Below are 565,126 nucleotides of genomic sequence, written 5' to 3'. Positions count from 1 at the left end.
CCCTCAGACTGCTAAGCTCTCCACAGCCCAGCCAGACACACATGTCCATGTTCTCAGTAGTTGCTGTGGGTCAGCAGAGTGCTATTCAGCCTGCAGCATGCAGCTAGTTCTCTCCCTAGTAGGGCCCTTCCATTCAACACCAGCTCTGCCCCAGCCAGAGGAACAGAGAGAGAAGCCAAACCTGAAGCTTGGGTTGTGGCAGTTGGGGCAATGGGGTGAGACTTAGGGAACCTCCAGTACTAACTAACGTCCTGGAAAACAAACCTCAAAGACCTTCCTCCAAAGTTTTTCCCTGCCAAGAAGCACAGACTTCCCAGACCACTACGGTAGGATACATGCCACTACTCAGTGCATCTGTCCAGTTTTGTGCAGAGGAGAAGAGGGGGGCACACAGGGGATCAACAGCTTGCTGATACAGAAGATCGTGGTGGAGTTGCCTATTTGGATTCAGATCTGTATACAAGTCCCTCCTCACGCAGTGTTCCTCACCCATAAGTTCCAGCACAATGAGACACTCACTGGTGGTACTCGAGGCCATGACCCTTGGGCTTCTGCAATGAGCCAAGGAGGGACTCATCCAGAAAGGCAGAACTGAGCAAGAAAGGCATCCCAGCACTGACACTGGCCAGTTTCAGACAGAGAAGGGTATTCACAGAGTGTGCTGGAGAGCAGTGGTGAGATCTGTAGGCTGTTCTCCTCAGCTTGAGTTTGAAGTTGAATGGCTCAGAACTGACAGAAATCCTGGAAACAGGCATCACAGGAAGTAAACACTGCCAGATCACAGTGCCTAGCCCCAGGAGAGCTGTGCTGAGGGGAAATTAAGTTCTTGATGCCTGGTGGCAGTATAAAATATCCAACAGATTATACAGAGGAATAAGGAGTTGCCAGACCCTTAACCAAGTCCAGGAATTATTCAAAAGCATTTAGTGCTTCATTTTACAAGAAAAGGTTTGGCAGATGCCAATGGACAGCTGTCCTCGTAAGGGATGTACGGCATATAAGTTAGCATCCCAGAGGTGTTCCAACAGAACAGCTGTAGCTCCTGATGCTATGCAGAGTTCCAGGAGCTCCTCATCTACACAACCACAGGAGGCTTTCCTGAAGGGTATCAGCTAGAGCTACGTGGGCCTGGTGTCATAAAAGACTGAGCCACAGCTGGATGTTGCTCCAACTCAGCAAGCCAAGACAAAGGACGCACCACCTGGTTGATAACCACATTGTCCATGCTGCACAGAGAGACACAGTAAAGACATACTCACTTGGTACAGCCAGAAGTGACAACTGTGGCCAGGAGGAACAAGATGACAGTTGATGTGGGTTTGTCCTGAAACAGGAGGCCCAAGCCATCACTTTCTTTTCAATGAGACAGGGAAAGTGAACTCTTAAAGGAGCAAGTGCAGTTTCCTGTGCTCTCTTTGCTTAGATGTTACACGAGACAGAAGCGGAAGCAGACTGAATCCATTTAGAATTGACCAAGTCTGGTAGGGACAAAGACAGGACACCCACAAACATCCTGCGCTATGTAAAGAGGAAAATCAAAGCTGCGACCTCTTCTAGGGCCTTCAGGTGAGCAAGACTGAAACACTGGAACTGGTTGCCTACAGAGGTTGTGAGATGTCCATCCTTGGAGATATTCAAAAGCTGTGTGGACATGGTCCTGGGCAACCAGCTCTAGGTGACCCTGCTTGAGCAGGGGGGGTTGGACCAGCTGACCTCCAGAGGTCCCTTCCAGTCTCAACCATTCTGTAACACTCAGCAGGGACTGGACACACTGATAACTGGGTACTTACAAGAGCTGGCGTTTCTGAGCTTGTTTCATCAGACAGAAGTCTGCTGGCTCTGCCTTTGCTTTTACATGGCTGGGGAAGAGAAGAAACAAAAGAAGTGAGAGAGTGTTATAGAGGAGCGGTAATTTAGCAATTGCTGTGGAGATGGAAAGAGTCCAGGGATTCTGCATCTGCCTTCCCAGAAAGTATGGGTAGTTGTCCTGTATGGAAATTGTCCTGAAAGGCAATTATTTCCATAGCCAGACAGTAATGGAGATGCAAACTCCTTCTGCCACACACTGACAACAGCTCAGGAGTCAGGATTAAATGGGCAGGAGGTAAACGCACTAAAGAAAAGTCAGATCACTTAATTCTAGAACTGGTCATGAGCTGTCCATGCCCAGATCACTTTCTGCTTATTGCTAACCTCCAGGTCAAACCGATACTGTTGCTTAGAGAAAAGATCTCATCGAACTTCCCCTCACCACCAGGTACACATCACCTCTGCACATCTCATGTTCCTTGCTAATGCTGCCGAGCTCCAGCATCGGCAGACATCAGTTATAGACAGTGCCACAGTTACTCAGCAAGAAGAGGGAAGTGCCAGCCCTGCTTCAAGTCCTGTGGTGGGACCACTGGGGTGTAAGGTGTCATTTATATTTTAAGATAAAGAATGGCAATACTCCTTTCTCCCTGTGAACACATCCTCGTCAAAGGCTTGCCAGTTTAAGTCAGCTGCAAACAGATTAGCTAAAGAGAAAGCACAACAACAGAGCTTCAGCTTTTGCCACCAAACATAGGTTTTGAGAACCCATGAAGTTGCAAGAAGATGGACCCATGGGAATGCAGGATGGTGCACTATGTGCAGCTGAGGCACAGCAGCAAGCACAGATCTGCACTCTTTGCACCCATTTCTTATTCCTGGGCAAAGTCCAAGGAGACCAGAGGTGTAATACCATCCTGCACAGGATGCTGGAAGCACATGGTACCCGATGCCAAGCAGCGGCAGAGATTTACCACAAAGCCAAGCACTGAGCCCAAGCAAGGGAACACGCAGGAAGGGCAGCAACTGCTTTTGGGACTTGAAGTGCACAAGGGGAGTTGCTGGTAGAACTGGACATTAAGGAAAGGAGAAGAAAATTCCATTCTTCAGGGTTACACAGATACAGAGGTAAACAGGAGAAGCAAGCGGGGAAGAGAGTCTGCCTCCACAGAGCAGCTCCCCTCCGATTCACCCTGGAGCTGAGCCCCAGCACACAGCCCAAGGCGGGAAGAGGGTCTGCCTCCCACCCCTCTGTTGGGGCAGGGCTCAAGGAGGAATCTCACCTTACTGGTGGGTGCTGGGGGCCAGGACCTCCCCCACCTGATCTGCCCCAGAGCCCTTCAGCTTTCTCAAGGTTAGGAAACATGACAGTCCCTCATTTTCTCTTCAAGATAGCAGGATCTGGTCTCTTGTTGGCAGTGTTACAGTGACCTCCTCTTCCTATTTCCCTCTCTGACCCACTACCCTCCATCCTTTTATTCTGCATTTTTTTCCTCGTTCTTCCTTTCCTCCTCCTCCCTTGCCCCATATTCCTTCACCCCACTCACTTTCATCATCCCTCTCTACTCGATCACCTCTTGCTCCTTTTCCTCATCTCTCCTTCTCTCCATCCTGGCCCATTTTATTTTTCCTCAAGGGGGATCCTGGTGGACCCAAGCTGCTGAGGGCTGCTCTCACCACTGCCCCAATCACATTTGATTTACCCTCAGCCCAGCACAGTGTGCCCCAGCATCAAAGCTCCCTGCCAACCCAGACAAACCCAAACAGTGTGGATGTATATCAGCCAGCCTTTGCAGCACAGAGCCTGTGCAGGAAAGAGTAGCCAGGCAGATCAATGCCTGCGCACTGCTCCTGTACCCTTCAGTCCCTCTCGAGGTCACCCCAGCACTGCTGGTGTTACAAAACAGGCCTGAGAGCTCACGAGGAACGGCGATCAGCAAGAGCAGACAAACAGCTACAGGGGTTCGAGCAGCTCCTGTCACACTGCTGTGTCCACTGGTACTGCGAGACACAGAAAGAGCAGGAAGCATCTCTGCTCTCTTCATGTCCGTTAACTGCTCAGCACAGGAACAATTTCTTGTCCCAGTTTGCCTGGATTGCTCACAGAAGCACAGAGAAATCCCTTCTCAAGTTGGATGGCAACCCAGGTCACCAGAGCAGGGGCTTGACAAGTGTGCCACCAAGTCGCCATGGCAGTCCCTTCAAAGATGAGTAGCTCTGCAGAGGGTTACAATGCTTAAAGGAAAGCCTTTCTAGAGTGCATCCCGGGCCATACAAGACCACGTGCCCCAGAGTCTGTGCCTGGTGGGACAGCTTCCTCTGCAGCACGCCACAAGGGTGCGGGTCTGCTTCAGGCTGTGCAAGCCCACTTTTCCTTTCAGCCACCCCACTATTTTAAAGGGCTCGATGCTTCTGAAGGCTTTTCAGTTCCACTCAACAGCTCTGCCCCACTGGTTTGGCAGGTTTGAAGGGCTGCTGCCCGAATTTCCCCCACCAAACCACCAGCACACTGCCTGCTCACTTGGACCGTATTAGTAACCCTGTTTCATTACACTTCATTGCCTTCATTCATTATAAAACAGAAAAACCTCACTGTAATGCTCTCTTACCCAGCAGGAGATCAAATTCCTGGAGAATCTAATCTTTTATTAATAATGCTGACAAATCACCAGAGTATTACCCTTCATTTATGTAATGATTCAAATCCTACAAAAGCTGCCTCTGATATTTCAAACACTTATGCACACACATCCTCATGCAGTCCAGGAAGCCACAAGCCAGCAAGGGGAAGAAGAGCACTGTAGCTCCTCCATGCCAGTACCAAGGGGGACTGCTTTTTGGTTGGCATGTCACAGGCAATCTGGGTGACATCAGTCAATGCCAAGCTCCCACCTCCGCTGTGCCGACTGCAGATGGTGCTGGCCAATCCCGAAATTCTCAGCCAGGGCTGGGCTTCTCTACCCTGCTGTGCCGCAGGTCCACTGGGCTTTCTAGACACCAGAGCCTTGCAGCCAAAGTGAAAACAGAGCCAGAGTATGAGCACAGGCTTCCAAAAGGAGAGAAGGGCTGCCACACTCCCACAGCAGGTCTGGGTTTGGAGAGAGAAGGAGCTGACGGCACTTCTCTGAGGATGTCAGACTGGAGATTCATGCAAGACCACCGAATGCTTCCACATGTGTCACACATCCTCTGCCATGAAGCATACTACAGAAGAGAAGAGCGATTGCAGTAGCTGGAAGGACCATTTTGGCCAGTGTTTTGCCTTGAAGCTGCCTGCAGCAGATGGCCAGAGAGGGATAAGACCAAGGCAAGCATATAGCCACATCCTCTCCAGTATTTGCAGCTCAGAGACCTTGTGCCAGCTGCAGTTTATATACATGCAGTAACCCTCCATGGAGCTCTCCTCATTGGATTTGTCAGGTCTCACCTGAACCCACAGGCTTCCCTCAGCCACAACATCCTGCAGCAAGGAGCTGTGCAGAGCAGTGAGCCTCCTGCTTGCACTGAACTGGCTACTCGCTAGCTATGTTTGATGTCCTTTACTTCTCATACTGGAAAAGAAGATGAACTACTTCCTAACCACATCACACTTGATTTTATAGACTATTACATTCCCAAGCCTCTTCGCCTCCATCTGCGGTCCAGGCTGAGGACTCCCTGGCTCACTTAGTCACCCCTTGCGCAGAAGCTGTGCCAGATCCTCCACCGTCATCCTTGTCAGCTGTCCCTGAGCCTTTTCCAGTTCTACTCTATCTTTTGAGCTGGTCCAGAATTGCAGGCTGCAGCAACACTGTGTATTGGTACTAGATTATGCAGCACCTGGGAAAGCAATCCCCAAAGTCCTCCCTCCCCTATACGTACTTCCTGCAAGCCACTCTCCTGGATAACATGGGCTCAGTCACCAAGGGGGCTGGGGAAAAATGATGAGGGGGAATGACCCCTGAACAGAACCTGGAGTCAGATGCCACATGTGGTTGTGGCACATCATCAGAGAAAGAGGGCAAAGCCACCTATTCAGGCTAAGCCCTGGCCCAGAACTCCATCCAATCAACCCTCAGTGCTCTGCAAGACTCGAAACTCTGCATGTTCTTTTGCTGTTCATTCCCATTGAAAGAATGAACTGCCCAGGCTGACTGAATGGCTGCATAAAGAATAAAAAAAAAAAAAGAAAAAAAATGCTATTCAAAGAATTAGAAGCCAAGTTAAGGAAGAAAATATTTTCCCGTGCTTAGATGCAAGGTTCATAGCTGCTGTTTGTCTGAGGAGTGGCTTTCCAGAAGCACAGGGAACTGCCAACTCAGCCAAGCTCTGTAGATGCGTGTCCCACCTGGGTCAGAGTTTATTTCTGGGGCATCCAGCAAGTCACAAGAGGGTTCATGGTATCTCCAGCCTTGATCTGCAACCAACGAAGAGGGTGCTTTGCCAGACAGCCGCCTTCTTGGCTGTTCTCTAATCCAAATGCTTTCTTATTATGGTCAAAACAAGTTTCTAGTTCCAACCCCTACCGAGCAACTGGAGAGGAGGGACAAGCGTTTGTGCAGCACGCAGAGCACTTTTATTCTGCACTGGGGGATGCGAAAGCAGCTGCAACACTGACCGGATGGTCAGGCAGAGCACTGCATTAAAAAGGAGAAAACGTAAGGGCAACCAGAACCCACCCTATGGCTGGCTGGGACGGCTGACATGTGGGTGTCAGAGGATCAGAAATAGCCCTTCTCTTTCAGTACAATAAAGGGAATGGAAACACCATCTTTCTGTTCTTGTCCAAAGTCACATTGCAAGCCAACGGGGTGAACAAAGAGTCTGGCCAGAGTGTAAAGCTCTGCTCAAAGGGCTTGAACTGCCTCAGGAGAAAGCCTGGAGGTCTGGAAGGACAGAATGGCAGGACGCAACACCTCAAGTCGATTCTCAGGTGAGCTCAGCAGCATTACACTCTAGAGACTTGTGTGTCACTCCTGCAACTCCCAGGGCATGTGGTTGCTCCCAGCTTGTCTCATGCCAAGCCTCATCTGAGCAGTACAGTTCCCCTCTTAGCTGTGGATTCAGAAGACACATTTAAGCTTTTTTCTTGCAGCGAGTGAAGCATGGAAAGGCGTGAAATGGAGTTGAGAATGAGGCCCTGTTCTGCTGACTATTGGCACTGAGCTTGCATTGTCTGTAACTACAAGCTGAGCTGAAGGGCACTCCATCCTGCAGGAAGAAGGGAAATACACAGCCCACCCCTAAATGGCACATACCTCTTGGATGGCTTCCTGCCCCTGCCACCTGTGGTCAGGTCGGGGAGCTCAGGTAGGGCTTCCATCAACAGCTGCATGTCTCCCACCACAGGTGTTGCTTTCCGCTTTGCTTCAGCTTTTTGCTTCTGCGTGGCTAGCTTCACACTTTCTATTTCTAAATCAGAAACAGGACATTACTGGCGGAAGAGGAAGCGTTTGCAAGAGAACCCTTGAGCTAAGAAATTCATAGGCTGCTTCACCATCTACAGGAACAACAGGCCAGAAGTGATTTAAACCAGGGAAAGACTGAAAATAGTGCAGCTGGGTAGTTCCCTCCCTTGCTGTGTTTGCTTATAACTATATACATCTCTACTGACATTTGCAATGGGAAGTGAAATCCCCAGACTGATTTTGTCTAAACTGTTTCCATCCCTTGCACTGTTCATTGCTCACAGCAACACGGCACAGGAGTGCTGGGGTGGAAAAAACCATGCTGATGTTGCATGTAGTTAGGAGAGAGAAACAAGAGAGGAAGGGACAAACCAAATACAGTCAGCTCCACATGTGGCATCAAACAGTCACAGCCCCATCTCTGCTTTTCTGTTGGGACAGAACAATGGTCTCCTAGCACAGGCAGAAAAGATGGACTTAATTTCAGTTGTTTACTTAGTTTGGAGCAAGTCAAGGTCTCACCTTCATGACTCATGGTAGAGCTCAAGCAGTCAGATGCTGGATAAACTGTGCCCTTAGAAAAGCACTGCACCAAGTGGCAGACACAGAGGCAGCTGGCTTTTCCTTGAGACCATGTTTACCAGTCTCCCTGCAGCAGCTCTGAGCAAGGCTGTGGGCACATAAGGCTCTACAAATGTTACAGCAGTCTCCCTTCTCAGCCATGGGAGGTGGGCATTGAAAGCCACAGGCTTCTGCCTCAATCCTCGAGGCTCCCTGGTGTAGAAATAGGTCCTGCAGCTGCCAAAGCCTTACAGAGCCAGCAGCCTCCAGGGTGAGCCCCAGCAGAACATGTTCTCCTCCAGGACAGCCCACAAAAGCCCAGCACTGCTACAAGCCTCCAGTTGAGCTCCAAGATGCCCCAACCTGTCCCAGAAGTCCCTTGAAGATGCCACCAGAAACAGCTAGAGCTCAGTGGGATCCAGGAGCTCCTTTTCCTTCTGTCAGGTGATCACCAGGCCTGGAAACCCGCTGCATTGTCTTGACACCCGCGAGGGGTACCAGTGCTGCGCGGTACATGATGGTGGACTCCACCTCCTCCATATGCACCCAGCAGAGGCCACAGCGGAAGAGCAGGCTTCTGCTTATTGCCTTGGATGATAAGTGTATTGCAAGGACAAGCCTCAGCGCTGAGTTAGAAACTCCTTGTCTGGACATGACGGAGCACAGTGCCAGCAGCCATGGGGCCAAGCTGGCGACACAGGGAGGCCAACAGCTTCCAACGGCAGCATGGCCACAGAAGCAGGACGAATCAGCACAAGTATTTTTGGTGGGAACACGAAAGCAGCAAGCCATTCTACAGACCGCAGGCAGGATGCCACCTGCAATTCTGGGTCTAATCCTGCCACCCACATTCAAGAAAGCAGAACTCAAATTCACTGGCTAGCTGCTGGCTCCTTTAATATCTTTGTCTTGTCTGCTCCCCAACTCAGCTGAGTTGAAGAGCAACAGTTTTTCATGAACTGCAATTTTGCTGTACATGGAAGTTTGTGACAAATCTGGATCGTAAACGCTTCTCCTCACAGCAATCTCTGCCAGCTTTCTGTTCTGCATCACTTCTTTTTTTGGTCTGGCTTTATGAAGCTGACTACTTCAGTGCTTTCATAAACAGTATGTGCTCAAAATTTTCAGACACCTGATTCTGCACAAACATCCCAAATTCTTTTCCTATGAAGTCTCATTCGTCTGAGGAGCCATGCGATATATGTATTTTTAAATGTGCATACTTCTAATGACTGAAGCATTACATATTTTTTTTCCCTCTCTAGTCTCTCCTGAGATGATTTATTGGAATGGAAGAAATCTCAAAGTTTTGCGTTTGCACTACTGGGCTGAACTTTAGTTCCCAGGGTCTTGGCATCCAGTGTCACAAAAGCAGCCCTGGGACAAGAAGAAACAACAAACTCTTGGGAAGATTTAGGAAAACAGGATGTAATGATAACAACTTCAGCAGTCCAAGTTGGGTTCTTTTTTGGGGGGCAAAGACTGCAAAACCCACAAAGAATTGGCAGTTATCTGCATCAGATAAAAATCAATGTGTTTCAGTTGACTGCAGCTCTTTAAGGTCACAATGTTAGAATGCCAAGTTTCATTTAAAAATCTCCATCTCTGGAAATACCAGTTCATTTTGCTCCATCAGCTAATAATAATAATATAATTTCTTTTATTGATGTTTATCCAGGCTCTTTCCAGCTATTCCATTTTTCTCAGTAACAAGCTGCACACCTGGTACTAACACTTGCTGACTTTTCTTACAGAAATCCCCGGGTACTTGCTACCCTTAGCAAAGCATTTGCTAGGGAACGCTGGTATTTGCCAACTGGCCACAAGTTTAGTGGAAGAGTCAAGAGAGCCAGCAATTTAGGTACTTCTGTATCTGTAAAGCACTTCTAATACCTAGTATCTTCTAAGACAGATAATTTGTCCTGAAGTTTTCTATCTTGGTGTTCTCCTTCAAGCAAAGCCTCTGCATTTCATTTGTATTCCCTCAGCTTAGTAATTTCAGAGCCAAGAGAGGAGGAAAGAGGCCACTCCAGGAGGAGCAGGGCCAAAATAACATACGTGATCTTGAGAAAGACTGATGCTACAAAGGCATATATGCAGGAGGGCAGGATTAAGAGAGTGTAGGGATCCTGCTCCTGGGCTTTTCCAAAGTGGCTGACCTTGACTATGGGAGCAGTGCTGTCACCTCACTGCAGGAGTGTGCCCTCTGTTTCCTGCAGAAGACAAGAGTCCCATGTACCCCTTTTACTGTGGATTCTGTCATAAAATGCTGCTGAGGACATGCCTTCCTCCACAGCACCTGGTACCAGTCCAGGTATCAGGGGAGGGAAAGCTCAGCTGTGCTCCAGCAGTCCCCTCCTCTGTTCCCATAAGAGTATCAGACAAGGAGAGACCTTTAGGAGCACTAAAAGTGCAGCCAGCAGGCCAGATGTTAGGACTAGCACAGCCGTCTATGCTTTGTGCCCAACAGGGACACCGATGGTTGCAGATGTCAAAGGCACTTGGAAGTTTTGGTTGGTGATAGGGAGGACGTTTCCTTCACACTCACGGTGTTAAATTATTAGCTCTTTATGTAAGAGGAGCCAGAGACACCTTCACTGCGACTGGTTAAATCACAGGTTGATGGACTTGAGCTCAGAGCTCAGGAGCTGAGAGCATATGGTGCGGCAGAAAGCCACATCCCTCAGCCCCAAACACAGTCTGTCAGCAACTCTGTTGGGCAGGAGGGAGTTAAGGGAAATGCCTGTCCCAAGAACAGCTCCAGGTGGCAAGAGAAATCCCTCTGCTACACTGGGTAGCACAGCACCTCTTACTGTGCTGAGATAGTCGAAGCAAAAATACAGACACTTCCCACAGGAAACAGAAGCATTTCTGCCATGGGCTGGTTTTGTTTAGCTCGTATTTCACAGCCTCAAGAAAGGCCAGACTGTCTGGTAAGTGGGTTCACTGACCTGTGGCACATGGGAAAGAGCAGTAACACAACCAGCAGCATCCAGAGACCTCCCTTACTGAAGGGCAGGAGGGCCCACTGCAGGCTTTCACCACAGATCCTTGGGATTAGCTGGTGGGCGCGTGGGGCTCAGCTCCAAGCTGTCCTACCGTCCCCACAGCTCCTCAGGGAGCTCCACTATACAGCTAGTCATATCTGTACCAGAGCTTTAAAAGATGATAGAGAAACATGCTACACCTCATGGGAACAGTGTCCTATCTGGACAAATAAAGGTTTTACGTAGTCACTTCTATTACACGTGGAGGAAGATCAAAAGTAGGTTTGGGGCAATGACTCAGTCTCAGTTCTAAACACTGAGACACAATACCTGGCACTTTTATCCCACGTGCTGGTGAGCAGATGTGAAGGTTTCTGAGAAGCATTCAGCCTCCCCCCAGCACTGCCCAGCACTGCCACCCACACCCCAGGTACAAAGAGTTCTAACAGAGCCACGCTCTGTGATGCCCACGGTACCGCCGTGTTTCAGAGGAGTACTTACTCTGTAGCCATCTTTCTTTCCTCAGCTTCATTTTTTCTTTTTTGGAAAGAACCATTTTTTCTTCTAGACCTAGAGGAAAAGAGAGACATTGAGATGGAACCTGGCTCCTGCACACAGAGTCAGTGCTGGACACCTCCCAAAGACAGCAGAGTCCATAATATTTTGTTCAACCCTTGGTGATTTTGAACTTGCTGGCAGGTCAGGCAGGCTGCAAGCAGACTGGGGGCTACAGCACACCTCAACCTTTAGCCGAACAAATCAAACCCAGGTCGCTGTTGGTTAAGAAATGAGAAATGGGCAAGTAGATCAGATCATCAGCACCATAGGCCCTGTTTTCTCAGACCAGGCAGCTCTTTGAGAAAAGCGTTTTGAGAGACCCTTGCCCCGTGTCCTGCACTCCTGCATGAATCTGGCCTGCGAGCTGGCATTTTCTTCTGAAGACTACCCACAAGAGATGGGAGGACCTACAGGTTCCAGAACTGGGAGCAAAAAGCAAGTTTTAATCTGAAAATATGCAGGCTGATAAAGCTAAGAAGAAGGAAAACACAGGCTGCAGACATGTGCGAGGGTAGGAGGGGGAATGGCAACCTGACATGGCTATCGGCATCCGCCTGCCCAAGCAACGGCCTAAATGCCTGCCCAGACAGCCTTCCCAGACAGCATGTGGCAGGCAGGGGAAGGACTGAAAAGGGTCTGAAATACCCAGATGCGTGGCAGCCCTAAGGAGCAGCCGATTACTAACAGCTTGTAAAAAAGACTAGTACCTACTATATACCAAATTCAGTATTTGGAAAACAGCTGTTGATCACTGATATCTAATACCAAGTAAAATAACATCACAAATATTTCTACTGGAGATCCGTTGCAGATGCTATAAAATTTTATCTTATCTCCGGTGTTTAAAACAAAATTGACTTTAGTCAACTTTTCTGCTGAAATGTGCTGGGAATTGTGCTACAGGAATGCTGATGGAGGAGCAAGCTCCCCAAAGACCACTCCTCTCACCTTAGGTTATTCTTAAGCCTGGAAAAGAAAAAATACCCTTTTTCTCCCCAAAAGAAACAGGAGAAAGGAATTCAGTGCAACTCTGAAAACAACTCACTGTGGACAACTTCTCTGAAGCTGCAAATCTTTCAGGATGATTTAAACAAAAGCAGGATCATAATTTAGTAATTTCAATGTCTTAAGATCAGAACAAGCCTGCTGGGGCTGGGGGAACTTTTCCATAAAGCCAACAACCACCACCACATTTTGAGTTTCTAGAGGACACGGAGAATGAAGCTGTAGCTTTCACTGCCTCGTGTCCCAGAAAAATATGTTACTGCAGTCAATGCACCCAAGAAGCAAGAAATAAAACCACACCTAGAAGCTATCACTTATTTACAAAGCTCAGGGATGTCTTGAAGGGTTTGCACGTGACTGGTGCTGCTATCCATTTTTCTGTCTCCTGCATAAAGCACCAATGCACGGGCACCCTGCTAGGCCCAGGCCAGCAGGACAGCCGCTGGGACGCAGGGCCAGGCAATAACAGAGACAAACATCTAATCATGTTAAGGGCAAATTTCCTCAATCCATTCACTGTGGTATCAAAGCAGATGCTAAAACAACTAATTGCATGTTCCAATAACCAACTCCCAGTTACCCCCACCCCCGATCACCCCATGTTCCTGCGGTTTCAGGGAAAAAAAGGATGAATCATGAGAGGCCGAAACGCAAATCACGCCCTGATGATCTCTGAAGGGCTGCCTGCACGAGGCACCTCTGCCCTGCCTTTCTGGCTGCCTGAGCCTGTCCAGATTTCAGCGGCGGCGGTGCCGGGGAGATTTGCCCCCTTATCTGAAAACACGCTCATTACTTCATTGGGAAAACAGCGCCTGGCAGGATTTGTAATGAAAATAAAAAAAAAAAATTCAGCCAGCTGGCCAATTCTAGTAATAACATCAATTCAGATTTTTTTTTTCCCCAAACAGCAGCGGAATATTTAAGGAAACACAAAAGCTGTTTTCTTGGCAGAAGCCCAACCTCACTGCAGGCCGGGGGCGGCGGTCAGCACCCGCCAGCTGCAGATCGCCAGAGGGGTGCGGGGAGGGGAGCTGGACCCCTCCTCTGCCCACCGTGAGCAGCTAGTGAAGTGGACAGTTTCTGCCCTTTTTCACCACCTGCTCCCTGGACACCTCCATTTTATGTACCCCTCCCCGCCCCTCAGGAGGTTGTTTTGCTGCTGGAAGGTGCCAAGTTGTGTTTGGCAACTTCCCGTCGTGATGCTGAGTGCCAAAGCCGTTGGAAACCCACTGGTGAACAGTGGAGGCAGAATTTAGCTAGTTAATTAACAGCACAGACTGTCCCCAAGGTAGTCTTTTATTTTTATTTAGCTTGCAAGCACCTCTGAGATCAAAGCCAGACCGCAGTTCCAGTTTAATTATTTTTCTGTGAAATCAGAAGGGTTTTGGTCCCCCCTCCAGCCCATTCCACATGTAATTTAACAACACTTGCCTTTGAAACCTTGTGCACGGAAGAAAGGTGAGGAAAACCCACTTACGTTAGCTGAGGGTAATTTACATACTGTAAACTTGACAATTATTCCTTTTAGCGAGGATGTGTTTTTTCTTCCCTCTGATCTGCACAATACAAAACATCTCAAATATAAACAGATTAAAAAAAAAAACCACAATAGCTTTTTGCCTCCTACATCAAGTGTTTGATACTACTCCTGGCAATCCTCAGGATCCTGCTTTCACGGCAGATAAGCAGATTTTTTTCAGTACGGCTTCCTTCAATTCAGAAGGGTTGAGTTTTTTTGGTAAAGGACTCCTAAGACTAAAAAAAAAAATATATATATATGACTGCTTTTCATAAAGGACTCCTTAGACTAAAGAAAAATATATATCCTACCTTAAAAGTCCCCATTTTATCCTTTCTAGGCATTCAGAAAGAAGCTGGACTAGGTTAAAGCCATAACACTGTGGGCTTCCCTGAGCCCCAAGATCCCACTATTTAAGTTTGACTCCACAACCAAGAGGGTGAAAACGCAGGCTTCACAGTTCCAGGAAACCACATTACTTCGAGGACTTGGCCATGAGCAGAAATATCAAATATGAGCAGAAATATCAAATAAACTGTGCCTGTGCAATGCTACACGAACAGAGGAGGGTCCTTCATGACCAGGCATCTGTTCCCCCCCCCATGCAAAGCTGCAGTGGAGTACTAAGTCCCCCCCTTTGGTACGAGCTATTAAGAAATAGCACAGAGTATTAAATATTATTCCCATAACTCCAATGATACATAACAGTAAAGCTGTTGCTGCTCAAAACATAATATTTTGTCAAAACAGGGTACAGTATAAATTGAAGTTAAACAGCAACAGATGTGTTAATTTTAGCCTCAGTTGTGTAACAGCAGCAAAAATGAGCATATGCCTACAGCTGTGGGTGAGTTCACTAAAGAAATTCAAAGAGTACATCCAAAAGCAGAAGATTGGGTGTGGTTTTTTTATTGTTTTTTAAATTACATAGTGTCACTTGTAAATTGTCTGATACCCTTTTACACTGAAAGGGCCTGGGAAATGTTAAACCACAGTCTCCTGGGGCAAACACAACAGTGGTGTGACCTGACAAGATGCCAGTGCAGAACTACTGAAGGTATTCTTTTTCTTCTAGGAAGAAAGTTGAGGGACAACACAGGCCAGGCAGAAAGTCAGCCAAGATATCCTCCAGCAGAGACGGTGCTCCACGGGAGCCAGCCCGGCAGCTCGCTGCCCTCACCCCACCCAACAGTTCAGCTCCCAACCAGGTGACCTCCAGCTCCACTTCCCCTCCAGAAAGCACTGACACAGAAGTGTCCGGGGAGCCTGGGTCACTAGCGGGACCGAGGCTTGGAGGTGGCAAGGACAGAAGCAGGGGGTTGATATCCAGGCTCTTTGCCCCCTTGCTCTTAGAGGAGCCCCCAGAGACAGCTTGGTAGCCTGTACGTGGTGCACAGACACCATGGTGGCGGAGTGTTTGGGTTTTACCCAGTCCAAGCCCTGCCACCCTGAGCAGGCTCAGGAACCAGTGTTGGAAGAGAAGATGAAAGCCGCTGCTGGGACAGGGCAGGCTTCACCATGGATACAGCATTTGCTTTTTATGTTCCAAAACAAGCTACATTATTTTTGTTCACACTTAATTATTATACCAGCACGCAGGCTTTTGCCCCCGATGAGGAAGGCATTCTATTTAAAGTGGAATCTGCATTCTCAACCCTTCCAGATCTCCTGGTTATTTAAAGAGGAGCCTACTTCCAAGCCCAGCTTCCAATCCGAGACCCGGAGGAGCTGTCCGACTTGTGTCCTCGTGCCAAGGTCATGCCTCCATCAGGCCTAGTAAACATCCCCAGGCTCTGACCAGCTACAGCAAGGGCAAGAAACCTCGCTCTGCAGAAGAGCCAAGACTCATCTCTAGTTAGCCGCATAAGCGCACAAGTGACGTGCCATCTGAAGTGGTAGCAGTTCCCCTCAGGAGGTGACCAAGAAGTCACAATATGCACAGTAGTCGGTGAAAGGCAACTCCAGAGACAACGTCTGTCCTCCCAAGCGATGTCTTAAGCGCTGCAGGCATGCTCAGTCCCTGCCACAAGGTAAAAGTACCTCCCCTCCTGAGGAGTGAAAAAGGCCTCAGGCAGAGGAGAAGTCCTCTGTCTTCTCACCTGCACCCTTTCAGCAGCCCTCCCCAGCACAGAGGTTGACATTTCAAAGGTCAGTCTCAGATAGGCACACAGAGGATGCTCAAGGTGGCCCAGTGTGTCACTGTCCTTAAAGCCACTTTTGCAGCTGGAAGGTTATTTTCATAACCAAGGCAGAAAGAGGTAACATGTCTCGGGGAACCTAGACTTCTAAACCAAGCGTGCCATGAGGACTGCAAAATGCCTTGTCTGAGCCAGGTGCTTGGCATTGCCAGTTCATGGCACAGAGAGATCCCAGAAACCACTGTAAGCCTCCTGATAGAGAAGCTATGGCTGCCACAAGGGGCTCATCTGATCTGCCAGGTTGCAGGTTCCTCCCTGGGAAAAGTTATCTTTTGCTCTTGGAAAAAAGTCAGCTTATTTCAGGAGTTATCCTCCCCGTAAAACACGTACAGGGTACAAACATGGTGGGGTCAGAGGCAGAAATACTCCACCACAATTTCTGTAGCATGCAGCCTTCTTAGGGGAGAAACATCCACAGAAGTAGCACTGGGAGACAGCAGGACAACCATGTGGCCTCTGCTTTATTTTGTTCGTGAATTTCCATTAGTGCCTTTCCTGTATTACCTCCACCCTGCTCCAAACAACCTGGAGGGCAGCAAATTAGGTCAGATCCATCACTAGTCCAGGGCACTGAAATGCTTTTTTTCACATACATTTTGCTGGTTTTGGAAAGTTTCTCATAAAAAATTGAAAGAAACTGTGTATTTACTATCAGCATGTCCTGCTGAGTCACTGGGTAGGCGGTGAGACTGAAGAGGGAGAATGAAACACAGGATACCAGACAGACAGTGCTACTGTCTGATATCAGACAGGCCATGCTGCTTCTCCCCTTCTTGACCAGAAAAACATTATGAGATGCAGCCAGGACCCACGGGAAACAAAGCAGCTGTAGAAGTGTTCACTGGCACCTACAGGAAGAGGCAGACTTGCCTACAGCAGGCAAAGTGAACCAAGTATTGAACTCATCTTTCAGAAAGCCTGGCTTTAAGCAAACCCAAGGGGATGAACGGTGACCACCTGACATCTACTAGAGCTCTTGAAACTTTGCATGCAGGAAGTACCCTTTTTTTAATAGTTTTTTCTTTAAACTAATTTGTCCTTATTTCATTTCAGATGCACAGTTTTGCCTGAATAATGTAGGTGCTATCACTCACCATCCTTTTTTCCTGCTGCTTGCACATTTGGCTGTCCTTTCTCTGGGGGTCTTGGATGACTACAGTGAGCAACAGCCAAACCAACCTCTGTACTCAGCAGACTTAGAGGTACCCTCTTGCTGTTCTTCCACAGAGCATGGAAGCAGTGAATGAGACAGCTCCTCACCTCTTTCTCAAATGCTTCCCTGGTCAGAGAAAAACACCGTTTGGCAAAAGGTGCAACTGCTGAGGATGTTATTGCACCAGTGCAGGAGCTCCACATCATTTGCTAGAAAAAGCATCCCCAGTTGTGTATCCTCACCAACCAGACAGGACAGCTTGCTGCCTGGATTCAACACATCCTTGTGAGAAAAGATGCTGGATTACTTTTTACTTATTTCCCTTCATGTCTCTTCTGCACCCAGAAAAAAAAACAGTTCTCAGTACTCCCCGAGCTGTAATACTTCAAAAACCACAAAACCAACGCAGAAAGGCTCACCCACAGACAGGTACCCTGCGAAACACATGCCATGTTAGGGACTTTGTGAGACCAGGTATGATTTTGTTCAAGAAACAGGGTTTTCCAGCTTTGGGAGAATGAGTTTGCTTTCAGGAAAAGACATTTCAATCCCCCCCATCCCTTTTCATGTCCACAGAAAAAAAAAAAAAGGGTGATGTACATTCAACAAGTGTGTGTACATTTCTTCCAACAAAAAAGCAAGAAGTCCTCCAAAAGTATCCTGAAGTTCCACAGTGCAAATAAGATACTCTTATTTGTCAAGGAATGGCACATCCAAAAAAGTTGACTTTTTCTTTGCTGCTTCTGGCACGTATTTGCTTTCTGTGCAGCCCCATAAACAGTTTAAATACCTGTGATCACAGTGAATTTTATGCCCAGCAGCAGTCAGCAAGTGCTGCTGCAGCTTCTAGCCTTAGAAAAGGTCACCCAGTCCAAAGAGAAGCAAGGGGCTAGGGCATCAGTGCACGTTTGAGACACTCCAAACAGCTCAGTTCATGAGATTTCTTTCAGGTTTCATGACAAGCCATCTTGTCCTTCTTGCACACCCTTCTCTGATGACAGCAAATTACATAGGGAACAGCCATGGAAGATAGAACTTGCAGTGTCTGCATGTGAGGCAGAATGCATGGCAAAGGCTTCTTGCAGTCAAGCTGATCCAAGGAGTTGTAAGTCTGCAGCAGAGCCTTGGTTTTTCCACACTCAGCCAAGAAACCTGACCATCTCCAACCTCCTGCCTTACTACTGCTAGCAGAGAAACACCACCAGCCAGCTTCTGAGGGGAACTTCATGGCCCCAGTCACCTCAGAGGGGAGAACCAGCCAGGCTTTCTTTGCTTTCATCATCCACGTAGAAGCCTAAGAGTCAAGTCTCCAAGAAGCTGGTGGAGCTGAGGCCAAATGCTGCTTCAGGCAGTGCCAGGGGAGCCTGGACCCGCAGTGCCACTATGCGTTTCCCTCCCTCACCTAAGGAAAACAAGTCTGATCTGCTCAAGATATTCCTTAAGAAATACGAACAAGCGCATCTCTGCCAGCTCTCAGGTTAGAAAGCTAGTGAGCTTATATACTGGCATTAAGCATTACTGTACAGGTAAAGCAGCTTCCTCTGTTGTAATTCAGACATAGGGGACAACAGTGCTATGCGAAGCCCTCAAGAGAGGGCTGCCCCTGGGAGCACAGGCAGCTCTCGCTACCCAAAGGCGTCAGCCTTCCCAAAGTTGCAGCACCCACCCCTAGCAAAAGTTTTGCAAATAAGCAGCACGTAACCCCCTTGGGAGTACACCCACTATATCTGCTTCCCTGCTCCTGCTGGGAACGAGACCTGATCCAACAGGATTTGCAGTGTCTCTGTTCAACTGCCAATCCCTTCCCTTGTCTGTGGAAACCTAGCAAGCTGCTATTCCTCCCCTTCCTTTCATCCAGCACTCACGCTATTTCTGGGAAGTAGCACGTAAGCTTGGGGTATGAAGCACTCCGCAGTAGCCCATGCACTCACAGCCCAGGTCAGCCGTGGTGTAAGCTAGGACTGAAAGCAGCCTCATTACTATCCTCTTCTCATCTCTGCCACAGACACTTCTGACCTATTTCTTTCTCAAGTTTTGAACAATTTGACATTTCTTCCAATGTAACAGAAAAATAAAATCCTGCTCCCTTCAGCAAGAAGGCTGGCACTTGGTCTCTGCAGAGATGGTTTCCAAAAAAAATCCCTAGAGATCTGAGAGTTCAGGCCCTCAGCTCTCACTAGCATGCAGTCTCAAATGCCATGCTTAAAGTCAAACAAATCCAAAATTAAATAGCCACATCACTTTCCAGATTGTGTGTTGGGGGCACTTTCTTTGTGCAAGCATGACTGACACATGTAGTGTCATACCTTTGACATGAAAAGACTACAGAGACAAGGAGGTCAGCCACAGGAAGAAGTAGTAAAGAACGCCCTGAGCATTATATCACATGTAAAAAGGCTACAGAAAAGATAAGAGAGGCTGTGTTCCCTTTTTTAAGCACTAACTTTTGGGAAAGGCTTACAGCAAGGGCAGACCACACACTGCTACAAGGTACTTGGAATCTCTCCATTGAGCTGGATGTGGAATCATAATGCTGTTAGTTACAAGATTCCTGTGCAATTAGTGAGAAAGGTCAAAATCAAACCAAGTGGGTTAGCGCTGACCACCCCCTGAACGGCTGTGAAGGGTGTGCACACCCACAGACGCTGTCACAGCCTTCCACCAATGAAGCTTTCCACCGGCTCAGCGCTGCAGCTCCCCTCCATCACTGTCTTCCTCTTCTTCATCTGCCTCCTCTCCTCCATGTCATGTGCTTCCAGATAAGCAACAAAGAGAAGTTGACCAGCTGGAGAGCATCTTTGCGGAAAAGGCCCTGGGGGTCCTTGTGGCCACCAAGTTCAACATGAGCCAGAAATGTGCCTTTGCAGCAAAGGCAGCCAACGGTGTCCTGGGATGCTTTAGGAGGAGTGTTGCCAGCAGGTCAAGGGAGGTGATCCTTCCCCTCTGCTCAGCACTGGGGAGGCCACACCTGGAGTGATGAGTCCAATTCTGGGCTCCCCAGTAGAAGAAAGATACGGACTTACTGGAGTGAATACAGCTAAGGGCCACTAAGATGATTAAGGGACTGGAGCATCTTTCACTTGAGGAGAGGCTGAGAGATCTGGAAAAGAGGTGGCTCAGGGGAAATCTTATCAATGTGCATAAATACCTGATGGGAAGGAAGGAGAAGAGGGAGCCAGACTATTCCCAGTGGTGCCCAGTGACAGGACAAGAGGCAATGGGCACGCATTGAAACACTTGGGTTTGGGATAATTTTTTTGTTTTTTTAACTGTGAGGGTAGTCAAACACTGGAACAGGTTGCCCAAAGACGTTATGGAGTCTCCAGGTCTCCATCCATGGAGATATTCAAAACCTGACTAGACACAGTCCTGGACAACCTGCCATATCTGCAGCTTGAGCAGAGGCTGAACTAGATCATCTTGAGCAGTTCCTTGCAACCTTAAAGTGCACCTACTTTCAACGCCCCTATAGGAGGGCTATCCTTTGGGAAAGATACTTGCTGTAAAAACAAAACACTTGCCTGGCATGGCATGGGAAAGCACCATGGAAGATTTTTCATCCCTACCCTTGCCTGCTGCTGATTTCAAAAAAGATCAGTGCCACCAGCAGAGCACACAAGCTTAGCGCAGATCAGCCCTTGACTCCAGCCTCAACACACTGGAGTGTGTTGATCACGCTGATCACCTGCTGATCACGCAGGGTAGCAGGGTTTTGCTTTCCAGTTTGTCTTCCATAAGGCAAGAGCACTGGAAGTACAGACAGCTGGGGCTTCCCAGCTGCCCCAACAGGACACGACCCACCTTCCTGGCTGGCCAGCATGATGTGGACAGATCCATTCCCTTTTGAGCCCATGCTCAGTTTACATGCAGTGAGGAAAGCACACAGATCTGTGGCTCCCTTCTCAGAAAAGACCTGCCCTTGCAAAAACAGTATTTGAAAAGTCACCTTGGCAACAGAGTTCCTTCGAGCAGGCATCTGTAAGGCAATGACTCATTGGTTTGCCATCGCAACCTGAAAACAAGGTACCGGGGGCATGCGGAGGTGTAGTTCTGAGCTGTCTTTACCTCCTGCAGCAAATATTTTTAAGGTTCGTACAAAACCATGGACACCACTAAGGTGCACCACTGAAGTAAACTCCAGGGAGTCCACAGCCCAGCACAACCTGGACAGTTGGCAAGTCCCATTCCACAGAGGATAAAAATTTATATTTTAACAACAAAGAAAGATATATGCACAAGAGGTATTTGTGTGGATATTGCAGTTTCGATAGGGAGCAGTGGGAAGAATAGAATACAATTTCTATAAAAGCTTAAACAGCAACAAATATCTGGAATGAGATTTATTCTGAGACCAAAAGTAATTCATGTTTACCAATGAGTAAATTCTCTCCTTAGGGCTTACTAAGGGAGACAGAATACTGAAACATCCCTATGCTTTTTGACAATGCCTTGCAGGCTTGTATTTTAAAGAGATTTTCCCCAAAATACCCTTTCCATTCCTGCTAATGAGATTACCTTTGACTACATTGTCCTTTGAAAAGTTTGATAAATCAGTAGTTCAATACCTTCTGCAGTATTACATATTGAAAGATCTAGATCTGAAAGTGTTACACTATTTGATTTTACCTGGTGTTTGTAATTTATGCAAAATGCAGCAAAACATTAATTTAGCATAATTTCCTTGTCTTTTAAGTGTATATTAGCTAGTAGACAATTAAGTGGGCATTCTCTGGGAAAGTTTTTCATTTCCAGCCACTGCTTCCTCTTGCATTTGTTTTGGTACCTGGCATTTCTTTTACAAGTGTATTCTTACCTATCACTTCATAAAGCTGCTCTTTCAGCTCCTTAGAGGAGCCAGCTCTGCTCAGTTCTACTTGTTCCTACATTCTCAATGCATGGATTTAGTGGTGACCATGCAAACCAGTTTTCATTCTCCTTCCCTAGATTTGACAACAGGCAGATTTCTTCCCACCTGAATTTCTCCACTTCAGTCCTTAGTTTCTGAAGAACTCCTTTAATGGGACTGCAAACAAAAGACTTCTGTTTTATCCAAAGTACTGATTTTTACTGTTTAACAGTTTTATATAGTTGAAGCCATCCTATACCTCAGACAATTTTGTAGCTCCTGCAAGTCGTGCACAAGAGAGATTTAGACATAACCGGTTTATTCATATTTATGAACACACTCGTATGTTTACCATAGCTGTGTTTTAACCACAGGTATTTTTCCTCAAAATACGCAGCAGAGAACTTCATTTTATGCTGCATTTCCCTCAATGCCAAAGCAGTGGCCTGATGGGGAAAGGAGAGAGGGCAGACAACAGTAGGGAAGAGGGAGAAAAAAAAAGTATTTAAAGATGCTCAGAGGAACAACTTCCAAGGCAGACAGGCAAATATGTCACTGTCAGGTGCCACTGCAGCACTGGCAGCAAACCAGCCATGCGTGGAAGGATGTGCGAGACGATACCTAGAACAAGTTGTGGAGTTGTTTCCTGTCCGTCAGGGATTACAGCAGACACTACAATGTGTTACGGGCAGAGTGCCACCTTCCCCGCCACTTCTCCAGATAATACATTTCATGGATTCATTGGTTTGTTTAGGAGCACTGAGTTTTCCTCATTCCCTTGAATCCAGGTTTAGCATCTAAAGCCATTTTCCTGCACTGGGTTTAAAACAGGACACGGGGGAGATGTAGACAGTATCATCTGAAATTATTTCTTTCAACTGAAATGGGGAAGGACGGGCAACCGGACCACATTCACCGTGCAACTCAGTGAAACAAGCACTTGCAGGAACCTCTGCCTTAACCAACTGACAAGGCAGGGATGCAGCCAGCAGGAAGAGCTGCAGCTGGACCTTTCCTCGGATGGAGATGGAGGAAAAAAGGCAGGAGGAATCCCAGGGTCAGTCCTTCTGGTACTGCTGAGTGAAGGCAGCATACGCTTTACCTGACAGTAAGAGTTGGGGAAGGAAGAGACACTAAGAAAACAGTCACACAGCTAAATATTATCTAAAACTCAAGACAAGGCTGCACCTTCAACCCTCCCTTTGCATCTACTTCAATGCAAATACACATGAAGGTACAGAAAGAGATGTTGTTTCTCCAGTAACATGCAGCTTAAGATCCTTGCGCAGGCCAAAAGCGCAGCTCTGTCCCTTCTCCACTGTCCCTTCTCCTTCCTGGAGAAGTGCACAGTAAACCCAGGCTGTCAGAACAAGCTTTGCATGGAAACACGGCACAAAGTAACAGCAACAGCGCTAGCATCCCTGGGCCGTTTCAGTTTGCCTGAAAATGTTTTCAGTCTCTAGAGTTTTCCGTAAAGCAGACTGCCCTTTGGATGGTCTCCAAGTGCCGTCCTCTCGCTGTGCAGAAGCACACCACACCTCGCTGTGATTTTTGCTAAAACACTAACAATTGGTGGCAAATGCTTCTTCTGTCCTGGGAAAGCCTGCAGATTCCAAATTCAAACTACTTCAGAATTTAAGGATAGGTTAACAGAGATTACAAAACTATCTCCATCAAAATCCTTTTGTTTTAATGCTTTCCACTTTGTTGCAAAATGAAATTATTTCAAAGTTTTTTCCCAATTTTCTTTGGCTCTTCCTCACAAACAATTCAGGGATACAAATGGATTTTTAGGCAGTTTTTCATTAGAAAATGCAAATTAGGAACGACTCTATAAAGAAAAAACAGCCCTAAGACTGTCCCACAGTAACCAGACATCCTGCAGGACCACTCCATGAGATGCCTTAAAACATGGAGAGAAGTTGTTATATCTACACTACTAGGGTAAAAAAATTTTTACAAAGTTGTGTGCTTACAAGGAGTGCAGGATGTAACTGGAAAACATACAAAAACAGAGGCAGCATTATGCAGGCAAACCTCACTCTGATATCACCTGAGTCAGCAACAGCATTTGTCCAAAGGGGAAAATGACACAGCAAACCATTTTTTAAATGATATTTCTAATAACAGTCCCCCTCACCCTTCTCCAAGCAGCATACAAGCTTGGTTTTCATTTATGGCTATTTCCAAGCTTTGAATCTAATTGCCCTCCCTACATTCATGTCCCACAAGTCAAGTCACAGCTCCAGCCACTCCATACAGAGCAGGATGTACCACAAGTACCATGGTCTTCAACTCTACAGTCCATCCACTCTATTTTAGGACAATTTGACTTGAGTATTTGAAAATACTTCTTGCAGGTTTGTTCAGACTCTCTAGTTTGGCTGAGACTGGGTATTCAATGTCCAAATCGAGATCAGTAACAAGTGGCATGCCTCAGGGGTCCCTACTGGGACCGGTACTGTTCAATACCTTTATTAATGACATAGACAGTGGGATTGAGTGCACCCTCCGCAAGTTTGTGGATGACATCAAGCTGAGTGGTGCAGTTGATTCACTTGAGGGAAGGGATGCCACCCAGAGGGACATGGACAGGCTGGAGGAGTGGGCCCATGTGAACCTCATGAAGTTCAACAAGGCCAAGTGCAAGGTCCTGCTACACTGCAACTATGCTAATTTGAACTGCCACGTAACTGGCTAGCCCAGTATTTAAATCCCCAAACATCTTAAAACTTTCATAATAAAACCAAGTTTAGCTCATCACAGACACTGCAGTAACTAAGCAGGACGGACACAAAGGAGAAAACTCTCTATCTCCCACCCCATTCATTCAGGTCAGTCTACCTGATATTTTTATGCTAGTTGTAGCACTGGGGAAACCAGCAGAGACACAGTTTCAAGTTAAGCACACAGCTCATATTAAAGACCGCCTCTGACCAGAAGTTTTCAAAGATTTTTGATGGACAGAATCCAATGTGAACTGGTAGCAAGATTTCACAGCAGAGAAACATTTTTTTCCCATCTGTGCTTCTTAAGCCATGTATCCACAATGGCTCTCTGTAGGCTCTCTGCAGGTCTAAGGGAGGTGCGAGCATCGGAGCAATGGAGACCAGCAGAGAGCAAAGAGGACAAGTTGCATTTATTTGCACCCTCTTTGATGTGGAGACCTGGCAGAGGAAGGCATCTTCCAGCAAGCACCTATTCAGGTCCTGAATCAGGTCAACCACTGACAGATATGCCGTCTGAGTAAGAGAGAAGCACTTTCCAGGAAGCCCCCAGAAGGCGGGATGTTAACTGGAAGTACTCCAGCCTGGCTTCCAACAGATGAGAGGATTTAGCAGTAACCACTGAGGTAGTGTAGGGCTTCTCCTGGAAATTTATGACCAGCAGAGAATAATGAGCAGGAACAGGCAAGAAACAACAGTACCAGCAAAATAGCAATGCCCAGACCACCACTGGCCAAGGGATTTGCAACTATTAAAAGGCAAAAATGAAAGCAAACACAGCACGCCACTCCAAGGTCTCTACGCCTTTCCTCTCAACACACACACACAACGCTACTTAAGCTGGTAGGTAACAAACATTACTGGAATGACATACTGTTACACATAATTAATATATTAACTAATTTGACTGCTGAGTGCACTGTGATCAATACTTAATTATATTTCCAGGCAATACAACAATGTCAGCCAGAAATTGAATTGAGTAGACAATGCAGATACATAACTTCAGGGTAAAAACAAAACCACCCCAAGAACAGCAATAAGTGGGACTTGCACAGGAATTTCAGCAGCGCGCACAGAGTAGAGAACAGATCACATCATAGATGTCTTCACAGTGAAGGAGGAAGAACTGAGCCATGAAGGTCAAGAGAAGAATGTCAAAACTGGCTGAAATGATAGGTTCAAATGACAGGAAGATAAGGATGAAGCTCTTGCACAGAGAGAATGGAGGGAGGGAAAGCAGGAACAGCTAGGGAAGGGGCAGAAACATGGGCATTAAAGAAAGCTGGACATCCACAAGACACCATTAAGTGTACAGTGAGGCTTGTCTTCCAACATACAGGTGCAGGGCTGCCAGGCAATTGATGCCATGGCGAAACCGAAGCACACAGAAAGCCCACCTGGGCAGATGGGGAGAAGAGATGCTTTCAGGAAGGCAGGAGGACCATTTCTGTTCCCAGCCTGGTGACCTGCAGAGGCTACCCACTCAGCCTTCTCTTCTCTACAGGGCACCTGAGGCACAGAACAGGCAAGTTTTATCCTCTCCTTTCATCAGTGGAGAAGGAATAAGCATTCAGAGGCACAGCAAAAGGCAGAGAAAAGCTGGGAGAGGAGAGGTTTTCCCCCTCCATTACTTTCTCAGTCTCTAGTTTGCTAGAGGGGCATCAAGTACTTCACCCCAGCACCTTCCCTTTCAGAAATAACCGTGCTCATGCCAATCAGTTCTTTGCAGAAAAATCTGAACCTATTACTTTTTAAACAGGACAGCTGGCCCAAAAGTAATGTCCAAGCCTGATCTCTGCATCCCACCATTCCCCGTGGCAGCCCCTATTCCAAAGGTAACAAGGACTTGAACTTGCCCAAACTAGGAGAAGACTGCCTAAAATTTAGTCCTGAAGCTCTCCCTGCTTCACAAGTGTCCAGAAATACAAGGACACAAAGGAAGCACATGTGTGAAACTGGGAGAAATTCGACAAAAACTCTTGAAGATCCACATAAGTATTCTTCCCAGCTAACAGTCTGCCTGCCTCTCCTTGGGAGATTTTCTAAATTAGCATCTGAAGTGTGCATTGTCTTCCAGTTGTGCAGAACCCTGAGCCCATGAGTCAATTTAGCCCTGAGGAAAAGGATTTGCCAGGTGTCCCTGGCTGAATCCATTCCTTTAATGCTGTCCATAGCAAGTAGCTAGCTCGGGATGCCTTTTTAGCAAGAGAGCATGCTCAGAAAGCAGAGGGGATGCTCGATCAGTAGGAAGGACTATCATGCCACCATGGTCCAGGGAGCTGTATGGCCTCAGGCTCAGTCTGCCTTTAAGTTCAGAGGGAGCAACTTCAGCAACAGAGGTGTGACAAGGAAGCTGAAATGTCCCTCCTCTGCTTTCCCACCCCAAAAGACGTTCCATTAAGCAAAAATAGTGCTTCAGCTTCTATAATCAAGCTGGGATTCCACCAAAATACATATTCCAGAAAAACGTGTCAGGCAACAGACAAAAAGCCTGAAGTGTAGCCAGCCACACCTAAGGTACGCAGGCCTCAGCCTCTGCTAGACTATGCATCAGAGAAGGAGCCTTGACTTAATTTAGTAAACTCTCTATTCAGTAAATCTGCCTTCTTGGCACACTAGCAGCCTTCTCCACTACATGCCTGTACAGGCAATGTTTCCAGCACGCCACTCCAAGGTCTCTATATGCCAACACCCCACCTACTGTTAAAGGGATTGCTCCCATCAATCAGCAAATATCCATCAGCACAGCGAGAGCAGTCGTTTCTGCACAAGAGCCTCGCATTCATGTTAAAAATCAGAATAACTTCCTTCTAATACAAATGGAAGAGAGCTAATTTAAGTCTCCAGCGTGGCTTTCCGCCCATGTCCCAGTCTATGAAGAAGAGGGGACTGCCTGTGCAGACGCACTCCTCATACTCTGCTGTGATGCTGGCAGGATGCTCGGGGGTGCTTTGGGGAGCAGGGAAGAGGTCTGGAAGGTGCTGACCTGCTCCAGGGAATACTGAATGCAATATTGGATTGCTCGTCTCTAATGGAACTAGAGAAAAAAAAAAACAATTGTAATCAACTTCTCTGTTAATGACACAGAGACAGGGCTGTTTCCTCTGGAAAGATCGACATGCAATGTGCAGCAGTATCAATACCAGCAGCATTATCAACACATGACATTTGGAAACTTGGCACAGAAACAACAGCAGGCAGACTCCAGCAAAGAGTAGCTCAGGGTGCAGGCAAACAAGAGCTTAGCTACAACAGCAGCAGCCTTCTACCATGCCTCCCACACACCCTCCTACCCCAGCTCTGGTGTGCATCTCCAATAGAAAAACCTAACTTGCTTCCACCAGGTTAGTTTTCTGCTAGTTTAGAGAGCTGAACCAAATCAAGTCAGCATCAGGCCAGGAAGACACATAGTCAAGAGAAGGGGGAGGAGGAAGCAGGCCTCCTCATCTTCAGCAGCGACAAGTTGTTTGAGACAGCTGGACTGATCTTTCAGACTTCAGCCTCGAGGTCTAAAGTGCCCATAATCTATTTTAGACAGAAGTTAAAATTTATCAGTAGCAACATAACTCTAGGCCAACTGTTATCTTTATTCCAGCCTGACATGAATAAGCACATGAGCGCTCCAATTCCCCCGGACAGGCCCACAAGCAAGGGCAGAGGTAATATCTGCAGAACCTCTCGGGACTGGAAGAACAGTGGGGCTCAGGGGGTTTGGCACTAGCGGTATCTACAGCCTTCTACTTCTTCAGCTCACCAGTTTGTTTTTCATAATAGTTATTAGGCACTGGAAGTTTAAGTGCCCAGCTAAGCATTTTGAGGAAAGTACTGCTATACTCCTCAGCTTTTCCCTGCTGGTTGCTGTCAAAAGATTGGGATTGCCCAACTTGGCTACCCTTTTGTTCTACCCCGGTACACCAACTCATATGCCAAACTACGTGGGAAGGTGGGGAAGATCTTGTCATAGTAAGAAGTTCAGCAGCGACAGCACTGACCAAGCCCTGAGAAACAAGAGAAACCTGAAAATCATTGCTTCATGCCTCTGGCCTAAAGATCTAACTTGGTAATTCCAGCAGTGGGCAGGACACTGGAAATTAAGTACAATTTCAGAGTTTGATTAGTGGAGATTTTTTTGTTTAAAAGTTTCCTTCACCAAGCCCAGACCAGAAAACCCTCAATGATCTACTAAACTCACGCAAAAAAAATAATAAAGGGATGAAGGACTGCAATCTGGGAATACTACTGCCTGGTGCCTAAATTACTCTAAGTAGATTAGCTGAACTGCTGTGGCACGAGATAAATCTGTTCTAAGGCAGAGTGCAGTCCTCTCCTCTGCTCTCTGCATGCTGCCAGGAGCCCAGGTGTTAAAGTCCTGTTGATAGTTTGGAACAGAATAAGCAGCAAGGCCGAGCTGGATCCTGAAATACATCCTGATTTCAAGCATCTTCTAGATTTGTTCAAACCAAGCAATAAAAATGCATAATGGTGTGCTTCAAAGGGCCGAGAGCCCTGTGTCTAGCCTCCGCAACACTGAGGGCAGGTGACCCAGTTCACTGTCCAGAGGCTGGGCTGACCCATCACATCCCTCACCTTGCAGGCACAGCTCCCCCACCCACAGGAACCACAGAAATGCAGACTTCTCACGATCAGTCAAGGAGGGGAAGAAACAAACCTCCTAATCAAACATCCCAGCATTGATTCCTACCCTGATAGCAGCCTGGAAGTACAAAACAGAACTGGCTTCAGAAACAGCTCAGGGGTCAACATCAAACCAGCAGGTTTTGACCTGCTTTAACACCAGCTCATCAACAACCTGAAAAATCTTCCTTCCTCCCCAATTTCACCTTCTCCTTTAATGTTTCCAGCTACAGATTTCTCAGCTGGGTTCTGCCTCTTCCCGAGGACCTAATTAGAAGAACAAACAGCCAAAAGGCAGCCGCCACAGCTCCACCGGGAAATAAGGCAACATGTGGTATGGGAGAAGGAAGCGACCAGAGGCAGAACCTGGCATGACACCACGGCTTCATTTCCCAGCCAGACTCAGACACTACCTCAGGTTTGACTCCAGAAGAACCATGTTGTTAGACAGGAGGAGGTAAGGGAGGGGGAGCAGCTGGCAGAGGACTCCTAACAGGGAAACCTGAATGCATGCTCTGAATAAAGAGCTTTTGGGGTGAATCCTGACCACATCTCCCACATCTGTCTGTTGAACAGTTATGATGAACACTGCTACAGGATCTCCTCCCTCTCTTCTTCCCCACAGATTACTTGAGTAACAGCTGAATAGTTTAGTCTCCCACGGCACAAGTGCCTCTCCTCCTACAGTCCCGTAACTGTCCCATGAATGAGCTTTCCAGCATCTCCACAGTACTCTCTTGCTTTCCTACTCACTCTCTAGGGGTACTGGGATGTCAACACCTCCGTCTCAATACCCAGAAGGGAGATCTTGGTAAGAGATCAGGCCACCAAGACCACAAAACACGACAAAACTATCACCTGAAGGCTATGCCAGGAAGCTGGCGCTAAAAGGCTGTGCAAGCATACCAAGGATGCAGTAGCTTTCAGATACAGATGACAAGGAAGAACGTGCCCACACTGGCTCTTGGAGAGCACCTGATGTGAAGAAAGCAGGCAGCCAGAGAGATGCCCTCCTGCGCAAGCCAAGGCGTGCTCAATGCAGTGCTACTGCACACTAGCTGAGCATCTTGCATGCAAAGGTTTCAAAGTTACATGGGATCCCAGCACCAGCTGCTATAGCAACAGGCTTCTTCCTTCTGGCATGTCAATACCTCGGCACTCTAACAGGAGGTCCAACCTCCTCGTCTCTTGCTGACCTTCTCTGGACTCTAAACTTTCCCCCACAAGGACCTCAGGAAAGAGAAAAGCGGGAAATAAAATGTCGATGATTCTGCCCCTCTACTCCACTCTGGTGAGACCCCACCTGGAGTACTGTGTCCAGCTCTGGAGTCCTCAGGACAGGAAAGACACGGACCTGTTGGAGCAGGTCCAGAGGACGGCCACAAAAATGATCAGAGGGATGGAACACCTCTCCTATGAGGAAAGGTTGTGACAGAGTTGGGGTTGTTCAGTCTGGAGAAGAGAAGGCTCTGGGGAGATCTTATTGCAGCCTATCAGTACTTAAAGGGAGCTTATAAGAAAGATGGGGACAGACTTTTTAGCAGGGCCTGTTGCGATAGGACAAGGGGTAATAGTTTTAAACTAAAAGAGGGTAGATTCAGACTAGATATAAGGAAGAATTTTTTTATGATGAGGATGGTGAAACACTGGAACAGGTTGTCCAGAGAGGCAGTAGATGCCCCATCCCTGGAAACATTCAAGTCAGGTTGGACGGGGCTCTGAGCAACCTGATCTAGTTGAAGATGTCCCTGCCCACGGCAGGGGGGTTGGATGAGAAGACCTTTAAAGGTCCCTTCTGACACAAACTATTCTATGATTCTAAGAAGGAAAATACAGCGGATATGCATAACATTTGGTGACACACACAGGCCTACCTCTGCGGCCTGACTGACATGGTCTTACAGGTTATATGTAGTGTGTTTGCAAATAGCAAATTCATAACTGGTCCCAGACACATACAGAGTATAGGATACACATAAAATCAGTGGTACTGCATCAGCCACCCCAGTGCCCAGTTTGGCCCAAAGTGGAGAGGGAGGAGTATGTGGCTACTAAATTAAAGATGCAAGCATGACAGAAACTTCCCTTCGGATGTGCATGTGGGAATTTTGCAAGGAATAAACAGACACAGCTTGAATTTTGGAATAAGCCAGTGAACAGAAGAAAACAGAATGGGAAGAGAGACACAGGAGAGGACTAAAAGCTCTAGTCTGCTTTAGGAATGGGTGTCAGGTGAGAAGGAGGGTTTGGGCAGAAGACCACACGATCCAAGACTTTGCAGCATGCAGAGACCGAGCATCAGAGGTACATTTAACAGATTCACCACGGGGACTGCTGCTCTGTTAGTTAGCTTGGGCAGCCTCCTACTCCTTCCAATCCTCTGTGGGATGGGCTGAAATCCAGTCCTACGTAACCCCACGTAACACTGGGAGTTTGCGATTAATTAAGCTAGCTGAGAGCAGGAGCACAGACACAGTGAAACTGAAGGGCGTTCCCTGTCTCCAGCTTGATGGTGGAGAGACTGGGCAAAATGATACGTTACACACCGTCACCCCGACAAACCAGCCATAGAGTTTAACCAGACATGAACTGCTGCAAAAATCCTGCCATACGCTGTAGGGTGGAAATCTATCATCACAGCAGCTCTCATGACTGGTATGGCACATGATGGCAGGGCAGGGGAAGAAGGGGGGCCACGGCAGGAGGCTTCTCTTCCCTAGGTCAAGGCTTGCTATGGGACAACTCGCCTCTCTAAGCTCGTCTCTCTCTGAAGTGCTGAACAAGCTGCTCTGGCTTCCCATGATCACATGCCCAAGCCCAGGAGAGCAAAGCTCCAGGCTGCAGAAAGGACCACGCTGGGACGTTAACCAGACGCATCCTTTGCTGGGACAAAGGGGCAGGAAGAAGGTTCAAGCCTCTAAGGAACCCCCGGTGCCTGATCCTGGGCGAGACTAAACAACAAAGAGGAAGAAAAAAAGGCTTGCCCCACCTTATTTTCTTTCAGGTAGTGCATGAATAACTGGTGATGAGTTTTGCCTTTCAGTGCTGCACTAGTTAATCCAGTCCCTGCCCTTTACAACTGATCGCTGCTTTCCACCAAGCCCCCAAACAGTTGCTTCCCAGCCACTTGGGCTCAGGTTACCCTTTTTCCAGGCCAGCAGAGTCAGCATTTCTATTGTCGACTATATTCTTGCCCTGTTTGCTTGTTTAACAGTAATCCCTCCTCCCTAGTGCTACAGTAGCCGGACATTTCCCGTCTTGGTCGTAGCCCTTATTTTCCAGACAAAACCTGTACACCCTAACACGGAGCAGATGCCTTGTATCTTACAGAAAGGCTATGTGTTACACTTCTGTACTTTACCTGAGATAGCACTGCCAGCAAACTCCTGCCACATGCAGTGGACAAATTTCTTCCCCTCTTCTTTTTTCCTCACCAATTAATTCCATGACAGATCTGAAGGCCAGTGGGAAGCACAGGAGAGAAGAAAGTAAGTACAGACTAATGACTGCAAAACAGACTGGCAAGATTTAGCAATTTTCAGCCGATTACAAGAATGCTACAGAGAGAAGGGAAGAAAAAGCCCAAAGCCTAACTTGAACCCCTGAAAATACTTTTAAATCAGATCCTCTCGATTCCAGCAGGTCTGCCATAGAATTGTATTAAAGGCAACGGTGCAAGGTCAGATTCTTAACATTTTCATTTCAGTTTTTAAATTGCACTAGAAATACAGTGACAACTTTATGCTAATACAGTCAAACGGCAGAATTATTGCATGAATGTATTTCGGACTAGGATCAGGACAGAAACAAGAAAATTCCACTTTGGCACGGCTTAGCTGTGCCCCTGGCATCCCCTTGGTCCCATCCCCAGCTGTAGGTGTCTGTAGCTTTGGGAGACAAAGAAGAGTCACTGGAACTGTGGTTTGGAGGGAACATCCAGCGTCCTCGCAGGCTCTTCACAGCACACAGAGGGTGACAAAAGCATCACTGCTGTGAAGCGCATGGCTACATATCTCTTACTGCTGCAAGGACAGACGTTACTGGCATGTACAAAGCCTAACTAGCAGAACAGATGAATACAGGAGAAGTCTCCAACATCCCTCCTGCACATTTCCAGGAAGCCTGCTGCCTCTATCCTTTTGCTGGTTTTCATTTGAATACCTCTTCTTTGCAAGGCTCCCCAGAGATTGACGTACCACAGGCACTACTGATTGGCATTCGAATAATTCAAGATTAGCAGCCCATGTGTTTCAGTAAAAAAAGTCCCCTCCATAGCATTACAAATCCAGCTGCCCAGTTATGCAGTAGACATGATTAAAGCATCTGCACAAATTAGGAGATATGACATCACCTGCAATTGCAAGCCAGGGTTGCAAACACAATGGAAACCCCAAAACATGACATGCATGAGAGATGCAGCCAGCCTAACATAATGCACACTGGGAACAGCCATGGCCAGCCCACCCTTGCCTTTCACTCTGTCCAGTGAGCAAGCGCTGCTCCTGCCAACCATCAGCAGAAGCTACACACAAAAACCTCACAGAGCTTTAACAGAAGACACTTTGAGGACTTGAGTTTGAGCCTTGGTGTCCAGCTTTACCACTAGTAAATAGTACCATTGGGCTAAGAACATACCAGGCCTGACCAAAGCCTCATGCAAGCCAATACCACATGTCCAACTGGGCCAGCGATGAATGCCCAAGTATAGAGTGGGTGCATTTAGTACCCCCCAATGTATTTTTATTTTGGGAGATCTGACCAGTTGCTTTAAAGCTCATGTAGGTACCAGAAATTCAGAACACCTGTGTGCAAGGAGCCCTACAACTTAACTGCCCTTTTCCTGAAGGATCTTTGCCCATCCTGAACACAGCATCTTCTAGTTTTTTATTTCTTCCATTTATCTCACTGGAAGAGACTGGGAACAAGTCTAATCTCTCTTCACCTCTGTGGCAATCGTATTTTACTAAACTTCATCAGCTCCTCTTTTCTCAGACAGTCATCTTTTCCAGGCAAAAGAGCTCTGATCCATTTAATCATTGCTCATATTCCACGCCTTTAGCATCAATGCTGAAAAACTGACCTACAGATAAACACAAATGCTCTGAAAGGACTGCATTTGACTGCAGACACTGTTACAAGCTCTTATATCCAGGTTGGCTAATGGCTTTTTCCTTTATGGTGAGGCATGTGTGCTTTTTCTGCCCCTGTGCTAAAGCTCAGTGAACCCTGGCATCACCTTCTACACATTCACAGCCATGAGTACTCAGGCAATGCCTACACACCACTGTAAAGAAAAGCAGGAGGAGAGTTTCTAGAGAAGCTTCCTTACTGCTCCGATCAGAGTTTTCATGCAGTAATTACTCTGAACCTTACTCAGAGCTCATTAGGACCACAGCAAAATTTCCACTAGGTTATTTTAACCATTGATTAATTTTCCTTTCCTGGCGGACTTCCTTGGATTCTTTAATATGTCTGGTCTCAGGCTCCCCGTGGCGTGGGTTCATTTCCCCACTCCCAACACTCCATGCATTGACAGGGAAATGAAAAAAGTAATCACATGTCAGAGCTTGCCCTTGATTTTTAAGTCTTTGTGGTAGATTAGTGTAGCGTGCTCCCCCTCCCCATGCTGTCCTGTCTATTGCACAGCCGTACGTCAAGGAGTTAATCCCGCCATCTGCAGCTGTCAGAGCTCCTACACACCAGGAAACCCAAACACCTAACAGTTTGGGAGTACCAAGGGAACAGAAAGTCCAACCGTATCTTCTACCGCTGAACAGCCATATATTGAATGTAATCATATTAATTTCTTTTACCCGATAGCCTGCTCAGTCAACATATACAAGATAATTTTAGATTTAGACACGGAAAACAGCTCAACAATTCAGCCTGTATAATGCCAGCAGACTTTCATTATTTACACAATCTAAGAATTATTAGCTCGATCCCGGTCACATTTTGATCAGTCAGTTCCAACACCACTTGCGTTGTAAGTGGTGTTATAACCTGCTGCACACACAGAGGACTGCCACACTAACATAAATACAAAGTAGGAAGGAGGATGAGAATACCCAGGAAAGCTTCCCAAATTGTTTGCGACAGGCATGTATTTGACCTCCAGCCCCCAATTCACCGTTCAGCTTTGCCTACATACAGTTGGGCAACAACCAACGCACAGGATCAGCAATGTGTAACATTGCTGAAACCTCATTGCCCATTCTTCCCCCCTCTTTTTTTTGGAGCACGTATAGCAGATTTCAAAACTGGAAAGCATTTGAAGAATGGAGCTAGACAAATAGTTGCCTGGAGAAGTACGAGGCATGAAATCCATGCTACTCTGGTCTGCGATGGGGTAGAGAGATAACTCAATTCCCAATCTCAAGCACATATTGCAGGTTAGCACCTGCTGCACCCAGGTACCCACTCCTGCCTGACATAAGCACACAGCCCTCCCAGCTCAAAGGGCTGGCAAGTTATGTCCGGACCAGAAACAAGCTGACTTTTTTCTTCAGAGCACTATAAAACTGACTACAATTGATAAGTAAACGCTTCACCACAAGATCAAGACTGAAGATGCCAAGCAGAAGCCCCTAAAGCACAAACAGAGGTGATCCAGTGTCTGCATGAAGACTGTATGATCACAATGGCCCTGTAACCTTGAAAAGGTCTTACTAATTCTAGCATTCAAACGTGACACAATGAACTATCTTTTTTTTTTTGTGGTGGTGTTGATTACACAGTCCAATGAGCCTAACCCATGAAAACACTCACTCCAGGAGGTGCCCAAGCACCACAAGTCTCCTTCACTCCTCATGGGTGCACAGACTGCCCCATAAGTGGAGCTGGTCCAAACACTGCTTCATCGCCTCTTCCAGCCTCCGATGTTTCTGGTGGCTGCCGCTTTTGTGCTGTCTCAACTTTCTTCTGCTTCAGCGAACAATTTAGAGCTCCCAAAAGCCCTGAGGCACTAATACGATCACTAGCTCTGCCATCTTATGCAACACATGACATTCCCACAGCATCTTCCCCCTGAACAGCCCTACATTCTCCTCCCTGCTCCTCTTCTGCCTGGCTCCAGGGGACACACGGGCACTGTCCCGCAGCTTTACCAAGCCCCTCGACAGACCACCGTGATCATTACTTCACTACAGACCTCCTATGGCATTCTTCATCTCCTGCCAAAGCTGGGCTTGACCACTCTGCCGGGGACCCTTTGTCTTTCCTGCAATGATTCTCACACAAGACGATTTCCTTTTTTCAAACAAGTCTTAAAATTAGAGTAAGCCACTCTACTCCAATATGCCCATTTGGCTGACTTAAACAAAGACAAAATCTTTAAAAAAGGAAAATCAAGATCTGGGCCCCTCTAGGAGAGGCAGAAGTTATTTTTTTTCCTCCATCCCATCACCTCTTCCCCTTTTCTTTATTTGAAACTTGCAGGACAGGATCAGTCACCCATCCTGGAATGACGTTCTCCTGGTAGAATCTATTTTAAAGCAAGCAAAATTTAAAAAAAATGACAGGGCTCCGCCACTTCGTACTTCACGCTCTCTATACCCCTGCCAGCAGCACATGCAGACAATAACAAGCCCCAGCAAATGGCATGCACTGCTGCACAGCATTTATACTGCGCCAGCATTAGCACAAATGGGTGCTCTCACCACAGCCCCATCTTCCCTGTGCAGCGATGAGATCAGCAGCTGCCAGAAGAGAGCTGTTGCAAGAACATCCATGTCATTAAAAGAAGTAACAGGGGGTGGGGAAGGACCAAACCATAATAGGTGCTTCTCTGACACTCCCTACTGTCAGTTTTCAGAGCAGCCAGACATTTGGCATTGCCTTGATCTTCTCAGGTCTGCGACTAGAGCATCAAATCAGAGAGTCCTGAGAACTAGCTGTCCCCTCACCTCTCTGCGCTTCAGTATCCCCATGCTCACAGGGGAACGTGGTCTGGAGTCATTCCTGTAAAGAAAGTGTTCCTTGAACAAAAAAACTACACACCCCTTTCCAAGCAGTAGTCTTGCAATACTTAGGCTCACCATGCCCAAAATACACCTACTGAGAACACCCACATCCCCAACAAAATATCGTATTAGTTCTCAGAAGAGAGAAACTTTCATTGTAAAAGAAGGGCCAGCAGAAGATCTTTCCATATTGCACGGAAGATGCTGGCAGGAAGAGTATTTCTCTGCAGTGAGGAGTGCTGCTGGCATGAGCACTGTGCCTGCTAATTTCCTAATATGGACCAAACAGTTAAATGGGTTTAGATGCACACGTTGTGTGCCTACAGACTCATCCCTGGTGTTTCACTTGGTGTAAGACTGAGCTTAATCTTTTTACCCTATTGACAGGATATTAATTTTTACCTAATGGACCAAGAGCTGCCAAGTGGTATGAGACATTTTTCACATTTTTCTGGCTTTGTTCAGCTTTCCTTTCCTGATGAGGACCTTCCCATTAGTCCTGCCTTTGCTGAGGCGTCGCAACGAAGACATGAAGAAATGCCAGCTTCCCAGTTGATCCCAAACCGAGAGTGCAAAGCACAATCTGGACTTCTCCAGGAGGTAGGACTTATCCAAGCTGCCGTGCCAGGAAAAACGTTTGCCAGTATCAATAAGGCTGTTCCACTTCAGAGGTTTGCGGGCTTGGATATTGCCACCCTAAAAAATAATGTAGGACAGAAAGCTGCAGCCAAGTACACCCTACTGTGCTAAAGCCCCCACCTATGTGAGGAACACATAGCAGCTACCAAGTCCTGAGAAACCTGCAGCTATGTGCCCCTTCGGGTGGACACATGCCCCTTTGGGTAGGGGAGAGGGAGATATGGAAATCTGCAGGATATAATGTGAAAACACCCAACACATTCTGGGAAAGAGAGAAAGGTGTCATGTCTCCCCCCACCAATCCTCACACATGCTCCACCACCCTAGGCCAAGGAGCTTCAGGAAGAGGAAGATTCAGCAAAGGTTCTCAAGACACAAAACCTATTTGCACATCTCTTGAAATATTCATTTTCTTCTACTTAATGAAGTTTTGCTTCCACTGAGGATCTTGCAAAATTAGAGCCATCTGTTGGAAACTAATGGCTAATGCTGCTAAAACTGAAAAATCCATTTTTCCTGCTATTCCAGCTGCCTTGAACCAGCTCACATCCCCCAGAGAGGTCAACAGTGTACAAAATATTGCTAATAAGATGTGCACTGGAGACATTCACTCCTAGCCAGGATTTCTACACAGATCTTTCTGAAGCCAGAAATACACTAGCTGCAAAGTCAAACAAAGCTACAGCCTTCTTCTGTGAATGTTACATAATAAATAATGCATTTAAGTATTGTGATGTTGGGCTCCAAATCCCAGCCTCACTTAGCCTTTAAAGACTGTGCCATAATTATTTATAGTATTTATATTATAGAGGATGGGGGGGCGTACTATCAGACCTCATTTAAAGATTACTTTCAGATGAAGCAAGTCTGGTTCTGTAACATTTTCTTCAAGCAGAAAAAGGTGGCGGCAGCAGCACCTGGGGTTCAGCAAACAAATCAATAGATGCATATGGACATATAGGTCAAATAAGAATTAGGCAGAGCAAAAAACAAGTTAGCTGTGAAACATTCCTTTGGCTGCTTTTCGACATACAATGCTAGCCATTTGTGGTTTAATCTTAGAGGAGTTCCATCTCATTTGAGCCTGCAACACTTACAAGCTTCCAAGCAGCAAGTTTTTACTATAATTGCTCTATGTTTCTTTATACTGGGTGACATTTTCATACGAGCATTGCTGTTTTATATACTTATTGCACTAAGAAAAACTGAAGGAGGAACTGGAAAATTTTGTTCTGTGTCCTGTGGAGCAGAAAAGTATCGTTCAAAAACATAGAACTGACCTAGAAAAAGGAAGAGTTATTCTGCTGCCCTCTAATGAGCACATCTAAGATCTGAAAAAGAGCACTCTCAAAGAGAGATGTTCTGTTTGGCCACAGGCACGTCCTCTCCTGCTAGAGAGCTGCCAGCAATGCAGTCACAGCTGGAGCAAGGCAGCACCTCCTACACAGCGAAGACATGTAGAAGCACCATCCGGATGGACCCGAGACCTATTCTGTAGTTTCCTGAGCTTAGACTAACGTATATGGCTGTGTCTTGTTCTGTTCCTGTTCCCTCCCCAAATAGAGGGAGGAGGGGAGAGGTACCTAATTCTGACCTTCAGGACACGAGCAAGTACAACTATCAGTTCACCTCTCCAGCTTCCACGAGGATGATTCTCCCTCTAAAGTTATCTCCAAAGTACATTTGCTGCATTCACCTTCTGTGTCCCTTCCTTGGGTCCATCTGGATGCTATTCATACGTTAGATCCCTTCCTTCAACCTAGCAAATAAAATACTGTAACCTCATGATATGGAGTTAGACCATATGCTTCACTGCCACAGAGGGCCACGATGTTGTTACAGGTATACAGGTACAACAGAAACATGGAGGAATGACTTGCTTAAACATCTGTGAGTGTTAATGAAAAGCAAAAGAATTCAGTTCTCATGCAAGTGTGTCTCTGGATCTGCACAATGCTCAGAAGACATTCAGTTGAAAAAGGCAGTAAGGAAGGCAGAGGAACAGCCACGGAGCAACAGTTCTACCTGGTACTGAATTTAATCTCAACTTTTACCAAGCTACGGTAATGTGGTGGGTTGACCTTGGCCAGCTGCCAGACGCCCACTCAGCCGCTCCCTCACTCCCCCTCCTCAACAGGACAGGGGGAAAAAATAAGATGGAAAGTTCGTGGGCTGATGTAAACAACAGGGAGATCACTCCCAGCTACCATCACGGGCAAAACAGATTCGACCTGGGGAAAATTAATGTAATGTATTGCCAATTAAAATAGAATCGGGTGGTGAGAAGCAAAGACACTAAAACACCTTCCCCCCCACACTGCCCTTCTCCCCAGGCTCAGCTTCACTCTCATTCCCGACTCCTCTACCTCCCCTGAGCAGCGCAGGAAGATGGGGAATGGGGTTACAGTCAGTCCATCACAGCTCCTGCCTGCCACTCCTTCCTCCTCACACTTATCCACTGTGGTCCTCTCCATGCACTGCTCTGGTGACTGGAGTATCTCCTCTCCTCCTTCTCTGACCCTACTGTTCACAGGGCTGTTTCTCACTTTTTTTTTTCCTACTCCTCTGCCTGCCCAGCATTTTTACCTGTTCTTAATCATATGTTTTCCCAGAGGCACCACCATCATGGTCAATGGGCTCAGCTGTGGCTGCAGTGGGTGCATTGGAGCTGTCTGGACCCATCTGCGTCCGGCACAGGGCAGCCCTGGCCTCTCCCCCTGCTACCAAAACCTTGCCACCTACACCCAGTACAGGTAAACAGGCCAACATCCTCTGTTTTGGAGGAAGAAAAGTCATGAAGAAGTTATAATACTCCCATATAAACAGTATCTACACATTTGTACGCTATTTCCATAAATAAAAACTGCTCAGGCACAGGCACTAAAGCAGTAAGTGCGCCTGCAGCTGCAGAGGAGTACATATAAGCCCAGCCCTGGGGTCACAAATTGCTGGCATGAATCAAAAGCAATAGCCAGAAGCTTCACTGAGAAAAAGATGAAAGTGCCACTGAAGGAAGCAATTTAAACGCAAAATCGTGATTTCTGTCAGCAGAATTCCTGCAGTCTGAAACAGCCTTCCCCTACCTCCCTGTCAACAGGCACACCAGGTTATTTCAACTCAAAGCGCATTGCAAAATAACTAGTGGCTGTAGAGACACAGCCTGTACCCGTCATAGCTGGGAATGTCCTACCCGTGCTAAAGCAGCCCATTCCCAGTTACATAAGAACACTCAGTGACCTGAATTTACAAATAATCTTTATTTTGAAAGGAAGGAGAGGAAAACAGACATAAGTAAAAACAAATTTAAAAAGCCATGTAGCCAGGAAATGCAACAGAAGCAAATCAGCCCAGAGCGTGCACATGCACAGCCACATTAGGCATGAACATCCATGATATTCATAGAAACCAAAATTCTTTAAGCAGATCTATTGATTTTCTGCGTGTCCTCCATGCAGTCAAGCAAACAGCACCAGTGGGCCAGGAAGCAAGTTTGTGTCCCCCATTTTCCCCCAGATATCCTGCCAGGGACCCTCTGAAACATCATGTTTCATTGCAGTTCATTAACAATATCACTAAATGCAATGCTTCCAAGATTACCTTCCAGCTGACAGCCACTCCTTGCTTGAACATCTGCTTGATAGCCTATTCTTCTGCAGAATCCACTTTCTGTGATTAGCTTCATTGCATATTTGTAACACTGCTAGTTCAATCTAAACCTGTCCAAATTACCATTTCAAACAACCCAGAATATTTCAGTACCCACTGCATTTAATCCTTCCATAGTCTTGTTTCCTGCATTTAGCTTAGACAATGTTCATTGAGATTTACAGTGTTAAAAACTTCATTAAAAAAAACAAAACTGCCCCAAAAAACTTACTTCCTTTCTATAAGCCATTTGACTAAAAAGCTAAACCCAAATTATGTGTTGTTACCAGTTATGCCACATATGAGCATCAATAATGCCACTTTTGAAGCACTGAAGTGGGCAAACAGACCTTCAGCTGGTGCACACATTTTTACCCAAGCGTAAAGAAAACCTTTGTCCATAAACTGCTCACAAAGACTCTTTGAATACCTCCGTATCCCAAGGATCCCCTGAGCAGAATGGCTCTCAGCACAGAAGCCAGCACTATATACTATTTCTTAAGTGTGCATTGTAATGAGTGGTGGCCTGAGAGAAGGAGACAGCTCCAGGAGAGTATCACGTTTTCCCATAATTATAACCTATGGGCCATTAGTACTGTAACTGAAGGATTACAGATTATCTGGGAGTGAGTGCCCCTATTAACAGACTGTGTAATTTAAAAAACAAAAACAAAAAACAAAACCTCAGGCAAGCTAGACCTGTTACTATTCCAATAAAGGATAACTTACATAGAATAATACTATAGATCCCACTTAGTCTGAATTATAGACATCAACCCTTGAGAGATCTACCATTAAATACACAGCCTGTAATAAGACCCATATTAGCAGGGCAGAGATTTATCTCTCAGTAAATCAGAAATCTGATTTAGGTAGATCACAATCCTAGTGTAGAAGCCCTTGGAAAGAATACCCAAGCAAAATAACCTTCCTCACATGGGCATTTCCCAGGGGTATTAGTAGAGGAAAGAGGAGGCTGACTTATTCCTGCACCCCAAAACCATGTCAAGGCAAGTCAAAAGGGGCAACCCAGAAGGAGACCTCCCATCTCATCCACCCTTTACCAGCCTCTACCAATTTTCTAAATGGAGTGTCTATTAAATATTAAACTCCCAGGACGCATATTTCAGAAATACGTTTGACAGCTTGACACAACTCTGTACCAATGCTGGTGACAAGGGAAGGGCTCTGACTTCCAGAGCTGTCAATCTGCCCTCTCCACAAGCGCTTCTTCATCCCTCTTGGGATTCAGTTTCTCAATTCACACAGTGTTAAACTGTTCCTCTCATGCCCCATGAAAGGGTTTCATTACCGGGCCTTGTGCTGGCTGGTATCTTTGCCACTGGTGCAGAGCTATGCCTCCTCTCTCTTTGCAGCATTTATAATTTCATAACTTGATTACACCAAAGCTGTAACATTAGAACAGCAAAGGCATGGATTTCGGTTCATAACCCTCTTCTGTAACACTGCAGCTTCAGCACTCTTCTAAGCAGGGCTGATCTAGTTTTGTGTAAGTAAGGATGTCTGACCATTTTAAACTGATTTAGCAGCAGAATACCGGGCTAGATTAGTATCTTTTTAAAGCTTTGGGAATCATTATCACACGGAGCAAGACACGGCATGACGTGCAAGCTGCCATGCCTCATCACGCCAGACCAGGAAGGCAAGGAGGTACACTGGCCCCAAATTCAGCGAGCCCTTCAGTGGCACAAGGGACTGACACATTTGACCTAAAAAGCACATGCTTGAGCTTTTACAAAGGCCAGAGGAAAGCTTCGCAAAAGCACAGAGCAGCACCCCAGAAGCCTCACCAAATGAGTCCCCAGTCCCTCACTGAGCCCCACCCTCCTATTCAGCCACCCAGCTTCAACGCAGCCTACAAAGCAGCACATAAAGGCTGCTCCAGGGCAGGCACGCACCTTCCACCATCGCTAGTGGTGAAGGTTACGCAGCAGGCACAGCCACGGGAACCAACCATAATAAGAAATTACAGGAATCTGACACATCGTTCAAACTCCTAAGACTCATTTCTGGCTCTTCCCACTACCGACAGCCTCCTCTCCCTGGAGCAGACTGCAAACATCTTGGCAGCTTCAGGCACTCTGGAAAATGTTACTGTGTTTGTGTAGTGCTCAGTATCCATGACCACTAGTTAATCGGAGGATTTTTTTTTTTTAAATGTTAATTTTAAGAACAAGGACTTAGCCACAGTTAGAGGGAGGGGAAGAAAAAAAAAGTTAATTACTGCCATAAATATTAGCACCACTGATTCCCATGATCTGGCAGAAGGCACTAACAACATGGAAATGGTCTGTCTCCAGAAGGGAAGTCAAAGCACTTGAAGCAGTGCAAGTTTTAGACACTCATTTAGCTCTTTTCATTTAATTGCACTGACTCTAATTAAAGTGGAGTTTCATACAGCTATTCTCACAGCCGGCACCACACTGTACAGACAATAAATTGTTAAACTAATTTTAAGCAGTGTGGATTTTTTACTTTTTTAAAATTATTATTATTTTTATTTAAGGCATCGGTGTCTTTAGCTTTCAGTAGGATTCCCACTCCAAATTCTCCCAGAAGATACCCATAGCAGGTCACTGTCCTCCATTTCAAGCTGTCCCCACAGCTCTTCACCTCTGCTGGAGAACTTGGTCAACTTGACTCTTGAAGCAAGGTCCCACTGATTTTCATCCTTTGGACCAAAACAACCAAAGAGCCCTCTGGCTTTGAGGTGAGTCGTTGCAACCTACAATCTTCTGTTTGAGGCATCATGTAGACTGAGGTCATCTGACCTCAATGGAGAGGCTTCCCATACCACAACCCACTATCGGAGCTCCTCTCAAACACCATGCAGATTTATAACAGCCTGTTATAAAACAGTCAGACACCAAAACTGCCCTTACAAGGTGATCTGGCATTGTCAAGGTAAGAGCAGCTCCTAATGATACAGTCAAAAACCCAAATAAATTTCAGCCAAAAAGCAAGGAAGAAGGAATGTATGGTAAGTTGCTGCCTAGAGCAATTTACCCAGGTATGGTAAATTGCTACCTGTCACCTTATCAAACTACCAGGGTGGCTATCCTGGATGCGGCCCCATTCTGCCAATCAGGCCAGCATGTACCCTTCTGAGCTCTTTACCTGCTCTCTCCTTTCTACTTCAAGTCAAGGCACAGTCTCTTTACAGGAACTCCTGTCCACAGTCAAAAGCAGCCTGCCAGTAGCCCTAAGCCTGAAATAAACGTATTTTCAGCTACCACCAAGCCTGTAAACCTGTAAGTAAGTGGTATACAGGGTTATCAAAAGTTAACAGCATTCCTCCTCCAGGAGATTCAAGTTTTCTGCTTGCTGCTATGCAAGAAAGGAACTGGGCTCCCTCCTGCCCCATGCCAGTCAGTGCTCAGCTGGGACCAAGGGCCTCCTGGCAGGGTCAGAGTCTCCTCCTGCTCAGTGGCACTAGTTCAGGCTCTCACTGCGGTGCATCACACCAGTCAGGGTGCAGTGACGGACAGGGTTAGTTACAGCTCAGCTCAAGGCATGGAGGTGAGTGATGCTTTTTGGACTGCATTTCTGCAAACAGGCAGAGGAACCATTCCCCAAGTCAATGTAATAAAGACACATACAGTGTCCTTCACAGACATTTCTGGATGCCAAGTCATTAACCTTGGGGCTTGGGGGAGAGGTAAAGAGTATCACTTTGCCTGTTTAATCCCTGCACAGCATTTCCCCTTTCCTGGGAATTTTTCCCTTCTTGCACATTCTTTTATTGGAGTTTTCAAGCACTTTCACACACAATGTCAGAGAAAACACCAGCTTATGGAAGGAAGTTCGCAGTTTGACCTGAGACCTGCACATTCCAGTCCTGGGACACACCCTTGACCTGTGCAGGTTACATGAAGGACAACAGACACCTTGCAGAAGGTACGTGGGTAAGGAGGAGAGAGGCACGCAAAGGATAGGTGTGCAGCCCACGCCTGGCCTGGGAGAGAGTGCTCAGGGGCTGAAGGTGGCTGCACTTTGACTATTCATGTCTGCTGGGTGGCTGAAGATACAGTAGAGATAAGAATATGAAAGAGAAACGAGGAGCTGCCAAAATGGTTGCTGGCTTTCCTGAGCCCTGCTCCCCACGTCCCTCAAGCCTGCGCAGGGAAGGGAAGCTGGTCTCTACCCAAGGCTGGATGCCCGCTGGCATGTGTCATTCTCAGTCTGTTGGGGCAAGAGGCAAGGGATACTGCAGAGCTACTCTCTCTGCCCCGAGACCACAAAAAACAGCTGCCGCCGCCACCCGCATCAGGGGCAGCAGATGAGTGGGACAGGCTGGGAGCACAACTTCAAGTGATCAAGGCTGAGCTCTATCCAAGCTGCAATAGCTGAAGGCTCCTTTAATGGAGCTTGGGTGCCCCATTTTAAAGCCGTGTTGATATCCAGTCCCCACCCATGAAGGTGAGAAATCCCAGCTCAAATTCCACTCGAATAGCCGCTCCTCCTAGGGCAGCATCCACATGCCAAGTAGAGATTTTCAAAAATGTTAAAATCATTTCAGTGCAACACCACCAAGGGCATCGTCAATAGGCTACCTCTGACACCAGCTTAAGGAAGAGCATTTCAATGCTCCCAAAATTCACACAGACCAAAGCCTGGGCAGCTAATAACAAAGACAGATGGAGCAGGAACATCTTGTCATTTTGGACTAGCACAGCACGTCACATTTTACACACACATTGGAGATGCTTACAGCCGCTCCTCACAGGCCGCTCACTGTCATCCTCAGTTTGCAGAGCAAACCGTTTTCACCCCTTTCCATCTGAAGAGTGTTACGGTGGGGAACAGCTTGAGAAAGGCGCTCTGCACAAAAAAAACACAAGATGGGCGTGACAGCTGCCAGCATAGAATTAAATGCTGAAGAAAAGTGACAGCAGCAGAATTGTGAAGATCCAGCAGCTTTCTACATCAGGGACATGGCGAATGACCAACACAAGCAGAAGATTTAAAAATACCCCAAACTCGCATTAAGAAAAAGCAGCAAAGGCTTAAAACTGATATTCAGAAAGGATGCGTTCATTAAAACAAGCAGGATTAATTTTTTTTTTAATCCTTCAATTGCTAAACACTCCAACATGCCAGAAAAGAGAAAAAAAAAAACCAACCAAAACCAAAACAAACAGGAAACCTCACGAGGCCAGGCACTGCACAATACCCAGGAAGGCACAGCCGAAGGGGACTACACAACGTGGCAGGCAGCACGTTATACAGGAGGTGAAGGCCCAAAATGTACGCAGTGGGAAGGCTGCCAACGTCTCCAGCCTGTTCTTACCGATTCACATCACCAAAAATCTGCCTAAAGAAGGTGCACAGTGCTAGGATTAGACACAACAGGAGGGCAGACTCACACCATGCTCTGTAGAGTAACACAGCAAACATCTTCCCAGCAGAAGCAACCTGCTCCTACCAACAGCACAACTCTAGGATTTGCACAGAAGCATTTCATGGAGAAACATGATCAGAGGTGAGGACAGAAGAGGAAGAACCATAATATTTAAAGGCCACAAACAAGCACAAATCCAACGAACTGATAGGAATAAATTATGGGACACAAAGATTTGCATCCTGTCAGAACTCCTGAAGAGTAACTGGGGACAGGCCATGGCTGCAATTCTGTAAGCAACACAACAGTGGATCCACTGCAGTGGTAACCCTGAGTCCAGACACTGCTGGAACAGCGATGCTGGAAGAGGAGAGGTCTTACATGGATTCTGGCACATCACCCATTAAAAAAAAAAACAGGAAAGCAAATCATGTCACATGAAGTTAGTGCATGGTGGCAGGACCACGATGCCAACCAACCACAGCTTTTCTTCTTCTCATTTGAGGCTACAAAAGAACAGGATTGGACAAGCGGCTGCAGAGCCCAAGGAGAAGGAAACAGATATGCAACAGACACAGCAAATCTGGAACACCAGTGCAGAAGCTGAGGTGCAAACCAGAAGGGCATAGTCAGTGACTCTGCAGAGGGAGGCTTGGTAACAAAAGGAACTCACAGAGTATCTAAGAAAGGGGAAAAGCAAGGCTGTACACAGCCTGCAGACTCCAGCAATTCCAAGCCATCAGGTTCCTGCTTGGCCTGATTTTATTCTGTCTCCAGAATGTCTCCACATTTCTTCAGGAGGAAAAGGGACTTCCTTCTTTGTCAGGTGCTCAGTAACTTCACTCCTCTGCTCCCCTCTGTGCCACTGACAGAGGGCACATGCTGCAAGACAGTCCTGGTCATCAGAGGATGAAAGCTCTCAAGATACAAAGGGAAAGTCAGAGGTATTACAGCATGCATGTCTGAAACTCCCCTATACTTTTGCATCATGTTGTGCAGATCCAGGCTTCAGCAACAGCAAGGCCCAGCACAACCTCTGTTCAAGCTGATGCCCTACATCACTCTGTGCCCCCCATCTCGGTATAGAATCATAGACTCACAGAGTGGTCTGGGTTGGAAGTGACCTTCAGAGACCATCTAGTCCAACCCCCCTTTCATCTTTCACTAGATCAGGTTGCTTAAAGCCCTGTCCAACCTGACCTTGAACACTTGAAATGATGGGGCATCCACAGCTTCTCTGGGCAACCTGTTCCAGTGTCTCACCACCCTCATCGTAAAAAACCGTCTTCTTTATGTCCAATCTAAACCTACCCTCTGGTAGACCTTACGGTCTCTTTAAGGACTCTTAAGTGGTCCAGGACCAGAAGCAGCAAATGGTTTTAATCCATGTTTCACATTTTCTTGGCTCACCAGTGGCACAGGAGGAGCTAGAGCAATCTGCAGGAAAAGCTACTCTTGCCACAACCTCAGAAATCAAGGTGACAAGCTAAGGTTTTGCAAGCAATTCTGAAGTGGTAGCACTTGCTGCCGTTGCACTTTTGCTTTCTCAACAACACATCTTGTCATAGTTCCCTTCTGGAGAAGCTGAAAATAAAGCAGGAAGCTGCCAGTCCAGTTGTTCATATCATTCCACAACTGGTTCATCATCCACTCCAAAAAAAGAGACATTCTCAGGCAACTGGTTTGCCAGAGCCATGCTTGACAGGCCCTTGCTTCAAGGAGCAAACACTGAGGAAGGAAAGTTAAAGCAATTAAAAAAAAAAAAAAGCAACCCCCCCATATGACAGGCCATTATTTCTGACTTAGTTGGAAACGTTTAATTCCCACGCTACAGAGGCTCACCCAGATGAGATTTATTCACTCACACTAGTAACAGAGGTCCTTGCATGAATTAGATTATGGCAAAGCATTTGATTTACATTACATCAGTGGCTAAGTAAACTATACTGATAGGAAGCAGTCATTCAGCAAGCAAGCAACTCATGGACTTAACTCCAGTGTTCACAGTGATGTTGCTGGCTTTTGTTACCTACGAGCATGTGGAAATCATCTGGAATCTGGTGTTAAGATGAGCTAATGATTAAAGACAAGAAGCAGAGCAGAAGAAAGTAGTTGCAGCAGGTCTGCTTCACAGTACGACATGGCTCAGAGCTCCCCGTATTAAAATACTTTCCATTTTAGACCACTGGCTTTCTACCATCACACATGCAAGACTCACCTATAATGAATTCCATTTTGGTGACATTTTTTATTACAGTTCCACCCTTTCCTTCTCATGCCACAAGAATTACTGGTGCCAGAACAGCCTAAGCTGATACCTCGCACCGATCACAAGCAGCTCGCTGAATCAGCCTTGTATCTAAGGGAAGCAACGAGACCATTACCATGAGAGTAGCAGATACTTCGACAGGGCACCCTGCCTCCACCAGATGCACCAGGAATCCTCAGAAATCCTCAGAAAAATGGGGCCTTCAGTTGGCAAGAACCAACACCACCAGTTTATCCTCCCAAAACAAGGGGCCTCTTTCCATCTCCTTTCAGTCCCAGCACACACCTGTGCAAGCACACACAATCACTCGTGTTAACCAAGATGCTAACCCTGCTATAGATGCTGAACTTTCCAACTTACGTATCGTGCTCCTCCCTGTTCCCTCAGAATAACCACAGCCAAAAAAGCAGCAAAAGCTGATCACTTAACAAATTGAGGAAAACTAAGGGGGAAAAAAGTAGAGAGAGAGGCCTCCTCTCTCATTGGTGGCTACAGACAATAGTCCCCGATCCCCAGCAGAACGATGCCTTGGTTTCCTACAGGATTGCATCCCTCCGGCTCCAGCGCATCAAAGCAGGTCTTCCAGATGAAGCTTTTCATCATGTGGAAGTAACCATGCTCTGCTGTTGTTTAGTTAGCCCCTAGCACATCACACAGTCCCATGGCCGCAGTCCGGGCCCTCCTCTTGCCCCAGCTGACCCACACTGCCCTGGTGGCAGCCTGTGTCCCCTCCCTGCACATCCTGGTGGCCTGAGCCACCGCACAGCCCCCCAGCTGCCTCTCTGCGCTGCATGCAGGGACCTTGTTGGATTTAGGACAACCACCCAGGGATGGGAGAAGCCCGTCTCCACTCCTTTTGCAACACTACAAGCCATTTCCAGGCCTCGATATCCCTCCCTTTTCCATCTAAGACCCAGCAGGAGCAGAACCACCACACTCTACCTGTGCATCCCAAACCAGATGAGTCCTTGCATTAAGAAACTCTGATGGCCCCCTCCATCAATCTGTGCAGCCCCTTTCTGAACTCACAGAAGCGTCCAGCACTCACATCACGCACAGACATGGAGCCCAGAGCTGAATTCGCCATGTGAGACACAAAATGTCTTGTTCAAGTGTGTGTCTAGCATTTGCTATTGCCGTTGCTTCTTCCAGGTTTGTAGTGGAAGAGACAGCAGACAGCTGCACCCACCCTCCCTCACCATGCAGCTTCCAGGCTTCCATCACACCCTGCCTCACTGCCTTTCCCCTGCTGAAGAGCCCAGGGCTTTTGCTTTAGGAACAACTAAATGGGCATCCCAGGCCTCTGAACAGCCTTGCTGCCTTTCTCTGAACCTTTGCTGGTCTTTTCTGAGACAAGAGGACCAGGGCCACACAGAGCATCAAATAGCTGCATGTACTATGGATTTATTTATGGAACATAACAACGCTTTCCAGGTCATTCTCTTTTCCTCCTACTTCCTAACAGCCAATTTGCTTTTTTGACTACTGTTGAGCTCCAGGCCGGCATCTTCTAAAATCTAACCCAATTCCAAGCTCTTCCTCAGACTAGATTTTAATTGGAAGAAACCAGACCTGTAGAATGAAGCACAGTGTAAAAATTCAGTACACAAGGGATATTTTTCATTTGCCACTATCAGCTGGTTCTACAGGTACTCCAAACAATTAAGTGAATTCAAAATGTCACCTCTCTGCCTCCTGTCCAAGCTTCCCTGTCTTTGTTAGAGCCCCACAGTTCAGGCAGCCTTTCCCCCCACCGCACCCAAGGCCCACACTTACACATCTCCCCACACCCCCATCCTTCTGCAGGCTGCTTTGAATGAAGACAAGGCAACTTGAAACCTGCTGTAGGAACATGAGGAGAAGGCAGTCATCCTCTTTGACAACAAAACTGAACACAAACCCTGAGAAAAAAGTCTGTCCAGGCCAGGCTGGGAGAGATGATCCTTACTACAGATGTCAGCCCCAACCACTAACAGCATCTGAGGCTTTCAAAGAAGCATTTGCCTTTCTCTGCAGCTTGTTTCTTCAGCTCTCCATCACCTCCCAAATCTAAGGCATTCAGAAGAATTGCGATATGGCAGGGCACAGTCAGCTCATGGCAGACACAGCAACGTAACAGTGGAGTGAAACACATCTCCTGCAGCTGCTGGACTAACAGTCCTCATTTACCTCTAAACTCCTGGTGCTAGAATAAAAAGATGACAGAAACCAAGAGTCACCTCATCTTCTCCAGAGAAAATGAAGCAGAAAATTTTGTCATGAGCACAGACACCTTCACAGCTGGACAAAAGGCAAAGAACTTCTGCAAAAGCTGCTCTGAGTGCCCAGGCCACATGGGAGAGAGGAAGGAACCACACAAGCATGTCAAATAGGCAGAGGATGGACAGAGGGAAAGTGGGGAGCCAGAAAGTACATCCTAGGCATAGAAGGCAGAGAAGGAGGCCAAGGAACCCGAGAGAATCAGCCAGCTAAAGATGCACCGTCATAGTCACCTACTCATCCCAGTTAGAGAAGGACAAAGAGACAAGACTGAGAGGAAAGGGAGCTCCACAACCCTCCAAGTCTTCCAGGCAGCCCCACAGGAGCAGGCCCGGCTGGCTCTTCCCCCTACACCACCACCTCAAACTGGTCCAGGAGCAACTGCTGTTCCTGCACCATGCTCAGAGGAGACCAGGCTTTCCAGGTCTCTTCTGCTGATTTAGCCAGCCACTATCCTCTCTTAAACAGTGAGGGGGTGTGCTGACAGATGGAGCCGCAAGCCAACATCACCACCTCTTCTTCCTTACTTTTCCAGCAACAAGCTATCTCTCAACCCTGCATATCCTTCCGGGCCAGCTCCACATCTGACAGCTTCAGAATTAGCAGAGAGCACTCCAGCTGACATAGTTTTGGTGCTCGGGCTCTGTAAAGACAGAAGTTGGGTCCCCCAGTTCAGGCACAAAGCCAAAATGTGAAAGCCCAAGTGGAGAAAGGAACAGAGGCAGAATAGTAGTAGGAAGGTCAAATGTTTTACCTGGAAACATCTTATGCAGAGACCTTTGACCAAGCTGCAATGCCATGGAAGCACAGCCATGGAGTGAGATGCTGGCTTTCTGGGAACTATACCTCCAAAAGCAGAGGGATGCAGGATCTAAAGAAGAGAGATAACAGAGCCAAAACCCGTAGCTGCCAGCTGGGCTTGGTAACCCAGCAGAGGGTTTCCTGCCAGGTCCAAGCCCTGTAACCACTCCCTTGTTTCACTCATGCCCTGCAGGCCTCTTTAAGCCCACACTGAAGTCTTCCTGGCTGTCCCTAAAGTGTCACAGCACAAAGCCAGATGGTAACACAAAATACAGAGATACCAGCAATCTTAGATAATGTGAAGCAATCTTAGGTAACGTTAGGCACGCGTGCATGCGCACACACAGGGAGGTCAAATATACCAGCTTTCTCAACTGCCACATAGCAACCTTGACAGAAAAAAATCTTCTTCAGCTGTGAGAAGCACGGGAGATAGAGAGTAAGCCTACCTACAGTCTGCCAACTTGACCTTCTCAGAGCTTGAAAAGTAAGTGGGAGAGAAACACTTTTTTGTCTTGCTATTAAATCTTAAAATAACAATGTGTAGGAGAATCCTACCCTACTGCCCCATGCACTGAGCTAAGGGAGAATGGGAGGAAGAGGGGGGGGAGGGTTGGAGTCAAGTTGAATTTCCTGCTGAACAGGCTTTCAGCTGACCAGAGATACCAGGAGACAAAGCACGTCTGCCTAGAATCTCTTTTCTAACTCCAGGGTGTCTGCCACTGTATGCACAGCCTCGTTACAGTTCACTGAATTAACACAAAAAAATGAATTGGTTTCCATAATGAAAAAGCCTCCATATGGTTCCAGAGTGATACAAGAAGAAAGGGCACAGCAGCTTGGGAAGATTTAAAAAAAAAAAAAAAAAATCACTTTTTGCCTCGTTGAGTTGCAGTTTTGAGCCCCCAAATGAAGAGCTATTTTTAGCTGATCATCTGGAAAGTGCAAGGGAGCACAAAGCATTGGGGTCAGCATCGCTGTCTGCAGGAAGCCAGCACGCAGCCTCAAGAGAGGGTTAAACATAGTCAGGCATCGCACATCTGCATCATCAGCACTGCACAGGGACCAGCAGCACAGGTCTATTTATAAACCAGACATGTACAGCTGTAGCCTGCAATGAAAGACTAGGATTGCAGGCTGTCAGCCTTCAACAACATGCTGTCTAATTTAATTAAAGAGATGGCTATGTTCACATGCACACACATAAGCACACATGTTCTTTTCCCAGGAGAGTTACGAACAATGAGCTCAGTGTTTTGAAAACAATACATTTCACAAAGATTTCTGTGCAGAGGGCAAGCACCTCCAGCAAATGTGTCCTCACACAACCTTCCCATTCCCTCACTCTGTGACCAAATGTGACCGATGGGCTATGGCTGCTACAGCTCACCACTGCTCGGGTAACCACTAGCCCTTGGGTGGTTACTGGGTTTGTTTGTAGCCCTAAACATGAAGACAAAGTCACTGTAGCCATATTAATCTGCACGAAGAGAAGAAATTAGTTTAGTTTGCAAACAATGTATTTGGGAGTCACACGCATCTTCTGCACCAGGACAGACTGCTGTGCCATCAGTTTCCATTTAGAGAGGTGAAACCCGGTTTCAGATACCAAGCTCTGTCTGCCACTAAGCAGCTAGAGGGAGCATTTCTTTGTTGTGGGACTAGAAAACAAAAGCCTCTATCATCCCATCCCTGTTTCCACTCTCACTCCCAACACTCCCTGGTGAGCTGGACTCTCCTGCCCAGGAGTCCTTGAGTCAGGGACCTAGCAACAGCAAGGAACAGGAGGAGAGAACTGGCTACAATCAGGCTGCCGTGGGTAAAGCACTGCTGATGCACAACAAGCAACTTGCTGACAAAATATTGGGGTATGAATATGGCAGCTGCTGGTAAGGCAAAAGCAGCCGCAGAGGAAGCCCAGAGATCAGGTCACAGCCTAGGCTCTGCTGTCCCCTCAGCCTCTGGGAGCCAGGAGCCTTTGGCTGCATGAGGACATCCCACAGGCATGAGGACATCCTGCAGGTGGGGGCTCCAGCTGCACCGCACAGCCCAGCAGTGTCAGGTAGCCTGAAGCTACTTCCCTACCTAGGGAGCACTAAGTACATACATGCCTTTCTGCCTCCTCCAACCCCAAACAGAAACCACTTTTAAAAGCCCCTGCGGGAACACGGGAAGCTGTGTTTGGGTTCGATTCTCCTGGGCTTGTTCTGACAGCCACTGCAAATACAGTCCCCCGTGTCTTTGCTCACAACCTAATGTGGCACTCATTCAAAATACAACAGACCTGTTCTGGAGGAAATGATGCTTCTGGAGTCCAAGTCAAGCTTCTTTACTAGAGTATCAGGGTCAATCTTCAGCCCGGAAAAGATACCAGAAGATGAGAAGTCCCAGTCCTTATCCAAAAGAAACATTAAGCAGAAGTCAGTACAAACACCACCAGGCAACATTCATTAAAAAAAAAAATCAAACCCAGCACCATCCAGACGGGAGCAGGGTGCACACTCCAGCGGTAGTGTGCAGGTGCCTCTCCTGAGCAGGCAGGGAGAGGTAAGTCATGTCACTGGCCTGGCGCCCCCAGGCTCTTCCACCCAGAAGGAAATCTCACAAAGTCACGTTTTGGACTGTTCTATTTCTAACAGATTTCCACCTGAACTCAACCTCACCTCACTCAAGTGAATTCAGGTATTATTCCTAGAAGAACTGTGAACAGCATCCTTAGGAAAAGCCAGGTTTATTACAGGTACGTAAGCACGTAACAATACAGATAAGCAACAAATGAGCAGATTAGGGGCCTAAATCCTAAATTGATGGACATTAAGCAGATTCAGTGACTACCAGCAACTTATCACATCTTCAGCATCTAGTTCCTTTAAGCATGCAATACCTCCCTAAGTCCTAAGCTTTGCAGTAGCTTCTCTGGTTGGCTTAGAAGAATTTATTATTTTAGCCAGCAGTGTCTCCCAGCACCAACACATAACTTTATAGTGGTATAAAACCAGCTGCATATGGCACAGCCCATTCCTCCCTCCTCACAAGGAAAGCTGTAGGTGCATAAAACCCATTTACTGCTGTTCTGTGTCCTTACTGCGAGGGGGCTGGGGAAGGCACCCAGCTTTAACCTGAACTGTGTATTAATAACACAGCTGGTGAAACCAGACATGGTCTAAATCTAAATGATTGTGTGTAAACTGTCAGCTCATCTCCACCTGCCCTAACCTGAAATCAAAGAGAACCACTGCAAAACGAGCCAGGCAGCCTCTTACCCCTCTGCTCCCATCACTTGCTGGTAATGATCCCCACTACTGCAGCTACCCCACTGAGACGCAGCACAGGCACCCCTTCCCCCAGCAACAGGAGCAGTGCTGCCACGTGTCTGTCACCACCACCTCCCTAAGCAGGCTCTCCTCCCTGCATGCTAAAGACCTGGGGATACTATGGTGGCTGCCATAGCGTAGCTGCCATAGCTATGGTGGCTGCCATATGGTGGCTGCCATAGCTGCCACTACGTGGCAGTTCCATCATCGTGGCTGATGGTGTGGAGCAGCAATAGCTGCCACCGGAGCAGCATGCTGGGACTCCCACGGTGCACAGGCAGGACCTTGCACTGGAGTCCTGAAGCTCTAGGCTCCCTTGTTTCGCGTCCCTGCCTGCTCTGACGAGCCGTGCCCTTGTCGGCACACTCCCACTGGTGATAAGCGGTGTGACAGACAAGCAGCTGCCCAGCAAGGAGTGCCACAGCAGCCTCAAGGCCGCAAGAACAGCATCAAGGGCATAACATGACTTTTCTAAGCAGAAAAAGGAGACCGGCCTTCAGGAGACAATTTCACTCGATCTTCTGCCCCTCTGAGATCCTGCCAGCTACCACCAGCGCTTCACCATGTCCAGGACCAAGGGGCGTCCTTAGACACCCTGCAGAGTCACACCTGGCGGTGCGGTGACACCCCGCGAGGGTCCTGCGCCCCTGACGGCCACCGCGTGGGACTCCACGGGGTCCCAAGAGCTCAAGACACCGAGCAGGGCTGGGATCGCGCAGGGATCGAGTGCCGACCCTCTCCCCTGGCGGCGCAGCCGGGGGATTACCGCCTCAGCCACCACCGAGCCGCCGCCACCGGCCGCGGCCGGGCCGGCCCCTCGCAAGCCGCTCCCCCCACTCCCCGCCCCGTGACCGCCACCGCCCGCGCGCGGGAGGCGGAGCCCCGCCCCACGTGACGCCGCGCCGCACGTGCCCCCTCCGCTCCGCTCCCCGCCCCGCCCGCCCCCGATACCTTGCCGGCCGCCGCGCTCCAGCCGACCGCACTGGGGCCCAGACCGGGGCCGGGGCCGGGGCCGGGGCCGGGCTCGGGGAGCGGCGGCGGATCCCGGGCGGGCCAGGGCCGGGGGGCGGCGCGGTGGAGCCGCTGACGCTTGGCCTTCCCCACCATGGCGGGCGGCGCGACGGAGCGGGGCGGAAGGAGGCGGTCCGGCCTGCGCCGCGCCTCTCCCGCCCCGGGGCCGCCCCCTCCCGGGCGGGCCCTGGTGGTTGGCGGCGCCGGCTCCTGGGGCGGCTGCGGCAGCGGAGGGCACCGGCCCCAGCGGGGTTGGGGCCCCCGGGGAGCCCCCCCAGCCATGGGCAGAGCCCAGGAAGCGCCTTCGAGGCAGTTCCAGCCAACTTGCTCCGCGGCTGTTAACTCTGACGCGTAATGGTGGCATAATGGGCAGCCGGGGGGTTAATCACCTTCAGGCTGGCAGTAGGGCAGGCAGCCTGCCGAAGGTGGCCCCTGGAGACAGCTGGAGGGTGTTCGTTCAGTGTGCTTAGGTTAAACCCAGAGATCCTGCAACACAGTTAAAGTCTGGTGTAAGCCCCTGGAAGAGCTGAGGCCTCTCGGTAGCGCTAGCCAGGGACCAGGATGCCACGGTAGGACAGAAAACTGGACTCTCAAACTCCCTGCCAGAAATTATTTCCATGGTTGCAACAGCAGAAAATACCTGATGAGCCTCAGTGGAGCCCGAGCATGTGTTTGTGCAGTCATGGACCCAAGCGGAGACCCCCAACAAAACAGCCTCAGCCCTAGCTGCACCTTTCCATGCATGCAAGGGGGTAAAATGCAAAGCTGCTTCTCCCCCCCAGGTAAATAAAAAGCTCCAGCCTTGGAAACCACAGTGGGTTTGCTCTTAAAAAGACCCAATGGGTGCTCCATGGTTAATGTGTCTTCATTTTCCAGCTGGCCTTTCTCTGCCCTCCCCATCCCCCTCTGAGCTGTGTTTCCCAGGGCCTGACACTGGGGAGCAGCCCCAGGGACCTGCATCCCCACCCTTGCTTCGGGGCTACCCTGGGTAGCATTTTTCCACTGCTTTTTTGAAACCTCAAAAAATAAAAACCCCAAAAATACAATGACAAATGTGTTCACCAGTAACTGGTTTCTTAAAGCAAAGCAAACTTCTTGCTGCATACTTCTCTATGCTGACTGAAGTTTTTTTTTCCTTTTCCTCAGGTCCCTTGTTCAGCCCTGGCTTGCAGACGGATGAGCAAGGACGTGCCAGAGGATGGGAAGAGCGAAGCTGGGCGAAGCCAAGCTACTCCCAGCGGGAAGGCCAGCATCGATGACTCCATCTCCAGGGTGGCAGACGCTCCCACCCAGCTGAGGAGTTGATGAGTGTGGATCAGCATGGGCAGTGCAGGAGTGCAAGGCAAGCCGTGCAAGGCAAGTGCACAGCTGGTGACCTTCCTTGTGGGTACCAAGGACATGGGGAAATGCGGAGAGAGGTCCCTAGGAAGGTGATGCTGCTTGGAAAGAGGCCACGTCCAGCTTAGGCACCTGCTCACAACCAAGCATACCCCTATACAAATAGTAGAAGGTTGAAAATAAAAAATATCTCTGAGGATGGAGATCCCACAGCCTTCCCGAATCCCTGCTCCCTGCCGCTCGTTCAGCCAGAGTATGGCAGTGGCTGGGATACAGGGAAGATTTAATGTTCGTCAGGGATAGAAAATAACACCGGGAAAACTTCCATTACCCTGTTCTAGGCTGGGTGAGTATCATTTAGGAGCAAAGCACCAAAATGACATCTCTGATGACCAAAATCAATGACTCTGGGGAGCAACCGCTATGAGAGTGCCCAGCTGGATGCACAGCTGGATAACCTGCCCCTGACCCCAGCTGCTCAAGAGCATCCTGCAAAAACCACAACAGTCCCACAGTTGGTGGCAGGGTGAAACAGTCCACTCTAGTAAAAAAAAAAATTAAAAAGGGGAACTAATAAAAATAAAGATGGTTAAAAGAAAATAGAAAAAGGCATGTTTAACAGCTTAAAATGCTTACAGTTGGGTTGGGGAGCATAAGCGCTACGACTAAGCATGTACATGTCTCCAAAGGATGCCCACCCCCTTCACCTGCAGCAGGCTTAAACAGCAGCAAGGAGAAATAAAATGTAGAAACAAAAAGACATCCTCTAAAAAATGGAAGTTGTACCCAAACTGGGAAGTATCAAAGGTTAAAACCTCAAGCAGGTGAAACCCATGCAGAAGGATCACGGGCTTTGCCGGCTGCAGGGGTTAGCGAGCAGGAGAGGTTGGACACCAGCATCCTAATGCTGCCTGCTCCAGCCCTGGCTTGCTTCTTCTTGGACATCTTGTCCCATGTGCAGTTGTGAAAGCATGGACACAGCGTAAGAGTAACTACTCATTGTCTAATACATGTAGTAAATAGCCAGGACTAACGAGCTACCAGGCTAAGCACTGATATGCTGGAGGCAGCAGGGGGAACAAGTGTTAAGGGTCCCCTGGGAATTGTTAGGGACAATGCTTTGCTGTGGATGTCCACTCAAGGCCAAAGCTGCAAGAGAACATGACGAACAGCTCAGGAGGAACTGGGAGCACGCCAGCGAGCTTCAGCTTTGGACTACAAGGACCCACAGTATACCTGTTCTGCTCCTGCTGCTCCAGCTCAGGAGGCTCCCAGCTCTGCCACCCCCTTCCTTCAACTTTTTGTCAGTGGGAGCAGAGCAGTTTGACAAACCCAATGAAATAATCGAAGAGGAAAGAGCAGCCCGATAAGGGCCTCATGCAATACAAAAGGAAGAATTACAGCAGCTCATCTCACTCGAGCACACTTCCTTCCCCCAAATTTGCAACCAGCAATGCTGGCAGGAAGCCCCACCAGCTTTCCCAGCTTCATCTGCCCTAGCCCACCTGCTCCGGGGCTGGGGGCTGCTCTGCAGCATCCAGCTGCAGCCACCTGGCCTTTCCGAGCAAGCTGGGGTGGGCACTCCAGCTCCCAGCAGGCTCAGTCTTGGGCTCCATCCCTACCGTATCCTGCACCAGCCAGGTGAGAGCTGCTCCAACACTCCCATCCCGCTGCAAGCATTGCTATGATGCTCTCTAGCTACATCCAGCGCCTGGCTGTGGTGAAACCAGCCCAGATCTCTGTTGTCTTCTTTAATAAAAACATTAACCCATGGAGCATTCATCAGGGCTCAGAAATTTGCTGCTAGCGCTGCGATTCTCTTTGCTTGCTGCAAAAATAAACCCAGCTCCATAACTGTAAGACAGCAGCAGGTGAACTGCATTGGTGTCTTACAATGCATCACGGTCACTCAACATTAGCTTGCTGGAAGAGGAACCTACAAAGCAATTAACAAAAGCTTCACATTAATTATCTTTATAAAAAATCTACGATCCTGTACATTTTCTAAATGACTTTTTTTTTTACTTTAGTGCCCTAAAGAGGTTAAGAGATAGTTGCCAGGAGCCGGTTCCTCTCTGCTCAGGGAAATACTGTTACGGGTGCATTGGGAGGAGTTATTGCAGCCTGCAAAACAAATTTGAAGCCTGCTTAAAAAAACCCACACAGCCCTGAGCTGTGCCACAGTGAAAACAGTGCTAGCATCCTCTGCCAAGTGAGGCGGCCTCGCTACACCAGCAGCGAGCCCCAACGCAAAAATTTCAGAACCCAACCCAGAGTCTGAGGGGAGCCAGCTCCCCATCTTCTCCACACCTAGGGGCTACCGATAGCTCCCAGAGGAACCAGTTTCCCTCACTACCAGCTTTATTTGCCCACCAGGGGAATGGGCTAGCCCCCGGTGGTGCTGTGAAAGGTTAAAAGTGGGGCAAAAAGGGCACGTTTTGGGTACGGTCCCTTTCCCGGGTGCAGTGGGAGGGCTGCAGACCCCACGGTGTAGCCCAGGGAGGAGATCAGCCCCAGCCCCGCAGGGCAGGATGATTTGGCAGGGCTTTGGCCAGCGCGAGTGGGGCTGGTTGGGTTTTGGGGGGGAACACGCCCTCCCACAGCCACCGCTCTGACTTCCTCCTTTCTGCCCCAGCCGACTGTAAGACAGAAATAGGAAGGAAGGATTGGGGTGCGTCACAAAGCTCCCGATGTGCAGCTGCTTTTCCCAGCCAAGCTTGAGAAGTTGAGACCATCCTCATCCCAGGCCAAGCACGGGACAGAGGAGAGGGCTTGATGCGAGGTGAGTACAGCATCTCCATTTTCTTAGCTTTTGTTCTTCCTTTCTTGGAGGGTAGGCAGCCGGGTGACAAGGCAGTTTCATAGGTCTGATGTTTCCAGTGAATTTGCTTTATAATTCCTGATCTAACCTCCCGCCACTTGAGTCCTTAGCCGGGCTTCAGGGAGCTCGGCGCAGTGTCCCTCCCGCATGCGGCATGGCACAGCAGTCACTCTACACAGCCTTTGCAAAGGCAGCTTGCCTGGTCTGTAATGTTTTTGCTTTTGGAGGTAGGATTAAGCCTGCAACTGCAGGTGGTCACTGGGGGGAGGGTGTCAGACCCCACACAACCCCTTCCTTGCTGCCCCACGGGCCTGGAAAGCAGAGCAGAGAGGGTGCAGCATGCTCCCCCTGCACCCTAACACATGGCGCTGGGGAGAGCGGCACTGGCTGCGTGCCCGGCTGGCAGCACCAGGCAAGCGCCAGGGCTGGAGACTGTGCCGGCTCCCCTTCTGGGACCCCCCTCTTCCTCATGGGATCCCGTACAAGCACCCACCACCAGCTGCAGGATGTGACAGCTCAGAGGGGAAGTGGGAACCAGAGGGGCAGCATGGCGTGAGGGCAGCGGGGATGGCTGCTGGGTAGGGCTCGGCGCAGTGCCACTGCCGGCATGCTGGCACAGGGACCTTCCTGGAGGTCCCTGCGCTTCTGTGGGCCTGGGAGAAGAGATGGGAGAGGAGTGAGACCCTCGCTCTTCTCCTCCATCTCTCTGTGTGCTGTACATATCGAATACTCTGCTGACGACCATTGAAAACGCCTGGTGGCGGCAGGGAAGGCAGCAAGACGCTGCGGGTAAGCTAACCCTGGGGAGAGCAGGTCCTTCCCAAAATCTCCATGGCTGTCAGATGCAGACAAGATGCAGGGCACAGCCCAGGTGTCAGGGAAAGCAGCCTGGCATCTGTTTTCAATGCTTTTTCCAACACCACAGTCCCAGCTCCCAGCCTCCCAGGCAGGTGAAAAGTGAACACTTGCAGAGGTGTCGCGCCCTGCAGCGGCACAGACACCAGTACGTGGCTTCTACAAGGCGTGGGAAGGCTTTAAATGGTGCGTTTTGCTGTCATGGCTGTCACATCCTGCTTCACACGGTGGTTTTGCACTTCTGTCCTCATCCCAATGCTGTTTCAGTCACAAGCGATCTCAGCGTGCTGGAGAGCGTGGTGCAGGGTGATTTATTTTCTCAGAGAAAGATATACTCGAGTCACCACAGGGCTGGTGGTGATAGGGGATCCCTCCTTTGCTCCCACAAAACATGAGGTCTGCCAGCTCCAGGGGATGGGCTGTGCCCTTGTGCAGGTCCCCAGATACTTGCTCAGCCCGAGGACTCTGTCCTGCGTCTCTGCAAACCCACCAGCCATCACAGCGTCCCTGCTGTGATCGGACAAGGGGTGATGCCCACTGGACATCAGACACAAGAGATGGCTTCTTTGCCCTTAAAAATCCCAGACTACCCAGGGCACAACAGCTGTTGGGGTAGCCCCTTCTCACCCAAGCAGAGCTCTGACCCACGGAGACCCAACAGCACAAACCCCCAGCCTCCCAGGGCAGGGCAAGGGTCCCATGGGCACCCAAGGACCTTGGCACTCAGAGCCAAGGGACAGCATGGGCCAGGTGCTTGGTGCACATGGCAGAGTGGTCATCCCACACACCCGTCCCCTGCAGGCACTGGAGGCTGCTGGAAGGAAATATATATAAAATGTATACATATTTCCTATAATAGGACACAGAAATAGATATATATTCTTTTTTTAATATATGTATAAAATACTTTTATATATTTTTATTTATATATATTTTATTTTTTCTATAATTTTTATATCTATAAAAATATATATATGTATAAAAATACGTATACACACACATTGAGTGTGATACTCTGCACAGAGGGGGTCTTAGCCAGTGGGCAGCCCTGCGTATGGCCATCTGCCTTCATGGGAACTATCCGCATCACACAACCAAGTTATGGAAGAAATGGCCACAAGCCAAGTGACATCCGCTCTCCTGTCCTTGCTGTACTCTGCTCTGCTTGTTTACCACCTGTGTATGGGGTCTGGGGCCACCCAGAGTCAGGGGGGAAAGGAGCAGTGCTGCTTACTGCTATACCCGTTGTCTGTCAACAGCATGATGGTGACGTGGCACCAGGGATGCTTGGGAGCATGGAGGAAGCACCCAGGGGCACCAAGGCACAAGCACTGACACTAGTGGCACCTCACCGTTGCAGGCGGATGGTGCCAACGGTCCAGGAGTCCTCCCAGGATACTGGGCATGAGAGCACGTCCTCCCATTTTGCAAGAAAACAGATATTTAGCAAAGCACTGAAGGGGACTTGTATCTAACAGACCACAAGACCCGTCTCTGCTGTTGACCACTCGTCTTATTTATAGCGACGAGATCACCGCTAGTATCAACACTTCCCCTTCAGCCCTATTTATAAATCCCAACTTGCTCCTCCATGCTGCACAGCAGCTTGCTCCATCCCACCAACACCCCCCAGCATGCCCAGCACCCTGAGAGGCTGGCATGCCCCAGCTCTGCTCCCTGCCCACACACAGGACAGCACCCAGCCCTTTCCTCATGCACCTTCCCCAAGGCCACCTTCACATTTTCTGGCTTGCAGACCCTTCAGGAGCATCTTGCCCTGCCTGAGCCATGCCAGGTATATAACATACAGCAAGCGAGAGATGCTCCATAGATGGAATACCCTGGTGGCTTCTGCAAAGGGCCTGGTGAAGCAGAGCCCTGGTCCCGAGCTGTCCGAGGCATGTGGCGAGAAGATCAGAGCTCAGGGCCAAGGAAGACCCTGGTCCTGGGGTGCAGCCTTCTCCCCCTGATGCCACCATGCAGCACTGGCCAGGGAGCAGAGCCTGGTGGCAACGTGCCCCGCCCCTAGCCAGGGCGCTCAGTCTTGGCACCCCACTCCCCACCCTGGGATGAAGGTGGTTGCAAAGCTCTGCAGTTCTGCTCCTGCACACCAGGGCACGAGGATGGACTGTGTGCATCCCTCTGCTTGCCTTAATTTATGAAAAAGAGGAAAAAACAACCAACATCCTAGGCAGAGCACACCCAGAAGAAGAGCACCTAGGGCTGGCGGTGGCAGTGCAAGTCCGGGACTGAGCCAAAGGGATCACTAAGGAGTTTGGAGAAAATGCTGTTGAGGCCCATGTCTGGGCCCTACTAATGCAGAGTCAGACCGAAAACCTGCTTTCCCCTCCCTTGAACACTGTAAGGAGGCAGACAAAAGCAGAAGCCCCATTTGTTCTCTTTGAAAGTCACGCTACGTCACATATACACTCATCCACCCACATACCAGTGAATAATTTCCCTCCACAGCAGAAGAAAAGAAGTGGTGAGCTTTCTTCTGCTGCTCTCCCCTAGTATCAGGGTGTGCTTTACATTCTTGTGAAAGAAACGACTTCGGGGGTTAGAAAGGCATCCAAATCCAGCCCACAAAATGAACCCTATGTTACAAAGCTCAATAGCAGCCAGAGCTGGGCATGTGTTGAGGTTCCCACTTTATTTCTGGGGATTGGGAGCTTTTTTTAATCCAGTTTTAATTGGAAACTTGCTCTATTTTATGAGATGAGCCTGTAAGCAGGAACCTCTAACCTCCAGCAAGGTTGAGGAGCTCGCAGAGCCTCGGTCCACCCCATCACTGCCCCACGCCTTGGCCTGGCAGCAGGAATTAAACACTTGGAAACATTGGGCAGGTGGGATGGCAGGAGCTCATAGAGCTGGTGGGTTTGGTCCTTACAGCCTGTGTGGGAAGTTCTAGCTTGTAGAAGAGCTGGAGCCTAATTAGGGACATTTGGGGTGTCGATCAGCTGAGTGCTACAGGAAACAAGGGCGGGAGCGGCTCTTCCCTCCTGCCAGCAGCAGCAGCTCTTGCTGGGCAAGAGCCTGTTTCCCTGGCCCTGTTTTTCTGGGGGGTTGCAGAAATATGAGCTCACACTGTTTTCAGCATCCCCAGGGTCTAATTAACTAGATTAACTAGACATGTGCGGCAAAGCAGACACAAGCAGCGATCAATAACAAATGAAGAGTGTGAATACAACTAAGAGTACAGCAAATGTGGTCATGAAGGAGCTAGCTGTGCCTCGGAGTGTGATGTTGCTCTTGGAGGACCTCTCAGGTCGGGCTCGCACAGGTCCGGGGCACAGGGTGCCACAGCCCAAATGAGTGATCAAAGTCATTTCCCAGCAAGGTGCACCCAGGAGGGTCCAAGAGGGGATCTGGTGTCCACCCCGCCTTGTCAAGAGCTTTTACAGTTAAGACCTTTTTCTTTATTTATACTTTAAGAGTTTTTACCTGTTGTCTGCAAGCTTAAACAGTGCTGGCAGAATCTGAGGTGACAAAAATGTGTTTGGCCAGCTAAGGATGGCAAGTGTGGATCATGCAGGCTGGGACGTTGCAGCTGTGATGATCAACGATGCCCTTAAGTTGGACTGTGGTGGTGGAGAAGGACTTGCGGAGGACATCTTTGTGAAGAAGGACTCTGTTCACCCACCACAGGATGGTCTTGGGCCAGACACAGCAAGAGTGAGCTCCTGGGCCATGTCACTGTGGGGGTTTGACTGGATGACCACAGAGGCGCCTCTTGTTGCCTGTGCAGCCGTGCAGTATAATGGCTGCTGGAGCTGTGCCAGGGAGCCTGGCTCCAGGGCAGGGTGGGGTTCCCAAGGCTGCAAACGTTCACATCCAGATGACCCCTGCCATAAGCAATGGTGGCAACCAGGCTTAGCAGTCCTGCCGCATCTCCAAGTCCATACTACAGCTGGGCACCAAACCTCACTGTGCAAATGTCACTGAAATGAGACCCATTGACCTACCTAGACCTTCTTTCTGCCCTCAGGAGGAGACCAGACCTTCTTTCAAGGCTGGCCGGTGTCATCCCTTGCTTGTCTGGTATCTTACAGAGGCTGACAAGCTAAGAAAGGATGTCCTGACATCTCAGAAGGGGATCTGAGCAGCCTTACATACTAACCTGGCCTCAGTGCCTTTTGAAGGTTTCCCTTGTTTTCTCGTTTCCATTTGACTCTGAGCTGTTAATTCAGCAGGTTCACAGGAGGGGGTGATGGCACTTTGTGCCAAGTTGCAGGAGCCAGGGAGTGGTTGTTTTCTTGCTCGGGGCAGCGTCAGAGCTATTTCAAAACCAATGACCTGTTTTTTGGATGCTGTGTCTACTATTGCTAAAAAGGGCAATGTTTGTTGTTCCTTCATGCTTTCTTATTCCTTTTTCCTCTTTTAACAAATTCCTCTTTTCTCACTTCCCCATGTGCGTCCATGTTGCAAGGCCGTGACTCTGTTGGGTTTTGCTCCGGGGCCATGCTGGGGGGGAAGGTGTTAAGAGAAATGACGGTGTTAATGAACATGATCTCATTGACACCACAGGAAGAACACGAAAAAATCACTCCCTGAGAGCGGTTTAGCCAACTTTATGGATGGCATAAATTTCTGGGATCAGGAGATGTGCTTTGAGGCAAGAAGTGAGTAATGTGAGCAGCTAGAACAAGCACTGTGAGAACGTGCTTGTGAAGAACAGGGTTTCTATCATGCTCTGAAACACTGGTGTAACTGAGGATAGCAAGTGCTTGTGGGGTTTGGGCGATATGCTGGGAGTCCTTCCCTGCACGCCGGTAAGAAATGTGCAGCCACCTCCCCAGCCCCAGGGTCAGAGCCTCCACCCACGGCATCACATCCTGGACTCCCTCCCCATGCAGGTCTGACTCCAACACCCCGTCCTTCTTTCTCACCCTGCACATTGTACAAGAGCCAGCCTGATGGTTGCCACACTGGCAGGCTGGACCTCACCGTACAGTGCGAGCCAGCCTCTCCGCTTCCCTCGGAGACTGGACTGCGGCTCTCCTAGGATGTCGGTCACCCATGCCGTGATGTTGGAAACCCTCAGCAGGAAAACTTACATTAATTCACTAAATGAAATACTTCATTTCCTTGATGAATCAGTTAAATGTAAAGCAAGTAGTAATAGACTTTTTTTCCCATGTATCTAGCATGCCTTGCTAATTAATTAACAGAAATGGTCCTTTTGTTAATTTTGATTCCAATTTCCATACAAATATAGCTCGACACAGAAGCTGAAAAAACTCACACCTAGTAAAAACTAAATGCAGTGCTTGAGATTTTCCAATGTTACAGAGATATAATCATATAGGTCAAAGAGTCTGGATAAACACTACACCAAGCTTTGCAGCAGTTCAGCTGAATACATAGCGATATAGTGCAAGTTCCCGCTCTGCTGACTTCCATATTTAGTCCAAAAGCTATGTTTATTGGAAACCAGCTTATTTTTGTAAGAGCATGCCAGCATCTGTCCTGAGTCAGCCCACACACCCAGGGTGGCTGCCCTGGCCCCAGCTGCCCCACTCCTGGGGCTGCAGCAGGGTCCCGCTCTCAGGCTCTGCCCACGGTGGGATGGCTGCAGGAAGGGTACATCCCCCTGGGGCCACCATCCTCTGCAGCCACTTTCTGTAGGGTTCAAGAGCTACCTTCCCTGTGGCTGCCATGCACCAGGCAGTCACAGGGATGGTTTTTGTCTTGCAGAAAATGTCGCGTGACTGCCACCTCCAGCTGCCAGCGGTGACCTGGGTGCTGCTGCTGGTGATGACAGGTGAGCTGGACCTGCCTTTCCTCACTGCCTTCCCCCCGGCATCTTACCTGGGCAGTGAAATAGCAGGGGGACCCAAATGCTGCCCAACAGTGGTGGGAACATGGCATTGAGAGGCGTGCAAGGGCCAGATCCTGCATTTCCCGGGATCTGGAGTTAACTTGAGCCAGCCCAGATGAGGGACAGTGAGGCAGGTGAGGACCCTGCCAGGGCCCCCAGCGTGGGTTTTATAGGCGGGATGGACTCAGGACAGCATGGGTGCATGGTGCTGCGTGTCAAAGCACCCCATGGCTGCTGCAGCTGCAGACTGGCCTCCCCTGAGTCCCCCCCCATGCCAATTCTGTCTTCTCTCCATTTCAGCTTTTGCCATGGAGTGCCCCAAGATCAAGGTGGGGACATGCAAGGACTGCATCCAGTCCGGTCCCGGCTGCGCCTGGTGCAAGAAACCGGTAGGTCCACATAGCCTCTCACGCTGTCAGCCCCCAGCAGTTAGCTAACAGGCAGCTGGATGGTCACCCTGCCCACCCAGCTCTGCCTGCGGTGGAGGGGGGAGACTGTGTTGTGGAGTGTTTCATGTCCTACATGGTGGATGGGACCAGGAGGGATCTGACAGACAGGACCCTTCAACTTTCCTTTCTCCATCAATACCCTGGAGACCTGGTTTGGGAGCTGGGTCATCTTGTAATGGGCCCATTTACCTCCTGCTCCTCTGATTTTTTCCTGCTGATGTTGCAACACACAGAGTTTCACCAAAGCCGGCGAGCCAGACTCGATCCGCTGTGACACCATCGAGCAGCTGCAGCAGAGGGGATGCCCACACAATGAGATTGAGTTTCCAGGCAATGATATTACAAGGACACAGAACAGACCCTTAAGCAATGACACACAGCTGACTCCCCAGGAGGTGCACCTGAAACTGAGGATAGGTACGGTCTGCCTGACTTCCCAACACCCTTCTGTTTGCCCCCAGGCTCAGCTGAGGTGCGGCGGCAAGTTGCAGCCCATATTTCTTCCCCTTTTCTTCTGAAAGAGAGGAGGATCCCAGCGGGGGGTGGGTGATGGGGCAAGATATGAGCCACAGCATGGCAGCTGATCCCAGCATCCCTGTCCCACAGGCCAGCCCGCTGTATTTGAGGTGAAGTTTCGCCGGGCCATGGGATACCCCATAGATCTCTACTACCTCATGGACCTCTCCTACTCCATGCTGGATGACCTGGAGAAGGTGAAGAAGCTGGGAGGGGAGCTGCTCAGGGCACTGGAGAGCACCACCCCTTCTCGCCGCATAGGTGAGCCTATCTCTGGCACGGGACCCTGGCACAGCTGTTTGCTGCCGGGAAGAGCTGCGGAGCTGGAGCGGGATGCAGGCAGCAGGCAGCGTGACCCGTCCTCTGCCAGGCTGGAGAGTGTGCCGGGGCAAGGGATGTGGACATGTACATGGGGGCCAGCAGATTGTCCATGCCCTGTGCTGCAGGGACTCCTGCTGGTCCCTGTCTGCCCCTGCCCCTGACGCTGCGGTCCTGGATGCCCTAGGGTTTGGCTCCTTTGTGGACAAGACAGTGCTGCCCTTCGTGAACACACACCCCGAGAAGCTGCAGAACCCCTGCCCCAACAAGGACAAGCAATGCCAACCTCCCTTCGCCTTCAAGCACATCCTCTCACTGACCGACAACGCCAAGAAGTTCGAGAGTGAAGTGGGGAAGCAGTTTATCTCGGGGAACCTGGATGCCCCAGAGGGGGGGCTGGATGCCATGATGCAGGCAGCGGTGTGCGGCGTGAGTCCCTGCATTCGCCCCACTGCCGGCAGCTGTGGGCAGTCGTGAGGGCTGCAACCTGCTCTCATGCACTGCCTCACCTCCCTCAGGAGGTGGCTCTGCCCCTCTCCGTGTGGGCTCTGGAAGCCCATCGTATATAAGTCCTGATTCGGCAGCAGGGCAGGTTACTCTGGGGGGGTACAAGAGAGCATCTTACCCCAGCCTCCTGACCCTGATCTCCTGTAACCCTCCTCCTCCGTGTCCCCTGCCCCACATCAGGGCCGACACAAGACTTGCCGTGCTTTGGCAAGGGCCATACCATGTCCACTGGCACCGTCCTCCTACCCCTGCTCAGGGACAGGTCTCTGTGCCACCTGCAGGACTTGATCGGCTGGCGCAATGTGACCCGCTTGCTGGTGTATGCTACCGATGACGGCTTCCACTTCGCTGGTGACGGCAAGCTCGGGGCCATCCTGACCCCCAATGATGGCCAGTGCCACTTGGAGGACAACATGTACAAAAAGAGCAATGAGTTTGTAAGTACCCAGGGGCTGCTCGGCAGCTCTGCACCCTCAGCCTTGCTCCCCCAGGCAGAAAAAAAAAGTCACATAAAAAGCCTGTTGCTGAGACCACAAGGTCACCATAATCACCATAATTTGGGCCACGAAACCCAAACTGTCCACCCTTCTGTTCATGGGGGAGATTACACTGAGCACGGCGTCCCTCTCCCCACCTAGGACTACCCGTCTGTTGGCCAGCTGGTCCAGAAACTTGCTGAAAACAACATTCAGCCCATTTTTGCTGTCACCAGTAAGATGGTGGATGTTTACAAGGTAAGGAGACTTCAGATGGTCCAAGTGCCTCTCATCCCTCCCCGGGAGGACAGAAACACCTGTGCGTGTCCTCCTGCTGCTGCCCACTGCTCCGCGGTCACACAGGGGGGACCGCTTACCTCTTTGCTCTCCATTGGCAGAAACTCAGTGAGATGATCCCAAAATCAGCAGTGGGAGAGCTGAACGAGGACTCCAGCAACATCATTGAACTCATCCAGGTGGCCTACAATGTAAGTGCTGGAGGAGGCTGTGTTTCACTTATCTCGCAGGGCTCGGAGCATGGAAAGGTTCCCATCATGTGTCCTCACCGTCAGAGAGCAGTTGGGACCAGGGCTTTGAGGACAGGACATGCTGAGTCCCTCTGCCCACAACAAGCAAGAGGTTCCTGCCTCTCCAATGCTATCACCTGCCTTTCCAGAACCACCCCAGGCAGTTGAGACCCCAGCCTGGGGTGCTCCCTGCCCCTATCCCCTGGGCTGGGGGGAAGCCCTGACCTGCAACCCCACACTCCCTTGCTTTGGTCTCCTCTTGGATTGATGGCACTTTCTCCACTGTTTCCCCACAGAACCTCTCCTCGCGGATCATCCTGGACCACTCCACCCTGCCAGATGTCCTGGATGTCAAATATGACTCCATATGCAGTAAGGACAAGGTCATCTTGGATGAAGCAAGAGGGCAGTGCGACAATGTCAAGATCAATGATGAGGTATGTTCCCCCGTACTGGGAATGCCCTGCAGCTCGCAAGGTTCCTGATGCCCACCCTGTTTAACGGCAGGAACCCAGCCTGTTGTTCCAGGCTTTCTGTTTACATGAATTTAATGCCAAGAGTGTCCAAAATGCTGTGTGATGGGGGAATCCTCTGTTGCGCCGGATGTGCGTGTGCTCAGCCTGGGGCCGATACCACCTTCCAACTGCTGAAGTTACCTGACGGCCTCTGGCCCTTCCCTTTCTCACTCTGCACTTTCTAGGTCATCTTCAAAGTGAAGGTCACAGCCAAGGAGTGCATCAAAAGCCAGTCCTTCACCATCCGGCCGCTGGGCTTCACAGACACTCTCACCGTCCACCTGGACAGCAACTGCAACTGCAACTGCAACGAGCAGCTCGACCCAACCACCTGCAGTGGGAAAGGCAGCATCATCTGTGGGATCTGCAGGTACATGTTGTCCCCCCAAAACACTATTTCAAATACTGCCAGAGCTGGGGAGCTGCTGGGAGAGGGCCAAGCCAAGGGCAGCTGCGTGGTGCACTTGTTTCCTCCAAGCACCTCTGTGCCTGGAGAACATGGGACCAGGTGAGGGCTCAGCAGAGGGGTGTACAGCAGAGGGGTGGCGATCAGTCATGGCCTGGCTCTGCAGCTTTGCACCAATTTTCTTATTCAGAGAGGCGGTTTACGTTCATGGAGACAGCTCGCTCTTCTGTTGGTGGAGTCTCTGCTGCTTTCCTAAGGGCATCCACCCATTCACCCGTCCATCCAACTATCCAACCATCCATCCAGCTATCCAACCATCCACCAACCCACCCATCGAGCAGACACAGATTTCTGTAGAAATCTCTCAAAATCCCACTTCAGGGTTGTAGTTCACGCAGGTCTTTAAGTGCAATTATTGCTTCATGGCCCCTCAGTGACAGGGAGAGGAAGTCTGGGTTTCCTCAGGAAACACTCAGATCTCCTTGGCAAGGGTTTGGAAATTATAAATATAACAATAATTTCTGGGCAACCATTTTGTATTGTAAATATGACCAGCGGGGAGAGCAGTGTTTCTGAGGTTTCCTCCGGATCAGCTGCCCTGCTCCAGCATGGAGTTAGCACCAACATGCCATGGTTGGGTTTTGGCAAGGCTGTCCCAGATTTGCTCTGCTTTGGCTGAGGTCTGGGCCCCACACGCGCCCCACAGCATTTCTTGTGGCCACTGACCCAGGCTCACTCCTCTCCTTTGATGGCAGCTGCAATTCAGGCTACACGGGGAAGAACTGTGAGTGCGAAACCAAAGGCAAGACTAGCAAGGAGCTGGAGGGCAGCTGCCGGAAGGACAACAGCTCCGTCATCTGCTCAGGGCTGGGGGACTGTGTGTGCGGGCAGTGCATCTGCCACACCAGTGACGTGCCCGACAAGCAGATCTATGGCACCTTCTGTGAGTGCGACAACATGAACTGCGAGTTTCACAACGGCTCCCTCTGCGGCGGCAAAGGTAGATGCACCTGCGTGATGTGTTCTCCACCAGGGCACTGTTTAGAAAGATCAAATCCCCAGGGAGATGCTGCCTTTCCCTGCCAAAACCCAAGTGGGTGGATTTGGGGGTCCTGGGTCCCACCACACCAGCCTGCAGGACCTCCTCGACCATCCCATGGAAGGTGGCATGGAGAGCGCAGGGTGGGTGATGCTCTCCAAGCACGGGCAGAGGGAGGGCAACCTGGCTCTCTATAGATCCTGGTCTGAAAGGTCTTCCTCTGCAGACCGCGGGAGATGTGACTGTGGGGAGTGCAAGTGCTTGCCCGAGTACCAGGGCAGCGCCTGCCAGTGCAAGAAGTCGACGGACGGCTGCTTGAACATCCGTGGCAACGAGTGCAGCCACCGCGGGACCTGCCACTGCAACCGCTGCCAGTGCCGGGGGGGATACCAGCCCCCCTTCTGCCAGGAGTGCCCCGGCTGCCCCTCACCCTGCGGCAGATATGTGTGAGTGACACGCGTTGAGACGGCACGGGGGGCGGCGGGGATCTCCCCCACCTCCCAGGCAGGTGCAAGGCAAGCCCTGCCTGTGCTTGGGCAGAGCCCAGCTGCAGCCAAAGCGAGGTGAGAGGGCCTCTGCCCCTGCAGAGGTGAGCTGTGGCTGCCTGTTTTGCAGCTCCTGTGTGGAGTGCAAGGCTTTCCTGAGCGGCCCCTTTGAGAAGAACTGCTCCCAGGCCTGCCCCAACATCCAGGTGGCTGAGCAGTTGACAGGGGTGAGCAGGCAGTGCAGGGAGAAGGACTCCCACAACTGCTGGATGTCCTTCCGCATGGTTCAGGAAGACGGCGAGGAGATGTACACTGTCATCGTCGATAGAAAAAAAGGTACCCCAGCCCTGCTCCTCCTGCCCCTCTGCATGCAGGCTGCTGGCTCTGCCGTGGTGGCCTCTCCGCCTCGCCGGGGGCTGCAGCCGGACGCCATCTGTCTGCCCCACAGAGTGCCCGGAGCCTCCCAACATCGCGCTGATCGTGGGAGGCACCATTGCCGGCGTGGCCCTCATCGGCCTGGTGCTCCTGCTGATCTGGCGGCTCTTGACGGAGCTGTTTGACCGCCGGGAATACCGCCGGTTCGAGAAGGAGAAGTCCAAGGCCAAGTGGAACGATGTAAGAGAGCCCATCCGTGGCAGTGGGGTATGCTGGGATGCTCACGTACATGTGGTGGGGACACCTGGAGGGGACATCCTCTCCAGAGGCAGCCATGGCAGACCTGAGCCCTCCCCACCGGCTGGTTCCGCAGCCTGGCTGGATTTTGCAGGGGGCTAAAGCAACCTGTGGGCTCTTCTGCCAATGCTATCTGCACCATTGACACTGGGAGGGGTGGACTGGGTAATGCTCCGCTGAAAATCCAATACAGCACAACAACACGGGCCTCTCACCTCTCTCCCTCCAGGCTGATAACCCCCTCTTCAAGAGTGCTACCACCACGGTCGTGAATCCCAGGTTCAATGGGCAATGAAGTGGAGCAACGCCTGGCAGTGCTAGGACCCACCATTAAATAAGGAAATGCCAAGCTAAGGAAACCTCAAACTAAGGCTCCCACCTCCTCTTCTTTTTCCTGTTGGTTTGTTCCCTTCTTCCAAGAGGCCACCAGCATGTCAGGCACTGGCTGAGGGGGCTGCATCATGCCTGTCTCCTGGTGCAGCGCTCGATGGTTGCGTTAGTGGAGCTGGGAGAAGGGAAGAGACACAGCTTTGCCATGGATGTGACTGCAGAGCAGGTCTCACCAGTGGGCACACACAACGGCTCCCATACCAGTTACCAGCTGTCTCAGCTCTTGATGCTAGCTTTGCCTTCTGGCAGGAGCTTCATACACCAAGCCCCAAAATCAGCTGAGTGCACAGAGTGCTTCCAGCTTTGATTTGGAGATGGGATTTCAAAACTGCCATTTCCCTTCTGCTCTAGCAGGATCTGCTCCCAGGCTGCTCCATGCCTTCCCCTGCTGCACTGGTCTCCACCATTATGTTTGCACTAGTTTCAAAAGCGCTCACTGTTGAGTTGGATGTGGAGGGTCCTCCAGGCTGGTGGTCTGCTCTGGAGGTTGCAGTGAGGTGATGGGCCCTAAGGGCTAGTGAGCACCTGTACCTGGAGATGAAGAGCAGCTGGGGAACATACACTGAATGTTTTTTCCAAATCATCGGGGGCTCCCCGGTGTTGCTCCCCTCTCAGACCTACCTCGGGCATGGTTCTACTTGGACTCCTGCAAGCTTGGCTTACCTCCGCCAGGCCTTGAGCCCTCTGCATGACAAGGAAGCAAAGGAGCAACTGTTTGAACTATGAAACATTGGCACTGAGGATGTGAAACATTGCCTGCAGCTCAGAGCTCAGCCACAGCTTCTTCCACCACCCCCAGGGCTCTTTTCCCAGCTCTGCGAGCGCATCAGACATGCTGAGGGCCAGGCAGCATCTCCAGCTCAGCACTTTTCCAAACCATGCACAGCAGCTAATTGCTCTTACGTTGTGGGGTCATTCCTGTGAAATAGCGGTACAATTCCATATTTGCTTTAAGTTTGGGAATAATTTGCATATAGCTGTATTATATCACATCTTCATTTGCTCTCTGAAGAGGTTTAACATTAATAAAAATTAATATATAAAGTAAATACATCTGTCCTGCTAAGAATCAGGTGCAAGGGCAGCAGCTGAAGTGTTCATCAGTGAAATTACAGCAAAATACTGTCATGTTGCCAGCATCTCCCATAGATACAGTTCCTGGGAAAGATGCTGGCCAGAGAAACAGTCTTCTACACTAATTTGCCATCTACGTCCTGAAAGGTGCTCTCCTGCAAGCCAAAAACGACTCACTAAATGATGCAAACCAATTCTTGTCCCTGCCCATCTGCTGGCAGCTCTATGAAAACCACCTTAAACAAGAGTGGCTGTACCACTTCAGATCAGGGGTTAATTTGGGCCATCTTGCTGTTCTTCAACAGGGACTGTGAGGGTCTAGGGTGAGGTAAGAAGAAGGAAAGTGTATCTGATACTCCCCCCAGGACTATTCCAGCCTGCAGCTATTTTTGGCTCAAGGACCCCCAACTTAGTGTAGGTCCCTGTCATGGTTTAACCTCAGTCGGCAACTGAGTACCACACAGCCGCTTGCTCACTCCCCCCTCGATGGGATGGGGGAGAGAATCGGAAGGGTAAAAGTGAGAAAACTCGTCGGTTGAGATAAAGACAGTTTAATAGGTAAAGCAAAAGCCGCGCATGCAAGCAAAGCAAAACAAGGAATTCATTCCCTACTTCCCATCGTCAGGCAGGTGTTCAGCCATCTCCAGGAAAGCAGGGCTCCATCACGCGTAACGGTTACTTGGGAAGACAAACACTCCAAACGTCCCCCCCTTCCTTCTTCTTCCCCCAGCTTTATATACTGAGCATGATGTCACATGGTATGGAATATCCCTTTGGCCAGTTGGGGTCAGCTGTCCTGGCTGTGCCCCCTCCCAGCTTCTTGTGCACCTCCAGCCTTCTCAGTCGGTAGAGCATGGGAAGCTGAAAAGTCCTTGACTAGTGTAAACACTACCTAGCAACAACTAAAACATCGGTGTGTTATCAACATTGTTCTCACCCTAAATCCAAAACACAGCACTGTACCAGCTACTAGGAAGGAAATTAACTCTATCCCTGCCGAAACCAGGACAGTCCCGTGCACCCTGCACCTGGCTGCACAAAGACACCAGAGGCACCCGTTAGGGCTCTGAGTCTTGGATGCAATGCCCGTTGCCAGGGTCCCAGGCAGAGGCTGTTGTTACTTGAACATGAAGAGACTATCTGTCATCTCCCCCGTCAGCAGCTGCAGGTCTTACTGCTGATATAGTGTGTGCAGTACAAGTACAACCACATACATGCTTCAGAGGACAATTAGAGAAAATCGATGAGGGATCCAGACTTTTTCAAAAAGAAATATGATCAGTAATTGCATTAGACAGAAGTATATGCTAGGGCACATGCAAAAGCGCAGAGGGAAAACAGTGAGCTAGGAGGGTCCTTCAGGCCCCTGGTCTTGCTTTAGCCCAAAGGCCTGGTGGTTCCTTTGTGGAGACCTGCTTGCAAAAGTCAGAAGTATTTCTCAGCCAGGTATGGAACAGCCCATTCTCCAAGCTTCAAGCACTGCCCCAGGACATCCTTTCTTAAAGTTGTTTCATTTCCACCAAGAATAACTGAACCGTATTTTCTTTGACTTGGCATGGGGAGGAAGCCAGCTGATTTTCAAGTCAAGATGTTGACTTGATTTTGGTAAGAGCAGAAGTCAGCAGTATGTGCTGGGACACCCCAACCAGTTCAAATGGCTGTCCTGCTGGCTGGGAGGGTGCATGCTGCCCCCATTACTGCACACAAAACCCGCACCCGGCCCATGACACACTGCATCACTTGAGACAAGGATGCTGAGGTGAGGCAGAGATACACCTGAGCCCCTGCAGAGGCTGTCTGTGTACTCTGTGCCCTGATGGGCTCCTCTCACCCAGAGAGAGGGAGAGGAACCACCACCGCTCCTGAGGGGGCAGGAGGCAGAGGGGCTGCAGGAGCTGCCAGGCCACATCCCAAGAGAAACAACATCATCCAGCTGAGCCAACAGCCTGTGCCTTCACTTTTATTACAACCAGGAGTTCTCCTTACATTTAAGCCACTTGTATGCCAAAGGGAAAATTTCCAATATTCTTCAGATAATGGGACCAGCCCCACAAGTTTTCCATGCAGAAGTTCAAGTCCCGTGCCAGCCGCTTTATGAGCAGGTAGGTGCCACCCAGTCCTGCTGCCCCCATGACAAAGAGCCCTCGATTAATTATCTGCAAGTGCAAAGAGAAACCCCGGCATCATCAGAGGTTTGCCCCTACCCAGCGGCACCAAGCGAAGTCTTCATACCTGCACCCACCTGGCAATAACCCACCACCAAAGCTCCCCCCCCTGCAGCCGAGCAGTGCTAGTGTGCAGGATGCTCGAGGCTCATGGCATGGGGAGGACAGACACCACACTGACCAACCTTTTTCTGCCATTTCCAGCGCTGAAGTGCCTCATGGTAGCGAATTCTAGTGAAGGTCACCTGGAAGGGTTGCAAGAGCACGTCACCACCTCAAAGCCAGCCAGGAGGAGCTCGCAGTGGCTCAGGCAGTGAGGATTGAGGTGCTGGCCTTACCATGGTGTACAGTGGGACAATGGTGGAAGGCATGAGGGTGTGGAGGAAGTTGTCTACGTGCTTCCGGAAAATGAACCATGTTGAATTCACGTGCTCGCGCATCTGCGACAGAGCAACCATCACCCCTTTGCAGGGCGTCTTGGCAGAGCTCCCCTGCATTTTGCTAGCTCTCCTGCTGCCTGTCCTGGGTGTCACCGCAGGGAGCAGAGCCTCCCCAGCCCCAGTGGCATTCCCAAGGAGCTCTTAGGCTAAAGTCTGCCGGGGTGAGAGCCCAACCAGAGTCTTGCCAGAGGCCCTGCCCACTGTGTGCATCCTAACAAAGTGCCACTGTGTGCATGGCCCATGGGACCACAAGTCTGTGTGTGGCTCGCCTACCTCTATGTAGTTGTACATGGCTAAATCCGAGATTGCGTGGTCATCTGGCACCCTTAGCCTGGAGAACTCAGGGAGGCAGGCACCTGGGAGAAGAAAGCGGTGGCTCATGGACAGCTCCCCAGCAGGGTATCCAGCTGCCTTCAGCTGCGGAGGGATCCTCCTCTGCTCTCGCTCCTCCCCGGCCACCTCACTCACCAAGGTCATTGTGCAACTGGTCCATTAATTCATCAAAGACCAGACAATCCTCAAAGCCCTGGGAGGAGAATTAGAGGGTAAATAGGCAGAAGGAACCACACGTTCACAAGAAGTGCTCTCACAGATGCTTAGCTAGTGTGGCTGTTCGCACGTGCAGAGTCCCACTAACCACAGCTTCAGAGCAGGAGTCTTACTCCAGGCCACTCTGCCAGGCGTCTTGCAGAGAAATCCAGGGGGTTGCCTTTCCCGGCCTGGGGCTGTCCTGCTGGACCCCGCCTCCCACGCAGTCCTCTGCCCCATGGGAAGGTGGCACCACCGCCCCATCCCCTCTCCTCCCCAGAGGACAGCTGGGTCCTAGTGAGCAGCCAGGTGCCTGAGGGGAGTTCAACATCTGCCAATGCAGAGGACATCAGACTGTGAGACAGGCCAGCCCGTGAACTCCATGGAGCTACACTCTACAACCAGGCATTTCTGGGTGAGAAGAGTGGGGACACAACTGACACGGCCCAGGGCCAGCCATGAACTTACTGCATTCATGCCCTGTCCATAGAAGGGCACAACGGCATGCGCGGCATCTCCCATCAGCACGCACCGGGAAGCAAGGTGATACGAAGAACACTTCACAGATATCATGGCCTGGGCTGGCAGCAAAAAGTAATCGTGCTTCAGCTCTCGCCTTCAGGCAAAACAACAGATATTTCACTTGTGGGACCACAAGAGACAAGAAGAGCAAGTCATGCCACGTCCAAGCTCAGGAAGCCAGGGCCACGGGCACTGTCAGCGTTAGGATGCAAAAACCAAGCCTATTCACTAGGCTATTTGTGCTGGGAAAAATGCGGAAGCCAGAAAACCTATTTCATTAACTTCCCCCTATGGACCAAATATTTTGTCTGCAGGTTTTAAGCCCTGCACACAACTTGACCATGAGAAAGAATGGCATCGACATCTCAGTCCTCTTACCGGGAGCAGTGGTGGGTGTCAGTCACTGTAGGAAGGATATACCAGAGGATATCTGAGTTTTTAAGTTTACATGAAGTCCTGTGATACAGTCTCCTTAAGAGGAAAGGAAACTGCCTATCACAGCTGAGACTCTTCTATCAGCCAAAAAAAGCCCATAATAGATAACTATGTTGCAAAGCAGAAGCATTAATAGCGTGGGCTGGAGCTCCCACTGGCTGGGGAGGCTTCCCTCTTTGCAGGAAAATGAGGACACACTAAACAGAGCCACGGCCATCAGGATGTGTGCTGGAAAGGCTGGTCCCAGTCCTCACTGCCACCAGGGCCCCCAGGAGGAGCGGGATGCTCCGGCTCCATGCTGTTGCCCTTGTGCCACTTGCCCAGCAGCAAGAGGGTCCCCCCTGCCCGGGGAGCAGCATGCCACTGGGAACTGCCTGCTCTTGTGTCCCAAAGCCCTGATATTTATTTTAGCCATACAGTCAATAAGTGCCAGACTTTATTTAGTCAGCACAGTGGTGTGTTGGGTTTTTTTGCCAAGCCCAGCTTTTTTCAGTCTGTTAGCTAAAATCTCAACATTTGCGCAACTCAGCTATCTGAACAGCAGGACTACCTTTGCGCTGCTGGTTTCGGTGTGCAACCCTTACCTTTGCTCTAGTGGAGTCACTTTGCTCACCCACCTCTAATGTCAAAAACTCACGGCTTATGAACAGCTAATCCATCCCTTGAGTTCAAACCCTTTAACAGCAATACGAAAGCAGCGGGAGGTGATCTGCTCTTTGCTCCCGCAGTGGCAGGGCCTGAGCTGTGCCTCCAAGGGACAGAGCAGTGCTTCAGTGTGACTCCATCAGAAACTGCTGCAGGATGGGGCTGCGTCCTGTTGCTGAGATTGCTATTCTAGTGCAGACGCAATGCGGACCTTGGTCTGTTCGCTCCCTCTCCTTCAGATCTACAGCCCATGGGGATCCACCCCAACAGCGTTTGCAACCCCTTGGCCCACCAGCTTCAGTGGAGTCTCTGTCACCAGGACCCCAAGGCTGGGTGGGGATGCATCCCCTGCCTTTGCAGCCCTGCATTGATGAGCAAGAAGGGGAGATGGGAACACTTACTCTCCAATAAGGGGAATGGCATCTGGGAAGTGGATCTGGAAAAAACCCAGCACTTGCTTGCCCGTTGTGAGCTTCTCAAATTCCTCAAAGGGCATGAAGAGCGTGCAGGTGAAGGACTTGTCCTGCCAGCCGGGAAGGAAGGTCAGAAAGAAACCCAGAGGCCATAGAGAGCACCTGGCACCTGGAGCAGCAGCTCAGTGCCCAGCCTGTCACCTGGCAATCGCAGTGATCTGCTAGCACAGCGGGGACAAGCGCCCGGCCACCCTGTTTCCCATGGTGGGCTTGCACACACTGGAGGCAGGCGGGGGGAGGCAGAAACAGGCAGTGTGTGATCTGCCAGCACACTGCCTGGCATGCTGCCTTGGTACTCCCGTATCTGGTTTATAACATCCAGCTGCAGAGAGCTGGTTTTCGGGGGGCTCAGGTGGGCTTGCATGCGTGGACAGAGAGGTGGCACAGGTACCTGCTCAGTGCTGTGAGGCAGAGTCGGCTCTGGGGGTCCTGTCCTGCACCCCCCCCCAGGCTGTGGGATGTCTGACACAGGCTGGGGGTCCCTCCTGGCAACTTGTTGGCCCTCCCAGCCCCTGCCACATGCCTGCCACCACAGCCAGTTCATTCCCACAAGCTCCATCCCGTGCCCCAAGGAAGTGTGGCCGTGGGTTATCACCATGTTGGGCAGTGCAATCATCATGAAGGTGTTCCTCGGCCAGATATGGAGGTAATTTGGTTCCATGGCAAACTGAAAGAGAAGGAGAATCACCTTGTGTCCCTGACCTGCCCTGCTCAGCTTTCCCAGCCTAGCCTCTGGTTCCCCTCCACACCAGCACAGCAGTTCCCATCCTTTGTACCATGAGAAGACACAATGACCACAGGGCCCCTTTCTGGTACCTGGTGCCTCTGGGAGACACAGAGCAAGGGCGAGAGAAAAGGCTAGGAAAGATGGGCAAAAATATGCTGGTTTGCAATCGCTGATGTCCTCACAGACACATTCCCATATCCCCAGAACCTCTCAGAGCTAGAATTAACCCCACCAGTCCGGGACAGGCTCTCCAGGATTTTTGCAGCCAGGTACCAAGACATTGGCCCCACCACTCGAAGAGAAAGAGATGTCTGCCTTCTCCTAGGGAAGTTTTAATCCCATGGCTGAGCCCCAGGTGAGAAATTAATTTCTCTAGAGCTGAGTAGAGCATGGTAGCAGAGCCACCATGAAAGGGGAGCAGAGTCTCCCACCTGCAAAGGTGGTAGCACCACACTTACGGGGGTAGCAGCCCCCACACTTACATCTCCATCCTTGGGAGGGATGGTCAGCTCCATATAGCCATGAGGAATGTACTCATGACTGTAGTTAAAACGCATTTGCCTCATGAACTGCTTTCTGACTGTTGAGAAGGCTCCATCACATCCCACGATGAGATCGTAGGTAACTTCCAAGGGCTGCTGGTCAGATCTGAAAGCAAGAGAGTCCCTTGGATCAATCCTGCCGTAACTCCAGGCCAGCTCAGCACCACTGGGCACAGCAGATCTGCCTTTTGCAAAATGCCAGGGTCACCTCCAGCGTTATTAATCTTCTAGGGTGAGGGAAGATTGGCTTTCACTGACTGGGAAGCTCAACGTTAGCATAAATAATTATCCTGTAGGTTATCAAAAGCATAACTCTGCCAGATCTACCCAAGAATGCAGCAGGCACTGTTGGGATAATGCTGCTATTTCATAGAGCCTGCATTCCCAGGTGGATGGGGGGCACGACCAGAACTTAACACAACTATGAAACAAGGTCGTTAGCTGCCCTCCCTGATGAGCAATCTGTCCCTGAAAACCAGCGCTATGGAGACTGGCACGTTTATTCCCTGCACAGGTCTGCAAGCCTGTGCCTAGCCTACTGCCAGGCTGCTGGAGGGTTAGCGAGTTGCTTAAATTTTTTTCAGCCTCCCCATGAACCCTGTTTTGATGTCTCTCCTTTCCAAAGCTGACACTGAGTTTTGCCCGCTCAGTAATAACATGCTAGTTTCAAACTGAGATTGCTCAATTGTTTGAGGTTTTATGAATGATTAAGCAGAAACTAACTGAACACAGCACTTGATCTCAGGGTTGCGCAGGGATTACCTTTTTATGGTTAACTTCCCCAACTCTGCGTTGCACCCCAGGAGCTTGTGTCCAAAGTACAGTTTAGTGTTGGAGTACTTCTCAGCAGCTATGAAAAGACAACTAAATGTAGAGGCTTGTACTGTGACCCCAAAAATATTTCCAAGGGATCCCTAAATTATAGGGACTTTTGCCATTACAGCAAATAAGATTGCTGTGTTGAGTGATGGCCGGCAGGCAGGACACACTAAGACTGCATTTGGTCAACTCTGGTGAAAACTATTTAAAAAGTGCAAGGTATCCTGCAAGGATTTCTTTTTTCCCTACAATGACATGAGTCATTGACCTGTTTCTACCACCACTACATTATATTTCAGGATGGGATACGGTGCCTGTAATCAATGGGAAATTTTGGGAAATTTGGCCTGGCCTGATTACGCACTTTGCCACAGTGCTCCAATTTCTATTTGTCTCTGTACAATCAGGGGTTGCGGAAAATGCCACAAACTGTGGCAAGGCTGAGGAGGTATTTCCTGCTTTGGCTGATGAAGTTCTGGGAGCAGACTCCGGTGCCAGGAGCCAGGGAGCTGAGGCAGTTCCCATTTGAGGGCGAAGGAGGGAGAGCTGCTCCTCCGGGATTTCTGCACATGCAGAAAGGCCTCGGGGGGACTTGTCTGAATATCCTTTTGTGTCAGACAAGCAGCAAGGAAACAGCATAGATTTTCTTCTTGAAAACACAGCTAGTTCACGTTTGCACTTTCTGAGAGCCAGGTTATGCAGAACTCACAGGCAAAGAGAGCCTGGGGCCCAAAGTCTACTGTTCATGGGGCAAACCCTAAATCCTCGGTGAACAGGGTGTAAAAGTGTTTGCAAACAGACTTGGCAACCTACCTGTTAGCAGCTCTCTGTTTAAGTTTGCTCTGTCCACAGAGAGAATGTACTGCAAGGCAAACAAACATGGGGTTCAGGAGGCATTGCTGAAGGATGCTCTGCATGGCCAGATGAGAAATGTCACCCTCTCCAAACAGCCCCGCCGAACCTGGGGGGTCACGCAATCCCCTTCCCACTCACAGCATCCTTTCTAAGAGCATGAGCCCCAGGCTGTGCATCACACGGAGCTACAAACGCCATCAAAGACCCTTTGTGCTCTGTGAAGCATCTCCAAGTGGCAGCATGAGACCAGTACCTGGTTCTTCTTCCCGTAGGGGATAGAGTACTTCTTCCCTGAAGGTGTATGTATCCTCCTTGCCCGCATGGGAATGCCTTTGGACACAATCTGAAATGGAAGGGAACACAACCCAGCCTTCTGGCCAAAACTGAGTTGCCAAGGGGCAGGGCACAAGCTACCAAGTGCCATCCCCCCCATGCACTGCACTCCAGGGAGAATGGGATGCTCTCTGTTCATACATTTTCATGTGGCTATCCAAGTTACTGGGGAAAATTTTACAGGGCTGTCAACGCCAAGTCACTACATTTTACTGAGATTACTTACAAGTTCATTCTCATAAAAATCAGCAGAAAATTATTTTTGGATAAAAGGGACATGAAAAGCCCCAGGGTTCTGGACAGGGCAGGGGATGACAGCCAAATTACATCGTGGTGCTGGGATATGAGCTGTCGAAGCCTGGGCTCCTTCTCTGCAGGGAGCCAGGGGCCAAGAGATCTGCCACTGCCAGCAGCTGGATGTTAAATGGTAGCAAGCACCCTGCAGAGGAGTGCTGGGCTCTGAGCCAACCATGCTGTACTGAAGTCAGTGTGCACAGATTTCAGGGGTCAGCCCAAAGCTCAAGGTTTTGTGGGAAAATACAAATCAGGGCATGGCAGTGGAGAAACCAGCCCCCTTTATCACATCCTGCTGATACTCCAGTTCTTTTGGGAGTCGACCTACTCCTGCCCCATTTGCCCTCACTCTCCAGGAGTGAGGAGAGCACAGGAGAGAGGTAAACACTGGAAGGTGTTGTCTGAGTGTTGGTCTGCCGGGGAAACACCCTCTGCCACTAGCAGAGACCAGCTGCCCAGGCTTGGGTGCTGCCCCCAGGCTGGGAGAGATCCCCGTTGGCAGCTGTGGAGAGCCAGGCTGTGGGCATGCAGTGGGAGAGGTCTACCTCCACCCTCATGAAAGCAGAGCTACCGCTGTGGTGGCCCCTGTGTGCTTAGGGAGCAGAAGAGAGCCCGTCCATCACCAGCTGTAGTCAACAGCATTTTAACCACAGAGACCCCACCACTGACAGAAGCTGCCAGGGTACCTGCTCTTCCATCCCCACGGCTCGGAGGGCTTGGCGTCCTCTGTGGGACAGGGCCAAGTTAATGCTTCTGCCACGGGCAAAGCTGGCCACCCGGATATCTGCGTGGAAAGAGCAGTTGGTTATTGAGACACCAATAACACAGCCTGGTGCAGGTGGCATCTCCCGAAATCCTTGCAACAACAGCAGGTGGGGCAGTGGGGAGTCCCCGTCCCCCCGCTCTGCATGCAGAGAGGGCAGGTATCAGAGGGCATGTTCAGCTGTAGGGAAGGCAGCTGAGCAGCTTCGAGGGCCGCTTCCTCTGTGCCTCCTCTAGTCTGGAAGAAGCAGCTGCAGCCAAGTGCTGCAAAAGGAACACCTGATCCTGACAGCTCCCCACAGTGCTGGAGGGCATGTTATCACTAAGAGCTGCTTCCCCTCTAAGTGGAGAGAGCCAAGCGATGAATGCCTGGCAGCTTCTGCTAAGACACACAGACTGACACTTTTTGGGACACTGGCAGGTCGCCTTCTCCATCACTGTTCAGATGGAAATGTCTCAGTGCTGGCCTGTTCCTCCTCCGAATGGCCTCACTCAGTCTTCCTGGGTTGTCCGTCCAGTGCGTGTGGCAGAGCCTTATCCCAAGGGCTTTCAGGGTTGCATCTCAGCACAAGAAATGGGCCAAAAACTGGAGCAAAGTGATAAAATTCATCCGACTCAGAAGGCAGGTAAAAGCAACCAGAGGCTTTTTGAACCTGTGAAACTTCTAGCATATACAACATCCAGCAAAGAGTTTAACAGTGAAAAGCCATTTGTTCTTGCTCTGAGCCTGCAGCCTGCTGGCATCACTTGGAGCTGGCTGCTGTGTCCCCCCATTTCTGTGGTGGGGACCCAGTGCTGTGCATAGGACTCGGGATGGGTGTAGCTGGGAGCTGTGCAGCAGAACCGCCCGTCCTGACCTCTGCCTGAGCAGGAAGAGTTATCACAGAGACCACATGTCACACGGGGCTTCTCCTTCCCTTCGCTGCATGTCCGAGTCGAGTTTCACCTTCCATGGTGTCATTCTCATCTGCTGCTTGGCTTGCCATCTCTGCCCAGGTTTTATTTGTCTGTCAGCTGATAGACACTGAAGGCAAACGATTTCTTTCCCTTTCAGCCAGCACCTGGGCTCCGAATCATTATTTCTCTGTTGCAGTGCCCTGCAGAGCTGGAGGCTTCCTGAAAGCACTCCATCTCTCCTGCCCCTCTCACCACCAGCCCTCTTCACTATCAATGGCAGTGGTTACCAGTCAAGTGATGCTTTTAACCCTAACAGAGATGCTGCAGCATTAACAACAGCCGTTGCTTCCAAACTTGTGACCCAGCTTGGTTCAACAGCACTGTGCTATAATTCTTCATGCAGAGACCAGTTTTCAAAGGTGAGGATTTGAATCAATATTTAAGCCAAGAACATAAAAAAGGGCATTGTTTTAGTAGCTGAAGGGTGGGTTCCCTCCACACAAGACAACATATTTCAAATAAATGTTCCCCCCCAACACAGGAGCTAAAGGGAAGAATGAAAAGAATATCCCCAATGTGCCACACTTTCAGATTTCATTTTCTTTCTGCAGTTTCAGTGAGCTCACACAGTTCCTCTTTTCCTTCTTCAAGAACTGTTGTCAGTAAAGGGACAGAAACATTAATAAAGCAGTAATGATCAGGCTGAACTTACCTTCTCTGGCTTCATAAACATCAACATGGAAACCACGTCTAGCAAAGAAACAGGCATTTAATGCACCCACCTACAAGAGAAGGATGAGGAATGGTGGATGAAGTGTTTAGTAGCTATATCACAGATCACTACTGAGATGCATCAAGGGAAAGCAGCGGTCAGGAGATGCAGCTCAGCATATACAGGAAGGCCCTTTGATCAAGAACCTTAGAGGACTTCTTCCTGGAGATAAGTCCTCTGGCACCCCTGATGTGCCTGCAGAACTTCCAAGACAAAAGTCACCTGTCAAAACTCATCGTATAAAGCCATACCAAGTTCAGGGCTTGTTTACACACGGTGATTAATTGCAGCAGGGCTAACCCCTTCAGCCAGAGACAGCAGGAGCTGGTACAGGCTGCTCCTCTCTGAACTATATTTATCTTTCTTGACAGAATTCAGGGTACTGCAGCATTCCCTTGGGAACACATGGGGGGAAGCTAGACCTGTGCAAAAGCAAGATGTTGCCTTAAAAAGGACAGCGCACATATGTCCTGCTTGTTATTATTGGCTGTTTTTATTGCTTAATTTCCATCATTAATCACTGTCAGAACTATAGACTCTTATATCATCACTCTTTTCCAGCAGCACAGGGACCAAGAAGCTAATGGCCAAAAAGTCAAAAGAGAGATTTAGGTGCTGCAATGCTCCATGCTGTCCTTTAGAGTCAAACACATTATGCCTCTGGGATATCTCAGCAGCAAAGCTTTCCCTCGAGGGAAAGAGCCATTCTCCTCCTACAAAGTCCTAGCTGCTCAAATGAGCCTCGCTGCCTCCTGCAGTGGGAACTCAACCAACTCCTCCATAACACCCCATCATCTGAAGGAGGAATGATTTTAAGAAAAACATTCACCCCACATCCAAGCAATGCTTTTACAACTCCGGCTCCCTGGCAAACGCAATCACACAGCAGCTAAATTGCATATCCTACCAGACCACCGCCGACAACGGCAACTCTTTTCCCCCGTGGGTCACCGGGCTCCATCGCTGGGATAGCCCCTGGGTCATGGGCTCTTAATGCTGCGTCCCCGCTCCTTGTCCTGCTGCGCTGTCCTCACCAGTGGGGAGGAGAAGGGGAAGGACGTGGGCGGCTGAGTCACACCTGGGTTCTTCTCCCCTGGTTCATATTAAAGTTTAACTCCCAGCCCAGAGACTGTCAGTGAATCAGCCTGGCCATGTGGCCAGCCACACTGAGCCTTAGGTGAAGAGATGTGAATGTGGCATTACTCAGTCAGGCCTTATAAAAGGCCTCTTTTGAAAATTGTAAAGCAATTCTGCAGCCTTCAAGGACCTCCTAATGAAACGTGCACAGAGCAGAAGGACAACTTGCACCTGCTGGGGTTTTGCTGGTGCTTCACTGGGCTGCAACTGCAGAGGCACCAGTGGGATAATGCAGAGTAACTCCTGGAGCATGCTCCTGAGGGTGGGATGTGAACCACACTGCTTGCCTAGGGGCCTGATCCCATCTGCAAGGACATCTTTCGTCCAAGGAAGCTGTGTGTGCCTCAAGTGTTTTGGGGTGTGATGCTGAGCAGAGTGTCCATGCCTAATCTGCAGAAGGTTTCCAGGACTTGGATGAGGCTGTGAGGAGACATCTCTGCATGCACCATTTCACATACCCATCCTTGGGAGGAAGTGCTCTGCTGAGCCAACGCTGCACACAGTAAGCTTTTAAAAGGAGCCAATTACAGCCTACACACAATAATTAAACAGCAGACAGTGAAAACACATACATAAACATACACTAACTACCATTTATTGCTCAACCTGCAATGAACAGCCCAAAACAGCAGATTTGTCTCAAAGGAGCAAGACCAAATTCCTGCACAAGCACAGGGCTGTTCTCCCTTGCACGTACTGATTCCCCGTGCAGCAAGGGCCAGCTGCTCCCGAGGGGACAGGGAGCAAGCACCACACCACGCCACGGTCCCAACCTGCAGTACCATGCAAGGAGAGGACATGCAAGATAGGGTCAACAGGACCCACAAGCAGCCCCAGGCCCAAGCTTAAATGGGACTGCTGGCCTTGGGGAGGGCAGGGGTCCCAGGTGGGGCTGGTTGGGCTTGTTAAAGGCTATTAATGTCCATGGGCCCTGGCACTGAATCCGAACGTGTTGCCACTGAAGACCCTCCATTGGGTTTCTCTGATCTATGCAGCAGTGAATTGATCCACGCTATCTGATTGACTCACACACACCCAGCAAAGAAAACAGAAAAGACAGGGCAGAGCAAGGTAAGTTTTACATAATAAATAAATTATTCATTAATTATTTTCAGAGCACAGACAGCACACCATTAGCTTCCAGCAGTGACAGTTATTATTTGGAAATATCACTCACAGCACCCTTTGCGTACTTGTCCGGTAGGCTTTACAGATTACTCCACCACCCTGGCTTACCAATTTGATAGCAACACTTTAAGGTACGCCAATTAATTCACAGACTCCTGTGGATAACACAGCATACAATCATGTAACTAAAGCTGGTCTCGTAATACTGCTTTCTGCACAAGCAGCCTCGGCCACGGTCCGTGTACCTGCTCCAGAGGCAGAAGGCACAGACACGCGGGGAAGCAACCGACCCTTTGGTGAGCAGCACTATGTGGTGTGGTAAATGGGCCACAGTTTGAAAGTTTTTTCTTCCAAGATGGTACACATCCGCTGCTCGCTGCCAAACCTATATCTCCTTAGCTACTGACAATAGCTCTTGGCAAACCAGGCTAAGCTTTACCTATCAGGGACTATCTATGCCCAGTGCAATATCTTTTCTTCCGGGTAACCATTCCAAACAAAATTTAGGTCCCTGGGTTATCTTAGAATCATCATAGAATCATAGAATCATTGAGGTTGGAAAAGACCTCTAAGATCATCGAGTCCAACCGTTGACCCAACACCACCATGCCCACTAAACCATGTCCCTAAGTGCCTCATCTACTCGTCTTTTAAATACCTCCAGGGATGGGGACTCAACCACTTCCCTGGGCAGCCTGTTCCAATGTTTAACCACTCTTTCAGTAAAGAAATTTTTCCTTACATCCAATCTAAACCTCCCCTGGCGCAACTTGAGGCCATTTCCTCTTGTCCTATCGCTTGTTACTTGGGAAAAGAGACCGACACCCACCTCGCTACAACCTCCTTTCAGGTAGTTGTAGAGAGCCATGAGGTCTCCCCTCAGCCTCCTTTTCTCCAGGCTAAACAACCCCAGTTCCCTCAGCCGCTCCTCATAAGACTTGTTCTCCAGACCCCTCACCAGCCTCGTTGCCCTTCTCTGGACACGCTCCAGCACCTCAACGTCCTTCTTGTAGTGAGGGGCCCAAAACTGAACACAGTATTCGAGGTGCGGCCTCACCAGGGCCGAGTACAGGGGCACGATCACTTCCCTAGTCCTGCTGGCCACACTATTTCTGATACAGGCCAGGATGCCATTGGCCTTCTTGGCCACCTGGGCACACTGCCGGCTCATGTTCAGCTGGCTGTCAACCAACACCCCCAGGTCCTTCTCTGCTGGGCAGCTTTCCAGCCACTCTTCCCCAAGCCTGTAGCGCTGCATGGGGTTGTTGTGGCCGAAGTGCAGGACCCGGCACTTGGCCTTGTTGAACCTCATACAGTTGGCCTCGGCCCATCGATCCAGCCAGTCCAGGTCCCTCTGCAGAGCCTTCCTACCCTCGAGCAGATCAACACTCCCGCCCAACTTGGTGTCATCTGCAAACTTACTGAGGATGCACTCAATCCCCTCATCCAGATCATTGATAAAGATATTAAACAAGACCGGCCCCAGTACTGAGCCCTGGGGAACACCGCTCGTGACCAGCCGCCAACTGGATTTGACTCCATTCACCACAACTCTCTGGGCCTGGCCGTCCAGCCAGTTTTTGACCCAGCGCAGAGTACACCTGTCTAAGCCGTGAGCCGCCAGCTTCTCTAGGAGAATGCTGTGGGAGACGGTGTCAAAGGCCTTACTGAAGTCCAGGTAGACCACATCCACAGCCTTTCCCTCATCCACTAGGCGGGTCACCTGGTCATAGAAGGAGATTAGGTTGGTCAAGCAGGACTTGCCTTTCATGAATCCGTGCTGGCTAGGCCGGATCCCCTGGTTGTCCCGCTCATGCCTTGTGAGCGCCCTCAAGATGAACCACTCCATAATCTTCCCCGGCACCAAGGTCAGGCTGACAGGCCTGTAGTTCCCCGGATCCTCCTTCCAGCCCTTCTTGTGGATGGGCGTCACATTGGCAAGCCTCCAGTCATCCGGGACCTCCCCTGTTAACCACGACCGCTGATAAATGATGGAAAGCGGCTTGGCGAGCACCTCCGCCAGCTCCCTCAGCACTCTCGGGTGGATCCCATCCGGCCCCATAGACTTGTGAGCATCCAGGTGGCGTAGCAGGTCATTGACTGCTTCCTCTTGGATTACGGGGGGTTCATCCTGCTCGCCGTCCCCGTCTTCCAGCTCGGGGGGCCGAGTACCCTGAGGATAACTGGTCTGACAATTAAAGACTGAGGCAAAGAAGGCATTAAGTACCTCAGCCTTTTCCTCATCCTCGGTGACAATGTTCCCCCCTGCATCCAATAAAGGATGGAGATTTTCCTTGGCTCTCTTCTTGTCATTAATATATTTGTAAAAACTGTTTTTGTTGTCTTTAACGACAGCGGCCAGATTGCGTTCTAGCTGGGCTTTTGCCTTTCTCATTTCTTCTCTGCACGACCTAACGAGATCCCTGTACTCTTCTTGAGTCACCTGCCCCTTCTTCCACAAGCGGTAAACTCTCCTCTTTTTTCCTGAGTCCCAGCAAGAGCTCCCCGTTCAGCCAGGCCGGTCGTCTTCCCCGCCCGTTCTTCTTACGGCGTACAGGGACAGCCTGCTCCTGCGCCTTTAAGACTTCCTTCTTGAAGATCGTCCAGCCTTCCTAGACCCCTTTGCCCTTCAGGACTGTCTCCCAAGGGACTCTCTCAACCAACATCCTGAACATGCCAAAGTCCGCCCTCCAGAAGTCCATGGTTGCGGTTTTGCTGCCCCACCTCCTTACTTCACCAAGAAGCGAGAATTCTATCATTTCATGGTCGCTAAGCCCAAGACGGCCTCCGACCACCACATCTCCCACCAGTCCTTCTCTGTTAGTAAACAGCAGGTCGAGTGAGGCACCTCCCCTGGTAGGCTCACTTACCAGCTGTGTCAGGAAGTTGTCTTCCACACACTCCAGGAACCTCCTAGACTGCTTCCTCTCTGCTGTGTTGTATTTCCAGCAGACATCCGGGAAGTTGAAGTCCCCCACGAGAACAAGGGCTAGCGATTGAGAGACTTCTGCCAGCCGCTTATAGAACGCTTCATCCGCCCCTTCATCCTGGTTGGGTGGTCTATAACAGACTCCCAGCAGGATATCTGCCTCATTGGCCTTCCCCCTCATCCTTACCCATAAACACTTGACCGTACCATCATCACAATCGTTGAGCTCTAGACAATCAAAACACTCCCTAACATACAGGGCCACCCCACCGCCTCTCCTTCCTCTCCTGTCCCTTCTGAAGAGTCTATAGCCATCCATTGCAGCACTCCAGTCATGAGAGTCCCCCCACCATGTTTCTGTGATGGCGACTAAAATCTTCATCAGATTCACTCACAAACTGCACGAGGCAAAAACAACATAAATATGTTCTCCACTTTAAAAACAGGAGAAGGTGGGAAGACATTGAGAAAGTGCTACTAATTCATTCTTTATCTTTCTGTATTAAACACAACCAGGCTGCTGAAAGCATGAAAAAGTATTGCTTGATTAAAACGCTGAGCGAGCCTTCCGAGGAGTCCTAAATGAAAACAAAAGAACAGGATAACATGGGCTCGGATTAAAGCCTGCCCTCTGAAAATTAGTGGGAAAAGTAAAGAAAGAGTGGAAAAGTGTTTGATTTATGTTGCTGAAGAAAAAGACATGCCAATATCCAAGGAAGAACCTCAGGATTTTATTTTTATTTTTTTTTTAAATCAAGTCTAAACCCTGATTATATGAGGGAGAGGCTGAGAAATCATGAAATAAATAAACACAATTCCAGGCTGCTTAAATCACCTTCCAATAGCTCTTTGAGAAGAAAATTGTGGGTAGCTTTGTAAATGTGAGTTTTGGGAGAGACTGAGAGTCAGAGCCCTCCTGGGGCAGAAAACATGGGCTGTGGTTAGCTGGGGGTAGGCATTGCACTTCAACGTTCAAACCCGATGACTGCAGGAGCAGATTTCTTTCTGTTCTTCTCCACTGAGAATTATTTATCCAAATAGTGCGCCAACTCACACAGGTAGAGCAGAGTGCTGGTCTTCAGGAAAATCTAATGCCAGGATTTTGCTCTGCTATGCAGGTAACTTGCATTTGGATTGTTCCTGCTCATCTTTAGTTCCCCGAATAGGTAATTACTGTAGGACAAGTATATCTGTGAGGGAGTAAAATCAAAAACACTGAGGGAGGAACACTTCAGGCTGATGAGGTTTGGCGACTAACCCTCATTCAGGCATCCTGGGTTAGTTTGCATTATCCTCCCCAGGAAGGCAGCAGCCCCCTTTGCAAGGGGCATTTCCTCAAGTTGCACATGAAGGGGACTCTCAGCCCTGGAGCTGGGTCATACTCATTTGCAAGGGCTCAGGTAACACTGGTGTTAAGATTATTTCATGCCCAGGGGCTGCTGTGGGCTGCCAAGCCTGCAAGACACTTTGGGATGGGTTTTCTTGATTCTGTGAAGAGACAGCAAAAAAAGTGGTGATTGCTTGTGGCTGGTCTGGGCTTGGAAGATGAGAGGAAACAACTGAATCAGCAGAAACAGGTGAGCAGACCACAGGTGCATGGTACGTTTCTTCTGAACATCTGAAGTCTTTCTCCCACTCACTTCTTGTACCAACAATGTGCAGTCATACAGACATTAGGCTGTCAATCAGACAGATTCTTTAGGAACTGTTCAAATACAGGCTGACCTCAGCAATGCTATGGTCCACTTGCAGAGGATCACGTACTGTCAATATGTGGGCCACCTGCAATAAGAAATACAGCTTTATTGTGTTTGGTAATAGCCAACAGTGCATGCTTGCTGCAGCTGCGAAAGGACAGTGTAGATGTGTCGGATCTCATAACTCATGGTGGAAGGTAGCTGAAGAAGAAGATGATGACAACTTAAAAGCCATGACAAGATGTTCCTTTGCTAATTTCTGCAAAAAGCTAACTGCACCAATTCTGGAAGAAGCCAAGAGATCTTTACCAGTACAGATTACAAACCCATGTAAAAGTGAAAGGGGTAGAAATGTTTATCCCTTATAATCCCATTAGGTAAATAATCTGTTCAGGAATTCAAATCCCATGCTAAAGAGGGCAATACAGATACCCCTGCCAGCAGGTTGCCCGTGCCTGAGGATGCAGCTGCCTCCATCCTGTCCCTCTGTTCCCTAAGGGTTTGCAAGAGCTATAGCACAGATATAAAAGCTGTCTTCTGACTGACGCAGCAGTGAGCCCCCACGCAAAAGCCACCCCACCACACTCTTAACAATGTGCATGCTGCTTCTATGCCTGCTTTCTTGCTCTCCCCTCCTGATGTACTTGGCAAGACCACTGCTCTCTCTTGGCTCAGATCCTTGCCCAAGGCCGCTCCTGCCACTGGCATTCGCATGAGCAGACTAGTTCGAACACTAGTCCCAGGTGTGATCTGCTCACACCTAGAAAGCCAACCAGGAGAAGCTCAGAGATAGCAAGGAAGACACAGGCAAGTGAGCCCCTGGAGGAGCCGGCTGCTGACCTCTGCTAAGGGCTTGAGGGCTCTACAGACCTGGGGGCAGCCTGGGGAGAAGTCCATCCATTTCTGCACTTGAAAAAACATCCCAGCTGCAAGCACAGGCTTATCACAAAGGCTCGGCTTTATTTCTGAGCACTCCCCTCCCTTTGTACCATCTTCTTTAGTGAGTGGTGGTGGGGTTTTTTTCCAGGAATGTCTGATTAGCAAATGTCTCAGCAGTGTTTTAAGAATATAAATCCTACTGGGAACCTTAGCCTGAATGTAAAATACATGCAGTCCTTATTTAGCAGGTGTCTGCTGGGTTCACAGGGAGACCCAAAACCCAGCGTAACAACCACTGCAGAGCGGAACCATGCAGCATTGCTGGGTGGTGGCTCTGTACGGCAGGGACACAGCTTGGTATCATCTGCAGACCTTGTCTAGTCCTCATGTTTATTCCACAGTAAGCAAGGGTTAATTACCCAAGTTATAAGATTGAGCGTATCAAATAATCACTTAACGCGCCTCAATCCCGTTGTTGTGTTAAAGACAATATTCAGGACTGGCCTCAGTGAAGAACCACAAAGGCATGGGGTTGTCTGGTCTACCTTGCTACCCAACCTGTGCAGGAAGGAAGGGCTAAAGTTTACATTGTGGCTGCCTGTTTACTTACGTAGGCAGGGCAGGGAGCGTGCTGCCGGACCAGTGATGTGCCATGGATGTAGACGGCAAGCCCCCATGGGGCACTGGGAGCACCCCTGTAGGAGGGTAGTGGTGGTGGTGGTGCACTGCAGATGGCCTGGGCCTGTCTGCTTTCACAGCCAGGGGAGCAGCAAACTGCAGGTCCTTGTTGGAGAGAGACAAAGGGCAATTTGTGAAATCTGTGCCCCCATGGGAAGGGTCACTGGCTGAGGGGCTGGGTTCCCAGTCGGCCACCCCTTGGTAAAGGAAGTCCTTCAGCATGTGTCTGGAGATGGGTTTTGCAGGCTCCAACATAGAAGGTCCAGCAAACACTTGGTGATTTCAGATTTCACCTGATATTCAGAGGCACTCAGACCCCACTCTCCCCAATTTATCCCACCAGTCTACGTTAGGGAAACACACGGTGACAGGATGGCCTGGGGAGGAAGGTGGGGACCAGGGGGACGCACACTTTTCCTCTACCATCTTCCCTTAGACGCGGGGTCCTCCACAGAAAGCTGCAGATGAGTCTGCTGGCTCTCCCAGCGCCACCGACTGCCCCAGACATCTCCCTCACGGCAAGGGGGAAAGAGTATTCAAAACCAGAAACCACAAGGTTTAAGGAAAATAGAAAAGGACTTCCACCCGAGGCAATGCTCGGTGCAGCTCTGACATGAGGAAGAGCCGGCACTGCCTACCATTTCCACAGCAAGTCCACCCCAAGACCATGGCTGATGAAACTAGCAGGCCCCTCTGTGCCACAGGTGGCCTCCTGGGACGTCAGTGCCACGAAATGTGAGAGCTAGCAGCTGCTGTCGGAGGCTTTCTGTCCGGGGCAGATGTTTGGTCCCAACAGGTGCAAAAACCCGTCAGCTCCTTCCAGGCCATGGGATGGGGTATGGAGGAGGATTGCATTTCCTACCCCTCCATTAAACCCAGGGCTCGGGGGCTTTTAAGCCGCTTGTTGCTTTTGCAAATAGCATGTAGGAAAGGTGCGAGTGAGCTGGGCAAGGACTGCAGAAGTGTGGGAATCACATTCTCAGCACACGACAACCTTAACATCCGAGAAAAAGAAAACAAATCTTTTTACAGCACAGGGAAAGACATAGTTAGCCTGAAAATGGAGGGGTAGAAAAAGTACAGGGGAAGTTTTTGCAACATTGGGACATCCGCTCCTCCCCAAAGATCAATTGTCCTTGCTTCTTAGGTAATAAATGCTACAGTGTAGAGACTAGAAATACATTTTTCCAAAGCACTTAAGGACACTAAGGAGCTATATCACCATGTTAAAAATAGCTTAGGAATTGGGCATTTAAGGATATGTTCAAAATTACCTACCTCTTATCAGGCACTGGACACATTTTGGAAAAATTCCTATAAGGATCTACACACCAAAATATCTTTAAGATCTGTCCTTTCAGAGCTCAGTAGCCATTGACTTTCAGTGAGACAGGAACTAGAGCAGTGGGGCTCCAAGTACAATCACAAAATCTGTGCTTCAGCTCTAGCCCATTTCAAACTGCCAGGTCAAATTTTACCAATTACAGGATTTGCAACACAAATATCGTACTGCTGTTTGCAGCAAATGGACCTCCAGCAGCAGATACCCAATGTAGATGTCTTCCATGCATAGCCTGTTAGTGGTTCAACTGTACAGGCCAAACAGATAATTTTCAGAGCTGGACTGAATCCAGTTTGCACATGTGGAGGAGACATTCTTCCACTGTGTCCTGTCACAGTGCTCATCATGGTAAAGAGGCAGGCTGTGCTCTGCTCAGTAACAGTCTCCTGGTGCAGTGGATTTGAAGATGCGCACAGCTGTTAAATGTCCCAGACTTTCTGCATGTTTTGTCCAGGCCCTGCACCCTCCCAAGGAAATCAACCATTGCCACGTATGAGCAAGGATGCCCTTCAGACTCCAGTGTCGTTACCTGCTGTGCATGCTGAAGCAGGGGAGAGCTGGCTCCAGCAGACTGTGTGAACGCCATCGGTGGCAGAGACTTCAGCATCATGTTCTGCATGATGATCTGGTGCATCTGAGCGTTCTGCATCAGCATCATCTCTACCATATCTGGGAAAAGGTCACCCCAAGGAAGAAAGTAAGAGCTTTATCAGCAACTGACAAGCAGCAGAGGCATCTCGGTAAGAAGTGCCCTCCAGCATACAGACTGGTCACTGCAACCCAGACAAAGCAGCTGAAAGGGACACATGAAGAATATCAGCATTATTTGGCCAAGCAGTGCAAAATTAATGCCTATGAATAAAACTGTTCAGAGCTCTCCTGTGTCTCCTCCCTTCTACAAGAAAGCTGCCTTTGAGCATCTTCTGTTTGTTAGTTTTCCTACAAGCCCACCCCTCTGGCTATGCTGACTGGCAGGCTGGAGAAGGGCTGAGCACTAGAGCTCTCTCGCTTACTCCAGCATGGACCGACTCCTTACAGCGCTCTTCATTGCTTCAGCTCAAGATCATTGCTTTCCACGTGAGACGTTTCCTCAACTTTACGTGATATTGCAGTGCCACCTTGAGAGTCCACTGCATGCACATCAGATCTACTTACCATGATCTCTGGGTCCTAATCACAAAGGACCTGTGCAGTGGAACTAATTTGCTTGGGGGCGAGGGGGGAAGGAGAGGCGGGGAAGAAATCAAGGCAACTCAATTTTTTTTTAACTGGTCATACCAAAAGTAGTTTACATGTAATCAGCTTCAAAAAAGTCATGTATGAATTGGGACTATTTTATTTATGAAAATAAACTCTGATTCAAAAATCCAGACTCTTAGATGAAGAAAAAGCTGAGAAATACTGCAATTTCATGACTGAGGATTTCTCTGTGAGATGAAGAAACCTTTGGCTGAAGGTTGAGCCAGGGAAGTCTTCCCAGGTTTTTGCTCATGTATTATATCACAGTAGCTTCCACCTATGTTTAGAAACAAACTCTTTTTATTGGCATTGCACTATATTTGGAACAGCACTTTCAGCTGTTCTGTCTTGTTTCCAGACATGGGGCATAATAAAAGCCTGTATTGTTCTGAGGAGATTGAACAGCAGGTTAAGAGGGAACAAAAGAATAAAAACAGATTTTAGAAGCCTGTTTGTTAATTTTGGAATCATCTGTGCACATGAGTTTGACCTTGTTAATACTACTCAGTGCCTTGGGCTGAGCCTTTTTGCTTTCCCAAGCTTCCCCAGCAGCTTAACCTGGCTTTGCTGAGTTTGTAGTCACTTTTTCTTTAGTTTTAGCAATAAGAGTTTGTCTGAAAGCCTCTCAGAAATGGTATCTAGTCCATTTATGGAGTGCAATTCCCAGAGTTCCAGCAGCAGCCCAGTCATGAAACAACATGTCACTAACTAGCTTGGACGCCGTCCTGTGCCCCCTTCCACTTGCTGTGGCACCTCACCTGCTCTCTCCGAGCTGGCTGCTAGATGGAGGGTACATTACCTTCTTTAATGTTTCCAGAGCGGGGGGCTGCAAACGGCTGGGCAGGGGGGATCTGTGTGATCAGGGCGGGCGGCTGAGGTAACTGCTGGATGATGGTGGCAGGCTGAGGTGGCATCTGAAAAAGAAAGGAAAATGGAGAAGTCTGGTTGGTTTTGGCCAGCTCCATCATCTTTGGGAGGGGAGAGCAGTGGGTATCGTCTGCCTGGACTTCAGTAAGGCTTTGGACATTGTGTCCCACGAGATCCTTGTGGAGAAGCTGTTGAGGTTGTGGGGTGTATGAGCAGTGATGTGCATTGGAAACTGGCTGAATGGCCGGGCCAGAGCATGGGCAATCCTTCCACTTCTCTTGCTACCTTGTTCCTATGGTAAACCATTCACACTGTTAATGTTGTGCCTTATTTGTAAGATGATTTCCCTTAGATTTTGCCTAGGGCAGTAAAGGTCCCATACAATAGCAAAAGGCATATCTTCCCTTTCAGTGGAATGAGCATTTCCATACAGCCCCCAAGTCCCTCCAACTGTGGTTGTTGTCTCAGACCGGCACAGCGCTAGCGGTGTTTCCTAGGAGAGAGGATCCTTACTGTCTGCTGGATAATCCTTGGTGGCTCTGCTTGGGGAGCTGGAAAAGGTATCTGGTAGACATGGGGGGGGGCAGCTCTGTGGTTATGACAGTGTCCTCCAGCTGGTGCTGGTCGTGAAAGCTCTTCCAGAAGGTGCTGCTCCTGCAAAATCAAGTATCTTCTTAAAGAAAACCTGGTCACAGAAAGGCAGACAGTATTGTTACAGTCTCTGGTCTAAATGGGATTAGCCCTTGGGAGCCCACAGCAGGGTGCAGCCTTGCTCACCAAAACCCTGCTGCAGAAACTTCCAGCACTGCTGCATCTGACAGGCAGATCACAAGTGACTGCTGCATGAAGGGAAGCACTCAACCAGTGCCCGCGCAAGTATAAAGAAAGTTTTTCTTCCCACGTATCTCTAAGCCATACAGTTTTCAGCACAAGCAGAAAGGAATGGAGAAAAAGTGAAGAACAAACTGCCAAAAGTCTGGGAAAACATTTTGTTAATGGTTGCTACCTTCCATAAACTAGGAATAAGTAACAGTTACTATTGTCCCTATTTTGGCGGCATTAAAAATCCCCTATTTGCATTTTGGCACTACCCCAGAGAGCTTATGATACAGCAGTTCAAGACAAACAGAATCAACCCACCAACTAACTGAAGTGGGTGCAAGCTTCATTAGCTGTAGCGTGGGAAGACATACTGCTCTCTGGCCCCTCTCCCTGATTAGCTGCTCCAGCCTCTATACTCTGAACCAGCAGAGGACTGAATACTGCCCAGCAGAAGAACTAAAGGACGGGAAAGAACTGAATCCACATCGACAGTGGATGTGCAGATAACCTGGCTCTTTCAGTTGTTTCTGCCCACAGAGAGGGCTCTTACCCTAAGCTCCTGCAGGAGATCTTTCCTTCGCCTTAGGGCACTTTGGAGCATATCCTCACGCCTGTTCCCTGAAGGAGCAAAAGTCCATTATCTTCTCAAAGGATCACAAAGACAGAGCTATTATAGCACCTACATTATAAGATTAATTCTGGAAAACATGTTGTAATATAGCTTGACCTCTTCAACAAAAGGCTTTAGGCTACTTTTCTTGTCAAATCCATGAACAGATAATGACTTTATGCCACACGCAGACACAACTGTTCAGCAGCTCTATAAAGGCAATGCACCTTCTCTGAAAATAAACTTTTAAGATTGTTCTTTAAAGCCCCCTTTTAGCCTCCTGGCTTAGAAACTCTTTTCAGCCTGAAATTTTCTAGATATACTCTGTACATGCAGAGGAAGATTGTGCAAAGTGTAAAAAAAAGTCATTGTGTCATATAAAAACAAACTCAGTTTTGAATGTCAAGTTTTCTGTTTCCTTTTTGTTCTGAATCAACTTCCTTTTCAGTTCTTCCCACATACAGCTGATTTTGAACTCGCTTGAAATAAAAATAAGGAAGAACGTTTTCAGATACATTGGAGGCATGCCTGGCATCTGCTCTGAAAAGCATCACCTCATATTTTGAAACTGTAAGTTGTTAAAAGGATTTTTAATTTTTGGCCACAGCATTGAAAGTTTCTAACTCTTTCTGCATCAGCTCAATGAATACGAGCCCAGAGTACGATCTAGAAATATTACTGATCTGCCGGTGGCCTTTAATCCATAGATAATATAAACACTGGATGTGCCATGCAAAGAAATGAATGCACTGCCCATATTATGCGTGTATGGGAGTATTATTGAAGGGAACACACTACTTGTATGTGAAACGTCATAGCAGTCTTTGAAATGGTTTGATAAAGATACAAGTTATTTTAAACTTATTTATAAATAAACTTATTTATCAACTTTTAGCTGGTTTGCTAGCTTTTAGAGAGAATTGTCTAAACTTTGGAAGTTGCATAAGCATGCTGGGATTCCTGACCTCTCTGCCCAAACCAAAGTCAGAATGTAATTGCACATGCATGGTTTCCTGGTAAAATGGTTTCCCAGCTCTTACCAACGCAGTCCTCAAGACCAACTCTTTCAGTATAATGAGTTGTTTCATAAGCTGAGTCACACTTTTTTTACACTGGAAACCATGTTATGGTCTGCACAAGGCTGCATTTGTCAGCTTCAAAGGTGCAAAGCAGTATTAGTAGTGGAGTGTTCCTCCTGCCTGGATCCCTCAGAGACACACAGCCATCCTAATGACTCCTTTTCAGGGTCACCAAAGCCAAACATACAGCTGGACTGCAACAGGGGCTCGCTCCTAGGCTGGGACAAATAGGATCACCAGTAGTTTGCTCCAGCTGAACCAGCATCTGCAACTGAGAGGCTGCAGAAGACACCTGGGCAGAAGGTCATTCTTATGTCAGTGCTCAGCTGGTTGGCCATTTCTCTTTGTCAAAAAAAAAAAAAAAAGTTGAAGGAATTCAAAAGATAAAATGTAGACAGCTGCACAGTATAGCAAGCCCATTCTCCTTGCATCAAGGCTGCTAAGATTCACCAGCTTGGTTAGGACTGAGACTAGTATACAGACTGACATTACTGCACAAGCTTACAGGAACTTGCATTTTTGCTACTTCCAATCCCCAGGGCTGCATACAGATTTAGATAAGCAGGCTGAGCTGGGGCAGCACTGACTCAAGTTCAGAGTCTCCCTCCTGCCCTCCAGACAATGTCCCGGTCACAGAAGCCAAGACAGAGCAAGTTCTGACTACTCAGATGCCCGACCACTAGCACGCAGCTTTTAGGGAGGAGATGTGATCATCTGGTGTGACCTACTGAGGAACTCATGCCTGAGAACATCACTAAGCCCTTTCCATGTTATGTCCATAATTAGAACAAATGCTTCTCGTTTACTTGCAGCTGGGAGAGGTGACTCCATCTTCTCTAGGTTCTCCTGTTCATTTTCTAGTCTCTGTTGATAGAACCACAACAAGAACTGTTATGAGTCAGGCAACAAAGCTCACAATTTCCAACCCTACCTTACAGGCTGTCCTGGTTTCGGCAGGGATAGAGTTAATTTCCTTCCTAGTAGCTGGTACAGTGCTGTGTTTCGGATTTAGGATGAGAACAAAGTTGATAACGCACCGATGTTTTAGTTGTTGCTAGGTAATGCTTACACTAGCCAAGGACTTTTTAGTTTTCCATGCTCTACTGACTGAGAAGGCTGGAGGTGCACAAGAAGCTGGGAGGGGGCACAGCCAGGACAGCTGACCCAAACTGGCCAAAGGGACATTCTATACCATGTGACGTCATGCTCAGTACATAAACCGGGGAAAGCTGGCCGGGGGGGCCGCTGCTCGGGGACTGGCTGGGCATCGGTCGGCGGGTGGTGAGCAATTGTACTGTGCATCACTTGCTTTGTGTATTATTATTATTATCATATTATTATTATTATAATTTTATTTCAATTATTAATCTGTTTTTATCTCAACCCACGATTTTTTCTCACTTGTGCTCTTCCAATTCTCTCCCCCATCCCACCGGGTGGGGGGAGTGAGCGAGCGGCTGTGTGGTGCTTAGTTGCCAACTGAGGTTAAACCACGATGCAGGCATAGGTTTGGGATGAAGGAAATAAAGCAGAAGTGGAGACAAGTGGTGCTTCTTAACTGCTAAATCATAGCTAGTGAGGGCTACAAGAAGTATTCATAGAAGTATGAAATGTCTCACTACAGATCTAGTTATGGTAAAAGAATAGTCATGCTTCCAACTGGCCAGGCTATCCCAGACCTGGAAATTGATAGCATGGTGAATCAGGAGGCTTACACATCATTTATTTGTAGGGCAGAGAGCTGGATCATATGAAGAACTTGCTACCGGACAGTTTTGGGTATTCAGTGCACTAATAGGCCTAAATGGCCCTGACCAGTCTCACCTGGGGCTTCCATCCAGACCTGCTATTCATGTGCCCAGGAGCCCCTTTAATCTCAGCTCTAGGTCTTCAGTTCCTACCTGAGCTATACTAGATGAGTATTGGTCTGCAGTTCAACAACAGCCATGCCTGTGATTAGCCATTGATCCTATTAACCCTGATCCCAATCTGCAGACACTTCCCAGGTTGGCCTTGGACCTGCCTCATCACCATGAGCTTGCCTGATAGATCTGGACTTCTGATTGAACCTGGCCACCACCTCTGGCTCTGCCCTGCTTGCCTCACTTGGGGGCTGGCCAGCTAGGCCCCTGCTCTGCTGTCTGTGTTATTGTGCTCAAGTCCTTGCTCCTTAGGGAGCAGCTGGCCCTTGCTGCTCACTGATGCTAAGAAATTAGAGACCTTTTGCTCATGCACAGGCTCTTTTCTTGGTTCTGCATGGCTCCACACTTGTGAAAGCTTTGCCCTCAAATGGCTGCTGCATCTAAGACAAAAGACTCCACCATGGAGACAGGTTAGATGCCACTTCCAGCATTCACGCCTCCAGGCAAATTGTTTTTCCTTCCAGACAGCTCTTCAAGTGTCTTCTGGAGGACACTGAAGCAGAAGATCCACACTAGTGGATGTCAGATGTGCTGAGGGTGGAGGAACAGGACTGAGTGGAGAACCCTGGATGCATTAGAGTGTGGACTCACAACAAAGAGCTACTGGGGTTCTGTGCAGTACTTCATGTGCTTCCAGTGAAGGCCTGCCCATGTTTCACCAGGCATCATATCTTATGTGACTGTAGACAAAAAAGAAGGTATGAAATTGCCTTAAAACAATACGAGATCTTCTTTACCCCAAATTTACTCCTAAACTTTGCCTGTCACAACTCACTGGTTTTGAGCTAACTGGTGACATCTCCCATAAGATCAAAGTCACTTTAACTCTATTTTTAATTTACTGTAGGTCCATGTAAACTTGTACAATGTTATTTTAGAAAGTGACAGTGACTGTAGCACCACTGCACATTGGTCTGCCTCTGCTTGCACAAAGAAAGACATTCTCAATTTGCTGCAGATCCTCTTCGTATCTCAGTAGAAATATAATTATTTAAAATACAATGTTAATGCTTAAACATGCAAGAGCAAAAAGCAGAGCAAAGGTGACCACTGCAGAATTATTCCCTTACCTTTTCTAGGAGTTTGAGTTTCAGTCGTGTCAGGTGATCCACCACTGAAGGATCTGTCATCCTAGTAGTCTCCTGGAAAAGCAGGCAGGCAAAAAGAGGTTAAAAAGCTAAGCAAAGGCAGATAGGTTTTCAGTGGTCATTTTTTCCCCTCCACGATCTTCATAGAAGAATAATTCCATTAGAAGAAAAAAATAGAAGATTGTGAACAATTGAGGGAAGAAGATGAAAACTTCAGTTTCACTCCCAGATAAAAATTAGTACAGATGTTCACTACAATGTCATAGACAGCTTTTTCTGCCATTTCTCTCAATGCATTTTCATGCTGCAGGTTGCCATGGTCACAGAAGGGTAACTCAGGGTGAATATTTGTCTGTTCTGACAAATGGTTGCTAGCCTTTCCCCGGCAGTGGCACTAAGCCTGGCCCTCTGTTGTTAGTGTCTTCTAAGTAGCTCAGAGTTTTGTGCGTGTAACCTGGTTGCTAAGTTTGTAGTGTATAAACAATTTAATCTCCAGGTGTAGAAGCTTATGTACCTTTTGTAAAGCAAATGCCCAGCACATCAGTGGACAAGAAAAAAAAGATATAAAAGCCAATGGTTCTTTAACACAAGCTCAGTGCTAGGGGTCAAATTATGATCTTGCTGATTGATACCGGATAGCAATGTTTATCCCACTGTAAGGGGCCTGTACACTTTTGACGTAGCTCTTCATATGAGTCTTCATCACCAGATAGTAACTAAAAACTCAAAAAATTAAGGAGCATAGCTGGAACTCATCCCTGGATGAGTAAAAGAGTAAAGAGGCTATGGTATAACATCCTTTTGCTTACCATCTCCCAGGCAACCTGTAGGGTGTCTCTCTCTCCCAGCAAAGCCCTACCAGCATAAAAAACAGGGCAATATTTATCAGTGACATCCATAAAATCAACACCAAGGCATGAGAAAGAAGCCAGGTAGTAGATACTCATTCTCAGTATCATATTTTAAGCCCGGTTCTGCTCCTAGGAGAGCAAAGCTACAACCCCTTCCTTACTTGAAGGCTATAGCAAGGCACAACTGAGCCATTGCTGGCAGCTGGAGCAGCTGATAGATGCTTGTAGGGAGCTGAGTGGGAGCAGCAGGGATCACCTCCTCCAGCTGTGACCCACACAGCAAGTGTGTCCAATCTGTCCTTAAAAATACACAGGCTGGTAGCCACTGGAGAGGTTATAGAAACTGAGACATGGGGATCCCAAAAATAGCTGTGGCCTGTCAGAGCTGGGGCTCAGCTTTCTTTGGCAGGGCTCATTTGTGAATGCTATGAGTAACACGGCAGAACAGAAAACCCTCTCACCTGCCAGTAGTTTTCCTGAGAAACATTTTTGTGTATGTTTTTGTACTTTAAAACCCCAATAGTTTTTTTTTCTCCCATTATCTCTAACATCTTTAATCCCTTCATCTTTTGGGCAGCTGCAACAACGTTTGACAAGGAGCTTCCTAGTTATCTTAAACTTAAGCATAAGCCTAGTTATGCAAGTAAACTGCATAAGTATAGTTTACTTAAGTGTCAGGCAAAAAAAGGATTACATTTAGACTGTTTTAAATCTAGATTCCTGAAAAGTTTATTGGAAATCTTCTCATTTGTGATGTGAAATATATACAACTCTTCTCCATGCATTTTTTCCATACCATTTGCAACTTACATTCCTATATCATATTCCCATTCAGGTGTCTCTTTTCTAAGCAAGACAATCTATTTAATTCGTCCTCAAACAGCAGATTTTCCTTACTCATTGATCTCATAACTCAGCTGGGGAGGTATAATGCAAGAGCCCACATGGACTGCTCTCATCCCCACCTCTTGGCCCCCACTATCAGCCACTCTCAGAAGGTGCTGCATCACCTGCACCTTTGATCACACCGTGGCTGTATGTCTGTTTGTACAGTCTCATGTTTATCCTAGTTGCTTCTCTCTCTACCTTTCTAATTCATACACCCTTTTGTGATGGGGTGACCAGGGCTGTGGCCAGCATTCAGGCAGTGACGTAGCAAAGCAAGCTGTGTTGGTGTCTCCAGACAACACAACAGCAACAAGCCTGCTACTAGTCATTGCTGATGCTGTAGTAGCCTTTTTGACTACTGATGAATATTAATCTGATGTTTTACCATCAACTGGTTTAATAAAGTGTTCCCTAGAAGTTAAATTTCTAGAGCCTTCGTTGCGATATGAATAGAGGGTTACAAGAAAGGCTGACAAAAAGAACCAAGTGTAAGTATTCCATTAAAAATACAGTACCAGCGTTAAACAACTGAGTTGACTACAGAGGAAAGGGAGAGAAACTTCTGCTTGATGTGACAGGTATCCCAGAGAAAATCCAATACTAGGTAAAAAATGCTTTCCAGCAAATCTGCTAAGGGATCTTTCTTTTCCCATACTTATGGATGCCCTAGTCACAGTGGGATCCGTACTCTAGGGACGTCTTACAACCTGCTAATTAATGACTTGCCAGAAATCTGCCAGCCAGACACAAGAGGATCTTGCCAAAAGGGATCTATGGTTACACTGAATCACAAACTAGGGATCACACATGAACATGGTGATGCAAAAGAGCAAAACCAGACAAATTTAACTCTGCAAAGGATTAACAGAAGTGTTATGTGCACCTCACAGGAGATAATTATTCTGCTCTATTTAGCAGCGCTGAAGTCAGAGTTTGAACACTGTGCCTAATTTTAGACGTGGTGGTTTAAGAGGGAAAGAAAGTCCAGAAAAAAAATAATAAAAATGGTACATTTGCAAAATGTAAGTTCTGAGGAAGACTTGGAAGAACTGTCTTTCTTTAGTTAGTAAGTAGATGGTGAGGATAGGACAGGCTAGCAATCTTTAAAGAAATGAAAGGATACAGTCAAGAACAGGGTGGGGGGTTTCTGTCTGAAAAGACTGGGCAAGAAGCATTTAACTTAATGAGGGAGAGGAAAACCTGATAAAAACAAGAAAAAATTCTTAATTATACAGTAAGATAAATGATGGAGCACCTATCTAAGAAAAAACTTTCATAGAAGTTGTTTAAAAACAATATAGAAAAACAACTGTGATGAACATTGTAGGACTGTTAGACCCCCCCCTCAGATATAAGAATGGATTAGGTAACCTGGTGAGGTCCATACCAGTACTATATTTCTACAATGTCTTTTATTGATTTTGATTATTTTATGCCCTTAATTTTAATTACTATGATTTCTAAAACACAATTTAAAAAGACCCAAACAAACTGACACACCTGGAAGTGTCTGGAGATGATAAGCTTTCATGCTCTGGTTCCACAGGAAGGAGTCTTTATTATTTCAGTCTTAGAAGAGTGTTTTAATTTATTAAAAGAGACTTAAAAGAATAAAAAAAGAAACACACACACAAATCACCAATGGAGAAGTACATATAATTTCCTTCCAACCAACTGTCTGCTTCTGCCAATTGTAATGTTGCAAATTAACAGTTAAGAGCTCTTGTTAGGCTACTTGGTAGTTACAAGTATTGTAAAAATGTCCTATCTGCATTTGAAGCTAAACATATGAATAAAACATATTCTATAATTGGAGTTATTTCATGCCACTGTCATATAACAATGTGCAGTGTTGGTTTTTACTGTTATTTCTGAAAACAATGATCCTAATTTGAACTAAATTATACTTATGATTAAGTCTTCTTTCTTATGATTAAGTACACTATACTAATCATATACTATACTTATTAAGTACACTATACTAATCATATACTATACTTATGATTATTGTCTTCTTATACGACAATGGCAAACCACTAGTCTCTGCAAACGCTGCTCATTTATTTGCAGACACATTGTAGCAGCACCCAGGAAAGCCAACGCATACTGTCCCCCAGCAACCTCTACAGTAGTTTAAAACTTAAGCTCTAGCCAGCTCTGGACACAGAGCTTTCTGATGTGTAGAGAAAGCCTTGCCAACCCTGCCTTGCTCCTAGCATCCTCAGCTTTCTCTTTGGAGCATTGAGCATGCACTGCTCCAGTCTTTTTGTTGTCTATGACAAAGTATTTACATAGAGATGTGGGAGACCAGGAGGTGATTGGTACAAAACGGTTTATTCTGTGAATGCGAACTTGGATGGTGGTTGATGTAGCATGGGAAACCCAGACAGCAGATGCAGTCCACGGGAGCAGCTAGCTCCAGCTCACAATCTGGATGATGCAATGTCCAAATCTGGGGCAAAAGCCCATATAGAGAAGAGCCAAACTGAAGGACCAAATGCATGGAAATGTCCAGGGATAGAAAAGAGGTTGTTAGATCATGAAAACGCTTGCATTTCCATGTTTCTTAGAAAGAAAAAGCCAGTGTGTTGCAAGACGCTACCTGTGAACCGAGTCGAGTAGCAAATTTGATTAAAGCATGTGTTTTCCAGTATGATTTAGTGACTTCAAGAGACAAAGAAGTTACCAGTAGATGACCGTAAGGTTAATTATTCTCAATATTGAGAGGAGAACACCTTATTTCTCCCTTGTTATCCATTATTTCCAGACATTAGCTCTCGCTATGCCTGTACTTCCTGGATGAAGGGATTCTGCAGGTGAACTCCTCACAGCTCACTTGCTGCAATGGAAACAAAGCAGTGAGACGCTGTAAAACCGAGATGCAAAATACACACAAAAGGCGGACTAGGCGTGCTGTAAAGGGTAATATTTCTATACATAAGTTTATAATCAAGCTGGATGGTCAACCCCCCTGCGACAACACCTCCCTCCGTCTACAACGGGGCTAGGGACCAGGCCGCCCGCGCCAGGACCGGTCACAGAGGGTCAGAGACAGCAGATGGAAGGGCACAGCTCCCACAAGCAGCCCCTCTTCGCGGAGGGCCGGCCTCGACCCGAGGCACCAGAGGCGGCTCCAGGGCGGGCAGCGGTTGCCGGGGAGCCGCGGCCCCGCACCGGAGCCCACCTAGGCCGCTGCCTCACCACTACTCGGCAACGGCTTCCCGCGGCAGCCGTCCCCCCCCCTCCCATTGGCTATCTCCCGTCCCTGGGCGGGGCTGTGGCTGGCAGCCCGTTTGAAACTGGCCATCCAGCGCAGCCCGGGCAGCGGGCTTCTTCCATTGGTGGCTGCTGAGGAGAGGCGGGCACTGGCGGCAGCGGGAACGGAGGCAGAGGGCGCGCTCCAGCTTGCGCTGTCTATCCCAGGAGTCAGTTAGCGAGAGTGGGCGGGGCTAGGCTAACGGCTGCTCTCGACATTGGCTGGCGAGCCTCCCCAGTGCGGTGATTCTCGCCAATTCCCGAAGAGCTTCCTCTCTTCCCCGGGAGGGTGGGCCAGCCCCTGCTCTCTTATTGGCCAGCGCTGGCTACTGCCGCCTCGCGGTTGGCGGTGGAGCCGAGGCGGGCGGGGAGAAGGCGCTGGGGCGGCCATGACTGAAACTTCTGTACCTCCTCCGGTGTGATAGTTGGACCAGCGCGGGGCGCGCCCGGCTGCTGCCTCCGGGCCCCCGGTTTGCCCACCGCATGGATGCGGAGGAGGAGGCGCGGAGGCGGAAACTGGAGGCCGGCAGGGCCAAGGTGAGGGGAGGGGGTCCCGGCTTGGGGGGGGGGGGCCGCGCCCGCCCCAGCCTCGGCCCCGACGCCCTGCGGTGCCCCCGGCCGGGTACCGAGCTGGGGGGCCTGGCGGGGAGCTGGCTCCCGGAGCTGCCCGCGGCATCGCCTCTGCCCGCCCCGGGTTTCTCCGCCGCGGCGGGGGGCCGGCGGGTTTTCCCTCGTTGCGTGGCGGGCTTGGTGCCGCACTCGAAGCGGCACTCGGGTCCGGGTGGCGGCAGTGCTGAAGTGTTGCTGCCAGTTCGGGCCTGTGTCAGGAGATGAGAGGTGTTTACCTAAGCAACGTGGCTCCGCCAGAAATAAATCTGCCTAGCGGTACTCCCTGAATGCAGGTTGCCTGGAAGGTTTCCTGAATTACTGCAGAGGTGTATAAACGTTATCTTCAGTGAGCAAGGAGCCACTTAAAGTAGCGCATATATCTTCCCCCAGGTTCTGTTTTTGTTTTGGTTTTTGTTTGTTTGTTTTTCCCCAATTCTCCCATATTTACCTAGGTTTCCGCTCAGTTGCTTGTGGAAATACCATATTTCCAGGTGAAACTCCCCAAGAATAGGTGTTGCATGTTTTACTACTTCAATGACTAGTCCACTTGCCCTTGCATCTGCAGTTGGGTTACTGGAGAACTGGGTTGATTTGGTTTGTTTCCAGTCATGATGTTAGCGAACACTTTACATGCTTTGAGCAGTTGCGTGCCTTCAGTTAGGTGTAGTTTGGTGGGACTGTGTAGAGAGTTCATATCACGCGACTGATAAGGTAACATTCTCTTAGTAATTATTGTCTGCAACTATGTGATTTGCACTTGATACGTATTCACCCTCTTAGATAAAAACTTCTGCTTTGTTTTGGTAATGATGTTCAAGAAGCTGGTTAGAAATGCCTGATTACTTTTCCTTCAATTTAGCATTTCTGCTGATTTTTGAGCTGTTTTCGTTATATTTCCCTTCTGGGAATCTATTGCTTGCCAGTCTGCAGCTACAGCTTTTCCCTGTTCTCACCATCCCAGTAGGACTGGAATGGGGGACTGTAGCTACAAGAGGATAGCTGAGAATGCACAGGGTGTCAGGAGGTTTGGACAGATCAGATATTTCCATGATGTGCTACAGCCTCTTCACCCCTGATATCACTCCTAGTGATTCTCCCACAGGCATAGGGGCATGGCCCTTTCTGCAGGGGACCTGTCCAGAAATCTAGCTAGTGGGGTCAGAGATGGCTTGGAGCTGTGCTGTCTGCCTCAGATCTTTTCAGCAGTCTTCTGTGTTTCTGTTTCAGCTCCCTCCTTCCAGTGCTGTGCAGAAGGCAATTAAAGAGGGCATTACTGGGAGGGGAGCGGGGTTGTGGCTGGAGCTGCACTGAAGCAGCTTGATGGTGGGCAGTACAGCTCCTCCATCCCTGGCCTGTCCCACCCGGATGCTGTCATGGTTGCCCACACTCCCTGCTCCTGCTCAGCAGCTCCTTATCCGCTTGCCCTCGCAGCCTCGATATATGCTATGTGGACACAGTCCCCTGTTGGAGAACAATTGCGTGATTGGTTTTTGGATCAAGATTGAGAGAGGGAACTTTGAGAACAGGAGTTCTTCAGGTTGAAAAGTTACATTAGCTGTGGCAAGACTTATGTTAATGTTTCTCTTGTAACTCTTCTCTAAGTGCGGTATCTGTTTATAGTCAGAAAAATGACATAGACTTGCCTTGAATAAGTTATTAGTTCCCACCTGTTGTACAGCTGTTGTTTGCCATTGAAAAAAAAAAAGTAGGGACTTGCATTACATTTCAAGTTGTGTGTGCAGAGCCAATGTTGCACTTTTTTTTTTTTAAAGTATGTGCTAAATATCTCTCATCTTACCATTTTAAAAAAATTGTTAGCAGCCCATCAATGTTGCTATTGCATGTTATCATATAGCTGGTATACTGAGAGAAAAGGAAAGGGTTTAGAACGGCAGAGATGGATGTAGTGCTTCCTCTGCTTATTAAAGTGTCAGAGATCCATTACTTACCTAGCAGATTGTGGGCACCAGACAATTTTCAAAAAACACCCGGACAAATGAATGGAAGCAATATCCATTGAGGCTTATTAAACACAAAGATAGTATGTTTGGCTTTGGAAGGCAAACAGGCGAGCTGCAGATTCCTTAGTATGCTCACACCCAATTTCTAGTGCATATGGCTGTATGCTTGCCCTGTCTTTGTATCTTTACTTACATACCTGCAGTTGTACAGCTAACTTATGGAACAGATGCATATTGGGCTAATTACTGGAATAAATGCACCTTTGGTCTTACTGAGTGTAGTCCTTTGCGTGTTCTTAAGCCCATAGTAGGATATGGTCATGCTGCTGAGTAGGTGGGCTGCAGAACTGTAACTTGCTTATGAAACTTTCTCTGGATACTTTGTGTTTTTGAAGGCTCTTATATGATAGAGCAGTAGGGAAATGTGCCTCCTTTTTGTTCTTTTCATTTTCTTTTTTCTTGTTTTCTTTGAGCTGCCCTCCTCATGAAAACAAATGCAATTTTGAAAGGGAGAAATAACTGAGCAGGTACGGTATTTCCTTCCTGTGGTGCAGGCCTACAGCAGCTTAAGGTGATCCCATCTCTGGACCAATACAGAAGTGTTCAGTGGTCATCCAGATCAGCTTCCTGAATCTTCCCACAACATCACTGTGAGGGTGCTCACGACGGCAGGGAACTGGCCTCTGTTGTAGCAACCTGACTTGTAGCAACCCATGCAGTCATGCTAACTGCAGTCTGATACTGCTTGAAACTGGAGGTGTGAACTGCTGTGGGTTTTTTGCCTTCCCTCTGCGCCCCCCCCCCCCAAAGAAAAATTCTTTGGCATTCCTTAAATTTTAGTTTCCTAAATAATGACTTGGCAAAGGAATATAATGTGAATGTTTTCCACTTTAAACCAGTACCTGCATTATTCTTTTTCATATAGGAATAAAAACTCCATTATTGAAATGCATTTAAGTTATCACCTAATAATAATTCCAACTGTTATATTAATTGGAAATTGTCATGATTTGGCAGCTAAGTACTGACTGTATCAGGTACTTCAGATTTCCATTTTTAATAAATGCAATACTGATAGCCAAGGTAGTAATTGAGAAACAGAACAAAACCCAAGTATTAAGTGCTGCTTTTTTCTCCTTTTTTTTTTTTCACCTCAAGTTAGCTAGTATGCATGTTGGCCATCTGTGCCTCTAGTTAGACTTGTACGTGCCATACCTCGTGTTAGAAGTTTTTGCTGTTCCTGCATTTTACATGGTAGGAGCTCAAAAAGGAGTGTGTGGTTTCCAGGAAGTTTTCCCGCTTCATCAGTTTGAGGAAGCTCTAAAAAATGTTTCTGGGTTTTGTCTAAGAGCGCTTGTGGTTATGTTTACCATATCTAGGAGGTGGACTAAGGTTTATTTGAACAACCTGTTTCTATGTGGTTCTGATTTGGTTTTCTGCTCTGTTCCATTTTTTTATGGGTATTCTTTTGGTACTAATTTCTGAAGCATGTAGAACAGTAAGTCAAGGAGTAAATTATGTGAGAGGTAGGCTGGGGAGTGCTGAACACTGCTGCATGTGCTGTAGTTTTCCTGTCTGCTGACCAATGCCGCTGGTGCCAGTCAGCTTGCAATAATGTGGTGGAAGGATGTCAGTGTAGCAGTTAATCGGGGACGGGGATGACACGGGGATCATGTAATACAAAACCTGGCAGGCTTGTTCTTCCAGTTCTGGGAAGTTCGTGTGGTGCTGGCAGTACCAATTTGGAGGTGCCTTGCGGTTGCCACTTTTAACTGACTGATCCTGGTGAAATGAAGTTGCAGTATATTGGTACCGGCAGAAAGGCCGGGCGTTCTTCTGTACGGAGAGCTGCTTTGGATGCTATGGTGGACAGTGCTGTTGGTGTTCCTGTGGCATGCTACATCTTGGCTAAAAGTGAAGCTTTCTCCTTTGCACATGCTGCTAGAAAGCAAACTGAGAATTGGGCCCTTCAAAAGGGGCATGATGGGATCTCACTGGGATGGGGGAGAATCAGTGTTGTATGCTTTCTTCATATTCACACATGCTACTTCATGTTGGATGACTGTATGTGTATCTGATGATACTCTTGTAATGCCACTTAAATTCATGTAGCTGATTAAAGGCTTTGGAAACCTGTTACTGCCCTAACTAGCACTTTTCCCCATCCAGTGATTCCATGAATCTGGAGCGTGTTTAACTCCAGACACTTTCATGGACCGACAAGTCCAGTAGTTCTGTAAGATTTTGGAGTAGTTGGATGTTTTTGCATGATACGTATTGTGATTTCATATATTTAATACATATGAGTGGGACAAAATAAGTTTTGTTTTCTTTCAGCTGTGCATTTAAAACTTCATACTCATTTAGATGTTCAGTCATGGCAAGTCTTGGTATTGTAATGTCAAATACTTGAAATGTCATGAAATCATTAACTGCTCTCTATGATAGCCACTCTCTCCGCCTTTCCTTTCTCATCTTTTCTGATTGTTTTACTCCTATTTTCCCTTTTTTCCTGCTTCAGCTTCCTCTACTTTCCATTTTTCTGCAGGTTTCCTCCTCTTCCTTTTCCCTGTGTTATCATGTTAGTTAGTGCAATAGCTATTTTTGACATATATTGCCATCAGTAAGTGCTAGAGTTAACACCTGATTTCAGAGAATAGTATTTGTGTCTCACTACAGCTTTATTTACTGGTCTGTTCATTTTGCTTATTTTGAAAGGCAACATGGCACCTAGCAATTTTTGTTTCATCTGCATTCAGTATTAATAACTATGGAAACTACAGAACTTAATCTTAAAAATAAGCTATTTGTACATAAACATCTTAAGTGCTGGTAAGGAACTGATGTCTTTCTGCAAATACACCTTTTAAACAGGCTGCTCAGGGTAGCAGGTGTGTAACCATGTATCTGTTGAGTAGCTAAGCTGTCAGGTAGAAGTTGCTATAATGGCATGGGTGTAAGGAGAAAGGACTGAACTAAATCCATTTCACAAGTTGAATGAAAAGAAATGGACAAGATATTTCTGCAAGGTGGCTGTTTTACAGGAAAACCAAGCTGTCAGGCAGTGGTTTTTCGTGTATATTGCAGGTAGAACTTGGCAATTATTTTTTATATTCCGTCATCATTTGACTATGTATTTTATCTCATCACAAGGATATAATGACAGTGAACTTGATAACCTGTGGTTGTAACCTTGGAGAAGGCTTTTTGGTTCTGAGAAGGATGTCTGGATTTATGCTGAGGGAGGTGTTACTTGGAAATGCTGCCTAAACACAATACTAGAGTTGAAAATACAATAATCCTTTTTAAGCTGTTTAAGGTGCTAAGGAAACTTGGGTAATAAATTCTGTCAGTGACATTCTTTACAAGTCCCTGGTGCTTCATAGAGCTGTGATAGTCTGATAAAGTAGAGCATCTGATTCTTCAACAGAAGAAATTAAAATGACCTGGCTTAATTGATTTTCTATTTATGTACTGTAGGCTGCTTTCTGGCTAGGAAGTTTTGCTGTATTCTTTTAAGGGGGTGGCAGGGAAGGAGCATGAGGATTCACTTCTGTTAATTTTAATCTTAAAGCTTATGCTGGCAAAGATCTGTTTAGATACATTTCTAGGGGGTTATTGTTTTTGCTGGTCTTGCAGAAAGACTGCTCCATTATTATTTTTTCCTAATGATTCTAGTATATTAACAACTCGTTCCTTTACCAATCTGTCTTGCTGTAATTCTGGATTGTCATTGACACACAAAGTTTCACTGAGTAAAATTTGATTCTTGTATTGAAATGAGTCTTTAGTACTGGTGTGAGATTTCTTGCTTAATTGCAGTTATCCACTATGTTCTGACTGTGTAGAAAGTAGGAAGATAAAGCAGTTTTTCTGCAGATGTATATATTTTATCAAGATAGGATCTTCATCACCCATGAGTGTGTTAATCTTGTGGTCCTGCTACCTTTTTCTCACTTACCTCTCCCTCTACCTCTTCCAATCTTTTCTGCACAGTTTGCTTACTTCAGACAACGAAAAACAAAAAGCGACATCACGCAGTCGCAGAAAAAGACGGCGAAGAGGAAGGGCTCGTCTGTCCACACGCATGACGTTCCAAAGGAAGAGTACGCACTAGTGGCCCAAGATGTTGGAAAGGGTATAGAGATTAAGGCTGAAGACACCAACCTACTGGAGACTAAGGCTGAAGACACCAACCTACTAGAAACAACAACAGAGACAGAGGTAAATCTTAGTATTTCTTGTGTTTTGCTTCACTCTGTCTGCAGGTAACAAGTATTCCAGGTGATTGTTTTACTTCATTGTGTATTAGCTCTCTAGCACTGTCAACTAGTTGCCACTGAGAAGTAAGTAAAGTGATATATTTTCACTTGTAATAATTGACTCTCTTACAAAGTGATGTAAATAACTGAAAAAACCCTTCTCCATTATATGGACTGGACAGCTGGTATTGTCAAAGAGCTGTCTGCTTTAGTCTGCTAAATTCAGGTCTTTCACTGCCATGAACTTCTCTTTGAGCAGACTTCTGGTTATGTGGCTGTGACTCCATGAAATGGCAAATCCAGACTGAGAGGTGTAGGTAGATGAGCAAAACTGTCAGGACCTTATAATGCACATCATTAGTTTGGTTTTGTTATCGCTTTGCTGGCTCAAATGTGCTTAATGTTTTCTGAAAAAATATACTTTGTTCCAGCATGCTCTTAGTAGCCATTGTAAAGCCAGCATAGATGTTACATTCTCTGACAAATGTGTTTAAAATGTGACTCTGCTTGTGCCTGATGTATTTCAGTGTGTTTGTACCGATGACCCTCTAGAGGTAGCCCTGTAGTTACGTCAATAAACATCGAAACATAGCTTGTGATATAGCTTGAGATTACCAGACATCTGTGAATAGATGTGCTGGTCTGCCTGAATTAAGCAGTTTCTTTCTTGCTTCAGCTCACAAGCAAGATTTTTATTTTTATATCAGCTGTGGATCAGACAGTCATGTGACGCTTTCTCTTTCTGTCTTGTAACAAAAAGAAGCAAAATGTAGTTTTGAACAATTTTTTTTTTTTTAATAGGAATCCAGCTTGCTTCAGAAGTGGTTGGCTAATGCTTTCACAAGCCTCAGAAGTTACGAGGCAACTCTCTGGCTACAACAAACTGTATCTATCTTGGTCTGGGAGTTTGTTTAGAAAGTAGTTTCTCAGTGCATTTCAGCATGTTGTCTATGCAAAGATTTGTGAGTTTTGGGGAGGCGGTGCCTTCTGCATAAAAAGCATCTCTCCAGCAGTTGGTGTGTTTTCACAATATAAAACAATAGCAACAAACTAGTGTATTTGCAAACCTGCAATAACGAAGGATACCATTTGCATGTGTTATCCTGCTTTCCGTTGTGAGGGTATCCCTAGTGCTTTCAGGATATCCTGAACGTAATGTTAGCATTGCAAAGGCTTTTATGAAGCTACATGCCAAGCTGTCTGCAACTAAGAGAAAAGCATACAGTATTTTGTCACTCAGCCGTAGCATTGTCAGCAGCATCCTTACTACATTCATGTGAACTTAAATTAAAAAACAAACAAAAATCACTTACTGCTTCTAAACAGCTTCTGTCAAAATAGCTGGTTTGTAAAGCAAATGGAATTGCTTTCTAGGTTACGTGGAGAGGGCACCAGTAGTCATTGGAAACTACTTCGTGCAGATTCAAAATACAGGGAAGGTTATGGGCTGCCTTTTCTAAATAGTGCTACAGTCATCTTTGTCTTGTTGTTAATTTAGTGACAGGTAAATATCTTTCAAGATACCAAGCTACATTAAGTATATGTGTCAGAAAATAGTACTGCTTTCGTAATTGTGTGATTGATTTTAGCATGTTTGTTAAGTAATCTGTCGGTTAGTTACTAATATTTAGTAGTGGATTAAAGAGTGCTCAACTGTACTTGCAAGCCACAAAAGCAGAAGATAAAACATTGAATCTCAATGGTGAGACTTAGCCCTAAATTTTTGAGTAGACATTCATAATAATTTTAATTTTTTTTGCATTTATTTCATTCATTTGACCATGGATGACCAGCTGAGTTTAGCATTAAAGTCAGTCTCTCTCACTGGTATGTTGTCTCACAACATGGACATTTCTGGCTCATGTGCTTAAGGCATTTCCAAAATAATTCAGCTTTTCCTTATGTATCTTTAAAATGGCCATGATTTAGTGTTTGTTTTATTTGTTTACTTACCAGAGGAGTGCTGACTTGTCCAACTGGGATGTACTGAATGATCATGCAGCTGAAGTAAGTGTGAAAGAATGTATCTTTAGTAAAAGATGCTGATATGTATGTGAAAGAAGAGTGTGACAATTGGTACTAAAATGATTAGTTATTGAGCATTGTTATCAGATGTGATAAAAATGATGCAATTTCACTATTTTACACTCTAAACCAGGTACTTATCTGTAGATACATGTACTGGCTGTGAAATTGGTTGCTAAGAGAATTGGTTTTAGTGAAATCATGGACCTTTTCAAGCGAAATTTGAATGATGTTTTTAATTGAAAAGTAGGTTCATTCTTTAATTGTTTCATACGTTAAAAACAAAAAGTATTTAAAATAAATTACAAGATACTGTCTCCTCTGTGAGAAATGTAACAATATTGCTCCTAAGAAACCACAGGATTGGTTGGAGCAGCTTCTCCCTTTGTACTTGTTTTTTTTGTTTTGCTGTTAAAGGCCATAGGAACTCAGAGTATGTTGCATATTTATTTGCAATAGCTGCTTACACTTGAGTTTAATGTTAAGTCAAGAACTTTACATTATTATTTTTCCTATGGATGGACTGTTCTACGGTCAGCACAGATGTATGTAAAAACTTTGTTTAATTTTGGTAGTATTCCCCCCCCCCGCCCACTTGTAAGTTGGAATGTATTTTAAATCCCAACATGTGTCAAAATGGCACTTTGCCACAATTTGGTGCTATAGAATCACAAGGCTCTTCTCCCTAATTTACTTTTGAGCTTTAAAGTATTATGAAAATACATTATCTGCGACAATTTTTAATTTGAATTTTTTAAGAATTAAGGACTTCATATATAATGTTTCTATTAAATACAAAGTCCCAATGTTGAATTACTTTTAGACTAGAATTTGCCCAGAATTTAAGCTTGAATTTATATTTAGAGTAATCACAAAACAGAAATGGTATATTGTTTTGGTGAATAAATATGTTTTTGTTTCTTTTATGAAGCAAGTTACGATAAATTCTGCTGCAGAATACAGTGAGCTTGATGCTAAGATGTGTCAGGTGAGAATAGCTGAGTTAGAGAACAGACTTCTGGAGAAACAGGAAGCAGTTGAAAGACTCACTACACAGATGGACGAGCTACAGGAACAACTTACCCAGCACAGTGACTCTATGCAACTTCAGGTATGTTTCATAGAATCTGGTAACGGGGATAATACTACTTCATTTTAATCCTAAAAATATTTAGGAGGCAAAACTCAAGAAAAGTATGATTTTTATTGAAAAGTACTTCACCTTGCTAACGTGCTGCGAAAAGCAGTACTGAAGTTTTCCATTCACCAGTGTCCAGAACTTCATATTGCTTGAATCAAGTGAGAGTAAAATTAAATTTGAAATGCTGCTTCTATTTTTAGTGTTTCTTGTGAAATGCATAGTTAAATTCTTCTGCTGAGAAATGGTTGGACACTTGCTACTAGTTTTTATTGACAAATTTTCTTACTATATTGAGGAGTGGGCCTTTATAGAGAGAACTGCAAGAAACACTAAGGTAAGTATAATTAATCATACACTGAGGTAGGGGCTCAATGTAAAAACATGGGATTTATATTTTTATAAATACTGATTTTAAAAATATATATATATTATATATCAAGGTCATGCTGAAAAATGGTGCACCCACCCCTCCCGAAGTATTGTTCAAACTATTGAAAAGGAAGTATTTATTGAAATGTCAATGTTTCTGTGGATATGCCTGAAAACCACATCATCGATGCAGCTAGGCTCCTTTTCAAATGTTCACATGGGATGGCAGACACCACTACTACCACCCCTGATGACTTTCCCCCAGAGATCATTCACGCTTTTTGAATATTTGTAAATACTTGTGGCTTTTTGGTTTTGGTGTGGGTTTTTTTGTATGGGCAAATGATTAAGTAGGATAAGTTAAACTTTATTAAACTGACATGTACCTTCCCCTCTCCCAAAATATTAAAAAAAGATACTTTGAATTCCCTTTCTCTAGTATTTCTGTGTAAAGGTAAATTATCAGGTGCTTCTGAAGAATAGTTACTTCCCCCTTTACATGTTGTTTTTCTCCTTTTAGGACTGGGAAACAAAGTCATTTCCTGTTGGTGAGAAATAAATTGAAAAGGTTAATGTGATTAACATGAACTAGGATTAATGTATCCCATCTCATTAGCTTTCTCTTACATGGCTGAAAAGAAGAGCTGACAGATAGGAAACAATTTAGGGGGTACTAAATATTCATTACATCCCATAGAAAAATTGATTTCTTTTACATCAGTAAGAGCTACAAAATTTTTAAGTAAAAATATTTAGTTCATTACTGGTATCCTATCATTTGTTTAAAAAGTCACTGTTGATTAGGTTTGTCATCTCTTTGAGATCAGTGTAAGATTCCTCTTTCATCATGCCTGCCGTCATGTTTGAACACAAATATTTCTGGTCCTTTGGTGCAAGTTTGTTAAAACTTAAGTGTAACTATAGACTCTAACAGCTTTGCTTTAAGAAAACTTACTGGGTTCCTAATATGTTAAGAATATTTTAATTTTAAAAGTGCACTTCTTGTGATCCATGTAGGAAACTACTGTTCAAGAGCAGAATGAAGTCATCAGGAAACTAACAAGCTGCCTTCAACAGGCAAAGAAGGATCGGGATGACCTACAGGAAGAGGCTTTGTGTGTAGCTGGTCAGATCCATGATTTACAACTTCAGTTACATCAGGTGTGCCTCTCCTCCAATTTTTGTTTCCTTACAAAGAGAATAAGAACAGGTTTGGAATAGGAACGTAAAAACATATTGAGCTTATCACATAGGTCTTCGTAGTTCAGTTTGCAATGCAGCACTGAAAATGATTTCAGGGTGAGGCAGAGTTTTCTCTGGTTGCTAGGGAGAAGTCCCAGAGACATCCTTATATTTTCCGCTTACTTGCTTGTGTAATGTTTGGGAGGTCATTACGCTTCTTTGTCCATCAGTTTAGCCCTCGTTAGCGAATTTTACCCAATATTGTTAGTGGTTTGGGATCTATACACAACAATCACTGTAATTGTGATATGGGCTTACATGTGATTAGTTTTCCTTGCCTTTGCCGAAGAAAGCTCTGAGTATATGCATGGGCAACTGTGACAGCTCAGCTGTTATACAGAAACTTGCTATGTTGAGGTAATGTGACTTGACTCAAAGAAGGAGATTTAAAATAACCTGAAGACAGTTGATGCAGCCCCTATGACACATAGGAACCTGCTTCAGTGCAACAAGTTGATCATGGATCTAATCCCTGGATAATAAGATATACTGCAGCCTTTCATCTACTTTAAAAAAAAAAAAATTAAAGACTCTATTCTTCTTTGGTGATGCTTAGTGTTCTAGTAGCTATTCTCTCTGAACACCTGTATATTTGTTGTCTCAGGAGCCTTGTAGTATATGCCAAAGAATAATATTTATGTTTACTTACCACTTCAGGTTTACAAGATAAGAATTGTGCTAGGAGGATTACATGTCTTAAATGTCTGGATAGGAAGGGGGTTTAAAAAAAAATAAAAATAAAAACTGAGACTTACTGAAGTCCAGGGATTATCTTGAAGGAGTTGCTCATGCCCTGGAAAATAAATCCTCTGCTAAATGAAATTCTAACTTTGGAAAAGAACAAAAAATACTGCTTTCTATGTACAATTCTGACTGCTATAGACAAACTATGGGGTAATAGTGAAAATTACTCTACAGATGATTGTTGGGATTTGCTCCATAAGCCATTGAAAGACAACGATAAAGACTCTAAATAGCACTTCAGGTATATTCTACACAAGGCTAGTAATATGATGCCAGTTGTTTGTGGAAGCATGTCAACTTTGATAACAGATGAAAGTACCTCTTGGTTTTAGCAGTATTAGATAATATTTAAGACAAAGTCTTTAGAAAAAGGTTTTAAAAATGAATAAAACTCACTTTATTTTATCCCCATAGGGGTAAATGTTTTATTTTCATTTGGAGGGAGGTGGAGAGAAAAAAAAAATTTAGTATTGAGCTGTAAATCCTCTGCAGAGAAGACTGGTTTTGTTCATTGTCCTCTTGCCTGCATGTCCAGGCCATTGGAAGTCCTGCTTTGTTTTAGAGGCTTCATAGAGATGAATTATCTAACATTTATATCTTTACAGTAAGTAATAGAATCTAAAAACATGACAAGTGTTGTCTGACTTAGGGAGATTCTTATTCACTGAGAACGAAAGATGTAGGGTAAATCTGTAGTAAATTAATACAGTATACTTTATGCATACAGTGAGACTTGTGTCTGAGTTATTCTGATATAAACTTTCTTCTGACTGTGAGTATCTTTACGTGTTCAGGTTAATGAGATGCTGAGGAGTAAAAGCTCTGGGAAAAATGAAATATTAGAAGCCCAGCAGCAGATGTCTTTGTTTCAGAAACGTCTCAAAGAGCAAAATGCACATTTGGAGATGCTGCGTCAGAAAGCACATGACCTGGAAGTACAGCTTGAGTCCTCTCAAAAGGTAAAAACTGTTTAAAATGCATTTATAATTATGAGTTCTAGGTAGTTAGGGGGTTTTTTGCGATTGTGCAAGCCAAGGTGGTACTTTCTAGAGGAATAACCTGGAATGAACATTTAATTTGTGCATGAGGTAACATTGATGCTTCAGGACTGAAACTAGTATGGAATTAAAAATCTGTTCTTCTGAAGGTAATGATATTCAGCTAAGGCAAAATAGCTGTTCACAATTTAAGATTTTTTTTTTTTTTTTTTGGTATGAAATAAGGGTTCAGTTCTGGCTCTTTAAAATTTGCTTATTTATTGAAATTACTCCATTGGTTTCTCTTGCAGAAGGGTTGGTCTTTAACTCTGTTACTAAACTGTTTTATAACATTAAGAAGTTTCCATCAGAAGCAGGTCCATCTGGTGTTTGTTGAACTGAGGCATATGAGAACGTAACTGACAGAGGCTTGCAGTGGGGTGAAGGTTGCTGGATATGTTGTGTAAGCATATAACAATACAGTTGTGTGTGAACTTGAAACACCTAGATGACAGTAAAAGTTAACTGTATCTGTAATCATGTTAGTTTCAGATACAAAACAAAGTGAAAAGCTTGTGTGGGAATATTTTGATGTAATCCTTTCAGAAACAAGCACTATGAATAAAGAAACACAGTTAAAGTTAAAAATATGTAACATACTTTATTTCTTTATAATATGTATTTCAAATTTGGTGATAACTCTGATCTACTGTAGTGGCATGGTCATGAAAAAAGTCTTTTTCTTTAGAAACAAATTTATAGGGTTTTTGATTACTAACTTACATTAAAGGAACAGCTTAAAAGGTCTGATTTCCTTTAAGCACGTAACGAGTAATGCCATAGGTAGAAACCTTAAACTTTTAAGTAAGTCAGATGAGTTAAAATTTGACACGGCTGTTCTGTTGGCCTAATTCTGTCTGTGGGAGGTGTTTTCTCTGTGCAAATGGATGTGAGATGGAGAGGTGTCTGTAGCTCTGATATTATTTTTTTTTTAATTATTTTTATTAAAATACCCAAAGTTTGAAACAGCCACTATTTTCTTTCTCTCTGGAGTCAGTGGCATACCATTTGTTATTGCTTGGACTATTTGATATTTGTTACCACATTTGAAGAGTCTTTCAGTAGTACTTTCCACTCTCAAGGATGTGCTTAAAAATCCTGTTGCCTAGGCCAATGACATACCCTGCACTTAACGGTAAATATTATTTGTGAAGATACATTAAAAACATGAGGCTTAAGGAAATTAAAACATGTCATATTTCAATGGCATATTTCATATGTAATATTTTATTTTTAAGAATACCAAAGATAAAGAAAATCTGCTTTCCCAAGTGGAAGAGGATATGAAAGATACAATGCAACAGCTGTACAAAATCATAGGCGAAAAAGAAGAACATATTAAAAGTCTTCAGGATCTACTGACATCAGAAAGATTTAGCTTGTCTATACTACAACATACACTTTCTCTCCGGGACTCAGAAATAACAGAATTAAAAAATGAAATAGCTTTATCCAAAATGAAAGAACAGCAACATATTGAAGAAATGAAAATCAGTCATGAAAAGGATATTTGCAGACAGTTGGAGAACTTGAGGGCTGAGCTGGAGAAGTGTTACAGAAGAGAGATTGCAGAAGCCAAGCAGGTATATGAAGAAGAAATTATTTTAAAATATAAGAATGAACTTGAACAGTTAAAAAAAGAACTCTCTGCTCTGAGTTCTTCAGAACATGTTCAGAATTTGAATGGCATTATAATTGACTTAAATAATAGTCTTCGTGAGTCTGAAGTTAATAAAGGAATTTTGAGAAGGAAACTTGAAAACCAACAGGAAGACTTCCAGAGAGAAAAATCTGAAATTGAGACTAAATACAAGGATTTAATTGATGGCCTTAAGTCTCAACTTTCTGATGCAGAAGAGCAGGTCAAGGAAGCCCAGCGATATAAACAAGAAAAACAGTCCTTGAATGAAGAGATTCAGAAACTGAATTCTTTCATCCGGGAATTAAATGGAAAGCGACTTTATGAGGCTGAAAAAAGTATAGATGTAAGGCAAAAGCATGAAGAGACTTTATCCAACAAAAAGCTAATGAAATTGAGGGAAAAACAGATTTTACGAGAGGTGTCACAGTTGCAGAGAACAGAGCTTGAGGAGATGTGGAATAAACTGCACCAGCTGAAAGGTGACGATGAGCTAGTTCAGGAAGAACTAGAGTTCCAGCATGACTTGGGAGTAGACTCCTCAAGGGATCAATTAGAAGAAATTAAGAATTCAAAGATCACAGAGAATAATGAAAGTACTGAAGGAGATAACCTGTCTGAAGAACACTTGTCAGAACTAGGGCTTTTCAGCGGTGATGAAGGTATATTGGCTAAATATCTCATCTCCACGGAGAGACCAGAAGAGTCATATGCGTCCAGCACTTCTGAAGGTTATGCCATTGAAGAAGGTAGATGCAGTAGGTATGGGTTAGACAGTAGTGTGCTTCTAGAACCCAGCAGAGATTTTATACCTCCTCCATTAAACTTTGGCCTTGATGAGGAAACATGTCCTAGCAGTTTGGCTCAAGAGACTTTTGAACAGACTGAGGTGGGAGCAGAGGCCTTTGTTTCATTTTTGTCAGATAGCTCCCTGCAGCAAAACAAAATAAGTGACCACGATGACGTAAAGGATGATGAGACAACTTGTTTAGTAGAGAGATGTGTGAAGCTAACTGAGCAGCTCCATGAGAAGGAGTCAGCCTTGAAGAAATCTTATCAGGAGACCCAAGAAGCTGTTGGAAAATGGGAAAAAGTAATGGCTGAGGTCTCTCATACGCGTGTGGAACTGGATGAGGAACGTGAAGCACGGATCCGTTGTGAAAAAGAACTTCTTCAAAAAACAGAGAAGGAGAAAGAACTTGAAAACAAAATAATGTTTCTAATAAAGCAGCAGGATGAGGATGGAGGCCAACCTTACTGTGCCTTAGAGCCTTTAACACAAGTGTCAAAATCCTCTACCTGGCAAGAAATGGTAAAAGACCTCCAGGAGGAAAGAGAAATGTTGATGGTGCAGCTGCGAACTCAGGAGCAATTAGTGAAAGACGTTCAAGAGCAGAAAACAGCTTCTGATTCTGTAACAAGTGAAGTACAGTCTCTTTTTGGACGTCAATTAGCTGCTTTGCAAAGTCAAAGGGATCAAATGCAAAGCCAGCTTGATGCTCAGAAGGCTAAAATCCAGATGATAGCAGAGCTGCTTGGTCAGAAAACCATATCTGAAGAGACATTGCTAAAAGAACAGGAGTTGCTCAAAGCTGAAATCAATAATAAAGAACAAAATTTAGCACTCTTATTGAAGGAAAAAACAGCCTTAGGAGAAAGATTATGTGACATGGAGGAGGATCTAATAAAAGCAGAAAAAGCACTAGCAGAGAATGCTAGCATCATTGAGGATCTTGAGAAAAACATACATGAACTTAATGCTGAAGTGAAAAACCTCAAAGAAATACAGGACTGTGAAAGACTGGGATATGAGGACAGATTAAACTTCAGCAACCTAGAAATTAAAAAACTTAATGCTGAAATAAAGGCAAAAAGTACTGAATACAGTGAGAAAAAAAGCCGGTTGACCGAAGAAATCACCCATTTGAAGAAGGTTTGTTTGGAGCTTGAGACTCACTTGCAGGAGTCCTTTCAGTCTGCACAAGCTGCACGGGAGGCACAATCTGAGATGGTGAAACATTACAAAGAGGAAATTGATAAAATGGAGACTCAACGCCTTGCCGAATTAACTAAAGTGAGTTTGATACACAAGAAAGAGGTAGGAAACCCTGATAATGGCAGGAGTCTTGGGATTTCAGAATGCTTAAGGTAGTAATTGCAAATGTTTGTGTATGCCTGTTTTCAGATAGAAGAATTAAATGCTGAAATAAAAGATAAAGTGGAAAACCAGCAGAAGTTGGAAGAAGAAAGGAGGGAACAGATTGTCTTAATAAAAAAGGTAAATGCTGTAAATGGGTTTATTTCAGAAAAAACCCCCTCATTTTGTGGTGTTTGTCATTTAAGCAGTATAAATGTTTTAGAGATGCAAAAATCTATTAATTGTTTTTTCCACGGTGTCTTTGATTTGGGGTCAGGAGGAGGGGAGAATTCTGCCCCAATAATTTATTGGGGGCTAACTAACCATATGTTGAAGAAAGCTCGTTTCTCTGCAGGTACATGAACGAGAGCATGATCGTGAAATCTCTGAACTGATTACTAAACATGAAGAGGAAATGGAGAAGCTCTGTGCTGAACTAAATAAAGAACAGCAGCACCTGTTGGATGAACTTCGACAGCAAATGGCAGCCACACACAAAGCAGAGATTGAGCAAGCTCAGCTCCAATCACAGGTAAAATAAAGAAACACAGTAATTACTGTAGTGGTTACCTGGCTGTTGCAAAGAGAAGGGTCCTTGATTTTTGTGTATACTCTGTGTGCTCTTTTATGTAGTGCTGCAATTGAAGAATTAGGGGTGTTCCCTTGGTGGGTGGTGGTAGATATTTTCTACAAGAGCTCTCCAGGATCCTCACTGCAATTATATGTTAACATTAATTCTGAAGAAAACTGGGTGCTTAAATTGATGGGTTTGAAAAAAAAAAACCAAAAACAAACCCCACAACAAAAAACCCCAAACAACCTAAAAAAACTTTGTCATTTTTCATGTCTTGATACGTTTAACAAAAATTAATAAAATTAATTAAAAATTAATTTAAAAAATTATAAAATATACTGAACCCCTCTCACTTTTTAATTTTCCTACTAATGTAATTAGAAATGCTTTTGTGCTAAACTTAAGTATGTAAACCTGACTTTTTCCTTTAAATATTTACTGGGTTTTTGAACACTTCCACTAAATGCAAAGTAGAAATGGAAAGAATACACCTAGTGTTAGGTCTAATTACAAGGTGTTGGTGTACTGCTTAGTTTCTTCAAGAATTGAAAAGTTTGGTTGTCTATTTTAGCTGTCATTTCTAACTGTTGGATATTCCTCACTTTTTTAATGAGTCATGGTGAATTTTTTATTTCCATTTTCCCAATACCACTTCAGAGTTTTGCTTTTTAACAAATTATAACCAATAGAAAATATAAGGAATCTTTTTAATAGACAGTGAAAGGTTGGGGTGAGCTTGTGTTCTGTTCTGATGATGTTGTGAGGAAGTGGACAGATGCCATGTATTTGGTAGGAGATGAACTTGAGACAGGTAAGGAAAGCCTTTTACTTCGCACTGAAAATGTTATGCAAATCTCATTGTAACACAAGTCAGCTTATTTTCAGGGTTCTGTCCCTGCCATGAAGAAACACTCTCCAAGTACAGAAAGGCAAAACTTAGATGTGTTTAACAGTTGAAAGCAATTGAATCTGAAACTGGTCATGAAAAAAGTGAACACATTTCATTAGAGGGGAGGGAAAAACCCTTTTTCTTCTCCATTACAGACACTGCACAGCCTTGAATTGGAAGCTTTACGCCTAAGCTTAAATAATATGCACACCTCCCAGCTTGAGCTTACGCAGTCTAACTTGAGAAAAGAAAAGGAAACTGCCCTTGTGGAACTACGGGAGATGCTCAATGATAAGCGTGCTCAAGAGGTAGCAATTCTGCAAAGCCGCCATCAGCTGGAGTGGGAGAAGATTAAAGAACAGTGTCTGAAGGAAAAAGATGACCTTAAGTCAAAGTATCAGCAAGAACTAGGTATTAAAATTTGGGAATAATGGACCAGAAATTGAAACCCCATCAGTATTTTTCTTCCTCCACAGGTTCCTGTCTTGGTGTAGAGCTGGCCTTTTGAGTGACAGCTGGTGTTGCCTTGAATAGGGACAGCAGCTAGACTGGCATGTGCAAGAGTGCATGTTGTCGTGGTTTATATCTTGCATATATAATATATATGCAAAAATGAAGTTTTCCAGACCTAAGTTTAATTTTTCTTCAACTATATGGGTGTTCGGCATATTTTGGGTATCCTTTGGGATGTGTTTGATATAAGATTGTATTCTGACATCAATAAGCAGAAAGCTGCGCTTGATAGTTCTGAAGGCCTGCTGATGGTGCTCTTGGCATAGTTTGGGACGCTTGCCTCTTCCCAGATCAGGAGACCATTTCTGACCTGTATGGCAGAGCTTGAGAAATTTCTAGAGAAAGGTGAGGCCTGCAGCAATTCACTGAAGAAGTTTAGGAACCATTCCTTTAGTTGTCCTTCCCTGAGAGGAAGAGAATGTTTTAGGGCTGTGTCTTTTTGACCTGAGAGTAGGAAACCATTTGTTACCACCAGTAATATAGTGAACTGATGGTATGGTGGGATTTGGGAGCAGGAGGAGGTCTGGATGCAGTTCTTAACGCATGTAGACAGCATTGATCTTTTGGCAATATAACTTAATATGAACGTAAGCACTTACGACTGCTTGAATGTAGGGGCTGAGAAGGAGAATCTGGAATCAGGTGATGCAGGAGACCTGGTGGGGAGTTCTGGATACTGTTACCTGAGGGGCTAGAGGAAAGACATTTCTCTTCAGGGTGGTGATGATTGGGCAAGACCCAAGCCACTTGAGTGCTGGGACACTGTCTTGTAACTTAGATGATATTTCTTCCTCTACTGGACCATTAGCTGGGTAGCTGGCACCATCTTAGTCTCTGACTTCTCATTTCCCACTGAAAGACTTGAAATAAAGTTGTAAGCTAAGGCTACAGTACTTTGAAGCTGTGAGAAGGGGACTGATAGGCCTTTACAGAGTTCTGGCAGATCAAGAAAGGTGCTGAACAAGGAGTTGGAATGAATCTGGGGAGGAGCTGGTAGGAAGAAGCCGTTGGTGTCAGTGGTAATTGAGCAGATAATAGCATCTGTCTTGCAGCCTGTTTCCTAGGCATTTTTAGAAGAAATTTGAAAAGAGTTTCCTCCTTGCTGCTGCTGCCTGCTACTCTTTTGCTGTGTCTCTGGAGATAGAGATGATTCAAACACTTAAGTGATATGCAGTGAAATGCTAGCATCTAAAATGACATTGATAGGCATTTGAATTTATATCTTTAGGAATAAAGGTGTGGGGTGGTTTTTTGGTTTTGAGGTGTGGGGTTTTTTTTTTTTTAGTGTCATGCTCTCTGTAGATTTAAGCAGACTTTCCTTTGCTAATTAAGCTGAACTTAACCTTCAGGGTTGTCTTTGCAGTTGTAACTGCTAGATGCTTATTTTCTAAAATGAACGTGAATTACCAGGATAATAGCATAGCAGCAGATTTGGATAGAACCCAGTACCTTACACTGCTGCATGCCTACCTATTTAAGCCCTGAGTTTGATGCTGAAAATGGTAATCTCATCCATATTTCTACTTGTTATTTAATCATAACATTTTATGTAAATTTATTAATAAGTAGTATTTTATTTCACAGTTGATCAGAGGAAGAAAATAGAATTGGAAATGGAAGAGAAACGTATCCAGGCACTAGAGGTACAAATTCTGTTCTTCATACAAGAAAAAGTAAAACTCCTGTCAGTAAACTAGGACTGGTAGAAGTCCCATGTCTACTACACACTTATTGTAGAGGACAAATAAATGGAGGAGAAAAAAAAAGTACTAATTTACTAAATGTGTTTGCTTTAATAATGCATGTCTTGCTCTCTTAGATTCTCAAACGAGACTGGCAGTTGGAGTCTGAGATGCATTTAAAAAGCACGTGTGAAGAGCTGTCTGAAAAACACCAGACTGAAATGGTGGAACTGCAGAAAACTCTGGAAATGGAATTAGAAAAAGTCAAAGCAGAGCTGGGGCTTCTTTCTCTTGAGAACGAACAGTCTAAAAGTAAGTGCCATGGTCTGGGAAGCAGTTGTCTTTATTGAACGATGGAAAAGCTAACTAAGGGTTTTTAGAACCTGTATAAAAAGCAAATACAAGATACATCCATGTGCTCTTACTTAAAAACTGGGTAGATGGCATGAGACTGTCTAGAAAACAGGACATAAATGAAAAATTGTTTAAAGCCTAGTTAGTTGTGATGTGTTTTGACTACCACAAAATGAGATAGACTGTGTTTTCCTTCAGGCGTATTAAAGGGAGGTGCTGTTTTGCTTCCAGATGAAAACCGGCTTTTCGTCTGATTAATATCAATAGAAGCTTCTCCTAATAAAAAAATCAGGTTTGGACTATGAATAGTTAAAGCTTAATGGAACAGTTGCTTTTTTTAAATACTGTTCTGGAAGTGACGTTTTTGAGACTACTGTAATTGGAGTTTTCATTAACTTGAAAAATGAAATCTGGATGAGTACCTAGCCAGGTACATCTATTTATGTCTTTTGCTGAGGTGCAGATAGGACTATGAAAAGTTCGTGTAGGTCTCAAATCTGACACATTTGTCAGTGGTTGACTGGTACAATAGCGTCAGATTTGCTGTCAGTGATGGCATGAAAAAGGAGCCATGAGATGTGGTGTGCCATGAAAGTGAAGAGATAGCTAGTTGGGTTGCCTAGCCTCTGAGGCACTATGCAGGTGAGAGACATGGGAAATAATACTCTCTTCAAAAAAAATGGAAGTGCAGCATTAAGGGTACTGGATGATGCTGGCTGGCAGGCAGCAAGACCAGGTTTGAGAATTCAAGAGTAACCTTTTTGACCTGCCAAGGGTCAGATGCTTTCACAGTGTTTGGCTCGCCTTTGGCTGCTGCGAGGATGTGTTTGTAGCAATGGCTTATTCTTCCCAGCCTGCACTGGCTTTGCTAGATTTCCCTGAACCTGTATCTTTAAAGTCTGTTCTGTGAGGATAAAGTGCATCTCTTGCAGCTCACTGTGGCTGAAATGCGGTCACTTGATCGGAGATTCTTTCTGGGCAGGTCAAGATTTGTTGACCAAACGAGGTAGTAGCAAGTCTACAGGGTTCAGAGTGCTCAGTGCCGAGGCAGAGCGTACTTGGCATGAGCTTTCCTAGTCCTTCCTGTTCATCTCCTCTACTGTGTACTGCTAAGTGTGGTCGTAGGAGAAATTCTGTGTTTGTAGGCCATGAAGAAATACTTGATTCCCTGTCCAAGTATGTGTGCTTCTAGTTCAGGATGCTTGTTCATGTATGCAGAGAGCAGGTTACCTCTTGGCTAACAGTGTGGGATGCAGAGAACTAGGAAGCACTGTGTGGAAATGTTTGACTTTCAAATACTTTACTATTCAAGTATTTTTGTGATTCCCTGTAAGCTAGCATTCTAGTCTAGAGGCATGCATTTCTACTTCAGTTGCACGAAAGTTGTACAGGTTGTTCAGTAACCAGAATGGTGGTATAACAGAACTCATTTTTAATTTTAGTAAAATGTATAGAATTGGAGAAGCAAAACCAGTTAGCCATTACAAAATTACAAGAACAGCTGCAGACTGAACATAACCAACTCCTAGAAGATATGAAGATGAAAAGCCAAGAAAAAGAACAGAATCTTCAGAAGGAGGTGAATAAGACTTCTTTACTCGTTTCAAGTGGTTGATTACTCTCTATAACAAAAACTAGACCATAGATGTATCATTTGGGTGATTTGTTTGTATTTAGGGATTTTACTGAAAAACTAAAATGCCTCTCATGAAGTAGGTAAATACTCTGGGATTTTCTATAGTGGTTCAAAATCTTTTGAATGCAATTGCCTTTGTGCTACTTGGTGCTGTTTCTGTCTCTGTATTCATATGCTTAATTTTCTGGTTCTTGTGTCTCGTTTTTATCTAGCTAATACTTTATTTTTGCCAGTGATGATAAATAAGGCATCATGAACAAATTCCTCTCTCTTAGAGGAGTGGGTCTAATAGTTAAGTGCTACTCAGTATCTCCGATAGCCTGGGTCAGGAACAGAGAGTCTGGTTGTCACTAAGTGTTTCCACCTATTTCTGACAGAACTGTCTGTTGCATATAAAATAAGCAATTAGGACAAAATTGTTTTAAAAAGTTGGGGTTTTTTGTTTTTTAACATGTCTTCCATAGCTGGAGAAACTTCAGGTCATGCATGAAGAACTCAAGACTCGGTCACAAGAAGAAATCAGGCAGCTTTGGTCTCAGCTCGACAGTACCCGAGCAAATCGGCAAGAGCTAAGTGGTATGTTCAAAACTGATGCGTTTCATTTTTTGCCTCTTCTTCATATAGAAGTATGCATTATTGACACAAAATACTTTTAATTGTGTACCAGAAAAACACAGGTAGGTCACAGAAGTGTCAGTGGGTTGTACCCTAGTGACTTGGGTGCATGATATGTTTCTGAAGTGAGAGGTGAGTCAGTGTCAGATGACTAGTTGGTTCTGCAGTGTTAAAAACCATGGTATGGCTGTGGAGAAAAGCTCACTCCTGTTGCTTTCCTTTCCCTTCCCACTCTGTTCCTGCACTGTATAAAAATCTTTAGTGGAAAACAAACATTTTTCATTGCAATGTCAAATTAAGTATAATGTAGTTAAAAAATGGAGAAAATGCTGGTCAATACAGTAACATGCTCCTATTTGTATTCAGTATGGAAGCGGGTATGAATTCACCTGAGAAAACTGTTAATTGTAGGTAGAAAGTAAAGCTCACTGCTTTGTTTATGACTTAGAGTGTTTTATTGTGGCTATTTTCTTTGATTTGGAGATAATTAAGAGATCAGTCTGCTTTAAAAAAAAAAGGCAGAAATATTTTAAAACTGTGTGATTAGGTTATATCTTGAAGTAGAAATGGCTTTTTTTTTTCCACTTTCAGTTTTGAGGTGAGTTAAAATGCTTTTTTATTGACACTCAAAATGGAGATTCACCATCTTCTGAAAGACTTTTAATTCTTAAATATAGAAAAGCCCCAGGATAAAGATATCTCTAGTTTAAAAATAAAATAAAAACATTCAGGTGATACTTCTGAAATCAGAATGAATGATAATGTTGTTTTTCTGTAAGGCTAAAAATAACCTCCTTTTTACATAATAAAAGGAAAATGTGCACAGCAATTAAATGTGAACAGTTTTGGGTTTTTTGTTGGTTTTTTTTTTTATTGGTCTTACATGTATCTGCATTAAACTTATGAAAAAGTTTTAAAGCTTGAGAGAAAATAATGACTGGATGAAATCTGACATCATATGCTTATATATCTTAAGATATCTGACTCAAGATTTAGGTATATTAAACAAAACAGTCAACTTTACAGTATAGTGATCGGAGATGACACACAGTTTTGGTTGAAATGAAGTAGAACATGTCTCAGATGTGTGTGCGCAAACAGATGTAAAATACATGAAAGAAGAAATTTTGGAAAAATAAAAAAGCTAGAGACCATGATGTTAACTTTGACTATGTGTGTGTTCACCTTCTATCGAGACTGTAACACTAGGTGGCGTTCTTTAATTCTGCTGGAGTAGTTGAAGCATACTACACTTGCCTTTTGTTTTAAATGCAGTTTCAGATTTTCTAAATAATATAACTGTAAATAGCTTTTGAAGTATAATAGAGTTTTGTGAGGATGGTTTTTTGTTGGTTTTTTTGGTCATAAATTGAATAAATACTTTTTCTATCTAGTCAGACTATACCTTGACTTTTTCAGATCTCTCTTTTTATTATACAGAATTATAACAGATAGCACTTTATAGTCTTTGCTGGAATTCTTATATTTCCTCTCTGTAGCCCTAATCTTTATTAACCTTTCAAATGTCTTTCCATGTTTCTAATCACTCACAATCCCATTCTTTGGACCCTTTCTGTTTCTTCTTCATCTTGCTTGAGACGGTGAGACTAGAATGCAAGCCCATGGTCCAGGTGAGGATATCTCTTTTAGTGTGTGAGATCTTAAAGGTGTTTTGCTTTATTCTGCTTTTCGTCACTTGAGTGATCATTTGACAATGCATTTGGATTGGTTTGAGGACTCGGGGTGATGGATTCAAAACATAGCAGCTGGATGATGGGATTGCTGCTCTGATGTAAGAGTGACATGCCAGTTCAAAACTGTTAAACACCCTTCTGTGTTTATTTTGTGCCGGCAGACTTTGCTGGTTAGGGAAAACCTACCCATGCCAGACTGGACTTCCCTTGCCTATCCCATTGGTGGTGTTACTAGTCCCTGCTTGTCACTTGATTCCTCTGGTCCCCGTGCTTGGCAACCACTCCCTTTGGAAGCAGGCTTGAGCCATGTACTTACTTCCCTTATTCTTTGTGTTTGCATGTTCATTGTGAGAATTTTTCATGCCAAGTGTGCATTTTCTGGTTTGCTACACAAAAAGACACCATGACAATCAGCTGTGTTACTTCCTGGGTGGCATCCTCTGTTTCCATAAACGTTTCTGAAGTTTTCCTTCTTGCATAACGTAAGCAGATGCTTTTCTCCAAGTTCGTTCTTCTTGAAATGCAGTTCCATCTTCAGTTGATTCTGTGGGGATTCAGCTAATTTAAGTCATCTGAGAAGTTGAGCCATCTGGGAAACTTTTTTAATTCCCTCTCATGATTTTTGTTCTTTTCTCCTACCTTTTCACTTCCTGATATATTACTGCTTCTTTAATACAGAACGCGGGGAAGAAAGCTCTCAAAGAGTTCATGAATACCCATCAATGCTGGCCGTTGCTCTCACTGCCTGAAAGGAGGGTAGCTTGCTGAACCAGCCTTGATCGCTGTTTTCTACTGCATTCTATTTTTTTTGTTGTTGTTGTTGGGTGGTTCTTTTTAATTCAATGAATTTAGCCTCTGCTTGAGCTAATGATGGATAGCCAAACCATCACTGAAAGAATCCAGAATTGATTTTATTTTTGCTTTCTCGTGATATTGTTTTTCTGCATAGTTTGTGCTAAAGTTGTTTTTGTTTGTTGGGTAGTCTTCCCTGGAGCAAATTAAATGTTCTTGACTAAATTATTGCTTCTGGTTGCTACAACAAGCAGGTGTGAAGATTAAGCAGTATTGCAGGACTCTGCATATCACTAGCCCAGACCTGAAGCACAAGGAAACGAGGAGGGTTAACAGTCTGTTGGTAGTTTTGATTCTTGTCATGAGGACGGTTTCTCTGAATGCAGGGTAAATGGAGAACATGGTTTTACTGTCTTCTAAGGAAGGAATGTTCCGTCTTTCAGAAGTTCATTTTCTTATATAGCTTGTGGGATAACATTTTACTGCTATCTCAACAACTAAAATATGGCTGATCTTCACAGAATGACTTAGCCTAAAGATATATACTTCTGAGTACCTGTGTTGGTTTTGCCTCCATTCCAGAGCTAAAAGAGCAGCTCCTGGCTCGTGCATCACGGGTGGAAGAAATAGAGCGTTTAAAACAAGAATTTGAACAGCAGCGTCAGCAAAGAAAAAGTGAGCATGAAACTGAATTGGAACAGCTGAGACTTTATTTTGAAAAGAAGTTAAAAGGTGCGGAAGAAAACTACAGAGAAGAATTGACTTTGCTGCATCAGAGACTGCAAGAACTGAAGGAATATTCACTGTCAGAGTTAGAAGTGAGTCAAGATCAAGAAGGGGACATCAGGTGATCTGTTCTTTTCCTTTCATCTCATGTTATGACAGCATGCTTCCATTTCTTTTTTTTTTTTTAATATACAAGATGATGTTAGCATCTAAGTATATTGGGTTTGGGCATTAGGTGGTCTGCAGTTAGAAAGACAGCGATGGAAGTTATGAGTGCGCAGTCCTGAGCAGTTGTTATAGTTGCTCTGTGCCTACTTTCAGTACCGCATCATAAGTCAGCAAGTTTATTTAACTTATGATTGTAATATGTGTCACAAATTAAACTTTAAAGCCCTCTTCTCAGTTCTTCTGTTGCAGTTTTTGAAGAGACTGTTGAGAAAGAGAGAAGGGATACGCTTGGTCAGCTAAATCAACAGCTGGAACAACATCAGGTAGTATTTTTGATATATTAAAGTTCTACTGTTCTTTACATGACCTGTATGAAAATTGATGTCTGATTCCTAGCTCTTAGCAAAGAGTTAATTTGAGACATTTATTAAGGCTTAATTGTTTTTGACAAGTATATTGTAAATTACCAACTTTAAATAGTTCTCAGACTAGCAGAACAGATGAAACATGGTGTTCTGTAATTTTGTGTCCTCTGTTTGAATTATCCTGTGCCTAGTAAGGAGCTTATCAAAGCTTTTCCACACAAGTGCAGAATTCATGGTGTTTCTCTTCTCTATAGCTTCTGTAGTAATTGTGCCTTTTATGGCTGGCTGTTCTTTTCAAGTGGAGATGCAAGTTTGGTCCTTCTATTTATGCACTTATTTTCATGTACCTTGTTGTAATTTAAGATCTTGACTACTTTACTCAACTTATTTGAAGTTGACTGAGTTTCAAAAAGGAATTTCCTTTTTTGCTTTAGATTTTTATTTTTTAAAATCAATTATAAAATAATTTTTTTTTAGTGAGGGAATGACAAGCAGACAAGACATACACAAGACAGCATGAGCTCAATTTCATTAGTAAATCACACAAAAAACATATGAGTTATAAATGAGAAATGTATACATAATGCCTTTTTTTCTTGCTGCTATTTATTACCTATCTGAGTATAAAACTGCATTCATAGAACATTACTTCTAAGTTCTGTGGTGCGTAGAGGGGGGGTCTCCTCAGTGTTGAGAGTCGATAGTTTCTCCACTCAGATGTGTATGGGACTTCCCCCTCTATTATACTTTCAAACAGCTCCTGAAACTCAGATCTGCCTTGACATGTTTCCAGAGTATATCTACTTTTTTTACTCAAAAGATTCTAATATACAGATTTTTTTGAGTCTATTTTGTTCTTACTCACCCTGTTTCCCTATTCAAAGTACACTAAGACAGCACTTAGGGACATGGTTTAGTGGTGGATTTGGCAGTGTTAGGTTTACAGTTGGACTTGATGATCTTAAAGGTTTTTTCCAACCTAAATGATTCTATGATTCTACTTTGAGGGGCTCTGCTGCTCTAGTAGCAGATGGAGTGGCAGGAACAGAGGAAAACCAGCACGGTTTTTGGAAACCAGATATATATGTGTCAAGCACGTGCATTATAGTGCAATTCATGTAGTGCTCTCATTGAAAGATTCTCAGCATGGTTTCTTCAAAACCGAAGATGTCTTTCTAACCCATTTCTTATGTAGGAAAAACTTGCCTGTTTGCAGGTACAACTTAAAGAACAACACAGGCATGAATTAAATTCCTTAAGGTCTTCCCTTGCACTTCAATATAAGGAGGACCTAACGAAAATGAAGATGGATCTGTCAGACAAATATATAACAGAAATTGAGGAAATGAAAAGAAAGCATTGTTTAGAATTGGAGCAGCTCCGTGCCCGACTTTCAGAAGAACATATTAAAGGTAAGATGAGCTGACAGACTGGGAAGTAAAATGGTAAGCTGCTTGTGTGGCTTATATTTTTCTTCAAATATTTAAAGGCTTATCTGAAGAAGTCTTCAGTTTGCTATTAGTTTACTCCAAACTATAGGGAACACTTAACACGTGTTAATCCCTGTCATCAAGCACTTTGCTTTTTGACTTTTATGGGCATGTTGAGTTGCACTTCCAAAGATGTGGTGACCTGAAGTTGATTATTCTGTAGTAAAACCTACTACAACTGTGGAGCAGTTGCTAAAAGGAGTTGATCAGATTTCCATTCTTGATGCCTAGAAGGGCACTGTCAATTCCTGAATTAATATTTATTTTAAAATTTCTTAGTGTTGTCTGTCAACTATGTTAAACGTCTCTTGTATTTGCATGAAATAGGTCAGTTCTCACTCTGTTCCATAGAGTAGACCCACTTCTGTTCTGTGTTTTTACCTGTGTTCCTTTTGTGGGTTTGATAGTGCGCTGCTCATTTAAGGTTAATATTTCTTTTTCCCGCTGTGTTTGCCAGCTGGTTGGCATACATATTGGGATGAATTTTTTGAACAAAGAGGAAAGTATTTATGGGAGCAGAATTTGTAATAGGTATCCTTTGCTGTAGGGTTCAGGTTAAAGTTCCTCTTACGGCTAAATTTAATGCGATTTCCTGTGTGATCATGGCTTTACGTAATTTCTTAACAGTTGCTGCTTTTCTTGGAATTGTAACTTATAGAAATATACTGCCTTGTACTAGTTCAATATGAAATGCATATATTGTTGAGGTGCAGGTAAGGGATCATGGCAGTTCTTGTATCTGCAGCCTCTTTCTGGGAGCACAGTATGATACACAAACATTTGAACTCATCATTCATAACTTAGTTAGCTGTATAACACACATGGCTATAACTATATTCCACTGTATGTTGGTTAAAAGGATCAGTACAACTTTTTTTCATTTGCAGTTATATTTCTTACCTTCATTTATTTATTTTTAATACTAGACAGTATATCAAAACTGCTTAAATTAGAATGTTTAGAGCTTTGTCCTATCTGCTGTTTGGGGAAATGCCTTATGTAAATAGTATGGGTGAAAGAGGAGATAAAACTTGCCTAAATCTGCCATTACATTGTCCAAAAAGAAAGTCAGCTCCTATGGCTGTTGCTGATAGGAGGGAGGTCCTGCCACAGGTTTCATGATCCTTCCCCATTATTCTGTGTGTGTTGATACTGATAAATTGCAAAGATGGTGATAAAGCAGAACAGAGTACAAAATAATCCTGATAGGGATTCTTGTTGGTCTGTAATTAGTATGGCTACTGATAAACTGCACAGCTGACAATGTTCAGTTTTATTTCTGTGCATTAATAGGACTTGTTAAAAGAAAATAAATTCCAGAATGTCTTTTTTTTTGTTTGTTTTGTTTTTTCTTTTCAGAAATCAGCAAACTGCGTCTACAGAGTGCTCAAGATGCAGCACGTCAAGTTGAAATGGAGGTGGCTGGGCGAGTGTCTGCACTGGAGGAAGAGCACAAAGCTAAACTCTCTCTCCTCTACTCTGAGAAACAGCGTATTGCAGAGCTTTCAGATGAAATAAAGCATTTAAAGGAAGAGATTACTAAACAAAAAGATTTTTCTGTGCAGAATGAAAAGCATCTGAGAGAGGAAATGGAAAAGGTAATTCGTATTACAGTACTGTTTTGTATAGAGTTGGGCAAGCTCAGATCTGTTGGGAAGGCCAAGGGAGATAGAAGCAGCACTTACCTTTAAATGTGCCTAGTTTACTGATAGTAGCTTCAGCTTTAAATGGACTTGCATGGATACACACAAATACTGGAATACGAGTCTGAAGTTCAGAGCACTTTAGTGTTAAACGCTTAGTTTCTCTGCTTTAAGATGAACTCTTCTATAAGAGCAAAGATAGTGTGGGAAGGCAGGTGCTTCAAGGGTTCATCCAGTCCACCTTCTATATTGACGTGGGTTAAGCATATGTATACCACTCCAATACAGGTCCTCATCCTCAACATCTCCCTGCAGCACATCGTAGTGTCCCGGTGCAAAAGTAACATGGTGCGCTTCCATCCTGTCATGTGGTAATGGAAAATTCAGCAGAAAGCACTGTGGCAGATGGAAAAAGCCCCTCTGCTGAATGACTCCCCTCTAAGAAATTGCTGGTTTTGATAGGACTGTCTTTTGAAGCAAATAACCAGGAATAATTTTTCAGACCACTTTGAGGGAAGAAGAAACAATTGGACAACAGATTTCTGCTTTTGCTTTGCTTTGTAGCTCTTATACCTTCACTGTCAAAGTCTTAGAGTTGAAAGAATCATGTCTGGCACCTTCCCTCTTACCTGTTAAATCAGCTGTCCCATCTGAGGATAAACTTAGATTGGATGTTAATTCATTGTTTAGTTTGTTCCAATATTTGAATGCTAATGAGAATTAGATGGATGAAGCTCTCATTTCTCAAGTCCTCCTTTCCTCCCTTTTTAAAGAGAGAGAGGTATGTATATCCTTTTCCAGACTTAAAAACTGGTGGAGAAGGCCAGAGAAAACAGTTGCAGACTGTTTGTAGGTAACGTGGAGAACTGAGAAAAGGGTTTTAAAGTTTAAGATTGTAACGTGTCACAAATTAAGTTAAATGAACTTGCTGACTTATGATGTAGTACTGAAACTAACATTTCAGTACTGCTAGTTTACTCCTACTACCTGCAGTATCTTTTTTTGTGGCACTGCTGGCTGGGTAGAAGATAAGTATATACAGAATGCAGTATTTGAAATAAGCCTGTACTGCATGCTGATCCACTGTCTGGAAACACATTTTGTTTGCCTTCTGGTCTCTTGCTCTCAGAAACAGAGTGAACCAATTTCCTCAATTACCTCTATATTTCCAGTGCCCCGCCCCCCCAAGTTTTCATGGATTGTGCGTTAATCAAAATCTGGGCTTTTTGCGTTTCTTTTCTGCCTCTTCATTTAGGTTGTAGCATAAATGAATGTTTAAATATTTGTTCAAAACAAACCTTCCAAGTGAAAACTGAGTATACTTCATACTGATGTTCGTATGTGATCTCTTATTAGCTTTTAATTTTCTTTTAAGAGATGACCCTGTTGTTTCCTTAGTTTACTATTTTTTTGTTTACCTGTTTACCTTTAGTGTATTTTTAGAGTCTTTTTTTTTTCCCTCTTGTCATTGAGCAATCATTTGGTGCTTTGGCCTCTGTTTTTATGCTACATGCTTTTTATGTTGCTTTTATGCTATGTACGAGATTGTGATCTTGGACACTGCATGTGAAATATCACTGGAACATATAAGGAGAGAAGAGGTTTAAGAGATTTTTAATCATGCCCAATATAAATACCTAAGGTGCCCATAGCTTTATAAGTTGAACTCCTGAAATGAAGAAAAGTGGCCCCAAGAGAAAACAACATAGAGTACCATGTTAATTCTAGAATTTTCCCTTGATTTTTTTTTTCTTATCTTCCTTACCCCAATTAATTCTTAATAGTGTGTTGCATTCAAGTACCTATAAATTGGCATTTCAGCCTTACTTTTATTTGGAAGGGTGACTTCACTGCAAGAATTGAATCTCTCCAAGACCTTAAATGCCTGGGAACATTCACTTCACACACTTCAGTTTGGTTTTGGTATTTTATGCATTTTTTAATAACTGTCTTCACAGGTAAAATATAAAATTGCTGAGGATCACAAGAATAAATTAAGGGAAGCCAAAGAAGAAGTCCAGAAAATAGAGACTATGTACAAAGAAGAAGAGAAGAAATGGAAATGTGAAAGCGAGGACCAGAGAATCCAAGCAGAAGAGAAGTTATCGTTGTTGCGTATAGAACTGCAAAATAGAGCGGAATATGAGAAGCAGAATTTACAAAAGGAATTTGAACTTCGTGAAGCTGAAATGAATCGACGTCAAGATCACCAAGCTGCCAAAATTCTAGAATTGGAGAAGTTGGTAAAAGAGCAGCAAAACAACTTGCAGCAACTAGAGGACAGCCTTGCAAGTGCACAGGCTATGCAGAAATCTCAGGAGCAATATGACCGTGACCTGCAGGCAGCCAAAGTGCTCATGGCAAAAGAAATGGAAAAGGCCACACTTTGTCTGCAGGAAGAATGTGCACTGAAACTTATGGAAGCACAAAACAAGTAAGTCCTGAGTATTTGAGGACTTTCACTTATCAGTTCAGTCATTGTTTCTTTTTCTTATTTTAAACTTAATGAGTCATAGTGATGTAGGTTTGTCACTTGATGGCACCAACTAACTTATATATGTAAAGCTTACTCTCCCAAGGAACAGTAATGCTGTCCATTACGGTTTACTATAGAATTTTTCTTCATGTAAATGCATTTAATCTAGTCTAGCAAATCAAATGAAGCGTAGTCAAGTTCTACCTCTTACAGTTAAGAATACAACACGTAGCTGAAAATTGTATAATAGCCTTGGAGGAGGGGAAGTGTTACAGGACATGTAAGTAGAAAAATTCTCTAAATCTCTTCAAGTGTTTTCAAACAATTCAAATGAATTTGAGCAAGCTTTTCCAGGCGAATGAAGCTTGTGTTATCCACTGAATGCTGAGGTTGATGGGCTGCATATGGTATTCTTCAGTTCTGGTTAGACATGAAGGTTGTAACTGTTCAGGTTTTCCTCCCCTTCCTACCTCCATTGTTTTTAGTGTATTAAAGGAAATATTCGAACAACTACGTATTTGTATTTCATGCATTGCTTCAGATTTATCCCTTCTTTCCTCCCCAAACATACGCTCATAGAACAAGATTGGGGAAATAATTACAGTAAGAAAATTCTGAAAGCAAGAACTTAGCTTTTAAATAACCAATCAGTTTTTAATTATTGATGTCTGTATTCAAAAATACTATAGTTAATGATTACAGTATATTGCAGCATTTCAGATACTAAATCTTCTGCATCAAGCTTTAAGCAGACCTCAGCAAGCCGAGGTGGGTTTGGAGGAGTCCCCAAGTATCCTACATAAACTTCCACAGTGGTTTTGTCTTGGTCTTAACCAGATGCTTTTAGAGATGTTTCTTATGACAGTTCGTTTACTTGCAGACAACACATTTGAGACGTAGACAATGTATATACTATGTCCTAGATACACTCATATGGCAGTGTTTTCTCAAACAGAGAACAATGTTTGTACGTTGCTCTGTATTAGTGAGTAATTTAATAGTGGTTCCAGTCTACCTATTAATAACCAGATACTACCAAGTGACATTGCATAAACCTTCATTATGTGACTATGAAATCATCTTCGTGGCTTTCTTTGAATTAGTTCTGTATTTGAAACATAAAGTAAAATTTGTACGGCCTACTTATTTTTCTTTAGTTTTTATTTATTATTTCAATTATTATTTTTTAAAAAAAGTCTTTTTGACAATATTCTCAACTTTCTTGGAAATAATACAGGTTTATAGAGGAACACAAAGCTATGACTCAGAAATTCACAACTGAGCAAGAGATTCTTCTCCAAGAGCTGAAAAAGAAACATGTTGATGAGCTGGAACTCCAAAGTCAGCAGTTACAGGAGAAGCATAAGCAGCAAATTTTGTCTCTTACAGCTGAGTTTCAGACAAAGCACCAAGCTGAAATTGAGACACTTAAATCTACACTAGAAAGTAAACAGCAGATTCAGCTTGAAGCTTGTGTTGCTGAACTACAGACAAAGCATCAGGCACAAATTGATGAGCTGGAGGCTAGACACTTATCAAATCTGGATTCCTTGGAGTCGTCCTACCTATCTGAAATTCAGAATATAAGAGATGAACACAGTCAGGCTCTTGAGAAGCTACAGCTTCAGCACACAGAACAGCTCCATGAAAGGGATAAAATGGATCAAGCACGCTTGGTTCAGGAGATAGAGATGTTGAAATTAAAGCATGCTGAAGAGCTTCAGCTTTCCCAAAATAATTTGAAAATTGAGCTAGCTACTGTTCATATGGAAAAACTTAAAGCCATGGCTGTTGAAGCAGAAGAAGCTCATAAGGTGAGTCAGAAAGAAAACTTGGCATAGAAGGTGAAATTTCATGGTACATTGTGTGGGATCACCTTTCCCCTTGTTCTTGGGGGGTATTTCTACAGCCTCCTTTGTGCCAGTACTAACACTTGTGTGTGGCCATATTGTGAGCTGAAATAGGAAACTGAAGCTGAAAATTAAGTCCATCTGTCACTCCACCCCCCCCCCCCCCGAAATGCTCAGACTAACAAGTTTTCTATCTCAGTGTGTGGAAAAGGTACAAATGAAGTAAATATTTTTAACATAATTCAGATTGGAGGGGCCATTTTGTGGCTCAGAACTTCTCTGCCTGATAGAATTACCATGTAATTCTTCAGAAGTGATTAGAACAAAGTAAATGTAATTCTGTAGGTTAAGCTACATCTCTAGGAATCCAAAGATCCTCCCTAGTGGCACAGTCTCGAGGGGAAGAATAGAAGAAAGGTATCTCTAAAGGTCCCAGATGGGATTTTTGGAGCAGGTCTTGGGTGAGTGGACCTTGTCTTAGGGCCTTTAACAGAAGTCCATAGCTTTGCTCTTGATAGAGCAGAGGTGTGAACTCTTTCAGAGTTCAGATGGTTAAAAAATGATCCCAAGACTTCTCCAAGTCAAAGAGGTAAGAAGGTTTAGCTCATTGCTAAAACTTCAGAGCCTTCCAGAGAGATGTACTGTTTTTCACACTTGTCTGTCACCATGCCCACTTCTCAAAATTATAATTATATATCATTTCTGTGCCGCAAAGGCTAAGAGGAAGGTCTTGTGCAGGGAAAGGTGAGTATTTTTCTTCTGTCCTATCTTTGCTAACTAATCTTAAATCTGCATTTTAATTGTTCCTGAGTGTAAAGAACTTCAAAAAGCTAAAGTTGAATATTGTGCTGATGGGGAGTGCTGTCATGTATAGAGGAAAGAGTAGGGGATTTACAAAACTTTTACTAGATAGGAAAAATAAACCTATTTCAATGATATAGAGAGTGCGTATATGTATGTGCGCTCATCATTCATGAGTCAATATTGTTCATGTTTACTTAAAAAGCTTTGATACAGCAGGACATGTGCTTTACAAATGGGTTACAAAAATATTTGTACTTACTTTTTTTCCTCCCCTCCGTTAATTAATGCTTACACAGGATGATTTGAACACAGCTCTTCAAAATCAAAGGAGGTTGCTGGAAGAAGAAAAACATCTGGCTCTGGATATATTACGTGAGGAAGTATTGCATATGGAGGAAAAGCATAGAAAAGCACTCCAAGAACTTCAGGAACTTCATGAGGCGGAAATTAAGAAACATAAGGAAGAATACTCCAGGGAGCTGGAAAATGAATTGGGGAAACTAAAAGCACAGCATGAACATGAGCAAGAGGTCGGAATGTTGCTAATACCTAAAACCAAAATAATCCATACTTAACATGAAGTGAATTCAGGTTTATTAACCTTAGAAGTAAGGCTGTATAGATGCTTTTTGGATTTTTTTTTTTAATAGTGCCAGTAGATAAGAAGAGACAAAGTTAACATTTTTAAGCCTTGCTTTATCTAAAAGGACTTAGATTAATTCTTTTATGTGTATTATCCTGAATTTTTAAAATTTAAATCCATGTTTGCGGTGCTCTCTATACTGGGATGGGGGGGGAGGGGGGAAGTGGGCTTGCTTTCTTCAGAGTTCCTGCTGTACTTAATTCAAAATTTTAAAGCTGCCATTTTGATAGAAAACTAACAGGTAATAAATTAGGTCATTAACCATTTGTGGAAAGTAACTGCTCACTTCAAGTTTTTATAAGTGAACAACATTTACTAACACCATTTTCTTCTTTTCTTAAAGAAATGATAGTAGGTAATACTTTTCCAAATATGTTTTCTCAGTGAGGTTTGGAAATCTTCCTAGTTGCCCTTAAAGCTTTACCATTTCTTCTTGCTGGGAATGTTTATGTGTAAGCTTGATGGTGTTTACTTTCATAGTGAAGGCTAAAAGTTTGATCATCTATGCTAAGTTCTCTTTTTAAGCATTGAAATGGAATAAGATCTGTTTATTCAGTCTCTTACACAATCTGACTTCTGTTATTGCAAGCAGCCACAAGTGATCAAGACTTTTCACTTTTCTATATTATATTCGTCTATTAGGAGAAGTCACAAACAAAATAAGCTTTATCCAGCTATAACTAAACAACATATACTATGTTAAAATGTAACTTACTTTTGCTTTTTCACTTACTAATTTGGTAATTGGATAGTGTGCCAAATAACTCTCTAATCACTGGTGCACCTTTGTATTACTTGGTGCACCTCACAAAAACCATTTAGGTTTGAGGAGATCCCCTGTGTTCTTTTGGACTGTCAGGCCTTAGAGCTGGTAGTGGTTTCCAGCTGGCTGGAGTGCATTGCAAACTGTCTTTACTTTTGGAAGAATAGCTTGCCTGGGAAGTTAGTTTTGTTAGTTTTGTGGGAAGTTCTCATGATTATTAAATTTTTAAGCCTTTCATCCTAGAAACAGGTTTTCTCTCTATTCTGATGACTACAGTGACACTTCTTAGAGAGCATAATAGAAAAATAAAAAGAACAAAAAACTCCCAAACCTTTCTCTGATATTTTTGATGGACTTCTTTGTATCCCATAGGATAATTGCATTAAATGTAGCTGCGTAATGTTTAATCCCATTTAAACAAGAGAATTTGTGTCTTAACAAATTTATGCTCTCCCTGTGTTTCTCTCCCCCTCTTTCTTCCTTTATTTCTTTGAATTTCTCTCAGACAAAGTCTGTTGGAAAGAACAAGTAGGGAGTACTCTGTTAGTTTGACCTGATGGTCTCATGAATACAGGAGATACTTGGTACCTAATGCCCTGTTGCTTCTCTATTTTTATCAGCTTGCTTTTTTCTATAGTCAGCATGATGATAGATAGCAGCTCTATATGGCCTTGAGGATTGAAGAGAGCTATTGTGAAAATACTCTTAAGAATTTGGCTGAGCTTGATGGTTTCGTTTTGGTTTGGTTTTATTTTTTCCTTAATTATAACACTATGGCTAAAATATTTTGTTACTTGTCTGCAGATGTATGCTTCTGCATCGGCCTCTGAAGTAGAAACTGTGCGGAAAGCTCTTCTGGCTCAATTTGAGGAGGTAAAATTGAAGCAGCAGCTTCAGTTCCAGGAAGAGATTGAGCTGCTGAAGTGTCAGTCGGAGGTACTGCTTGAACAGCAGATTGCACAGCTGAAGGTAGGGTCTGATTAAAATGAACTTCAGAGCACGCAGTGGTAGCGTGTTTTTCTGAAAAAGAACAATTGGTATACCTTTTTGTTCTTCAGCCATATGACTTTAAAAAAATAATCTGAGTTAGATCTCTTCCTTGCTTCACAATGTTGAAACTAGAAAAGCAGTATTGGAAACAATGCAGTGTTCCATAAGCAGTTGCGGTATTTACTACAGGGTTGTCTTAAAATCCTGAATTGGATGTGAAGTGGTGTCCTTCAAACTAAACCAAAAAAAATCAGTGGAATGTATTTGCCCTAAGCAACAGTCCTTGCGTACATTTCTGTTCAGTTTGTCACTTGAAACTTTTTCTTCTTGGTATCTGCAGAGACTATGCCCTTGGCCTATCACCCCTTGTCTACTGTGCTTATGTATATATGGTAAAAAATGTTCAGTGTTATCTAAGCTTTTACCAAGTGTGTGATGATGGTGAGCACTTTGTGCGTGAGATTTTTTTGTAGTTGTTCTTAATTTCTGCTTTCTTGGGTTCATCATTTGAGTTCCAAACTTTCATCTTGATGAGCATCTTAAAGATGCTTATCCCTGAAAATTATCTTCGTTTGGCCTTGTATACGATGTAGTAATTGCCTATCATCTTCTGAACCTTGTGCAAAATGTCTTCATTGGTTAGGTGACAAGCACGTGTAGAGCTATTAAATGAATGGAGAAGACACATCTTGCGTCAGAAGAGAGAGGGAAACTCACCAACACACTGAGAGCAGTGCTTTACATTCATCTCAGTGTTGTTATTGTACTGAGCATGTGTTGAGCTCAACTTGTTGAGCACAAATAACTTAGATTAGATGAATTACCATCTCTTTATTTGCTTCTTCTTGGGAGATTTCAACAGATCCTTACTGTTCCTGTCAGTGCTTCAACCTGAGGTGGGACTCTCCCTAACAGTTGCACAAACCTCTAGAATTGGATGCTGCAGACGTACAGAAAATTTCTGCTGTTTCCTGCCTCTGGCCCACTGTGGAGTCCTGGTCATTCTTTGGCCTTCCTCCGTCTAGTGCAGCTGTCTTTGACACAGAGAAGACAGTGTATCCTGAAAAGCTGCTGGAGGTATATTTGGCATTGCTGTCCTCAGCTGAACCCCAGCCTTCAGTCCACAGAAACTGGGACCGGACTGACCATTATGCATATACCCCAGAAGTGATTCCTGCTTTTTTCTCTCTTGCGCTGCCTAGGTGCTTTAGTTACTGAGTAACATTTGGGACACCAGAAACCTCTCTTTTCATTGAAATTTTGCCAGGGGTAATTCTACTGCTAGTACAGATGTGTCTGTTCTTTTTTTACTCTCATTACCTTGATGACTGGTGTTCTGTCCCAGAAGAGACTGACTGGATCTCTTTGCAATGTCAGGCTGAGCTGCATCATGGTCTGATACAGGTTTTTACAATGAGCCTTCCCCTGCCTACTTCCCCCATGCTCATTTATGGGGTTGTCTTCATGCCAGCCAGTTTCCTTGCCTTTTTCCCCCCCTCCCCTAGCAGATTTTAGGTATTCAGTGTTCCTTTCTACAGTCTGACATACTCTTTTAGTGGATGTACTGCTTCCGAGAAGAATAGGCAGGCTGTTTCAGAGACTTAGTCCACAAGTTTGCTGTACTTGTCAAGGAAAGTCCTCATACTCCTTTGTCTGTTCATTTGTATCTTGCTAACTGCTGAGCGCTCTGCTGTTTGAGTCTATAATTCTGGGCACACTTGGCTCTTCTGCCTTGCTCTGCCTCATGGATTCTGAGTAGGAGTTGGTATTGTTATTGCCCAAGTGCCAGTACTGGTCTTGATCTTGGCTATGATGACAGACATTATGGTCTCAGCAAGCAGTCCTTACCTGAGGAGCTGGTGATGGATGGGTTATTCTACTCAGTGCAAGGACTGGCTGAGTCCTCTACAAAGGATCCAGGACAGCTCAGGTGACTATGTATGTTCTGCTCTGAAGTCTTATTTATGCCCTGGGGAAAAATTGTTTTCTTGACTTACCAATAAAAAAAGGCAGCTATCACCTTGGAGTGTATTGGTTTTCATAGATCAATTTGCACCTTTTCTGTTTGTTTGTGGGTTGTTTTGTTTGGGGTTTTTTTGGGTTTTTTTTTTTTTTTAATACTGCGATCAGGAAGACTTATTTCCCAGTTCTGGTGTTGCAGAAACAATTACTTCCTTTTAGTCTCTTTGGAAAGGGATCCCAGGACCCTGTTTCACCTCCCTTATTTGCTGATGCAGGAGTTGGGGGTGTCTAATAATCCCTCCCTTTAGAGTGTTTTAGAGCACTCTGAGGTAAGTGAGACCCAGTTTAATAGCTTCTAGATCATTTAGCCATGTAAATCTACCTTGTAGATCTTCAGTTTGTTCTGGTAAATCCCTCCTCCTAAGTGGAACTCAGTACTATACATGTTGTACTACTTGCAGTTGCTGAAAGTGGCTTCTGTCCATCTCTGTCCTGACTTGTCCATCTGTTTTTTTGTTCCTCATCACTATCTCAGCAGTCTGAAATGACCCAGGTCTCAGTGAGCACATTCAGATAGTTTATTTACCTACTTAACTATCTTTAAGTCATAGTTTCGGCATAATTTTGTTGATTGGGAGTGTTAACTATATAAGCTACTGCTAATTAATCTGAGAGGTAAGTTATACACACTTAAAGGAAAAAAAAAAAGGGGGGGGGGTTGGTTGTGGGTTTTTTGGGGGTTGTCCCTGGTCCCCCCCGGCCCCGGGTGTATATCAAAGTATATGTGACTTATGCAGGATGAATTTGAAGCTGAAAAAAAGGCATCACTACATGACAAGGAGCAGGTGTTGATTCAGGAGAGAGAGAAGGCACAGGCTGCTCACCAAAAGGAGCAGGAGATGTTATCAGCCCAGCTGCAGGAAAAAGCAGCAATAATTATCCAGGTGTGTGGAAAATACTTTAAACCTAGATTTTAAATGTGCTTTTGTGGTTGTATTTTAGCACAGTGTTCTCTCCTTTCTCAAGATGTATATAGAGGGACTATGTGTATAATTCTTATGATCGCTAGTTTTCAAGGTGTAACGTATGATGGGCTCTGTCTCTTACTTGGAGTGCTACAGCAGTAACATGGAAACTGAAACTGGGTATCAGCTTGAAAACTGGTCTTCAGCCACTTCTCGGGGAGATTAACACTGCTTTATAAGAGAAGGTTGGATGTTTGCCTTTTTGTTGTCTGTGTATTGATGCCATCTGTATCTATCATTTTTTTTTGTCAAGAGAATAGTGCTCTAGTAGCTTTTGTTAGACCAACTGACCTATGGCTCAGAGGGAGTAAGACAGGTAAATGGGAAGTTTGGATCTGGAAGTGGCAAAGATAATATTCGTTTGCCAAACAAAACAAAATTTTATGCCTCCTGTAAAGCAAATATCTAAGTTGAATCTAGGTTACTCAGAAAGCTTTAGAGAGAGAGAGAGGAACAGCTTGAAAAAGGTATCTTTTAGGTAATTAGGAAGTTTAGAAATGTTAAGTTCTTTTTCAGTGACTATAATAATACCTTTGAGTTTTCAAAATAGAAGATAAAATGAAATAAAACATTCATGTCTTCTCTCACAATTCAGGAAGCTCTGACCAAAAATGTGAATTTGGTATATTAGGCTGTTCTGTTAGGCCTTTATGTTTAGTGGAAAAACTGGGAGTAACACTAAGAATTTCCCCTACTGGAAGAAATGCATTATTGTTTCCTGCTGTTCATGCAGGATTTGATGAGGGGTGAGAAAGTTGGCACGGGAGTAGAATGTTTTTCTTTCCTCGCAGTTTCCTCCCTGTTGTGGTTTAACTTAAGTTGGCAACTGAGTACCACACAGCTGCTTGCTCACTCCTCCCCGCCCCCCCCCCCCCCCCCCCCCCCCCCCCCCCCCGGCCATGGGATGGGGGAGAAAATCGGAAGGGTAAAAGTGAGAAAACTTGTGGGTTGAGATAAAGACAGTTTAATAGGTAAAGCAAAGCTGCACACGCAAGCAAAGCAAAGCAAGGAATTAATTCACTACTTCCTGTCGGCAGGCAGGTATTCAGCCATCTCCAGGAAAGCAGGGCTCCATCATGTGTAAATGTTACTTGGGAAGACAAATGCCATCACTCCGAACGTCCCCCCCTTCCTTCTTCCCCCACCTTTATATACTGAGCATGACATCATATGGTATGGAATATCCCTTTGGCCAGTTTGGGTCAGCTGTCCTGGCTGTGCCCCCTCCCAGCTTCTTGTGCACCTCCAGCCTTCTCAGTCGGTAGAGCATGGGAAGCTGAAAAGTCCTTGACTAGCGTAAGCACTACCTAGCAACAACTAAAACATTGGTGTATTACCAACATTGTTCTCACCCTAAATCCAAAACACAGCACTGTGCCAGCTACTAGGAAGGAAATTAACTCTATCCCTGCCGAAACCAGGACACTCCCAAATAGATATTTTGACTAATTTGTTGGCATACTTATGAGACAAAGTTTCTAACAAAATAGTACTGATTTGTTTGGCAGCAAAATCTAGGGGTCAGGGGTGTGTGTGTGTATATATATATTAATGGGATGGAGGTGTCATCTGAACATATAAACATGAGGAGAGAAGACATTTTTCTAGAAACCTATTTTCAGGCAGAGCTTATAAAGCAAAGAAGAAAGTTAGCTGGTACTGATGGTACTGGATCAGGTTGCTGTTCAGGTTTGTGTGCTACAGTGTCAAAACTTATGCTAGGACATTGCTTTGTGTCTTTGAGGCATAACAATGAAAGCAAACTAAGAGCAAACTAAAGCGTGATGCAAAGTTTTTACAAGCTTTTTGCATTGCTTGTATGTACTGAGTCTGAAATGCAAGTAAGGCAGCTCCCTGAAGCAAAATCAACATCAGAAAAGCAGAACTAAAAAAAATAACCATTCATTTTAGTCTTTCTGCTGTCCTTCATTTCTAGTACTTGCAGAAACAAATTTGCATAACAGCAGACGATGATTGTGTGAATATATACAAAGTGATGAAGGGTAAGATAATTGCGTGAAGTTTGTCGTTTAGGCAAAATGATCGACTACATTGCATTGTTACTGTGTTTTCCACAGCTGGAAAAGAAAATGGAGTCTTTAAACCGTGAAATAGAGGAGACCAACTCTGAACTGGAGACATTCCTTCAGCGGCGGGACAGAGAAAACCAAGAAGGAGGGAATTTGGTATCCATGTTGAGGTCTGATATTGAGCAATCCAAGGATGAAAGGTTTGTACATCTTGGGTTACGTAATGCTTAGTGGTTGGTTTTTTATTTGCTTGTCTTCTCACTTTTCATAAAGAAGTCAATAACTAGGCAAAATTAAGCCAGCTCAAATTAATAGTGTAGGATGATGATATATTGGTTTTATTTGCAAGTTTTTTTGAGGGTTTTTTAATTACCAACCTATCTTGATATGGAGAGCAAGATTTTTTTTTTTTTTCTTCCTTGTTTTCTTGTGGTCTGATGGAGACTTTGGTGTTTTGGGGGTTCCACTGTCTATAATCTTGGAAAAAGCTAGGAAATGGTGAAAGCCTCTTGGTCACAGAAACCTTTCAGTGCAATGTGGATTGGTTTGATATGTCATTGGAATGTGTGGGTTAGAGAAGCCGTCGTGCTGAATAAGCTTCTAGAAGAATTCCCTCTCACCTTTAAGAAACTGGCTTACTGTTTTTCTTAAACCTAAAATGTTTTCATAATTACAATTTTTGTTGTCTACTCTGCCAGAACACCCCTAGTTATTTTGATGTCACAGATACTATACTAGTAAAAGCGTTCTCCCTACTGGTGCTTCCACATCTGTGGAAGCCTGAAATGCTTGTGACTGCAGTGTGATCTCTCCATCTAACTGTGGAAAAGACAAAGTTTTTTTGCTGAGTCTGCTCTGTGAAAATGGCCTTGGTTTTTTGTGAGTCATCTGAATTATCTTCACTGATAACTGTCAAACTATGGCAAGATATCCATTTTAGACTGTCAGTTTTTCAGTAGGTTCAAAGTATCTTTTAAATCAAGTGCATGGAATTTTTGAAGTGTTCGATATGCTTTTGTTCTAGGAAAAAACTGCAGGAATCTTATCAGCATCTTTTGAAATTGCTTATGGAGTTGGTGAAGGCCACAATAGCTATTGAGGACCTTATCTGTAGCAAGACTGGTCTTTGCCTTGATGACAGTCTGGCTTCTGGAGATTCTAGAGAAAGTCACAGTATTATGGAAGAAATGGGATTCATGCAGTATTTCAAAGCAAAAGAAAAACATCACCTAGAAAAAGGTGAGTACAAATCTGCATAACTGGATGTAGTCAATTCACGTTCTTGAAAAACGCCTTTTCATTTCCTTTTATATGGATGAGGTTCAGAAAGGGGATATGTCTTGTTGCAGTGTTTTCTGTGTCTCCTTCAAAGTTGCTCCATGCTTAAGATAGTGTCTATCAGCGTTCTTTCGTTTTAATTCTCTTAATAGTGCAAATACTAGAATGTTACTGGAAAAGGCTGAATGGATTATAAGGCAGGAAAGCTGAACTTGGTGAATGCAGAGTTTCGGGCCCTGATGTATAGCACAATATTTCCAAATGATGTGAAAGACTGTCTTGATTTGTCAACATTGAGTTATTGATGTGTACAAGTTTTCACCTTGTAATACATCTTCAGGACCAACCAATGTCACTGATGTCAGTTGTTGTCTGAGTGGCCAGTTCTGTATCATTTTTCTGTGTTTTTAAATAGCTTGCTTGTTTTCAGTAGATGAGCTGCTTGATGAAACTCTTGCAGAACACAACCAGCTGTCTTCAGTGACTGACGAGGGGTCTGACTTGAGCCAATACTTATGTGAAAGTGTTTTTGCAAAGCCAGAATTGGCATGTGAAAATGAAGAAATGATATTGAAAATTGGTCATCGTTTGCGCACTGCAGTGGAGAGACTTCTGGAACTGGTTACAGAATCAACTAAACAAGTAAAACTTTTTAATCTGTGTAGATGTATAATTATACATCTAATATGAAATCTGTTTTAAGGCTTGTGTATTTAGCACCCTGTAGGACTGGATGCTAAAAAGAACTTGTCATGTATTCAGACAAAATCTGTTTATCAGTATAGGGAGGCATGTGCATTCCCTCCTTCTTACAATGAAGATTTTGCCCTTATTTGATCATTTCTTATAAATGAGACTTTAACGACTTTTTTTATTCTCCTAGCAGATCCTGTAGGAAGGCTATAAGTTGGTTGCCTTAAGTAGATTTTAGATTAAACTAGGATTTTAGATGCATTTGGTAACTTCAGGAGACCAAGAGTTAAGGGGATTTGAGGGTTTTTTATCTCACTTCACATCAGTGCTTCTTCACCATTGATAAGGAGGTTCAAGAAAACTCAGTCCCATGTTTAAATGTTTTCGGAATATGTAGATAGCAACAAGCAAACATCCTTGTAATTATATACTGCTTAATTGTGATAAAAGGAGCTGAACTCAGTATCATAAAAGAATTTGAGTATTTCCATACTGAGTTTTGCAGTGTCTAGACATTCAGCTTTGTGAAGAGAAGTTGTAAATCTGAGGTAGATGCCCAAGTCCTGTATACATTTAGAGGATTGAATTTAGTGCTACAGTAATTAGTTTGTTGAGTAAAGAAGCCCCGAATTTAAAAGAAAATCTGAAGGGAAGGAATATATCTGAAATTCATCTTCTCATCAGGTATTTTGTGCAACCCAGAGATAAGCGTCCAAATGGTGCGTCTGGGATGGTGAAATGTATATTCACCATCTTTAAAAAAAAAAAAAAAAAAAAAAAAAATCCCTCCTAGAATGAGGTGCTTAAGTTTGGACTTCTGGGTACTGGTGCCAGTTCCACTAGCATGTAGCTAACTTGTGGTTAAAGCACTTGCCCAAGCCATGGCCAATCTAGATTCTAGGTCACCTTTATCAGCTGCATTCAAGCATACTTTGCTTACATCTGTGAAATGTTCTATCCACTGGGATAAGCTAAGTATAAACTAAATGGGAATGGGGCTCCTCTATTCCTTTCCTTTGAACTTGAGACACTGCATGTAGGAATGCAAGATACATAGTCTCAGAGAACCAGTGCCATACCTTGGAAACCTGATGATGTATTGACTTCACTGTCTGTTAGACATGCATGAATCTCTTGAAGAATTTAAGTGCGAGGATGCTTTGAATTTCAAGTGGCTCAGGAAGTGTCAAGCTGAGCAGTTTAGCCAACAGGAAGGTATCTCTCTTTACGCACAGTAAAGAAACTTATGTACCTAAGTAAGATTTGTGGCAAAAATACAGGTACAGGGAGTCGCCAAAGTGTCCAGGGGTTTTGGCCAAAGTCAACCTAGTACTAAAATGAAAATTCAAAACCTGGACCTTAATGCATGAATGTTATAAAAAATTATGAGGGTTTTTGTTTAAATGTCTGTAGTATTGTTACATTGCATGTGCATCCAAGATCTGATGCTAGGGAAATTGTTTACTTTTAGCTGGAGAAAATGCATGAAAACCATGTGCAATTTGAAGAAGAATTCAGCCGCCAAAATCAGGAAACTGCCCAAGTAGTTAGTCAGCACCAGGAACTAATGGAGTGCCTCAGCGAGGAAAGTGAGGCCAAGAATCAGCTGGCACTAGAGCTTCATAAAGCAGAGGGTAAGAAAAGGAAACCAATAGGAAGAGATTTCAGTGTCATTTACTCATAGCTCATTCTTCCAAATATCTATGATACGCTTTTGTGTCTTTTGTTGTTGATTTGCCTGTCTATAATCCATTTTCTGCCTTTCAGATTACTAAATTACTTGAAGCTTGGGTCTTCTCTTGCAAATCTACTAAACTCTCTTCATCAGAATTGCATTTCTCTGGAGCAAGTGTGATAGTGCTTAGTCCTATACTTATACCATTGACTGTGTGTGAAAAATACCATAATTTTTTAAAACAGCAGTTTGTGTTCCTGCATGTCTAAACATGGGAGCTTGGATTATTGAAAAGAACATATACTCCCGGTGTAAATCAGCCCACCTGTCTGACCTTGGAAGGGTTCAGCATGAACTAGAGCAATGTTTGATAGTAGTGCAGGCATAAAGAGATTCTGTAAGAGACAGAAAGGCTGAGGCTGTTGGTCTCAACGCTATCACAGACTGCATATCGTCAGTCTAATTCCACTTTGTGAAGATTACGACTTGAGGTCTTCTTTATGTGGGAGAATCTTTGAGGGTTTCCGTGTCCTTCAAGTTGAGCTTCTCTCCCTAATCATGGCATCTGCTTTCCATTCCTCTTCTCAGTCATACTCCTTTAGGCTTATTTGGTCTTTCCAAAATCCTGTTTCCTTTTTTTCTGTGAATCATTCCTGGATTTCTTGGGCTCTGAATCTAACGCTTGATCTTACTTTTGGAGATTCTGTTTCTTTGAACTTCAGCCCCCAGCAGAGGATGTATCATGCTGTCCTGTGTTGTGAGGTCATCCCAGGCCATCAAGGCTTAACAATCCTCATATATGTTCCACGTGTTTGGAGACATTTTGTGACATGGCAGCCTCATAAAATCTGTTAGAATACATTAATTGGTACACTTTATTCCTTAAAATGCTTCAGAAAGCCTAGCTAAGGTGTAAATTTAAGTAGTCTTGCATGTCTTCCTTTCTATGTCACCTTCCATTGTTTGCATAAAATTGTTTATTCATGTTTTCGAGCTGCTTTTTTTTCCAATAGATGAGTTTGTCTACTGCTTTATTTGCATTCTGACTTGGAATTTTAGGCATTATCGAAGGCTATGTTGCAGAAAAAGCTGCATTGGAAGAGGCCTTGAACCTGAAAGAGGAATCAGAGCGTCGCCTTGTTATGGAGCTGGAGAATATGCGTGAACGCTTCCAGGAGCTAACCCAGGAGCAAGCAATTCTTGGTGAGGAGTGGGTATGACCCTGTTAGTGGAAAATGAAATTGTCTCTAGTCAGGGCACACTGCAATGTGTTTCAGTCTTTGGTTTGATGACCTAGTAAGCAGCTCAGTCTGGTACAGAGGTTAGCAGGGTCTTCCTGTAAAAGCAGAAAAGAAAACAAAGCAGCTGGTTCTTTGCTTATAGGAAGATAGTACTGTTATTGAAGAGTACTGCTGTAGTCTTATGCTTAGTTAGAAATGGGAAGTGCCTGAGAAAATAGAGGCATGTATTAACTACAGGTAGTTAGTTGCAACAGATAATTAGCAGCTAGTTAGTAACTGAAATGCTGGTTATTTGACACTGCAGTCAAAGAAAAGAGTTGGAGCTTCAGGGCTTTTGACTGCTTCCAGGACTAAGGAGATAGCTTAATAATGATGGAAGAAATAAAATACTCCTGGAAGATTATTTGAATTATTGAATTATGAAAAAATTGTTGTGATGATGTGTACTTAGTTTCATATGTAAGCTTTTTCCCCTGTTCCCCAGCCTTGTCCTGTCAAAACACACACATGTGATTGGTAAGAGTGACTGTGGAAAGATTTTAATGATCAGGCTCAAAATGTGTTTAGGTTTTTAAAGGAAAGTACATGGGTTGAAAAAGCTGAATGAGGTAGTGTTGTTGGAGAGGATAAGGTGAGGCAAGTATCTTAAACTTTTATGTAAAGGGTGACTCACTACAAGCCAAAGACAGCCACTGAAATACCAAATCAAACTCAGATAAGTAGGTGCAAATAAGCAGTCTACATAACTCCTTCCCCCACTCCATCACTACCTCAGCCCCACAGAGTATGTGATATGATGTAAGCTAACTATAGGGAGCTTGTGTAGGGAAGTGGAGTAGGATAAAGGGGAACTCTTCAACATGCTGGGTGGAGTCTAATAACACTCAATGAGTGGAAGTTGGTGCTGTGATAACTCACACTGCAAAAGAAGGAGCACATACTTTAACAGTGACAGCAGTGATTTAATAAAGACCCTGAAGAATCTCAGTGTAATATAGCTGGCTTACATATAAGATATTTTTTTTTGATTCACAGAAGAAAATTCAGATATGTTATGTGACTTGCACTATGCAGGAACTCAAGACTAGCTTATGCTTGTTCTTAATGATGAATCTGTAAATCATTTAAATAGCATTATATAGTTTTGACTTCTTGAATTTGCAGCCTTAACATCATTCTAATACTTCTGTAAGTGAATTTCTCTGTATCGTCTTCCAGTAGAAATTTATCATTTGGGATCATTGCCCTTTCACTTCTGCTAATGCCAACATTACACTACCCTCAGCTATATCACCACGATGCCAACTTCAGCTATGTTGCATAGATCTTTACTGCCTGAGCAGACTACATAACAGGTAGTTGTACATAGTGCATGCTTAGGTCAGAAATAAAGACAGCAAGAAGCAGTTTTCTAGTGAATTTCTCCATTGTTAGTAGTAGAGGAATGTAAAGACTCTAGGTTTCAGGGTATCAACCCAAATTCTATAGGAGGGGTGTGTTTGACTGGACAGAGTCTATATGTTGCAAAGCCTCTGTTGTAGACTCCTGCCTGGCTTTCAGCCTTGCTGTATCGTTCCTCTGCAATTCTTGTCTGCCTCTCGCCTCTCCCCTACCTCATCTTCTCTTCACCGTGCTGCTCTTCACCTCTCTTCTGACTCTTGACTCTACCATTGTCCTGCTCTTGTGGGCTGCCATCCTTCTGTTTTCTTCCTTTTGGCTCTGCACTCAACCTTTCAAATATAGTGCAATCAAAATACTCATGTTGTACATAGAATCATAGAATGGTTTGGGTTGGAAGGAACCTTTAAAGGTCATCTAGTCCAACCCTCCTGCAATGAGCAGGGACATCTTCAACTAGAATAGAATAGACTATTTCAGTTGGAAGGGAGCTACAACGATCATCTAGTCCAACTGCCTGACCACTTCAGGGCTGACTAAAAGTTAAAGCACATAAGGGCATTGTCCAAATGCCTCTCAAACACAGACAGGCTTGGGGCATCAACCACCTCTCTAGGAAGCCTGTTCTGGTGTTTGACCACCCCCTCAGTAAAGAAATTCTTCCTAATGTCCAGTCTAAACCTCCCCTGGCGCAGCTTTGAACCATTCTCATGCGTCCTGTCCCTGGATCCCAGGGAGAAGAGATCAGCACCTCCCTCTCCACTTCCCCTCCTCAGGAAGCTGTAGAGAGCAATGAGGTCGCCCTTCAGCCTCCTCTTCTCCAAAGTAGACAAACCCGGAGTCCTCAGCCATTCCTCATAGGACATGCCTTCCAGCCCTGTCACCAGCAACTAGATCAGGTTGCTCAGAGCCCCATCCAACCTGACCTTGAATGTTTCCGGGGATAGGGCATCTAGCACCTCTCTGGGCGACCTGTTCCAGTGTTTCACCACCCTCAGCGTAAAAAATTTCTTCCTTATATCTAGTCTAAATCTACCCTCTTTAGTTTAAAATCATTACCCCTTGTCCTATTGCTACAGGCCCTATTAAAAAGTATAGTACATGTGTTAGTATTAAAAGTTGTGTCTGTCTCTGACCTCTCATATGACATCTTAATAATATCTTACTATTGCCTTAAGAGAAAATTGAGTAGTGGTCTTGTGCAGATTGTCCTGGCTGACAGAGTCTACACTCATTTGCCCTAGTAAGCAGAGGAAGAGGTGGGGGAAGACCTCTCTTCCTCAAGGGAAAGACAGCAGAACATAAATAGATTCAGGGGCTGTAACTGGAAATAAATGCATGTTGTGTTTGCTTTACAACGGTGAGTATGGCCTTGAATAATATGTCCCACAGGAAATGCAAAATAGTTCCATGATATTGTTGAACACAGTATGTCTGTGTCATGGAAATGTATGACAGATTACAGAGTCTGTAAGTCTGTGCCAGTGAGTCCTGCTGGACTTGAATCCTGCTTTGAGTCCCCTGGCAGGAACTAAAAGAGGGGTTTTAGGCATTAATTATTCTATCTCTGTCTGGGGAAAACTGTGAAAAGAGAATATTGATTGTATTAGAAAAATGTATAAATGACTAGCCAAGAATGTTGCAACAAACTTGCATGGTTATAATGTAAAACCATTTCTGTAGTAGCTGTAGTCCAATTACAGACATGGATCAACATACATCATCAGCAGCTTTGTGTCATAATAAAGATGAAGTGCATTTTTGCCAAATAGAAGATAGGCACTATCTGCATTACATATGAATTTTTAGTGATTTAGAAGATGGAATGGATCACAGCATCCTATTCTTGTCTTGTATATGTCTTTATTTTGACTTCTAGGAACACCTGTTGCTAATGTAGCACCAACAGAAGGTTCAGGTTTGTAATGATGAGTGTGGGATTTTTCTCGTTTGTGTTGCTGTAACACTGAGTGAAGGACTTGATAGTTTTGATTTTATTTTAACAAAGAGGAATAGTACTTCATAAATAGGCCCAAGAAATTACTGGGATTATGACTATCTTGGCAAAAAAAGTTACCATTTCTGTGATGCATCAGAAGACAACTAAAACTAAAAATACTCAATTCATTGATCAATATTTAAAGGGAAAAAAAAATGTTTTGCTGCTGTTAGGCTTAAAATACATTGTGCCATTACCTTCGTGTTTGCCAGCTTCATTTTTCCTTTGAGGGGGATGGAGTAGGTTGTAAGCTTGCTGTGAACTTCTAATGATACACAGTGGGCTGTTAAAATGATTAATTTAAAGGGGGGAAAAAAGAAAAAATATTTGAGATGATGTAAAATGGAGAGCTAAAAAAAAAAACCAGCAAGAACTGAAGAAAGTCTAAGGGAGACTAGAGAAATGTAATTGAATGGATAGGTAGATCAGAAAAAAGAAGGGGAGAGCAGCATGGTAAGGAAGGCTAGTTATGGGAGGAAAGATGAAACCGAAAACAAGCAAGAAGGATCCATAGAGTTTTACACTGACTTTGGAAGTCTAATGCTGAAGTAAAATTTGTAGGTGGCAAATTGAAAGAGGCATCTTCCCCCCCCCCCCCCCCCCCCCCCCCCCCCCAAACTAAAGCGCGCATACTTAACTCCTGAGTAGCAAACATTTAGATCTGATAAATTCATAGCTGCCATGATTATGTTTTGTGGTCTACTCAAAATAAAATTCTCTTACCATGTTTTTAGATTAATTTTATTTATATGCACATATATATATTCGTAGACGTGTTCTCTTGCAATATTCACTGTCTCTTGTTTCTATACCTTTTTCTTTTCCCCCAAAGGGTGTGAGCTGGGTAAACCAGGTCCCTCAGGTGAATAAAAAAAAATTATCTAGGTAAATTCCAGTTAGAGTTAAAAAGCTGCACTGGGCAGTCTTGCCCGTTACTCTATGTTTATTCCTTCTGTCCATTCAGATCTCCCTCAAACACTAAGTCTATTTAACATATTTTTGGTAACCACCTCACTGTCCTGAAATTTGCTGCTGCCTGTTCAATGAGAGGGAATGGCTAACCTAGCTGGTTAGAGTGTATTTAGGGATTGACGTTCTCCTGGTATCTGCAGTCCATCTCTTGCCAGCAGCTCATTAGGACTTGAACAGTTGCATTTGCTGCAAGTGCTGAGCCCTATAATTCATCCCCTTTCCCCCACCCCAGCCATCTGTAGTACTCTTCCTCTGGTTTGGAATTGTTTGTAGTATATGGGAAATATGATAAATAAAAATCATATTGTTTGGAGTTGATTGACATGGCTTTTTTCTTGAAAAGCTGATGCCTCCTCCCTTTTTTGATGTGGAGTACTAATATGATTAGAATGGCCTCGCTAATAAAATGCACTTAGAATGGAGCTTGGCATTTGCTAATGATGATCTTGGGAGCGGGGAGGAGTGTGCCGGGGCATAACCAAAGTCAAATTGCGTGATTTGAATTAGCATTAATAAATAGCAGGTTTGTCCCTAGAAAGAAACAAATCTGTGATCTGATGATCTATTCGTGTTGCTTGAAATTATATTTATACACTTGGGGAACGTGTGCTTAAAAAAAAACAACACCACCAAACAAACAAAAAAACCATTGCTCAAACAGATTACACTTACTGAGATTGCCAAAATTTGATACCTGCTTTCTATGAAACATTTTCAATTCCATGTAAAATCTGTTAGCCCAATTACTTTTTTCCATTAACTTGCATTTCTGTCTGAGGAGGTGACTGTGACTGTTTATTTCAGTTTTATCTAATCAGTATTTTGTTCCTCAGAAAGCAATAGTGTTGCTTTTGAAGCTAAAAAGAAGCCATCAACTCGTTAATGACCATGTTTCTTAGGGTATAGAAGGAAAAATTCCTGTGCTTGTTTTCACAAAAGCATCAGTTCTTTTCTCAGTGGGTCAGTCTACTTATATGCCGTTCCTGTGGGTGCGCGTATATCTGTACACACTATACTTTGCCCTCCTCTGTGCACCATGTGTAAGCAAATACAGTAGTGTGCTATTTTATTCCCATCTCCTGCCTGGCAAAACACAGCACTTGGTAAAAAATATTCTCTGTTGTGCAGATATGGCTGGGATTCAGTCTCCTAATGGAATTCAGGCTGTTGTCGGCTTTTTTCTGGACTGTGTGTTTCAGCCTTGCATAACTTGCTGTGTTGCATCTCATGATGGCAGGAGGCTATTGCAGCTCCAAGTGGATTGTGAGAGAAATTGCTTTTGGGGAGACTCTTCATTTACCTGCATGCATTCTGCCAGAGCCTGAGTTACATCCACAACTCAATGAACATTTGATTAGGAAACTTGAAGCTTAGTTCATGTGATTATTTAGCACTGTGCTAGAAAAAGTAGGGAGCATGGCACAGCGGTTGCACAGTTGTTATTGTGTAGGCATCTGAGATACTGCTCTTGGTAATTGTGAGTTTGCAAAATTACTGCTTGGAGTGAAATGTAGTTGGAATGTAGTTGTGGATTATCACTCAAAGGCAGAAAGTACTTACCAGGACTAGAGCTTTTTGAGATATGTAGTCTGTGTGTATATCTCCAGCAGTACCTCAAAGTCCTTTATTAATCCTGTGATTTGTATTTATCAGCCAATAGCAAACTTAAAATGGCAGGAGAAGCCTGGTACCAGTATACCCGTATGTAAGGGAGGGCAGGGCTCTTAACACATTGTCTAGAGTGACTGCAAAACAAAATTTTTTTTTTCCTTCAGCTGGTGTGTGTCATGCTCTCACATTGGCAATGTAGATGTATGCTATGCATCTCGAAGAAATCAAGTGACTGATAAGCAATTTTGTGTGCATTTCAGTTGGTTTCAAAAGCTACCATGGGTGCTTAGCAAACCTGACAAATGGTATAAGAATCTGTAATAGTTCCATATCTGCCAAGTTTTCTTTTGCTCAGTTAACCTCTTAGTTTATCTTGCATATTTTAATATTGTCGCAATGCAGAGAAAGTATAGTTGCTACAGTGAGAGACCAGGGTGACTAAATCATGGAATCACAGGATTGCTGTGGGCCTCGAGAGCTCATTTAGTCCATATTTTTGTCCCAAAACAGAATCTATTTTATTTGTTTCTCTTTGTCCAGCCTCTTTAATTTCCAGAGACAGAGACTTTACAGTACCTGCATGCTCTGTTCCTTTATCCTTAATGAGGTGACATTTTCCCCAATGTTTAATGTAAATGCTATTGCATCATTCTAAGCTTGTGATGCTCATCCTCTTAAGTATGAACATAGAAACATTCACGTTTCTTGGCTTATTTTAAAGTGTCTAGAAATTTAATTAAATACCTGTGGAGAGCGAAGCACTAGAAAAAATATTATAAGGAGGCTGTGGTATCACTTTTGTTTTTGAACGTTTGTAACAGCAACTTAAAAAAAAAGTTAGGTCAGAAATCATGTGGATTGAGTGGATCATGCTTGGAAAAGAGAATTGTCCCATTCTGGGAACTGGGCTGGATGACCAGTTAAGGTCCTTGTTGGAATCATAGACTTATCTTTTCCTCTATGACTGAAAACACTTAAGATGAATAATGGAACGTTTGGAAAGCAAAATAATGAGCTCTTGCAGGACTTTGCTTTAAATACTAAATAGCCAGACTTCTATTTTTGTGTTCAGTTTACTTTTTAGCTATAGTCACATTAAAATGGTTTTGCTCCAAGTGCATTCACAGTAGAGACTCAGTTTGGGTCTCCTAAACAGTGTATTCAGTGCATCCAACTAATTGAAAATGCAGTTTGTAGGTATAAATTAGCTCTTGATAACTTAAATAATCTTGAGCTATGTATGTTTTCATAGTTGCAGTATTTCTTTTGCAGTCTGTCTAGGGCAAATATGTGCCATCTTTTCTTCTAGGTGTTTCTTCCCTTTGTAGCTTCAGAACCGGACTAATTTTCTGTAAGTGTGATTTTTCTCTGGGTTTTAATCCCCACTCAGGTTCAGAGAAAAAGATTAACTTTGCTTTCTCATAGCAGCTAGCTTCAGGGTAGGGCTGGGCACCGGTGCTCACTGAAAAGATGGACTGGTTGTTAACTCAACAGTGTAGATAGCAGCAGCAGCAGCAGTATCCAGCATGGTACAAGGCAGAGGAGTAATTTAGAGGCTGACCTGAGACGATGTTGGAGGTCTAAGGAGGATCTCGGCATGACAGTTTGGAGGAATTGAGAATTCGGTATTGGATGGCTTGATTGAGAAGAGATTTGAAGTAGGATGGGAAGTTGGGATGGAAGGGGTGGCAAGGATTTAGGATAGAACAGTGAAGGATGGGGCAGTCAGAAGGATGGGTATGAGAGACTAGGTGGCTGACAGTGGGGTGTGGGGCTTAAATTTAGGGATGGAGCACATCTGGAATGGAGTGAATTTGGAGGATTGAGGATCTGGTGTGGTTTGGAAAGAGCCTCTGGGGCAGGAAGAGTGTGGAACTGGGGTTGAGAGGGCAAGGACCTAGTGAGGGAATTTGAAGGACTCCTGGTCAGGTGAGATGGGGCTCTCTGGAATTGTGAGGTCTCCAGGGGTGAAGGTGAAAGCTTTCTATGTGCCCAGAATATCTCCAACCAGGATTTACTTTGGGATTGAGAAGAGATGCCCATGTCCTCCTTTACTACATCATACGGTAGTCTTAACAGAGGTGGCTTTCAGAGACACAATGGGCAGTCAAGTATCACACTTCCTTTTGTGTCTCTTACAGACCATCTCAGAAGATTTTTTTCTTTGGTTTTGATGCTGTCCAAAGTATCTGAATTTTTAATCTCATCTTAAACTCAATTTGATTTTTGCAGCCTGCACTGACAACTTTGTTGTTATTTTTGCGTTCTTATTTAGGTCTACTCAAGGAAGTAGAATTCTTAGCAAAGGAGAAATTAGAGCTTCAATGTCAGGCAGAAAAGGACCATTCCAACTTACGCTCTCAAATGAAAGTTTTGGAGGTGGAACTGGAAGAACAGCTGCATAGTAATCAAGACCTGGCTACACAGTTATTGGAGGTTGCTGAATTAAAACAGCAAATTCAAGTTCTTGAAAAACAGCTTAAAAAACAGCGGCAATTCATGGATGTAAGCAAGCTTGGTACCACATTTCCATGCTTTTGGAGGTGATAAATACTCCGAGTTTGTGACTGAGACTTGGAAGATGGTTCGTAAAATGGGATACTTTCTGTTTTGTTTGAAATTAAGACTTTGGTATGCTAGTCTTTTACAAGAAAAAAGGTAGTTTTTTTAATTCCGTTTCTGTAGTATTACAGGATAATTTTTTCTGTTTTATTAATTGCTCATTGTAGTTTGTATGTACATTGGAGTCAAAAAGGTTTTTTCCTTCCCTGTAATTTTAGCTATGCTTTCAGGACTACTAAGAGGTGTTAATGATTTTTAAGTGACCACAGTTTCTTCACCACAAAAACAAACCCCAATTTTTTCTTATACTCAATATTTTAATGAAATGCAAAATTTCTTAAAAAAGATTTTCATTATCTCTGGCTGGGTTTACAGGAACAAGCTATAGAAAGGGAACATGAACGTGATGATTTTCAGCAGGAAATTCGGAAACTGGAAGAACAGTTAAAACTTTCAGCAAAATCGCAGACTTCAGGAGAGCCCAGAGAGTACAGGGTGAGTAAAATCACACTTACTGGCTGAAGGAGTTTACTACAATTAAATACCAAAACCTGTATTGTCTTGGGGGACTGGCTCTTGAGAGACTTTTTTCTCTGTTGTCACCCAGAGAGCAGATTTTCCCCCAGCTGACTGGACTACATTTAGGCAGTGAGAGTGTACTTGCATTATTTCTTATGGAGATGGAAAGAAATGTTGTACGTGCATTACAGTAAAGTTTCACAGCCTATGAGTCTAGTTTGAATTAACTGAGGAGGACAACAATACAGACACTCCGCCTTGTAGAGCAGACCTGAGGGATGACTTCTGGGTTCTAAACGTGTTTAGTTTCTCCAGCTATAACAGTTGTAATAAGATGTTCTTTGTCTGCATACCTTGTCCTATTTAAGTTTATAAATCAGTCCTCTTTTTCACATGTTTATTTGTTTGATGCTTGGTTTCAAAGATTAACTTTGGCTTTTTTGTTTTTTTTTTTGTTTTGGGTTTTTTCCACATAAATGAACATTACACAGAACTATGAATTGATTATACAGGTATGGAAAACAGCATGAACATCTCTAACTTTTCATTTCTTTTCCTTTCAATCCCTTCTCTTAATTAGATCTGCTTTGGCTTTTTTTCCTGTTCTTGATAATGTCAGGGCTTGGAAATAAGGGTACATGTTTTAGGGTGGCAGAATTCTTGCAGGGAGTGAGGAACCGCTTTCAATTTAATTTCCTGTACATAAGTGCTTCATTCTCCTGGCTTATTGCTCAGATGTATTACAGGCAGTTACTTACTGTAAAAGAGCTTTTTGGCATGAAAGGAGAAGTTGAGATTTGGAGTATGAAACAAAGATAATGGAATTACGATGATACACTGTGTCTTAGCCTTCAGCTTTTGTTTGTGGCCCTGCTCTTAACAAAACTTAAATGTGTATACTACTAAATTTCGTTTCCATCTATTTGTTTATTTACAGTTTATGAAATTGTGTACCTCAGTGTTAGAGAAGCAAATCTTGTAGGAACAACTGAATCTTTGATAGAGTGAATTTTCCATGCTGGAGCGCACCTGATTGTCATCTTCCTTCTGTAGCCTCTGATAGGACTTTGTTAGGCTTCTTCAGAAGTAGAGTGATTACATATCATTCTGCATCAGTCTTGGCTTCTCATTTGCATGAATGCCGTCATCTGTCATTAAGATTTTCCGAGTACATCACACACATAGCCTATGTATTATTTACACTGTGGCAAAGATCAGAAAAAGAATGGCAAAGATTTTTGTTTTGAAGGCCGCATGACATGTTGAAGATCTGTTTGTACCCAGAAGGCATACCTCTGTAGCAGTCTTGGGCATACAGAATCATAAAGGATATGTGTCACGTTATTCAAAATATGTCAAACTATTAAGACCACAGCTTGTTTTCTATCCAAGATGTTAGGTGGATGACAGACAGTTACTAGTGTGCTTGTGGCTTAGTAAAGAGGAGTATGTGAAAAAATTGAGACTAGCTGCTGTAAATTTGCAACCTCTCTCAGAAAGGATTAAAACTTAATATATACATAATTAAGGAAATGTATATGTGCCTGTAAGCAGTTGAAAATGTAATGTTAATCACTTTTGGTATTCTTAACTAGTCTGTGACGCTCTCCATGCTCATTAATTTGAATAAATTAACTCTATTCTTCTGTATTTTGCTAGAGGATGTTTTTCTGCTTTAGTAATATCTGTACAATACTTTGAAGAGGTAAAGTTATATATTAATACAAAGGATTTTTATTTTATAATATTGAAGAGGAATTTGCATAAATTCAGACACTTATTGATGAACAAAGCATTTATTTTGTAAAATCTCATCTTCCTTGCTCATTGGTATTGACCAAATTATTTCTCCTTTAGAAGGTTTCCCATTGCTTTCCTATCTGATCTTGCTTTCAATGTGTTTAATGAGTTTATCACTTCTGACGTAGTCTGTCTGTCACACTTGGTTCTCTCCTGCATCTGTTACCCACTAAAGCTCCTAGCCTTGCCTTCACATTCATTACTGGGATGAATGAGTGACCATTTTCCTGCAGCTCTGTGCATGATTGGATCTCAGTGAGCTCAAATGCAAAATTATCCTCTTCATATTTAAGCGATTTTTGGAAAAAGAGTACCTGTTCTATGTTGACTACTGTGAATCTCTCTGATTTGTAGACATTGAGTATGTTATGTTGCATATTTATCTTTCAGTTCTTGGTATCTTCCTTTAAACTGGAATTCCTTGAAGTAATGGAAGAGGGTTCTGAGGTTACAGAAATACATCTAATGCTGTTAGTAATAATTCATGTAATCTTGGGGTTTCTTGATCTCAAACAAACAAACTAACAAAAAAACCCACACACACCACAAGGCCGCCTTTGATGACCGCTGGGCCTTGAGAGTATGCCTTCATCCAGTACTTTGCTAGAATACTGCAAATTTTGAGAGTAATCAAATGTGTATTTAAGAGCTGCTGCATTTGGAAAACAAGATTTCAGAAAGTTACTTTTTCATCCTTTCTGTCCATATCTGGCTTTACTTTCATCTGAGATTTTAGCATAGTTTAGTCCATAGTAAAACTCCACCTTCTTACTCTTGCTTCCAGTTGGAACTTTGTTATATTGCCTGAATATTTGTATAATGTGATTTCTGTATAGGTAGAATCTTTGCAAGCAGAAATAAAAGAGAAGATGGATGATTACAATAAGCTGTTATTAGAAAAGGAGCAAAAACACCAAGAAATTGCAGCTCGTGATAAAGAGATAGAAAAACTGGTGGCACAGATACGAGAACTGGAGCACAGTGGTACTGAAGTCTCAAAGACTGTACACTACTTGGAACAACAACTGCAAAAAATGAAGAAAGTGGAAACCGAATTAAAAGAAGTAATTTTTAAATACTTATTTAAATGGGAGTGGCATTATGCAGTGTCCTCAATGACTGTGTTACAGTGTTGTTTGAGACTATCCCTGGTGTACCTAGTGGTGAGTTAAACTGTTGTATTAATGGCAGGTATCGCAGCCACAGTTTTAAACAAACTCTGGTTTTACGAACTATAAGCCTACTTACTATAGAGACTACTTTTTGACAGTTGTCATGTTTGCATGGATCAGAGCTGCTCTTTTGCTTCTCTGGAAGTTCCTGAGAAGATAGTGTTACTGAATATTAAACATCATGTGTCTTCAATAAATAACTGTTTAAAATCATATTATACTAACTGGTAGCTCTTCTTGCTATGTGCCTTTGCAGCCAGATGTGTTTTCCATACTCTGAAAATTTTACTGCTTTGTTACTACTGCAGATTGAATCACAGCTTAGAGTTAAGAACTACATTCCATTTAGCAAAAGTATTTGTCTTTTACCAAACATCTGAGTAACCTTTTCTACCTTCTTAAACTAAATGTCTCAGTTTCCTCCCAGCAATTTTCCTTGGTTAAGTATTGTTGGTGTGTCTGTCAAGTTCGAAGATTTGAGAATGGCATGATCTAAACTAAATTTATTAGTTTAATTGCTAATTCTGTAAATATTTGCTTCCATTATTTTTCATTTTAAAAATATTGAACAAAATATTTTTTGTTTTAGCTTCAGCTAACATGATATAGACTAGCCAGTCTTAGGAATAATAGTACCTAATAAACTATCTATTTGGCACTTGAGAGATTGCATCTGGAGAACTGCTTGGTTTTAGACTCCCATGTGCAAGAAAGACATCGGTGTGCTGGAGCAAGTCTAGCAAAGGACTATCAAGATGGTCAGGGTGCTGAAGCAAATGATTTTTGAGGGGAGGATGAGAGAACAGGGTCCGTTTAGCTTTACGGAGATCTTACTGTTGTCTACAACCACATAATACGAGGTTATAGAGAAGATGGAGGCAGACTTGGAGGTACACAGTGAAAGGATGAGAAGATATGAGCATAAACTGCAACAAGGGAAATTCCAATTAAATGGTAGGGGGAAATGGTCATATTGGGGGCAGCAAAATGTTGAAAAGGGGGCTCAGAGTGGCAGTGGTGTCTCTGTGACTTGGAGATGTTCAGAAGTCAGCTGGCCGAGGCCCTGAGCAGAGCCAAGTTGGTTCTGCTTTGAGTCAGAGGTTGGACCAGAAAGCTTTAGAGACCCTTCCCAGCTTAAGCTGTTCTGTAATTTTTATCCAAACATACAAAAGCCATGCCCATTGGCTTTCTGTCTGGCTTGCCTTGGAGTGGATGGAGACTGTGACAAGTTGCTCGTCTCGGAAGTCTTAGCTTTCTGTTAAACAGGCTTTCTTTATCCATGTGAATTCAAAATATTCTTTTAGCTGTCTGAATGTCCCAGGAAACTGGTCTTTCCTAAAAATCCTAAATAAGCCAAATTCAGACTCTTCTTTTGTTTTTTTTTTTCTTTTTTCCAAGAAACTAATTCATCAGCTTTAAACAAGGTTATACTATTCAATTTGCCAACTGTATAGGCATTGTAATAGTTTGTCTTGAAGCAATTTCATGCAATAAATAAGTGCCAACAGAGCTCTAAGCATGATTGCATGTCATGAAATTTTTCTGTAAAAATACACTTGATGTGAATAGCAATTACAGATTTTTATTGTCACCCAAATTCCAACATATGAAAAATGTAGGTATTGCAGATAATGGAAACTAGTGCTAATAAGAAATAGGTCTGGAAAGAGTAATTTTGAATATGGAATGGTATCTTTTGTGAAGAATACTGACTAAACTCACAGCTAGCAGATCCAGTTATCCTGCCGTCATGTGCATGGAGCAGGTCTTTGTTTTTTCCTGGTCCAATTCCTTTCAGTTGTTCAGGTTGTTGATATGTAACATTGACACTTCTGGTTAGGGTTGTGCTGGAAGGATTGCTCATCCTTTGGCCTGAGGTCTTGAAAATGGGGCTCATTCAGGGAGTCTGCTCTCCTATGGATTTTTGGTATCAGTGAAAGAAAAGATACCATGTTAGACTATATCTGTGTGGGCATCCAGAAGAAGGTTTTACAGTGAAGGTGCATTACATAAAGCTCTGATTTTTGCCTGGGTTGCCACTTGTTTTTGCTGGGTCACTGTAGCAACCTCAGAACATAGCAACTGGAGAATGCTAGGAGAAACTTAACTCTTGTGTGCAGAGCCGTGCTGACACCATGAGCTACGGCACATTTGCAGCTCTGCTGCCCAGTAAATGCAGGAACATCTGAGTTAAGGCAGCCCAGTTCTGCAGGAATCTGGATTTGCACATCGTTACTGGAGACTTTTTGTCAGTTGATCAGATGAGCTTTAAAATGGTGCGGGTAATGTCTTACTTTTAGTTGATGTAAAACAAAAAAAGGCTCTGTTGTTGCTTGGGTTTCGTTGTTATGTGTGTCCTTTCATGTATGGCAGCAGGACACCTAAGGGGCTTGTTAATATCATAGGTTTCTTGTGACGGTAGGAAGAGTTTTCATTTTTCTCTTCAGGACAAACAAAAGTATTTCTGTGATAGGTGCTTTCCTACTCAAAAAAGTGCAGGTGATGCAGTCATAATTATTACATTTGTTTTTTATCTTGCCAGTGATATTAGGTGTGAATGACACAGCTTTGTACCCTAACTGGCTGTCTCCCTATGATTTCCTTTCCTCTTGTGTGCTCTGTGTGCCTGGACTGCCCCCAGAGCTGGCCGGGGGCTAGTGGGTGGAAATCAGATGGCCTATTTAGTATGGACGTGAACTGTTTTAAATACCTGTTCTTGGGCATGCTGTTTTGATACTGCAATACAGCGTTACCTTTGTAATTTATTTGTTGTTTTTTAATTGATGCTTTTTTCATTTTAAGATCAGAAGGTGCTATCCATGTACTCTGGGTCTTAGGTCTTTTTGATTAGAGAAAAGATGGTCAAATTTTACATAATTTTTTGGCAAATCATATGATGAGTCTAAAATAACCCTTCTGTTAGAGGTATGTATGTTGAGCTATGGGCAGAATAAGTGTTGGAATGGCAGAAGCACTTACTGCCTTAGGTTTCTTGCCCAGCTTTCCTTTATTGTATCAAGTACAGATATATATGCCTGCTGTTTGGACGACTTCCCAAGTGAAGCTTTCCTCCTTGGACTGACCCAGCTCTTGAGAAAGACTGTGAGAGAAAGAGGGACCAAAGGAGAAGTTTTAAAATAAATAAATGAAACTATGGTAGCTTGACAGAGCACAGATCTGACAAAACTTAGTGCTGGTGCTTCACATTCTGACTTAACATGATGTATTTGTAGTAGGTTTTTGATCTACCCAAAACTCTTCATCTCTTAAGTCTCCACCTCTTAGATTTAGCTTGGCAAATATATGGTATCGTAATAAACTTGGAAATGGCTACAGGAAGAAGACATTTAGGTTATTAAATATATAAAATGCTGTGTAATTGAGAAAGTATAACATATCACTGAATGCTAAATTTTCAGTTGTTGTTAAATGTGGGTTAGAAAAAATAAAGGGGTAAAAACTTAGGTGAGCTAAAACTGTTCAGTTGTTTTGAATTCCTGTTTCTTTATAGGCCATTGGGATTATGTACTTTTCTTGTCCCAGGGTTTGTCAGAGATGATGAAGTATTTTGGTGGGATTGTTCTGGTTAGGTGGGTATGTATATTGACAACAACTAATTCTAACATTAAAAAAAATATATTTTGCAGGATAAAGAGGCATTGCAACAGCAACAGTACAATAACCTGATTCAGATCTCTGCCCTACAGTCTAAATTGGATGAAGCGAGGCACAGAGTACCAGCAGACAGCAGTTCTGCCCCAGTGCTGAAGGAGCAGTTACAGGCAGAGCAGGAAGCACTTCAGACAAAAGAGAGAGAGGTAAGAGTTTTGGTAGGGTCCTGTAGACTTCTGAGTCATTCACGTAGTTGCAGAAACATTTTGTGCAAACTTGTAACTGGGAATTTAAGCCATTCAAAAACCCGGTGACTAATGTTGTAGTAAATGTGCCTTCTTACTCAGTATTCTGTATGCTTTGGTGTTAACTAACCTTCCTTTTTCTTGCTTTATTCTGTTTTGTCATCCCCCTGTCCGTCTGTCTCCCCTCCCACTGGAAACTGTCTTGTGATGATTCACATCAACTTTGAGACTGATTGATCAATATCTGTTGTAAACTGATTTTCCTTTCCTTCCCAAGTTGAAGTGGAGTGGAAGGTAGATATTTTTTTTGTTTGACTTTGAGAGTGAGCGATAATTCCTTTAAGAACAGAAAGGACAATTACCCATAATGGTGTCATCTGACCTTCTCTATTTTGTGAGCCAGAGAATGTTAGCAATGAGTTCTTGGGCCAAGCTAAGCTGAAATGCAGTGTAATTGGTCACATTATTTAGAACTTTTATTAGACTTACATGCACAGATACATACACACCTCTGCTGTATGTTTATGTAATATTTGTATATTACAGATACTATAATAATAACAACATAACATACAGTCCAGTTTAGGATGTGTAAAGAAAAATGTGGGTGATCCTCCAGTTAATTGTACACCATTGTTTCAAGAGCAGTAAGATTAAAAAAAAAAAAAAGCCTAATTTCTTACAGATGGAAGTTCCATGTCTCTCATGAAGTCTGACTTCAGGAGCCTGTTGTGATTTAACCCAGCAGGCAGTTAAACACCACGCAGCTGTTCACTCACTCCCCACCCCACCCCCCCAGTGAGATGAGGGAGAGAATCGGGGGGGGGGAAAAACCCAGTAAAATTCATGGGTTGAGATAAAGACGGTTTAATAGGACAGAGAAGGAAGGGAAAATAATAATGATGATAAAAGACTATACAAAATAAGTGACGCACAATGCAGTTGCTCACCACCCGCTGACCGATGCCCAGCCAGTTCCCGAGCAGTGGTCACCCCTCCCCTGGCCAACTCCCCCCAGTTTATATACTGAGCATGATGTCATATGGTATGGAATACCCCTTTGGCCAGTTTGGTTCAGCTCTCCTGGCTGTGCCCCCTCCCAGCTTCTGGCTGGCAGGGCATAAGAGGCTGAAAACTCCTTGACTAGTGTAAGCACTACTTAGCAACAACTAAAACATCAGTGTGTTATCAACATTATTCTCATCCTAAATCCGAAACACAGCACTGTACCAGCTACTAGGAAGGAAACTAACTCTATCCCAGCCAAAACCAGGACAAGCCACTAAGCCTTTTTCATTCTCAAAGCCCCTGTACCTCGCTACCTATTGAGGCAAGAGATGATAAAACCTGTGGGTGGCAAGATCACAGTGTTTCTGAATAGCTCTTTGCTCTCAAGCTTTCAAACAGCTACAAACAGAGAAATGTATAGTAATTGACCCTTTTACACGTTGAAGGAGCCAATGCTCAGAACTTGTTTGATTGCTGTGTTACTGGGATTAGCACCGCAGTGCTAATTTCTATCTTCTAGGGGGAGGAAAATGGTGATTGTTAACTGCTTGTGATTACATTAGACATCAAATGCTAACATGTCTCCTATTATGTCAAATTACATCAGTGGTCAAGGCTTGATTATTCAGAACATAGATTAACATATCTTTAATGAGCAGTTAGTTGTTTGTTTTGTTTTTTAAAGAAAATGGAAAACCACCTTTGTGGTACTTCAGTTTCACAGCTGAGGAGCTGGAACACTAGCTTCTTGCTCTTTTTATGTCTCAAGTATTAATGCAAACTGATTAGAGAGAGAGTTTAAATCAGAATTTGCTGAAGTTACTTGCTCTCAGTAAATAAGGTGATGAATGAAGTTTTATCTTTTCTGCTTCAATAAGAGGACTTAATTGAAACAACTATGCATTTTCTTCTTTTTTTAGATTGCAAGCTTGTTAGACCAACTAGAACAATATAAAGATAATTTGATCAATAAAAATGAGGAGATACTGCAGCTGAAATTGCAGTTAGAGATGCAAAAAAAACGTAGCACTTCCAGCATCAGCCAGCTTCAGTTAGAGAATGCACACTTGAAGGTAGGTTTCCTTAGCTTTAGTGTGCACCAGCTAAAACTTCAGAGACCTCCTTTCTTGAGTGTTGTGGTCTTCATCTCATGATGTTATAAACAGATACTTAAGTTTGTTTCTCTTGTCAAGGGAATATTGCATTACTGTTACAAGGCTAATGCTGGTTATCGTAGAACAAAAAAACCCCGACACTCTAGATTCATGCTTATGGCATTATCTTCTACAGTCATTTGATTTAAATAAAAAGCTTAGCTTTTTTCTAGCCCTGACAGATTATGAACTACAGTGTTGTCATTTAGTAAACACTACAGTTTTGTGTGCATTCCTGACCTCTACAGCCATAGCAAATGTTACAAGTTAGAAAACTGGTTGGTTGTCAGTCTGGCAACTAGAGTGTTCATCTCTTACCTTGAAAGTTGAGAAATGTTGTGGCAATCTAATCCAGTGGTACAAATCTAAACAAAGTAGCTGTAGTTGTGTTATTGAGTTCTTAACATTATAGTAAGGAGGAGAATGTTTAAATAAAGCCCTTAGTTCTGTTCTGCCATTAGGTTGGGAGAGAAAGTAAGTCCGTTCTAATGAGATTGCTGTTTTTTCTGATCAGGAGGATCTAACAAAACTCCATGTGAAGCAAAATCAGGACCTGGGTATTAGTGATTCCTCAGCTTTGTCATTCCCACAAGCACTACTTAAAGAAAAGAATCAAGAAATCGATCATTTGAATGAGCAGATGAAGAGGCTCCAGCACAAGCTAGAGGATGCTCTGGAGAATAAAGTAAGAGTACTTACTATATGTTCATTGCTTGATTTTGAGGGAAGCAAGGTATACAGAATCTTATTGTAAATCTATTTGATAATTCTTTTAGGAAAGTAGAGAGTATTCCGAGTAGCTACCAGCTGAAGTATGCAATTCTTCTTGCTGTTAAATGTGTGATTTAATGCCTGCATAATTCAGAAGAAAAATGTAACTTAAACTCTACGTGCAATAGTAATTCTGCCTACATACAGTAATATTCAGACCTTATCCTTTTGCTCAGGTTGTGGAAGACCAAAAATCTGAAATTGAAGAACTGAAATCCCTTGTCGAGCACCTTCGTGGTGACCAGGAAAGGCTGCATAAGGACAAAGATGAAGAGGTAGAGCAACTCCATGGAGTAATTGAGAAGCTTCAAAAAGAGCTGGCACAATTTGGACCAGTATGTCATGAAGTTAGTGACAATCAAGATGATCTCTATCAGCATGCATTGGGAAAGCCAGTGGAAAACCTTCAGAATGAGTTGAAGAAGGGACTGGTAGATTGTCAGGGTGATACTGGTCCAAACAGAAGAAACTCATTGCTACTCTCCAAAGCGAGAGAACTTCAGGAGGAACTAGAGCTTGTCTCAACTGCTAGAGAAGCTCTGCAGCAGCAACTGGAAGAGAAAGAACTACAGTTCAAAATGGAAGTGGAAATTTTGGAAAAAAAATGCCAAGAATTACAAGAGTCATCAGAGCAGCACGTTGCAGAGCTGACCTCTCTGAGAATACAGTACAATGCGCTTCAGGAAGAGTACAGCCTTTTCCGAACACGTTTTTCTCAGAGAGAGGTTGAAGCAAGGATGACAACTTCTCGCATTCAAGAACTTGAAGATACTGTGAGAGAAAGGGAAGCAAATATTCTAGAGAAAGATATGCAAATGAAGACAATGGCAGATCAAAGAGAAGCTGATACAAGTAAGTTGCAGTACTTAACAAAAAAGGCAGCAGAGCTTCAAACAGAGTTGGAAAAGAGAGATGCAAGTCAGGCTCAAGATGTTTATAGTCTTCAGTTAGAAGTTTCTAGCCTTGATTTCCAAGTGCAAGCACTGAATCAGAAAGAAGTAGCTTATCAGAGAGAAATCAACGAACTGCAGGGTGGCACTGCAAAACTGAAAGATCAAATTGAGGCATATGTGAAAGAGCTTGAAGCCTTACGATTGGAAAGAGGTGAACTTATTTCACAGTTGGAGTCATACAAGCCAAAGGAGCAACGTGATCATGAAGAGACTAACTTTCTCAAGCCATTCTGCCGGAAAGAAAGAAAAGGCGAAGTCCTTAAAGTAGTGGAGGAATTGGAAGAACGGGAAGTAAATGTTGATCAGTCATTTGCAGTACTGGCTTCCCCTACTGATAAACTGGTATGTGATTTGTTTTTTAATAGTATTTTTTTTTTTAAAATAATTCAATTTTATGTGTCATATAAAGCCCTATAGCTTATCCTTTTCAGTGCTGTAAGAAAGGGTGAAGATGAATACTGTGGCATAAAAATGGCTGTGGTGAGTCAGTTGAAGGGTCTGTCTATCTTTGTGTAGTTTCTTCAGCAGTGGCTAGAGGTAGATGCCTGGAAGGCCTAAGAACAGTGCAAGGATGCATGAAAACTTAATCCACTCAGTTTTTCTGAGCTGGATATTGTTTTGGGCATGGTTCCTAAGGTATGTATTGGGTGTAGGTGGCAAGGTGTTGGCAGTGGGGGAGCTGCAGGGGTCCTCTATGAGAAAAGGCCAGGGCTGCTCCATGCTGTGCACAGCTGGTTCCAACGCAGGACACAGCTGAGCCTGTCAGCCATGTGCATGGCACCACTGCGAAAACATATTTAAAAAAGGGCAAAACACTGCACAGCCAGTGAGGAGTGAGGGGAAAAAAGTGTGAGAAACAGCCCATGGAAGAGACCATGCTGGAGCAGATATCCACACTGCAGGGGAGGAGGTAGAGGAGTTTGAAATGAAGGAGTGAAATTGAGCCTGGGGAGAAAAGACAGTGGGGGGGGGGCTGTTTCAGTGTGTCTTTGTTTCTTGCCATCCAACTCTATTTTTAATGGCAATAAATTAAATAAATTTTCCCCAAGTCAAGTCTGTTTTGCCGGTGAGAGTAGTTAGTAGGTGATATCCCTGTCTTTATCTCCACCCACAAGCACTTTCTATTTTATTTTTCCCCCTGATCTGTTGAGGGGGGAGAGTGAGAGCGTGGCTGGGTGGGCATCTGGCAGCCAGCCAAGGTCAACCCACCACGAGCTACTAGGACTATGTTTGCCATACTTTATGGCTGTCTGAGAGAACTACTTGAAAGTACTTTATGTATCTTCTTTTTTTTTTTTTAGAAATCTTTATTTACTGTGAATCTTTCTTGTATTTACTTTGAATCTTTTCTAGAACCATTTGCTTCAGATAACCTAATGTGAACTTTTATTAAATTACTCAATTTTGGAAAGCAGTAGGACCCAGATGACCTGTTTTTCAGAGAGCTGTAGTTGTCTGTCATGTACCAACTTACTGCCTTTTAAAGCTGGCTTACAGAGGTGATAAGTATTACTAAGAAGGCTTATATGAAAAGAGTTTCTGAATGCATAGGAAAGGAAAAAAAGTTAGGTGTTGGGATTATGTGAATTTTGGGGGTCCTGACTGGCAGTATGATATGGGCATAAAAATTCAAGGTGGTTGGCTTTTACTGTACTACTTGCCCCTTTGTAGTGGGAAGGGAAGATGGCCTTTTCAGCACCAGGTGGAAATTATGGTTTGTAGGTAGAATTATTGGATTTCAACGTTAGGCAAAATAACTGAGCTTTAATACTGGTATCACTAATGGTAAAAACCTACTTGCAGAGTTACTGTGATGCTACAGAATGTTCAATATTACTTTGCCATTTTGCTTCATAGCCCAACAATCACAACAGGATGCAGTTCTTCATTTTAAAACGTACTCAGTAATAACAGTGGGTTTTCATTAGGCTTTTGTCTTTATCTTTAAGCTACACTGATGTATTTAGGATGTATCATGTTTAAATTATACTTGAATGCCATCTCTCCTTATTTAAAGAAATGATAGGATAATTACTATGTAAAATGACTTATGTTTATTTTTTAAGCAGAAATGAAGAGTGTAGCTATGCAAAACGTGATCATTACTGGTGTTTGTGTCTTTATTTGCTTAGAAGTTCTAATTTGGATCGGTGCCATTTGCCTAGGTGAAACTGTACATTCAGGGTCTGTCTCAGAAAGCCCTCAGAAAAAGATATCAGGTGGGAAGGAATAACGTTGAATGACCTACGCAGAATGATGTACTTCAGACTACTGAGTGTATGTATACAAGGCAGCATCAGAGCTTAGGCACCTGACTTCCAGTTTAGGGGTCTACTGGCCCATGTTGCTTATACGGATAGTGATTGTTAGATCCCTGTTTAAAGAACCCAAACAACTGCCATAACCAAATACTGTGTACCAGATTTACTGGTTGTGGTTTTTTACCTGTCTCTATAGATCTCTTTCAAATTGTAATAGCCACTTAGTAATAACAGTAACTCATGAAGGTCAGTTATCAGCTTTCTGGTGGAAATCACATGCAGCAACATTGTAGTTCTCTTGTCCAGAATAAGAGTACATACAGCTGCTTGATCTCAGCTTAGTAATGATTATTTGTTACAAGCTTACGTTACCAGCATATGCCATGTGAGTTCCAGCCAACTGCATTACTTACGCTGTTTGTCACGTAAAATACATATACAGTGAGGTGCATGCACAACTTTAACATAGTTACTGTAGATACAATTTGAGAATATATGGAAAATATACAATCTATACGAACATGGAAAAGGCTCACATAAAAAATATTTTTCCTTTTAACACAATGCAGGGAGAGTTAAAGGCTACAAATACTTCACAGAATGAAAATAATTTAATTGTAAAGATGGCACCTCATAAAGAAGAACTTAATTCTGAATTAGGTTCAGCAAAAAAGGAGTTAGGATTCAGTGAAGACAGAACTAGTAAAATTTTGAAGGATATAAAGGTATGCTGGAATTCTGGGGGCAGTTAAATGGTTTAAAAATCAATTTTCAAGTAGAAACTTAGATTCTGAAATGCTTACGTTCGTGTATATATGTCAGTATATGTATTTCCATGTTTAAGTGCTAAAAGTTTTAAAGGAGGCTGAGGAGGGATGATCATCAATGTTGGAGAATATATTGAGTCAAAGTAAGTAAACTACCATGTCTTCAAGCATTCATTATGATAGACCTTTTCCTATAGATCTAGCTCATCCCAGTACAAAGAAAAGTACAGTATTTGGTTTAGAATATCAACTATCTGAGCAAGATAGTGACCATAAGCCTGAGAGTACAGTATTTGGGTACTTCTGTTGTTCTAGTATGGATTAGCTAAATGCCATTATACAGAACATCTTCAGAGGAAAAGAAATGACTGCTGCTTGGAGTACCAAGACAGAAAACCTACATGAGATTAAGCAGCTCTTTACTTAACCCTGAATAGTGAATGAGAGTTGGTTCAAATTGTTAACATTGAAGAGCCTTTGTTTAATAGTCAATATAACACAAACGAATGCAGCATTCTTAGAGGAGCAAGGAAACCCCTTGGTACAGTTATTCTTGGGTTCAAAAGTGGGAACAATGTGAAAATCAGGAAATTTATTAAAATGAAAGCTGGAGGAGCAGCTAAAAGGGTAAAGTACTTTGCAGCTAGCACTAGGCTTAAAACAGGCTAGGACTCATCAGCTAAGATGGATGATTAACACAAAAGGATTAAGGTGACAGTCTAAAATGAGAGAAAGAACAACTATTCACTGTATCTTACAATGTAAGAGGTATGGAGAATGAAATTTGCATGGTGGCAGGTTTAAAATAAACTAAAAGAAATATCTTCTCAAACAGTGCATCATTTAGAGTCTTAGACACAGAATCTAATAGGTCAAAAGGGTAATTTTATCTTAAAATGACTTAGATTAAGCGATTGAAGGAAAAATTAACCAAGAACTGTCAAACAGAAAGATGTTGACTGCCTGTGTGGCCTGAGATGTGTAGACCTTGGATTACAGGGAGTTGGGCAGGCAAGCTTGGGGAGGTACCACTTTGCAAGGACAGGGCAAAGCTCTGCCATTCGGCAGGGTTCCTTTGCAGAAAGATTGTTCTAGTCCTGTTAAAACTTCCTTGGGATGATGGTGGTAAAACAGAGAGGGAACCTCAGAACCAGGGATCCAAAAATTCCTGATTGGGGGGGGGGGGGGGGGGAAGGCAGCAAGGAGGGAAAACAGACACCTCTTAAAGCAGTGGGTGGGCCAACTTTGGAGGGGGCTTTAGAGGATTCAGTGCCTGGGGCACTGAATATGAAAAAAGTGGAGGAAGCAGGGCAGCCTGACATTCTGCATAAGTTGTGGAGGCATTAGAAGAGAAGCTGCAGCTTGGCATGCTCAATATATGCTCTGGAGTCTCCCTTCTGCTGCAGAAGAGGCACAGCCTTTGTCATGAGCGCACTTGTGCCTACTTTTCCCTTAGGAGTTTCTATATTAACGACATCAGTAAGCCCTGGAATTACAGCAAGTTGGGCCCTAGCCTTAGGGTTCCTTAATCACTTGGTGATGGCAAGTCCTACCACACTGGATCCCTGAGGTTATAAGGATGAGGGTAAAGGTATTTTCATGATGCAGTTCAGAGATGTTCCATTTGGATGTCAGCCTCCAGGTGGAGTGAGTAACAGGTTTAGAGGCTGAAAGACAGGGAGAAGGTTTGAATTCTTGACTTCTGGAGCAAACAGTGGGACTTGTTGGAGCAGTGGCTCTGCAACAGCAGCCTTCTCATGGTGTGTGTGACACACCTGCTTGTTGAAAAGAGCAATTAAGGTCATAGAAAAAGAACAGTAACCTCAAGAGGCCTTGGGAAGGGAAGAAAGCTCTTTATATAGAAATGCTGACTAAATGAGAACCCTTGTAGCAAGGTAGGCAGGGATGTATCTGCATACTCCATGGCACAGTATTGACATTATTCAGATGTCTCTGCGGTTTGAAGGTGGAAGTCTAGCCTTGGCCTGGTCAGTGACCGTGCCTTCACACTATGGGAAAGATGCTGGAAAGGTTCTGTGGCCATTCAGATACCCAAGCCCTCAGGCTGGAAAATAGCTAGTTATGTTCAAGGATCACAAGAACTGAGGAAGACGGACACCTGTTGTGTCCATGCAAGCTGTGTTTCCCTGTTGGCCTCTCTGAGATGGTGGTTGGGTAGAACGACTTTGGTCTGACCTAGTGTATCTGTTTTTATAGAGTCAGAGTCTGAGAAATGGTCTGCAGTGTTGCTGATCAGCAGAGACCTAAGTCTGTTGTTTGGTGCTTGGAAAAATAATAAAAAAAAAAAAGAGTAGAGTACCCCTGTGGGAACAGGACACTAAAAGGTACAAGTATGGCCTTACCAAAATTTAGGATAAAGCATGTTGGTATGTATGGCTGCTGTGTCTGTCACATGAAGGGACATGTGAATCCATGTTGCTTTTCCTTCCAGTGACTAGAAGTAGATGGTTGATAGTTTCTCCTGCATTGAAATGGCAGGCATAAGAACCATCTGTAGACTTCTTAACCATTTTTTCCTGGTGCCCTGGGACAGGAATTAAGCCTTAAGATAGTTCAGAAGATTTGTCCAGTTAGGAAAGCAACAGGTTTTGATTTGTATTTATTTGAAAGCAAAAAGATTATCTACACAGCTACAAGGAATACCCTTTTTTCCTGATGGATACAAAAGTCAGCTCTGCAGAAATACATTTGCTTTTATTTTTCTTCTCCTATTAATGATATGCTTGTTAAAAAAGCCTGGTTAGCTGGCATATAAAATATACTAAACTGTTGGATCATTTTTACATAAAACCTGGGAATAAGATACGGCTATTAAATTTGAGAAGATCTTTTTAAATGCATGTTTTTCAGTTTGTAAAATTGTATTTAAATTCCATTAAACAATGTGTTATTTCATTGTAGGAAAAAGATGAAGTTATGTTTGACTTGACGACTCACAATATAAATCCAAAAACTCAGATTAAGCAATCACAAGAAAATATCTTGACTCAGGAATTGGGTGTGATCAACAGCTCTGAAGAGGAGCAAGATTTGAAAAAGCACGGCCAGCAAATGTTGGAAATTCATCAAACTCCTGATTCTCCAAAACACAATTTGAACATAGGCAAAGACACTTCAAAAGACTTCCAGAATTTCATTGCAGGTATGGCTTCATGGGGCTCACCTGAGATTGTGAGAAAGCAAGATATAAGCATGGAACTTCAACCAGTGCTTCATCTGACACCCTTTTCGGAAGTTGAAAGCACAGATTTTGAAATGATGCACACCAGGTCATCCATGCAAGAAGATAATTCTGTATTGCTGGGATATTCTAACCTGTATGAAAATGGCAGTGAGGAAGCAGCAGTGGGAGTAGATAGAAAATCTCCAGCTTTCTCTGAAAGCACCTACTCTGTTGATGATGACCAAGATATGGAGAAGATTTTGGTAAGTGATATTTCAAGTCTGATTTCATTCTAATTAAACAAGACTGCTCAGCTCTGTCCCCCTTGGACCATTGTTGGGCCATTGGCTCCAAGTAGTAGAAACTTACACACCGAGAGGGGTAGGTCCAGTAACGTTCTGGACATAGGGTTGTTAGTTCCTCTCTCACTGTCAGATAGTGGAGCAAATTCTGGCCTGTATTAAAAAACTGTTTATGACTGCTTCTAATAATTGAAAACAGTCTTCCAAAACCTAAAACTGAGCAATAAGCTGCTTACAGCAGGCTTTGTGTCCTGCACATCTATACGTTGCTGATGTGGTGTCAGTAAAAATATGGGTATTGATCTTGTGCTCGCAGAACATTTGTTGAGAGGACTCTTCAAATCCTGGTACTTTTGCAGTTGCGCTACATGGAAGCAACTGATAAATTTGTGATAATACTTCATGTGCAAGTAATTGAGCTAAAACCTGTAAAACTCTTTTGCTGCTACGGTACTTAATTTACTGTAACAGTTCTCCACTTACAAATATCTGTTGTTGAGTGTTAGAAAAAACTGTTTCAAAATTGGAGAATAGCGTTTTTTCTTTTTAATGGAAATATTTTACATATTTGTGTCTGTATCATTTCACAGAAAGGTAAACTCTGTATTTCAGAAAATTAATCTTTGGTTGTATATTTTTGTGCCTTGCTCTTGAAGGGCAATTAATTATAAATACATGTCTGTTTCTTAAGACTATTGAAAGGGAGAAAAAAATGAGATGGAATGGGTTCCAGAGAGCACCAATGTTGCATTCATAGTGGTATTTGCCATCTCTAACACTATGATCAAGTAGGCATTTGCTAAAATCTATACTAGTAACAAAGTTGTTATAAATGCAGAAAACTCTATAGCTGGATTCAGAAAACTAAATTAATGTGAAAAATTATTTCCAAGCAGATGAGAGAAGCTGATAATCTAACTTTAACCCCTTCTGATTTACAAGATGATATAAGATCAAGAGCATCTGCCATAGATGCGATGAGCGATGGATATGGCAGCAGTAAGTTTAACTTTGTAGATTCCTTTCACCTTTTGTTAACTTCAGTATAAAAATATTATAACGTTTCCTCTTTCTCCCGTTTTCTTTTACTGTAGATCTTTTATTTGAAAGCTATGCCTTTCTCAGGTGGTTCTTTGTTTAGAAAGACTTGTATATTTGTGCTAGTGGAAGTCTGCTTTTACCTTTTCATCTTTATATATTGAAAAGGATGCTTGGGGTTTTAGTGAGTCCTGACTTAACTACAACACTTTCTCTGGTTCTAAAGGCAACTTACAGCCTTTTTACTTATTTAAGTTAGTTGAGATCTCAACCAACTAACTTCAGCTGACCCTGCATTCATACTAGCAGAAGAAATCATGGTTATTTTGCAAGCAGTTATGCTGGTTTCAGGTTCTTTTCATCTTTGTAACACTTGTGGGTGCGGGGGGCTGTCTCTTTCTTCAGATACCAGCTCAAATTTGGCAGCTAAACTAAAGCAGGAGCTACAAACATCAGACCACCTAGATGCTAGTTTTATGGCTTATCTGCAGTACCGTGGAATGTTTCCAGATATTATGGAATCAATGAGAGAAAAGGAAATACTTTCACCACAGCTGAAGGTAATATATGATTAATATAAGCATACAAGCAAATTAAAATGGAAACAGAGAAAACAAAATGCTAATATAAAATAGTTAGCTGCTACCTTTACACTGTAAACTGTTCTGTAATAGTTTAAACTTCAAGTTGATTATGCTTCTTGAGTCATTTTCGCATCTCTCATGTGACAAATTTACTGACATTTGTCTTGCTTGTACTTGCTAGAATTGAAAAAGTTTTGCTAGGACAGCATTGGTGATGTTCCAGAATGTGGCGGTACAAGGACTGATTGATCTCATCTATGGGTTTGTCTTGGAGGCTTTACAAAGAGTTGTTTCATAAATAAGCATAGCTAGCTGACATCATGCTCCCTTGCCTATTCTTATCATTCTGATATGATGGAGAGCTGTGGAAACACCACTGCAAGGTGTGGAGGGATCTTTCAGAGTCAGTTCAAGGAGCATGAAGAACATACAGAAGACTGAGCAGTGATTTGCTTATTCTAGTCAGTAAGGCAAGTTTAAGAAAGTATATGCCTGGGACTCTTTGGTTTGGTGCTGCAGCTGAATGAGCTCTCAGGCATTCCAGGAATTCCAGCTGGTGAAAGGGAGAAATTCAGTGCTCCAAATCATCTCATCTATGAGGCTGGTGAGAAGTACGTGGGTAAGTGCAGTAGGCTACAGGGAGTTCGAATACTTGAAGAAACTTGAGTAATAAGAAACTGGAAGAAATATACTTCCTAGAAAGTGAATGCTGCCTCCTAAAATGTTTAGCAGATTCTTTCAGCTTACTCAGCAAAATGAAGGAAGATCTGTGCAATGAAGGAAGGCTGTGCAAGGGGAGGGTATGCCTGAAGTCAAACTCAAGCTGACTGACACAAGTAACTCACAAGAAGGAAGCTGGACCTTCATCTCTGCTCAAGGCAGAAGGAAGAACTTTCCGCCATCCTCTGAAGTGCCACTTCATAACAGACATGATGCTCTGGAGTTGGAGAATGAAGAGCACATTGAATAACTGACATGATCCAGGAAAAGCCAGCCATGCAAAGTTGAAGCAACCACCCACTTGCATTAGAACCAGTGCCACCAGAAAAGCATGTAAAGTATTAGTAATTGGAGATTCCTTACTGAGAGGCACTGAAGCACCCATTTGCCGCACAGACAATTTCTCTAGAGAAGTTTGCTGCCTACCGGGAGCTTGTATTTGTGACATCACTGAAAGGCTGTCAAGCCTGGTGAACCCTACAGATTATCATCCGCTCCTACTGTTCCATGTAGGGTCTAATAATACTGTAACAAGGTAACTTGGAACCATCAAAAGAGGCTATATGTCTCTCGGATCAATGTTAAAAGGATTGGGAGCACAGGTGGTATTCTCCTGTATCCTCCCAGTCAGAGGAAGGGGTCCAGGATGGAGGACACGAACAAGTGAATGCCTGGCTGTGTAGCTGGTGCTATACTCAGGGTTTTGGTTTCTATGATCATGGATGTATCTTTGAGAAGCCACATCTGTTGGGAGCTGATGGGATTCACCTGACCAAGTGGGACAAGAGTGTCTTCACCAATAAGCTGGCCAAACCTATAAGGAGAGCTTTAAACTAGACTTAGTGGGAAAAGGGGATGGAGTTTTGAGCAACAGAGAAGAGCCAGAGGCAGCTGATGTATTAGGAACCAACAGGGAAACACCTATGAAATGTCTCAAAGAAACTGGGGCTTGTTCCTCCAAAAAGGTGACACAGTTGACAGCCCAAGTGAAGTGCCTCTATACCAATGCACATAGCATGGGTAACAAACAGGAGGAGTCGGAAGTCACTGTGCAGCTAGAAAGCTACAATCTAATTGCTATCACTGAAACTTCGGTGGGACAAATCACATGATTGGAACAATGCGGTCGATGGCTATAAACTGTTCAGAAGAGACAGGCAAAAGGAAGGAGAGGCAGCGGGGTTTCTCTCTATGTTTTTAAAAAAGAAAAAGATTGATAGTACAGAGCTGTCTTTGAAAAACAGAGTAGAGTCAGGACACTGAATTTTGGGAGAGCAAGCTTTCAGTTGTTTAAGGAATTTGTGGATGGGACTCCCTGGGAAACTGCCCTCAGGGATAAAGGAGCAAAACAGTACCTGGCAGCTATTTAAGGACATCTTTCTTAAAGCACCAGAGCTTTTGATTCCCATGTGTAAGAAATCAGGTGAGGAAGGCAGGAGACAAGCAAGGCTGAGTAAGGACCCCCCAGTTGAACTAAAGTATAAGAAGGAAATGCACAGGCAGTGGAACCAGGGATATGTAACCTGGGAAGAATACAGGGATGCTGCCTGGATGTGTAGGGTTGGGATCAGGAAAGCTAAGGCACAGTTGGAGGGGAATTTGGCAAGGAATGTGAGGAAGAATAATAAGAAGGGCTTCTACAAGTACATTGGACAGAAAAGGAAAATTAAAGAAAGTGTGTGTGTGTGTGTATACACACACACGATAAATAAGACAGGAGAACTAGTGACAACCAACAAGGCTGAGGTACTCAACTTTTTTGCCAGGTTTTCACTGGCAGTCACTCTTCTTGCATCTTAAGTCCCTGAACCTCAAGGCAGGGATTGGGGAATGAAGTCCCTCCCATCGTAAGAGAAGATCAGGTTCAAGACCACCTGGGGAACCTGGACATACACAAGTCCATGGGACCTGAAGAGATGAATCCCAGGGTCCTGAGGGAATTGGCAGATGTAGTCGCTAAGCCACTCTCCATTTTTGAAAAGTCATGGCAGTCAGATAAGGTCCCCAGTGACTGGAGAAAAGGGAAACATCACACCCATTTTTAAAAAGAGTAATAAAGAGGACTCTGGGAACTACTGACCTGTCAGCCTCACCTCAGTGCCCAGTAAGATCATGAAACAGATCCTCCAGGAACTTAGATTGAAGCATATAGAACACAGGAAGGTGATTAGATACAGCCGACATGGCTTCACCAAGGGAAAATCGTGCCTGACTAATCTGGTGGCCTTCTACAATGGAGTGACTGTATCAGCAGACAAGGGAAGAGCGAGTGATGTCATCTACCTGGGCTTCTGTAAGGCCTTTGATATGGTCCCCCACAACATCATCCTCTCTAAATTGGAGAGAGATGGATTTGATGGATGGACTGTTAGATGGATAAGGAATTGGCTGGATGGCTGCGTCCAAAGAGTTACAGTCAACAGCTCAATGACCAAGTGGCAATTAGTAACAAGTGGCGTTCCTCAACGGTGTGTACTGGGACCAATACTATTTCATATCTTCATTAATGACATAGACAGTGGAATTGAGTGCACCCTCAGCAAGTTTGCAGATGACACCAAGTTGAGTGGTGCCATTGATTCACTTGAGGGAAGGGATGCCATCCAGAGGCACCTGGACAGGCTGGAGGAGTGGGCCCATGTGAACCTCATGAGGTTCAACAAGGCCAAGTGCAAGGTCCTGCACCTGGGTCGGGGCAACCCCCGGTATCAATACAGGCTGGGGGATGAAGGGATTGAGAGCAGCCCTTCCGAGAAGGACTTGGGGGTACCAGTGGATGAAAAGCTGGACATGAGCCAGCAATGTGCGCTCGCAGCCCAGAAGGCCAATCGTATCCTGGGCTGCATCAAAAGAAGCGTGGCCAGCAGGTCGAGGGAGGTGATTCTGCCCCTCTACTCTGCTCTGGTGAGATCCCACCTGGAGTACTGCGTCCAGCTCTGGGGTCACCAGCACAGGAAAGACACAGACTTGTTGGACCAGGTCCAGAGGAGGGCCATAAAAATGGTCAGAGGGCTGGAACACCTCTCCTATGGAGAGAGGCTGAGAGAGTTGGGGTTGTTCAGCCTAGAGAAGAGAAGGCTCCAAGGAGACCTTATTGTGGCCTTTCAATGTATAAAAGAGGCTTGTAAGAAAGGTGGAGAGGGGCTGTCACTACCAGTGACAGGAGAAGGAACAACAGTTTTAAACTGAAAGGGTAGGTTTAGACTGGACATAAGTAAGAAATTCTTTACAATGAGCATGGTGAGACACTGGAACAGGTTGCCCAGAGAAGCTGTGAATGTCCCATCCCTGGAAATGTTCAAAATTAGGTTGGACGAGGCATTGAGCCACCTGATCTAATGAAAGATGTCCCCGTGCTCGTGGCAGGGGGATTGGACTAGATGATCTTTAAAGGTCCCTTCCAACCCAAACCATTCTGTGATTCTGTATCTAAAAAATTAATAATTCTCAAAGAGCATAGTTTCATAGACTTCATGGAAGAGGCAAATTTTATTTTCTCTTAAAAACCAGAACTTTTTATTTAGTTTCTTTCTTGGACCATCAGTTTAGACTTTACTGGCTGTAAGATCTGAGTGCATATTCCAGTACTGAATGTTTAGTCTGAACACTTTAGTGTGCTTCTGTTGTTAATGTTTACTAAAGGTTTTCATCGTTTAGCATTGGCTCTTGAAATAATCACTATTTTGATTCTGGTAACAGAAAAGCAACTCAAGTTGGTTCAAAAGTTAATTCATTCACAAAAGTGCAAAGAAAGAATATCAAGAGTTAAAGAAAAGTACTCCGTATTGTTGTTGTTAAAGTGAATAGCAATGAGGAACAGCTCCACATCGAGGCTGGGATATTTCTGATGAGATATATGTAGAAAAGGACTTAAATACCTTGAAAAGAGACCAGGAAACGTCTGTGCATGATGTAATAGTTTGTGAACAGGGAATTTATTTAAAAGATGTTATTTTGCCTGACAATGTTAGAAGAAACAATTTCCACTATGTAAATTATTAAGACAGATTATTTTGGGAGATGTTATTTGTACATAATCTGCTAAATTTTAAGCCAAGGTTGTCTAAATATGTAATTCAGTTTTCTGGCATCACTAGGGTTTAGTAACATGGCTTCAGACTTGATAGCTAACTTTCCTGGGAATAAATTAAATTCTAAATAGTTCAGAAACAACAAAGTACAGTCCTTTTGGCTTAATTGCATATTAGCATGCTGATGTACACAGCAATAAGATGCACTGGCCAAGACTGCCATTTGTACTGTAACACTGTGAATACAGTATTTAAGTGGCCACTGTATTCTTAAATATTGACCTCAGTGTTAGGAGATAAAAATTCTCTGGTAACTGTTGGTTCGCTCTATGTATATGTGTGTGTGTATGTGTATTCTTAGTTTATTAAGTATACCAAGTAGCAGGACAGACCTGCATGCCTTTATCTGTATCACAGCCTTGGACAGCCTTCTTATTTTTGTTGTCTAGTGCTATCCCATCCTGCTTGTACACTGTCAGGATGCTGATGCCTGTTTCCTAATATGCATTATTATTTTTTTTCCTTCTTAGGCTGTGCTGAAGATGGTATATGAGGAGAGCCGCAAAATACTGGCTTTGTCAGAATGTCCCTTTGGTTTTAGGGAGCTGAAAAATGTTCATCAGACCAGAGTGGCAATGGAGGGATGGCAGAAGGAGGGCTTAGCCTTGCTGGATGCTATACAGTCGCTGAAAGATTACCTTAGCAAGATGGCAGATAGAGGAAACAAGGTATGACAATAAAAATATCCTTTAAAGCAAGGTAACCAGGTTTTTATATATATAAAAATGTATATTGTTATGGAGTTTGTGTGTGTGTGTGTGTGTATATATATATGTATGAGGAGCAAGGGACTCTTTCCTTTGAGATTTGAACAGGCCTCTTTAAACACCTTTGATCTGCTTAAATTAACAGATAGGTATACTCTTACACAGTAATGATATGAAAGACAGTGGGTTAGAGATTGAGAGAGATGCCATTTAAAAAATTTTTTTTTTTTTTTAACAGGAATTTTCAGGTATTGCTGCTGACTGGAGAGGAGAACTGCTGCAAGCAGTACAGAGCGTGTTTGAGAAGGAGAGAAATGTGTTGCAAATTGACTTGAAGTCTCACTTCTCTAATCCTGAGTCTGGTGATGAAGGTTCGTTAGTGGAAAAACTGGAATACATAATGAAACAACAAGTAAGAAAACCTCTTAAAGTGTTATGCTCATAAATCACTTCTATGCCTCCGTGGGATTTTTTGGTTTTTTACATTTTTATTACTTTCATTGTTAAATCTTATCTTGTGCATTAATCCAGATTGTGTGGGATCAGTAGGCTTTTATAATCTATGTTTTGGTACCATTTTTCTCAAACTTTGTATATTGTGTACAAAGCCTATTGAGTATTTTAGCTGGCATCCAGAAAGATTGTGACAGTGAGAAGGAAATATTTGATAAATAGTGATGAGGGGAAGAATTCCATCTAGAGCTTCAGACTTCTTTTGCAAAGGGTATATATTGAGCTAACTCTGAATCTGTTTGGGATTTTTTTGCTGACGGTATCTAGTTTTTAGGTTCAGACTGGATTGTTTGTAGTAACTATTATGTATAAACTATTATTAATAACTGTTATTCTATTTGGAAGCTAGTGAAGTGGGTTTTTCTTTGTTACTTAATGTTAACATTTTGCATTAATATGAAGCATGAACTTAGTCATCTGAAGTTGCTTCCATATAAAACTTGTACTGCAAGGGTTTCTCTAGGGTTTATCTTTGCAGAAAATATGGGAACAGCCTTGTAGATTTAATAGGACTTGGTTCATTTTCAGGAGGAACAGAGGCAGATGGTTGTAGAGCACCTTTTCTCCTCAGATCGGAATAGCTTGCTCTCTGAAATACAGGACCTCCGAGCTCAGCTACGCATGACACATCTTCAGAACCAGGAGAAGCTACAACAGTTACAGGAAACCCTTACCAACGCAGAAGATCATGGGAGCAAACAAGAACACCACCTTCGGAGGAAAGGTAGTAATCGCCAAGTTCCTGTTATCTGGTCTTCTATGTCAGTTCTTTCCTTTTTTGCCTAGAAGATAAAAGGCAAATAAAAGATTGTTTTGCAAAGAAGCAGATGCTGTACAATTTTTCAGTTTTACTAATGCACTCAGGTCTTCTGCGATTTTAGCAGAGGAAGGAATTCTTCTTTCTAATATTAGTTGTTAAGAAAAATCTGAAAAGCAATGAGAAGCTTTAAAATAACCCAAAGCCATAGAACTGAAGGGTGACTCTTTGTTAAATAGTGTATACATGTAGAAAAACCATCAAAGATAGTAAAATACCCTTGTTGGTTTTCAGGGAATTCTTTATACATATGTTTGCTAGTAAATGGATGGGTTTGCTTAATGAGGTTTAGAATCCATTAGTAACAGGTTACTGACAGTATATCACAGTAGCTCTTATAGTCTCACCCAGCTTTCATGTTGTTCTCACTTTGCCTGGTCCTCTAGCAGCAGAGCTGTAGTATGTATGTGCATCTTTCTGCTGATTCATATGTTTGAAAAGAAACGAATTTTCCAGGGAAGAACACTTTAATACAGCTGATTTCTGCGCGCCCCCCCCCCTCCCGAGTTTGAACCAGTGTAACTGATAACGTTGTCAAGTTCTCTGTAATACAAATAACTAACATTTTCTTATCCTAGTTGAATTATTAGAATATAAGCTTCAGCAGGAAAAATCTATCGTAAGTGACTTGCACAGCACCCTGTCTGAGGAGCAGAAGAGAGCCTCTGAAACATGTGATCTCTTGAATCAAGAAAAAGCAGCCCTGAAATCAGAGCTTCATGAAAGTAAGCAAGAGAATGAAGGGCTGCAGAAATCCCTAGAAGAGCTTCGGAGGGAAATAAACCAGTTACGGTGAGAAGTAGATTTATTAATTTATTTTATTTTAGTTATCTAACAGGTCTGAAAGAGCTTTATACTCATTGGATCCACAAATGGCTTAGCACTTGGAAACACAAGGAGGAAAACTAACCTCTCTCACTTTTCATGGATATGTTCGTTTTTCTTTACTAACTGCTTAAATTTATTTATTCTTCAATTCAAATTTGCATATTGACATTTTCTGTAGCGTTGACTGAGAAGGTTGTGGAAGTAAGTGCATGTTGTATGGGTCTATTAAAAGTGAACATACTAGATCCCTGTATCCCCGATGTACCCCACTCCTGTAGCTTTTGTCTTAGTCTTTTGGTTGGTACTTCTGTTTGCCTGTCATCTTGTGTATGGGTTTTTTCCTCTACTCCCCACCCCCTTATTCCTAGTGTATGCCAATGTTTTTCTTTCCTCTCACAGGACAACAGTTTTGCTCTGCCAGGATAGATAACTTCTCCCTATCTCTTAATTGTTACTAAATAGAGCAATTCTAGCTTTGCTTGCAGGGAGGCAAATGTTTTCAGATGCTAAATAATTGTGACTTGAAAACTGACCCTCTCTAGAAAGAGCAGAGACCATCTTAAAGAATCCAGGCAATAGACCAACTCACAAAAAGTAACCCAAAAATGTCTTGTTTGCATTGCTGGTGAAGGATGTTCTGTTCTGAAGTGTCTTTTTGAACTTTGCAGTTTTGAATTGGAAAAAAAAGAAAAGGATTTGACAATTGCACTTGAAGACTTGCAGACTGAACATCTGAAGGAAACGGAGTTACAAGGTTTGTTTGAGGAACAACAGCTTCAGCATAAGAAAGCAGAAGATGAAAAGACAAAGGCCTTGGAGGTAATGTCCTACATCTCAATGCTTCAGTTCACCTCCCTTGCTGCATGAAGTTATCTAACAGGTTATTTTTGCAGTTTTTTTCACGTCCAATGGTTTTTGTTTAATAACTGTTTAAAGAAAAAAAAACAAACTTCTACTCAATGTGCATAGGGTTTATTTTGTTTTCACAGAATTAAAGCTTTCAGTTACCCTCCTTAATTGCATATGCAGAAATAAGCAAAAGTTGTACACCTTCCCCCCCATATCTTCTTAGTGTTTTTGGAGCTTTGTTTTCACATTCTTGGGACTAGTTTTGTACTGCCCCTTGTGTAGGGAGAGCCAGATTCTACAATTGTGTTACTGCACCCTTTATTCCAGAGCAAACGTGCTGTGAGGATGTGATGTGTATGATAACTGAGATTATAAAGAAAACACCCAATGATACATATGCTTGGCAGAGAGTAACTGGAGCCTTTCCAATATAACATGTATTTTTGGAGGTTAACCAAAGTCTTGTCTTGTTCCCTTTCTTCTAAATTGAACAGAAAACAAATGAACAGTTTTCTCTCTGATACTGTGATAGCAATGACTCAGTTCTTGTAAAAGGCCTACAGTGACTGGAAAAGGAAGAAGATTTAACATAAACCTTTTTTAAACTTAAAAACCAAAACCAAACTCTATCAGATAACTCCAAAACAATCCGAGTTAAATGCCCTAAGTGAGGAAACACAATTCTGACTCTATTTCCTTGTAGTCTGGCCTCTCACATCATCTTTCTGGGAGATGTTTAGGTTTGTGGGTGATTTTTGTTTGTTGGGATTTTTGTTACTACTTGTGTGGTAGGACATGGTGCTAACATCCTCCATCTTGCTCATGCAGGGAAGGCAGGGCCCATCTTAGCCAAGGCAAAGAGAAAAGTGCATTGCCCCAGGTGTAGCTGTGCACCAGGTTAAACCATTCACAGTTCACATCGCTGCAGTCTCGCATTCCCAAATCCTCCCTTGAAGCTGTAGTGTGGAAAGCTGATGCCACTTAGCATCTGACCTGGCTTTCTACAAGATCCAAGGAGAAGTAGTGCTGGCTGGGGGGGGTGGGTAGGGCAGACCTGACCACCCCCCCGCCCCAGGATGACAGCAATGCTAGCTCTGACTGTCTGCAAGTGCCGTGGGACTGCCCCTTCAGTCACTCCCTTCCCTTCTGAAGAAAGGCTGGCTCACAAAATGGACCTAGGGATGGATTATTTTTATCAGTCTGTATTGTGTGCTTTAAACAGATGAGCCGTAAAATCCAGAGGTTTTACATCTACTGTTACTGCTTAGATTTTTGGTTCTTTTTAAATCAACATGGGTTATTTCTGCTTCAGATGTCACTTATTAAGGGGATTGAGTGATGTAAAGAATAGTGATTTCCTAATGAGGGTCTTACGAATTGAAGAAAAAAGAATGTACTGGAAAAAATTTTAACATTACAATCTTTGCTTTTGTTACTTGGTGTCATGTTGCTAACAAGCATGATTCTGGCACTTGTAATTAGAAAATTAAACTTTTTAATACCTGAACTACTCTAGTTCAGTCTTGAATTTCTTCCTGGATAAAACAGGAGGTTGAAAATTGTCAAATGCTAGCCTGCCCCACAAATGAGTGTTTGTGCTGGACTATTAATATGTGCTTCCCCCTTTTGAACAGGAGCTGCAGACTGCTTTGGAGTTGCAGTCAGTGCAGAATAGCCAGCTGGCCGTATCCTTAGAGCATGAGCAAACGGTAAATGATAATCTCCGCAAGGAACTTCAGATCGAGCACTCCCGCTGTGAAGCATTGCTGTCCCAGGAACAGACCAAACTGTCGGAGCTACAGAGAAATTTGGACACTGAGAAAAATCGTTCGTTGGAGCTCCTGAATTCCTTGAATCATGAACGTGTTTTGACAGAACAGTTGAACATGAGAGTGAAAGAAGGTGCTTCTTGTCAGCACAGGGAGTCACTGCTGGAACAAGCCTTTGTTCGAGAGCTCCAAGCCCAGCTGGAAGAAGAGAGGTCCCGAACTATGGAGCTAGCTGCTATTATTGAGAAAATGCACCAGAAGGCCATTCGTTCCAAAAGGCAGCTAGAGGCTGAAGTACAGATGTGCTGTGAAGAAACCCAGAAAGAGAGAGAGGTCAGTGACAAATTGCGAGCTACGCTGGAATCTCTTCAGGGTCAAAAACAAGAGGTAATCCGTTCCTTAGAGGCCCAGAAGGAAAGAGAGGCAAAGCTGAAAGCTGACTGGGAACAACTGCAGTTGCTCTTCAAGACGATGAAAGAGCAAGATAAAAACAAGAAAGAGGAGAGAGAGAGAGCGCGAAGACAGCAGCAACAAACAGAGCTAGAGAAACAGAAGGACTGGCAGAGAGATCAACAGAGACTGGTGAGAATGCTGCTGCAAGTCTTGCCTTACATTGAAATAGCCACAAAGTGGGATTTAACCCTCTGGATGGTGTTCTTTAATTGAAACGTTTCCTTCCCTTAAACAAAGCGTTCTGAAAAATGCATTAGATGAGCTCTTTTCTTGCATTTCTCAAACGCAGCTGTTTGCAAGGGTTTGTGCCTGGGTTTATTGTTGACCGAAGTTGATCTTTACATCTTTGCCTATGCTGGGAATTGCTGGCTGCTAACAGATGGAGAAGAATATGGCTTAAACACAGAAGGGAACCAAACTAGGTTTCGTGTCAGTGCCCTCATTTTGAGCTAGGCTCCTAATTATGGTTTGCGACATTACCAATTTCACCCTTCTTGTTTCTCAGCTCCCTCACTTTGATTAGAGGAGGAGGGAGGCTTTGCAGGCTCTTTGGAGACTTGTCTGTCACCATGTCTGGAAATGGATGGAGAAAATGCCCACTCCAGAGTCATTAAATGGCTTCCTGGTGGTCCTGGAAGGCAGTACTGTAAGCCTTCCCCTAAAAGTGGTCTGCGAGTTAAGGAACACTGAGATGGATATGCTAGCTGGGTATTATGCTTTTATTTGCAGTCTGTGTGTATAAAAAACCAAAACCACAAAACACTTATGTGTGTATGTGTATATATGTGTGTGTGTGTATGTATAAGATGCAATTAACTACTACTTATTCTGTTCAAATAGCAAAACTTGGAACGGCAACACCAGAGGGATGAACAAAGAATTAAAGAGCTTCAGGAAATACTGGCAATATTAGAAGAAAGAGAAAGAAATCTCCCATCTCCAAACCATCAGCAAGAACTGTTGTGTACCTTAAACAAAGATCGAAATGCCAAACAGGCCATGAGAAAAGAAACTGAAAAATCGCATTTGCAACAGCAGCAACAACAGCTAGAGAAGATAAGACAGCAGTTGCTTTTTGTAGCTGTGCACCTGAATGAGTTCATATATAAAACTGTAGATAAGTGAGTAGTTGTTCATAAAACAGTGGTTTTCTTCCTGTCCTGCTTCTGAACTTGTGTGGTTCATAGCTGAGAGCCCTGTGCTGAAGGGAATGAGCAGTGTATCTGCTTACAAGACTTAACCTTGTGTGAAACCATGGTTTCGTGGTGGCAGCAGACTCTGATTATTGTCATCCCACTGCAGCCATTCCCATTAGAAGCTTGTGTGCCTGCATTTGAACTTGATCTGTGAAGTGACCCTGCTTAAAAAGAACAAAAAAAACCTTACTAGAAAGCGTCATTTGGTAGTTTGGCAACTGCAGCAGTCTAATTAGAGAGCAATCAAAAAAACAGGTTAATCAACACATCTGCAGGTTTAGAATGGGAAACTCCATTCAGCATGGCAGGGAAGAGCTAGGGGTCAGGAATGAGTGGCCAAGCCACAGTACTTTCTTACTACTTTGGCAGCAGAGTTATGTTTTGCTGCAGCCTGAATTTGCATGATAGAATTTCAGACTGGTATAAAATACAGACTTCTGAATAAATCCTTATGTGGCACTATTTAGAAATTCTACTCCTAAAAAATTAATGAAACTTACTAACTTCTGTGTGTATTCATAGTATTTTGTGTAATGAGTAGTGCGTAAGTACAGCCTCAAAACTTAAAGATCATCCAGTGGGGAGAAGGAAGCAAATGTATGTTAACATTACTACAAATCAACCTGATATTGAAAAAGTATTTCTGTTTAACAGAACAGTTAACAATTGGTCTGTATCAAATGATGAAGCTGTAGCCTCTTTACTGCAGACGTTAAAGGAACTAAAATCAGATTTGTTGTCTCCTCCTGCATCTCAGGTAAGGAAAATATATTTGTATATATTTGTTGATTATCAGTAAGTTGTTCTGTATTCTTTGGGTTGCAGGCACATGTAAGTCGATTGATTGATTTATTTCCCCCCCTCCCCTTCCTTTTTTTGGTAAACCATTCTAAGGAAAATTGTGTTTTGCCTTGGGGATGGAAAATAATGTACTCTTGTACTCACACTGTCATTATATTAACATATTTTAGTATCAGACTCTTGCTGCTTTGTTTTATTGCAGAGTCTGCTTCTGACGGCTTTTTTTTTTCCTGGATACATAATATGCCCAAGGATATCAAACCCTGGGATGTGTTGCTGCTGCTTCTGTATGCATCCAGAGACAGTTGTTTTTCAGCAAATTGTCAAGTAATTTTCAAAAAGCACAATAGTTGTTTGTCATCTCAGGAGGGGTGTTTTGACTGATGTTTGCAGTATTACAAATATTTTATACAAGCCTAGGGATTATCAAAGACTGAGCTCAGGTGTGTTGATACAAAATACATAGCTTTTAGATTCCATCTTGTTCACCAGATAACTTTGCCCTATCATTTATCTCTCTCTCTTGTAATAAAGAGATCTTCAACCACATTGCAGCCTTTTCAGCCAAAATTTTGGGATTGAGGGCTAACTAACAGTCTTGGCTCTGTTCTATTCAGCCTCTCTCTACTCCCTCACTTGCTTGATAGCAGATCTCCAGAAAACACACCTTTGAGAAGGGTACATGAAGAGGCTTTTGTAACTTCTGTTGTTCTCATATGCTCTGTAATACAACTCTGATGTATGACAAGCTGGCTAGGCATGGTGCAAGCTCTCCCTGTGACTAACGGCTTACAAAAAACCAATAAATATTTTCCTTCTGTCCCCTGTGCAGCCACTTAGGTGGTTGCCAAATGGATCATCTCCAACCTTCAGGAAGGGGATGTAACCTCTTCCCAAGTTAGGTGTTCATGGAGTTATTCTGGTTAAGCCTTCCTCTCACAAAGCTTTAGCGCCCTCTGCTGTGGACAAAATGCTCAGAGAGCCTGTGAGGGGAACCAGACAACTATATGGCTCTATTTAAACCTGACTTAGCAGAACTCCCTCCAGAGCTGAGCTGTTTTTCTGCCTCAGCTCCCTCCTAGTTACTACTCTACTAGAAAAGAAAAAAATAGTTTGGGTTGTTTTTTTTACCTCTGATGCCATTTGGTCTTCTGTGTTAGAAACTCTGTTGCAAATGCATTTCACAGCTTCTAGGTTTTCCAGACGCTCATCACCATCCATTAGCAGGCCGCTTAACATTAAGCCAGTGAATGCCATGCAGAATAGCAGTCCCTTCTCTTGTTGGACCAGACTTTGCAATTGCCTCCTCCAGGGACTATAACCACACTAAAATAAAGGGACTGAAGTTTTCTGACTTAAGTTTTGTTTAACAAAAAGAGTTTAGTGGAGCACTCTTAAGACATATGCCTTTCTACAGCTTAGAGAGCAAAAACTCTACCTTGATATCCTTTCTTCTGTGGGCACAAACGGTCCCTCCTCTCTGCCCTCTTAAGGGCAGGCAAAGCCTAAAAGGCTTTGAGCCCCCCGCCCCCCGCCCCGAATCACCTTTTGTTTCAGTCTCCTCCCTGAATTTCTCCATCCTTTAAGGTACTGAACCACATGCTCTGGAGACCAAAGGAATTTACTGCTGTTACCTCCTTGAGTTGTGATAAATCGGGGACTATCAGACAGGGAAACTGGAAAAATGCCAAAATGAAAAGTCTGTGCCAAAATTCATATGGAGTCAACTGGTCAATCAAATGCCAACTGGTGTAGTAGAAATCAAGTGCATAGAAAAATCATGTAGAACTCCTCAGATATTACAAGTATCTGTTACTGCCTTCAAATTGAGCTTTTGTAGGTCTGTAAAATGCCTCAGATGGTGGGACAGTAGTCCTTATTGGGATGCTTGCTGAGGCAGCCAGTATAAAGCAGCTTCCCTCCACTTCAGTACAACACAGATGGTTTTTTTTCCCCATGTTTGAACTATTTTTAATAATACTTATCTGAAGTGTGTTTTGTATCTGAAGTCCTTATCTCTGCCCTTATTCTCAAAATGCTCTTCTGTCCCATCTCTGTTGTGATACGGCACAACTGCCATGTCAGTGAAAGCCATATGTAGGGAAATGCGTGCTTTAGTTTATCTAACTTCAGTATAAAAACCTGAAATTGCATAGAACATCTGTGAATTAGATAATAAGTACAGGACAAGAGTTTAACTTGGACAGAAATAAATACCTAATTGCAAAACAATACTGAAGGTAGTGTTAGATTCTTGAAGCTTTTCACTTGTTTTAAATATGCTGAGAAGTGGAGAGCCTTTGCTTTCTGAAATTTTAAAGCAGCTGCAAAGTCAAAAGGGAGGGAGGTGGATTATGAGCAGTGAAGATACAGATAACATTGGAATCCCCATTTGTTGCTGTATGTATTGCAGGCAGTAAAAAGACTTAGATGGTTGTGGTTTATTAAACTTTATTATATAAGATTTTTTTACTTGACAAGTTGTACTCTTCATAGAAGACAAATGTAAATGGCACATGTTAGTATATTAAGGTATTCATAAGAAATTACTCCTGAAAAAGTTCAAACCCCTAATAAGGTTGTACTAAAATAAGTTGCTAGGAGAAATTGGGGTCAGTTGTGTGTACTGGCTCCTCTAATGTACAGATTTTATTTCAAGGGATAAAACATTAACCACCTCAAAAAATATCTTTTGTTTCTCTGTGGTCTGCTGCATCATGCATTGATGTAACTGTTGATCATTAAACTGATAGTTGATATAAAGAGGGTTATGAAGGCAGAACTTCCACAAAGAATTGGACCTGGAGTTGTGGGTCTCATTCCTACAAGAGATGACTTACCACAAAACTGAATTTCTCAGAATTGAATGTGATTTTTCAGAATTTACTTCTGCAGATGCTTCACACCATGTTTTTGTGCATGCACATACACAGACATCTTTCTTCACAGTTTCTGTGCTGCCTGTGGATGTGGAAGAAAGCCAGATGATTTGTGTCTGTTTCCAAGTGTTTGGGAGACTCTCTGTTATTAAAGGGAATAGGATTCCTGTAAAGCTGATCAGACAGATCTGTAGACAAGGGGTAGCTTGATTAACAATTAATTTGATACTTCTTCAGAAGGGCTGCTTGTGTGTTTCAGTTTCCCATCCTACCGTTTAACACCTGAATGCCACTGCTGATTTTCAGGCTCATTATTTTTATGTTTTAGTTTGTCTATAAAGTTAGGTTATTACTCAGTTTGAGATGTTTGGCTGTGGAAATAATGTACAAAAACCATCACGGCTCACTTCCTTTGGGTTTCTTTTTTAGATCAGATCTACGAATGATACTGACTCTGTTCAAGAACTGGGAAGAGATGCTTTGCAGCGAGAGGGAAACATTTTACAGAATGCACTGAAACAGGCTGAATCCGAACTGGCTAAAGCAACCATTGAAATTGAAAACAAACCAGTGGTGGAAACTTCCAGTCCTAAGGTAAACTGGTCGTGATGGCTAGCAAATGGGCTGTCTGGAGCTTGATGAGCAAGCAGTGCCGTAGCCATTAGCATGTCATTTAAACCTTTGGCACTTGGTTTGCTTTTGCTATCTTGCCTGTTGCACAGATTTGCTGTGTAAGAACCATTACCAATGCAAGATCATAGAATCATAGAATCATAGAATCATTGAGGTTGGAAAAGACCTCTAAGATCATCGAGTCCAACATAAAAACCTCTGGAGACTTCAGACTTGGTAGTATTGTTCTTGGGCATTGCCTAAGGGATTAATGTCACATGTAGAGCAGATAATTTAGTAATTCTATTTTTTTAATAAATTTGATAAATTTTTTAATAAATATGATAAAACTTGCTGTTGCAGAGGAGCCAGGAAGTGTACAGCTCAGATTTCTGTGGATATAAGTATCTGTCAGATTATGGCATTTAACTTTCACTTATTGATGTAATCTTTTTCATTTGCTATTTAAAAAGGTGATTTTATAGATGAACATTTTTATAACCTGCATATTAAATTAGGAACACTTTCCCCATACATCCCTCATCAGAAAACTTCCTTTGTAACTTTCTTGGTGTTAGACAGGAACTTGCACCAAAAGTAACCTAGCTCTTTGGAATCCCTTTCTACTCTTAAATAAGAGGGAGATTTAGATTTCTTGTCTAAACATGAAAATATCAAACATCATTATTTTTAATCCCCCCCCCCCCCCCAATCTTAAATACTTTTTATTCTTCTGACACATTTGATTGTAATAAAGTCAGATGGGCACTTATATTTATTTAAAGCAGATGTTATTTTCTCTGTTAAAGAGTTAAACTGTTTTAGCATTTCGGATATGACAGTTTTGCCTTGAAACATTCAGGAGATTGAAGGCAGTCTGACACTCCAAACTCGGGTGCTTTTTAGCTATGTACAGAATTGTTCCAGCTGCCCTTGTGTCCGCAGTACAGATCTTCGACATGAAGACAGCTTGTTTGTGGCTGGTTTTTTGCATACCAACCAGTACCCATGACAAAATTTTCTAGCCTAGCCAAGACTTCATAGACATACAGAAAGTCAGTAGACTTGGTACAAGCCTCCATGTATGGTGTCCAAACTGCCAGAGTGTAGTACTGCTACTTTGCACCAAAACTGGCCAAGTCACAGAGTCTGTTATACAAATGCTTGCTTAGAATTTCATTTTAGAGATAAATGTACACTGCTTTCATACTTCATAATTATTAAATAGCTTTCTACAATTTGGTAAAGCAAAATAGATTTTAGATACCTGTGCACAACCAAGTTGTGGGAGACGTTGCTGGAAAAAGTGACCAATTAAATCTTAACAGATTGGATTTTTTTCCTTTTTTTTTCTTTCTCCAGTTGCAGAGATTATATAGGAAGTACCTTAGAGCAGAGAGCTTTAGAAAGGCTCTAGTTTATCAGAAGAAATACCTCTTGCTGCTTCTTGGTGGATTTCAGGACTGCGAGCAAGCAACCCTCTCTCTAATAGCACGTATGGGAATCTACCCCTCACCTGCAGACCTGCAGCTTTCTGGATCACGTTCCCGTCCTTTTACCAAGTTCAGATGTGCAGTCAGGGCAATCATCGCGGTATCAAGGTAAAACCAAAACACTTGCTGTCTCTCATACGTGGTGTTTTCTTGGAAATTTTAAAAATTGATAGCTCCTATGGTTTATGCTACATTAATATTAAGCAAAAGCTATCTCCAAAACTAGTTCAAACATGACTTGCTAGCTATAACTTTGGCCAAACTGCTATTTCAGAGTCAGCACTACGTTGGATGCATACCAAACTAAAGATTTATAAAATGCTGCTTCTGTCTTGAGAGATACCCAGCTGCAATATATTTGAGAATCAGTGCACAACAATGACAAACTGATGTCCTTTCAGGTCTGACCCTTATCTATTTGGACTCACTGGATAGTTTGTCTTGTATCAGAATGTGATCATCTCATCAGTGATGGTTTTCCTCTCTTGAATCCAGTAGCTTGTGTTTCATTGGGTATGATTCTATCATACTCTGTCACTTACTATCAAATGGACTTTGTTAGCTGCACTTGGGACAATATGCCATCTCCTAATGACTTTTGAGTCCATTTAATGAAAAAATGTAATTTTTAAATGTAATAGGTGGTTACTTCTGAGCAATTTCCTTGTCTAGTAAAAATGATTACTAGCAAGTTTAAGACTTTCAGGAGATGGCACAGAATGTTTTCAGGCTGTTGTCTTTGACATGGATGCTATAATGATAGCAATATCAAAGGATGTAGGAACAGTGACCTCCAAACTACTCTGAGGCAGGAAGAGCTGCCACAGAACTCTCTGGAGATTAGGGACAGAGTGGAGGAGCTGTGCCAAAATGAGCAAACCTTTCCAACAGTTAGAGGATCATTGCGGAATAAAATGGGATAAGCCTTCATTCTAAAGACTGAAGTTGAAGAATTCTTCCTCCATTCCTGCAAGGATTGTTACTTATGTTGTTTAATCATGCCAACAAAGAGTTTTAATATTAAAATTCAGTGTATTTTTGCTATTTTTAATGATTGTACAAATTTATTTTGTTACTAAGGTTAAAGTTTTTGGTGAAAAAGTGGAACAAAGTTGGCAGGAAGAGCACACAGGGTGAAACTATTTCTCACAGTATAGGAGGTAATACAGGTAAGCGTTTTGGACAAGTACATTGTTTTAATCATAATTTCTCTTTAGTGATGTGTTTCATTTAAAAACAAACAAAAAAAATACCCCCAGAGTGGCAAAATCTGTTTATCTGTTAACACAAATGTGTTTATCCATTTCCTGAACACAATGATTATGAGTTTGCAAGAACATTGTAAGAAATTACTATTGAAAACTTTCAGAATTTATAATTTACAACAACGGCAAGCTCCTCCTCTTCTCCCTTTATTGCAGCTGCTCAAGCTGCAAAATGGAGTCCTGTGTTCATAAAACTCATCAGAGAATTATGTTTTGTACAGTTTGATTACAGTACCTGTAATGGAAATTAGTGCCACAAGTTATTAATAAGGCAAGGACAAATACTGCTATAATAGTATTAAAATGGGTACATGCGGCATCAAAATAAGTCTTAAAAGTGGTGTACTTGCTAGTGTTACCAGAGGTGAAAAAGGGTTTTAAGTGATTCCAGAGGTTCAGAAGAGACTTAATCTGATGGCAGATATCCCATAACTATTTTCTCTGGAGTTTATTAAGTGCTATCAAAGATGACAAAGTGGACTGGATGGATAGATGGTCTGATGCAGTTCAGTAAGGACTGTGTTCCTTGGAGTTACTTATGGATGTTTGTAAGAATTCGAACAAACATCTTAATGCAGTACCCAATATTGTGGAACTGTCCCATTTTATGTAATATTCCATTACTTGTGGCTTTTCAACACTGAACAAAATGCAGATAAAACAGTGCATTTTTCATTACCTGGTACTACATAATTTTCACTGTTTCTAAGTTGCTGGAAATACTTATTTAAAAAAAAAAAAGAAACAAACAACTTCCTACATAAAACCGCTGTGGGTGTGGTTCCTATGAAACTTGAATCCTGAAATGCATGCTGAACTTTCTACCTCACTACAAAATAGCATCTTGGCAGCCTTATTAGCAAACATTTGATTTCTTTTTGTGATTTAAAGGACTTATCTGAAGGGGGTTTTCTTTTTTTAATGAAAACAGAACAACACCCCACCCTCCCCATCCACCAAATCGAACAACAAAAAAAAATTTCTTCCTTTCTCTGCTGTCTCTAAAGTTGGAGAGTGTAAGTCAACAGTAACATATAGTTAGAGCAAACAACAAGAATCAATTTCTTGAAAAAAATATTTTGCTCATATCAGCCATTGGAACGTCCCCTGTGTGGATACAGCAACAGCTGATGAAAAAGCAAGTCTGGAGACAGAAAACAGTGCAAGTTCTCCATGTGCAGGAAGCAGTTGTTCAACATTAAAATGACAAACTTCTGTTAAATCTGGTTAAAACAAACAAAAATAAAAACAAACCAAAAAAGCCATTAGCTGTATAAAGTGTATTTTAACTGCGTTTAAAACCAAACACAATTGTACTCTGCTGTAATTCTTGTGTGTTTTATTGGTTAGGTTTATGATAACCTGTTTTGAATGGTTCCCAGTACGTATTTTTTAACTGTTTCATATTTGACACAGCCTCTGGTGCTAGAACAGAAATTCTAAAAGAGCAGCAGCCCCCATCTGTTCACATCAGCTCTCCCCCCACCCGGGACACTGCGCTGTGCCACAGAACCAGCTCTGCAAGATTTGTGAGCCGCTCCCCCAGATCCTCTTACTGCTTACACAACAGGTCAGTCTGCAATCTCTGCCTATGTTTAATCACCCCGATGGACAGTCTTACATAAAAATGTAACCACCTATTGGAGGAGGTACTTGAACAAGAAGAAGAATTTGTTTTCTTAGATCTGGTAAATTTCTTCAAGATGCTACAGGAGAAGAAAACTTCTTGTTTTCTTTAAGCATGTCTGACATTCTTGGACTGAGAGCATTCCTAGCGGTGTTCCCCAATTTAATTTGGACAGGCTACAGGATTTACAATGGCTATGTCCGTTAGCCTTCTTTGAGGGGTAACTCTTGTTGCTTTTGCTGTCAAAGTTGCAGATTAATTTCTGAGCATCCTGTGGAAGCAGCTCCCCTACCATATGACAGCGTTGCATTAGTATTAGCTGCCTTCAGACTCTGTGCATGCACACAGAATAGGAGGTGGAGAACTTGCGTGGTGTGTGCTGTTGCAGTTTTTCATGAATTAAGGCCAGTTCTGCACAGAAATCCAACCCCAGCTACTGGTTGCTGGGTTGGATGTCACAGGTGACATTCTGCAAAGCGCTGCTAAGAAAATGCCTGAGCTGCAAGCTCTGTGCTCGAGTTGGAGGAAGGTGGCCTTCAGTTATTACTGGCCTTCCTGGTCCCAGGCTCTCCTGGGACCCAAAGTAACCTCACGCATTGCATAGTCCATTACTGGGTGTAGCGTCTCCTCTCCCAAGCCACTCCTCATATGTGGCTTCCTCCTTTAAAGTAAGGATTTGCAGGAGTTGATGTGGAAGGTAGCTGTTCTCAGTCCCATCGGCTTGGGATGTGTTGTTTGTTTCTTAACCTCCTTTGCTACAGTAGAAACTTCAACCAGCAGGCAGGAATTTTCTTCATAAAGAAAAAGAGTAGCAAGGAGGTAGCTGTGGTGATCTAGAGGTATGCAAAGACAGCAGATGCTCCAAATTATTTTAGTTTTTTTAACACTGCGGACCGATTTGGGGGACAGGACAGTGCTTGTCACAAAGGACAGGTAGTGTTCTAGTTTGCATAGACTTTAGCAAAACATTTTGGAGAGTTAGAGACCTGCAAGCATTTCCCAAAAGACTTAATTCTACCCCACCCTGTTCCTCTGTCATGGCACGTATCTGGGTCTGATAGCAGCTTACCTATCAAGAAAAGTCATCTGTATTGTATGGAACAAGGATATTAATAATAGTAGGCCCTGACTGATTACTCAGTGTGACTGGGTTAGCAGTAGCTCAAGTCTCATGTGGATCCAAGATAGGTTAAACAATGCTTGTTGCTGCTTTTGTTTCCTGGCAAAGCTATACAGAAAGAAGGGGTGGATAGGAACTACCGTCCGCTAATCGAAAGGTGCAGGGGGAAGAAATAAATCCTAACTCCAAATGGGAGTGTGTTTGCACCATGTCCCCTCCAATGTATATTTCTGCTGATATTTGAAATTTGTTGTTAATGTCCAGAAAGGAAACACAGTGTACCATCTAAAGGGTCCCCTTTTTCAACCCTGTCTTTCAAGACAGCATTTTACCTGCTGAACGGAGAGTACATGCCTGGATGCAGCATGCCTCTCTTCAGTCCTTCTCTACAGAAGTGGGTCTTTTCTCACTTGGCCATTTGGACTCACCGCTGGCTGCAACTTTCTTACCTCAGGGGCTTTGTGTTGCATACAGTAGAGAGTTTCATAGATACTCTAGCTTTTATCAAAACATCCTTTCTTTTCACTCCCCTATATACAAAGATGCCCGGCCTGTATTGTTTTATAAGTAATTTTGTGGTGGTGGTGGTGTTTACTGTTGTTCTAGTTTGCGTTGCACTGAATTACTGCCTATATGAATTGAACTTTATTATATTTATTTGAGAGTATAGCATGAGAAGAGGAAAATAATTTCTTTTCCTTTAAGATTGCATCCATCTACAAGTTCAGCTTCAGAAAAGTCACTTGTGCCTACTCAGGATCCTGAACGATCACTAACGGAATACATCCATCGCTTAGAGGTTATCCAGCAAAGACTAGGGGGTGCGCAACCAGGTAAGAAGCACCTTGTCACCCCTCACAGCTGCCAGCGGTCTGGGCTGCTTTTTGCAAGGTTCTTCCTACATATTGCCTGTAACACTGAAAGCATGTAAAGAGCACCATTTTAATGAATAATTATTGGGGGGGGAGGAGAAAAAATTAAGTAAGTCTCTGAAATGAAACCTTTTTGTGAATCATATCTAAAGCTAGTCCAAGTGTGGCATTTGTCAAAATAAGTTCTTAGTGAAATTCTTCAGAGATAAGGCTGAATAATTTCATGTGATTTCTGCTCCCCCCCCCCCCCCCCCCCCCCCCCAAGTCTAAATAAGCAAGTGTTGCAGTTTAAATGAAGTTGTGTATAGAGTTAATTTGTTTTAAAGTCAAAGAGAACCATTGTAATAGCTGAACAGGGCTTTCTCTGCAGCACAAACTGTAATACTTCCCTCATTTATTGCTTCCTTATATTCCATAGCAGATTAAAAAAAAATGTGGAAGCTGGTAAAAACAGCCATCTAGTTCTGATTGATCAAAGAGCACACAAGGGATTTTAGTGGCACTTATCTTTGCTATTTAAAAAACTTCCACCTAATTTCTAGACTAAATTTACTTAGTTTCATCTTCTAGTTACTTGCTCTTCTTATGTCTTAGTTATATCACAGAAATTCCTTGTCCCAAGGAAGAACTTACAAACTGTCATCACATCATCCACAAATCATTTCCTATCAAGATATGATTAGATGCGTTTTCCAATGTTTTGTTATTTTTGAGACTTATGTCTAAACCTTCTCCAGTGTATTAGTATCTCTGGATTGTGAACAACAGAGCTGGACCTCCGGCTGCAGTGTTATTTGTGCTAGGTCAAATATGAAGATAACTTGTTCCTTTTTTATACATGGAACCATGGTGTTGCAGGGGCAGCCTCCTGCTGCCTGCCTTCTCCACCGCAGGGCAGCAACATAAATTGAACAGCCATGTAATATTTACAATATCCACACACATGCTCACACAGCCCATGCCATGGCTACGCCAGGGGAAGTCAGGCTCCTGCACACCGATCCCAGCAGGTGACTGGGGGAGGGCACCCGTGTTAGCTCAAATCACTGGTAAGGATGGGATCATGATGACCGGGGTCCACATTGGGGTGTAGCACATAGCTTCATCCCAGGCCCAGGGAGAAGCACAAAGCTCCAGCGCTGCCTGCTGTGTGGAGGCTCCTGAGGAGCCTGCTGACAGCTGTTCCTCTGGCGTCTTTGGAGCATCTTCCCCAAAGCTTGCTTCACCCATCCAGGTTTATGTTGCTAGTTTCCTGGTCTGAGCCAATATGGGCCATCAGGTCAGATAATGCCATTGATGTTTTCATCCTACCTTTATCCCTTTCATCTGCTATTGCTGGTTCCTTCCCCGTGTTACTTCTGGCTGCTCATCCCCACAATCAGTTTAATTCGTCATGCTACTTTTGGGTCACTATGGTCCTTGATGTCTAGGCAAGCACCAATTTACTTCCTTCCACCAACCACCACCCTTGGCTCCCCATAATTTCAGCCAAAAGCTGGAAAGATTACCAGGTCAATATTTGGCTGTGGCACTATGGGAGGGCTGTGTGGATTCCTTCAAACGTTGCACATACACATCTTACGTATTTCTTTCACTGAGCACAACCGTTGTCAACTGCTGTTTTGCAGGCAGACTTGTCTCCTCTAATTGTCCTTCAGCCTTTGCCCAGAGATGTGTGGCTTTATATTGGTTGTGCCGAGATGAGAAAAATATTTGACCATATCTGGAAAATCTCTGCCAGTTACCAGTACTCTTACTGCTGGCCACTCCTCTGGTCTTTAGCATCAGCAGATCATCTCTGTAGTGATTTTTATGGGAGAAGGGGTTGGGGATTCAGTCACTGATCACAGCATTAAATAGTGACTCTTGGTATCTTGCAGTCATTGCAGATGCTCATTCAAATCGCATCTACTGCACTGGCTCCTCAGCAGTACCAGGTTTGAACATTTAATCTACGTTGTAGGGGTGCTGTATTGTTCTCATTGAGTTTCCCCACAATTTATAAAACGCATTATTAATTGTGACTACTGACTTTACTGCTTCTGGAAAAATAATGATTCTTAAGTTAACTTCTGAGGCAATTTTTTTGTGATTACATGGTGCTTTCCTAACACATTTTTAGTGTTAACTTTGAAAAATTAAACTTGAAAATTATGTGTTTCTCTAAAAAGAGAGGAGTCTTGGTTTTGTCAACATTCACAGGAGCCTGGTGTGGCTGGACAACGGCTCTGGAGAAAGTCTAAAACATTGCCTGTTTTTCTGGCGCTCTGAGTTGATCTACGGTCTTCCGATTACTACCCACTGTTGGTTATACAGGCTGGCAGTGATGAGGTTGCAGAGAGAAGTCCTGCAGTGATCAAAAGGGACTTCAGGGCACTGGGGTGACTGGTTGAAGGATCAGGAGCACAGGCAGTGTTTTCCTCAATCCCTGCAGTGGCAGGGAAGGATACTGAAAGGAACAGGAAAACACACCTGATCAACACGTGGCTCAGGGGCTGGTGCCATTGGCGGAATTTTGGCTTTTTTGATCACGGCACCGGGCCTGCTGGTGGCAGATGGAGTCCAGCTGTCTCACAGGGGGAAAAGGATCATTGCTCATGAATTGGCAGGGCTCATTGAGAGGGCTTTAAACTAGGTTCGAAGGGGGAAGGGGATAAAACCAGGCTCGCTAGAGATGAGCCTAGGGGTGGCGTGCCGATGCCAGGGGTGAAATCGATAGCCCAGCTCAAGTGCATCTACGCCCATGCTGCGTGCATTGGTGGCAAACAGGAGGAGCTGGAAGCCATCATGCAGCGGGAGAGATATGACTTAGTCGCCATCACAGAAACATGGTGGGGTGACTCTCCCGACTGGAGTGCTGCAATGGATGGCTATAGACTCTTCAGAAGGGACAGGCGAGGAAGGAGAGGCGGTAGGGTGGCCCTGTATGTTAGGGAGTGTTTTGATTGTCTAGAGCTCAACGATTGTGATGATGGTACGGTCAAGTGTTTATGGGTAAGGATGAGGGGGAAGGCCAATGAGGCAGATATCCTGCTGGGAGTCTGTTATAGACCACCCAACCAGGATGAAGGGGCAGATGAAGCATTCTACAAGCGGCTGGTAGAAGTCTCTCAATCACTAGCCCTTGTTCTTGTGGGGGACTTCAACTTCCCGGACGTCTGCTGGAAATACAACACGGCAGAGAGAAGAAGTCTAAGAGGTTCCTGGAGTGTGTGGAAGACAACTTCCTGACACAGCTGGTAAGTGAGCCTACCAGGGGAGGTGCCTCACTCGACCTGCTGTTTACTAACAGAGAAGGACTGGTGGGAGATGTGGTGGTTGGAGGCCGTCTTGGGCTTAGTGACCATGAAATGGTAGAATTCTCGCTTCTTGGTGAAGTAAGGAGGTGGGGCAGCAAAACCGTAACCATGGATTTCCGGAGGGCGGACTTTGGCCTGTTCAGGACGCTGGTTGAGAGAGTCCCTTGGGAGACAGTCCTGAAGGGCAAAGGGGTCCAGGAAGGCTGGACGATCTTCAAGAAGGAAGTCTTAAAGGCGCAGGAGCAGGCTGTCCCTGTACGCCGTAAGAAGAACGGGCGGGGAAGACGACCGGCCTGGCTGAACAGGGAGCTCTTGCTGGGACTCAGGAAAAAAGAGGAGAGTTTACCACTTGTGGAAGAAGGGGCAGGTGACTCAAGAAGAGTACAGGGATCTCGTTAGGTCGTGCAGAGAAGAAATGAGAAAGGCAAAAGCCCAGCTAGAACGCAATCTGGCTGCTGTCGTTAAAGACAACAAAAACAGTTTTTACAAATATATTAATGACAAGAAGAGAGCCAAGGAGAATCTCCATCCTTTATTGGATGCGGGGGGGAACATTGTCACCAAGGATGAGGAAAAGGCTGAGGTACTTAATGCCTTCTTTGCCTCAGTCTTTAATTGTCAGACCAGTTATCCTCAGGGTACTCAGCCCCCTGAGCTGGAAGACGGGGACGGCGAGGAGGATGAACCCCCCGTAATCCAAGAGGAAGCAGTCAATGACCTGCTACGCCACCTGGATGCTCACAAGTCTATGGGGCCGGATGGGATCCACCTGAGAGTGCTGAGGGAGCTGGCGGAGGTGCTCGCCAAGCCACTCTCCATCATTTATCAGCAGTCCTGGTTAACGGGGGAGGTCCCGGACGACTGGAGGCTTGCCAATGTGACGCCCATCTACAAGAAGGGCCGGAAGGAGGATCCGGGGAACTACAGGCCTGTCAGCCTGACCTCGGTGCCGGGGAAGACTATGGAACGGTTCATCTTGAGGGCGCTCACAAGGCATGAGCGGGACAACCAGGGGATCAGGCCTAGCCAGCATGGGTTCATGAGAGGCAGGTCCTGCTTGACCAACCTGATCTCCTTCTATGACCAGGTGACCCGCCTAGTGGATGAGGGAAAGGCTGTGGATGTGGTCTACCTGGACTTCAGTAAGGCCTTTGACACCGTCTCCCACAGCATTCTCCTAGAGAAGGTGGCGGCTCACGGCTTAGACAGGTGTACTCTTCGCTGGGTCAAAAACTGGCTGGACGGCTGGGCCCAGAGAGTTGTGGTGAATGGAGTCGAATCCAGTTGGCGGCTGGTCACGAGCGGTGTTCCCCAGGGCTCAGTTTTGGGGCTGGTCTTGTTTAATATCTTTATCAATGATCTGGATGAGGGGATCGAGTGCACCCTCAGTAAGTTTGCAGACGACACCAAGTTGGGCGGGAGTGTTGATCTGCTCGAGGGTAGGAAGGCTCTGCAGAGGGACCTGGACCGGCTGGATCGGTGGGCCGAGGCCAACTGTATGAGGTTCAACAAGGCCAAGTGCCGGGTCCTGCACTTCGGCCACAACAACCCCATGCAGTGCTACAGGCTTGGGGAAGAGTGGCTGGAAAGCTGCCCAGCAGAGAAGGACCTGGGGGTGTTGGTTGACAGCCGGCTGAACATGAGCCGGCAGTGTGCCCAGGCGGCCAAGAAGGCCAATGGCATCCTGGCCTGTATCAGAAATAGCGTGGCCAGCAGGACTAGGGAAGTGATCGTGCCCCTGTACTCGGCACTGGTGAGGCCGCACCTCGAATACTGTGTTCAGTTTTGGGCCCCTCACTACAAGAAGGACGTTGAGGTGCTGGAGCGTGTCCAGAGAAGGGCAACGAGGCTGGTGAGGGGTCTGGAGAACAAGTCCTATGAGGAGCGGCTGAGGGAACTGGGGTTGTTTAGCCTGGAGAAAAGGAGGCTGAGGGGAGACCTCATGGCTCTCTACAACTACCTGAAAGGAGGTTGTAGCGAGGTGGGTGTCGGTCTCTTTTCCCAAGTAACTAGCAACAGGACGAGAGGAAATGGCCTCAAGTTGCGCCAGGGGAGGTTTAGATTGGACGTGAGGAAAAATTTCTTTACTGAAAGAGTGGTTAAACATTGGAACAGGCTGCCCAGGGAAGTGGTTGAGTCCCCATCCCTGGAGGTATTTAAAAGACGAGTAGATGAGGCACTTAGGGACATGGTTTAGTGGGCATGGTGGTGTTGGGTCGATGGTTGGACTCGATGATCTTAGAGGTCTTTTCCAACCTCAGTGATTCTATGATTCTAATAAAAAAAAGTTTAAAAAAGAAAAAGCCTAGCTTTGCTTACAAATCCTAGTTTTGCTTGTATCACTAAAGTCAACAGCTACAGTGACACTCCCATATGAGAACTTTGACATTGTTCTCAGTGGGATTTTACCTAGAAACCTTAACACTATGACTTTGTGGTTTCCACACTGCCTGCCCCTCCCCCCCCCCCCCCCAATACTGCAATTGTTTATGGCAGATATAGGCAGATATAGATAGATAAACAAATTTTAGACATGAAACCTGACAGCATTTGTAGAAATAAGGTATTTTGCTTTATGGTAAGTGTGGAATAAGTATTCCACAACTGGGACACCATTGATAGCAATTTTGTGGAAAGTGCATATCATTTTTGTAATTTTCATGTTACCAGAACGATGATGTCGGGAATTACAGAATGATGTTGCAACCTTTAGAACAGTGCTGTGAGCAAAATGATTTCCCAGTTTCTAATGAACTTCTACTCAGTGACAAGACCTTGTCCAGCAACAGAATGCGTATTGAATCATCGCAAGAGTGGTAGAGTTGAACTGAGCAATGCTATTGCTGTGTATGAAGTAGGCCTGCGATTGAGCGCTGATCTTAGTGTGTGAATGTTCGCTTTGGCAGATGTGTGAGCTTTCAAATCTTGTTTTGTATTATTCCTAGGTGGCTCATGAAAATGGCAATTGCTTCCAGTGTAGGTCATTATGAAGCACATTGAGGAAATAACATGCTGCTAACTGCACCCTGTTGCTTCATAACACAAGCAGTTTTCTAATATTCATTTGTTTTATTTAAATTTAGGACAAGTTCCAGGCCCACCTCGCCAGAGAAACATGAAAAAGTGATGAGAACGCTTCTGAAACCTGTACTGCAAACCCTCCTGAGTTATTGCTTCCTTCCAAGGCACTTGCGATCTCTTGTGCAACTGAATAAAGGGCAGTGCTTTTGCATCACATTTTTATATGACCCTTTTTATTATATTTTAGTACTTTAAGAGGAAATTACTTTTCACTAAGAACAATGTTTTACATTCTCATGTGAAATTACTACTAAGTTAAAAGCTGAAGTGTGCCTGCATCACTGTATTGTAAGTTGCAAAGAGTCTTTGGTGTTTATTTTTCTATAGCGTATAGCTGGATTCCTTGTTAAAAAAAGTTATTAAAATGGCATTTTATTAGTGAATTCTTACATTGTATGGTTATTTGCTTCCACTTTACCTATTTACTTTTTTGCTGTTCCTAAAATTGGGTTTTAGTATCTCTGCAGGATTATTCTGACTAACAGAACAGCTAAAATGTTCTCCCAAGTATCAAAGATATGTGTAGCCTTCTGTGAATTTAGGGTTTGCTCTTCTGGTTTTACAATAAATAAGTCTTCCCTCCCTCAGTCTTTCTCATCACATTCCAATTCAGTGTCAAGCCACCACTCCTTGAGCTCTTCTGTGACTGAGCTATGCACGCATGATATATTTGGTCTGACTAAAGTCATGCAGGATAATTAATCTGTGCCTGCTTGGGAAGTCAAATGCATGTTAGATTTTCCTCCGGTGAGACCTTCACCTATCAGACTGATCTTTCCAGCCATGAACTTGACTCAGTATCAGAGCTCTCCTTCCAGTTTCCTCTCGTGTCCCCTCTGGTGCAGTAGTGCATATGGGGGTACCTAGTTCTTCCCCCTCCCACCACCACCGCAACTGAGCAGAGCTTTGAGGGGAAATTGCCTTGGTGTTCAATGTACAGTATTTCCATACACTACAGGATGTCTGCCCTTACTGTGCTGCGGGTGTGTCCTGTTTGGTGTATCCCTTCCACCCTCCTCCAAGTGACAGCTTGGGCAGGTACCGTCTCTCACTGCCCTGTCACAATTAGCTACTAGTGTGCTGGGTTATATTTGCTGATGATTTGAATAAAGGTAATGGGTGCTAGTCCACATACGAGCAAACCTATGCTGGAACTAGTGAGATAGAAGGGCATGGATCTTCTCCTGGAAGGCTCCATTACAAGTAGTTTGGAAACAGCTGAACTCAGCTGGCTGCACCCTTGCCTCTCCCTCAACTTATCAGAGACTCTGAGAGAGTAGTCTGAAAAGGAGCTGCTTCTGACACTTGGCAAACTGGAGCATCTGTGTTACAGAAATGCTTACATGTTTAGGAACTTTAAAAGAAAAAACCCAAAAGAAGAAAAATTGTTTCCAAAGTAGATTTGGATTAGACTAGCATTTACAAATGGGAAAATAAACAGTCAACGCAGGAAAGTAGAAATTAAGTTCAGTCTAAAGTGCAAATAGATGGGACAGAAGAGAAAAGTAAAGCTTACAAATACTAATAGAAATTTGTAACACAACTCTTGGCCTGCTGGTAGTTACCTTTCCTATTTAGTCTGGATCCTTCTAGCTTAACTTTCCTAATTGAAAAGGCTCATAACTTTTGTTTAAATTATGCATTTTAGGCAAAAACAAACAAAACCCCTAAACTATATCTACCTCTAATATAAGTGAAACTCCTGACTGCAAATCCTAGCTCTGCCCAGTACCTTGTGCTGTGGGTACATTTCAGGGATGCGTGTATTAAGTTGCTGGTCAAAGAAGAGAAAAGTGGCAGCATTCTGGTGGTACACCCATTTCCATTCATAATGTATCACAGTGCAAAAATATTCTGAATATCTTGCTGAGTGAGACTTCTTTCTGTGATATTTACCTGTGGTATTTGTTGTCATGATACTTCACAGAAGCCAAGTGCTTCTTGGGATAATCTAAGATTCATTCTTCTCTTTCTTTTTCTTTAGAAAAAGTACAGGCAGAATTAAAATACCAGAAGTATTTTAAGACTCTGGAAATGTGAAATCTCAACCTTTGAAGCATACATGGTGTTCAACTTTGAGTTATCAGAAAAATCTCTTCTGGAGGCAGATTATTCTACTACAGCCTATTAAAAGATTTTTCTCTACAGGATATTTGACAATTGGATATTGGTATTTGTCCGAGATCGATATTTAATTGCTTTTGTCCAATATTGGTCTTGGCAAGCCCTTGTTTATTTGTCAGGTAGACCACCATTTAGTTCTCTGAAGAATAATGGGGGTGTGGGGGTGTGTGTACACAGCCCTTTTTTGCCAATGGCCTATCCGTGGGGGAAACAAGCAGTGCCAAGAGCTCCTGTGCTATGTGGAGGAAATGCTGTGGAGCTTTAGCACCAACCCTAGGTGAAGGAAAAGTCTCTACCGGAGGTACTGGACTGCCCCTGGTACTCGTGGCTCCTCAACAGGTGCTTCTGTCTCTGGGTTGATTGGAGCCTGGCTTGACGAAGCGCTGTACCTGTCAAGTCTGTGTATTTTTATCATTCAGTGGTGGGACCATCCAAGGCTGTATTCCTGAGTCACCAGCAGACTCGGAGCACAGCCAGCAGGCGGGACACTGTGCAGTTCAGGCTCAGGAGACTCCAAAGCTGCCCTCGAGCAGCCCTGTAACTTTGGCGGCTTGTGCTTCTGACGTGCCTGCTCTCAGCCTGGCCGCCCTTTGGGGAACCCTTTGCTGGGTTCCTTGGCTACTTGCTAGGCTGCCTGTTCCAGAGGCAAACGTGCTTGTGGGAGCCGGGAGCTGCATGGTGTTTTGCAGGCTGCAGGTGACCTTTGGGCCAGCCCCTGAAGAACTCATGCTGGATACATCGCAGGTGGCATCCTGGCTCTTCTGCAGGAAACCGGTAACTTACTGCCTTCTGGATGTTGATAAGACCTTTCCCAGTGCCTGCTCTTACTCTTAGTGAGCTAGTGCTGGCTGTGCCACCGTGCTAATCCTTTAAATTTTTGAGAATCTGTATTTCGCTGGCTAAAGGTTATGTTGAAAAAAAAGTGGCAATGCACTAGCTTTGGAAGTTAGCTTTGGGCCTCTCATCAGTATCATTGTAACAGGTAAGAAATGTCCTCTTACTTGAGCAAAAAGGTACTAAGTGATCTGCAGGGAAGAGGATATGAAAGGTACTGTGTATGGGAGGATCCCGGCTGTGCTGCTGCAAGGGCTGCTGACTCAGATTCTGGTTCCACAGTCCCAGGTAACGGATCCGTGCACTGTCCTACACAGGGATTAGGTCAGTGCACGCGTGTGACCCAGTTTGTGCGATGTTATCCTGGCACACATACAGAATTTATTATCCTATGGCAGCTACAGGAGAACCTATTACCTGATTGGGCATATATTTAAGAGGACCATGAACAATCAGTACCTGATTTGGTATATAAAAGTTTGCCAAAAGTAACTTCGCTTGTCCAGAGTTCCAAGCCAATTTGAACTGAGTAAGTTTATGCTGGATCAGTGATTGTATCGTATTTCTTTTCAAAATCTGATTCTAGGAGTCTTAATGCTAGATGTAGGATTCTGTCAAACTGCACACTCTGAATGGTGTTGGTGTCCTTCTTGTTTAGCATAGCATCAGTTTATCTTCTGTTATAAATAACGTGCATTTCTAGACCAGAGTTCAAAACTGGCACTAAATCCTGTAATTTCACACTCGCACATGAACTACACTTTTCATTTTGACTTTGTAAGCAGGAGGGCTATTAGACCTTAGAGCATGTACTCCATTATAAGCCAGTAAGTAGTGACAGTGCAAATCTAAATTAATGACTAGTTTTAAAATCTGGCACTTTCACGTGGACAATAAAAAACACCTTTTAAAAGACAAAAGGTAAATTTTATGTGTGTGTAGTTAGTTTCCCTGCATGCCCTGATGTTCATACATTGGTACATCATAAGGGTCAGTTCTGTTTCAAGTGAACTTGGCTTTGTATTTGCATTTTTAAATCGGTCTACAGTGTAAGTAATTTAATGTCCCAAAGATTCACTGCTCTTAGGTCAGTCACTGATAGGGTGAAAACAATTCAAGTATTGCCTTAGCATCTACACAAAAGCCCTAGGAACAAACACTATCTTCCCTTAGCACTTTGTGCCAGATGCAAGCATAGCGGAATAGCGGATAATTTAAGTGTTCCTATGCATAGTTTACTTCACCCTTCTCAGAAATGAGGATTGTGAATGAAGTAAGGCTGTTTGTTAGCAATTCACCTCCAGGCAAAGAGAGCTATGAGTAACTTGATGTATTTGCTGCTGAGGTGGGAAGCCACGCTCCACCACCACCACCTGTTGGAAGCCAAGCACTCAGCACCCACTGAACAGCAGGGCTCTTCCCCTGCCTCTGCCCAAGCCTCTGCAGGGCTTGCATTCAGCTGTGCATTCAGGTGGAACCTTTCCATGACAGTCAGTGCTGTATTATTCTCCTGCCTCGCCTCCTCCCTTCATAGAGACCTCTTACCCCACTGCACCGCAGTAGCCCCTGTAAGATAGTACAGTATCTTGAGTATTCGCTGTTTCCAGAAACACAGGCAGGATGTGGGGGGTAAGAGGCAGATGCTGCAGCCCCCTATTCAGAAAAGAAATCTGCAGAGAAGAAATCAAGCCCATCAGTCTTTCAGGATCTGTGAGCTATAGTTAACATGTTGCCTGCAGCTACACTCCCATCAGCTCCCTGGTTCCCAAAGAGACAAGTTTTCTGAAGGACAGTGGAAGCACTGTGGCAGAAATGTTTCTGCCCAGTGCAGGGTGGTAAAGTTTTGAACAGCGTGGCTTTCCAAGTACTGGTGTGGTGCATCTGTGCTCTCTGAAGGGCAGTCATACAGGACGTGCTCTTTTGTGACATGTTGACCTCAGTAGTATGAGCAGAGAAACCAGAGGCTGAAGCATTTTGGGACTGAGTAGGGAAAGGGAGAGGGCAGGAGCAGAAGGAAAGGGAAGGAGAAGCAAGGACCGGTTGTAGGCAACAGGAACAGAAAGTGGCTGACCCTGCAAGTCATTTTTTAGTAATCTTCCCTGAATGGAGCGTGAGTAGAGATTCTCCCACTGCTGCAGTAACCTGTAATATGTGCTAATGCAAATGTCTCCCCATCTCGCACTGAGCTATGCTACAGCATGCCATCAATCCATGTTTCACAGAATGCAAATGTGGTGCTGGCGAACATGAATGCCATCCTATCTCTTGCTGCTTGAAGACTTGCAGCCCCAAACTGCTCCCTTGTTTGAAGGCTGTACTGTGTGGATGCTGGGGTGCTGTGTGATGTAAACCCATGCTAACCCATGTGAAACCCATGTGATTTTTTTATACCTGTAATGTATGCGCATGAGGAGAACAGCGTTCACGTGATGACTTCCTCAGCAGCGTGGTGTCCTATTTTCAGAATAAACAAACTCTTCAGCCTCTGTCCTTCTCCTGCCAGCTCAGGAGCAGGGTCCACAGGGATACCAGGTGCGGTGCCACAGCCATGTTATTCTGCAGCACCACTCAGGAGGGGAAGGTGCAGAGAAAACACTTACTTCGGAGGCCTGGGAGGGCAGCACTGCCCCTGCGCAACACGTGATACCAACACAAACCTGATCACCCCAAAAGGGAGAGCTGTTTCTGACAGAAGTAGCTGTTAGTAGAAAACTCCACAGCTTTCTTCCCTACTTTCTGGCTCCAGGAAAGTTATTGTTACTGGTGGAAGCAGTCCTTGTGGTCAGGATCACTGGCAAGGTCCTGGATTTGCCTTTGCACGAGTCTCTGGGTGGCTGCAGGAATGCCAGAGGAGCATCATGCCTTGGTATCCTGCCACACATTCACCCTGGAACCTGCGGTTAAACTGGGATGAGCCACTGCCTGTGTCGATACACAGGCTCCAAAACAAACATTTCCTGCTGGACCCTATAGTGCTCTTCAAAGGTGGATGTCTTTAGAAAAGACACCTTTTTTTTTTTTTATTTATTTTACATTATGCAGGCCCAAGCACCACTTTACATCCACACTCTTGCGTTTCCAGGTAGTCAGTGTAATTCTGCTCCATGAAAATCTCCATGCCTGCTCCTGGGAAACACTGTGAGAAGGATGGGCCCTGGGGCCTTGGGTTCTGTCATTTTTCCTATTTTCTGCTGGGAGGATGAAGACGGGAGGGAGAAAAAGTACAGTTTTGGTATTTTTAGAAGGGGGGACAACACCAGCAGGCAGGGCAGGGCAAGGGAAGAACAGCAGCTGGATGAGGGAGAGGGTGGCTCGTGCTAAGGCTCTTCCTTAGTGGTGGGACCACGCCGGGAGGCCGGGGCCTTCCGCAGGCCCGGGGCTCCCTGGCCTCACCACCGGAGGGCGCACGCTCCTAGGTGAGCTCTCGTTGGGCGCCTGGAGTTAATTGCGGAGGCAGGCCAGATCCCACCGGGCTCCCGCTCCCCTCGGCAGGGCCTGGCGGCCGGGGCGCCCCCCTCAGCGGTGCAGCCTCACGCTGACGGAGCCACCAGCAGCCGCTCCCCGCCGCCAGGGGGCCCGTGCGCTCCCCCTCCCCGCCGCGGGGCGGCTCGCGCGAGGCGGCCTGGGAGCGCCCCGCCCTTCGCGCGCGGCACGCGTCCCTGGCTGCGGCAACGGCTGCGCGGGGTGGCAGGGCCGGCGCGGCGCCTCCTCCCTTCCCCTCCCCTCCCCTCCCCTCCCGTCCCGGCCTGCCCCCCCCCCCCCCGCCTCCTGCCCGCCCCCGGCCCCACCTGCGGCATCGCTGGGCGGCGGCTGTGGCGGGGCCCGCTCGCTCCTCGCCCGCACCATGGCGGCGGAGCGCGGGAGCTGCTCCCTGGAGGCGGTGCCGCTGCCGCCCGAGGTGCGCGAGAGCCTGGCGGAGCTGGAGCTGGAGTTGTCGGAGGGTGAGGGCGGCCGGGGCCGGGGGCTGCGGCCGGGGTGGGGGGGCTCGGCCCGGCCGGTGCCGCGGCAGGAAGCCCGCGGGTCGCTTCCGCTGTCCGCCCGGGGCGAGACGGGGCGGGGGCCTGGTCCCGCTGGGGGGTGGTGGGAGTCTCGTCCCCCGGGGCTGCGGCGCAGCGGCGGGGCCCGCGGCTCCTCTCCTGCCGCCAGCCTTCGGAGGGGAGCCGGGATGCGGGGGGGCGCGTTTAGCAAGGAGCTGGGCTCGGGACTGCGAGGGCCTGCGCCCTTCTCCCCGGGACCCCTGTCGCAGGCAGCGGTGGGGTTCATCCGGCGGCTGATGAACCTCCGCGGAGGGAGGTGGCTCCAGCCGCCCCGCGTCCTCGGCCCCCGACGCCTGGATGGAAGCGGTGGTAGAGGCCCCTTCAGAGGCGTTTTGAGATGGCCATGAGATGTTTTTCTGTTCTATCTGAACTGGCACCGAAATGGTCAGTTAGCATACAACTGGATACTCTGAAAATACCAGTTTGGATTTTTTTAAATATATTTATTCCTAATTATAGCTAAAATCTTAAACCTCTCAATTCGGATCTCTCTATAATTCCCAACGTTTTTATGCTTTCCTGTATATCAAGTTTCAAGGCAGGAATATGGTGATGTTCCCTCTACTTCTGTAGTTAACAAGCCCTTGGTCAGAGGTGGCAAAGGTGCAGTGCCAGGCTAAGGTTCACTTTGACAATATACTTAAGCCCATCTATTGGTTTGCTGCACTCAAAAGGTATGGTTCCTTTCTTTCCATCTTCAGTCTTGTGTTTGGTAGCAACAGTCCTGTGACGCTCCTGGGAATTATACTTGTTTTCTTGGTAGGATTGGTGGGTTTTTTGCGTATTGGTTCCCTGGCATGGGCCACCCTGCAGACAGGCAGGTGTAGACACTTGGTGCGGGAGAGCACACAAGGGGTGGAGGAGGTGGAGGCAGCATTTTCTGGGAGCAGTTAGTCATTGCATTTTCCCTAGCTATGTTGTCAAGCTTCACCTTGGAATAGAAGAGCTAAAAAGTTATTAGTACCACTGTCCTGGGGTAGGAGCATTCAATCTGTTCCTCAGATATTGCAGTTTTCAGATCAGTATGTTCAGGTGGGCAAAATGGGTTATTTCACCTTTATATGCTGGCTGACATATGTCATGGTTTAGGAAATGATTCACAGATTGTCTGCCCTCGCCTCCAGTGTGGAACCTTTGGTGTAGGAGGTAGGGGAAAAGTACAGGATTAGTAACTTTGTTCAAGTTCAACCTGTCGCTGCATGTCTGCCAGAGCAGTAGGAAGCAGTACCTGACATGTACTGTTGCTTGTGCAAGAGGAGTTCCTGTGACTTGTGAGCTGTGGTAGCGTACAGCTGGTACCTGCACCTGCGTGCTCTCACGGTGCGGCCACGCTTGGTACAGTGGTTGTGTGTGTGCCTGCTGGCACTTGCCGATTGGCTGGGGTATCCTGGGGTTGGCTCCTCTTTTGTGTAGGTCCTGACTGTGTGTTTGTTTAACCACTGAAATCTTTTTTTATATATGGGTCTGCAGTATGTTAAATCTGTGAAACGCCTAAAGTGATTGCGAACTGTCTTAGTGCAGTGTGTCTGATATTGAAATTTGTATTGCTGCACAGCTGCTGGATTAATTAAGTGATTGGATAAAGTGATAATGATAGCTCAAACTTCTTGACTGCTCTGAAGACTTATTTTATGATCTTTGGTGCGACCTTTGATCTAAGGTTCGATTCCTTTTGTGCCTTGCCTGAATGACTTGAAAGCATTTGCGGGCGGGAGTTCTTCAACATCTGGTAATAAGTTACGTGCTCGTGTTCTGCAATCACCTGAAGTTTGTATATTCTAATTTTAATGGACCCCTCTGTCATGAATATTCAGAACTTGCTTACTTGTAGAGGAAGGAATAGTGATCTAGGATTAGATACTTGCATTTTAATCTATGTAAAGCGGATACAAATTTTGTATAGTACTCTACGTCTTCTCGAAGAGGTAAATTGATAACCTGTAGAGATTGTCACTTATTTCCCTCTTTTTATTTGAGCAGATTCCAGCCCATAGTGGAAGGCTGCTGCTGACAACCACTTCCTCAAGTTTTCAGCAGCCTTTTTACTGTATGTACAGTGCTCTTCTGCACTACTTGTATGGATGTTGTAGCTGACCTCTGTCTTAACGAAGGCGCATGCATGTGTGAAAACAGACAGACTGCAGGGAGATTTAATGGGGGATTTCTTATGCTGAATATGCTATAAATTGGAGAAGCTCATACTTGGGAGGATGTTACCATAATCTGAGAGGAAGTGTGAAGGGAGGAAAAGAAAAGAAACTTGAGAGCAAGTTCCTTTCTACTTTGTATGTGTACTTTGTTAATTGAAATGTCATGTATGCTATGTTGGGGCAGGAATAACATATTTTCTCTGATTACATTATTTTCACCTATAAATAAATCAGGAAGATGATTAAAAACTTCCTTTGGTTTTGCCCCAGGTTGTCATAGTGAAAGTTGGGAAGAGTGTTTCCATTTAGATGTAGAGAAAAATGAAGACAGTCAGAGTACTTGGCTACTTTCTAAAGACAACTCAAAATCCCAAATAAAGTGTTCAGCTTAGAGTTTTGGGGCGGGAACTCCAACTCTTGCTACAGTTCTGGTCACATGCGGTGTGATGGATCTTTCCACTTTTACAAGATCCTAATCTCTTGATTGACAATTGTTTATATTCTTCATGTACTAGAAAAAATAATAGTTGGGGGTAAAAAGACCCCAAACCCTAGAACAATGCTGCTATGTTGCTTTGTTATATCAACACTGTAATTTCTTTCTCACTGAAAAAAAATAGTGAATCTTTTAGTGAAAACTAAGAGATCTGCCACAACCTTTTTGGGAGATAAGGACAATTTTGAGACAGTGATTGGCAGCTAAGCTGAATTGTAGCTCATTGATCTGTAGACTAAGCTTTCTTACCTTAAGACTGTAAGATACTGCAACTTTCTGATGTAATGGAAAGATGTGGAGTTCCTTAATCAGCCTGGCAGGATCTTCTGTAAAAGCATGAAAGTGATGCTCTGCTGGACTGCTAAAGTCCAGTACTTTAGTTTTTTGTTAGTCAATATAAAATGTGTTTTTCTTCTGTGCTGTAAAACGTTATAAACCCCCCTTTAAAAAAAAAAAATCCAATCTGCAGTGGAGATTTTGTAGGAAAAACAGCAATGTGCTTTTTTTAAAGCCTGTACCTGTTTTATGATAGTGCATCATAAATGTGTATATTTTTATGTATCTAAATGTACTTGTACACTGCTTTTCATTAAGGTATGATAATTTTGAAGAGCAGGTCTCATTTAGACACAGATGTTACTTGTATAATTTGTCCCTTCATGAAAACCGCATTTTATTTGAAAGCTGTGCTTCAAAACAACTTTTGACTGTTCTCTTGTGCAAAAGGCTCCTCATTTTTATCCTTTTCCTTTTCAGAGCTTTCCCAGTTTTTCTGCTATAGCTTTTTCCATGGCACATAGCTATAATTTGCTGGCTTATGCAACGAGATGCATGTTTTGGGTAAGAGAGAAAAGCTTGAGAGGTCATGAAACCCTTCATCTAGCAGAAATAAATCTTGACGTTTAAAGACCTCTTTCTGAAGAGCGCTAGGCACTGCGCTTCCACCATTTAAGCAGCTTCACTTCTACTCTCCTAAGCCTAGGGAATGTTGAATTAGGTCATTTTTTGCTTCTTCCAGGTCATCTGTGCAGGAAGATGCCTCGCTTGTTCCTTTCTAATCCAAGGGCAATATATGTAGGAGGAGAAGTAGTCAAAGATAAAACCGTATTATATGTTCATGTAGCAATGAGGACCATTCCACTGGTGTTAGCTTGTGTGGCTTTGTCTTCTAGAGTTGTTCATGGTGGTAGTGCACTCAGCTAGCAGTTCAGGGTCTTACAAGAACTTAAGACTACGCTTGTTTCTTTTCTTGGAAATTCTTTGTACTTGTTGCTATGGGGTTCTGGTGAGACTGGGCCGTTTGGATGCATAACGTATGATTTGCATTCAGTAAATGTTACATAAAAGTTGAGGAAAGAAAAATGTGGGTTTACAGACTTTCAGGTGGCTATCTTTTTATCTTTCGCTGCTTCTAATGAAAACAGTCCTGTGAGCAGTGAGTGCAGAAGGCATAAGGACATCCTGTCTTATTTTGACATCTGTGGCTTCCAACTTAGGAGTGTTGGGAATGCACTTAAGGGCTTACAAAAAAAGGACTAAATCTTTGGTGGTGTTGTCTTTATCACTTTGAGGAAACAGAAGATGCACAACCAGGAGAACTGGGAGAGCTAGGTCAACTTTCTTTCCAATCAAAGCATAATTTCGGACTCGACCAGTTAGGTGGTTGAGGCTTTTTTGTTTTGTCTTTTGGATTTCTGCTGTAGTTAACCAGTGTTTAAGTTATTCTCTACCCTGTGTTTGAGTAGAAGAATGTAAAATGCTCTCCATCTCTTTCAGAACCAATTCTGCATTGACTAGTCGACTGTAGTTGTTGGAGACTGAGGTTGAAGATTTAGGTGGCAGCTCGCTATGTTCCTGGGAGATACTTTAATTCATTGCTGGTCTGAATAGCAACAATAACTGTAAAATGCTGAGTTTTATCTAGCTAAGACATGGGTAACGTTTGTCAGAAATTCCTTTAGGATTTCTTTAGATGTGATCCTGGGCAGCCTGCTCTAGCTGACCCTGCAGGAGCAGGGGGTTGAACTAGGTTGAACTTGAGGCGTCCTTTCCAACTTCAGCTGTTCTGTGGCAGAGGGCTGGTCTTTACACCTTGTTATTCTTTTCTATGTTGCTTTGGCAAGGAAGGTTAAATCCTGGTGAGGAACAGGAGCATGATGGCAACCTCTACTTTAAGAGAATTAAAGGAAATACATTTTCTTCCAGGAGTTCTCATGCAAAAGTAAGCTTCCCTTAAAATAATAAATGCACATATTTACGAAGTGAATAGACCTTTACAAAATTAACGTTGAGCACTGTCCTGTGTTCTACCTCCCTATCCTCCCCCCCACCCCAAACCTAAATCAAGCTCTGCCAGGTTGAGAACATAAAGTGATTTTTTTTTTTTTCCCATTTGCTAGTTAAAATGGTTTCTGTAAGAAGCTGTTGGGGTTTTTGTTTTGTTGTGTGGTTTTTTTTTTTTAAAGGAATAAACTATTCTTCTGAAACATGATTTCATTGCCACAGGGCTATGGGCATTTTTTGGACTGAAGAACAGTATGACACAGAGATTGAAGATGCCAGCTTGATGGCATTTCGTACTGCTGAGTTACAGATGTATCACCCAGTTCTGTTACTGCAAGAAAGATCTTTTTACTATACCTGTATGCAAATACAGAGGCAAAATATTTCAGTCTTTCTGATTATATGACAGTCATTTGGTTATAAAGAACCTCTGTATTTACCTTGGAATAAGTATCAAAGTAATACAGAGGCAAAATATTTCAGTCTTTCTGATTATATGACAGTCATTTGGTTATAAAGAACCTCTGTATTTACCTTGGAATAAGTATCAAAGTATTTGACAGTTTCTTGGCACAAGGCTTATAGCTCTCAAGGAAGCATAAACTTGTTGCATACTCCTGAGTTTTCTTGAAGTGATGATTGCAGACCCAAATTTGAAGATCTGCAGTAAGGTGTAAGTGTATGGTTTTCCTATGCTAAGGTTGAAGAAAACAGTTCTGCAATGCAGAATTCAGGGGACCAGGTTGAAATGTGTGGCTGAATCATTAAAGCCTTCAAATCGTCATCGTATCCTTCTACCTTCTTCTTACTGTTTTTTTACCACCTTTGTTCTTTCTCACTGTTGTTTCCCCAGCAATGCTCAACAGGACACAAAGATAGGTCATCTTTGTTGCAACTCCTGCCCTGAAGTCTTGCTGAAAAATGCAGCATTGTTTAGCTTCCCTCCTAACAAGTGCATTTTATTCACTCTTCCTTTTTAATTACCTGTTTTCTTTTAAACCTCCCTGGATTTTTTGTTTTGTTTTGCTTTCCTGTGTTGAAGCTTGTGTCTTGTAGTGGGTGTCTATGATAAGCTTACTGACAAGGCAGTGAAGAAGGAAGCAGCTCTTAATCTTCCAGGTCATATTGTTACCTCTTAAAGGTCAAGACATTTCTATTTTATTATCTCTACATATGTCCCTTTAAGAATTTGGATAGACCTCTCATAGCTGGTGAATATAGTTGGGCCTCATCCCTTCACTAGCAGGAACTTCTTGTTCAGTGTTCTTCCTGGATGCCAGCAAGAAAGGTCTGACAAAATTCTGCCTCTTCTAGTATTTGCTATTTATGGACACTGAAAATATACTAATAGCTGATGTCATAATAATACAAAGATAGATGCAAATCATCTTTTATTCTGGGTTTTTATTATAATTCATTGTGGCTCAAATTTTTGAGTTTTTCCTTTTTCCCAGTTTTCTTGTTTCTTTCATTTCTGGTTATCATTTTTTTTTTTCCCTAGAGTGCCTTTCAAAGTAAACAGCTACTTCAGAAGAAAATTATGAGGGTAGCATTTCCTTATTTATCCTTAAAACAATATTCCACACTAATGCAGAAACTGCCAATTACGCTTAACAGGCTGATGATGAAGTTTGAAGGGTGTGCACTTGCATATGTATTTATGGGCAGTATCAGTTCAGCTAGCTCCTTCCTTCCTGCTGGAAAAAATATAATACTGGGATTTTGCTACTTCCCATTCTGCCCTGTTATCCTTTGTGTGGTGGTTTTCTTTTGCAGGCACCCTTCTGCTGCTGTGGGAGCTCATTCTTTCCATGTCCCATCTTGCGCACAAGAGAGTCTCAGTTTTTACAATGGGGATCTTGTGCTTGCCTTCTGTCTCTGCTTTCTGGCTGCTGCTGTGAAGGACACTGGAAGGGGCCTCCGTCCATCCCTGGGCTCTGGGTAGGGTGCTGTTTCACCAGGCAGCTGAACTAAAGAAGCAGCCGTTGCCCAAAAGGAGAATTCCCATCCCCAAGCTTCTATCCTGAGCTACATCTGGTGCCTGTCTGATGCTGTGGTACAGTGGCAGCAAGTTAACATGAGAGAACGTGAATTTTTTTTTTTTAAAGCAATTTAGTGAGTTGAATTGGCTTAGTGTTATAGCCAGATGGGCTCAGAGCTGGTTGGAAGGATTGGATTGAGGGGAGAAGGATGGAGGAGAGTGCCAGTACTTCAGCTTAGCTGCAACATGAATCCATACCCGAAATAAATTTTTTCAGTATCTGCCTGTATCCGTACTGCTGTTCCTTCAGGGCTGTCCTGGATCCAGCATGGAATGAAACATTGGCCTTGCTAGTTATAGCAGCATTTAATCCCTCTAGAACTTGAAATATAAAAACTCCCATAAATCATGGTGCAAGATTAATATGTTAGTGTCCCACAGATCTGCGATTAGTCAGATACAAGGAAAATATAAGCCACTCTATTTTATCAGATAGGGTTTGAAAAAGCTATTTGCATATGGAGAACTGAAAACCTGTAATGGTAGGTGGTTTGAATATAACTAGAGGGCCTTCAGCTCCATCCTGCCACAAAGAGGTTTCGGCAGGGCAGTCTGGGAACTGCAGCTTTTTTGGAGGCAAGGAAGGCTGGGGGGTTTGGTTCTGTTTTTTCCTGTTTCAATAAGGGACATAGGTAGGAAGAGGCCAACAAAAAAGTGTGTATGTACTATGGAGGGTGGCAGTACAACTGTGAGGCTGAAAAGAGAAGTCCTGTGAATGGTATAAAGATTATGGATAGGCAATTTTTTTGTGCAGAGCAGATTCAGCTCACAGATTCTGGTAAGCACCAGGTGCTATGCAAAGTCCATGGTGGGAACATGTAATATGGGGGAGTGGCAGGGGGAGCAGAGGTGAGTTTCCCCCTTCACCAGGCTTTAGGTTCTCGGCCGTCTTGCAAGTTCACACTGATACATTACCCTCCAGCAGACCTCCGTGCTCCGGACACGCTGGTGGGTCCATCCTGTGGCTGTCGCAGTGTGTGCTACGTATGAGCGATGCCGTATGGCATGCTTCTCCTGCTGGTTACTGTCCCCTGTGTTGGGGTGGTCTCTGCCATCCTGGAGCTTTGTAATTATGATCCCAAGGTAACAAAGCAAGGAAGATTTCCAGCTGACTGTGTCATGCTGTGTCCTGTGACGACTGTAGGGTTTTTACCTTTGGTCTTTGATCCGACCTCTTTTTGGCAGAAACAATCTGCATGCTGTAATAAAGTAGGCAGAAGAAGCTGAGGGGTAAAAAAGTATGCTACTGTGTTTTTTATCTTCAAGATCATTTTGCTTCCTGGTACGAAGACTGAGTTCTGTAAAAGTCCCACAATGTGAGATCTCTATCTTGCGTTATAAAGAGTAAGAAATGTTAAGAAAATGCAGGAATTTGTTGTTGCAAAGGAAGCATGTCAGATGTACCATGCCATCAAAGCATGCTGGGAGGCAGGGTTAGGAAAAGACATTTGGGATCACTGGGGAAAAATGTTTGTTTACAATTACATGTTGTTTAACAAAAATATTTAAGTTTCTCATTACAAATGTTTGTGTATCATTTGTATTTGGTGGGAATTACTTAAATTTACAAAGAGTATTCACTGTTCCCAGAGAAAGGAGCTCAGTAAAGATTTTTTCCTTCATTTTTTTTCCCAGAAACAGTATTTGAAGAAAGCAAGTATTTAGGCTTGGGCACCTCTTTCTAATTTTTTTGTCTAAGTTCATTTACTAAGTGACAATCACTAAGAAACTTAAACTATATGAACCAGTTAGTTGAGGTTGTAGTACCTGTTGTGTGAATTACAGTGGCTGTACTTGGGACTGCTCATTCTTGCTCTTTGCCTTGTTTCTACTGCCCTTGGGTTATACATGTACATAGTAAAATTCATGAATTTGAAACTTCTTAGCAGTCAAGCTGATAAATCCAGAGTCACTCCTTAACCAGGAGCTAGAGGTCTGTCTTTTCTTTTCTGTGCTGTAGTGCAAGCATGTTGCTTCACGATGAGCTTGCACATCGGGAACTCTCACTCTGGAGTTCCTCCCAGTTTGACTCCACATAGTCTCAGTTGACTTTTGGGCTACACTTAGAACTTACGAAGAAGACTCCAGTAAGGTAAGGATTAGTTTGGCTGTTGTGGGTTTGTGTGTCCTATTTTTGCTGATTGTGAGTTTGTCTTCCTTGAGCAGTTTGGTAAACTGAGAAACAATATATTTTGTGGTGGTCAAATCTGAAACTGTAGCTGGATGTGTCAGTTTGAGCAATAGCGCAGGAGTAGAGACAGTGTGTGCCTTTGTCCCTGTGCTCCCTTTCCAGCTACTCCCGCCTTGTTTGTGAGGTTTTGGGTTACAGTAAACTGGTCTGTTTAAAAGCATTACTGTAGCAGTTGACCAATGTGATTGTGTGACAGATGAAGGAATGTGTTAGGGAAATGGGTATTTTTAAACAGGAAATGCTCTTCTGATTAACTTAAAGTGGTTAGAACAAATTATATCTGTATTTCTAGACTTTTCAAACTTGTGATGCCAGGATTAGATGTATCAGCAACTATTGCCTAAATCAGTGCAAAGTCATGGTTTTCTTCAAATTTGGGTTTTAGCAGACATTGATGCTGTTCTGATTTGGTTTGTTTTTATTTCCATAGGACATCAGTTTATAAATTTATCAGTGCCTGAGACTGACCATTAACAAATGAGAATCTTCCCTTCCTAACAAAAGGTGTTTTTCAGATGTCCTTCAGAATGTTTAGATTCTGGTAATTGAAAGAAAAACTTTGGGTGCTGGAAATACTTGTAACAGGGCTGTTGGCAGGAGGCAGGGGCTGCTCCAGAGACCATAGAATGAAGATCTATGAAAGGTAGCACTGTGGTTATTGCCCTTTCCTTTTTCAGTGAAAGTGACATTTTTTTACGTTATTGTTAATAATAGAAGCTCGTGGCACAGCACACACTTAACTAGAGAAGCCTTGCATAATTTTCCAACAGGAAGAGAAAGGGAACCAGAACCACATGGAATAACTTCTAATCCTGTCAGTAATGTGTCTCTGAGATGCCCTTGGCTAACAGGCCACAGATCTTGCCAGGTCCTTAACGATACAGAGGGAGCTTCGCTTTGGTCTCCTTTTCCAGGATAGGTGACAAAAAAAAAATTACTTATGGACTAGCTGCATGAATTCTTACTTGGAAAATGTAATAATCAACCGCAATCTGACAGCACTGTAGTAGAGGCATCAGCACGATTCCCAGTTCCTGAGAGTTTCTGTCCATTTTAAGCTGTTAACTTCTGTTTGTGGGGCTCCCTCATGTCCTGTATTTGCTTGCAGCTATGGCTCGATATTCTAATCTTACGCTACTGCTAAGATTATAAATAATATTTTAAATAATGGCTGTGTGTAAATCCTAGTGTATATTACTTTTGCCCCAGCAAGTTGTATGGGTCCTAAACTTTGAGGTAAGTCTATGTGTTGCAAAATCATAGCAGGATAGTTGTGATGATGAAGGTAGCTTACAGGCTGGTTTGAGACGACAGAGGAAGAAGAGCAGAATGCCTAGTGAAAACCAGTAAGTGGTAGATAGTAGTAAGAAATAAATGAAGTCTTGTCCTTTTTAAATGGAAGCTATGTAAGTAAGATTTGACAAATTCAGTGGCTGAGTAGATACTTACACAACTAATACATTGCTGATCCTTCTCCCCTGGCAGGACCAATGTTGTCTGGCGTGCATTCAGAGAACAAAAAATAATATAAAAATAATTTTAAATATACAAAACTTGTGCATAGCTAATATCTGACAACTTGTTCCTGTGATCATTATGTGTCTTCTGTGCCTTACTGCACTTCATTGCATCTTCCATTTGGCAAGCTCTTGTATCAGGGTTGCTTTTACTATTTATTTGGGTTGTTTCCTTTTGTGGTTAGGCCATTTTGGTCACTGTTGTGCTACAAGCAGGTAGATTTTTCTTGACTGTGGAAAGAGCCTGTTCTTGGTTTTATCCAACTCTGTCCAAAGTCTTCAGCGCTGGTGATAACCCACGAGTTTTTTGGTGGCTTCACCTTTCTTTAGTGTGGATATTTGTAAGTAGTGAAGTGAACCAATAGATACCTTATGCTTAACTTTGAGGTGTACTCTGTAGTGCTTCAATCATGCCTGCTGTGTTGGTGCAGTTTGAGAAGCCCAATAAGCTGAATCACGGGCATTCATGTATACATTTAATGTTATTTTATATTAAGTGTACATGGATATTTTTTGAATAATAAAGATCAAAGGTTGTAAATGAGGTAGGTGGTATCTCTTGTAGCATGATTCAATGCATGAAGCTCAATAGCCATTTCTCTGTCATGTTTGCAATATGGTTATGTGCTGCAGTGAAAAGTGTGATAGCAGGATAAGCTCTTCTGGATAAGGGGGCGGAACTAACAGCGGTCTTATAACTTTGGGCAGACACTTTCCTTAAGAAGAGACATACCTGACAGGTATTCTGTGAGCCATTCGTTCTTTCCTTGCTGTCCCCCAATGTTTTTTTTATTACTGGCTATTATTCACTGAGCCCATAACTAGTGATCGTGATAAAATAAAAGTGACGTTGGCTAAATCATAACAAGAGGTAGCCTTGCTGTGTTAAAACAAGCAATGTTTTGACAATGCAAAATAGAGGGAGATTATGGATTGGTATGAGAGAATTCCCTGTGGTGACTGAAAGGTACTGTTGGATAGATTGATGACTCATGCAGTATTGATGTTATCAAAATTGTGTTCATCACATGAAATAGGTTCTCAATGCCCTTTTATAAAGGAAATTCTGAACTTTAAAGCTTGAGAACTTATTTTGCAGTCGTCACTGGATATTGTATTTGGTAGAATGACTGCAGTAAAATTGTTAACTGATGCTGTATAAAGATCATTGCCTAGTTTTGTGCTAGGAGGACAGTGTGACTGTTCACGGGAAAATAATGTTGTGCATAATTAGTAGAAGTATCCTTAGCAAAATGTGGTTCAGATTATTTTAAATAGAGATATTTCTGTAAGCACATTCTTTTTACATTCTGTATTCTTTCACATTGTGACCAGAGGGAGGAAAAAACCTGAAAAAACTGATCATGTTGACATATTACCTTCAGATGATAAACTAGGTGATAAAATAGTAATTTTGCAGGTTTATGGATTTGTAGATGTTTTTAATAGCAATGAAGTAATATGCATTTAATGGAAGGAAGCCATTAAGTGTTTAATGCTAAATGCAAGTGGACTGTATTTTAAGACTAAGGAAACTTACATTTAAAAGAAATCCAATTACCAACCTTATAGGAATTGGCATTATTCCTTTGAGACTCATCTTCAGTTTTTGGACTTGTTTTTCTATATAAGTGATTTATTTGATTCCAAGCATATCCAAGTATTTTTAAATTGTTTCTTGAATTGCCAGCTTGTGCAGTCTGCACTCAACTGGTACAAGCACTTAAAAAAAAATTATACTGGTATGTTTACTAGAGAAAACGTTTGAAGAAATTGAAGTGGTTTTTTTGAGAAAACCAGGAGGCACTGTTATTCCAGTTATTTCTTGAATCTAATCATAGAATAGAATCATAGAATGGTTTGGGTTGGAAGCAACCTTTAAAGGTCATCTAGTCCAACCCCTCTGCTGTGGGCAGGGACATCTTCAACTAGATCAGGTTGCTCAGAGTCCCTGTCCAAGCTGACCTTGAATGTTTCCAGGGATGGGGCATCCACCACCTCTCTGGGCAACCTGTTCCAGTGTTTCACCACCCTCAGTGTAAAAAAATTTCTTCCTGCTTACTTTCCAAATAGTAATTCTCTTTTCTTCAGTGTCTCAGTACTTGCTCAGCATAAATTCTTTTTGCCCAGTGTCTGGCGCTTGTTCTAGGTCTTGTATATCATTTTCTTTTTCTACTGCATGGAGGAAAATCTAACAGCATGCTATTCCTTTCTGACTCGAGATGACAGGACAGCTGAAGACTGGCTTAAAGCAGATGACAAGCGGAGAAGTTTTCTTTTCTTTGCTGTTGTTAGCTAAGAAGTTTTTATTTTACCTCTTTCTCCTCCCAGGATTAGTTCCAAATAGGCTTTCTTTTTCTTTCTGAAAAATGCTTGTTGTCTTACACTAAATGCTTGCAAAATCTTAAGCAGGAAAGTACTCCGAGAGCGTGCAGGGGTATGTTCCCATATGGACCTCAGTGATGCTTTTTGTTTGTGCTGTAGAAAGTTGCAACTTTTTGCCAAATGCAGTCCTCTGTTACCCAAGGAAGATGGGAGCCTGGGACACAAGGAAACCCTTCGCAGTGGATTGTTACTGCTTTACAAACAGCCAGGAAAACAGCGTGAGAAGACCTCAGGACATTGCCATTCACACATTCACATGGAGAACCAGTGGTGCTTCTACCAGGAGAACAGTTACCTGTGTTCAGAAAGGATGATGAAGCAAGCTCTTATTAGTTCCTAACCTTTCTTAGGCGCTAATTAACAAATGTTGGTTCACCTCAGTTCTCTTAGGTTTTTCAAGGAACTTTCTGATGTCAGGGCTTTCACATGACACTTCCTGGAGTCTTGAATAGACGTGAATTTATTAGAGGAGGTTCTGAGCAGTAGGTCCTTTAATGACTGAGGGCTGTTGAAAGTGAGGCCTAAAAATAGAAATAAATATAAAATCTGTCACTTGACAGAAGAATGTCACATTAATGTCTTTAACATTTTTTTGGTGTTTCCAGTAGATTTTACTGGATCTTGATGCCATGTTAATAACGTTACTGATTTCCAGCTCCTGCAGGAAGGGACTTCACTGGCAGCTATTGTAGTGAATTTTATTCCTGCTTACAACGAATAAAGTAACAACAGGACCTTAAGGAAAATCTGCATGTAGAATATTGATTTTGAAATTACTACCCCCCTGCCCCCAGCTGCAATGAATTGTAGAGTTTTTCAGGGATGTTGCTGATGGCTGACATGAGTAATCAAAATTTCCTGATTTCAGTCTTTCTTCTTCTGGGAGGAAGGTTAAAATAATGTTGCTTTCTAGAATATTGAGGGGAGGGAACTGTAGCAACTGTAAAAGCTTTAGAATTTTAAACTCTTTAAATCTCTTTCATAATTTGGGAACTAAAATTGCTTTCTAAATTTATGAGTAAATCAGTTTAGCTGTTGAAAGAACACTTGAGTGTCTAATAGAAATAGATGAGGCTTTGAAATTATTATCCACTTGTGTCAGTTTTTGAGTGTTTTAAACCCACAGTTTATGGGTTAAGTCATATACACCGAAAAAGTTGACAAGATAATTATGGAAAACTACGATGCCTTTGTTCCTAAGATAAGCTAATAAGGGAGCATCTCATTTCTGAAGCACGGGAAGATTTAGCCACAAAACTGTAGAGAATATAGGATTATTGGGATTCAGTTGTTTTCATACAGACCAAGGCACGTGCAAAAATCAGAAAAGCTTTGCAGATTGGGGATATTGGAAGATTAAAACTGCAGAATTTTGGCTGAAAAATTGAGCTGTTAATAATGATATACCAAGATAATTTTCTTGGGAAAGCAGTTGCATTTCCAAAAGAGAAATCTTGTACAAATATATGGATGTAGTAGTATAAAGATCGCACTAAACAGATTTTTCAGGAGTAAAAAAATCTTAAATACTGCCTAACCTTCTCTGTGAGAAAATTGTGTTGGGCTACTTTCCAGATTTATTTAAATCTGTCAAACTAATGGATAATGGGGAAGTTGATGGGAACTCAGGACATAGGTTTTTACAGCTGTTTTACCAGACCTCTAGAGGGTCTAAATTTTCCAGGAGTAAAAAGCAAAATGCTCTCATGAATTAATAAAAGTCATGGTAGATAAGTGGATAGTAGCTCTGGTGGAATTTTCTTCCCTCGTATTAAGAGTAGAGAGAGGAGACTGGGGAACTTGAGAAACCTAATCAGGTTAGATGAATGGTCAAGGCTAGTGAAACTTAGCATTTGTACAGGTCATGTCACCAGTTTCTACATACTAGATTAGCAGGAGTTTAATTGATTTAAAATTCCACAGCTGTTTATAAAATGCAGTAAGGCCATTAAAGTGTCTTCTGATCATCAGTCAAAATGAAGGGACTAATTATAGCTATTTGAAATCCTCAACTCTAAGAGTATGTGTATTTTTTGTATTAGCAATGTAGGGATTTCTTTATTCCAGTCTAAAATAATGTAGAGCCCCAAAGCATTTGTCTGTTGTGAACAGAAACGGCTTTGTCTTATGAATGTTTAAACCATTTATTCAAACAATTTAAACATGATTTGGGGTGTCAATTTAAAAATGCTAGTGCATTTCATTTGTTATCTCAGAAATCTTTAAAGTCTTGGTGGTAATTGAAATAGTCACCATCATAAGAGGTGGTGTTGAATCATAACTGTGTATTATGTAGTGACTGTTATATTGGGGGAAAATAACTACAGATTGATAACTTTCAGTCAGAGAAATCCATTTTTGGCATTTGTATGGATATATGGCTATGCCCCAGTCCTTTCTGGTGACAATAAATGTAAATCTTGATTGCATAGCTTTGTAGTGCTTTCCTGAAAATGCAGTATTCAGAGTTAATTGGTTACTTAAGAAATAAAAAAAAAAACAAAATCCTTTTGATAAGCATTTCTGCAAAACAGATTTTTTTTTTTTTTTTTTTTTTTTAAATAATTGAACTTCTGTGCTGGAAATGGAGTTCAAATAGCCTGCTGAGTAAGCTTAGATGGAGCGGATGTCATTGACCTTATGTTGCCCTCTCCCTTGTGCTGCCGTTCATCCCCCTCATCTTCTGTGATCCCCATCCATGAGCTCTTAGATTGCCTGGGAGTCCATTTGCTTTTACTTTGAAGGAAAAAGGAAGCAGCCCTTTAGCATGATCCTCTGACATTTTTATCTTTGTTCTGAAATTTACGGATTTGCTAAAGTGGGTCTAGACATGAAGTAGTTTAATGTGCTACTGTTAAACATAACCTTGTAATCAGCTGAAAAAAATGCTTCTGTAACACAGCATTTGGAAGGGTAATGTCAGCAGTGCGTTAGATTTGCCAAGGCTTTTTGAGGCAAATGTCAAAATCTATTGCTTTGAACCAGGACAATTTCACTGCTAATGAGTTTCCCATGTAGAAACTTCTTTGTTCCAATCTCTTAAGTTTAAGTGCAAGAGATTGAGTAAAAAACAACTTACCAGGAGATAGCTTTATTCTGCAGATATCTGGAAACTATTTGAATACAGGTTAATCAAGGTGAAACCAGATCCAGGTGTTGTCTTTGAAGATATCGACTTCTGTGCAAGCAGTGCCATCTCTTTTTCTGTGTGGGTTGTTTTTTTTTTTTTTAAATTCTTGTGTGGTCCTGCTTTCTGCATTGGATCCAGTCCCAAGCATTCAACAGTTTGTTGCTGCTTCATCAGGTTCTGAACACCAACGAGGGGTGCTGCTGGGGATCTTGGTGGGACTTTTGAAGCAAATCCATGCTCAGACTAAATCTGAATTTAGGGTCAGGTGGCTTTTCATACCATAACATATCTGAACGAGACCATTTTGACTATAAACAAATACAGATTTTCTATTTTAGGATGAAAAAGTTTGAACACGTGGTGCCAGCCTAGGAACTCCTTCACAAGTATCCCCGATCTGTACCCCCAACCACGACCTTCCTGTTCATGTGCTCTTGCATTCTGAAGCCTGTTCTATCTTGGCAAAAGAATTAAAAGACAAAACACAAACCTATTCAATATTCTGTTCATTGAACAACGTCTCTTCAGTGCACTGGATGAGTCAGAGGTCTTGTTGAAAAATAAATGTGGTCATGTAGATTTTCCCAGTACTTGCACGCAAGGGACTACATTGGATTGAATGGACAAGCTTAAGTCTGATATTTTTGAACTCCCGTATTTGTCTTTAACTTTAATGTTTGTCTAAACTTGCATTTTGGGCAGTCAGACTTTGTATGTTAGTACTAGGTAGCATTGCATGTGGTGGGGGTTTTTTTGTACTAGGCTTCACTGTTATGGCATCAAATACATGAATTTTAGAAAGTTCATAGATGAGTACGGTTTTAAAGGAATTTCTTGCAATCTCTTTATTTTAATAAAGAGATTCCAAGTGATTAAGTGATTAGTAATCACTTAATAGTGATCACTGTTAAGGAGCTGTGGGGGAAAGCTGGTAGTAATGGAAGAGCTTGAGGAAAACACAACTGTTTGCTGTTAAGCTGAAGAACTTTGATATCTCACCAGTGGCTGAGGACAGCATAGTCCCTTGCTGCTTGGTATTTCCACTTGCGCTCTGAGCCGTGGGATGTTATCCTGTATGCTAACTATGGGACTCAACAGACCTTTCTATGAGCCAGTTCAGATCACTCACTTAAAAGAAAACTAATTCTCACCACCCATCGAATTTTGTTCCCTTAAAAATTTTGTTCCCTTAAAATTTTGTTTCCTGGGTTAATCTCACTCAGGTTTTGGAGGAGTCTGAGTGCTGGAGCTGGTTCAGAGTTGTGGCAGAAGCAGTTGTTTAGAGCACACTGAAGGGGAGCAGGTCTGTCTCTTCCAGCTGCAATCCTGCCTCGTGCAGCCGCACCCTTTGCCTACTTGCCAAGGTGAAAAATAGTTATGCTGCCACACCCCTCCTCAGCCACTGTCTTAATGAACTGAAACAGTTTTCAGCACATTTAAATGTCCTTTCAACAACACTTGCATTAGTAACCACACCAAACATGCACACCAAATTTGACATAACCTCTAGACAAAGCTGTATGGTATGGACATGGGCAAGATGCAAAAGAAGATGGGGAGAGCACACATATGAGAGAAGAAAAAGGAAAACCTCTTGAATGAGTTGCCCGACATTGACACTCATGGCTGTTCTAGTACAGTTACATTTTCTGTGTACTTTATTGATATTTCCTTGTACAGAGATGTGAAAATGAGGACCCAGTTACCCTGTAGGAACTAAGAAGATCTAACAGCTTGCTGGTGCCAAAAAAAGAGAGCTGTTTCAGTTCGTTAACTGAACAGAAAACTTACGTGGCACAAAGTGAATCGGTCTGGCTGTTTGTTACATTGCCAGGTTAGTGATTTGGTTGAACATACTTTGTGATCATGTGAGCTTTATGGCTGCTGTATGGGAGGGTGCAGTGGTTGGGAGTTATAAGCAGAGCTACATCTTTCAGTAGCAGTAACCTATTAAATTAGCCTAGGTGTGTTGCGTGACCAGACTTGGAGAAATTAATCTGTTTTCTTTAGTCCTATTTTTTAACCCAATTTCCCTTAGTATCCTTTGGGCTTGGCTTGGGAACTTATGTACCTACTAACCTGTCCTCTTCTGTTATGTACCTGCTGGCTTTGAGGATCTTCACGTACCTGTTGCTGCTGTTGAAACTGCAAGTGTATCTTGAGAGACGGTCTACGGTCTTTTGAGATGCAATTTTGTAATGCAGACGTTCCATTAGTCTCCTTCTGCTGATCAACGTCAGTTGAATGCTCTCCTCTTTCTGACCTGAAGCCAGACTTTCTCTATATGAGGTTTGTATTGGTGGCTCAGCAGGAAGAAAGCATTGTGGTTTGGAAAAACAAGATCTGACAATACAGAGAATTGTCTAAATAGTCATCGTTCTCTCCAACCTGATTTGGAAAGAACTGTTTCCCAGACTCAAGAAAGTAAGAAATTGGACACCAAGAAACCAGAGCCTTAATTTGGCAGGTTATAATAGCTAGAGCGATTTTATTTTGCGTAACTAGAGGCAGGTGAGATAATAGTGCTATGAACACTACAAGAATGGATGAGGAGGTATTCTCTGTAGTTAAAAATGTTGGAATTCCCGGGTTCAGAGCACAGAAACATCAAAAATCATCAAAATGTGACCCACTGAGACTGAAAGAAGAATAACTGTATCAAGGAAAATGGAATCCCAAGAAATATTGAAGCATAATCGTATTGAAATCTCACGTTTCTCAAATAATTTGGGAAAGGCAGAAGTACTTAAAGGAATTCCCTGTGGGGCATAGGGAGAGGATAGAATATGCTGTATGCCTTTTTTCAGCTGTAATTGAGAATGTTAAGCCTTGTCCACTGGAGTGAGAAAACTTTAAATCAGCAACTGAGGGCAGTTTGCATGCAAGACCCCTTGAAAAAGGGGGGAAGATGCTAGTGGAGAAGATCTTTGAACTGTTGGTGTCCCTTATCTCCAAAGAGATTATCCAGAAGATGGAGTCGGATGCTTCAGAGTGGTGCATGCAGGGAGAATGAGAGGTAATGGACTTAAAATGAAGCAGGAGAGATCTGGCTGGATATAAGGAGAAGGATTAGGATTGGCCTTTTCACCATGAGGGTGATCAGAATTCCCAGAGAGGCTGTGCAGCCTCTGTTCTGGTTTTCAAGATCCAACTGAGTAAACACCTGAGCAACCCAGTCTGACCTCTTAATTTTCCTGCTTTTAGCAGGAGGTTGGACTAGAGACCTCCTGAGGTCCCTTTCAGCCTGAATTACTCTCCGATTCTATGCTAATTTTTCAGTAGTGCTAGAAGGAGTGAGAAGAGAGGAATTATTTCATGAAGGTGTAGCTTGAGAGATGGAGGGAAAAGGAATTTTACAAGGAACCCTTCGCAGCTTTAGAACCATTAAATGGGTGATTTGGAAGGAATTAGGATGCATCGGATAACACAGGCATCTAGCAGATAATAGATGAGCATATCCTAGGACAGGATGAGGCCTATGTGAATAGGGAAGACTTGAGAATCCGGCTTGTTTGTATGGACCAAATAGTGAATAGCTACCACGGGGGGATCCCTGAAAAAATAGAGGTATTGGAGTTAGTGATGTGATAGTAAGAAGCTAGGAAGATTAGAAGTCACTATGAATGATTTAAAAAGCAGCTTAATGATACAACTTTAAAAATGGAATTCTAAACATGACCACTTCCTGAATAGCAGTATTTTTAGTAGATTTTCCAGGTTTGGCCCAATTATAGACACTTTATTTTTCTTAAGCAATTGGCAATTGAATACTTTTTAGATTCCATTGGGAGAAGTAAAGGTAAATAGCCAAGTAGCTTGCTAAGGAGATTTAGAGGCAATGTCATGAAATATATGGACACAGGATCAAAGGATGTAGGGCTGAATCCATATGCTGTATTCTGGGAAGCAGTAATTGCAAAGAATAGGAAGAAGCGGTGGATAATCAGTTGGCGCAGGTTCTCTCTGCGGTCTCGTGGCATATAACAGTGGTTCTCCAATTTGAGGCACGCCAGAGCATGAGGCAAGCATGAACTTGGCCAGACTGGTTCTATACTGGGAAGTTTAGGTACTGTTAAACTGTGCTTTCAAGACTGGGAGCTTTGAACAAGTTAGATGTCCAAGTGGCTTCACATGGAGTCAAATGGGTCCTGCTTAATATCTGTAGTTTGATGTCAGTGGCAGTGCTATGAAAATCATTTGTGCAATAGGAGGAAATTACTGTGAAAGAGTAGGGGTGGGAGATGCAAGGAGCTGAATGTCCTGCAGGAGAGCTTTATCAGTTTTCTCAATGTACAGCTACAGAAAGTTTGGGACCCGTTGGTGAAGACAGATGATGTTCACGCTGCATGTGTTGGTGGAGCTCTTGAATAGATTATAGCGGCTTTCTGAAGTAACGTTGTGTTCATCTGCTACTGGGAATCTCTTTGCTTCTGCTGTCTGCAAGCTGGGAAAGATGGAGGGGACTCAGAAATTGGAGAATAAGTTAAGGAATTGGACTTGGTAGTTTTGCATTGACTGAGTTCATTCAGGAGGCTAGTTAGTGCTTACATGAAAAACAAAAGTTATGAGGGCTCTCAAAGCTATCACAGAAGGAAATAGTAAGAAGCAATGACTGGAAACATAACCTTAAATGGAAAGTAAGCGCACATTTTTTAGTGGTAGGAAATACTGGAACAACATTTCTGCTATTGGAGTATTTGAAATCGCGGTGAGGTGTATTTGTAAAGGTGCTGTTGTTCAAGTACCACTGTTGAACTTGCAATTGAAACCCCGTGCAACTTAAAGGTCTGCATTAGGGAGAGTATGTAACTAGATAAACCTTTTGTATGGTGTTGACCAATACTGAGAACTGAGCTAAGGGCCTGTGTGTCAATAATGAACAGTTACATTTTTGCTTAGGACAGGGAGAAGGTCTTCCAAGCTTAGGAGTGTGCTCTTGTCTTAATGATCAAGTACCTCATTTTGGGGTAGTTCTTATTAAACTCAAGTTCAGTACAAGTTGGTTTTGTTAATCTTTGAAATACCAAGGTGTAAAAGCAGGTCACCAGTCATAATTCCAGCACTTAAATATGTTGTGTTTGTGTGAGTTGGTAACTCTTGAATAGCAAACACAAGATTACAGCAGAATAAAATTTTTGATAGATGAAATTAACTTGAACTTTGGGGTTTTTTTACTTTTCTAGTGAAGGCTGAGTCTGATCTGTTAATTTGAGCAGATACATAAAATATGTGAATACATAGAGAAAAGTAATTATTTGCTAGATTCCCTGTGAAGTCAATAACTTCATCCTGGAAGGATCAACACTTTCAAACCTTGTACTGAGAAAAATTTTCAAGTTCATACTGCTGATGTAGTTCTTGATGACAGTCACTTCTATATATCGGGGGTTTCATGGAGTGTGGGAGTAAGAGAGAAAGGAAAGAAGAAACTGTTACATGCGCTTAAGTAGACTATAATCAGTAAACAAAGATAACCATGCCAGTTTATTGTGGGTTTTTTCCCCCCAGGTTTGATTTCCTGGCTTACTAATTGAGTTGCCAGTCCATTCCTTACTCTTCCTCTGTTATTTTTATTTTTGCGATTTAATGCACTCATCTGCAGCTTCTAAAAGGGGATTAGATTCCACTGAACACATTTCTCTAGTAAAGAAATAGCTCAAATCACAGAAGAAACACAGAATAGTTCACTTGAATCAGACTTTGCACACCATATGAGTAGCAAATGTTTGTTCAGGCATAGCCAAGTAGTTGGTTGGGTTGATGAGGTAAATTGCCTGAAGTCTTGGTGTTCTTTGCCTCGTCATTCTGAAGTCTGTGCATTAGTAGACTTGAATTATAAAATAAAGGTAAAAAACCTTTCAATTTTATTAATGCAAAGGCTTGGCTATACATGTTGTTAAATTAAATAACAGTGTTACCAGAGTTGTTAAAATAAAAATCAGTTATGTGCTGGAATAAAAAACAGGTGAAATGGGCTGACCTGCTCTTCATATTACATTTATAAAATTACCAAGTAAGCGTTAGGTTTCGGTCAGTCCTAAATAAGGAAGTAGGTCTTTGCTCAATAACTAAGACGGCATTTAGCAGCTAAGCCCGTGGCAGTGCTTCAAAATCTGTTGGGGTACAATGATGGCTAGAAAACCTGATTGGGCCACTTTATTCCAACAAAGTCCTCAGTGTTGTTCGTGGAGGATTGTTGACCCCTTGTGCTGGCTCTTCTGGTCACTTCTAAGTGAACTGCCTGAAAGCAAATTTGGCAGAGAAAGTTCTTTTCGGTGGGTGGTGTGTTCAGGGTATGCTAGGGTTTGAGTAGTGATAGAATCCTATTTGCTGGCTTATCCACAGATGTGGATTTTTAAATTATTTCAGAAATGGAAGAAATGGACTTCTGAAAAGACAAGACAAAAGGTGTGTATAGTTGAGGAACTTTTCTAGTAAACACAAATCAGGAACCAAATAAAGTTTTATTCTAAGCTTTTTTCCTCAGTTTTTGAATATTCAGTTTTCCATACAAAAGAATGTTTCAGAGAGTGCAATCAATTTGACAACAGATATATTTTGGTAATGTTGAATGGGTTTAGTAGCTTCAGCAATGTTATTTCTCCTAGTTAGCCACTGCCTCAGCAACAGCATGGTAGCAGTGCGTTACTACGTTCAACCTCAAACACGGTGCTAGTTGTGGGCTTGAGCATCTAAGACTACAGACACTGAACTTGGCTTTCCTTTGGCTCTTTCTAACAAGGTAGATGAAGACAAAGTGCAGTTGGCAGAAATGACAACATTTTGTTCTTGCTGTTCAGGGAAAACTCCAGAATCAGAAAATAGACATCTGAATGTTTTTCTAAGGAAGATTTGTCAAGTTAAGGATATGAAAACATATGGAAAAAAATCAGCATCTTCCTTTTGAGGAACTAATTTTCCTAGTATTGGTAGCGAACTGATGGCTCCTGTCTGGTCATGAAGTAGGAATGGCTGAGCTGAGCGGACGGGGAGGCGTGCAGGAGTGAAGCAGTCCAGTTGTCCATAACCAGCACCGATGGGATGCTGGGGTGGGGTGGGGTGGTCTTGGTTCTTGATAATGGCCTTCTACACAGAAAGTTGGTGTGAGATGATCGGTTTAATTTTTGTGAGCCCTCACAGTTGCTGACTTTGAACAGATATATGGCAGGTGCTGTGTGATAAGCTTGACTGGTAAAGCACTGCTCCTGTGTTGAGTAATCAAGAAAGGCCTTCACAAGCTGTGTTCTTGCACTTTTCAAGTTGTGGATTCAGGAAAATACTTTGTTTGCTGATCATTTATAGGCTCCTAACCTCAGCTAGACACTTAATAAGTAGTGTTGCAACTAGAAATAAATGTAAATAAGTTTAGCCATCATAGGGACCCATGCTGGGGCTTCCCAAGCTTGTAAACACTGAAGTGTTCTGGTCGTAATAGGGATTGATGGGTTTTTTTCTCCTGCCGTGAGAGGTTTTGTGTGCATCAGCTGGCTGGCTTTTCTGCATGCATCTGTGAATAATTCAGCTGCTTTCTTTTTTTTCAGTTTTTCTGTGTAGTTTATCATTTTGCAGTTCAGCCAGGAACTCTGAATCACTTCATCTGTTTCTTCATGACCACATCAGATAATTTATATGGATCCAGTATAAAGTCTTTCAGTGAGGTCTAATTTCCTTGAAAAGTTATATTGTATTATGTTATTTTGTAGCTTTACCATGGATACTGATGAAGATTTTTCTTTAATATATACTACCTTTTTATTTTAAAAAGTCAAAATGTCTGCATTTGTAGTAAAACTTGGCCCAGTAGCCACCCCCACCCTGCCCCAGTTATTTCAAGATGAACTTTCAATCTCTTTTGTCCTTTCCTCTAAAAGCATGGTTTGGCAATGCATATGAGGGTGTGGTGGTAATGTGTCAGGAAACTAATCAAACCTGAAACCGAGACCTAGAAATCTATTGGAAAAGTTTCATAGTTTACAAATTGAAATAACTTGAGTTCTGTATGGTCTAGGTATTGCAGGTTACGTGACTTCTCTTTATATGCTTTGAATGTACTCTGTGGATTTTGAATATTGTGCTGTGGTTTGTGTGTTTTGGGATTTTCTGGTGGGTTTTTAAAAGATTATCATGGTCTAATTAATGAGTTGGATCTTCCCGTAGTCATGGATTTCTGAATCAGGCTGCTTCAGTCTTTAGTATTGTGCATCATGTCTAAACGGCATCTTTTCTGTGATCTGTTGTGTTTTGTGGTTGCTACCAAAGTATGAACATGAGTTTTTTGCAACTAGTAAACATGAAATGCTCAGTTGCTTGTAAAATATCTGCAGCTGATGTAACTTCTTAGGTATTAGTGGAGAGAACAAAAAAAATCAGTTACTGACATCCAAAAAGTGCACCATAAAAATAAAGCTTCATACAAGATGTAGAAGTTTAATAGTCTGCAATATCTTGCTCATTAATCACTGTGCCTTACATAATGAGTGTGTGGAGGATGTGAAAGGAAAAAAAAAAAGGTTTCTTGGATTAGAAAGGGAGTTACAACAACTTAACAGCTTCAAACAGCATTAGATGGTGCATATGTCCTCTTTTATTTTTACACACACTTCAAGGCAAGGGTTGACTTCATGATATAAGGCATTTATTACCAAGTTAAATACGAATTTTGTTTTGTGATTGGTTGTCTTAACTGAATTATACAGAGAAAATTCTATCTAGCCAATAATTCTCTTCACAGCGTTATTGGAGAGAAATGTGTATTAAAGTTGTTGCAACAAGTACTCTAGAAAGCTTTTTTCTTTATGGTCCCCCATTTCTATATCTGGTTGTTTCTGTACTTGCATATTTGGGAGCAGGTTTCAGGGAGTCTTTTGTGGTAACCACTGAATAGGGTTTGGTTGAGACTGCTCCTGGTCATTACGGCAGTAGAAATTCTCAGTGCAACCAAGTGAAGGGAAGAGAAGTGTCTTTGTACCTAGCAGCAAAGCATCTTCCCCCTCCCTCCCCACTGCATTCTTTAGGTTAAAATGACTTGGTTCAGACAATTATTTCTGGCCTAATTCATTATAATCACTGAGTATTATATGCCAGGCATAATTATTCTACTTATGAATCCCTGATGGGGAAGTGACAAGCAAAAAATCTGAAAATTCTCATCTCTGCAGTACACTGAGATTTTGGTTATTTTGAAATACCATTTTCTTAGTAGTGTTTAAAAGGGGGACATGTTGCATGCATACAACATCCCTTCAAAAGCTTTTCATTTCTGTATTTTACCAAAATAATTTTTAACTATGTCAGAAAATATTTTTAGCTCAAATTTTAAAATATACTGTTCATTGAGCTGTCTGACCACTCCTACTCTGTTTTTTTCAACAACTTTTATTGGCTTTTGTGGGAAGCAGACAGGACATTCCCTAGGTACCAGATGATTTCCACCACTCCCCCCCCATGCAATATAGCTGTCCTCAGCTTGTTGAAGGGGATGACAACATTCATGATTTACATAATGATGAGATATGAAAGCTGTATCTGCTTTGATAAAATTTGTTTATAACCTCTGGGTGAAAATTCTAATCAACTTTACGAAACATATCAATTGAGTGTTTCAAAAACAGTTTTCACACTTAAAAATGCCTCATGTTTGGGAGTGTTAATATTTTGAAACTTTTATCTGCTGTAGAAATACAAACCGTAGTTTAACACGAGCTTAATGAAGATGGTTCTTCATTTGTCCTTCTGGTGCAATAGTAGATAAGAGTATGCTTCACTGAAAGGAAACATCTCAACTTACCTAAAACAGGACTAGTTTTTAAATAATTATAACAGCAGGAGCCAGGGTCAGACTGGTACACCTACAGATGTATGTATAGCTGGCATCTGTCAAATCTGTTTCTGTATTCTACAGAGAGCCCTAATGGGATAGAAGGGAAGTGGTAGAGTTTGAGTTTTTCCTATCTCACTGTGGAGTGAGCTTAAGGATTTACTGAAGCAGTATAAGAACAATTCATTAATTGGGCTAACTGAGCCTGGAAACTTGCCAGGTTGCTTTTGTGATCCAATTATTTAACCTTCTTTTACCCTGTCAAATGCCAACTCCTGGCAGATGAAGCAAATAATGGCATAAAGCCAGGCAGCTCAATATTTAAAAAGGAGCATCTCTCTCGTCTTTCAACATACATGCACAATTTACAAGTGTGGATTTGTGCAGAACAGAATAACCTGGAATGCATAGACATTTCTCATCCTTGCTGTACTGCATACTTCATTCACCTTGGCTTTTTTTAGTTTGTAAAAGGTAAGTGGTGCCTCTGTCTAGCAACTGCTTTGAAACTTTGAGGTGAAAAGTTGGTATATAAATGTGTCAGAATAGAATTTCTGAATTCTAACATTTAGCATTGCTTTGCCAATAGCAAAACTCCTAATGGCTTGATCAGACTAAATTTAGGCCAAGGTAAAGCACACTTGGCAATTAATGGTATTATAAACTAGATAGTCCCATTGTGTAATTGTGCACAAAGTGGAAAACTTAGTCTTCTGCTACTAACCTATTGGTAAAATTACGTCCCTTTCTGTCATTAAGATACATGCAATTAGCTAGTTGATATTTGTCTAGTTTCTAAACTTGATGTTTCAGTGATTTCATTGTGTATGCAAAGGTTTAAAGAAACTGTGTACATTTAAGTAGTTGTGTATCTCCACGTTACTGCTTTTACATGCAGACAAGTTTGTACTTTGGTAACTTAAATTCTGTCAGAGGGATGAAAGTCCTGCTGCAAATTAGGAATTACCAGTAACATACATTTTCAGTGAAGTTGGGCTAAAGGTCTAATACTGCTTAAAAGGCATCTTGATGCTCTCAGGATGTTTAAAATAAGATCTTCGAAATAGAATGTCTTATAGGTTAGTGAAACGCATCGCCATATGGAATGGTCAGATGTCACTTATTTCCATTTTTAACAGATTAGTATAATATGAAAGACTATAATCAAGATATTTTCACACTTCACTGAGCTCATCATATGCAAACTAAAATAAGGCATCAATCGATAGCCCTTACTTCAGAAAATAGCAATGATTCAGGATAAAGGACTGCTGTTTGAATATTTTGCAAACTTACAGATGTAATGAAATGTTCTTTTCTGGATATTAAAGATAAATCTTCAATCACTTCTCATGTGGCTACAGTTTTCTATGCTTTTCAAAGACAATGTGAACATAAACTTCACTGTGGCTGACATACTGTGCTATAGAATACATCTTGGAATGAAGGTATGTTGTGTAGAGGAGAAAAATGGGACTTTTCACTAGAAATTGCATACCAAAATGGACTTCAGATTACATGACAAGTTAAAAGTGCTTCTTTATAGCCGTGATTGCAAAGCATGAGTTTTATAGAAGAGCAAACAATTGGAAACAGATGTACTTACCTCTCTTAACCAAATAAAAAAACACCCCAAACCACTGAGTTTAGCAATGTTTACTAATCTGTGTACAGTCACTTATTTCAGTATAAAGTTCAGTAATGATGGAAATACAGCTAGTAATACAATTTTAGGAAAAGAATCAACGGTTAAGATTGAAACAGGAAAAATATGAGTAGCTAAAAATGTAGAACCAAGACTACTTAATAAACTACTTATTTACAGACACTTGTGAGACGTCCTGCTGTTTTATCAACATGCTGTTGATTAATAATTTAGCTACTAGGGAAAGAATTCAGTGGTAAAGTTCTGTTTTGCCCAGGAAAAAATAGTGGTTCCTCAGCTGGCAGAAAAAGGAGAAGAAAAACCCACCATGGTTTACAGAAGAGCTGTGTTGATATGGATCCAGTTTGGAACCAGTTTGTTTAGTAAGTGCGCCAATTTCCAGATAGGGGTAAGTGATAATTACAGAAGAATTTTTTTTTTCCCCCTGAAATACTTTGATTATCAGATTTAAACAGCACAGACCTACCAGAGACTGTATCTCAGGGATGGCAGCAAGTGTTGGCTTCTGCATAGTTTGGAGGTCCAAAACCCTTTCTTTAATTGCAAGTAATGATTTTCATCTTCTAGTTCCTTTATCACCTGTTGATGAGTTTGGCTTTTGCCTGATTTATACAAAAATGTGTGGTATCTGGGAGAAGAATGTGTAGCAGGTAACCAAAGCTTGTAATGGGCACTGGTAGTAGGTTTGGGAGAGTTGTTCTGGTTTTTAGATTTAAGTAGTGATTAAAACTTGAGAGTTAGTAAGAATGGTTGTGAACTGTCACTCAGCAGAATCTGTTGATGGCGCACCTGTATGCAGCCCAGCTTGAAGCTCAGGGATGTGTGTATGGAGAAAATACATCCCTTAAGCCACTTCCAGTTTTCTTCAGTGTGTTTCATTTCTGCAAGTTTTTCTTAACCTTCCCCCTTCCTTTCCAATATTTCTACAGTTTCTCTTTTAAGGATTTGTATTTTGATCTTTGGTTCATCTTTAGGGACTTTCCTCAAGGTCATATTTCAACCCTGAACTACCTGCAACTGTCAGATTCCATGTTCATGAGAGACATGTCTGCAGCCTTGGAAGGGAACATGTCTTTCCAAATGTTTGCTAGGTCAAGCCTTTAAGCATATTTAAACAGTAAGTGTAAGCTGGATGATGATCTTCTGGAAAAGTCCACAAAACTTTATGTGGATAATAAAGTTTTGATGGTTTGTGTGTTGGGTTTTTTTGTTGTTCCCCTGCCCCAAGCCAGTAAGACCTCAGTCAGCTTTGTCAGCTCTGCCCTTTAATCCCAGTGAGGACTGTGACCTCCAAATGTCTCTTGCTTTCCCTCCTTTGCTGGTAGTGTGGCACTTCTTGCCCATGTGACAAGTACTCATGCACATGAGATCATAATCTTGTAACTCTGGGGTTAGTCCTCTCAACCACAAGTTTAGCAATCCCAGAATGAAGGCTTAACAGAACACTTCTTCACTGCTATTGGAGCAGTGGGCTTGGCTACATGGGGGCTCATCCATCAACCCCTTTATCAGGGGTTGCAATTGTGCTGGTTTCACCTTCTTCGAATGAAGATGCTAGACTTTGCGTAATATTTGATTTTGAGACGTTTATTTCAACTAAGTGGCAACCTTGGTGGGCATTTTTATGACTTGGTCTTTGTTTTGGCATCAGGTGTTAACAAGGAGAATAGCTGTTTGGTAAGGTACTGACCTTGCCTTTTCACCAGCTTTAGAATGCCACAGCATGAAGATGCCCTGTGATGCATGGCCCTGCCTGCTGAGGGAGTTCAGCATCCAGGAGAGCTGCTCCTCCTCTTCCTCCTCCTCTTCCTCAAGGCCCTGTTTGTGACTACAAGTTTAGGCATAAATACAACCATCCTGCTGTGTTTCAGCACCGCACCCTAATTCTTTCTCAGGGTATCAGCAACCAGTGTTGGCTACCAGGGTGCTGTAACAAATGACATGCTTTGGAGTTCAAAAGCTGGGTAACAAGGGGTGTGTGGCATTGCTTGAGATGTATCATATATGACTGAGAGTATAGATCTGATTTACCATCATGATTCAGTATTCTCTTCAGGAATTACATGTGGCTACTGCTGTGGATCTCTGTGGAGTGTGGGTTTCTTTTCAGTCTCTGCTTACTGGAGTTCTCAGAGCTATGTTTGAGAGAACAGCATCCTTGAGATTTTGTAATAGGGATTGTTGTTCAGATGGTTTCGTTGTCCTTATTACAGGTTAGATGCGCCAATTAGTAGGTATTACTTGCCTGTATTGGTTTCAAGCCTTTGAGTAGTAAGCATCCTTAAGGAACTTTCTCTCTGTTGATGTTGGGTATGATTTCTCATTGGCACTTTCTGAGGCTGTGTCAAGAATGCTTAAGCTTGCAATGCACATGCATGATACGACTCTGAAGCTCATGATCTCTGCAGTCTTCATGCTGAAATAGCTTTTGTTTCAGAGCTTTGCCCTGTTAGCACGGGAGATGAACCATCCATTGATGGTTGTGTTGTCATCAGCCTTTGTAGCGGTGAGGTCTCTTTCTTTTCCTATGTGCTTCCATTATCAGCAATTTCCTCGGGACTGGTTGGCACATTATTTACTGTGGAGGACAGATGACATGAGAAACTGAGCCATTTCTTCTGGCTGAATGCTTCCATGCAATGTTCCTCAGCACCATCTTTCAATTCCCCAGCTGTTACACCAAGTGTCACTGGTTTTCCTTGTTGTTGACTCTCGTCATAGTTCTTAGAAATGCCTCGATTATTTTTACTTTTGCAGTGGACAAAAATCACAGATGTCAGAGTAATTATTTCTTTCACAATTTTTTTTTGTTGTTTCTGACTTTGAAGTAAGTTAAAGTCATGTAGCAATGCAGCGTTGCTTTTATAATGCTTCTAGGATGATGCAAAATAAAGCTTGGTGAGTTGTTTCACTTAACAAAAATATTTACCAAGCATGTCTAAGAGGTAGAATTAGAAATGATGACTGTGAATTGATTCTTCCAACTCCACCAACCCTTCAAATACAGTGACAACCTGTCCCCAGAAACACTGGAGACTTACTTTAAATTTTTCCACAGGTGACTTCTGAGTTATGTTTTGGCTAGCAACTTGCCTGCCGTTTCACACCATCCAAGAACCACCTCTTCAGGCTGAAGCCAGTATTCACACCCTTGACTTTCACTTTATACTGAGGGAACTGGCAAAAGTTTCTGCAGTGATTTGTCAATAGTTGATATAGGAGATTGGCCACTGGTGAGCACAGCCACAAACAGTGGAATCCTTAAAGGTTTCATCTTGCAGAACTAATACGTACTATCTTTTCATCCACGTTTAATGCACAGTTATCTCATTTAGAAACGTCCCTGTTCTTGACCTTGGCAAATTAGTGACCTGGAGCCATTTCCTTATCTTTAGGAAGTACTAGGCTCTCACAGTGCCATCCTCAGCTGTATGGTACGCATAGTCATCTAGGGGAGCGTGTTTACATGACGGGCTCTTGAGACCTGTTGCCAGCACAGTGTGATGTGTGGTTTCTTATAGCTGCTCCCAGTGAGAATTTAAGTGCAAACTACTGAGTAAGGACTGGAGAAGTTGCTCGCTTCATAGCAAGCTTACCTTTCCATGAATTGTTTAGTGTCTGTCTGCATCTTGCCCATCTTCCCTTCTCCATCAGAAGTCTTCAAGGACTCCTCAGTGCAGGGATACAAAGCTATAAGGGAGCAAGAATAGCACTGGATGTGCTCTGCCCTGTATGTTCATGCACTGGAGAGGAAAGGCTGCTGCACTTATGGGTGTCCTTGGGTGATCAAGGAAATAACATTCTGTTAGGCACACTGTATTTATTTATGAACTACATAGCTCGCATATGCACAATTCCTAGTTAAAAAAAAGCTTTTTCTAAGCATTGTTATCCAATGGGTAGAGCTACCATAAAATACTTGAGATTACAAAGTCAGGATTTTGCAGTGTGAGGATTTTGTGATGCAATGAGGCATGGCAGCTTTATCTAGGCAGTAAAGCATGTGCTTGGTTCCTATTCTTGTGTTTTTGAAGAGCATTGAAGCACTTACTCAGTGTTCACAATCTACTTTTCAGAATTGAAAATAAGCTAGTTGAAATTTTTGAACCCAGCAAGTGGATAGCCAATGAAAAATAATTCATGAAAACCCAATAAAATGTAGGTAATATTTATTTGGTTAATTTGGCATTTAAGATTCTGTTGGCTATAGTACTAACATTGCGAAATAAAAACATGCCTGGGTAGATGTGGGGTAACTGCATGACAGATTCTTTGCGAACTCATTAAGAAAATAATTTTTATAGATCATTTTAAGAAATGCTAACACTTTCATCTCTGCCTAGATTAATTTTCTTGGAGCCTCTGACATATTTTACAATATGTCAGATATTCCAGACAGAGAAATAACAGCTCAACCCAGTGTCTAGCTTTATCCAGGCTTCCCAGCTGGTTTGCTGAGACTGAGGAACCTCATATTGCTTTTGTGTAATCTAATAACTAGGGAGAAAGTGAGGCTAAATGACAGCAGCTGTGGCCCTGACATACCAGATGTGGCTAAGCAGCTCTTTTTGGAAGAGGTGAGGGATTACAAAGAACCCCAAATGATGGGTTAATCCCACTGAGGCTCTGAGGGTGAGGGGGTGGGGGGCAATTGTCAGGAGGAATCCACCCCCAAGCTTTTGAGAAAGGAACAAAGAAAAGCTTTGCTAGGCAGCAAAGTCTGACTTGCCAGTGGGGCTGCAAAAGTCGACAGAGATGCTTTTGACTTTGGGTTTTTCTTAACCTGATTCAAGGAAAATTCTTCAAGTCAGCATTCCAGTAAAATCAAAGAATTTCCAAATGCAGTGAGAAGCCGAAGTTTGAGACATTCTGGTTTAAATGAGACTTTCTTTTCAACCCTGTCTTTTGATCTGCTGCTTCCATGGCATACCTCTTCAACTGGGAGATACCTGGCAAGGTGGCTGATCTGAGCAGAGATTTGATTTAAGGGATTACTTGAATCATTTATGGAGCTCTGAAAATTACTGTCCTCACTGAAGTTACGGTATGGCAAATTTGTGTTATGTACAGCATTTGTCTCTTAAAGAATTTGCTGAGATTGCTTTAGTCTTCCAAATTACTTATGTTTTAAGATAAACTTTTTTTCCTGCTGGTGCTTCTTGACTGGTTGTTTCCCCTCCCACCCCCCCTCCATAGCTGAAAATGATGCATCTTTTTTGGTATCCATTTTCTTTCTTTGTAGAAATGACTTACTTGAAGAGCGTGATTTGTCATTTTCATCAGCTATTCCCAGGCACACAAATCTGGGCATTTGAGATTTTTGTTTTGTTTTGATTTCATTCCTGTTTTGATATAATTATATAACATACACATATAGATATAAAAATGATACTTCTATATATTTCTTCTGCTAAAAAAATTTCTGCTCAAGAAAAATGGTAACCAAAGCATTTCTGTCTTGTGTCCAAATTTGATATGAAATATTTACACAGGTTTATGAGTAAAAATTGACGGATTCTGTTTGGTTGTAGTTTGAAATACCTGCAATGATTGAAGCACTCCAGGATCTGCATTTTTTTTTATCTGTTTTGAACAGTATCTACAAGCTCTCATTGCTTGTTTTGGCATACTGTCCGTAACTTTAAATGATGCATATTCACTTAATTGCAGGGGGATGGTAGAATGAAGTGACTTTATTTCTGTTAGCAGTGTCCTCTGATGTAGGAGTGAGTTGGATGTTTGAGGAAATGTGTTTAGAGCACATACTGCTATGGACAATATTAAATAAAAAACCAAAACCAACCCTTATGTATTAAGGCAAATACCCGAGAAACATTTTAAAATACAGAGTAAGAACTTTTCTGCCTAACATCTGACTGAGGAAAAGGGGTTCTTGCTTCTGCATACCCAAACCATGCCACTCTCTGGATGAATTAAAAATGACTGTTACTAGTAACTTATCTTATATATACATGTATTTTATAGTCTCATTTCCAAAGGGAATGAATCGCATGTAAATCATGCTCTGTCTTTCTCTGGATTGCCCTCATAACTCTTGATTCTGCTGGTCGCCTGCAGAAAACTTTGGTAAGGATAAAGACAGATACCCAAAGTCCCGGGTCTGGGACATGTTGTCAGGTCTTACTGCACATCTGACAACTGAGGTCAGAGAGGCCTTAGAAATAGCACGGTGTAGTATTCTTGGAGTTCTGTCAAATGCAAGACCTAAATCCATTCATGCAACAAGCATGCTACTCCTCTTATGGTTTCCAGACATTAAGTTTTGATTCCTTGTGTGAATAGGATGGAGAAAAAGTTTCAGGTTTGGCAGAAAGCAAATGGCCAGAGGTAGGCTGTTTTACTTAATCCATATAGATGTCATTCATGCCTTTTTTTTTTTCCCTTCTCCGTAGTTTGATATGCTCTTTCACCAGTATGTTGCTGGAAGAATGTGCTTGAAGCAAAGATCTGAATGTAAAATTTTACTTTTGTGTCCTAATTAAAGTCAATATAATTATCTGCCTACGTGTCTAAAATTCACCTTCTACTTGAGTACGTTTTCAAAAATATCATCAGATATTTTAAATATCTTTAATCTTGGTTATATTTCATGCTGTTGTGATGCATTTGCCAAGTATGGAGGGATAAAAGTCTACTTTGTTAGTGGAACTGCATAGTATCTCACTGTCTAAACAAGTGTGAATTTTGGGAGCTGGGAGTGGTTTTAAGTTATTTGAGATCACTGTTTTCATGTCTATGCTGAGATCTAGAAAATGGACAAAGCTCATAAAATTTTGGTGGTGTTTGGATTTTTTTATTTTTATACTAAGCTTGCTGCTGGTTTTGCATGAAGCCACCTTGTTCTACTGGTAGAATCATGGAAGTATAGATTCTGAAATGTCTCAAAAACTTATTTTGGGTTTCTATAGAAGTTTTCCGTTTATTCTAGTCTGTGTGAAAAGACGTCATGTTTTACCAGTGGAGTCTGCAATATATGTTTAAAACAGGATATCAGATGACAACTGTGAATAAAAACTAGTGCTAGGAGATTATCACCTCTTAGAATTTGAAAGCGGAGACCGATGTGCTGCACAGTGCAAAGCGGACAACATGGTCTAGAGTTTGAAAGGCACTACAAAGTTGTGCTAGAGGATGTTCTCTCAAGCACTGGTATATTGAGCATTTCTGAGGCCCCAGAAGGGTGCAGAGCCAGGCTTGTCAGCTTTGTTGACTTCTGCTGTGCTGCAAATCTTTTGTGCTGCATTCTGCATTATGGTAAATATCTCCAGAACCAGGTTCAACACAGGTGCTGCAGACAAAAACATTATTCCTCTGTTGTATACCTCCAAGACATTAATTCTCGTATGTGCACAGATAGTGCTGCATGGGTGGTATGTATATGGCCATGAATTTCTCTGACATGTCTTTGTTGCTAATGTGACTGATTCAAAGTTAGCGAGTTTAATCATAGGTATCAGGAAAATGAGAAGGGTTATTTAAAAAGCATTCAAACCAATATGAATTTATTTCTTCGTTTCTTCAGGAGACATCACTCAGAAAGGATATGAAAAGAAAAGAGCAAAGCTGTTAGCACGGTACATACCACTAATTCAAGGTAAGAGACTGTATATAAGTTACACCTTTTGCGCTAAATCTGTGGAAAATATGTAATGGAAAAGTTGTCACTAAATAGAATAGATGAATTAATAGTGCTTGATTGACGTGGCATCTAACCAGTGGTGGAAAATGGCTATTATAGAGAAGTGCAGAACAAGAAAAAAGTCTGAAATGTTTTTTTTAACATTTTATGTGAAATGTTAAATGATAACATTTTTGTCAGCAAACTTTAGTTTGAGAACTGCATCCAAGACTTTAAGATAACTTTAAAAATGAGTAAAGTTACTCCTGAAAGCAAGTTGGCCAGTTTCATGAAATGAAAACACTCACTAGTCGTTACTGTCATTCTTTAGTGAGCTTTTTTTACACATGCCCTCTGCCTCCTGCCCGCTCTCCCCCCCAGTTTCTTCAAAATACTGACTTTTTATTATAAACTATTACTTCTTAAGCTGGTTATTATCATAATTTATCTTCAATGGCCAAAAGCTAAATGCCCAACTTTTTTTATTTATTTTTATACTAGGACACTTAAATCACTCAGGGTTAAACCTGTTGTGCTGCCATTGAGTTTGGTCTTGTATAATAACCGTAGGCCAATTCTTCCATAGCTTGAGAGATTCTGGTTGAGATAAGGGAAAATGAGAAGACAACCGAGATGAGTGAACAGATAATGAGACACTGTAGGTAGATGAGAAAAAAAGAGTAACAGGTATTATTTTACAATGTTAGTGTTATGCTTTCAGATCAGAGAACAGAGGGATTAATGCTGTGATTTTGGTCCTATTTTGGTTCTGATATGTATAGAAGTTATTGATTTGAAGGAGGAATGGGCATCTCCAGCCAGTTTTGTGCAAATTGTTTAACTAGATGATAGTCCCTTTTGCTTTTGAAATCTTGATGCAGTGACCCCTGTGGCTCTTCGTAGCAGGATAGACAAAAGTTTTATTCTCATGAGTTCTGCTGACCGTTGAGCTGTGGTGTTTTAGAAAAAGCTATATGGTGTGTATTTGGCGTTGAACAGTTAGAACATGATCTGGTGTTTCATCATGGAGTTTCTTAGCACAGGTTGGTGGTTGTGTTTTGGTTTTTTGTTTTTTTTTCTTTTTAAGAACAGCTATAGTTTTTCCCTTAGCAAATTTATAATACTCTGTAGACCACACAGGACCTAACTCATCTCTATAAAATGACTCATTCCTTGAATAGAAGCAGTTTGGATTTTTTTGATAAATATTGCAGTCAGCAGCAAGGTCTAGCTTCACTTGCCACAGCTTTTCCTCCTTACACCATTTTTCTCTAAGGAACTGTCTCACTTTTCTGTTCAAAATACCCTGTCCTCCAACTCAGCTTAGTTAAATATTTTGAGACCAGGCTAAGTATAGATTTTGGCTGAGGACTAAGTTACAGAAATGTTCTGTCAATGAACTCTGTCTACTAGAAAGTCATGTCTTTGGATTTCTGTCTCTTGTTTTAATCCCTCATAACTGTTTATTTACTCTGCCTTCTTTCTATTGATGGAGGGTTTTTTATTTTTTATTTTTTTTCCCTCTCAACCCTTAAATGGAAAGGCTGTTTGTACAAATAGTTCAAGTTCTGAGCTCTCAAATGTAGCTTAGGAAAGTACAGCACTTTGTCTTCCATACCTTTTTAAGTAAGTTTTAAAGCTAGGATGCAGTGTAAAGCACCTTTGTTCCCCTTTTCTGCATGAATACTGCTGGCCCCCTGTCATATTCTAACGCTTGGGGTCTTAGAAGCAACATTGACTCCTGTGCAGGGTTTCCAGGGCTGTTAGAACTGATTAAATTCAGTTGTCTGCTCTAGAAGCCTGCTGTGATACCTGTATAATTTCCAAAGGTGTTTTGTAATACACTATTTAGGTAACCTACTCATTCAGGAACTTCCTCAGCTGAAGCAGTGTATGAAACTACAGGATTGACTTGTTAGACAGCTTTGGAAGAAAAAAAAAATGAGTAGGAGAAATATGTTTATGGCACTCTTTTAGAATTGTTTTCGCTGAAGCGTCTCTTTCAAACTTGAGGCGTTCAGGAGTGTTTCATTCAGGGGAAGTGACTTCGTATAATCTAGGTTAACACCTTAACATCCTGGACAATAACTGTAAGAAAGCATGTCCTAAGGAGATGGCAGTGCAAGTCAGTGGTCTCCTATTTTGTCTGTGATCTGGTACTAGGCTCAACTAAGAATCCTAGGTCCCTTTAGATTTCCAGCTACTTAAAAATTTCTCCTTGTTAAGCCAGGTTTTCCCTAATCATCTTAGGGAGTGGTCAAAAATTAGCTGATCCTATGGTTTGTCCTACTTGCTTGATACCACATCTTCTAAGAAATACTGGATTACCCGATTTGTCTACTGCTTCTGCCTAGCTTTGCATTAAGATGACAGGAATCTAGCTTTGATATGCTAAAAAGAGAGTGAGCGGGCTGTCTGCCTCTGAGCACAAAGAATGATACTCTGGCAAAAAGACAAAGTTTGCTTAAAACCCTAAGCTAACTCCTTATTTCCATTTTCTGACACATGTTCCATTAACCCAGTTCTAGCTTGGAATTTTATTAATTGACACAGCTTCAGCATGGCTCAGATTAATGTGTGGGAGTCCCAGTGGCTTTGAGCCTGCAGTAATTTTTTATCATTAACAATTTGATTGCAGGATTTTTTTTTTTCCTTTGCTAAGTAGCATTTCTGATAGGATTCATTAAGTTTCCCATTATCCATCAAGTTTTTGCAGACTGATGGATGCAAGCATTTTAGATTTGAAGAGTCTGTGATTTGACCATCCCCAGGACCAATAACTCGTGTCTTTCTAAAGCTGATTTGGTCATCATTTCTTTTCCAAGTATATGCATTGTCGTCTTTTCTCTGTTGGTCTATGAGATAAAGACTGCTGACCAGTTAATTATATCTCATGTACTTATTTGAATTTCACAAAACCTGATGTCTTCCTCGTAGTGCATCAATACCTAGCTCTACTTGTTTTGTTACCAAACTTTAGTTGATAGTACAATTCTGCTGAATTGTAAGGTTTTTAACAAAATGTAGGGTGGGCAGTGAAAGTATTGAGTAAGAAATAGAATTCCTGGTGAGAGGCAGGAAAGTGGAAAAAGGAGTAATGGGAAAATTGTTTGAAATGAAAGGTTTTGATTACTGTTGGTTTATGAAATATGAAACGATTAGAGAACTTAAGGTAGGACTGCATGTTGATGTGGTGCTTGTAAAGAAGGAAAAAGTGGTGGCACAGGTTTGGAAGCAACTGTGGAAAGAGACGGCTTAAATTGAGAGGGGAGGGTGACTGTTCTGTGAATCTGCTGTAGGTTCTTCAACTTAGACTTGGACATGGACAGGGTTTTCTACGATTTTGGGGTAAGTGATTCTTCTGTCTTGTTAGAAATTGGAAACAGATATCTGTAATCATAGCATTCGGATTTACATGGGTAGTTGATGGGATCTTTTATGAGTCAACAAGTTGTATGATCTTTGTGTTTTAAAGCATACTCATATACTCGTAACATTTGAGTTCTGGAAGTTTAACTTTTCATGTTATACCTCATCAGCTGCCACGTAAAAACTAATCATATGAGAACTCCTGCTCTTTCAATGCCATGTAAAATGGATTGGATTAAGTTTCTGCTGCACTGTGTAGCTGAATCTGTGGGGAACCAAATCATTATACAGACAGTGTTAAATAACCCCACAGAGGGCTTGGTGAATAGAAAAAGGCAGAAGTGGCTGCAAAGAATATTTTCAATTAACAGTAAAATGAAGTAGAACATGCTAGTATTCAGGAGTCGTGTTCCTGTAGGCTCTGTTTTGCATTCTAAAATTCTAAACCTGCAGTTATGAAGAGTTAGCGGAAATGTTAGATTTCACTTAGGAACCATAAAACTATGTAGTTACGGGGAAATACTAATTAAAATGTGTTATCTTTCACTAATCCAACCAAATGCACTGTGCAAAAGTAAAAAGAAGTGTTGACTAATAGCAAGCCTTAACAGTAATCAGTCAGTAATTAGTTTCCTCAGTCAAACTCTGCACCCAAATTTCAGATAAAACTGAGGAAATCATTAATTATATCTGTAGGCAATCTGGCATGCTGCTAGGTGAAGCTTCTGAGTGAAGCCATCAGACACATTGCAAAAATACATTTTGAATGTGGATAGAGCTTGGGTGTAAAAAGATTCAGAAATAACATGATAAAATGAGCAGTGTTTACAGTGAAATTTGGCAACTTGCATCCTGGAGTGTACTGTCCTGATGGGGAGCAAATACTGTACTCCCTTCTTTTTTTTCCTTGTAGCCAAAGTTCATCACCATTTTTCTGTTGAATTTCAGGAAACTTTTGATGGTTAAAGGAACTGTTTCTTTCTAGAATCACTTTGTATTCCCACCTGTGGGATATATCTCAGAATGAGAAAGAGTACCAGGGATGATGGCAACTCCAAAAGCCTCATTATAAGCAATCTTGGTGCTGTGCTTGGGAGAGCAGGTAACTTCTACCTGTGAAGTTAACATTTGTCATTGGAGCATCAAAAAATTCATGTCAGGTAGTGGAATGTCATGAGCTGATTGTTGAACGTGAAATAAATAAGATTTCTTCTCTGCACTCAAATGTGGTATGTTGGTTACTGTAGATTTCTTTTTAGTGGTTGCCATGCCATTATCTGAATTCTGCTGATACTCCAGGCACTTGAAACCATTTCAAAGTTATTTTAACCAAAGGGGAAGATGAAATACGAACCTCTGAGGTTCTGACAGCAACCAGTCAGTCACTTGAAGGTAGTCTGCGTTCTCTTTTGTTAAATAGGAATTACTCTGGAACCATCCTTTGCTACTGTGGTAATTTCCTGCTCACCTACCAGCTGTTTCTTTAAAAAACCAAATATTTTCTGTAGTTTTAAAAGCTTGGCCAGTGTAGTTGTTCTATTTATAGTTTAATCTATATTATATATATATAAAAAAATAAATAAAACAGCCACACTGTTTTACATATATAATATTTATAATATATATTACATATAATAATAATAACAGCTATATAGTGTTACATGTTTTTATTTTTTATTTGCCTATGCTTTACTTGTTTTCTTCCTAGCTCTTGAATGTTTCAGGAGTCAGATTTTCCTGCTCTAAACATGCTTTCAGTTGAGAAAACTCAGTGCTAGCATTTCAGGCCAGCTGTCATATTGTAGATTAGTTGTCAAATGCCAGTGCCTTGAGTACCTGTATTCCGTTGAGGCCCACCTTCCATGCTGGTACTGGATTTGCAGATTGACCACTGTGCTCATTCATAAACTCAGCAACCTCTTCCTAGCCAAGGCACCCCAGGGTCATCAGGGCTTGAATGCCCTGTATTTCTGGAGAACAAAAGATGCATGTAAGTTTTCCTTTCCTTGTTTTTGCCATTTGTGAGAACAACAAGAATAAATTCCAAGATTATTCTCTGAGAAAGTCCAAGACAGGTCTTGGTATGGTAGCTAGAACCAACCTGGGAGAGCTCTGTTGGGAAGAGAAAAAGAAAATTGCAGAGATTGTCTTGGGCAACATAGGTGGTTTTTAAAAGTACTTAAATGTACTTCAAATGAACTTAAGTACTTAAAAAAGAAATCGTTTGTCGGGAGAACCTGCTAGGACCTGGTGATCTTAAAGATTCAAGAACACTTCCAAGCCAAAGCAGAAGAAATGAGATAAATTCAAACATGAAAAATACATTGGTTGATTTCCATCTAATCCTGAGATGACGGAAGAGACTTCTGTTGGCTTGAAGGTAATTGCTTCAGCTTGAGGCTGTACTTCTGTAGTCAGTAGTGGATCTGCACTGAATCATCCAATGATATAGACTTGTTCTGCATTAGCAACATGATTGTAATTAGCCACAGCACATAATGGTCTGTTCCTGTTAGCTTTCTTATGTCAAGTCTGTTTTGGTAGATGTTAGAAACAAATCTGGTACGAGAAGAAACAATCACTTCCAAATTAAAACTTACTGTTTCACCCCTGCTGCCTCTGATCGTCTCTTCAACCATCAGGTTTCACATAAAAGTTCCAAATGTCCATCTTCATCTTGGGCAAGTAAATTTTTAAGATTGTTGCTTTTGTGGATTAATTGTGAAATAAAATACGTTAACCATAGTGCAACTGCCACTGCTGCTTATCTATTAGTGACAACATAACAAATATAAAGAAAACAAAAATGGAGAGATATGTAAATACTAAATCAGGCATGCTTCTGCTTTATAAACTTGAAAAAACACACATTCTTCATTTTCCTCTGAGAGCTGTTACAGGACATGGTGTGTTTGTCAACTGTAAGTACTAGTCCAGATTAATGGTAGTTTTGAGAAAGCTTACCTGAGGAAAATCTGGTATAAAGTATGACCTAGAAAACCCAAGGTGGTTAGGTCAAGCTTCTTGTATTACTGTGAAATTAAAAAAAAAAAAAAAAAAAAAAAAAAAGAAAAAGCTGTTACCATGTGAAGCTTTGCATCTCTTTTCTTGAGCTAACATCGGCTTGCTGTCCTGGAGTTTTCCTGTGGTGGATTAAATTTAGAGACTTGCATGTCTCCAGTGTAATTTTTCATAGAGTAATAGTGTAACTAGTGAGAACAAAAATCCCTGAACTGATTGTCATTAACAAAATACTATTTCTAATAGTCAGGATTAAAAAAAAAGTTGAAATGCAAAAAAACCCAAACCCCTGTATGGCAGCCAATCACAGGTTATTTTATTGAGTTAAAAGCAATGCTAAATGTTGCATTTTATAAATATCAAGTAACCTGAGCATAGAGCTTCTTTTTAATACAGCAAAACCTTGCCTCTGAGTATTGCGAGATCCAATTGTCATTCAGTGTTATCAGTTAAGCCAATTTTTCATAGTGCTTTAATCTGAGACAAATTAACACATACAGAGATATCTTTCACTTCTGTTACTAACGCTGTCTTATATTTAAGTTGGCGAATAATTGAAATAGTCTTAAAGGAAACAAGCTGATCTTTTTTTATTATTATTAAAACGTATGGTTCTTTAGATTTTTTTAAAATAAGGACAAGTGATTTCAGCTTGTTCTTTCATAAACCTCTAAGGAGCTCTTTGAGGCCTAAACCAGAAATGCTATTCAGTCAGTGTTCTTTACTCATTTGTTATGTTCCCAAGAGCTGATATTTTTCTATTGCATCAACATCTTTATCAGTTTGGGTTTTATAAAGGTGGTTTAAAATTTTAAAGCACCATGAGTATCATTAGTGGTAGTATTGCTTGCAAGCCATATAATACAAGGAGATTTTGCCAACAGGGGTTTTGTAAGCAGAGAAATGTTCTACTAGCTGGTATGTCTGGTAAAAGTGAAGTACCTACAGATGCACAGGAATTGTATGACAAAGGAATTATATCTGAAATCAAGGTGGGGGGGGGTGTCTCCTCTTCTTGTCTACTTTGTCCCAGCTATTACTGGTTCTAATAAAAGGTACTGTATTTCTGTGTAAACTTTGATATAATTTGGTTTGCAGTTTCCTCTGCTCCAGCTTTATCACTTATGGCTTTCCTTTGTTTGGGTCATTAAACCCCCAAAATATTAAAAAGCACGTAAGGTATTACTCCTTTTTCTCATGTTCTTATTCTTGAAAACAAATGAACTGACTTTGGCTTCAAGGCTCAGTCAAAATGAAGGAGGGTTTATGTGCAAGCAGATCAGGGGAAGAGTTTATTCTTCAATGTGCACAGGGTTATGTAAGCTAGATGGCTGCCCCGAAGAATCATACTGCAAAACTCCTCAAAATATTTGCAGAAGGGTGTGGTAATGGCAAATATGAATTAGTTAGTTTAACAGCTGAGAGGTTTGACAAAGGGCTTATCGTAAGCAAACCTCCAGATAGGAGTACCAGCCAACTTTTCTAGCTCATTTAGAGTTTTCCCCTTTGCTTAAACCTAGTGTTAGTAACCACATCCCGACCAATTCCTTGCGTACTCTCTGAGCAAGGAAAGCAACCATAAAATCCCAGTTCCTTTCCATTTGATGTGTTGTGCTGAGTAGGAGATTGGTGTTGGGTATTAGCTGAGGGACTTCTGCTCTGAACATGTGCAGGTGCTACGTCATCCTTCCTATGTTAGTGTATTTCTTCTGAAATTCCCTCTGGAGAAGTTGAGATGCTAGATTGGAATGGGAGATGGTCCCGTGTGGGTATTTCTGGCTCTTGCCTGTAGTACAAGTCCCTCTTCTCCATCATCTCCTAGGCAGTACTGTGGGAACACTAGTTTTGATAAAACTTCAGCAAAAGATGCCTGGAGGAGACTTTCAGGGGAAAAAAAAAGAGAATGGGGAGCCTCGCTGAAAGGGAAGAGATGACTGCATAGTAAAGGAAAATCATATTTCACTTGGAGGGAAGGGGAGGAGACATTCAAAAGTGATATCTCTAGAACAGAAGACAAGACTGTCATCTCATTTGTGAGATGAAGCTAGGGGATAGTGTCTGCCATGACTGTTAATTTTGCTTTCTTAAACTTGTAGATGCTCTGTTGCTTACTGTGCTGTTGCTTATTCTTCCAAAAGCTTATTAGTTTCAATTAACTGGAAACTTTTTTTTGTTCCACGGTTTTCTCAGGCACATGTTGTCTCCATCTCCTGATGTATTTCTGTGTCTTTTACCAGGAATGATTATGCTACCATGAAGGTGCTGGTCTTCAGCTTCCTTTCTAAACAGTTCAAGCTGTAACTCGAAAACCTCTTTCCTGCCTTACTGGTGTCTGCATGAACTCTTACTGCTGGTTCATCTCCAATATTTTCCAAGACCATGTTCAGATACGTTGTGAGAACTTTTCACCTTTACACCCAGGTGGAAAGTCATCACGCAGCCCTCTCTCTGATACTGTCAGAAATCTGGACAGTTGGTTCATGGTGGAAACACCTAACACAGTAATTCTTGCCCCTAGAGGGGTATCTATCAGTTCAAAAGTAAATCTGGCCATCTTATCAAGCAGACACGTTATGGAATAATTTCTCTTCATTAAGTTGCTGCCATCTTGCATGGAAGCTTTTCTCCTCCATTAGGGCTGCTGATATGGAAACAGGATTTCACTGTGACGTCCCTGAACTATCTTGTTGAACCACTTTTTCTCTTCAGTGGCCAGTTACTTGGGTGTGTCAATGACACTTGGCTCCCTGAGGTTTCTGTCTATTTTGGTGAACTGGATCTGAAGTCTGAGAACCTTTGGCCAACTGCACCATGTGGTTATATCCATCATCCTTGGTAGCTTGCTTTCTTCTTTTCTAATTAATGTGCTTAAATAGACATTGTCTCTGCTGGCTCAGCTAATATAACCAAATTTATGTAAGTGATGTGGCGAGCATCACCTTGAAAGTTGATAGCCAAGCGAGGAGTGTTTTAACAGGGATCTTCCAAGGTATAGGAATTGAATTGTCCCATTGCTCTCTGCTGGAGCTGGGTGCTGCACAGCCAGCCATCTTCCCCTGATTGCTGTGCTTCACCTGCCGTTCCCTGCTCCTAGTGTTGACTTTGGTGAGTGTCTGCCACGGGGGCTTTTCATATCTGGCTTCTGCTTCTTTTACTGCCTGCTTTGATTAGAACCATGCTGCATGGCACTTAGGCAATTTATATTAATTTGGGCTGTGACTGACAGGCAGGGTCAACTTACGTTAGGAGAGCTGGGCTGCTTGTGAGGCATCTCCTGAACTACTGCATAGAATGGACTATTACTTTGAGAAATAAAAGTTCCAGCTAATGACACGTAGCTGTTCTGCTTACCAGTCTTGTCATAATGTCTAAATAAGCATGTCTCTTGCCATTGGTATTTTCATTGAGGCAGTTTAGTTTCCTGGCTACTGTTTGGATTTAACAAGTGTCTTGTATTTTTTGCTGCTGTTGTATGCTTCCTTTAATGGAAAGTAATAATGCCCTTAAAATTGTTTCATTTTCTCCAAGTGGAAACTTATGAGCTGAAGTTTGCTTCCTGGAGTAGAGGAGAATGTTATAGAACAGTGGAAGATTGTCAAACATAATGCATGTATATGATGCCTATTGCTATTTTTTTTTTTTTAACTCATGATTTTCTAATATCTTATTCTGGGTAATAAGTTACATTGGGTAGACCCTTATTCAGCTTCGCTGACCCGGAAGGTGTGAATGCTTAGATCATTTCAGATCTTGAAGACAAAAATGTGTGCATGAGGTGATACGTCCTGGGATGTGGTATGACAACAAAGAATGATAAAATTGAACTGTGACCTGAGTAATGACTGGATGTTTAATAACTGAGGTGAGGCTTCTCAGACCAAAAAGTAAAGAGAAGTCCTCAGTCCTCAGATATCAGTCTCTTGAGGAATAATTTCCATTTAGTCTCCTGCCTTAAGTTTTCTATGGAAAGATTTAGAACTCAGCGTATGTGTTTCATGTAAAACTTTAGCATCTCAGGTAATTTTTGTGAGAAGAGTTAGCTTTTTTTCCTTTACAGTTCAGTGGGAAATAACTGTATCTAAAATTCTACTTAAAGAAATCTGGAATTAATATGATTGTTATTGTGGAGCTGTACTTAAGGTAGGTATGCATTAGCACAGCTATGCAGATTTGCTTGAGAAGACTCTGAGGAGTACGAGGTATCCTAGTGATGGTGAAATCAAGGGGTTACATGCAGGTACTTTATGTGAAGGTGCTACACAATTATGCACCTCTTCTGCCATGATGTATGAAGCGGTACTAATGGGGAAGGAGAGGCTATTTCCAGCACACCTGGCCCTGCCCCTCCTCCTTGCATACATTAATAAATGGCTGAAAAACCTGCCAGGAAAGACCTTACCTATTCTTATAGACTACCTGTTTCTAACTAGGAAACTCCTGAAGCTCCCTCTCCTTTAGGGCAGGCAAAGGGAACTAAGAAATACTGCAGTCCTTGGCAAAAACCTCCCTTGTTTTGGTAGGGGCCCTATGCGAGTGTGGGTGGTAAACAGACCACAACAGAGAAACATGAACAGAAGTTCTGTAGGGCTTGAATCCATGGAGAGGGAGTGGAAACCAGAGGCAGGGTTGGGGGAGATGGGCTGAAGAGCTTGGGGGTGGAGGGGCAGTAAGGGAAGGAGCGTGCTGCAGGCTGGATGGCTGGCCGTGGTCTTTGGGCAGAGCAGGGTGTCGGGTGCGGAGGAGACAGCAGAGAAGGACTAGAGCAGGGCTGGATGGACCAAAAGGTTGGCCTAGAGCCAGACCGGGAGTTTCCCACACTTGTTTTATTTTCTGCCTTGTCATACCCCTTTTCCTTTTTTTTTTTTAGTGCTTTGAACCTGGTTGTCGTCTTTTGTTCCTTTCTTATTTCTAGATCCAGTTCAACAGCTGTAGAAAGGTTTAATAGCGTACGAAGAGCCTGAAGTTTTCTCTTCAGCCTCCTGCTTAATATGATAGGTTGTCTTCTGCAGACTGTGGATGTTTGGAGGCATGATACATAACTGGGTAGCAATGCAAGTAAAACTGAGATGAGGGAGTTGTTGCCATGCTCTTTTAACTCCTTTGGTTTTACTTTTCAATTTACCGTTAAAACTTGGAAGAGAATACTTTTGAAAGGTTCAGCTAGTAAACTGGTACAACTTACATAAATTAACCTAGTTTAGAACTGAAATTACTTTGAATTTCTATTTTGGGAGATGAATTTCAAGATCAGTCTTTTTGCAAAGGTAATTAGATTTGACTGTCTAATAGATGTTTCGAATAAGAGTTTGCCTGGACATTGGTGAAAGTCTTTAAAAACCATTGATTTTGACGTTAAGACATCACATCTTACGCAGATGAGATGAAAGAGGCAATAGGGCAACTGCTCTGCATGTGGGTTGCCCAGGAGAGTCCTCTAGCAGTAAATTTTGTGCTTTTGCTAAGTATGTTTTTTAAATTTTTATCTCTGCCTATCTAATGCCAGGTGTGTTTAGCTAGGCATCCTCCCCAGCAATGCTAGCAGAGAGTCTTCATTGTGCTGTCAACTGTTCAGTGCTTTTATAGTAAAATAATTTTTGCTTGTATAAATGAAAACTGCTAGAAATGTCAGTGTTAGTCTTGATTCTCCAGTGTTAGTGGATGGAAAAATACAGTTATAATTCAAACATTAACTTTAATTGCATTTTGTAGAAATGAATTGTTCAGTTAATTGGAACAAGCAGCCTCTTTAAAATGACTTTTCATTCTTGCTAGCTTTGGGTAAGTTAAAAATGGACAAAATACAGTGATAGTGAATCAAGTGTCTATCTAACAAAAATAAAGTGTATTTTTGTTACAAAACAAACAAAAAAAACCATTACAAAAATGTTTTTTTTTTCTTCAGTGTGAATGGGGGGAGTTAGCCTAATTATCCAGCTGCTTTTGCTGAAGGCTAAGGTAGTGATTTGCATAGTACCAGAATAAATTAACAAGTTCACCAAGCTTGTGGAACAGGATTTTTCTGGCACATAATTGTGTGGCCTAAGAGTTAAATGCAATATCTTACTGTTTTTACCAAAAAGTGATGTTTTTCAGACTCATCCTTAGTATTTTTTCACTATGATGTGAAACCTTCTTCTTTGAGAAAGCAAAAAGGGATATTTAACCTGATGAAACACAGTTGTGGTTTCCAACAGTGCCACTGTTTTTGTGCCTCATCCTAATTTAAAGGGAGCTCTTGAGGTTCACTGATACATATTTCATCACAATACAGCTGCCCTAACTCTGACCCACAAAAGTCTGTTCTCTAAGTGTTGGAGGAGGAGAGCGTTCTGGTTTTGGAGTTGGTAAGCTTTTAAGCTTTATGCACTCTTATGCTTATTTGGGGTCCCTTCTCCTCCCCGCTCCCTCTGCCCCCAGTACTGGTGTGGCCAAATAACAATGCTCAAGTTGCACATGGCTTGGAGGCATCCCACATGCACCTTGTCATCTGTTGATTGATTATTCCAATTAGCTCATTTTTCATCATATTTTCCCTGTACGTTCAAGGGCTAAACCCTTGTGCCAGATGCAGCAAGTGTCATTGATCACAAGTTATGCTGACCAGCTTTGCCCAGCACATGGGGTCACAGAGTGGGAAAGGGGCTTGGTTGTGGTCTTATGAGTTCTGATTCCAAGGCTCTGTAGTTAACTTGCTTACATATCAGCTGCAGGAGTTCAAAATAGGGATTCATGGGAAAAACAGAACAGGACAAGCAGCTAAGCTGGGAGTCTCCATAAAATAGATTGCCTGTTTATGAAATTTTCAGACAACAGCATATCTACATTAGGAAGGCCAACGTGCCAAACATCAGGTCAATTTTGTGTGATCTTGTCACAGGGGACCTTGGGTGAAGAAGGCAACAAAAGAGCAGGAGACTATTTTTTTTGTGCCATTTTTTTCCTCCAAAAGAGGGTTGTTAGTCGTAAGTGGAAGAAGAGATTAATGCTCTACTCATAATTCCTTACTCTTATCTTTTCTAGTCCTACAGTTCAGCGCCCAGATTTCCAAACCTGTCTCTCTCCCTGGGCACGAGGTGCAGAGGAAACAATTAGAGAGCGGTTCAGTTCCTCTTATTTTTGTTACCCTTTAAGGGGATGGGAAGATCTGTAATCCTTTAATGAGTATATAAAGTACCCAGCCAACCTACGTTAGAGCAGTAGTTTTTAGCTGAAGCTGGCAGAGTAATTCCGCCCTTAATGTCTGCAAAGTTTCAATAAAAACTTTTTATTTTAATAAAAACTCTGCAGAGTTTTTGTAAAAGTGAGTTTTCTGAGTATTGCTCTGTTAAATAGGAATAGATTAAACAGATATGCACATTCCTAAATTTTACTCAAATTAGCTGTCTTGTGTTTAGACTCAAAAGAAATTTGACAGAATGCTTCAAGCTTTATTTAAAGGTGGAGCAGTATCATCTTGTCTCTTCAAGATCTCCAAGTCCAATGTGTAATTGTAACCATCTTTGCAGCATTTCTCTTGATGTCTAGCAGTAAGCTGGGAGAAGATTGGTTCCCTCTCCTCCCTCCGCATGGATCTGGCATACAGAACACCTAATGACAAATGATTGTAAACTCCTGCAAGAGGCAAAGGAGTTTTTCTGTTACTCAGAAGTGTTTCTTATCTTCTGTGTGGAATGCTTATCAGATCAAGATAGGTTTTAGTTTAAATAATTTAAAATGCAGTTGCAAGTTGAGATTTTTTTAAAGGTATAGACTTAGGGCTCCGGTTGAACTTGTAAGTAGGTGTCAAGGGTGGTAAAAGAATGTAGACATGGGAAGCAGATGTTTTATTTGTGAACCTGAATTTGTACTGAAATAAAACTGTGTTTCAGGTGTGGATCCATCCCTGCAAGCAGAGAACAGAGCCCCAGGTTCTTCACAAGCTACTGCTGCTGTATCTAAACAGCAGAAATCCCGTTCTACCAACTCGAGGGATGAGCGCTTCCGATCTGGTAAGAAAAAGAAATGTAGCTAAAACATCAGGTGTCTTAAGAGGAAAAGTGTACCAGTAAAGTAGTACCTACACCTACAGAAAAAATTGGACATGCTTTGGAAGAAGGGAAGAGCTAATGAATATTTTTCAAGTAGTTTTTTGTATTTCTATATATGAGTGGTTTTGTTCGAATCCAGAATGGAGGAAATGCTAGGAGTGAAAGAAACTGTAGACGTGCCTTCTGATGTTTTTCTTACTGTGAATTTTATACCATGCTTAATTTTCTCTTGTTTGCTGATTGGGTTTCTGGTCTGTAGAACAGTTATTTAAACATTTAGAAGACTACAGCATGTGGGTTGTGGGGGTTTTTTTTGCTTGCTTGCTTGGGCTGTTTTGTTAAAGGAAGGTTATAGGATTATCATATTTACTGTGGCTTACTTTTTCAAATATTTCCTGGTTTAAAGCAAGTGCACAAAAAAGGGAAATGTCACAATGGGTATTCTGCTTAATTTTAAATGGACACCACTGTGACAAACCTGTTTTGGAAACTTCTGTGAAAATATCAATATCCTCATCACATCCTGTTTCCATTGTTACTTTTCAGGTGGTTGAAGTACACTGTTTCCCTGTGAAATTCCTTGTCACAATAGTGAGAAAAGGCAGGTGTTTGGAAGCTTTTCTCTCCTAAATACCTTTGGACTTCTAACTGGAAATTCTTTTGTTTGTTTTCCAGGGTAATTTATATGTCTTGGGTTTGGGGATGAGAAGTGCAAGTAATGACATGCACTGCACATCCTTAATATGTTGTTGGTCTTGCATCACCTTGCTTTGCAGCTGCTTGGGCATAGTGGTTATTGCATCGTATTTGCATTGCTGACATTTAGAACCTTGTTCCAGAAATGGAGCTGATATGCCTGTATGGGTTCCTTATGAACAATTGAAGGATGAATGAGACTTCTTAAATATTCTGAGGATATATATGGACTCCTGAGAAAGGTGCACGTATTCAGCTACACAAAGAAGAAACTTCTGAATGTCAAGGAAGATTACATAGTATCAAAATTAACTAAATGATGTGTTTAAGAGTATGTACAAATTGGTAATTTAAATTTATTTTTGCATTTCAAATGTATCATCAATATACTTCTACTGTTGAATATCTACCGGAAAAAAACCACAGATTTAGTGGTTGAATTACAGCCATGATTTCCAAATGTAGATTCCAAATAAATTACAAGCAGAGTAATGAATCTGATAGAAATTAATTCATTTAAAGTAGCACGTGATGTCGTTAAACTAACAGAAATAAAATCTGCAAAAAGAGCACATCTACAACAGGGAATACTTGGGAACCATTAGCTGAGAGAGCTAGGAGGGTCTAGAGCAATATGCTGTATACACGGACAATTTTCCTGTCTTAGATCCTTAAATGTCCTATTTAATTTGCACCAAGGATACTTAAGCAAACAAAGAAAACAAGAAGCAAGGAAACAACCCTGCCATATTACTGGTATTGTTTGGGGGAAGTTTGGTATAGGGCTCATTAGTCTTACAGTGCAAGACATGCAGAAGTGGGTGGATATTAACAAGTTCAGCTAGCATACTTGCTTATGAATAGATGTGGCTTTCAAATGTTAGTCTGACTATCAGTGCTGATTGTCAGTGCTTCCTCTTTTCCTAGAGTTAATATTTCTATGGCCTTGTTATTTTAAAATTCTTTACATCGACTTTCAGTGATTCTGAAGTACTGCTCACTGTCTCATCAGTGTAGAGCTTAGCTGATATTTTTACATCTCGATGTGAGTATTTCTGAATGACCCTAAGTGTTCAGGCAGTCCAGCCAGTGGACAGTTATTCAAGATGAAGCCTGATGTGTAAGGGTTTTAGGTTATTTCTTGTACTTATCAGGGGCCGGTGCCAAAACCCTAGTAGTACTTCATGTGGACTGCCATGTCCTTCTGTGGTTTCCCATCACTGCTCCGCTAACTCATGTTTCATTAAAAATTCTTGCCTAGAACGTGTTTCACTTTGAGATTTAAGGACTTGGGGAAAAAGTTCTTAGTTGTTAACATATGTAATTGGATTTCTTTTTCCCATTAGTGATATAGGACAAGGCTTAGTGTATCAAAACCAAATAGTTAGGTGGTATCAAAACCACATAGTGATGGTTTTGCTTGACTTGATTTAGGTTCAACTTAGGTCTATGCAATGTAATGTAGATACAGCTTTCAGAAGCCAATATCTTTTCCCCTTTTTGCTGTCTAATTTTTAGAAAAAAAATTTTCACGTTTGTTGCATTAGTGGGTTCTCTTCTTCATCTCAATGTAGAGATAGACTGAAAGAAAAAATGCAAGGTGTTTGTTGCATGTGTTTTTACTTTTTTAAAGTATTACTACTCTGATTCTAATAGATGTTGAATCATCTAGTTCATTCGAGTCTGAAAATGCTTCACATCAGTGTTGGTGCTCTTTTTCATGGCTACTCATGCTGTGAGATTTATGGATACGTAGAGCATGAAAAGAGATGTTGACAAGACGTCTCAGAAAACGCCAATTACTGTGAAGTAGCTTCATTTTGTTCCTCCCAATACTTTGGCATAAAAAGAGTCACAATTTTGATTCACAAAGCAGTCCCAATTTATCTGAGAAATTCTAGCTATGCTAAAAGCATTTTCTACCTAAAGAAAAGATGTCCTCCACACCAGCTTGAAATGTTGTTACCTTTTTAAATTTCCCTATATGTTGATGTATGTTACCCATTGTGAAGGATAAACAGCTTTAGGCTATAATTTTGGGTACTATTGCTTCTTCTATCGATTGCATGCCTTATTTATTCTTTAGACTTTCGGGGGAAGTGGGGTGTGTATTGTTTCTTCTTTTTTTATTTCCTTCCAGCCTTTATTTCTTGTTTTCCTTTCTTTGTATCTCATTGGTTCTGCTATGTTCTTCTCAAGAGTAGCTGATGAGGGTGGAATGCAACTTTTCATAGAACAGAATCTCTTTCTGGAGAAATTATAGTTATTTTAGAACCACCAACATAAATTACTTAAAATAAGCACGAAAAACAATTTTGCCTTTTTATGCAATAAATTTGCCATTTCCTAGCTGTAAGCACACTTTTTTTATAGTTTCCCAGACTAGTTGTCCATTTAAATTAACTACAATTTTTGTCTTCAAGCAGTAAATATTACCAAAAAATTTCCAACAGTGAATACCATCAATAAATACTGTAGGCTACTAAATTACCTAAGAGTTCCCGGAACAGCAGTTAACATTACAGCGCTTTAACTAGGTTTTCGTTCTGTTAAATGGTGACAGCGTGATAGAGAAAGTGAGAAATGCATAGACTTTTCAAGCATTCGTCAGTGATAAGCGCTAAGACCCTCATATCCACAATCCAGAGGACGCTTGGTGATGGGTGTATTGCTATTGCTGCTGGCTTTTCTTTCAGGGAGGGTGTGTGGTTTCTGGTGAAGGTACTGTGCCTTCTCCTGTATTCAGTCCCACTGCTGCCTGGTTTTGGGTGAGAACACAAATGAGTTAGCTGATAAGCCTTTAGGGTGTCTGAAAAAGCTTTCCCAGCACCTACACTTTCTCTTTCCACTCTTGCACTTTTTTCTGGTTACTGTTCTTCAGCCTGTTGGATATACAGCTGTAATATAAAGCCTGTTTTCCCAGCTTGCCTGGAACAGGATACAGAGATGCATTTGGGGAGCTGCTCCAGATGAGGAACAAGCCTGCTCAGCATGCAGGCATGATACCTGTACAGCAGCGTACAATATACAGCAGCTCTCTCCCTTTCCTTTTTTCCTTTTTCTTTCCCCTTTCCCTGTCCTTTTTTCCTTGTCCTTTCCTTTCATAGAGCTTGATCTTGCACTGATCCTCAGTGCTCTACCAGCCTTCCTGGAATCATACTAGCGTTTTAAAAATTATTTTTCTTTTTTTTTTTTTTCTGGCAATCCTTGTCACAGGGATGCAATCATATGGGGCACTAGTTTGCAGCAGCCATTTGTAGAGGCAGACAGTACTGGTTGCTTTAGCTGCTGGTATTTGGAGATCTGTGAGCAGAAGGGAAACTAGTCAACCTATGAATGCCGTTTTTTCTTCAAACAAGTGTAGAAATTCTTCATCCTGTGCCTAAGTCAGGAACAAGAATCAGCGGCTGATAAACAAGCAGAAGCTACAAACAGGAAAGAAAAATACTATTCTAATAGCTGGAGGTTTTAGGGTGTAAGAGGTTAGGTGATTTATAGTCCACAAACTATTTCTTAGTTTTCCTCCCCTATCCTTTTTTAAGGACATGTAGAAGGAAAGAAAATGAGAATAGGTACGTAAAATGGAAGAGATTATGTGGTTTACTACAACAGAGGAAGGACAAAATGTTTTGAATCAATAATAAATTGTTGATGGTTGTTTGCAGCTTAATAAAGTGCAGAAACATAGAACTATTTTTTCAAGATTTTTTTCTTCTGCTTTTGGATGGCAGCATATGGGGGTTTTTTTCTCACTTTGGTATGCATAATCTTCATGATAATAAGATGCTGCGCTGGGTGTTCATCTCTTTCAGTGTTTACTGTTGAACATTTGTGTTCCCTGTTCTCAGAAATATGATGTAGTACAGATGACATTTGATCTGATTTTAATGACTATTTAATCCACTGAAGAAAACTGGAGTCCCACAGTTCTTACATGTTAAATCAGTTTCACAGTAAATTTTTAAGATTTTAGTAATAGACAATGGTAGAGAACTTCTTTTTGCAATTCCAATATCCAATTAAACTTTATAGTAATTTATGAATTTTTGTACCCTAAATGTTCTGCTTCTTTAAAATTATTTCATTCCTTTTACTTTTTTTAGTGAAGTCTCTTTCATCCTGTACATAATGTAGAAAAGCTCTTAAAAGAAACATGGAATAGGAACAAAGGGTTCCAGGGAAGTGAAAACGATTACTTAATTTATTTGGCTGAGAGAGGATGGTCCTACTCAGTTGTTATCCAAGGACAAGATATTAAAAGAAAAAATTCAAGCTGGAAATAGATCTTAATGAAAACAGAAGGAACTGAGGAGTTAAATCAGCACTATAAAAATAAAACATGAAACAGAATAAAAATTTATCCTGACTGTCTTCTGGTTGCATTTTTATAATTTAATCTAGTATTTTCTAGGTTCTGGGGTGGGAGTAGGAGGGCTGGAGGAGGGGGTGGTGCTGATTTTGCCGTCTGGAAATGAAGTAAAAAGTAGTTCCCATGTTTGCTGCCACAAATCTGTGTGATGTTATGACCTGTCTCACTCTACTTTGTTAAAATGCCTCAACACACCCTTGCCTCAAGCTAGTCCTTTCCATTCCCTAAATACACAACTAGCTAAGAACGCTTTCATTTTTTTAATCTGCAAAGTTATTTAATGACTTAATAAATTTATATAGACTGTAAATATTGTGTGTTATTTTTGTCTTTTGAAAGACCTTTTCTGGAGAAAAGCCATTTGTTATGTTCACCTTCTTCCTACCAGATGTTAATGTAACAAAAATGTCTTCTAAATTATATATAGATATATGCATGGTTGAAGTGAATGCATCTAATAGTTACCATCTTTTTTTAAAAACATGCAGCTTGGTTTTGACTGAAAGTTCTGCTATGGAAATGTGTCCTGCAGAATTGGCATTTTGCCCCTAACTTTTAAGGCTGCAAAAATAACCTTTAATTTAAGTCATATTCTCAAGTCTATGGATAGCAGTAATGTCTTTGGTGCATCTAAGTAACACAACAAAACTAGAAGTGTGTTGAGTTCTGCTTAAACTTTCTGGAGTTTTGTGAAATTAAGAGGTTTGCTTCTGGGTATCCATGAGAATAAACTTAAATGGTGGACATTTGCAAGGCAGGGGGAAAAGTCCAAAACTAAAGATCAGGAGAAACCAAGACTTGACAAAAAGCAGTAGCCCAGATGTGGGGAAGGGAGGCAGGGAGACATAGGGAGAGGGTAATGACTTTTTAATTCATAAAACATCTATTAACAACTCCTTGGTGTGAAGGACTGCAGCAAAAATCTAACATGGTGCCTAGTATAAAAAAAAAATCTTGTCTCAAAAGATAGAAGTTTAAGTGATTTTTTTTCTTTTTAAATATTTTTTTCCCCTCCTAACAGGATTGTCCTTGAACCTCACAGGTTAGTTGCACAAAATGTTCTTATTTGAGACAAGCATCTACCTAGTAAATTCCTAAGTCTTGTAAGAACACACAGGTGGGATAGTATATTTGCATATATATATTTTAAATACAGCACTGAACAGATTATCTGGGGGGAGCTGCAGACTTGAAAGGTGACATTGTTACTGCAAAGAACGAGATGGTGTCTGGGACCATAGGCACAGGGCTTATTTTGATTTTCCTGATCTATTTGGCCAGGCTGAAGGAAACTGTTTCTCATTTGGACCTGTGACTAAGAAAAGCAGCTTCCTGAATTTTGGTTGAGAGTGGATTGTTTTTTTCTGGCATTTCTCTTAAAGGCGCTGTGCTCTTCCAGTACTGGGGTTTTAACTTGCTTCTCTCATGGTGTCTCTTTGATCTCATGTGTTGCAGTAAATTGTGCTGTGTAGTCAGGGACCAAAAGTTAGATACCTGAAGTACGTGGTGTGAATATGCTTTGGAGTAGGGGGGATTTTTACGTGTGGAAATTGGAACAGTTTTCATCTAACATAGGAAAAGATGTCAGATTAAGCTATGGTGATTTTTGTCTGATTTACTTAAGAATAGAAGTTCTGAAAGAAAGTCATCTGCTAGTATCTGTTGTTAGAGTTGGTTAGAAATATATTGCATGAAGCCTCCTCTGGTGAGGTCATATTTCTGAGTTTATGGGCAGCATTTGTAATTTGTTTTTGAAATGGAGAATTGAATAGTTGTCTCCCAAGTGTCAAGTGTTTATCCGCTACATTGGGACACAGCTGCCTTTGGAAAGTGTTCATGCCAAGGCTTCCTACAGCTTCACATCGATGTGCTGTGCTTTGCTGTTTCACAGCCTTTCATTCTCTGGGATGCTCAAAAATCTCTTCTGATTTTCGTTAAGATGTATACTGATTAGCTTTCCCCCGAGCTATCTCTTGCTTTGTCAAAGTTAACTGGAATTGATCAGCATATTTAAAATAAATTAGGAAAAACCTCATGCTGAGCATGACCAAAGCAGGTTCAGGACCAGTACCAGAAATGGTACCTGTTTTGTTTTGGGGTTTTTTTTTGTTTTTTTGTTTTGTTTTTTTTTTTAAAGGCACCATAAAATATGGAGCTTTACTTGTAGTCATCATCAAGGTTAATCCGTATAGGTATGGGGCAGAGAAATTACTTTTCTTTTAATATGTAAGTTCTGTACGTGTGTACATGTATGTCATGTCTGAGTTTCATACCTACAGGTTTTTCAACCTGTTATGCATTTGCAGCTTTAGATGGATGCTTAATGAAAGAATACATCTTTTTTTTTTTTTCTTTTTTCCAAATTGAACAGTTTCATTCTGTAATTCTTGTATAGCAGCTTCCATGTAAAAGAAATGTAGTAAGACAAAAGCATAATCATAATACTTGCTTTTGGGCCCTTTGTAGCTATGTGTAAGTGTATACATGTTGTACTTGTTTTTCATGAGTTTGAATCTTAGTTCATAAGTCAAAGTATATTTTTGGTCTGCCTCATTTCTCCTTGACATCTGTTCACTTTTCATGAATTTTCTTTGTACATAAGTTTTAGCTTTTGACACCATTGATATATATATGTCAAAGAGAAAAATCTGCTGAAGGCAATTTAGAATTACTTGAATACATTAAATTTTATCTGCAGTGTGGTCTTGATTGAACACTAAATTCCTCTTTAATCTCAGTTTTGGCTTAAAAATAAGAAAAGTTAAAATATACCCCATGAGTATATTAGGGTAATTTTTGCTTTCCGGAAAGTGAAAACACTTTTGTGTCTCTTCCCTAATTCTCTTCTTTCTGTTTTTTATTACTTGCATTCTTTTGTGAGAGCTTCAAGTATACTTTTTTCACTACTTTTCCCATTGTGGATTTTGAAGGATGAAGAGTCCAATGCTGTTGCCAATTTACAGTATCTGCGTTGAAATTTCCCCCAAATAATGAAAATAAATCGTAGCTCAGAACTAGTGTGCTAGGTATTCTGTAACTTCAGTATTGATTTTCAGGGTGTTCTTCCTAAATGATACTCGCAAATCCTTTTCAAGCTGATTTCATGAGGAAACTATGTCAACTTGACCCTGTCTATATCCTCCCTTAATTTTTGAAACCATTGCTTCTGAGCTGAATTTGAGTGGGAGGCAGGTGTATTTATTCATTCCTACTAAACACTGTTGAAGGAGAAGCAATTGATAGAGTTGTCACAGCTTCAGAATTTAAAAACGTGTTACTGTCATTTAGTAATGACAGTAACCTGTCATTGGACCTTTCTGCTCTCCAAGAAGTGCTGCTTCCTCTGAAGCTGAGAACCTGCTCCTTTCTGCAAGCTAAGCAATTGGGCTAAGCAGGACTAAAGCCATAAGGGCCATCGTGTGTGATTCAGCCTTTGGATTTGAGCTGTAAAAGATGGCATTGATGCTTTCTATGTTTTTAGAAAGAAATAATGATTAAACTTAATCTCTTAACCTTTTTTTTGTTTTCTGTGTAGATGTCCACACTGAAGCAGTACAAGCAGCACTTGCAAAATACAAAGAGAGAAAAATGCCCATGCCTTCAAAAAGACGGTCTGTTCTTGTGCATTCTTCAGTAGAAACGTACACACCTCCAGGTATCTATTGAGTTAACATATGTAAATCTTGCCAGGTGAACATGATAGCAATATATAAAGAGCAAATGCTTTGTTCTGCTAAGTTGTAAGTATGTTGCAATAAACTACTTCTGTATTCATGGCTGTATTTCCTGATAATCAGATGTTGGTTGGATTTGTTCTTTGATGTCTTTCCTTAAGATTTTTAGTGTCTCATCTAGAGATACTGTAGCTGCTAAAGGTACACTTGAAAGCAATAATAGAGTGAGCAGTTTGCCCTTTATGCATTAAGTATGTTCTCTTATGTAATGTCTCGCTTGGAAGGAGATCATCTTGGCAAGCATGTCAGAGCTGTAAATACCTTATGTCATGTTGCATAAGATTCTTTTTTTAAGAGTTGAAGAAAATGCCAGAGCCTTAAGTTGCTGCATTAAATTGCAGAACACTCATCAGATGGTTTGAACTGTGAGCAATTTAAAACATTCAGAAAATCATACGCTATAGTTGTTCAGTATGTTTAGGTCAGAACATTTTCTTTAATTTTTTTTTTTTGGGGGGGGGGGGGGGGGGAGTAATCTTCCTGTTGTCTCACAATGAATTCTCTAGAGGTTAAGAAAATCTTTCTCCAGATAACACCTTGTGCTAGCAAACCAAGTGTTTCAGGGCCAGTGTCTTGTATACAAAGAAGAGGAATTTCCCTAAGCTCTTGAGTTTTTGAATGATATGCTCTTGTCTTTTCTAATGTGGGCCGGGAGTAGAGGCACACTGACCTCTAGTGCCCTTCTCCATCAATTCTATTTCTTATCCCCGTTCTGTAAAAGAGCAGGTCTGCTGTGCTGCTGTCTTGCTTCCTGGGCTCTATTTCTTCTTTCTATTCTTCCCATTTATAGGAAATTCCACTTTTCTTTGCTAGTCACATACTTTTGTATACCGTTTTTGTGGGTTCTCTGATTATTTCATTAGTTAATAAATAATAAGCTTCTTCTGTAGTCTTATATATGGTATTTCTTCACCCTTATGTTTTTGCCTATAAGATCTGTTAAGGTATCATGCGTTTTGATTAGCTTATTCTTCTAGTACTCGTATACTCGGAAGCCCATGAGGGCAGCTGTTGCAGCAGGGTGGTTATCATGCTCTTGAGTTTTCTTGCATACATGTTGTTTTTGCATGTGAAAGTTGTCGTGAATTGCATAAAATTATGGAGAAAATTAATGTATAGCTATCATCTGTATACTGAGGCTTCGGGAGAGAGGCCCTGAGGTTTCTTTTTATAGCTCTTAAAGCAATATTCCTTCTCACTCTCCAAAATAAACTCTGATAGAACAGTCAGCGGTGGCATTTTATATAACTCTGTCCTTTTCTTTCATTCCCCTAGTGTGACAAATCACTATGTGCTTGGCGTGAGGTATATCACGACAAGAAAAGAACATGCCGCTGTTCTGCCTAAGATTTGGTGTATGAAAGATAGATGGCATCCAGAAGCTCTGCTGAGAGCGGAGGACAGCTAGGCTTTCCTGTCTTCCTTAGCATTTAAAACTAGAAGGAATCTCCTTGCAGTTTTTTTGAGAGAATCAAAATATCATTCTCTTTTGAATACCTTTGGGACAGATTTGAAGCAGTGTCCCTGCGGTTACTGCTGTGCCCACTCTGCCTGAGGTCAGGGCTCTGCGTGCTGCTCTGAAGGAGCAAAGTCTTGGGAGGGTTGAGAGACTCTATAAAGAAAAACATTGAGATGCTGTGAGTAAACTGTTAGGTTATGTGGTAAAAGCTGGTCTGCACACCTTCGCAGGAGCACAGAGTGGCAGGGTGGGGGAGCCCAAATAATACCCTACCCCAGCTGCTCCCAAGCCTGTCCCAGCAGCCATCAGCCTGTCACAGACCCATCTCTACAAGCCCAGAGGAGCACAGGGAACAACAGCAGGCAGGAACCCAAGTTAAGGACTCGGGAGAAGGGTCACCCTGTCCAGGCCCCTCCCAGGGCTGTCCTTGGAGAGCCTCAGCCCTCCCATTCAAGCATGAAACCCATCAAGACTAATCAACACTAGAGCACCTTCTGGACTGAGGGGGGATGTCACGGAGGGGTATGGGACACATTATGGGATGCAGGGCAAAATTATTTTGGGACTGCATGAGACTTGTTATGGGACATTTAGGTGAGGAACCACAGATGGGGAAAGGGGTAGATTTAGGTGACTTGGGGAGGAACAAGTGTGGGGAAAACAGCAGGGTAAGGGGATAAAAAGGGCTGGTATGTATAAATGGTACACTTGCCTGGCCATGCCCTGCACCTGACCCTGCAGTCTGTCCTCTCCTCCTGTTATACTCCATTTCTAACACCTCTCCTGGGTGAGGGACTCTATATTCTGTGTGCGTGGAGTGGCTGAGTCAGTCAGTCTGTATAAACAAATGGAATGGGACTGTAGCCTTGGGCTCATATGTCCAGATGCCAGCAACTGGGGAGACTGGGATCCAGGGACAGCTACTCGGCAGACCGAGTGTCCGAGCCCAGCTGCTGGAGGGATCCACATTGTATATGTGTGTGCATGTATGACCTCCATCCTGCTCAGTCAGAGAGGGGAGCAGGTTGAGGCCATGGGATGTGCCTGTGTTTGCGTGAGTGTTTTTGTGTGTTTGTGCTTCTGGAGAGTGTCGTCTTCTAAGATGTCTGCCCAAGTGGTTAGCAGAGAAGGCAAGTATACTCATGCTGGGCTTTAGCAGGATACAGAAGCATTCTAACTAATATGTTCTGAAAGAAGAGTTAAGTGTCTCTGGGATCTGTCGTGCTGTTTCTAAGAGAAGGTGACTTGTTATGAGATACCTTTATCTCTGTAAGAGAATGGGCCACTGGATGAATTCTGTATCGTAGGAGATCAGGCCATTCTAAAGTATTCTGAGGACTTGCTTCAGCTATATCAATTCACAAAAATAATTGTCGTCGTATGGGCCTGCCTTTATTTGCAAAGTTAGCTCAGCAGGAAAGATCTGAAATTGCAAAGAACCTGAGTAGCACTGAAGCATCTAGTTTTGTTGTCTTGAGCCATTAAAGCACTGCCTTAAAATCCTTGTATTGGCAGAAGTTAATGGAATTAAAGCCAGGCTTTCTTAATAACTAAAATTTTGTTACAAACAGTTACCATCAGTCACCAGGAAGGAAGCATTGGATTCTAGTCACAATGTTAAGTTCAAAACCAAGTCCTGACCAGCAGTAATGGAACTGCTTTCATCAGTCATCCTTCCAGAAATTTTAATGTACTTTTGTTTTCGTCCCATCAAGTCTCTTATCCTTCCCATACGGATTTCATGTGATCAGAAGCTGTAGTCTTGATGCAAGTTTGGTCCAAAGAGTGGTGATTTCTGTGGCTATCTTGGGTCAGCTCCCAGCCAGGAAGAGCTGCAAGCCAAGTACATAGCATTCTGCTCACAGCACACGGAGAACCACTATTAACTCCTGCGACTGCCACAGAGCTAGTTACTGATGTTACCTTGCTACTTTTCTGTTGTAATTGTTTTGATATTAGAATGTTTTTACTATGGATCCTTTGTTTTTATACACAGTTAATATTTTACATTCAAAGTGGGTTTTTTCCTCCTCTGCTTATGTAAGACATCTGAAAGCTTAGAAATTTTAGAGAGACTTCATTAAACTTGTATCTGGATAAGGAGATACTACCAGAGTTTGTATTCTTTGAGAAACCTGTTTTTTCTGTAGTTTTATTTCTTTCTGAAGTGATAGTAATCACAAATGGGGGGGGGGGGGGGGTGTCAAAACCTGACTGTTTATAATCCTGTCTTGTTCCATATTCCTGGAATTGTTTATTTTTGCTTTCTGCCTAAAAGAACTGGAAGGTTGCAAGCACTAAGGGGCAGGTTTGGCTCCTCTCCAGGAGCAGATGGAGTCAGCAGCCAAAAACTACAACTGTGGCAGTAGACCAGGAATATCATACAAGGCACGGACCCAGGAATGGTGGTCCACCACAGCTGTATCTTCTCAAAGATAATTGCCTGTGTATTTTCATTCAAAATTGTCATGTTTGGCTAGGGATGGTCAAGTAATGAGAGATCTGTGATTTTAACTTTGAAAATACCATTGAGTTAAACGGGCTTCTTATGAAATTATTTCTGATTTTTGTGGTTTTAGACTGTTTAAGAGCAATTATTCTGAAGCTATTGGAAATGCCCATGTTCTTGAAAAGCAGAAAATTAAACACCTGGTAACTGAAATTTGTTGCCACATATGAGAAGATTTTTAATGTGGCTTCAACAAAATTTATATGGAATTGTATATAGCTGAACTAACAGCAACTACGTGTTCAGAGGATTAAAAAAAAAAAAAAATCAAAATTAAGGTTGCAGAATTTCTGAGGTAACCCACCCCACTATTACCCAGGATTTCCATGTCTGGAAAGGGCTCTAGAGTATGGTAATGGGCACCCTATCTTTTTCAGAAGCTGTTTTTCAGCTCCTGCTGACTTCTTAATTGTTCTGGCCATTATGTGTGACTTAACTGCTCTTCACAAACTGACTTGATGTGAAGTTTATCAGTATATGGGCAATGCATTGTTTTAGGAGCTTTCCCTTAAGTACCCAGGGAAGGGGGGGGGGGCATACAGAGGATCAAGTCCTTAAAATACAGCAGTCTCTTTCGGAAGGCAAGATTCTTTTTCTGTAACAAAAGTTTCTATTTTTCATTCAAAATCAACAAAGATTTATTTTCTTGATATTTAGAAAGACCTTTTTATTATTGAGTGGATAATAAATGTGGAAAGATTGAGTGCAAAAGGGGAACTTCTGGAAAGTAGTAAATAACTGAATGGTAATTAAAATAGGAGACCTTTATCAGACTTCTAACAGCAACAATATACAATTAGAATGAAAAGATACTTTACTAAGCATTTCTATGTAGTGCTCATTAATATCAGTTTATGTGGTTAAAATAAATAGTTTAAAATTCCTTTTAATTATTCTTACATTAGTGAAATTACTCTTTCATTGAACTTTATAGCACTGTGCTTTTTTTAGTAATTAGTTCTCAAAAAATTTGTCAAAATAATCAAAAAATGAAGAATTTCTCCCCCCAAAAATAAAAAGAAAATACCTAACAAAAAATATAATGGAATTTATTCAGGTGGGATGAGATAAAATTTACCTGTTCTGAACAGAAATATTCTTTCAGTGGAATAGGTATGGTGTGCTCAGTGAGAATGGTTAGTGAATGTATTAGGTACCTTAGGTAGAAGCCTTTTTTGAGTCTTAACGTCATTCCAAATACAGGAGGTAAATGAAACTTTGCTTCAAGTGTGTTCTAGCTATAATGTGTAAAAGTTGTTGCATTAACCTAAAAAATGGCAATGAGCAGACTTTCTGCATGTGAATATACCATTTGCTTAATACATGCATCTCATGTGTAGCACATGAGAATGCTACGTGAAGAACATGGAAAAACTTCATGTTCCCGTATGTTGGGTCATTTCCATATTACATGCCTGTCATCGTTATTTTAATCACAGACACATCGTCAGCATCAGAAGATGAGGGCTCGTTACGTCGGCAAGGGCGGATCACCTCCACTCCGTTCCAGAGCCATTCCAACGTAGAGTCCTGGCTTAACCGGGTTATTCAGGGCTCCTCCACCTCATCCTCTGCATCCTCCACCTCATCTCATCCAGGAGGGAAACCTGCTGCTGCTTCCAATACTGCTACTGCCACCGCTGCTGCCACTGTGCTTGCAGATCTCATGGCACACACCCAGCTAGGTCAGTAAAGAACTGCCTGTGTGGTTGGAATAAAATCAAATTAAAAATCCCAAAGCAGGGCTAAACACAAAAGTCTTCACCAGAAGATACCTATAAATAGCCTTAAAATGTACAATCCACAGACCAGGTATGTATGATATATATGTATTCAATTTAAACCAAACCAGTTGTTCATGAGATCTGAACATGCATTCTTCGTGGTAAAACGCTTGATTTATCAAGAAACTAAGGTTCGATTTTTACTGGATTCAAAAGCAAAATTTCAAAGAGATCATATTTTTGGTGCATGCTTTTCGATCTGCATGTATTTACCCTAGACAATATCAGGTTATAGATTTCAAAGGTGACTCAGTTGGTAAACACCCAAAAGACCAGCAAAACATCCAGAATCTTTTGGAAAGTTATGAAATCAGAGGTACTGACAAAGCTAGATTTCAAGCTGAAATGTGATTTTTTTTTTTTTTTTCTTTAATTAAAATTTAGGTCATGAATAGTCCTTTATTGTGAAACTAGAGTGAAAATGTTACTAGTGAAATGAAATGAAAATGAAATGAAAAAAGTACTAGTAAGCCAAAATGTAAATGTAAGTTTTGTCTCAATCTCTGTAACGCTGAAGGTCCAGAACTTCAGGTTACTTTTTTGTCCTAAAATGCAGAGCACTAGTCTTGTGGTTTTGGAAGATTTGGTAGGGAGGGAGAAAGGCAGTCTCTTCCACCGTGGAGATATTTTTTACAATGTTTTGTGCACTGTAGTGAAGATTGATAGTGGATTATGTGCGTGCAACAGGTCTGCACTAATGTTAAACGATGGGAAAGGACCTAGAGGAGAAAAATTTTGTATTTCAAGTAATTTTTTTTCCCCCAAAGTAATTTAGAAAAATGAAATTAAGCATGGTGTTTGTATTTCACCTATGGGCTACAGCATGAAGTTCTTGTGCTTCTAGTAATATGCAATAGGTATCACATATATCGTTCCTGGACGTTTCAGGTTTTGGCAGTTTTAGTGCTCTACTTACCTGACTGTTTATCTGTGACTGCCTACATGCACTATACAGACAGTTTTTTCTAATTCATTACAGAGAACAGGTTAGGACAGATGAGGAAAACGCATTGAAATGCTTTAGATTTAAACTGAGTATACAAGCTTCTGTATATGAGATGTCAATTAACATGATAATTTAAGGCATAAATACATTTCGCAAATACCCATTCATTTAGCTGGTCTAACTGTTACATTCAAATTTCCTTGAAAGCCCAATCACATATCCTTTAGACTTCTCTGTTTAGATGATACAAACAGTTCACAGTTCTCTTAGGCGTGAGGCAGCTGTTCATGAGAGGGTTGATTCTCCGTTCTTTGCTGGTTTGCTCTCTGAGTTCCTTCTGCCTTATACTAAGTTTGGGGCATCAGCCTTGGTTTATAGTAGCTATGGGCTTCAAAACGCAACCAATGCTTGTAGTTTGTGACTGGGAGTTTTACTTCTTCAGAGAAGCAGCACATTATGAAACAGGGAAAGGAGTATGAACAAGCTAGAGGCTCTCCAAAAGAGGATCCTCTGGATCTTCTGTGTGGCTTAGGTACTGACAGAAACAGGGATTGACTCATTTTGCTGTAATTGACACCCCAGTTTTCACAGTGCAGGCAGTTTTCTGCAAGTGGAGCTCTGATGGAAAGAGGTAGTAGTTTGCTTTGTGTTCTGGAAGGCTCTTTAGATGTCAGAGGGTCTGGGAAGGGTTATCTGTGTCTTTCCTACTTGCTTTTGCTCCCTCCTCTATTTGTATGGGGATCTCTTTATTGCAGAAGCTAAGTATGGAGAGGAATTCTGATATCTAACCTTTTACAAGGCAAAACATTTTTCTCCAAGCCTGCTTAGTGCTGTTGCCTTAGAAAGCTCCTGCATGCTGAAATGTTGGGTTTTGTTTTGCATCTTACAAAGTTATGGGCAGCATTTGGCTTTGTTCATTTTTCTGCACTTCATCAGTATTTCATCCATAAACATAGTTAGAAAGGTTTGCCTCTTTGATTAACTTTTGTGGCTTTATTGCTAGTGAATTTTTTCCTGTTTGTACAAAATTTATAAGAAATTTGCAATTTTTTTTTTTTTTTAACTTAGTGGATGTAAGCAAGATGGAATATGTCTATGCCTTGCTTTAAGGGCATTCTGGATTTCACATTATGGATGTATAGGAATCATGTTTAACTCCTTAAAATTAACAAATAAACTTGGAAGCTAGCCATAATTGTAAGTGTGATAGATGAAATTCTTAATATAGCTGTAAAAACTTGTAAGATTGCAAAACGTAACACAGCATCCTGTTATGTCTAATATCTCAAGCCATATAAATACATATCAAATTTCACAACTGGCTTCTTAAGACCTTTCCATCAGGACTATTTAATCATCAAAATTGTATGCAAAATCAAGGCCTTTTAAACAGTTCAAAGTCCAGCATTTAAGTAGCTAAATGTTGGACTGCATGCAGTGGAGTAGTTTGAAATTTCAGTAATGGGGAATAAATATACAATTATAGTACCTATCAGGAAGGAAGCTCAGAGATCATTAAGACCTGATCTACTAAAAATGTTTAGAAAGGTAAAATTTCCAGTGCCTTTGACAAAAAATTAAATGTCCTTTGCATAAGAATAATCTTCCTCATTTCTGAAATGCTTGCCATATTCCATCAGTTTTCATTTCTAGCTTGGTAACATTCATGCATGTCCAATAACAATTCAGTTGTGACATTTTTCATGTCAAAATAATTCATCAGCAAGTTTGACTATAGTCTCCTTTGCTCACAAGAATATGAAAACTTACTCAGTTCTTACATTGCAAACTTTTTTGGTTATCAATAAATAATAGTATACTTTCACAAAGGACCCCTTTGATTTGTCCTAGAGCATAAAAGAAGAGTTTTTTTTATTTTCTTGGTTAATGTGCTGACATCAGCAATATAAAACGTATCTTAGATATTTTAAATACTATACCTTACTAAAATATTCTGTATTTTGACTATGTACTGAATAACTATTCACAGTTTTGATATGTTGGAAAATTTAAATTTAGCAGATTGTTCCCTTGCAGCTCATCTTCTCCAGCTTGCATTTTTTAATGATGAGATCATACTAAATTCCCAAGCAGTAGACTGCAGTGTTGGAAGTGCAAGGTTACAGTATTTAATAAAGTCAGATAGGAATATGCATTATTTTTAAGCTGTTTGTCTTTCACCTATAAAAGCAAGGACAACATCTACAAGTTGTTTTGGGGGCTTTTTTTCTTTTAGTATAATACTTTCTTTAAAATGAATAAGGCTAGCAGTGTGCCTAGGTTTTTTTTCAAGGTCACCATCTCATGTAGAGATGGTGTAGCTCTTGTAGAGTAACTGGGAAAATAGATTACCATGGTATTTGACCCACTATCTATTTATTGAAAGACTTAAAAGTACAATTCCTTTTCTTAAGGGGAAGCAGGGTTATAAGAGTAGGTGTTTTGAACTGCTGTGCCTCTGTAAGCAGTATTACAGGAGTTGTGAGAGTGAAGTGTGTTAGAAACAGTTTCAAACAGTTAATTGAAGAGGAAATGCAAGAATGAGGTAGTGGCTTGTGGATCCTATTTTATGTTCTGGCTGGGTTGGTGCACTCCTTTTTGTTTTATTGTTCCAACACAATTTAATAAACTTCTTTTAAATGTCCATTTTGATTGGTTTCCTAGAGAAAAAACAATCATACACAGCCATCTCTAGGTCTAACCCAACTTCCTGCTAGGTAGGGACTTTTCTAAAATGTTTAAGTCTTCACCCTGAGATTCCTCCTTAGAGACTACTTTTTCTCCGATACCTAGCTTTTAATTTTCTGTATCATAATCCCATATGTTCTTTCTTGGGCCACTGCTCTCTCTTGCATTTATCTCTGTCTTTTAATCAATAATGGAAAGGTACTTCAGTCTAAATCCAATTAACTTTATTCCTGAGGTCACAAGTCTGTTTGGACCTTTTTTTTTGACTACTTAACACTTCTCTTTCTCTGCTTTGCAACAGCATCTCTAGGTGATACAGACTAATTTCATGGATTCTTATGGGCGTATTTTAATTAAATGCCTAAACAATTAATTAAGCTAATGTGATTTTTATCTGAGCATAAATCCTGAAAATTGAACTTCCTTCTACATGCATAGAAAGAATTTTGCCTTTGCAAGGCAGAATTAGGAGGGAGAGTCAGTTCTCTTCTGTATGTAAGATGAAATAGCTGTGGACAGCAGAGTTGTTGTTGATAAGGACCCTGCCATTTCCCTTCTATAGTGAGGGACATTGATTTGCGTGAAACTTGGCTCTGAGATGCTTGTAAGGTATGTGAATGCTGTAGATTAGCACCTCCATATATAGCTATTTTTTGTGCTTGTTTTCAGTTGGGAATGATTGTTAATGGGTTTTTTGTTTCTTTTCTGAGCATTCTCATTTTTTCTGTGATTTCTCTGACCTGTTCCCAAGTACACAGCTCTTCCATAAATGTTCCCAAATAGCTTCTTCTATATGTTATTTTCTGAGCATCTGATTGCAGAGCTTTTGTATTTCAAATATCTGCGTCATGCATGTGGGTGGAAGATTGCTTTTTCCCAACAGGAATATGCATGGTAAAACCTGCATCCATTCAACATTTCAACTTCTGTACTTTATGCATGGCTTCTGACCCATACGTGCGCCAAGTCTCATAGTGTGTGTCAGTCTCTCTTGTCCTTTCTCTTGATTGTTATATTTGTACCTATGCGTACATCACTTCGAGAGTACATTTTGAGTCACCTTAATGTTTAGTGGTAACAACTTCATCTATAGGAATGCCATTTTGGGGCCTTCCACTGATGAAGCCACACTGTAGATACATCCCTAATTGTAGTTCTTGCTGGTGTATTTAAGGAGTAGAAACTTCAGACATTGATAATCATTGCAGGGTTTGTCAGTTGAGAAGTATGGACTTGTGGGCTAATACTGCAGTACGGACACCAGCTACATTTGACTCTGTGTCCTTTTCTGTGATTACTTTGTATGCTGCATGAAGTCCATGTTTTGGGACTTTGGTGAAGCTAAAGAAAAAAAAAACCCAACCAAAAAGCAACTCAAAAAGTATATAGAACACAGTAAGAGTGTTTGAATTCACTCTGAATATATGGGCTTTCTGTACGCCCTGTAAAGTGGTTATACAGATCAGCTTTACCCATAGTTGTCACCTTTTCTTGTTACTGGTTCTCACTTGGGCATTTGTCAGAGAGATGAAGTGATACTTTGTCCTTTGTGTACCTTACCCACAGGAGAGGAATTTGTGGTCCTTGCTTAGTACCCAGCAAGGCAGGTCTCTGCAATACAAAAATTGGCATTGCAGTGATGACTGTTGGAAAGTATGGGAATGGATTTAATTTTTTCTTCTGGTGATCCCTCTAAAGCCACTTAGAGCTGTACTGGTGACTTGTATGTCAGCTCTGGAAATCTGTGAACAGAGCTACGACACTTGTTATCTTAGTGCTGCTAATCACTTCCTCAGAATGGGTGGGGTAATACATGTATTTCACAGCACTGCCTAGGTCTCCCTATGCTTTGAGTTCTTTCTGCAGAATTTGTGGCATGCTGAGGTCCTTCAAGGGGTATCACTGCAGAGCTGCAGTGTGTTCTTAAGCTCTTTCCTGTTGCACTCCTATTTTTACTCATTAGGATTCTGAATATTTCAGGCCTCCAATTCTTGTTTTTCCTTGTTTGAACACTTCTCCCAGATACTGCCATTTCCTAACCTGTGATTCCATTCAAAACTGTTCCATAATCGAGGTCACAATTTTGGAATGACGATACTCCCTAAGCATTGTTCTGCAGCACAGAAACACGGTGCAGTTCCAAGCAAAGCAGGCTTTTGCCTCAAGGTTGTTACAAGGTGGTTCTCAAGTCCCTGTGAGTATGTGAGGATTTGAGAAATGCCCTGCTTTCTCTATGTAAATACACATTATAAAACATTTAAGTATTTATTGCTTGTAGCGCACACCATTAAAATGAAACAGTGTGTCATGTCTGGCCACAAATGACCACCTCGTGCCTCAGAAAACCCTGTGCTAAATTTATCCGTCGTGAGCAGTGTGTGTGTATAATGTTGACATCTACACCACAGGTTTTTTTGAGTGTTACAGGCATTCCAGCTGTTCTCATTGATAGATGCCCCAGTGAAGAGTATACTGTGTCTGTACCATAACATAAACAGAAAGCTTTTACTTACAGTGTTGTTGCAAGACTGTTAAAAACAGGTGGTAAGAAAAGCTGTTAAAGGAAAACCATGACTGGTCTTACAAACTGCAGGTGACAATTTTTTAAGTCAGCAGTTACTTTCCTCTGAGGAGTGTCTCATCTCTCCATGTCCATCCTCAAGATGTGTTCAGACCTAAGTGCACTATCTTTGTCACCTTAAATCTTACTCTGTGTTTCTCAGCAAAAGTCTTCCTCTTATAGCCTGCAGAATGTAGATAAGTGCTTCATGTTATCCTGGGGCAAAAGTTCCCTTCTTTTAAACCTTATGCTTTTGTCCCTTTCTCTTCCTATGGGACTTAAACTAGTCATTCCAGTTTTGTGGTGAGACTTTGGGTGCCTGTATTTCTTCTGCGAGATGTGAGACAGGCTTTCTTTGTAGACTTGTGCTGTTTACTCATAATGAATCTCCTTGCTTTCACCTTGAAGTGGAGTGACCCACCACTCTATTTGTCAGAATTTGTTTGGATCCCTTTGAAAGTTGGAATAGCTTCTCTCCACCCTGGAGAGACACGGTGGTTCCTTTCAGGATTCCCCTTGTATCTAGATTTCGGTTACAGTTTGATTAGAGAAATCAGAGCTTTGTTAAAAACACATGAGAAAAAAGCAAGAATGCTGTAAGAAGCAACTTTGGATATATTGATTCTTAAGATGACTGATGAGCTCCTATGTCCGTCTTCCATTTCTACAGATAACCTCTCCGCGCCTCCAGATGTAACCACTGGCCTGGTGGAACATTTACATCATGAGCGTCCACAGGTAGCATCAGTGCGAGGAGTTCCCAGAGGCTACAACAGCAGCATTTTGGAAACTGCAGATGGTGATTGTATTATAAACCTCCTACCTTTCAATCTATGTCCCTTTTTCTTAATAAGCAAATGCATAAGAGAGCTTGACACCCATCATGTGCTATGTGCCTGCCCCTTCCAAAGCTTTGCAGTAGTATGGTGTATATGTCAGTCTACCACAGGAGAGGAAACTCTACTGCGTTTCCCGTGTTCTGCTGGTGGGAGCCATGTCCCCATTTCTGTATATTGCTATACTAAAAGTCAATGTAAGCCCTTTAGTCTCACGTTTTAATTTTATATTGCCTCAGAGGTTTAAATTTCAATAAATATAAATAAACATCCACATTTATATTTAATTTAAAAAAAAATCACACATACAAATGAAAATCAGCATTCGACATGGTTTTGTTGTGATTATTTTTTGCTAGCCCTGTAAAATATTGAAAGATTCACTTATTTTTTCCAAGTATTCTCAGACTTTCAGATCTGAATAAATGTTAAGATATAGCAAATATCTAGACTCTTGAAGAAAAGAACATTCTTCAGGCTTGTATTGGAATCTCATGAATGAATCAGCAGTTTGAAAAGCTACATTAAAGTGTGAGAAGGTATATGTATCAGCCAGGTAGCTAGGGAACATTGTTTTAAAACAAATAAATCCATGGTTGAAACTGTTACTGATTAAAGCTGTTCTTTTCCAAACAAGCTGCTCATCTTGAATGACTCTTCCACCTGAAAGCTCTGCTGAGCTTAGAGTGATGTTGTCAACAATGTGGCAGCATGTGTTTTAGTGTATGTTTTTATTACTTACCATATATTAATATCTTTTCTGTTTGGCAGGTGTACCAGTGAATAGCAGAGTGTCCTCTAAAATCCAGCAGCTTCTAAATACCTTGAAAAGACCAAAGCGCCCACCTTTGAAAGAGTTTTTTGTTGATGATTTTGAAGAACTGCTAGAAGGTTAATTTTCTTTCAAATAAATTTTTTACTCTGTGTAAGTGGTTCATGAAAGAACTGATGCATCTTAGCAAGTGTTTTCTTTTTCTCTTCCCAATAGAAAACAAATCATGGTGGAGTTCTTTCATTTGAGAGAGAAAGGTCATATGCTATCACAAGTGAAACATAATCTTCAACTCAACCCTCCTACTCAGTGTACTTGTTCTCTGCCCTTCTCCCTCGCTTTGGTAACTCTTCTGTTTTAGCCCAATTTGGACCAGTGTGATGAGCTAGTGAATACTAAAGACAGTGATTTACAGATATTTGGAGAAATACTATTCACATCTTTGTCAAGAACTTCACTGGTGCATCCAGAAATTGTCATGTTTGGTGATGGTCCCACCATCACTTTTTGCTTCAGAGATTCTAAACTCTGCCCTGTGGTAATCAGCAAATTTATAGAGGGCACTCTTTGGAGTAAGTCAGGGCATAGCCTAAGTGTAACTGATGGTGCAGTGGACCTCTGGAAGCCTCTGACCAACCTCCTGTTCAAATCAGGTCTGACTAGATCAGGCAGCTCAGGGCTGTGTCCAGTCCAGTTCTGAGCATCTCCAAACATGGAGATTCCACGGCCTCTCTGGCCACTTGCATTCAGCTGCTTGTCTACAAGCAGACCCACATCCTGCTCTGAAAAGTTGCTTGGTGGCTGGCCAGTGCCCAAATATAGTTAGATGGAAAAAGTTACTTGCTAGTAACTGGAATTTATTATGATAATACTGTTTGCATGCATGTTAATATCCTCTTCTTGAAATCCAGAAACTTTCATTATTTTAGAGGTTCAGAGGAATTAAATGCATTGAGTGCACTGTGCAATACGTCTTGTCTGTGCACTACATGAAAGGATAGTGCTTGTACATGCTCTGCAGATACTGCTCAGCTAAAAAACACTATTTTCTTCTCTGTATGCATGTGTCCAGGCAGCAGGAAAAGCATCTCTAACAAATGTAGAAGTTGCTAGCAATATATAGCTGCCTTTAAAACCAGCTGCATCAGCTAACTTTGGAGAACGATTTTTGTTCTGTTCTCTTAAAGATTAAATGAAAATTTTGTTCTCTGTGACATTTTTGAGCAGCTGCTACTAGGTTCCATGTACTATTTGTTTAATACTTTAAGATATGAAGTAATTGTGGTTCTAGTCTTTCGCTGAGGATTTTTCAGGCATGAAAAATGCACCTTCATTGAGGTGCATGTATGTCATTGTGGAGAGCAGAGAGCATCGCTTTGAGCTGTTAATTTTAGTTATTGCATAGATTGAGTGTTACCTAAATCCAACTATGACTTTGTTTTTGTTTTGCTAACTAAGATCAAGATACTTCACCTTCTTGAGCAGTTTGGGGCAAGATTTTAACAGCAGGCTACTCAGAGAGCAAATGGCATACAAACCCTGCAATGTTTGACAGTTGAGAGAGATGATCTGGAAATTAAAAAAAAAAAAATTCTGTGATGTTGTGGTTTAACCTCAGTCGGCAACTGAATACCACACAGCTGCTCGCTCACTCCTCCCCCCCGCCCCCCCGGTGGGATGGGGGAGAGAATTGGAAGAGTAGAAGTGAGAAAAACTCGTGGGTTGAGATAAAAACAGTTTAATAATTGAAATATTATAATAATAATAATAATAATGTAGTAATAATAATACACAAAGCAAGTGATGCACAGTGCAATTGCTCACCACCCGCCGACCAATGCCCAGCCAGTCCCCGAGCAGCGGCCCCCCCCGGCCAGCTTTCCCCAGTTTATGTACTGAGCATGACGTCACATGGTATGGAATATCCTTTTGGCCAGTTTGGGTCAGCTGTCCTGGCTGTGCCCCCTCCCAGCTTCTTGTGCACCTCCAGCCTTCTCAGTCGGTAGAGCATGGGAAGCTGAAAAGTCCTTGACTAGCGTAAGCACTACCTAGCAACAACTAAAACATTGGTGTGTTATCAACATTGTTCTCATGTTAAATCCAAAACACAGCACTGTACCAGCTACTAAGAGGGAAATTAACTCTATCCCTGCCGAAACCAGGACATGTGAGCAGTACAGTTTTAGTTGTAGATAATTCATACCAGGAGCATTTCATCTGGCCTTTTTTTTAGTATATATTGTTACAGAAGCACAGTGTCAGTCTTCATCACGTGTTGAGAATTTGGTGCAGCAAAAATAAATGTTCAGTTGTCACTGAAGCCATTCTCTCTGATAACGCTTCTTGACTTGGTGTAGGCTTTCATTTAAATAGATGTGCAGAACAAACAGCAGAAAATATCATCTTTCCAAAGTAGAGAAAAAGAGTGAACTAGGGTTTCAAATTCTGTTCCTGTGGCCAGGTCCTTTGAATAATGTGGAATCAGAACTCCAAAGTGATGGTAATTATTTTTTGTGAAGCCAACAGGTGATTAGCATAGCATCATCATAAAGCAGAGGAGAAGTAATGATAGCTGTGAGAAAGAGGAAGGTGAGAACGGTTCGTAGAATAGTCTATTAAGTGTAACTTGCACACTTTGTAAGGATTGACATTTGCCATTTTACTGTGCTCTGGTTTCAGTGCAACAGCCTGACCCAAATCAACCAAAGCCTGAAGGAAATCAAATGAATGTACTTAAAGGTGAACCCTTAGGTGTGGTAACCAACTGGCCACCTTCTCTGCTGGCTGCCCTGCAGCGCTGGGGAACTACCCAGCCGAAAGCCCCTTGCCTGACTGCCTTGGATACGACTGGGAAAGCTATTTATACGCTTACCTACGGTAGGTATTTGTGATAACTGTAAGAAAGAATTAGGCGTTCATTGTAGGATGAACAATTTGCTTTACTTAAGATGGACTGACTGTGCTCATGACAGATACTTTGAGATTGCTATTCGAATGCAAACTATGAATTCATTGTATATGAAAAACATTTTGAAGAAAGTTAATGAAGGGAAAATGTATATGGTATTGATTCTTTACAAGTGGCTATTTGTAAATTTCAAACAATTGTGGGTTTTTTGCTTGAAAGAACACTAAAAATAGCCTGGTGTAAAATAGGAGGAAGAAACAGATGACTAATAATGCACTCTTCAGATTCCCAGAGTAGATATTAACTTTTAGCATGTTCTTGCATATCCTTATGGAGGAGACTTGTACTTCAGGAGGATATTAAGGATGTTATTGTGGGAAGTGAAGTTTGCCTGTATCAGTGAGCTAGAAGTATTACAGTAATTGCATTTTTTTTGGAAGATAATTGTGTCCCCCAGAACAGTTGAACTGCAGCATTTCATTGTATAGTATGTTAGAATGTTAAAATTTTGTGTTTGCATTCTTGCAGATGAAGTATGCTTACAGGAAATGTAATTGAGCAGCTGCATTAGTTTCATTACTTTGCAGTGGAGCTTTGAGAATTGTTTAGAATATCATGTTTAGTTTTACGTTTAAAAATGAAAAGAAAAGAAAACCTAAAAATAGAAGCCAAACTCTAAATTGTACTTGGACTTTCTGCCAACTGCACTGAATGGCCAGTTCTTTATAGAACTGTTGTGGTACTTGAGTCTTGTGTAACTTTTTTTATATAACTGGAAATTACACAGAAAAAAAAAACTATTGAATTGAAGAAGTTTGAGACTGACAAACACAAAATAACTGATGATTGCTACATGGTCTGAAGGGATGGAGTGTGGATGTCAGTCCATGATAAAGACCCTGTACTAGAAAGCTGAGTTCCAGATGCATGCTGTTTGCCACGGCATGCTTCTTTGGGGCGTTCTTTCTTTGATTTACCATTTACAGTGGAAGGGGTTTGCTGTTGCTCAGGTTTTTTATAAACAGGTTATTTTATCAAAACGCTTCTTCTTTTTGGAGGCTACAAATTAAAAATTGATTTTTATATTGTGTCAAATAAATAGTTAGACTGTTGTATTTAGTAGCTTGGAATAATTTTTTGTTCTGAATTATTGAGAGCTGTGTAGATGACTACTGAGCACTGAACTGGCATTTCACAGAGCTAGATATTGTGGCATTATTTCTACCCTTTGTTTCTTAAATTTCAGTTAATTTTTTGTCTACTTGAGGATTTTTCTTTTTATGCCAAGCAGTTTTCTTTCTCTAAGAGCCCTTAGGAAGGAGTCTTGTGAAGTGCCTTTTGGAAATGCAGTTAGGTTGTATCAACTAGACTACGTGTGTGTGCGTGCACATACACTGAAACACTGGAAGAACTCAGTAGGTTTGTGAGGTGGGGTTGCTTTCACAGCAGCAATGTTCACTTTTCCCCAATTGCTTGCTCATGTGCCTGTTGATCCTGTTCTAATACAACCAACTTGCCTAGTGCATATATAAGGCACTGAGATTTGCCAATTAAATGTTAAAATTTTAGTCTATTTTTTAATTTCTGTATTGTCTTTTTTTTCTTTAGGCAAGCTGTGGAGCCGAAGCTTGAAGTTAGCATATACCCTGCTAAACAAGCTGACTACTAAGAATGAACCACTGCTGAAGCCTGGAGACCGGGTAGACTACTTCTTGTCTCTATAGATAAAATAGACAGTGAAGAACAGCTTCAGCTAAATAAAGCCTTGTAATACTGTGACTTGTAATAGTATATTATCGCAACATTTGGTATTTCTGTTCCTAGTTTAAATATGAACCTGAACATTGTTGTGGAGATCTGTTTCCACAAATTAAAAAGCAGCCCTTCCCCTGCCACCCCCCAACAATGACAAAAAACATTTCTTGTTATTTTAATGTATTTTTGTAGGTAGCTCTCGTATTTCCTAATAGTGATCCAGTTATGTTTATGGTGGCATTTTATGGATGTCTCCTGGCGGAACTTATTCCTGTCCCAATAGAAGTTCCACTAACAAGAAAGGTAGGCAAATACATTCAACGTTTTTATGGTTTCGTAAATAAATAAAATGCGTGGGTGTCTAAATCCTGTAGTCCTTATATGGACCCCTCAGAGCCTGCACTTCTGAAAGCAGTATGGTGCATCAGCTGAAATACTCAGTACACGTTATATGCTTGGAAAGTGTTTAATATTCAGTTAGGGAGGCAGGGAAATAGTATGAAGCTAATAAGTTAACTATTTTAGGGTATGTAACTGTAGAAATTATTTTAATTCATTATTTTTTAAAAGATGTGTGAAAGTATTTCTCAAAACATAACACAGAAATGCTGTCTTTTCAGCTCTCACGCTAAGTAATGAGAGCACAGGCAGGTAGAGACACCATAGTTACTAGAAATATCGGTATAATCCCACACACATTGAGTTTATTAGGGAAGAGCTGAAAAGCTACAGGCTCTGCTCTTCAGTGCCTCAGGACTCAGAAACAGCATCAAACCAGCTCTCTGTTTTACCAGAACTTATAGACATCCCTGTTGGGTTGGAGAGGGATGCACAACCATTGCTTTTGACACTACTTTGCTACCATTGCTTGCCAGATCTACTGCCAAATCTAATTTAGTTGGCGCTAAGCAAAACTAAGCCTTTTGAGCATAGACTTCAGTCTTTTGTCTTCCATAAAAGGTCTTATGGGCTAGAAGTTTGTTTTTTCCTGTGATATAAATTGGCTTCATATTTTCTAAACATGGAAAAGTTACAGTAAACTGTACAAAAGCTTCATTATTTGTAAGTTTGCTATAACATGGTTTCTCTGTAGGATGCTGGCAGCCAGCAGATTGGATTTCTTTTGGGCAGCTGTGGAGTAACACTAGCTTTAACCACTGATGCCTGTCAAAAAGGCCTTCCTAAAGCTCAGACTGGCGAGGTGGTTACATTCAAAGGTATGTTTTTAAGCTACTCAAATTTCTTTATAGGATAAAGAGCAGGTATATCTATTGTTGCTATTGAACAACAATCTTTGAGTTTGCTTGTGTGCTTCTAGCTTACCTATAAAGAACTGCCTTCATTGTCAAGACAGTACTTAATGCTGCTTTTTCCTGTCAGGGGAGCGATGCTGCAGCTTTTGCTTGCCTCCTGTTGTTATCCCTGAATACTGGGGAAAAAAAACTGATTTTTTGGAACTGTAATGACAGTAACTTTTCTTTTTCTTTGAAGGCTGGCCTCGTCTCATTTGGTTTGTGATTGATGGGAAGCATCTGGCAAAACCAACTAAGGACTGGCATCCGCAAGTACGGGATGCCAGTGCTGAGATTGCTTATATTGAGGTGATCCAGTATAATACGCCTAACTTACAGTTACTCTGTTGTATTTTATGTCACACCACGTTTTCTTCCTTTAATCTCTTGATGCAATAAAAGAGATAACTTTGTGGAACAAGAATGTTTCCCTCTAGGTTGCCAGGCAAACTGTCATTTGAGTGGTTGTGTTGAATCAGATTGAAGATTGGGGATAATTGGCATTTTTGGATCCCTGAGACAATTTGTTTAATTGGGGTAGAGAAACAGTCAGATTTCATACGATATTAGTGTATTCTCTGAACATAAATGTATCTTTTACACTAGCTTTTTGGAAAAAAAAAAAGCTTGCTTCGTTTTCATAATAAAATATCCTTTCCGTTCACTACTGTAAATTTTCTAGATTTTGTGGTTAATCTAATGCTTGTGTAAACTTTCTCTTTTCAGTACAAAACAAGTAAAGAGGGCAGCACAGTGGGCATTACTATATCTCATGCTTCCATGCTGGCACACTGTCACGCATTGACTCAGGCATGTGGTTATTCAGAAGGTAAGTTAGATAGGCACAACTTTAAAATTATACTCATAGCTTTGAATATTCAGACAATTTATGTTGCAAAATGATGTTTACTGTCTTAAAAGAACTTTAGGTAAGCAGTAGTAGCTTTAAGTGCAAAGGGAAAGACAAATTTCCTTATTTATAATCGGTGTGATATGTGAAGGAAAGAAAGAAGCCACTTGTGAAATCGTAATCAATGTGTATTATTTTTTTTTTTTTAACCTAAGATCCTTATTGACTTTATTCAAGGGTTTGGATTTTTTGATCTTCATAAATTTGTTAGTGATAAGAGCTATACTGATTTTTCATCCTCTTGAAAACAACTTTGCTACGAATCTGTTTTGCCCTCCCTAATGCCTTTTGAACGCACTGGCCACTTTATGAAGTCATAAGGGGGCCAGTTTGAGATGCCCATGTGCAGAATTAGAGGAGCTCTCCCAGCAGAAATTGAGGGAGCTTTCTTAGACTGATCCTAGAGGCCATTTGGGTAGCTTGGATCTCTTCGAAGAGCTTTGGATGCTGCCTGTTTCAGCTGTAGCTGCTCTAACAGTGCAGGCTGGTGTGCCATGCAGACAGGTTGGTGTCAGTTATGCAGCTTCTTATCTCTCAGGAGAAAGAGTTGTGATTATTGACCAAAGGGAAGGCCTTTTGAAGTCTTTACTTGAAACCCAACAACTAGGTGAGATGTAATATGCTTCGTAGTCCTTACAGCTCTTCTATTTTGTGATTCCTAGGAGTGTGACACTTGACCCCTGAAAGAGAGGCTTGATCAAGAAAGCCTGAGAGTTACTATATTAAAAAACACCCCGATTTGCTTGGCTTTACTGCTCTTGCACCTTTGATGGCCTGCCTGCCTAGATCACAAAGTTAAAAGTCCTAGTGCAAGTCATCTGGTCCAATTACTTGAACTAGGTCTGTGATTCTAGATAGCGCATTTGAGGGCGTGAGCAGATTGCTAACAGTTGCTAACTGTCATCTCTTGCGCTTCTTTTTCCCCCTTCCTCCTTTGGGCAATTGGTTTACGCCTGTAGTGCTCCAAAGACCACATAAGTAGTATGATAGGGTAAAAGAGGTTTTCGCAGTCAGATATCTGTACTCTTTTTACTTACCATCAAAGAGGACCCTTTCCCATTTCCATTTCGGGACACCTTCCCATCACAGCTGCCAATTACAAGAACTGTGCTGGGAGAGGGGAGGGTGCACCCAGCTTGTAGGTAAAGGATTGTACAGCAGTTCCTGAATCCTGGAAGGTTGATGGCAACCAATTATGGATCGAAGGGGTCTACACATCTTAATTTTCAGACAGATGTGGAGTAGTCGCTAGCCATTAACATTTCAGATCTTCACAGAGGGTACTGAATTCTCTTGTTCTCTTGTATGTTCACTTTTCAAATTTTTACTGCAACATGCTAGAGATGCTGTCACAAGGTTTGTGTTCTGTAAAAGCTTTGCCTTCTGTTTTGTTTATAGCTTCTTTCAGCTTCACAATTTTGGCCACAGTAGTTCCTATTTTCAGAAAGAAAGGGATCTTCCTCTTAGTTAATCATACCCTACAAAAGAACATCTTCATAGGGATTTGAATAAAGTGAGAGATCTACTTGTTTTCAGTCATTCTCTCAATGAATAGCCAAGAACTGCACCTGGTTTTGAACACTTGCATAGAGTTCATCTGTGCTACCATTAGCCAATAACTTTCCTGTTTGCTGGAAGAATCTCATGGTTTGACTAGTTTTTATCCCATAATGGGGTAGTATGTATCTTGGGACACGCAGAATCACAGAATGGTTGAGGTTGGAAGGGACCTCTGGAGGTCATCTGGTCCAACCCCTCAGCTCAAGCAGGGCCACCTAGAGCCAGCTGCCCAGGACCATGTCCGGACGGCTTTTCAACATCTACAAGGATGGAGACTTGACAACCTCTCTGGGCAACCTATTCCAGTGCTCAGTCACCCTCACAGTGGAAAAAGTTTTTCCTTCTGTTCAGAGGGAAGCTCATGTGTTTCAGTTTGTGTCCATTAGCTCTTGTTCTGTCATGGGACAACACTGAAAAGAGCTTGACTCAGTCTTCTCTGTAATCTCCCTTCTGATACTTGTACACCAACGTGTACAAGTGGGGATGGGATCCCCACTGAGCCTTCTCTTTTCCAGGCTGAACAGTCTTGTGCCAGTGCTCAGTTACCCCTGCATAAAGTTTTTCCAGATGCTCCAGTCCCCTATTCATCCTTGTGGCCCTTCACTGGACTCACTTCAGTAGCTCCATCTCTCTCTTGCACTGGGGAGCCCAGCCATGGGCACAGTACTGCAGCTTGTGGCCTCACCAGGGCTGAGCAGAGGGGAAGGATCACCTCCATTGACCTGCTGACAACGCTCCTCCCAGTGCACCATTAGCCTTCTTTGTTGTAAGGGCACATTCCGTTTCACATTCAACTTGGTGGCCACCATGAACCCCAGGGCCCTTTCTGCAAAGCTGCTCTCCAGACAGTTGGCTCCCAGCATGTCCTGGTGCATGGGTTTATTCCTCCCCAGGGGGCAGGACTTTGCACTTCTCCTTGTTGAACTTCGTGTCAGACCATTCCCTCAGCCTGCCAAGGTCCCTCTGGATGGCAGCACAACCCGCTGGTGTGTCAGACATTTCTCCTCCCAGCTTTGTGTCATCTGCAAACTTGCCGAGCATACACTCTGCCCCATCATCCAGACCATTAATGAAGATGCTGAATAGAGCTGGAGCCAGTATTGAGCCCTGGGCTACACAGCTAGTTACTGGCTTCCAACTAGACTTTGTGCCACCCTCTGGGCCTGGTCGTTCAGCCGGTTTTCAATCCACCTCCCTGTCTGCTCATTCAGCCCATACTTCATCAGCTCCTCTGTGAGGATCATACAGAGTCTGTCATAAGATGCTGTGAAACTGCTGGCTGCTTTATCCAGCAAATCCAGTTCTATGCAGTTCACTTTTCCTGAAGGTTGAAAAGAATTGAGGGTATGGAAGATTTGCATTTCCTTATATACAGGCTCATGTCTGGGACTGCGCACCTGTCTCAGAGCAATTGGAGCTCTCCGTCACTGACAGAATGAATGGATATGTGGCTGACTTATCAAAGCATTTTATTTGTTGGGAAATAGCTGTGTACGTTCTGAAAACTTAAAAAGAATAATAAATACCCTAAAGAACAATTTCTTGTGCTTGCAGCCATCCTACGTCAGTGATAAGCAAGTTTCACCTGATCGATATAAGATATCCCCCTAAAATTAGGTTAAATCTTTGATTTAAAATCTTTGATTCTGTTTTTTTAAATCACATAAGGTGTTCATATTTCTCACAGAAAACACTGAAGAAAATTTAGTACAGCCATGGTAATATTTCTTACTAAATTTAATTCTTTCAAATGTAGCTGAGCCTTTTCAGTTCAGCTGAAAAAGTTTCCATCAAAACTAAAGTTTCGGTCTGCATAGTTCATTGGCAAATGTAACAAACACATGGAAATGGTATTATAATGAAAACAGGGTCTTAAATATCTTATAATAATCTGGTCTATAATCATAATTCAAAGATGATTGCTTTAAGTAACATAAGACACTTTCAGCTTAAGCAGCCTGTTTGTTATAGACAAGAAGGCATGGCAACATAGCTTTGGTTTCTTAGTGGTGTTGGAAGTTTCATAGTTGCTTTAACAAGTATTTTGAGTTCTTAAATATTCTCATAAACATGCTTCTTAAGTCTGATAGTTTTTCCTTTGCTTTCAGCTGAAACGCTAACAAATGTCTTGGATTTCAAAAGAGATGCTGGCCTTTGGCATGGAGTATTAACAGTGAGTATTTGAATGAATGAAAAAAACTGCAGCAAGTTGCTTCTCAGGGGTAGAGTATTGGTATCGGAATGCGGTCAAACTCTCAAACTATTTATATTTCAGTATTGGTATTTTTCAGAATATAGTGTTACTTTTTCAGTAACAGACTACACAGGTATAGCTTATGTTTTTACTGACTATACACAGTTTCCACGAACAGTTAAATGTAAGTGTTACACTGTAGCTGTGATGATTTTTTCTTTTAAAGTATTGGTACATGCTGTGTATTCTCTGAACCACTTGAAAGTTTATTTTTTAATGTTTTTCTCCTAGAGTGTTATGAACAGGATGCATGTCATCAGTATTCCCTATGCATTAATGAAGGTTAATCCACTTTCCTGGATACAGAAAGTCTGCTCGTACAAAGGTAACCTTCAAGTATTTTTACTTAACCCATCTCTTTTTGGATGATTAAAAAAAAAATTAAATTAATTTATTTGTATAAAATGTCTGCTCTAGCTGAGGCCACTGCGGTTTTATCCATCTGACTTTCTTTGCCACAGCTTTAGCAATTGGGTACTCCATTTCAGTATTATATGTACTGATAGATTCATTGATGAGTGACATTGATGGCGTCTTCTGATAGACCTTTAAAGAAACTGTGTTTCTTATCTCAGTATTTGAATTTATAGTAAACATTTGAATTCTATAATCAAGTCTATCTGGAGACATTGAGTATACATATGTCATAGTAGTTAAATATTTGGCATTTGTATTTGTTATCTATGTTTGTAATTTGTTTCATAAATTTATATAAATACACAAAAATATTTATATAATTTTATAATTGGTCTTTATTTTGTTCTGCACACGCACCATAATTTTTTTTTTTTCAGCCCGTGTAGCAGTAGTAAAATCACGTGATATGCACTGGTCACTTTTGGCTCAGAGGGATCAGAGAGATGTCAGTCTGAGCTCTTTACGAATGTTAATAGTGGCAGATGGAGCTAATCCATGTGAGTATGGATGCATTTTCTGAGTGTCAGTCCAAGGTCAGTCCAAGGTGAACTAAAGCACACCGTAAATCACAGAACTCTGGGTCTGCACTGTAGGAGCTCAGCAGCACTGGCTATAGTTCATCTTCAGCAAAACAGAGACAGCAGCAGTATTTCTTTGCCAAGGACACTGGAGCAAAACTTTCATAGAAAATGTTCTAAAGGATCTATTCTTTATATAAAGAATAGTTGGCAATGTAATTTGAAAGAGGCTTTTAAAATTTAAAGTAAATCATAATGCCAGTTTTGAAGTAGTTGCTCATGTGTTGCATGTAGACATAAAATCTTTGAGTTGCAGTGTGTCTGATTCTGTACGTGCCCCTAGGGCTTGTCTCAATCATGTGCAAGGACATAAAAATGGGAGCAAGTCACAACCTTAACTCAAAACCATGACAACTATTAACTAGAGTATGCGGTAGGTTCTTGCCTTTTTCTGTCAATCGTACGGTGGTGGTTTACAGTAATTTGAGAAAGCAGCTGGGAGGCTTGTTGGTTTTTTTTGCAACAGGCAAGAATATACCTTAGTTGCTTAATTGCGCTGTTCTCGTACACCAGAAAATCAATAATATTTCAGATTCCTTGGAGTTGCATGATGAGAGGTCAGCAAGTTGTGATGGCGCAAGATGAAAGCTTGAGATGGTCTTGCTAAGATTATATTTGTTGTAAACACTGTTTCAGAGCTGATGCTTAGAAAGTTACGCAGTTCGTTCTACAGTAAAATACTATTTGTATGCTAGTGATGCCACTGCTTTGTCATTGCTGTTTGCACTACTTAGCTATATTTAGCTGTCTAAATTTTTTTAACTTCATCTTTTCATCAGTGCTGTACTCTTACATGAATTTACATGAAATTATACCTAAGATGTAGTATAATCAGTGAAGTTTGCTGGTTTACATTATGTGCTGCAATTCCACAACTGTAAAATACAAAGCTGTAGGTGATGAGGTATCCTCTTGCATTTTGGGCTGAGTACTAAAGGCCAGGTAGAGTTCTGAACTGAAGTGAAGATGTCAGAAGCATTTGATGTTAATTTCGAAATGCTTTGGTTCTGTGACCTCTGTAAGAAACACTCATATAGTAGCTATATAGGAAGCTGACAGATACAGTTACCCTTAGTGACAAAATACTCTGATCACTGAAGGACCTTCTGTGATGTTAAGTATTATGGAGTGCTGCCAGAGAAAGAGAGTATGCAGTTGTGAATTTCATTCAGTGAATTAGTTGTTAAGCACTGGGAGTTTTTTCTCCAAGTCTAACATCTAATAATAGGCTGGAATGTCTTTTAGGCAGTTTGAAGGTATATTGGTTTTGTGCACGGATGCAACCATGTTTGTATAGCTGAGCTGAGAGTAAGCATAGACTTTGAAATCCTGCAGTTCAAGCTTTCTGTCCTTGGCAAAATGTTTTCAACTGTGTGATTGTTCTTTTTAGGGTCAATATCTTCCTGCGATGCATTCCTGAATGTATTTCAATCCAGAGGTTTGAGACCAGAAGTAATCTGTCCCTGTGCTAGTTCCTCAGAGGCACTAACTGTTGCTATTCGCAGGTAATTCTCTTTTCTGAGAAGTGAACTGAAGCATTTCTTGACTATTGAAAAGTAGCTGGTGTTAAAATGGTAGTCAGAAAAATGATTACCAACATAAAGATGCCCAAAGACCTAGACAGAGGAAGTCTGAGGCTCGCAGTTATCTCCTTCACTGAAGGATGGGTGATTTTTGTTTGTTTTCTGTAAGAAGTTCAATATTTTCTAAAAGTAGTCAGCCATAAGTTTTTTGGGTTTTGGGGGTTTTTTGGGTTTTTTACTGCTTGGGAAAGTGAGGTCTCATCCTCACTGATGTTGCTGGAGGACCTTTATAAAATGCCCCAAAGATTAAGACTGTTACTTATTTGGGAGGAAGAAGATGACGAATATTCAAGTAATTGCTTATATACAATGTCTTGTAAACAGGGGGCTAAAGAAAGAAAAAAATATTTGTAACTGGCCTGAAAAATACCATTGAATTTCTGGACATAGCAAGGGATGCTCTGAAAAAAGGAAATACTTTGATTATGAATAGACGTATGGATGGAATATATTACCAGTCTTGAACTCTTGTTTGTTTAAAATGATAAACCATTATTTCTCTTAACCTTAAGAAGCCTGAGAGACTTACACAATGTTTTTGGTGACCACATTGCCATTGGTCTGTTGAGTCATATCTGATTTGACTTTCTGTTTTTCAGACCTCCAGAATTGGGTGGGCCTCCTCCAGGAAAAGCAGTGTTATCTATGAATTGTCTGAGTTTCAGCGTGATAAGAGTGGATACAGAAGAGAAGTTGTCAGTGTTAACTGTACAGGATGTTGGTCAGATTATGCCTGGAGGTAGGAAAGCATCTCATATAGGTTTAAGCATACTCCACGTTATCTTTACTAGTATACTTGTACTGATGAAATAAATAAAAATGTGAAATGATAAATACCTTCAAGGTAATATGACTTACGTTTTGACACATTACCTAAACACATGATGGTTAAGTAGTGTCTCAACTAGATTATTCAGTGTTTTCAGTAGAGATTAATCAACGATGAATATGAATGACCATAGGTTTTGGTATGGGCAGATGCTTTTGGCTGGTCTGCAGAGTTGTGTTACTTGTTAGCATTAGTGCTGACTGACATACAGCTATGTAACAACAAATATAGCAGAGCAGAACAAAACGTAAAGCGTAGTAAGAAATACTATCTTTCATCCAGGAGTGTTAGAATAAAATAGAATAGAATAGACTTTCAGTTGGAAGGGACCTACAACGATCATCTAGTCCAACTGCCTGACCACTTCAGGGCTGACCAAAAGTTAAAGCATGTTATTAAGGGCATTGTCCAAATGCCTCTCAAACACAGACAGGCTTGGGGCATTGACCACCTCTCTAGGAAGCTTGTTCCAGTGTTTGACCACCCCCTCGGTAAAGAAATTCTTCCAGTCTAAATGTCCAGTCTAAACCTCCCCTGGCGCAGCTTTGAACCATTCTCATGCGTCCTGTCCCTGGATCCCAGGGAGAAGAGATCAGCACCTCCCTCTCCACTTCCCCTCCTCAGGAAGCTGTAGAGAGCAATGAGGTCGCCCTTCAGCCTCCTCTTCTCCAAAGTAGACAAACCCAGAGTCCTCAGCCATTCCTCACAGGACATGCCTTCCAGCCCTGTCACCAGCTTTGTTGCCCTCCTCTAGACACATTCACGTACCTGGGATCACAGAGACATGGTGGGATACAGTCTGTTCAGGAAGGACAGGAGAGAACAGGTTTTTTATGTGAGGGAACAGTTGGAATGCACGGAGCTCACCTGAGGATGGGTGAGAAGCCAATTGAGAGCTTATAGGTAAGGATTAAAGAGCAGACCGGTATGGGTGACATTGTAGTGGCTGTCTGCCAGAGACTACCCAACCAGGAAGAACAAGAGCACGAGGCCTTCTGCAGACAGCTAGAAGCTGTCTCATGTTTGTAGGCCCTGGTCCTCATGGGGGACTTCAGCCACCTCGATGTGTGCTGGAGGGACGACGTGACAGGGCATAAGCAATCCAGAAGGTTCCTGGAGAGCATCAATGTCAAATTCCTGAGCCAAGTGATAGAGGAGCCAATGAGGAGAGGGTCTTTGCTGGATTTCATACTCACAAATGAGGAGGCGCTCGTTGGGGATGTGAAGGTTCAGGGCTACAGTGACCATGAGATAGAAGCGTTCAAGGTCCTGAGAGGACGGAGCAGGGCAAAAAAGAAAGCAAGATCACAACACTGCACTTCAGGAGAGCAGACTTCAGCCTCTTCAGGATCTGCTTGGTAGAGTCCCATGGGATAAGGCCCTGGAGGGGAGAGGGGCCCAAGAAAGCTGGCTAATATTCAAGGATCGCCTCCTCCAAGATCAAGAGCAGTCCATCCCAAAGAGATGGAAGTCAGGAAAAAATGCCAGGAGTCCTGCATGGATGAACAAGGAGCTTGTGTCAGAAACCATACATAATAAGGAAGTATACAGAAGGTGGAAGGAGGGGCAAGTAGGCTGAAAGGAATATGGAGACACTGTCTGAGCATGCAGAGTTGGTAGGGGTAAGGAAAGCCAAAGCCCAGCTGAAATTGAATCAGGGGAGGGATGTTAAAATCAACAAGAAGGGCTTCTGTAAATACATAGGTGACAAAAGGAAGACCAGGGAAAATGTGGGCCTGCTGCTGAATGAGGCGGAGGACCCAGTGACACAGGACATGGAAAAGGCTGAGATAGTGAATGCCTTCTTCACCTCAGTCTTTACCATCCCAGGTAATCCCAGGCCCTGGAGATCTGGGGGGAAGTCTGGAGCAAGTAAGACATACCCTTGGTAGAAAAGATGAAGTTAAGGAATACTTAAGCAAACTACACATGCACAAGTCCATGGGCCCTGGTGGGATTCACCCATGAGTGCTGAGGGAGCTATTTGATGTCATTGTGAGGCCACTCTCAACAATCTCAATGACCACGGCAACTGGGAGAGGTACCTGAGGACTCAAGGAAAGCAAATGTCACTTCTGTCTTCAAGAAGGGCAAGAAGGAGAACCCAGGGAACTACAGGCTGGTCAGCCTCACCTCAAACCCTGCAAAGATGATGGAACAACTAATTCTGGAAAACATTTTCTCCAGCACATGGAGAACAAGAAAGTCATCAGGAGTAGTCACCATGGATTCACCAAGGAGAAGTCATGCTTGACAAACCTGATCGCCTTCTACAATGAAGTGACTGGCTTGGTAGATGAGGGGAGAGCAGTGGACATTGTCTACCTTGATTTTGGTCAGGTTTTAGACACTGTCTCCTGTTAGGTCCTCATAGAGAAGCTGATGAAGTATGGGCTGAATGAGCAGACAGGGAGGTGGATTGAAAACCGGCTGAACGACCAGGCCCAGAGGGTGGTGATTGGTGGCACAAAGTCTAGTTGGAAGCCAGTAACTAGCTGTGTAGCCCAGGGCTCAATACTGGCTCCAGCTCTATTCAGCATCTTCATTAATGGTCTGGATGATGGGGCAGAGTGTATGCTCGGCAAGTTTGCAGATGACACAAAGCTGGGAGGAGAAATGTCTGACACACCAGCGGGTTGTGCTGCCATCCAGAGGGACCTTGGCAGGCTGAGGGAATGGTCTGACACGAAGTTCAACAAGGAGAAGTGCAAAGTCCTGCCCCCTGGGGAGGAATAAACCCATGCACCAGGACATGCTGGGAGCCAACTGTCTGGAGAGCAGCTTTGCAGAAAGGGCCCTGGGGTTCATGGTGGCCACCAAGTTGAATGTGAAACGGAATGTGCCCTTACAACAAAGAAGGCTAATGGTGCACTGGGAGGAGCGTTGTCAGCAGGTCAATGGAGGTGATCCTTCCCCTCTGCTCAGCCCTGGTGAGGCCACAAGCTGCAGTACTGTGCCCATGGCTGGGCTCCCCAGTGCAAGAGAGAGATGGAGCTACTGAAGTGAGTCCAGTGAAGGGCCACAAGGATGAATAGGGGACTGGAGCATCTGGAAAAACTTTATGCAGGGGTAACTGAGCACTGGCACAAGACTGTTCAGCCTGGAAAAGAGAAGGCTCAGTGGGGATCCCATCCCCACTTGTACACGTTGGTGTACAAGTATCAGAAGGGAGATTACAGAGAAGACTGAGTCAAGCTCTTTTCAGTGTTGTCCCATGACAGAACAAGAGCTAATGGACACAAACTGAAACACATGAGCTTCCCTCTGAACAGAAGGAAAAACTTTTTCCACTGTGAGGGTGACTGAGCACTGGAATAGGTTGCCCAGAGAGGTTGTCAAGTCTCCATCCTTGTAGATGTTGAAAAGCCGTCCGGACATGGTCCTGGGCAGCTGGCTCTAGGTGGCCCTGCTTGAGCTGAGGGGTTGGACCAGATGACCTCCAGAGGTCCCTTCCAACCTCAACCATTCTGAGAGTCCCAAACTCTGGATATCCCCGCAAACTAGTTGGTCCTGGATTAACCTCAGTTTCTTAATGACGTCTGTTTGCAACAGTGTGCTTCCTAAAGTAGGTAGATAGGGGCATTATTCCCCAGCCCATTAAGTGGATTGTAGCAAGGAGACTTTGTCTCTTCCTTGTTGTTCTCTTTTGAGGCTAGGCTGCTGAGTCATGCATTATTTGGAGAGGAGAGCATTCTGAAGAAGATTAATAAAATTAGGGTGCCAAACCAGACCTAAGACTGTGGACAATGACTGGGATCTGTGTCCTGAAAGACCATTTAGTGCCCTCTACTCCAGAAGTGAGGATTGCAACATCTAGGTTGGTAGTGTAACGTTCCCTCACACTATCTGTCTGAGGGTACCACTAGCTTCAGGCCCTGTCCTGACCTGGTCTGGGTGTGCTTGGAGAGGATGAGATACAGTTGTTGGTTTTTGTTTTTTTTTTAAATTCTCCTTACTCCTTCAGGTTTACTATGTAGTGACCAAAGAACCTGATTCATTCCAGTCATGCCCTTGGCACCTGTGGCTTTGCTATTCTTGGTCCCATTATGAACCTCATGCCTTGCTGAGCTGTGGTTCCAAAGCCCTCCTCTCTGTAGAGCATTTACTCAAGGTAAAGATGAAGGGAAGAGCCACCTTGTGCTATTTCAGCAACCACCTCTTCTCAGTACATCAAGGTCCTCGTTATGACTAAGAGGAGGCAGACACCTTTCCAGTCTGCTGATAAAAATTTCAGCCATTGTGTAACAAGTGGCACTGATCTTGTTTCATTTTCCTCATTACTCCCAGAAGCACTCTGCAACCAATAAGGTTGGTGGTTCAGTTATTCTTACTGAACTTGAATTCACATTCAGAGCTTCCTTCTGCTACCAATAAAAGACAGAGCAGAAACTCTGCACTTCATACCAAAATAAAGGGAAAGGAGCTCTTCCTGTGGGGATTCATGTCCAACCTGCTTATTTTAACTGCAGAATATTGAACATCTCTATTCTGACCTTCTAGGTAGATAGGCAAGGCAAGATATTCAAAATGTTCTTCTGGGAGCAAGGGCTTTGTGGCCAGCAGGAGGGTTTTAATACATTCCTAGATATGTTCATAGAACTGTATGCATTCTGCAGATCCTGTTAGAGTTCAGTGTGCCAGGCATCCTCGGGCAGGTGGTATCTGGGTGGGTCTGTGAAAAATCCTTGTGTCATCTTTACTCTGGCAGTTACCATTATATCACCATTTCTCTTTTCTGCTTATGATCCTTATGAGCATCCTATAGCATCACAGATCTGAGTCAAGATAGGTGGGCCAGGTAATTTACAGCAAAATGACTTCTGCTTCAACTTAACACTCTAGGAAGTAAGGTTGTAAAGGCAGGCCAATGTGAATACAGCCATCGAGGATAATGACTATGCATTGTTGTATGGCCTCAATGTGAAAACATGAGTGCAGGAAAAAGAGTATGGTGACCTAATGTGACTTAATAGCTTCTGAATTGCTTCATCTGAATGTTCAAATTCAGGTTATTAAACTTGTCTGCAAAGACCCAGAAGACAGTCAGCTGTGACTGGCTTCTGTGTCTCAACAGAATGGTTATTTTTCCACTTCAACTAGAATACAGATAGCATGGACTACTACTGCTATCTGATTTGGCTGTTTGGACTACTGATGTCCCCTTGAAACCCCGCTGAAATTTAGCTGTGCTCCCAATCTTCTGCTTAGATTATGGGTTAGTCACAGGAACATGGAGGGAACAAGTTTGCATGCCCTTCAGGTAGTCATGAATCCTTTGGTGAACCGACTGAGGTTGAACTGGATGTTGGTCCAGTTTTTGACAGTTCAAAAAAGCGGTATTTGATGCAGGATCGATTAAAATCTTTCTTTGGATCAATTTATCACATGGAGATCCTCCTGGCTTTGCTGTAGGCTTGCTCTCTGGGCAGAGTGTGCTTGTCTACACTAAGACACAGAGCAGCCTATAGTTGTGTTGCACCTTAAGCTATTCTTCATATTCAACCATTACAGCTGTAAGTCCAGTTGGTTAATCTTCCATGATGCATTTGCTCAGTGGCAGGTTTGAGTCTGCCTTATGATGTTGAAGAATTACCTGTATGTTTGTGGGTAAGTAATTTCACCTTCCTCTTCTATGTAAGTTGTTAATGAAAAACATGTCCCTGTCCTTGTGAAATGCTTAATTGGGTAGCGAGAGGGATCTTTGACAAAACTCCTTCTGCTTTGTCAAATGCCTTGGAGCATTGTCTGGCAAATCTAATGGACCCTTCTGGTTTAGGATGCCATTGACAGACAATTGATAACACTACCATGACTTTCTACATTAGTAAGAAACGTCGAGTGACTTGTCTGATTGTGTGAGGGGAAAACAGTTAAATGTGTATCCATTTAGTGCCTCAAAGTGATAGGACTTGTAATTGATGGCTGTTACTATTTTAAAATATAGTAGTAAGTGGCAAAACTACTTGTAAGTTAAGCAGGAGTTGGGCAACTTAACAAATTAACTCTTTCAAAACTCCGATCAGCATTGGGCTATCAGTATCTGGGGCAGATTAACTTCAGCTTGAGCAAATGACAAAAATTCCAGGTCTGAAGGTATATTTTAGCAGAAATTTCTCTGTACGTTCCTTAAGTCAGAACATACGCAATAGAGTTCTTTCTAGAGGATAATCCAATGATTTTGTTCCCTGTGACTGTCTCTTTTAAAAAAAAAAAAGTTAAAAGCTTCCAGAGTAGGAAGAAAGTAAAAAGGCTAGCAGTTATTTATAGATGTGTGCCAAATGAAAAGAAATTAATGACTTAAGGAAATTAATGACTTATTTTCAAATGAGTCTGCATGTACATTCTAACAGTGGATATACTTGTGCCTTACCTTGTAAGATGTATGCTTTTTCCTATGTAGTGTTCATGGAGGATGTGCTCTGTCCATTCTCACTTGGTGTTTGGCATACAGGAGAGAACATACCACCATTTCCTTTCCTGTTAGTTGCCCTCTTGAATTACTCTGCTGACTGATGAGTCTTGCTCTTTATCTGGTTTTGGTTTTGTATTTTTTTCCTTTCCTTAGATTGCTGTGCTTTCACCAAAGGCCTAATTTGAGTCAGATGCCATCCCTGAAGGCTTTGTTCCATCTTCTGATCCCCATTGAATACATTTAAGGTCTTGGAAGTGACTACATGCCCTAGTCTTTCAAACATCTTATGACATAGGAGCTCACATTCCTGAATTTCATTTGGTCAAACCTGCTGTGAGCTACTAGCCAAGAACTAGTAGTCACTGAGGCTTGTGTAGTCAAGCCAAATGGTTTTGATCTCATTACCTTTGAAGATCCCTGGCGTACTTTATTCAGGAACCAGCTGGTTAAAAGGTCATAGATAAAGTGTCCACTTTCACCCTCCTTTTCTTCAGATCTTGCTATTTGTTCTGAGACACTGAGCCCACCTGCTTAGGGGATCTTATTCAACAGACCCCTTAGCACCAGGATTATGTCTTATGTCACTGCTGTTTAACCCATAGGCCACTCTTGATGCCACATTCTCTTCAGTTGCCTTGGCTGTTCACTTTCACTATCTACCGTGAATGCGAATCACAAGAGCCACCAGGGAAGTGCAAGCATCCATGAAGAAATCTTCCCATCAAAGACAGCAAGTGAATTCTTAAGAGAGAGCCTAGTATGCATTCCCCTGGAATCTTCTCTGCAGCTCCTGGAGGGATGATGTTTTGCCTCACCTGTTGACCACCTTGGGCTATTTTGTGTGGTTTCTGTCTGGGACTGATGTTGCTAAGAAGTAATATTTGGCTCATAATAATCTTCAGTTCATTTTTTCAAATTGGACTGGTAAAAAGGGTAGGGAAGGTACTAAACCTCTCTTCTTCTGCCTGTTTTGTGCCTCCAACTTTCACATCAACTGGGGTACGATTGCCATATCATCTGTCATCTTGGAAGCTTATTCTACCTTATGCTTGGACTTGGATGTGGATGCTCAGGGTATTCAGTTAAGTTTGCCGCCCTGCTACTTCTCAACTGAACATTTCCATTCTTTCACAGGGATCTTTCTCACATTCTTTCTTGACAGGAGAGTAACCCTGTCTAAACCAGAAGATCTATATCCCTATAGCTCCTAATCATACAAAGCCTGATTCATAGAAAGAGTGCTGCAGCAGCTACTTTCTTATACTCAAGCAGAAAACTTCAGGTTGGTGCCAGATCTTAGGCTTCTGCAAGATGAACTTATGCATATACAGTTTCAAGTTCTGGATTGTGACTGTATTCAGTACCTTTCCCAGAAGTTCAAGGAGAATGGTTCAAGTTTCTCAAATGGCAGGATGCTTACTTTGTCTCCAGTCTATGGATGTCTTGGATGTTATTGTTTCCTTTGTCCATGTCTCAGCAAACATTTGTCCAGGTTCTTGTAGTTATCATGATGCATCTTCACTGCAGAGGAATATGGTTCCTTTATCTCAGTGCCTGATTTGTGAAAGGAGTTGTTACAGAACAACTTTGTGTTGTTCTTTAGTCTTTTTCCTTAGGTTGTGAATGTGAGATAGCAGTACCTCATTCCCACTCAGTCCTTAGAATTTATCGTAGTAATCAGTTCTGTGTGTTCTGCTTGGCTTCAGTCTATCACATGATGGCATAACAGCCTGCCGCTGCAGAACTTCTTCTCTTGGAGATCTGTGTCAATGTGTACACTTGTGATGAGATGTTTTCTTCCAATTTAAATGTTGTGCTTTGGATGCTTGTGTGACCACCTTTAGAGTCTGGATACTTGTTCATCCTTATCTAGGAAGTTGGCTTGCTTTATGCCTTTTGCCCTTCTCAGAAGAGCAGGGAAAGATTCAAGTCCTTGTATTGGACATCCCCATATGCTGTTTCTTCAAAGATTAGGCTTCTCTGGAAACCCTGCAAATACCTTCCACAATGGTGGTAGAGGCATTTTATCCTAGCCTTTTAGTATTTTTCCTAAGGCTTCATGCTTCTAGAACAGAAGTTATAACTAAAGACTGTAGTGCAAGGAGGGCCCTCTTGTTTTTATTCTCACGGACCCAGGCCTTTTAGGACAACTTGCTTGCTATGAGAAGATCCTGGAGTTCCACTGTTGGCACACAGTAACAATCCAGATGGATATCAGTTGCATACGGATCCACTATGAAACCATGAAGGTGGAACAAGAGAGCACTTTCTAACACTCATCAGGCACCTTTGGTAGTAGCCTTCTGCTGTGCAGGCCTTTGACATTCTTCTTGCATTCATGCTGTGCTGGTCTTGAAACATCCAAAGCTGAATCCAGTCTTTGGTAGGGCATCAGTGCAGTCATTTGTTTGCACAGTAAGATTCTCATCCTCTGCCAGAAATCTCATGGCAGGGCTAAGTGCTGAGAGTCACCATCTATAAGAATGTACATGTGGACTCATTTGAAGAAAGCAAGCTTTCTTACCAGTAATCAGTATTCTTCGTGTGTGTAGTCCACATGTACATTCCCGTCCCATTTGCTTTTCCCTTCTCTCTAATTCTTTTTCAGATGCAATGCTGTTGAGAGAGACTGAAATGGTGGTAGATGCACTCTCTTGTATGTCACACATGAAGCAGGAAAAGAAGGAGAAGCGAGAGTACAGGCTCTACAGATACTGCAAAAGGAAAACCTTGCAGTATCACATGGCAGGGCAGAACTATGCCTGCTGTTAGAATGTACGTGTATCATACATTGGTTACTGGTAAGTATTTTTTTTTTACTTGATTAGGGTGATAGGATTGTCCTTGGGCTTCATGGATGGAGCATCATTTGGGGACTGTAGGCTAATCTGTTGGTTTTTCCATGTTTGTGAATGAGTTGAGGACTGTAACATTTGCGTATGCCTACAAATTGTTGCACTTTCTCCAGTTATTAACACTTCTCTCCGCATCATTGCTTAAGCGTTACATACAGAGTTCTGAGGTTAACTCAAGTTATTTCCTGTAGTAACAAACTATTTATTCTGTTTCAATTTACCATTAAGTTTTAAACAGCCTTTTTTTCCAGTTTCTCCTCCTAAATTGCAAAATGTGTTTTTTGCACAACTAACTGATAGTTCATACTGTATAATTTAATTCCAACCTTCTAGTTCATACATATTATTTTCAGCAACTGAAACTGTTGTTCTAATTTGGACTTGGACCTGTACCAGAATTTGAGTGGCGTCTCCTTATTTGGTCACCAAAGGTTATCATTGCATGGTTCCAAACATTTTTTTAATAAATGCTAGTTGTTCTGATAAATAATTTTTATGAAACAAAGATAATTTAGAGGTTGATCTATTGGTAGCATGAATTATTGTCTCTCCTGTTCAGATCTAAGTTGTTGAGAACTGAAGACTTCTCTGAGATTAGAAAATGTACCTATGAAGCTTTTCTACCAGCAGAGTTCTTGGTCCGTGCTTGCAGCAAAGCTGGCTTTATCATGTATTAGTATTAACGGAAATGTGCCGCTTTCCATTTATGATTTCTCTTCATGCTAGTTGAACAGTGGTAAAAGAAAGGGCTATCTGTATATCACTTAAGATTGGCTAAATTAGAAAACAGTAATACAGTCCTTCATAATGGGTGTTGTAAGCCCAGATAACTGGGCTTCCCATCTGACATATGTTCCGTGGCCAAAACATTCAAAAGGTCCTGATGGAAATAAGACAATTAAATAAATTTCTGATATCTCTGGGGTTGCATGGTTATTTTCTTTTCTTTAATACAGTATGCATGACCACAAAGTACTCTGATAATCTGAGTTGGAAGCAGATGCAATGGGAGAGGGCAGAACATTAATTTATGGTATAGTCTGTGTTATCTTTCAAAGGCTCTGTTTATTTTGTATTGACCCAGGTAGCCATTTTGATTTCTTTGTTAATCTTGAGTCTTAAGTGCTAAGCTAAGCTTCCTTGCTCCATTGTGCCTTCTCCCTCCATATCCTTTTTCCTTTCCCTTTCAGACTGGGAAAGGACAAATCCAGACTGCTTAAGCAAGGGCTCTACTTAGCCAGAGAAACCTCTGAGGAAACAGTGGCTTCAGAAGTAAAATATAACCAGTGTCCAGAGCAAAGCTCAGTGTAATATTTGGTTTACAAGTGTGTATATCCTTGATTAAAAATAAGAAAATTTCAGTGTAGGAAGACTTCTGAGATTTCAGAAGAAAATTGGTAAGGGTAATAGCAGTAGGACCTTTATGAAATTCAATCCTTTTAGTGAGTTGAAGAAGGTCATCAAACTGAGGATAGGGAAGAGATAATATGTAGTCACAGGAGTAAGTTCAGTAAGGGACAACTCTGTGAGATGTCTGTGGTCTCCAAATCATAGTTGGCAGACTGGCCTGCTTTAAAAGAAGATGGGACATAACACAGAAAAATCATTGACCCGACAGTGAGAGTATAAAATAGCCTGGTTTTCTCTCCATTTCTAATGTGTTTCTCACATAAATTAAGGGATGATAGTATGAATACCAAAGTGTGCGATCAATAAAAGGAATGGAATGTCTGTAATTGGTATCTTCTTATTTTTCATCTTTATTCTCGTATATGCTTATACTTGATCAAACCATCTGCCTTCATGTTGAAAAGCAATTGCAACAGTTTTGGATTCAGTTGCAGCTGATGTGTAGGCTGTGAAGCCCTGTAAGAAAAAAAAAATTGCATTTGTGAACTTGCATCTTTAATCTTGGAGAACACATTACACAGGCTGCCAAAAAGATAGATAGAGCTCTCTTGCATGCTGTGTTTTTGCTGCAGCTGATAGATAATTGATATTAAAATCTTTATCTGCCTGTCAGTGGCAAAGCAACTTCTGTGTCAGCTGCTGAAGCATACCAATGCTGTGATTCTGTGTTCTTCCTCTCCCTTTAGCGAACGTGTGTGTTGTGAAGGTGGATGGGACTCCTTATCTGTGTAAAGCCGATGAGGTTGGAGAAATATGTGTGAATTCAGGTGCAACTGGGATGGCATATTTCGGCCTCCTCGGAATCACCAAGAATGTGTTCGAGGTTTGTATTTCCCTTTGTAATATAAAGTTTCATCATTACATTTCTAGTATTTCTTTTTGCAAATAAACTTATTTGTTCCTTAAACTTGCTTTTTTATTTTATTAGAAAAAGCCATGGCCAAATACACTTTGCTTCATTGTCTATCAGAACTTGAAATTCTGTCTTTTATAACCAAAAATAGAAAGCACCATCAGCAGTCAATCAGCTGCCTCTGTGTTCTGCTATCCAGTGTTGTGCCTATGTTAGCATTTAAATTCACCTTAGTTCTGTATTAACACAGCAGTCTTATGTAAAGTTACCTGAAGACATTTCAAGTTTATTGATGCACAGCTTGGGATGTAGAGTTAGAAGTTAGTCTGATATTTGTGAGCTTCTTCATACAATCAAAATGCATTTGTGCAGATATAGTAAATTATTTAGAAAAGCTTCCTTTGTGTATTGCAAACAGTATGTGCTTTTCAAAATCAACTTTAGTGTTGATTTGCTGTAATGCTTAGAACACTAAACAGTTTGCTGTTGGACATATGAAATTATGTATATGGAAGAAGAGATAGTAAGGATGATAGCATAACAGTCGTAAGCCTTGTAGTTTGTCAAAGTAAAGCTTTTGCTTTAATTTGTACCCCAATTTCATGGTTTTCCTTTTCTGGCAAGAAAGGAGTGAAAGTCCTTTGGGAGTCACACACACAGTAGTGTTACACTGGGCAGCAGTTTGAAGACTTGGCTGAAGTATGGAGTTCTACCAGAGAGATGAAAGAAATCCTGACCATAGTCTTCTCTGAAAAAAGCTCTTTCTGTCAGCTTGCCCAGCCTTAGCACTTTAAACAGCTTAGCTTTCAGCACTGTCCTTAGCTAGCGAGAGAGCCATCGAGAAACCTGATGTAATGGAAGACTTGGGGCGTGGGGGGAAGGCAAGGAAACCTCCTGAGCAGATGAGAGGAACTTGCTGATGAGCTTAATGCTTTTGCTCTGGTTCTCTGTTGTAGGCAGTCCCATAATTGCAGCAAACTTAACTTTCTTAAAGTTCTGATAGTGTAGCGTTTGTCGCAATTGAAGTGATATGTCTGGGTACATATCTCATCGGGGATGTTAATAGTAGCAACAGAAAGACTTTCTGATTAAGTGCTATATGAGTGCATACTATAAAACCTGATTTAAAAAGCGCTGTGAGCTCTTGTTATGAAGGCTAAGTAGCTGAGAAAAAGATAAGGCGGCTACCACAGACTTAAGAATTGGTGTGTTCTTCATATTCAGAAAGCTGTTGCTCATACTTGACATGATAGTAACTGTTGTCATTGTGTAATTTTTCAACTCTGTAGAGCTGCAATGAAACAGAGGCAGAAAGCATTTTAACTTCACTTTTCTTATCAGTACTGTGAGTGTCTGAATATTTATGTGTTCTTTCAGGCCATTCCACTGACCGCAGCCGGCGTGCCTGTTTCAGACCAACCCTTTACAAGAACAGGATTGCTTGGCTTTGTGGGTCCTGTAAGTGTGAATGAGCCATCTGGGGCCCTGCTTTGTCCTGATTCCCAACTCTTAAGTGATGCCGCTGAATTCAGCAGAATTCTGTGCCAGGGCAGTGACCTCAATATTGTTGGCTTTAGTCAGGCATGTATCGCTGGGAGTCTGGAGGTTTTTCCCCTCTATTTCTAATCCTGTCTTCTTTTCAGGACTATTTGGTGTTTGTGGTAGGAAAATTGGATGGCCTAATGACAGTTAGTGGCCGCAGGCACAATGCGGATGATGTGGTAGCCACTGCATTGGCAGTCGAACCCATGAAGTTTGTCTATCGTGGAAGGTGAGTATACTAAAAACTTCACCACTGCTGATTGGACTTCATTGCTCCTTTTTTCACCCGCAAATGATCAACAAGTAACATAGTGTACACAGGAGCTCTGCATGTGAATTTTTACATGTGTATTTTGTAGGAAAGGTGGCACTAGGTTGTGATATGCCAGATAAGAACTTGGCTGTCCCTGCTAACTTGGAAGACAAATATTGACACCCTGCTTCATGCATAATAGATTTAAAATTACTTTCACATAATATAAGCATAGATCTTCAAGTGTCTATTTAAAACTTCTTTCAAAGCTTCTCTTAAGACAGTCAAATGAAGCTTGTATGCCAAATGTAAAACACAACTCCCCTTTGTCCACCTGAGCCTTTCATGCAGAGTGGCCTAGGGAAGAACTTTGCAGCATGTTCTAAAGAACAAACTAGGAGTGCTGAGGCTGCCGAAGGACCTTCAGAGATAGCATGTGTTGTATCACCAACCTTATTGCTCTTTGGTGGTCAACGGCTCAATGTCCACATGGACATCAGTGACAAGTGGTGTCCCTCGGGGGGGGTCCGTATTGGGACCAGTCCCGTTTAATATCTTCATCAATGACATAGTTGGATCGAGTGCACCCTCAGCAAATTTGCAGATGACACCAAGCTGAGTGGTGCGGTTGACATGCCTGAGGGACGGGATGCCATCCAGAGGGACCTGGACAAGCTCAAGACATGGGCCCATGTGAACCTTATGAGGTTCAACAAGGCCAAGTGCAAGGTCCTGCACCTGGGTCGGGGCAACCCCTGGCATCAATACAGGCTGGGGGATGAAGGGATTGAGAGCAGCCCTTCCGAGAAGGACTTGGGGGTACTGGTGGATGAAAAGCTGGACATGAGCCAGCAGCAATGTGCGCTCACAGCCCAGCCAACTATATCCTGGGCTGCATCAAAAGAAGCGTGGCCAGCAGGTCAAGGGAGGTGATTCTGCCCCTCTACTCTGCTCTGGTGAGACCCCACCTGGAGTACTGCGTCCAGCTCTGGAGTCCTCAGGACAGGAAAGGTATGGGCCTGTTGGAGCAGGTCCAGAGGAGGGCCACAAAAATGATCAGGGGGATGGAACACCTCTCCTATGAGGAAGGGCTGTGAGAGAGTTGGTGGTGTTCAGCCTAGAGAAGAGAAGGCTCTGAGGAGACGTTATTGCGGGCTTTCAATACTTAAAGGGGTCTTATAAGAAAGATGGGGACAGACTTTTTAATAGGGTCTGTAGTGATAAGACAGGGAGTAATGATTTTAAACTAAAAGAGGGTAGGTTCAGATTAGATATAAGGAAGAAATTTTTTGTGATGAGGGTGGTGAAACACTGGAAGAGGTTGCCCAGAGAGGTGGTGGATGCCCCATCCCTGGAAACATTCAAGGTCAGGCTGGACAAGGCTCTGAGCAACCTGATGTAGTTGAAGATGTCCCTGCTCATTGCAGGGGGGTTGGACTAGATGATCTTTAAAGGTCCCTTCTGACATGAACCATTCTATAATTTTATGAAAGTCAAACTTTCCTCATTTTTGCATCACTTGTGCAATTCACATATCATAAAAATAATGGCACATACCTGGTTGACGCATTATTAATATTTTATCCTAGAAGATGCAAGCCTAAAACTAACTTAATTCACAAAGGGGAGTAAGTTTTTTTCAGTGCAAGCATTGACAGACATGCTGGTCAGTAATTTGGCATAGTTGTCTTTCATGAGGGACATCATATGTAGGTGCAACAGGTTTAGTGTGCACGACAGAGTTATATAGGCAAGGTTTGCACAGCCCCTGCATGTATGGAACCTGCCTGTGTTAAACGCTTACTACGTTGGTGACTGCAAGTTCACTTGACCCCCAACAGAAATAAATTACAGTAATGAACCTACATTTGTTCTAAATTTGTCTGTGATTTTGTGATGAGCTGGCATGAATAATGCTTGTGTGTTGAAACAGTACCATTAAAGGTTGCAGTCATTTCCACATTATAATAAACCATGCTATGTTCATCATATGTTGCATCCTATCATTCTTCTGTCCTTTGCGTTTTAGGATAGCAGTGTTTTCTGTGACCGTTTTGCATGATGATCGAATAGTGCTTGTGGCAGAGCAGCGCCCTGATGCATCAGAGGAGGATAGTTTTCAGTGGATGAGCAGGGTTCTACAGGTAGTCAGTCTGTCCTTTCTCTCTTTCCAGGTGAATAAGGCTGATGTATGAAATGAGAATCTTAGAGCATCTTTTTTTCCATAAGAAAAACCTATCCGTGTAACTACAGACAGTTGTAATAAGCTGACTTCTGACTGTATTTCAGGGTTGATAGTTAACAAACTTGTAAAAACTAAGACTTCTTTTCAGAATGTTTAACTTCGTACTGCTAGGATTCTTAAAGTCCTAAGGATGATAGTTTTTGTTTTAATTCTACATATCTCTACTGATTTCATACTGGCTGGGAGAGTTAAGTCTGAAAATGTTTAAGGGTATACTTAGTGCCAAGTATCAAAACAGACCCTAAAATCTTTTTATGTCACTAACATCATTATTCTAGATCTCCAACCACAAGCATTAAAAACTTTTTCCCTTGATTACTTTATTGTGTTTTTGTGGGGGGCCAGGAGGGAGGAGAATTCTGGTAGATTTGCGTTTGAGGATTTCAGAATTAATCGATCAATTCTAAGGAAGTAAAAAGTGAGAGAGCAATTATGGAAGAAGACTCTGGTGAAGGGACAACTGAAGGGAAGGCTAGAGAGAACAACTTAAGGGAAGATGCTTCTTAAAAGTAAGGCAGTTGTGTAATAATGGTTTCTGTCTAATTTCAGCTTTATAATCTTTTTGGAGGGAACATCTGATAATAGGCTGTTTTTCATGGGAGAAAATACTTTTATTTCTCTTTTTAGAAGTGTCATAGCTAAAATAGACACTTAAGTTTTAGGCAGCAAGATATTTCCCTATTCTTGTGGTTTTATGTTCTACTGCGCTTTTGTGATTGTGCCATACGTGCTAAATCTTCTGTGGTATAATTTTGACTTTTTAAAATCTCTGCACTTTTTGCCCACTTTTAAGAGACTTTCCTAATCCCTGATGTGCAGGTGGCATCCCCTTGATAGAGTGCACAAGCAAAATCCTGGGTCTGCTCCTGCTCCCACTGAAGTCATGGCGCAACTTCTATGAGTTCAGTGAGTGCAGAATTGGACCCTTTATTTGCAAATTGTGGTGCAAGTAAAAATGTTAATGTTATAAAATGACTTGAATTCAAATTCTTGCTCTAGCTACATCCCATCTGATAACGTGGAATGGTTTTTTGTTTGTTTGGTTTTTTTCCTTTTTATCAAGGCAATTGATAGCATTCACCAAGTGGGCGTCTACTGTCTTGCCTTGGTGCCAGCCAACACTTTGCCAAAGGCTCCACTTGGAGGAATTCATATTTCAGAAACCAAGCAGCGCTTTTTAGAGGGTGCTCTGCACCCTTGTAATGTCTTGATGTGTCCACATACTTGCGTTACTAACCTGCCTAAGCCTCGACAGAAACAACCAGGTGAGTAAACCAGAGCATGCTCTTTAGTTCTGCGTGTCTGTCTCTGAGGGTATGCATGGAGTATGATCTAGAGGCAACATGACAGCTCAGGGCTGTGTATGTTGGATGGCTTTAAGCTGCCTAACTTGGCAGAGCTAGTGGTGTTGTCAGAGCAGCCCAGAGCTCAGTGAGAGCATTATGGTCTGCCTCGAATCCTAGGTAAATGCAAGGACGTACAGCACGTACCCATTTCATGCTTCTGTAGCTATGTTATAAATCGTTCCTGTGCTGACCATCTTGCGAAGGATGGTAACTTGCATAATAAAACTGAAGTACAGACAGACCTCAATTTGCTGAATCAGTAGTAGACTGATTTTTAATGTACCATACTGATAATGGACTGATTTTTAGTGTACCGTACTATCCTCTTCTCTCTTTTTCTATGCAATACGATCCTTCGTTTTAGCTTTTCATCTTTTCAGATCTATGTTACATATGGCATTTATAGTAATCTGCAGGCTGAATTATAGATTATTACATGTTCCTTGCATTATTTTTCCTCATTTTGCACTGTTTTTTCAAAATGCAGATGTTGGTCCTGCTTCAATGATAGTAGGAAACCTTGTTGCTGGGAAGAGAATTGCACAAGCCTCAGGGAGAGATGTTACCCAGTTGGAGGATAACGACCAGGCAAGAAAGGTAACACTGATGTCCCGGTATTATTAAGTATTTGAATTGGCTTCTCAAAATGAGAGAAGACCAGTTATGGTATTCTGCTGAAACTAAGCATGGTGCATTTTGAGTGAATCTGAGTGTCTCCTTTTTTTCCTGTTTCAGTTCCTGTATTTAGCAGATGTTCTTCAGTGGCGAGCTCAGACAACTCCAGATCATCCCCTCTTCCTTTTGTTGAATTCCAAGGTGAGATGCACTTTAGGTCATACTTGGAGATTGAGATCAGTAAAAGATTGTTTGGATTCTAAGAAAATTCCAGCTAGAAGTCTTTTCCTAAAATGCTTCAGGTTATGTTGATGATGTGGGATGTCATGGTTTTGAAGCAGACAAAAATTGCTAGTTAGCAAGCAGCATAGTTTTTCCACATCTGGAATTTTATTCCACATCTTTTATTCCACATTTGGAATTTCAGTATGCATTCTGCCTAGCTTAAAACACTGCAGTAATTGCATTTCCTCTTGGAACACAACTTTTGTCATATTAATGGAAGCCGCAATTCTGTCTTCCTCCCTGAGCACAAGGGTAACTGGAAGTCAGAGCTGGAGTATTTTTTACTTAGAAGATCTAGAGCCTAAGTAGAGAACCCTTGGGACAGCTTTGGAATCAAGTTTTCCAGGAGCACTGCACACCCTTCAGGAGACACTGATGCTTTGTCTTCGGCTAGGCTCTGCCCCTGAAAAGGATGGCACTTACAGTCACTCAAATGTGAACAAGTAAATGCATCTGTTTTGGAGTACAGGCTCTGTGTACTTACAGGCTCTATATACTTATTTTATTAAAGGGCTGTCTGAGCCCTTACGACATATGACAAGGCAACAGTCATGTTTCTCGGTAAATACATCATTTTTGCTCATAGCCACTCTGCTCTGCATGTGACTGTCAGTAGTTTTGGAGCATTCACGTACCCTGTGCGTCCAACACTTCATAAAGGGGTGTGAAAAAATGTGAACTTTTGCATGTTCCTCAGTATTTCAGCCTCCCTGGGCTTGAGGAGCACTATTGCTGTGCATATTTCAGAAAACTCAAATATTTGAGAGTCTTCTACTGCTGTTCTGGCACTTTTTCATTCCCCTTCTTTCTTTCCAGGAGGCAAAGTTTGTCAATTTTTGTTTGAGCCTGTACTCAGTAGCTACCCTTCCAGTGACAATAACAGCACAGTGACAAATTGGGTCTACCTTGTGCTGTGCTGTATCACAGACGTGAGATAGGGAACGTGCTTTCAGAAGGCCCAGCAGCAGTCCTTGGGAAGTGACGGATTTGCCTTTGGGTCTCTCATTCAGACAGGCAAAATGGTTTAGGAGATGGTTCAAAGTTCTGACTTTTCTCATGAGACTCTGCTTTAACAGAAGAAACTGTTTCAACATGGTTATTGTTAAAAGCCACAGAATTGGTTTATTCTTCTCTCAGAGCGAAGAGGCTTTTGAAGGAAGTTTTCGATTTTGAAGAAGCCCCTTTCTGGGTCACTTTGTTCAGGCAATTTTTACCCTTCACAAGGAGAGTCTGCAAAAAGGAAACACAAAACTTAGGCACAAAGAAATTATCTGTTGGTGAACACGTGCTTTAAATAGCTGGGACTATTAAGCTACAGTGCTAAACGTTAGTGTGTTCACAGCTCTCCATGAGAAACCCTTTTGGTTTACACTTTTTCATGTCAATATTTTTCTCCCAAGTCCTTGAGCTGCTACTGTTCCTATATCAACAGTACACTGTATTTACTGTTCTTATTTTGCATGACTTTAGCTCCCAGGCTTTAACAACAGTTCCCTTAGTAAAACTGAGCAGAGTGCCAGTGCCGTCCTGCATCAAACTAGGCCTTGGATCAGACAGCTATGCACTTGGGCTGAGGATTACATGTGGCAGTTCGTCTTGGACTTGAAGCCGAATACTTGTATAGCAGACATTTGCTGTGATAATCCTTATCTGTATAGCAGGAGGCTTCATTCAGTCTCTGACTGTTTTCCTCTGAGGTGGTTGTCCCACCAGTTTTTCTTGAATCAGATTGTAGTCTTGGAAAAACGGATATATCCCAACCTCACAGGCTTAAGGCTAAAGCATCGCTTCCTAGGCTGGATAGCAAAAGGATGTTTTCTGTCTTCACATCAAAAGCTGGACTAAGCCTTTTGGAATCCCCATGACTTTGTGACTGCCTAAGCAATCCAAAGATACAGTTGCTTCCATGTGAAGACTTTCTAGATGCATAGTTGCGGGAAATATACTTTCTACAAGATAGACAGTAGATGCACTGAAGCAGAAGTGACAGTACATGCCAACCACAGCTCAGGTTGCCTCTATGACCCTTTAAAAGAATATCTGTATCAGAGACATCAGCAGAGTTCCCTTTGCGCTTTTAAGACTGCTGATTGCAAAAGCATCCAGAGGTTTGGCTGTGCATGGTAGGGTAAAGTTGATGCAGTGCTTCACTTACTGCTAAAACAATTGTGGTGTTAACTGTGTGTTCTCCCTTGGGCTGTGAAATTTCAAATATTTGTAAGGTATTCTTTTTGTGGTACCAAATACATTCAGAAGCTGCTTCACTGTCTGATGTTCAAAATAATATGTATAAAATTCTCTAGCGTTCTAAAAGTTCATGGTACCAGCAGCATGGTTTCCAAAACACTGAGACAGAGTCTTTAAAAGTGCTTGCTATATTGTTAAAATAAGGACAATGAAATATTGCATCTGCAACATGTACTTTATTCAGTTTCAAACTGTTCTCCATGAAGTTTTCTGATGTTGCTTCTGTTTTGTGCAGGGCACTGTAGCTAGCACTGCATCGTGCATACAGTTGCACAAAAAAGCAGAGAGAGTGGCAGTTGCACTGATGGAGAAAGGACGACTGAATGTTGGTGACCATGTGGCCCTGGTTTATCCTCCAGGTAAGGCAGTACAGACAGCAAAAGTCAAAGTCAGACATCACAAGAAAAGAAACAACTCTTGCCAAGATAGAGCATTCAAACATCCATTTAACATAGTGGTATATGGCAGTGACTTAGATTTCAAGGAAGAGACTTCCTTTTTGTCATTTTATTATGAAGTTGCTTCTCCAAGTGGCAAACTACATTTACCAAACATTTCATCTAACTGCTCCAGATGTCTGGGCAGTTATGCAAGAGTAGTTTGATTTAAACCACATGAAAGATTCTCGTTTTTCTCAGAGAATGGAATAAAACTGCATATGTATCTGTTGAAAGCTAGATTAGGGATGTCAGTGTATGAACACCCTTTCTTTTCTGAATGGCTGTCTCTAGAAGTGAAATCTGGACCCCAGACTCGCATTACTAGTATGTATTTACAAGTGTACCTCAGGAAAAAAGTATTACCTCGTAAAAGTAAGATGACTGCATATTTCAGAGTCATAATTGTGAAAAATAAATGTATGCTTTTTTAAAGAATCTGAGTCGTCATCTTCATAACCTACAATGCCTTGTTTTGTTATTTTTATTATTTTATACTACCTGTCCATGAAAATATATCCCTACATACTTAAAGTTTGTAGGGTTTGAATAATTTTTGCTAACACTCAAACACAAAATATTTTAACCTTATAGAATTGGGCATGGCCAAGAACAGCCTGTTGATTTGAAGAGACCTTTGTGACAAATCCTTACATCTTAATAAAATAAATCAGTGTGTATTTTGATTTTGGTGAAAGAGTTTGGCCTTTTGTTCTAATAAAAATGGCTTTAATTTCACAAATATCCTTTACAGGAGTAGACTTGATAGCAACTTTCTATGGCTGCTTATATGCTGGCTGTATACCTATCACCGTTCGCCCACCTCATCCACAGAATCTTGCTACCACTCTGCCCACTGTCAAAATGATTGTAGAGGTATGTATAAGACATTCGTCTCCTAATGCTTTTGGTGGGTGTAGGATGGTTGATGCAGACTGATAAATTGTTTTGCCACAGTCAATGTAAAATAAGCTAGGAAAAAAAAATAATCAGTATGCTGTGGCTGAGTTAATAAATACTTTTTCAGAAACTCATTTAAAATGTTCTTTCTATCGTTGTAATTTATTTTGCTTTGTTGCCAATGTTTTTCTTCATCTATTCAGCTTACTGGTTATCTCATCTGGATGGATATGAAATCACTCCAGCATTCATTCACTAGTTTTATAAATGTTTTTAATGCTGTGTCTTTTACAGGTCAGTAAGTCTGCATGTATACTGACCACACAAGTGATAATGAAACTGCTGAAGTCCAAGGAGGCTGCAACAGCTGTAGATATTAAAACATGGCCCACTATTTTGGATACAGGTACAGAATGTTCACCCACTAGCCAAAATGTAAATAGTTTGATGACTGATTTATTTATTTTGTTATACCGTAACTGCCTAATTGAATGGACATATCTTGCATTGCATCGCAATAGCTGTACAGAAACTATAGAAAGCATCTGGTGTTAATGCTGTAAAGACACATTTTTGTCCTGTGCTCTTTTTCCAAAATAATGTAGTACTCTTCTCTTTTTATATATTTTAAATAGATGATATGCCTAAAAAGAAGCTGGCTAGTATTTTCAGACCTACATCTCCAGATATGTTGGCATACTTGGACTTCAGTGTGTCTACTACTGGTATATTAGCAGGAGTAAAGGTAGAGTAACGAGAGAGAGATTATTATACTTTGTTTCCTTATATATAGGCATATTCCACATTCACTACTCCTGCCAGAGAAGAAATACAAAAATGTAAGTGGACCATCTTAGTGTTCAGAAAGCTTATTTTTAAATTTGCATAACGTCAAAATGTCTTGATGCACTTTTGGAAACGTTCAGTCTTACTGGCTCTATGTGAGGAATCACCGAGGGGACTAAATGGAGAGTGTTTGTTGTAAAGTTCATGAATGTTTTCTTTTGCGATTTATTGTAGAGATGTCAGATGTCATTTGGCATCCTTCAGTGTCATGACAGATGTCATTAGCCACTAGCGTGAAAAGTATCTGTGAAATTTTGGGCTCATATCCCTTTCCTGTTTTAAAGGTGCTTAAAAAAAAAAACCAAACCACTACGTGTTGCCACATCTTCTACAATAAACATTTTTATCAGTTATTACATGTGATAACCTTCTTAAAAAATCCCTGAGAAGGCCTGTTTTCCTATTCCAGATGTCACATGCAGCTACAAGTGCCTTATGTCGCTCTATAAAGCTACAGTGTGAACTGTACCCTTCACGTCAGATTGCCATCTGCCTTGACCCTTATTGTGGCTTGGGATTTGCACTGTGGTGCTTGTGCAGGTATGTCGTTTGAGTTGTAGGTTTTCTCATGTGTTCCCAGCCTTCTCTAGAATCATCCACTACTGTTCCCTTGGAAACCGTCAGAGAAACCCAAATTAACCTTTTTATACGTATTTCAAAAAATACCTTTTGTGGTAACAAAATTCATTAAGTTAGTTAGTCACTTGAGTACCTTGGGTTTTGCAAGTGGAATTAATTAGATACCAAATCCAAGGAAAAAAAAAAGGACTTCACTGTCTATTTCACATTGATTAAATAAGTCCTTTCAAAGTCTTTTGAGATTAAACCATATCTTTTTACAAGACCCTTAAGGTGTTGACTACAAGATTGGTATGCACTAAGAAATACTGCTAAAGGAGGCAATTAAATGTTTCTTAAAATGAATGAGACCTGAATTGATTCAATCAGATAATTACTATAATGCAGCACATTTTGCAAAGCTGCAAAATTTTCCTCTTTTTTGCCTTTTAAAACATTCCATATGCTTTAACTAATCCCAAGATTTAATAGTGTTTTGGATATTTCATTAAAAAAAAATGCAGAAACTGAACATGAAATGTTATTTTGTAAACAGATAAAGTTAATTTTACTGTAGTTAACCTGTTCCTTCCCTCTCCAATTTCTCAACTGGAAAGGAAATGTACTGAAGGAAAGCAAAAAATTTAACTTTGGTAACATCTGATAATTTATATCATCAATAAACTGAGGCAGGGTGGAGGGAGAAGAAACCTCAGTGATGGAAGAATTAAAATCTAAATGGATTTAAGAAAAATATTTTTAGGGAAGGGAACTACGTGTGTCATGCTTTCTATACAAGAGTTAATATAAGGTTGCTTTGTTTCATCTGAGTTATAGCTTTGTTTTAGTGTGAAAGACTTTTTATTACAGAATGATTTTTTTTTTTTTCTATTTTAGAATGTTTAAAAAGAAAACAAATCCCTCATTGTATTGCGCACTGCAAAACCACATCAACTCTAGTTAGGAGAAATGGCAAGCATGTCAAGCTGCCTGTTGAAAGTAATTAGAGATGCTGTTATTTTTTTCAAGCTGCATTGGTTTGTCTAAGCCTGGTTTTACAGAGGAGTGTGTCACTGATTTTGTTGATAGTAACTGATCTAAAAAACATTTGGCAATTTAAGACTGTATGGTCATGGTGTTTACTGTCTTGAAATGAGTATATAGTATTTAAAAAAAAAAAATTAAAAGGTGGTGTGACTCTGAATTTGACTTTCTGTCCACTCATGTTAACTGGTATCCAGGTTAAATATTTCACATAAACACTGTTTAAAAACTGAGACACCTATGGCAAAGGCTAGAAAATTGCACTAAAAACTTGAATGGTGCAATATAGGTGTTAAAGACTCATTTCACTCAAAGCAAAAGGTGCATTTTTCCTAGAATGACTCATAAAAATAAGCTCAATTACCAATTGTAATCTGTAACTGGAATGATGTCTCAAATGTTAACGTTTTAGTGTCAGAAGTTCTGTCTATTCAAGGCATTGAGTATTTCCCTCTAGTTCAACACAATTTACTGCGGGACAAATATACTCGCCTTAAAGTTTGTGCCTTAACTCAAACCCATAGTTCTTAGCTAAGAGGTAACTTGCTGTCTGTGGAGAAGATAAGCTGAGGTTCAGATAGATACCAAACTCAGTTTTCCTGTATTTGCTTCATTTTGATTTTATGTAACTTCTGGCTTTTTTTATGCTGGCTTTGAAGTTTTCATGTTTCTTTTTCTTCCTCTCCCTAGTGTATATTCGGGTCATCAGTCTATTCTAGTCCCTCCTCTGGAACTGGAGAGCAATGTGTCTCTGTGGTTGTCTGCTGTAAGTCAGTATAAAGTGCGCGTCACGTTCTGCTCTTACTCAGTGATGGAGATGTGCACCAAAGGGCTTGGAACACAGACTGATATACTCCGGGTGAGTGGACTTAATTTTTCAACAGACTGACCTACAAATACATGTATCTTTCTAAAAATATTTCATTTTGGCTTGCAGAAGATGGGCCATAAGCGTTTCTTTGAAAGCCTTTCATTATGACTTGCTTTTTGGGAAATATGGAGATTGCTGGAAGTTTCAGCTGTCATGTTTCTGGTGGGGGGAAAAAAAAAAAGTCTTATGTTTTCAGCTTTACCTATTTGTGCCACCTCTGTGTTGCTGGGTATTTCTGAGATTTTGGGCAAAATACTTAGCAAGCCTATCAACTTTTTCTTGTCTGAGATGAAAAAAAAAAAACCAAAACAAAAAACCTCTCCCCTGAAAAAAGCATAACAAAAAGCCCCTCAAAACCTGGCAAGTCTCATCTGCTTTCAGATCTCTTGACACCAAAAGTATTGAGTTCTAAAATGGATGTAATCTTCCTAACAGCAGCAATTACACACTAATACATCCATTTATTTTTGAGGGAAATCTCTTTAACTGAAACATAATCTCCTTGAAGAGGCGCCTCTGTCTCAATGGTAGGAGAGTTCCCACGGCTGTAGTAACGAAGCTGCTCAAGGACTTCCACTGGGAATGTCTGGCAGCTTGTTGTGTGCAAGAAAGCGGCTACATTGTGCTTATTCTCAGTATAGACAAAAAACTCTGTCCCTTTGTTCTCCTGGACCTCACTGAAGGGAATCCTGGCCCACAGCCAGTTGCTACAGGTTCACATTCGTGCTGATGAGAGCTAATAATGTCTCGAACACTCTGCCTGCATCTGAACTGCATGGCACTGGGAGGAAGCTGGTTTCTTGTGTGCCCAGCCCTGTGATACAATGACATTTTGTGGGTTTTTTCAGCTCAAAATGATGAGTGGCTGTGTTGCAGCTCCACGATGTGAGTAGTTTGCATCTTGTGCATCAAACCCTACCACAAAGATTCTTGGCAAAATTTTAGAGGGTTGTCCTAGGTGGATGGAGCCAAACTGAGTGTAGTCCGTGTCTATATTGTTTAACCAGTTCATGTCAGTTACTCTAGTGTTTCTAAAGTCCATCTGTTCTGCAAATTAAAATGGCTTATTTCTAGAATTGTTGACTTCAAACTTAAAATGTTGTTTTCTTCACCCAACCTCTCAGATGAAAGGAGTTAACCTGTCCTGCGTGCGAACATGCATGGTGGTTGCAGAGGAGAGACCAAGGATTACATTAACGCAGTCTTTCTCTAAGTTATTCAAAGACCTGGGCCTCTCTGCTCGTGCAGTGAGCACTACATTTGGGTGCAGGGTCAACGTAGCGATTTGCTTACAGGTGAGATTAAACTGCTTATTCCTTATATTTATGGATTTTTTCTAATGAACTAGAGCTCCATTGGTTGCTTGCTTCATCACCAAGTAAATAAGCCTTGAAGATGTGGATTGTGGTAATTTCACTTTTCTGTACTAATTGACCACTTGATTTGCCTTTCTAATACAGAGGATCAGTATTAAGAAACTCGTTTCCTTCCTACTATGCAGGAGCAGTATTAAATTAAATACACAGCTTCCTGGTCGTAAACATATTAAATATCTTAAGCAGTGCTATTTCAGTTTTTGTGTGATTCAGATTTTGCCTGTTTGAAAAGTAGTTTATGTATATGTGGAATTAAATGGAAGACAGAGTTCCTCAAATAAGACCGAGGAAAATTGACAAGATTGGCAGGTTTTTTTTACTTTTAAAGATCTCAAATGAGTATTATCAATGTGCAAATATGTTTGTCTCACCTCATGTGAGAGTTGGACTTTTTTTTTCAATTAAAGGTATAAAATTGGAAGCCCTGAAGGGGAGAATATGCCCATAAAGTACACAGCCCTACTTCACAGACTGGAAATAATGACATGCTGTGGTCCAGACCCACCTTTGACAGTTTAGTATTCAGTTGACAATAATCTTGTATGTGTAATTTAACCAGATTAAATCTAACTTTTCTTAATGAGATGTTTCTTCTCTAGTTAGGAGAGGAAAAAAAAGTGTATTCCACAACTTACCTGAAAATCACGTACTAAGTATGGTCTAGAAGTTGGCAAAGCACCCTGGGTTTTGGATGATACTTGAGTTAATAGATAAACTGCTCAAGTTTCAGATGTGGCAGTATGTAGCTTCATATGTGAGGAATTTCATAGATGGCACATGCATTAAGTATGTGTGTAATTGTAAATTTTATTTCCAATTTTATTGGTATGAATTACACTTAATAAAAAATATGATTCTATGAAGATTCTTACTGTGCTTTTGCAAAACTTTTTTTTTTTTCCTTTCTGGTGCCCACTAGATGAAGGAAAGCCTTTTTTCCTCTCAGAATACATTTTAATGTTCTAGATTTCCTACGAGAGAGATGTTTTGGGCCATGAGCTTCTTAAATATGTTGCCATTCATAATGGTTTCTTTAGTTTCTGTAGTTTCTTTCACACATATTAAAGGAGAAAAGGTTTTTAACAACCCTTAGATAAATGGTTATAAAGAAATGCATCCAGAGCAATTTTATGAATTGGTAGATTGAAAAATAGGAAGTCTATAGATGAAATTAAGATGACTGTACAGAAAGATTGTAAATTCATTGAATAAAACATTTCAGATGCCAAGTGTGAAAGAACAGCTTCCTGCATTGCCTGTCTAAATAAGAATTTTAAAAGCCAGCTTTGGATATTTGCTATTCAGACTGTACAAAAGGGGAAAAAGGCAGTTTTTCTACAGAATGTTAAATGGCAATGTGAAAAGTACTCCAAGAAAACTGTGAAGAGTTGTAGGGCTGCTGGGCAGTTAAGCTTCCCCTTGATTTTATACCTTTTTCACCTCTGTTCTCCATTCTTGAGCCCCTTTTTAGTGGTTTTTTAACCCCTTCTCCCCATTCTTCCAAAGTGATATCTGTATCTGACTTTTTTTAAATCATTGAATTTAAATGAATATAGATTAATAGCCAAACTGAATGGGTATTTGATACAAGTTAGCATGCAAATAAATATATAACGTCTTCCAACCTTACTGGACTGGTTTACTGAGAAGGTGTTTCTGAAGCTGTAAGCAGCCTTTAGATACTTACAGGTGGAGGAGGGATTTATGATAAGGCAACAGGCATTACGTATGATCTGCCTTAAACCTCTTCTTATTAACTGGGACTTGCATGTTTCCCAATGAACCATTTGAAAGTGCCAAGCTCTTAAATAATCTGAAATGGAAATTTTCTTTTCACTCTAAAACAGTATGAGGTTTTTTTTTCTGTCTTACTGTGTGTATCTTATGTTTCCAGTGCCTCTTTGTTTGTATTTTCTTTTTTCCCCTTTCTCTCTGTTTCACACACTTTGATGGCCTCTGTTACTTCTGTTTGTGGTCTCGCTGTCAGCCAAACAGGCTGGGCAAACTGGCTGAACAGGTATAGTGATGCATGTGTGCTTGTAATGTCCTTGTAAAGTCAGTCTGGTTCAGCAGTATTACTCTATAACGAATGTATGCCATTTGAGAGAGTTTTCATTTGAAACAGATCGAGCAAGGATTTTTTTTTTTCTAAAGTAGTTCAGTTTTACTCACAAAGAACACTTGTAGCTGAAGTACAAAACCTCTTTCTCAAACAAGCAGAAAGGGGGTATAGCAATGATTAAAATTACTGAATGGTATATTCCTAAAGATAAAGATCATACCATTAATCTGGTGTGGCCATCAGTGTTACTGAGACTCAGCGGCGCTACAGAAGTACAAGGGAATGTTATTATAAAGACATTATTACTATGCTCCAGCACTGCAATCTTGAGCTGATGGCCAAGTGGCCTCATTTTAAGTATTTCTAAAATGAGAAACTGTGCTACGGGGAAGAAACTTTGCCTATTTTTTTAGCTTAAATATGCATTTCACCATAGTTTCTAGTTGTCTTGAGATTAAATTCTGCTGGGGGAAAAAAACAGGTCCCCTGTTCCTACGTTGGGAAATGGGAAACCTTTCACCAGACTTGGTCAGAAGGTTTATCCTCTGACTGCAACAGAACTCTGCCTCTGCCTCGGCTGTTACTGGCAGGAGCCTTGAAAAGACACAGGCTGGTTAGAGTTATGTTTTAGTTAAATGTTGGGGTTTTTTTTCTTCGAAGTCGACAAAAACTGTTATAAAGTAGAACAGATGAGCTTTGGGAAAGGGATTAGGCCTGCATAGGTTTATGCTTACATGCTTTGCAGTTGCTATGTAGTTTTTAGAGGAGGTGCTTACCAAAATGAAATTTTAAAACCTTAAGTTTTAAATTTAAAAATTTTAAAAACTTAAAGACTTACCTGTATAAATACATACTTCGCTTGTGCATTCATTTACTGATTCCATACAACATCAAAGCTTTATGGCAGTCACTCTAGAAAGGGGGGCTATTTTACTATATTTCTTGTAGATTAGGGCAGTACTTTATAAGTGTCAGTAAAAAAGGGAGAGGAATTTGTGAATTTACGTGGCTGTAAGAATGAAAGCAGGATTTTCTGGCTTCTGTTGAATTTGTTTCTTCCTTCTTATTCTTAGGGAACAGCAGGACCGGATCCAACAACAGTCTACGTAGATATGAGAGCACTTCGACATGACAGGTAGAGATTATGTTAAAGCATTAACTATTTAATGACTGTAGAGGAGAAAGTTCAGCCTCATTGCATTGCATTGGTATGTTGAAATATTCTTGGCAGCAACTAATCCCTCATCACTGTGTACAAGGAACCCCACCCTAGAGAATCCTTTAATGACGGCTGTGTGCTGGAAGTGGTCCGGCATCTCCTCCTCCATCACTTGTTCTGCTGTTCCCTTCTAGACCCTCACCTAACTTGCTGTCTGTTCATCAGTCTTATATAATCTAGACTCATTAGCTGTTTCTTACCTAACCAGACTGTTAGCAAAAGGTAACTTTACCGACTGGCTGGTTAGTCACAGAATCACAGAAACAGTTAGGGTGGGCAGGATCTCTGGATGTCCCTCATGCAACCTCCTGCTCAAAGCAGGACCAGCTTCAAGGCTTCATCAGGGTCTTTTTTTTTTTTTTTTTTTCTTTTTTCCTTCAGACCAAACCAACTCAGCCTTCCCAGATCCAATAAATTGATGTCAGGCCTGTTCTACAGCATATCAAAACACATGCACATATGTACACATATGTCATCTGGAAACTTGCCAAGGGTACATCATTCTATCAGATTTAATTGTGTAGTCATAATTTTCCTATTAACTTGTCTCTTGGTTAACTTAGTTACTACAAGTGCTAACAGCACCAAGTTCAGACTGTAAGTTTAGTAGCATACATACATATATGTATTTGTTTCTGTACTTATTTTAAGAAACATAATATCAAGACTTGGTGCATTTGATTTACGTTTTTTTAATTGATAATGTTGAATTAGGTTAACTGGCAGCTTTTGTGACTACTTATCTCTAGTTTTTGCAAGCTTAAATCTTAGCTGTTAGAGGACAAGCTATTCACCATCATTTGCATGACCCCAATTTGGTATCTCAACAGATCAGAGTAGACGACAGTCATTTTCTCCTTATTTAATATATCACTATGACTTGCATGGTATATATTCCTGTTAAAAACAAGTTCAGCCATAGCCTCAAAGCCGACGCTGTGTTAGTCAGTTCTAGCCTATAAGTGTAGGGATAGTGTAATACAATATAATCTATAGGAGCCTCTTCTCTTACACACCTCTCCTACTACACTCAATTCTTGTTCCTTCTGCAAATGTGCTGCCTTTATAAGTTATACTACTAATGGGCTGCATAGTGTCACTTAATTCCATTTAGGCTGCTTGCTCTTCACTTTTTGTAATTCCTGCTGATGCTCTGCCATGGTTCAGTGTGGCAAGCAGAGGTCCAGGAGAGTTCAACAAGGAAGGTGAATTTAAAATGCTGGTGGAACTGCAACCTTAGAGCTCTGTTGGAAAAAGTTACTCATCTCTCCAGAGAGCTGAGTTCCTGATTCTTGAAAGAAACATGGTCTATGGGAATGCTAATATGGAAGTCTTGAAGACAGCTAGAAACTCTTAACTGTCTTAACTGCATTGTGAATAACTGAGCGTAATTGGCTGGCATCTAACAGTTTAGTCAGGGCAGCTAAGGTTAGGATAACACTGGGTATACTGGAACACATCTATTTAACTTCTGTTTAAGTTCATAAATCCTTGTACAAATGCATTCTCTTATTTTCTCAGGGTGCGTTTGGTAGAGAGAGGTTCTCCACACAGTCTGCCGCTTATGGAGTCTGGGAAGGTGAGAGATTGAGAGCAATCCTTCCTCCTCATGACCCTTACCTGGGTGGTGAGCTGCTTCAGCTGCATCTCAGTACAGAATCTGTGCAATGAGCTTCACTAATCACAGTGTATCTAGGAGAGGCACTAGAGAGAGCATAAAATGAACAGCTAGTTACAATGAAGCCAGGTGCACGAAGTGAAGGAATAGGATATGTTGCTACAACTGAAAAAATCAGAGGCCTTCATGTGGAAGGCATTTTTCAGGTGTGAAACAAACTTCAACTGTGAAGCTACAAAATAGCTGCTTAGAGTTTAAATGATTAAACAATTTGGTAGGAGGAGATGGTTGGTATTTATGATGCAGGGATGAGTAGAAGGGGAAGAATTGCACAGACTGTTGACTTCTGTGGCTCTGCATTATTAACTTTTCTTTTGATGAATTCAAGTTCTCTTAACTTCTATTTTAAACATTTGCTTCTCATTCAAGATTCTTCCAGGGGTAAAGGTCATCATAGCACACACAGAAACCAAGGGACCTCTGGGAGACTCGCATTTAGGAGAGGTAAAGCTTTGATGCTGTTGTACTTTGTTTATCAGCAGTGATTTAATATCTAGATAAATCATGTTAGATAAATGCCTGTCTCTTAGTGGGATGGCCACATAATGTGGCAAGAACTCCACAGAGAGCTGGAACTGTTTACATACTTGTGTGTATGTCTGCATGGTTTCCTCCCTCCTCTACCAAACTACTGCATGCCAGTACCAGGTGATATCAGTTGACTAGTCTGTATGATTGGCTGCTAGAAGAGGCAGTGAATATCTTATGTACTCCCATCAGTGGACAGTAGTAACGAGCTAATTTACTGTTTGGTTTAATAATTGTTTTATATACGTCTGCATTTGTGTATACTAAGATGCCCAACTAATAGAAGATTGCAGGTTAACAGGTGTTCCCTTCCAGTAAGCCAAATGCCTAGTTCATTTTTCCTCTTTGCCATCCCCAATTACACATATATAAAATTCCTTTTTACTCCTTTTTCGTGATCATTTTCTGTGAGGCAGAAGTTAATTAATTATTTTAATAAAACTACTCCTGGCATTTTAGGAGCAAAAAAATTGTCAGTGGAACAGATCTTTTAAATCAATAAATGATGCTGCCTGGGTCTGGCAAAATAACCTATGTTTATATGGGAATGATTCCCTTTTGTGTTTTGTTTTGGTTTTATTTTAATGCCCTAGATATGGGTGAGTAGTCCACACAATGCTACTGGTTACTACACAGTGTATGGAGAAGCAGCACTGCACGCTGATCACTTTACTGCTCGCTTGAGTTTTGGAGACACTCAGACCGTATGGGCTCGGACTGGGTACCTTGGCTTTCTGCGCAGAACAGAACTTACTGATGCCAGTGGAGGTGAGAGAAAACAAATGTACTTACAGAAGCATGTGTTTGAAACTCCTTGGGGTAGTTGACCTAGCGAAGAGTAAGCTGTCCTGCAAGTTCATCCTGACTTCCATCAGAGAAAAGTGCTGAATGTTACAGGAATTGTTACTCTGTACATATTCATTGATTATAATGATACTGGGTAACTGTGCAAAATGAGAAATTCATAATGCCCTTTTGACAGATTTAGAAATCATGTTCTTCATCTTCCTCTATTTCCACTTACACAAAATAATATGAGCACATTTGTTAGAAGCACTAGAGCCTTTCTACTCACTTTTCCTCTGAACCACTTTCCTTACAGACAGGATGCAGTATTTCAGTGCTGATCTAGAGAATAAGAATAATGCTGTCATTCAACAGTTTAGGACATGCACAAATACCAGTGATTTCCCAGCCTTTCAGAAGTTAAAGGTCTAGAGGAGTAACTTCTCCATAATTTTTCCAGTATAGAAAATAAATTGTTAATCTCATTTTTTCAATTTAAGCCAAGATGTCTAAACTTAAGAAATGTAAGCAGATGGAAGAAAAACTGCTCCTTTTTCTGTTGAGACAGAATATGGAGTAGGTATAACTCTTGATTATCACACATTTAAAAAAAAAAAAGTAATCTCTAAACATCTTAAGAAAAGGAGTTTGAATGCTTGTAACTTATTAGCAAATGTATATTGCTAATTGTCTGTGATTGGACTCGAATGGTGGTATCTACATGGATAGTGTCAGTGTCCCCTCATTGCTGTCACTGGATAATGAACTGCAGGGGATTCACGGGCACCTTTTACATTTCCTGTAATCACTCATGGTATAAGATAGAAAAGCAGTGTTCCCGCTTCCGGAACAGAAGGGTCAGTTTGGCAGGCACCATGCATGTCCATCCTACTTTTAGTCCTCCATTATGTGAAGGAAGAAGAGTGAGTGAGGAGAGCAATTTGTTGAAGGTGCAGACTTTTGTTGAGGAGCTACCCCATCTGTTGCAGTGGATACCAGTCCAGGGTTCAGAAATGGTCCGTGATGTAACTCTGTTGGATCTAGTCACTAAGAGAGGGTCATCCTCCAGTCTACTGTGCTGGTGTGCTGTTCAGTCTCCGTGGGGCTCTTGAGAACAAGCAAGATGGGTGCTATTGCTCTGGCTGGAGAAATCCTTGCAGCCCACTTATTCCATCTCCTCCAGAGCAGCGTCGTGCAGGCTTCCCTCTTCCACAGTCGGAGTGCCAATCAGAAAGCGCAAGGTGAATTCTGGTAAAGAAACAGTCTTCATCAGAGATGTGTGGTATCCTTAGCCCACAGCTACCACCATTACACAGAAGGATCCCTTCTTGGCACCAGACCTCTCCACCAGTTCAGCCTACTTAGTACAGTGAGCAGTTCTGTGTTGGCCAGCCCCTCTGGAGTCTCTGTTCCCGAAGGAATGTGGTCTCAGGCTATTGCTGGGAGCTGATGTAACGTAGATCCAGCTCCCTGAAAAAGCTTTTACTGCATGTCATGTCCCCCTTCAGAGCTGGTAGGGCATGATAAAAGAACACTCAGCCAAGGTGCTCTAAGCATTCCTTGCTTTCCTCCTCTGATTTTCTAGGGTAGTTACCTGACCTCCAGGGTACATTGTACTGCTGCTTAGTGCAAGGTTCTGCACTGGATGCTTTGACGGAATTGTCCTTCTGTCACTGTTCAAAGTGAAATGGCTCCCTGTTCTTGAGAAAGCTGGTAGTTGACAGAAATTGGAATCTGTGAGCAGACATTCACAAAGAAAGAGAAGTTGCAGGTGGCAGGCACCAGATTACTGCAGCAAGTTTTTGTGCTTTGTAGCTTTCTGAAAAATCATATATCATAGAGATTCTTATCATTGTGGAACAATGTCAGTTGTCCTTTAGTTTGTCAGCATTTGAGAGGCTATGTATGGTGAATTAATGTAGCAAGTATGCATGAAATACAGTGCAGCTACCCAACATGCTTTTCATCTCAAGTTACACGCTTGAGCAGAATTATAAAATGGGTGCAAAAAAAAGTGCAGTTGAACTGAACAGTTACAGGATGAATGTGGCAATGTGGAGAGCATGTCCTTCAAGAAGGGTCTTAAGAGAGCTTTGCTTATTTAATCTAGCAAAGTTAAGGCTGAGGAGGGGATAGAGTTGTTCTCGCTGCATTAACTGTGGGGAGCTTAAGAAGCTAAGAATAATATTGCTGGCGTGAGGACAAGTGGGTATAAGCTGGTTTTAAAAAGAAAAAAAAAAGTTACATTTGGAAATTGGAAAAGTGTTCCTATCAATCAGAAGTTCTCTGGTAAGAATAGTGGGACAAAAAGATGCTTTAACAATGGATTTTGATTGGGTTTATGAACTGAGATTACATTACGTGAGAGAAGGGGCAGAATTGGATGACCCAGAAATTCTTTTTAGTCTGGTTTCATTTGCTTGGAGTCAATAAGAGGAAGTGCTGTATGACATCTTAATTCTCTAATCTCCAAACGGTAGAGCTTGATCTGTATTATAGACGACGACTCCTAGGAAGCACCAGGAACATCTTAGAACATCAGGAATAAGCACATACAAATGACCATGTTTGTTCTGTAGATCTGATAATGTTTTAAATGTCTGTGCTATATTGCAGAGAGGCATGATGCCCTATATGTGGTAGGCTCTCTGGATGAAACACTGGAGCTCAGAGGAATGAGGTACCATCCCATTGATATAGAGACCTCTGTAATAAGAGCACATAAGAGCATTGCAGAATGGTAAGAGCCTTAATATTACTTTCCTGTATCCTTTTATTTCACCTAAAGCAGCAGAAGTCAAACTTTATGGAACAGCATGCTAGACTGAGAGCTTGCTGTAGAGGGAACTCACCAAAACTTTGTTTAGAAATGACTGCAGTGAGAGTAACTGAAATATAACACCCCTCTTTCCCCTGCCTCCGCCACTCAAAAAAAAAAAAAAAAAAAGCCCACCCCTTTATCAGAGTTTGATCTTCATAGTCTGAAAGACAGGGAGGGCAGGGCATGAACGAGGCAGCAGAGCACTTGCAAGTTGTCATTGACTTCCCTGGCTGTGTCAGAATGTATGCATTTGGATGTGGTAAACACATCTCAAGGATTTCTTGAACGGTGTGTTCTAACATATATTATTCTCATTTGGTCCTAATGGATGATATATGCCATTTGGCTGTAGGTCCTCTTCCGTCTCAAAGTGGTAGTGTTTACTTTTGTAATCTTTGGGAGGTTTTGTCTTTCCTTTAATAATCTCTGAAGATTTACACAAGTACATTAATATCAAGTATGCACACGCTGAATGCGAAATCTTAATGGTTCCCATTTCAGTACATAAGTGCAAACAACTCTTAAATACATGATTGTGTACATATAAGAGAAAAAGACCTACTTATATTTTGTACATAGACAATTGAAAAACAAGTGGCAGAGAATATCCCAAGAAGTTACAGCTTTAACACCTCTTGATTTACGAATATTTTCACATTACCATTATATCACTTGTTCTCATTTATTATATTGTTCAAGTACTTACAAAATTTATTTCCAGTGAGTCTTTCTTTGATAACTAGCTTCCTTTGACTATGTGGGGTTTTTTTCTCACCACTAATATTTCTATCATGTTGACAGCGCTGTGTTTACATGGACCAACTTGCTGGTGGTGGTTGTGGAATTAGAAGGCTCAGAACAAGAAGCGTTGGACCTGGTTGCCCTGGTAACAAATGTGGTTCTGGAAGAGCATTATCTCATAGTAGGTGTTGTAGTCATTGTGGACCCCGGTGTTATTCCTATCAATTCCCGTGGTGAGAAACAACGAATGCACTTGAGAGACGGATTTTTAGCTGACCAATTGGATCCTATTTATGTTGCCTACAACATGTAAAAACAGAAAATCACATCAAGGCTAAAGCACCAAAATCAAGGGACTTCCCGAATAATAACATTGGAATCCATTTTCTGTGTTTTTAAAAGCTGTTGAAGACCTTAGGAAAATGGAGATACTAATCTTCACAGACCTTCATCTCTCAGATTGCATTTGCTTTCATAAATCCAATGTAACATAATCCAATGTCTTAGGATGGAGAGTTTACTGGAATTCCTGAAGGAAACTTATTAGAACTATCATGGACCAATGTTTTTGTACAATAATTATGAATGTCAGTACTTGATGCACTGCATAAAAGGACATAAACCGGGGTGGGGAGAGAACACCAGCTGTGAGGAGGACTCTTGGAAATAATACTGAAAGTCGTGAGTAACCGTTTGGGGTTCACCCTCCATGTGATTTTTTGCAATATATTGGCAGTATCTGGGTTGGGATGTAACTTTCAAGATTGCACACATCTCTACCATGTTCTCTACTGTACTGAAAGGAACTTTGCACATATTTGAGATTTAAAAATGCAGCCTTTTTATTTTAAATCACTGACTCATCCCTATTCAGAAGAAACAAATTCATTCCAATCCCAGATTCAATATAACAACAATTATGCTGCTGTTCAGCTTTTTCCTACCAAGCAAAAACAAATACTGCAACTCTAACAAGGTTACTTATTGTGCCATGCTGGACTCTGTAATGCTATAAACTTTATAATAAAATATAAATTAATATCCAGTTTTAACTACTTGATGCAGGAGCCTTCACTGCTCTTGTTGTCGTAACTTCATGTTAAAGTTGCTTGTTTTCATAGCATTAGCTGTTAATTACCGCCCTGCATAATGCCAAGTATTTGAAAAGTCATTCCAAAGCCAATAGTCTCTGAATGATTTGTAGAAATGTTTACAAAGCATGGTCTTAAAATATGTTTTCCCCAAATATCCTGTGCTAAAACTTATGATAGTGATTTTTTTTTTTTCCACCATGAAGAAGATATTCAGTGTTAGTTAGCTTGATCTGCTGTGGTACAAACTACTTTTTTAGAGTTGTATTTAGACAGACTTTTCTGTTCAAGCTGAAATATCCAGTTGGTTGAGTCACACTTGACTAATTAAGGTTTTGAAGTTTCTGCCTGATCTAATACTGCAGTGAACCTAATTCAGAAAGAGAATGTGAAATTATTCAAATACTTCATGTATTTGAAGGTGAGCACGAGACTAGCAAATCATTATTTTTATAGCATTGTTAAAGACTTTGAGCTACATAAAATTTTTTTAATAATGCATGAGTTTGGCAAAAGAGCCAGGTTTTTCTGCAAGGCAATTCTGCCTGGATCAGTGCCTAAGAAAGATGGATGTCAGTCTCCTGATATGAGGATATCAAATTGACTCTTGGTCAAATAAACTATAAAATCTTCAACAAAAAGCTTTCATATATAGTAGTTCTTTGCCCTCATGGTGTTTTACTGTGGTGTATTATACAGCTGCATACTCTACTATGACTGTAATTATGTACAGAACTTGTGTAACTTATTGTTTAAGTACAGCAACCTCTAGCAGTGGACTATGGGACACCCCTCATAACAAAACAGCTGGCAAAAGGAAAGAACTACCTAACCCCAATTTTAATGTTGTAGTTTTTTAGCAAATAAAGCATTGCAAGATTTTTGTATTGAGATATTGATGACAGTGAGACAAGTTGCCTTGTAAAGTAAATCTAAAACTTAAAGCACATTAAACATTTCAAAACAGCTCTTGAAAATCTGACTTGCTGCATGTTGAAACTTAAGCTAGTTTTTGATCTAACTTTATGTACAGTACACAGTTTTCACCTGTGTTTTGGACAGTTTAATGTCTGAAGATCTTTTTCTGCAGAATTTCATTACAATTGCTTTACAATTAAGGCAATTGCATATCCTTTAAGCCTGGATGTTCCTGAATTTCCTGTTTTCAGTACACAACTGAAATGCTCTCTGAGGTCTGGCTTTATGTCCCGTCCCTGCCCTGACCCGAGTGTGGGTCCTCCCCACCCACAACCGGCACCTGCCATGCACCAGGTTTTCTAAACTTGGGGGTGAAGAGTACAGCTGGGGGAGGGGGGGGTTAACATCCCTCCCCTCGGCATGGTGCTGCTTATTTCACACAGCAAAGCCAAGGGTGAGTCTTGACATAAAGCCCTGCTGGGCCAGTGCAGCGGGGAGACAGGAGGGAGGGGAGCCAGCTGTACCGCCAGTACCCGAAGCTGCCTCGCATCAGGGGGGCTCCCCAGAGCCTCTGTAAGCCCTCCCTTGGGGCTGCCACGGGCACGCCGCCCCCGCCGAACGAGAAGATGGCGGCCGCACCTCGCTTCTTGACGTCACCACTGCGCGCCGGCAGCGCATGCGCGCGGACCACGGCCCGTGCCGCCGCTTCCGGGGCGGCGCGGCGCGGGGGCCGCAGCCATGGTGCCGGCCGGGCCGCCGGGCGGGCTGGGCCGCCGGGCGGGGGGCGGGCGGGGCTTGGTGCTCGCCGCCGAGGCAGAGCGGCCCCACGGGTGCGAGCAGTGCGGGAAGGCATTCGCGCAGGCCGGCGCCCTGGCCAAGCACCGCCGGGTCCACACCGGGGAGAAGCCCTACCGCTGCCCTGTCTGCACCAAGGCCTTCGCCCTCTCCTCGGGGCTGGTCCTCCACAAGCGCACCCACACCGGGGAGCGGCCCCATGCCTGCCTGCTCTGCGGCAAGGCCTTCATCTCCTCGTCGCACCTCGCCCTCCACCTCCGCTCCCACACGGGCGAGCGGAAGTACCAGTGCCCCATCTGCGGGAAGCTCTTCCTCCAGTCCTCTCACCTAGTGCGCCACAAGGCCATCCACACCGGCGAGAGGCCCTTCAAGTGCGAGGACTGCGGCAAGCTCTTCGGGCGCGCCTCACACCTCGAGACCCACCGCCGCGTGCATACAGGCGAGAGGCCTTTCAAGTGCCTGCAGTGCGAGAAGGCCTTCACACAGAAGGCTGGGCTGGTCCTCCACATCCGCCTGCACACTGGGGAACGGCCGTACAAGTGCGACAAGTGCGGGAAGAACTTCCGCTCCTCTGCCCACCTCATGTCACACCAGCTTCTTGAGTCAGGCGAGAGGAACTTCAAGTGCTCCACCTGTGGGAAGGCCTTCAAGCAGGCGTCATCCCTCAAGCAGCACCTGAAGACCCACGAGGCACGCGAGCCTCACCACTGCTCAGTCTGCAGCAGAGCCTTTTCCAGGTCCTCTTACCTCCAGCTTCACATGAGGACACACAGTGGGGAGCGGCCGTACCACTGTTTGCTTTGCAACCGGACATATGCCAAAATTTCCACCTTTGAAAAACATTGTAAAAAGCACCAGCAGGATGAAGAGAGGCCTGATGCTGGACCCAGGTCGATGACTACCAGGGCAAAAGCACTGGCTGAAAAGAAAAAGCAGGAGCAGAAATGGCAACACCAAGATGACAGCCTTGAGCAACCTCACCAGGCTGACCCAAAGCAGCAGCAGGTGGAAAGGCTGTAAAGGTCACTAAAACAAGAACTGTTCCTGGCCCTCTGCAACATGGTGCATGGGAGCTAGAGTGTCTGGTTTAATATTTATCAAAAGAAGATGACATGCTGCACCAGCATTACTCCAGAGCGTGTTTCCAAATGGAATTCTTCCTCTGACACAAGGTTCAATTAAAACAGTTCTCTGGGGTGCAGCAGGTATGTAAAAGTCTGCTGAGGCTCCCCGCAGTCAGTGTAGCGTGCAGAATGCTCCATGGTTACAGTTACAGGCCCGTTCATGGGCCCTGGTGGTTTTGTTTCAGGTCAGCAGCATTTTCTAACATAGACTTCCAGGTGTTCCTGACCAAAGCACCTGCTTTTACCCAGATTGAAAGGGGGATGCTTCTTTGTATGCGGAAATAAATTAAGTTGTAGTCTCTTAAACAAAGGCAAAGTTTTTGTTTGAAGAGGCAAGAGAGGCGGCACACCTACAGAAAACAAATTTGTACCAACAGTGGGTTTAGGAAGCAACCAGAAATTTATCCTGCAAAACGTGATTTATTTTTAAAAGTCCAGTACAGAGCAAGAAGATAGCATCTTTGAGCCTTTTCTGTTTTTCTCACTGTTAATTACAATAAGGCATTGTACTTAGCATCCAGATAATGCTGTGTATGAAGTGCGTTTAAAGCACGGCAGGTTTTATCTCAAGCATGGTTAAGCAACTTAACTCATCTTTCTCAAAACTAATGAAGACAGGTGTCAAAAATCTGTAATTCATCTTAAATTGAATGAGTCTGACATTTGAAATACCATCTTGTAGTAAAGGTACAAGAATGATTTTTTTTTTTTTTTTTTTTTTTTAACCCTGATCTTTTGGGAATGTAAAATGTAGTAACAAGGGAATTCTAAGCTCCCTCTCCTTCTGAATTAACAAATGGCTGTAGCTGGTTCGCTGGCCAGTCACCACACTGAGGAAATGAGTCAAAATGCCACCAAAGGGTTGCTGTCGAAGCGGAATGTTTCAGATTTATTCTGGGGTGTGAGATCAGACTCCAGTGAGTACTAAATACCTTTGTAAGCATTAACAAAACTGCCTTTATTGCAGCAGTGTTCTTTGTGAGCCAGCACTTTGTACTGACTTTTTATAAGCTTTATGTCATTCTAGCAACAGTACTATGAGGCAACTTTATGCCTTTATCGCTTATTGTTACCCAGGAATTTATTATAGCAGAAAAAAGGAAGCAGTAAGTTCATTTTAAGTGCACATTCCTAATTTTCTGTACCAAGTCCCTGATTTTTTTAACGCTATTTCCCTGCCTTGTGTGAAAACACGTATTATGCACTTTAAGGATCTTTTTGGATAGGCTTCTGGGTTTGGTTTCTATAGCATATTCACAACTCTGTTTTAAGGTCAAAAAAGGAGTTTTTGGAAAGCTTGCACATTTAAAGTATTGCAGTGTATCAGGCCAGAAATCATGTTAGTAGATGATAGAGCTGGATTACATCTAAGAACTAATTTACAGCTAACAAAACTGCATTGAATAATTCTCTAACTTTTTGCACTTCAGGATTTACTTGATGCTGGGTATACTAAGATACAGCTCTTATTGTTGAACTGATGTTTATATTCAGCTGGTTAATATACTTTAAATATTTACGTGGTCAGATATTTCAAATGAGATGTTTCTAAGCCAGAGTTTCTTGTCATGACAAATTCTAATGTAAATTTTTGCTACAGTCTTTAGATTTTGTTTTGTGACCAACTGTGTTGTTTAGGAGGAACTAGACACACTGGGTTTTATTTCCAGTTCAGTTATGCCAGTGCCATATAAGCAGAGTTCTATCCTTTTTGTACTTCAATATATGTTATTAAAATAATATACACCACTATCTTTTTCTCCAGTCACTTTTTTTTTTTAATCCTCTTCTCACCTAAACATAAAAGTTTGCTTATGGAAGTAAAAGCATTTGCTAATTTTCTAGCATTCCTTAAAACTTAGCTTCCAAAGGTAACTGCAAAATAACAATTTCTCTTTATTTCTGGCATTTTTCTTTGCCAAACATGGACAACAATGCCATGGTGGTTGTGTCTGTATTTGTAATGTGGCATGCCTACATGCAGAATCAAAGTTTCAGTGGCAAGAAAATATAAAAGTGGCGTTTTAAAGATCAGTTTAATGTTGCTCCTTAATATTTTTGGAGGTGTTTTGTTTTGTTTTGTTTAAAAAGCTTCCCATTTTGCTCTTCTAGTTTCCTGCTCTGTCAGCTGCCTTCCCCCTGCAGTCAGAAGTTCACGTTGTTCAGGATGCAGGGTGAACTCAGACTTTATACAGTAAAATCCAGTGTCGAGAATATTTCAGAGTGGAAAAACTGAAAATATGCTCTAATGCCCTGACTGTTGCAGTACAGTAAGTAAGGCCAGGCAAATCCTTTAGATTTAATATCTGGTAGGGGGAACAAATTAAATCTGTGGATCACTCACAGAAATGCTGCCACTTTCTTTTGAAATGTATTTTTCAGCTTAATGTACAGAGGGAGCAGGAATGTGCTTCCATGTCACTAGACTGCCAGGATGGAGGAGCACCTCTCAGTGCTGTCACAGCTTGCAGTGCAGAGTTCTGAATGCGTGGGAGACATGGCCCAGCAGCGCAGTGCTTTGTTTACACAATTGCCTTATTCCATCCAACAAGGTCAGGAATGTTCCTTCTCTGGAGTCTGTAAAAGTCCACATTTGATTTGTGGAAAAAGCCTATTTTGTTTTTAAGATAAATTATTTTTCTTGCTGTCAACACATGAACTCTGCTATTGAGTGATTCAGCCTGAATGCACATCCCATTGACAGATGAAGAATATGTTTTTTCAGATGTGCTAATAGCAATAATCAGCACTCCCAGTAAAATTAGATCTTACATGGAAGAACTTTTTTGCAGGGGTCTGTAAGTGCTCTTCCAGTGCTGGAAATTTTGCATCTGATCCAGAGAGAGGGATCAGAGAGATCTTTCACAGATGCGCTTTGCCTATAATTATCTGGGAGAGAGTAAAAGTGCAGATTCTAATCTGCCAGAGCAAACAGTAATGGCAGCATTTTAAATTATGAAAATGTAATTCAGCAGGGGTACAATAGAGCATGTCTGTACTAAATCTGCCCCCATCTGTCACTTTTCTAGTTTGTGAAGTTAATTTGAGTCTGTTAAACGTCTCAGGCTCCTCCTGCTGTTGTACTTTCTTCTCTTTGTTTCACTATTAGTACTGTTGATAAATAGTTCTTGTATTGATGGGGCATTTAATATAAGAAACCATCCATTGGTGCCCTTCCTGGTGGGAAATTCAGTTGCATCCTCTGTTGAGCTCCATGTTACCAAAACAGCCTTTCTGCAGGTTGTCAATGTGCCAGTCTGTACTAACGACAAAAATGTGGATTTTCTAAGCTCTCCTGGGATTGATGCAATGTCAGATCAATCTAACCAGTGCCAGTGAGGTATTGTAAGAGCACACACACCTCGGGTATCCAGCAGGCTGATTCTGTTGGCTGGGATGAGGGCATAACTAAAAATTATTTCACAATGTCATTAGCCTGTCACCTTCCCTTCCTGAAGAGTGAACTATCCCTGCCAGAGCCTGAAAACTAGTGGTGTCAGGACTGGTACTTTTAAGTATCTAGCCTGTCATTGCTGGGAGGTTAGCAAGTTGCTTAAGCCTTTTGAGCCTCCTTCAGAGCTGGCTGTGATGTCTGCTTTGCAAAGCTCTGACACCTGCTTCTTGGTCAGCTCCAAGGCTTGAGTGATTTTCTTTTTTCCCCAGAAAGCCTTGCTGCGCTTCTGAGCCCCTCACAGCACTACTCAAACCCCTTGTTGGCATGGCAGCATCCTTTTTCTAGCCTGGACACAGGGGGCTTGCACGGTCCATGGGGACCCAGGGTGTTAGCAGAGGTGCTGCGGGTATCTGGCTGTGCCTGTGCGTGCAAGGGGGCAGCGTGCAGGAGGGATCAGCAATGGTGAGTTGTCGGCAGAGGCACCTCATGCTATGTGCTTGGGCCGGTGTTGTGCAAAGTGCTTTGCCTGCCTCCCCCACCGTGCCAGCGTGTGACTATCCCCGCAGTCTGCGCTCTCAGCTGAGGCACCGCCTGTGTCAGAGAGCAGCAGAACACAACGGGAGCAGAGCTGCAGTGCAGACTAGGTGGCGCTGAGGCCTGTGACCATGCAGTCTGTTTCAGGAATTTCACTTCAGGAAAGCTCTGCTTTCCGTGCTGACTGGGAAAGAGTGTCTGGGGCTCAGTAGCCTCAGCACCGCATACTGCACCGCTGGCAGTCATGGTGCTCACCTCAAAGGAAGACATGCTGTCTTCCTCCCTGACAAGAGGCACCAGCTCTGCTGCGCCTTCTCCTGTGCCAGGTAAAGCCTCTGTGAATTCCCAGCAGTGGTGTTGCTACGTCAGGATCAGCCTTACTGCCAGAAACATGTGCAGTCATACTGTGTCACTCCCCACTCCTTCTCCCATTGCTCACCAAGGAACAGGACATGCTGCTCTGTGTCTCACCAGCTCTGCCAGCATTCAAGCCGCATGTTACACCTACAGCTCTTTGCTGCTGCGATGCTGTGCAGAGCTGCTGAAAAGGCTCAGTCTTGGGGAAGGATTCCTCATCCATGTGACCACTGCTGGTGTGGTGAGGCAGAAGGCAGGTAGGACTTAGAGACCTGCCAGACAGCCTCACCTGCAGACCCTTGTGCTGAATCAGACCCCTCTGGTGAAGCTCAGGTTCAGGCTCGAGAGAGGGTCATGAGAGTCCCGTCTGCCCTGCCTAACCTTGGGGACACTCTGGGACAGCCAGTGTCCCCATTTGTTGTCCTCACACACTGCCTCAGGTCTGTACAAGTGTTGGAAACAGTTGAACCAAGAACCGATGAGGATGTTAAAAATGTGGTGGAAGTAACTTGGATGCTAAACAAGTTCTTAACAAATCAGCACTACCCTGAGTTGGCAAAACTGCTTTTTTAATTCTAGATGGAGTACAAGACATTTTCTTTCTTGTACGTATGTCTCTGCCAGAGTGTCCCCTTTCACAGCTTGGGGGTGGCAGATGAGAATAGCAAGATGGTCCCTGTCTGAAGACATGTCATTTTGCACGTGAAGTCATTATGAAATGTGGAATGAGGTAAAAATGACATCATCTGCGGGCATCTTTGTTGTGAATTTGTCACTATAGATGTTGCTAGCCATGAATGTCTAACTCACAGGTATTGTTGAGCTGGATGGCAAGTGCAGACTGAAAAAGGCAGGAGCATAGGCTTCGGGGAAATTGTCCTAGGTTTAGTTTTCGCTTTGCAAAGGCTCACCAGTGCAAGCCCCTGGATGACCCTGGCAGTAGCAGACACATCCTGAACAGCAGTAGTCCCACGGAGGTGCATTGCGCTCCTTTGGCCTCGCAGGTACATCTGCCAGTTTGGACAGCCAGGCGGAGCATGGTGGTAGTGACAGCCTTGAGCTGTTTGGCCAGCCACAGTGATGCCAGGGAGGAGACGAAGGGTCGATGCCCAACAAGAAACCCAGGGGCATGAGCCATAGCAGTGCTTCAGGCTGCATCCTCCAGCCTTCCCCTCTGACAGTGCAGGGCAGCCGGGGAGCTGCACGCAGCCTGGGACAAAAGGACACATTTTTCACCAGAGACCAATTGTGGCCCAGAGACTGAAACAACATTTTATTCTCACCATTTCCACACACTCCGGAGGCTGTGCCTGGTCTATGTTAAAGCACTGTGGTCACACTGGGTGGATCCCCCCCTTTCTGACTGAGCCTGGAGACCTTGCCAAGGCACATCCCAGGCCCAGAAACTGTCTCCAGGCCAGGAGCCTCATATGCTTTTGCTTCCAGTTCTGCAGGCTGCTGAAAGCAGGAGGATTCATCGACAGGAGAAAAGCCTGGGCTATTAGATGGTTATGCGTTGCCTTTCAAGCCAAGGGTGTCTCAATTTGCCAAGAAGTGCGTGGGCTCTGCTGAGCCCCTGTGACGGCACAGGGGCTGTGCTGCCTGGGTTAGTATCATGCACAGAGCTGTCAGAGCCCACAGGAATCAATGGGAGCCTTTCTGTTCAGGCCAGTGGGCTCAGAACCAGGCTTCTGTAACCAGCCCCTCTGCATCACCTCCTACTTCAGCCCTTGAATTTCCCTTTTCCCTTTGCAAGCAAGCTTGGATCGCAGCGTCCACCTGGCTCCAGCCCCATGCATGTCCCTTGCATACAGCAGCAGGGAAGGAGCTTGAGACAAGGCATTCGCACACCATATCCAGCCAGGTGGGCACTGGCTGATAGGCTTTCCTGAACTGTGCGGATGTTTCTTATTCACAAAGCCACAGAACTTAATAAGCTGCTTAAGTCTAGCACAAGCTTAACTCCAAGGAGCCCCTAATTGCACCCAGTCCTTTTCCCGGAGGAGCAATGCTGCTCTGCATCTCTCCGGCATGAGCAGGAGATGCTCACCTGCTTCCCACCAGCTCACTCATGCTCAAAGAACTCATGGCAAGCAGCGGTGACCATCGCAATGAAGGCTACAAACTCCTGGAAGTCGCACTCTGCATCCCCATCGCTGTCCAGCGCCTCCATGACTTTGTCCACAGTCTCCTGGTCTTTGATCTCCTGAAGGGATAGAAACAGGCAGCCAAAGCTGGGGAGGATCAGAGCGAGGCCCAGACAGTAACGTGTCCCCACTTCTTGGGTGCTCTCATGGCTCAATCTGTTCAGACACATCCTAAATAGCTCGTTGCTTTTTCCCATCTGTGTTGGGGCACCACCCTATGCCTGCAGCAGCATCTGTGCAACAGCGGCCCTCCTGAAGCAGGAATCACAGCCACAGCTGTGCCGCTGGGAAGGGACATCATGAGCTCCTTTGGGTGAGGCTGTCTCCCCTTCCCAGGGAAGGAAATTTCCCTAGTATGTAACCCAAACCCCAGTCCCCAGCGCAGGCTGTTGCCCTTGTCCTGCCACCTGCTGCTCCTGCGGAGCTCGAGCAAAGTGTTTAATGCACTGCTGCATGAATAAACCCCTTCTCCTGTGCTTGCTTCCCATGGGAGATGGAGTTAGCGGACCCCAGCAGCTGCTCGACACAGCTCCCAGAGCCCAGCCAGGCATGCTGTGCAGAGGGCAATACTTACACCAAGAAAATGGGTCAACTCGTTGTTAATTAGCTCCTTCAGTTCTGATTTCTTCAGCTTGTGCTTGTCTCCCTCCTTCCCTGAGTACTGGTGGAATGCATCAATGATGGCAATCATGGCCTTCTCCAGCTCAGACATGGTCACAGCGTGGCCCTGAGGTCAGAGGAGTGATGGGTGCATTAGCCTGGGCAAGCTCCAGTGATGCCTTTTGCTTTGCAAGCATGACTGCCCCGAGGCTCCCCCCACGTGTCACCAGTGCTGGACCCCACACTCAAAACATGCTGCTGAAAAGCACCGCTAGCAGCTCTCGCTTCAGGGAGGAAGATCCCGAGAGACCTTGGCTCTGCCTCTGGGAGCTCTCGAGGAGAGGAGAGCCACAACGCGAGGAGTGCCCAGTATAGGATTGGCGCATGCCGGCAGCTGACACATCCCCTGGGACTGATGTGAGTTTGGCACCTTGGGTCTCTGTGTGGGCAGAGCATAGGAGAGAAAACGAGGAGAGACTGCAAAGCCCTGGCGGCTTCCAGCAAGGTGCTCCTGCATTTTCCATATGTGCCGACCTGGCTAGCAGGCGGCATGTTGTCACTTCACCTCTTCCTTGGCTCCCACTGCTTAACCCATTGCTTTGTTCTCCTTGCTTGGGAGAGGGGCAGGCAGGGGTTTCATTTCTGTACATGGAGCTTCAGAAAGGTTTTGCTGTCTCCTCTGTCACAGGTGCTCTCGCCTCTGCCTTTCTTGCCTGCAGGCCTGTCTCCAGCTGAGCAGTCAGGGGAACCCAAGCAGGAACCAGTTTTGGTGAGTGCCAGCAGGACAAAATAAGCACATCTCCTCTAACCTCCCTCCTCCTGTGCTTGATCTGGAGACCCTCTCAGGAATGTTAATAATTGGTATTGCAGTGTTTCCTGCAGATTTCACAAACAGACAAACCAAAGAGACTCTGATCGAAAAGGGAGAGATGCGAAACCACCTTCCCAAAAGTTGTTGAATGCACTGATGCTGGGGAAAAAAAAAGCCTTATTGTCTGGCACTTGGTTAATTCATACCCCACAGATAAATGTCTCCTGCCCTGTGGCCTGGCTCCTGTTTCACCACCACAAGGCCCAACACTGAAGGCACTATATTTCCTCCCATGGCCTGACTCTCAAGCTGACACCCTCCCCCATGCAGCAGTCGGTGTCCAAACTGCAAGGCTGTTTCCAGTCAGGTAGGAAATATTCCTGAAGCACTTCATGCATGCATCCTAATAGTCCTTTGCATGCTTGTGCCCTGCCTGCACCAGGCTGAGCTAGCTGCCAGCAGCACTGCCTGCTTCCCATCCACAAAGCTGAGGAGTGTTTCAGCTCCCTGCTGGCCTCCGCTGTAGTGGCAGAGCTCAGAGCTGCAATGGTGCCCCCCGCACCACCCCTCCCACTGCAGCGGCCCGCCTGCTCCAGCAGCCAAGCACCTGCCCCGGCATCCCCCGGCCCCTCTCACCTCCCTGCTGGCGGCGGGGCTGTGGCACAGCAATGCAATGTGGCCAGGCACCCCGGGGACTCGCTGGCTTTTTATGCCCGGGGGCGGAGAGCCCCGGGCCCTGCTGCAGCGCTCATGGCACCAATGGCAGCTGGAGGCGGGGGCAGCTGGAGCCGGGCGCTGGTCCTGCACTGCGCAGGGATGCACACAGGGACACATTGACTCACTGCCAGCCCACAGCCGCGGACGTGGGAGCCGTTGCAGAGAAAGCCGCCATTGTGAGAAAAAAAATAACTGGGCAGTCAGCAGGAGAGCCAGCCTGGTGGCATTGCTTGTGCTGCTGCTCTTGTCCGCAGTAAAGGCAATGAATTGTGACCCACAGCTGGATAGGCGCTGTCAGAGCTGGGCTGGGGGCCCCAACACCTGCCCAAGGCACCCCACAGCCAGGGCCAGATGCGTGGGAACGATGGAGCCTTCCTTTTCCCTGTGGGCCCTGTCCCAGGGCTGCAGCACCCTCTGGGGCAGAGATTTTTCATGTACCTGTTGTCCATGCCACGGCTGCATGGGTGGAGTTGCTCAGAAGTCCTCTGCCAGCCCCAGCAGCCACCACGGGCATTAAATGCACTTTTCTTTAAAACAAAGAGTTGCAAGTTTCCCTTTCCACCAGAGGCTTCCTTGCAGGCTGGTGCACAGACCCAACAGAGGTGATGCTTTGTCGGGGCCAGCGGGCAGCCTGGCAGGGAAGGGGGATCTGGAGGGGAGCAGGTGACAAGCAGCAAGAGCAGCAAGCAGTGTCTTTCGTCCTGGTGGCACAGTACAAGTGGTGGTTGATAAACACAGAGAACGTGCTGAAGAAAGCAGGTTTTCACTGTGTTTTATTGCCTAGCCACGCTGTTTCCCAAGAATGAGATGGGATGAGCCAAAGTTGAAGCTGTCTGCTATTACTGACGTGGTATGTTTCCATTTACACCTTTTTAGCTGCAGCACGGGATCAATAATTTCTTTATGTCTTAGGCCTTTGTTGAATTTCAGACTCAGTGCAACTCGGAACAGGTCACCACTGTTACCAGGAAGACAGTTTAGCAATACCCATGATGGAGAGCCCAGAAGGTGTCATTTTATTACCACGGTCAGCTCCTGTGGAGAAATGTGAGGAGTATACGAGCCTTATACGTATGCTCGTGGGGTAGGATGAAGGTCTGGACATCTTCAAAAATGTCCTGTTGAAGAGGCAAGACTGGGTTGCTGGACAAACACAGTCCCTGGCAGTTCCTGTGTTCCCCAAAGCTACCATGGATGCGACCACTGAGACAACACCTACCATGTTACTTAACAGTTTTTCACATACTGGTGTGAAAGAAACCCATCCATGTTGATCATTTCCTTACATCAGCTCTTGAAAGCTTTTGTAACAGCTTCAAACACAGGTATGGGAAAAATTTATTTCCCCAGTGTTAAGCTTGAGTATGTTGAGTCTAAATGTAGACCTGACCACTGAAATTCTCGCATTTATGGCACTGCAAACTGCAGCAGTTATCTGTGCTCTCTCGTAGGACTGGCAGGGATAGGGGGCATGCTTTTAGGCAGTGGTGTTTCTAGTGTGGAGATAGTTTGTCAACAATCTTGCAGTATTTGATTTTTCCAAGGATATTTGTATTCACTTAAGAGCTGGCTATAAATGGGGCTCTCTGTCAGCAGGAAAGAAACAGTATTTTTCTCCATCGATAGCAATTTGATCTGGTAGGTATCTTAGTTCAGTCATTAGCCAAGAAATGCATCAAAGCACACCATTTCTAGTCAGAGACAAGGTCCTAGCTTGGCTTTGTTAAACCATTTTCTGATGTCATTCTTGAAAGTGACCTTTTCTTAAAATGGAATAGAAAAATTAGCATTTGGCAGATCAAATCTTGAACAGTCTTGAAATTCTCTTTCCTGCTTATTCTTACTGTCCATTTCACCCCAAATCATTCTGACTTCTATATTTTACAGGGAATGATCTGGAATGATCTGCTGCACTGGCTGATAGGGTGGGAAGGAGCAGCAGCATCAGGTGTGAACACCAGAAACCTTGGCCCTTTCTGCCTCTGCTGATGAGCAGCTCCAGGCGACTTCCCTGATCCTTGTCCAGGCTCATATCCTAGCAAACACTGCTCTCCTGGCCTGGGTTGTCCCTGACCCAGCCTGTGAAAGCCCAGGAGGTCTGGGTATGGGTGTGGGGCTGAGAGCTGGCTGTGCTTTTAGTGCTGCCCAAAGAGCTGCTTCCATTATTTTAAAATTAATGGTCCTGATCTTTGAACAGGAGAGTGTAACCCTGGGGCTCCTTTCCTCAGGGTCACCGCTTCCTTGCCAGAGCTTTGGGCTGATGTGTTTAAAGAAACAGAGGGTTTTACAGAGCCCAAGGCTGAGCAAAACACTTCAGCCCTCTGCCTGTCTCCCCCTCCCCAGTAAAACACAATGTGGGCTCTTCATAGCAGGCTCAGGGAGAAAAGCCAGTGTATTTCTTTGTCTCTCTGGTGTGTGTGGCACCAGGCTCTGCCAGACCATGAGACAAAGGCCAGCGGTCATTGAACTGCGAGAAAAAAGTAATGAAAGCAGAGGAATTTGGGTGGGAGGGGGAAGAAGCTGCTTCTGCCTCCGCAGGGCTGTGCTCGCAGTCCCAGCACACAGAGCAGCATTGCAGAGAGCAAGTTCCCCGGCTCTGTGCCATGGTCGCTGTGTCCGTTTCTGAACCCACAAACACAGCAGCCAGAAATGAGCTAGAGTCGTCATGGGAAGCCTCAAATGATACCTAGAAACAGAAACACCAAGACACATCTGGGAATTGGGCTGGTGCTTGTTGAAGTTGTTGGAGGGAGATGATGGGCCCAATTTAGTGCCCTGCACATAGGTCCAGGGGGCCCAAGGGGTTGTGTCCGCCCCAGGAGGGACCCGCTGGGCCCTGCACCATCTCTTCCAGCCCTGTGCAAATGTCACCTCTGCCTCCACCTGAGGACGAGGAGAGACTGGGCAGGCTCCATGGGATGAGCAGTGGGTCTTTTTTGCCCCCACAGAACAGACTCACAAGGTTAAGATGGTGCCTCCCTCTCGGGAACCACAGGCAAAGGTAGCTTTACATCCACCTTCATCTCATAAATCCTGGGCTCTGGGCTCTGGCTAACTGCCATTTCTCCCAATCCTTTTGTTCCCCCACTGTCCTCCCAGCGCAACCATGCACTAGGGTTGTAGAGGAGCAGCTCTGAACCTTGCTGCTGGCCCACCAGGTGCTGTCATCTTGGCAGTTTTTGTGACCCCTTAAGAAAACACCAAATAGTACTGCTGCCACTGCAGCAAATTCTCAGGAGTTTAAAACACTGGGATGCTCTTACCTTGTCTGAAACGTGGCCTTGAGCTTAGGTCAGTTCCTGGCTAAATTCAGCTGAAACAAGAAGAGACTACTCTTAAGTTCGTTAAAAAGATAGATTAATATGTTCTCCATCAAACCTGCGCCAAGATGCATTACAGCATTGATCCGGAGTGTCTCTTCGGCCCCTGGTACAGATAGCAGCCCCAGTGGGAGAGGGCTGCAGGTTTGCTGGTGGAGCAGAGTGCTGAAGGCTCACACCTTTTGCTGCATGGAGCCAAGTTACCTTAACAGGGACAGAGGAAACCATGGGGTTTTTTTAGATGCTTCTAAAACACCTGTGTTTCTGCTTAAAACATTTCTGCTGAAACAGTGACCATTTCAGGTCTATTTTCTCTCAAAGCAGAGGCGGACATATTTAGACCATGTTTTGTAAAATCCCTTTGATCAGATCCCTTTTAATACAAACTAGATGATATCCCATGGCTTTAAAGTACCTTTGCAATTTTTACTCTAGCAGCATAACAAATAGCAGTTGGCAGATAAGACCTTGTGAACTGAGTCTCATGTGCTGGACTGCAATAAAACAGGGGAAGTTGTGGCGTTTGCTTTTATGAGCTGACAGCATCCCTTTCTCAGGGGAATACTTTCAGCTTCTAACGTCTCCAGCAAGCAGAGCGCCCACAAACAACAGGAACAGAGCGTTACCCTGTCAACTGTGGTCTAAACCTCAGACATATAAAAGCTAGTATAAAAATAATGCTGAGGTAACAGGGGTTTGGCAATTATTAAAAATAAAAGTTTCATAACTAAAACAGAATTTCTAAGACAGGCAGGTTGTATAGAGACAGAAGAATAAAATCAAGTGGTTCATCTTCCATCACTTCCTTTAGGCAAATATTACCATAAATTATCTGAAGATTTTGGCATCCGCAAGGAATTGGAGATACTTACATGAAGCTCATCTCAGGCAGATTCATTATGACAATTTTTTTTTCTTAAATCAAAAATAAACAACAGGCTATTAAGCCCCAAATACAAGACCCATATCAGAACTTCTAGAGTTCCCTTTGTCCATTTAAACTGTGCAAAAGAAGCAACACAGCTCTCCCTAGTGAGGACCAGCAGTATGAGGCACAAGTCAAAGATGTTATCCTCATGCCGTGACACCCCCTGGGAGGACTCCAGCACCGTTAGTTGTTCAGACAAAATTCTGCTGTTATGAATGCAGCCAGGGCTGAACCTGTGTGTGACCTAAGCCTAGTTTATAAAATAAATACCAAACTAATTCTATAATTCCCAAATAAATTACTGTATCCTCTCCAAATAATCCCTGAGGTTATGCTGGACATGAGTGAAGAGCTATTTGCTAGCAAAGGAGCATTTTAAATTCAACTTGTAGTGTGTGAATACAATAAGTATTAATTCACAGGCATGTTTCTGTCCTGGGGTGCTGATGGGTGCCACATTTGGGAGTAGCCCTTTTATTCCTGGGCTTCCCGTGCTCCCTGAGGCCCCCAGGGACTGCTGTGCCAGGCAGCACACAGACATGGAGGTGGTCCCTGCCTCCAAGGCCTTAGAGTCAAGGTTGAATTTTGATCACAAGTATTTACGGCCATGAATTTGGGCTTTTCCACCTGAACTTTCCACTGACTTAGCTTGATCTGGTGTTGCCTCTGCAGTGGGAGGGAAGCCAGGTCACTCTGAAAGGCAGCAGGAAGAAATTTTATCACTACATTTAAACAAGTACGTATTAAATTCCCACCCAGCCCTTCCAACACACAATAGCAGCAAGTAAAGCATCTCTGGCTCACACGCGTCTTTCCCAGAGCAGGATTTATAGCATGTGTTATAAAAAGCAGTCCCTGACATCCCTGGGCTGCATGCTTCTGCCAGCGACGCAACCCCAGGTGTCCATCTGTCCCCGAGGGGCTCCCTGGCTCCTCACGCACCTCCCCAGACTCCTGCCAGGTTTCTCTGGCTCACAGCAGGGTGCTAGCCCCTTCCCAACCACCTGTGTGCCTGATGGAATTCGTACCTCCATTCAGGGAGCCCTTTTGAGCCAAGGTGTTCTGAAGGGCTAAAACCTACTTGCTCACTGGCCTGGGAAGGGAGTGCTGCCAAACGTGGGGCAGCACTGGGGCTGTTAGCAGAGAGATGGGGGTATGTCACCAGGACAGGACAGGACGGGAGGAGCTCTGCCACTTCCTCATAGACCTCATGGACTGCTATCCCACGGCAGTGCCTGCAGGAGGGTGACACCCCACCCCGACACCCCGACACCACCCATTCTGGGGGCACCAAGGCAGGGTTCACAGTGGGGATGCTTGGCTCACCCCATCACCTGATACCAGAGGTGAAGCCACCACCCATCCTCACCCCAACCCTGACAGTGTTTTTATAAGGGCTGGCAGACCCTTGTGCCCGTGACAGGATGTGCCATGTGTCTGTTCTCCTGTAGCCCCATGGTTACAGCACCCGTAAAGCATAACAAAAAGTTTTATGGGGGTCACCCCTGCCTGCCACACCCCTCCTTGCCCGGGCAGGGCCCTGGTATTTAGTGGGTGCCCACCACCCTGGGAGAGCCGTGCCGAGGACGGCAATCGGGGGTGCTGCTGGCAGCGGTGCTTTCAGAGGGTGCTGCCAGCATCGCCTCCACTGGGAGCTCTTCTGCAGGTTCGGTGAGCGAAAGTGAGTCCCCAAGGCAGCAGCGCCTGGTGGGGCCACAGGGCAGCCGGGGAGCATGGGGGCAGTGGGAGCATGGGCGCCGATGGGCCAGGGTGCACCATCCCCATGGCTGGCGCTGCACTGAGACATGGTGTCCCCAGCCCCTTATGGTCCATGAGGACGTGGGCTGGGCACCCAGGCTCAGCCAGAGTTGGTTTATAATTTCCATTAACAACAGAAACCACATGCCCGGGCTTTGGGGGTGCACAGAGATGGGGACAGTCACTTTTGGGGTTGGTGCTGTCACCCAAAGGGACAGGGCAGCTGTCGGGGTCTGCAAGCAGATGGCACTCCTGGGGAAGTGAGTGTGGTCTCTGTGCCCAGGGCAGACACGTGGGGCAGAGGAGCCAGGTCCCTGCTGTTGGCAGGGCGATGACATCCCCCCTGACAGGAGGTGCTGCAAGGAGAGGGATTCCCGTGGGGACAGATGCAGCAGCACATCCCTGCAGAGCCAGGGGCAGCCACACCACGGAATGCCCTAGGGATGGGTGTCGGAGCTGGTTGTGCAGCTGGGGCCACTGCATCCAAGGGCGATGCCTGTGGAGCTGAGCCCGGGCTCATGGCCCATGGCCACCTGTGCAAAGGCGGGTCCTCAGGGGGAACCACCACTGCTAGGCCGTGAAACGCCATCAACACTCACTCCATTGGGTGCGTGTACATCTTTATCAACCACCCGCTTGTCCGGCACCACCACAAGCTGCTGCTCTTACTGCTTGTCACCTGCTCCCCTCCAGATCCCCCTTCCCTGCCAGGCTGCCCACTGGCCCCCACAAAGCATCACCTCTGTTGGGTCTGTGCACCAGCCTGCAAGGGAGCCTCTGGTGGAAAGGGAAACTTGCAACTCTTTGTTTTAAAGAAAAGTGCATTTAATGCCCATGGTGGCTGCTGGGGCTGGCAGAGGACTTCTGAGCAACGCCACCCACACGACTGTGACATGGACAATGGGTACACGCAGGCAGGAGGTTCCCACCGTCCCCCCAGACAGAAGGGTGGTGTCACAGTTACTGGCCGGGTGACAGCCTTGTGAGAGCGCCTTTATAACCCAAAGCCACTTGACGCGGCTTTCTGTGAGGGTACGGCAAGGCATGCCCCAGAACTGTCCCCACGGCAGGCGTCAGGGCGAAGGCCGAGGTGGTGGCCGAGGAGAGGCAGCCAGCCCGCCTCAGGGGCGCAGAGCCCGGGGATAAGCGGCGCCGGCTGCGGCCGGGGACCTTCCCGTCACCTGCCACTGACACCGGCCCGCGCGGGCGGGGGCGTGGCTTGGAGCGGGGGCGGGGCTGTCGGCCCGGCTCCGCGGCCTCATTGGCTGCCGCTCGTGAGGAGATGTCGACTCAGGGCGGTGCGGCCCCGGCCCCGCCCCGGCGGTGATGGGGACGGGGACGGGGACGGCGATGGCGGCGGACGGCGGGTGGGTACCGGAGCGGCGTAGGGGAGTCGGCGGCGCGGAGCGGGGGTGGCGGCCGCGGCTAACGGTGCCCGTCTCCGGCAGGGCGGTGCGGCGGCGCGGCGGCCCGCGGCGCTCGGCGGCGGTCACAGCGCTGCCCGCCTGGCGGCTGCGCTGCGAGGGCGGCCGGCAGCGCTGGCGCTACCTGGGCGACGGCGATGGCGACGACGGCGAGGCGGGCGGCGAGCAGCGGGCGCAGACGGCGCTGGAGGAGCACAGCCTCGGCCTGGACACGGTGCGGGGCGGGGGCCCGGGGCGGGGGCTGGGCGGCAGGGCCCGGGCCGAGGGGCACTCCCGGCTGAGGCGCTGTGTCTCCGCAGGGCGACGCGCGGCGGCCCTTGCCGGCGGCCGGCACGGCCCGGGAGGCTGCCCGCAAGGGCATGCAGTTCTACGCTGCCCTCCAGGCCGAGGACGGGCACTGGGCAGGCGACTACGGCGGGCCCCTCTTCCTCCTGCCAGGTAGGCCTCACAGGACACCTTCCCTGAGAGGGGTGAATGTGTTGCATTTGGCTTCGTGTAAGAGCCAGCCTGTCTGGTCTTCCAGGTCTCCTCATCACGTGCCACACTGTCAAGATCCAGCTGCCGGAGGGGTTTCGGAAAGAGATGGTGCGCTACCTGCGGTCTGTGCAGCTCCCGGATGGAGGCTGGGGCTTGTGAGTAGCAAAGATGCTTCTTTTAGTGATGGCACCTCCAAGGTCCAGCACTTGGGGCTGCTGTCAAATCTGCCCAGGCTTAGAATCATAGAATCATTAAGGTTGGAAAAGACCTCTAAGATCATCGAGTCCAACCGTCAACCCAACACCACCATGCCCACTAAACCATGTCCCTAAGCGCCTCATCTACACGTCTTTTGAATACTTCCAGGGATGGTGACTCAACCACTTCCCTGGGCAGCTTGTTCCAATGTTTAACCACTCTTTCAGTAAAGAAATTTTTCCTCATGTCCAATCTAAACTTCCGCTGGCGCAACTTGAGGCTGTTTCCTCTCGTCCAGCTTGGGGAGTGGGACTTGGTAAGTGTGATACCTCTGAGTGGTTGGACTTGCTTGTGTAGCACTCCAGGTACACCTTTTGCCACAGAGATGGCTGGAGCATCAAGTCTGGCTGCATCTCTTCTGTGGCGCTATATCCCAAAGCATCATGTGTGACAGGGTAGTGCAGAGCAGTGTTTCTCCCTGGGTTAGTTGGGTCTCCCCTTTTCCACAGTCACCCCTGGCATCCCAGTTCGCCCCGACAAAGACAGCTCTGTGCAGTGGGTTGTGTCTGGCTAATGTTAATAGCTGGCTAATGGCTATGCTGTCTCTGCGTATGCGTGTGACAGGCATGTGGAAGACAAATCGACGGTGTTTGGCACAGCACTCAACTACATAGCCCTGAGGATCCTGGGGCTTGGACCAGACGACCCTGACATTGTGCGGGCCCGTGTCAACCTGCACAGCAAAGGTCAGCTCCACTGTGCCCAACACAGCAGCTGTGGGGCTGGTACGCTGGTGAGAGAGGTCTGGCCAGACCCAAGGGCTGCGTGGAACATGGGGGGCTGCCAGGTAGTGGAGAAACTGTTGCTCTTGCTTGCCCTTGGTGGCACCCGCATTCTCAGTTAATGATGGGAAAGTGTGTTACGTTTTTGTACCATTGCCTGCTTGCCCTTTTTTGGGACATGTGTCTCGGCCTGAGTGGCATGCTCCCAAACATGGGAGAAGTGGACCCTGCGATGGGGAAGAAAGCGTTAACCCTGAAAGCTGATATCACTGTTTGCAGGAGGTGCTGTGGGAATCCCTTCCTGGGGGAAGTTTTGGCTGGCTGTCTTGAACGTTTACAGCTGGGAGGGAATGAACACGCTTCTCCCAGAGATGTGGTATGTGCCATTCTCGATGTGGAGGTAGGGTGTATTGTCAGTCCTGCCACCAGTCTCAACCCAGAGCTCTCCCAGGCACTGGTGTTTGCTGGGATAACTCCAGCTACGGCCTGGAACTGGGGGTGCTCAGGCTGCTTGTCAGCTGGGAGACCAGCAGCAAGGCCAGCCCATGGGTGGATAGCACTGAACACTGCACCGAAGGGAGATGCCAGAGCTCAGCCCTGTTAGCTTTACCCACAGGGTCCCTGATACATCCATGTGCTCCCTGCGTGCCACCGGTATCTTCTGGTCTTGTGGCCAGCCAGAATTGGGCCTTAGCAGGACAGGACAGCCACATGTAAGACTGCCAGCTCTAACCCTCGCTCGTACCCTCTCTGATTACTCAGGGGACCGCTGAGTGTCAGAGAGGGAAAGTGTATGACATTTTCCCTGGGGGAAATCAGGGGCTGCACAGCACCAAGGGCTGCTGGTACTTTGTCATCAAATGCACTTAACCGTCAGTCTGGGCCTCTGCCTTCAAAGTCACTTGGGGAAGAAAGGAGCCCCTGAACTGACTTCTCCCCTCCCTCCTCTCTGAGCTCAGTATCCTGCCTGCCCTGTGTCAGCTGGGCCAGGAGCACTGTCTGCTGGCCCTGTTGGGGAGGATCTGAGCAGGGCCAGGCTGTGTGGATATTCCCTTCTTTTCTCTTGCAGCTGTACCAGCAGCAGCAGGCCTGGTACAGGGGATAGGGAAAGGCATGTCCTGCTGTGGGCATCCCCCTGCCAGCACATTGTCTCTCCGTGCTGTCCTTGGCCCTCCTTGTTCCGCACAGTAGCACCTTCTCTGTTGCAAACAGGTTGCTTCCTACATGGTTCCCAGCCCACCCGTCCCGGCTCTGGTGTCACTGCCGCCAGGTTTACCTCCCCATGAGCTACTGTTACGCCAAGCGTCTGTCAGCAGAAGAGGACGAGCTCATACGGAGCTTGCGGCAGGTAAGGAGCTGACCCTGGTGGGGCTCCCCGACAAGGATACGTTGCTCCCTGACCACCTCCTGTGCCAGCCATGTCCTTGTAGGCCAGCCTCTGGCTTGCGAAGTGACAGCTCTCATACCTGCACAGTCTCTCTGTCCAGGCAGCGGAGCCAACTTCCAGCAGTAAGCTGCCTCTGGGTGCTTGCTCCCAGCTTGCCAGGCTGATGCCCTTTGTTGTCTTGTGCCAGGAGCTGTACGTGCAAGACTACGCCAGCATAGACTGGCCAGCCCAGAGGAACAACGTGGCTGCCTGTGATGTGTACACCCCACACAGCTGGCTGCTGGGGGTTGCCTATGGTGAGTGCGGTGTTGGTTGGGGCGGGAGGGCCCTTGCCGGTGGTGATGGAACTGAAGCTGCTTTGTACCATGGGGGCTTTTTAGGGTCTACTGCCAGCTCCCAGTGTATGCCCTGGAGCTGGGATGGAGACATGGATTGTGTGATCCTTGGGCTTCTCCCTCCCTGAGAGCAGCAGGGCCTTGTGCCCAGGTCCTCGGGCCACCCTGGGGCAGAGCAGTTCCCATGCTTTCCTTGACTAGTCACATGAGCAGTGGTGCAGCCTGCCACAGCAAGTGAATCTGGCTGCATGGGGTGGGTTTTTCATTGCATGTCTCTTTCTTCTCCTGTAGCCATCATGAATGTGTACGAAGCCCACCACAGCACCCACCTGCGGCAGCGAGCCATCACAGAGTTGTACGACCACATCAAAGCTGATGATAGATTCACCAAGTGCATCAGCATTGGGCCGGTAGGACACTTACTGTCGATCCTTTAAAAATCTTGCCCCTTCCTCTTTAGGGACCAGCTTGTGGCCCTCCAGCCCTTTGCAACAGATCACCAGATCTTGCTCAGGCACAACTTCTGCTCCTAATGCTCAAGAGCTTAATGCTAACAGGGCACAGAAGATGCAGAGGGGATGGGGACAGCTATGGCCCTGGTGAGGGGTACCTCTCCTCGTGGTCCAGGGAAATGATCTGAGGGGAAGCTCTGGAGTAATCTCATGGCACCTGCCCCACTAACTCAGCTATGCTGAGTGATGCCACAGATGGAGAAGTCAGGATTAAGCCCAGGACCACCTCTAGGTGGCTTTATGCTGGGTGGGAGGGATATATGTCTCTGGGGCTGGAAAAAGCTGTATCCAGAGCAGTGACAGTGCTGCTCTCGGCAGATTTCCAAGACCATCAATATGCTGGTACGCTGGTTCGTGGATGGGAAGAACTCCCCAGCTTTTCAGGAGCATGTTTCCAGGATCCCCGACTATCTCTGGTAAGGGCTGAGCGTGGCCCACTTGGCACAGTGTAGGGCTCTGATTCCTGTGGAGTGAGCACACCATGGCTCCCAACCCACTTCCTGGCACTCTTGCTGTGCCTGCATTGCAGCACTGTGCTCTCTCCTCCCACAGGCTGGGCCTCGACGGCATGAAGATGCAGGTGAAGTGCTGTAGGAGTTCAACTGTGACTGAGAGGGACCCTGGGGTGCTGGGGCAGCCCATGGAATAATGGGATAGCTTGTTCACCCTGGGCCTGAGCTCCTGGCATCTCGCCTTTGGTGCCTGGTGGCCTTGTCTGTCTCACTGCCGCTTCCCCTGGGTGTGCCAGGAGTGAGTAGTGTCCATCCTGCTAGTTTGCCTCTCTGTGGCTGTGAGCTGAGGGGGCAGCTCTAGGCCTCCATCCCCTTCATCCTCATGGGTCCTGGGAGAAGGGAAGGAGAAAGACAGGCCCCTGATACTGCATGTGGACTGAGCTGTGCTTCTCTCATAGTCGTTGTGTCCCTCTGCTCCTTATCGCTAGCCACCTCTCCTGTCTTAGCTGTGCACAGAGCAGGCTGAAGCAGCTGTCTCATTTCCTATCCCCTTGCTGTCCCTGAGCTGCTGCATCTGTCCCCTCTGTGCCAGCACATCAGCCATGATGCTGGGTGACATAAAACTGAGACACAGGGTGGAGGGAGCTAGTGGAGGTAATGCAGGAGGGATATGCTGTGCCATAGAACCCACAGCTAGGTCAGGCTGCTGCCAGCATCTGCTCCTCACTATCTACTTTCTCTCTTCAGGGCACAAACGGATCCCAGCTCTGGGATACTACCTTTGCTATCCAAGCCTTCTTGGAGGTAATGCACCTCTCAGTGCTACATACTGCCTTGGGAAAATGGTCTCTCCTGGCGCGTCCCTGAATACCAGCAGCTCCTACTGTGCATCCCCTCAGAGGTCTGCTGTGCCAATTCTGGCATTGCATTGTATGATTGAGCCAGGCAAACACACGTCTTCTCAGAGCCTACCTCAGCCGTGGTAGGCAGGGTGCCCAGCACAGCTGGTGCAGCCCAACTTTGCCAGCTGCTTTTGAAGCAGGAGGCCACAGCGCCGGCCGAGTGGGTCAGGTTAGACTTCCCAGTTGCTGCAGTCTTGTGGTAAAACCCTGGCCCTTCCTCCTTGCTCTGCTTGGCCCCAGAGCATTGCCATTTGGCAGGAACAACGTCCAGGTCTCCTGCTTTACTGCATTGGGGCAGAGACAGCTATGGTAGGCATGCTTTTTGGAGGGTGGTGTGATTGCCCTGGTAAGCCCCTAACCTGATCATGCAAATATCTCTCTCAGCGATGCCGGCAACAGTTGTTGGTTCAGTTCTCACTGTAGAGGTTTGTAATGGAAACAGTAAGCAAAGTATGAATGCAAACCTACAGAAAGGGCTATATGAAGGGACAGGCATTAATGGCACCTAAATCAGCAGGTCAGCAAGGTCCCAGCATATCCTCTTCTTCCTGAGAGGGCATGTTTGGTAGCCGCAACTCCTTGCTGACTGCTGACTGTGCACCTCTGTTTCTAGGCAGAAGCCCAGAAGATGCCTGAATTCACGTCCTGCCTCCAAAATGCCTATGAGTTCCTCCGATTCACCCAGGTGAGCGGAGCCAGTTGGTGGTGTCTCTCACATGCTGGCTATGCAGACTTGGCTGCTTGTCAGAGCCCTGTTGGATGTGTCTGTTGCCTTCTGAAGGGCTGGACTAGCAAAGTCCTAGGGACAGCCTCCTGTTTTCTGCTCGCTGTTGCTGGGAGCCATCTTTGCAGCTTGGAGAAGACCTTGGCCAGGCCCAAGGATGTTTGGGTTGGCTGCCTGGGCTAAGAGAGGCTGGAAAAGTGAGAGCTTGGGCTACTTTGCCCTTCATCCTGTCTGGTGCCCACACATTTGAGGCGCCCTTCTGGGAAACCCAGACTCCTTGGCTAGTGACTGCATGAGCTCAGCTCCTGCTAGCCAGGCCAGTGGCTCAAGGTGGGGGTCACCGTCACCAGCAGCTTGGTGCAAATGCAGTCATAGGTCTTGCCCATGGTGCTGCCAATGGGAGCATTGAAAGCAGATGGCTCCCTGGCAGGAAAGCACCCAAAGAGGCGACTTCAGCAACACTTGCTGAAACCAGGCCAAAATGTGATTTCTCTTCAGCACTCCCTGCTCCAGATCTGACCTCTTCCCCTGTCTGCCTCCCTCAGTAAAGGACAGGTGGTGCCCAGTCCCACACGGTCCTGCATCTGCAATGGTTTCAGCCTATGGTCCTGCAGCCAGGCACCTCCAGCCTGCCCTCACTTGTTTCTTGTCTTCTGCAGATCCCAGAGAACCCACCCGACTACCAGAAATATTATCGCCATATGAACAAGGTATGATGGCTGGAACTGGTCTCTGAAGGACGCACGAACAGGGCAGGGATTTGGGCAGAAGGGATGGGAATGAGGGGCAGTACCTCCCCCCCCTTACAAGAACAGAACAGGTCAGGGGAAGGTGCTGAGCCCTCCCCACCCCTTTCCAGGGTGGCTTCCCCTTCAGCACCCGAGACTGTGGCTGGATTGTGGCAGACTGCACAGCAGAGGGACTGAAGTCAGTTATGCTGCTGCAGGAAAAGTGCCCCTTCATAGCCAAGCTTGTCCCCCCTGAGCGCCTCTTTGATGCTGTGAATGTGGTAAGTAAGTGCTGCAAAAATTAGGGCCAAGGGAAATGCGGGCAGCTAAACCGAGCTAAAATAAGAGAAGTCAAGGCCTGATGAGTTGTTAGATCTGGTATTACTAAGCTAGTAGAAGGCCTGTTGCCTGGTATGGCAACACCATCTTTACTGTGATACGGAGCTACATATGTGACGTAATGTAATGTGATGGTCCAGATTGGGCCTGCCTGTCAATGTGGTTTGAGACCTGGGTTTGCCAGCCCCATGGACTTGTGGGTCTGACTTTGTCCTCACACCTGGCTTGGGGCCAGACTGGGATGGTACTGCCTGTGAGCCAGTCCCAACCCCTCTCTCTGCTTGTCTGGACAGTTGCTGAGCCTGAGGAACTTGGATGGAGGCTTTGCCACATATGAAACCAAGCGAGGAGGCCACTTACTGGAGCTGCTGAACCCCTCAGAGGTGTTTGGTAAGGGGAGCTGTGTGGGGCTGTTCATCCTGTCCACTGTGAAGGGACACAGTGGACTAGCCTCGCCGTGCCCAGTGGGTGCCTGGCTTTACCCCAGGTCCCTCTGTGGGATAAGCGTACCCTGGGTCCAAGGGAGAGGTTGGCAGTGTGTGGCTCGGAGGCTCCCCAGTGGAGGGGCTGTTGCACTGATATCCTTCACCTGCTGGCAGGCGACATCATGATTGACTACACCTATGTGGAGTGCACATCGGCTGTCATGCAGGCACTGAGACACTTCCATGACAGGTTCCCTGAGCACAGAGCCCCAGAGATCAGGTGAGGCACTGAGATGAGAGTCAGGTAGGGGAGAAGACAGGCCGCAATGTCCCATGCTGCCTTTCCTGGCCTCTGTTGGCACAGCCCCTGCTGAGCCTTGTCAGGGGTCTTGCCTGGACCTTTGCATTGGCGTGGAGCAGCCCCTGCGGTGGCCCTTGGTGTGCACACAGCTGGGATGCTGGTGACTTCTCCAAACCAGAGCCCTGCCCAAGAGGCTGGGGCCCAGCCTCTCTCAAGGAGCAGGGCATAGGCTGTTTGGGATCAGGCTGGGGGAAATTGGTGGAGATCTGCCTGCCTCTTGACTTAGCAGTTGCCCTGATCTTGCAGCCAGTTGTAGGCTGGGTCCCCTGCTTGCATGCCGGCATGAGGCAGAAAAGCACCGAACTGGTGCACAATTTGACTCTGAGATCCTGAACAACGTGACTGCCTGTCTGCATGCTTTTGCCTCTTGAGTGCTCTAATAATGGGACACATCAAAGCCTCAGAGGGACTGATGGATGCCCCTGATGAAGCAGCCTCTGAGTTTGAGCTGCTTCTGAAGCGGGTATCTTTTTCCTGACCAGAGAGACTCTGCAGAAGGGCCTGGACTTCTGTCGCAAGAAGCAGCGAGCCGATGGGTCATGGGAAGGGTAAGCAGTGTTCCTGGTGCCCAGTTTTCACCTGGCTGCCTGTGAGAGGGACCCTGATGGCAAACATTCCTGGCTGGCAGGATCTGTGGGAAGGGCAAGTAGGGGCTGATCCTCCTGTAGCTCCTGTGCTTTGCTCTCCTTTCCTCTCCCACCAGCCCAGGCGGAGCAGGCACCTTGTGCATTGCACAAGACCCAGACAACCCATAGGGGCTAGGGTGGCTCCAGCTCCTCTGGTCCAAGTGTCTGCTGACGCCTGAGTGAGCTGGGAGCAGGTGCTGGTGGGACTGGGCATGGTTGTGCCATAGGGGCAGGCAGGCTGCAGCTCTGTGCCTGGCTCTGCTCTTGCTGTGAACACGGCCGTGTCACAGCCTGCCTCTACCTGGAGCCTTGCACCCCTGACAGTACCGCTCTCCCCTTCCTCCTAGGAGCTGGGGGGTTTGTTTCACCTATGGCACCTGGTTTGGTCTGGAGGCGTTCGCCAGTATGCAGCACACATACCGCGATGGGTGAGAAGGGGCTGTCTGGTTCCCCTGCCCCTACCTACCTCTTGGGCCAGGGCAAGACTCCGTGGTGGGGCTGGGTGGATGCCCTGGCTGTGCATGGGCTCTCCTGCCTCAGGTACTGCTCCTCCCAAACCCTGTGCCTGTGATATGACCAGGGCACTCGCTACCTGAGCCTCAAACTATCGGGGCAGCTCTGGCTGTGGGCAGGGCAGAGCACAGCTCCTGTTTGCAGCTGGGAAACATGGGCATGCAAATGTTCCCTGTCCCCAGCCTTGTCTGATTCTCTGCCCCATCCTTGCAGGGCTGCATGCCGAGAGGTGGCCCAGGCCTGCCAGTTCCTCCTCTCCAAGCAGATGGCAGATGGTGGATGGGGAGAGGACTTTGAGTCATGTGAGCAGCGCATGTATGTGCAGAGTGCCATGTCGCAGATCCACAACACATGTTGGGCCCTGCTGGGACTCATGGCTGTCAGGTAGGAGCAGCCCTCACCTCTTCAGGCACCACCTGGCCCTGAGTGCTCAGTGAGATGGGAAATGCAGGCTGGGTTGTGTGGCAGGCCTGGCACGGCCCCTGGGCCTGGTTGGTGTGGGCCACGCACCCAACCATGTTTGTTCATGACCTCATTGGTCAGGAGCCTCCTGCAATGAGGGACTGGCCAGCGCAGAGCACCACAGGCCAGCGAGGCTCATAATGCCAGGCGAGGGGGAGCCAGTGCAAAGCAACGGTCTGTCTGGATCACAACCACAGGCCTCCAGCCTGGGAAAAGGTTGCCGTATTCATAATGTCTGGTGTCCTAGGGTTGTGAGGGGCCTTCCCAAAGCACTCAGCATGCCTGGTAGAAGCTCAGGGCAGCCTGGAGGTGGTTGAGTTCCCTAAGCACATGGATGGGGGTTTGCAGGCAGTTTGGATAAGAGTGCTCACATCTCCCTCATGCTTTCCAGGTACCCTGACATCGATGTGCTGGAAAGAGGCATCAGAGCGTTGATTGATAAGCAGCTGCCCAACGGGGACTGGCCTCAGGTACATCTTTCCTCTAGTCTTTCCAAGGGGTTCCCTGGTTTTGCAGATGTCCCGGGCATTGTGCAGCCATTGCAATGGTGTGCTTTCCTTTACCTGGAAAGGAAGCAACATGTGGCTTTTGGTGGGGGACTTCAGGAAGGCAGTGAGCTCAGCACCGCATCCTGGACACACTGTGGTCCCCTGTCACCCATACCATCTTGCTCTCTGTCTCTCTCTCAGGAGAATATTGCTGGGGTATTCAACAAGTCGTGTGCCATCAGTTACACTGCGTACCGCAATGTCTTCCCCATCTGGACGCTAGGGCGTTTCTGCCGACTGCATCCCAACAGCCCTCTTGCTGGGCAACTGCAATCTGGATCCTCAGCTCGGGCGGGGAAGATGGTGCAGGAGGCCTTGTCTGCCTGAACCTGAGCCATTGCAGATACCATGGCCTCTGACTTGTCTTAGATATCGGCTGCTGCCTGGGGCCATGGGAGTGTTTCCTGCATAGGATATCTCAGTGCTGATCTTAACACATGGATGGAGACCTCTGCCAGGGAGGAGTGCTGCCATGGTGCTGCAGTCTCTGCTTTCTGTTGAACCTCTTCTAAAAATCCACTTTTAAAGGTTTTTCCCAAGTGTATCCTCCCTCATGGGATGGGGAGTGAAGTGCCTTTTCAGACCGGTTTGGTGATCTGAGAAGAGAAAGCTGCCAAGCTGTGTTGTATTACACATCTAGACAGACCCTCTCTCATCCTGGGTAGAGCAAGGCTGCCTTTATCTTCCCCTCGTGCTGTCCAGGTTGGCTGTCTGCGGAAAGAGTGTGGAATTTGGGGCCTCCCCTGTGCCCAGCATTGTGATGGGGTGCACTGCACAATCCCTGCTGAGCTGGCCTCTGTCCTGAGGGTGCCAGTGACTGCCTTTGAAGTGCTCTCTGCTCTGGAGCCTGTGCTGGGAGGGGAAGGGCACCTGTCCTCCCCCAGACAGATGGGAAAGAGGAGTGCTTCGCTCAGTTTTCTTACCGTTCTCTCCCCCAGCTGGTGGCACCTGGCTTCCCAGAGCCTCACAGGTGAAGTCACCAGGGGAAACTGAAGCAGAAAGCACTGAGGTGGTGAGCATCAAGGCACAGCCTGGGTCTCTGCGCTCCAGCCTTCCCCCAGTGCAGCAGGTGCCTCTGTTCAGGCTGTGGTGCAGTTGGGCATTCACATTTTGTTGTCAGAGTTGGAAGTCGTGTTGACTGATAGGTTAATAAATTGCGGTTAATTAATGGTGTTGCAAGTGGAACTTAACTGTGTGTTGGTCTTCTTATGGTCTGCCCCAGTGTGTGTCCCAAGTGAAGGGGAGCTTGCACAGCAACGTCCTGTAACCTGGCTTGGGTCACCTGTCCCTAGTGGTATGGGCACTATCTCCACCAACAAGCAAGCCATGCTTGGAGCCTGTGGCTGCTTTGCCCTCCTCCAATGCCTTTGGCCCCAGAAAAATATAATCAAGGAAACAGCTGACTAAAGGGGAATGATCACTTCCCTCCACCTGCTGCTTACACTCATGTGAATAAGCCCAGTGTGCAGTTGGTTGCACTGTCTTGGACTCATTGCCCACCAGGACCCCCAGTCCATATTTGCAAAGCTGTTCCCTAGGCAGCTGGCCAGCCAGTTGGCTGGCCTACGCCGCTGCATGGGGTTAGTCCGTCCTAGGGGCAAAATACTGTATTTGCCTGTGTCTCACTTCATAGAAGAACCATAGAATCATAGACCTTCCTGTCCAGCCCATTTCTCCAGCCTCTGAGAAGCGGCTCTGCTCTGTACCATATCCTCCGCCTGCCCAGACTGGTAGGGTCTGCAGGCTTGCTGAGCATGCGCTCCATCCTCTTGCCCAGGTTGTCAGCTAAAAAAGCTTATTTAAGCACTCAGCTTGGGCTGTTTTGACAGCCCTGTTTGCCTTTTCCAAATTCTGGACTCCTCTTACACCTGTCTACTCTGCATTTAAAGCACCTCCATATTCTCCATTAAAAGCAGGAAGAGGGGTTTGTTGTAGTTTTTATTTTGTTTTTAAATCATTGTAGGGGAACTTGACAAAATCAGTGTCCTTTCAACATGTTATTGTAAGTTTGGTTTTTTTTCTTTTATTGTATAGTTTCTTGATACCTAATGCTCCAAGCAACATGGTGTCCCTAGGAGTGCTGCAAAGAGGAAGCTGTTTTATCACTAAAATCCCATTTTCATTATAAACATTTTGGTTGGTAAGGGGCCAACGATTTGTGACATTAGATACCAGTTAGCTGCATTTATGCCCTGTACGGATTCTTTTGTTTCCATCTTTGCACAAGGTCAGGAGCAGGGAGTAGAGGTTACTAAGCTTTCTTGTAGCTGAAACTGAATTGATTCAAGTGTCATGCGGTCGAGTGTCTTGAGAGGATGTGGCTCTTTGGATTTCCACCTAGGTTTTGGCTTGAGAACACATTTCCCTTTAACCAAAACTAAGGTTGCCTTGCAAATTTTATAACCATAAACTGCTGAATGTAATTTATTTTCTGTCCTCCCTTGGGATTTCAGGAATTCTTCACTTTCCTTCAGTTTCAGAGCAGGAAAATGTTCCCTCTGCTGTGCAGTGGGAGGGTGTTTCAACCCAGACTGGGTGACTCGGGGGGTTGTAGCGGTTTCATGATTCTCTTGGGCTAAATTAAGGTGAAACGACACCAGGCGATCAATTAAACGCTTTATTTATGGCACAAGCAACTTAAACTTGCAAAGCGTAATAATAGACGGAGTGGATTCTATTGAGGCATTTATGAGAAGAAAAGGAAGGGGGAGGGGGGGGAGAAGGAGAGGGAGAGGGAGAGGGGGGGAGAGAGATTGCCATGCAGACCGAAACCTGCTTTGCCATAATGTTTGAGACATACATTAACTCTTTCAGTCTCTCACAGAGGGTCATGGTACGTAGCATTATATCAAATAAAGCAGAGATACTGGGCAGCAAATAGGTCCTCTCTAAAGGTAAAACAAACCTGTTAGCTTGGGGTTTCAGGCTGAACTTTGGTTTTGTCTTGTTTCTGAGTGAGAGGCAGAAAGGTGGATCATAGGATATCTCAAGTTGGAAGGGACCCATAAGGATCATCAAGTCCAACTCCCTGCTCCTCGCAGGACTACATAAAACTAAACCATATGACTAAGCACGTTGTCCAGACACTCCCTGAACTTGGACAGCTCTTTCAGTACTCTGGGATGAATCCCATCAGGCCCCATAGACTTATGTGCATCCAGCTGGAGCAGCAAGTCTCGAACAAGTTTGGAGTCGGCTGGGAGTTTATCATCCCCCCAGTCATGGTCTTCCAACACAGGGCTCCAGGGGTCCCAGGGCCCATCATCGGTGTTAAAGAGAGGCAAAGAAGGCATTAAATGTCTCTGCTTTGTCTGTGTCCATATTTGTGAGGTGACCAACCTCATCAAGCAATGGACCAATGTTACAATGTTAGGGATGAGGACAGTCATTTGGGATCCAGGAGACATGATGTCAAACCCTGCTCCCCAGCAGCTCTATCTGGCCAGGCTGATCTGCTTTTCTTGGACAGATCTCAAAAGACATAGAAGTGCCTAATTCTCATGGGGTTCACAAGTCATCTGGATCCTCAAATACCTGTGGGGCTTTGGACCTAGTTTCTGCTCTACACTTGAAGTAGGATTTAATAGCACTTTCTTATCCCCTGATTTTATCAAGACAGACAAGGGAGACAAAGACCAAAAAAGTCACCATGACAATCCAGACGTTTGATACTTAAGTTTGATACTTCTCTCATACTGGTACTTAAATGGTACTTTTTTCATGCTGTCATCACTTTTTTTGCATGTGGAGTTAGTTTGCAGTTTTCTCTGTTCATATGGTTGCTCTAGTTGTCCTTGAACCAAATGCTAAAATAGTCCTCATCAGTTTAAAGAAGAGACTGGTTTTATATCAGGAGTTAGGAAGCTGGACTTGTTGCTTCTTCAGGTCAGTGGCAGTCAGCTTTTCCAGCAATGTGACCAGATCCACACAGAATGCCACAAACAGAACCAACTTATCTTGCTCTAAAACTAATTTAGATTCTATGTTGAGTACAAGACTGTAATTATGATTCCTAAATAGAGTGTGAAAGCTGTTTCCTATGCATGAGATAAAGGCCATTCTAATGGATTTTAGGTCTTGATGGTGTCGGTTAATGTTTTAAAGCTGTCCTAGATATTCCTGTGGTTTGAAGCCTATTGGCTGTCAGCTTAGTTTTTTCATGTGTCTGACAAGCAGGTCCCTGGTTGAGCTAGGACAGTGACATGACTTTGTTGAAATGACAATCTTGGGGCAGCTGGTATCTTAAATACCAACAGCGAGGTACTCTAAGGTGTCACGACTCAAAGGCCAGGCTATGCACAAGCTGGGAAACTTGGGTTCTCCGGTCTCCCGTTCAAATTCAGCATGCCAAAACTGGAACATGTTAAAGTCACTGAGGTTTTCTGAATATTAACTACCCTTCCTCCTTCCCTCCCACCCCAAGAAACCAGAAACCCCCACCTTAGGATTACTGTGTGATGATCATTTCTTAATCCAATTTCTACATAGGAATAGCCAAGGTAAACAACAGCGCTCAAGAAAGAGCTGATGGCCCCTAGCCCCAGCAGTTCAGCCTTTCTACCTCCAGGGACCACTGCTTTTCAGGGGGAAAAAAAACTTAGCAATATCTTGTGCAAGGTGCTTGTGCCATCTTGCCTTTCATTTACAAAAAAAATTAAGCTATGTTTCAATGTTCACTGATACCCTCCTTTTTTGCTTATCAGTTATTCCCAGCCATAGCTGGTGTAATACGTTTCTTTTTGCACTTCTTTCACCTATTATCACAGGCTGAGAAAATTTGCATAAGATGAACATCCTGGGAGAACTGGGTAAAAGAAAAGTGGAGAAAAGTGGAGCTTAAATTTTAAGCCCGCCCCCCCCCCCTCCCCCCCCGCATTATTTTCTTGCGTGTAAATTTTGGGACAGTCACCTAGTCCCCTGCTAAGAGACGAAGCCAGAGGAGAGTTCAAGTCACATTGCCTCCCAACCTCTATCCTTGTAGAGGTGGGCGAGAGGGAAATGCTCCTTTCCCTAGCCTGGGTTAGTACAGAGGAAGGGAGTGGGGCTGGGGCTCTTCGGGTGCTCAGGTGGGGCTGAGTGGTGCCCAGAGAGGGCTGGAAGTCCCCTAAGAGCTGCCATGTGTTCAGGGCAGTGTGTGTCATCCCAGCCCCCATCACCATGCTGTCCAGGCATGCAGGGGAGCTAGTCTGTAAGAGCTGGCACAGCACCGTGGCACAAGGGGGTGGGGGGCCCTGCAGCTGAGTGTCATGTCCTGCTGCTAGAAAATTAAGGACTCGAGTAAAAATTAGTGTTCAAGCTGTAAAAGTAATCACAGGCTGTGCCTGCACTTTGTTCTGTTTCAACCGTTGTGATTTTTTGGCCCCATCTTTTTAGAAAAGCAAAGGCAAACAACATGAGACAGCATCACTACCCTGGGTCTCATGAGAACAGTGGATTTTAGCAGAGAAGAGGTAGAAGCAACATCTCCGGTGTCCTGTTTAAATTTTTCACAGACTTTGGTATCATTTGGATGTCACAGTGGATCTGCCTTAAACTCTTGGTTGGAAACTGTGGTCAAAGAAGGAAAATGTTTCTCAGGTCAAGACAGGAAAACTCTCAGCTCCTGTGCTGGGCTATGCCACTTCCATCAGGAAACACCAACAACATCTGGCTTCTTCCCAGAGGCTGCGTGAGCACAGTCGGGATTTATTCATTTATTCTCTCCCTCCAGGGAGAGCCCAGGGCAGTCCTCTGCTGCCAGCCACTGTGGGTGAGCGGCTGGGGCCCGCACACCTAGTGCCTCACTCTGGGAAACCTGCTTGGCTGACCCTGGGCCCAGTGGTCCTCCTGCTCAGGGAATGGGCTCTGGGATGGGGCCACGACCCAAAATGGCCCATTCACCTGCCTTTCCCAGCGCTGGGCTGGATCTCTGCCGTATCAGGGCCCCGTGTCCCTCCATGACGTGGCCCAGGAGCACCAGGACATTCCTGCGTTCCCACTTTGCTGCGGGACCAGAGGATACTCCCCACCACGTCGTTCTATCTCTATTCCTCCAGCTTTCTCCATCTGCCTGTCCTGCTGCCCGTCACTATTTTTTCTTTCTCCATCTCTGTCCTGCTCCTGGTCCCTCTTTCTCTCTCCTTCTGTGCTTCTTCCTGTCCTTTTTCTCTACCCTGCTGTAGATGCATGTAACACATGCTTTGTGTTACTGCTTTTCCTTTCTGTATCCCACTGTCCTTCTCCTGTTCATCTCTTTTTCTCTTTATCCACCTGTCCCACTCCCCAGTCCTTTTTCCTTCCTTCCTCCCTGCCCTGCAGCCCATTGTCACAGGCACCAACCATTCCCCACCGGACTGACAAGCACTGCTCCAGTAATGACTGCTGAGGTGCCCAAGGGGAAGGGGGACTGTATAGGCACTGAGCCCCATAGCAGACTCATTCCCAGGACTTATGTGCCTTAATTAACAAATGATTGCTTTCTTCTTTGCACTCATGGCTGTGCCTGCAGTCCCTTTGCACTTGTTAAGTGGCTGTCACAGTGTCCAGGAGAGGAGGTGACACGCTGGGGGTGAGGCATCAGGCAGGTCCCAAGGCCTCTCAGACCCCTTTAGTGTCCCTGGGGTACCTCAGTGCTACTCACAGGGCTGCAAGGGATTTCCCTTGCATTGCCATGGATGCTTGCGGTCCCTAGGCTGCTCCTGGGTTTGCTCTCAGCACCCCAAGATGACCTGGGTACATACGGGGTTGAAGGCCAGGCCAGCATGAGTGGTGCTGGGAGCTGGGGTTCGCATTGAGCCAGGGGTGCTTGCAGACAACAGCCTGCCAGCCACCCCAAGCCCCACAGCAGGCATCACGGCCCCTTGGGTAGGCATCGAGGCTTTTTGTTTGTGCTTGGATGCACCTCAAGCCGTCCACGCCCCTTTCTGCATGCCCCCAGGCTCTGTGTGTGTCTTGCAGCATGCCACCAAGACTTCTCTGTAGCCTTCTCCCATCCTGGAGTTTTCCTGGTGATTTTTTTTATGTGCTCTGGGGTTATCTGTTTTCCTCTCTGTGTGCCCCAGGGAGTCCTCTGTTTGCGCCATCATCCCCTGATGTTTTTTCTTTACCATACCGCATCCCAGAGCTCTCCACTTGTTCTCTCATCCCTGTAAGAATCTATCCCTGTCCTCTCCTTTCTGTGCAACCAGGGCCCTCCCTTCAGCTTTTGGCAAGTGCTGGGACACCCCCGTTGCCCGGACGACCCCAGCTGTCCCCGAGGGGGCTGCCGGCCATGGCCTCCCCCGTTCCTGAGGGGCTCCAGCTGTGCGGGCGGCCAGTTAGGCTGATGGCGACAGCCCCTCTGTGCAACGGGGCTGCGTGGCCGGGGGCGGCTGCAGGCTGTGGCACTGCTGACGGGCCTGCCCGGGGCGGCAGTTGAGGGGCCGGTCTGGGGCAAGGGAGCGGTCGCCGGGGCTGGGGCTGCACCGAGGGTGAACGGGGCCGGGCGTCCCTCGGCAGTCCTAAGCACGGGGGCACAAACGGTGGGGAGAGCGGGGGCGGGTGGGGGCCCGGGGAGAAGCGTCCTGTGGGCGGTGGGGGCTCGCCGGGGAGCTCCGGGCCCAGTGCCGCGCGATCGACCGGCGGGTCCCGGGGCAGCCTCGAGCAGGGGGCGGTGCGGCGGGGCCGGCGCGGGGGACGGTGTCCCCGCGGGGTCAGGCCGCAGGAAGGAGCGCCCTGCGGCATGCCGGGAGCTGTAGTCCTGCGGGGAGTCCCAGGACCTCCCTCTTACCCACACTGTTGTTTTTGCCGTTTTCCCTGTACCTGTCTTCTCCTTATTCTTGTGCCCCGCTCCATGTCCCGCTTTTCTTCTTGCTCCACCTGTCTGGCCTGCTGCCCATCGCTGTTTTTTTCTGCTCCCGTTCAGCCGGCTCTGCCTTTTTTCTTCTCTCTGTGCCTCCGTCCTGTTTCCCAACCCTTTTTGCTCTTCCGCCGTCTCCATCCTGTGGCCTGCCGCTGTTTTATCCTTCTCCATCTCTTTGTGCCAGTCTGCATCCCCCTCTTTGTTTCTCGATTCTGCAGATGATGAGGAGGAGGAACCTGTGATGGCAGAAACATCCTAGTTAGACAATGTAGCCCCCCAGCTCTCTGGAAGCTAAACTGAGTGACCAATGCTATGTTTGTGCAGGCTGGTTGGCAGGGGGAGGAGAGTTTGCAGGGTGGGGCAGGCGGGGGTTTTAAAGTCAGGGCTGTGGAGAGGTCTCTTCAGGATCAGTCAGGTTTGGGTAGAGAGAGGGCGCGTGGTCGTTTCCTCATGATGTGTACATCTGGGCAGGGCAGTTCCAGCCCACGTCTGTGTTCTGTGTCCTGGCCTTCCTCAGGTCCGGATGATCCTGTTGATCTTCTTTGTGCTCAGTGGGCACCTTGGTAGCCATCCTGAGGGTCTCAAATAACCTGACTCATAGGCATAGTGCCAGTTGAGTGCTTCTTGTCTCGCGTTAGAAGCTTACAGCGTGGATCTGTCTCGCATGTTTTGCATCTCAGAAGTTTCTGGAGGGAGCCCATGACTCACTCTTTGGGGTCAGGGCCCTGAACTGGAAGTCTGAAATACTGGATGTGTGGGATTAAAAGTAATAATGTTCATTTACCTTTTGAGAGAATGAGTAGCATTTACATATAGAAAATAACCTGACAGTCACTGGAACTAGGCTAGCAGGAGATCCACTTTGTTTTTAAGATGGCTTAGCAATGCAGTTGCAAAACGATTTGTGCTGAGAGATTTGCTCTTTGGCACTGCAAGGCACCGTATAGCTCACTTGTGTTATTTTGGAGGAAAAAGTCCCCCATGAAGGGAGTTTCATGAAGCTGTCAACTCAAACTCCTCCAGTTACAAAGGAGCTTTAAACATGCTGTTGCATGCAGGTGTCCTTTCATATGCTGTTCTTCCTAGGTTACCTGAAATGCAGTCCCACCAAAACCAAAGCCCCTGCTTACACATGTAAAGGGGCAAAACCTCCTATGGAAGACAGCTGTTCTCCAGGTCCTCGTTACTATGTGGAGCCCTCCGTGACCAGGAATGGGAAGTGTGTGGCTCCAGTGTATCCCATCCATGGACTTCCCAAGATAAACACCAAGATCACACCTGGACCAAGTTAGTAACATTTCTCCAGCCATTCATTTAGAGAAAACAAACAAGCTGTCTTTTTGTCCCACGTTAGTGGGTACAAAACAATCAGCTCGCCCTTTGAAAGAGCCGTAGATGTTTTCAGACAGCTGGCACTTCTGCAGCTGTTAAGGAGAGCAACTCCTCGTGAAATTGCCTCTTTGGCTTGAGAAAAAGGCCAGAACTTCACTGCTTTGTGCTGTTGTCCTCTGCCCTAGGCGATTAGTCTACTGACAGGTCCAAGAAATGCATCTATGCATGGCCACCATGTCCTTCCGGCATGGGGCCATCAAAGCAGATCTCCCTCCAGGTATGTGAATGCTGGGAAATGCATACCCTTGCAGCCTGAGTGTCCTCTAGTGACAGTCTGCTGGTCAGCTTCTTAACCAGGGCTAGTTCAAAGCCTACGTGGCAGGACACTACTGTTTCTTGGCAAGCTTCCTTTATGTCCCATAGGAGCTCATTGATGATAACACTATTTCTAGCTTTGCTTGGGAGACAGATGAGACCAAACTCCTTGTATTATGGCTTGGTCTTCTGTGGGAAGGCAGAATGAAAACATTGTGATGGTCACAGACACGGCTGTCCTGGGCTGTGAGCTGTGCAAACCCCAGCAGAAAGCTCCTTTCTAAAGTGCTTATAATCTAAACACAGGACAGAGACACAGAGAGGTAGAAAACAAGAGAAACAACAAAGAGCTCTGGGAAACAGGCATGGGCAGCGTGGTCACCCAGGGCCTGAACATCACAATGCCTCTTCAGACACAAAGCCAACGCTTATCCTGGTGGATGGATAAATGAAGTACTTTCAAACCTCAAGTCCAGGGAAGCTAAAAAGGTATCAAAAAAGCCACATTTCTACCAGGCCATAGCATGGAGTTCATAGAACCAATGCTAATCTTTAGAGTGGGGAGAGCTTTCCTGTCAGAGGCCAGCTTTCAGGCAACTCTAAATCACATCCACCTGTCCCCTCTCTCCAGGAAAACGTAAAAAAACAGCTCCGTAAGATCATGCTCAAAGTTCAGGGGCATGCAGCCTTACGCAGCAATTAATCTGACAGATCACATCTATGTTCCTGTGGCATCCAAACAGCACAAGAAATAGCTGGTGAAGTACTGGAAAGAAGTAATATCTTCCTAAGTTGTTATCAGAGAAGCAAGTGGGGAGTATTCCTTGTTGGAGGCACGCTCCCTTGACAGATGCTTGCTCTCTCTCAGCCCAGAGGTCTGATACATGTCTTTCCACCCTCACTCCTCTGGGGAGAGGGCCCTGGACACTGGCTGCCAGACCCAAGGAAAACTCCAGGACATCCCTGAGGAGCAGGGCCCTCCAACCCACCATGCTTTCCAGCCCTGGTGGGTCAGCCAGGCCTGCAGAAGCCAAAGCTGGCCAAGCTAGCCCAGAGCCCTGCCACCATGCTCCTCCCTGCCCCATGGGGAACACCACCGCAGCCCTCTCCTGCCTGCCCAGGCAGAGCCCCAAGGCACCCCAAGCGAGGGGTCGGGCAGGGCCAGGGCTGCAGGACAGCCTGGGTCCTGCAGAGCTAGCCCAGGCACAGCGCCGTGGCCAGGACAGCTCTGCTGACAGAGCACTCTGCCTGTGCTTTCCCTGCCCCAGACTTTGGAGAAGGTCTTGAGGGAGCTGCACAGCGAACTCTGGTACCAGCAGATGCACAGGCTGTTCAGCACCGGTGCACAAACATGAAGCCTGCCCTTGCCTTCTGCCCAGGCAGTGCTCTCTTTCCCCTCTTCCCTGCAACCTCCTGCCTTGCCCTGCAGACTGGAGACCTGGGGCAGGGACGTGGCAGGAGCAAGGCCATGGCCAGGGACAGGGGAAGGGTAGGGGCAGGGGCCAGGGGCAGAAGCCAGAGCCAGAGCAAGGGCTGGGTCTGGGGCAGAGACATAGCCTCTGCACAGGCTGAGCCAGCTGCAAGGTTGGGGACAGGGGACATTTGTCACCACCCACACGTTGTGCCTCCTTTGTGCCAGCTCTCACTGGCTCCTCAGAGGCGTGAGAACAAGAGGCTGCTGATGGTCAGAGGACAGGAGCCAGCAGAGGCACCATGCAGTGTGCAACAAGACGGAGGGCATGGGGCCCCGCGCCCTGCCCCGCACCCCCTCCTCCCCCCCCCCCCGCCACAGGCAGGGCTGCCCCAGGATGGGCTGTCTGGCCCCTGTGCCCTTGCCCTGAGCTGCCAGTGGGAACCAGGAGCTGCACGGTGTGGGGAGCCCTGCAGGTCTGCCCGTCTCTCACTGTCATCTTTATCTCAGCTGCTGGCCTCTAGTGTCATAAAGTTAGAGGAGTTTGTAGTCCTGTACAATGTCTGCAGGTCTCTGAGGCATCCAAGCCTGGTGACGCTCTCACTCACACTCAGAGGCTTCATCACGCTGTCAAAGAGACCTGAGGCGGTGAGCAGGGCGTAGTCAAGTGGAGCCACGGTGGCAGCCTGGGGCTGGGGCAGTGGGTAACATGGTGGCTTGGCCTTGGCTGGGAGTCAGGAGGTGGGGTGACAGCTCCAAATGCCCTCACTGCCATGGAGGGGCCTGGTGGGTGCCTGGGGAGCTTTCCAGGCATGGAGGATTACCAAACCACCTGCCCGTTTGGGCCGGTCAGAAAAGAGGGTGCCTGAGCAGGGGACACAGACTCTTTGCTCTCCTGCCTTCCCTTCCTTACCCCTGCTCTCCCATGTCCCCATCAATGCGCCCATGGCCACCGCCTGCCCGGAGGCTGCTGCAGCAATTCCTGCACCACCTGACAGGAAGGTGGACAGGAGAATGGTGCTCAGTGACCACAGCATTTTTGCCAGGGTGGTCTTTCACCACTTCACTAAAAGGAAATTCTGTGTTTCAGACAGGGAAGAAAACAGCAGGTCCTGCTGCCAGACATCATGGAGACCCTGCAGGATGCCAACACAGACACCAAGATGAAGGTCCTGTTTGTCTTCAGAAATGTGATGTGTCATATGAAGAGGAAGGAGCCCAGCCCTATCGCTCTGCAGCTGGTGGAGAAGCTTCTTCCACTCTTTGATGACGTAAAGCTGCTGTGGGAGCCTGAGCCCTGCAGATGGGAACTCTGCAAGGACAGCTGCCCTTCAGCCCAGCCCTGCGGGCAGAACTTGGGCAGGCCTGTTTCCCTGTGCTCTTGTGGGACGGCTTCTGGACTCTGCAGCCCAGCATGACTTCTCCCTGGCAGGTTGATGCTGCCAGGCGACCTGAGCTCCCCCATGCTGGGGCCCAGCCTGGCCTCTGTGCAAAGCACCTGCAGGCCAAGAGCTGCTCTCAGAGCCCCGAGGGCTCCCTCAGCTGTGCTGCCAGACAGGAAGGCATAGTCCATTATATATTATTATATTGAATCATGTATGATTATAGTGAATTATATATCAAATTATCACATATACAATCAAATTATCAATCATATACAATATTATATATAACATATTATATATTACATACTATATATTATACAAATTATTATTTATAATATATATAATTTATATTATAGAAGGAGGAAAAAAGCAGCAGGGGGTCAGAAGCATGGCTGGGGCGGAGCAGGGAACAGACGCTCAGGGTGGGATTCATTTCACTTCACTTCAGAAAAATCACAATAAAGAGATCTGAGTGTCATCCAAGAATCGCCTTGCTGTTGGCATCAAGAAAAAGGCTGCGTGAATGATACTTTTGAAGTCTCTGCTCCAGGCACCTGCTTTAGAATGAGGTAACTGGACCTGGAGGGGCCCATTTCTTTACTCACACTGTAAGAGGAGCCTAATGACTTATTTAGATGTGGGCATCTATGTTTGTTTAGATTATTCACACCTGAAGAACCTAGAAGGAAAGGTAAAGACAAGTCAGTGGATTCCCAGGGCAACAGGACACCCAGCTGTATTACAGTTACAGCTGACTGAATTATATTTCCCTGTCGTAGACTTCTTCAATAAATTAAGTGAGAAAAAGGGACCTAAGAAGTATACAGGAAGAAGAAGAAACCACAGAGCACTTATGGGTCATCTTATACTGAAAAGCCCCAGGTGAAACAAAGAAGAGAATCTAAAAAATTATTTTGCAAACTGCTGCTTCAACTCCTGTTCCCACAGAAACTACTGACAATCTATTAAATAGCTTTCTGCTTTATTAAAACAGTCTATTAAATACTGTTGCTAATTATAAAGAAAGAGATTTCTATGCTTTTCAGTGCTGTAACGTGCCTACATCTCAAAGCCTTTTCATGAGCAAATTGTGTTGTCATTTGGGCTGACTTTTTAGAGGGAAACCAGGCCCTCCAGCAAATAGTCGAATAAAAGACATTTGAGAGCCTCAAGGAGTCAACAAAAGTAAAAGCAAAATGCACTTCCTGCTTCTTGAAAAAAATCACAATAGTGCAGTCCTAAAAGCAAAGGTAAACCTTCCTATAAAGAGCATACAAACACTCAGAAATTATAAATACAGATAAAATAGTATTACAGATCAACACTAAATGGCAGCTTTTAGGTAAGGTTTTGTTCCCCCCCCACTACCAAAAGGTAGGGGAGGAATTTCAGGATTTATTTTAGAAGAGATTTATTAACAGTATAAAAACTTCTATGGCAATTCTAAGTTAAGCACTTTCAAAGCATTTGATGATAAATACATCTAGGTAAGATTCTCCCCCCCCCCCTTTCCCCTTAATTGAGACAAAATAGGCATAATAAGAACAGCATATTTATATTTTAACATATCTTGCTTTACGGCAAACTCTCGGAAGTCTAGAAAGTTAGGCACGTATGCTTACTGAAGTTTGTTTAGGAATACAACTAAAAATTTATTTCACAGTTACTTAAACAGATGTTGGGACTCAGCTTTCTAATTTGTAAGCCTTGGACCTAAATGAAGAAATAAATTTAAATTTTTCTTAATTTCTTTTCTTCGTTTCAATTCTAAATTAAATTCCATCCTTAACAGTGTCACCACCATATTATGAAATGGCAGAATGTCAGCAGAAATGTTTTCAGTAAAAATATCTTTTTGCCATTTACATTTCAAGCACTGCATATTCTTGTCTAAGTACATACCTAACTATCTTGAAGTCACTGGAATTAGTGTCCTAAGTAAATTTATACGTCTGTCTAATAAGCAATGGCGGGGGGTGGGGAGCAAGAAAAGGTTGGGTCAAAGTGAATCTCTTGACTCAGAAAACACTTCAGACAAATGCTTTCAGTATTCTTTTGTCTGAGCAAATTTTAAGAAATCCAGTTGGAGTGCCTGAGTATTTGCTTAAGAGAGCACAGTACTCTCAGGTGCTTAAAGGATGCTTAAATTAAAATGAAACCCGATAAAAAAGTAAGAAAAATATTGATAGAAACACCTCTTGTGGGAGATCTGCATGACAAAACCACGTCTCTGCTGGTGGGCTCCCTATGTGGAGTTGCCCCTGCCCCATGCAGATGTGCCCAGGCCCACCGGGGCTGGGGAGCTGCACCAGTGCGGCCTGTGTTAACGGGCAGGGGTCCGCTGGGCCAGTCAGACCTCTCTGCTGCACTCCATCCCTCTGCTCAGCCCTTGTGCCATTGCTGACCCTTTAAGATCCCCCCCGACATTCCCCACTCGTCCCCCAGTGCCTCCCTTCTGCCCCCTGCCCACACCCCTGTAAACTCCTGTGTCCCCCTCGGTTCACCCCACCCATCCCCCAGTGCTCCCTACTCCCCCCTCAGTGTCCCCCTTTTTCCCGCTACTCCCACACTGTGTCCCTGGGCAAGTGCCGTGGGGGGGGGGTCCCAGAGTGGTGGGACACCGGGGGCCAAAGCCTGCTGTGGTGGTATGGTCAGGGCTGTCCTGGGCTGTCCCCTGTGCCAGCCCTAGCTGGTGCTGGAGGTGGTCATGCCATGGGGGTGGGGGACGGGGTGGCAAGGGGATCCCCATGGGCAGTAGGAGGGCACGGCAAGGCCCCAGGACCCCATGGGGAGACCCCTGCTCTGGGGTCTGTCCCGGCATGACTCTGTTGTCCCCAGCCCAGGAAGATCTGAGAGGGGCCATGCAGCTGGCAGCCCCCAGCCTTGGTGTAACCCACATGTGGTCCCACCAACCACAAGGGTGCCATCAGGGAAAAAAAATATATACTCCCCTCCAGGCATTTTGTGATGAGCTTTATTTAATTAATTCCTTGGTGCTGCCTGCGGCTAGGTATCGCAGAGGGACTCCTCTAGTGCCTTCCTCATCCACAGGTCCTTGTCATACTGTAGTCCCGAGAGAGCTGGAATGACACAGGCAGCACTGTGGGGACCTGGTCCCAGCCAGACGTTCCCCTGACCGCCCCCACCCCAGGGACCCTTTCTCCAAGGATCTTCCCACAAAAAAAGACATCCCCAGCAGCAGTATCTCAGTAAAACCACTCTGAACCCTTCCTTCCCCCACCCCCCGCCTTACCTCAGCAAAGAAAGCTGTAGGTGTCACCTGCAGGTTAACTGAGCAGGAATCCAGCCATGGCAAGAGGGTCTGCACCAGACAGGACGCTGTGCAAGGGAGCACAAGCGAGGGTGACACAGTTACGCAGGAAGGCCACAGGCCAGATCTGCAATATTCACTTGCACTGTGGTCACTGAGCACCATTCTCCTGTCCACCTTCCTGTCAGGTGGTGCAGGAATTGCTGCAGCAGCCTCCGGGCAGGCGGTGGCCATGGGCGCATTGATGGGGACATGGGAGAGCAGGGGTAAGGAAGGGAAGGCAGGAGAGCAAAGAGTCTGTGTCCCCTGCTCAGGCACCCTCTTTTCTGACCGGCCCAAACGGGCAGGTGGTTTGGTAATCCTCCATGCCTGGAAAGCTCCCCAGGCACCCACCAGGCCCCTCCATGGCAGTGAGGGCATTTGGAGCTGTCACCCCACCTCCTGACTCCCAGCCAAGGCCAAGCCACCATGTTACCCACTGCCCCAGCCCCAGGCTGCCACCGTGGCTCCACTTGACTACGCCCTGCTCACCGCCTCAGGTCTCTTTGACAGCGTGATGAAGCCTCTGAGTGTGAGTGAGAGCGTCACCAGGCTTGGATGCCTCAGAGACCTGCAGACATTGTACAGGACTACAAACTCCTCTAACTTTATGACACTAGAGGCCAGCAGCTGAGATAAAGATGACAGTGAGAGACGGGCAGACCTGCAGGGCTCCCCACACCGTGCAGCTCCTGGTTCCCACTGGCAGCTCAGGGCAAGGGCACAGGGGCCAGACAGCCCATCCTGGGGCAGCCCTGCCTGTGGCGGGGGGGGGGGGAGGAGGGGGTGCGGGGCAGGGCGCGGGGCCCCATGCCCTCCGTCTTGTTGCACACTGCATGGTGCCTCTGCTGGCTCCTGTCCTCTGACCATCAGCAGCCTCTTGTTCTCACGCCTCTGAGGAGCCAGTGAGAGCTGGCACAAAGGAGGCACAACGTGTGGGTGGTGACAAATGTCCCCTGTCCCCAACCTTGCAGCTGGCTCAGCCTGTGCAGAGGCTATGTCTCTGCCCCAGACCCAGCCCTTGCTCTGGCTCTGGCTTCTGCCCCTGGCCCCTGCCCCTACCCTTCCCCTGTCCCTGGCCATGGCCTTGCTCCTGCCACGTCCCTGCCCCAGGTCTCCAGTCTGCAGGGCAAGGCAGGAGGTTGCAGGGAAGAGGGGAAAGAGAGCACTGCCTGGGCAGAAGGCAAGGGCAGGCTTCATGTTTGTGCACCGGTGCTGAACAGCCTGTGCATCTGCTGGTACCAGAGTTCGCTGTGCAGCTCCCTCAAGACCTTCTCCAAAGTCTGGGGCAGGGAAAGCACAGGCAGAGTGCTCTGTCAGCAGAGCTGTCCTGGCCACGGCGCTGTGCCTGGGCTAGCTCTGCAGGACCCAGGCTGTCCTGCAGCCCTGGCCCTGCCCGACCCCTCGCTTGGGGTGCCTTGGGGCTCTGCCTGGGCAGGCAGGAGAGGGCTGCGGTGGTGTTCCCCATGGGGCAGGGAGGAGCATGGTGGCAGGGCTCTGGGCTAGCTTGGCCAGCTTTGGCTTCTGCAGGCCTGGCTGACCCACCAGGGCTGGAAAGCATGGTGGGTTGGAGGGCCCTGCTCCTCAGGGATGTCCTGGAGTTTTCCTTGGGTCTGGCAGCCAGTGTCCAGGGCCCTCTCCCCAGAGGAGTGAGGGTGGAAAGACATGTATCAGACCTCTGGGCTGAGAGAGAGCAAGCATCTGTCAAGGGAGCGTGCCTCCAACAAGGAATACTCCCCACTTGCTTCTCTGATAACAACTTAGGAAGATATTACTTCTTTCCAGTACTTCACCAGCTATTTCTTGTGCTGTTTGGATGCCACAGGAACATAGATGTGATCTGTCAGATTAATTGCTGCGTAAGGCTGCATGCCCCTGAACTTTGAGCATGATCTTACGGAGCTGTTTTTTTACGTTTTCCTGGAGAGAGGGGACAGGTGGATGTGATTTAGAGTTGCCTGAAAGCTGGCCTCTGACAGGAAAGCTCTCCCCACTCTAAAGATTAGCATTGGTTCTATGAACTCCATGCTATGGCCTGGTAGAAATGTGGCTTTTTTGATACCTTTTTAGCTTCCCTGGACTTGAGGTTTGAAAGTACTTCATTTATCCATCCACCAGGATAAGCGTTGGCTTTGTGTCTGAAGAGGCATTGTGATGTTCAGGCCCTGGGTGACCACGCTGCCCATGCCTGTTTCCCAGAGCTCTTTGTTGTTTCTCTTGTTTTCTACCTCTCTGTGTCTCTGTCCTGTGTTTAGATTATAAGCACTTTAGAAAGGAGCTTTCTGCTGGGGTTTGCACAGCTCACAGCCCAGGACAGCCGTGTCTGTGACCATCACAATGTTTTCATTCTGCCTTCCCACAGAAGACCAAGCCATAATACAAGGAGTTTGGTCTCATCTGTCTCCCAAGCAAAGCTAGAAATAGTGTTATCATCAATGAGCTCCTATGGGACATAAAGGAAGCTTGCCAAGAAACAGTAGTGTCCTGCCACGTAGGCTTTGAACTAGCCCTGGTTAAGAAGCTGACCAGCAGACTGTCACTAGAGGACACTCAGGCTGCAAGGGTATGCATTTCCCAGCATTCACATACCTGGAGGGAGATCTGCTTTGATGGCCCCATGCCGGAAGGACATGGTGGCCATGCATAGATGCATTTCTTGGACCTGTCAGTAGACTAATCGCCTAGGGCAGAGGACAACAGCACAAAGCAGTGAAGTTCTGGCCTTTTTCTCAAGCCAAAGAGGCAATTTCACGAGGAGTTGCTCTCCTTAACAGCTGCAGAAGTGCCAGCTGTCTGAAAACATCTACGGCTCTTTCAAAGGGCGAGCTGATTGTTTTGTACCCACTAACGTGGGACAAAAAGACAGCTTGTTTGTTTTCTCTAAATGAATGGCTGGAGAAATGTTACTAACTTGGTCCAGGTGTGATCTTGGTGTTTATCTTGGGAAGTCCATGGATGGGATACACTGGAGCCACACACTTCCCATTCCTGGTCACGGAGGGCTCCACATAGTAACGAGGACCTGGAGAACAGCTGTCTTCCATAGGAGGTTTTGCCCCTTTACATGTGTAAGCAGGGGCTTTGGTTTTGGTGGGACTGCATTTCAGGTAACCTAGGAAGAACAGCATATGAAAGGACACCTGCATGCAACAGCATGTTTAAAGCTCCTTTGTAACTGGAGGAGTTTGAGTTGACAGCTTCATGAAACTCCCTTCATGGGGGACTTTTTCCTCCAAAATAACACAAGTGAGCTATACGGTGCCTTGCAGTGCCAAAGAGCAAATCTCTCAGCACAAATCGTTTTGCAACTGCATTGCTAAGCCATCTTAAAAACAAAGTGGATCTCCTGCTAGCCTAGTTCCAGTGACTGTCAGGTTATTTTCTATATGTAAATGCTACTCATTCTCTCAAAAGGTAAATGAACATTATTACTTTTAATCCCACACATCCAGTATTTCAGACTTCCAGTTCAGGGCCCTGACCCCAAAGAGTGAGTCATGGGCTCCCTCCAGAAACTTCTGAGATGCAAAACATGCGAGACAGATCCACGCTGTAAGCTTCTAACGCGAGACAAGAAGCACTCAACTGGCACTATGCCTATGAGTCAGGTTATTTGAGACCCTCAGGATGGCTACCAAGGTGCCCACTGAGCACAAAGAGCAACAGGATCATCCAGACCTGAGGGAGGCATGGTATAGGACACAGAACACAGACGTGGGCTGGAACTGACATGTATCAGACCTCCGGGCCAACAGGTCCTGTTCCCACCTGTGCACGAACTAGAAGAAAAGAAGAAAATGCAAGCAAGTCCTTTTTGCTAACAATTTGGTGACCCAGGTGGGACTCTGTGGGTTTCCAACCTGGTGAGTGTAGCTACACATACAACACAGCTGTTGCTGGGTGAGTTCACCTGATTGTCCTTGCAGGGTCTGCGTTCACCGGCAAGGTACTGAAACCGGGGACAGCGTAAGTCATGGGGGGTTCAATAGGTAAGGAATAACGGGGTTCGCTGCTGGCGGAAATTCTGCAAAACTGGAAGAAAATTGATGGTACTTCAGGACTCAGTGAAGTTCGAAAGCTTGAGCTATAGTTCTCTGTCAGGATGAGGGGCCAGCTGAAACTGAGGAGGAGATGCCCTCTGAGCAGTGGCCCGTGGAAGGTTCATTGGATATGAGCAAGCTGACTTTCTTGCATCAACACTTTGGAGGATCAGAAACCTTAGCAAATTAACTACTGGTTTGTCTGGGATAACTGGGCTTTTAAACAACCAGGCGGATATGGGGATTTGGCTAAGGTAAGACAGATGGTAGTACAACAAATGCTGGGAGACTCAAGTCTAAACTCTATCCTTGCTCTGCTTCACCCTGTGCCTGCTCCTGCTACTCCTCAGACCCCTACGCTGTACCCGCCACCTCCTCCTGAAAATCACGCTCCTGCTTTGCAAGCTCCTATGATTGGGATGGTGATGGCTAGTCTGGCTGCAGGAATGCCTGTGGCAGCAGGACAGAAACCACCCCCTCCAATATTATATGCCTATGTTTATCAACCATGGGCACCAGGAGATTTGACTCAATGGGTGCAACAGATGCCCTGTTTAAGGTTGCCCAACTCTTCTCTACAATAATAGAGGGACATCACCCCTCTTGGGGGGATGTTCAAGTGCTGTTGCAGCAAATATTTTGGTTGGGATATAGAGATCGGATATTGGAAAAAGAGAAGTAGCAAGTCGTGATGGAAACAGACAGCCTTGGCCGAGTGTGGATCCTAATTGGGATTATAACAACGCAAATGACCGAGCTGCCTGTGAAACAGCGTGCCATAATCTGGTCCTGGCAATAGAGGCTGCAGGACAAACTGGTGTCAACTGGGAAAGATTTCAGGAAGTGAGGCAAAGATCAGATGAACACCCGAGCGACTTTTGGAGTCGCTTTCGGCAAGCATTGTTGCAATATGGAGGAATGACTGAAGGTGACTTTAATGACAAATTGGCAGTGAGTGTATTTGTTCAACAGGCAGCCCCAGACATTCATAAATACTTTGTGAAGCATGCTCCAGGATGGCAGGGAGAAAAGTCCACAAAGACGCACAACACCTAAGAAAGCTTGTGTTTCCTTTTTACTAGTTGGTGGAGACATGTCTGTTATTTTGTTGATCACATCCATTGGGATCTGACGACGTCCATTGTGGGGATGGGAATCTCACTAACGGACATTCCTGAGTTTGATTTTAATGAGCAAACACTGTACCACCTGGCATGACAAGGCATTTAAGCAGAAAACAACGGAGAAAGGAATGCGCAGCTGGAAGGAGAAAAACAAGATAAAGACCATGAAGGCATTTCGCATGATCAGGAAGAACGGGCCAATCTGCTAGAGCATAGATGCGCGTGAACACAAGGCTATAACCTATCTGCAAGCTGCAGGTAGCGCGTGTACACTTCTGCTTGCTATAAAAGATGCTAACAAAAAGCAATAAAGGTCTTTGGTTGCCGTGTCTGCCGGAGTCCGTGCCGCTTTTCACCCCCACAAATGGCGCCCAACGTGGGGCGAAAATGCTGGAACAGAGCACCGGTGGGGAGCCAGCTGAACGAGTCATAGCCAGCGGGAGACAGAGCAGTCTCAGGAAAGAGCTGGAGCCGGAACTTTGAATCATCGCCTCGTCGGAGCAGAGGTGAGCAGCTGGGAAGCTTAAAATGGGATCGCTACTAACTAAGGAGGAGGAATCTATACTATGTATTATTAAGAAACTGTTAGAAAAGCGTGGAGTTAAGTATGATGACCATACCCTCCGCCTATTGCTTTCATGGCTAAAACGAAAGGGAATTCCCCTTGATTCGGCTACTGCTTTTAACGGCGAGCGGGAGACCCGCTACAGGGCGCGGGACTTGCTCAGTTAATGGGGGAGGACCCTGTCAATACGCCGCAACTGCAAGCACGGCTGGTGCCTGAAATTTTAAGACAATCAGCAGACCTTGCGTTTCAAGCAATGGTAAGGGTCCCTGATACAGGACGACCGGTAAAATCTTTTACTAGCATTAAGCAAGGGACCAACGAACCTTATATGGATTTTATCGACAAGCTCCAAGAAGCTATTCAAAAACAAATACAAAATCCTGAAGCCAAAGAGGCATTGCTTATGAAATTGGCTATAGAGAATGCCAATGAGGACTGTAAAAGAGTCTTACAGACATTGCGAAATCCGACCATAATAGACATGCTTGACGCGTGCAATCGTGTGGGTTCAATTACACATAAGAATGAGGTTTTTGCAGCCTGTTTAGCCACTGCCTTGCGTCCCGGTAACAAAGCGTGTCTCCGCTGTGGAAACTCGGGGCATTTTAAATGGCAATGTCCTGAGAATCCTGTACAGAAGGGAGGATCGGAAGGAATTCAGCAGCCCCCTGGTATTTGCCCGCGCTGCCGCAAGGGGAGGTACTATGTTAATCAATGCCGGTCAAAGTATGATTTCCGCGGTCGACCCTTGTCGGGAAACGGGAAGTCGAGCGCGAGGTGGGGGCGCACACCGACACAAATGCCACCCCAAAATCCCCAACCCCAAAACCCCATGAGACCGCTGTCTCAGCAGGCCTGGGTCACCTCAAGGCCAGAACCATCGGCAGTGCCGGAGTGGATGTCTCCACAGCCACCAATCTCTCTATAAACGATCAGACTGTGCACAGGGTGCCCCTCAATGTGAGAGGCCCCCTTGGCCAGGGGCTGAGTGCCCTATTGGTGGGGAGGTCCAGTGCTACTATACAGGGTTTGTTTGTGTTACCTGGGGTTATCGACTCTGATTATACGGGACAGCTGCAAGCGTTGCTATGGACCCCCTCTCCTCCAGTATTTATTCCAGCTGGAAGTAGGATTGCACAGCTAGTTCCTTTTAAGAGTATGGTTCGTAATCGGGATCCTATTTCCCGGGGAGCTGGTGGACTTGGGTCCACAGGTGAACCAAATATTTTTTGGACTCAGCTTGTCCAAAGAACTCAGCCCACTTTGACCTGCACTCTAAAGAATAAAGGCAGCAAACCGGAACAACTGGTAGTGAAGGGAATGATAGATACAGGGGCAGACGTTACTATCATCAGTACTGCAAAGTGGCCTGGATCATGGGAAACCATCCCGGTCAACACAGGGCTAGTGGGAATCGGAGGCCTGTCGACGTCCAGGCAGAGTGCCAACTTAATACAGATTGTAAGCCCGGAAGGACAGGTTGCAACTATTCGACCTTTTGTGGTTCCTGCGCCGTTAAACCTGTGGGGACGAGATGTCTTGAGCACTTGGGGACTAGTGATTGGCACTGCTGATTCACATCAACATTTTTAGAGGGGGTCACTGGCGCTCGGCCCACCGTTCGACTCACATGGCTCACCGATCAGCCAGTGTGGGTGGATCAGTGGCCCCTATCACAGGAAAAGGCCGACGCGTTGCGAACATTGGTGGACGAGCAAGTGAGTCAAGGACATCTGGTTCCCACCACCAGCACCTGGAACACCCCAGTGTTTGTTATAAAAAAGAAAAGTGGCAAATGGAGACTTCTACATGATTTACGGCAAGTAAATGCCGTGATTCAAGATATGGGGACATTGCAACCAGGTATGCCTTCACCGACATTGATACCTCGTCAATGGGACATTGTGATTATCGATTTGAAAGACTGCTTTTTCATGATTCCCTTAGCGCCGGAAGATGCTCCCAGATTTGCCTTCTCTCTCCCAGTTGTAAACCATCAAGGGCCTAGGTTGCGATATCATTGGACGGTGTTGCCCCAGGGCATGAAAAACAGTCCCACAATATGTCAAATGTATGTTGCGCGTGCGTTGTCGCCCATAAGAAACAAATATCCTGACTTAATTTGTTATCACTACATGGACGATATTTTAATCGCCGGACGAGACCCAAAGGAACTCATCACAGTTATGAAAGATATGTTGCAGGGGTTAAAGACATACGGCTTGCAAATAGCTCCTGAAAAGGTGCAAGTGCAAGCCCCGTGGAAGTACTTGGGGTGGAAGATTTTAGAACATACGATACAGCCCCAACCCATAACCTTGCAAGCTAACATTAAAACACTGAATGACTTGCAAAAACTAGTAGGGACTATCAATTGGGTACGCCCATTGCTGGGAATAGATAATGACATGTTAAACCCACTGTTCAAGTTGTTAAAGGGTAATCCTGAGTTGACATCTCCACGAGAATTAACGACAGAGGCCAAACAAGCGCTACAAAAAATATCACAGGTGCTTACCGAAAGGCAAGCACAACGCGTAATTGAAGGATTGGGAGTTAACTTGTATGTCCTGAATCAGTCCCGACAAGCAGTGGGCCTCTTAGGCCAATGGGACACCAAGGGTACCCAGGATCCCTTAGCCATCATTGAGTGGGTATTCCTGCCGCATCAAGCACCAAAACCGATAGTGACAAGGGTGGAAATGTTTTCGATGCTTGTGCGAAAGGGACGCACGCGATGTTTGGAATTAACGGGCACAGATCTTAAAACAATTTATCTCCCACTGACTAAAGACCACCTTAATTGGTGTGAGGCTAATAGCCTAGAACTACAGATAGCGCTGGAAAACTTTAAGGGACAAATTCTAATTCACTATCCATCTTAAAAATTATTCTCCCTTAATGAGGAAATTAGTATAATTCCTGAATCGTTGAGTAAGGAGGTACCTGTCGAAGGACCCACCTTATTCACCGATGGATCAGGACGAACAGGTAAGGCAGTTATAGTGTGGTGTGAAAAAGGGGAATGGAAACATCAAGTTCACCATGTTGTAGGAAGTCCTCAGCTGGTGGAAATATACGCAGTAATTCAGGTCTTTCGCCAATGGGAGATGCCATTAAATTTGGTTACTGATTCTCAGTACGTCGCCAACGTTGTCAGGCACTTGGAAAAGGCTTGGCTCAAAGAAGTTGATAACGAACCAGTGTTTTTAATGTTCAAACAGGTATGGGACTTGTTGAATCGCCGCGTAAACCCGTATTACATGCTCCACGTGAGGAGTCATACCTCTCTCCCAGGGTTTATATCAGAAGGGAATGCGCGAGCTGATCGTCTCGCTGCCCCTGTATGGACAATCCCTGTACCAGACGTTTCTACACAAGCCCGATTGTCGCACAAGTTTTTCCATCAATCTGCCCGAATGCTGCGTCGACAATTTGGGTTGACTTGGGACACGGCACGAAGTATCGCACAAATGTGTCCTGACTGTCAGCAATTAGTTCCCATACCCCAAACAGGGGTAAATCCCCGAGGAGAAAAGGCCCTACAGATTTGGCAATCCGATGTTACTCATATCGGAGAATCTGGCAAACAAAAATATGTGCATGTTTCCATCGATACATTCTCCGGAGCTCTATGGGCGACCGCAGAGACCGGAGAAAAAAGCAAAGATATTTTACAGCACTGGAAAGGGGCCTTTGCTGCTCTAGGGGTTCCACACCAGAACAAAACGGACAATGGGCCCGGGTACATAAGCGCAAAAACGCAGGCCTTTTTGGCACAATGGGGCATTCGACATATCACTGGTATCCCTTATTCCCCTCAGAGCCAGGGTATCGTTGAGCGGGCTCATCTCACTCTCAAGCAGCTACTACAAAAACAAAAAGGGGGAATGCTAGGGGAATCACCGCAAGCCCGCCTCCATAAAGCAATATATGTGTTAAATCATCTTACAATAAGGGAAGACAGGACAGCAGTTGGCAGCCCTAACACGGTAATAGCGAGACACTTTACATCTTGTAACTCAGCTTCTCCAGCAGGAGAAAGGGCTCGGGTGTGGGTCAAGTCATTGGAAAATAGCCAATGGGAAGGCCCTTATGATCCTATAACATGGGGGAGAGGATATGCTTGTGTTTCCACAGATCGTGGACCCGGTGGATACCCGCCCGCTGCGTTTGACCGTATCTGGACAAGGAGCCCAAGGAGCCCACAGATGCATCAACGGTTTGAAGTAGATTACTGGGACTTACACAAAGTATCTCATTCAATATTTGGGGAACTACCTAGTGGGCCAGGCCGTGCCGGGGTATATAGGGGACCAAGTGGGTTGCCATTAGCCGTGGACTGGGAACACCAGGCGGCAGAGAACAGTCAACTGGATAATCGAGAGGTGACAGGAATTCCCTGCCTCCAGTGTCCCGGATCAACACATCACACATGGACTTTGTGCAAATGTGATAATTGCGAAAGAAACCGGTATTGTCACTCTCAGTTCCGGGCGGGAAGGTGCACAAGGTGTAAAGGGAATACCACCGGGAACGCCGAACCACAGATTCTACAGCTAGTGTGTGGGAGATCACATTGTGTCCCCCAGCTGTGGACTGTGTGGGAAACGGACTGGGAAAGTACCAAACGACAGTGTGACAAACGACTTGGGTGGAAACGGAACAAAAAGAGAACGTAAACCATGACGCCAGTATGGGGGGGTGTCTTGTGGCTAGTATCACTGTGTGCGGTTGCTGCGTTATGGGCACCCTCACAGCCGAAGGAAAATGTTTGGGTAACTCTGGCCAATCAGACAGGACAAGATTCCATCTGCCTGTTGATATCTTCCCCCGGTAACCCCTTTTCTACCTGCCTAGTGGGGCTTCCTTTAGATAATTGGGACTTGGGCCTGATTAGTCCTTTCAAGGAGGCCTGCGGGGGGGGGGGACACGCCACTGACAATTGGGATGGATGCCTACCACATCTTAATCACTTGCCAATAGAACCTCAGGAACTTGAGCTATTAGGGTCCATAAAAATGGATTGGTGTTTGTATTTCAATTATTCAGGGGCCAATGTTTCCTGAGCCTGGCCTGGCATTCCCTCTCATATTAAAGGTGGGCCGTGTTCGTTGGGAAGATTAACTCTACTAATGCCAAACACATCTATGATCCTAGACCACAGAAGGAGCACCCCTAAGACGCACGGTAAGCGCAGAGCACATGCCTACACTTCACAATGTGATGATGCTGTCGACCTATGGAACCGGAACACTATAGCTGCGGTTGCAATCTTGGCTCCAGGTGTCGCAGCAGCAAAGAGTTTGGTCACATTAAATAAATTAGGATGCTGGCTAGCGAAACAATCAAATGCAACCTCTGAAGCACTAACGGGATTATTAATGGATGTAGATTCTATACGACATGCTACTTTGCAAAATAGAGCAGCGATAGATTTTTTGCTTTTAGCGCAAGGCCATGGGTGTGAAGAGTTGGAGGGAATGTGTTGTATGAACCTATCTGATCATTCGGAATCAATTCACCGCAGCATTCAGATGTTGAAGAAAGGAGTACAGAAGCTAAGAGTGGAAGACCCCTGGGACTGGTTGGATAAATTATTCGGGAAATGGGGTCTAAGTGGCTCGTTAAAAGGACTAGCCAAGCTAGGAGGGCTATGCTTAGTAATGTTCCTTTGCATCCTGGTTTGTGTGCCGTGTCTGTTACAAGGTATGCGAAAAATGATTGAAAGATCTGTTTCAGCAGAGTTTCTAGTAAAACAAAAAGGGGGAGATGTGGGGATGGGAATCTCACTAACGGACATTCCTGAGTTTGATTTTAATGAGCAAACACTGTACCACCTGGCATGACAAGGCATTTAAGCAGAAAACAACGGAGAAAGGAATGTGCAGCTGGAAGGAGAAAAACAAGATAAAGACCATGAAGGCATTTCGCATGATCAGGAAGAACGGGCCAATCTGCTAGAGCATAGATGCGCGTGAACACAAGGCTATAACCTATCTGCAAGCTGCAGGTAGCGCGTGTACACTTCTGCTTGCTATAAAAGATGCTAACAAAAAGCAATAAAGGTCTTTGGTTGCCATGTCTGCCGGAGTCCGTGCCGCTTTTCACCCCCACAGTCCATCTTGCCATTTTATTCTTAAAAACTAGACCTCCTGTGCAGGTCCCTTGACCTTACTTTGTTTTATGGCAAAACCAGCCTTCAGAAGGATTTGGACTGTTTTCTTCCCTTTCGCAAAAACTTCTTCTGCTGTGTTGCCCTATACAACAATGTCATCAATGTATTGCAGGTGTTCTGGAGCCTCACCCTGTTCCAGTCCATGGCAAATGGTAGGGCTGTGTTTCCACCCCCTGGGGCAGTCAATTCCAGGTGTACTGGACGCCCCTCCAAGTGAAATAAAACTGTGGCCTGCACTCTGCTGCCGAAGGGATTGAGAAAAACACATTAGCGATCTCAATTGTGGCATACCACTTGACTGCCTTTGACTCCAGTTCGTATTGAAGTTCTAACATGTCAGGCACAGCAGCATGCAGTGGTGGCGTGACTTCATTTAGGCCACAATAGTCTACTGTTAGTCTTCACTCTCCATTAGACTTTCGCACTGGCCATATGGGACTGTTAAAGAGTGAGAGAGTCTTGCTGATCACTCCTTGGCTCTTCAGTCGACGAATCAGCTTATGGATGGGAATCAGGGAGTCTTGGTTGGTGTGATATTGCTGCCAGTGCACCGTTGTGGTAGTGATTGGCACCCACTGGTCTTCGACCTTCAGCAACCCCACAGCAGAAGGGTCCTTTGAGAGACCAGGCAAGGTGGACAGCTGTTTAATTTCTTCCGTCTCCAAGGCAGCTATACCAAAAGCCCACTGGTACCCTTTTGGGTCCTTGAAATACCCTCTCCTGAGGTAGCCTATGCCAAGGATGCACAGAGCTTCTGGGCCAGTCCCAATGGTGTGCTTTTGCCACTCATTCCCAGTTAGACTTACTTCAGCTTCCAATACCATTAGCTGTTGGGATCCCTCTGTCACTCCAGAAATACAGATGGGTTCTGCCCCTTTATAGCTTGACAGCATTAGGGTACACTGTGCACCAGTGTCTATTAGAGCCTTATACTCCTGTGGGTCCGATCTGCCAGGCCACCGAATCCACACAGTCCAGTAAAACCAGTTGTCCCTTTCCTCCACCTGGCTGGAGGCAGGGCCCCTCTAATCCTCATCACAGTACTCGTTTCTCATTTCTTGTACATACGAGTCAGAAGTTTCTTCATTAAGATCAGGAGTAAAATCAGCCCTTCTACTCTGTTTAGGGAACTGCCCGCTGGAAACTGGAGCAGCAATTTTCCTGGAAGAACCCCCTTTTGTGATTGTTTTCCCTTGCAACTCACGTACCCGTGCCTTTAGGGTCGAGGTAGATTTTCCATCCCACTTCCTCATGTCCTTTTCGTGGTCACGTAGGTAAAACCACAGGGTGGCCTGTGGTGTGCATCCACTTTATCCTCTCTCTCAAGTAGAAGGATGCTTACTCCTAATGGCTGAGATACTAGTCCGTACAGGTGGGGAGTAGGACATATCCTCTTTGAGTTGATGGAACTCCCAGGGCAGTTTCTCCACAGCTGACATGCAGGCCGGTAGGGAGGAAGAGAGGCTTTCTTCGTATTGCCGGAGCTGGCCAGCCAATTCATCCACTATTTGTTCCTCTCTGTCTTTCCAGGTCATCACTGCCAATGAGTTGGCATATGATGATGGTGCGCTCCATACAAACTTCTGCCACATGGGTTGTGTGCACTTGACTTCATCCGGATCTTTGGATAACTGCTCGTTGTTCAGGTCATCATAAATCACCTCCAGCACAGCTAATTCCCTCAGGTACTGGTTACCTCTCTCCATGGTGGCCCACTTGCCTGGGTGACATATGACATCTTCCTTGAAGGGACACCTTTCCTTCACACCTGACAGGAGTCGCCTCCAGAGGCTGAGGGCTTGTGCCCCTTTTTCAACTGCTTTGTCAGTGCCCCCTTCCCTGGAAAGGGATCCCAGCTGCTTGGCTTCCCTACCCTCTAATTTCAGGATACTGGCCCCATTATCCCAGCATCTGAGCAGCCAGGTGACAACATGCTCACCTGGACGACGGCTGAAATCTTCTCATATATCTTGCAGCTCACTCAGGGATAGGGTTCAGGTGGTTACCATCTCATTTATGGGTTCTGTTCTTGTGATGGCCCTGGTTCATCTTCATCCCTTACTAAATGAGTTGATTTTCTTGTGTATTTCTTCTTGTGTATGGGGGCGACTGGTACTGGCACGGGTTAGTTCTCTGGTTCAGCCGCAGTGCCTGTTGCTGGGGTTTGAGTAGCTGCAGTGCCTGTCGTGGGGACTGGAGTAGTTGCAGTGCCTGTTGCTGGGGTTTGAGTAGCCACAGTGCCTGACGTCGGGGTTTGAGTAGCCACAGTGCCTGTCATGGGGGTTGATCTCTGGATGATATTCTTAAATAATTGTTTAAGCTTAAACAAGACCTGAACGACATTCAGGAGACATAGCAATAAGGACCATGCTGGTTTGAACATCCCGAGGATATTCAAAATTCTTAGGAGCTGACAGACACTGTGGTGTGTCTGTCACGGGGCTTGGAGTAGCCTCAGTGCCTGTCAACAGGGTTTGCGTAGCCACAGTGCCTGTCGTGGGGGTTGATCTTTGGATGATATTCTTAAATAATTGTTTAAGCTTCAACAAGACCTGAATGACATTCAGGAGACATAGCAATAAGGACCATGCTCGTTTGAACTTCCCAAGGATATTCAAAATTCTCAGGAGCTGTTGTAACTAGCCTGAAGGAGAAAGGGAAGGTGAAGGAGCAGGGGAAAGTGTCCCCCCCCCCATCTTCCCCATAGATTGGTTCCCCGAGGAGAAAAGGTAAAAGGTATAATTATTAATAGTTTCCAAAAAGTGGCTCCCAAGGTACGGAGATGACGGCAATGCTGAGTACAAATACAAAAGTACAAATACAAAAATTAGTCTCATGACCAAAAATTTTATCACATGATAAATCAGTAGTGTTACACAGTGCAGCAAAATGATATCCTTGATCTGGCTCCCAGAGGTGATAAACAGCACAACAGGGAACGTATACAGCAAGTAAGGTGTGACATAACACAACTTTGAGAGCAAGCACGACAACTTTGAGAATAAATTAATCAACATTGTGACCAGCGACTATTAAACCAATATGATGAATGCTTATAACAAATTTGCCTTAACACGCTCTGGTCAGATCTGTTGTTATCTCAACCCCTTGTGCCCCATGTTGGGCGCCAAAAGGACTGTTGTGGTTTAACCCAGCAAGCAGCTAAACACCACACAGCCATTCGCTCACTCCCCACCCCCCCACAGTGGGATGGGGCAGAGAATTGGAAAAAAAAAAGTAAAATTTGTGGGTTGAGATAAAGACAGTTTAATAGGACACAGATGAGAAGCTGAAAAGTCTTTCAGTAGTGTAAGCACTACTTAGCAACAACTAAAACATCAGTGTATTATCAACATTATTCTTATACTAAATCCAAAACACAGTACTATACAAGCTACTAGGAAGAAAATGAACTCTATCCCAGATGAAACCAGGACCCTGACTTTACCATTGGCACTGTGGTGACCTCTCTGATGCTGTGGCTGGAATGCTGTTTGGGGTTTTAAGGCAGCAATCTGAATGGGTTTTGGAAAACTGAAGAGAACTGGAAGACTTGCAATACGGGGTCCTTCTTGTGCTCCCAGCCGAGAGGCACTTTTATTGCAAGCAATAAAAAGGGATTTTAACTAGTGTACACTTCAGCTGCCTTCTCTCTGCTACTCAGGATCTAAGGTCCGTAAAGCATGGGTCAAAAGAATCCGGGAGATGCCTGGGAGGAGTCTCGGGTGGATTCCAAAGGAGAGAGCTTCCTCCGAAAGACAAAATATCTGGTAGCTTCCTTGGAGGAGTCTGGGGCTGCTACCCAGGTTATCCAGTGGCTAAAGCAGAGGTCAGAAGACTCCGGAAGATGCCTAGGAGGAGTCTCAGGTGGATTCCAGAGGAGAGAGTTTTCTCCAAAATAGAAGAATCATCACGAGGATCTTCTTTGGAGGAGTCTGGGGCTGCTACCCGGAATTTGCAATCCCTAAGGCAGAGGTCAAAAGACTCTGGGAGATGCCTGGGAGGAGTCTCGGGTGGATCCTGGAGGGGAGATTTTCCTCCAGAAGGGAAATTCATCTCGGGTAGATTCCTTGGAGGGATCTGGGACTGCTACCCGGGACCTCCAATCCCTAAAGCAGAGGTGAAAAGACTCAAGGAGATGCCTGGGAGGAGTCTCCAGCAGATCCTGGAGGAGACAGTTCCTCAAATTGGAAAAGTCATCTCGGGTAACTTCCTCAGAGGAGTCTGGGGCTGCTACCCAGGATCTCCGTTCCCTAAAGCAGAGGTCAAAAGACTCTGGGAGATGCCTGGGAGCAGTCTCGGGTGGATCCCAGAGGAGACAGTTTCCTCCAAAAGAGAAAAATCATGTCGGGTAGCTTCCTTGGAGGAGTCTGGGGCTGCTATGCAGGATGTAAGGTCCCTAAAGAGGAGGTGAAAAGTCTCGAGATGCCAGGGAGGAGTATTGGGCAGATCCTGGAGGAGAGAGTTTCCTCCAAAAGACAAAAATCATCCCCAGTAGCTTCCTTGGAGGAGACTGGGCAGCTATCAGGGATCTGAAGTATCTGAAGACCAGGACAAAAGTCTCCGGGAGATGCCTAGGAGGAGTCTCAGGTGTATCCCGGCAGAGAGAGTTTTCTCCAAGTGAGAAGAATCATGTCGGGTACCTTCCTTGGAGGAGTCTGGGGCTGCTACCTGGAATATAAGGTCTGTGAAGTACAGGTCAAAAGACTCTGGGAGATACCTGGGAGGAGTCTTGCGTGGATCCAGGAGCAGGGAGTTTCCTCCAAAAGTGAAAAAATATCTCGGGTATGGTGTGACAGGAATCTGCCAGAGGAAGAAAACGATCTCAGTTTTCCATGCTTGGAAGCCTCCAGTGGAGGAAGGGATGGGGTCGGACAGTTCTGGTGTCCCCTGGAGTCATGGCAGCCCTGGGGGACCAGGCAGCAGGGTTTGCTCTCATGCTCATAATGAATAGCCCTCTGCATGTGTAAGGGAACAACATTAACCCACAGTTTCATGTCGAAGCTAAAAGGCCCTGTTTTGAGACAAGGGTGTTGGAGCAGATGACCTCCAGAGGTCCCTTCCAACCTAATTCTCTTTTTTGGGAAGATGAGCTCTTTGGAAACACTGACCCTACCTGGCGGATTGCCAGAGTTGCAGAGAGACTTCGAAATCTATCCCTACATGCACCAAAATCTCTGCAAGGTGGACACTCTGTTTTTCTTTCCACACAGATTTCAGATAGACAGCTATCTAAGAGGTAATTTCCTCTCAAAAAACCCAGATGAGACTAACACTGCTGCTGTTGCATTTCTGTGGCCCTCCAGGAACCACACTGTGTGTGTGTAGTGGAGGAATGAAAAAAACTCTGTGAATCTTTGCATGGAAGGTGCCTAAAACAAGAATCGGCAAACCTGACATCATTGAAATTTGGGAGAGAAAGGGATGAGCTACCAGGGCCACTGTCAAGGGACTGTCATTAGGCACCAGAGTTAACATTGACTTGACAGGCCTGGGCAGAGCCCAGACCACTTTGAAAACAGTTGCAAGACCTGCCACAAGGTAAAGGCCAACTCCTCTGATGCTTTGGGCTCACACTGGAACCCAAAGCGCTCCAAACACCAAAACACAGCTGCCTCTGAATTGTAGCAGCAGCAGCCAGTGCAGAGCAGCACGTGGCCATGGGGAGCTAGAGCAGGGGGAGGTGGCAGCCCCGGGTGACCCACAGCAGAGGTGCAGCAGGGACCTCTGTGGGGCAGAAAGGGAAGAAAAGGAGGTGCTGCAGCAGCTGAGGATTGACCCCCAGCCTCCCTGGCGGCAGGTCAGATGTCTCCTGGAGCCTCCCCCACACCTGCGACACCACCTCTGCAGCACAGCCCTGGCCACCTCCAGCACCCACCACCAGCACGTTCTGCCCCTCTGTCCCCTCCCATGCCTGTGCCAGGGCTGGAAAGGGGTTGCCGAGCTGGGGCACACGGGGTGCTTTGTGCCATGTCAGGTCACGTTACGTCATGCCATGCCATACCATGTCCACCCTTCCCACCTGCAGCTGGGACCAGTCCCCAGCATCCCCAGGGACGTGCCCTGAGTCCTCCTGTGCGAACGATGCAGCGATGTGGTGCTGAGCGAGCGTCACTCAGGTCTCTGAAACGGGGTCCCCCTTGATCAGAAAGCTCATCGACAAGCTGTCCTGTCCCCGCCTGAGGTGTGCTGGCAGGGGTCCCCTCCACAGGCATCCTCACGGAGGCATCTCTGCCTGGACCAAGAGACCCCCCGGCATCCCCACGGGGCAGCTTTCATCAGAGACACTGCAGAGGCCATTCCCTGTCGCCGGTGGTCAGTTTGGCTATGTCCCAGTGCACACAGCCAGGAGTCGGTTGCGCTCGGACCCATCCGATCAGCTCAAGGCACGAACATGCCGGTGGGGGGGGGTCGCCCAAACCAGAGGCAGGGATGTGCCCGCTGGAAGGACGCAGGTACGCAGGGCTCCCAACCCACCTCGTCACCACCAGCAGCCCGAGGAGAACCCGGCCTCGCCTGCAGCCGCCCCCCGCTCTGGCACCGCCGCCGGGACCCCCCCGCCCCAGGCGGGCACCGGCCCCTCGCCCAGCGGCGGGGCGGGGCACGGACCTCTGCGGAGCTGGGGGGCACGGGCCTCTGCTGGCGCCGCTCGTGCTGCTCGGGTGCGCTCGGCTGGTCTCGGCTCCGCTCCGGCCACAGCTCCGGCCCGGCCCCGCCTGAGGCAAGGGCGGGCGGCGGGGCAGGTGGGGCCGGTGGCCGTGGCGGGGGTGCCTCCCCTTCAGTGGAGCGGTGGGCTGCCCTGTGGTCGCCAGCGCTGGCGCTGCCCGGGGGCCTCGCAGGCCCGCGGAGGGGCTGAGGAGGCGGCGGCGGCAGCAGCTCCCCCCACTCAGCAGGCCGGGGCGCTGAGCCGCCGTCCGCGGCGGGTCCCGGCCTGCCCCCAGCAGGCTCGGCCAGCCCCGGCCCCTCCCTCCCTCCCGCCCCCGGGGTTGCGGGGGCAGCAGGGGACTGCCTCCCACTGGTGGCTGTCCGGCGGAGGCCGGGGGGCACCGGGGAGACGTGCGGGTGTGGAGAGAAATAAGTTTCTCCTGGCTGTACCCGCAGAGGCTGCAGGGATCCACAGCCTGGTGTCGGTCACGGACTGCGACACAGTCTTGCCCGGGCTTTCTTGCCAGCCCCAGGGGCAAGAGGCCTGTAAAGCTTCAGGGACGTTGCTAGTGACATTTCCAGAGCAGTGCAGCTGAAGGCGGGGTAGCCGTCACCTCGAAGTCTGTCCTCTAATCGTGCTCAAAAATACGCTGCTTTATTGGAACGGACACTTGAATCAGCGGTTTTCTGACTTGCAGGAGATACTGGTAGGAAATCTGTTCTCTCTGCAAATGTCCTCTAGAGGAAAAACTGCATGTAATCTTTTATTCTTGTGTGACAGAATGAGATGTGGTGAAGAGTTTTAGTAATGCACCTTTGACTCTCCTGCTTCCCTAGGCTGGCAGTCAGGGAGAAAGAAAGATGTCATTGAAACCATTTACCTATTCGTTGCCTGAAACAAGGTTCCTTCATGCAGGCAGGCTTGTGTACAAATTTAAAATCCAGTGTGGCAACTTCAACAGGTAAGCATGTTAAAGCTGAAAAGTCAACCTCCAGATTGATGATTGCAGGTAGCAGTGAGTTAATGTGAGACCCTGAAGTCAGATCTTGGGGGCTCCTCATTTCCTGCCTTCTTTCACTGGCCATGAAAGTGGTCACTTAAAAGTTGCTACTGTACTTGCACACGCTGAGCATTGGCCTGAGAGTATTTTGAGCTGTAAGAAACACTCCTATTTCACTGCCATGTGTGGATTTAGTGCTTCAGCAGAAAAAGAGGCTCTTTTTACTGACAGTATTTTGACATTTTGTGTTTAACTGAGAAGCTCTAGAGCCTTTGTAGTGGTTTAACCCCAGCCAGCAACTAAGCCTCACACAGCCGCTCACTCACTGCCCCTCAGTGGGATGAGGGAGAGAATCGGAAAGGTAAAAGTAAGAAAACTCATGGGTTGAGATATAGACAGTTTAATAAGTAAAGCAAAAGCTGCGCACGCAAGCACAGCAAAATAAGGAATTCATTCACTGCTTCCCATCGGCAGGCAGGTGTTTAGAGCCATGTCCAGGAAGGCAGGGCTCCATCACACATAATGGTTACTTGGGAAGACAAACGCCATAACACCAAACATCTCCCCTTCTTCCCCTGGTTTTATTGCTGAGTATGATGTCATATGGTCTGGAATATCCATTGGGTCAGTTGGGGTCAGCCGTCCCAGCTGTGTCCCCTCCCAACTTCTTGTGCACCCCCAGCCTACTCGCTGGTGGGGTGGTGTGAGGAGCAGAAAAGGCCTTGATGCTGTGTAAGCACTGCTCAGCAATAACTAAAACATCCCTGTGTTATCATCAACACTGTTTTCAGCACAAATCCAAAACAGCCCCATACAAGTTACTATGGAGAAAATTGACTCTATCCCAGCCAAAACCAGTACAGCCTTGGAGCTCTCTACTCAGTGTATGTACTTATTTCTTGGGCTGTCTTCTGTTAGCAATGTGCCTTTCACTGGCCTTGCAATCTGGCACTCAAGTGTGGGTGTAGGAAGAGTCTTTGGAAGCTCCTGCTGGCAGTAGATGTTTGTTGCGCTCTTGGGATTTTTTCTCGTAAGGTTCCCTTTCCACTGCCACTCCTATTTCAGATGTGTTTGTGACAAACCTGTCCTGTTGTTTTGAAACAACAGCGTGCCTCTCCTGCAGGCAGAGGGGTTGAGCAGGACTTTTAGGATAACTGTTTCTCTCAGTTTCTAGAAGGCACTGTAGTGGCAAGCCTGAGAAATGAGAGTGAAAGAATTTTAATCTGTGGTACCACAAGCATGCAAGGAAGACAAAGGAAAACAGCCTTTGGGTGTGCAGGGGACAATGAATAGGAGGGTTGTGGGAGGTAACAGTTGTGTGGTAAGCCTCGAATAGGAAGTTCTAGTTAGTAGCCAGCAAAGTAACTAAAGCACAGGGTGCTGAGTAGTCTGGTCAGATGGGGAAGATGCCAAACAAGAAAGAGGATGATCTTTTAGAGGTGAAAAAAAGACTTTCCCTGAGGGTATTGCCCTGGAGGAATTTGCTTGTGTCTGCTGGTCAGACACACAAAGATGATGGGCAAGTGCTTTTGCAAGTGGGCAAAACCTTGACCAGCTCACTCAAGGACCTCTAATTTGAGAGGGGACTCAGAATCCTGGAGGCTGCGGACTGTAGTAATCATAGAAGTTTGAGCTGCTCTGGCAAAAGGAGATGGAGCTGCTCAGGTTTAAGGGTAGTATTCCAAACCAGGTGATTATAGATTGTGTCCTGTTGAAGGTGTGTTCTGTAGAGCTCAAACTTGGTCTGAAAGTTTATGATTTGTTGCTGTGTCAGCCTCTGATAAATAATTAATAATGATAGTATTCATAAATATTAATTAAAAAAACCCAAAGCAGTGGCTTAGCATAATCTGGCTCCCTGTGTACATCCTTCAAGGCTGTGATCATCAGCAGACAGCAGTTCAAGGTTGATGCCCTCAAAGGCTTTTGGAAAGTCTTATAAACTGTTGAGGGTAAATCTCTTTTCAGATGGTGGCAACCATGCAGAAACTAAGACTGATACCCTTGTGAGTCAGCAAGTATCCCTCCATCAGAGAAACAGAACAGCATTGTGCCATCCCGAAAACCCTGTTTTCATGCCAATGAGGTTGCAGCAGCCATAGACAATGACTTAAGCATCTGCCTATAGAGTAGTTTTATGAGTGTGAGTGGATTTCCTTTTGCAATCAGATGCGCACAGACATTGCCAGAGCCTGGGTTTACTCTGGAAGTGACTGTTGCTAGCTGCAGAAGAACTGAAGAGAATGTGCTATGAACATCATGCCAATTAGGCTGTCTCCAGACCTACATTAAATCTCGTACAATGCTGGTCTCCTTTTTCCTTTGAAGAATTAGGCTGGCTCTTTGAATTTCTGTTGCATGACTTTATTTTGGAATGAATTGAAATGCAATTGTTTCTTTAGCTTTGCTTATTAGCATTTTGCTGGAATAGTGTCAGATCCAGGAGGATTAACCTTCCTCCTTGTTTTGTTCTCTGTTGATTTTGGAGATGAAATGTGTTGTCTGTTTTGTGGTGTCATGTAGTGTAGATCCTTGAAATGTTGCTCTTGTCTGTGACTAAGCTCTTTCCCTCAGCGTAATCCCTTTGGAAGGCACTGCCAGTAGTGTGCATACATTTCTGAACAGCCTGCAGGTGTTTGATCTCCTGATGGTAAAGAGAGCACTACATTTGTTTGAGTTTGGCAGTCTATCATTGCCCCTGCATGTCTCACGGTTTGTATGCATTGCAACATTAGTTCTTGCAATTCATTGTTATACTTGAGGGAACAGGACATGAGACTTTTGCAGCACCTTTTGTGTTTCATAATAATTTCTGGAATTGGTGGTGAGCTCATCAAGTTGGTCTTCACATCAACATGGTCAAACATAGCAAAAGCAACTCCTTTTACAGCAAAACTCATGAAACTCTTCCCCATCATGTCATGGTTGTGGTCAATACAGGGTACTTATTCAAAGCATCTGGATTCACTCCCAATTCATAAGAGAGAGTAAAGGAGTAAGTCCTAAGTGCATACATAGCCTTATGCCCAAAGCAATGCTGTCAGTTAGCCTGCAGATTTGGGAAGTGAAACTCCTTTTGCCCACAATAAGATGGTGACCGACCTGAGGACAGGTTCCCAAAAGAACATTGAAAGAGTTGTAAGAGCTTATCCCAGCTGATCATAGAGCTGATTATCTACACATGTGTGCAGGCTTTTGGTAGAGCTATGTCATCGTCACTGAAGGTCTCCTGAATCCCCAGGGAAAACCAGGTAACAATGAAGGTTCTTCCCTTAACAATTCAAAGATGACTCCATTTTTGCATCTCTACACTCCAGGCTTAAAAGAAAATAATCAGCCCCTCCTCCCCAACCCCCCCCCAGCCTAACCAATGAATTCCCCCACAGTCAGATAGCAGGTCTGACATCCTTGTCATGAGACCCTGGATGGTGCCTTGCTTTCTTCCATTCTTTCCACCCTCGTTTCCTTGTCACCACAGCAATGTCCCTTCCTGAATCGTACTTTTGTTTCCCTGCTGATTCATGAAGACTTCATGACCACAGCATAAGTCTTGGGTGGGCGATATCTGTCCTTCTGCTGTGGCGTGCCATGTAATTCCTTTCATTAACTTGTTCCATATCAAGCAAGGAGAGCGCCTTTCTGAGGAGGAAGGAAAGTTCTCATCGCTGACCAAGTTCTGTCTGGGGCCCCTGAATGTGAATGGCTGCCTACCAGACCACATATCAGAGAATACTTGCATGCCATAATTCCTTACACTCCACTTTATTTACTTATTTCCAAGTGACACTTGTGTGATTTGTTTACTTTTTAATGGGTTCGGATTTTCTTTAAGACCTTCTCTCTCCCTGTGCATTTTATTGTTGGCTGAACAGGTTGCCCAGAGATGTGGTGGATGCCCCATCCCTGGAAACTTTCAAGGTCAGGTTGGATGGGGCTCTGAGCAACCTGATTTAGTTCAAGATGTCCCTGCCCACAGCAGGGGGGTTGGACTAGATGCCTTTTGGGGTCCCTTCCAACCCAAACTATTCTGTGATTCTATGATTCTATGATTCTATGATACCTAGCAGCAAACAACTTTGGAGATGGCTTACAAAAGATGTCGTTAATATTTGGGAACGCAGTTTGATGCAGGCAGTACACAACTCCCAGCATCACAGGGCCTAACTCCAATGCTGTGAAGGCCTGTTCCTCTGCAGATTTGCACCATGGAGGGGATTAAGAGACACGTCCTGCCGGTTCGTTGTTTTAGTCCGTTGAGCAGAATGGCATTGCGATAGGCTGGAAGACAGAGGTGCTGGTTTGCAGCACCTTCTCAAAAAACCAGTCCTAAAGGTTACTGAAGATTGACTGAAAAGATCTGATCTCTCATCCATTGTATCCTCAGACACACAAAATACAAATGGGCCAAAAATTCACAAGAAACAGTCCTTGCGGAATAATGGATGTTTTTTAAGAGCAATAAATTAGGAATTCATCTGCCTGCTAAGTATTTTCTCTGTGCAATGGGAATGATGTTTTGTTCCTGTTTAAACTCTTACAATGAATGTAGCTCCATTGCTTTTTGATTGGGATGGGACTAACTCTCTCTGTTCGTTTCACAGCATTCCTGATCTTGACAACACTGAAAGTGCTGTCAAGGAGTTAGAGGTAGGAGATGAAGCAGGTCTATGGGACTTTAGCTGAATGTTAGGCTGAGCAAATCTTTTGTTCGTTATGGGACTGAGGACATTTTGTCAAATGCAACATTTCAAGTGTGAGTAATGGGGAACTCCCCTGGAGAGTATGAGGGTGAAAAAACCGACGTAAATGAAAAATGTCATCAACAGGCAGAATTAGCGTAGACGAGTAAGGCTTTTATCTGAAACATTTCAAAGAAGCTACTGACTGTTAAAATTGGACAAATGAAAACTCCTATTTGTCAAGCTAGTTGCAGCCCTTTCTGATTCCTGTTCAGATTCATTCTGCGGTAGCACTTTCCCGTGGTTTTGCTCTCAGCCTCAGGCCTGACAACTGCTTTTAACTTCTCAGGCTGTCAAACCCTCCTATTTTTTCAGGAGCTGTGGCAGTACTGGTGAGCTAGCTTGACAGAAGCTAATCTAATGCTAAAATGCACATACTTTCCTCGTAGCTGTGGAGCTAGTGGAACCAGTGAATGTTCTTTTAATTAAGCCATTACTTTGTGACCAAGCTTGGCCACAAACAATGAGTTCTGTTGTTGCCATCTTCTTTCTGAGACACAAGAAAGCCCCTTCCATTCCTGAGGAAATGAGACAAATATGTTGCCTGCTTAAAAATGCTCCTGTTACTTAATTTAAAAAAAATCTTCAGAGTACAGTAATAGCATTATAAATATTATTGAAGAAAATGTGCTGATTTTAATTGATATGGAAAATTATAATTTTTTTTTTCTTTTTCACTTTTGAAAATATTGAAAGGTATTACTAGAAAAAGTTTCCCTTTTGTAAAGCAGGAGTTTATTGGGGCTGAATTACAGTTCCTTTGTAACTGAATTGGGTCAATATTCAGAAAAAGAGGACCTGTTTATTTTTGAAACAGGTCAATACTACATGTGTTTTGCTGGAAAAAAAGGAGACTTCCTACATTTAAAAGTTCTTAAATTTAAAAGCACACCTCCATTCTCCGTAGTAATGCTTCTATGTTAATTCAAGATTAAGATATTCATTCACTTCAATTTCTGTGTGTCTGTTAGTGCAGTGCACTCTAAGGTGATGGGAGGGAGCGGGGAGAAGAAGGGGAGGAAGAAAAGCAAAATATCTAGAAGCTGCTCTTCCATGATTCATGCAAACTGTAAAGTAATTTTAAATTTTTCCCAAGCCTTGAAACTCTACTTGACAGTGGAATTGTGGCTATATTGTTAATATTCTTCCTTCCTTTCTTTTTTCGGTCTCTCCAGGAAGCGATTTGAATAATCCTTGGAAAACTTGATGATTTACATCCATTTTCTACAGACCACTTCACTATCTTTCTGTGTATCCTTTCTTTCCTACTCACAAAAGAAAAGATTCAATGACTTGTATCTGTTGGGCATTGCTTAATTTGACATTCATGTCTAGTAGTGTGCAGATCTTTAGCTGGAGTACAACTCCTTTGAGCTTTGCAGTCTTACGTTAGCTGAAGATCCTCCTCAGTTGTTGCCTTCACCAGAGAGAACTGATGTGAAAAGAGTGTTTTGCAGTGTTTTCAGGTGAACACCCCTGTGTTCCAAATCAGATTTAGCCAGCGAAAATGAATGTATATATATATAAAGTCACAGGAAGCGATTGCAAGCAAAGCTAGTGCATTGCTTAAAAAGGTTAATAAAATGTAAAACACTCCTTACAGGCTCAGCAACATTGGCCCAATAGTAGAGAAGACTGTAGTAGTTTTCTTGTAAGGTACATTAGGATTAAATCACATCCATGAGACTCTGGGGATGGATTGTACCTGCAAAGCCGTCTTCAGTCTGTACAGGAAGAAGTTTGAGCTTGAACTTGAGAGAACAGGATAGTGTTCCCATGAAATCTTACGTTGCCTAGAGGGATGTTGAGCATAAAAGTTGTTTCTTGGGTGGGAGCAAATGTGAGTATATGTTTACGTACCCACATAGGTGGCTGAGAGAAGCAAAAAGCACCTCACAGAGTGAGCTTTACGAGAAGTAGTTGAACTGAGATAGTTGGAAGACTAGACAGGCTTTTGAGCACACAAAGCCTGCAGGATTGTCATCAGTTATCCTGGTCCCCTCTTCAATGTAGTCTTTGAAGTCTAGAAATAAAAGTAAAGCAAATGTCCTCCACCCAGTATTCACCTTATTTTGCTCATCCCCCTTACTCCTTTGGGACCAGTTGCCAGAGTTTTTCCTTCTTCCCTAAAGTTTACAGGGGCATTTAGCTGCCGTCAGTCTGGCCTGCTATCAAAAGACAGCTCTGTAAAAGCTTTGTGCCATTGCACAGCATAGGCATATAGAAGCTAATATTTGAACATTGGCATGCACAGGTTTTGTTGAGTAGCTTCCTGGGGATTTCACTTTTGGTATGTAACTGCTGAGGCATTTGAGATTGGATTATTCTGGCCTGCAGCTTTACTACAGGCTCTGCCTCCTAGATTTTTTTTCATCAGAGTGCATCAAGGGCCCAGCTGGCCTTCATCTCTTTCTTCTTGCTTGCACAACTGGACAGAATTTAGCCATGTCTGCTACATATTCTGCAGCTTATTAATTTGAATTGACAATAATTAAATTAAAGAAATGGTAACCGTTAATTAACATTTCTATTGTAGTTGCTGTAGTGTAAAGGGTTAAGAAGGAGTTACTCTCCTGACACTCTTGTTGAAGAGAAAAGTAAGTAAGTTAATTGAATGAGAAGCCTTTTCAGTCCTAAGGTGTGTCAATTTGTGAATCAGATCAGGCCCTCTGGCATCATCTCCTGTGATTCTGGGTGCCTAGGAGTAATGAACACCCAAGTGTTTCAGCCTCCAAGGCATTCCCTCCCAGTCTTGGAAGACTGCATTGTTGCCACACCTCGTAATGACAGGCAAGAACGAGGTCATCCTCTTCCTCTGACAGAAGCTGGTATGTATGACAGCAACTTCCTCCTGTTACTGCCAGGAAGAGAAAGTAGCCAAGAGCATCGTCAGACAGGAAGCACCCAAACAAACAAAGCCTTGTTGTTGGTTTGCTTCTCTAAAGCTCAGCTAGTTTTGCCTGTGTACTTGAGGAGTGTTTGATTCACGAATGTGTATCTCTAGAACTTGGAAGTCCACCCACATGCTCAGCCAGCACTGGGCCCTGATGAGAACTGCAAGCTGAGAGGTCTGGTGTGATGAGTTGTCCTGCAATCTGTGTGTCGGGCTGTAGCATAACTCTTAATTAATCACCAGCTGTGGGAGTCCTTGAAGCCAAACTCAAACGACCAATTTCATAGAATCATAGAATCATAGAATCATTGAGATTGGAAAAGACCTCTAAGATCATCGAGTCCAACCGTCAACCCAACACCACCATGCCCACTAAACCATGTCCCTAAGTGCCTCATCTACACGTCTTTTAAATACCTCCAGGGATGGGGACTCAACCACTTCCCTGGGCAGCCTGTTCCAATGTTTAACCACTCTTTCAGTAAAGAAATTTTTCCTCACGTCCAATCTAAACCTCCCCTGGCGCAACTTGAGGCCATTTCCTCTCGTCCTATCACTTGTTACTTGGGAGAAGAGACCGACACCCACCTCGCTACAACCTCCTTTCAGGTAGTAGTAGAGAGCGATGAGGTCTCCCCTCAGCCTCCTTTTCTCCAGGCTAAACAACCCCAGTTCCCTCAGCCGCTGCTCATAAGATTTGTTCTCCAGACCCCTCACCAGCCTCATTGCCCTTCTCTGGACACGCTCCAGCACCTCAACGTCCTTCTTGTAGTGAGGGGCCCAAAACTGAACACAGTATTCGAGGTGCGGCCTCACCAGTGCCGAGTACAGGGGCACGATCACTTCCCTAGTCCTGCTGACCACACTATTTCTGATACAGGCCAGGATGCCATTGGCCTTCTTGGCCGCCTGGGCACAATGCCGGCTCATGTTCAGCTGGCTGTCGACCAACACCCCCAGGTCCTTCTCTGCCGGGCAGCTTTCCAGCCACTCTTCCCCAAGCCTGTAGCGCTGCATGGGGTTGTTGTGGCCGAAGTGCAGGACCCGGCACTTGGCCTTGTTGAACCTCATACAGTTGGCCTCGGCCCATCGGTCCAGCCTGTCCAGGTCCCTCTGCAGAGCCTTCCTACCCTCGAGCAGATCAACACATCCCTTAAAGGAACTGATTGTGTCAGTGTTTCATCTAGCCAAATCTTGGGCTCCATCTCCAGTCCTCAGGATGTTAGTTTCTGCTAGCAAATGGACTAAAAGTATTCATTTTACCTGTTTCTTCCTGAGATCAGAGGCATGTAAGGAGTCTGCTATGTAGCGTCATCCATTCTTGCATGCATGAGCTCCTAGGTGTCAGAACTGCACCCACATGAAGGAACGTCTGTAACTGTGGCGGTTGTCATGTCAATTATCTTTTTTCCTCCCATTTTGAACTGTGAAGTAAATGTAATGATGCTACTCCTATGAATCCTAGTCCTTTTCAGTTTTTAAAATAATTTTTAAAATAATTACTTTTTAGTTAGGAAAGCTGATGAGGTTTTATTCACAGGGTTGGAAGAGCCCGGCATGTTGTTTCTTGTGGGAGGATGTCAGGACTGAAGCCAAATACAGTTAAGGAAACACAACACTGTTAATACAAGTGACTGATGGGAGAGTGTCACCTGGATGAGTGTTTCCTGTAATGTGTTACTAGTATTTTTTCACAAAGTTCATACTGACAGATTGTATTTGCTCCCTTATACATATGTTCAGTGTGGTATGACTTTTGAAGCTTTACAAGAAGACGTTGTCAGCACTCCTGCTCCTTTGAAATGTTAGTGCTATGTTCTTAAGCCTTACCGTTGTTCTCAGGTTTGAGTAAATGGGAGAGAGTATCAAAGGTGAGATTCAAACATGAGAATGTCCATCTTGTGCCTTATACATTTGCACTATGTATCTAGAACTCAACTCATTTCAGCAAAATGTATCTTGTGGTAAGTCACTATGGTTATGTTTGGATAATTTCTGGAAACACCTATGATCTATGTCTTGCTTTTCACTTTCCCTTCATCTACTGTATCTTTGAATTAGAGGGAGCAAAACTGTGTGCAGTACGGCTGTACTGTGGATTTGAAATAGAGCATAATAATGTGTTCTCTTTTGTCCTGTATTGCTCTTCTAAAATGTCCTGAATCTCTCTTTGCCTTTTCAACTACTGCTGATTCTTCAGGTAGTAGTTTTATGAAGCAATGCCCAGTGGCTCCCAACCTTCATTCTTTCATGTCAGTAGCTACGCTGGAGCCCGCACATGTATATGGAATCCATGTTTTTCTTCCTTGTGCTTGACTACGTTTGTTGACATTGAACTTCACACACTTTGTTTCTGTTTTCCTAAAGAAAGAATGCATTTGTTTTTCTAAATAATGATAGTAATAATGGTAGTAATGGTAATAATGTCTTTTGTATAATTAGCAAATGTTGTCACCTCACTAGTGTCTCATTTTCCAGATTTTCTATGAACTCCCTGAACAGCCTCAGGCCCCAGCTGAGACCTCTCTACATTTAACCTCCTCTGTTGTGAAAACTGAGTGTTTGTTCTTACTATTTCCTGTTCTGATTATTGGTCCCTGAGAATAGTTGCTGTTTTTTCTTATGACTGCTTAGTAGATAATCTGGTCTCCTTTATAAAATGGACAACGAGTAACTTCTTAGTCTCACCCATTTGCTTGCGTGTAGCATCCCCTATCAAACATACCATGTTTGGATGTAAAAACTTCTAAACGTGGAGAATTCACTCACTGCCCTGTACACCTTGCTCCAGTATTTAATTGCCCTCCCCAGATAGTTGTGCAGTGTTTCTATTCTAAAATTATGCACAGCATAACATGCTGTTACTTTCAGGCACTGATGTTCAAGTTTCTGTTGGCAGGGATTTTTCTTCAGGAAAATATGTATTGATCCCATGCATCAGAGGTTAGCTGGCCAATATTCTCTGGAGGCTATGCTCCAGATGTCCTTGCATCTTCCATCTGGTGCCCAAAACACAGAGTAATGCTAACAGTTCTTCAGTTCCTTCTTCTCTTCTGAAGACTCCTTCGACTTCTTCAAGAAAAGCAATTTTCCCCATCCCATCAACATGTGGCATTCATAGCCAGGAATTCTAGTTCTGAAAGATCTGTATTTGCTGTTTTCCAATTTCAACATATCATATGCAAGTCCAGCATTGTTTAAGTAGTTTATCTTGTTCTCAGAAAGTGAGGTGCAATGCAAAAATGTACTTTTAAGTTGGTTAAAGAAAGTCCAGTCTAATTATTCACCAAATTTTATAATACCTCTGTTACAGGTAAAGACGTAAACAAGGGCAGTTATGAACTTGTAAGTTGTGTGTGTGTTTTTGTTTTGTTTTGTTTTTTAATTTATATTCTAAATAGTCTGGAGTAGCAGAATATATATATAGGTGATGCTACAGTTCTATTTCTAGGTGTCAGTCAGGCAATGTAAAGTGGCATTGAATTCTCACCTAGAACCGTCCAAATTGAGAGAAATCTTCCTGTCAATTCCAGCAGACTTTGAATGAAGTCCTGCCTCGGCACCTGAGAGCCCTGCTGACTTCAGTTAGATGTATTTTCTACAAGTCTGAGCTGAGCTGTCCAATGGTTTCTTCACTGTGAGACACTGTATGAGGTTGATATTTCTGAATAATTAAGTGGTTTCCTAGGTACTGTATATGTCATAAACAACACAGTTAAGCTTATTTGGAAAGTTTTTGTTTAATGAGAGCTCAGGGTAGGTTTGTTTTCAATATGGGTAAGTGTCTGAAGATGGAGCAAATTAGTGAAGATGTCATGTCCAAATTCCCCAAAAGAATTTTTTCTGTCTCTGCTAGCATTACATTCCTGCTCATTACATTCCTAGGCCCTCCTCTGAAGGTGAGCAAATAGGATGTCCTGGAAAGTAGTATTTTTTCTTTAAAACTGTTGAGCATAATTCTCTGGATGGTCTCTCAGTGCTTATCTTCTGTTTGAATAAGGAAGCTAATCTTTTATTCCTGAATCATTTTTTGTATAAACGTGAACAATTTTGCGAAATATGAATGTATGTTAACTCTGAATTTTGTTCTAAAATAGAAAAGTCAAAATAAAATTTTATCAATACTGAGTTTGCAATGTTTTGAAGGTCAAGAGAAGAAATGAAATGTCAGAAAGCACTGCAGTGGAAGAGACAGTGAAGAGGAGAAGAGTGGAAGTCGGAGCAGCGACCTCATGCCCACAGTCAGGTATGGAGAGGTCAGCTGACTACAAAATAGTCTTCCAGGGCACATATGCATATTTTTAATGTCTCTTGTACCTTCCTCATATTTCATTCCTGTGTAATCCTTTGCCCCATTTTTCTTCCTCCTTCTCTTCCTTAGGTGACAGAATCTAAGCAGCATTGCCCATATTTGGAGAAAAGTTGTCATATGCTTTCAGGTTCCCATGCCATTAACTAGAAGTCTTCCTGTTTAACTTCCTTGTGTTAACATTGTCTGTAGAATCACAGTGGGATGAGAACTCAGCAACTAGACAAAGCAGTGCACTGGCTTGCACACCTGAGCCAGGAATGACAAGGGAAGAACTGGGAACAGTTTTCTAGCTGCCTCCCAGCAGTTCCTCTGAGTCAGCTTATGAATGCTGCCTCCTAGCTTGGGGCTGATGGCAAAACACATTTGAGCTTGCTGTTTTCAAAGTGCTTTAAAGTCTCATGGAATTGCACGTGTTGTGTGTGCACGAGTATTATCACACATCCTTCCCATCGGTTTGTTTGGTAACTAAACTTCTCATGGTGATTCCAAAGTAGATCTCTGTCTCTGGATTTCACAGAATCATTGAGATTGGACGGGACTTTTGATATCATCGAGTCCAACCCCTCCTGCTCAAGCAGGGTCACCCAGAGCAGGTTGCCCAGGATGTCCCCTCAGGTTTTGAGTGGACTCCAAGGGTGGAGACGCCACAACTTCTGTGGGCAACCGGTTGCAGTGCTTGACCACAGTTGTAGTCAAAAAGTTTTTTCTTGTGTTCAATTTCATGTTTTGCAATTTGTGCCCTTTGCCTCTTGTCCTGCCAGAAGGCGCTGCTGAGGAGAGCCTGGCTCCCTCTTCTTCACTCCCTCCCATCAGGTGTACATTGATAAGATCCCCCCTGAGCCTCCTCCAGGCTGAACAGTCCCAGCCCTCAAAGCCTCTCCGCATACAAAAAGTGCTCCAGTCCCTTCATCTTTGTGGCCCTTTGCTGGGCCAGTGAGTCCCAGTGTTGTCCTGGGGAGCCCAGTCTGGACAGAGCACACAGACTGGCCTCAGCAGCCCTGAGCAGAGGGGAAGGATCACCTCCCTTGAGCTGCTGGCAAAACTCTTCCTAATGCAGCTCAGGATGTTGTTGGCTGCCTTCAGCACGAGGGTGCAATGCTGGCTCATGGTGCCTAACTTCAAGCTTAGTTCTTGACTACCTTTCAGAGGCAGGCCCAATATTAGTCTAGCAGGCTCCTTTCTTTCATAGAGCGTACCTTTTAAAAAAAGAAAATTCGTGTCTGTACTTAATATTCACAAGTACATGGCAGACAGTCCCAGATCCAGCATTGTGATCAGAAGTGTTTATGCTCACCTTTCCCCTTCCATGGCAATGTACAGACCATGTCAAATCATCTCTCTTGTTGCCTTATATTCTACCCAGTTCCCAAATGTATTTCACGCAGAGATGATAATGGGAGAAGTCTGAAGCCAGTTTTTTCCTGCTCATACAAATGTAGTCCTTTCATTTCCCTACCCTGCCATCAGTTTCTAGTCACAATAAAACTGCTGGAAATGAGTGAAGAATGAGATCAGGATCCAGAATGCTTTCTAATCTCTTTTAGCCAACACATGAGTTGTAGATTCGTAAAATACAAGGCCAGAAAGGGCTATTTCATGATCCAATCTGGCAGTTCTGTCTTAGTCCTGTATCTTGCCCCAGCAGTTACGCTATTCCAGAAGAGATTAAAACAGTTAATAATTTTAAAGTGTATTCTTGATTTCAAAATTAAATTGGTGAGGCATCAACTTCAAGCCTTCTGTCATTTTTTTCCAATTACTCTGTTAGACTGAAGAACTCATTCAGTCTGAGCATTCCCTGCCCCACCCCCCCTGCCCCCTGGGAAGGAGTTTGTCTACTGTAATCAGACCACCTCTTGATCTTTTTTTCTTTTTGGACAAGGTCTTTTGCTCATAATTCCTCATGGGGGATTTGGATTTGGGTTTTCTTGGGGTGCTGCTGAGTGTTGAGCTATCAGAATCTCCAGGTGTCACTCCCCAGTGATACTGATCAGCCTAAAGAGCATTGTTTTGTGTGTGAAGCTGGGATTGTTTTTCCCCATGTGCATCACTTTGTACCTCTCTGTACAGAGTTTTCTCTGCCATTTTATTGCTCCATGACCGAGTCTTGTAAGATCTGTCTATGGTTCTTTGCTACCTGCCCTTCTCTTTATGTCAGTAACTGTGTAGGATTTGCAAGCTTTGTCAACTCGCTGCTCATCCCCCTTTCCATGTCATGTAACACTTCTTTTTCTCTTTAACTGCTTGTTGGTTTTACTAGAAAAGCAGAAAGCCTAATACTGGAATGAGTGCATATTTTCGTTTTTTAAGTGAGACTTTGCAACATGAGTACAAAAATAGATTAAGGGTATAGATCTTGTTGGCTAGAGGTACTAAAATCCTGATTTCTGATGAAATCCTTGGAGTAGCCATTTACAAGATTGCTTCCTTTTTGTGACTTTTTGTAAACTCAGTTCTTACTTATTTGACTTATTTTTAGAACTGGAGCTGAGTGTGTTTACCATATGAGTAAAGCAAAGCATGGATTTGAAATGGTAAGCTACAGAATATTCAGAAAGAGACAACAGCATCTGTTTAGTCGTGGATTCTTAAAGTGGCAAGCATAAAAATGCCTTCAGGTAATTTTTTGTCCCTTTTCACTTGCACCACCTGCATCGAGACATTTTTGATTCCTGCTCATCAAACTTAGCCAAGGAATAAGTTTTACAGGGAGACGACACAAGCTTTTCTGACTGTCAAGCTATGAACTCTAGGGGTGAGCTTCCTCTCAGAGGAAGTGAGGTCAATCTCCTCTCAGAGATGAGCCTGAAGGATGCCTTGCCTTGTCTTCAAGACTCCAGTCCTCTTTTACCTCAGATGCCCCTTCATGCAGAACTCAATGAAGGGCCAACAGTGGGTGCTGACACCTTGACACTGGCTTCAGTGTCAGTACTTGCCACTCCCCACCAGTGTCCTTTCTCTGTGCAGATGGCCTTGGAGGCATCTCCCTCTTCTTTGAACAGTGTCATAACTTTTCTCACTATGGCATCAGAAGGCAGATTTACAGGATTGTTCCAGAGGGGTCAGCAGTTGCTTTCTAAACCCACTGTTCTCCAAAGACCTTGTCAGGAAAGGAAGATTCTTTCTCTTTTAGCCCACAGACTAAAAGGCTGCTCTGACAGAACTGCTGTTAGGCACACCCTTTAGGTAACAGAGTCTTCGCTAACACCCCTGTTCTCCTCCTCCTGGCTGTTGCCCATCCTCCCAAATATCCCAGTGCATTTCATCCATTTCCTGGCTACTGGTACCCATTCTAAATTTAGTTCAAATCCCTGCCACCTTACCACCTTCCTGGCCTTTTTCCCTCTCCAACTCTTAGAGTATTTTCTGAGGAGGCAAACTCATTCCTCTTGGAATTGTCCACAAAAGAAGTTGCCTAGTAGTATAAAAGGAACAGCTTCTTCTCCCCCTGTTCCTTGGGAGGTGAATAGTTGCATCAAATACCTGGATTTCTATGTGTTTCTGCATGATGACATGCTGACCCCATTTCAAGAACCTTTTGGACCTCTCCACAACTGGCTGAGCCTTTACGCAAATGTTGTCTGTGGGCTTGCTTGAAATCTCAGATGGTCAGGGCGTACTGCTTGCTTGCTCCTGTAGAATTGGTTTCAAAGGGCCAATCTCAGCATAATTGCTCTGCAATTTCAGGTGCTACTAGTTGCATGGTTACCTTCAGCCTGCACAGATAAATTCCTGTATTGAAACAGCCCTCACCTTGTTGTAAGCCAAAAACTTTCTTTCGGAAGAGGGTTTTTGACAGGTTTGTCAAAAATGCCTGTCAGGAGCATTCAGTACAGAAGAACTTCTCTAAAACAAGCAGGCTTATTTGTCTCTAAAACCTGTATAATTTTTTTTTCCTTCGGCTTACCTTTGCAGGATTAGTGACAGGTCTTTATGCATGCTCTTTCTGGCTTCTTTCTTCAGGTGCTCCAAACGCTCTGTTGGTGGGATAAGGGTCATCCTCTGAAAGATGCTTTTTTATTCCCCACTTTGCTATCATCACTGTCCCCAGAATGCCTCCGGTCCTTATACAGTGGCTGAATTTCTCAAACATTAGTGTCCTTGAAAGCTGGAGCTCCAGGTTAGCATGTTGGACCCTGAGAAATAATGTGGTAGGTGGCAGAGATCACTGTAACCTCATATTGTCTTAACTAATGTGGGAGGACATGTCCTGAGCTTTTTCCAGGTAAACTGGAACTATGATGAATGAATCATCAACATAGCAAATACCAATTCAGGTGAAAAGAACCTCTCCAGAACAGGTGCTCATGTCACCGTGACTTGTACCTGAAATTTGCACTACTCGGGGCACTGTTACACTGAGAGGGATGTCCAGACACAAACTGTTGTGTTTATGAATACCAGACCAGATGTCACAAGCACTGCATGAAGTCATGGGCAGATGACCTCTGCCTTATGTACATTTTTTTTAGGAGATCAGAGCTAGGTGCTTCTATGGCATGCTTTCCATTTGGTTTGCTTTCCATTTGGTTTCTTTTAGTATTCAAGATGAGAAGAAACCTAATCCTAGGTTTAGGAAAAAACGTATGAGTAGCTCCTGTACTTTCTCAGGATTCTTCTAATCATTCCTCCAGGGCTCTTGTTCAGTTTATCAGCAGACTTTGGATCCAAATCCACCTGGTGTTTTAGAATGCATCTCAAAAAGGGAAGGGTCTTGTTAAACATGAAGGAAATCTGTCTACTTAATACATGTAGGATTGACTTTACAACATTGGCACTCGATTCAGAAGAAGGAGCATGGAAGTGATGCAGTCACACGGCTGTTAAATAGATTGCATTTTCAGCTCTCATCCAAATGCCTTCTAGGCCTGCTATTTTGCTAGTAGGCTGTCTGGTCAGGATGATTGGCGTCGAGCCTGCATATCTTTCCACTTACCAAGTGCACCAGTAGAAGTCAAAGAAAGAAAGAAAGAAAGAGAACTGAGAGACGCTCAGCCTGTCACTGCAGATAATTTTCCTAACTTAGTTAATGCTCTGAGACTAAACTGTAAAGATCTCAGGCCATCTAAAGTTTGGAATTTTGCGTGAACCTGAGCTTAGTGCAAGAGAAACACCATCAGAGAGTGGGTCTATTCTTCTATTATCTTCTCTCCACGACAAAGTTGGTTTACTCTCTCTTAAAGAAGCTTACATGCTGATGTTGTTGTTTGTGGTCCTTTGTATTGCTGATAACCTTCCTAATGGGTATTCCTAGCTCACTTCTTGCTTCTGGCACTTTTCACTTTTGTCCCTTTCCTGTTACTCTGTTTCCTGTGACTATGTCTTAGCAGGGCTAATGTCTAGAGGCCTGTATTGTCCAGTGGCTGTTATTTCCCACAGCACCTCTGTTCATGTTTTTTAAAATCTCTGTCTATGCCATAGCTGCTGTTCTTCTTTCACCATTTGGTATGTTAAAATCTACTAAATGAATTACAGCTTTATGTTAGGCCTGTGAATGTCCTGAGGAGGAGGGAGGGGTAGAAATATAATGGTGAAGAAAGTCCTTATGGTAGCAGAGAAAAAAATAAAATCACAGAACAAGAGAGTAGACCTTGCCTTTTAGTTCTTAAAGCAAGCAAACAAACAAAAGTCTCCTGTACAATAGAATTTTACATTGTGTAACAGTTCTTGGGTTCCTTTTCCTTTCAGAATTCCTCCAAAGAAAATGAGTATGAGTTTAGTCCAGCATCCCTTACCATGGGCTGTAACCAAGTGAGTTTCTCTAAGTAAGGAATTCCTGGATTGTTTCATTCAAATTGGTCATATTAAATCAAAAGCTGCAAGGATTACATTGGTATTAGTTTTCCTTTAAAAATCGTGTTTGATATTTTCCAGCATGTGAGATTAGGAATTACAACCACTGTAAAGCAGTAGGCCACCAATGATTTTGGCCAAGACTCTCTTCCCGCATAACTAATTCCCACTCGTAGAGCTAGGCTACATAGCCCCTTCAGAGCTGGACTATGAGATGGGACCCTACCTCCAAATCAGTCTGCATTGCTTTGAAAGCTCCCAGGCATCACATCAGTCAAGAGTCTGGACCCATCTCTCAGTTTCAGGGTCTGCCATTGGGTATGCAGGGAGTGCGGAGAGAGCAAGCTTGTGTTTTTCTTCTTGCTGCTGTTTCTTACAGGGGGACCTGTGGAATCTAACCTTGAACAAAGAACAGCAACGGGTCAGGCTGAGGGTGCAATGCAGCTACTGCAGCAAATGGACCAAATGGTAAACAAAGGAAATGCGGAGTCAGAAGGAAGAGGTCTCTCAAAGTTCTGGAGAAGGTACTAATACTGCAGCTATGAGCAGATGCAGTCCTGGCTATGTCCGAGCCTGTGTCAGAGACTGTGCCTGATTCTGGCAGCTCAGGTGATTCTGCATTATCTTGAAGAATGGATAGCTCTTTTCTGTGGTTAAACCAAAGTCTCCCAAGGCAAAGGAACATTCAAAGATGCCCTTTTGTCTTGTGGTAAGGAGGAGGAGGAGGAGGAGAAGGAGGACTCCTGAAGAAGAGAAAGAGGATGAGGACTCCTGAAGAGGAGGAAGAGGAGGAAGACTCCTGAAGAGGAGGACTCCTGAAAAGGAAGAGGAGGATTCCTGAGGAGGAGGAGGAATCCTGAGGAGGAGAACTCTGTAGAATGAGACGTCCTGAATAGAAGGAGGAGGAGGATTCCTGAGAAGGAGGAGAAAGAGGAGGACTCCTGAGGAGGAAGAGAAGGAGGAGGAGGAGGAGGACTCCTGAGGAGGAAGAGAAGGAGGAGGAGGAGGACTCCTGAGGAGCTGAAGGAGGAATCCTGAGGAGGAGGTGGAGGAGAAAGACTCCTGAATAGGATAAGGAGGAGAAAGAGGAGGACTCCGTAGGAGGAAGAGGAAGAAGAATAGGAGGAGTCCTGAGGAGGAGAACTCTGTAGCAGGAGGAGTCTTGAGGAGGAGGAGGACTCCTGAGGAGGAGAAGGAAGAGGACTCCCGAGGAGGAGAAAGAGGGGAACTCCTGGTGAAGAGGAGGAGAACTCCTGAATAGGAAGAGAACTTCTGAGGAGGACAAAGGAGGATGCCTGAGGAGGAGGACTCCTATAAAGGAGGAGGAGGAGGATGCCTGAAGAGGAGGACTCCTATAAAGGAGGAGGACTTCTTAAGAGAAGGAGGAGGAGCAGAACTCCTGAGGAAGACAGGGACTCCTGAGGAGGAGGAGGAAGTGGACTCCTGGGGAGGAGGAGATGAGGGAGGAAAAGGACTCCTGAAGAGGAGCAAGAGAAAGAGGACTCCTGAGGAGTACTCCTAAGGAGGAGCAGGACTCCTGAAGAGGAGAACTCCGTAGAAGGAGGCGTCCTGATTAGTAGTAGTAATAGGATTCTGGAGGAGAAGGAGGAGTACTCCTTAGGAGGAAGAGGAGAAAGGCTCCAGAAGAGGAGAAGGAGTCCTCCTCTCGAGGAGGAGGCTTCCTTAGCAGGAAGAGGAGGACTGAGTAGGAAGAGAAGGAGGAGAAGGACAACTCCTGAGGAGGAGGAAGGGGACTCCATAGGAGGAGGAGGACTCATGAGGAGGATGATTGCTGAGGAGGAGGACACCTGAGGAGAAGGACTCCCATAGAGAAGGAGGATGCAGAGTACTCCTCAAGAGGAGGAGGAGGAGGATGCCATAGGAGGAGGAGGACTCATGAGGAAAAGGACTCTAGAGGAGGAGGAGGAGAACTCTTGAGGAGGAGGAAGAGGTGGAATCCTGGGGAGGAGGAGATGGGGGAGGAAAAGGACTCCTGAGGAGGAGGAAGAGAAGGAGGACTCCTGAGGAGGAGAACTCTGTAGAAGGAAACGTCCCGAATAGGAGGAGGAGGAGGATTCCTGAGGAAGAGGACTCCTGAGAAGAAGGAGAAAGAGGAAGACTCCTGAGGGGGAAGAGAAGGAGGAGGAGGAGTCCTGAGGAGGAAGAAAAGGAGGAGGAGGACTCCTGAGGAGAAGGACTCCTGAGGAGGTGAAGGAGGAATCCTGAGGAGGAGGAAGAGATGGAGGAGGAAGACTCCTGAATAGGAGGATAAGGAGAAGGAAGAGGAGGACTCCTTAGGAGGAAGAGGAAGAAGAATAGGAGGAGTCCTGAGGAGGAAGAGGAGCAGGACTCCTGAGGAGGAGCAGAACTCCTGAGGAGGAGAACTCTGTGGGAGGAGGAGTGCTGAGGAGGAGGAGGACTCCTGAGGAGGAGGAGGAAGGGAACTCCTGGTGAAGAGGAGGAGAACTCCTGAATAGGAAGAGAACTTCTGAGGAGGACAAAGGAGGACACCTGAGGAGGAGGACTCCTATAAAGGAGGAGAAGGACTTCTTAAGAGAAGGAGGAGAAGCAGGACTCCTGAGGAAGACAGGGACTCCTGAGGAGGACTCCTACTGAGAAAAAGGGCTCATGAGGAGGAGGGTGAGGGCTCCTGAAGAGGAGGAAGAGGAGGACTCCTAAGGAGGAGGAGAAGGGGGAGGAGGCATCCTGAGGAGGAGGAGAGGCTTGCCAATGTGACGCCCATCCACAAGAAGGGCCGGAAGGAGGATCTGGGGAACTACAGGCCTGTCAGCCTGACCTCGGTACCGGGGAAGACTATGGAGCGGTTCATCTTGAGGGCGCTCACAAGGCATGAGTGGGACAACCAGGGGATCAGGCCTAGCCAGCACGGGTTCATGAGAGGCAGGTCCTGCTTGACCAACCTGATCTCCTTCTATGACCAGGTGACCCGCCTAGTGGATGAGGGAAAGGCTGTGGATGTGGTCTACCTGGACTTCAGTAAGGCCTTTGACACCGTCTCCCACAGCATTCTCCTCGAGAAGCTGGCGGCTCACGGCTTAGGCAGGTGTACTCTGCGCTGGGTCAAAAACTGGCTGGACGGCCGGGCCCAGAGAGTTGTGGTGAATGGAGTCAAATCCAGTTGGCGGCCAGTCATGAGCGGTGTTCCCCAGGGCTCAGTTTTGGGGCCGGTCTTGTTCAATATCTTTATCAATGATCTGGATGAGGGGATTGAGTGCACCCTCAGTAAGTTTGCAGACGACACCAAGTTGGGCGGGAGTGTTGATCTGCTCGAGGGTAGGAAGGCTCTGCAGAGGGACCTGGACCAGCTGGATCGGTGGGCCGAGGCCAACTGTATGAGATTCAACAAGGCCAAGTGCCGGGTCCTGCACTTCGGCCACAACAACCCCATGCAGCGCTACAGGCTTGGGGAAGAGTGGCTGGAAAGCTGCCTGGCGGAAAAAGACCTGGGGGGGTGTTGGTTGACAGCCGGCTGAACATGAGCCGGCAGTGTGCCCAGGCGGCCAAGAAGGCCAATGGCATCCTGGCCTGTATCAGAAATAGTGTGGCCAGCAGGACTAGGGAAGTGATCGTGCCCCTGTACTCGGCACTGGTGAGGCTGCACCTCGAATACTGTGTTCAGTTTTGGGCCCCTCACTACAAGAAGGACGTTGAGGTGCTGGAGCGTGTCCAGAGAAGGGCAACGAGGCTGGTGAGGGGTCTGGAGAACAAGTCTTATGAGCAGCGGCTGAGGGAACTGGGGTTGTTTAGCCTGGAGAAAAGGAGGCTCAGGGGAGACCTCATGGCTCTCTACTACTACCTGAAAGGAGGTTGTAGCGAGGTGGGTGTCGGTCTCTTCTCCCAAGTAACAAGTGATAGGACGAGAGGAAATGGCCTCAAGTTGCGCCAGGGGAGGTTTAGATTGGACATGAGGAAAAATTTCTTTACTGAAAGAATGGTTAAACATTGGAACAAGCTGCCCAGGGAAGTGGTTGAGTCCCCATCCCTGGAGGTATTTAAAAGACATGTAGATGAGGCGCTTAGGGACATGGTTTAGTGGGCATGGTGGTGCTGGGTTGATGGTTGGACTTGATGATCTTAGAGGTCTTTTCCAACCTTAATGATTCTATGATTCTAAGGACTCCTGAGGAGGAGGAAGCACATCCACAGTGACAGCCCTACCCCTCCCTCCTTCCCCATATTTTCCTCCAAAGCAGAAACATCAGTTTTACCAGCTTCACAGAGGCAAAGAGGACTCACACACACCACACCTGCCCCTCCAAATGGCTCCTCTCCCTTCTTATCCAAAACAGCTGAATCCTTTTGTCTAACTTGCATACCCCCAAATTTGGGAACTAAACCTTGTGTTCAGGAACTGTGGCTGGTCAACCTCAGCTACAGGCATCTGGCGCCACCAAGAGATTAAGTAACACCATCAGCATAGGATGCTGGAAAGGATCTTAAACTGATGGATGTGACTTCCACAGAAGACACTTTCTCTAAAGTTTTCTGCTTGGTGTCCCAGACACTCGGATTGCTCATGTCTGTGCCATGAGGAGTGCTTGGGGATGTCCGTCGTTCTGTAGTGATGCGGGTAACCTCTCCTGATGGCATCTGTTGCTGCCACCTTCAGAAAAAAAATCATCCCACCCTATCCCAGGTGCGTGTGAGAGCGTTTAGGGGAAAACTTCAAAACTTTGCTGTTTCGAAGGGCAGAGAACTGTTCTTCTCAAGTATGGCCTTTCCCTGGCTGTGCACTCAGCATGCCCTGGGCATTGCCCGTGTCCCCAGCCCTGCTCCTGCCCTGCCTTGCCCCCAGGCACCCTGGGGACCTCTCCCGGTGCCCAGCAGTGCTGAGCAGGGAGCCCCACAAGCACAGCTGGCCATGCTGAGGTCCTGTTGCCAGGCTGAGATGTGCAGGGGGGCAGCCCCACAGCCCCCAGAACCGCCACTGAGAAGGGGAGGACAGGAAGGAAACACTCCTCCCTGTCCTTTTCCCTCCCCTCCTGCACAAAGTCTCCCTGATATTTCCATGCTGACTCACAGGTACCCTTTTCTTTGTTTTCCCCCTTCTTTCTCTTACACATCTGCTACTCACAGAAACGTGGTTTCAAGCATCCTCTCATGCATGCTCAGTCATGTCTACATCTTAAACAGCAACTCCTGACCTGCTCTTTGTCGGCTGAAGTCACTGGCCTTTTGAGGGAGAGAACGATCTCATACTAAAGCACAGGTTTCAGAGAGGTGAGACCATTCACTGTCTGCATGCACCATGCTTCTTTGAGGAAAGGGTTTGTTTTGGTAGAATTGGGCTTCTTGTCTCTGAGAGATCTTTCTCATGACAGAGAGCAAAGGGTCTCTATCTCCAGTACCTCGTGTGGGTCCTGGTAGGAGCCTCCTAGGAAACAGAAAAGCAAAATATGTCAGTGGGAGCACATGCACATTCTCTTTTCAGCCTGTGATGACAAAAAAACACTTCCATAGCTGATGGGGCAGGAGCAGCCCTGGGATTGTGCAGGTGCTGGTGAGGATGTGACCCACTTGAACCTTCTCACCCTCCTGCTGACAAGCGCCAAGCCACCCGTGTGCACAGGGCCTGCTCAGTATCACTTGTGCACAATGCAGAGATTTTAAGCAGTTCTGCTGCCTGTGGTTTGTGTGTCTGTGTTTTGGTTTCTGAGTGTCACGGGCTCCTGTGCTGGTGGGCTCTCAGGAAGAGCAGTGACGTGCCAGGTGTGCTGTAGCGTTGTAGCCATCCTGCCGTTGTCAGAACAAAGAGTCTTCTGCTGATGGATCATCAGTGCTGGGATTTTATCAGGGCACAGAGCTGCTAGTTGTGGTGGGAACAGCACATTCCTCAGTTTTGCAGAGGAATTACAAAATTAAGCCAGATGAACCCTGGAAGAAATGTAACGGGTCTAATTCCTACCCAGAGCAGGTCCATAACACTCAGCCTTCAGTGGGAAGAGGAGGCTTTATCACAGCTGACACCATGGATCAGCTCCATCAGTCCCACATCACGGGGATGGCCACCGAGCGAGGGGGGAACCTGCGTGCCCAGAGCAGCCCTGGAGGGTCCTGGCTGGCTGGGGCACGGTCTGACCACCTGAGCTGAGCTCACTACCGCAGCCGCTGAAAATAAGCCTGCTGATTTTAATAATTCAATAATTTAAGCATTATTAGTACTTTACTAAGCATTGTTAATACTTCAATTATTATTTGATAATTATCTATTAATGCGTAATATTAATACACATTACTGCCTCTCCCCGCAGGCAGAGGCAGTTTCTCGGGGTTCAAATCCCGCTGTTGCCCACAGACACGCTTCCCGGCGGCGCTTTGCTCTGTGGCTGTTTGCAGCAGCCCCGCTGCAGCGTGTCCCTGCGGGAGCCCCCACCATGGCAACTCGCCGCCCCCTTTCTCCCCCGTGACCCCGCAGCCCGCCCCAGCTCTCTCCGCGTCCCCTCGGCCCCGCTCCTCGCCGCACCACCCGCCCCGCCGGGGACCCCGCGGCGGGGGTGGAGCTTCATGAATATTCATGTGCGGCGGGCGGGGCCTGCGTGGGCGGGGCCGCGGCGGTCGGGCCGGGCGGTTCCGTCGTGGGGGTGGCCGCGCGAGGGGGCGACGGCCCAAAACCAGCGGTGGGAGAGCACGGCAGAGTCGGGGCCACTTTCCTTGGCGGGGGGGAGCGGGTGCGCCCGGGAGAGGGAAAACTTTGATCTAAACCCGTAAATTTTACACGGTTCTGATTTTTTTTTTTAAAAAAAGGTTCATAGTCACAGCTAGGGCTGTTCAAACGCACTGATGTGTGACTGTGGTTGTCCTTTTGCCTTGAATGTGACAGGTTTTTGCTGTCCATAAGGGTACGTTGTGTCTACGGGCTTTATCAGATTGCCCCAGGGAAAGTTAATTTTATCTATTTTTACTTCGAATGTGAAAGAAGTGACGCATTTAATGTTTTCTGCTATTTGTGGTGATTTGAATTAGGTCGTTTTAATCTGATTAAACAGCCTCAGAGTGGTGTTTCAGAGGGTCTGAGTTACCTGAACGCATCGATCAGAAACCGGCATTAAACCAGAAGGCGAGAGCTGGCCGCAGGCGGGTTCTTGCCTTCTAACTGCGGGGCGGGTTTTCGCAGCTCGTAGGTGCTGGGAGGGGCTGGGAGGTGAGCAGGGGGGTGTCCTAGAGCCCAAACGCCTTTGCAGAGCCTTGCTGCTCCTCTGGCTTTCAGGATAAAGAGAGTTCAGTTTCTATGGTGAGCTTTTTATTTGCACATTTTTCAAACGACAAAGTCCCTTTTTTCAAGTTTGAACGACCTGCTCCTCATTCAGAAAATCTCTGTACATCTGTGGGCAGAGCAGAAATCTCAAGCAATTAAGGTATAAGAAGTAATTGAACAGTAATTAAAGTACAAGTTTCCATGTGCTGGGAAACTGGGAATGCTTCTGATTGGGAAATAGCGGCGGCAGCACTTGCTTTGAGACTGAAAATAGCAGGAGGACCTCATGCTGTGGGTGGCACTGCGTTAGCCTCCAAAGTCAGATACTCCTCCATCTTCACCTCTCTGCTCTTCAACAGCTCTGCACAAAAAAGTTGATCTTCACTGCAGTAACGTTGTGACTGTTGATTGCTATAAATGTGATGTAACCAATTGCCATCATTTTTCTTTGCAAGCTTTTACCACCTGATTTGCTGTCAGTCTGCAGATTGTCACCTCATTACTAGATGACTGTTGCTGCTTCTCTGGGGTCACCTGTGCATCCAGGCTTTTAAGGCTGCCTTGCTGCTGCCCCTTCCCAGTCCCCAAACCCTGCCCCACCCCTCCTGCCCCAGTGACAAACATCCCTGTGCATCCTTGGTGAGTCTCTGGTTCCTTCCTTGCAGCGGCTGCTCCGTGCTTCTCCTGCACCGTCTTTCTGCCCAAGGGCAGCTCCTGGAGCAGCAGCTCCTCATCGTAAGGAGACAATGGGGATTGTCACAGGCTGGTCTGTGCTATGCACCTGTAACAGCTGCATCTCCTTAAATGTTGAAAAAATGCCTGTGTGAAAATAGAATTAATAATCAGAATAATTGATAAGGAATTAATAACCAAGAATTAATCGAAATTTAAACAAAATAATGCTCCTCTCCAGAACATCTAGTTAAACTTGCCTATTTTTTCTTCACCTCACCTTCAGGATCCTGTTCAGTTCTGCTTTGCCCTGCATCTCCTTTTGTTTCTCGTACTGATTTCATGTAGCCAGGCAGACTGATTTCCTCCTTTTCCCTGGTTTTCTCCCTCTGAATCTGTTTTCTGTAATTGCCTGGTCTTTGTGGAAACACGTTTAAAAACTGTGATTGCATGCTCCAGCCTTTTCAGGAGATGCCCGTAGCTGCAGAGATGCTGTGTGAAGCAGGTGGGACAGGTCTGGTATCTGCTCCGGGTCGGTGTTTCCATCCCTCTGGTGCTGCTGAGAGGCTGGGTGCTGTGGACATGCAGCTGTAGCTCAGGTTCAGAGCAGAACCAGGTCTTTAGGGAAAACCTGAGTTTGCAGTTGCACTGCTGGCGGGAGAGAAAAGCTGCTGGGTCCCGCTGGGTGAGCCGCCATGCCAGGCTGGAGCAGCGCCGCAGTGCCAGGAGAGCTCTGGTCCCTGGCTGCCTCCTGCCCCACAGCCCGGTCACTCAGCAGCATCCTCTCCCCTCTGCCAGCCTGCTTGCCCCTGGGATTGAGCTTGGGCTCAAACTTTTGTTCCTCGTTAGTGCCACAGTGGTTTACTTGGGTTTTTTTTTTGTTTGTTTGCTTTTTATCTGCTATGCTCTGTTTAAAAAAAAAAAAAAAAAAAAAAAAAAAACACACACAAAAAAAACCAAAAAACAAACCCTTACTGTAGCTCTTTGGATTTCTGGCATTAAATTAGGTAGTGTTTTATATAAAGGAAGTTTCTAGGATTTCTACCCAGGAGTGAGGTGTCCAGAAAGGACTGTCCTGGTACACTGCTGTCAGCCTTCAAGTCTAGTGAAATGTCTGGTAGTGGTGTATGTTTAACAGTTATATAACTCAAATGCATGTTAAATATACAAGTTTTGCCCTTGTTCCTGATCTGTCTGGGAGATAATTCTCAGGAGGTCATAAACAGTATGTTCTGCTGTGCTTTACCAGTTTAAAACAATCTATTGCCAGAAATGTTTTCCTTAGTGCCTGCACAGAGCAAGAACCTCCAGTAGCAAGGGCATGCTGGCCCTTGGGCAGCTTCAAAGCAACAGATTAAACAGTAAATAGGTTAAAAAACCAGTCCCCTGGTAGCAGTGTGTGTGTCTAAGTCCACCTGACTCTCCACACTTACTCAGCACCTCAGAAGTTTTTGTGGGTAGGGGTGGATGAAGTCAGTGTACTCTATAGGCAGGTGTTATAACCGGCTCAGGAGTTTATCTAAAGAAATAAACTGGGGGGGAAACAGGGTCTTCAGAGACTGTAGTCTTACCAGTTTTCTTCCCAGGGTCTCTCGTGCTGTGTGGGCAGAAAACCCTCCCTGAAACTCCTTCTCCTGAAAGGTCTGTTACGCTCTGTACCTCCTGCTTCCTTTTGGATCTTTCTTACAAAAAGAAAACTTTTTGGTTTGGGGTGGTTCCTCCCTTCTCTGGGATGTGACATGCCACTGTTTTGGAGAAAAGCAAATAAAAGAGCAGAAGCTGGGACAGACTAGGTAAGTGGTAGGAGTGGTAGAATATTATGGGCAAAAGTGGGTTTGGATTTTGATCTGCTCCGAAATTTTCATACCAGCCTTCAAACTCACTTGTTATTAATATGAAGATGATAATGAATGAAGGGGAAAATAAAAAAAAAAGAGCCAAAGAAATGGAGGGAGCAAGGAAGGGCTCAGAGGATTTGCAACACCTCGTGCTGTGTTAATCCATTCAGCAAGAGGTCTTCCCCACTGTTCCCAGAGTATTAATGTGCTGCTCCTCTAGTGTCAGAAGAGGTGACTAGCCAGTGACACAGCTGTCACTCCTCGTCCCTGACTTCTTAATTCCCTTGAAAGCCAGGGCTACAGCCTTTCTCTTAAGAATATGTTAGAGGTACAAGTGCATGGTGCAGCAATGTGAACAGTGGGCAGTAAGAACAGACAATGTCTTAGTGCATGGACAGGGAACGTGTTATCCCTGTCTTCTGATGGGGGGATGTCTTGGGCTGTAGCATCTTGCAGAAGGTTGTTCTTGAAAGGATGAGAAACAGGGAACTGCTCATCTGTCTTCCTAAGATGCAGCATTAGGGAGGTACAGTTGGGTTCCCAGTGTATGGGAAAATCTGCTTTCATACTAATTAGTTAGTATGTATTAAAAACAATTTGTCCTATCTTCATTTGCCCATGGAAAATCAAAGTGGGCTGGTCTCCATGTGGAGCTGCTCCAGGCAATGTTGTGGCAGCCTAATGACTTCATCAGCAAGGCTTTTCCTTATTTAGCTTTTTGGTTCAGAGTTCCCACCTTGTTTCCTGAAGTCCGTGTTACCATAACTGTGGTTTGAAGAATACCCAGTGTTCTTGCAAGTGGTTGCGGAAATTGTTGAAGCGATGTCAAGCTTCCTTATTCAGTGCTGGAGTAGAAGTGGGAAAAATGATGATTCCTGTGCTGGAGTTTTCCTGGGGAAAGTTTTCAAAACCCCACGTTAAGGTTGAAATTTTTCATGGGGGAAATTAATTTACAAATAATCTGGTTATCCTGAAATCAAAGCACTTTGTGTTATTCCTCAGTTTTGATGTCTTTCAATGTTGGTGAGTCACTACAACGTTAAAGACATATTTTGGTTTGTGGCATGCTTGCAGCCCTTCTGAACCCAGGCTGTGCTTCCTTCCCTGTTACCACCTGCGTGAGGGTCCCTGCGGCAGTGTCTGAGGCAAACAGTGTGTGGGTTTGTGTGTTGCAAGACCTCCGGCCAGCCTGGCCCGCAGCAGTGTGTATGAGCCAAAACTATAATTTTCCTAAGGCAATGGAGGTGATTTGGGAAAAAACCTCCACTTTTTCATGAAACTTGATATTAAATTTTTCAAGCTGTTTCAGGAAAGGAAAGCTGAGCTGGAGCTACTGTGTCAAGTATTTCTGATTGGTGAAAGTCTAATGATTTTCTCTCAAATTTAAAACTTTCCCATGAAAACCTTAAGCTTTGCAGAAACTAAAATCTCTGTCAGAAAGATCTTACTGGTTGGTAATCTGCTCCCATGCTGTGCATATACACCCTCGCAGCACAGATTAGTTTATTCTATCATTCTGCATCCTTCTAGTTGAGCATTATAATCTGTTTTCAAGAGTAATTGAGCATGCATTTATAAGATAAGCATAAGTGACAGTATTACATTTGTGACAGCAAGTGTGTGTCCTGGCCCTATTGCTCAGAGATGGGCATATTTGCAGAGAGGTGTATTTTGAAATGGTAGACACCCTGCTTCAGAACCTGTGTGGACACCTGGTGCATGGTGGAAATGGTGGCAAGCTTTGTTTACTTCTTCATGTCTAAGCCCTGCAGTTGAGTTCCTACCTTAGGGATGGCAATTTCAGTCACAGCAATAAATGCAGAACAAGGTTCTTGTTCTGGAGGTGCAGCAAGGACAGTAAGGAACCCAGATGAGGAGTCTGTCTGGCCGTGTGGGCTGTCTTTCCCCAGCTGACAGCAGGGTCCTGGCCTTTGACAGATCTGGAGTTGTTGTCACTGGAAATGAATACCTATTCTGCTCAAATTGTGAGGAGCAGACTGCCTCTGTTACAATCCCAGGTGGAGCAGGTTTTTGCAGCTGAGTGACAGCACTGTAAATCCAGCTTGACCTCCTGCCTGGTCTGCCTGTCTGTGGCAGGAGCCTCAGTTCACATTTTGGGGGGAGGGGGTTGGGCAGCTGGGTGCAGGCTTTCTGTCCTTGCTTCGGGTGAGACGTGCCATGCCGTAGGTTTCAGCCACTCTGTTTTAACGTCTTGGTGGCTGCGCCCCAAGAGCCAGCCCTGTTCAAGAGCAAAGGTGTGCAGGTCCATGCATCTGGACTCTGCTCTCCTTGTCTGTCCTCTTGCAGTGTGGAGGAAGGTTACTTTAATAAAGTGAGAACTGAAATTCTGCATTGTCTTTAATCAATAAAAGAATTCTGTAATACGGGATTTTGGAATATTTCAGATCCTGGAGATAAAAACATAGATCACCACATTTAAGGATTTCTGCCTCCGTTCTGTGGATCATGCAGCCTTAAGATAGCCCTTTTACATTTTAATTTTTCCAAGTTATCTCCAAGTCTCCTGTGGGTCATGTGATGCAATCCTCTAATGGGCGGCTGGGTGCCATTTGTGTGCTCTGTGTGCTGTTGGGCTGCAGGTCCCTCCCTGGGTCTCCTGCCCTGCCTGTTCTGTTGTGGGACGTTGCACCCGAGGCAGGTCTGTGGCTGCCGGCCCTGCAGTGGTCCTGCAGTGGTCCTGCAGCAGGGCTGCGTCCTGCGCTCGGCTGCAGCCCTGGTCCTATGGAGAACTGGACCCCATGAGTGGTGGGGATGGCCATCATGTGCATCCTGCAAGTCAACAGTGTGGCCAGGGGTCCAGAAACATCTGCTCCTGCAGTTTGTGCACCGCTGTGGTGGTGGGGATGTGCCGAGTCAGGCTGGGGAGGGGGTTGTGTTACTGGGGACCTGCTTCCCAGAAGTGCATTGCCTGCTGCGCCACTTTTTTGTCATTCAGCCCTGCTGAGCAGGAAGACCTAGAAGCCGGGGAGTTGATTTTTACATTTTTGCATCTCTAGTGGAGGAGGGGATGGGCATAACTGTGTGATGGTTCAATTTGTGCTTCTGCCTCCTGTGGAAGGGAGTGAAGGCATCTCATAGGAAAAGCAGCAGCACCCTCCTGGCTGCAGGGTACACACCACGGTGGGATTGTCTCTTTTCTCCAGAGCTTGCCAGTACATGACATTAGACAGAGATTTAGTGTGGGACAGCTTCCCATGCTGAGGAGAGAGGGAAGAGGAACTTAATCCATCACTGGGATTGCTCTGACCTGCCCCAGTGCTCCAAGATGTTGATTTGGAGGAACTTGCACCGGACACCACATGCAGGATGGAGAAACTTGGCATTTCTGACCGCTGTTCAGACTGAAAGCATAGGAAGGAAAACCTGGGTGATCACTACCTACCTCCTTTTTCTTATTCCCCTTGCCCGCTTTTGTCTGAAGCATTTTTTGTCACTGATTTGTTTTCCCCTTTCTCCTTGCCTTCTCTCACAGGCTTTGAAGTGGCATCATGGCAGATGAAGCAAGACTGGTGGCTTCTTTTTTCCTGCATGTGTTTTCTTCAGCTTGTTACTACCGTTTTGTGCTGGCTGTTTCCCCAGCAGACAGTGTCATACACAGGGTGCCTACTTGCTCAGGGCAGAGCTTACTCTAATGCTTTACTATGCAGGGAATTCAACCCTTATTGCCACATGCCTGTTGCATGCAGCTGTCCCTTGTGAAAGGCCGTTCAGTTTCGTAGGATCCTCTCCTTGGAAAGATCCTTGGGTATGGGCTGCAGGGCACTCTTCTGTCTCTGCTCTCCTTGCGTCCATTTAACAGGCAGTCTTACCTGAGCATGAATCAAAAGCTAGGGGCACTACAAAACTGGATTGGACCAGGATTTGGTGGTTTCCAAAGGAGCTATTGAATTGGTATCCTCTCTGACTTGAAATTTCAGCAGCATCCTTACTAACTCCTGTTTGGTGCACGTAGTGCCCAGGCTGAGGACCCTTGAACTGCCAGCACTGAGTGCCGCTTGCTCCAGCGCTGGGTGTCTGGGATAACCAGCGTCAGGAGTGCAGGCAGGATGCCTGCTGTGACTTTTGGGATAGCCATGAGTGATTGCGGACTTTTGCTTTGTTTCTCCCACCAGCTGGGACAATTCCCCAGTATGAGGGTAAAGAAGGAAAGGGAAAAGACCGATGCAGGTCTAAGCACCTCCTCTGCCCGTACGGGCATCTCTGCTTGGGGACAGACATGTCAGGAAGCACCAAGGGGACGTGTGCTGGCGCTCTGTGAGCAGATGCTGATAAGCTAATGTCGTATTCCCTCTCTCCGTGCACTAGTATTACCTGCTTTCTGTGGCAATTTCTCTGCAGCAAGTAGAGGAATGGAGATGATTTCTGAAGTCTTCCACTGGCCTGCTTCATCTCTTCTGCTTGCATGTGCCTCTTCTTTGCGGAGACTCTGCTTTTATCGTTTGGCCTGCTCTTTCTCAGATCAAAATGAGCTGTTCAGTGGTGGCTTGTTCGGGACACTTCTGGTTCTCCAGGCTGGATCCTTCAATCTGAACTTGATTTGCTTGGGACAGTGTTTAGGGAAAAGAGAAGAGTAAACTTGCTTCAAATGGCTGAAAGCAGGTTTTGGTTAGAGCTGCATCTCTGGTTCTCTTCTAGTGGATTTTAGGTTTCTAATGAGACTGAAATCCAAAGAATATTGGATAAGCTTGATAGCAGTCATATTTGCCACCACCATATTTTTGTAATAGACTGTGCTCTAAGTGGTAAATGTGTTTTGCTTGCTGAGCACTGCTCCAAGAGTAAGTGTGTTAAAAAGCTGGTGTGCTTTTCTTCAACAGCTGGATACGAACCTAAGCAAGGAGAAGCAGCAGCCTCTGAGGGAGAAGGACATTACAATCAAGAGGGAGATGGTGTCCTGTTATCTGCACACATCCAATGCTGTGAGTATTTCTGACCCTCGCTGCTGCCTTCTGTGCTGGGGTAATCAGGAGGAGGCACTACAGGCTTTGCAGTGGCTCCAGCACAAAAACTCCAGCCTGGCTTCTAAATACAAATTTCAGAAGTTTCTTGAGTGAAAACATCACCTAAAATGGAGTCCCTCTGAATAAAACAAAAGAAATGTGCATACATGTTAAAACTTGCTGGCAGTAGTATGTAACACCACAATTATTCACTTGGTTGGTTATTTAAGACTTGCAGGAAGCTTTCAGCAAAGTGGTTGATCATGCACTAATTAAACCAATATTAAATGGTGTTAAAGATTCAGCTGTTATGTTTTTCATCATTTGGCCAGCTTTCATAGCTTGGTTTTTACAGGAACAGAGGGAACCATGGTGTTCTGCAGCCAGCGACAGCATCTTTTCTTTGAATACAACTTTTTACAAGTTCCTGAAAATTCACTTTGTTATTCAGACTAAGGTTTTTACTGCAAAGAAAACCTTGATGCTTTATGAATGCTTTTGATGTCTCTTGATATGTTCAAAAATCTCTCTTTGCAAGAGAGAAAACTCGTGGAGAATCAGTACATTATATCTCAACAGGTGTCAAAATCTGAAAACTAAAATACTATTTTGCAGGATGACCTTATTGCCAAATACTGGGCTGGAGAATACTGCTTTGCTAAAAGACACTTTCAAAAATGGAAACATTGCTTTCTGTTCTGCTGGCTATTTCACCCCCACTCCCCCCCAAAAAAAGTGAGAAAAAACAAGCTAATTTAATTGAGGTTCTCCTAATTCTGTTTCTTGAAACTCAAATTTAGATTTTTTTTTTTTTTAAGATAATAAGCAGCTTTTATATATTAAAAAAAAAAAAGTCCAATGACAAGCCCGCTGGCACACGTTTTCATTTGGGGTGAAGCCATCTGCTGTCTGCATGCAAGTATCTTATGCCATAAACCTAGACTAAGCCTTGACTGCTGCGATATCCTTTCAAAACTTTGGCCGGAGATCATTTTTAGAAGGGGGGAGGAAAAAAGGTGTCTTGGAACAAGATTTCGTGTAATTCTCAAGTATTCTGAAGCTGAGGACTAAGCTATGGGGTGTATCCTCTCTGAAATTTCACTTGATGTTTTTTTGACACCAAAAAACTCTGAGTAGTTTGCATTGAGATGTTGCATTTGAGAGCTAAGTATTTATATGCTACCAGACGAAATACCTGCTTTCTTGACCCTCTCTGCTTACTTGGCTGTTTTCAACTCGCCCACTCCCTCTTCACTGTTTTCCTCTATAAACTCTGTTTTAACAGGTTCCAGCTCGGCCCTTTTGTCCTGCTCTTGAGTCCGGTAGGCAGTCCCTGCCCTGGGTGTAATCTTGGTTCCTGCAAGTGCTTCCTCTCCTCTTGCTGCTCCTGCCACCCCATCTCTCGGGCTGTTTGCTTTTTAATGGCAGCTGATGACATTCATAAATCCTCTCTCCTGCAGTTCTTCAGGTTGACTTGCTGTCTTGGGATCTCATAATTTTTTTCTCCACAAGACTTCTGGAAAGCACTAAGATTCTCAATTTCAATGTGGTGTTGCATTCATGAAGAAAATATACCTTTTATCTTCTTGCCCCTGTCTTGTCCCATGCAGGTGGTGTGAATGTACGGTTGGTCAGTGGTGTGTTAATCTTCATTGTTCTAAACAAATGTCCTGTGCAGGTTGGGGGGGTTATCCTGGATTCTGGTCAATTGTGGTTCTGGCCATGGTTATACACCTGGTTTCATTGAAGGGTAAATCTTCTGTTGTTCTGTCATTGGTATGGGGTGTTCTCAGCTGGCAAGTGCTGGCTTAGGTTGGGTCTTGGGGTCACATTGACTCCGAGGTAAAACCTCATAGTCTCAGGTAGCGTTCATTCTTCTAAGCGAGTCATCTTGCAGTTAGCATCTTGCCTTTCATAAACCTGAGCAGCTGGCTGGTGGAAATGGCTATAAATGCAGCAAGTAAGATTATTACTAGCGACATCTTCATAGTAGATACTGGGTTAAGGTTTTTCATGTCTTGGAGCACCAGTTATCTATTGACTTAATTTAGAAACACAGTCAAGAGACAGCTTCCCCCCCCCCCCCCCCATACAACTAATACACCCAAATCATCTAGAACTTGGAAAATAATGCATTTGTTTCTAAGCAAGTACTTTTTTTCCTTCAGTTTGAATCTTTGGAAAGCTTTGAGAAGTGCAGGCACTAGCTCACATGAGAATTTTATTCCTGCTATTGTCTGCCCTGGAGGTGGTCAACGTTCCTAGCTATGAAGTTGCACACTGAAATACTCCTATGGCCAGAAGTGACAATCCATGTCCCGTATGCAGTGGTGAGCTGAAGTGAGGAGGAGCTCTGGACATTGCTTTGTGGTGGGAGGCAACAGCAGCTTCCTCAAGGCCCTGGTGTTCCTGAGGGCTAGACTGCCTGGAAGTGAATTTGGTCTGGCTCAATGATCATGGAGCTCAGGAACATTAGCAAGCAGCCTCTGCTAGCTCACTGAAGAGTGTCTGCCTCCTTCTTGAATTGTGGAAACTGTAGGCTGCTGCTCTCCAAAGCGAGCCACCCTAGACAGAAGGTACCTTCCTTGAAAGCACTCCTTTCTCCTCCTTCCCTGTTATTGCTGTTGTTGTTCTCCTCTGGGGTGTTTTGCTTTCTGTCCTAGAAGAAAATGACTGTCTAATTGAGTTCTGTCTGTTCTGCAATTCGCCAAGTCCTTTCTTCTCTCCTTGCTTGGAGAAGGGGAAGACGAGAGAGAGAAGAACAGATCAGTAGAGTTACGCTGCTTTATCCATCTGGTGTCACACCTCCTTGCACAGTGACTGGGTAAGGGTGCTCTCAGGGTGTTTTCTAACCTTTTTCAGTGCTCACCACCAGAGAGCCGCCAGCCCTGGAGGAAGGGTAGCACCCCCTTCTTTGTACATCCCAGGCTCTTGTCATGCTGCACAACCTCCTGCACAAACAAAACTGGCCAATGGTGGACTTCTTCAAGAAGGCTGGTATGGGCACGAGGAAGATCCCGAGAGCAGATTTCATTCAAGTCATCAAGGGGATATGTAGGGAGCGGAATGGGAGTGAACTGCTGCCACTGCTGTATGTTCTTGCATGCAGACCTGGGGTGGTTTTGGTGGAGGAAATGACGGTTGTTCACCAAGGAGCACTTTCTCTTGTCTTACCCTCAGAGGATGGCTCCCACAGCCTGTGGAAAGCTGGAGGTGAAAGGGAGGGGAAAGATGTGAGAAGTGGGATGTCATCTAGAGCAAGTCCTGGGAGTGAGGGGTACCCATTGCCTCATGGTCTCCAAAGAGAGTCACTGCTCAGTACTGTGGCTGGCCGGATCCTGCTGCAGACACTGAACTGGCATCAGGTTTCCTGGTGTCAATACTCAACCTTTCTCCCACCAGCTTCATATATATTCCCTTTGCGCTGCCTTCCAGCACGTATCTGTGCAGCACTGCTTACCCTGAGCCTCACTTCCCACAGGATACAGCAGTACGGAGCTGTGAGGAGCACGCTCAGGTCTCCTAGGGTTCGGCAGTGAAGGTGTTAACTGATACTCTGGTCCAAGAAAAAATAAGCCTTCTTGAAACCCAGGGCCTGGGAAGTTTGGCATGTTAGCAGCCTAGAGGGGGGTCTGCATGGGGATGAGTGCCCTTGACTGTGCCCAGTTGCTGGGTTATGTGTACGCTGAGTCCCCCACTCAGCCTGTGGAATGCGTCTCCTCCAAAGAGGTGTCCTCCCTGCGCGCCCTTCCGCATGAACTGCAGCGCAAACTGCTGCACCGCACCCTAGCTGACGCGCCACGCCCTGTTTGCCTGTCCTGGTAGCTAGCGCTCCCTGGGGCTGCCTTTAGTCGGAGTGGGGGGTGGCAGCCAGTTACTCCTGGCCCCGCCCACACCTCATCAGCCGCCCTCGTGAGAGCTGCTGGATCCCGGCGGGTCTCTGCGCTCCCCTGTGGGTTCTCTGGCTCAGGAAACCCCCCTGTACACCACGATCCACCGCTCTGCTGTGGGATGTGCCTGCACCAGAGCTGATCGCCTCTGGGAGTCTCTCCGGAACAAAAACTGGCCCTCTCCGGAACGAAACGGGAGACCTGGTTACCCGGGACATGGAGAAGGAGGAGGTACTCAATGACTTTTTTGCCTCGGTCTTCACCGGCAAGTGCTCGAGCCTCACCACCCAAGCTGCAGAAGGCAAAGGCACGGACTGGGAGAATGAAGAGCCGCCCACTGTGGGAGAACATCAGGTTCAAGACTATCTAAGGCACCTGAAGGTGCACAAGTCCATGGGACCTAATGAGATCTATCCACGGATCCTGAAGGAACTGGCGGATGAAGTTGCTTAGCCACTATCCATCGTATTTGAAAAATCATGGCAGTCTGGTGAAGTTCCCACTGGCTGGAAAAAGGGAAACATAACCCCCATTTTTAAAAAGGGAAAAAAGGAAGACCCGGGGAACTACACGCCCGTCAGTCTCACGTCTGTGCCTGGGAAGATCATGGAACAGATCCTCCTGGAAGCTATGCTAAGGTGCATGGAGGACAGGGAGGTGATTCGAGACAGCCAGCATGGCTTCACGGAGGGCAAGTCCTGCCTGACTAACCTAGTGGCCTTCTATGATGGAGTGACTACATCAGTGGACATGGGAAGGGCTACAGATGTCGTTTATCTGGACCTCTGTAAGGCCTTTGACACGGTCCCCCACAACATCCTTCTCTCTAAGCTGGAGAGGTATGGATTTGATGGGTGGACTGTCCGGTGGGTGAGGAATTGGTTAGATGGTCGCATCCAGAGGGTAGTGGTCAATGGCTTAATGTCCAGATGGAGATTGGTGATGAGTGGTGTCCTGCAGGGGTCCGTATTGGCACAGGTACTGTTTAATATCTCCATGAATGACATACACAGTGGGATTGAGTGCACCCTCAGCCAGTTTGCAGATGACACCAAGCTGAGTGGTGCAGTTGACATGCCAGAGGGACGGGATGCCATCCAGAGGGACCTGGACAAGCTCGAGAAGTGGGCCCGTGTGAACCTCATGAGGTTTAACAAGGCCAAGTGCAAGGTCCTGCACCTGGGTCAGGGCACCCCCCAGTATCAATACAGGCTGGGGGATGAAGGGATTGAGAGCAGCCCTGCCGAGAAGGACTGCTTCTCAAATGGAGCCCCGAGCAACGACAAGCCTTTGAACAAATTAAAGAGGAGATAGTTCATGCAGTAGCCCTTGGGCCAGTCCGGGCAAGGCAAGATGTAAAAAATGTGCTCTACACCGCAGCTGGGGAGAATGGCCCTACCTGGAGCCTCTGGCAGAAAGCACCTGGGGAGATTCGAGGTCGACCCCTAGGGTTTTGGAGTCAGGGATACAGAGGATCCGAGGCCCACTATACTCCAACTGAAAAAGAGATATTGGCAGCATGTGAATGGGTTTGAGCTGCTTCGGAAGTGATCGGAGGATCCCCTGTACACATCATGCAACTGATGCTATGTGGAGTAAGTTGGTCACACTGATCACACAATGGGCTCGAATAGGAAACCCCAGTCACCCAGGAATCTTGGAATTGATCATGGACTGGCCAGAAGGCAAAGATTTCGGAATATCGCCAGAGGAGGAGGTGACACATGCTGAGGAGGCCCCACTGTATAATAAATTACCAGAAAATGAGAAACAATATGCTTTGTTCACTGATGGGTCCTGTCATCTTGTGGGAGAGCATCGGAGGTGGCAAGCTGCTGTATGGCGTCCCATGCAACTAGTTGTAGAAGCTGCTGAAGGAGAAGGTGAATCGAGCCAATTTGCAGAAGTAAAGGCCATCCAGCTGGCTTTAGATATTGCTGACCGAGAAAAGTGGCCAGTGCTCTATCTCTGTACTCACTCATGGATGGTGGCAAATGCCCTGTGGGGGTGGTTGCAGCAATGGAAGCAGAGGAACTGGCAGCGCAGAGGCAAACCCATCTGGGCTGCCGCACTGTGGCAAGATACTGCTGCCCGGGTAGAGAACCTGGTTGTAAAAGTTTGTAATGTAGATGCTCATGTACCCAAGAGTCAGGCCACTGAAGAACATCAAAACAACCAGCAGGTGGATCAGGCTGCTAAGATTGAAGTGGCTTAGGCGGATCTGAACTGGCAACATAAGGGTGAATTATTTATAGCTCAGTGGACCCATGACACTTCAGGCCATCAAGGAAGAGATGCAACATATAGATGGGCTCATGATTGAGAGGTGGACTTGACCAGGGACACTATTGCACAGTTTATCCATGAATGTGAAACATGCGCTGCAATCAAGCAAGCCAAGCGGTTAAATCTCTGATATGGAGGACGGTGGCTGAAATATAAATATGGGGAGGCCTGGCAGACCGATTATATCACACTCCCACAAACCCACCAAGGCAAGTGCCGTGTGCTTACAATGGTAGAGGCAATGACCGGATGGCTGGAAACATATCCCGTGCCCCATGCCACTGCCCAGAACACTATCCTGGGCCTTGAAAAGCAAGTCCTATGGCGACATGGCACCCCAGAAAGAATTGAGTCAGACAATGGGACTCATTTCCGAAACAACCTCACAGGCACCTGGGCCAAAGAGCACGGCATTGAGTGTGTGTACCACATCCCCTATCATGCACCAGCCTCTGGGAAAATCGAACAATACAATGGACTGTTAAAGACTACCCTGAGAACAATGGGTGGTGGGACATTCAAACATTGGGGGACACATTTAGCAAAGGCCACCTGGTTAGTCAACACTAGAGGATCTGCCAATTGAGCTGGCTCTGCCCAGTCAAAACTTTCACATACTGTAGAAGGGGATAAAGTCCCTGTAGTGCACATAAAAAATATGTTGAGGAAGACAGTCTGGGTTATTCCTGCCTCAGGCAAAGGCACACCCATCCGTGGGACTACTTTTGCTCAGGGACCTGGGTGCACTTGGTGGATAATGCGGAAAGATGGGGAAGTCTGATGTGTACCTCAAGGGGATTTGATTTTGGGTAAGAATCGCCAATGATTTGAACTGTATGATGATAATTGCTATGTAATATTATATGCCATACCAATGCTATTACAATAAGAATCACACAGAATAATGAAGAATGAACTTCGATGAAACCAAGCAAAGCACAGTAATGATGGAACCAATCCATAACGCATACCATCCCCATCTTTCATGCCCTGAAAGATTATTATGACAGATGGAGCCCAAAGTCATGGACTAAATGAACTCAGCAAACATTGTAGAGGGATGGCCCATAGACTAAGGGAATGATATCTGTGTGTGTATATATATATATATCAAAAGACAGGAAAAGGGGGGGTGATTAATGGGAATGTATTGGAAAGTGGGGGACCTGGGCAAGACATAGATAGTATAGAATACGGGGTGGATACTGTCCTGGTTTCGGCTGGGATAGAGTTAATTTCCTTCCTAGTAGCAAGTACAGTGCTGTGTTTTGGATTTAGGATGAGCATAATGTTGATAACACACCAATATTTTAGTTGTTGCTAGGTAGTGTTTATGCTAGTCAAGGAATTTTCAGCTTCCCATGTTCTACCGACTGAGAAGGTTGCAGGTACACAAGAAGCTGGGAGGGGGCACAGCCAGGACAGCTGACCCAAACTGGCCAAAGGGATATTCCATACCATGTGACATCATGCTCAGTACACAAACTGGGGGAAAGCTGGCCAGGGGGGCCGCTGCTCGGGGACTGGCTGGGCATCGGTTGGCGGGTGGTGAGCAATTGCATTGTGCATCACTTGCTTTGTATAGTCTTTTATTATTAATATTATTATTTTATTTTATTTCAATTATTAAACTCTTTTGATCTCAACCCACGAGTACTCTCACTTTAACTCTTCCGAATCTCTCCCCCATGCAATCAGGGCGGGACAGTGAGAGAGTGCATATGCAGTTCTTAGTTACCGGCTAAGGTTAAAACAAAAGACAGCGGAGGGTGCTCTTTTGTTTTTGGAGGTGGGTGCTGGCAAAGATGAGAGAGAAAGTTGGGAGAGTTAAGTGGCTAGGGATGGTCAGAGCCCCAGTATTTGACCTTACCAGCCACATCACTGTGCCGGCGTTCCATCCCAGTGCTGCCAGAGACCAGCTACAAAATTTAAAATGTCCAGCGACTGCTCCCACACAAAAGGTGCCAGGACTGAAAGCTGTTGCCAGCCCTCACCTCCCCTTCACAGGCCTTCCACAGCCCCACAAACAATGGCGCTCTGACCTCGCATAGCCACATTACTCAGCCAACATGCTCGATCTCAGCGCTGCCAGAGCCGAGCTCCAAAATAGAAAAAGTCCAGCGACTGCTCCCACATGAAAGGGGCCAGCACTAAAAGCTCTTCCTGGCTATCACCTTCTCATGTCAGTCCTTCCAAAGACACACAAACTCTGGGGCTCAGAAAATGATAGACACATCACTCTGAGGAATAGCAAAGAGTTTTTAATCCTGGCACGTCTGTGTGGGAGCAGTAACTGGATGTTATCAATTTCGGAGCTGGACTCTGGCAACGACGAGAGGGAACGTCCGAAAAATGACATGCCTGGCAAGCTCAGAGCACCAGAGTTTCTACATCAGTGGAAGGCCTACCAAGGGAAGGTGATGGCCAGCAAGAGCTTTCAGTGCTGGCCCCTTTGGTGTGGGAGCAGTCCCTGGACGTTTTGAAGTGGGGAGCCGGGCTCTGGCGAAGCTGTGAGAAAAGATGTTTGGACATCTTCATGGCTGGGAAGCTGAGAGCGCCAGTGCTTGTGGGTGTGTGGAAGGGCTGCCTAGGGAAGGTGATGGCCAGCAAGAGCTTTCAGTGCTGGCCCCTTTGGTGTGGGAGCAGTCCCTGGACGTTTTCAACTGGGGAGCCGGGCTCTGGCGAAGCTGTCAGAAAAGATGTTTGGACATCTACATGACTGGCAAGCTGAGAGCGCCAGTGCTTGTGGGTGTATGGAAGGCCTGCCTAGGGAAGGTGATGGCCAGCAAGAGCTTTCAGTGCTGGCCCCTTTGCTGTGGGAGCAGTCCCTGGACGTTTTGAAGTGGGGAGACGGGCTCTGGCGAAGCTGTGAGAAAAGTTGTTTGGACATCTACATGGCTAGGAAGCTCAGCCTGCCAGTGCTTGTGGGTGTGTGGAAGGGCTGCCTAGGGAAGGTGATGACCAGCAAGAGCTTTCAGAGCTGGCCCCTTTGGTGTGGGAGCAGTCCCTGGACGTTTTCAATTGGGGAGCCGGGCTCCGGCGAAGCTGTGAGAAAAGATGTTCGAACATCTACATGGCTGGCAAGCTGAGAGCGCCAGTGCTTGTGGGTGTGTGGAAGGCCTGCCTAGGGAAGGTGATGGCCAGCAAGAGCTTTCAGTGCTGGCCCCTTTGGTGTGGGAGCAGTCCCTGGACGTTTTGAAGTGGGGAGCCGGGCTCTGGCGAAGCTGTGAGAAAAGATGTTTGGACATCTACATGGCTGGCAAGCTGAGAGCGCCAATGCTTGTGGGTGTGTGGAAGGGCTGCCTAGGGAAGGTGATGGCCAGCAAGAGCTTTCAGTGCTGGCCCCTTTGGTGTGGGAGCGGTCCCTGGACGTTTTCAATTGGGGAGCCGGGCTCTGGCGAAGCTGTGAGAAAAGATGTTCGAACACCTACATGGCTGGCAAGCTCAGAGCGCCAGTGCTTGTGGGTGTGTGGAAGGCCTGCCTAGGGAAGGTGATGGCCAGCAAGAGCTTTCAGTGCTGGCCCCTTTGGTGTGGGAGCAGTCCCTGGACGTTTTGAAGTGGGGAGCCGGGCTCTGGCGAAGCTGTGAGAAAAGATGTTTGGACATATGCATGGCTGGCAAGCTGAGAGCGCCAGTGCTTGTGGGTGTGTGGAAGGGCTGCGTAGGGAAGGTGATGGCCAGCAAGAGCTTTCAGTGCTGGCCCCTTTGGTGTGGGAGCAGTCCCTGGACGTTTTCAACTGGGGAGCCGGGCTCTGGCGAAGCTGTGAGAAAAGATCTTCGAACATCTACATGGCTGGCAAGCTGAGAGTGCCAGTGCTTGTGGGTGTGTGGAAGGGCTGCGTAGGGAAGGTGATGGCCAGCAAGAGCTTTCAGTGCTGGCCCCTTTGGTGTGGGAGCAGTGCCTGGACGTTTTCAACTGGGGAGCCGGGCTCTGGCGAAGCTGTGAGAAAAGATGTTTGGACATCTACATGGCTGGCAAGCTGAGAGCGCCAGTGCTTGTGGGTGTGTGGAAGGGCTGCCTAGGGAAGGTGATGGCCAGCAAGAGCTTTCAGTGCTGGCCCCTTTGGTGTGGGAGCAGTCCCTGGACGTTTTGAAGTGGGGAGACGGGCTCTGGCGAAGCTGTGAGAAAAGTTGTTTGGACATCTACATGGCTGGGAAGCTGAGAGCGCCAGTGCTTGTGGGTGTGTGGAAGGGCTGCCTAGGGAAGGTGATGACCAGCAAGAGCTTTCAGAGCTGGCCCCTTTGGTGTGGGAGCAGTCCCTGGACGTTTTGAAGTGGGGAGCCGGGCTCTGGCGAAGCTGTGAGAAAAGATGTTTGGACATATGCATGGCTGGCAAGCTGAGAGCGCCAGTGCTTGTGGGTGTGTGGAAGGGCTGCGTAGGGAAGGTGATGGCCAGCAAGAGCTTTCAGTGCTGGCCCCTTTGGTGTGGGAGCAGTCCCTGGACGTTTTCAATTGGGGAGCCGGGCTCTGGCGAAGCTGTGAGAAAAGATGTTCGAACATCTACATGGCTGGCAAGCTGAGAGCGCCAGTGCTTGTGGGTGTGTGGAAGGCCTGCCTAGGGAAGGTGATGGCCAGCAAGAGCTTTCAGTGCTGGCCCCTTTGGTGTGGGAGCAGTCCCTGGACGTTTTGAAGTGGGGAGCCGGGCTCTGGCGAAGCTGTGAGAAAAGATGTTTGGACATATGCATGGCTGGCAAGCTGAGAGCGCCAATGCTTGTGGGTGTGTGGAAGGGCTGCCTAGGGAAGGTGATGGCCAGCAAGAGCTTTCAGTGCTGGCCCCTTTGGTGTGGGAGCAGTCCCTGGACGTTTTGAAGTGGGGAGCCGGGCTCTGGCGAAGCTGTGAGAAAAGATGTTCGAACATCTACATGGCTGGGAAGCTGAGAGCGCCAGTGCTTGTGGGTGTGTGGAAGGGCTGCCTAGGGAAGGTGATGGCCAGCAAGAGCTTTCAGTGCTGGCCCCTTTGGTGTGGGAGCAGTCCCTGGACGTTTTCAACTGGGGAGCCGGGCTCTGGCGAAGCTGTGAGAAAAGATGTTTGGACATCTACATGGCTGGCAAGCTGAGAGCGCCAGTGCTTGTGGGTGTGTGGAAGGGCTGCCTAGGGAAGGTGATGGCCAGCAAGAGCTTTCAGTGCTGGCCCCTTTGGTGTGGGAGCAGTCCCTGGACGTTTTGAAGTGGGGAGCCGGGCTCTGGCGAAGCTGTGAGAAAAGATGTTTGGACATCTACATGTCTGGCAAGCTGAGAGCGCCAGTGCTTGTGGGTGTGTGGAAGGGCTGCGTAGGGAAGGTGATGGCCAGCCAGAGCTTTCAGTGCTGGCCCCTTTGGTGTGGGAGCAGTGCCTGGACGTTTTGAACTGGGGAGCTGGGCTCAGGCGAAGCTGTGAGAAAAGATGTTTGGACATATGCATGGCTGGCAAGCTGAGAGTGCCAGTGCTTGTGGGACTGTGGAAGGGCTGCCTAGGGAAGGTGATGGCCAGCAAGAGCTTTCAGTGCTGGCCCCTTTGGTGTGGGAGCGGTCCCTGGACGTTTTGAAGTGGGGAGCCGGGCTCTGGCGAAGCTGTGAGAAAAGATGTTTGGACATATGCATGGCTGGCAAGCTGAGAGCGCCAGTGCTTGTGGGTGTGTGGAAGGGCTGCCTAGGGAAGGTGATGGCCAGCAAGAGCTTTCAGTGCTGGCCCCTTTGGTGTGGGAGCGGTCCCTGGACGTTTTGAAGTGGGGAGCCGGGCTCTGGCGAAGCTGTGTGAAAAGATGTTTGGACATATGCATGGCTGGCAAGCTGAGAGCGCCAGTGCTTTTGAGTCTGTGGAAGGGCTGCCTAGGGAAGGTGATGGCCAGCCAGAGCTTTCAGTGCTGGCCCCTTTGCTGTGGGAGCAGTCCCTGGACGTTTTGAATTGGGGAGCCGGGCTCTGGCTGTGCTGAGAGGGAAAGTCCGCACAGTGATGTGGCTAGGAAGCTCAGCCTGCCAGTGCTTGTGGGTCTGTGGAAGGACTGCCTAGGGAAGGTGATGGCCAGCAAGAGCTTTCAGTGCTGGCCCCTTTGCTGTGGGAGCAGTCCCTGGAAATTTTCAATTGGGGAGCCGGGCTCTGGCTGTGCTGAGAGGGAACGTCCGCACAGTGATGTGGCTAGGAAGCTCAGCCTGCCAGTGCTTGTGGGTGTGTGGAAGGGCTGCGTAGGGAAGGTGATGGCCAGCAAGAGCTTTCAGTGCTGGCCCCTTTGGTGTGGGAGCAGTCCCTGGACGTTTTGAATTCGGGAGCCGGGCTCTGGCTGTGCTGAGAGGGAACGTCCGCACAGTGATGTGGCTAGGAAGCTCAGCCTGCCAGTTCTTGTGGGTCTGTGGAAGGGCTGCCTAGGGAAGGTGATGGCCAGCAAGAGCTTTCAGTGCTGGCCCCTTTGGTGTGGGAGCAGTCCCTGGACGTTTTCAACTGGGGAGCCGGGCTCTGGCTGTGCTGAGAGGGAACGTCCGCACAGTGATGTGGCTAGGAAGCTCAGCCTGCCAGTGCTTGTGGGTCTGTGGAAGGGCTGCCTAGGGAAGGTGATGGCCAGCAAGAGCTTTCAGTGCTGGCCCCTTTGGTGTGGGAGCAGTCCCTGGACGTTTTGAAGTGCGGAGCCGGGCTCTGGCAAAACTGTGAGAAAAGATGTTTGGACATATGCATGGCTGGCAAGCTGAGAGCGCCAGTGCTTGTGGGTGTGTGGAAGGGCTGCGTAGGGAAGGTGATGGCCAGCAAGAGCTTTCAGTGCTGGCCCCTTTGGTGTGGGAGCAGTCCCTGGACGTTTTCAACTGGGGAGCCGGGCTCTGGCGAAGCTGTGAGAAAAGATGTTTGGACATCTACATGGCTGGGAAGCTGAGAGCGCCAATGCTTGTGGGTGTGTGGAAGGGCTGCCTAGGGAAGATGATGGCCAGCAAAAGCTTTCAGTGCTGGCCCCTTTGGTGTGGGGGCAGTCCCTGGACGTTTTCAACTGGGGAGCTGTGCTATGGCGAAGGTGTGAGAAAAGATGTTTGGACATCTACATGGCTGGGAAGCTGAGAGCGCCAGTGCTTGTGGGTGTGTGGAAGGGCTGCCTAGGGAAGGTGATGGCCAGCAAGGGCTTTCCGTGCTGGCCCCTTTGGTGTGGGAGCAGTCCCTGGACGTTTTCAAGTGGGGAGCCAGGCTCTGGCGAAGCTGTGAGAAAAGATGTTTGGACATCTACATGGCTGGCAAGCTGAGAGCGCCAGTGCTTGTGGGTGTGTGGAAGGGCTGCGTAGGGAAGGTGATGGCCAGCAAGAGCTTTCAGTGCTGGCCCCTTTGGTGTGGGAGCAGTCCCTGGACGTTTTGAAGTGCGGAGCTGGGCTCTGGCGAAGCTGTGAGAAAAGATGTTTGGACATCTACATGGCTGGGAAGCTCAGCCTGCCAGTGCTTGTGGGTGTGTGGAAGGGCTGCCTAGGGAAGGTGATGGCCAGCAAGAGCTTTCCGTGCTGGCCCCTTTGGTGTGGGAGCAGTCCCTGGACTTTTTCAACTGGGGAGCCGGGCTCTGGCGAAGCTGTGAGAAAAGATGTTTGGACATCTACATGGCTGGCAAGCTGAGAGCGCCAGTGCTTGTGGGTGTGTGGAAGGGCTGCCTAGGGAAGGTGATGGCCAGCAAGAGCTTTCCGTGCTGGCCCCTTTGGTGTGGGATCAGTCCCTGGACGTTTTGAAGTGGGGAGCCGGACTCTGGCGAAGCTGTGAGAAAAGATGTTTGGACATATGCATGGCTGGCAAGCTGAGAGCGCCAGTGCTTGTGGGTGTGTGGAAGGGCTGCCTAGGGAAGGTGATGGCCAGCAAGAGCTTTCAGTGCTGGCCCCTTTGGTGTGGGAGCAGTCCCTGGACGTTTTGAAGTGGGGAGCCGGGCTCTGGCGAAGCTGTGAGAAAAGATGTTTGGACATTTACATGTCTGGCAAGCTGAGAGCGCCAGTGCTTGTGGGTGTGTGGAAGGGCTGCGTAGGGAAGGTGATGGCCAGCAAGAGCTTTCAGTGGTGGCCCCTTTGGTGTGGGAGCAGTGCCTGGACGTTTTGAACTGGGGAGCTGGGCTCTGGCGAAGCTGTGTGAAAAGATGTTTGGACATATGCATGGCTGGCAAGCTGAGAGCGCCAGTGCTTGTGGATCTGTGGAAGGCCTGCCTAGGGAAGGTGATGGCCAGCAAGAGCTTTCAGTGCTGGCCCCTTTGGTGTGGGAGCGGTCCCTGGACGTTTTGAAGTGGTGAGCCGGGCTCTGGCGAACCTGTGAGAAAAGATGTTTGGACATCTACATGGCTGGGAAGCTGAGAGCGCCAGTGCTTGTGGGTGTGTGGAAGGGCTGCCTAGGGAAGGTGATGGCCAGCAAGAGCTTTCAGTGCTGGCCCCTTTGGTGTGGGAGCAGTGCCTGGACGTTTTGAACTGGGGAGCCGGGCTCTGGCGAAGCTGTGAGAAAAGATGTTTGGACATATGCATGGCTGGCAAGCTGAGAGCGCCAGTACTTTTGAGTCTGTGGAAGGGCTGCCTAGGGAAGGTGATGGCCAGCAAGAGCTTTCAGTGCTGGCCCCTTTGCTGTGGGAGCAGTCCCTGGGCGTTTTCAATTGGGGAGCCGGGCTCTGGCTGTGCTGAGAGGGAACGTCCGCACAGTGATGTGGCTAGGAAGCTCAGCCTGCCAGTGCTTGTGGGTCTGTGGAAGGGCTGCGTAGGGAAGGTGATGGCCAGCAAGAGCTTTCAGTGCTGGCCCCTTTGGTGTGGGAGCAGTCCCTGGAAATTTTCAATTGGTGAGCCGGGCTCTGGCTGTGCTGAGAGGGAACGTCCGCACAGTGATGTGGCTAGGAAGCTCAGCCTGCCAGTGCTTGTGGGTGTGTGGAAGGGCTGCGTAGGGAAGGTGATGGCCAGCAAGAGCTTTCAGTGCTGGCCCCTTTGCTGTGGGAGCAGTCCCTGGACGTTTTCAAATGGGGAGCCGGGCTCTGGCTGTGCTGAGAGGGAACGTCCGCACAGTGATGTGGCTAGGAAGCTCAGCCTGCCAGTGCTTGTGGGTGTGTGGAAGGGCTGCGTAGGGAAGGTGATGGCCAGCAAGAGCTTTCAGTGGTGGCCCCTTTGGTGTGGGAGCAGTCCCTGGACGTTTTCAACTGGGGAGCCGGGCTCTGGCAAAACTGTGAGAAAAGATCTTTGGACATATGCATGGCTGGGAAGCTGAGAGCGCCAGTGCTTGTGGGTCTGTGGAAGGGCTGCCTAGGGAAGGTGATGGCTGGCAAGAGCTTTCAGTGCTGGCCCCTTTCGTCTGGGAGCAGTCCCTGGACGTTTTCAATTGGGGAGCCGGGCTCTGGCTGTGCTGAGAGGGAACGTCCGCACAGTGATGTGGCTAGGAAGCTCAGCCTGCCAGTGCTTGTGGGTGTGTGGAAGGGCTGCCTAGGGAAGGTGATGGCCAGCAAGAGCTTTCAGTGCTGGCCCCTTTGGTGTGGGAGCAGTCCCTGGACGTTTTGAAGTGGGGAGCCGGGCTCTGGCGAAGCTGTGAGAAAAGATGTTTGGACATCTACATGTCTGGCAAGCTGAGAGCGCCAGTGCTTGTGGGTGTGTGGAAGGGCTGCGTAGGGAAGGTGATGGCCAGCAAGAGCTTTCAGTGCTGGCCCCTTTGGTGTGGGAGCAGTGCCTGGACGTTTTGAACTGGGGAGCCGGGCTCTGGCGAAGCTGTGAGAAAAGATATTTGGACATATGCATGGCTGGCAAGCTGAGAGCGCCAGTGCTTGTGGATCTGTGGAAGGCCTGCCTAGGGAAGGTGATGGCCAGCAAGAGCTTTCAGTGCTGGCCCCTTTGCTGTGGGAGCGGTCCCTGGACGTTTTGAAGTGGTGAGCCGGGCCCTAGCGAAGCTGTGTGAAAAGATGTTTGGACATATGCATGGCTGGCAAGCTGAGAGCGCCAGTGCTTGTGGGTGTGTGGAAGGGCTGCCTAGGGAAGGTGATGGCCAGCAAGAGCTTTCAGTGCTGGCCCCTTTTGGTGTGGGGGCGGTCCCTGGACGTTTTCAACTGGGGAGCCGGGCTCTGGCGAAGCTGTGTGAAAAGATGTTTGGACATATGCATGGCTGGCAAGCTGAGAGCGCCAGTGCTTTTGAGTCTGTGGAAGGGCTGCCTAGGGAAGGTGATGGCCAGCAAGAGCTTTCAGTGCTGGCCCCTTTGCTGTGGGAGCAGTCCCTGGAAATTTTCAATTGGTGAGCCGGGCTCTGGCTGTGCTGAGAGGGAACGTCCGCACAGTGATGTGGCTAGGAAGCTCAGCCTGCCAGTGCTTGTGGGTCTGTGGAAGGGCTGCCTAGGGAAGGTGATGGCCAGCAAGAGCTTTCAGTGCTGGCCCCTTTGGTGTGGGAGCAGTCCCTGGACGTTTTCAAATGGGGAGCCGGGCTCTGGCTGTGCTGAGAGGGAACGTCCGCACAGTGATGTGGCTAGGAAGCTCAGCCTGCCAGTGCTTGTGGGTGTGTGGAAGGGCTGCCTAGGGAAGGTGATGGCCAGCAAGAGCTTTCAGTGCTGGCCCCTTTGGTGTGGGAGCAGTCCCTGGACGTTTTCAACTGGGGAGCCGGGCTCTGGCAAAACTGTGAGAAAAGATCTTTGGACATATGCATGGCTGGGAAGCTGAGAGCGCCAGTGCTTGTGGGTCTGTGGAAGGGCTGCCTAGGGAAGGTGATGGCTGGCAAGAGCTTTCAGTGCTGGCCCCTTTCGTCTGGGAGCAGTCCCTGGACGTTTTCAATTGGGGAGCCGGGCTCTGGCTGTGCTGAGAGGGAACGTCCGCACAGTGATGTGGCTAGGAAGCTCAGCCTGCCAGTGCTTGTGGGTCTGTGGAAGGGCTGCGTAGGGAAGGTGATGGCCAGCAAGAGCTTTCAGTGGTGGCCCCTTTGGTGTGGGAGCAGTCCCTGGACGTTTTCAAATGGGGAGCCGGGCTCTGGCAAAACTGTGAGAAAAGATCTTTGGACATATGCATGGCTGGGAAGCTGAGAGCGCCAGTGCTTGTGGGTCTGTGGAAGGGCTGCCTAGGGAAGGTGATGGCTGGCAAGAGCTTTCAGAGCTGGCCCCTTTCGTCTGGGACCAGTCCCTGGACGTTTTCAATTGGGGAGCCGGGCTCTGGCTGTGCTGAGAGGGAACGTCCGCACAGTGATGTGGCTAGGAAGCTCAGCCTGCCAGTGCTTGTGGGTGTGTGGAAGGGCTGCCTAGGGAAGGTGATGGCCAGCAAGAGCTTTCAGTGCTGGCCCCTTTGGTGTGGGAGCAGTCCCTGGACGTTTTGAAGTGGGGAGCCGGGCTCTGGCGAAGCTGTGAGAAAAGATGTTTGGACATCTACATGTCTGGCAAGCTGAGAGCGCCAGTGCTTGTGGGTGTGTGGAAGGGCTGCGTAGGGAAGGTGATGGCCAGTAAGAGCTTTCAGTGCTGGCCCCTTTGCTGTGGGAGCAGTCCCTGGACGTTTTCAAATGGGGAGCCGGGCTCTGGCTGTGCTGAGAGGGAACGTCCGCACAGTGATGTGGCTAGGAAGCTCAGCCTGCCAGTGCTTGTGGGTGTGTGGAAGGGCTGCGTAGGGAAGGTGATGGCCAGCAAGAGCTTTCAGTGCTGGCCCCTTTGGTGTGGGAGCAGTGCCTGGACGTTTTGAACTGGGGAGCCGGGCTCTGGCGAAGCTGTGAGAAAAGATGTTTGGACATATGCATGGCTGGCAAGCTGAGAGCGCCAGTGCTTGTGGATCTGTGGAAGGCCTGCCTAGGGAAGGTGATGGCCAGCAAGAGCTTTCAGTGCTGGCCCCTTTGCTGTGGGAGCGGTCCCTGGACGTTTTGAAGTGGTGAGCCGGGCCCTAGCGAAGCTGTGTGAAAAGATGTTTGGACATATGCATGGCTGGCAAGCTGAGAGCGCCAGTGCTTGTGGGTGTGTGGAAGGGCTGCCTAGGGAAGGTGATGGCCAGCAAGAGCTTTCAGTGCTGGCCCCTTTTGGTGTGGGGGCGGTCCCTGGACGTTTTCAACTGGGGAGCCGGGCTCTGGCGAAGCTGTGTGAAAAGATGTTTGGACATATGCATGGCTGGCAAGCTGAGAGCGCCAGTGCTTTTGAGTCTGTGGAAGGGCTGCCTAGGGAAGGTGATGGCCAGCCAGAGCTTTCAGTGCTGGCCCCTTTGCTGTGGGAGCAGTCCCTGGACGTTTTGAATTGGGGAGCCGGGCTCTGGCTGTGCTGAGAGGGAAAGTCCGCACAGTGATGTGGCTAGGAAGCTCAGCCTGCCAGTGCTTGTGGGTCTGTGGAAGGACTGCCTAGGGAAGGTGATGGCCAGCAAGAGCTTTCAGTGCTGGCCCCTTTGCTGTGGGAGCAGTCCCTGGAAATTTTCAATTGGGGAGCCGGGCTCTGGCTGTGCTGAGAGGGAACGTCCGCACAGTGATGTGGCTAGGAAGCTCAGCCTGCCAGTGCTTGTGGGTGTGTGGAAGGGCTGCGTAGGGAAGGTGATGGCCAGCAAGAGCTTTCAGTGCTGGCCCCTTTGGTGTGGGAGCAGTCCCTGGACGTTTTGAATTCGGGAGCCGGGCTCTGGCTGTGCTGAGAGGGAACGTCCGCACAGTGATGTGGCTAGGAAGCTCAGCCTGCCAGTTCTTGTGGGTCTGTGGAAGGGCTGCCTAGGGAAGGTGATGGCCAGCAAGAGCTTTCAGTGCTGGCCCCTTTGGTGTGGGAGCAGTCCCTGGACGTTTTCAACTGGGGAGCCGGGCTCTGGCTGTGCTGAGAGGGAACGTCCGCACAGTGATGTGGCTAGGAAGCTCAGCCTGCCAGTGCTTGTGGGTCTGTGGAAGGGCTGCCTAGGGAAGGTGATGGCCAGCAAGAGCTTTCAGTGCTGGCCCCTTTGGTGTGGGAGCAGTCCCTGGACGTTTTGAAGTGCGGAGCCGGGCTCTGGCAAAACTGTGAGAAAAGATGTTTGGACATATGCATGGCTGGCAAGCTGAGAGCGCCAGTGCTTGTGGGTGTGTGGAAGGGCTGCGTAGGGAAGGTGATGGCCAGCAAGAGCTTTCAGTGCTGGCCCCTTTGGTGTGGGAGCAGTCCCTGGACGTTTTCAACTGGGGAGCCGGGCTCTGGCGAAGCTGTGAGAAAAGATGTTTGGACATCTACATGGCTGGGAAGCTGAGAGCGCCAATGCTTGTGGGTGTGTGGAAGGGCTGCCTAGGGAAGATGATGGCCAGCAAAAGCTTTCAGTGCTGGCCCCTTTGGTGTGGGGGCAGTCCCTGGACGTTTTCAACTGGGGAGCTGTGCTATGGCGAAGGTGTGAGAAAAGATGTTTGGACATCTACATGGCTGGGAAGCTGAGAGCGCCAGTGCTTGTGGGTGTGTGGAAGGGCTGCCTAGGGAAGGTGATGGCCAGCAAGGGCTTTCCGTGCTGGCCCCTTTGGTGTGGGAGCAGTCCCTGGACGTTTTGAAGTGGGGAGCCAGGCTCTGGCGAAGCTGTGAGAAAAGATGTTTGGACATCTACATGGCTGGCAAGCTGAGAGCGCCAGTGCTTGTGGGTGTGTGGAAGGGCTGCGTAGGGAAGGTGATGGCCAGCAAGAGCTTTCAGTGCTGGCCCCTTTGGTGTGGGAGCAGTCCCTGGACGTTTTGAAGTGCGGAGCTGGGCTCTGGCGAAGCTGTGAGAAAAGATGTTTGGACATCTACATGGCTGGGAAGCTCAGCCTGCCAGTGCTTGTGGGTGTGTGGAAGGGCTGCCTAGGGAAGGTGATGGCCAGCAAGAGCTTTCCGTGCTGGCCCCTTTGGTGTGGGAGCAGTCCCTGGACTTTTTCAACTGGGGAGCCGGGCTCTGGCGAAGCTGTGAGAAAAGATGTTTGGACATCTACATGGCTGGCAAGCTGAGAGCGCCAGTGCTTGTGGGTGAGTGGAAGGGCTGCCTAGGGAAGGTGATGGCCAGCAAGAGCTTTCCGTGCTGGCCCCTTTGGTGTGGGATCAGTCCCTGGACGTTTTGAAGTGGGGAGCCGGACTCTGGCGAAGCTGTGAGAAAAGATGTTTGGACATATGCATGGCTGGCAAGCTGAGAGCGCCAGTGCTTGTGGGTGTGTGGAAGGGCTGCCTAGGGAAGGTGATGGCCAGCAAGAGCTTTCAGTGCTGGCCCCTTTGGTGTGGGAGCAGTCCCTGGACGTTTTGAAGTGGGGAGCCGGGCTCTGGCGAAGCTGTGAGAAAAGATGTTTGGACATTTACATGTCTGGCAAGCTGAGAGCGCCAGTGCTTGTGGGTGTGTGGAAGGGCTGCGTAGGGAAGGTGATGGCCAGCAAGAGCTTTCAGTGGTGGCCCCTTTGGTGTGGGAGCAGTGCCTGGACGTTTTGAACTGGGGAGCTGGGCTCTGGCGAAGCTGTGTGAAAAGATGTTTGGACATATGCATGGCTGGCAAGCTGAGAGCGCCAGTGCTTGTGGATCTGTGGAAGGCCTGCCTAGGGAAGGTGATGGCCAGCAAGAGCTTTCAGTGCTGGCCCCTTTGGTGTGGGAGCGGTCCCTGGACGTTTTGAAGTGGTGAGCCGGGCTCTGGCGAACCTGTGAGAAAAGATGTTTGGACATCTACATGGCTGGGAAGCTGAGAGCGCCAGTGCTTGTGGGTGTGTGGAAGGGCTGCCTAGGGAAGGTGATGGCCAGCAAGAGCTTTCAGTGCTGGCCCCTTTGGTGTGGGAGCAGTGCCTGGACGTTTTGAACTGGGGAGCCGGGCTCTGGCGAAGCTGTGAGAAAAGATGTTTGGACATATGCATGGCTGGCAAGCTGAGAGCGCCAGTACTTTTGAGTCTGTGGAAGGGCTGCCTAGGGAAGGTGATGGCCAGCAAGAGCTTTCAGTGCTGGCCCCTTTGCTGTGGGAGCAGTCCCTGGGCGTTTTCAATTGGGGAGCCGGGCTCTGGCTGTGCTGAGAGGGAACGTCCGCACAGTGATGTGGCTAGGAAGCTCAGCCTGCCAGTGCTTGTGGGTCTGTGGAAGGGCTGCGTAGGGAAGGTGATGGCCAGCAAGAGCTTTCAGTGCTGGCCCCTTTGGTGTGGGAGCAGTCCCTGGAAATTTTCAATTGGTGAGCCGGGCTCTGGCTGTGCTGAGAGGGAACGTCCGCACAGTGATGTGGCTAGGAAGCTCAGCCTGCCAGTGCTTGTGGGTGTGTGGAAGGGCTGCGTAGGGAAGGTGATGGCCAGCAAGAGCTTTCAGTGCTGGCCCCTTTGCTGTGGGAGCAGTCCCTGGACGTTTTCAAATGGGGAGCCGGGCTCTGGCTGTGCTGAGAGGGAACGTCCGCACAGTGATGTGGCTAGGAAGCTCAGCCTGCCAGTGCTTGTGGGTGTGTGGAAGGGCTGCGTAGGGAAGGTGATGGCCAGCAAGAGCTTTCAGTGGTGGCCCCTTTGGTGTGGGAGCAGTCCCTGGACGTTTTCAACTGGGGAGCCGGGCTCTGGCAAAACTGTGAGAAAAGATCTTTGGACATATGCATGGCTGGGAAGCTGAGAGCGCCAGTGCTTGTGGGTCTGTGGAAGGGCTGCCTAGGGAAGGTGATGGCTGGCAAGAGCTTTCAGTGCTGGCCCCTTTCGTCTGGGAGCAGTCCCTGGACGTTTTCAATTGGGGAGCAGGGCTCTGGCTGTGCTGAGAGGGAACGTCCGCACAGTGATGTGGCTAGGAAGCTCAGCCTGCCAGTGCTTGTGGGTGTGTGGAAGGGCTGCCTAGGGAAGGTGATGGCCAGCAAGAGCTTTCAGTGCTGGCCCCTTTGGTGTGGGAGCAGTCCCTGGACGTTTTGAAGTGGGGAGCCGGGCTCTGGCGAAGCTGTGAGAAAAGATGTTTGGACATCTACATGTCTGGCAAGCTGAGAGCGCCAGTGCTTGTGGGTGTGTGGAAGGGCTGCGTAGGGAAGGTGATGGCCAGCAAGAGCTTTCAGTGCTGGCCCCTTTGGTGTGGGAGCAGTGCCTGGACGTTTTGAACTGGGGAGCCGGGCTCTGGCGAAGCTGTGAGAAAAGATATTTGGACATATGCATGGCTGGCAAGCTGAGAGCGCCAGTGCTTGTGGATCTGTGGAAGGCCTGCCTAGGGAAGGTGATGGCCAGCAAGAGCTTTCAGTGCTGGCCCCTTTGCTGTGGGAGCGGTCCCTGGACGTTTTGAAGTGGTGAGCCGGGCCCTAGCGAAGCTGTGTGAAAAGATGTTTGGACATATGCATGGCTGGCAAGCTGAGAGCGCCAGTGCTTGTGGGTGTGTGGAAGGGCTGCCTAGGGAAGGTGATGGCCAGCAAGAGCTTTCAGTGCTGGCCCCTTTTGGTGTGGGGGCGGTCCCTGGACGTTTTCAACTGGGGAGCCGGGCTCTGGCGAAGCTGTGTGAAAAGATGTTTGGACATATGCATGGCTGGCAAGCTGAGAGCGCCAGTGCTTTTGAGTCTGTGGAAGGGCTGCCTAGGGAAGGTGATGGCCAGCAAGAGCTTTCAGTGCTGGCCCCTTTGCTGTGGGAGCAGTCCCTGGAAATTTTCAATTGGTGAGCCGGGCTCTGGCTGTGCTGAGAGGGAACGTCCGCACAGTGATGTGGCTAGGAAGCTCAGCCTGCCAGTGCTTGTGGGTCTGTGGAAGGGCTGCCTAGGGAAGGTGATGGCCAGCAAGAGCTTTCAGTGCTGGCCCCTTTGGTGTGGGAGCAGTCCCTGGACGTTTTCAAATGGGGAGCCGGGCTCTGGCTGTGCTGAGAGGGAACGTCCGCACAGTGATGTGGCTAGGAAGCTCAGCCTGCCAGTGCTTGTGGGTGTGTGGAAGGGCTGCCTAGGGAAGGTGATGGCCAGCAAGAGCTTTCAGTGCTGGCCCCTTTGGTGTGGGAGCAGTCCCTGGACGTTTTCAACTGGGGAGCCGGGCTCTGGCAAAACTGTGAGAAAAGATCTTTGGACATATGCATGGCTGGGAAGCTGAGAGCGCCAGTGCTTGTGGGTCTGTGGAAGGGCTGCCTAGGGAAGGTGATGGCTGGCAAGAGCTTTCAGTGCTGGCCCCTTTCGTCTGGGAGCAGTCCCTGGACGTTTTCAATTGGGGAGCCGGGCTCTGGCTGTGCTGAGAGGGAACGTCCGCACAGTGATGTGGCTAGGAAGCTCAGCCTGCCAGTGCTTGTGGGTCTGTGGAAGGGCTGCGTAGGGAAGGTGATGGCCAGCAAGAGCTTTCAGTGGTGGCCCCTTTGGTGTGGGAGCAGTCCCTGGACGTTTTCAAATGGGGAGCCGGGCTCTGGCAAAACTGTGAGAAAAGATCTTTGGACATATGCATGGCTGGGAAGCTGAGAGCGCCAGTGCTTGTGGGTCTGTGGAAGGGCTGCCTAGGGAAGGTGATGGCTGGCAAGAGCTTTCAGAGCTGGCCCCTTTCGTCTGGGACCAGTCCCTGGACGTTTTCAATTGGGGAGCCGGGCTCTGGCTGTGCTGAGAGGGAACGTCCGCACAGTGATGTGGCTAGGAAGCTCAGCCTGCCAGTGCTTGTGGGTGTGTGGAAGGGCTGCCTAGGGAAGGTGATGGCCAGCAAGAGCTTTCAGTGCTGGCCCCTTTGGTGTGGGAGCAGTCCCTGGACGTTTTGAAGTGGGGAGCCGGGCTCTGGCGAAGCTGTGAGAAAAGATGTTTGGACATCTACATGTCTGGCAAGCTGAGAGCGCCAGTGCTTGTGGGTGTGTGGAAGGGCTGCGTAGGGAAGGTGATGGCCAGCAAGAGCTTTCAGTGCTGGCCCCTTTGCTGTGGGAGCAGTCCCTGGACGTTTTCAAATGGGGAGCCGGGCTCTGGCTGTGCTGAGAGGGAACGTCCGCACAGTGATGTGGCTAGGAAGCTCAGCCTGCCAGTGCTTGTGGGTGTGTGGAAGGGCTGCGTAGGGAAGGTGATGGCCAGCAAGAGCTTTCAGTGCTGGCCCCTTTGCTGTGGGAGCGGTCCCTGGACGTTTTGAAGTGGTGAGCCGGGCCCTAGCGAAGCTGTGTGAAAAGATGTTTGGACATATGCATGGCTGGCAAGCTGAGAGCGCCAGTGCTTGTGGATCTGTGGAAGGCCTGCCTAGGGAAGGTGATGGCCAGCAAGAGCTTTCAGTGCTGGCCCCTTTGCTGTGGGAGCGGTCCCTGGACGTTTTGAAGTGGTGAGCCGGGCCCTAGCGAAGCTGTGTGAAAAGATGTTTGGACATATGCATGGCTGGCAAGCTGAGAGCGCCAGTGCTTGTGGGTGTGTGGAAGGGCTGCCTAGGGAAGGTGATGGCCAGCAAGAGCTTTCAGTGCTGGCCCCTTTTGGTGTGGGGGCGGTCCCTGGACGTTTTCAACTGGGGAGCCGGGCTCTGGCGAAGCTGTGTGAAAAGATGTTTGGACATATGCATGGCTGGCAAGCTGAGAGCGCCAGTGCTTTTGAGTCTGTGGAAGGGCTGCCTAGGGAAGGTGATGGCCAGCAAGAGCTTTCAGTGCTGGCCCCTTTGGTGTGGGAGCAGTCCCTGGACGTTTTCAAATGGGGAGCCGGGCTCTGGCTGTGCTGAGAGGGAACGTCCGCACAGTGATGTGGCTAGGAAGCTCAGCCTGCCAGTGCTTGTGGGTGTGTGGAAGGGCTGCCTAGGGAAGGTGATGGCCAGCAAGAGCTTTCAGTGCTGGCCCCTTTGGTGTGGGAGCAGTCCCTGGACGTTTTCAACTGGGGAGCCGGGCTCTGGCAAAACTGTGAGAAAAGATCTTTGGACATATGCATGGCTGGGAAGCTGAGAGCGCCAGTGCTTGTGGGTCTGTGGAAGGGCTGCCTAGGGAAGGTGATGGCTGGCAAGAGCTTTCAGTGCTGGCCCCTTTCGTCTGGGAGCAGTCCCTGGACGTTTTCAATTGGGGAGCCGGGCTCTGGCTGTGCTGAGAGGGAACGTCCGCACAGTGATGTGGCTAGGAAGCTCAGCCTGCCAGTGCTTGTGGGTCTGTGGAAGGGCTGCGTAGGGAAGGTGATGGCCAGCAAGAGCTTTCAGTGGTGGCCCCTTTGGTGTGGGAGCAGTCCCTGGACGTTTTCAAATGGGGAGCCGGGCTCTGGCAAAACTGTGAGAAAAGATCTTTGGACATATGCATGGCTGGGAAGCTGAGAGCGCCAGTGCTTGTGGGTCTGTGGAAGGGCTGCCTAGGGAAGGTGATGGCTGGCAAGAGCTTTCAGAGCTGGCCCCTTTCGTCTGGGACCAGTCCCTGGACGTTTTCAATTGGGGAGCCGGGCTCTGGCTGTGCTGAGAGGGAACGTCCGCACAGTGATGTGGCTAGGAAGCTCAGCCTGCCAGTGCTTGTGGGTGTGTGGAAGGGCTGCCTAGGGAAGGTGATGGCCAGCAAGAGCTTTCAGTGCTGGCCCCTTTGGTGTGGGAGCAGTCCCTGGACGTTTTGAAGTGGGGAGCCGGGCTCTGGCGAAGCTGTGAGAAAAGATGTTTGGACATCTACATGTCTGGCAAGCTGAGAGCGCCAGTGCTTGTGGGTGTGTGGAAGGGCTGCGTAGGGAAGGTGATGGCCAGCAAGAGCTTTCAGTGCTGGCCCCTTTGCTGTGGGAGCAGTCCCTGGACGTTTTCAAATGGGGAGCCGGGCTCTGGCTGTGCTGAGAGGGAACGTCCGCACAGTGATGTGGCTAGGAAGCTCAGCCTGCCAGTGCTTGTGGGTGTGTGGAAGGGCTGCGTAGGGAAGGTGATGGCCAGCAAGAGCTTTCAGTGCTGGCCCCTTTGCTGTGGGAGCGGTCCCTGGACGTTTTGAAGTGGTGAGCCGGGCCCTAGCGAAGCTGTGTGAAAAGATGTTTGGACATATGCATGGCTGGCAAGCTGAGAGCGCCAGTGCTTGTGGATCTGTGGAAGGCCTGCCTAGGGAAGGTGATGGCCAGCAAGAGCTTTCAGTGCTGGCCCCTTTGCTGTGGGAGCGGTCCCTGGACGTTTTGAAGTGGTGAGCCGGGCCCTAGCGAAGCTGTGTGAAAAGATGTTTGGACATATGCATGGCTGGCAAGCTGAGAGCGCCAGTGCTTGTGGGTGTGTGGAAGGGCTGCCTAGGGAAGGTGATGGCCAGCAAGAGCTTTCAGTGCTGGCCCCTTTTGGTGTGGGGGCGGTCCCTGGACGTTTTCAACTGGGGAGCCGGGCTCTGGCGAAGCTGTGTGAAAAGATGTTTGGACATATGCATGGCTGGCAAGCTGAGAGCGCCAGTGCTTTTGAGTCTGTGGAAGGGCTGCCTAGGGAAGGTGATGGCCAGCAAGAGCTTTCAGTGCTGGCCCCTTTGCTGTGGGAGCAGTCCCTGGAAATTTTCAATTGGTGAGCCGGGCTCTGGCTGTGCTGAGAGGGAACGTCCGCACAGTGATGTGGCTAGGAAGCTCAGCCTGCCAGTGCTTGTGGGTCTGTGGAAGGGCTGCCTAGGGAAGGTGATGGCCAGCAAGAGCTTTAAGTGCTGGCCCCTTTGGTGTGGGAGCAGTCCCTGGACGTTTTGAACTGGGGAGCCGGGCTCTGGCTGTGCTGAGAGGGAACGTCCGCACAGTGATGTGGCTAGGAAGCTCAGCCTGCCAGTGCTTGTGGGTGTGTGGAAGGGCTGCCTAGGGAAGGTGATGGCCAGCAAGAGCTTTCAGTGCTGGCCCCTTTGGTGTGGGAGCAGTCCCTGGACGTTTTCAACTGGGGAGCCGGGCTCTGGCAAAACTGTGAGAAAAGATCTTTGGACATATGCATGGCTGGGAAGCTGAGAGCGCCAGTGCTTGTGGGTCTGTGGAAGGGCTGCCTAGGGAAGGTGATGGCTGGCAAGAGCTTTCAGTGCTGGCCCCTTTCGTCTGGGAGCAGTCCCTGGACGTTTTCAATTGGGGAGCCGGGCTCTGGCTGTGCTGAGAGGGAACGTCCGCACAGTGATGTGGCTAGGAAGCTCAGCCTGCCAGTGCTTGTGGGTCTGTGGAAGGGCTGCGTAGGGAAGGTGATGGCCAGCAAGAGCTTTCAGTGGTGGCCCCTTTGGTGTGGGAGCAGTCCCTGGACGTTTTCAAATGGGGAGCCGGGCTCTGGCAAAACTGTGAGAAAAGATCTTTGGACATATGCATGGCTGGGAAGCTGAGAGCGCCAGTGCTTGTGGGTCTGTGGAAGGGCTGCCTAGGGAAGGTGATGGCTGGCAAGAGCTTTCAGAGCTGGCCCCTTTCGTCTGGGACCAGTCCCTGGACGTTTTCAATTGGGGAGCCGGGCTCTGGCTGTGCTGAGAGGGAACGTCCGCACAGTGATGTGGCTAGGAAGCTCAGCCTGCCAGTGCTTGTGGGTGTGTGGAAGGGCTGCCTAGGGAAGGTGATGGCCAGCAAGAGCTTTCAGTGCTGGCCCCTTTGGTGTGGGAGCAGTCCCTGGACGTTTTGAAGTGGGGAGCCGGGCTCTGGCGAAGCTGTGAGAAAAGATGTTTGGACATCTACATGTCTGGCAAGCTGAGAGCGCCAGTGCTTGTGGGTGTGTGGAAGGGCTGCGTAGGGAAGGTGATGGCCAGTAAGAGCTTTCAGTGCTGGCCCCTTTGCTGTGGGAGCAGTCCCTGGACGTTTTCAAATGGGGAGCCGGGCTCTGGCTGTGCTGAGAGGGAACGTCCGCACAGTGATGTGGCTAGGAAGCTCAGCCTGCCAGTGCTTGTGGGTCTGTGGAAGGGCTGCCTAGGGAAGGTGATGGCCAGCAAGAGCTTTCAGTGCTGGCCCCTTTGGTGTGGGAGCAGTCCCTGGACGTTTTCAACTGGGGAGCCGGGCTCTGGCAAAACTGTGAGAAAAGATCTTTGGACATATGCATGGCTGGGAAGCTGAGAGCGCCAGTGCTTGTGGGTCTGTGGAAGGGCTGCCTAGGGAAGGTGATGGCTGGCAAGAGCTTTCAGTGCTGGCCCCTTTCGTCTGGGAGCAGTCCCTGGACGTTTTCAACTGGGGAGCCGGGCTCTGGCAAAACTGTGAGAACAGATGTTTGGACATATGCATGGCTGGCAAGCTGAGAGCGCCAGTGCTTGTGGGTGTGTGGAAGGGCTGCGTAGGGAAGGTGATGGCCAGCAAGAGCTTTCAGTGCTGGCCCCTTTGGTGTGGGATCAGTCCCTGGACGTTTTGAAGTGGGGAGCCGGGCTCTGGCGAAGCTGTGAGAAAAGATGTTTGGACATCTACATGGCTGGGAAGCTGAGAGCGCCAGTGCTTGTGGGTGTGTGGAAGGGCTGCCTAGGGAAGGTGATGGCCAGCAAGGGCTTTCCGTGCTGGCCCCTTTGGTGTGGGAGCAGTCCCTGGACGTTTTGAAGTGGGGAGCCAGGCTCTGGCGAAGCTGTGAGAAAAGATGTTTGGACATCTACATGGCTGGCAAGCTGAGAGCGCCAGTGCTTGTGGGTGTGTGGAAGGGCTGCCTAGGGAAGGTGATGGCCAGCAAGAGCTTTCAGTGCTGGCCCCTTTGGTGTGGGATCAGTCCCTGGACGTTTTGAAGTGGGGAGCCGGACTCTGGCGAAGCTGTGAGAAAAGATGTTTGGACATATGCATGTCTGGCAAGCTGAGAGCGCCAGTGCTTGTGGGTGTGTGGAAGGGCTGCCTAGGGAAGGTGATGGCTGGCAAGAGCTTTCAGTGCTGGCCCCTTTCGTCTGGGAGCAGTCCCTGGACGTTTTCAATTGGGGAGCCGGGCTCTGGCTGTGCTGAGAGGGAACGTCCGCACAGTGATGTGGCTAGGAAGCTCAGCCTGCCAGTGCTTGTGGGTGTGTGGAAGGGCTGCCTAGGGAAGGTGATGGCCAGCAAGAGCTTTCAGTGCTGGCCCCTTTGGTGTGGGAGCAGTGCCTGGACGTTTTGAACTGGGGAGCCGGGCTCTGGCGAAGCTGTGAGAAAAGATGTTTGGACATCTACATGGCTGGCAAGCTGAGAGCGCCAATGCTTGTGGGTGTGTGGAAGGGCTGCCTAGGGAAGGTGATGGCCAGCAAAAGCTTTCAGTGCTGGCCCCTTTGGTGTGGGAGCAGTCCCTGGACGTTTTCAACTGGGGAGCTGTGCTATGGCGAAAGTGTGAGAAAAGATGTTTGGACATCTACATGGCTGGCAAGCTGAGAGCGCCAGTGCTTGTGGGTGTGTGGAAGGGCTGCGTAGGGAAGGTGATGGCCAGCAAGAGCTTTCAGTGCTGGCCCCTTTGGTGTGGGAGCAGTGCCTGGACGTTTTGAACTGGGGAGCTGGGCTCAGGCGAAGCTGTGAGAAAAGATGTTTGGACATATGCACGGCTGGGAAGCTGAGAGCGCCAGTGCTTGTGGGTGTGTGGAAGGGCTGCCTAGGGAAGGTGATGGCCAGCAAGAGCTTTCAGTGCTGGCCCCTTTGGTGTGGGAGCGGTCCCTGGACGTTTTCAACTGGGGAGCCGGGCTCTGGCGAAGCTGTGTGAAAAGATGTTTGGACATATGCATGGCTGGGAAGCTGAGAGCGCCAGTGCTTTTGAGTCTGTGGAAGGGCTGCCTAGGGAAGGTGATGGCCAGCAAGAGCTTTCAGTGCTGGCCCCTTTGGTGTGGGAGCAGTCCCTGGACGTTTTCAATTGGGGAGCCGGGCTCTGCCTGTGCTGAGAGGGAACGTCCGCACAGTGATGTGGCTAGGAAGCTCAGCCTGCCAGTGCTTGTGGGTCTGTGGAAGGGCTGCCTAGGGAAGGTGATGGCCAGCAAGAGCTTTCAGTGCTGGCCCCTTTGGTGTGGGAGCAGTCCCTGGACGTTTTCAACTGGGGAGCCGGGCTCTGGCTGTGCTGAGAGGGAACGTCCGCACAGTGATGTGGCTAGGAAGCTCAGCCTGCCAGTGCTTGTGGGTGTGTGGAAGGGCTGCCTAGGGAAGGTGATGGCCAGCAAGAGCTTTCAGTGCTGGCCCCTTTGGTGTGGGAGCAGTCCCTGGACGTTTTGAAGTGCGGAGCCGGGCTCTGGCAAAACTGTGAGAAAAGATGTTTGGACATCTACATGGCTGGGAAGCTGAGAGCGCCAGTGCTTGTGGGTGTGTGGAAGGGCTGCGTAGGGAAGGTGATGGCCGGCAAGAGCTTTCAGTGCTGGCCCCTTTGGTGTGGGAGCAGTCCCTGGACGTTTTCAATTGGGGAGCCGGGCTCTGGCTGTGCTGAGAGGGAACGTCCGCACAGTGATGTGGCTAGGAAGCTCAGCCTGCCAGTGCTTGTGGGTCTGTGGAAGAGCTGCCTAGGGAAGGTGATGGCCAGCAAGAGCTTTCAGTGCTGGCCCCTTTGGTGTGGGAGCAGTCCCTGGACGTTTTCAATTGGGGAGCCGGGCTCTGGCTGTGCTGAGAGGGAACGTCCGCACAGTGATGTGGCTAGGAAGCTCAGCCTGCCAGTGCTTGTGGGTGTGTGGAAGGGCTGCCTAGGGAAGGTGATGGCCAGCAAGAGCTTTCAGTGGTGGCCCCTTTGGTGTGGGAGCAGTCCCTGGACGTTTTGAAGTGGGGAGCCGGGCTGTGGCGAAGCTGTGAGAAAAGATGTTTGGACATCTACATGGCTGGGAAGCTGAGAGCGCCAGTGCTTGTGGGTGTGTGGAAGGGCTGCCTAGGGAAGGTGATGGCCAGCAAGGGCTTTCCGTGCTGGCCCCTTTGGTGTGGGAGCAGTCCCTGGACGTTTTGAAGTGGGGAGCCAGGCTCTGGCGAAGCTGTGAGAAAAGATGTTTGGACATCTACATGGCTGGCAAGCTGAGAGCGCCAGTGCTTGTGGGTGTGTGGAAGGGCTGCGTAGGGAAGGTGATGGCCAGCAAGAGCTTTCCGTGCTGGCCCCTTTGGTGTGGGATCAGTCCCTGGACGTTTTGAAGTGGGGAGCCGGACTCTGGCGAAGCTGTGAGAAAAGATGTTTGGACATATGCATGTCTGGCAAGCTGAGAGCGCCAGTGCTTGTGGGTGTGTGGAAGGGCTGCCTAGGGAAGGTGATGGCTGGCAAGAGCTTTCAGTGCTGGCCCCTTTCGTCTGGGAGCAGTCCCTGGATGTTTTCAATTGGGGAGCCGGGCTCTGGCTGTGCTGAGAGGGAACGTCCGCACAGTGATGTGGCTAGGAAGCTCAGCCTGCCAGTGCTTGTGGGTGTGTGGAAGGGCTGCGTAGGGAAGGTGATGGCCAGCAAGAGCTTTCAGTGCTGGCCCCTTTGGTGTGGGAGCAGTCCCTGGACGTTTTCAACTGGGGAGCCGGGCTCTGGCGAAGCTGTGAGAAAAGATGTTTGGACATCTACATGGCAGGCAAGCTGAGAGCGCCAATGCTTGTGGGTGTGTGGAAGGGCTGCCTAGGGAAGGTGATGGCCAGCAAAAGCTTTCAGTGCTGGCCCCTTTGGTGTGGGAGCAGTCCCTGGACGTTTTCAACTGGGGAGCTGTGCTATGGCGAAGGTGTGAGAAAAGATGTTTGGACATATGCACGGCTGGGAAGCTGAGAGCGCCAGTGCTTGTGGGTGTGTGGAAGGGCTGCCTAGGGAAGGTGATGGCCAGCAAGAGCTTTCAGTGCTGGCCCCTTTGGTGTGGGAGCGGTCCCTGGACGTTTTCAACTGGGGAGCCGGGCTCTGGCGAAGCTGTGTGAAAAGATGTTTGGACATATGCACGGCTGGCAAGCTGAGAGCGCCAGTGCTTTTGAGTCTGTGGAAGGGCTGCCTAGGGAAGGTGATGGCCAGCAAGAGCTTTCAGTGCTGGCCCCTTTGGTGTGGGAGCAGTCCCTGGACGTTTTCAATTGGGGAGCCGGGCTCTGGCTGTGCTGAGAGGGAACGTCCGCACAGTGATGTGGCTAGGAAGCTCAGCCTGCCAGTGCTTGTGGGTCTGTGGAAGGGCTGCCTAGGGAAGGTGATGGCCAGCAAGAGCTTTCAGTGCTGGCCCCTTTGGTGTGGGAGCAGTCCCTGGACGTTTTGAATTGGGGAGCCGGGCTCTGGCTGTGCTGAGAGGGAACGTCCGCACAGTGATGTGGCTAGGAAGCTCAGCCTGCCAGTGCTTGTGGGTGTGTGGAAGGGCTGCCTAGGGAAGGTGATGGCCAGCAAGGGCTTTCCGTGCTGGCCCCTTTGGTGTGGGAGCAGTCCCTGGACGTTTTGAAGTGCGGAGCCGGGCTCTGGCAAAACTGTGAGAAAAGATGTTTGGACATATGCATGGCTGGCAAGCTGAGAGCGCCAGTGCTTGTGGGTGTGTGGAATGGCTGCGTAGGGAAGGTGATGGCCAGCACGAGCTTTCAGTGCTGGCCCCTTTGGTGTGGGAGCAGTGCCTGGACGTTTTCAACTGGGGAGCCGGGCTCTGGCGAAGCTGTGAGAAAAGATGTTTGGACATCTACATGGCTGGCAAGCTGAGAGCGCCAATGCTTGTGGGTGTGTGGAAGGGCTGCCTAGGGAAGGTGATGGCCAGCAAAAGCTGTCAGTGCTGGCCCCTTTGGTGTGGGGGCAGTCCCTGGACCTGGACGTTTTCAACTGGGGAGCTGTGCTATGGCGAAGGTGTGAGAAAAGATGTTTGGACATCTACATGGCTGGCAAGCTGAGAGCGCCAGTGCTTGTGGGTGTGTGGAAGGGCTGCCTAGGGAAGGTGATGGCCAGCAAGAGCTTTCAGTGCTGGCCCCTTTGCTGTGGGAGCAGTCCCTGGACGTTTTGAAGTGGTGAGCCGGGCTCTGGCGAAGCTGTGAGAAAAGATGTTTGGACATCTACATGGCTGGGAAGCTGAGAGCGCCAGTGCTTGTGGGTGTGTGGAAGGGCTGCCTAGGGAAGGTGATGGCCAGCAAGAGCTTTCAGTGCTGGCCCCTTTGGTGTGGGAGCAGTCCCTGGACGTTTTCAATTGGGGAGCCGGGCTCTGGCGAAGCTGTGAGAAAAGATGTTTGGACATCTACATGTCTGGCAAGCTGAGAGCGCCAGTGCTTGTGGGTGTGTGGAAGGGCTGCCTAGGGAAGGTGATGGCCAGCAAGAGCTTTCAGTGCTGGCCCCTTTGGTGTGGGAGCAGTGCCTGGACGTTTTGAACTGGGGAGCTGGGCTCTGGCGAAGCTGTGAGAAAAGATGTTTGGACATATGCATGGCTGGCAAGCTGAGAGCGCCAGTGCTTGTGGGTGTGTGGAAGGGCTGCCTAGGGAAGGTGATGGCCAGCACGAGCTTTCAGTGCTGGCCCCTTTGGTGTGGGAGCGGTCCCTGGACGTTTTGAAGTGGGGAGCCGGGCTCTGGCGAAGCTGTGAGAAAAGATGTTTGGACATATGCATGGCTGGCAAGCTGAGAGCGCCAGTGCTTGTGGGTGTGTGGAAGGGTTGCCTAGGGAAGGTGATGGCCAGCAAGAGCTTTCAGTGCTGGCCCCTTTGGTGTGGGAGCAGTCCCTGGACGATTTCAACTGGGGAGCCGGGCTCTGGCTGTGCTGAGAGGGAACGTCCGCACAGTGATGTGGCTAGGAAGCTCAGCCTGCCAGTGCTTGTGGGTGCGTGGAAGGGCTGCCTAGGGAAGGTGATGGCCAGCAAGAGCTTTCAGTGCTGGCCCCTTTGGTGTGGGAGCGGTCCCTGGACGTTTTCAAATGGGGAGCCGGGCTCTGGCTGTGCTGAGAGGGAACGTCCGCACAGTGATGTGGCTAGGAAGCTCAGCCTGCCAGTGCTTGTGGGTGTGTGGAAGGGCTGCCTAGGGAAGGTGATGGCCAGCAAGAGCTTTCAGTGCTGGCCCCTTTGGTGTGGGAGCAGTCCCTGGACGTTTTCAACTGGGGAGCCGGGCTCTGGCAAAACTGTGAGAAAAGATGTTTGGACATATGCATGGCTGGCAAGCTGAGAGCGCCAGTGCTTGTGGGTGTGTGGAAGGGCTGCGTAGGGAAGGTGATGGCTGGCAAGAGCTTTCAGTGCTGGCCCCTTTCGTCTGGGAGCAGTCCCTGGACGTTTTCAATTGGGGAGCGGGGCTCTGGCTGTGCTGAGAGGGAACGTCCGCACAGTGATGTGGCTAGGAAGCTCAGCCTGCCAGGACTTGTGGGTCTGTCGAAGGGCTGCCTAGGAAAGGTGATGGCCAGCAAGAGCTTTCACTGCTGGCCCCTTTGGTGTGGGAGCAGTCCCTGGACGTTTTGAAGTGGGGAGCCGGGCTCTGGCAAAACTGTGAGAAAAGATGTTTGGACATATGCATGGCTTGCAAGCTGAGAGCGCCAGTGCTTGTGGGTGTGTGGAAGGGCTGCGTAGGGAAGGTGATGGCCAGCAAGACCTTTCAGTGCTGGCCCCTTTGGTGTGGGAGCGGTCCCTGGACGTTTTGAAGTGGGGAGCCGGGCTCTGGCGAAGCTGTGAGAAAAGATGTTTGGACATCTACATGTCTGGCAAGCTGAGAGTGCCAGTGCTTCTGGGTGTGTGGAAGGGCTGCGTAGGGAAGGTGATGGCCAGCAAGAGCTTTCAGTGCTGGCCCCTTTGGTGTGGGATCAGTCCCTGGACGTTTTGAAGTGGGGAGCCGGGCTCTGGCGAAGCTGTGAGAAAAGATGTTTGGACATCTACATGGCTGGGAAGCTGAGAGCGCCAGTGCTTGTGGGTGTGTGGAAGGGCTGCCTAGGGAAGGTGATGGCCAGCAAGAGCTCTCAGTGCTGGCCCCTTTGCTGTGGGAGCAGTCCCTGGGCGTTTTCAATTGGGGAGCCGGGCTCTGGCTGTGCTGAGAGGGAACGTCCGCACAGTGATGTGGCTAGGAAGCTCAGCCTGCCAGTGCTTGTGGGTGTGTGGAAGGGCTGCGTAGGGAAGGTGATGGCCAGCAAGAGCTTTCAGTGCTGGCCCCTTTGGTGTGGGAGCAGTCCCTGGACGTTTTCAATTGGGGAGCCGGGCTCTGGCTGTGCTGAGAGGGAACGTCCGCACAGTGATGTGGCTAGGAAGCTCAGCCTGCCAGTGCTTGTGGGTGTGTGGAAGGGCTGCCTAGGGAAGGTGATGGCCAGCAAGGGCTTTCCGTGCTGGCCCCTTTGGTGTGGGAGCAGTCCCTGGACGTTTTGAAGTGGGGAGCCGGGCTCTGGCGAAGCTGTGAGAAAAGATGTTTGGACATCTATATGGCTGTGAAGCTGATTGCGCCAGTGCTTGTGGGTGTGTGGAAGGGCTGCCTAGGGAAGGTGATGGCCAGCAAGGGCTTTCCGTGCTGGCCCCTTTGGTGTGGGAGCAGTCCCTGGACGTTTTGAAGTGGGGAGCCAGGCTCTGGCGAAGCTGTGAGAAAAGATGTTTGGACATCTACATGGCTGGCAAGCTGAGAGCGCCAGTGCTTGTGGGTGTGTGGAAGGGCTGCCTAGGGAAGGTGATGGCCAGCAAGAGCTTTCCGTGCTGGCCCCTTTGGTGTGGGATCAGTCCCTGGACGTTTTGAAGTGGGGAGCCGGACTCTGGCGAAGCTGTGAGAAAAGATGTTTGGACATATGCATGTCTGGCAAGCTGAGAGCGCCAGTGCTTGTGGGTGTGTGGAAGGGCTGCCTAGGGAAGGTGATGGCCAGCAAGAGCTTTCAGTGCTGGCCCCTTTGGTGTGGGAGCAGTCCCTGGACGTTTTGAAGTGGGGAGCCGGGCTCTGGCGAAGCTGTGAGAAAAGATGTTTGGACATCTACATGGCTGGGAAGCTGAGAGCGCCAGTGCTTGTGGGTCTGTGGAAGGGCTGCCTAGGGAAGGTGATGGCCAGCAAGAGCTTTCAGTGTTGGCCCCTTTGGTGTGGGAGCAGTCCCTGGACGTTTTCAATTGGGGAGCCGGGCTCTGGCTGTGCTGAGAGGGAACGTCCGCACAGTGATGTGGCTAGGAAGCTCAGCCTGCCAGTGCTTGTGGGTGTGTGGAAGGGCTGCCTAGGGAAGGTGATGGCCAGCAAGAGCTTTCAGTGCTGGCCCCTTTGCTGTGGGAGCAGTCCCTGGACGTTTTGAAGTGGGGAGCCGGGCTGTGGCGAAGCTGTGAGAAAAGATGTTTGGACATCTACATGGCTGGGAAGCTGAGAGCGCCAGTGCTTGTGGGTGTGTGGAAGGGCTGCCTAGGGAAGGTGATGGCCAGCAAGAGCTTTCAGTGCTGGCCCCTTTGGTGTGGGAGCAGTCCCTGGACGTTTTCAACTGGGGAGCCGGGCTCTGGCGAAGCTGTGAGAAAAGATGTTTGGACATATGCATGGCTGGCAAGCTGAGAGCGCCAATGCTTGTGGGTGTGTGGAAGGGCTGCCTAGGGAAGGTGATGGCCAGCAAAAGCTTTCAGTGGTAGCCCCTTTGGTGTGGGAGCAGTGCCTGGACGTTTTGAACTGGGGAGCTGGGCTATGGTGAAGCTGTGAGAAAAGATGTTTGGACATCTACATGGCTGGGAAGCTGAGAGCGCCAGTGCTTGTGGGTGTGTGGAAGGGCTGCCTAGGGAAGGTGATGGCCAGCAAGAGCTTTCAGTGCTGGCCCCTTTGGTGTGGGAGCGGTCCCTGGACGTTTTCAATTGGGGAGCCGGGCTCTGGCGAAGCTGTGTGAAAAGATGTTTGGACATATGCATGGCTGGCAAGCTGAGAGCGCCAGTGCTTGTGGGGCTCTGGAAGGGCTGCGTAGGGAAGGTGATGGCCAGCAAGAGCTTTCAGTGCTGGCCCCTTTGGTGTGGGAGCAGTCCCTGGATGTTTTGAAGTGGGGAGCTGGACTCTGGCGAAGCTGTGAGAAAAGATGTTTGGACATATGCATGGCTGGCAAGCTGAGAGCGCCAGTGCTTGTGGGTGTGTGGAAGGGCTGCGTAGGGAAGGTGATGGCCAGCAAGAGCTTTCAGTGCTGGCCCCTTTGGTGTGGGAGCAGTCCCTGGAAATTTTCAATTGGGGAGCCGGGCTCTGGCTGTGCTGAGAGGGAACGTCCGCACAGTGATGTGGCTAGGAAGCTCAGCCTGCCAGTGCTTGTGGGGCTGTGGAAGGGCTGCCTAGGGAAGGTGATGGCCAGCAAGAGCTTTCAGTGCTGGCCCCTTTGGTGTGGGAGCAGTGCCTGGACGTTTTGAACTGGGGAGCCGGGCTCTGGCGAAGCTGTGAGAAAAGATGTTTGGACATATGCATGGCTGGCAAGCTGAGAGCGGCAGTGCTTGTGGGGCTGTGGAAGGGCTGCCTAGGGAAGGTGATGGCCAGCAAAAGCTTTCAGTGCTAGCCCCTTTGGTGTGGGATCAGTCCCTGGACGTTTTGAAGTGGGGAGCCGGACTCTGGCGAAGCTGTGAGAAAAGATGTTTGGACATATGCATGTCTGGCAAGCTGAGAGCGCCAGTGCTTGTGGGTGTGTGGAAGGGCTGCGTAGGGAAGGTGATGGCCAGCAAGAGCTTTCAGTGCTGGCCCCTTTGGTGTGGGAGCAGTCCCTGGACGTTTTGAACTGGGGAGCTGGGCTCTGGCGAAGCTGTGAGAAAAGATGTTTGGACATCTACATGGCTGGGAAGCTGAGAGCGCCAGTGCTTGTGGGTGTGTGGAAGGGCTGCCTAGGGAAGGTGATGGCCAGCAAGAGCTTTCAGTGGTGGCCCCTTTGCTGTGGGAGCAGTCCCTGGACGTTTTCAACTGGGGAGCCGGGCTCTGGCGAAGCTGTGAGAAAAGATGTTTGGACATATGCATGGCTGGGAAGCTGAGAGCGCCAGTGCTTGTGGGTGTGTGGAAGGGCTGCCTAGGGAAGGTGATGGCCACCAAGGGCTTTCAGTGCTGGCCCCTTTGGTGTGGGAGCAGTCCCTGGACGTTTTGAAGTGGGGAGCCAGGCTCTGGCGAAGATGTGAGAAAAGATGTTTGGACATCTACATGGCTGGCAAGCTGAGAGCGCCAGTGCTTGTGGGTGTGTGGAAGGGCTGCCTAGGGAAGGTGATGGCCAGCAAGAGCTTTCCGTGCTGGCCCCTTTGGTGTGGGATCAGTCCCTGGACGTTTTGAAGTGGGGAGCCGGACTCTGGCGAAGCTGTGAGAAAAGATGTTTGGACATATGCATGTCTGGCAAGCTGAGAGCGGCAGTGCTTGTGGGTGTGTGGAAGGGCTGCCTAGGGAAGGTGATGGCCAGCAAGAGCTTTCAGTGCTGGCCCCTTTGGTGTGGGAGCGGTCCCTGGACGTTTTCAACTGGGGAGCTGTGCTATGGCAAAGGTGTGAGAAAAGATGTTTGGACATCTACATGGCTGGGAAGCTGAGAGCGCCAGTGCTTGTGGGTGTGTGGAAGGGCTGCCTAGGGAAGGTGATGGCCAGCAAGAGCTTTCAGTGCTGGCCCCTTTGCTGTGGGAGCAGTCCCTGGGCGTTTTCAATTGGGGAGCCGGGCTCTGGCTGTGCTGAGAGGGAACGTCCGCACAGTGATGTGGCTAGGAAGCTCAGCCTGCCAGTGCTTGTGGGTCTGTGGAAGGGCTGCCTAGGGAAGGTGATGGCCAGCAAGAGCTTTCAGTGGTGGCCCCTTTGGTGTGGGAGCAGTCCCTGGACGTTTTCAACTGGGGAGCTGGGCTCTGGCGAAGCTGTGAGAAAAGATGTTTGGACACATGCATGTCTGGCAAGCTGAGAGCGCCAGTGCTTGTGGGTCTGTGGAAGGGCTGCCTAGGGAAGGTGATGGCCAGCAAGAGCTTTCAGTGCTGGCCCCTTTGGTGTGGGAGCAGTCCCTGGACGTTTTCAACTGGGGAGCCGGGCTCTGGCTGTGCTGAGAGGGAACGTCCGCACAGTGATGTGGCTAGGAAGCTCAGCCTGCCAGTGCTTGTGGGTCTGTGGAAGAGCTGCCTAGGGAAGGTGATGGCCAGCAAGAGCTTTCAGTGCTGGCCCCTTTGGTGTGGGAGCAGTCCCTGGACGTTTTCAATTGGGGAGCCGGGCTCTGGCTGTGCTGAGAGGGAACGTCCGCACAGTGATGTGGCTAGGAAGCTCAGCCTGCCAGTGCTTGTGGGTGTGTGGAAGGGCTGCCTAGGGAAGGTGATGGCCAGCAAGAGCTTTCAGTGGTGGCCCCTTTGCTGTGGGAGCAGTCCCTGGACGTTTTCAACTGGGGAGCCGGGCTCTGGCGAAGCTGTGAGAAAAGATGTTTGGACATCTACATGGCTGGCAAGCTGAGAGCGCCAGTGCTTGTGGGTGTGTGGAAGGGCTGCCTAGGGAAGGTGATGGCCAGCAAGAGCTTTCCGTGCTGGCCCCTTTGGTGTGGGATCAGTCCCTGGACGTTTTGAAGTGGGGAGCCGGACTCTGGCGAAGCTGTGAGAAAAGATGTTTGGACCTATGCATGTCTGGCAAGCTGAGAGCGCCAGTGCTTGTGGGTGTGTGGAAGGGCTGCGTAGGGAAGGTGATGGCCAGCAAGAGCTTTCAGTGCTGGCCCCTTTGGTGTGGGAGCAGTGCCTGGACGTTTTGAACTGAGGAGCTGGGCTCTGGCGAAGGTGTGAGAAAAGATGTTTGGACATCTACATGGCTGGGAAGCTGAGAGCGCCAGTGCTTGTGGGTGTGTGGAAGGGCTGCCTAGGGAAGGTGATGGCCAGCACGAGCTTTCAGTGCTGGCCCCTTTGGTGTGGGAGCAGTCCCTGGACGTTTTCAACTGGGGAGCCGGGCTCTGGCGAAGCTGTGTTAAAAGATGTTTCGACATATGCATGGCTGGCAAGCTGAGAGCGCCAGTGCTTGTGGGTGTGTGGAAGGGCTGCCTAGGGAAGGTGATGGCCAGCAAGAGCTTTCAGTGCTGGCCCCTTTGCTGTGGGAGCAGTCCCTGGACGTTTTGAAGTGGGGAGCCGGGCTCTGGCGAAGCTGTGAGAAAAGATGTTTGGACATATGCATGGCTGGGAAGCTGAGAGCGCCAGTGCTTGTGGGTGTGTGGAAGGGCTGCCTAGGGAAGGTGATGGCCAGCAAGGGCTTTCCGTGCTGGCCCCTTTGGTGTGGGAGCAGTCCCTGGACGTTTTGAAGTGGGGAGCCAGGCTCTGGCGAAGCTGTGAGAAAAGATGTTTGGACATCTACATGGCTGGGAAGCTGAGAGCGCCAGTGCTTGTGGGTGTGTGGAAGGGCTGCGTAGGGAAGGTGATGGCCAGCAAGAGCTTTCAGTGCTGGCCCCTTTGGTGTGGGAGCAGTCCCTGGACGTTTTGAAGTGGGGAGCTGGACTCTGGCGAAGCTGTGAGAAAAGATGTTTGGACATATGCATGGCTGGCAAGCTGAGAGCGCCAGTGCTTGTGGGTGTGTGGAAGGGCTGCGTAGGGAAGGTGATGGCCAGCAAGAGCTTTCAGTTCTGGCCCCTTTGGTGTGGGAGCAGTCCCTGGACGTTTTCAATTGGGGAGCCGGGCTCTGGCTGTGCTGAGAGGGAACGTCCGCACAGTGATGTGGCTAGGAAGCTCAGCCTGCCAGTGCTTGTGGGTGTGTGGAAGGGCTGCCTAGGGAACGTGATGGCCAGCAAGAGCTTTCAGTGCTGGCCCCTTTGGTGTGGGAGCAGTCCCTGGACGTTTTGAAGTGCGGAGCTGGGCTCTGGCGAAGCTGTGAGAAAAGATGTTTGGACATATGCATGGCTGGCAAGCTGAGAGCGCCAGTGCTTGTGGGTGTGTGGAAGGGCTGCCTAGGGAAGGTGATGGCCGGCAAGAGCTTTCAGTGCTGGCCCCTTTGGTGTGGGAGCAGTCCCTGGACGTCTTCAATTGGGGAGCCGGGCTCTGGCTGTGCTGAGAGGGAACGTCCGCACAGTGATGTGGCTAGGAAGCTCAGCCTGCCAGTGCTTGTGGGTCTGTGGAAGGGCTGCCTAGGGAAGGTGATGGCCAGCAAGAGCTTTCAGTGCTGGCCCCTTTGGTGTGGGAGCAGTCCCTGGACATTTTCAATTGGGGAGCCGTGCTCTGGCTGTGCTGAGAGGGAACGTCCGCACAGTGATGTGGCTAGGAAGCTCAGCCTGCCAGTGCTGGTGGGTGTGTGGAAGGGCTGCCTAGGGAAGGTGATGGCCAGCAAGAGCTTTCAGTGCTGGCCCCTTTGGTGTGGGAGCAGTCCCTGGACGTTTTGAAGTGGGGAGCCGGGCTCTGGCGAAGCTGTGAGAAAAGATGTTTGGACATATGCATGGCTGGCAAGCTGAGAGCGGCAGTGCTTGTGGGTCTGTGGAAGGGCTGCCTAGGGAAGGTGATGGCCAGCAAAAGCTTTCAGTGCTAGCCCCTTTGGTGTGGGAGCAGTCCCTGGACGTTTTCAACTGGGGAGCTGTGCTATGGCGAAGGTGTGAGAAAAGATGTTTGGACATCTACATGGCTGGGAAGCTGAGAGCGCCAGTGCTTGTGGGTGTGTGGAAGGGCTGCCTAGGGAAGGTGATGGCCAGCAAGAGCTTTCAGTGCTGGCCCCTTTGCTGTGGGAGCAGTCCCTGGGCGTTTTCAATTGGGGAGCCGGGCTCTGGCTGTGCTGAGAGGGAACGTCCGCACAGTGATGTGGCTAGGAAGCTCAGCCTGCCAGTGCTTGTGGGTCTGTGGAAGGGCTGCCTAGGGAAGGTGATGGCCAGCAAGAGCTTTCAGTGCTGGCCCCTTTGCTGTGGGAGCAGTCCCTGGACGTTTTGAAGTGGGGAGCCGGGCTCTGGCGAAGCTGTGAGAAAAGATGTTTGGACATATGCATGGCTGGGAAGCTGAGAGCGCCAGTGCTTGTGGGTGTGTGGAAGGGCTGCCTAGGGAAGGTGATGGCCAGCAAGGGCTTTCCGTGCTGGCCCCTTTGGTGTGGGAGCAGTCCCTGGACGTTTTGAAGTGGGGAGCCAGGCTCTGGCGAAGCTGTGAGAAAAGATGTTTGGACATCTACATGGCTGGGAAGCTGAGAGCGCCAGTGCTTGTGGGGCTGTGGAAGGGCTGCGTAGGGAAGGTGATGGCCAGCAAGAGCTTTCAGTGCTGGCCCCTTTGGTGTGGGAGCAGTGCCTGGACGTTTTCAACTGGGGAGCCGGGCTCTGGCGAAGCTGTGAGAAAAGATGTTTGGACATATGCATGGCTGGCAAGCTGAGAGCGCCAGTGCTTGTGGGTGTGTGGAAGGGCTGCGTAGGGAAGGTGATGGCCAGCAAGAGCTTTCAGTGCTGGCCCCTTTGGTGTGGGAGCAGTCCCTGGACGTTTTGAATTGGGGAGCCGGGCTCTGGCTGTGCTGAGAGGGAACGTCCGCACAGTGATGTGGCTAGGAAGCTCAGCCTGCCAGTGCTTGTGGGTCTGTGGAAGGGCTGCCTAGGGAAGGTGATGGCCAGCAAGAGCTTTCAGTGCTGGCCCCTTTGGTGTGGGAGCAGTCCCTGGACGTTTTGAAGTGCGGAGCTGGGCTCTGGCGAAGCTGTGAGAAAAGATGTTTGGACATATGCATGGCTGGCAAGCTGAGAGCGCCAGTGCTTGTGGGTGTGTGGAAGGGCTGCCTAGGGAAGGTGATGGCCGGCAAGAGCTTTCAGTGCTGGCCCCTTTGGTGTGGGAGCAGTCCCTGGACGTCTTCAATTGGGGAGCCGGGCTCTGGCTGTGCTGAGAGGGAACGTCCGCACAGTGATGTGGCTAGGAAGCTCAGCCTGCCAGTGCTTGTGGGTCTGTGGAAGGGCTGCCTAGGGAAGGTGATGGCCAGCAAGAGCTTTCAGTGCTGGCCCCTTTGGTGTGGGAGCAGTCCCTGGACGTTTTCAACTGGGGAGCCGGGCTCTGGCGAAGCTGTGAGAAAAGATGTTTGGACATATGCATGGCTGGCAAGCTGAGAGCGGCAGTGCTTGTGGGTCTGTGGAAGGGCTGCCTAGGGAAGGTGATGGCCAGCAAAAGCTTTCAGTGCTAGCCCCTTTGGTGTGGGAGCAGTCCCTGGACGTTTTCAACTGGGGAGCTGTGCTATGGCGAAGGTGTGAGAAAAGATGTTTGGACATCTACATGGCTGGGAAGCTGAGAGCGCCAGTGCTTGTGGGTGTGTGGAAGGGCTGCCTAGGGAAGGTGATGGCCAGCAAGAGCTTTCAGTGGTGGCCCCTTTGCTGTGGGAGCAGTCCCTGGGCGTTTTCAATTGGGGAGCCGGGCTCTGGCTGTGCTGAGAGGGAACGTCCGCACAGTGATGTGGCTAGGAAGCTCAGCCTGCCAGTGCTTGTGGGTCTGTGGAAGGGCTGCCTAGGGAAGGTGATGGCCAGCAAGAGCTTTCAGTGCTGGCCCCTTTGGTGTGGGAGCGGTCCCTGGACGTTTTCAACTGGGGAGCTGGGCTCTGGCGAAGCTGTGAGAAAAGATGTTTGGACATATGCATGGCTGGCAAGCTGAGAGCGCCAGTGCTTGTGGGTCTGTGGAAGGGCTGCGTAGGGAAGGTGATGGCCAGCAAGAGCTTTCAGTGCTGGCCCCTTTGGTGTGGGAGCAGTCCCTGGACGTTTTCAACTGGGGAGCCGGGCTCTGGCTGTGCTGAGAGGGAACGTCCGCACAGTGATGTGGCTAGGAAGCTCAGCCTGCCAGTGCTTGTGGGTCTGTGGAAGAGCTGCCTAGGGAAGGTGATGGCCAGCAAGAGCTTTCAGTGCTGGCCCCTTTGGTGTGGGAGCAGTCCCTGGACGTTTTCAATTGGGGAGCCGGGCTCTGGCTGTGCTGAGAGGGAACGTCCGCACAGTGATGTGGCTAGGAAGCTCAGCCTGCCAGTGCTTGTGGTTGTGTGGAAGGGCTGCCTAGGGAAGGTGATGGCCAGCAAGAGCTTTCAGTGGTGGCCCCTTTGCTGTGGGAGCAGTCCCTGGACGTTTTCAACTGGGGAGCCGGGCTCTGGCGAAGCTGTGAGAAAAGATGTTTGGACATCTACATGGCTGGGAAGCTGAGAGCGCCAGTGCTTGTGGGTGTGTGGAAGGGCTGCGTAGGGAAGGTGATGGCCACCAAGGGCTTTCAGTGCTGGCCCCTTTGGTGTGGGAGCAGTCCCTGGACGTTTTGAAGTGGGGAGCCAGGCTCTGGCGAAGATGTGAGAAAAGATGTTTGGACATCTACATGGCTGGCAAGCTGAGAGCGCCAGTGCTTGTGGGTGTGTGGAAGGGCTGCCTAGGGAAGGTGATGGCCAGCAAGAGCTTTCCGTGCTGGCCCCTTTGGTGTGGGATCAGTCCCTGGACGTTTTGAAGTGGGGAGCCGGACTCTGGCGAAGCTGTGAGAAAAGATGTTTGGACATATGCATGTCTGGCAAGCTGAGAGCGCCAGTGCTTGTGGGTGTGTGGAAGGGCTGCGTAGGGAAGGTGATGGCCAGCAAGAGCTTTCAGTGCTGGCCCCTTTGGTGTGGGAGCAGTGCCTGGACGTTTTGAACTGAGGAGCTGGGCTCTGGCGAAGCTGTGAGAAAAGATGTTTGGACATCTACATGGCTGGGAAGCTGAGAGCGCCAGTGCTTGTGGGTGTGTGGAAGGGCTGCCTAGGGAAGGTGATGGCCAGCAAGAGCTTTCAGTGCTGGCCCCTTTGGTGTGGGAGCAGTCCCTGGACGTTTTCAACTGGGGAGCCGGGCTCTGGCGAAGCTGTGAGAAAAGATGTTTGGACATATGCATGGCTGGCAAGCTGAGAGCGCCAGTGCTTGTGGGTCTGTGGAAGGGCTGCCTAGGGAAGGTGATGGCCAGCAAGAGCTTTCAGTGCTGGCCCCTTTTCTGTGGGAGCAGTCCCTGGACGTTTTGAAGTGGGGAGCCGGGCTCTGGCGAAGCTGTGAGAAAAGATGTTTGGACATATGCATGGCTGGCAAGCTGAGAGCGCCAGTGCTTGTGGGTGTGTGGAAGGGCTGCGTAGGGAAGGTGATGGCCAGCAAGGGCTTTCCGTGCTGGCCCCTTTGGTGTGGGAGCAGTCCCTGGACGTTTTGAAGTGGGGAGCCAGGCTCTGGCGAAGCTGTGAGAAAAGATGTTTGGACATCTACATGGCTGGGAAGCTGAGAGCGCCAGTGCTTGTGGGGCTGTGGAAGGGCTGCGTAGGGAAGGTGATGGCCAGCAAGAGCTTTCAGTGCTGGCCCCTTTGGTGTGGGAGCAGTCCCTGGACGTTTTGAAGTGGGGAGCTGGACTCTGGCGAAGCTGTGAGAAAAGATGTTTGGACATATGCATGGCTGGCAAGCTGAGAGCGCCAGTGCTTTTGAGTCTGTGGAAGGGCTGCCTAGGGAAGGTGATGGCCAGCAAGAGCTTTCAGTGCTGGCCCCTTTGGTGTGGGAGCAGTCCCTGGGCGTTTTCAATTGGGGAGCCGGGCTCTGGCTGTGCTGAGAGGGAACGTCTGCACAGTAATGTGGCTAGGAAGCTCAGCCTGCCAGTGCTTGTGGGTGTGTGGAAGGGCTGCCTAGGGAAGGTGATGGCCAGCAAGAGCTTTCAGTGCTGGCCCCTTTGGTGTGGGAGCAGTCCCTGGACGTTTTGAAGTGCGGAGCTGGGCTCTGGCGAAGCTGTGAGAAAAGATGTTTGGACATATGCATGGCTGGCAAGCTGAGAGCGCCAGTGCTTGTGGATCTGTGGAAGGGCTGCGTAGGGAAGGTGATGGCCGGCAAGAGCTTTCAGTGCTGGCCCCTTTGGTGTGGGAGCAGTCCCTGGACGTTTTGAATTGGGGAGCCGGGCTCTGGCTGTGCTGAGAGGGAACGTCCGCACAGTGATGTGGCTAGGAAGCTCAGCCTGCCAGTGCTTGTGGGGCTGTGGAAGGGCTGCCTAGGGAAGGTGATGGCCAGCAAGACCTTTCAGTGCTGGCCCCTTTGGTGTGGGAGCAGTCCCTGGACGTTTTGAAGTGGGGAGCCGGGCTCTGGCGAAGCTGTGAGAAAAGATGTTTGGACATCTACATGGCTGGGAAGCTGAGAGCGCCAGTGGTTGTGGGTGTGTGGAAGGGCTGCCTAGGGAAGGTGATGGCCAGCAAGAGCTTTCAGTGCTGGCCCCTTTGGTGTGGGAGCAGTCCCTGGACGTTTTCAACTGGGGAGCCGGGCTCTGGCGAAGCTGTGAGAAAAGATATTTGGACATATGCATGGCTGGCAAGCTGAGAGCGCCAATGCTTGTGGGTGTGTGGAAGGGCTGCCTAGGGAAGGTGATGGCCAGCAAAAGCTTTCAGTGCTGGCCCCTTTGGTGTGGGAGGAGTCCCTGGACGTTTTCAACTGGGTCGCTGTGCTATGGCGAAGGTGTGAGAAAAGATGTTTGGACATCTACATGGCTGGCAAGCTGAGAGCGCCAGTGCTTGTGGGTGTGTGGAAGGGCTGCCTAGGGAAGGTGATGGCCAGCAAGAGCTTTCAGTGCTGGCCCCTTTGGTGTGGGAGCAGTCCCTGGACGTTTTGAAGTGGGGAGCCGGGCTCTGGCGAAGCTGTGAGAAAAGATGTTTGGACATATGCATGGCTGGCAAGCTGAGAGCGCCAGTGCTTGTGGGTGTGTGGAAGGGCTGCCTAGGGAAGGTGATCGCCAGCAAGGGCTTTCCGTGCTGGCCCCTTTGGTGTGGGAGCAGTCCCTGGACGTTTTGAAGTGGGGAGCCAGGCTCTGGCGAAGCTGTGAGAAAAGATGTTTGGACATCTACATGGCTGGCAAGCGTAGAGCGCCAGTGCTTGTGGGTGTGTGGAAGGGCTGCCTAGGGAAGGTGATGGCCACCAAGGGCTTTCAGTGCTGGCCCCTTTGGTGTGGGAGCAGTCCCTGGACGTTTTGAAGTGGGGAGCCAGGCTCTGGCGAAGCTGTGAGAAAAGATGTTTGGACATCTACATGGCTGGGAAGCTGAGAGCGCCAGTGCTTGTGGGTGTGTGGAAGGGCTGCCTAGGGAAGGTGATGGCCACCAAGGGCTTTCAGTGCTGGCCCCTTTGGTGTGGGAGCAGTCCCTGGACGTTTTGAAGTGGGGAGCCAGGCTCTGGCGAAGATGTGAGAAAAGATGTTTGGACATCTACATGGCTGGCAAGCTGAGAGCGCCAGTGCTTGTGGGTGTGTGGAAGGGCTGCCTAGGGAAGGTGATGGCCAGCAAGAGCTTTCCGTGCTGGCCCCTTTGGTGTGGGATCAGTCCCTGGACGTTTTGAAGTGGGGAGCCGGACTCTGGCGAAGCTGTGAGAAAAGATGTTTGGACATATGCATGTCTGGCAAGCTGAGAGCGCCAGTGCTTGTGGGTGTGTGGAAGGGCTGCGTAGGGAAGGTGATGGCCAGCAAGAGCTTTCAGTGCTGGCCCCTTTGGTGTGGGAGCAGTGCCTGGACGTTTTGAACTGAGGAGCTGGGCTCTGGCGAAGCTGTGAGAAAAGATGTTTGGACATCTACATGGCTGGGAAGCTGAGAGCGCCAGTGCTTGTGGGTGTGTGGAAGGGCTGCCTAGGGAAGGTGATGGCCAGCAAGAGCTTTCAGTGCTGGCCCCTTTGGTGTGGGAGCGGTCCCTGGACGTTTTCAACTGGGGAGCCGGGCTCTGGCGAAGCTGTGAGAAAAGATGTTTGGACATATGCATGGCTGGCAAGCTGAGAGCGCCAGTGCTTGTGGGTCTGTGGAAGGGCTGCCTAGGGAAGGTGATGGCCAGCAAGAGCTTTCAGTGCTGGCCCCTTTGCTGTGGGAGCAGTCCCTGGACGTTTTGAAGTGGGGAGCCGGGCTCTGGCGAAGCTGTGAGAAAAGATGTTTGGACATATGCATGGCTGGGAAGCTGAGAGCGCCAGTGCTTGTGGGTGTGTGGAAGGGCTGCCTAGGGAAGGTGATGGCCAGCAAGGGCTTTCCGTGCTGGCCCCTTTGGTGTGGGAGCAGTCCCTGGACGTTTTGAAGTGGGGAGCCAGGCTCTGGCGAAGCTGTGAGAAAAGATGTTTGGACATCTACATGGCTGGCAAGCTGAGAGCGCCAGTGCTTGTGGGTGTGTGGAAGGGCTGCGTAGGGAAGGTGATGGCCAGCAAGAGCTTTCAGTGCTGGCCCCTTTGGTGTGGGAGCGGTCCCTGGACGTTTTCAACTGGGGAGCCGGGCTCTGGCGAAGCTGTGAGAAAAGATGTTTGGACATATGCATGGCTGGCAAGCTGAGAGCGCCAGTGCTTTTGAGTCTGTGGAAGGGCTGCCTAGGGAAGGTGATGGCCAGCAAGAGCTTTCAGTGCTGGCCCCTTTGGTGTGGGAGCAGTCCCTGGACGTTTTCAATTGGGGAGCCGGGCTCTGGCTGTGCTGAGAGGGAACGTCTGCACAGTGATGTGGCTAGGAAGCTCAGCCTGCCAGTGCTTGTGGGTGTGTGGAAGGGCTGCCTAGGGAAGGTGATGGCCAGCAAGAGCTTTCAGTGCTGGCCCCTTTGGTGTGGGAGCAGTCCCTGGACGTTTTGAAGTGCGGAGCTGGGCTCTGGCGAAGCTGTGAGAAAAGATGTTTGGACATATGCATGGCTGGCAAGCTGAGAGCGCCAGTGCTTGTGGATCTGTGGAAGGGCTGCGTAGGGAAGGTGATGGCCGGCAAGAGCTTTCAGTGCTGGCCCCTTTGGTGTGGGAGCAGTCCCTGGACGTTTTGAATTGGGGAGCCGGGCTCTGGCTGTGCTGAGAGGGAACGTCCGCACAGTGATGTGGCTAGGAAGCTCAGCCTGCCAGTGCTTGTGGGGCTGTGGAAGGGCTGCCTAGGGAAGGTGATGGCCAGCAAGACCTTTCAGTGCTGGCCCCTTTGGTGTGGGAGCAGTCCCTGGACGTTTTGAAGTGGGGAGCCGGGCTCTGGCGAAGCTGTGAGAAAAGATGTTTGGACATCTACATGGCTGGGAAGCTGAGAGCGCCAGTGCTTGTGGGTGTGTGGAAGGGCTGCCTAGGGAAGGTGATGGCCAGCAAGAGCTTTCAGTGCTGGCCCCTTTGGTGTGGGAGCAGTCCCTGGACGTTTTCAACTGGGGAGCCGGGCTCTGGCGAAGCTGTGAGAAAAGATATTTGGACATATGCATGGCTGGCAAGCTGAGAGCGCCAGTGCTTGTGGGTGTGTGGAAGGGCTGCCTAGGGAAGGTGATGGCCAGCAAAAGCTTTCAGTGCTGGCCCCTTTGGTGTGGGAGGAGTCCCTGGACGTTTTCAACTGGGTCGCTGTGCTATGGCGAAGGTGTGAGAAAAGATGTTTGGACATCTACATGGCTGGCAAGCTGAGAGCGCCAGTGCTTGTGGGTGTGTGGAAGGGCTGCCTAGGGAAGGTGATGGCCAGCAAGAGCTTTCAGTGCTGGCCCCTTTGGTGTGGGAGCAGTCCCTGGACGTTTTGAAGTGGGGAGCCGGGCTCTGGCGAAGCTGTGAGAAAAGATGTTTGGACATATGCATGGCTGGCAAGCTGAGAGCGCCAGTGCTTGTGGGTGTGTGGAAGGGCTGCCTAGGGAACGTGATCGCCAGCAAGGGCTTTCCGTGCTGGCCCCTTTGGTGTGGGAGCAGTCCCTGGACGTTTTGAAGTGGGGAGCCAGGCTCTGGCGAAGCTGTGAGAAAAGATGTTTGGACATCTACATGGCTGGCAAGCGTAGAGCGCCAGTGCTTGTGGGTGTGTGGAAGGGCTGCCTAGGGAAGGTGATGGCCAGCAAGAGCTTTCCGTGCTGGCCCCTTTGGTGTGGGATCAGTCCCTGGACGTTTTGAAGTGGGGAGCCGGACTCTGGCGAAGCTGTGAGAAAAGATGTTTGGACATCTACATGTCTGGCAAGCTGAGAGCGCCAGTGCTTGTGGGTGTGTGGAAGGGCTGCGTAGGGAAGGTGATGGCCAGCAAGAGCTTTCAGTGCTGGCCCCTTTGGTGTGGGAGCAGTGCCTGGACGTTATGAACTGGGGAGCCGGGCTCTGGCGAAGCTGTGAGAAAAGATGTTTGGACATATGCATGGCTGGCAAGCTGAGAGCGCCAGTGCTTGTGGGTGTGTGGAAGGGCTGCCTAGGGAAGGTGATGGCCAGCAAGAGCTTTCAGTGCTGGCCCCTTTGCTGTGGGAGCGGTCCCTGGACGTTTTCAATTGGGGAGCCGGGCTCTGGCGAAGCTGTGAGAAAAGATGTTTGGACATATGCATGGCTGGCAAGCTGAGAGCGCCAGTGCTTGTGGGTCTGTGGAAGGCCTGCCTAGGGAAGGTGATGGCCAGCAAGAGCTTTCAGTGCTGGCCCCTTTGGTGTGGGAGCAGTCCCTGGACATTTTGAATTAGGGAGCCGGGCTCTGGCTGTGCTGAGAGGGAACGTCCGCACAGTGATGTGGCTAGGAAGCTCAGCCTGCCAGTGCTTGTGGGTGTGTGGAAGGGCTGCCTAGGGAAGGTGATGGCCAGCAAGAGCTTTCAGTGCTGGCCCCTTTGGTGTGGGAGCAGTCCCTGGATGTTTTCAACTGGGGAGCCGGGGTCTGGCAAAGCTGTGAGAAAAGATGTTTGGACATATGCATGGCTGGCAAGCAGAGAGCGCCAGTGCTTGTGGGTCTGTGGAAGGCCTGCCTAGGGAAGGTGATGGCCAGCAAGAGCTTTCAGTGCTGGCCCCTTTGCTGTGGGAGCAGTCCCTGGACGTTTTCAATTGGGGAGCCGGGCTCTGGCTGTGCTGAGAGGGAAAGTCCGCACAGTGATGTGGCTAGGAAGCTCAGCCTGCCAGTGCTTGTGGGTCTGTGGAAGGGCTGCCTAGGGAAGGTGATGGCCAGCAAGAGCTTTCAGTGGTGGCCCCTTTGGTGTGGGAGCAGTCCCTGGAAGTTTTCAATTGGGGAGCCGGGCTCTGGCTGTGCTGAGAGGGAACGTCCGCACAGTGATGTGGCTAGGAAGCTCAGCCTGCCAGTGCTTGTGGGTGTGTGGAAGGGCTGCCTAGGGAAGGTGATGGCCAGCAAGAGCTTTCAGTGCTGGCCCCTTTGGTGTGGGAGCAGTCCCTGGACGTTTTGAATTAGGGAGCCGGGCTCTGGCTGTGCTGAGAGGGAACGTCCGCACAGTGATGTGGCTAGGAAGCTCAGCCTGCCAGTGCTTGTGGGTCTGTGGAAGGGCTGCGCAGGGAAGGTGATGGCCAGCAAGAGCTATCAGTGCTGGCCCCTTTGGTGTGGGAGCGGTCCCTGGACGTTTTCAACTGGGGAGCCGGGCTCTGGCGAAGCTGTGAGAAAAGATGTTTGGACATATGCATGGCTGGCAAGCTGAGAGCGCCAGTGCTTGTGGGTGTGTGGAAGGGCTGCGTAGGGAAGGTGATGGCCAGCACGAGCTTTCAGTGCTGGCCCCTTTGCTGTGGGAGCAGTCCCTGGGCGTTTTCAACTGGGGAGCCGGGCTCTGGCTGTGCTGAGAGGGAAAGTCCGCACAGTGATGTGGCTAGGAAGCTCAGCCTGCCAGTGCTTGTGGGTCTGTGGAAGGGCTGCCTAGGGAAGGTGATGGCCAGCAAGAGCTTTCAGTGCTGGCCCCTTTGGTGTGGGAGCAGTCCCTGGACGTTTTCAACTGGGGAGCCGGGCTCTGGCTGTGCTGAGAGGGAACGTCCGCACAGTGATGTGGCTAGGAAGCTCAGCCTGCCAGTGCTTGTGGGTCTGTGGAAGGGCTGCCTAGGGAAGGTGATGGCCAGCAAGAGCTTTCAGTGCTGGCCCCTTTGGTGTGGGAGCAGTCCCTGGACATTTTGAATTAGGGAGCCGGGCTCTGGCTGTGCTGAGAGGGAACGTCCGCACAGTGATGTGGCTAGGAAGCTCAGCCTGCCAGTGCTTGTGGGTCTGTGGAAGGGCTGCGCAGGGAAGGTGATGGCCAGCAAGAGCTATCAGTGCTGGCCCCTTTGGTGTGGGAGCGGTCCCTGGACGTTTTCAACTGGGGAGCCAGGCTCTGGCGAAGCTGTGAGAAAAGATGTTTGGACATATGCATGGCTGGCAAGCTGAGAGCGCCAGTGCTTGTGGGTCTGTGGAAGGGCTGCCTAGGGAAGGTGATGGCCAGCACGAGCTTTCAGTGCTGGCCCCTTTGGTGTGGGAGCGGTCCCTGGACGTTTTCAATTGGGGAGCCGGGCTCTGGCTGTGCTGAGAGGGAACGTCCGCACAGTGATGCGGCTAGGAAGCTCAGCCTGCCAGTGCTTGTGGGTGTGTGGAAGGGCTGCCTAGGGAAGGTGATGGCCAGCAAGAGCTTTCAGTGGTGGCCCCTTTGCTGTGGGAGCGGTCCCTGGACGTATTCAATTGGGGAGCCGGGCTCTGGCTGTGCTGAGAGGGAACGTCTGCACAGTGATGTGCCTAGGAAGCTCAGCCTGCCAGTGCTTGTGGGTCTGCGGAAGGGCTGCCTAGGGAAGGTGATCGCCAGCAAGGGCTTTCCGTACTGGCCCCTTTGGTGTGGGAGCAGTCCCTGGACGTTTTGAAGTGGGGAGCCAGGCTCTGGCGAAGCTGTGAGAAAAGATGTTTGGACATCTACATGTCTGGCAAGCTGAGAGCGCCAGTGCTTGTGGGTGTGTGGAAGGGCTGCGTAGGGAAGGTGATGGCCAGCAAGAGCTTTCAGTGCTGGCCCCTTTGGTGTGGGAGTAGTGCCTGGACGTTATGAACTGGGGAGCCGGGCTCTGGCGAAGCTGTGAGAAAAGATGTTTGGACATATGCATGGCTGGCAAGCTGAGAGCGCCAGTGCTTGTGGGTGTGTGGAAGGGCTGCCTAGGGAAGGTGATGGCCAGCAAGAGCTTTCAGTGCTGGCCCCTTTGGTGTGGGAGCGGTCCCTGGACGTTTTCAATTGGGGAGCCGGGCTCTGGCGAAGCTGTGAGAAAAGATGTTTGGACATATGCATGGCTGGCAAGCTGAGAGCGCCAGTGCTTGTGGGTCTGTGGAAGGGCTGCCTAGGGAAGGTGATGGCCAGCAAGAGCTTTCAGTGCTGGCCCCTTTGCTGTGGGAGCAGTCCCTGGGCGTTTTCAATTGGGGAGCCGGGCTCTGGCTGTGCTGAGAGGGAAAGTCCGCACAGTGATGTGGCTAGGAAGCTCAGCCTGCCAGTGCTTGTGGGTCTGTGGAAGGGCTGCCTAGGGAAGGTGATGGCCAGCAAGAGCTTTAAGTGCTGGCCCCTTTGGTGTGGGAGCAGTCCCTGGACGTTTTGAAGTGGGGAGCCGGGCTCTGGCGAAGCTGTGAGAAAAGATGTTTGGACATCTACATGGCTGGGAAGCTGAGAGCGCCAGTGCTTGTGGGTGTGTGGAAGGGCTGCCTAGGGAAGGTGATGGCCAGCAAGAGCTTTCAGTGCTGGCCCCTTTGGTGTGGGAGCAGTCCCTGGACGTTTTCAATTGGGGAGCCGGGCTCTGGCTGTGCTGAGAGGGAACGTCCGCACAGTGATGTTGCTACGAAGCTCAGCCTGCCAGTGCTTGTGGGTGTGTGGAAGGGCTGCCTAGGGAAGGTGATGGCCAGCAAGAGCTTTCAGTGCTGGCCCCTTTGGTGTGGGAGCAGTCCCTGGACGTTTTGAAGTGGGGAGCCGGGCTCTGGCGAAGCTGTGAGAAAAGATGTTTGGACATCTACATGGCTGGCAAGCTGAGAGCGCCAGTGCTTGTAGGTGCGTGGAAGGGCTGCCTAGGGAAGGTGATGGCCAGCAAGAGCTTTCAGTGCTGGCCCCTTTGGTGTGGGAGCAGTCCCTGGACGTTTTGAAGTGGGGAGCCCGACTCTGGCGAAGCTGTGAGAAAAGATGTTTGGACATCTACATGTCTGGCAAACTGAGAGCGCCAGTGCTTGTGGGTGTGTGGAAGGGCTGCCTAGGGAAGGTGATGGCCAGCAAGAGCTTTCAGTGCTGGCCCCTTTGGTGTGGGAGTAGTCCCTGGACGTTTTGAACTAGGGAGCTGGACTGAGGCGAAGCTTTGAGAAAAGTTGTTTGGACATCTACATGGCTGGGACGCTGAGAGCGCCAGTGCTTGTGGGTGTGTGGAAGGGCTGCCTAGGGAAGGTGATGGCCAGCAAGAGCTTTCAGTGCTGGCCCCTTTCGTGTGGGAGCGGTCCCTGGACGTTTTGAAGTGGGGAGCCGGGATCTGGCGAAGCTGTGAGAAAAGATGTTTGGACATATGCGTGGCTGGCAAGCTGAGAGCGCCAGTGGTTGTGGGTCTGTGGAAGGCCTGCCTAGGGAAGGTGATGGCCAGCAAGAGCTTTCAGTGCTGGCCCCTTTGGTGTGGGAGCGGTCCCTGGACGTTTTCAACTGGGGAGCCGGGCTCTGGCTGTGCTGAGAGGGAAAGTCCGCACAGTGATGTGGCTAGGAAGCTCAGCCTGCCAGTGCTTCTGGGTCTGTGGAAGGGCTGCCTAGGGAAGGTGATGGCCAGCAAGAGCTTTCAGTGCTGGCCCCTTTGGTGTGGGAGCAGTCCCTGGGCGTTTTCAATTGGGGAGCCGGGCTCTGGCTGTGCTGAGAGGGAACGTCCGCACAGTGATGTGGCTAGGAAGCTCAGCCTGCCAGTGCTTGTGGGTGTGTGGAAGGGCTGCCTAGGGAAGGTGATGGCCAGCAAGAGCTTTCAGTGCTGGCCCCTTTGGTGTGGGAGCGGTCCCTGGACGTTTTCAATTGGGGAGCCGGGCTCTGGCGAAGCTGTGAGAAAAGATGTTTGGACATATGCATGGCTGGCAAGCTGAGAGCGCCAGTGCTTGTGGGTCTGTGGAAGGGCTGCCTAGGGAAGGTGATGGCCAGCAAGAGCTTTCAGTGGTGGCCCCTTTGGTGTGGGTGTAGTCCCTGGACTTTTTCAATTGGGGAGGCGGGCTCTGCCCCTGCTGAGAGGGAACGTCCGCAGAGTGATGTGCCTAGGAAGCTCAGCCTGCCAGTGCTTCTGGGTCTGTGGAAGGGCTGCCTAGGGAAGGTGATGGCCAGCAAGAGCTTTCAGTGCTGGCCCCTTTGGTGTGGGAGCAGTCCCTGGACGTTTTCAATTGGGGAGCCGGGCTCTGGCTGTGCTGAGAGGGAACGTCCGCACAGTGATGTGGCTAGGAAGCTCAGCCTGCCAGTGCTTGTGGGTCTGTGGAAGGGCTGCCTAGGGAAGGTGATGGCCAGCAAGAGCTTTCAGTGCTGGCCCCTTTGGTGTGGGAGCAGTCCCTGGACGTTTTGAACTGGGGAGCCGGGCTCTGGCTAAGCTGTGAGAAAAGATGTTTGGACATCTACATGGCTGGGAAGCTGAGAGCGCCAGTGCTTGTGGGTGTGTGGAAGGGCTGCGTAGGGAAGGTGATGGCCAGCAAGAGCTTTCAGTGCTGGCCCCTTTGGTGTGGGAGCAGTCCCTGGACGTTTTCAACTGGGGAGCCGGGCTCTGGCGAAGCTGTGAGAAAAGATGTTTGGACATATGCATGGCTGGCAAGCTGAGAGCACCAGTGCTTGTGGGTCTGTGGAAGGCCTGCCTAGGGAAGGTGATGGCCAGCAAGAGCTTTCAGTGCTGGCCCCTTTGGTGTGGGAGCGGTCCCTGGACGTTTTGAATTGGGGAGCCGGGCTCTGGCTGTGCTGAGAGGGAACGTCCGCACAGTGATGTGGCTAGGAAGCTCAACCTGCCAGTGCTTGTGGGTCTGTGGAAGGGCTGCCTAGGGAAGGTGATGGCCAGCAAGAGCTTTCAGTGCTGGCCCCTTTCGTCTGGGAGCAATCCCTGGACGTTTTCAATTGGGGAGCCGGACTCTGGCGAAGCTGTGAGAAAAGATGTTTGGACATATGCATGGCTGGCAAGCTGAGAGCGCCCGTGCTTGTGGGTCTGTGGAAGGGCTGCCTAGGGAAGGTGATGGCCAGCAAGAGCTTTCAGTGCTGGCCCCTTTGCTGTGGGAGCAGTCCCTGGGCGTTTTCAACTGGGGAGCCGGGCTCTGGCTGTGCTGAGAGGGAAAGTCCGCACAGTGATGTAGCTAGGAAGCTCAGCCTGCCAGTGCTTGTGGGTCTGTGGAAGGGCTGCCTAGGGAAGGTGATGGCCAGCAAGAGCTTTCAGTGCTGGCCCCTTTGGTGTGGGAGGAGTCCCTGGACGTTTTGAAGTGGGGAGCCGGGCTCTGGCGAAGCTGTGAGAAAAGATGTTTGGACATCTACATGACTGGGAAGCTGGGAGCGCCAGTGCTTGTGGGTGTGTGGAAGGGTTGCCTAGGGAAGGTGATGGCCAGCAAGAGCTTTCAGTGCTGGCCCCTTTGGTGTGGGAGCAGTCCCTGGACGTTTTCAACTGGGGAGCCGGGCTCTGGCTGTGCTGAGAGGGAACGTCCGCACAGTGATGTGGCTAGGAAGCTCAGCCTGCCAGTGCTTGTGGGTGTGTGGAAGGGCTGCCTAGGGAAGGTGATGGCCAGCAAGAGCTTTCAGTGCTGGCCCCTTTGGTGTGGGAGCAGTCCCTGGACGTTTTCAATTGGGGAGCCGGGCTCTGGCTGTGCTGAGAGGGAACGTCCGCACAGTGATGTGGCTAGGAAGCTCAGCCTGCCAGTGCTTGTGGGTGTGTGGAAGGGCTGCCTAGGGAAGGTGATGGCCAGCAAGAGCTTTCAGTGCTGGCCCCTTTCGTCTTCGAGCAGTCCCTGGACATTTTCAACTGGGGAGCCGGGCTCTGGCGAAGCTGTGAGAAAAGATGTTTGGACATATGCATGGCTGGCAAGCTGAGAGCACCAGTGCTTGTGGGTGTGTGGAAGGGCTGCCTAGGGAAGGTGATGGCCAGCAAGAGCTTTCAGTGGTGGCCCCTTTGGTGTGGGTGTACTCCCTGGACGTTTTCAACTGGGGAGCCGGGCTCTGGCTGTGCTGAGAGGGAACGTCCGCACAGCGATGTGGCTAGGAAGCTCAGCCTGCCAGTGCTTGTGGGTCTGTGGAAGGGCTGCCTAGGGAAGGTGATGGCCAGCAAGAGCTTTCAGTGCTGGCCCCTTTGGTGTGGGAGCGGTCCCTGGACGTTTTGAAGTGGGGAGCCGGGCTCTGGCGAAGCTGTGAGAAAAGATGTTTGGACATATGCATGGCTGGCAAGCTGAGAGCGCCAGTGCTTGTGGGTGTGTGGAAGGGCTGCGTAGGGAAGGTGATGGCCAGCACGAGCTTTCAGTGCTGGCCCCTTTGCTGTGGGAGCAGTCCCTGGGCGTTTTCAATTGGGGAGCCGGGCTCTGGCTGTGCTGAGAGGGAAAGTCCGCACAGTGATGTGGCTAGGAAGCTCAGCCTGCCAGTGCTTGTGGGTCTGTGGAAGGGCTGCCTAGGGAAGGTGATGGCCAGCAAGAGCTTTCAGTGGTGGCCCCTTTGGTGTGGGAGCAGTCCCTGGAAGTTTTCAATTGGGGAGCCGGGCTCTGGCTGTGCTGAGAGGGAACGTCCGCACAGTGATGTGGCTAGGAAGGTCAGCCTGCCAGTGCTTCTGGGTCTGTGGAAGGGCTGCCTAGGGAAGGTGATGGCCAGCAAGAGCTTTCAGTGCTGGCCCCTTTGGTGTGGGAGCAGTCCCTGGACATTTTGAATTAGGGAGCCGGGCTCTGGCTGTGCTGAGAGGGAACGTCCGCACAGTGATGTGGCTAGGAAGCTCAGCCTGCCAGTGCTTGTGGGTCTGTGGAAGGGCTGCGCAGGGAAGGTGATGGCCAGCAAGAGCTATCAGTGCTGGCCCCTTTGGTGTGGGAGCGGTCCCTGGACGTTTTCAACTGGGGAGCCAGGCTCTGGCGAAGCTGTGAGAAAAGATGTTTGGACATATGCATGGCTGGCAAGCTGAGAGCGCCAGTGCTTGTGGGTCTGTGGAAGGGCTGCCTAGGGAAGGTGATGGCCAGCACGAGCTTTCAGTGCTGGCCCCTTTGGTGTGGGAGCGGTCCCTGGACGTTTTGAATTGGGGAGCCGGGCTCTGGCTGTGCTGAGAGGGAACGTCCGCACAGTGATGCGGCTAGGAAGCTCAGCCTGCCAGTGCTTGTGGGTGTGTGGAAGGGCTGCCTAGGGAAGGTGATGGCCAGCAAGAGCTTTCAGTGGTGGCCCCTTTGCTGTGGGAGCGGTCCCTGGACGTATTCAACTGGGGAGCCGGGCTCTGGCTGTGCTGAGAGGGAACGTCTGCACAGTGATGTGCCTAGGAAGCTCAGCCTGCCAGTGCTTGTGGGTCTGCGGAAGGGCTGCCTAGGGAAGGTGATGGCCAGCAAGGGCTTTCCGTACTGGCCCCTTTGGTGTGGGAGCAGTCCCTGGACGTTTTGAAGTGGGGAGCCAGGCTCTGGCGAAGCTGTGAGAAAAGATGTTTGGACATCTACATGTCTGGCAAGCTGAGAGCGCCAGTGCTTGTGGGTGTGTGGAAGGGCTGCGTAGGGAAGGTGATGGCCAGCAAGAGCTTTCAGTGCTGGCCCCTTTGGTGTGGGAGTAGTGCCTGGACGTTATGAACTGGGGAGCCGGGCTCTGGCGAAGCTGTGAGAAAAGATCTTTGGACATATGCATGGCTGGCAAGCTGAGAGCGCCAGTGCTTGTGGGTGTGTGGAAGGGCTGCCTAGGGAAGGTGATGGCCAGCAAGAGCTTTCAGTGCTGGCCCCTTTGGTGTGGGAGCGGTCCCTGGACGTTTTCAATTGGGGAGCCGGGCTCTGGCGAAGCTGTGAGAAAAGATGTTTGGACATATGCATGGCTGGCAAGCTGAGAGCGCCAGTGCTTGTGGGTGTGTGGAAGGGCTGCCTAGGGAAGGTGATGGCCAGCAAGAGCTTTCAGTGCTGGCCCCTTTGCTGTGGGAGCAGTCCCTGGGCGTTTTCAATTGGGGAGCCGGGCTCTGGCTGTGCTGAGAGGGAAAGTCCGCACAGTGATGTGGCTAGGAAGCTCAGCCTGCCAGTGCTTGTGGGTGTGTGGAAGGGCTGCCTAGGGAAGGTGATGGCCAGCAAGAGCTTTCAGTGCTGGCCCCTTTGGTGTGGGAGCAGTCCCTGGACGTTTTGAAGTGGGGAGCCGGGCTCTGGCGAAGCTGTGAGAAAAGATGTTTGGACATCTACATGGCTGGGAAGCTGAGAGCGCCAGTGCTTGTGGGTGTGTGGAAGGGCTGCCTAGGGAAGGTGATGGCCAGCAAGAGCTTTCAGTGCTGGCCCCTTTGGTGTGGGAGCAGTCCCTGGACGTTTTCAATTGGGGAGCCGGGCTCTGGCTGTGCTGAGAGGGAACGTCCGCACAGTGATGTTGCTAGGAAGCTCAGCCTGCCAGTGCTTGTGGGTGTGTGGAAGGGCTGCCTAGGGAAGGTGATGGCCAGCAAGAGCTTTCAGTGCTGGCCCCTTTGGTGTGGGAGCAGTCCCTGGACGTTTTCAACTGGGGAGCCGGGCTCTGGCGAAGCTGTGAGAAAAGATGTTTGGACATCTACATGGCTGGCAAGCTGAGAGCGCCAGTGCTTGTAGGTGCGTGGAAGGGCTGCCTAGGGAAGGTGATGGCCAGCAAGAGCTTTCAGTGCTGGCCCCTTTGGTGTGGGAGCAGTCCCTGGACGTTTTGAAGTGGGGAGCCCGACTCTGGCGAAGCTGTGAGAAAAGATGTTTGGACATCTACATGTCTGGCAAACTGAGAGCGCCAGTGCTTGTGGGTGTGTGGAAGGGCTGCCTAGGGAAGGTGATGGCCAGCAAGAGCTTTCAGTGCTGGCCCCTTTGGTGTGGGAGTAGTCCCTGGACGTTTTGAACTAGGGAGCTGGACTGAGGCGAAGCTTTGAGAAAAGTTGTTTGGACATCTACATGGCTGGGACGCTGAGAGCGCCAGTGCTTGTGGGTGTGTGGAAGGGCTGCCTAGGGAAGGTGATGGCCAGCAAGAGCTTTCAGTGCTGGCCCCTTTCGTGTGGGAGCGGTCCCTGGACGTTTTGAAGTGGGGAGCCGGGATCTGGCGAAGCTGTGAGAAAAGATGTTTGGACATATGCGTGGCTGGCAAGCTGAGAGCGCCAGTGGTTGTGGGTCTGTGGAAGGCCTGCCTAGGGAAGGTGATGGCCAGCAAGAGCTTTCAGTGCTGGCCCCTTTGGTGTGGGAGCGGTCCGTGGACGTTTTCAACTGGGGAGCCGGGCTCTGGCTGTGCTGAGAGGGAAAGTCCGCACAGTGATGTGGCTAGGAAGCTCAGCCTGCCAGTGCTTCTGGGTCTGTGGAAGGGCTGCCTAGGGAAGGTGATGGCCAGCAAGAGCTTTCAGTGCTGGCCCCTTTGGTGTGGGAGCAGTCCCTGGGCGTTTTCAATTGGGGAGCCGGGCTCTGGCTGTGCTGAGAGGGAACGTCCGCACAGTGATGTGGCTAGGAAGCTCAGCCTGGCAGTGCTTGTGGGTGTGTGGAAGGGCTGCCTAGGGAAGGTGATGGCCAGCAAGAGCTTTCAGTGCTGGCCCCTTTGCTGTGGGAGCAGTCCCTGGACGTTTTGAATTGGGGAGCCGGGCTCTGGCTGTGCTGAGAGGGAACGTCCGCACAGTGATGTGGCTAGGAAGCTCAGCCTGCCAGTGCTTGTGGGTGTGTGGAAGGGCTGCCTAGGGAAGGTGATGGCCAGCAAGAGCTTTCAGTGCTGGCCCCTTTGGTGTGGGAGCGGTCCCTGGACGTTTTCAATTGGGGAGCCGGGCTCTGGCGAAGCTGTGAGAAAAGATGTTTGGACATATGCATGGCTGGCAAGCTGAGAGCGCCAGTGCTTGTGGGTCTGTGGAAGGGCTGCCTAGGGAAGGTGATGGCCAGCAAGAGCTTTCAGTGGTGGCCCCTTTGGTGTGGGTGTAGTCCCTGGACTTTTTCAATTGGGGAGGCGGGCTCTGCCCCTGCTGAGAGGGAACGTCCGCAGAGTGATGTGGCTAGGAAGCTCAGCCTGCCAGTGCTTGTGGGTGTGTGGAAGGGCTGCCTAGGGAAGGTGATGGCCAGCAAGAGCTTTCAGTGCTGGCCCCTTTGGTGTGGGAGCAGTCCCTGGACGTTTTCAATTGGGGAGCCGGGCTCTGGCTGTGCTGAGAGGGAACGTCCGCACAGTGATGTGGCTAGGAAGCTCAGCCTGCCAGTGCTTGTGGGTCTGTGGAAGGGCTGCCTAGGGAAGGTGATGGCCAGCAAGAGCTTTCAGTGCTGGCCCCTTTGGTGTGGGAGCAGTCCCTGGACGTTTTGAACTGGGGAGCCGGGCTCTGGCTAAGCTGTGAGAAAAGATGTTTGGACATCTACATGGCTGGGAAGCTGAGAGCGCCAGTGCTTGTGGGTGTGTGGAAGGGCTGCGTAGGGAAGGTGATGGCCAGCAAGAGCTTTCAGTGCTGGCCCCTTTGGTGTGGGAGCAGTCCCTGGACGTTTTCAACTGGGGAGCCGGGCTCTGGCGAAGCTGTGAGAAAAGATGTTTGGACATATGCATGGCTGGCAAGCTGAGAGCACCAGTGCTTGTGGGTCTGTGGAAGGCCTGCCTAGGGAAGGTGATGGCCAGCAAGAGCTTTCAGTGCTGGCCCCTTTGGTGTGGGAGCGGTCCCTGGACGTTTTGAATTGGGGAGCCGGGCTCTGGCTGTGCTGAGAGGGAACGTCCGCAGAGTGATGTGGCTAGGAAGCTCAACCTGCCAGTGCTTGTGGGTCTGTGGAAGGGCTGCCTAGGGAAGGTGATGGCCAGCAAGAGCTTTCAGTGCTGGCCCCTTTCGTCTGGGAGCAATCCCTGGACGTTTTCAATTGGGGAGCCGGACTCTGGCGAAGCTGTGAGAAAAGATGTTTGGACATATGCATGGCTGGCAAGCTGAGAGCGCCCGTGCTTGTGGGTCTGTGGAAGGGCTGCCTAAGGAAGGTGATGGCCAGCAAGAGCTTTCAGTGCTGGCCCCTTTGCTGTGGGAGCAGTCCCTGGGCGTTTTCAACTGGGGAGCCGGGCTCTGGCTGTGCTGAGAGGGAAAGTCCGCACAGTGATGTAGCTAGGAAGCTCAGCCTGCCAGTGCTTGTGGGTCTGTGGAAGGGCTGCCTAGGGAAGGTGATGGCCAGCAAGAGCTTTCAGTGCTGGCCCCTTTGGTGTGGGAGGAGTCCCTGGACGTTTTGAAGTGGGGAGCCGGGCTCTGGCGAAGCTGTGAGAAAAGATGTTTGGACATCTACATGACTGGGAAGCTGGGAGCGCCAGTGCTTGTGGGTCTGTGGAAGGGTTGCCTAGGGAAGGTGATGTCCAGCAAGAGCTTTCAGTGCTGGCCTCTTTGGTGTGGGAGCAGTCCCTGGACGTTTTCAACTGGGGAGCCGGGCTCTGGCTGTGCTGAGAGGGAACGTCCGCACAGTGATGTGGCTAGGAAGCTCAGCCTGGCAGTGCTTGTGGGTGTGTGGAAGGGCTGCCTAGGGAAGGTGATGGCCAGCAAGAGCTTTCAGTGCTGGCCCCTTTGGTGTGGGAGCAGTCCCTGGACGTTTTCAATTGGGGAGCCGGGCTCTGGCTGTGCTGAGAGGGAACGTCCGCACAGTGATGTGGCTAGGAAGCTCAGCCTGCCAGTGCTTGTGGGTGTGTGGAAGGGCTGCCTAGGGAAGGTGATGGCCAGCAAGAGCTTTCAGTGCTGGCCCCTTTCGTCTTCGAGCAGTCCCTGGACATTTTCAACTGGGGAGCCGGGCTCTGGCGAAGCTGTGAGAAAAGATGTTTGGACATATGCATGGCTGGCAAGCTGAGAGCACCAGTGCTTGTGGGTGTGTGGAAGGGCTGCCTAGGGAAGGTGATGGCCAGCAAGAGCTTTCAGTGGTGGCCCCTTTGGTGTGGGTGTACTCCCTGGACGTTTTCAACTGGGGAGCCGGGCTCTGGCTGTGCTGAGAGGGAACGTCCGCACAGCGATGTGGCTAGGAAGCTCAGCCTGCCAGTGCTTGTGGGTCTGTGGAAGGGCTGCCTAGGGAAGGTGATGGCCAGCAAGAGCTTTCAGTGCTGGCCCCTTTGGTGTGGGAGCGGTCCCTGGACGTTTTGAAGTGGGGAGCCGGGCTCTGGCGAAGCTGTGAGAAAAGATGTTTGGACATATGCATGGCTGGCAAGCTGAGAGCGCCAGTGCTTGTGGGTCTGTGGAAGGGCTGCGTAGGGAAGGTGATGGCTGGCAAGAGCTTTCAGTGCTGGCCCCTTTGGTGTGGGAGCAGTCCCTGGACGTTTTCAATTGGGGAGCCGGGCTCTGGCTGTGCTGAGAGGGAACGTCCGCACAGTGATGTGGCTAGGAAGCTCAGCCTGCCAGTGCTTGTGGGTGTGTGGAAGGGCTGCGTAGGGAAGGTGATGGCCAGCAAGAGCTTTCAGTGCTGGCCCCTTTGGTGTGGGAGCAGTCTCTGTACGTTTTCAATTGGTGAGCGGGGCTCTGGCTGTGCTGAGAGGGAACGTCCGCACAGTGATGCGGCTAGGAAGGTCAGGCTGCCAGTGCTTGTGGGTGTGTGGAAGGGCTGCCTAGGGAAGGTGATGGCCAGCAAGAGCTTTCAGTGCTGGCCCCTTTGGTGTGGGAGCGGTCCCTGGACGTTTTCAATTGGGGAGCCGGGCTCTGGCGAAGCTGTGAGAAAAGATGTTTGGACATATGCATGGCTGGCAAGCTGAGAGCGCCAGTGCTTGTGGGTGTGTGGAAGGGCTGCCTAGGGAAGGTGATGGCCAGCAAGAGCTTTCAGTGGTGGCCCCTTTGGTGTGGGTGTAGTCCCTGGACTTTTTCAATTGGGGAGCCGGGCTCTGGCTGTGCTGAGAGGGAACGTCCGCACAGCGATGTGGCTAGGAAGCTCAGCCTGCCAGTGCTTGTGGGTCTGTGGAAGGGCTGCCTAGGGAAGGTGATGGCCAGCAAGAACTTTCAGTGGTGGCCCCTTTGGTGTGGGAGCAGTCCCTGGACGTTTTCAACTGGGGAGCCGGGCTCTGGCTGTGCTGAGAGGGAACGTCCGCACAGTGATGTGGCTAGGAAGCTCAGCCTGCCAGTGCTTGTGGGTCTGTGGAAGGGCTGCCTAGTGAAGGTGATGGCCAGCAAGAGCTTTCAGTGCTGGCCCCTTTGGTGTGGGAGCAGTCCCTGGACGTTTTGAAGTGGGGAGCCGGAGTCTGGCGAAGCTGTGAGAAAAGATGTTTGGACATCTACATGGCTGGGAAGCTGAGAGCGCCAGTGCTTGTGGGTGTGTGGAAGGGCTGCCTAGGGAAGGTGATGGCCAGCAAGAGCTTTCAGTGCTGGCCCCTTTCGTGTGGGAGCGGTCCCTGGACGTTTTGAATTGGGGAGCCGGGATCTGGCGAAGCTGTGAGAAAAGATGTTTGGACATATGCGTGGCTGGCAAGCTGAGAGCGCCAGTGGTTGTGGGTCTGTGGAAGGCCTGCCTAGGGAAGGTGATGGCCAGCAAGAGCTTTCAGTGCTGGCCCCTTTGGTGTGGGAGCGGTCCCTGGACGTTTTCAACTGGGGAGCCGGGCTCTGGCTGTGCTGAGAGGGAAAGTCCGCACAGTGATGTGGCTAGGAAGCTCAGCCTGCCAGTGCTTCTGGGTCTGTGGAAGGGCTGCCTAGGGAAGGTGATGGCCAGCAAGAGCTTTCAGTGCTGGCCCCTTTGGTGTGGGAGCAGTCCCTGGGCGTTTTCAATTGGGGAGCCGGGCTCTGGCTGTGCTGAGAGGGAACGTCCGCACAGTGATGTGGCTAGGAAGCTCAGCCTGGCAGTGCTTGTGGGTGTGTGGAAGGGCTGCCTAGGGAAGGTGATGGCCAGCAAGAGCTTTCAGTGCTGGCCCCTTTGGTGTGGGAGCAGTCCCTGGACGTTTTGAATTGGGGAGCCGGGCTCTGGCTGTGCTGAGAGGGAACGTCCGCACAGTGATGTGGCTAGGAAGCTCAGCCTGCCAGTGCTTGTGGGTGTGTGGAAGGGCTGCCTAGGGAAGGTGATGGCCAGCAAGAGCTTTCAGTGCTGGCCCCTTTGGTGTGGGAGCGGTCCCTGGACGTTTTCAATTGGGGAGCCGGGCTCTGGCGAAGCTGTGAGAAAAGATGTTTGGACATATGCATGGCTGGCAAGCTGAGAGCGCCAGTGCTTGTGGGTCTGTGGAAGGGCTGCCTAGGGAAGGTGATGGCCAGCAAGAGCTTTCAGTGGTGGCCCCTTTGGTGTGGGTGTAGTCCCTGGACTTTTTCAATTGGGGAGCCGGGCTCTGCCCCTGCTGAGAGGGAACGTCCGCAGAGTGATGTGCCTAGGAAGCTCAGCCTGCCAGTGCTTGTGGGTCTGTGGAAGGGCTGCCTAGGGAAGGTGATGGCCAGCAAGAGCTTTCAGTGGTGGCCCCTTTGGTGTGGGAGCAGTCCCTGGACGTTTTCAATTGGGGAGCCGGGCTCTGGCTGTGCTGAGAGGGAACGTCCGCACAGTGATGTGGCTAGGAAGCTCAGCCTGCCAGTGCTTGTGGGTCTGTGGAAGGGCTGCCTAGGGAAGGTGATGGCCAGCAAGAGCTTTCAGTGCTGGCCCCTTTGGTGTGGGAGCAGTCCCTGGACGTTTTGAACTGGGGAGCCGGGCTCTGGCTAAGCTGTGAGAAAAGATGTTTGGACATCTACATGGCTGGGAAGCTGAGAGCGCCAGTGCTTGTGGGTGTGTGGAAGGGCTGCGTAGGGAAGGTGATGGCCAGCAAGAGCTTTCAGTGCTGGCCCCTTTGGTGTGGGAGCAGTCCCTGGACGTTTTCAACTGGGGAGCCGGGCTCTGGCGAAGCTGTGAGAAAAGATGTTTGGACATATGCATGGCTGGCAAGCTGAGAGCACCAGTGCTTGTGGGTCTGTGGAAGGCCTGCCTAGGGAAGGTGATGGCCAGCAAGAGCTTTCAGTGCTGGCCCCTTTGGTGTGGGAGCGGTCCCTGGACGTTTTGAATTGGGGAGCCGGGCTCTGGCTGTGCTGAGAGGGAACGTCCACACAGTGATGTGGCTAGGAAGCTCAACCTGCCAGTGCTTGTGGGTGTGTGGAAGGGCTGCCTAGGGAAGGTGATGGCCAGCAAGAGCTTTCAGTGCTGGCCCCTTTCGTCTGGGAGCAATCCCTGGACGTTTTCAATTGGGGAGCCGGACTCTGGCGAAGCTGTGAGAAAAGATGTTTGGACATATGCATGGCTGGCAAGCTGAGAGCGCCCGTGCTTGTGGGTCTGTGGAAGGGCTGCCTAGGGAAGGTGATGGCCAGCAAGAGCTTTCAGTGCTGGCCCCTTTGCTGTGGGAGCAGTCCCTGGGCGTTTTCAACTGGGGAGCCGGGCTCTGGCTGTGCTGAGAGGGAAAGTCCGCACAGTGATGTAGCTAGGAAGCTCAGCCTGCCAGTGCTTGTGGGTCTGTGGAAGGGCTGCCTAGGGAAGGTGATGGCCAGCAAGAGCTTTCAGTGCTGGCCCCTTTGGTGTGGGAGGAGTCCCTGGACGTTTTGAAGTGGGGAGCCGGGCTCTGGCGAAGCTGTGAGAAAAGATGTTTGGACATCTACATGACTGGGAAGCTGGGAGCGCCAGTGCTTGTGGGTGTGTGGAAGGGTTGCCTAGGGAAGGTGATGGCCAGCAAGAGCTTTCAGTGCTGGCCTCTTTGGTGTGGGAGCAGTCCCTGGACGTTTTCAACTGGGGAGCCGGGCTCTGGCTGTGCTGAGAGGGAACGTCCGCACAGTGATGTGGCTAGGAAGCTCAGCCTGCCAGTGCTTGTGGGTGTGTGGAAGGGCTGCCTAGGGAAGGTGATGGCCAGCAAGAGCTTTCAGTGCTGGCCCCTTTGGTGTGGGAGCAGTCCCTGGACGTTTTCAATTGGGGAGCCGGGCTCTGGCTGTGCTGAGAGGGAACGTCCGCACAGTGATGTGGCTAGGAAGCTCAGCCTGCCAGTGCTTGTGGGTGTGTGGAAGGGCTGCCTAGGGAAGGTGATGGCCAGCAAGAGCTTTCAGTGCTGGCCCCTTTCGTCTTCGAGCAGTCCCTGGACATTTTCAACTGGGGAGCCGGGCTCTGGCGAAGCTGTGAGAAAAGATGTTTGGACATATGCATGGCTGGCAAGCTGAGAGCACCAGTGCTTGTGGGTGTGTGGAAGGGCTGCCTAGGGAAGGTGATGGCCAGCAAGAGCTTTCAGTGGTGGCCCCTTTGGTGTGGGTGTACTCCCTGGACGTTTTCAACTGGGGAGCCGGGCTCTGGCTGTGCTGAGAGGGAACGTCCGCACAGCGATGTGGCTAGGAAGCTCAGCCTGCCAGTGCTTGTGGGTCTGTGGAAGGGCTGCCTAGGGAAGGTGATGGCCAGCAAGAGCTTTCAGTGCTGGCCCCTTTGGTGTGGGAGCGGTCCCTGGACGTTTTGAAGTGGGGAGCCGGGCTCTGGCGAAGCTGTGAGAAAAGATGTTTGGACATATGCATGGCTGGCAAGCTGAGAGCGCCAGTGCTTGTGGGTCTGTGGAAGGGCTGCGTAGGGAAGGTGATGGCTGGCAAGAGCTTTCAGTGCTGGCCCCTTTGGTGTGGGAGCAGTCCCTGGACGTTTTCAATTGGGGAGCCGGGCTCTGGCTGTGCTGAGAGGGAACGTCCGCACAGTGATGTGGCTAGGAAGCTCAGCCTGCCAGTGCTTGTGGGTCTGTGGAAGGGCTGCCTAGGGAAGGTGATGGCCAGCAAGAGCTTTCAGTGCTGGCCCCTTTGGTGTGGGAGCAGTCTCTGTACGTTTTCAATTGGTGAGCGGGGCTCTGGCTGTGCTGAGAGGGAACGTCCGCACAGTGATGCGGCTAGGAAGGTCAGGCTGCCAGTGCTTGTGGGTGTGTGGAAGGGCTGCCTAGGGAAGGTGATGGCCAGCAAGAGCTTTCAGTGCTGGCCCCTTTGGTGTGGGAGCGGTCCCTGGACGTTTTCAATTGGGGAGCCGGGCTCTGGCGAAGCTGTGAGAAAAGATGTTTGGACATATGCATGGCTGGCAAGCTGAGAGCGCCAGTGCTTGTGGGTGTGTGGAAGGGCTGCCTAGGGAAGGTGATGGCCAGCAAGAGCTTTCAGTGGTGGCCCCTTTGGTGTGGGTGTAGTCCCTGGACGTTTTCAATTGGGGAGCCGGGCTCTGGCTGTGCTGAGAGGGAACGTCCGCACAGCGATGTGGCTAGGAAGCTCAGCCTGCCAGTGCTTGTGGGTCTGTGGAAGGGCTGCCTAGGGAAGGTGATGGCCAGCAAGAGCTTTCAGTGCTGGCCCCTTTGGTGTGGGAGGAGTCCCTGGACGTTTTGAAGTGGGGAGCCGGGCTCTGGCGAAGCTGTGAGAAAAGATGTTTGGACATCTACATGACTGGGAAGCTGGGAGCGCCAGTGCTTGTGGGTGTGTGGAAGGGTTGCCTAGGGAAGGTGATGTCCAGCAAGAGCTTTCAGTGCTGGCCTCTTTGGTGTGGGAGCAGTCCCTGGACGTTTTCAACTGGGGAGCCGGGCTCTGGCTGTGCTGAGAGGGAACGTCCGCACAGTGATGTGGCTAGGAAGCTCAGCCTGCCAGTGCTTGTGGGTGTGTGGAAGGGCTGCCTAGGGAAGGTGATGGCCAGCAAGAGCTTTCAGTGCTGGCCCCTTTGGTGTGGGAGCAGTCCCTGGACGTTTTCAATTGGGGAGCCGGGCTCTGGCTGTGCTGAGAGGGAACGTCCGCACAGTGATGTGGCTAGGAAGCTCAGCCTGCCAGTGCTTGTGGGTCTGTGGAAGGGCTGCCTAGGGAAGGTGATGGCCAGCAAGAGCTTTCAGTGCTGGCCCCTTTCGTCTTCGAGCAGTCCCTGGACATTTTCAACTGGGGAGCCGGGCTCTGGCGAAGCTGTGAGAAAAGATGTTTGGACATATGCATGGCTGGCAAGCTGAGAGCACCAGTGCTTGTGGGTGTGTGGAAGGGCTGCCTAGGGAAGGTGATGGCCAGCAAGAGCTTTCAGTGGTGGCCCCTTTGGTGTGGGTGTACTCCCTGGACGTTTTCAACTGGGGAGCCGGGCTCTGGCTGTGCTGAGAGGGAACGTCCGCACAGCGATGTGGCTAGGAAGCTCAGCCTGCCAGTGCTTGTGGGTCTGTGGAAGGGCTGCCTAGGGAAGGTGATGGCCAGCAAGAGCTTTCAGTGCTGGCCCCTTTGGTGTGGGAGCGGTCCCTGGACGTTTTGAAGTGGGGAGCCGGGCTCTGGCGAAGCTGTGAGAAAAGATGTTTGGACATATGCATGGCTGGCAAGCTGAGAGCGCCAGTGCTTGTGGGTCTGTGGAAGGGCTGCGTAGGGAAGGTGATGGCTGGCAAGAGCTTTCAGTGCTGGCCCCTTTGGTGTGGGAGCAGTCCCTGGACGTTTTCAATTGGGGAGCCGGGCTCTGGCTGTGCTGAGAGGGAACGTCCGCACAGTGATGTGGCTAGGAAGCTCAGCCTGCCAGTGCTTGTGGGTCTGTGGAAGGGCTGCCTAGGGAAGGTGATGGCCAGCAAGAGCTTTCAGTGCTGGCCCCTTTGGTGTGGGAGCAGTCTCTGTACGTTTTCAATTGGTGAGCGGGGCTCTGGCTGTGCTGAGAGGGAACGTCCGCACAGTGATGCGGCTAGGAAGGTCAGGCTGCCAGTGCTTGTGGGTGTGTGGAAGGGCTGCCTAGGGAAGGTGATGGCCAGCAAGAGCTTTCAGTGCTGGCCCCTTTGGTGTGGGAGCGGTCCCTGGACGTTTTCAATTGGGGAGCCGGGCTCTGGCGAAGCTGTGAGAAAAGATGTTTGGACATATGCATGGCTGGCAAGCTGAGAGCGCCAGTGCTTGTGGGTGTGTGGAAGGGCTGCCTAGGGAAGGTGATGGCCAGCAAGAGCTTTCAGTGGTGGCCCCTTTGGTGTGGGTGTAGTCCCTGGACTTTTTCAATTGGGGAGCCGGGCTCTGGCTGTGCTGAGAGGGAACGTCCGCACAGCGATGTGGCTAGGAAGCTCAGCCTGCCAGTGCTTGTGGGTCTGTGGAAGGGCTGCCTAGGGAAGGTGATGGCCAGCAAGAGCTTTCAGTGCTGGCCCCTTTGGTGTGGGAGCAGTCCCTGGACGTTTTCAACTGGGGAGCCGGGCTCTGGCTGTGCTGAGAGGGAACGTCCGCACAGTGATGTGGCTAGGAAGCTCAGCCTGCCAGTGCTTGTGGGTCTGTGGAAGGGCTGCCTAGTGAAGGTGATGGCCAGCACGAGCTTTCAGTGCTGGCCCCTTTGGTGTGGGAGCAGTCCCTGGACGTTTTGAAGTGGGGAGCCGGAGTCTGGCGAAGCTGTGAGAAAAGATGTTTGGACATCTACATGGCTGGGAAGCTGAGAGCGCCAGTGCTTGTGGGTGTGTGGAAGGGCTGCCTAGGGAAGGTGATGGCCAGCAAGAGCTTTCAGTGCTGGCCCCTTTCGTGTGGGAGCGGTCCCTGGACGTTTTGAAGTGGGGAGCCGGGATCTGGCGAAGCTGTGAGAAAAGATGTTTGGACATATGCGTGGCTGGCAAGCTGAGAGCGCCAGTGGTTGTGGGTCTGTGGAAGGCCTGCCTAGGGAAGGTGATGGCCAGCAAGAGCTTTCAGTGCTGGCCCCTTTGGTGTGGGAGCGGTCCGTGGACGTTTTCAACTGGGGAGCCGGGCTCTGGCTGTGCTGAGAGGGAAAGTCCGCACAGTGATGTGGCTAGGAAGCTCAGCCTGCCAGTGCTTCTGGGTCTGTGGAAGGGCTGCCTAGGGAAGGTGATGGCCAGCAAGAGCTTTCAGTGCTGGCCCCTTTGGTGTGGGAGCAGTCCCTGGGCGTTTTCAATTGGGGAGCCGGGCTCTGGCTGTGCTGAGAGGGAACGTCCGCACAGTGATGTGGCTAGGAAGCTCAGCCTGGCAGTGCTTGTGGGTGTGTGGAAGGGCTGCCTAGGGAAGGTGATGGCCAGCAAGAGCTTTCAGTGCTGGCCCCTTTGCTGTGGGAGCAGTCCCTGGACGTTTTGAATTGGGGAGCCGGGCTCTGGCTGTGCTGAGAGGGAACGTCCGCACAGTGATGTGGCTAGGAAGCTCAGCCTGCCAGTGCTTGTGGGTGTGTGGAAGGGCTGCCTAGGGAAGGTGATGGCCAGCAAGAGCTTTCAGTGCTGGCCCCTTTGGTGTGGGAGCGGTCCCTGGACGTTTTCAATTGGGGAGCCGGGCTCTGGCGAAGCTGTGAGAAAAGATGTTTGGACATATGCATGGCTGGCAAGCTGAGAGCGCCAGTGCTTGTGGGTCTGTGGAAGGGCTGCCTAGGGAAGGTGATGGCCAGCAAGAGCTTTCAGTGGTGGCCCCTTTGGTGTGGGTGTAGTCCCTGGACTTTTTCAATTGGGGAGCCGGGCTCTGCCCCTGCTGAGAGGGAACGTCCGCAGAGTGATGTGCCTAGGAAGCTCAGCCTGCCAGTGCTTGTGGGTCTGTGGAAGGGCTGCCTAGGGAAGGTGATGGCCAGCAAGAGCTTTCAGTGCTGGCCCCTTTGGTGTGGGAGCAGTCCCTGGACGTTTTGAACTGGGGAGCCGGGCTCTGGCTAAGCTGTGAGAAAAGATGTTTGGACATCTACATGGCTGGGAAGCTGAGAGCGCCAGTGCTTGTGGGTGTGTGGAAGGGCTGCGTAGGGAAGGTGATGGCCAGCAAGAGCTTTCAGTGCTGGCCCCTTTGGTGTGGGAGCAGTCCCTGGACGTTTTCAACTGGGGAGCCGGGCTCTGGCGAAGCTGTGAGAAAAGATGTTTGGACATATGCATGGCTGGCAAGCTGAGAGCACCAGTGCTTGTGGGTCTGTGGAAGGCCTGCCTAGGGAAGGTGATGGCCAGCAAGAGCTTTCAGTGCTGGCCCCTTTGGTGTGGGAGCGGTCCCTGGACGTTTTGAATTGGGGAGCCGGGCTCTGGCTGTGCTGAGAGGGAACGTCCACACAGTGATGTGGCTAGGAAGCTCAACCTGCCAGTGCTTGTGGGTCTGTGGAAGGGCTGCCTAGGGAAGGTGATGGCCAGCAAGAGCTTTCAGTGCTGGCCCCTTTCGTCTGGGAGCAATCCCTGGACGTTTTCAATTGGGGAGCCGGACTCTGGCGAAGCTGTGAGAAAAGATGTTTGGACATATGCATGGCTGGCAAGCTGAGAGCGCCCGTGCTTGTGGGTCTGTGGAAGGGCTGCCTAGGGAAGGTGATGGCCAGCAAGAGCTTTCAGTGCTGGCCCCTTTGCTGTGGGAGCAGTCCCTGGGCGTTTTCAACTGGGGAGCCGGGCTCTGGCTGTGCTGAGAGGGAAAGTCCGCACAGTGATGTAGCTAGGAAGCTCAGCCTGCCAGTGCTTGTGGGTCTGTGGAAGGGCTGCCTAGGGAAGGTGATGGCCAGCAAGAGCTTTCAGTGCTGGCCCCTTTGGTGTGGGAGGAGTCCCTGGACGTTTTGAAGTGGGGAGCCGGGCTCTGGCGAAGCTGTGAGAAAAGATGTTTGGACATCTACATGACTGGGAAGCTGGGAGCGCCAGTGCTTGTGGGTGTGTGGAAGGGTTGCCTAGGGAAGGTGATGGCCAGCAAGAGCTTTCAGTGCTGGCCTCTTTGGTGTGGGAGCAGTCCCTGGACGTTTTCAACTGGGGAGCCGGGCTCTGGCTGTGCTGAGAGGGAACGTCCGCACAGTGATGTGGCTAGGAAGCTCAGCCTGCCAGTGCTTGTGGGTGTGTGGAAGGGCTGCCTAGGGAAGGTGATGGCCAGCAAGAGCTTTCAGTGCTGGCCCCTTTGGTGTGGGAGCAGTCCCTGGACGTTTTCAATTGGGGAGCCGGGCTCTGGCTGTGCTGAGAGGGAACGTCCGCACAGTGATGTGGCTAGGAAGCTCAGCCTGCCAGTGCTTGTGGGTGTGTGGAAGGGCTGCCTAGGGAAGGTGATGGCCAGCAAGAGCTTTCAGTGCTGGCCCCTTTCGTCTTCGAGCAGTCCCTGGACATTTTCAACTGGGGAGCCGGGCTCTGGCGAAGCTGTGAGAAAAGATGTTTGGACATATGCATGGCTGGCAAGCTGAGAGCACCAGTGCTTGTGGGTGTGTGGAAGGGCTGCCTAGGGAAGGTGATGGCCAGCAAGAGCTTTCAGTGGTGGCCCCTTTGGTGTGGGTGTACTCCCTGGACGTTTTCAACTGGGGAGCCGGGCTCTGGCTGTGCTGAGAGGGAACGTCCGCACAGCGATGTGGCTAGGAAGCTCAGCCTGCCAGTGCTTGTGGGTCTGTGGAAGGGCTGCCTAGGGAAGGTGATGGCCAGCAAGAGCTTTCAGTGCTGGCCCCTTTGGTGTGGGAGCGGTCCCTGGACATTTTGAAGTGGGGAGCCGGGCTCTGGCGAAGCTGTGAGAAAAGATGTTTGGACATATGCATGGCTGGCAAGCTGAGAGCGCCAGTGCTTGTGGGTCTGTGGAAGGGCTGCGTAGGGAAGGTGATGGCTGGCAAGAGCTTTCAGTGCTGGCCCCTTTGCTGTGGGAGCAGTCCCTGGACGTTTTCAATTGGGGAGCCGGGCTCTGGCTGTGCTGAGAGGGAACGTCCGCACAGTGATGTGGCTAGGAAGCTCAGCCTGCCAGTGCTTGTGGGTCTGTGGAAGGGCTGCCTAGGGAAGGTGATGGCCAGCAAGAGCTTTCAGTGCTGGCCCCTTTGGTGTGGGAGCAGTCTCTGTACGTTTTCAATTGGTGAGCGGGGCTCTGGCTGTGCTGAGAGGGAACGTCCGCACAGTGATGCGGCTAGGAAGGTCAGGCTGCCAGTGCTTGTGGGTGTGTGGAAGGGCTGCCTAGGGAAGGTGATGGCCAGCAAGAGCTTTCAGTGCTGGCCCCTTTGGTGTGGGAGCGGTCCCTGGACGTTTTCAATTGGGGAGCCGGGCTCTGGCGAAGCTGTGAGAAAAGATGTTTGGACATATGCATGGCTGGCAAGCTGAGAGCGCCAGTGCTTGTGGGTGTGTGGAAGGGCTGCCTAGGGAAGGTGATGGCCAGCAAGAGCTTTCAGTGGTGGCCCCTTTGGTGTGGGTGTAGTCCCTGGACTTTTTCAATTGGGGAGCCGGGCTCTGGCTGTGCTGAGAGGGAACGTCCGCACAGCGATGTGGCTAGGAAGCTCAGCCTGCCAGTGCTTGTGGGTCTGTGGAAGGGCTGCCTAGGGAAGGTGATGGCCAGCAAGAACTTTCAGTGGTGGCCCCTTTGGTGTGGGAGCAGTCCCTGGACGTTTTCAACTGGGGAGCCGGGCTCTGGCTGTGCTGAGAGGGAACGTCCGCACAGTGATGTGGCTAGGAAGCTCAGCCTGCCAGTGCTTGTGGGTCTGTGGAAGGGCTGCCTAGTGAAGGTGATGGCCAGCACGAGCTTTCAGTGCTGGCCCCTTTGGTGTGGGAGCAGTCCCTGGGCGTTTTCAATTGGGGAGCCGGGCTCTGGCTGTGCTGAGAGGGAACGTCCGCACAGTGATGTGGCTAGGAAGCTCAGCCTGGCAGTGCTTGTGGGTGTGTGGAAGGGCTGCCTAGGGAAGGTGATGGCCAGCAAGAGCTTTCAGTGCTGGCCCCTTTGCTGTGGGAGCAGTCCCTGGACGTTTTGAATTGGGGAGCCGGGCTCTGGCTGTGCTGAGAGGGAACGTCCGCACAGTGATGTGGCTAGGAAGCTCAGCCTGCCAGTGCTTGTGGGTGTGTGGAAGGGCTGCCTAGGGAAGGTGATGGCCAGCAAGAGCTTTCAGTGCTGGCCCCTTTGGTGTGGGAGCGGTCCCTGGACGTTTTCAATTGGGGAGCCGGGCTCTGGCGAAGCTGTGAGAAAAGATGTTTGGACATATGCATGGCTGGCAAGCTGAGAGCGCCAGTGCTTGTGGGTCTGTGGAAGGGCTGCCTAGGGAAGGTGATGGCCAGCAAGAGCTTTCAGTGGTGGCCCCTTTGGTGTGGGTGTAGTCCCTGGACTTTTTCAATTGCGGAGCCGGGCTCTGCCCCTGCTGAGAGGGAACGTCCGCAGAGTGATGTGCCTAGGAAGCTCAGCCTGCCAGTGCTTGTGGGTCTGTGGAAGGGCTGCCTAGGGAAGGTGATGGCCAGCAAGAGCTTTCAGTGCTGGCCCCTTTGGTGTGGGAGCAGTCCCTGGACGTTTTCAATTGGGGAGCCGGGCTCTGGCTGTGCTGAGAGGGAACGTCCGCACAGTGATGTGGCTAGGAAGCTCAGCCTGCCAGTGCTTGTGGGTCTGTGGAAGGGCTGCCTAGGGAAGGTGATGGCCAGCAAGAGCTTTCAGTGCTGGCCCCTTTGGTGTGGGAGCAGTCCCTGGACGTTTTGAACTGGGGAGCCGGGCTCTGGCTAAGCTGTGAGAAAAGATGTTTGGACATCTACATGGCTGGGAAGCTGAGAGCGCCAGTGCTTGTGGGTGTGTGGAAGGGCTGCCTAGGGAAGGTGATGGCCAGCAAGAGCTTTCAGTGCTGGCCCCTTTGGTGTGGGAGCAGTCCCTGGACGTTTTCAACTGGGGAGCCGGGCTCTGGCGAAGCTGTGAGAAAAGATGTTTGGACATATGCATGGCTGGCAAGCTGAGAGCACCAGTGCTTGTGGGTCTGTGGAAGGCCTGCCTAGGGAAGGTGATGGCCAGCAAGAGCTTTCAGTGCTGGCCCCTTTGGTGTGGGAGCGGTCCCTGGACGTTTTGAATTGGGGAGCCGGGCTCTGGCTGTGCTGAGAGGGAACGTCCGCAGAGTGATGTGGCTAGGAAGCTCAACCTGCCAGTGCTTGTGGGTCTGTGGAAGGGCTGCCTAGGGAAGGTGATGGCCAGCAAGAGCTTTCAGTGCTGGCCCCTTTCGTCTGGGAGCAATCCCTGGACGTTTTCAATTGGGGAGCCGGACTCTGGCGAAGCTGTGAGAAAAGATGTTTGGACATATGCATGGCTGGCAAGCTGAGAGCGCCCGTGCTTGTGGGTCTGTGGAAGGGCTGCCTAGGGAAGGTGATGGCCAGCAAGAGCTTTCAGTGCTGGCCCCTTTGCTGTGGGAGCAGTCCCTGGGCGTTTTCAACTGGGGAGCCGGGCTCTGGCTGTGCTGAGAGGGAAAGTCCGCACAGTGATGTAGCTAGGAAGCTCAGCCTGCCAGTGCTTGTGGGTCTGTGGAAGGGCTGCCTAGGGAAGGTGATGGCCAGCAAGAGCTTTCAGTACTGGCCCCTTTGGTGTGGGAGGAGTCCCTGGACGTTTTGAAGTGGGGAGCCGGGCTCTGGCGAAGCTGTGAGAAAAGATGTTTGGACATCTACATGACTGGGAAGCTGGGAGCGCCAGTGCTTGTGGGTGTGTGGAAGGGTTGCCTAGGGAAGGTGATGGCCAGCAAGAGCTTTCAGTGCTGGCCTCTTTGGTGTGGGAGCAGTCCCTGGACGTTTTCAACTGGGGAGCCGGGCTCTGGCTGTGCTGAGAGGGAACGTCCGCACAGTGATGTGGCTAGGAAGCTCAGCCTGCCAGTGCTTGTGGGTGTGTGGAAGGGCTGCCTAGGGAAGGTGATGGCCAGCAAGAGCTTTCAGTGCTGGCCCCTTTGGTGTGGGAGCAGTCCCTGGACGTTTTCAATTGGGGAGCCGGGCTCTGGCTGTGCTGAGAGGGAACGTCCGCACAGTGATGTGGCTAGGAAGCTCAGCCTGCCAGTGCTTGTGGGTGTGTGGAAGGGCTGCCTAGGGAAGGTGATGGCCAGCAAGAGCTTTCAGTGCTGGCCCCTTTCGTCTTCGAGCAGTCCCTGGACATTTTCAACTGGGGAGCCGGGCTCTGGCGAAGCTGTGAGAAAAGATGTTTGGACATATGCATGGCTGGCAAGCTGAGAGCACCAGTGCTTGTGGGTGTGTGGAAGGGCTGCCTAGGGAAGGTGATGGCCAGCAAGAGCTTTCAGTGGTGGCCCCTTTGGTGTGGGTGTAGTCCCTGGACGTTTTCAACTGGGGAGCCGGGCTCTGGCTGTGCTGAGAGGGAACGTCCGCACAGCGATGTGGCTAGGAAGCTCAGCCTGCCAGTGCTTGTGGGTCTGTGGAAGGGCTGCCTAGGGAAGGTGATGGCCAGCAAGAGCTTTCAGTGCTGGCCCCTTTGGTGTGGGAGCGGTCCCTGGACGTTTTGAAGTGGGGAGCCGGGCTCTGGCGAAGCTGTGAGAAAAGATGTTTGGACATATGCATGGCTGGCAAGCTGAGAGCGCCAGTGCTTGTGGGTCTGTGGAAGGGCTGCCTAGGGAAGGTGATGGCCATCAAGAGCTTTCAGTGCTGGCCCCTTTGGTGTGGGAGCAGTCCCTGGACGTTTTCAATTCGGGAGCCGGGCTCTGGCTGTGCTGAGAGGGAACGTCCGCACAGTGATGTGGCTAGGAAGCTCAGCCTGCCAGTGCTTGTGGGTCTGTGGAAGGGCTGCCTAGGGAAGGTGATGGCCAGCAAGAGCTTTCAGTGCTGGCCCCTTTGGTGTGGGAGCAGTCTCTGTACGTTTTCAATTGGTGAGCGGGGCTCTGGCTGTGCTGAGAGGGAACGTCCGCACAGTGATGCGGCTAGGAAGGTCAGGCTGCCAGTGCTTGTGGGTGTGTGGAAGGGCTGCCTAGGGAAGGTGATGGCCAGCAAGAGCTTTCAGTGCTGGCCCCTTTGGTGTGGGAGCGGTCCCTGGACGTTTTCAATTGGGGAGCCGGGCTCTGGCGAAGCTGTGAGAAAAGATGTTTGGACATATGCATGTCTGGCAAGCTGAGAGCGCCAGTGCTTGTGGGTGTGTGGAAGGGCTGCCTAGGGAAGGTGATGGCCAGCAAGAGCTTTCAGTGGTGGCCCCTTTGGTGTGGGCGTAGTCCCTGGGCGTTTTCAACTGGGGAGCCGGGCTCTGGCTGTGCTGAGAGGGAACGTCCGCACAGCGATGTGGCTAGGAAGCTCAGCCTGCCAGTGCTTGTGGGTCAGTGGAAGGGCTGCCTAGGGAAGGTGATGGCCAGCAAGAACTTTCAGTGGTGGCCCCTTTGGTGTGGGAGCAGTCCCTGGACGTTTTCAACTGGGGAGCCGGGCTCTGGCTGTGCTGAGAGGGAACGTCCGCACAGTGATGTGGCTAGGAAGCTCAGCCTGCCAGTGCTTGTGGGTCTGTGGAAGGGCTGCCTAGTGAAGGTGATGGCCAGCAAGAGCTTTCAGTGCTGGCCCCTTTGGTGTGGGAGCAGTCCCTGGACGTTTTCAATTGGGGAGCCGGGCTCTGGCTGTGCTGAGAGGGAACGTCCGCACAGCGATGTGGCTAGGAAGCTCAGCCTGCCAGTGCTTGTGGGTCTGTGGAAGGGCTGCCTAGGGAAGGTGATGGCCAGCAAGAGCTTTCAGTGCTGGCCCCTTTGCTGTGGGAGGAGTCCCTGGAAGTTTTGAAGTGGGGAGCCGGGCTCTGGCTGTGCTGAGAGGGAACGTCCGCACAGTGATGTGGCTAGGAAGCTCAGCCTGCCAGTGCTTGTGGGTGTGTGGAAGGGCTGCCTAGGGAAGGTGATGGCCAGCAAGAGCTTTCAGTGCTGGCCCCTTTGGTGTGGGAGCAGTCCCTGGACGTTTTGAAGTGGGGAGCCGGAGTCTGGCGAAGCTGTGAGAAAAGATGTTTGGACATCTACATGGCTGGGAAGCTGGGAGCGCCAGTGCTTGTGGGTGTCTGGAAGGGTTGCCTAGGGAAGGTGATGGTCAGCAAGAGCTTTCAGTGCTGGCCCCTTTGGTGTGGGAGCAGTCCCTGGACGTTTTCAATTGGGGAGCCGGGCTCTGGCTGTTCTGCGAGGGAACGTCTGCACAGTGATGTGGCTAGGAAGCTCAGCCTGCCAGTGCTTGTGGGTGTGTGGAAGGGCTGCCTAGGGAAGGTGATGGCCAGCAAGAGCTTTCAGTGCTGGCCCCTTTGGTGTGGGAGCAGTCCCTGGACGTTTTGAATTGGGGAGCCGGGCTCTGGCTGTGCTGAGAGGGAACGTCCGCACAGTGATGTGGCTAGGAAGCTCAGCCTGCCAGTGCTTGTGGGTCTGTGGAAGGGCTGCCTAGGGAAGGTGATGGCCAGCAAGAGCTTTCAGTGCTGGCCCCTTTGGTGTGGGAGCAGTCCCTGGACGTTTTGAAGTGGGGAGCCGGGCTCTGGCGAAGCTGTGAGAAAAGATGTTTGGACATCTACATAGCTGGGAAGCTGGGAGCGCCAGTGCTTGTGGGTGTGTGGAAGGGCTGCCTAGGGAAGGTGATGGCCAGCAAGAGCTTTCAGTGCTGGCCCCTTTGGTGTGGGAGCAGTCCCTGGACGTTTTCAATTGGGGAGCCGGGCTCTGGCCCTGCTGAGAGGGAACGTCCGCACAGTGATGTGGCTAGGAAGCTCAGCCTGCCAGTGCTTGTGGGTGTGTGGAAGGGCTGCCTAGGGAAGGTGATGGCCAGCAAGAGCTTTCAGTGCTGGCCCCTTTCGTGTGGGAGCTGTCCCTGGATGTTTTCAACTGGGGAGCCGGGCTCTGGCGAAGCTGTGAGAAAAGATGTTTGGACATATGCATGGCTGGCAAGCTAAGAGCGCCAGTGCTTGTGGATCTGTGGAAGGGCTGCCTAGGGAAGGTGATGGCCAGCAAGAGCTTTCAGTGGTGGCCCCTTTGGTGTGGTAGCAGTCCCTGGACGTTTTGAAGTGGGGAGCCGGACTCTGGCTGTGCTGATAGGGAACGTCCGCACAGTGATGTGGCTAGGAAGCTCAGCCTGCCAGTGCTTGTGGGTGTGTGGAAGGGCTGCCTAGGGAAGGTGATGGCCAGCAAGAGCTTTCAGAGCTGGCCCCTTTGGTGTGGGAGCGGTCCCTGGACGTTTTGAATTGGGCAGCCGGGCTCTGGCTGTTCTGAGAGGGAACGTCTGCACAGTGATGTGGCTAGGAAGCTCAGCCTGCCAGTGCTTGTGGGTCTGTGGAAGGGCTCCCTAGGGAAGGTGATGGCCAGCAAGAGCTTTCAGTGCTGGCCCCTTTCGTCTTGGAGCAGTCCCTGGACGTTTTCAATTGGGGAGCCGGACTCTGGCGAAGCTGTGAGAAAAGATGTTTGGACATATGCATGGCTGGCAAGCTGAGAGCGCCAGTGCTTGTGGGTCTGTGGAAGGGCTGCCTAGGGAAGGTGATGGCCAGCAAGAGCTTTCAGTGCTGGCCCCTTTGCTGTGGGAGCAGTCCCTGGGCGTTTTCAACTGGGGAGCCGGGCTCTGGCTGTGCTGAGAGGGAACGTCCGCACAGTGATGTAGCTAGGAAGCTCAGCCTGCCAGTGCTTGTGGGTCTGTGGAAGGGCTGCCTAGGGAAGGTGATGGCCAGCAAGAGCTTTCAGTGCTGGCCCCTTTGGTGTGGGAGCAGTCCCTGGACGTTTTCAACTGGGGAGCCGGGCTCTGGCTGTGCTGAGAGGGAACGTCCGCACAGTGATGTGGCTAGGAAGCTCAGCCTGCCAGTGCTTGTGGGTGTGTGGAAGGGCTGCCTAGGGAAGGTGATGGCCAGCAAGAGCTTTCAGTGGTGGCCCCTTTGGTGTGGGTGTAGTCCCTGGACGTTTTTCAATTGGGGAGCCGGGCTCTGGCTGTGCTGAGAGGGAACGTCCGCACAGCGATGTGGCTAGGAAGCTCAGCCTGCCAGTGCTTGTGGGTCTGTGGAAGGGCTGCCTAGGGAAGGTGATGGCCAGCAAGAGCTTTCAGTGCTGGCCTCTTTGGTGTGGGAGCGGTCCCTGGACGTTTTGAAGTGGGGAGCCGGGCTCTGGCGAAGCTGTGAGAAAAGATGTTTGGACATCTACATGACTGGGAAGCTGGGAGCGCCAGTGCTTGTGGGTGTGTGGAAGGGTTGCCTAGGGAAGGTGATGGCCAGCAAGAGCTTTCAGTGCTGGCCCCTTTGGTGTGGGTGTAGTCCCTGGACGTTTTCAATTGTGGAGCGGGGCTCTGTCTGTGCTGAGAGGGAACGTCCGCACAGTGATGTGGCTAGGAAGCTCAGCCTGCCAGTGCTTGTGGGTGTGTGGAAGGGCTGCCTAGGGAAGGTGATGGCCAGCAAGAGCTTTCAGTGCTGGCCCCTTTGCTGTGGGAGCAGTGCCTGGACGTTTTCAATTGGGGAGCCGGGCTCTGGCTGTGCTGAGAGGGAACGTCCGCACAGTGATGTGGCTAGGAAGCTCAGCCTGCCAGTGCTTGTGGGTCTGTGGAAGGGCTGCCTAGGGAAGGTGATGGCCAGCACGAGCTTTCAGTGCTGGCCCCTTTGGTGTGGGAGCAGTCCCTGGACGTTTTGAAGTGGGGAGCCGGGCTCTGGCGAAGCTGTGAGAAAAGATGTTTGGACATCTACATGACTGGGAAGCTGGGAGCGCCAGTGCTTGTGGGTCTGTGGAAGGGCTGCCTAGGGAAGGTGATGGCCAGCAAGAGCTTTCAGTGCTGGCCTCTTTGGTGTGGGAGCGGTCCCTGGACGTTTTGAAGTGGGGAGCCGGGCTCTGGCGAAGCTGTGAGAAAAGATGTTTGGACATATGCATGGCTGGCAAGCTGAGAGCGCCAGTGCTTGTGGGTGTGTGGAAGGGCTGCCTAGGGAAGGTGATGGCCAGCAAGAGCTTTCAGTGCTGGCCCCTTTGGTGTGGGAGCAGTCCCTGGACGTTTTCAATTGGGGAGCCGGGCTCTGGCTGTGCTGAGAGGGAACGTCCGCACAGTGATGTGGCTAGGAAGCTCAGCCTGCCAGTGCTTGTGGGTGTGTGGAAGGGCTGCCTAGGGAAGGTGATGGCCAGCAAGAGCTTTCAGTGCTGGCCCCTTTGGTGTGGGAGCAGTCCCTGTACGTTTTCAATTGGTGAGCGGGGCTCTGGCTGTGCTGAGAGGGAACGTCCGCACAGTGATGTGGCTAGGAAGCTCAGCCTGCCAGTGCTTGTGGGTGTGTGGAAGGGCTGCCTAGGGAAGGTGATGGCCAGCAAGAGCTTTCAGTGCTGGCCCCTTTGGTGTGGGAGCGGTCCCTGGACGTTTTCAATTGGGGAGCCGGGCTCTGGCGAAGCTGTGAGAAAAGATGTTTGGACATATGCATGGCTGGCAAGCTGAGAGCGCCAGTGCTTGTGGGTCTGTGGAAGGGCTGCCTAGGGAAGGTGATGGCCAGCAAGAGCTTTCAGTGGTGGCCCCTTTGGTGTGGGTGTAGTCCCTGGACGTTTTCAATTGGGGAGCCGGGCTCTGGCTGTGCTGAGAGGGAACGTCCGCACAGCGATGTGGCTAGGAAGCTCAGCCTGCCAGTGCTTGTGGGTGTGTGGAAGGGCTGCCTAGGGAAGGTGATGGCTAGCAAGAGCTTTCAGTGCTGGCCCCATTGGTGTGGGAGCAGTCCCTGGACGTTTTCAACTGGGGAGCCGGGCTCTGGCTGTGCTGAGAGGGAACGTCCGCACAGTGATGTGGCTAGGAAGCTCAGCCTGCCAGTGCTGGTGGGTGTGTGGAAGGGCTGCCTAGGGAAGGTGATGGCCAGCAAGAGCTTTCAGTGCTGGCCCCTTTGGTGTGGGAGCAGTCCCTGGACGTTTTGAAGTGGGGAGCCGGGCTCTGGCGAAGCTGTGAGAAAAGATGTTTGGACATCTACATGGCTGGGAAGCTGAGAGCGGCAGTGCTTGTGGGTGTGTGGAAGGGCTGCCTAGGGAAGGTGATGGCCAGCAAGAGCTTTCAGTGCTGGCCCCTTTGGTGTGGGAGCAGTCCCTGGACGTTTTCAATTGGGGAGCCGGGCTCTGGCCCTCCTGAGAGGGAACGTCCGCACCGTGATGTGGCTAGGAAGCTCAGCCTGCCAGTGCTTGTGGGTGTGTGGAAGGGCTGCCTAGGGAAGGTGATGGCCAGCAAGAGCTTTCAGTGCTGGCCCCTTTGGTGTGGGAGCAGTCCCTGGACGTTTTCAACTGGGGAGCCGGGCTCTGGCTGTGCTGAGAGGGAACGTCCGCACAGTGATGTGCCTAGGAAGCTCAGCCTGCCAGTGCTTGTGGGTGTGTGGAAGGGCTGCCTAGGGAAGGTGATGGCCAGCAAGAGCTTTCAGTGCTGGCCCCTTTGGTGTGGGAGGAGTCCCTGGAAGTTTTGAAGTGGGGAGCCGGGCTCTGGCGAAGCTGTGAGAAAAGATGTTTGGACATATGCATGGCTGTCAAGCTGAGAGCGGCAGTGCTTGTGGGTGTGTGGAAGGGCTGCCTAGGGAAGGTGATGGCCAGCAAGAGCTTTCAGTGCTGGCCCCTTTGGTGTGGGAGCAGTCCCTGTACGTTTTCAATTGGTGAGCGGGGCTCTGGCTGTGCTGAGAGGGAACGTCCGCACAGTGATGTGGCTAGGAAGCTCAGCCTGGCAGTGCTTGTGGGTCTGTGGAAGGGCTGCCTAGGGAAGGTGATGGCCAGCAAGAGCTTTCAGTGCTGGCCCCTTTGGTGTGGGAGCAGTCCCTGGACGTTTTCAATTGGGGAGCCGGGCTCTGGCTGTGCTGAGAGGGAACGTCCGCACAGCGATGTGGCTAGGAAGCTCAGCCTGCCAGTGCTTGTGGGTGTGTGGAAGGGCTGCCTAGGGAAGGTGATGGCTAGCAAGAACTTTCAGTGGTGGCCCCTTTGGTGTGGGAGCAGTCCCTGGACGTTTTCAACTGGGGAGCCGGGCTCTGGCTGTGCTGAGAGGGAACGTCCGCACAGTGATGTGGCTAGGAAGCTCAGCCTGCCAGTGCTGGTGGGTGTGTGGAAGGGCTGCCTAGGGAAGGTGATGGCCAGCAAGAGCTTTCAGTGCTGGCCCCTTTGGTGTGGGAGCAGTCCCTGGACGTTTTGAAGTGGGGAGCCGGGCTCTGGCGAAGCTGTGAGAAAAGATGTTTGGACATCTACATGGCTGGGAAGCTGAGAGCGCCAGTGCTTGTGGGTGTGTGGAAGGGCTGCCTAGGGAAGGTGATGGCCAGCAAGAGCTTTCAGTGCTGGCCCCTTTGGTGTGGGAGCAGTCCCTGGACGTTTTCAATTGGGGACCCGGGCTCTGGCCCTCCTGAGAGGGAACGTCCGCACCGTGATGTGGCTAGGAAGCTCAGCCTGCCAGTGCTTGTGGGTGTGTGGAAGGGCTGCCTAGGGAAGGTGATGGCCAGCAAGAGCTTTCAGTGCTGGCCCCTTTGGTGTGGGAGCAGTCCCTGGACGTTTTCAACTGGGGAGCCGGGCTCTGGCTGTGCTGAGAGGGAACGTCCGCACAGTGATGTGGCTAGGAAGCTCAGCCTGCCAGTGCTTGTGGGTCTGTGGAAGGGCTGCCTAGGGAAGGTGATGGCCAGCAAGAGCTTTCAGTGCTGGCCCCTTTGGTGTGGGAGGAGTCCCTGGAAGTTTTGAAGTGGGGAGCCGGGCTCTGGCGAAGCTGTGAGAAAAGATGTTTGGACATATGCATGGCTGTCAAGCTGAGAGCGGCAGTGCTTGTGGGTCTGTGGAAGGGCTGCCTAAGGAAGGTGATGGCCAGCAAGAGCTTTCAGTGCTGGCCCCTTTGGTGTGGGAGCAGTCCCTGGACGTTTTCAACTGGGGAGCCGGGCTCTGGCTGTGCTGAGAGGGAACGTCCGCACAGTGATGTGGCTAGGAAGCTCAGCCTGCCAGTGCTTGTGGGTGTGTGGAAGGGCTGCCTAGGGAAGGTGATGGTCAGCAAGAGCTTTCAGTGCTGGCCCCTTTGGTGTGGGAGCAGGCCCTGGACGTTTTCAACTGGGGAGCCGGGCTCTGGCTGTGCTGAGAGGGAACGTCCGCACAGTGATGTGGCTAGGAAGCTCAGCCTGCCAGTGCTTGTGGGTGTGTGGAAGGGCTGCCTAGGGAAGGTGATGGCCAGCAAGAGCTTTCAGTGCTGGCCCCTTTGGTGTGGGAGCAGTCCCTGTACGTTTTCAATTGGTGAGCGGGGCTCTGGCTGTGCTGAGAGGGAACGTCCGCACAGTGATGTGGCTAGGAAGCTCAGCCTGGCAGTGCTTGTGGGTGTGTGGAAGGGCTGCCTAGGGAAGGTGATGGCCAGCAAGAGCTTTCAGTGCTGGCCCCTTTGGTGTGGGAGCGGTCCCTGGACGTTTTCAATTGGGGAGCCGGGCTCTGGCGAAGCTGTGAGAAAAGATGTTTGGACATATGCATGGCTGGCAAGCTGAGAGCGCCAGTGCTTGTGGGTCTGTGGAAGGGCTGCCTAGGGAAGGTGATGGCCAGCAAGAGCTTTCAGTGGTGGCCCCTTTGGTGTGGGTGTAGTCCCTGGACGTTTTCAATTGGGGAGCCGGGCTCTGGCTGTGCTGAGAGGGAACGTCCGCACAGCGATGTGGCTAGGAAGCTCAGCCTGCCAGTGCTTGTGGGTGTGTGGAAGGGCTGCCTAGGGAAGGTGATGGCTAGCAAGAGCTTTCAGTGCTGGCCCCATTGGTGTGGGAGCAGTCCCTGGACGTTTTCAACTGGGGAGCCGGGCTCTGGCTGTGCTGAGAGGGAACGTCCGCACAGTGATGTGGCTAGGAAGCTCAGCCTGCCAGTGCTGGTGGGTGTGTGGAAGGGCTGCCTAGGGAAGGTGATGGCCAGCAAGAGCTTTCAGTGCTGGCCCCTTTGGTGTGGGAGCAGTCCCTGGACGTTTTGAAGTGGGGAGCCGGGCTCTGGCGAAGCTGTGAGAAAAGATGTTTGGACATCTACATGGCTGGGAAGCTGAGAGCGGCAGTGCTTGTGGGTGTGTGGAAGGGCTGCCTAGGGAAGGTGATGGCCAGCAAGAGCTTTCAGTGCTGGCCCCTTTGGTGTGGGAGCAGTCCCTGGACGTTTTCAATTGGGGAGCCGGGCTCTGGCCCTCCTGAGAGGGAACGTCCGCACCGTGATGTGGCTAGGAAGCTCAGCCTGCCAGTGCTTGTGGGTGTGTGGAAGGGCTGCCTAGGGAAGGTGATGGCCAGCAAGAGCTTTCAGTGCTGGCCCCTTTGGTGTGGGAGCAGTCCCTGGACGTTTTCAACTGGGGAGCCGGGCTCTGGCTGTGCTGAGAGGGAACGTCCGCACAGTGATGTGCCTAGGAAGCTCAGCCTGCCAGTGCTTGTGGGTGTGTGGAAGGGCTGCCTAGGGAAGGTGATGGCCAGCAAGAGCTTTCAGTCCTGGCCCCTTTGGTGTGGGAGGAGTCCCTGGAAGTTTTGAAGTGGGGAGCCGGGCTCTGGCGAAGCTGTGAGAAAAGATGTTTGGACATATGCATGGCTGTCAAGCTGAGAGCGGCAGTGCTTGTGGGTGTGTGGAAGGGCTGCCTAGGGAAGGTGATGGCCAGCAAGAGCTTTCAGTGCTGGCCCCTTTGGTGTGGGAGCAGTCCCTGTACGTTTTCAATTGGTGAGCGGGGCTCTGGCTGTGCTGAGAGGGAACGTCCGCACAGTGATGTGGCTAGGAAGCTCAGCCTGGCAGTGCTTGTGGGTCTGTGGAAGGGCTGCCTAGGGAAGGTGATGGCCAGCAAGAGCTTTCAGTGCTGGCCCCTTTGGTGTGGGAGCAGTCCCTGGACGTTTTCAATTGGGGAGCCGGGCTCTGGCTGTGCTGAGAGGGAACGTCCGCACAGCGATGTGGCTAGGAAGCTCAGCCTGCCAGTGCTTGTGGGTGTGTGGAAGGGCTGCCTAGGGAAGGTGATGGCTAGCAAGAACTTTCAGTGGTGGCCCCTTTGGTGTGGGAGCAGTCCCTGGACGTTTTCAACTGGGGAGCCGGGCTCTGGCTGTGCTGAGAGGGAACGTCCGCACAGTGATGTGGCTAGGAAGCTCAGCCTGCCAGTGCTGGTGGGTGTGTGGAAGGGCTGCCTAGGGAAGGTGATGGCCAGCAAGAGCTTTCAGTGCTGGCCCCTTTGGTGTGGGAGCAGTCCCTGGACGTTTTGAAGTGGGGAGCCGGGCTCTGGCGAAGCTGTGAGAAAAGATGTTTGGACATCTACATGGCTGGGAAGCTGAGAGCGCCAGTGCTTGTGGGTGTGTGGAAGGGCTGCCTAGGGAAGGTGATGGCCAGCAAGAGCTTTCAGTGCTGGCCCCTTTGGTGTGGGAGCAGTCCCTGGACGTTTTCAATTGGGGACCCGGGCTCTGGCCCTCCTGAGAGGGAACGTCCGCACCGTGATGTGGCTAGGAAGCTCAGCCTGCCAGTGCTTGTGGGTGTGTGGAAGGGCTGCCTAGGGAAGGTGATGGCCAGCAAGAGCTTTCAGTGCTGGCCCCTTTGGTGTGGGAGCAGTCCCTGGACGTTTTCAACTGGGGAGCCGGGCTCTGGCTGTGCTGAGAGGGAACGTCCGCACAGTGATGTGGCTAGGAAGCTCAGCCTGCCAGTGCTTGTGGGTCTGTGGAAGGGCTGCCTAGGGAAGGTGATGGCCAGCAAGAGCTTTCAGTGCTGGCCCCTTTGGTGTGGGAGGAGTCCCTGGAAGTTTTGAAGTGGGGAGCCGGGCTCTGGCGAAGCTGTGAGAAAAGATGTTTGGACATATGCATGGCTGTCAAGCTGAGAGCGGCAGTGCTTGTGGGTCTGTGGAAGGGCTGCCTAAGGAAGGTGATGGCCAGCAAGAGCTTTCAGTGCTGGCCCCTTTGGTGTGGGAGCAGTCCCTGGACGTTTTCAACTGGGGAGCCGGGCTCTGGCTGTGCTGAGAGGGAACGTCCGCACAGTGATGTGGCTAGGAAGCTCAGCCTGCCAGTGCTTGTGGGTGTGTGGAAGGGCTGCCTAGGGAAGGTGATGGTCAGCAAGAGCTTTCAGTGCTGGCCCCTTTGGTGTGGGAGCAGGCCCTGGACTTTTTCAATTGGGGAGCCGGGCTCTGGCTGTGCTGAGAGGGAACGTCCGCACAGCGATGTGGCTAGGAAGCTCAGCCTGCCAGTGCTTGTGGGTGTGTGGAAGGGCTGCGTAGGGAAGGTGATGGCCAGCAAGAGCTTTCAGTGCTGGCCCCTTTGGTGTGGGAGCAGTCCCTGGACGTTTTGAAGTGGGGAGCCGGGCTCTGGCGAAGCTGTGAGAAAAGATGTTTGGACATATGCATGGCTGGGAAGCTGAGAGCGCCAGTGCTTGTGGGTGTGTGGAAGGGTTGCCTAGGGAAGGTGATGGTCAGCAAGAGCTTTCAGTGCTGGCCCCTTTGGTGTGGGAGCAGTCCCTGGACGTTTTGAAGTGGGGAGCCGGGCTCTGGCGAAGCTGTGAGAAAAGATGTTTGGACATCTACATGACTGGGAAGCTGGGAGCGCCAGTGCTTGTGGGTCTGTGGAAGGGCTGCCTAGGGAAGGTGATGGCCAGCAATAGCTTTCAGTGCTGGCCTCTTTGGTGTGGGAGCGGTCCCTGGACGTTTTGAAGTGGGGAGCCGGGCTCTGGCGAAGCTGTGAGAAAAGATGTTTGGACATATGCATGGCTGGCAAGCTGAGAGCGCCAGTGCTTGTGGGTGTGTGGAAGGGCTGCCTAGGGAAGGTGATGGCCAGCAAGAGCTTTCAGTGCTGGCCCCTTTGGTGTGGGAGCAGTCCCTGGACGTTTTCAACTGGGGAGCCGGGCTCTGGCTGTGCTGAGAGGGAACGTCCGCACAGTGATGTGGCTAGGAAGCTCAGCCTGCCAGTGCTTGTGGGTGTGTGGAAGGGCTGCCTAGGGAAGGTGATGGCCAGCAAGAGCTTTCAGTGCTGGCCCCTTTGGTGTGGGAGCAGTCCCTGTACGTTTTCAATTGGTGAGCGGGGCTCTGGCTGTGCTGAGAGGGAACGTCCGCACAGTGATGTGGCTAGGAAGCTCAGCCTGGCAGTGCTTGTGGGTGTGTGGAAGGGCTGCCTAGGGAAGGTGATGGCCAGCAAGAGCTTTCAGTGCTGGCCCCTTTGGTGTGGGAGCGGTCCCTGGACGTTTTCAATTGGGGAGCCGGGCTCTGGCGAAGCTGTGAGAAAAGATGTTTGGACATATGCATGGCTGGCAAGCTGAGAGCGCCAGTGCTTGTGGGTCTGTGGAAGGGCTGCCTAGGGAAGGTGATGGCCAGCAAGAGCTTTCAGTGGTGGCCCCTTTGGTGTGGGTGTAGTCCCTGGACGTTTTCAATTGGGGAGCCGGGCTCTGGCTGTGCTGAGAGGGAACGTCCGCACAGCGATGTGGCTAGGAAGCTCAGCCTGCCAGTGCTTGTGGGTGTGTGGAAGGGCTGCCTAGGGAAGGTGATGGCTAGCAAGAACTTTCAGTGGTGGCCCCTTTGGTGTGGGAGCAGTCCCTGGACGTTTTCAACTGGGGAGCCGGGCTCTGGCTGTGCTGAGAGGGAACGTCCGCACAGTGATGTGGCTAGGAAGCTCAGCCTGCCAGTGCTGGTGGGTGTGTGGAAGGGCTGCCTAGGGAAGGTGATGGCCAGCAAGAGCTTTCAGTGCTGGCCCCTTTGGTGTGGGAGCAGTCCCTGGACGTTTTGAAGTGGGGAGCCGGGCTCTGGCGAAGCTGTGAGAAAAGATGTTTGGACATCTACATGGCTGGGAAGCTGAGAGCGCCAGTGCTTGTGGGTGTGTGGAAGGGCTGCCTAGGGAAGGTGATGGCCAGCAAGAGCTTTCAGTGCTGGCCCCTTTGGTGTGGGAGCAGTCCCTGGACGTTTTCAATTGGGGAGCCGGGCTCTGGCCCTCCTGAGAGGGAACGTCCGCACCGTGATGTGGCTAGGAAGCTCAGCCTGCCAGTGCTTGTGGGTGTGTGGAAGGGCTGCCTAGGGAAGGTGATGGCCAGCAAGAGCTTTCAGTGCTGGCCCCTTTGGTGTGGGAGCAGTCCCTGGACGTTTTCAACTGGGGAGCCGGGCTCTGGCTGTGCTGAGAGGGAACGTCCGCACAGTGATGTGCCTAGGAAGCTCAGCCTGCCAGTGCTTGTGGGTGTGTGGAAGGGCTGCCTAGGGAAGGTGATGGCCAGCAAGAGCTTTCAGTGCTGGCCCCTTTGGTGTGGGAGGAGTCCCTGGAAGTTTTGAAGTGGGGAGCCGGGCTCTGGCGAAGCTGTGAGAAAAGATGTTTGGACATATGCATGGCTGTCAAGCTGAGAGCGGCAGTGCTTGTGGGTGTGTGGAAGGGCTGCCTAGGGAAGGTGATGGCCAGCAAGAGCTTTCAGTGCTGGCCCCTTTGGTGTGGGAGCAGTCCCTGTACGTTTTCAATTGGTGAGCGGGGCTCTGGCTGTGCTGAGAGGGAACGTCCGCACAGTGATGTGGCTAGGAAGCTCAGCCTGGCAGTGCTTGTGGGTCTGTGGAAGGGCTGCCTAGGGAAGGTGATGGCCAGCAAGAGCTTTCAGTGCTGGCCCCTTTGGTGTGGGAGCAGTCCCTGGACGTTTTCAATTGGGGAGCCGGGCTCTGGCTGTGCTGAGAGGGAACGTCCGCACAGCGATGTGGCTAGGAAGCTCAGCCTGCCAGTGCTTGTGGGTGTGTGGAAGGGCTGCCTAGGGAAGGTGATGGCTAGCAAGAACTTTCAGTGGTGGCCCCTTTGGTGTGGGAGCAGTCCCTGGACGTTTTCAATTGGGGAGCCGGGCTCTGGCTGTGCTGAGAGGGAACGTCCGCACAGTGATGTGGCTAGGAAGCTCAGCCTGCCAGTGCTGGTGGGTGTGTGGAAGGGCTGCCTAGGGAAGGTGATGGCCAGCAAGAGCTTTCAGTGCTGGCCCCTTTGGTGTGGGAGCAGTCCCTGGACGTTTTGAAGTGGGGAGCCGGGCTCTGGCGAAGCTGTGAGAAAAGATGTTTGGACATCTACATGGCTGGGAAGCTGAGAGCGCCAGTGCTTGTGGGTGTGTGGAAGGGCTGCCTAGGGAAGGTGATGGCCAGCAAGAGCTTTCAGTGCTGGCCCCTTTGGTGTGGGAGCAGTCCCTGGACGTTTTCAATTGGGGAGCCGGGCTCTGGCCCTCCTGAGAGGGAACGTCCGCACCGTGATGTGGCTAGGAAGCTCAGCCTGCCAGTGCTTGTGGGTGTGTGGAAGGGCTGCCTAGGGAAGGTGATGGCCAGCAAGAGCTTTCAGTGCTGGCCCCTTTGGTGTGGGAGCAGTCCCTGGACGTTTTCAACTGGGGAGCCGGGCTCTGGCTGTGCTGAGAGGGAACGTCCGCACAGTGATGTGGCTAGGAAGCTCAGCCTGCCAGTGCTTGTGGGTCTGTGGAAGGGCTGCCTAGGGAAGGTGATGGCCAGCAAGAGCTTTCAGTGCTGGCCCCTTTGGTGTGGGAGGAGTCCCTGGAAGTTTTGAAGTGGGGAGCCGGGCTCTGGCGAAGCTGTGAGAAAAGATGTTTGGACATATGCATGGCTGTCAAGCTGAGAGCGGCAGTGCTTGTGGGTCTGTGGAAGGGCTGCCTAAGGAAGGTGATGGCCAGCAAGAGCTTTCAGTGCTGGCCCCTTTGGTGTGGGAGCAGTCCCTGGACGTTTTCAACTGGGGAGCCGGGCTCTGGCTGTGCTGAGAGGGAACGTCCGCACAGTGATGTGGCTAGGAAGCTCAGCCTGCCAGTGCTTGTGGGTGTGTGGAAGGGCTGCCTAGGGAAGGTGATGGTCAGCAAGAGCTTTCAGTGCTGGCCCCTTTGGTGTGGGAGCAGTCCCTGGACGTTTTGAAGTGGGGAGCCGGGCTCTGGCGAAGCTGTGAGAAAAGATGTTTGGACATATGCATGGCTGGGAAGCTGAGAGCGCCAGTGCTTGTGGGTGTGTGGAAGGGTTGCCTAGGGAAGGTGATGGTCAGCAAGAGCTTTCAGTGCTGGCCCCTTTGGTGTGGGAGCAGTCCCTGGACGTTTTCAATTGGGGAGCCGGGCTCTGGCTGTTCTGAGAGGGAACGTCTGCACAGTGATGTGGGTAGGAAGCTCAGCCTGCCAGTGCTTGTGGGTGTGTGGAAGGGCTGCCTAGGGAAGGTGATGGCCAGCAAGAGCTTTCAGTGCTGGCCCCTTTGGTGTGGGAGCAGTCCCTGGACGTTTTGAAGTGGGGAGCCGGCCTCTGGCAAAGCTGTGAGAAAAGATGTTTGGACATATACATGGCTGGGAAGCTGGGAGCGCCAGTGCTTGTGGGTGTGTGGAAGGCCTGCCTAGGGAAGGTGATGGCCAGCAAGAGCTTTCAGTGCTGGCCCCTTTGCTGTGGGAGCAGTCCCTGGACGTTTTCAACCGGGGAGCCGGGCTCTGGCTGTGCTGAGAGGCAACGTCCGCACAGTGATGTGGCTAGGAAGCTCAGCCTGCCAGTGCTTGTGGGTGTGTGGAAGGGCTGCCTAGGGAAGGTGATGGCCAGCAAGAGCTTTCAGTGCTGGCCCCTTTGGTGTGGGAGCAGTCCCTGGACGTTTTCAATTGGGGAGCCGGGCTCTGGCTGTGCTGAGAGGGAACGTCCGCACAGTGATGTGGCTAGGAAGCTCAGCCTGCCAGTGCTTGTGGGTGTGTGGAAGGGCTGCCTAGGGAAGGTGATGGCCAGCAAGAGCTTTCAGTGCTGGCCCCTTTGGTGTGGGAGCGGTCCCTGGACGTTTTGAATTGGGCAGCCGGGCTCTGGCTGTGCTGAGAGGGAACGTCTGCACAGTGATGTGGCTAGGAAGCTCAGCCTGCCAGTGCTTGTGGGTGTGTGGAAGGGCTGCCTAGGGAAGGTGATGGCCAGCAAGAGCTTTCAGTGCTGGCCCCTTTGGTGTGGGAGCAGTCCCTGGACGTTTTGAATTGGGGAGCCGGGCTCTGGCCCTGCTGAGAGGGAACGTCCGCACAGTGATGTGGCTAGGAAGCTCAGCCTGCCAGTGCTTGTGGGTCTGTGAAAGGGCTGCCTAGGGAAGGTGATGGCCAGCAAGAGCTTTCAGTGCTGGCCTCTTTGGTGTGGGAGCAGTCCCTGGACGTTTTCAATTGGGGAGCCGGGCTATGGCTGTGCTGAGAGGCAACGTCCGCACAGTGATGTGGCTAGGAAGCTCAGCCTGCCAGTGCTTGTGGGGCTGTGGAAGGGCTGCCTAGGGAAGGTGATGGCCAGCACGAGCTTTCAGTGCTGGCCCCTTTGGTGTGGGAGGAGTCCCTGGAAGTTTTGAAGTGGGGAGCCGGGCTCTGGCGAAGCTGTGAGAAAAGATGTTTGGACATATGCATGGCTGGCAAGCTGAGAGCGCCAGTGCTTGTGGGGCTGTGGAAGGGCTGCCTAGGGAAGGTGATGGCCAGCAAGAGCTTTCAGTGCTGGCCCCTTTGCTGTGGGAGCAGTCCCTGGACGTTTTCAACTGGGGAGCCGGGCTCTGGCTGTGCTGAGAGGGAACGTCCGCACAGTGATGTGGCTAGGAAGCTCAGCCTGCCAGTGCTTGTGGGTGTGTGGAAGGGCTGCCTAGGGAAGGTGATGGCCAGCAAGAGCTTTCAGTGCTGGCCCCTTTGGTGTGGGAGCAGTCCCTGGACGTTTTCAATTGGGGAGCCGGGCTCTGGCTGTGCTGAGAGGGAACGTCCGCACAGTGATGTGGCTAGGAAGCTCAGCCTGCCAGTGCTTGTGGTCTGTGGAAGGGCTGCCTAGGGAAGGTGATGGCCAGCAAGAGCTTTCAGTGCTGGCCACTTTCGTGTGGGAGCAGTCCCTGGACGTTTTCATTTGGGGAGACGGGCTCTGGCTGTGCTGAGAGGGAACGTCCGCACAGTGATGTGGCTAGGAAGCTCAGCCTGGCAGTGCTTGTGGGTGTGTGGAAGGGCTGCCTAGGGAAGGTGATGGCCAGCAAGAGCTTTCAGTGCTGGCCCCTTTGGTGTGGGAGCGGTCCCTGGACGTTTTGAACTGGGGAGCCGGGCTCTGGCTGTGCTGAGAGGGAACGTCTGCACAGTGATGTGGCTAGGAAGCTCAGCCTGCCAGTGCTTGTGGGTGTGTGGAAGGGCTGCCTAGGGAAGGTGATGGCCAGCAAGAGCTTTCAGTGCTGGCCCCTTTGGTGTGGGAGCAGTCCCTGGACGTTTTCAATTGGGGAGCCGGCCTCTCGCAAAGCTGTGAGAAAAGATGTTTGGACATCTACATGGCTGGGAAGCTGGGAGCGCCAGTGCTTGTGGGTGTGTGGAAGGGCTGCCTAGGGAAGGTGATGGCCAGCAAGAGCTTTCAGTGATGGCTCCTTTGGTGTGGGAGCAGTCCCTGGACGTTTTGAATTGGGGAGCCGGGCTCTGGCTGTGCTGAGAGGGAACGTCCGCACAGTGATGTGGCTAGGAAGCTCAGCCTGCCAGTGCTTGTGGGTGTGTGGAAGGGCTGCCTAGGGAAGGTGATGGCCAGCAAGAGCTTTCAGTGCTGGCCCCTTTCGTGTGGGAGCGGTCCCTGGACGTTTTCAACTGGGGAGCCGGGCTCTGGCGAAGCTGTGAGAAAAGATGTTTGGACATATGCATGGCTGGCAAGCTGAGAGCGCCAGTGCTTGTGGGTGTGTGGAAGGGCTGCCTAGGGAAGGTGATGGCCAGCAAGAGCTTTCAGTGCTGGCCCCTTTGGTGTGGGAGCAGTCCCTGGACGTTTTGAATTGGGGAGCCGGGCTCTGGCTGTGCTGAGAGGGAACGTCCGCACAGTGATGTGGCTAGGAAGCTCAGCCTGCCAGTGCTTGTGGGTGTGTGGAAGGGCTGCCTAGGGAAGGTGATGGCCAGCAAGAGCTTTCAGTGCTGGCCCCTTTGGTGTGGGAGCAGTCCCTGGACGTTTTCAACTGGGGAGCCGGGCTCTGGCTGTGCTGAGAGGGAACGTCCGCACAGTGATGTGGCTAGGAAGCTCAGCCTGCCAGTGCTTGTGGGTCTGTGAAAGGGCTGCCTAGGGAAGGTGATGGCCAGCAAGAGCTTTCAGTGCTGGCCTCTTTGGTGTGGGAGCAGTCCCTGGACGTTTTCAATTGGGGAGCCGGGCTATGGCTGTGCTGAGAGGCAACGTCCGCACAGTGATGTGGCTAGGAAGCTCAGCCTGCCAGTGCTTGTGGGGCTGTGGAAGGGCTGCCTAGGGAAGGTGATGGCCAGCACGAGCTTTCAGTGCTGGCCCCTTTGGTGTGGGAGGAGTCCCTGGAAGTTTTGAAGTGGGGAGCCGGGCTCTGGCGAAGCTGTGAGAAAAGATGTTTGGACATATGCATGGCTGGCAAGCTGAGAGCGCCAGTGCTTGTGGGGCTGTGGAAGGGCTGCCTAGGGAAGGTGATGGCCAGCAAGAGCTTTCAGTGCTGGCCCCTTTCGTCTTCGAGCAGTCCCTGGACGTTTTCAATTGGGGAGCCGGGCTCTGGCGAAGCTGTGAGAAAAGATGTTTGGACATATGCATGGCTGGCAAGCTGAGAGCGCCAGTGCTTGTGGGTCTGTGGAAGGCCTGCCTAGGGAAGGTGATGGCCAGCAAGAGCTTTCAGTGCTGGCCCCTTTGCTGTGGGAGCAGTCCCTGGACGTTTTCAACTGGGGAGCCGGGCTCTGGCTGTGCTGAGAGGGAACGTCCGCACAGTGATGTGGCTAGGAAGCTCAGCCTGCCAGTGCTTGTGGGTGTGTGGAAGGGCTGCCTAGGGAAGGTGATGGCCAGCAAGAGCTTTCAGTGCTGGCCCCTTTGGTGTGGGAGCAGTCCCTGGACGTTTTCAATTGGGGAGCCGGGCTCTGGCTGTGCTGAGAGGGAACGTCCGCACAGTGATGTGGCTAGGAAGCTCAGCCTGCCAGTGCTTGTGGTCTGTGGAAGGGCTGCCTAGGGAAGGTGATGGCCAGCAAGAGCTTTCAGTGCTGGCCACTTTCGTGTGGGAGCAGTCCCTGGACGTTTTCATTTGGGGAGACGGGCTCTGGCTGTGCTGAGAGGGAACGTCCGCACAGTGATGTGGCTAGGAAGCTCAGCCTGGCAGTGCTTGTGGGTGTGTGGAAGGGCTGCCTAGGGAAGGTGATGGCCAGCAAGAGCTTTCAGTGCTGGCCCCTTTGGTGTGGGAGCGGTCCCTGGACGTTTTGAACTGGGGAGCCGGGCTCTGGCTGTGCTGAGAGGGAACGTCTGCACAGTGATGTGGCTAGGAAGCTCAGCCTGCCAGTGCTTGTGGGTGTGTGGAAGGGCTGCCTAGGGAAGGTGATGGCCAGCAAGAGCTTTCAGTGCTGGCCCCTTTGGTGTGGGAGCAGTCCCTGGACGTTTTCAATTGGGGAGCCGGCCTCTCGCAAAGCTGTGAGAAAAGATGTTTGGACATCTACATGGCTGGGAAGCTGGGAGCGCCAGTGCTTGTGGGTGTGTGGAAGGGCTGCCTAGGGAAGGTGATGGCCAGCAAGAGCTTTCAGTGATGGCTCCTTTGGTGTGGGAGCAGTCCCTGGACGTTTTGAATTGGGGAGCCGGGCTCTGGCTGTGCTGAGAGGGAACGTCCGCACAGTGATGTGGCTAGGAAGCTCAGCCTGCCAGTGCTTGTGGGTGTGTGGAAGGGCTGCCTAGGGAAGGTGATGGCCAGCAAGAGCTTTCAGTGCTGGCCCCTTTCGTGTGGGAGCGGTCCCTGGACGTTTTCAACTGGGGAGCCGGGCTCTGGCGAAGCTGTGAGAAAAGATGTTTGGACATATGCATGGCTGGCAAGCTGAGAGCGCCAGTGCTTGTGGGTGTGTGGAAGGGCTGCCTAGGGAAGGTGATGGCCAGCAAGAGCTTTCAGTGCTGGCCCCTTTGGTGTGGGAGCAGTCCCTGTACGTTTTCAATTGGTGAGCGGGGCTCTGGCTGTGCTGAGAGGGAACGTCCGCACAGTGATGTGGCTAGGAAGCTCAGCCTGCCAGTGCTTGTGGGTGTGTGGAAGGGCTGCCTAGGGAAGGTGATGGCCAGCAAGAGCTTTCAGTGCTGGCCCCTTTGGTGTGGGAGCAGTCCCTGGACGTTTTCAACTGGGGAGCCGGGCTCTGGCCCTGCTGAGAGGGAACGTCCGCACAGTGATGTGGCTAGGAAGCTCAGCCTGCCAGTGCTTGTGGGTCTGTGAAAGGGCTGCCTAGGGAAGGTGATGGCCAGCAAGAGCTTTCAGTGCTGGCCTCTTTGGTGTGGGAGCAGTCCCTGGACGTTTTCAATTGGGGAGCCGGGCTATGGCTGTGCTGAGAGGCAACGTCCGCACAGTGATGTGGCTAGGAAGCTCAGCCTGCCAGTGCTTGTGGGGCTGTGGAAGGGCTGCCTAGGGAAGGTGATGGCCAGCACGAGCTTTCAGTGCTGGCCCCTTTGGTGTGGGAGGAGTCCCTGGAAGTTTTGAAGTGGGGAGCCGGGCTCTGGCGAAGCTGTGAGAAAAGATGTTTGGACATATGCATGGCTGGCAAGCTGAGAGCGCCAGTGCTTGTGGGGCTGTGGAAGGGCTGCCTAGGGAAGGTGATGGCCAGCAAGAGCTTTCAGTGCTGGCCCCTTTCGTCTTCGAGCAGTCCCTGGACGTTTTCAATTGGGGAGCCGGGCTCTGGCGAAGCTGTGAGAAAAGATGTTTGGACATATGCATGGCTGGCAAGCTGAGAGCGCCAGTGCTTGTGGGTCTGTGGAAGGCCTGCCTAGGGAAGGTGATGGCCAGCAAGAGCTTTCAGTGCTGGCCCCTTTGGTGTGGGAGCGGTCCCTGGACGTTTTCAACTGGGGAGCCGGGCTCTGGCTGTGCTGAGAGGGAACGTCCGCACAGTGATGTGGCTAGGAAGCTCAGCCTGCCAGTGCTTGTGGGTGTGTGGAAGGGCTGCCTAGGGAAGGTGATGGCCAGCAAGAGCTTTCAGTGCTGGCCCCTTTGGTGTGGGAGCAGTCCCTGGACGTTTTCAATTGGGGAGCCGGGCTCTGGCTGTGCTGAGAGGGAACGTCCGCACAGTGATGTGGCTAGGAAGCTCAGCCTGGCAGTGCTTGTGGGTGTGTGGAAGGGCTGCCTAGGGAAGGTGATGGCCAGCAAGAGCTTTCAGTGCTGGCCCCTTTGGTGTGGGAGCGGTCCCTGGACGTTTTGAACTGGGGAGCCGGGCTCTGGCTGTGCTGAGAGGGAACGTCTGCACAGTGATGTGGCTAGGAAGCTCAGCCTGCCAGTGCTTGTGGGTGTGTGGAAGGGCTGCCTAGGGAAGGTGATGGCCAGCAAGAGCTTTCAGTGCTGGCCCCTTTGGTGTGGGAGCAGTCCCTGGACTTTTTCAATTGGGGAGCCGGCCTCTCGCAAAGCTGTGAGAAAAGATGTTTGGACATCTACATGGCTGGGAAGCTGGGAGCGCCAGTGCTTGTGGGTGTGTGGAAGGGCTGCCTAGGGAAGGTGATGGCCAGCAAGAGCTTTCAGTGCTGGCTCCTTTGGTGTGGGAGCAGTCCCTGGACGTTTTGAATTGGGGAGCCGGGCTCTGGCTGTGCTGAGAGGGAACGTCCGCACAGTGATGTGGCTAGGAAGCTCAGCCTGCCAGTGCTTGTGGGTGTGTGGAAGGGCTGCCTAGGGAAGGTGATGGCCAGCAAGAGCTTTCAGTGCTGGCCCCTTTCGTGTGGGAGCGGTCCCTGGACGTTTTCAACTGGGGAGCCGGGCTCTGGCGAAGCTGTGAGAAAAGATGTTTGGACATATGCATGGCTGGCAAGCTGAGAGCGCCAGTGCTTGTGGGTGTGTGGAAGGGCTGCCTAGGGAAGGTGATGGCCAGCAAGAGCTTTCAGTGCTGGCCCCTTTGGTGTGGGAGCAGTCCCTGGACGTTTTGAATTGGGGAGCCGGGCTCTGGCTGTGCTGAGAGGGAACGTCCGCACAGTGATGTGGCTAGGAAGCTCAGCCTGCCAGTGCTTGTGGGTGTGTGGAAGGGCTGCCTAGGGAAGGTGATGGCCAGCAAGAGCTTTCAGTGCTGGCCCCTTTGGTGTGGGAGCAGTCCCTGGACGTTTTCAACTGGGGAGCCGGGCTCTGGCTGTGCTGAGAGGGAACGTCCGCACAGTGATGTGGCTAGGAAGCTCAGCCTGCCAGTGCTTGTGGGTGTGTGGAAGGGCTGCCTAGGGAAGGTGATGGCCGGCAAGAGCTTTCAGTGCTGGCCACTTTAGTGTGGGAGCAGTCCCTGGACGTTTTCATTTCGGGAGACGGGCTCTGGCTGTGCTGAGAGGGAACGTCCGCACAGTGATGTGGCTAGGAAGCTCAGCCTGCCAGTGCTTGTGGGTGTGTGGAAGGGCTGCCTAGGGAAGGTGATGGCCAGCAAGAGCTTTCAGTGCTGGCCCCTTTGCTGTGGGAGCAGTCCCTGGAAGTTTTGAAGTGGGGAGCCGGGCTCTGGCGAAGCTGTGAGAAAAGATGTTTGGACATATGCATGGCTGGCAAGCTGAGAGCGCCAGTGCTTGTGGGTCTGTGGAAGGGCTGCCTAGGGAAGGTGATGGCTAGCAAGAGCTTTCAGTGATGGCCTCTTTGCTGTGGGTGCAGTCCCTGGACGTTTTCAACTGGGGAGCCGGGCTCTGGCGAACCTGTGAGAAAAGATGTTTGGACATATGCATGGCTGGCAAGCTGAGAGCGCCAGTGCTTGTGGGGCTGTGGAAGGGCTGCCTAGGGAAGGTGATGGCCAGCACGAGCTTTCAGTGCTGACCCCTTTGGTGTGGGAGCGGTCCCTGGACATTTTCAATTGGGGAGCCGGGCTCTGGCGAAGCTGTGAGAAAAGATGTTTGGACATATGCATGGCTGTCAAACTGAGAGCGGCAGTGCTTCTGGGGCTGTGGAAGGGCTGCCTAGGGAAGGCGATGGCCAGCAAGAGCTTTCAGTGATCGCCTCTTTGCTGTGGAAGCAGTCCCTGGACGTTTTGAATTGGGGAGCCGGGCTCTGGCTGTGCTGAGAGGGAACGTCCGCACAGTGATGTGGCTAGGAAGCTCAGCCTGCCAGTGCTTGTGGGTCTGTGGAAGGGCTGCGTAGGGAAGGTGATGGCCAGCAAGAGCTTTCAGTGCTGGCCCCTTTGGTGTGGGAGCAGTCCCTGGACGTTTTCAACTGGGGAGCCGGGCTCTGGCCCTGCTGAGAGGGAACGTCCGCACAGTGATGTGGCTAGGAAGCTCAGCCTGCCAGTGCTTGTGGGGCTGTGGAAGGGCTGCCTAGGGAAGGTGATGGCCAGCAAGAGCTTTCAGTGCTGGCCCCTTTCGTCTTCGAGCAGTCCCTGGACGTTTTCAATTGGGGAGCCGGGCTCTGGCGAAGCTGTGAGAAAAGATGTTTGGACATATGCATGGCTGGCAAGCTGAGAGCGCCAGTGCTTGTGGGTGTGTGGAAGGGCTGCCTAGGGAAGGTGATGGCCAGCAAGAGCTTTCAGTGCTGGCCCCTTTGGTGTGGGAGCAGTCCCTGGACGTTTTCAAATGCGGAGCCGGGCTCTGGCAAAGCTGTGAGAAAAGATATTTGGACATATGCATGACTGGCAAGCTGAGAGCGCCCGTGCTTGTGGGTCTGTGGAAGGGCTGCGTAGGGAAGGTGATGGCCAGCAAGAGCTTTCAGTGCTGGCCCCTTTGGTGTGGGAGCAGTCCCTGGACGTTTTCAACTGGGGAGCCGGGCTCTGGCTGTGCTGAGAGGGAACGTCCGCACAGTGATGTGGCTAGGAAGCTCAGCCTGCCAGTGCTTGTGGGTGTGTGGAAGGGCTGCCTAGGGAAGGTGATGGCCGGCAAGAGCTTTCAGTGCTGGCCAATTTAGTGTGGGAGCAGTCCCTGGACGTTTTCATTTCGGGAGACGGGCTCTGGCTGTGCTGAGAGGGAACGTCCGCACAGTGATGTGGCTAGGAAGCTCAGCCTGCCAGTGCTTGTGGGTGTGTGGAAGGGCTGCCTAGGGAAGGTGATGGCCAGCAAGAGCTTTCAGTGCTGGCCCCTTTGCTGTGGGAGCAGTCCCTGGAAGTTTTGAAGTGGGGAGCCGGGCTCTGGCGAAGCTGTGAGAAAAGATGTTTGGACATATGCATGGCTGGCAAGCTGAGAGCGCCAGTGCTTGTGGGTCTGTGGAAGGGCTGCCTAGGGAAGGTGATGGCTAGCAAGAGCTTTCAGTGATGGCCTCTTTGCTGTGGGTGCAGTCCCTGAACGTTTTCAACTGGGGAGCCGGACTCTGGCGAACCTGTGAGAAAAGATGTTTGGACATATGCATGGCTGGCAAGCTGAGAGCGCCAGTGCTTGTGGGGCTGTGGAAGGGCTGCCTAGGGAAGGTGATGGCCAGCACGAGCTTTCAGTGCTGACCCCTTTGGTGTGGGAGCGGTCCCTGGACATTTTCAATTGGGGAGCCGGGCTCTGGCGAAGCTGTGAGAAAAGATGTTTGGACATATGCATGGCTGTCAAACTGAGAGCGGCAGTGCTTCTGGGGCTGTGGAAGGGCTGCCTAGGGAAGGCGATGGCCAGCAAGAGCTTTCAGTGATCGCCTCTTTGCTGTGGAAGCAGTCCCTGGACGTTTTGAATTGGGGAGCCGGGCTCTGGCTGTGCTGAGAGGGAACGTCCGCACAGTGATGTGGCTAGGAAGCTCAGCCTGCCAGTGCTTGTGGGTCTGTGGAAGGGCTGCGTAGGGAAGGTGATGGCCAGCAAGAGCTTTCAGTGCTGGCCCCTTTGGTGTGGGAGCAGTCCCTGGACGTTTTCAACTGGGGAGCCGGGCTCTGGCTGTGCTGAGAGGGAACGTCCGCACAGTGATGTGGCTAGGAAGCTCAGCCTGCCAGTGCTTGTGGGGCTGTGGAAGGGCTGCCTAGGGAAGGTGATGGCCAGCAAGAGCTTTCAGTGCTGGCCCCTTTCGTCTTCGAGCAGTCCCTGGACGTTTTCAATTGGGGAGCCGGGCTCTGGCGAAGCTGTGAGAAAAGATGTTTGGACATATGCATGGCTGGCAAGCTGAGAGCGCCAGTGCTTGTGGGTGTGTGGAAGGGCTGCCTAGGGAAGGTGATGGCCAGCAAGAGCTTTCAGTGCTGGCCCCTTTGGTGTGGGAGCAGTCCCTGGACGTTTTCAAATGCGGAGCCGGGCTCTGGCAAAGCTGTGAGAAAAGATATTTGGACATATGCATGACTGGCAAGCTGAGAGCGCCCGTGCTTGTGGGTCTGTGGAAGGGCTGCGTAGGGAAGGTGATGGCCAGCAAGAGCTTTCAGTGCTGGCCCCTTTGGTGTGGGAGCAGTCCCTGGACGTTTTCAACTGGGGAGCCGGGCTCTGGCCCTGCTGAGAGGGAACGTCCGCACAGTGATGTGGCTAGGAAGCTCAGCCTGCCAGTGCTTGTGGGGCTGTGGAAGGGCTGCCTAGGGAAGGTGATGGCCAGCAAGAGCTTTCAGTGCTGGCCCCTTTCGTCTTCGAGCAGTCCCTGGACGTTTTGAAGTGGGGAGCCGGGCTCTGGCGAAGCTGTGAGAAAAGATGTTTGGACATATGCATGGCTGGCAAGCTGAGAGCGCCAGTGCTTCTGGGTGTGTGGAAGGGCTGCCTAGGGAAGGTGATGGCCAGCAAGAGCTTTCAGTGCTGGCCCCTTTGCTGTGGGAGCAGTCCCTGGACGTTTTCAACTGGGGAGCCGGGCTCTGGCTGTGCTGAGAGGGAACGTCCGCACAGTGATGTGGCTAGGAAGCTCAGCCTGCCAGTGCTTGTGGGTCTGTGGAAGGGCTGCCTAGGGAAGGTGATGGCCAGCAAGAGCTTTCAGTGCTGGCCCCTTTGGTGTGGGAGCAGTCCCTGGACGTTTTCAACCGGGGAGCCGGGCTCTGGCTGTGCTGAGAGGGAACGTCCGCACAGTGATGTGGCTAGGAAGCTCAGCCTGCCAGTGCTTGTGGTCTGTGGAAGGGCTGCCTAGGGAAGGTGATGGCCAGCAAGAGCTTTCAGTGCTGGCCACTTTCGTGTGGGAGCAGTCCCTGGACGTTTTCATTTGGGGAGACGGGCTCTGGCGAAGCTGTGAGAAAAGATGTTTGGACATATGCATGGCTGGCAAGCTGAGAGCGCCAGTGCTTGTGGGTCTGTGGAAGGCCTGCCTAGGGAAGGTGATGGCCAGCAAGAGCTTTCAGTGCTGGCCCCTTTGCTGTGGGAGCAGTCCCTGGACGTTTTCAACTGGGGAGCCGGGCTCTGGCTGTGCTGAGAGGGAACGTCCGCACAGTGATGTGGCTAGGAAGCTCAGCCTGCCAGTGCTTGTGGGTGTGTGGAAGGGCTGCCTAGGGAAGGTGATGGCCAGCAAGAGCTTTCAGTGCTGGCCCCTTTGGTGTGGGAGCAGTCCCTGGACGTTTTCAATTGGGGAGCCGGGCTCTGGCTGTGCTGAGAGGGAACGTCCGCACAGTGATGTGGCTAGGAAGCTCAGCCTGGCAGTGCTTGTGGGTGTGTGGAAGGGCTGCCTAGGGAAGGTGATGGCCAGCAAGAGCTTTCAGTGCTGGCCCCTTTGGTGTGGGAGCGGTCCCTGGACGTTTTGAACTGGGGAGCCGGGCTCTGGCTGTGCTGAGAGGGAACGTCCACACAGTGATGTGGCTAGGAAGCTCAGCCTGCCAGTGCTTGTGGGTGTGTGGAAGGGCTGCCTAGGGAAGGTGATGGCCAGCAAGAGCTTTCAGTGCTGGCCCCTTTGGTGTGGGAGCAGTCCCTGGACGTTTTCAATTGGGGAGCCGGCCTCTCGCAAAGCTGTGAGAAAAGATGTTTGGACATCTACATGGCTGGGAAGCTGGGAGCGCCAGTGCTTGTGGGTGTGTGGAAGGGCTGCCTAGGGAAGGTGATGGCCAGCAAGAGCTTTCAGTGCTGGCTCCTTTGGTGTGGGAGCAGTCCCTAGACGTTTTGAATTGGGGAGCCGGGCTCTGGCTGTGCTGAGAGGGAACGTCCGCACAGTGATGTGGCTAGGAAGCTCAGCCTGCCAGTGCTTGTGGGTGTGTGGAAGGGCTGCCTAGGGAAGGTGATGGCCAGCAAGAGCTTTCAGTGCTGGCCCCTTTCGTGTGGGAGCGGTCCCTGGACGTTTTCAACTGGGGAGCCGGGCTCTGGCGAAGCTGTGAGAAAAGATGTTTGGACATATGCATGGCTGGCAAGCTGAGAGCGCCAGTGCTTGTGGGTGTGTGGAAGGGCTGCCTAGGGAAGGTGATGGCCAGCAAGAGCTTTCAGTGCTGGCCCCTTTGGTGTGGGAGCAGTCCCTGGACGTTTTGAATTGGGGAGCCGGGCTCTGGCTGTGCTGAGAGGGAACGTCCGCACAGTGATGTGGCTAGGAAGCTCAGCCTGCCAGTGCTTGTGGGTGTGTGGAAGGGCTGCCTAGGGAAGGTGATGGCCAGCAAGAGCTTTCAGTGCTGGCCCCTTTGGTGTGGGAGCAGTCCCTGGACGTTTTCAACTGGGGAGCCGGGCTCTGGCTGTGCTGAGAGGGAACGTCCGCACAGTGATGTGGCTAGGAAGCTCAGCCTGCCAGTGCTTGTGGGTGTGTGGAAGGGCTGCCTAGGGAAGGTGATGGCCGGCAAGAGCTTTCAGTGCTGGCCACTTTAGTGTGGGAGCAGTCCCTGGACGTTTTCATTTCGGGAGACGGGCTCTGGCTGTGCTGAGAGGGAACGTCCGCACAGTGATGTGGCTAGGAAGCTCAGCCTGCCAGTGCTTGTGGGTGTGTGGAAGGGCTGCCTAGGGAAGGTGATGGCCAGCAAGAGCTTTCAGTGCTGGCCCCTTTGCTGTGGGAGCAGTCCCTGGAAGTTTTGAAGTGGGGAGCCGGGCTCTGGCGAAGCTGTGAGAAAAGATGTTTGGACATATGCATGGCTGGCAAGCTGAGAGCGCCAGTGCTTGTGGGTCTGTGGAAGGGCTGCCTAGGGAAGGTGATGGCTAGCAAGAGCTTTCAGTGATGGCCTCTTTGCTGTGGGTGCAGTCCCTGGACGTTTTCAACTGGGGAGCCGGGCTCTGGCGAACCTGTGAGAAAAGATGTTTGGACATATGCATGGCTGGCAAGCTGAGAGCGCCAGTGCTTGTGGGGCTGTGGAAGGGCTGCCTAGGGAAGGTGATGGCCAGCACGAGCTTTCAGTGCTGACCCCTTTGGTGTGGGAGCGGTCCCTGGACATTTTCAATTGGGGAGCCGGGCTCTGGCGAAGCTGTGAGAAAAGATGTTTGGACATATGCATGGCTGTCAAACTGAGAGCGGCAGTGCTTCTGGGGCTGTGGAAGGGCTGCCTAGGGAAGGCGATGGCCAGCAAGAGCTTTCAGTGATCGCCTCTTTGCTGTGGAAGCAGTCCCTGGACGTTTTGAATTGGGGAGCCGGGCTCTGGCTGTGCTGAGAGGGAACGTCCGCACAGTGATGTGGCTAGGAAGCTCAGCCTGCCAGTGCTTGTGGGTCTGTGGAAGGGCTGCGTAGGGAAGGTGATGGCCAGCAAGAGCTTTCAGTGCTGGCCCCTTTGGTGTGGGAGCAGTCCCTGGACGTTTTCAACTGGGGAGCCGGGCTCTGGCCCTGCTGAGAGGGAACGTCCGCACAGTGATGTGGCTAGGAAGCTCAGCCTGCCAGTGCTTGTGGGGCTGTGGAAGGGCTGCCTAGGGAAGGTGATGGCCAGCAAGAGCTTTCAGTGCTGGCCCCTTTCGTCTTCGAGCAGTCCCTGGACGTTTTCAATTGGGGAGCCGGGCTCTGGCGAAGCTGTGAGAAAAGATGTTTGGACATATGCATGGCTGGCAAGCTGAGAGCGCCAGTGCTTGTGGGTGTGTGGAAGGGCTGCCTAGGGAAGGTGATGGCCAGCAAGAGCTTTCAGTGCTGGCCCCTTTGGTGTGGGAGCAGTCCCTGGACGTTTTCAAATGCGGAGCCGGGCTCTGGCAAAGCTGTGAGAAAAGATGTTTGGACATATGCATGACTGGCAAGCTGAGAGCGCCCGTGCTTGTGGGTCTGTGGAAGGGCTGCGTAGGGAAGGTGATGGCCAGCAAGAGCTTTCAGTGCTGGCCCCTTTGGTGTGGGAGCAGTCCCTGGACGTTTTCAACTGGGGAGCCGGGCTCTGGCTGTGCTGAGAGGGAACGTCCGCACAGTGATGTGGCTAGGAAGCTCAGCCTGCCAGTGCTTGTGGGTGTGTGGAAGGGCTGCCTAGGGAAGGTGATGGCCGGCAAGAGCTTTCAGTGCTGGCCAATTTAGTGTGGGAGCAGTCCCTGGACGTTTTCATTTCGGGAGACGGGCTCTGGCTGTGCTGAGAGGGAACGTCCGCACAGTGATGTGGCTAGGAAGCTCAGCCTGCCAGTGCTTGTGGGTGTGTGGAAGGGCTGCCTAGGGAAGGTGATGGCCAGCAAGAGCTTTCAGTGCTGGCCCCTTTGCTGTGGGAGCAGTCCCTGGAAGTTTTGAAGTGGGGAGCCGGGCTCTGGCGAAGCTGTGAGAAAAGATGTTTGGACATATGCATGGCTGGCAAGCTGAGAGCGCCAGTGCTTGTGGGTCTGTGGAAGGGCTGCCTAGGGAAGGTGATGGCTAGCAAGAGCTTTCAGTGATGGCCTCTTTGCTGTGGGTGCAGTCCCTGGACGTTTTCAACTGGGGAGCCGGACTCTGGCGAACCTGTGAGAAAAGATGTTTGGACATATGCATGGCTGGCAAGCTGAGAGCGCCAGTGCTTGTGGGGCTGTGGAAGGGCTGCCTAGGGAAGGTGATGGCCAGCACGAGCTTTCAGTGCTGACCCCTTTGGTGTGGGAGCGGTCCCTGGACATTTTCAATTGGGGAGCCGGGCTCTGGCGAAGCTGTGAGAAAAGATGTTTGGACATATGCATGGCTGTCAAACTGAGAGCGGCAGTGCTTCTGGGGCTGTGGAAGGGCTGCCTAGGGAAGGCGATGGCCAGCAAGAGCTTTCAGTGATCGCCTCTTTGCTGTGGAAGCAGTCCCTGGACGTTTTGAATTGGGGAGCCGGGCTCTGGCTGTGCTGAGAGGGAACGTCCGCACAGTGATGTGGCTAGGAAGCTCAGCCTGCCAGTGCTTGTGGGTCTGTGGAAGGGCTGCGTAGGGAAGGTGATGGCCAGCAAGAGCTTTCAGTGCTGGCCCCTTTGGTGTGGGAGCAGTCCCTGGACGTTTTCAACTGGGGAGCCGGGCTCTGGCCCTGCTGAGAGGGAACGTCCGCACAGTGATGTGGCTAGGAAGCTCAGCCTGCCAGTGCTTGTGGGGCTGTGGAAGGGCTGCCTAGGGAAGGTGATGGCCAGCAAGAGCTTTCAGTGCTGGCCCCTTTCGTCTTCGAGCAGTCCCTGGACGTTTTCAATTGGGGAGCCGGGCTCTGGCGAAGCTGTGAGAAAAGATGTTTGGACATATGCATGGCTGGCAAGCTGAGAGCGCCAGTGCTTGTGGGTGTGTGGAAGGGCTGCCTAGGGAAGGTGATGGCCAGCAAGAGCTTTCAGTGCTGGCCCCTTTGGTGTGGGAGCAGTCCCTGGACGTTTTCAAATGCGGAGCCGGGCTCTGGCAAAGCTGTGAGAAAAGATATTTGGACATATGCATGACTGGCAAGCTGAGAGCGCCCGTGCTTGTGGGTCTGTGGAAGGGCTGCGTAGGGAAGGTGATGGCCAGCAAGAGCTTTCAGTGCTGGCCCCTTTGGTGTGGGAGCAGTCCCTGGACGTTTTCAACTGGGGAGCCGGGCTCTGGCCCTGCTGAGAGGGAACGTCCGCACAGTGATGTGGCTAGGAAGCTCAGCCTGCCAGTGCTTGTGGGGCTGTGGAAGGGCTGCCTAGGGAAGGTGATGGCCAGCAAGAGCTTTCAGTGCTGGCCCCTTTCGTCTTCGAGCAGTCCCTGGACGTTTTGAAGTGGGGAGCCGGGCTCTGGCGAAGCTGTGAGAAAAGATGTTTGGACATATGCATGGCTGGCAAGCTGAGAGCGCCAGTGCTTCTGGGTGTGTGGAAGGGCTGCCTAGGGAAGGTGATGGCCAGCAAGAGCTTTCAGTGCTGGCCCCTTTGCTGTGGGAGCAGTCCCTGGACGTTTTCAACTGGGGAGCCGGGCTCTGGCTGTGCTGAGAGGGAACGTCCGCACAGTGATGTGGCTAGGAAGCTCAGCCTGCCAGTGCTTGTGGGTCTGTGGAAGGGCTGCCTAGGGAAGGTGATGGCCAGCAAGAGCTTTCAGTGCTGGCCCCTTTGGTGTGGGAGCGGTCCCTGGACGTTTTCAACCGGGGAGCCGGGCTCTGGCTGTGCTGAGAGGGAACGTCCGCACAGTGATGTGGCTAGGAAGCTCAGCCTGCCAGTGCTTGTGGGTGTGTGGAAGGGCTGCCTAGGGAAGGTGATGGCCAGCAAGAGCTTTCAGTGCTGGCCACTTTCGTGTGGGAGCAGTCCCTGGACGTTTTCATTTGGGGAGACGGGCTCTGGCTGTGCTGAGAGGGAACGTCCGCACAGTGATGTGGCTAGGAAGCTCAGCCTGGCAGTGCTTGTGGGTGTGTGGAAGGGCTGCCTAGGGAAGGTGATGGCCAGCAAGAGCTTTCAGTGCTGGCCCCTTTGGTGTGGGAGCGGTCCCTGGACTTTTTCAACTGGGGAGCCGGGCTCTGGCGAAGCTGTGAGAAAAGATGTTTGGACATATGCATGGCTGGCAAGCTGAGAGCGGCAGTGCTTGTGGGGCTGTGGAAGGGCTGCCTAGGGAAGGTGATGGCCAGCAAGAGCTTTCAGTGCTGGCCCCTTTGGTGTGGGAGCAGTCCCTGGACGTTTTCAATTGGGGAGCGGGGCTCTGGCTGTGCTGAGAGGGAACGTCCGCACAGTGATGTGGCTAGGAAGCTCAGCCTGCCAGTGCTTGTGGGTCTGTGGAAGGGCTGCCTAGGGAAGGTGATGGCCAGCAAGAGCTTTCAGTGCTGGCCCCTTTGCTGTGGGAGCAGTCCCTGGGCGTTTTCAATTGGGGAGCCGGGCTCTCGCTGTGCTGAGAGGGAACGTCCGCACAGTGATGTGGCTAGGAAGCTCAGCCTGCCAGTGCTTGTGGGTGTGTGGAAGGGCTGCCTAGGGAAGGTGATGGCCAGCAAGAGCTTTCAGTGCTGGCCCCTTTGGTGTGGGAGCGGTCCCTGGACGTTTTCAACTGGGGAGCCGGGCTCTGGCTGTGCTGAGAGGGAACGTCTGCACAGTGATGTGGCTAGGAAGCTCAGCCTGCCAGTGCTTGTGGGTGTGTGGAAGGGCTGCCTAGGGAAGGTGATGGCCAGCAAGAGCTTTCAGTGCTGGCCCCTTTGGTGTGGGAGCAGTCCCTGGACGTTTTCAATTGGGGAGCCGGCCTCTCGCAAAGCTGTGAGAAAAGATGTTTGGACATCTACATGGCTGGGAAGCTGGGAGCGCCAGTGCTTGTGGGTGTGTGGAAGGGCTGCGTAGGGAAGGTGATGGCCAGCAAGAGCTTTCAGTGATGGCTCCTTTGGTGTGGGAGCAGTCCCTGGACGTTTTGAATTGGGGAGCCGGGCTCTGGCTGTGCTGAGAGGGAACGTCCGCACAGTGATGTGGCTAGGAAGCTCAGCCTGCCAGTGCTTGTGGGTGTGTGGAAGGGCTGCCTAGGGAAGGTGATGGCCAGCAAGAGCTTTCAGTGCTGGCCCCTTTCGTGTGGGAGCGGTCCCTGGACGTTTTCAACTGGGGAGCCGGGCTCTGGCGAAGCTGTGAGAAAAGATGTTTGGACATATGCATGGCTGGCAAGCTGAGAGCGCCAGTGCTTGTGGGTGTGTGGAAGGGCTGCCTAGGGAAGGTGATGGCCAGCAAGAGCTTTCAGTGCTGGCCCCTTTGGTGTGGGAGCAGTCCCTGGACGTTTTGAATTGGGGAGCCGGGCTCTGGCTGTGCTGAGAGGGAACGTCCGCACAGTGATGTGGCTAGGAAGCTCAGCCTGCCAGTGCTTGTGGGTCTGTGGAAGGGCTGCCTAGGGAAGGTGATGGCCAGCAAGAGCTTTCAGTGCTGGCCCCTTTGGTGTGGGAGCAGTCCCTGGACGTTTTCAACTGGGGAGCCGGGCTCTGGCTGTGCTGAGAGGGAACGTCCGCACAGTGATGTGGCTAGGAAGCTCAGCCTGCCAGTGCTTGTGGGTGTGTGGAAGGGCTGCCTAGGGAAGGTGATGGCCGGCAAGAGCTTTCAGTGCTGGCCACTTTAGTGTGGGAGCAGTCCCTGGACGTTTTCATTTCGGGAGACGGGCTCTGGCTGTGCTGAGAGGGAACGTCCGCACAGTGATGTGGCTAGGAAGCTCAGCCTGGCAGTGCTTGTGGGTGTGTGGAAGGGCTGCCTAGGGAAGGTGATGGCCAGCAAGAGCTTTCAGTGCTGGCCCATTTGGTGTGGGAGCAGTCCCTGGAAGTTTTGAAGTGGGGAGCCGGGCTCTGGCGAAGCTGTGAGAAAAGATGTTTGGACATATGCATGGCTGGCAAGCTGAGAGCGCCAGTGCTTGTGGGTCTGTGGAAGGGCTGCCTAGGGAAGGTGATGGCTAGCAAGAGCTTTCAGTGATGGCCTCTTTGCTGTGGGTGCAGTCCCTGGACGTTTTCAACTGGGGAGCCGGACTCTGGCGAACCTGTGAGAAAAGATGTTTGGACATATGCATGGCTGGCAAGCTGAGAGCGCCAGTGCTTGTGGGGCTGTGGAAGGGCTGCCTAGGGAAGGTGATGGCCAGCACGAGCTTTCAGTGCTGACCCCTTTGGTGTGGGAGCGGTCCCTGGACGTTTTCAACTGGGGAGCCGGGCTCTGGCGAAGCTGTGAGAAAAGATGTTTGGACATATGCATGGCTGTCAAGCTGAGAGCGGCAGTGCTTGTGGGGATGTGGAAGGGCTGCCTAGGGAAGGCGATGGCCAGCAAGAGCTTTCAGTGATGGCCTCTTTGCTGTGGAAGCAGTCCCTGGACGTTTTGAATTGGGGAGCCGGGCTCTGGCTGTGCTGAGAGGGAACGTCCGCACAGTGATGTGGCTAGGAAGCTCAGCCTGCCAGTGCTTGTGGGTCTGTGGAAGGGCTGCGTAGGGAAGGTGATGGCTAGCAAGAGCTTTCAGTGCTGGCCCCTTTGGTGTGGGAGCAGTCCCTGGACGTTTTCAACTGGGGAGCCGGGCTCTGGCCCTGCTGAGAGGGAACGTCCGCACAGTGATGTGGCTAGGAAGCTCAGCCTGCCAGTGCTTGTGGGGCTGTGGAAGGGCTGCCTAGGGAAGGTGATGGCCAGCAAGAGCTTTCAGTGCTGGCCCCTTTCGTCTTCGAGCAGTCCCTGGACGTTTTCAATTGGGGAGCCGGGCTCTGGCGAAGCTGTGAGAAAAGATGTTTGGACATATGCATGGCTGGCAAGCTGAGAGCGCCAGTGCTTGTGGGTGTGTGGAAGGGCTGCCTAGGGAAGGTGATGGCCAGCAAGAGCTTTCAGTGCTGGCCCCTTTGGTGTGGGAGCAGTCCCTGGACTTTTTCAAATGCGGAGCCGGGCTCTGGCAAAGCTGTGAGAAAAGATATTTGGACATATGCATGACTGGCAAGCTGAGAGCGGCAGTGCTTGTGGGTCTGTGGAAGGGCTGCCTAGGGAAGGTGATGGCCAGCAAGAGCTTTCAGTGCTGGCCCCTTTGGTGTGGGAGCAGTCCCTGGACGTTTTCAACTGGGGAGCCGGGCTCTGGCTGTGCTGAGAGGGAACGTCCGCACAGTGATGTGGCTAGGAAGCTCAGCCTGCCAGTGCTTGTGGGTCTGTGGAAGGGCTGCCTAGGGAAGGTGATGGCCGGCAAGAGCTTTCAGTGCTGGCCACTTTAGTGTGGGAGCAGTCCCTGGACGTTTTCATTTGGGGAGACGGGCACTGGCTGTGCTGAGAGGGAACGTCCGCACAGTGATGTGGCTAGGAAGCTCAGCCTGCCAGTGCTTGTGGGTCTGTGGAAGGGCTGCCTAGGGAAGGTGATGGCCAGCAAGAGCTTTCAGTGCTGGCCCCTTTGGTGTGGGAGCGGTCCCTGGACTTTTTCAACTGGGGAGCCGGGCTCTGGCGAAGCTGTGAGAAAAGATGTTTGGACATATGCATGGCTGTCAAGCTGAGAGCGGCAGTGCTTGTGGGTGTGTGGAAGGGCTGCCTAGGGAAGGTGATGGCCAGCAAGAGCTTTCAGTGCTGGCCCCTTTGGTGTGGGAGCAGTCCCTGGACGTTTTCAATTGGGGAGCGGGGCTCTGGCTGTGCTGAGAGGGAACGTCCGCACAGTGATGTGGCTAGGAAGCTCAGCCTGCCAGTGCTTGTGGGTGTGTGGAAGGGCTGCCTAGGGAAGGTGATGGCCAGCAAGAGCTTTCAGTGCTGGCCCCTTTGGTGTGGGAGCAGTCCCTGGACGTTTTCAATTGGGGAGCGGGGCTCTGGCTGTGCTGAGAGGGAACGTCCGCACAGTGATGTGGCTAGGAAGCTCAGCCTGCCAGTGCTTGTGGGTGTGTGGAAGGGCTGCCTAGGGAAGGTGATGGCCAGCAAGAGCTTTCAGTGCTGGCCGCTTTGCTGTGGGAGGAGTCCCTGGAAGTTTTGAAGTGGGGAGCGGGCTCTGGCGAAGCTGTGAGAAAAGATGTTTGGACATATGCATGGCTGGCAAGCTGAGAGCGCCAGTGCTTGTGGGTGTGTGGAAGGGCTGCCTAGGGAAGGTGATGGCCAGCACGAGCTTTCAGTGCTGGCCCCTTTGGTGTGGGAGCGGTCCCTGGACGTTTTCAACTGGGGAGCCGGGCTCTGGCGAAGCTGTGAGAAAAGATGTTTGGACATATGCATGGCTGGCAAGCTGAGAGCGGCAGTGCTTCTGGGGCTGTGGAAGGGCTGCCTAGGATAGGCGATGGCCAGCAAGAGCTTTCAGTGCTGGCCTCTTTGCTGTGGGAGCAGTCCCTGGACGTTTTGAATTGGGGAGCCGGGCTCTGGCTGTGCTGAGAGGGAACGTCCGCACAGTGATGTGGCTAGGAAGGTCAGGCTGCCAGTGCTTGTGGGTGTGTGGAAGGGCTGCCTAGGGAAGGTGATGGCCAGCAAGAGCTTTCAGTGCTGGCCCCTTTGGTGTGGGAGCAGTCCCTGGACGTTTTGAAGTGGGGAGCCGGGCTCTGGCGAAGCTGTGAGAAAAGATGTTTGGACATATACATGGCTGGCAAGCTGAGAGCGCCAGTGCTTGTGGGTCTGTGGAAGGGCTGTCTAGGGAAGGTGATGGCCAGCACGAGCTTTCAGTGCTGGCCCCTTTGGTGTGGGAGCGGTCCCTGGACGTTTTCAATTGGGGAGCGGGGCTCTGGCTGTGCTGAGAGGGAACGTCCGCACAGTGATGTGGCTGGGAAGCTCAGCCTGCCAGTGCTTGTGGGGCTGTGGAAGGGCTGCCTAGGGAAGGTGATGGCCAGCAAGAGCTTTCAGTGCTGGCCCCTTTGGTGTGGGAGCAGTCCCTGGACGTTTTCAACTGGGGAGCCGGGCTCTGGCTGTGCTGAGAGGGAACGTCCGCACAGTGATGTGGCTAGGAAGCTCAGCCTGCCAGTGCTTGTGGGTGTGTGGAAGGGCTGCCTAGGGAAGGTGATGGCCAGCAAGAGCTTTCAGTGCTGGCCCCTTTGGTGTGGGAGCAGTCCCTGGACGTTTTCAATTGGGGAGCCGGGCTCTGGCTGTGCTGAGAGGGAACGTCCGCACAGTGATGCAGCTAGGAAGGTCAGGCTGCCAGTGCTTGTGGATGTGTGGAAGGGCTGCGTAGGGAAGGTGATGGCCAGCAAGAGCTTTCAGTGCTGGCCCCTTTCGTCTTGGAGCAGTCCCTGGACGTTTTCAATTAGGGAGCCGGGCTCTGGCGAAGCTCTGAGAAAAGATGTTTGGACATATGCATGGCTGGCAAGCTGAGAGCGCCAGTGCTTGTGGGTGTGTGGAAGGGCTGCCTAGGGAAGGTGATGGCCAGCAAGAGCTTTCAGTGCTGGCCCCTTTGGTGTGGGAGCGGCCCCTGGACGTTTTCAACTGGGGAGCCGGGCTCTGGCTGTGCTGAGAGGGAACGTCCGCACAGTGATGTGGCTAGGAAGCTCAGCCTGCCAGTGCTTGTGGGGCTGTGGAAGGGCTGCCTAGGGAAGGTGATGGCCAGCAAGAGCTTTCAGTGCTGGCCCCTTTGGTGTGGGAGCGGTCCCTGTACGTTTTCAATTGGGGAGAGGAGCTCTGGCTGTGCCGAGAGGGAACGTCCGCACAGTGATGTGGCTAGGAAGCTCAGCCTGCCAGTGCTTGTGGGTCTGTGGAAGGGCTGCCTAGGGAAGGTGATGGCCAGCAAGAGCTTTCAGTGCTGGCCCCTTTGGTGTGGGAGCAGTCCCTGGACGTTTTGAATTGGGGAGCCGGGCTCTGGCTGTGCTGAGAGGGAACGTCCGCACAGTGATGCAGCTAGGAAGCTCAGCCTGCCAGTGCTTGTGGGTGTGTGGAAGGGCTGCCTAGGGAAGGTGATGGCCAGCAAGAGCTTTCAGTGCTGGCCCCTTTGGTGTGGGAGCAGTCCCTGGACGTTTTGAAGTGGGGAGCTGGGCTCTGGCGAAGCTGTGAGAAAAGATGTTTGGACATATGCATGGCTGGCAAGCTGAGAGCGCCAGTGCTTGTGGGTGTGTGGAAGGGCTGCCTAGGGAAGGTGATGGCCAGCACGAGCTTTCAGTGCTGGCCCCTTTGGTGTGGGAGCGGTCCCTGGACGTTTTCAACTGGGGAGCCGGAGTCTGGCGAAGCTGTGTGAAAAGATGTTTGGACATATGCATGGCTGGCAAGCTGAGAGCGCCAGTGCTTGTGGGTCTGTGGAAGGGCTGCCTAGGGAAGGTGATGGCCAGCAAGAGCTTTCAGTGCTGGCCCCTTTGGTGTGGGAGCAGTCCCCGGACGTTTTCAATTGGGGAGCCGGGCTCTGGCTGTGCTGAGAGGGAACGTCCGCACAGTGATGTGGCTAGGAAGCTCAGCCTGCCAGTGCTTGTGGGTGTGTGGAAGGGCTGCCTAGGGAAGGTGATGGCCAGCAAGAGCTTTCAGTGCTGGCCCCTTTGGTGTGGGAGCAGTCCCTGGACGTTTTCAACTGGGGAGCCGGGCTCTTGCTGTGCTGAGAGGGAACGTCCGCACAGTGATGTGGCTAGGAAGCTCAGCCTGCCAGTGCTTGTGGGTCTGTGGAAGGGCTGCCTAGGGAAGGTGATGGCCAGCACGAGCTTTCAGTGCTGGCCCCTTTGCTGTGGGAGGAGTCCCTGGAAGTTTTGAAGTGGGGAGCCGGGCTCTGGCGAAGCTGTGAGAAAAGATGTTTGGACATATGCATGGCTGGCAAGCTGAGAGCGCCAGTGCTTGTGGGTGTGTGGAAGGGCTGCCTAGGGAAGGTGATGGCCAGCAAGAGCTTTCAGTGCTGGCCCCTTTGGTGTGGGAGCAGTCCCTGGACGTTTTCAACTGGGGAGCCGGGCTCTGGCTGTGCTGAGAGGGAACGTCCGCACAGTGATGTGGCTAGGAAGCTCAGCCTGCCAGTGCTTGTGGGTGTCTGGAAGGGCTGCCTAGGGAAGGTGATGGCCAGCAAGAGCTTTCAGTGCTGGCCCCTTTGGTGTGGGAGCAGTCCCTGGTCGTTTTCCATTGGGGAGCGGGGCTCTGGCTGTGCTGAGAGGGAACGTCCGCACAGTGATGTGGCTGGGAAGCTCAGCCTGCCAGTGCTTGTGGGTCTGTGGAAGGGCTGCCTAGGGAAGGTGATGGCCGGCAAGAGCTTTCAGTGCTGGCCACTTTAGTGTGGGAGCAGTCCCTGGACGTTTTCATTTCGGGAGACGGGCTCTGGCTGTGCTGAGAGGGAACGTCCGCACAGTGATGTGGCTAGGAAGCTCAGCCTGCCAGTGCTTGTGGGTGTGTGGAAGGGCTGCCTAGGGAAGGTGATGGCCAGCAAGAGCTTTCAGTGCTGGCCCCTTTGGTGTGGGAGCGGTCCCTGGAAGTTTTGAAGTGGGGAGCCGGGCTCTGGCTGTGCTGAGAGGGAACGTCCGCACAGTGATGTGGCTAGGAAGCTCAGCCTGCCAGTGCTTGTGGGTCTGTGGAAGGGCTGCCTAGGGAAGGTGATGGCCAGCAAGAGCTTTCAGTGCTGGCCCCTTTGGTGTGGGAGCAGTCCCTGGACGTTTTGAATTGGGGAGCCGGGCTCTGGCTGTGCTGAGAGGGAACGTCCGCACAGTGATGCAGCTAGGAAGCTCAGCCTGCCAGTGCTTGTGGGTGTGTGGAAGGGCTGCCTAGGGAAGGTGATGGCCAGCAAGAGCTTTCAGTGCTGGCCCCTTTGGTGTGGGAGCGGTCCCTGGACGTTTTGAAGTGGGGAGCTGGGCTCTGGCGAAGCTGTGAGAAAAGATGTTTGGACATATGCATGGCTGGCAAGCTGAGAGCGCCAGTGCTTGTGGGTGTGTGGAAGGGCTGCCTAGGGAAGGTGATGGCCAGCACGAGCTTTCAGTGCTGGCCCCTTTGGTGTGGGAGCGGTCCCTGGACTTTTTCAACTGGGGAGCCGGAGTCTGGCGAAGCTGTGTGAAAAGATGTTTGGACATATGCATGGCTGGCAAGCTGAGAGCGCCAGTGCTTGTGGGTCTGTGGAAGGGCTGCCTAGGGAAGGTGATGGCCAGCAAGAGCTTTCAGTGCTGGCCCCTTTGGTGTGGGAGCAGTCCCCGGACGTTTTCAATTGGGGAGCCGGGCTCTGGCTGTGCTGAGAGGGAACGTCCGCACAGTGATGTGGCTAGGAAGCTCAGCCTGCCAGTGCTTGTGGGTGTGTGGAAGGGCTGCCTAGGGAAGGTGATGGCCAGCAAGAGCTTTCAGTGCTGGCCCCTTTGGTGTGGGAGCAGTCCCTGGACGTTTTCAACTGGGGAGCCGGGCTCTGGCTGTGCTGAGAGGGAACGTCCGCACAGTGATGTGGCTAGGAAGCTCAGCCTGCCAGTGCTTGTGGGGCTGTGGAAGGGCTGCCTAGGGAAGGTGATGGCTAGCAAGAGCTTTCAGTGATGGCCTCTTTGCTGTGGGAGCAGTCCCTGGACGTTTTCAACTGGGGAGCCGGGCTCTGGCGAACCTGTGAGAAAAGATGTTTGGACATATGCATGGCTGGCAAGCTGAGAGCGCCAGTGCTTGTGGGTGTGTGGAAGGGCTGCCTAGGGAAGGTGATGGCCAGCACGAGCTTTCAGTGCTGGCCCCTTTGGTGTGGGAGCGGTCCCTGGACGTTTTCAACTGGGGAGCCGGGCTCTGGCGAACCTGTGAGAAAAGATGTTTGGACATATGCATGGCTGTCAAGCTGAGAGCGGCAGTGCTTGTGGGGATGTGGAAGGGCTGCCTAGGGAAGGCGATGGCCAGCAAGAGCTTTCAGTGCTGGCCCCTTTGCTGTGGGAGCAGTCCCTGGACGTTTTCAATTGGGGAGCCGGGCTCTGGCTGTGCTGAGAGGGAACGTCCGCACAGTGATGTGGCTAGGAAGCTCAGCCTGCCAGTGCTTGTGGGTGTGTGGAAGGGCTGCCTAGGGAAGGTGATGGCCAGCAAGAGCTTTCAGTGCTGGCCCCTTTGGTGTGGGAGCAGTCCCTGGACGTTTTCAATTGGGGAGCCGGGCTCTGGCTGTGCTGAGAGGGAACGTCCGCACAGTGATGTGGCTAGGAAGCTCAGCCTGCCAGTGCTTGTGGGTCTGTGGAAGGGCTGCCTAGGGAAGGTGATGGCCAGCAAGAGCTTTCAGTGCTGGCCCCTTTGGTGTGGGAGCGGTCCCTGGACGTTTTCAACTGGGGAGCCGGGCTCTGGCGAAGCTGTGAGAAAAGATGTTTGGACATATGCATGGCTGGCAAGCTGAGAGCGGCAGTGCTTGTGGGGCTGTGGAAGGGCTGCCTAGGGAAGGTGATGGCCAGCAAGAGCTTTCAGTGCTGGCCCCTTTGCTGTGGGAGCAGTCCCTGGACGTTTTCAATTCGGGAGCTGGGCTCTGGCTGTGCTGAGAGGGAACGTCCGCACAGTGATGTGGCTAGGAAGCTCAGCCTGCCAGTGCTTGTGGGTGTGTGGAAGGGCTGCCTAGGGAAGGTGATGGCCAGCAAGAGCTTTCAGTGCTGGCCCCTTTCGTGTGGGAGCGGTCCCTGGACGTTGTCAACTGGGGAGCCGGGCTCTGGCAAAGCTGTGAGAAAAGATATTTGGACATATGCATGACTGGCAAGCTGAGAGCGCCCGTGCTTGTGGGTCTGTGGAAGGGCTGCCTAGGGAAGGTGATGGCCAGCAAGAGCTTTCAGTGCTGGCCCCTTTGGTGTGGGAGCAGTCCCTGGACGTTTTGAATTGGGGAGCCGGGCTCTGGCTGTGCTGAGAGGGAACGTCCGCACAGTGATGTGGCTAGGAAGCTCAGCCTGCCAGTGCTTGTGGGTCTGTGGAAGGGCTGCCTAGGGAAGGTGATGGCCAGCAAGAGCTTTCAGTGCTGGCCCCTTTGGTGTGGGAGCGGTCCCTGGACGTTTTCAACTGGGGAGCCGGGCTCTGGCGAAGCTGTGAGAAAAGATGTTTGGACATCTACATGGCTGGCAAGCTGAGACCGCCAGTGCTTGTGGGTCTGTGGAAGGGCTGCCTAGGGAAGGTGATGGCCAGCAAGAGCTTTCAGTGATGGCCTCTTTGCTGTGGGAGCAGTCCCTGGACGTTTTCAACTGGGGAGCCGGGCTCTGGCGAAGCTGTGAGAAAAGATGTTTGGACATATGCATGGCTGGCAAGCTGAGAGCGGCAGTGCTTGTGGGTGTGTGGAAGGGCTGCCTAGGGAAGGTGATGGCCAGCACGAGCTTTCAGTGCTGGCCCCTTTGGTGTGGGAGCGGTCCCTGGACGTTTTCAACTGGGGAGCCGGACTCTGGCGAAGCTGTGAGAAAAGATGTTTGGACATATGCATGGCTGGCAAGCTGAGAGCGGCAGTGCTTGTGGGTGTGTGGAAGGGCTGCCTAGGGAAGGCGATGGCCAGCAAGAGCTTTCAGTGATGGCCTCTTTGGTGTGGGAGCAGTCCCTGGACGTTTTCAACTGGGGAGCCGGGCTCTGGCTGTGCTGAGAGGGAACGTCCGCACAGTGATGTGGCTAGGAAGCTCAGCCTGCCAGTGCTTGTGGGTGTGTGGAAGGGCTGCCTAGGGAAGGTGATGGCCAGCAAGAGCTTTCAGTGCTGGCCCCTTTGCTGTGGGAGCAGTCCCTGGAAGTTTTCAATTGGGGAGCCGGGCTCTGGCTGTGCTGAGAGGGAACGTCCGCACAGTGATGCGGCTAGGAAGCTCAGCCTGCCAGTGCTTGTGGGTCTGTGGAAGGGCTGCGTAGGGAAGGTGATGGCCAGCAAGATCTTTCAGTGCTGGCCCCTTTGGTGTGGGAGCAGTCCCTTGACGTTTTCAATTGGGGAGCCGGGCTCTGGCTGTGCTGAGAGGGAACGTCCGCACAGTGATGCAGCTAGGAATGTCAGGCTGCCAGTGCTTGTGTGTCTGTGGAAGGGCTGCCTAGGGAAGGTGATGGCCAGCAAGAGCTTTCAGTGCTGGCCCCTTTGCTGTGGGAGGAGTCCCTGGAAGTTTTGAAGTGGGGAGCCGGGCTCTGGCGAAGCTGTGAGAAAAGATGTTTGGACATATGCATGGCTGGCAAGCTGAGAGCGCCAGTGCTTGTGGGTGTGTGGAAGGGCTGCCTAGGGAAGGTGATGGCCAGCAAGAGCTTTCAGTGCTGGCCTCTTTGGTGTGGGAGCAGTCCCTGGACGTTTTCAACTGGGGAGCCGGGCTCTGGCTGTGCTGAGAGGGAATGTCCGCACAGTGATGTGGCTGGGAAGCTCAGCCTGCCAGTGCTTGTGGGTGTGTGGAAGGGCTGCCTAGGGAAGGTGATGGCCAGCAAGAGCTTTCAGTGCTGGCCCCTTTGCTGTGGGAGGAGTCCCTGGAAGTTTTGAAGTGGGGAGCCGGGCTCTGGCGAAGCTGTGAGAAAAGATGTTTGGACATATGCATGGCTGGCAAGCTGAGAGCGCCAGTGCTTGTGGGTCTGTGGAAGGGCTGCCTAGGGAAGGTGATGGCCAGCAAGAGCTTTCAGTGATGGCCTCTTTGGTGTGGGAGCAGTCCCTGGACGTTTTCAATTGGGGAGCCGGGCTCTGGCTGTGCTGAGAGGGAACGTCCGCACAGTGATGTGGCTAGGAAGCTCAGCCTGCCAGTGCTTGTGGGTCTGTGGAAGGGCTGCCTAGGGAAGGTGATGGCCAGCAAGAGCTTTCAGTGCTGGCCCCTTTGGTGTGGGAGCAGTCCCTGGACGTTTTCAATTCGGGAGCCGGGCTCTGGCTGTGCTGAGAGGGAACGTCCGCACAGTGATGCAGCTAGGAATGTCAGGCTGCCAGTGCTTGTGTGTGTGTGGAAGGGCTGCCTAGGGAAGGTGATGGCCAGCAAGAGCTTTCAGTGCTGGCCCCTTTGGTGTGGGAGCAGTCCCTGGACGTTTTGAAGTGGGGAGCCGGCCTCTGGCGAAGCTGTGAGAAAAGATGTTTGCACATATACATGGCTGGCAAGCTGAGAGCGCCAGTGCTTGTGGGTGTGTGGAAGGGCTGTCTAGGGAAGGTGATGGCCAGCACGAGCTTTCAGTGCTGGCCCCTTTGGTGTGGGAGCGGTCCCTGGACGTTTTCAATTGGGGAGCCGGGCTCTGGCTGTGCTGAGAGGGAACGTCCGCACAGTGATGTGGCTAGGAAGCTCAGCCTGCCAGTGCTTGTGGGTGTGTGGAAGGGCTGCCTAGGGAAGGTGATGGCCAGCAAGAGCTTTCAGTGCTGGCCCCTTTGGTGTGGGAGCAGTCCCTGGACGTTTTCAATTGGGGAGCCGGGCTCTGGCTGTGCTGAGAGGGAACGTCCGCACAGTGATGTGGCTAGGAAGCTCAGCCTGCCAGTGCTTGTGGGTCTGTGGAAGGGCTGCCTAGGGAAGGTGATGGCCAGCAAGAGCTTTCAGTGCTGGCCCCTTTGGTGTGGGAGCGGTCCCTGGACGTTTTCAACTGGGGAGCCGGGCTCTGGCGAAGCTGTGAGAAAAGATGTTTGGACATATGCATGCCTGGCAAGCTGAGAGCGGCAGTGCTTGTGGGGCTGTGGAAGGGCTGCCTAGGGAAGGTGATGGCCAGCAAGAGCTTTCAGTGCTGGCCCCTTTGGTGTGGGAGCAGTCCCTGGACGTTTTCAATTCGGGAGCTGGGCTCTGGCTGTGCTGAGAGGGAACGTCCGCACAGTGATGTGGCTAGGAAGCTCAGCCTGCCAGTGCTTGTGGGTGTGTGGAAGGGCTGCCTAGGGAAGGTGATGGCCAGCAAGAGCTTTCAGTGCTGGCCCCTTTCGTGTGGGAGCGGTCCCTGGACGTTGTCAACTGGGGAGCCGGGCTCTGGCAAAGCTGTGAGAAAAGATATTTGGACATATGCATGACTGGCAAGCTGAGAGCGCCAGTGCTTGTGGGTCTGTGGAACGGCTGCCTAGGGAAGGTGATGGCCAGCAAGAGCTTTCAGTGCTGGCCCCTTTGGTGTGGGAGCAGTCCCTGGACGTTTTGAATTGGGGAGCCGGGCTCTGGCTGTGCTGAGAGGGAACGTCCGCACAGTGATGTGGCTAGGAAGCTCAGCCTGCCAGTGCTTGTGGGTCTGTGGAAGGGCTGCCTAGGGAAGGTGATGGCCAGCAAGAGCTTTCAGTGCTGGCCCCTTTGGTGTGGGAGCGGTCCCTGGACGTTTTCAACTGGGGAGCCGGGCTCTGGCGAAGCTGTGAGAAAAGATGTTTGGACATCTACATGGCTGGCAAGCTGAGACCGCCAGTGCTTGTGGGTCTGTGGAAGGGCTGCCTAGGGAAGGTGATGGCCAGCAAGAGCTTTCAGTGATGGCCTCTTTGCTGTGGGAGCAGTCCCTGGACGTTTTCAACTGGGGAGCCGGGCTCTGGCGAAGCTGTGAGAAAAGATGTTTGGACATATGCATGGCTGGCAAGCTGAGAGCGGCAGTGCTTGTGGGTGTGTGGAAGGGCTGCCTAGGGAAGGTGATGGCCAGCACGAGCTTTCAGTGCTGGCCCCTTTGGTGTGGGAGCGGTCCCTGGACGTTTTCAACTGGGGAGCCGGGCTCTGGCGAAGCTGTGAGAAAAGATGTTTGGACATATGCATGGCTGGCAAGCTGAGAGCGGCAGTGCTTGTGGGTGTGTGGAAGGGCTGCCTAGGGAAGGCGATGGCCAGCAAGAGCTTTCAGTGATGGCCTCTTTGGTGTGGGAGCAGTCCCTGGACGTTTTCAACTGGGGAGCCGGGCTCTGGCTGTGCTGAGAGGGAACGTCCGCACAGTGATGTGGCTAGGAAGCTCAGCCTGCCAGTGCTTGTGGGTGTGTGGAAGGGCTGCCTAGGGAAGGTGATGGCCAGCAAGAGCTTTCAGTGCTGGCCCCTTTGCTGTGGGAGCAGTCCCTGGAAGTTTTCAATTGGGGAGCCGGGCTCTGGCTGTGCTGAGAGGGAACGTCCGCACAGTGATGCGGCTAGGAAGCTCAGCCTGCCAGTGCTTGTGGGTCTGTGGAAGGGCTGCGTAGGGAAGGTGATGGCCAGCAAGATCTTTCAGTGCTGGCCCCTTTGGTGTGGGAGCAGTCCCTTGACGTTTTCAATTGGGGAGCCGGGCTCTGGCTGTGCTGAGAGGGAACGTCCGCACAGTGATGCAGCTAGGAATGTCAGGCTGCCAGTGCTTGTGTGTCTGTGGAAGGGCTGCCTAGGGAAGGTGATGGCCAGCAAGAGCTTTCAGTGCTGGCCCCTTTGCTGTGGGAGGAGTCCCTGGAAGTTTTGAAGTGGGGAGCCGGGCTCTGGCGAAGCTGTGAGAAAAGATGTTTGGACATATGCATGGCTGGCAAGCTGAGAGCGCCAGTGCTTGTGGGTGTGTGGAAGGGCTGCCTAGGGAAGGTGATGGCCAGCAAGAGCTTTCAGTGCTGGCCTCTTTGGTGTGGGAGCAGTCCCTGGACGTTTTCAACTGGGGAGCCGGGCTCTGGCTGTGCTGAGAGGGAATGTCCGCACAGTGATGTGGCTGGGAAGCTCAGCCTGCCAGTGCTTGTGGGTGTGTGGAAGGGCTGCCTAGGGAAGGTGATGGCCAGCAAGAGCTTTCAGTGCTGGCCCCTTTGCTGTGGGAGGAGTCCCTGGAAGTTTTGAAGTGGGGAGCCGGGCTCTGGCGAAGCTGTGAGAAAAGATGTTTGGACATATGCATGGCTGTCAAGCTGAGAGCGGCAGTGCTTGTGGGTGTGTGGAAGGGCTGCCTAGGGAAGGTGATGGCCAGCAAGAGCTTTCAGTGCTGGCCCCTTTGGTGTGGGAGCAGTCCCTGGACGTTTTCAATTGGGGAGCCGGGCTCTGGCTGTGCTGAGAGGGAACGTCCGCACAGTGATGCAGCTAGGAATGTCAGGCTGCCAGTGCTTGTGTGTGTGTGGAAGGGCTGCCTAGGGAAGGTGATGGCCAGCAAGAGCTTTCAGTGCTGGCCCCTTTGGTGTGGGAGCAGTCCCTGGACGTTTTCAATTGGGGAGCCGGGCTCTGGCTGTGCTGAGAGGGAACGTCCGCACAGTGATGCAGCTAGGAATGTCAGGCTGCCAGTGCTTGTGTGTGTGTGGAAGGGCTGCCTAGGGAAGGTGATGGCCAGCAAGAGCTTTCAGTGCTGGCCCCTTTGGTGTGGGAGCAGTCCCTGGACGTTTTGAAGTGGGGAGCCGGCCTCTGGCGAAGCTGTGAGAAAAGATGTTTGCACATATACATGGCTGGCAAGCTGAGAGCGCCAGTGCTTGTGGGTCTGTGGAAGGGCTGTCTAGGGAAGGTGATGGCCAGCACGAGCTTTCAGTGCTGGCCCCTTTGGTGTGGGAGCGGTCCCTGGACGTTTTCAATTGGGGAGCCGGGCTCTGGCTGTGCTGAGAGGGAACGTCCGCACAGTGATGTGGCTAGGAAGCTCAGCCTGCCAGTGCTTGTGGGTGTGTGGAAGGGCTGCCTAGGGAAGGTGATGGCCAGCAAGAGCTTTCAGTGCTGGCCCCTTTGGTGTGGGAGCAGTCCCTGGACGTTTTGAAGTGGGGAGCCGGCCTCTGGCGAAGCTGTGAGAAAAGATGTTTGGACATATGCATGGCTGGCAAGCTGAGAGCGCCCGTGCTTGTGGGTCTGTGGAAGGCCTGCCTAGGGAAGGTGATGGCCAGCACGAGCTTTCAGTGCTGGCCCCTTTGGTGTGGGAGCAGTCCCTGGACGTTTTCAATTGGGGAGCCGGGCTCTGGCTGTGCTGAGAGGGAACGTCCGCACAGTGATGCAGCTAGGAATGTCAGGCTGCCAGTGCTTGTGTGTGTGTGGAAGGGCTGCCTAGGGAAGGTGATGGCCAGCAAGAGCTTTCAGTGCTGGCCCCTTTGGTGTGGGAGCAGTCCCTGGACGTTTTGAATTGGGGAGCCGGGCTCTGGCTGTGCTGAGAGGGAACGTCCGCACAGTGATGTGGCTAGGAAGCTCAGCCTGCCAGTGCTTGTGGGTGTGTGGAAGGGCTGCCTAGGGAAGGTGATGGCCAGCAAGAGCTTTCAGTGCTGGCCCCTTTGGTGTGGGAGCAGTCCCTGGACGTTTTCAACTGGGGAGCCGGGCTCTGGCGAAGCTGTGAGAAAAGATGTTTGGACATATGCATGGCTGGCAAGCTGAGAGCGCCAGTGCTTGTGGGTGTGTGGAAGGGCTGCCTAGGGAAGGTGATGGCCAGCACGAGCTTTCAGTGCTGTCCCCTTTGGTGTGGGAGCGGTCCCTGGACGTTTTCAATTGGCGAGCGGGGCTCTGGCTGTGCTGAGAGGGAACGTCCGCACAGTGATGTGGCTGGGAAGCTCAGCCTGCCAGGGCTTGTGGGTCTGTCGAAGGGCTGCCTAGGGAAGGTGATGGCCAGCAAGAGCTTTCAGTGATGGCCCCTTTGGTGTGGGAGCAGTCCCTGGACGTTTTCAATTGGGGAGCCGGGCTCTGGCTGTGCTGAGAGGGAACGTCCGCACAGTGATGTGGCTAGGAAGCTCAGCCTGCCAGTGCTTGTGGGTCTGTGGAAGGGCTGCCTAGGGAAGGTGATGGCCAGCAAGAGCTTTCAGTGCTGGCCCCTTTGCTGTGGTAGGAGTCCCTGGAAGTTTTGAAGTGGGGAGCCGGGCTCTGGCGAAGCTGTGAGAAAAGATGTTTGGACATATGCATGGCTGGCAAGCTGAGAGCGCCAGTGCTTGTGGGTGTGTGGAAGGCCTGCCTAGGGAAGGTGATGGCCAGCAAGAGCTTTCAGTGATGGCCTCTTTGCTGTGGGAGCAGTCCCTGGACGTTTTCAATTGGGGAGCCGGGCTCTGGCTGTGCTGAGAGAGAACGTCCGCACAGTGATGTGGCTAGGAAGCTCAGCCTGCCAGTGCTTGTGGGTCTGTGGAAGGGCTGCCTAGGGAAGGTGATGGCCAGCAAGAGCTTTCAGTGCTGGCCCCTTTGGTGTGGGAGCAGTCCCTGGACGTTTTCAATTGGGGAGCCGGGCTCTGGCTGTGCTGAGAGGGAACGTCCGCACAGTGATGCAGCTAGGAATGTCAGGCTGCCAGTGCTTGTGTGTGTGTGGAAGGGCTGCCTAGGGAAGGTGATGGCCAGCAAGAGCTTTCAGTGCTGGCCCCTTTGGTGTGGGAGCAGTCCCTGGACGTTTTCAATTGGGGAGCCGGGCTCTGGCTGTGCTGAGAGGGAACGTCCGCACAGTGATGTGGCTAGGAAGCTCAGCCTGCCAGTGCTTGTGGGTGTGTGGAAGGGCTGCCTAGGGAAGGTGATGGCCAGCAAGAGCTTTCAGTGCTGGCCCCTTTGGTGTGGGAGCGGTCCCTGGACGTTTTCAACTGGGGAGCCGGGGTATGGCGAAGCTGTGAGAAAAGATGTTTGGACATATGCATGGCTGGCAAGCTGAGAGCGGCAGTGCTTGTGGGGCTGTGGAAGGGCTGCCTAGGGAAGGTGATGGCCAGCAAGAGCTTTCAGTGATGGTCTCTATGGTGTGGGTGTACTCCCTGGACGTTTTCAATTGGGGAGCCGGGCTCTGGCTGTGCTGAGAGGGAACGTCCGCACAGTGATGTGGCTAGGAATCTCAGCCTGCCAGTGCTTGTGGGTGTGTGGAAGGGCTGCCTAGGGAAGGTGATGGCCAGCAAGAGCTTTCAGTGCTGGCCCCTTTGGTGTGGGAGCAGTCCCTGGACGTTTTCAACTGGGGAGCCGGGCTCTGGCTGTGCTGAGAGGGAACGTCCGCACAGTGATGTGGCTAGGAAGCTCAGCCTGCCAGTGCTTGTGGGTCTGTGGAAGGGCTGCCTAGGGAAGGTGATGGCCAGCAAGAGCTTTCAGTGCTGGCCCCTTTGGTGTGGGAGCAGTCCCTGGACGTTTTGAAGTGGGGAGCCGGGCTCTGGCGAAGCTGTGAGAAAAGATGTTTGGACATATACATGGCTGGCAAGCTGAGAGCGCCAGTGCTTGTGGGTCTGTGGAAGGGCTGCCTAGGGAAGGTGATGGCCAGCAAGAGCTTTCAGTGCTGGCCCCTTTGGTGTGGGAGCAGTCCCTGGACGTTTTCAATTGGGGAGCCGGGCTCTGGCTGTGCTGAGAGGGAACGTCCGCACAGTGATGCAGCTAGGAATGTCAGGCTGCCAGTGCTTGTGTGTGTGTGGAAGGGCTGCCTAGGGAAGGTGATGGCCAGCAAGAGCTTTCAGTGCTGGCCCCTTTGGTGTGGGAGCAGTCCCTGGACGTTTTCAATTGGGGAGCCGGGCTCTGGCTGTGCTGAGAGGGAACGTCCGCACAGTGATGTGGCTAGGAAGCTCAGCCTGCCAGTGCTTGTGGGTGTGTGGAAGGGCTGCCTAGGGAAGGTGATGGCCAGCAAGAGCTTTCAGTGCTGGCCCCTTTGGTGTGGGAGCGGTCCCTGGACGTTTTCAACTGGGGAGCCGGGGTATGGCGAAGCTGTGAGAAAAGATGTTTGGACATATGCATGGCTGGCAAGCTGAGAGCGGCAGTGCTTGTGGGGCTGTGGAAGGGCTGCCTAGGGAAGGTGATGGCCAGCAAGAGCTTTCAGTGATGGTCTCTATGGTGTGGGAGCAGTCCCTGGACGTTTTCAAATGGGGAGCCGGGCTCTGGCTGTGCTGAGAGGGAACGTCCGCACAGTGATGTGGCTAGGAATCTCAGCCTGCCAGTGCTTGTGGGTGTGTGGAAGGGCTGCCTAGGGAAGGTGATGGCCAGCAAGAGCTTTCAGTGCTGGCCCCTTTCGTCTGGGAGCAGTCCCTGGACGTTTTCAATTGGGGAGCCGGGCTCTGGCTGTGCTGAGAGGGAACGTCCGCACAGTGATGTGGCTAGGAAGCTCAGCCTGCCAGTGCTTGTGGGTCTGTGGAAGGGCTGCGCAGGGAAGGTGATGGCCAGCAAGAGCTATCAGTGCTGGCCCCTTTGGTGTGGGAGCGGTCCCTGGACGTTTTCAACTGGGGAGCCGGGCTCTGGCGAACCTGTGAGAAAAGATGTTTGGACATATGCATGGCTGGCAAGCTGAGAGCGCCAGTGCTTGTGGGTCTGTGGAAGGGCTGTCTAGGGAAGGTGATGGCCAGCACGAGCTTTCAGTGCTGGCCCCTTTGGTGTGGGAGCGGTCCCTGGACGTTTTCAACTGGGGAGCGGGGCTCTGGCTGTGCTGAGAGGGAACGTCC

At 47.3% G+C, this 565,126-nt stretch overlaps 9 protein-coding genes and 1 pseudogene across 27 annotated transcripts in view; 6 read left to right on the top strand and 4 right to left on the bottom strand.

Annotated features, from left to right (window-relative positions):
• SLX9 (SLX9 ribosome biogenesis factor) overlaps positions 1-56,744 on the bottom strand; it is a 65,885-nt gene extending 9,141 nt beyond the window's left edge. Inside the window, exons 1-6 of one of the 4 annotated variants that reach the window (XM_076341970.1) lie at positions 56,589-56,744; positions 54,608-54,716; positions 52,277-52,393; positions 11,246-11,314; positions 7,047-7,200; positions 1,791-1,859 (exon numbers count right to left, since the gene is read on the bottom strand). In XM_076341970.1, the coding sequence (XP_076198085.1) occupies positions 1,791-1,859; positions 7,047-7,200; positions 11,246-11,314; positions 52,277-52,393; positions 54,608-54,716; positions 56,589-56,744 (674 nt within the window). Of the gene's footprint in view, positions 1-1,790; positions 1,860-7,046; positions 7,201-11,245; positions 11,315-52,276; positions 52,394-54,607; positions 54,717-56,246; positions 56,316-56,588 lie in introns of those variants that run through there. The other 3 variants (XM_076341973.1, XM_076341971.1, XM_076341972.1) reach the window with 3 other exon arrangements.
• A 3,924-nt stretch (positions 56,745-60,668) lies between these two features.
• On the top strand, positions 60,669-74,832 carry ITGB2 (integrin subunit beta 2). Its single transcript, XM_076341969.1, has 16 exons — positions 60,669-60,768; positions 67,360-67,426; positions 67,784-67,872; positions 68,166-68,349; positions 68,539-68,709; positions 68,954-69,195; positions 69,555-69,710; positions 69,912-70,007; positions 70,148-70,237; positions 70,573-70,713; positions 70,977-71,161; positions 71,953-72,197; positions 72,463-72,682; positions 72,852-73,057; positions 73,170-73,336; positions 73,623-74,832. The coding sequence occupies exons 2-16, from the start codon at positions 67,363-67,365 to the stop codon at positions 73,686-73,688; spliced, it is 2,322 nt and encodes a 773-aa protein (XP_076198084.1). The 5' UTR covers positions 60,669-60,768; positions 67,360-67,362; the 3' UTR covers positions 73,689-74,832.
• Positions 74,833-76,801: 1,969 nt separating this feature from the next.
• On the bottom strand, positions 76,802-87,084 carry KMO (kynurenine 3-monooxygenase). Of its 3 annotated transcripts, XM_076340709.1 has the most exons (15): positions 86,974-87,084; positions 86,007-86,076; positions 84,322-84,419; positions 83,262-83,351; positions 82,967-83,015; positions 82,097-82,184; positions 81,275-81,440; positions 80,661-80,732; positions 79,994-80,115; positions 78,459-78,606; positions 77,931-77,988; positions 77,736-77,818; positions 77,361-77,462; positions 77,208-77,267; positions 76,802-77,013 (listed from the first exon to the last, which is right to left on the bottom strand). In XM_076340709.1, the coding sequence occupies exons 1-15, from the start codon at positions 87,025-87,027 to the stop codon at positions 76,846-76,848; spliced, it is 1,428 nt and encodes a 475-aa protein (XP_076196824.1). In that variant the 5' UTR covers positions 87,028-87,084; the 3' UTR covers positions 76,802-76,845. The 3 variants fall into 3 exon arrangements, with proteins under 3 accessions (XP_076196824.1, XP_076196826.1, XP_076196825.1); XM_076340711.1 differs by lacking the exon at positions 77,361-77,462; XM_076340710.1 differs by lacking the exon at positions 77,931-77,988 and having other exon boundaries at positions 78,459-78,571.
• A 5,932-nt stretch (positions 87,085-93,016) lies between these two features.
• C6H21orf58 (chromosome 6 C21orf58 homolog) lies at positions 93,017-103,537 on the bottom strand. The gene is made up of 9 exons (XM_076340589.1): positions 103,466-103,537; positions 101,280-101,337; positions 99,335-99,402; positions 98,476-98,616; positions 97,895-98,009; positions 96,386-96,525; positions 94,447-94,619; positions 93,602-93,717; positions 93,017-93,042 (listed from the first exon to the last, which is right to left on the bottom strand). The coding sequence occupies exons 1-9, from the start codon at positions 103,523-103,525 to the stop codon at positions 93,017-93,019; spliced, it is 897 nt and encodes a 298-aa protein (XP_076196704.1). The 5' UTR covers positions 103,526-103,537.
• Positions 103,538-108,849: 5,312 nt separating this feature from the next.
• On the top strand, positions 108,850-213,705 carry PCNT (pericentrin). 4 transcript variants are annotated; one of them, XM_076341965.1, is made up of 56 exons: positions 108,850-109,014; positions 115,044-115,271; positions 117,266-117,316; positions 118,266-118,445; positions 119,862-120,005; positions 121,625-121,789; positions 123,106-125,580; positions 125,692-125,784; positions 125,999-126,175; positions 127,262-127,517; positions 129,204-129,262; positions 129,439-129,613; positions 131,098-131,234; positions 131,756-131,867; positions 133,505-133,537; positions 134,975-135,239; positions 135,522-135,609; positions 136,868-137,063; positions 138,501-138,739; positions 140,743-141,218; positions 142,498-143,074; positions 144,211-144,444; positions 146,125-146,289; positions 149,070-149,216; positions 151,376-151,527; positions 152,352-152,566; positions 153,021-153,247; positions 154,770-154,932; positions 156,033-156,176; positions 159,492-159,530; positions 163,504-163,545; positions 164,470-164,699; positions 165,132-165,251; positions 165,767-165,787; positions 167,912-168,139; positions 171,895-172,065; positions 174,033-174,185; positions 174,781-174,951; positions 175,214-176,332; positions 181,941-182,465; positions 183,398-183,503; positions 183,948-184,102; positions 189,408-189,605; positions 189,883-190,056; positions 190,686-190,881; positions 191,553-191,766; positions 192,471-192,621; positions 194,286-195,002; positions 195,714-195,994; positions 196,724-196,826; positions 200,179-200,343; positions 201,724-201,962; positions 202,935-203,023; positions 204,536-204,689; positions 206,572-206,699; positions 213,121-213,705. In XM_076341965.1, exons 1-56 carry the CDS (start codon positions 108,961-108,963, stop codon positions 213,162-213,164), a joined length of 13,560 nt encoding a protein of 4,519 aa, XP_076198080.1. In that variant the 5' UTR covers positions 108,850-108,960; the 3' UTR covers positions 213,165-213,705. The 4 variants fall into 4 exon arrangements, with proteins under 4 accessions (XP_076198080.1, XP_076198079.1, XP_076198081.1 ...); XM_076341964.1 differs by having other exon boundaries at positions 136,847-137,063; XM_076341966.1 differs by lacking the exon at positions 165,767-165,787 and having other exon boundaries at positions 136,847-137,063.
• A 6,165-nt stretch (positions 213,706-219,870) lies between these two features.
• DIP2A (disco interacting protein 2 homolog A) lies at positions 219,871-344,271 on the top strand. Of its 7 annotated transcripts, XM_076341957.1 has the most exons (39): positions 219,871-220,017; positions 255,333-255,404; positions 269,687-269,806; positions 278,446-278,565; positions 284,052-284,297; positions 291,261-291,389; positions 292,198-292,317; positions 294,878-295,075; positions 296,715-296,806; positions 297,054-297,164; positions 297,955-298,078; positions 298,353-298,462; positions 298,880-298,982; positions 302,732-302,796; positions 303,109-303,202; positions 303,672-303,791; positions 305,263-305,377; positions 306,055-306,194; positions 317,648-317,784; positions 319,192-319,272; positions 319,458-319,585; positions 321,639-321,753; positions 322,918-323,119; positions 323,688-323,797; positions 323,936-324,016; positions 326,583-326,706; positions 327,539-327,660; positions 327,979-328,090; positions 328,320-328,429; positions 328,940-329,070; positions 330,823-330,991; positions 332,128-332,298; positions 334,367-334,396; positions 335,515-335,576; positions 337,182-337,239; positions 337,708-337,782; positions 338,460-338,634; positions 341,269-341,392; positions 342,275-344,271. In XM_076341957.1, the coding sequence occupies exons 1-39, from the start codon at positions 219,921-219,923 to the stop codon at positions 342,525-342,527; spliced, it is 4,746 nt and encodes a 1,581-aa protein (XP_076198072.1). In that variant the 5' UTR covers positions 219,871-219,920; the 3' UTR covers positions 342,528-344,271. The 7 variants fall into 7 exon arrangements, with proteins under 7 accessions (XP_076198072.1, XP_076198075.1, XP_076198074.1 ...); XM_076341960.1 differs by lacking the exon at positions 284,052-284,297; XM_076341959.1 differs by lacking the exon at positions 334,367-334,396.
• Positions 344,272-344,961: 690 nt separating this feature from the next.
• LOC143161502 (uncharacterized) lies at positions 344,962-347,894 on the top strand. The gene has a single exon (XM_076340588.1). It carries the CDS (start codon positions 344,962-344,964, stop codon positions 346,036-346,038), a length of 1,077 nt encoding a protein of 358 aa, XP_076196703.1. The 3' UTR covers positions 346,039-347,894.
• A 3,185-nt stretch (positions 347,895-351,079) lies between these two features.
• S100B (S100 calcium binding protein B) lies at positions 351,080-354,707 on the bottom strand. 2 transcript variants are annotated; one of them, XM_076341955.1, is made up of 4 exons: positions 354,622-354,707; positions 353,149-353,301; positions 352,478-352,633; positions 351,080-351,637 (listed from the first exon to the last, which is right to left on the bottom strand). In XM_076341955.1, exons 2-3 carry the CDS (start codon positions 353,284-353,286, stop codon positions 352,493-352,495), a joined length of 279 nt encoding a protein of 92 aa, XP_076198070.1. In that variant the 5' UTR covers positions 353,287-353,301; positions 354,622-354,707; the 3' UTR covers positions 351,080-351,637; positions 352,478-352,492. The 2 variants fall into 2 exon arrangements, with proteins under 2 accessions (XP_076198070.1, XP_076198069.1); XM_076341954.1 differs by lacking the exon at positions 351,080-351,637 and having other exon boundaries at positions 351,674-352,633; positions 354,622-354,706.
• A 7,558-nt stretch (positions 354,708-362,265) lies between these two features.
• On the top strand, positions 362,266-384,323 carry LSS (lanosterol synthase). Of its 4 annotated transcripts, XM_076341953.1 has the most exons (21): positions 362,266-362,346; positions 362,432-362,570; positions 362,656-362,764; positions 363,432-363,553; positions 363,869-363,965; positions 364,802-364,937; positions 365,164-365,272; positions 365,603-365,721; positions 366,142-366,239; positions 366,376-366,403; positions 367,023-367,079; positions 367,791-367,862; positions 368,561-368,611; positions 368,761-368,910; positions 369,262-369,358; positions 369,568-369,673; positions 370,237-370,302; positions 370,728-370,808; positions 371,107-371,277; positions 371,747-371,825; positions 372,045-372,321. In XM_076341953.1, exons 2-21 carry the CDS (start codon positions 362,492-362,494, stop codon positions 372,228-372,230), a joined length of 2,013 nt encoding a protein of 670 aa, XP_076198068.1. In that variant the 5' UTR covers positions 362,266-362,346; positions 362,432-362,491; the 3' UTR covers positions 372,231-372,321. The 4 variants fall into 4 exon arrangements, with proteins under 4 accessions (XP_076198068.1, XP_076198065.1, XP_076198067.1 ...); XM_076341950.1 differs by lacking the exons at positions 362,266-362,346; positions 372,045-372,321 and adding an exon at positions 383,871-384,323 and having other exon boundaries at positions 362,437-362,570; XM_076341952.1 differs by lacking the exons at positions 362,266-362,346; positions 369,568-369,673; positions 372,045-372,321 and adding an exon at positions 383,871-383,934 and having other exon boundaries at positions 362,437-362,570.
• A 22,568-nt stretch (positions 384,324-406,891) lies between these two features.
• LOC143161501 (membrane-anchored junction protein-like) lies at positions 406,892-425,299 on the top strand (annotated as a pseudogene).
• The last annotated feature ends 139,827 nt before the right edge of the window (positions 425,300-565,126 follow it).

The sequence above is a fragment of the Aptenodytes patagonicus genome, chromosome 6 (genome assembly GCF_965638725.1).
Source record: "Aptenodytes patagonicus chromosome 6, bAptPat1.pri.cur, whole genome shotgun sequence".
In the NCBI taxonomy this organism is placed as follows: Eukaryota; Metazoa; Chordata; class Aves; order Sphenisciformes; family Spheniscidae; genus Aptenodytes; species Aptenodytes patagonicus.
This window is presented reverse-complemented; position numbering and strand designations above follow the sequence as displayed.

What these genes read in the sequence shown, in the direction of transcription:
- S100B (XM_076341955.1), bottom strand. Translation starts at nt 353,286, where the DNA reads ATGTCTGAGCTGGAGAAGGCCATGATTGCCATCATTGATGCATTCCAC. An exon ending in AGTTGACCCATTTTCTTGGT is followed by an intron (nt 352,634 to 353,148) that starts GTAAGTATTGCC and finishes CTATCCCTTCAG; the next exon opens with GAGATCAAAGACCAGGAGAC.
- LOC143161502 (XM_076340588.1), top strand. Translation starts at nt 344,962, where the DNA reads ATGGTGCCGGCCGGGCCGCCGGGCGGGCTGGGCCGCCGGGCGGGGGGC.
- C6H21orf58 (XM_076340589.1), bottom strand. Translation starts at nt 103,525, where the DNA reads ATGACAGATCCTTCAGTGGTGGATCACCTGACACGACTGAAACTCAAA. An exon ending in TGCTTCAGCATGCACAGCAG is followed by an intron (nt 94,620 to 96,385) that starts GTAACGACACTG and finishes CTCTCCAACAAG; the next exon opens with GACCTGCAGTTTGCTGCTCC. An exon ending in ACGCTCCCTGCCCTGCCTAC is followed by an intron (nt 93,718 to 94,446) that starts GTAAGTAAACAG and finishes TTGGCTTTCTAG; the next exon opens with GTGTGAGCAGATCACACCTG.
- DIP2A (XM_076341957.1), top strand. Translation starts at nt 219,921, where the DNA reads ATGGCGGCGGAGCGCGGGAGCTGCTCCCTGGAGGCGGTGCCGCTGCCG. An exon ending in CTGTCAAAATGATTGTAGAG is followed by an intron (nt 327,661 to 327,978) that starts GTATGTATAAGA and finishes TGTCTTTTACAG; the next exon opens with GTCAGTAAGTCTGCATGTAT. An exon ending in GCCCACTATTTTGGATACAG is followed by an intron (nt 328,091 to 328,319) that starts GTACAGAATGTT and finishes TATTTTAAATAG; the next exon opens with ATGATATGCCTAAAAAGAAG.
- PCNT (XM_076341964.1), top strand. Translation starts at nt 108,961, where the DNA reads ATGGATGCGGAGGAGGAGGCGCGGAGGCGGAAACTGGAGGCCGGCAGG. An exon ending in AAGCTCAGCTCCAATCACAG is followed by an intron (nt 126,176 to 127,261) that starts GTAAAATAAAGA and finishes TCTCCATTACAG; the next exon opens with ACACTGCACAGCCTTGAATT. An exon ending in TTCAGACAAAAGAGAGAGAG is followed by an intron (nt 172,066 to 174,032) that starts GTAAGAGTTTTG and finishes TTCTTTTTTTAG; the next exon opens with ATTGCAAGCTTGTTAGACCA.
- KMO (XM_076340709.1), bottom strand. Translation starts at nt 87,027, where the DNA reads ATGGAGCCCGGTGACCCACGGGGGAAAAGAGTTGCCGTTGTCGGCGGT. An exon ending in CCGTTGTCGGCGGTGGTCTG is followed by an intron (nt 86,077 to 86,973) that starts GTAGGATATGCA and finishes CTTCTCTTGTAG; the next exon opens with GTGGGTGCATTAAATGCCTG. An exon ending in CCATGTACAACTACATAGAG is followed by an intron (nt 77,463 to 77,735) that starts GTAGGCGAGCCA and finishes GCTCTGTCGCAG; the next exon opens with ATGCGCGAGCACGTGAATTC.
- ITGB2 (XM_076341969.1), top strand. Translation starts at nt 67,363, where the DNA reads ATGTCGCGTGACTGCCACCTCCAGCTGCCAGCGGTGACCTGGGTGCTG. An exon ending in GCACCTGAAACTGAGGATAG is followed by an intron (nt 68,350 to 68,538) that starts GTACGGTCTGCC and finishes CCTGTCCCACAG; the next exon opens with GCCAGCCCGCTGTATTTGAG. An exon ending in ATGTCAAGATCAATGATGAG is followed by an intron (nt 70,714 to 70,976) that starts GTATGTTCCCCC and finishes TGCACTTTCTAG; the next exon opens with GTCATCTTCAAAGTGAAGGT.
- LSS (XM_076341953.1), top strand. Translation starts at nt 362,492, where the DNA reads ATGCAGTTCTACGCTGCCCTCCAGGCCGAGGACGGGCACTGGGCAGGC. An exon ending in CCGGATGGAGGCTGGGGCTT is followed by an intron (nt 362,765 to 363,431) that starts GTGAGTAGCAAA and finishes TGCGTGTGACAG; the next exon opens with GCATGTGGAAGACAAATCGA. An exon ending in AGTTCCTCCGATTCACCCAG is followed by an intron (nt 367,863 to 368,560) that starts GTGAGCGGAGCC and finishes TGTCTTCTGCAG; the next exon opens with ATCCCAGAGAACCCACCCGA.